Below are 576716 nucleotides of genomic sequence, written 5' to 3' on the forward strand. Positions count from 1 at the left end.
GGAGCTCTGCGTGGCTAGAAGTCTAATGTAACTGTGAAGAAGCAAACACCAACATGACCTCTTATCTCCACCCCATTTCTCTCCCTGGCAAATGAAAACCTCCGAGGAGATCTCAACTTGAAACCTGATGCCTGTGATGTTTAGGAGCGCACACAGTCCTGTGTTTGTAGCAGCCTTTTTTTTTTCTCCCAATCTAAACATGACATGTCTTTGTGAGTCTAACTCCCCTCTGAGATTCTCACTTCATTAGCACTTTTCAGAGACCTGAAATTATGTAATTATGCAGAATAAACTGATGACAAAGTGATAGTTCAAACCGCAGTATATCGCTCCGTAGGTGTCTCTTATTCTAGTTAGTGAGTCAGTGTGTACATGAGAGTTGGAGTGAGTGTGTGTTGGCCTGGGCTCCAGTGCTCTGTGTGTGGTCCCCTCTCCTCTGACTCACTGAGGCAGCCGTGTTACTGTAGGTTTTAAAGAGGCCCAGACGCGCATTACACACACACACACACACAGACATGCAGGACAGAGCAGAGCTAACCCAGATTCACTGAGAACACAAAGCATCAGCAGTCATCCAAATACCACAAGTGCACTCTCCAATTAGAGCAATAACAACAACATGGTGGAGTTTTGACCTTTTAGGTATGTGCTTTTTCTGGTATCCCGCCATAGTCAAAAGAAAAGAAAGATAAGTGGATGAGCCTAAAATAATGTGACTGTGTGAGTTCTGTCCGTGTGTTTGTGTTTTTATTAACAGTATAGCCACCTTAATCAGAAAAGAGGAAGTTCAGACCATTATGAGTGTCCCAAAGGAAACTAATTTTGAGTTGTGCCCCTCCCTCTCTCTCCCACACACAGATATTCAGATGTCATAATCGCTAAACCTTCATGTAAACAAATAATAATCCCACACAATTAATAATAAAGGTCGAGGTGGCTTGTGAGCACCTTAAGGCATATTATTTTCACTAGAAAGTCTTATGTAATGCCTGCACATGTACATTCCAGTGCAAGGAGTGTTTACTCTGCATAACTGTGACCAAAGACAAACGTCATCAGCACAGATCAGCCTGCACGTACACTTTCTGTACATCCGACATTCTCCATGTGTGGCCTGCAGGTAAGTGGCTGCTCTAGAAAGCATTTTAAACACCCGCTGTTCTTCATTTCATCCACAGTTCATGTCATAATATAAAAACAAAGGGTTGTATTTCCAATATACATACTTTGAAAAGATGTATTACAAACACTGGACATGCTGATGTTCTACACTTACACTCAGTGATCAGAACATTGAGAAACCCTGATCTCTATTCCACTGTTATAACACTGTTGTTGCAAAATGCATAGAAATACCATACCCATACATATACATATTTCTTATTATTTCTATTTGTGTATCCTATTAGCTTGTGATTTCTTACCTATTCAAAGATAATGAAAAAGCTCATAACAGAATTATGCAAGGGCTGTTATATATGCAATGTAATTAAAATTGCTCTGAAAATGTCTGAGGGTCACCTGGGATCCTACACAGGGATGAAAGAAGGCAAATATTTCATCTTTACTCCCTTCACATTGTCAATAAGAATAAATTACAAAACCCTTCTCGCATGAGAGTTAACCTGTCAGACGGGAGGGTCGGTGCTGTTTTGGGGTGGTGGTCCTCGAGATGAGAAACTCTGAGAAGGTCTGCCATAAGGCACATTCTTCCACTTGCAGAGGGGGATGGGAAGGGAGGTTTTGTTGCCCTGGCTTTCCCCCACCATGTGCATACCAGAGATACAAAAAAAAACAACAACCAGCAGACAGTGAGCTGCAGCTCACAGGGACTTAACAAAAACCTCTCATCAGACACTTCACCCGGAGAAAAAACACTTCTTCAAACTCATACAGAGATATAGGATAATTTATGACCTTATTTTTCTGCCACTATAAAAAAAAAAAAGAGGGGGTTTTGGAGAAGGGGTGGCGCATGTGAGCTGGAGATCCTATTACAGAGATCCAGACTTTTTCATGGCAAGTTTTTTTGGAAGTTGGGGGAGGGAAGAAGAATCTGCAACTTTCCTATCCAGCTTAAACGACACAAATGGATACTTTATTACCGCTCTAAGATCACCATCCGCGTTTTCAACGCTTGAGGACATTTTGCGCGGCGGTTAGATTTTGGATAATGAAGGAATTCGTGAAAACCCTAAAGGGATCGGATGAGAAGTGCAGAATGAAAAAGTTTGGAAGGACTTCGGGAAAACTTTAAAGTTAGTTTTTTATTTACCATGCCGCTTTTGGAAACCTATCCTAAATCTAATGAACAGAACAACCCATCTTGGTCTTTTGGTACATTAGTTTGCTGAAGCTCAAGAAAACAAAGTGATTTTTCTCCCTTTTTTTGCGCAGTTGAATCTCTCTCCCCCCCCCTCCCCTCCCAAGATGTCTTCCAAGAGTTGGAGCCCCATTGTTGGATTTTACGGGATGCTTTGCGTCTGGGCTGCCTGGCTTTCTGGCTGCGGGGCAGTGCTGTCTCCAAATGGGACGATATTTGAGGATACCTGCAAGAAAACCACAACTTGCGAGGTGCTTAAATACAACACATGTTTGGGATCGCCTTTACCATACACTCACACTTCTCTGATCCTGGCGGAGGACTCCAGCACCCAAGAAGAGGCTTTTGAGAAGTTGACCATGTGGTCCGGTAAGATTTGAAAATCATAATTCATATTTACTACTTTAGTACGTTAGTCTTTTATATCAGAGAAGCCAGCTTCTTGATATCGCATGTAAATAATTAAGAAAATACTTTTATTTTGTAGTAGCAATTAAATAATTAAGCTTTTTAGTAAGCCGAAACTCTGAAAATGGGCTGTTTTTCAGTCAATATACCGTATTTATCAGTATTTACTTTGTATTGTTCTATTGTGATTAAGATGTTAAATGCATGATAATGGCCTGTTGTGACAATTCACAAGTACTCAGGAGGTTTAAGTAATGGAAACGATCCTCAAGAGGAAAAGAGGGGTTAAAATCCATTAAAGGTAACAAAGGACAATCATTCAAAGGTGTTAAGAGCGGAAACAAATGAAGACCGGCTGATAAAAGGGTTTTTAGATATTCCGCAAGAAGACTTTGACCTTCATAAAATCTCACTAATGACCTGTCAGTACCAGGTCAGCCTCACAGATCTTAAAGAGTCTCATTTGTCTCGATTTTTACTAATTTAGTAAATCATTCTTGTAAATAATAATAATTTTTAAAAAATGCAAGTGCTATAAGGTGAAGTCTGTAACCCTGCCCGTACATAAGTGTTGCACGGATGGAAAAATAAACTTTTTTAATTTGTAAATTTTTAATCCCAAGTTTTTATCATCTAGACTATAAACTGACCTATAATTGATATCACGAAATCTCACTTTGTCAGACCTCAAATCTACAAGCATACAGCTCTCATAAAACACATTTAAAACATGTACATTTTATATGGGAGGGAATGTGGTAGTTTTCATTTTACAGTCTCACAAAATGATTTTTATGTCATTTTTTGCATATGTGTTTTATTTATTTTATATATTCATTTATTTACTCCTGAGCAAAAGTCGAGAAAAGTATTCAGTTATCTACCTGCTTGAATTTGAATTGACTTGAATTGAGCCTTTATTTGTCACTTGCAGTTGCCTGCCAGCAAAATTGGCAGGGCATCATTTGTGCAACTTTAATGAATTGGCCATAAACACACAGTAAAAGACTGGCTGAAACGCAATAAATACAAAAAAAATCTTATGTTTAATGTTCTGTTCGATGATAAATGAAAAGAGCTCAACAGTAGCAACAATCTTACTACAAAATGAGAAAATACCACCAACTTAATGCTGCTTCCTTAGCACCTTATTCCTTCACATATCTGGAGGATGAACGTAATATGGACACCTCAATATTTGTTTATTCATCATATGCTGTCATTACAATATTGAACACTGTAGATTTTTCTCATATTGTACAGGCCCACCTTCTCTGTTTTCCACTGACTGAGTTGTGGATTACTCGATTAATTGCTATTGTACAAATAGAACATGCAAATTAAAATGATCAGATTCAATCAGTTTTAATCAAAGTGAATAATTTCCTTTTCCCTTTTTGCATAACTTTTCTTAATATGTAGATCTCCATCTCCAGCTCTTGGAAATTGATAGGAAGTCTATAACGATCATCACTGTCATCATTACTGGTCTCATAAATCTAACTACTGACGGGATCATTGTCATTCTTGTTGTGAATCTATCATCTCCAAGTTAAATGTCACAGGAAGTTTCAGTTTTGTTTTTGTGTCCTAGGTTTGCGGAACGCCCCTCGCTGTTGGTCGGTCATCCAGCCTCTGCTCTGCGCCGTCTACATGCCCAAATGCGAAAACGGCCGAGTTGAACTGCCCAGCCAGAGCCTCTGTCTGACTACACGTGGTCCATGTAGCATCGTGGATCGGGAGCGAGGCTGGCCCAGCTTTCTCAAATGTGACAAATTCCCTGTGGGCTGTTCGGTATGTTCAATTGTCATGTAATGTCATGTGATATTTTTTAAAAAGTCAGGGCTCAGAGGTCAGGGTCCAGTAGAGAGCAATGATCTCAAACTGTTAGGCAGCTGTAAGACTACCCATTATATCCTCTGTTTGCAGAATGAGGTGCAAAAGCTGAAGTTCAACACATCGGGCCAGTGTGAAGCTCCTCTGGTGAAGACGGACATTCAGTCGAGCTGGTACAAGGACGTGGAGGGCTGTGGTATCCAGTGTGACAATCCTCTGTTCACTGAAGAGGAGCACAATGACATGCACGCCTATATCGCTTACTTTGGCACCATCACCCTCCTCTGCACTTTCTTTACCCTGGTGAGACAAACTATAGCACCATCTTTTTTTTGGATTGGGTCACATTTAACTTAAGCCACATTCTCGCTTTGCTAATTATTTCTCTTTATTTTTCAGGCCACATTTCTTGCAGACTGGAAAAACTCTAACCGCTACCCAGCTGTCATTCTCTTCTACATCAACGCCTGTTTCTTTGTGGGCAGCATCGGCTGGCTGGCCCAATTTCTGGATGGCGCACGTGAAGAGATTGTATGCAAGAGCGACAACACGATGCGACTCGGGGAGCCCTCGTGAGTGCAAAACCTCAATCGAATCATATCTCAATGAAATATGATTCTATTTCATGTGATTTTTTCCCCTCTGCATGCCACCCCCCCAAAAAAAGAAAAAAAAAAAAATCACAGAAATTCTCAAATCTTGCTCTTTTCAGGTCTTCGGAAACGCTGTCATGCGTCACCATCTTCATCATCGTCTACTACTCCCTGATGTCGGGTGTGATTTGGTTTGTCATGCTGACATATGCCTGGCACACATCCTTCAAAGCTCTGGGCACTACTCACCAGCCACTGTCTGGTAGAACCTCTTACTTCCATATGGTCACCTGGTCCATCCCCTTTGTCCTCACTGTGGCCATCCTAGCAATCGCTGAGGTACGTATGAGGCTTTTCACTAAAATTCCTCATTCTTTGAGATTTTAAAATGTTTTACAACTGAGGTTGGTCAGTTTTATGATTCCTTTTGTCTATGCCTGGTTGTCTAAAGGTTGATGGAGACTCTGTGAGCGGGATCTGTTTTGTGGGCTACAAGAATTACAGGTATCGTGCTGGCTTTGTGCTGGCACCCATTGGAGTGGTGCTTGTTGTTGGTGGCTACTTTCTCATTCGAGGTGAGTTCAGAAGAATTGGTTTGTCATGTTTTGAGCTCAAAGAGCTAAAAAGAGATACAAACTGTCATAAAAGTTACTCTTAAATCTTTGTAAAGACTTAATTAAAACATTTCTCTGTTTCTAGGCGTTATGACATTATTTTCCATCAAAAGTAACCACCCCGGTCTCTTGAGTGAGAAAGCAGCGAGCAAAATCAATGAGACAATGCTGCGACTTGGTAAGTTCTCTACTCTCTTCTGATCAATATCAGAGAGAAACCATCCTGAGAGTTGAAACCTGGGCTTAACTGCTTGTTCAACACAGAAATCAGGCATTTTAATAATGCAGGGGTGTAATTTCCAGGGGGTTATGGGGGGTTATGACCCCCCCCCCAATAATCATCTGGGAATTTACCGTGATTTATTTAGTTATTTAGACAGAGATCTTGACCCCCCCAATGTTCAGCACAAAGTTACGCCGATGTAATAATGCATTAAGGTTTCTTATTCTGTATGATGTATACAAGGAGCAAAGCGTCTAATACCTTACATATAATTTGTTGCCCTTGTGTTTCTTTACAATACAGGAATATTTGGATTCCTTGCCTTTGGTTTTGTCTTTATAACCTTTGGCTGCCACTTTTATGACTTCTTCAACCAAGCTGAGTGGGAAAGAAGCTTCAGGGACTATGTGCTGTAAGTTGTGTTTTCTTTTAGACAGAAATCATATAATTTTATGTGTTTTTACTGCTCACACTAACAAAGTCACCACTGCTATTGCACAGCATATTACCCTTTCCACCTTAAAGGGACCACCATGCCAGGCCCAGGATGCATATCTCCTAAAAAATAAATAAATAAATACCTGCATTTTTCCAAGTATGTCACATTAATTTAAAGTAAACCTATTATGCTAATTTCTATCTCCATATATTTATAATTGGAATCTATTAGAGTACCTTAGGATGATTTGTCACTATAGCCTGACCGATTTTTAAGACCAATATTTGGTGATTTAAACATTCGATATATTGGCTGATATTTTTTTTCTTTCAAACACAATATTTGTTATTTGTTGTTATTTATGAGTCCTAACATAATATGATAATGCAGTTTAAAAGTAATCTTCCTTTATCGTTACTAGTCGTGGGTTACTTGTTTACACCCTGCCTCAGTCTACTTGGATCAGCTGGTTATTGTGCTGTCCTTCCGAAAATGTGCTGTCAATAGGGAAGTTGCAGAGTTCCCTCTGGTGGACAAACTAAGCAACACTTGTTACATGCTTAAAGGCGGTTTCTTCCATATGATTTATACCACAAAAAATGTATCGGCCATTAAAAATCCCAGTCCCAATATATTGGCAAATAGCTAATATTGGTCGACCAATATTGGCTCCACTCATAGTATTTAACGTTTGCAGACCCTCATCAACTGTGTGGAGCAAGCTGCTCCTCTCCCTTTAAGGCAACCTTCTTTTCATTGGCTACCCCTTGTAAACAGATGGTTGAATGGAAGGTGATCGGGGTGACCATATTAAGGATACCCCTTCTCAGTGACATCATACACTGAGCAGTCTGAGGCCTGAGATTTTGGCTCTCCTTTTAGGATTTAACCAGCTGATCTCTTGCTGATTAGGCCAATGTGCAGCTACCTGTGAGAACTAATAAACCAAACCATGTTAATATCATGCATTACTTCATGTCTGTTGCATTGACATTTAGTTGTTGTTTAAAACCTTTAGAAAAGGTTAAATAACATTAGTTTTTATGCTATTAATCTTTTATTTATACACTCATTATGCACCAAAGTTTTGATTAGGTGGAACTAAAATGGTCAGAGGTAGTGATCAGTATGGAGTCATTCGAATCCTTGTCTGGACTGAAGGAAGTTTTGCCTTACAGTTTTGCAGCAGTTCAAAATCTCAAAACAATCGGCTAAGACCTAAGGTGTTAAAGTTTACACCTGCTTGCTTCAAAAGCTGCTTTATACCTCAGCACTTCTCAGTTTCACCCTCCGCATCCAGTCACACACAGATATCCACAACCTGATGCACACTCCAAACCGCCGTCTAACCACTCAGCATGAAGCAGTAAATGCAGCCCTCTTTCCCCACCGTGTTGACACTGGCCGGACTGGAATGAATTTTGCCTCAAAAATGTAAACCACTCTCTCCCCACCCTAACATGTAAAAGACCTTCTTATTAACCAGATCCAGCATTTGAATGCACCCCAGTCATATGGCTAGCTAGAAGGTGTGGGAGGCACACACTGTGGGCACTGTTGGAGACACAGACTAATCATCTCTGTCGTATTTTCAACAGGTGTGAGGCCAACGTGACAATCGCCTCTCAGACAAACAAGCCCATCCCAGAATGCACCATTAAGAACCGCCCCAGTCTGATGGTGGAGAAAATTAACCTGTTTTCCATGTTTGGGACGGGTATCGCCATGAGTACCTGGGTCTGGACCAAAGCCACCATCCTCATCTGGAAACGCACCTGGTGCAAGTGAGCAAGTTAACACAAACTTCAGCACACACTTCTCTGGTGTTATGGCTATAGCAATGAAGAGATACTGTAGGTTATGATGATTATTTGCCTTTTTTTAATGTTCTTTTAAAAAAATTTAGCAACAGTCTGTTTTTAAAATCATTGTTACACGCCATATTCATACGTACAGTGATAGTGGTGTGTTAAAGGTCTGCTTTTTGTCCACAAAAACTGAAAAGTTTGGATTCTATCCCCATCACTTCAAAGTATGAAGACACGCACATGCATTTAGTCCTGTTGTGTACCCCCAGTGCATGCATTTAAGTTTGTACTGTTGATCTTTTTTTGGTTTGCATTCTCAGTCGAGGCCAACGCTTTCTTACTCCGTATTTTTCCATGACAGAGTTTGATTGATGATTTCAGCATTTTATCTAAGGTCAAATGGCAGCTGTTGGATTGCAAAACATTAGGTCCCACTCCCAATCTCTTGCTATCAGTGGATCAGGACTGAATTTTTGTTCTCAGAAAAATTAATGTAGCCATCCGTCATTCTACTTTGCCAGGATCATTGGCCGTAGCGATAATGAACCGAAGAGGATAAAGAAAAGCAAGATGATCGCCAAGGCATTCGCGATGAGGAAGGAGCTCCACAAAGATCCAGAGAAAGAGCTGTCCTTCAGTATGCACACCGTGTCCCACGAAGGACCAGTGGGTGAGTATTTCGGTGAAGTCATTGAGCTAATTCAGATAAATACTTCTGAGTGCAGAGATGTCATTGTAGTGACCAGTAAATGGGGTTGCTTACTTCCATCTTGTGGTGAACAGCTGAAACTGCAATACGTCCCAACTCCTCCTATTAATATGGTTTTGTATGCATATCATTCATAGCATTCTCCTCGCAAGGGTTGCTTTACCAGAAACTTGAGTTTACTGACACACTAGTTTACGCTTGATTATTTCAGGGCTAATAAAGCATTCTAGCGACGCTATTAAGACTTAAAACTGGGTTTGGCTCTAATTTTTTTCTTCTCTTTCATAGCCGGAATCAATTTTGACCTAAACGAGCCATCAAATGACATGTCGTCGGCTTGGGCACAGCATGTGACAAAGATGGTGGCCAGACGAGGTGCCATCCTCCCACAGGACATTTCTGTTACTCCCACTGGTACACCAGGTGAGCTCCGGAGACCATGATTCTGGCTCTCTAGACCTTGGGTTTAAAAAAAAAAAATCTTAATCTTTACTGTCTTTTATTTTGTCACAGTGCCCCCTCCAGAGGAGAGGAACCGCCTGTGGATGGTGGAGGCCGAAATTTCACCGGAAATGATAAAGAGGAAAAAGAAGAAGAAGAAGAGGAAGAAGGAGGTGCGTCCGGTCGAGGAGATGGTGGACCACCAGGTTTATCGCCAGCGCGAGTTTGGTCGCAGCTCAGTGCCCCGTCTGCCCAAACTGCCTCCTCATCCAAGCCTGGTTGCCAATCTGCGGGAACAGCAGAGACAACAACAGAAGATTGAGGAGGAAGTTCTGCCTGGGTCTTACCCAGACTTCCAACCTTCACGCCGTCTGTCATGCGAGGAGAAGTGTCCCTACCTGCAGTACCAGACCAGCCAGAATGGCTATGGCCACAGCATGCTATCTGACCCCCTGACCTTCAGAGATCGTCCAGAGGATCTGGGTCTTGGTCCGCGTTACCCTCCCTCCAATTGGCAGCCTAGTGCGTCTTCACGCTACCCTGGAGAAATGGATATCACTAATGGAATATCAGAAAGAATGGCCCACGTGGCTCGGGTACCAGCAGGCCGGAGGGCTGGTTACGGACCCATCCACTCCAGGACCAATTTAATGGAGGCGGAGCTTATGGATGCTGACTCTGACTTCTAAAATCATAGCTGAAATAGACTGTTTTAAGGTATACGTACATAGCAAGGTAAAAACAAAAAAAAAGTGCTGGATACTTTCGCAAATTCTTACTAAAGTGCAGCAAAATCCCAATGCCTGGACGTTAAGATGGAACGAAGCTGGTCATTTTTTTTTTCTTAAAAAAAACGCAAAGGGATAAAATAGAATGAAAAGTGTTGTGTATAAGAAAATATTTTTATATTTTATTTGTGTCCAGTAAAATTTTAAAAGCAACTCCAGGATGATAAGTCAAATAAGGCAGCTAAAACCGTACATGGCTTGAAACAATACAGAAACCCAGATGTCTTTATCCTGAAGCACCGACTCATTCATCCGCCTGCATCAGCTCCAACCTGCTGGTTACAACTTCAAGCTCTGTGTGTTACGGTGGGGCCCGACGCTCCTATCGGTGCCAGTCAAGGATGAATTAACCAGGTTTACTTTTCCTGGGATTATCAATGAATGACTTCTTCTAGAAGACTATTTTAAAATGTCTTTTTTTTGTTGTTGCTATATTTAATATTTTTTATTGACGTCTTATCTCACGAGTATTTCATTACTCCTAGGGCAGCAGAAGCTGTATAATACTGTTTAACGCAAGTCTTCTCTTGTATTATATTTTAATGTTTTGCTCTCTCTTCAAGCTACTATGTATCTATTAATTGTTTGTTCTTATGTACAGTTGAGGTACTAACCATTACCCACATGCCCCCTCACCCTATAAATACTAATAATAGCTAAATGCTATTCTAGTACACACTGGGACTAAAATGAAATTGGATCCACACATGATAACTTATAGCTTCTTTTACACTTCATTTTCGATGCCTTAAATAGTAAAGCCTCTTTTTTTCTTTTATTAAATAAGCTACTGTAACTGTGTAGTTATATGTGCACACTCTGTTGCCTGGTGCAATAATTCTACACTTTCTGCTTTGATTGGAGGAAAACTTACTTCACAGTTTTGCTGCATTGGACTGAAATTGTACATTTCAACTTTTCCTCTACATTTTTTTGCAGCTGAATTTCTACTTTTTCTTATTCTGTTGTAAATATTAAGTCAAAACTGCATCCTCCTCGGTTCGGTTAAAAAAATAATATTTTTTGGGATAATGCTCCACAGGGAGCTTATTCAGATCTGAAAATAAAAAGTGCAGAATTTTCCATCTCTCTCTTTCTGTGTGTACTGTATTAGCTGCTCATAGATTTCGCAATCTGTTATATTTCCAGATGTACAAATCACTCGATTCTTCTGCTTACATGATGTTGAACAAAAGGGAAGAGTCAACTGCTCTATGAAAGAAAAAAATCTGCCGCTGTACTCGTGCTGTAACCAAAATATCACCTACTATCGTCACGTGTGTTTACGCTTACTGTGGATAAATGATGCTGAAGTAAACTGTGTTAAATCGCTACTTAGTCAACACAGACACATTTTGTTACATAGAAGTGTATGAGAATTATTTATGTTATTAGTAGTTGCCACACTGCCACACTATGAATTCAATAACAAAAAAAAAGCTGATGTCCACCTAAAAAGTTTGTGTTAAAAAAAAAATAGAAATGAAGATTACTTTTGAAAAGTAATAATTTCTGTTTTTTTGTAAGCTGTCTGAAGATTAACTGTGGCGCTTTGTGTGTTTAGTCTCCAAACTGAGTATAAGAATACTGTCACTTTTACTGTGCAGCTGTATTTTTTTGTTTGTTTTTATATGTAAATAAAATTTTAGTGAAAAGTGAAACAGATATGTGCATTTTTTTTCTTCGTGTTTTGCCTTTTGTAACAGTTGTAATCTCCGCCACGAGGACAGGAACTTCTATGACATCCCATTCCAAATCGTTCCACGTTTGCAGCTACAATAATTTTTACTCTTCCAGGTTTTCTACAAATTTTTGGGCAGTGTGTAGGTGTAAAATTTTAGCCCTTTCTCTGTTCTACTTCATTCAAAAGTGGTTGCAAGGAAGGAGGTCAAGTTCTTCTACACCAAACTCATCCAACCATGCCTTTATGGACTGAGGAACAGTCATGCTGGGACAGAAGAGCACCCAAATGTCCCCATAATGTATGCAGTACAGAACTGTCTAAAATGTCTTGTTAAGAAAAGAATTAGGATTTAACTTTAGTCAAATTAAAGTCGCCAGGCCAACCCCTGGAAAAACTGCGCCACAGTGTGGCCCAGTACTTTTGACCACAGCGTGTACTTGCAGCATGCAGCTTGCACTAATGATGTGCAATACTGCAAATTTTGGTATCAGTCTGAAACTAAGTAAATACAGGGCCTGTACTCCCTATACCAATACCGATCCTGATACTTTTAACCCCTAAAGGCAGCTTATAGAGGGTAGGACAGTGTTTCATGATTTATGAGATGAATCATAATTGATTTGCAAATGATGAACACACCTGAATGACTGTTAAATCACTGTGATATTTTCTTTCCACAATAATTAGCTAAGACAACAAAACCACAACACACCTTTCAGGTTTACATATATTTTTGAAACAGTGTTTTTTTGAAGAGCTGGAATGGAAATGTGCATTTTGGGTCAGCTTCTGTTCTTGAAATGTACCGCAAGCTATGAATAAAATGCACATAACAATCAACGTAAACACTAGTAGGAATCAATGTAACCTTACAAAAATGCCATAAGAAATAACTTAAATGTTATACATAAAATTATAAAGTGAGGTAAGTGACAAAAAAGTAATTAAATATATAACTTATATTATATATTATATTGATCCAATGGGGGCGCTAACATAATTACAGTTTTGGTTTTATGAGATTTGGAGAGAAAAAACATAATAATATCCGTATAAAAATAATATAAAGAAAAGTGAAGTTGAAAAAATAAAATAAAGTTAGGCGCTCTGTCTGTATTTATATATCAGAAAATATAACACTCTTGCTGTTTCCCGTCCGCCTCCCCCACCGCCCACTTCACCTCGTCCTAATGGGTGACTGCTAATGCCAATAGCCGCTCGGACTGCACGGAATAAAGAGGGAGGGAAGTCAAGTCCAGAGGATTAGAGAGTAGGAGCAACGCTCGGAGAATAAAGTGTCATACCCAAAAAAACAAAAAAAACCAACTCAAAATGTCCCACAAAAACTGTTTACTTTTACCGAGTGATGTGGAAAACTTACCAAGAATATCCGAGGCTGATTCATCGTCAGGTGAGACCAAACTATTCAGCGTGTGCTCCTCCACACGTGCGCAGATCCTTTCATGTAGGCTTTTAAAAAATGACGTTTTTTGAGTTTTTTTGTCAAGTTTGCGTTCCACGTGCTCTTTAAAGTCACCTTCGGTTAAAAACAAAAGTTAAAACTAATTTCAGTTTGTATTTTTGTGGTTATAATTCTATTTAAAACGACGTTGTTGCTGTTGTTAAACCTTAATGTTTAAAATGATAGCGTTGTGGAGGATAGCCTTGTGATGGTCACAGTTGTATTGTATGTATGTATGTATGTATGTAGGTCATATGATGCTTCCTTGGGATGGTGTTTAGTAACTTTCCTAGAGGCAACAACTGCTCACTTTAATTCGGTTTAGACTTTTTTTTTTTTTTCTGTTTTGATTTAATGAAAAATTCACATGCTTGGTGCTGTTTTCTTCTTGCAGTAGTTGCTGTTAACTTTACCAACCATTAAATCAACTGCTTTTCATGAACCATAACCAGTATGCATTCCTTTTTTAATTTGAAAGCCCAGCAGGATTCTTAGCGCTGAGTTGCAATGCACTGATAATCAGTCTTGACTGATTGCTGTTGAGAGCATGGGTTTTGTATGGACACTGTATGACTCTCAGTAGGTTTGTGTTTGTCACACACATTTTCATGGAAGGATGTTGGTCAACTAACACACTATGAATGGAACTGATATGCTGTTCTCTTCTGAAAACCATACTTCACGCTCTTTATAATGTTTCCATATTTAGAGACCTGTGTCCATCAAGAACAGCATCGATATCCACAGCGACTCTCCCTAACTGATAGGCTCTGTGTTGGGGCCCATCATCTTGAGACAGGCCCTGCAGATACACCCTCCCCAGATGCTTCTGGACACCACTTCTGCCACTACACCCCAAAATGTTTTTTTGGTGTCCATAGAGGTGAATATGACATTAGCTGAAAGTAGAATAAAGTAGCAGATACCTGACTGGATTTAATAACTCTAGTTGGCTGGTTCTGTATGATCAAGACCACCTTTCCCAACATGGCTAAAGCATTATAAGATTCTGTGTATATGGACATGTGAAATGTTAAAATATAGAGAGGTTTAAATTAGAACGGGGTAGAAAAGGTGTTTTTGTTTTGTTTTTTTTATCTGCACAGGGGGGCATGTCACCTCAGCCCGGTCTTCTCCACTACGCAACGGAGAAGAGGGATGGCATGAATGCACCACAAGGACTACAATCAGAGTTGACAATGAGGTGGAGGCGCACAGGGAGGCCAACAACTACAAGGTAGGCAACCACTCGATCAAGGTGGTGGTTGTACAGCACCTAATTGCTCACTTTTTATTCATAAAGGAAAGAAAAGGGACTTGAAGCATTTTAACATACACATGTGAATGGGATGCACAGCTTTCACAGTAAGTTTAATGTGAGTCTAGGGCAACAATTCAGAAATGTAATCACACCGAATCTTTCATTTCTAGTAACCATAAACTTTAGTGGTTTTGTGATAGCCAGCCAATTCGTTTGAGGTATCAGAAGTGACGCAGAAAAACATGGGGTGATGTTTTGGGGCTTTTTCCTTCTCCTGTAGTGATGGAAAACGCTGCTAAACCACCTGAAACAGCTCTTCTGTTGTCCAGGCATTTCTTCTGTTACTTATCTAGGTTACTGTGTAGCGCAAAAAAACGTCCTTAACTTAATACAGATGTTAACAGCAATTTACGGTCTGCTAGTTTTTCCTTACAGGAGATGCTTTTACTTTATGATTGAAGATTAGTGGGGTAATTTTTACACTGGTAGGAATGTTCCCACAAGAATAGGAAATATATGTTCAGTGTTAGCATGATGGGAGGGTGATGTGCCTGACATTAGTGGTTGCTTATTACGATAAAGCTGTAAACATTTATGTACTTTTTTGTTTCACTTGTAAGCAAAACAAATGGTGACGCTAACACTTCTTCCTTGTTCACATGTTCAGATTGCCTCTAACGTTGTCACCAAACCAATCAACCTGAGCTGTCCCTCTGATATACTCATTTTTAGTCCCGTCTACACTGGTCCCTCACATTAGTTCTAAACTGTGGTAAAGCTGTGTTTAAAAATGGCTACATGTAAAACAAAAACTCGGAATATCTCCAGAATGAAGCTAAAGCTTTTTGTTTTTGAGTCCACACCCCTGAGTTGTTGACTACATAAGTCAACAACTCAGGTCAACTCATAAGTCAAGTTGTATATAAATTAAACTGACCCTCTCAAATGAAATTATGAACCTGTCGGTGTAATACACACAGTCAAAGCTGCAGATGTTTTTCTTTTTAACAATAATATCCCTTTATTTCTTCAGTTTGGTTTCAGAAAATGGAAGGCCAGTGTAACGGAGAAGCCCATTGAAGACCAATCGGAGATCATGAAAGAGCTGCACTCTGACCTTAGCATTGTTAAGGCTCAAGAACGCCTGGGTTCCTTTTACTTTTTTTCATATTAGAACTCTGTTTAACTCCAGCACGCTCGTACATGCAAATTTGTGTTTCTTACACTAAAGGACTAACCTGCATTTGTGATTTCTGTCTCTTCTCAGGTTCAGTGGTAACCTTTGGGAATGTGTGCTATGTATTTTTATTTGGTTGGTGGATAGCGTTAATCTACATCCTCATTTCTGCTGTCATGTTTCTGACAGTGGCAGGTGCTACTTATGGTATGTATTCTTTAAAAAACTGCAGCACTCTTGTTTTCTATAAATCTGGAAAATAATGCTAATGAGTTGCTTCTTTTAGGAAAAGTTTGTGTCACGTTGGCATGGTACTTTATTTGGCCATTTGGGAAGTGTATTGAGAAGGTAATGAAGCCTTTTAATGTAATGTGTGTACTAAATTTGATATTGTGTAGGCGCTAGAGTTGCTATTTTAAGTTTAAAAATCAGGATTTTCAATAGGATAAATAGGTTTTAATAACAGCATTCAGTTAAAATCCTCTAATAAGAATTTATTAATTTTTTTCAGGTTGATAATGTACTTAATAGATTCTCTGTGAACCCTCCAAACTGTGAGGTCATTCCTCATGAGACGGACAGTGAGGAACCTGTCATGAATAAAGACTCTGCATCCCTAGTGTCTTCACCCCCACATATCCAGATCCCTGTCCCAGAGCTGCCACCAAAGAACACTTCAAAGCACTGGGTAAGAAAATCATACTGACCTCAGTTATGTGGTGCTGTGCACAGTTCTGAAATATTTATATAGAAGTTTACACATAATTCAACCTGAGGGAAAAAGAACAAAGAAATGATTAGAATTAAAAAAAAGTTGCCACAACTTTCATGTGCATGACGAGTGTATGTAAGCTTCTGACCACAGCTTTATGTTTCATGAGTCCTAATCTGTCTCCACAGTGTCGTGTCAGCACTTGCATTTGGTTGTTACTTGGTTACCCTGTCCTGGCTGTCATGCACTGCCTCGCCTGTGTGCTGTCCTGGTTGCTGGTCTTCACCATCCCAGTAGCAAAAATCAACGCTCGTATACTGACCGGCGTCCTTCTCATGGCACCAGAGGACCTTCACATCCACACACTGGAAAAGGACAAGGTTATTTACTGAAACACAGATTGATGTTGTGGATATCAAGGTAGAGGATGCGTGAAGGATTTCCCCCTCCATTACCACACTGGTTATGCTTTTCAAAATACCAACCGCAGTGTTAATACTTTTAAAAGCCTTCTTATTAGCCATGGTCGTTTGTACTTCCCACGAGCTTTAAATGTGGTAGCTTGTGTTTAATGCTGTCTGTGACACTTTGTTCCTTTTTTAAAAGAGCAATTGAACCATATCTCCAAAAAAAGGCTTTCAGTTTTCACATGGCCTCAAAGTGAAAGTATGATCAAAACAGTTCAGCAAAACTGAACTGTGTATAGCTTGTTAATGTTGGAGCTAATCATTTTTAATGCATGTTTACTGACTCTTTTTTTTTACTTCTTTTGCAGACACAGGCATGTGGAACCAGAGTCCTTTTATGCTGTTATCAAGCTTTCAATATGCATTACTACAAATACACAGTCCACGGTATCAACATTTTCGCCCTCAGTATCCTTTTTAAGTTGTTAGACATAAAGTAAGGGGCTCAGTCACAGTTTTAATCCTCAGCCTGAAAGGCCTGGGGGATGATCGCCAAGCGGTCTGGTGACACTCTACTTTGTGAGCACGATAACCCAAGGATTGTAGAATTGATACCACATATGTATAGGAAACGTTTTGGTGACTGTGACCACAAGGTCAAGGCCAGAGGTCAACTTTACTAAAAGTCTTGTGAAGGCAAAAAAATTTTCTAAACTATGCTGTAATTGTATTTACTCAGAAAGATATGATATAGGCCTTTCGTCTTCATAGCTTAGCTGTAGCTAGTGACAGTCTCTGACACTTTGAAATTTGGCAACTTTGATATAATTGATGCATTTTTTTTGCTTTATAGCTTTTCCAGAGCCACTGATTCAGTCTTTTGAAAAATTGTAATTCAAAGCTTTTTCACAATTTGCATTCAGTGAATTTTCATAATGATAATAACCCTTCTGCTGTCAGATTTATGTAACTGTATGAATTTTCAGGCCAGGGCAGACGTGTAAAAAGATGTTCTACTATAGCCACCAGTATTTTTACTGCTGGTCTGTCCACTGTCTGTCTGTTGTCCTTAAGCCTATGCCCACTGCAGACCTACTTCCGTTGGTATTTATCACTTTGATCATTGGTTACGCTGACAAAGGAAACAATTACTTCAGAGCTGAGACAAAGTTTGCTACAGCCATGATTTCCATTATTCCCCTGTCTTATTATATTGGCATGGGAATAGCCAGGTAAAATTCTTTCATTTTATTTTTGAAGTGATGAAAAATTGTAGTGGGTGAAATTCAAACTTCACTCCTTTTATTTAATTGTTTTTAGCCTTTGGTAACTATCTAGCCCCAGCTCCTTTCATCCGTTTTCCCTACCAACAAGTAGGCAGCGAAGCAAGTCTTGGACTGCAGCTGTTCATGATAGTCCTCCTCCTGCTCGCAACCAGAACCTGCAGCAGGTGGAGGATTTTTAAACTCAGAGGCTCGTAATTGAGGTCTGTCCACAGGACAAGAAACACTCTGATAGACAACTGAGTGATACTGACAACTACAACAATAGCAAATTTGCCTGCTTGCATGGGTAAAACACCAGATGGCACTAGCCGGGGCTCGCTGGTTAGCTGCCTCTGAATTTATGAATTAATGTGTTAACATATAGCAAGTTAATCCCACTGAACGCTTTTAGAAACTCTTAACTACATATAACATTTCAGTTCTTTCTGTTTATTTTGTTTTGTATCTGTGTATACTTCCTGCAGCATTTCTGCACAGTGTAACTTCGCAGTGGGAGCGGTGGTGAACGCAACTTTTGGCTCCATCACAGAGTTGACATTCTACATCACAGCATTGCTTCAGGGGCATCGTGCTGCCACCAAATGTTATGAAGAGGTTGTCAAAGCTGCGTTAACTGGCACCCTTCTTGGATGTATACTGTTCATACCAGTAAGAACAGATGAATTGTGCCCATTGGTTATATTCACAATTAGATGTCTTAAGCAGATGGCTGTACTCATTGCATAAAAACTCTAACTGCACAGGGTATATGTATGATCATTGGGGGTATTAAACACCAGGAGCAACGATTTAACAGCCGTTCAGCTGGAGTGAGCTCAGCTTTGCTCTTCATATCCATTGGAGGTAAGGATGGCAGATGTGCATAAAACAAACTGAGAAACAAAAGTCTTCCAAAAGCTGAGTCCAAACTCCCTCCATGCTGCAATATTGTCCCTAGGTGTGTTTGCACCTACCCTGTTTTCAAAGACCTTTGGTAATCTGATGTGTGAAAGCTGCAGCGATGTTCCCAGCAATGCCACTGTGTCCTTCGTCTGTAAAAACTGTCACTATGACACGGTGGGTGGCTGCTTCTTCTTGTTGTATAGAGTTATAGGGTATTTTGTTATAGATCAGCTCAGTAAGGACACTTAAATGTCCAAAGGAAAGACTCAACTTTTAGGCTTTTTACAGGGCAACATGTTGCATCTTATTTTATTGTTGATTTTTCATTCTTGTTTGTGTTCACCATAGAGTCAAAGTGAGCCCCATTTAATTCTGTCCCATATTGAGTAAGTCTTGATGCTTGATTGCACAACACTTCTCCAACATAATCAGCTTGATATTGTTTTGAGTGATAATTTAAACAATTTTTTTTTTAAAGTGATCTCTTTTTTTTTTTTTTTTTTTTTTTTTTTTTTTTTTTTTTTTTTTGCAGGCCTCTTATGTACACAATTTCTGTCCTTCTGCCTGCTGCCTACCTAATTGGCCTCATCTTCACACTGAAGACCCATTCCCACATCTATGATATCCATATCAGCGATGGTCACGGGGGCCATGCACACGGTCAGTACACACAAGAGGGTACCAGCACCTCCAACCCCACTGGTGAGATCAGCACCGGCCATCTACTTGTCACCAAACCATGTATTAATGCCAGTATTATTGCCCATGGGCCACGTTGCAATAGGTGTGTTGCATGCATGCATGTTGTGCATGCGGTTCTTTAATCTTTTTGGGAATAGGAAAGTGAAATGATTGTAAAACGCTTATTGCTCATTGCCTTCCTTACTACCAAGCATGTGCAGTCTTGCAATAAGGCAGTTTTGCATATAAAAGCCTGTGAAGTTTGAGGAAATTGCATTAAGTAGTTTTCTAGGGGGAAAAGAAATGCAAACCTAGCGGTGTTATGGAAAATATTAAATAAAACTGCAACCAGCAAGACTGGTGAGCGTTTTGGAGAAGGATTTAATAAACACATTGCAGACAAAGAACTCTTACATGTTGGCCCATCTCACTATACCTTCAGCCCCATCCTTAAAACCTTCTCCCTCACAGAGAGAATTATGACCTTGTTTTCTGCTTGGCCGTCAACTAAGGATTTACATCCCTGATAAGGAGAGGGAGTCTCACTATCTGTTTAACATCTCCCATGAACTAACAATGGCCTCACTGTGTGTGTGTGTGTGTGTGTGTGTGTGTGTGTGGCATAAGGCCCATTTGTAGTGCACATGCATACTACTAAGTGACAGTGAGAAAGCGATATTACAATTACTAATGTGATATGATTAAAATATATAATTAGTACATCAGAAAAGAAATCTGTCATGACAGCTGCAAAAAAAAAAAAAGCCTTTCTTTGAATGTTTGTGCATTAAAATAAAAAATCATGAAATATAACTGTCATTGTGTGCGCCCAACAGGATCTTGGCACCTCAAGCCATTAAACATTAACTCATTATTCTTTATTTGACTCTCATGGCAGACCAGTAATCTGAATTAGCAAATTTGAAGTAAGTTTGTTTGTTTTAGCAAAGTCTGGATGCTAATTTAAAATGTAGCAAGAGCTAAAGGTGATAAGCAAGCTGGCTTTTAGAGGGGAACAAGAATGCAGATCATACCTCATAAAATGCATACTTGGATGTCCCTATGCACTGACTGTGTGGAATGATCTGTGGGTAGATGTGGAAATGTTATTTGGTTGAAAGAGCCTTTCCTCTAGAGAGCATATTACAATCTAATACTTACAATGATAATGATTTGGGTTTGTTTGGGGGTTTTTTTTCGTTGTTTTGTTTTTTGGGTTTTTTTTTTTTTTAAGTTAATGAAATAAAGGGCACTAACAGTTTAAGATAATTTATTTTTGCACCAACAAGAGAGGGCTCATAAGTACTTATTGTTAAACCTGTCAATGAGCTCATGGCATGGATGTTACAAGCAGGTCACCATGTTGTCCACTGGTCCCGGTGGAGGGCTCTTGGAGTGCTGATTGTTGCCACGGTGCTGATGGCTTGCTGTGCTGACCTCTGCACTGAAAACATTAAGCCCTTTCTGACCCATTCCTCCATCTCCCAGGTATTGCAATACATTATTATGCTTTTTTTTATGTAAGGAAAATGAAGTGGAAACCTGCTATTAAATCTGACTGAATACTATAATACTAAAGTTAACTGCTTATCTGCGTATGCTGCAGTACTTCATTGGGGTCACGGTGTTGGCCATGGTGCCAGAGCTTCCTGAGATTGTCAATGGGATCCTTTTTGCACTGCAAAACAATATCAGTCTCAGGTTTGATAACACCATCCCGTTATATTATCACATCTGTTACAACCTGGATGGGTTCAATTTTAATATGGAGTAATGGAAATGCACAAAATATTGAATGTTTCTTGTCCCCTCTTTGCAGCCTTGAAGTGGGAAGTTGCATTGCTGTGCAGGTCTGCATGATCCAGATTCCACTGCTCATCCTCTTTAATGCATTTTATGTAAGTTAAATTGATTAGTATTTTGTTTGTGATAATTCCAGTCATGACTTTTCAAGTTTTTTTTTGTTTGTTTGTTTGTTTGTTTGTTTGTTTGTTTTTAAATATATTTATTTTGCCTCCCAGGATGTTGGATTTATGCTTGTGTTCAGCGATATTCATCTTTGGGCTAGCATCTTTAGTGTAATTGTGGTCAATTACATCTTCATGGATGGGAAATGTGACTACTTTCAAGGTAAGCAATATCAGAATATAATACCGGAAATGTAAGTATTAATTTTGCACAATCAGATGTTATCAAGGACTTTCTCATATCTGCATTTGTCAAATGTCTTGCTTATATCCACTTGTCTTGTCTGCAGGCACAGCTCTAGTGGTGGTCTACCTCATCCTTCTGGCCCTTTACTACTTTGCTCCTTCTCCACACTCGTGTTAATGTGCCAAATAGTAATTTTGAAAATTAAACACATTAAAAGGTTTCTTAATCTTTGGTGGTGTGGGGTCAGAAGCACAAAATGTGGGATCAGAAATGTCATGTTGAAGATTAAAGTGAATGTTTTTGTTTGTTTTTTTTTATTTATATAGAAAATAGTGTCTTCCAATTCTGTCTGTAATTAAAAGAAAGCTTTTGCTGTTGAATAGCAATGTCAATTTGTGGTATTTTTCTTGTTAATCGTTGTAATATCTTGTTGATATTTGATATAATATATTCATTAAAAAAAAATTTCTGTATTTTTGCATTTTGACTATTAATCTCTCAGCTTTTTCATTTTGATATTTTGCCTTTGAGATTATTCACTAGCATTTGGGCAAATTCAGCTTCACAAACACAACAAATACAGGGATGTATGACTATTGTGCACTTTGAATAAAAGAATAAAAGTGGCAGCAACGATCCATGCAAGAGTCTTACACTGGATAATTCTAGTGTGCGTCATGCTAAGCATTAGTACAGGAAAGGAAACTGGGGGGGACAGAGCTCATTACAGAACACCTTTATTTAGAGACCTCTTAACACGACACTCATACAAGCCCAGTGTACAACATTTTCGGGGTCACCTGTAAAACTGTGTCCCAAAGTAACAAATTGATGTTAATATATAAAAAAAAAAAGAAGCAGGTAATGACATCATGCACCAGTAATTTCGAACAGCAAGCAGGAAAAGGGGAAGAAAAAGGAACAAGGTAAAAATAATGCAGGCAGACTCATGCATATGTGACCAAACCATTTGGCAACATCCTATCATAATATGTATATTTAAAAAGAAAAACTAACCTTTTTCCTTGGTGTAATCACATTTTGAAGGTGAAAATTATTTGGCATCGGTAAACATGAACATATTTTATTTCAACACTTGGTTCTTAAGATTACAGGATATAAAATTACAATCTTGGCCAGCAACATGTCACAATATGCAATTATGGGACTTTTATAACTTTTAATTTACTTGTAAGTCTAAGAATTTTGTCTAAACATGCAAATATCTGCCTCTATTTGTCAAACCTCAATATCAGTTTGGGAAAAAGGCACTGCAGTATAAACAGATGTTCGTGTAAGCCTGCTACTGAAGCAACTCCCTGTGCATCATGTGTCTTAAACAAAGAGGGAGTAAAATTTTAAACAGAATCAAGTCTTTATTCAAATATAAGCATCTTAAATATATATATATATTATTTTTTTTAAAAGCACCAAATTCACAGTGATGTGTAGCATGGTTTGGTTTACAAATGAAACCTGCAAGCAAACACAATGAAAAGGGAAAAAAAAGAATAAATTATCTTGAACATACCCACCTCGCTTCAATTTCATCTCCAGACTAGGCAGCAATATGATGTATAATGAACAATACAGGAACTACAGAGGTCCAGACACAGGCAAAACCAGCATTTAAACTTCCTTACATGCCAATGAACAGCACAGTGTTTCTGCATGTTTTAGGCAATTCACCACAAATAACATAAGACTCTTTTCAAGGCATGCACTAATTTCATTTTTTAGGATTTGAATGCTTTTTATCCCAGGCAGATGGCATGTGTTTTTGTTTTTTAAGATATAAAAATAATTCGGAGAAACTGGAAATTTAAGGTTACTTACAGTCAAAGTTATGCAATGATCCACTTTGAAATTAAAAGCTGAGAGAAAGGTTATTGTAATTGGCTGATCAATTAACCTTAGAGAGTTAAGTGAAATAAAAAGGCCCGCGAGGAAGTCACAAAAACATTCACAATAATCTAAAACTCTACAACAGGTCAGTAGAAATGAAAATTATATATTAGATAGAGAATTGTATTAAATTGGCTAAAATGTGCAAAAAACACCGCCATGGTTCTTTAACAAACCACCGTCTGTCACTTTTTCAGACTGGTATCAATACTATCGTCGCCTCTGCATGGAGAACGTTTTTTTAAAGATGAAAAAACCAAAACAAACAAAAAAACAAACAAACAAATGTCCACAAATGTAAGACAAAAATGTGCAAACTGCAACATCAGTTCACGAAGCTACCCCACCCTCCCCCATAAAAAGTGATTTCATTTTAATATACATGCATTCGTCTTTCACACTGAACTTTTAAAATGACCAGATAATGCCGATTTGGACAAAAAACAAACAAACAATGGGAGCAGACAGTGTTTGACTTCATGCTGAGGCAAAATAAACCATTTCCAGCTGTTTGATGAAAACCATGACTGTGTATTAGTTTGACACAAGTGCAGAGACCAGTGGGGGCACAGGGTCTTGAGTAAAATCCATAAAACATTCCACATATACTCTGTTCTTCATCACTTTAACTACAAAAAAAAAGAAGAAAAACAAAACAAAAAGGCATCCCATTGTTTTTGGTTTTAAGGCGAGGCTACGTCAGGCGGGAGGGCAGGGCGGGGCTAAGACTTCCTGTGAATTCGATTTTGTACTGAGCCGCTCTCCTCGCTGTCCCTTCCATTTTACGTGTTCTTGCTCCGCTAAGTCTATTTCAAACGTTCAGTGAGTTCCTGTGTGAGGCCCAGGTTGAGCAGCTGCATGGTGGGGAGTGAAGAAAGGTGGGGAAAGGCCTTGAGGAGCTTCTCCCAGCATAGCTCCAACAGGCTGGGCACAGTCAGCCAGATCTTGAACAGAGAGCCAGTTCTCTTGTTCTCATGGATGTTCACCACACCACCATGGATGTACATGCAGCCAGCCTGGGTACAAAACAAAAGAGAGGGGAAAAAGGTACATTTTACAGTGTATACAGCTTAACAAGGTTCAGGCTTCTAAACTTCCTCAATGTCATCATTGATTATCTAACTGGTAACAAACAAAATCTTTTCATTGTGTTCTCCTTGCACCTTCTGGATCACCAGCAGTTTTTTATTTTTATTTTAAGAGGACGGTTCCATATAATAACATAGAACATCAAAAACAAAATTAGATGTCCACAAATATAGACAAAAAACAGCCATCATCTTCTTTCGACTGCACCTCTCTGTCAGTAGCCTTGGATGGTTGGATGGTATTTAAACTCATCTACCTTCACTACTCCTTGCAGCTTCGCCGTCTCCCTCTCATTCAGAGAACATGTATTCTGTCTTGCATCTACTGAATTTCATACCTCTCCCTCCAGAGCATACCTCCACCTCTCCAGGCTCTCTTCCACTTTCTCGCTACTCTTACTACAGATCACAATGTCATCTCCAAACATCACAGTCCTCAGAGACTCCTGCCTGGCTTGTCCATTTCAACTGCAAACAAGAAAGGGCTTAGAGCCAATCACTGGTCTCATCCACACATTGAAACCATCTATCACTCCCACACCTCACCACATGTCTTGCAGCACCCTCTCATTCTTCTGCCACTCCTGAGTTCATGCAGTAATACTGTTCCTCTCTTGGTACCCTATCTTAATGTTTTATCTAGATCCATAAAGTGCAAGTCCTCCTCCTTTCTACTTCTCCATCAACACTCTCAAAGCAAACATTGCATCTGTAGAACTCTTTATTGGCATGAAGCCATTCTGCAGCTCACTGATTGTTACCTCTCTTCTTAACTTAGCCTCCACAACTCGTTCTCATAGCTTCATGGCATCACTCGTGAACTTCTTCCCTCTGTAGTTACTACAGCTCCAAAATTGGTCAATAATGTGCATCAATGTCAAAATTGTCAAGGAGCCTCCAGTTCTGAAATGTGAAGCCTAAAACCCCATATTTACTAACAGACAGGATAGGGATGATTGTATAAGACTCCTTTTTTTTTTTAAAGAAGAAAATGACCCTGCTTTTCATTGAATTTACAACATTTTCAACATTTCTATAAATATTTTCCTCATAGTATAAATATTTACATAATGAAATAACCAGTTTCATTATTTATTTATACCAGAATGATATTCACTTTGTAAATTATATATATTTTGTAAAACGGTTTGATAAACCATGCTGTGCTTTAGGGCATCACTCCTCTGTGATGGACAGATTGCTGTGAGCACTGTCCTCACAGTTTGTCATATTTGGATTTACAAACAGATGCATCAGCTAGAGGCTTTACAGAGAGAATCTGCAAACCAGAAGGTGACGTCACCATGGCTTTGTCCATCTTTTTATATGGTATATGCTAGGAACCCACAACAGCTTTATCTAACATGTAATTTCACTTTCTGTGTATACATTTATATTCTGAGTTTGGTGAGTACTAAGGTAATTTTGCTACTTTGAAATTTAGACTGATCCAAAGAAATGGTGTTGTACTAACTGGGGTAACAGCAGCACAGTGAAAGTAGGCTGGCTCGGGCATCACTGCTGGTAGTTTGCTCCACTGGAAAGTCTGAAGGTTGATTTTCCACAGATCAGCTAATATCAATTCCCCATTGTAGCCTCCACAGATAAATACATCTACAATAGAAAAATCAGATAAAGAAAATTGTTGATTCATATATAAAAACATTAGAATGAGAGGATGTAGTATGAAATTACAGTACTTAATAAGTGATACTGGCTCTACAGAAATATGTTCTTTGGTATAGCAGGCCTCACCATTGCGTATCTGCACACAGCTATGGCACCTTCGAGGAGCAGGATAGCCTGTCAAAAGCACAGATATGTTAGTAAAGTGCACTACTGTTAAAGATAGCACAGGCTTATAGTTAATCATGATATGAAGTATACAAACCTATCTTTTCATGAGGTTTAGTTGTAATCTCCTCCCAGGAATTGGTTTCCAGATTATAAGCATGTATCTTAAATAAATAAATAAAAATTAAAAACACATTTTAAAAAGTGCCATGTGTGAAAATGACAGACTTGGACAGTTATCAAGATGGAAGACACTTTTACTGATAAATTCAAAATATTTCCAACTCATCTGATCAGCTTTTGCGTAGAAGTACAGATATATAAACAATGACTAATGCTAGCATTTTTATATGCTTTTTTTAGTAGTAGTGTACAGATTTTAGTAAAACCAAAGTTTTGTTTCTTCTCTTAATTACCATTGGCACACTAAATAAATCCTAGGGAGTTCAAAAAAAAGACTAGACTTTAGACCAGGGGTGGGCAATCTCAGTCCACGAGGGCCGGTATCCCTGCAGGTTTTAGATCTCACCTTGGGTCAACACACCTGAATCACATGATTAGTTCGTTACCAGGCCTCTGGAGAACTTCAGGACATGTTGAGGAGCTAATTTAGCCATTTAAATCAGCTGTGTTGGTTCAAGGACACATCTAAAACCTGCAGGGACACCGGCCCTCGTGGACTGAGATTGCCCACCCCTGCTTTAGACTAAGACTATGAATATACCAGGGACATGGATTTTCCTTAGCTGGAACTCAGTTTTGGTGACAAGTAACTTGAGGGTATATAAAATCTTTCAGTGGTACAGTACCTTATCTAAAGGATATGATGTCCAGGAAGTTCCTCCTCCCAGAATATAGATCCTCTGTCCATCATGTGCTATTTCATGCCTATATCTGTGAAACACACCATGACAAGGAATTTTAACATTTTAATACTAGTAGAGATGGAAAGAGATATGATGTTATCAGAACACTTCACTGGCGATTCTGCAATGTACTGAGTACTGCAGTAACATATATAATTACGTCCTCAAAGTTAAATTAATTATTTTTTGGTTGCAAAATGATTTTCAAGCATACCAACAATGTCACTATAACCTGCCATGAATGTTGACATAAGACGGAATCAGTCGGCAATTGAATGGGGTCAAAGTGGCAATTATATCCAATCTGTTTCTGATAATACAGCAGTTCACTGTGATAAACTGTATTCCCAGAGAAATTTATTGTATTTTATAAAATATTGATATTTGGCTTCCCTGTATTGATACAATATTGCCACACAAAATATCACAATACTCTGTTCCCCCCAACCCCTAATGTTAAACTCCTCAAGTATCATCATACCGCTCCTCGGGCAGGTCATCGGGAGGGTTGTTGGGTTTAAGGTGGATCCACTCTCTTGTGGTCAGGTCCAGCCTGTGTAGGTCTGTGCTGTAGATATAACCTGTCGTCCCTCCAAACACGTACAGGAAGCCGTTTATAATGACCATTGCCTGGAGGCAGAAAGTATGAAATGGCAGATAAAACACTGAAACAAAAATTTAACGTACAAATTTTTCAAACGTGAATGTGGTCGTGAGAAATGAGGATGACTGATTTCTGTGGCTACCTGTCCATAGATTCTGTTGGGCTTCTTCCCTCGACAGTTGAGCAGCGACCATCGTTTGTACTTCACGTTACAAACGTGAACATCATTGCCATTATTTTCACCAAAGGGGATTCCGGTGCCCCCAAACACCAGGAGGTTGTTACCGTGCAAAACAGCTGCAGAAAAACAGCAACCCCAAACTTGATTTTCATACATGTTTTGGGGTTTTTTGTGGGTTTTTTTGTATGAAATACCAACAATGTGTAAACACTAGTAAAATTCTCAGAAGTACTAAATACACAATGCTTCACCTGACATTGATGCCAGCTCTGTGGGCATGTAGCCCTCTGTCCGGATCTGCTGCCAGCAGCCTGTTGCAAAATGATACCTCCATAGCTCCCTGAAAAGTGGATAGTCTTCATTCTCTGAGCCTCCTGACTCATCGTAGTCGGGGTTGTACCCACCAAACACATACAGGTTAGTGTTGTCAGCGACGCAGCGGTGCCCACTGCGGGCAGGTGGTGTTCGATGCCCTGGAAATAGAAAAAAAACCAAACAAATCCTAAAAATGAGGACGAGGAGGACCATCCTGACAAAGATTGTCTCTTCTCCACTTTGCTCAAACCATTATCATTTCCTTCTACGTGCAAAAAGCTACTACTTGAGCTAAATGCTGCTCTTAATTTTATGCATGATTTGAACTTTGACACTGCTTAACCAGATAAAACAAACATTCTTTTTAAAAACTGACAGAAAAAAATAAAATGTGACATTGTAAAGCTATATAAAAAACATTATCCAAAAGTAATAAAAGTACTTGTAATAATAGTGATATGCCGTGGTCATATCACATATCACAATTAAATCAATTAAAGCGTTAGAGTGTCACCTGCATATGCATCTAAAAAGTCAAACGCTTTTTAGAACTTGAGACTAGTTATAGATCCAACCTGACTAATGCTCTACCGGTTATACACATAACATGTCAACTTTCATATTGATAACTATGAGAAATTCTGCATTACAAGAGTCGTTGTAGGACATTTACTGGAAATTGGGAAGAAACATAAAGGCATTAGACCAAGAACGCTATATAAGCTCAAGATTATGATCTATGTTAACTGATAAGAATGTGCTTAAGGTTCAGTACAATCAGCATTCATTACTAATTTCCTTTACTGTATTGCAGTCTTTAGGATTATCATAAATAATTTTTACTTCAGGTCAGCTGGGATACATGATTGATGGAGGGAATTTTAATGCAGTCGCAGAAATCCTTAACCGAGAGGAGGAAAGGAGTTACACAGAAGAGAAAAAAAACCCCCTATTTTCTTACATTTAATTTCTTATGTGCTATTGGATAGATATACTAAGTGAGGCAAATTACTGTGAAGCCGCAGTTACAGGGTAATTTACTAACAATGTGCTGTAATTTATATACAAAGATGCAGCCAGTTCACCTCAGTAAAAAAAAATAAAAAATTTGTAGAAAGAATGCAAATTAGTGGCCCCAAAAATCCAGAGGAAGGAGCGTTAGGCAGAGCGCTGCATACCTGCTAACTAAAATAATCCAGTTTAAGCTCAGGTTTCATGGAAGTGTTTTTCTCTGAAAACAGCAAGGCAATCATGATAAATGAGACGAAGCTGAATGAAAATGAATATGCTGATCTGATAGAAGAGTTATTTCTCAGCACTGTGCAAAGGGTTCTAATGATTAGGACTCAGGTGCAGCGCAAGATTGATCGAGAGGAGAACTGCATTATTAAAAACTGTCCCACCCTATAAACCTGAAATCTGTGTGGAACAGCTGACCTGTACGGTGTGCAGAAGACCACAAAACATTATTTACAGTCAGATGATGAGCCATCTCAGTTGCTATGTTACTATCCCATGTGTGTGAATGTGCACTTCGCCTTTTAGTTTTAATAGCACATTGCAACATTTAAGCATTAATTTAACTCACCAAACCTTTTATTGGTTACAGATTCAACAATTGGGGTTTGCCTCTAAACACGCACACAATTTTTTTTTCCCAAACACAACTCCCCCCCCCCCCAGCATTAAAGTTTGTGCAATTTGCAGTAAATTGTGTTACGAAGACTTTGTAATTTACACTGGTGTGACTCATTTAAATATTCTCCTCCTGAAAGTGAAAATACAAATACATTTGGCATAATACCAGCCTCAAAAAAAACCCTCCTGTTCACATACTGACACTTAGTCTCTTTTGTAAATCCAGCAGCTTTTTAATGTCAAAAGAAGGCTTTGTGCTGCTGTAGACGTTAGTACACCTGGCCCTAGATTTTTCTTCTTTTTAAGCCTACAATGAATTTTTCACAGACTGTTCTCTTTTAAAAGACCTCCATAAACCAACAGGGTCAGAACATGTTGTGGCGAAGGAGGATGTGCGTTTTGTAGTCCATCTTCTACCCATTGTAGTTTCATCAATACTCAGGCACACTATGGCACCTATTTGCTTCTACTGTCTTGTAAAACTTCATATGAGCAATAAAACTACAACATGAGTATTTTATACAACTGTCTATAATGAATTATCAGTCATCAAGATCATATTTCTCTGTAGATCTATGTCAGCATCTGTTAGAGTGACCAGTTTTGGTCTTTGTACTGCAGAATTTCCCTTTCCTGACCAGCTTGTATCTGTAAAACACAAAAGTATACAGGATCTCAACGTAGGATCTACCACAGGCATAAGAGGAAATAACTAGCAACCAAAGAGCAGTCTATTCTTTGAAAATTGTATACACACAGTAGATCATCTCAGACATGTTTGGGTTTTATTTTTTTGTTTTTTGGCCAGCAGAGGTTATACTGAAGATATCCTGTCTATACGTTTCTGGAAAATAGAGATGTAACAAATCTCTCCATGACTGGGAACATACCTAATGAGAGCTTGAAACTTGTTAGTGGACATGGCTCTGTGATCCGCTTAAACCATCAAGTATTTTATCAAACCGCAGCATAAACCACAGATACACACAAAGCTTAAACCTTCAAATTGTTATAAATAAAACCTTAAATCCATGAAATCCAATCCAGCCACTATTAGACCATTTACTGTAGCACACTACAGCCGATAAAGCTCTATGCAAAAGTATTATGTGCTATTTTCTCCTGTTAGCTTGGATAGGATCGCACCCAACACATCAAAAGATAATCAAACAGAATTGCGGGATGTTGCTAGCCTGAATGTAATGCTTTAAAATAGCACGAGTAAAGGCAAAGTTTAAAATTCCTGACTCAAAGTAAAAAGCAGCTGATGTAAATGACACAGACTCAGTCTGACTGTACAGACATGATAACGTCCAGGTAAAGCGTAACGTCGTTAGCATATCTTGCTAATGTTTTTGACCGACCTGCTAACGTCACACCGTGCGGCGGCCTGCCTGTCAATTTCTGGAATTTATTCAGCTGGTCTGGACTGTGAGCACATTCGGCGTCCGACATCGTCTCCCCCTTTACAATCCAATCGCGGAGAATGTTACGTCAAATAAAAACAACATCTGATAAGAGCCGTAGAATCATTTTACGTTTCAGTCAGTTTGGAAGACATCCACAAACGTTACCTCCCCCCACTGTGTATTGGACTTGGCCAATCACTGGACTCGTTATTAGGACGTTGCGTCATTAGAGGTGGGCGGGGCGGCGGTTGCCGGTACGTATCCACAACACAACAGTTTTACTTGGAGTGTGGATGGCCAAAAAGGCGTTCCCAGGCTATATATATATGCATGCATGCATGCCCCGGGGCCACTGTATATTAAATAATAAAAATAATGAAAAAAATATTATTGTTATTGCTTGCACTGTGCAGACCTAGTCAAGGTTATCAATTAGAATAGAATAGAAGAATAGAAGAATCCTTTAATTGTCCCACAAGGGGAAATTTGGTTGTAACAGCAGCCAGAAAGACACATATACAAACAAACAGTACACAGGACACAGAACAGAAACATACACATTTTTTCTTACATATTTACATTAAGGACAATGGTTACTATAAACAGAGTACTGTACAGTTATTAAATTAAATATAAATAACTACAGATAAGAGGCAAACCCAGGTTGTAGTGCGAATCGGTTGATTAACTTATTGCAGTTACAGCGCAGATGTAAACATCTGTGATTGTTGGGAGCAGTTCTGATTGTACAGTCTGACAGCTGCAGGGAGGAAGGACCTGCGGAAACGCTCCTTCATGCATCTAGGATGCAGCAGTCTGTCACTGAAGGAGCTCTGCAGTTCAGCAACATTTACATGCATGGGGTAGGAGACTCTGTCCATCAGAGATGTTATTTTGGCCAGAGTCCTTCTGTCTCCCACCATCTGCACTGGGTCCAGGGTGCATCCCAGAACAGAGCTGGCCTTCCTGATGAGTTTATCCAAACTCTTCCTCTCAGCTGCCGATAAACTGCTGCTCCAACATACCACACTGTAAAAAATGACAGATGCCACCACAGAGTCATAGAAGGTCTTTAAAAGCGCTCCCTGTACTCCAAATGACCTCAGCCGCCTCAGCAGGTAGAGTCTGCTCTGACCCTTCCTGTAAAGAGCATCAGTGTTGTGGCTCCAGTCCAGTTTATTATTCAGGTGAACACCCAGGTACCTATAAGAGTCCACTATCTCAATGTCCACTCCCTGGATGTTCACCGGTGTCAGTGTGGTGGGTCTGCTTCTCCGGAAATTCACCACCAACTCCTTGGTTTTCCCGGCATTGATCAGCAGGTGGTTCTGCTGACACCAGTCTACAAAGTCCAGAGTCCACTGTCTGTACTCTGAGTCGTCCTCACCTGTGATGAGGCCAACTATGGCAGAGTCGTCAGAGAACTTCTGCAGGTGGCAGCGTGGGGAGTTGATGGAGAAGTATGCAGTGTAGAGGGTGAAGAGGAACGGTGCCAGCACAGTTCCCTGTGGGGCCCCCGTACTGCAGACCAGTGTATCAGAGACACGGCCCTGTGACCTCACATACTGTGGACGTTCTGTGAGGTAGTCCAGTATCCACTTTTCTACCTTCTTTTAACAACTGAGAGTGGAGACAGATTATCATTTAGAACATGAAGTGGCATTCTCATGTTTGGGGGGAGAAACAAACAAACCATTAAAAAAACTGTCACCATGGGTAGCTATTCATCATCTAGGGATCACATCACCTGTGGTGCACCACAAGGTTCAGTTTTAGGTCTTACTTTGTTTTCTATTCATGTGCTTTCAGTTGGAGAGAATACAGTTAGTGAATCAGGAAGTGCAGAGGATGAGTAGTAAGAAGTGGGGGCAGCTATTAAAGACATACCTGGAGATGTTTAAGACAGAGGGCTTTTGATCAGATTGTTTAATACAGTTTTGGAGAACATGCCTAAGGAATGGAGAATAAGTTGAGTGGTAATGATTTTCAAGAACAAAGGTGATGTGCAGAGCTGTAGTAAAAACAGAGTTTAGAAAGTTGATGACACACACCATGAAGACAGAGTGGGAGATGTGGAAACTAGATTAGGAGGAGAGTTGAAAATCAGTGAGCAGGTGATGTAGGCGATGGCATGTATGTAAAATTTCATTTAATACTTTCAGTTAATAATTTCAATCACTAATGTCTGCAGTATTTTCTTCCCTAATGTTAAAAATATGGTCAGATAAGCAAGATGGGACAAAAATGTTTCTGCTTTTATCCAAAATTCCTTGATGAAAATATAATGGGACAATGCTGGGCCCTCAGAACGCATCATTCTTACTCAAATGCCTGCAGATCGTAAAGTACATCTGTGCTGGCTTGAACAGAGATACATTTTCCTACAATCTGGTGATGCAATATTCTAAGAATTGAGCTAACAACAGTATATAGTGGGATGTGTTGCAAAAAAAACAAAAAACAAAAAACAAAACTCCACCAAATAAGAATTTCTTCAAAGAGACTTTGTTTTTGTCTATATAGCATACCTTATAGTTGAAAATATTCATGTTTCCATTACATTTGTGTGAGACCTATTACTTATTTGAAATTCCTTTATATAGCTCTTTGTTCTACAACAAACTACACCGCATCAGATGGAGTCTTAAGAAGCCTCCACTTCAAACTACAGCAGAAGATATTAATGGATTACTAATCTTATAGTGTAATATTGCCCAAAACAATAAATTCAGAAGGGGTAATTTTGTAAGCATATTTATTGCAGTTTATTGCATCTGGATAACAATATTTAACAAACGATCCATAATCAAATACATGGAAACAAATTTAAAAAGTCAAATAAAATGTTGGACCTACATTTAAAAACACACAAAAAAGTAGATTTTAAATCACATTTTTTAATTAAATACTAAATAAATAATTCCTTTCATTTTAACACTAATAACAGTCAATCTATGAGCTTAGCCTTACGGAATTACGCTTTCGAAATTTAAGCTATGTTCACGGTGAAGAAGTGATGTTGTTGCAGCGCTGTGGTCTCGCAGCATCACGAAGCGGAACTGTCGGTTTCAGGGTGTATTTTCCGTGGGACCACAGAGCCGATCATGGCGACTCTCGGCGGTAGTCGTGGGGATCGTCTCGGCAATTCTAATCAACACAAGTCTGCTATTGTTTCCCCGGAAAAAGTTCGTGAAATTCTCAATGAGGGGGTGTCGTCAACAGGCGTGGGTTCCAACAGGTGCGATTTTTTTAATCAGAGAGCGCTCATTGTTCAATTTAAAAAGACGGAGAACAAGTTGACGCTAGCTAGTTTGCCTAGCTACTTAGCTTGGTAGCTGTACTTTTAGCTTCATTCAGTCAGCATAATGAGAAGACGAACGAGATTCCGCAGGTTTGGATGCGTGTAAGCTAGGAACAGCAGTATGAACTGGCACGCCTTTGTGTTTTCTTTGCTCTCATTGTTGTATTCATCGGGCAAGTTTGTTATGGTAGCATCTGAATTGTCGCCACTGTACAGTTAGAGATAAGAGGGGGTGGGGACCTAAAGTTTGGTAGTAACTCCCTACTTTGCAAGTTTGCTGTTTTGCTTCCATCATTAGGTTAAACGAATCGATTCTTTTCAGTATTGTGAGATTATAAAATGAAAATAGGAAACATATAAGGTGAAGTACGCATAGCTTTAACCAGTTATATTTGTTTTATCAATCACGTAAATAAAAGTGTGCATACTGAAGATGTGTTTTCCCCTTTTTGATGATTTAAGTGTACAAGGGGATTTGAATGTCCTGGAAGTGGAAAGCAGCTCTCAAGCACCTTGCGAAGCAACGAACAAAGAAGCCTTTTTCTCAAGAGTGGAATCCTATTCAATATCCTTTTTTTCCCCCTCATTTTGAATCCGTATGAGCCATCTTAGTTCTTGTTTTTATATTGTTATTATTACATGTCCTTGCTGTATGTAAGTTGAAATTTCCCTTAGCACCACACTGTTTGAAATGGGCAGGCAAACCACGCATACTTTCCCCGTTGATGTGTGCCAGATATGGCTGGATCAGTGTTGGCTGTGATATGCTCAAGTGCTCCAGCTGCCAGGCTTTCCTATGTGCATCCTTGCAGCCAACTTTAGACTTTGAAAAATGTAAGTGAAACTTAAAGCAACTGCACAATAACAACACTAGAGGACAAACTGTTTTTGTTTTTTTTGGCAAGGTTAGGTTGATATTGTCAGGCTGCCAAAAAATTTTTTTAAATTGAAGCACATCTCCTCTTTTAAACAGATGAAAGCCGCATTGCAGAGATATCAAGGCAGCTTCAGACACAGCATGAAAAGTTTTGTCCTTGGCCTGACTTTCCATGTCCAGGTGGGAGCAAGCATTTTGCATGAAACGTATATATCAGCAAAAGTAATTTGACTTGAATAAACTTTAATTTTCATTTTTCTCCATGTAATGATCATGGTAAATGTTCCTTTTATTTCAGAGCGCTTCTGGCTTGTTCCAGCCTGTGAACCATCGACACTTCTTGCTGCCTTTTTGGAGCGCTTCCAGAGCGCCTGTCTCCTTACACAGCAGCTGCCAGCAATGAAACCGGAGCAGCTGAAGTCTATGGTGAAGCTGCAGAATGGCTTCAGCCTTTTTAGGATACTGACTCCAGTGCTGTTTGAAGCATTATACATATTATTTACATTAGAGAATACACTTAAAAGAATGCATTATTGAGATTATAGAAAGAGTTGTCTGAGTCACTCGTTCACCTATACTTATTGGCCACTCTTTCCTTGCAGTCTTTGACAGAGGACGTTATCAGCAGTATGCTGCAGGTGATTGAGGAAGAACAAAAAAGAAAGGGAGAAACTCCTTGCTCTGAGCCTTTGGCTATCCAGATGGCAGCATGTATTGTTTCTCTCTGCGGTTGGGCAGCAAGGTGAGATGTAACTCGAAACTCCTTTCATAGAAATCAGTGTTGTCATATGCTGACATTAAAAGTTGGGTGAAAATTTAGAAACATGGGACAAAAAAAGTGTTTTTCCTCCTTTTTAGTCCTGCTCTGCACGCCATGAGCCTGCCGATCCTCACCTGCTCCTACTGTATGCGCAAGGTGGGCTTGTGGAATTTCCATCAGATGGAAGGAATGGGAGGTGAAGCGGACAATTCAACAAATACACTGGGCACCCCTGTTCGGGCAACGAGTCCTGCTTCAGCAACCCCAAATGATGGTCAGGGAGAGCATTCGACTTCCACCTCACCGAGCCCTGCTACAACTCCTTGTCGCATGAAGCTGCGGAGCCAGGACTCCACCCGCTCTGACCAGGTGAGGAGGAGGACCAGGCGGATTTCCCGAGTTGTGCCACTAGCTGGAAAAACACTAAACCACGCTGTGCACAAGCTATGATGCAAGCTTATTAATCCTTTCAATTAGAACAAGTGAATGTAAACTTCAGAATATACTAAGCTGCTTCTATGCTGTCTTGGTGTATGTTACAGGGAGAGGGTACCTCCTCCCCAGTGGCCTTGCGTGCCCGGAGCAGAGACTCACCTAGCCCCAGCGAAGAACTGCCAAGCCCTTTGACGAGGGGCAAGAGGCCCGCAACTCGCAGTAGAGGACAGGGAGATGGCCCAGGGACTGACGGCACTACTAGCCTGCCTCCAAAGCGCCTGTGCCTCTCATCAACTGGTGGTCTTGTAAGAACTAACATTACTAAGGATTTTTTTGTTTTGTTTTTTTAATTATGGCATCAGACTTTATCTGAGGGAATCCGTACAGTCCTGCCTGGTTATTCAGCCAGTGTTTCAAGAGTAATTTGAGTATTTTGTTTGGTTTACATTACAGTTAGAAATTTTGTTAAATTAAAAACATGAAAGACAAACATTCCCTTTTTTTTTAAGGCAGAGGTGTATAATACAAATGTTGACCTACTATCTCTTATTTCAGGATGGGCCCTTGCCCAAGAATGTATTTGACCCCTTAGCTCAGCACAGGGAATGGTGTCCCTGGATCTCCGTAGGAAAGGAGAATGTGGATCCTGGGGCTATCCCTTTTTCAGACAAAGGTTCAGGACTTTATCAGCAGGGCTGGAAAGCTGCTCTGGACCTCCTCATGCCCATGAAGAAGAACTCCAGTATAGACGAAGGCAGTCCAGCACAGGCAAGACAAAAAGTTCAAATCTTTGTATTTCATAGAAAAGAGTCATCAAACATGTAAATGATAGATTTATACAGATTTACAGATTTTTGCTTTGTTTGTTTGTTTTTTATTCCAGGGCCCCCGTGACAAATCTAAAAGGGTGTTTGCTATATTCCGACAGTGGCAGGTTTCCTCTTCGCCATCTCAGTAGACTCTTTGCAAACAAAAACAGCATTGCAACACTGAAGTGATGAACTGACCTCCACTCTTGTTTGTGGTACAGAATCCATATTACTAATGACAGGAGTATCAAGTGTTATTAAATGTAAGCCATCAATTGAGGTCTTGTTTCTGTTCAGTGTTTGTCAAGGACAAATAAGGTTCATTGTGTCATTAGACAAATGAATGTGTTCTCAGTAAACAGTAAAAAATGTGAATGAATGCTGTGGCTTTTTAAAAAACATTTCAGTTCGGCTACACAAGATTTACATGACCACAATGTCTGCTTTGGTAGTCCTTGATGACAACATGATGGTCTGGATTTTTGTGGAATATAGAAGATCATGAGAAAGGGCCACATGGCTCTACACTGGAAAGATGATGTTTACCTTTACCGTATTTTGAGTTCTTTGCAAGAGCAGTAAACATTAACCTCAGATTAGGGAAAAAAAAAAAAAAGACTGTGAGGAAGTACCTATGTGTGTATTGTTTTGCTTAAACACCAGATGGATACAATAGCTCCTCGAAGAGAGCAGAATCTTTTTGGAGTAGTGATGTTTTGTTTTTTCTCATCCGTGCTACCCGGTTTGAAATTCTTGATTTTCTGTGATATTTCGTTACCGATGCAGTTCTCACTCTCTTGCATGTACCTTTGTCTTTGTAGACGCTCCTAAAAGGGTTTAATAAATTGCTCTTCTGAATGTTTGTTTTACTTTGCATGTCGTTCTTCTGAGATTTTTAAGATAAGGCCAGTCAAAAAATTAATGAAATTATATTGTAAATCCAAGAAAAATGCATACAGTACAAATGTGTCGGATGGCTCTGCTTCACAAAGATTTTTTTGGAATGTTTTTTTTACGTTTATTTTAATTTTTATTTGCTGAAGTGTGTTTATGTGCATGCATGTATTTATGTATAGATAGATAGATAGATAGGTATTGTGGCCTTATAGAAGTGGTATTTTTAGCCATGACCATTTTCTTTATTCTTTCCCTAGATTAAGTCTTGTTTGTATTCTATAAATAAGATATTAGGTATATTTCAGCTTCGCATAACAATGGGGGAACTTGGTCAGTTAACGGAAATGAATCACAAGACTGATGCCCCCCTCTCCCCAAAAACAATCACTGTTCTTGAAATGGACTGTCAGCTCTTGCCAGACATTTTGGGGTGGAAGTCCTGAGAGCCAACATGTGGGGGTGACAGTCTGGTGGAGCCGAGCCACTGCTCGAGCAATTAGGATATCCTGAACATCTTGAAATAATTTTTCCAATATCTGTTTTTAACTGTAAAAACAGGCATGTACGTGTTTCCAAATGAAACTTAAATATTAAAAACAATGATGTTTTGGATAAAACTACAAACATGGCCATTTATGGTGACGTTTAGGTCGCACATAATATGACGTCATTCGCGGAGGGATCCCGATGTCGGAACCATGGTCATATCGTTGAGAGGCAGTGAACGGCAGAGGTCTAGCGACAGCTCAGCTACTCATTAGGGCAGAGATACGTTGAAGTGGGAAGACGTCTCGCTGTGAGCATTTCTGGAGGCAAATGTTAACTTTCGGATAGTACCGTTTGCTAGACTGTCTAGCGTTCCGGGGGGGCTAGCTTTCAGCTTTCTCACTGGTGTTCTTCGGTGGAAGAAGCAAAAATGTCGTCTCCAAGTCCGGGTAAAAGGCGAATGGATACCGATGTGGTGAAACTGTATCCTTTCTGAACATAAACAACAGTCTCTCAATCGCTGTCTGGTCAGCTATGTGCTGAACAGTGTGTCAACGTTATATGAGTGAACTCTATTTATTGGTGCTGCTTGTTTTTCTTGAAACCCCCCTCAAGCAGAAAATGCTTTCACAGTGAATGACTGGTGTTTTGTGTAAACAACATTTTGCTAGCAAAGCCAAGTGTTAGCTATTTCTGTCCTGCGAACCTTCAGTCGCTTATCGGGACAGCTGTATTAGCTAATCAGATCGGTCACAGGTCCTTTCGGCATTTTTTTTTTCATCGCAATATTATTTCTTTGTAACTAACATTAGCTGTCTAGAGCTTGCTCTCCAGCTCTGAAAATTACTGCAATATCCGCACAGACGCCGACGTTTTTCTCCTTTTACAGAAATGTTTTGCTACACCACCAACAGATGTAGCAGAGGTAGACTACCTAAAACACCTTGTGGCAATTTGGTTTCTTTGTTCACTCCTCTGTTTTATGACGGGAATTAAAATCATACTGCCCCTTTCACACGCTTACACAGAACCTTGTTTACATAACGTAAGCCCAACTGAGAACGCTGCTGCTTTTGTTCTAGTCGCAAGACGTTGGCGTTATTGCTGCGTGTATAGCGATCCGGGTCTACCAAGCTTTGCTTTGTAACCCCACTAAGGGTTTGGTATGTGTGTTATTGCATCTGCCACTTGACAAGAAGACCTGTAACGAGCGTTGTTGAACTGGCGTGCTAGTCAGTTGGTTAATTTCAGCATCAAAATGGCCACCTGATCAGTGTCTCTCACTGTACTTCAGTGTCAACAGGCAAATGCATGCAGTACTAACTTGTCTCATTTTCGATGGGTGTTAACGTGTAGTTTTGGACATATTGGATTTGAAACTGAGTGTGGCAGCTGTTACGTGGTACAGCAGGTGTCAAGTCCCCTACAGTCGTTTTCACTGTGGAATGTTTGAACTTTTTGGCAGCATCTAGTGTGTTCTGCTTTTCAAGTCGTTGTCACCATGTTTACTCTTGCACCACTGCTTTATTTGTTTAGCTTCACTCAGGGCTGACAGAAGCAGTTATAAAAGTGAATCATAACGTCAGATTTCCAGTCCATACAATGTTCCAGAAGGAACAGTATGAACAAGTAGTTTTGTTTTTGTCCCAGCACAGTGGAAGCCAGCTTAATGATTGGGTAGCCTGTTACTAGCCGGAAACCACATGAGGGAGGGACTTAGAACAGCTGATGGGATGGCAGTAAAAGCTTTGCAAATATGGGGTTAGAAGGGGGCTGGTCAGAATTAAACAAGGGGAAGTTGCCCCAACAGCTTCAAACTAATAGTTTAAAAAATAAAATATTGACAGTGTGTTGTTTGTTTTGTTTTTGTTTTCAAGCTTGGGCTTAATTGAGTTATTTCTGCTTGTAGACCAATAATATACGACTCTTTGAATACTATTTATAGCATTTTTTATTTTTTATTTTTTTTTACTACAGTCAGAGATTGGTGATGAGTATGTGAAAACACATCTACACATCTTTTTTTTTTATCTACTTGTTTTGTCATTTTTGGCTTAATGCCTTGGACATTTTGCTTGTTTGAGCAAGTTTATTCTTCCCCCGCTCGACACCATTTATGTGTAGGGTGTAGCAACTGTGACAGGGTGCTGAAACGGACAGAACAAGAGTTGTAAAGGTTGTAGTGTGGACACACACACCCACACACAAAGCATTGCAGTGTAGTAAAACCCCTCTCCTTCTTGAGCTACTTCACTGACAGGCAAGAGCAGGTTTGCTAAATACCACCTGCTCAGTTTTGTACAGTGACCTGAGTGTTTAAACATACCATCCAAGACTAGTGGTCAGCAAGTGTTAAGAATGACAGCTATGTGTGTTTTAAATGTAGATCTTAAAGAGTTGGATTCGGTCCTGAGCGGGCAGGTCTCCAGATTCTAGTAGGCCCTTCTTCTAAACTATCAATAAGAACCTGTTTCTGTGCTTGCTATCAATACATCTCCCCCTAGTGTAACCAAAACCTGAAACTCACACTGGCTTTTAGACACAGGCAGGTTCTGAGAGGCCTTGCACATTAATTTGCGTTGGCCACCGGAGAGCTGTGAATCTAGAACGGAGGCCGTGCGGGAATTCGTGAAAATAAATGTCAGAATGACCTTAACATGTAGCACCACTCAGTTAAGCTTTGTCCCAAGCCAGCCAATACTCTGCAGCCTGCTTTTATATGCTAGTACTCACTACTCTTTGTACAATTCTGTAAAATATTCATAGAGAAGACATTAAGCGTTAGTTTACACTGACTTTCCACTGTAATGCGTCTTCCTGCTAGTTCGTTCCCTCCTATACAATATGAGACAATATTTATTGACCGATTCTTGACAAACTGGATTTCTTAAACATTAAATTAACATTAATTTCCTATTATCTGGATAACCTCTTGACATTTGGTATTCTGTCTTGGTCTCGGTCGGGCTGATTTTGGTGTAGAACACAATGTTCTTGAAGGAGCTTAGCACAGTGTGTCACTTCTAAGAGCTTTACATTCAGCCTGTTGTGTGGGATTGACTGCACATATTGTGGAGGAAGTTGTGCTGTTATTTGCATATATTCTTTATTGGTCTTGTTGTTTTACAAAGACTTTCAGGTGGAAAGCTCCTGGAATTTGAGCACAGGTGAATTACAAAGCGCTAAGCCTATTGTGCATGCTAAAACAGGCCATTTTAACAAGGCTCTTATTATTTTCTTCTCTTGCTTTTGCTTGGCATATAATTGACCAACAATAAGACTTGGACATCTTTACATGTGTCAATGCTAATTTATCTAATGTATTTGTTACGAAATCGGTCTGACAAATTCCTTGTATGCCTTTCAGTTAACACACTGCAAAATTGTTTATTTAATTAAAAATGGGAAAACCAACAGAGAAGAGTTTTAAAATGTCTCTTCTCTAGGCGGTAAAAATTTAATTAATATGAGATGTAAAGACTTGAGGTGTATATTCTGCTGTAAATAAAATTTCCCTCTATCAGAGGGGATGTTAGGACATCTGATGTCCTCAAAATGACATCCCAGCTGTACTTTTCAACCTTTCAGTTCCTGCTGGAAGGGCTCTCTGGAGCATGGCCACCAGCAATTTTTATTCAAGTCTGCTAAGAGTTGCGCAGAGGGGTGTCAGAGGCTTTAATCTGCCCCAGTATTCATCATAATACCTGATGTCAACATTAGCATATACTTCCTTTTATATTGAATCAGGTGATAAAGGTGTTGCACATCACACCTCTCAACTTGCAGTTTTCAAGGAGAGCTCACATTTTTAGACTTTTTTTAAATTATTTTTTTAAGTAACTTTTTAGGCAGCAATCCTGATGGTATTCACTTGTCCAGATTCATGGGACAGTTTTTTTTTGTTTGTTTGTTTTTTTGATTGTCCTCTCCAAAGCATCCCTCCTCCCTTGCTAAGTGTAATACCAATCCTGAGCTTTATCTCCTCTCTGCTTAGTTTTTTTGGCCCATTGTGCCCTTGTAGAATGACATCCGGACAGCATCAGCAGTAGGTTCTTTTGTGTTTCCCATTTAGAGAAGCCCCTGTGACCCACCCCTCCCTCTCTACCTCCTGCTGCTGTGTCAGGCCATGTCACACAGTCACGGGCAGCTAAACTGCACTCAGTGCTATTATTGCTGGACTGAACTAACTAGATGCAGTTTATTGTAGGGAAGGAGCCAGCAGTTGTATGCTCTTTCCTGACTGATTAAATGGATGGCACAATGAACCCATGAGCAAAATGTGGAATGCCCTGGTCTGATGAGGAAGTTGCATAAGCTACCAGCATGCTTTGTTACTGGACTGGAATAACTACACAGTAGTTGACACAAAGAAGTTCATAGAAAACTTGCTAACCACAATTTTATTTTAATTGTGGTTGCAAGATAATGTGATGTACTGTAGGTATAAAAAGTGTTAAGCACAGTTGTCCTTTGCCTCAGTTACTCACCATACTATTAACCCCAAAGGCAAAATATCTGAAAGCATACAAAAAAAATCGAATCGAATTTAAAATTCGATTAAATATAAGTCTTGTCAAGATTTTGTGGGTGTTGAACCACGTGCATGATGCTGTCAGTTGACACAATTTTTATTGTCTTTATTTACATTTGGTGCATAACTTTGCCTGTGTCACTGCAGGTGTCTTTAACACACATCATCCAACCGAGCTCCTGCTTTTTATCGTTTTTAGGAGTTTGTGAATGAATGCAAGGTAACAAAGTCAATTGTGTATGAGGCCCCTACTATTCAGGAGGCGCCACATTGATTGACAGTCCTGTTTTGGGGGTCCAGGAGCAAGGCATCGCTGACAGTAGGAGATTTGAGGCCCTCACTGTTAATCCCATAGTGCATACAGCGAAGCTTCCTGCACGCATGGCTGCGTTCCCTTGGAAAAACAGATGGACTGAAGTTCCTCTCTTTGTTTCGCATGATTTTTTTTTTTTTTCCCCCTAGCATTTGGGAGTTCAGCCTGGCTCTGTCACTCACATGCAGAGGTGCTTTAGTGTGGAAAATCAAAGGAGTGACAATGGGGTAACTAAGTTCGGTCATATAGGCCAGAGCCGCTGGATCTACTTGTTTAAATGTTGCAGTAAAACCACTACAGCTTTTATTTGCTCTAAATTAGCCTGCATATAAAGTAACAGGCCCTTATCAAAAAAATGCAACCTATACTTACACACCCTATACTTGCCTCGCTGTGCTAATCTGCTGCTGTTCATTTCTCGTCTGTGTCAAGTTGATAAAATTAACCCCGCGCGTTTCTCTAACTAAAGCGAATTTCACCTTAGCCATTTCCTGAAAATGTCTCTTGAATTTTTTTGTGTTTTTCTCCGTACAATAAGCAGCACATCTTGTTTATTAGATTTTCTCATTAGACTGCTGCTTCAGATCCAGGCCATTGTTTTTCTTGCCCTAGCTCAGTTTTGTGTTCATTAATGATCAACTCATTTGTATGTGCATGCACGTAGCTCAAATGCACGTGCGCACACACAGACTCTGTCACTACTGCTGTAAATAGACTGTTGATTTAGTGAAGGGCTGAGAGGAGGAGCAGCTGAAGGATTCACATTTGATTGCAGTGGGTGGGCTCTCATCTCTCACCAGTGAAGACAAAGAACTTAGTCTGCTCAATTCTGAGCTCCTCCGGCTCTCACACTGGGAGGTAGCCATCGGTATATTGAGACTTGCATCTCATGGAAACCAAATCTGCATTGCAAAGTGAATAATACATTTGGCTAACTCTTGCATGTTGAGCTGGCTATTTACGGTTTATTACTAAATGAGTAAGGGTAAAAAAAAGAGATTTTCAATTTTGCTGCAAGTGCAAGTTGTTGTCTTGTGCAGATGGCTTTTACATATGGTGAAATTTGAAATCTGTATTATGTTGAAAAGGTTTGCCCAAGGTTTATTATCCTCAGGAGCAAATGATTGTGCATATTTGAGAAAGCAGTCCTGTTAAATGTGTAAAATTATAGACCTTGGATCTTTGAAGCAGAAATAAAACAGACATATTTATTTTTAATTTATTTCCCGTCCACCTTCCAGTGAGTGTGCTACTTAACAGCTACCAGACATTTACACTCGGATTTCAGTTGAGTCAGGCCTTTGGGGGCATATGTCCATTGATATGTAAAGCCTGCTGCAAGATTTTCTTTTGCACAGGCCCCACACACCGGCCCTCCATCAGCATTCAGACTCTTTATGTGTCAGAAGGAGCCGGAGCTGATTCTAAAACAGACAGCTTAAGCCCAGCTTTGCTGAATAACACCACACTTGAGATTTAAACGACAAAAAAAAAGCAAAGGATAGCCATTTCCATTCAACATTTCCAACATGCTCATTTTGTGGTGGGTGTAAAAGAATGCTTCTTTGTTTTTCTGAAGCACAACTAGACCTGCGCCTGTCCAAGGTGCAACCTGTTACCATTGAGCAGATGTACCTTTTGCATTGTTTAGCCTTTTAAATGTGAATTACCCCCCCCCCCTTTTTTTTTTTTAAATTTAGCTGTGTGCCTAACAGCTTGCATGTTAGGCTGTTATCTATAAATTTTACAGTGTAAAATAGATCACCATATGGCCATGAGTTAAATGGTTGTGTTTTTTCAGTAAGTAACACAGACAGAATATTTAGTCTGATTTTATCATGAAAAAAAATTAACTTTTGAATATAAAATATTAAATTCAGACCCATGTAGATGTTTGCTGCCCCCCAAAGGTGCTGTACTTGAAAGAAGCACATATTAGTATGTGTAAATAACTATAGAGTAGTAAAGTATAGTGTGCAGCTTAACAAATAGTGACATATTTTATCTATAGCAGGAATGCAGTTCACTAACTGTTTTGACATCTGGTATTAGTAACAGCCACCTTCAGTCACCGTAATTATCAATCATCGTCTTTGCTCCCAAAGAGCCAGTCTGCACCCAAAACGCATTCAGCTGTGTTGTACCCACTGCAGCAGTAGTGTGGATGCCAGCTTATTTTGCTTGTTATTTAAGCAGATAGTTAAGCTAACATAGCTTTTTTTTTTTTTCAAGTGCTCTGGTGGAGTGAGCCATAATGCTGTTGTGGTATATTCTGGCTCTCTGCATTTGTCTAGAAAGGGGGTTCGAAATGCCCAATAATAAAGTGGAGAAACTATGCAAAAAAATGACACTGAGAGAAGGTGAGGGACACAGAGATTCCTTCTATTCTTAGTGAGACGTTGGAAAGACATGAAATAAGCAGACGGCTAACCTATCTGCTTCCACATTACTGGTGTAGTTTGAAACGAATTATCAGTGACATTGTAGCACCAGAGGTTTTTACCTACAGCATTCACAGTTTCAGGAACAATTTGAATCAAAATGAATTTGGTGCAAATCAAATTCTCATATTAGTAAAATGTTTGGTTTACTATTTAATTTATGTTGCTGTTGTTCTGATTCACTGTGTACTTCAGTTCCCCTTGTTGTGTACCTTGCAATCTTTGTAACCTGGTGAGCAGAGTCTGCCTCGGTGCACAAGCGTGGAAGCATATCTGCCAGCATTTCTGGTGTATATCTCTACAGGATTGTTCAAGTAGTGAATAATGATAATAATAATAATATTTCATTTGACTTTTTTTGTTTGGCTTGTTTTACTTTGCAGACACTCTGAAGAACTCTTACTTAATGTGTTCTGCGTTGGATTAGATTTAACAGAGAGTTCATGTCATTTTATGAGCCAGTAAAGCAACTGGCAAGTTTACATATTATATAGATTAATTATTTACATCTTGTTAGATATAAAATGGGAGTGGAAAGATACTCTGTGTCGTATCACTCTTGTAAATAAAAGGGTGGTTTTGAGCCATCTGTAGACTAGTTGAATTGCAGCTGCAGGCCTGGTTCCGTTCTCATTTTCATTCCTCTTTAGCTGACCATGTATTCACAGGATTATCTGTCTACAGAGTCGATGAGCTGGGGTTTTAGTTTTTTGGGGTTTTTTGTTGTTGTTTGTTTGTTTTGTATTTTAATTTTAGTTTTGTTTTTTCAGGCTTCAAATCCCCATTAACACCAAGCTACATTTGTTTTTTGCTTTTGTGTTTTTTTAATTTGTCTTTTCTTAATGAGCAATATCGGAAAATACCCTACTTGGGGAAAGTGTTTACCTCAGGGTAAGAGGGAGACTGTAGGTCAGTGAGGTTTTGTGGTGATGGCTGCAAGGGGAGAACAGTGTTTGTTTGGTGTTGAGTTGATTAAATCACTCTCTCTCAGAAACACCCTGCCTATCACTCGCTCTGCCTGCAGTGGCAGGATGGTTGCTGTGCTACAGTAGCTGCCTCTGTTTTCAGGCAGCAGAGTGTAGTGGAGGTCACACAGTAATCTTGCTCGGCTCGGCACGGTGCACTAATACATACAAAGTTGAATGCACAAACACATCCAGATTTAAACACTGGACTTTAGCAGGAACAATGCACATGTACAGATAAAGTTGTATGCTGGCAGAGATTTTCAAAGAAGTAAACACTCATGGTCTCACGTGCTCACATGCCTAATTCATGTCTCTCAATCCATTTTTAAATAGGTGGAACAGTCTTGTTGGTCACATTGACTTTGTTGTCTGTTTCTGTGTTTTTCAGCTAAATGTGGTTGCTGTCTGTTTTTCTGCAAATTGCAGCTTGTATTCATAGAAATAATAGTTTTCTACATCTAGTGGTTAATGGGTGTGAATGTGTGTTTCTTTCGGTAGTTTATATTTGTCTCTCGGTATAGGAAGCCTACCTATTGCATACACCCTGAGGGCAGCTGCTATATTTCCTGCCTTTCATCTCCAAGGCCTTTGATTGTATATTTTTTGCTACAGTCTGTGTCTGAGGGAGTGAAGTAATGTAGAGATGACTTTCTTAGAGTTCCTCATCTCCAAACAAAGAAATATAAATATGGTACTCTCTTTGTAAGTTTTTCATTGAAAAAGGAATTTGTAGCGTGATATCTTTCACTTCACTACTTTACAACTTGCCTCTGATCCTTTCGCTTCAACAATTTTCTATAATTTTTACCACATTCCGAAGTCTGATTCTTACTTACTGATGAGGAGGAATTTTAGGACAATCATTCATTTCTTCTAGTGCTGTGTCATATCCTTTGTGGTAATACCAGTCTAAATTTTGAAGTTATATAAAGGTGTTGTATCGCTTTAGCATTGCCATGTTAGGTTTCCTTGTACGCACAACAGCTGGATGAGCCTGGACATGTCTGAGAGCAAGGGCTACAGTGGTGTGAAAAGGTGTTTGCCCCTTCCTGATTTTCTGTTTTAACTGTTTGTCACAAATGTTTCAGAGCATCAAACACATTTAAATAATAGACAAAGATAACACAAGATGGCACAAAATGCAACTTCTTATTATTAAGGGGAAAAAAAGCCCTACATGGCCCTGTGTGGAAAAAGTGACCTCTAAACCTAATAACTGGTTGGGCCACTCTTAGCAGGAATAGCTGCTATATTTTCCAGCGCTATGGAGGAATTTTATCCTACTTGTCTGTGCAGAATTGTTGTAATTCAGCCACATTGTTGGGTTTTCGAGCATGAACTGCATTTTTAAGGCATCTCAATCAGATTTAAGTCAAAACTTTGTCTGGGCTATTCCAAAGTCTTCAATTTGTTTTTTGCTTTTCTTAAGCTATTCAGAGGTGGAATTAATTCGCTGGTGTGTTTTGGATTATTTTCCTGCTGCAGAACCCAAAGTCCACTTCAGCTTGAGGTCACAAACAGATAGCCGGACATTGTCTTTCAGGATGTTTTGGTACACAGCAGAATTCAGGTTCCATTTACCACAGCAGGTCTTCCGGGTCCTGAGGCGGCAAAACATCACACCAGACCATCACACTACAACCACCGTAATTTGCTGTTGGTATGATGATGATGATTTTCTGAAATGCTGTGTTACTTTTACGCCAGATGTAAGGGGACATGCACCTTCCTAAAAGTTCAGCTTTTGTCTCGTCAGTCCAGAGAATATTTTCTCAAAAGTCTTGAGGATCATCAACATGTTGTCTGGCAAAACTGAGACGGGCCTTTATGTTCTTTTTGGTCAGTGCTTTTTGTCTTGGACCTCTGCCATGCAGCCATTTTTGACCAGTCTCTTTCTTATGGTGGAGTCATGAACACTGACCTTACCTGAAGCAAGTGAGGCTAGCAGTTCTTTGGATGTTGTTTTGGGGTCTTTGGGACCTCCTGGATGAGATGTCGACTCCTGGGAAGCTTCACCACTGTTCCAAGTTTTCTGCATTTGTGTATAAAGGCTCTCACCGTGGTTCACTGAAGTCCCAAAGCCTTAGATATGGCCTTGTAATCCTTTCCAGACTGATAGATGTCAGTGACCTTATTTCTCAGGTGCTTCGCTAGATCATTGCCCAGTGTGTTGTTTTTTTGAGATCTTTTAGCCTCCTGCACTTTGTCAGACAGGTTCTATTTCCTTGATTCAACAGGTCTGCAAGTAATCACGCCTGGGTGTGTTTAGTGAAACGGAACTCAGATATCCAAAAAATGTGGTTAATTACAGTTTAACGAGGTTTGCAATTACTTCTTCACACGGGACCAGGTAGGCTTGGATGACTTTTCTCCCTCAATCAATGAAATCCTCATTTAAAAACTGCATTTTATATTTACTCAGTTTAGCTTTGTCTAATGTTAAAATTAGTTTGATGTTCTGAAACATGTAAGTGTGACAAATATGCAAAACGCTAAGAAATCAGGAAGGAGGCAAACACTTTTTCACACCACTGTGTATGTTGGCCTCATCAAAGATTTAACATCTAAAAGGGACCACCTTCAACATCCTCCAAAAAGAACAGTGCTTTACCAAATATGGAAGAAAACTGCGTCCGCTAGATGTTTCTGCTCTTGAGACAAAAACGCACACCAGGCTACAAAGGTAGAGATACGTGCACCTGTTGATCTGTGACGCAATAATAAAATGACTCAACCGAGCAATGGCTAGCTGTCCATATGACAGGTAGAACAAATGGTGAATGGAAATCATTAGTGTGGTTGCATGGTGGAAAATTAGGACTTAAAGCAACATCCCAGGTAGAAAATATTTTTCAGTCTTATGGGGGAGGGGGGTTGTTTTAGGAAATGTTATTATAGATTGATGAACACCCAAGTCTTTAGAGTAGCTGCTGCTTTAGTCTTTCGAGCTCCAATAGCAGGTTTTATATCCCATTCATTTACAGGTAAGGGCATATTTAAACTTCCAAACTCTCTGACTCTCGTTTGTGCTTGTGGTCGAGTTGTTGGTGCAGAGGATCCCATACTTTTTCTAGCCTGGCATGTTGATGACGTGTAAGGTAAAACAGTGTGCATGTTATTAGCTTAGTCAGATTGCATGTGATTTATAATTCTGACTTGGATGAAGCTCAAGTCACAGTTTATGTAATTAAGGCTGAAATCCTGGTAGTTTCAGGCAAAACTGTAAATAACTGACCTGTGCAGTCAGTTTGATTGTTTGATTGGATTGCACGTCATTATCCTTTGATGCCACATATGAATTGGATCAGATGAATGGAATTGGCTTTTCCTCGACCCCTGCTGTTCAAAAACGGCAAGAGACAGGAACATGCTTTGAAAATAGCCAGTGCCTCCCATCACTAGATCAACAACTGCTGTCTCCAAGAGAGAAATGTTTGAGCATATTTGACGCCACATTGTTTGACAGTATGCTGTTTATGATTCTCCGTCGTGTTTGTTTTCTGTACTTGGAACGAGGCTGGTTGCGAGGGGATATTTTGATCCTGGGTCAGACAGGGATAGAGGCCTGAGTGGACCAGAAAGAAAACAAGACATGTCTAGACCACAACTGTAAATGCTATTTACTGCATATTTTTACATTTAAGTATTTAAAATGTGCTTTATAGGCTACAGAAGAAATATCAGGACAACACTGACCTTAGTCCTGGAGTAACAAGGTAATTTTTAGTCTGAGAGGAGCTCTTTTATACCTTTTTTTTCATTGCTTTTTTTTCATGTCTACACTGTGTTATTAAAGAGTGAGCTGGCATGTTGAAGTCAGTATATCCTCATAATAAAGTCTGGTAGTGACACTGTGTTAACAAAGGAATTTAGGTTACAGTTCAAGGCTTCCTGTGATCTGTGGATTTATGTATGTTCTCCTAGCTTGATTGGGCTCTGTGTGTTGGATTATATTTATTGACTTACCTGTTTATGTGATTTTAACTATATAAATCCAAGGTGAAGGGTTGGACAGACTATCTTTGCGTGGAGGCGGCACAAGAAATTATATAACTCTGTAGTTAATTGTCCTTTTTCCATTAATTCTGTTTGGGTATTTGAGTTTACCCATGCTGGGTGACAAATTATTTAGTTATATTTTAGTTCCCGCTTATTTATTTTAGCACTTCATATTATAACCTCTTAAGATGAGGTGCAACATTTAAGTGTGTTGTGCTTTTACACCGCATGCTTATACCTTTAGAGCCTTTTGTGATCAAAGTGTGTCTTACCATCGTTTTCAAGATGTTAAGGATACAAAGTATCTCATGTTACATCTAATGCACACAAATCAGTCACATGTTCTTAAAGGGATACACATGTAAATGTTGCAGAGGTTCTATTTCCTCAGTGTTTCTGTGCTTGTTTACATTGTTTATTCGACTTACTTGCCAAATCTGAACACGGTCTACTTCAACAAACAAAAAAACAAAAACAAATCTAGAGTTGAGCTCAGTTAAGCTAGTAAGTTGGTTGGCTGTGTTTTTCACATTCCATCTCAATCCATCAAACAGTTGGGGAATTTACAACTTCCCTCTGTTCTTACAGACATGCCAAACTCCTTTTCTGTAGTGTGAGAACATTGTCAACAGAGACCTATAGTTATTTATTGGGTAGAAAAGGCTATTGGGTTAGACCAGACAGATGGAAAGAATCGCATCAAAGTGATATTAGTTTTGAGCTTGTGTCTGAGAGAGATTCTTCTTTGAGATCTTTGAGATTCTTCTTTCCTTCATCTTTAGGTTAACTGAATCAGTCAGTGGGTCAAGTGTACTCTATGCTTTAGCCTTTTTAGCCTAAATTAAAAAGCTGGAATTCATATTGCATTCATGTAATTCATATTTTTGTCTTTTAATTTTACAATAGAAATTATAACCACAGTCATTGAAATTCAAATCCAACTTGGTCTGGGAGAAGCTGCTGCTGACAGATGCTGAAACTGGGTGAATCTGTGGCTACATGTGAATGCTGTTTCCTTATTAGATGAAAACTGATAGATTTTAGATGGATGAAAGGAAGTTACATGTCATTGGTGTCTGTTAGCATTATCTTACTCTATGACATATTAAACTTACTCAACAGTTTAATATTTATAGGTCATCAGGACCCTTACATTTGCATTTCTATTTTGTTGTAATTTAGGTAAGTGTGACATCATATAGCAGGGTCGATTTTTCTCTGCCTTCCTAGTTAGACTGGCCAGTGTCAGTCAGTATGCAGTGTAGTTACTGTTGTTTTCGCCCCATAATTTGCTTATCACCCACCACACCTCACAGTTTCTGTTCCATACCACAACACACAGTCTGAATCGTCCTGTTCCTTGTCGCTGCTGCCTTATCTTATATAGCTTTTAGATGTGTAAATGCCCTTAGATAAAGAGCAGAACTAGAATAAAATGAGGAATTATGCATGTGTGAGCAGCACTGAAATATGATGCAGGAGTTGTGTTTCTTTAGACACTGGGCTTGTTTATGTTTTCCTAGTGACCTTTAGATGAGTATTTAGTTCGCCTTGGATTTTACATCAGAGACCCTCATAATGCTTACTTGACTCCAGTGCGAGTCAGAACAGAGAGGTTCCTCTTCTGTCTGAAAATGACACATTTCCTTGTTGAAGCCAGGGATTCAATCTGCTCCTAAGAGTCTCTACCAGAACTTAAAATAACCTTCAGTTTGATTTAACCCTTCGGGGTCAGTGATGCTGCTAATTAGATCCACACTAAATCAGGATCAACAAGACAGCTGCTTCTGTTCGCTGTGGAAAACGGTGATTCGTGTTTTTATTATGATCCCCTTTGGTCACATTTAGGCAAAGTGATTTCTTTTTGGTTTTGTAAAAACAGCGGTGATCCAGAATGCTCGTGTGATAAGCACTTATATCCATCTGTAATGTGAGGTCACTATTTCTTTTTTCTTTCTTTTTTTTTAAAGACTTTATCTATGTCATAATTATAGCTATGACTGGAGTAGCAGATGAAAACACAGGCTGTTTTATTTACTAACACCTTTCTTTTAAAAAACAAAAACAAACAAAAACCTGGCTCATGGTAAAAACAGGAAATCATTGTTTTTGCAAATATTTGTAAATGAAACTTCAGACAACACATCAAATGTATACATATTGTTTTAGTTTGATCCCAGAAACAAGTTTAGGCTGAAAACATTGAGCTGGATTGTGAAAAATACATCTCATCTCAAACATCTCATAGCTAATTGGGCTCATTAGTGACATGACTGGGTATAAAAAGCATCCCATGGAGGTTTTCACCACCGTATGAAAGACTCCCTGGGAGCATTAGTGCAGCTCACATGGGTAGCTTTCACATCTGTGAAGGCACCAATAATGCTCAACAATATATATAGGTTTTTCAGCAACATATGACACTATAGAAACCTCCTTTTCTGATATTACCAGTATTAACTGTATATTTTGGACTGCTGGGCTGTCAGCTCCATCAGTTACAACTATGACAAGTGACTAAAATTCGCATTTCAGTTTGTACACATGCATACAGCGAGTACTGTGTTTTGTCAGAAGTATGTGTGGTAATATCAAGTTCTAGAAAGCCAAGGTGCTCATGGAGAGTCACACATGGAAAAGAGACTTGGAATAGTTAGCAGATGAAGGATGGGTGAACACTTCAGTCGGCATCCTGATGTTAATTCAGTGTCCGGAGGGACATGGCATTGAGCTATTAGTTGCCATAGATAACGCCTCTCCAGGATTATGGATTAAAACAATAAAATTATTATCATTTGTCAAAAGCTGTCATTCCTCTTTTTAGTCTTCATAATTCACACTGATACAGACAATCATGTCAGGTAGGAGAGAGGAAACCAGTCAGGTTATTCTTGTGCATTGGTCTACCATGCTGGAAAATATGTGATGATATATTACACAGGAAGCAACCACAGCTCACTGACTGTTTCTACAGAAGCCAAATTAAAGAATCAGTCCTGCAGGTCTGTGTTTGTTTATGTGTATGCTGTCGTGAAGCAATTCTCCTTAACTGTCCTACAGCATCGAGAGCAAGCATGAAGTCACCATCCTCAGTGGACTCAATGAATTTGTAGTGAAGTTTTTTGGACCACAAGGAAGTAAGATTTTCTCCTTTCATTTTTTTTTTGTTTGTTTTGTTTTTTCTCATTCCACAGACACTTTGAATATTCCTTCTTCTTACTCAGTAACATGTTCTAAAATAATTTAGGGGTTATTTTCATCCAGGGTACCTCTTTTTCCTTGAATGCTGTACTATTAAGCAAGCATTTTAATGTATTTTAAACCAGCTATTAACATGAGTGCCATCGCCATAAAAACAAATGAGATGTTAAGATTGATCTCCAGAGCATGAAGTGACAGTAAATGTGTTTGTGAGAGCAGCCACTGCAGGAGTATCAGTCAGTCTCTTTGTTTAGAACATAAAGGAGCTTTTTCACAGCAGGCAAGAAACGCAAAACGCAAAACTAGAGCTGAGGCCACAAAGTGTAAAACGGAAAGGAGCTAGACTTGAACAGGCTTGAGGGGAATTTGGATGAGGAGTGTGGCCTCATCAGCAGGAAATACTTCTTTCATATGCTACTTGTAACATCTGTCACACTAAAACCACTGTCACTTACGCATCAGCAAAGAGGGGAAGTGTGTGTTTGACCCTGTTTATGTTGCCTCGAAACAATGCCAAATAAAGGGGAACTGTTGTGCCCATTGCTGCTCAACCATCATGTGCGTTATCTGTCATGTATGTGCTTCTCAGTTTCAGCACAGCACATGAGGGTCCTGTTACACACAGCTATTTTGGGCAAGCACCAAACACCCCCACAGAATCCGAGTTGCTTCCTCTTTGATGTCAGCGTATTATTTGAAGTGATTTGGAAGTAAAGATTTCTCCTGGGCTGAAGTGCATTACTGCATAAAATGACAGAGACGCGATGAGGGACGCTCATGTGTAGCAGAGAAAATTGATTATAACACTTGTTTTTAAATCCATTTAAATACACGAAGGATGGAAGATGATGTTGAGGCGAATAAAAGTCTGTCGTCTGCACTCAGCTTTGTTCTTTTGTTATGTTTCTGTGTCCCCTCCTTATGTACAGCACCGTATGAGGGAGGCGTGTGGAAAGTGCGAGTAGATCTTCCTGATAAATACCCATTCAAATCGCCATCAATAGGTACGAACTCTAACTCTACTTTACATCCAGACTTATTAGTCTTAATTTTAGTTTTTAGCATTGTCCTAACTTATTTCATGTCTTTTTCAGGATTCATGAACAAGATTTTTCATCCCAACATTGATGAAGCGTAAGTTGATTTCAGTCATGTATGCTGCACCATTTCAGACTATTAATGCAAGTATTGAAGCTCAAGAGTTCATATTTGTATATTGTCATGCCTTTAATAGAATACACTAAAAATCTTGATTTAATTTATTAGTATTTTGCTATGTTTTGTTTCAAGTCTTCTTCTATTTTCATTGTTTTGAAAATGTTCATGTTAAAATGTGAAAAGGATTAACCTAACTCAGTTATAGCAGTGCCAATGGCCATCACGTTCATTTTATGCTTAATGTTCATAGACGACAAAATTAACGTCTGAAAATGTTTGAGTTAGATTGAAAGGGCAGTAGGTAGAGTAGCTCATCTACCAATCGGAAGGTCGGTGGTTCAATCCCCGGCTCCTCTAGTGTGCACGTCGAAGTATCCTTTAGCAAGACACTGTACAACTGTGAGTTGCCCCAAGGTGCATCCGTAAGAGTGCGAGTGTGCGAACGTTAGGTTAAAAGCACTTGTACAAAGATGAACAGTGGATTGGACTAGCTTTGAGTGGTCAAATAAAGAAAAGCACCATATAAATACCAGTAATATTGTTTCACTGTGATTTCCAGTAATCTTTGGGCACCAAAAAATGATGGCAAAAAAGAGAAGCAGAAAAATATTGGCCAAACTTAACATTGACCAAAAAATTCAGAATTGCTGTGTTTTTCTTTGCTTATGTTGGTAAGTGCATTTGTACCTGCTTGGTCAAGCTCTTTGCTTTTCTGAGTCCGTAAATCCACTGTCCATAAAGGTGGGTCCGTGGGAGGACCTGATGAGCAGGAAAAACTTGTGCCTCCTCCCCATATGTGACAGTGTAGCGTTTCAAATACCAAAAATAGCAGGGCATCCAGGCTGTTCTCATCAGCAAATGATGGCAAGTTTAATAGAAACATTTTATTAGCCAGTGGGTAAGATCTGTAATAAGTGCATTTATATAACTGTTGATCTGTGGCTAGGACCATGTCAACAATAACAATCTAAAGCTTAAATTACTGAAACTTGACATGAACTTACACAGCAACTTGGTTTTAGTTATATATTTAGTAGGGACAGGCCGTTCTGGTCACATGATATATCACAACTTTCAGAATTGACAGGAAATGTACAGTTGAATGCTCACAGTTTACTCCAAAGCTGGTGGGAAGTACACCTGTTGCATCTAATTTTGCATTTCTCTTAACAAATGTGAAGACATTTTCAAAACAGGCTGGCCCTCTTGTAGAAAAAAGAAAAACTCTGCGTAGCAACATACACAGATTCCTCCTTGCCTGCCTTCGGCCTTTTAACCTGTAACTCTCTTTTCCCTCTCTGTTTCCCAGATCAGGAACGGTGTGCTTAGATGTCATCAACCAGACATGGACAGCCCTTTATGGTGAGTGACTACGCTCTGTATGTGTCTGTATTGAGTTCCCTCTCTGAGGGTCGTGTGATTATGTGTGAAGAACTGGACACAGTGCCATCCGCACAAAATAAATACTGGCGTCTCCTCTTTAGCAAATGGTGTACTGTTGCTCTTTAATCTACTTACTGTGGAGAAAAGTGAGCACTAACAAGGTAATACTCTCAACCAGCAAGGTCAGAAAACAGTCACCTTCAACAGGAGTGAGTTATTATCTGTCAGCTGTGGAAGATATGCCCACATATACTTGATGGGAGCAATTATACTCACTCAGTTACTTTTCCTCACTGTTGCTGGTCTCCCTGCTTCCCTGACGTTCCTGTGCCCTTCTCTCAGTAAAATTCCCCATTAATTTCCCATAACAACCACTTCACAGAGTTAAAATAGCTGTTGAGTAGTATAAATGACTTTACAGTAATATACCTAGCAGATGTTCCGGCATCCCTTGGTATTTATTTTAGCTCGTGTTCCTACTCAGGAGAATACTGAAACCCTAAATGCTATTTAGAGAACCAATAAAAATGAACTGAGAATTCATTTGGTCTTTATTATTTTCCAGCGAATGTTTGCATTTGTGTGGATTACTGTAGGTTTTGTTCTGTCGGATGTTTTAAAAAAACAAACAAAAAAACAAAAACAACAAAACAAACCCCACAGAAATAAGCCAAATGACAGGAATAGGCCAGTCAGCCAAGCATTGTGTAATGAGCCTATACAAAGGAAGAGGGAGCAAAAACATTTGATTTAATCTTGTAAAAACCAAAAACAGTGGAAAAGAACTGGGGGAGTATTTGCTTTCCTTACATAAATGGACCCAACAGTGACACCTAGGAGATGAAAGTGTCATCTCAGGTTTTGTGCTCTCCCTCAGCTCTGAGAGAACTAGCTGAGACCTAGTGAAAAGTGGTTGTTTTGTTTTGTTTTGTTTTTATTTGTTTTTTCCTGTGTGAGTTTATCAAGCTCAGAATTTCGAGTTCATCCCCAACTGACCCTTTTTAAATTAAGCTAAACTAAGCTATGACATGGTGACTCAACAAGAGCACCCAAATGTTTATTGGGCACATAACGGAATGACATTTCTTTACCAGATTTATTCAGATTAGAGGTTACATTTACGAGTTGCCCGAAAATAACAGCGATTAAATGAACACCAGTTCATATCGAAGAGCTTTATAAGGTTACATGCGTTGGGGGCAAACCCTAAAACTGTCAACCTGGAGTTGGAGCAGTCCACTTTCAAAGGCAATGGTAGAGTATCCAGTGGAGAGACATGGTACACAATGAGAGTATTGGAGAGTTCTGTGAAACACATAAACCTCTGGATTGTTGAATTAACGCATGCACACATTAGAGCATCAGACCAGGCATCTCTAATCATTATTAAAGTAAAAATGTAGGTAAGTGTACGTCTGTGTTTCTTGGTTTACCATATCTAATGTGAATTAGCTTCTTTTTTTTCCCAGGGCTTTGTTGGGATAAGCCAGATTATGTTGGCAGTGTGGATTAATGAAGCTGCAGTGTTATGTAACTTTAAACATGAATGATAGATCTGTGTCTTGGAAAGGAAAACAAAATTTTAAGAATTATTTGTAAAAAATACATAAATTCTAAAGCGCCATTTTAAAATCAGGTTTTCCTGGTGACTCTAGAACTTCAGTCGTAACCAGTACATAAAACTGCATGTAAAGCTATGATGCTCTCACCCCATCCATTTAGAGATGCTTAAAAAAAACTCTTCAAACAACTGTCTTGATGCATTACCAAAATAATTGCTTAGTAACTAGAAAGAACTAATTTCTTTCCTTGGGTAAAGTGATAATGTTTCCTTTTTCCTCAGATTTGACCAACATCTTTGAGTCGTTCCTGCCCCAACTGCTGGCCTACCCAAACCCCATTGATCCCCTGAACGGAGATGCAGCTGCCATGTACCTTCATCGGCCAGAGGAGTACAAGCAGAAAATCAAAGGTTCAACCTAATGAAAATATGCTGCCTGCAGCAATCCATTTTTTTTTATCCAGCAGAATATAAATTTGTAGAAGTATTTTCCTTTCAGGAGGTTTGCCTTTTTCATTGCAGACCAGCCGTCTCACCTTTTAAATCTGTTTTCTCTATTTCCTTCCACAGAGTACATTCAGAAATATGCAACAGAGGAGGCTCTGAAGGAGCAGGAAGAGGGGGCAGGCGACTCTTCATCTGAAAGCTCCATGTCTGACTTCTCAGAAGACGAGGCCCAGGACATGGAGTTGTAGTAATAGGAGGGTTCCCCCATCCCGCCCCCTGCCCCCCCTTAACCCCCACAGAGACTATATTTGATTTCCTAACCATGAGAAAGCAGACTTATAATATTCATATTTAAACAAGTTGATTTTTTTATTATTATTATTACTACTAAACAAGGATTTTTATGGATATATAGCCTTTGGTGTGTTTGACCTCCCCTCCCATTCTGTAGCCGTTTCTCCTCACACGCATCCACGTTCTCTGCCTGTCAGTCTGCTCATTTGTGTGGTGCGTCATCTAAGAAGCTTCCATGTGAACATCTGATTTCTCTACACAAATCCACTTCATAAAACTTCCCTTTTAACCTCAGTGACATATAATTTCCTTTCTTTTCCCATAATACCAGTTGACTCTGACCATTTTTGTTAGTTGGTCCCCATCAGAGCAGGTTAGGTCTTACTTGCCCTCTCTGGTATACATCACCACATTTTTGGGGGGTTTGTTTTGTTTTTTAAATGCACACAGTGACACACAAGTGTCCGAGCACATTTTATATGAAGTGCAGTGCCAATAGACGCTAACAAATCAACCTGGAATACCTCTTAAGCATATCTCTTAAAACATATTATGAGAATATGAAATAGTTTTGGGGTTTTTTTTTTATCATTCAGTTCAGATTCTACATGGCCTGTTACATTACTCTTTGTTACTCTGTTGACCTGCAGCCGCCTGTATACGTTTGCTGACCTGTTTTAGCTGCTCTCCCTTTAAGTCAGCCTCCTTATGATTGGCTGCCCATGATAAACAGCAGGTGGAGCTTCTTGTGCTCCTAGCCAGAGCCGTGTACATCATGCAGAGCCAAGAGTAGGAAAACAAAAACGTATCAAAGCGAGCATTTAGAGCAGCCTTTTCATGTAATGTCCTCACTATGTGAAACTACATGTTTAATGTGAGAATCCAACGTAATGCATTATAAGCAACAAACTAAAGATCTGTTTTGTACAATGTATGCTAGCTGCACAAACTGTACATGTAAGACCAGCGCACACAGGCAGTGAAGACAGAAGGTAGCTCTAATATAGGTTTTCTTTTGTGGGCATTCTGGTCAGACTCTCTTGGTATTTTGGGAACTAAAAATAGACCAGAGCTACACTTTAACCATCTGACTGTATGCATTTTATACTCCACATCAGGAGTCACCTCAAACACACGAGCACCAGACTGTGTCATTGTGAAGGGAGGCCTCTGTTTTACAATCAGCTGTATTTGTGTTTTGGAAACGCATTTCTAGTAGCGTTATTGGTCCTGGGGAACTTTGCTGACTATATAAATATTTTTTAAAAGGAACAGCATTCAAGTCTGTTTTAATCTCAGTAAAAAGCAACAAAAAATGGTCATATGGTTACTGAGTGGATCTGAGTGAAATTAAAGAGTAATTTGTCCCCCTCCCTACTGAGGTTAGTGTTGTATCAGTCTTCCTCACATTCCACTGTTACTCGGGATTTGCTCCAATGCATGCTCTCCATGTTGGTCTGACTGGTACGTAACCCCGGTGGTGTCGAGTGGATTACGAAATACGAGCCCTGTACATGATAACTAAACTGTACAGATCTGAGTTCCTAACTTTAAAATCAAACAAAGGAACACACCTTGTGTTATTCACTGTGGACTGTGGCAGGTGAAGATGTCCATCTATGATGCGTGGAAAGGAATTGCAGTCACATTTTTGAGTTTTGACACTTGTTTTTTTTCCGTACTTTAATTTCTTGCCATTTTTTCCCCCAGTTGGGGGGGGGTCAGCACGCTTGGTTTGTTTTTTTTTTAAAATCTTGGTTGTTTTTTTTGTTTTGTTTTGTTTTTTGTACAGCGTATACCTTGTACAGTGAAAAGACACCTCTCTGTAGCCTCATGAAAATTCAGTGTTAACCCAAAAACACTGACTTAGTGTTGCTCACGGAGGCTAACGCGGCAGACGGACTACCTAGAAAACCTTGAAATGTATTCACTTCTTAGATTGCAGTAAGAATCACTGGTCGCTTTGTGGCGGATTGTGGATCCCAAGTGAAAGATTCAAGGCAGAGTTTCACTTGGGAGGTCACCTCATCACCTCTGATTTCGACTCCCTCTTCTGTGCCTCATCATAAAAAGGAAGTCCACAAAAACCACGTCTTCAAAAAGCCATGAAGGTCATTCATTTAAAAACTAAAAAGGCACATCACTTTAACCTACCATCTTCTCCTGTTTCTGCGGTTTGATCCTATACAATTTGTGATTGGACGTCTAAATTTTCAGTCTGACAATTAGGGGAATTACCCAGGGCTGCGAATGGCAATAGGGTTTATTTGAGCTAATGTAGGATTGTTAGACTTGTATGGCTCAGGTTTGAAATTCAGTTGGGCTGTATCTTGGATAGTGATTAACATTTTCACCCAGGTGATAATGAAAGGATGGAAATCATGCTAATGTTTGTTGAGCAGTGTTTTTGACATGTCACGATAGTTAGTTTTACCGACTTCAACTAAACATTTGCTACATGGCTGTATTACAGATAGCGTTACATAGTTTGGTATACTTACCTGATAAAGCATCGATGCGTCATCTGATTCTTAGTCTGTTTTGTGGTTATATGTGAGATGCCCCATAAACATGCCTGCTCATCATCATCTTTCAGATTCAGAGTTGTACAGGGGTGTGTGTGTGTGAGTGTGAGAGAGATTTGAATCTAGGATGACCTGTAGTGAGCCTGATAGATCTAACTGTACTGAAATCAAAAGTGTGGTTCAGCCCTTTTCAAGACGTTGGGTTTTCTCTATAAGCATGATCTATAACATAGTTCTGTGCTCTTTTGAGTGCAGACGCCTCCATGGTTTGTTTTTAATTTATCTGTTCAGTTTGACCGCTTTGAACCCGGGATTGTTATTTCTTTAATCCGCCCTGAGGAAGTTTTGAATGTCAGCTTGGGGTAGCTCTCAGCAGAGCTAACCTTTGCTATAGTTGACACATTCAAGGCAGTTGAAAGCAAAGTGAATGTTATACATTATTTTGTGGTGAGGTTTGTGATGCACATCAAAAGCTAAACCTTACCCATGGTGTGTGTGTGTGTGTGTGTGTGTTTGTTTGTTTTTTCTCCCCCCCTCCCTCTTATACAGCAAAATAAAGAAAAAAGAAAAATTGTGTATTCGCACAGAGAGGGACCCCCTTCTTTTTTTTCTTTTTTTTAAGGGTTTTAAACTTGGTCCCTGTTGGTTTAGCTATGGTTCAGCTATACTGATAAGAATTTCATGTTAAGGTTTTTGGGGGGGTTTTTGTAAAAAGCAACTCAGAAATCTTGTTTTACTTGACATCTGTGCAGTATTGTACTAATAATGTACTAGATCGAAGGTGACAATTGTAATAAAAATGGCACATTATGATGCAGCAGTGCTACAGGGAGTTAATAGTTAATTTTTATCTTCTTTTGTCTTGCCCCACCCCCCTCCAAAAATCATAAGATTGGTTGTCAGGATTATTTGCAATAAATTGATGAGATACTCAGCTGTGGCCTGGTGTTCCTCTGGTAAACTATCTTCTCAATGGCCAATCTTATTTTACTGATAGCTGCCTTTTTTTTTTTTTTTTTTTTTTTTTTTTAAATTCGAGTTATCTTTAACTTAAGAACTAAAGAAGACATCCTAAAGCCAGTGAATGATTACACTTCCCACTGCAACTTGAATTCTAGATTATTTCTTTAAAGATTAAAGCATTTTTATTTTGCTTTTATTTAATATCCTTTTGGCTTTTTCCCCATTCACTTCTTTGACACAACAAGCTTGCAGGTTTAAACAGAGACTCCGCACATCTATATCTTAGATGCTAGGATTCACAGAGCATCACAATTGTGACTGTAAACCTGCACAGGAAGTCCAGAGCTGGGCTACAGTCCTACAACTATAACCACACTCCTCTCCCAGAACCTGCTGCATACAATAAGGATGAAGGATTTGAGTGAAGTGACTGGTCTATTCATCTGTAGACAAGACTTCCAAGGCCCTTTCTCTATTTTATCAGCACAGCTGCAAAGAACCGGAACCCTCATCCTGTAAAGTCACCTCCCCCCATGTGTTGACTGTATCTCCTCGAGCAGTTGCATGCTTCTGGTGTGGAGTCGAGGCTCACCTCCCATCCTGTCTTGTGCTTGTGTGGATTTGTTCCCTGCGCTGGCCGACCGCTGCCATCAGGGGATTTAGCAGGCACACGCAGCATGGAAAACAGCAGTTTTGTTTTAATAGAAACTATGTATTTGGTACCTAGTGTGTGATACTCGAGGGTTTAAAAGTCAAAAGGTTTTTTTTTATTTTTTTTATTTTGGTTTGTTTCAGTAAATCCATTCTTTGTTTTATTTTTTCCACCTTCTCTGCCCTCATGTTTTTTGGTTTTTTTGGTTTTTTTTCATTGTGAAGTGGGCATGCTTGTCAAAAATGACAGATGCTCTCTATTAATAGGCTTATAACCTCATAAATAGTTGTGTATAAAATAAACTGTTATAACTTCTTTTTTAATAAAACATTCAATGTGTATAGATGGTCTTTGTCTGAGGGTGATTATTGTGCGATTTTATCTGTGCACATTTTCCTGAGAGAAATTGTGCACTTTAAACTCCAGAGACATACCTACTGGTCACTTTGTTAGGTACACCTGTTCAGCTGCTCATCAATACAAGTATTTTATAAGCCAATCCAGTGGTAGCAATTCATTACAATTACACTATGTGCACAATTATTAGGCAAGCTGTATTTCTGAGGATTAATTTCATTATTGAACAACTACAGTGCACTCGGTCAATCCAAATGTTAATGAACCTAAACCTGAATGTTTAAGAAAGTAAAAGTGAGGTTTTGTCTTTAAGAGAATATATATATATATATATATATGAGCAGAATTATTTGGCAACTATTAGTGTGCAGAATTATCATGCAACTAAATGAAAAAATGAACATTTTCCCATCTCACTAGTTTATTTTCATCTGTTAAAGTGAGAAGAATAAAACCACTCAAAATTTACATTAACATTTCTGTGTCCATTGCTGATCCAGCCATGGGCCCATCCATCTGGGTGCAAAACGTTTGATGGTTCTGTGGTCACGCCCCAATATCTTAGTAATTTCAAGAGTTCTGCATCCCTCTGAAAGAGCTTTTACAATTTTTGACTTTTCAGAGTCCTTTAAATCTCTTTTTTTTTGGCCCATTTTGCCTGAGGAAGAGAAGCTGCTTAAAAATTATGCACACCTTTATATAGAGTGTTGATATTCTTAGGCCACACCCTCACTCATTACGCAAATACACATCACCTGATATTCTTAAATTCAATAAGCACTCACGTTTATACAGCTTGCCGCTGGAAAATATGCATAAAAATTATAATATGGCCAAAATACTCACTTACAATACTCACAATACTCACAAATGTGTCTGGATACTTCAGAAAATCATTGAGGCTGGTTATGAACTTCAGCAGTATTACATCTATCGTGCACAGGAGAATGAGATTCACGTTTTTGGTTTTCTTTCTTTCCGTCTGACTCTCAGTTCAGGTTTTCCTCTCACAGTCCACTTGACACGATAAGACTGGTATTTACTGATTTTGGAAACATGGCAACAAAGTGGGAGATCAAAGGTTTCAATAGAAGCAGATCATAAAAACTGCTGCTCTTTGGTTGGATCGCAAAGTCCTGGATATGAAAAGTGAATGAAAGTGTTTTTCAACGACAATAATAAATGGATAGGAAGGCTTTGGAACAGGTACAAGAACCTTGGAAATCCAAACACGAACAAGGCCTTGAAACAGGAATTATGTTCCATTTCTCAGTGTTAGATATTAGTTTGTTTGAGATTTTGAAGAAGTTTGCCTCTATTTGGCATTTATGTGAGTTTTAAAGCCAACATAAGAGAGTAGTAACTTTTAAACAGGAAGGGTCTGAATTATTCAGAGTGAGGACATGACTTCACATTTATCCCAGGTAACTGTATTCTGATAATTAACATTTAGTCCTTTTACTGAATGTACTTTAGGAAGTCCAGACCTTCAGTTAAATTCAGCTCTGGACAAATTGCCATACCTTGTGAATAGGAGGGGCATCCAATCAGAGAAAAGCTGACTTAAAGGAACAGATGAGAGGCTGTGCTAAGGACCACTATAAGATAAAGAGGGCTCATTTTGAAGTGTGAACCATGCTAAGTCACTTTAGTAGAGCCTAAGCTGGAATATAACAAGTCCACTTTAACTATCAACTTATTCCACTAGGTGTCAGTGTCGAACTGCACTCCTGTGTCTGATACCCCCATCATGTTTGTACTTAAAGTCTGGCATAGTCTCTGTGAGTACTGTGAAACTTGAGACTCACATTAGTACCCCAGTCTTGCCGAATGACCTCAGACACACAGCACTTGATCTACGGAGCATGTTTACCTTTAAGGATGCTATTCATGGGTAAAGCATCAACCTCTTTCAAATTTAAGAAGACGTGGAGAGCCTTGGCTTCGGTGTGTAAATCAGTTAGTATTACATACTTCATTGATCTGTGCAAGAGCTGTTAAGAATATGAGAGCTATAGTGATTCGGGTTTTATTTTGAAGGGAGATATTGAGCTGTGTGCGATTAACCATGCTATGACGGCAGTCTCAAAGTTCAGTGTAGTGTCCGCCAACAGGCCAGATGAGGGCGCCGCCTCCTGCTCCATCCTTTGTCCTCAGTTCCAACCCGCTCTGTATAATCACAGCAGGAGAAAATAAATGCTGTGACATAAGGCTGTTTAATCCTCTCTCCTCTGAAAAATGTATTCTGTCACGCAGCAATCTGCTCTCCCTTCCTGTCTGTCCTTATTGCAGTAGCAGTGCAGAGCAACAAAATTACTCTCCAGTTTATAGTTCTGTGTTCATTTTTCTTTTTTAAAAAAAATTTGCTGTATTGTGTATCTGTTTCCTTTCTTCAGGTCATGTAGAAACAAACTATAAATTACCAACAGCCTTACAGTACATCCTGCATACACTTCTCTTTTCCTGTATTGTATATTCAGTGCCAGGCCACAAGCCGCAGCGTGTCGGAGCCCTAGAGGGTCTTCATCTTAGCCTGGAATGTCAGTCAGCTGATCAACAGGTCGGTGTCTGTGTGCCAGCACAGCCAGAAAACATGAAAAAGATTCTGCCACACAAAGATTGCTGTAATAAGGGAAGACCTGGTGAACAGCCAGGTCCTCCATATCCTGACTGTCATCAAGGAGTTCTGCAGCAAATTAGTAGGCTACTGCACTTCAGCTACATGACAGATTTAAAGAGAAAAGAGAAGAAAAGAAAAAAAAGAAAGGGCAACAGAAGCTGACCTGATTCGTAATCCCTAGCTTGAGTAAATCTTGAAAAACAAAAGCTTCTAAAACTGACTTGTGTCTCTCATTTTGCCATCTTTGCATGTTAGAAACCTTATCTTTTAAACACACCCACAGTCTGTAAAACATGCAAATCTGAAGTCTAAACTAAAAGGTGACATTTGTCAAGGTTATGAGTAATAGTGATGAGTAATGTCACCTTTATGTATAAAATTTGCAGGGTGAAAATCTGACATCTTGTAGCAGCATATTTGCATGTCTTGTAATTAGGATGTGTTAGTTTAAATCTGAATTTGGGCATTCCAATTAACAGTAGCTTTGATGACAAATGACGACAGGCCCACACACTACATGCTTCATTTTATACAATATGGCTAAGGAGTATTGTTCAACCTCTTTTTAAAGCCCGACACCCTGTTCCTGCATCAGAAAAGGAGGAGGATGCAGGGAGGGAGAAGAGGGCGAGGCTATGTCTCCACACAGCCCTGACCTCCAGAAGTCAAGCAACCTGAGATCCTCAATGAAATATTTAAAGCTTCTGTTTTATCCGCAGTGCGTTGGTCAAGACAAACTGCGGGCCTGCATGACGTAATGCCAAAGCCATTCACCAGCTGTCTGATTGGTCCACGCTGAGCAGGGTGGTCAGGTGTCCTGTGCCTCTGTGGCCTTTTAAGGCATTACGATGCCCCGAGGCTTCACATTAGACTCATGACTGTCTGCTCCAAGTTATGATCAATCACTGTTGGCTACAGCATTTTCCACAGCAAGGCTTTTAGCAGTGAACCTGCCTTGTGTGTACATTCTCTAACGAAGGCAGTTTCAGCCAATCTATGTGTATAAAAGAGACAGTGTGTGCTTTTTTGTGACTTTAGGCCTCCAGCTTTAAGGTTTAATAAGTTCACAGGCAAGAGCAGAAATGTGTTTTTTTATGTGCTATAACATGAATAGATTTGTATTAGGTTTCATGTATGATTTTTTGGTTTTTTTTAAAGCATATACATAATAATACATTGAGCCAGAGTGCCAGGTTCCTCATGTTGGTGTTAGGTAGCAGGCAGTGCTCTCTCATGTTACAAGCTCTGTTTCACTGGCACGGCAGGGGGTGGACGAGGTGGCAGTGATGCCGGTGCAACAGCAGCAAGTGGTACAATGATGCTGCTGGGTCTTTACTAATAGATGAGCCGCTGATTAACACGCCTACCCAACCAAGACCACCACCACCTCCACCTGCTTGTTCTGCAGAGCCTAAAGCAGGAGAAGACAGCAGAGAAACAGTGCTACTGATGACAAGTGGTGCAGGAGTCATACAAATCACCTTGCAGAAGTTGGTTTGTTGGGGGGGAGGGCGCAAATACATGATGATATATATAGATGATATAACAGGAGGTTCTACTTTCTACAAATAATCAGTGTTGGGTAAGTTACTTTAAATTAGTAACTTAGTTACATTACTAGTTACTTCTCTAAAAAAGTAACTCAGTTACTTCAAGTTACTCGTTACTTTCAAAGTAACTAGTTACTAGGGAAAGTAACTTTGGTTTTACTCAGAATTCTCTTGTTAATGTGTTGCTTCTGTAACTGTATTACCCAGCAAGATTGTCAGACTTCTATCTTGCTTACTTGCCACAAGTGCACTGTACCAAAGGAAAAAATAATGTGCACATTTCCATGAGAGAAATCCCACGCCTGGACCGTCGTTGACCGCCGCCATGATTCTAGCCTGCTTTTTACATCCAACACAAAAACTGCAGTCGTGGTGCTTTTGATTGTACTCAGAACTCAGAAATTCTGCCTTCTGAATAGGAAGATGTAGGTAACACCAGACTGCAGATGAGCTGCACACAGAGCTGGACTGGGACAAAAAAATCGTCCCGGGCATTTTGACTAGAGACCGGCCCACCATTATAGGAAAAATCATAAAGCCTTTGAATGAAAACAAACACTGTTGTGACAGTGATGTACACTGTTCTGGTGGTATATATGTATCAATCTATCAATTGTTTGTTGTAAGACTCAGATAATTATTTTTTTAAAAGCTAGATATTTTAAATGAGAATAATAAAGAAAAGTATTTCCTTGTCCCCCCCTTTCCCTGTTAATGCCCTACCTGGCCCCCTGGCAACACTTTGCTAGACCCGCCCCTGCACAGTTACCAGCTGTCAGCTACATAGAAAAGGATCCTGGTGTTATTTGTCTCTCAGAAACAGTTCATAACTTCCCTTCAACTCATTCATGTCACCTAAAAGGTAAACCTGTTTCTCCATCACCTGTTCAGCTCTGATGATTCAGTAAGGACATCCTGGTTTCATCTTCATGTTTCCCTCTCACCAGATATACAAACCGATATCATGACCAGCAGCTTTACAGCTGTGGCTCCAGCAAACATCAGCTGATACTAGAAATTAATATTAAATAAATTCTAACAACAGCTGATCAAGCTTAAACGTGCTGCTGTTGTTTAACGCGACATCCGCTGGTTTCCTCTTTCTGGCGCAAAGTGGGCGATAAATAAACAAGAGAGAAAAGCCGATCAGCTGATCATTGATCAGTTTCGTGATTGAAGTAGAAACGGGAGAGAATGAGAGAAGAAGAGGCAGCTGTGCAGCTTCAGCTTTGTGTCTTTTTCATTGTAGCTGAAGTCCGGGACAAACTGTGTTCCTTTTCACCTCAGTACGAAACGCGTAATATTTTCTCTGAATACCAGACGATTCTGTTTTTTAGGGGACGGTTGGCAACTCTAATAATTAACCATATGAACAAAATAAAGTTCAACATCAGTAACATAGCACCCACCCAGCTGTATAGAAACTCCGTCATGCTAGCTAGCACGCAGTACGAAAATGTCAGCATACCGAAAATAAACTCCACCTAAACTTGGTTTATATCTGACTCAGATAGACTGCAGGTCATAACTTCTTACCTGAAGTTCAGTTCACCTGACACGCGGACCGGCGGCCGCTTCGGGTCTCTCCTCTTGCCTCCCTTTTCCTTCATCCACCTGCTGCTGGCCTCCACCACTTGCTAATGTTATTGAATCTGTGGAAGCTCCGCGATATCCACCACACGAAGTAACGAGTAACGAGCCTATCTAAATCCCAGTAACGAGTAACGCGTTCCTGGTTTTGGCATAATAACTAGTTACCGTGCTCGTTACCACAATAATAACGTAGTTACTGTAACGCGTTACTTAATAACGCGTTAGTCCCAACACTGCAAATAATAATAATAATAATAAAAATAGCAGGACTTAAAATCTAAGCCAGTTTATTTTTTTGCAATTTGCTTTTGTGTTTGTTTGTTTAAGCAAAACTGAACATTCCTGCAAAAATATACCTTTTGTTCGGGTTATTAACATTTTCCCGAATAATGATGGGCATGCTTTGATCCTCCATCTGAACAATTAGGTTGAAAATTCATATTTTCTCAAAAAGAATGAACAAATCATTGTCATAATCCTCATGATTTAATATAAGTGAAATGCAATTGAATTACTAAGATGTAATTATTGTGTCCAATATACCCAGCAAATAAAGATAAAAAACAGTAATTGCAATGACTGTATATGATATAAAAGATCAATTAGCGTTTTCTCCTGTAAGACACCTTTTTTAAATGTATATATATATGGAGAGAGAGACAGACGTATTATCTTGATTTTAATCTATTCAGTTATTCTTTTCGAACAACAGACTAAATCTTGCCCTATTATTATTTTGTCCTATGGCCCGAATCCCTTCACGGGAGGCGGCAGAGACCCCTCCATCCGATCCCTCCGCTGGCACCTGTTTCATCTTGCTTCGGCACGACAGCACAGAACCAAATGAGTATTTTAAATATTCATCGAGTGCTGCTCGTCTCCTGTATACACTACCGACCTCTCACACAGATGATCCGGGGCTCCAGTTTCAGAATTTCCAGGTGGAAACCACTTCAAGCCAGTGAGGGGCTCTGTGCTCATGCTCTCCATGAATTGAGCACCAACGACGAGTCACCGGGGATTAATTTCACTGTCGCTATTCACTCTGAAAGGAGTGTAACCAAACCCAGTTCCATCACCTCTAAATATTAGACGAGTTTTGTCTGCTTCGTTATCTGCCTCATTATCAACAGCAGGTAAATGGACTCTGTATGGCCATCGGAGAGGAGGATGGGTAGTACTGGCCCTCATATATTAGGCATCCAAGAGTGAACTAAGGACACTTCGGTGATGTGCAGCTCTGCGTAAAAGCTGGAGGAGGATGAGGAGCGACATCAGAGGCCCACTAAAGGCCCAGAGCTGCGTCAAGACACCAGGCCCACATCAGGTTCGCCAGGTCGTATGGTTTTCACTGGAAGGAATTATAAATAGAAGCTTGTAAATAAACTATAATGTAGGTTATTAAAAAAAATAGAAAAGAAAAAAAAAGTAGAACCTGTTATGTGATGGGAAAAAAAATCCTACATTGGTGTTACAGCAAAGGCATTTTTCTTGCTATCCTCGGACAGGAAATGTTACGCAATCTGCACAGAGTAACCGGCAGTGCAGGCTTTAAATGCAGTGTTTGATAATCATTAGCCATCTGGACGTAGTCATTTGATCTTACAGCATCTCGACCCCAAGAACTGCAGCCTCAGCCTACTAAAACTAATCCCGGGATGGTGGTAGTGTGCGGGAGGGGGTGGTGGTGGAGCTGGGATAGATGTCCCAAAAAGTCTATCTGATGCACCGTTGCTTTATGTTTGAAAATGCATCACAGGCCATGTCAGTCAGCATCTTTGGTACATCAGTTACTTTCTTTATTGTGCTTACTTTTTAACAGAATGTGAAACACTGAAATAGGAAGCGGATGCACTGCTTTATGCCTTTATTTTATCCTTCTTTCTCTCATTGGGAAAGTAATGTGGTCTGCATGTGCTGCAAAGGTAGACCGTGCAACAGTGATCTATATAGCAATCACAGGCCTGCAGGCCATTAGCCAGGCACCAGACCGATGAGGAACCGTGTAGTTGATTTTTTTTAAAGCACTTACAGCGGAATATCCTACTTTTCGAATATAGCCTACAATAAATATTGAATTTTAAATTCACATTACAACGTATAAAGGACGAAAGAGCTGATTAAAATCAATTTAGCCTACGTGTTTGCATTAAGATTGCAGAAAAATGCTATGATGCAGAAAAAATAGTCAAGTTCTGTAAATGTTCATTCTTATCATGTGGTCAGAAAGGCCTAATTTAAATTTGCAATTTTCCTCTCATTCCTATTTTTTTTTTTAACTGTCTAAACATATTTTAATGTCTTAAAATCCACGCGGGCTGTAGGACAAAATGGAATAATCTCGATGTTCCAGCTGGAGAAGAATCCGACACAGCCTTTCCTTGGGTTAGCCCAGTCAGAAGAGGGGGTTGGTCCAAATTATTTGTCAGGAAATCGTTTAATCCGGAGACAAAACCAATCCTCATCCACTCAGAGTGCAGCAGTCCCGGGGTTAAAAACAGCGCCCTGTTTGAGGTCCTCTTCAGAGAGATCCACTCTTAAAGAGACTGTAGAGGCCCCTAAACGCAGCAGAGCAAAGAGAGGCTCGTGAAGGTTGGATTATTTGATTCGTGGGAAGAGATGCTTGAAAAATGTGTTTTTATTTGCTACCGGGCAATTCCTAGCATGTGTGCTCACAGCTCTAACCTGGAGGAGGGAGACTGGATAGAAGCTGTTTGGGTTTGAGCCTAGAAAAAAAAAGTCCACCGTTATGAATGCAGGTAGGCTAAACAGAGGTGGGTTTTGTACCATTTTCGGTTCCTTGCCCATACCATTTAAAGGGTAGGGGCCTGTCTCACATTTCACACACAGAAATAGCTCTAAATTTGTAAGTAAAAGTAGGATTCAAGTAAAGATTTGAAACAAAAGGAAGTTTCAGAAAATTTAAATATTAAAACTTTGGCCAATTTCAGTGGCTGTAGTTTCATTCTTGTCGCGTGTTGTTGCCGCTTTGTGTGTCTGCGCCTTTAAAAAGGTGCACGGGGCACCTATCTTTCTGTAAGTGTGCAGCCGGGACGCGCAGGTAAAAGGGAGGAGGTTTCAGTGTGGAGAGAGGGAACCGGTGGGAGAGAGAGGGAGAGAGGGGAGAAGAGAGGAGCGCAGGGCTGAAATTGACATTTGATACTCAGGAAGTTCAGGAGTCTGCTTGGATTTCTTTTGTTTCATTGTAATTCTGCAGTCCTGCTGCGGGCAACACGAACGGGAGGCTTGTGTCACTTCCACACAATGTTAATAGAGGAAAATCCTTAAATGATAATGATAGGTTGAGGACTAAAATGTGAGTTGGGTCCGACTTCTGAGCGGTTCGTGACGCACGACGATGGACTGAGAGGAAGGTACGAACAATATTTCGCTTTTTTGTTGTTGTTTTTTAACGCACAGGTTAGCAGTTTAAATAAAGCAGCCGAATACACAGGCTAGCTTAAAGAGAGGGTTCACATCAAATGAGAAAAGATGGGCGAGGAGGCCGTGTTACCTACCAAAATACTTGGCTAATATTGCAATTTGTTTTACTTTGTTTTTTTAAAAGATGAATGGGTAATGACCTACTAACAGATCAGTAGTTTTATAAATCTGGCTATTCGAATACTTCAACTTAAAAACTTTAACTGCTATTAATTCAATTTAATGTAAGGTACTACTTTTGTTTAACCTCTTCTGGGTTAAAAAAAATCCGCACAAATAGTCCGTTAAACGTCCGTTAATCGAAATTAATATGAAATAGACTAAATACCAGAAATGCGAAATTTAACCGCCACCTGATAAAATATTATTTAAATAAATGTTCAATTTAATGCAGTTGTGATAATTAAATAGGCTCTTTTTTATTTTCGGTGATGCTCGAGCTTTGTGGTATGTAATCACGTTGCACCTGCTTCTATTTCCGTCCAATACCAAGAGAATACAGTGAAGACCTCGACCTAATCCTGCGGATTAATACTGAATTGGGTATGTTTAATTTTTTTTCTCTTTTCTTTCCTTTTTCTTTTCTTTTTCTCCTTTAAAAAAAAAAAAAAAAAAAAAAAAAAATCCCTGCACACTGAGGGTAATTAGGGTTGTATACAGGGTGTGTGGTGTTATGAAACAGGACAGTATTCCTAATAACCAATAAAGGCCAAAGGGAGGGGTCCTTAAAATATAAACGTAAAAAATACTTGAATGTGACTTGAAGTACCTTTTTGTGTGTTTCAGGTCATAAGACTGAATTTAGATCTTGCTGCAGGACTTAGAGGAGTGATAAATCCTCCTGAAATAACCGTGAAGTTGAGGACTTGTAGACTCCCTATTCAGACAAATGCGATTAACAAGGGGCTTTGGAGCAGCTTTGAGGTTAAAATAACGACGACAGAAAGAAAAGGAAGTCCGGACTTTGCAGTGTTAACATTTCAAAAATATAAATCACGAGGAAGGGAATTATGAGCGCTTCCTAAACATCCCTTTGGACGTGTTACATCATTTCAGGTAATATTTTCATGTAATCTTGGATTTTTAATAAGTTGGCCTATGTTTGAATTCATGAAATGTAACTATAGCGCCATGTTTAGGTTTAAATTAAGATGTCAAAGACGACATCAAGAATTCGTCTGTGAGAAAAGCTACTTAATTATTGTAAATGTTCAAACCTCACATATGTTTTTTTCCTTTGACAGTTGGTCTTCACGACACATCAAAACAAGATGGCTTTTTAAATTGTTTTTTATTTCCCAGATAAATCTACATTTATCTAGTAATGTTTTCTCTGATTTTATTTTCATTCAGAAATAGTGTCCTTGTTTTTTTCTGTTCTACTTCCATGAGTAAGAGGCTCTCATTTAAAAACATATTACTAAAATCTCATGAAGCTCCTTTCTTAACTAATTAAGGTATGGAAAAACACAGGCAAACCTTTAAAGGACACAGGTTCTTCTTCTTTTTTTTTCGGACTTGGCTTTTTAGTGGTATTGATTTCTCCAGGAAATGGCAATGGGAGTCTTGCTCAGGGAGCCATTTGGGCGTCTGAAGAATCACTTAGTACATGGTTTGATCGCTGGAATCAATGGGAGCTCCCCGCACTGCAGGGCCCAGGGTGAGGGAAGCTAATGGCTGAACCAAGGGTGGGGCGTCTGGGCCCTGCCAGGACTGAGCTGAGGACAGCTAGCTTCTCTCTGATTCGGATTATCTGTGGTGCAAAGATGCTTTTGACAACATATCCAAGGTCAGGAGATGGTTTGAAGGTTATGATTCAGCTGCAGTATCATGATTTAAACCCTTTTATTTATTATTTCGATGTGAAGGAAAAGAGAAATAGGCTCAGTTGTTTGTGTATATTTTTGTAAGAGAAGCCTTGCATATTTATTTGACAGACATTTTGAATTAGTTGAGTTGCTTCATTGCTGATATCTTAGTCTGACTGCAGCCGTTTTCTGGGATTTGTTGTTTTTAAAGATCAGACTTAAATCACAGATACACCACACAATATGTGAATTTATCCTTATTTTCATTTCACTGACACAAAACCTGCAAGCCAGTTTTTACCTGTACTTGTACTAGTTACATGTAAACTCTTGAAATAACAAGAACATCAACAATGATGAAAACTTTATTTATTTTATCACAGATTTTAAAGATTAAAATGAATGGGTCGTTATAACATAACTGACGCACCTCAACACAAATGCAGCAAGCAAATTAAGAGGTTTGTTAAAGGTGAGCAGGTTGATTGTTTAGGGGGAGGGCAGAAGCCAGGATGTAAAGGGATTACTTATCAATCTATGTCATGTGCCAAACTTAAGTTTAAGACATTGGTGGGTTTAATAACTGAGCAGTGAAGTGCATATGTGGTTCTTTGTTTGGTCTTAGCAGAAAAGCAGTGGCTAACGTATTTTGTCAGTGTTATCCAAGTGGTATTCTGATTGAGTTCTGTGTGAATAAAAAAACAGCACCTGTTCCTGAAAAATCTTGGACTTTCAGTCCCAAATATTAATTGCTTGATTGTTTAGTAAAAAAATGAAATTGAGCAAAATCCATCAAGCGTTATGTTTGGCTTGATTGTATGTGGGTAAGATGTTGAGATTCAGGGTTAGTATTGCACGAAACCTTGTAAAATATCCTCTATATATGTTATAAGCAACAACATAAAATCCAACTTACCAAAAAAACATTAATAGTTGATTTATAACTGCATAACATGCTTATTTATATGTAATTATCAGGTACGTATGCTGTCAGGGTTAGCTCTCTGTTCCTAGAAATCTAAAAGCGGGAGTACAGGTGATTAGACGAGAACAGGTAGAAGAGGGTGTTTGCTCACTCGTAGGATTGACTGGACTTATATTTAGTTGCTCACATTGAGGCACAGTGGCTTTGACCTGTTACTCAGTGTGTGGATCAGTCCACTGCAGTGCAGTCAGTCTTGAGCTAAGCTGCGTCACTGCAACACTACGGACATATTGAAGGCTGTGGCTGTTCTAAAATAATTTCTTCACTTCTTCTTCACTCATTTCTCTTTCTCTTCTCTCACTCTCTCTCTCCAGGCTATTGCATATGCTCTGCTCTTGTGGGTTGGTGGTCTAGTTTGCATAGTCTTGATGACTGTCCCTTGGTGTTGGGTTGACAATGACTCCTGTTCTGTGTATGGCACTGGTAGAATTCACTGTGAGAGCTCACTATCAGTGAATTACCATAGGGCCATAAACAGAGCAGAGAAAGAACCACTTGATGACGATGCCCGTCTATCGCGGCTTACTTTCTGTGGCTCCTCTCTCTTGTGCTTGTGGGTGGGGTGAATGTGATGTAATGACTCTGGTGCGGTTGCATGAGCTGTGCTGCGCTCATCTTGCTTCAGCATCTTTCTGTCCTTAGGTGTCTCTATAACAACAACTGCTTGCATTTGGATGCCCCAGCCACTCCTCTTCTTTGCCCATTTTGGCACTAGCACATTTTTGCTTCTGTATATATACTTTGAGCAATTATGTGTAGTGCCAATATAGGACAAGACAGACTTCCATCGCTTTTGCACAATTGTGGATTGATACATTTGGTATTTATTATTTGAAATGTGCTGATGATTGAACTCTGAATTCTTCTTGCTGTCCCCTTGGTTTCATGTATTTTGGCGGATATGGAGCTGACACTTCTGTTCTAGTCTGTCTTAAACCACGACCCCGGAGGATGATATCAGCACAGCAGGGCTATGAAACAGTCAGCTTATTTTTCGCATCATTTCATTGTTCTTTTTGTTTTAAAAATAACACTTCTTTCTATGCTTTTCAGCTTCAGATAAATGCCATCTCATCTTAGTGGCTTCATCCATGTTTATGGCTCACTTTGTAAGAAGAGGCCCTACAGCTATCAGGTGGTGTTTGGCAATGGTAGAACTCACACTGGTGAGGTAGATGGATCCGGTGGTTCTAGACTTGCCAACTACTGCCTGAGAGCATCCACCAGCTGAGAACAATGCGGAGACAAAAAATAGCCCCAAGCAGAGAAGCATCTGAAGCTCATTTAAGTCAATGAGTGAGTGGCTGACGGTGGTGAAGGGTGGGGTGAGACTCTGTTCCTCCCCTGCACACCCTGGCCTCAAAGCTCCAGTGACTTGGTATAAACTTTTTACGAGCAATTTTAAAGAACAATCAGGATCTAGATAAAACTCCCAAAGTCTTTGGCTTCTTTAATTCAGAAAAGATGACACGCAGGAGGCAGGACAAGTAGAAATCAATTTTTAGCTTTGGGAAACGGTTTCACCTCTAAAAACAAGAAGGAAAAAAAAATCAATGTAAGTGTTTTCTTGAAACAAGATATTTGAATGCAATCAATGAAAAGTCTAGCACTGCAAGTATTACCTTGTTCTCCACTTCGCAAGATCAGGCTGACAGTTTTACCGCATAATTGTTCAAACATTTTATAGTGGATTGAGTACTCGGACAACAAGACATATATTCAGCTTACTATTTCATTTGGATTAGTTTAAATCAGAGAAAAAAAGAAGAAGCTGAGATTTTCAGAATCAATTTTTTTTCCTGATGTAGGCTAAATAACTAATTTGGGTGGTGGGGACAGGAGAATAAACAATAATGATGACAAACATGATTTTTAATGGAGAAACTGATAGCTCGTAGTTTGTTCCATGCAGATAATGTAATTAAAATAATGGTTCATCAGTCAGTCTTTGACAAGTGGACAAATGAGTGCAGCTCTGCAGTGTGAGAGGGACGAAGTGCTCCACTTTATGTCTAGAGGTTCAGCTCCTCCGCCTCCAGCCAGCCATCAGGGGGTTCCTCTCTTAGCTCCATGGCATAATTGGCAAACCGTGTGGTGTCATCTTACCCTTCTCTTTTCAGTGCAGCCTTTTCCCCTCCTCCCTCCCTTCCCCAAATGGAAAGGGTGGAGAGTGAGGCAGTGTTTCAAATGTTAGTTTGGTTTGCTGTAACAGTCCATTGACAGTTTGGCGCAAAAAGCAAGCTCCATACTGAGCTTCATATATCTGGGTCAGGGTCTGCTAATGTAGGTGACAGGGGGATCTGGGGATTAAAACCTCTTTATCTGCCTTTGCTTAAATCCTGCTTTATAGCCTACACTTCAGCTTTAGCTAATATGATTTGTATTGTTTGCCTGCAGGCTAGCTATATTTGATCTACGTGGATGTCATCATTGGACCTTTGCAGAGGCTCTTTTGCTTTTTGTGCTGATTGGCCATTAAAACAGAGAGTGGGTAAGTGCTTAGATTGTGGCGATACACATACTACTTGACATAAAGGATCTCAGCTCTGGCTGATATTTTCAGGGCAACTGATTCAGGTTAACTGCACTTTTTGTCTCGTGTTACAGATATATCACGCACGTATAACGCCTAACCGTCTGGGCATGAATCAAAGGATTTGACATGTTCTTAATTGTGTGTGCACACCTGCTGACTCATCACTGAAATGCATAGTTGTTTATCTAGCATACATATTTGCCTGTGTGTGATGCAAATAAATACTTTTAAAAGACCGATCCATTGTGTCAGACTCTGTCTAACGATCTTCTTTGCAGCAAAGTGCATTGAGGGATAACCCTTGTCAATTCAAGGCCTTCTCCAGATGGACCGAGCAGCTCAGGTTACACTGCATTTTTCAGTGCCCCCTCTATCCCACAGCCCCCCTGGCCCCTTTCTCTATTTCTCTCTCTCTTTTTCTGTTACACACACACACACACACACACACACACACACACACGGTTTCCTGGGTGGGTAGAGTTGAGCTGAGACAGTGCTTCTCCTGTGTTCTAATGCAGGCTACTGAGCATTAGTGAAATGAGATTATCATCGTTCTTACGCAGTGTCTGGGTTGAAGGTGGACAGAGGTGTGAGCCGGGAAGGTGAGGAGGCCATTATTAGACTATTAGACTACATTATGGGGGAAGACGCTTCATCAGCAACATGTCGGCAAGACGCCTAGATTTAAATTGAAATTGATTTAGAGTGAGTTGATTACATTTCCACAGATTAGAAAAAGTTTCCATTTTACACTAGAGGGGCATGCATAGGTCAAAAGCAGGGTTCCCTGCCCTAAGGAGCACCTCAAAGGCAGGTTACTGAGTTCATCGACTTGATGAGAGATGCATTCTCAAGTTGTGGTCCAGCCCTATGGACGAGCGGTAGGAGATTATGTCTTGTTAGAGCAAGCGGGGGCTTGGACTGCAAGTAGTTTGCCCATATGTGTGCGTGGCCCTGTGTGTATGTGTGTGTGTGCATGCATGCACGGGCATAGGGCCTGGGATGCACGTATTAAGAAACGATTAGTGGAGATTAAAGCTCTGCCCCAGAGTCTGCTTGCACGACTCCAGGCAACAAGAATGACCAACCCCTCCCTTCACACCCTGCAGTGCCCCCTGTGGAGCTGGGCCACTGAAGCTCGTGCTGCAGCCTAGTCTGCCGACGGGGGAGAATCAATATCACTGCCTCTTCTCTTTTGAGAGCTTTTCCACCACTAAACATATCACCTCCAGGATGGAGCGCAGGCACTCACACTGAAACCTGGTTGCCTAGATTTTGGTTTTAATGGTTTTAATGACATCTGGTCTGATTTTATGTCAGATGATGTATCTGAAGTTTGAAAGTGTGCACTGCAGTGTGGTGCACCATGATGTCGGCAATACCTCAGTGCAGCAGTTGAACTTCTCATACAAAGCAATTGGTACAAATGCAGGTGATGTAACCACCTAACAGGTGTTCATTCATCCAGAAGAATGAGGTCTACAGTTATTTAGGTTATTTAGGATGTTTATTCTCATGGCACAGTCATGTACAAACCTTCATCAGGGAGTTAAACATATTTCATATAGGAAGGATAGGAGCCTTCAAAAAAAGGACCAGATGACACAAAGCCACCAACTTTTACTACATTTAAATCAGAATTACATTAGCAAAACATAAAACCAGGTTTACAAAAACAAGTCAAATCAAAGTGGCAATTTAAGTCAAACTACTTAGTAATTTATGAATCTGAAATGCTTGTTTTTGAATAAGATACCTATGTCACCTCTTCATGTGGAAAAAGGCATTCAGTTATTCAACAGGCATGTAATGTAAATGGGTTAATGTTATGGAAATGTAGTGTCTAACTAGTATTGCCTGTATATGGCATATTTGAGTTCTGCTAAACTATTCTGCAAAAGTCTTTTTCTTCTACTAATGTAAGAGACTTTACAGCCGAGACATTCTAGCCAACAAAATGAGGTTTTAGAGTATTTAAAATTATTCATAGTAAACTCCTTTTGAGAGGAGAGGTCAAATAAATAAAGCAACATTTTGCTGAAAGTTAAAAACATATATTATTATCAGATATTTGAGCTCTTATTTTGAAATGAAACTCAAGAACTCCATTCTCAACTTTGAATACAGTAAAGAATACATTTATTAGATGAAGTGCCACCATTATATGATGCAGTGGGTAAAACTGGTGACAGCTATCCTAAGGCTTTGATCTTGTGCTATTTTGTTACTACTTTAATCACAAATTTAAAAAGATTAAATGCACTTTATGTATGGATACTGCAGAGTGATCAAGAAATAAAGAAGGGAGAGACTTAGCGAGAAAGAAAGCATGCTAATAAAGCCTCTAATCTGCAGTGACAGTTTGCATACATGTCACGCAGTGTATGACTGCAACATTATACAGAGACTTACATGGAAAATTACCATTTCTCTTGCCCACAGAGACGCACACAATACACTTGACCTTATTAAGGGGTCCAATCGAAAAATCCCAGAAGGGAGTATACATTTTAAAAAAAGAAGAAGAAAAATAAGGTCTTTTTCATCTGTGAATGCAACCTGGTTCGGCTTTAATCTGGAGGAAGAGCGGGATATACACTGACGCCTGATAGATTAAGGCCCGAACGCTTCTCTCTCTGTTCTGCTCTGCAACAGAAGGGCCCTGCTCACAAATCCCAGGCTTTAAAGCAGAGGTTTCGGGCAGCTTATGATGTAATCAAGGCCCATGTCTGTCACGGGAAAGGTGGGGGGTGCTATAGAGGAGAGTGTGGAGGTTATTGGGCTTTCTGGCAAGTGCACCATTACAGGTAAAAGGTGTAGAAATGTGGTATTTCTCAGATAAAGGTAGAAGGAATGAGGCTGTAAGGTCATCATAAATCTTTGAAAGTCTGTCCTAAACCAATTATATGCTGAATATGATCATTTTCAGATCCATGGTTTTTTTTTTTCATGCGATTCACAGAAATATTTTGGTGTTTTAGTGCCTCTATTTTAAGGCCACCTTCCCTTTAAGCCAACTCTTTTCTGATTCTGTCTCTGGCATACAGATAACTTGGAAAGCAAGTGGGTGGAGCTATGTCTGAGACTGCCATATTAGGGATATGATCTCTCACTGATATACAAAGGCAAAAGTGAGCATCGTAACAGTGAAAAGCACATATAACTTTGGCTTTACATGTATTATTAGTAATTTTTTATGTCTACCTTCAGAAGTTGAAGTATAAACTATACTGTAGATCAGGGGTGTCCAACTCCAGTCCTTGAGAGCTACTGTCCTGCAGCTTTTAGAAACATCCTTGTTCCGACACACCTGAATCAAATGAATGGCTTGTTATCAGACCTTTACCAAACTTGATGGCATGCTGAAGAGGCGATCCAACCATTTGATTCAGCTGTGTTGGAACAAGGATGCATCTAAAAGCTGCAGGACAGCAGCTCTCGAGGACTGGAGTTGGACACCCCCGCTGTAGGATATCACAAAAACAACCTGCAGATGCCAAAAAGGTTTTATAGAGCTGACTTTTCACATGTATGTTTTATGTTAATATGACAAAATCCACTAATTGTTAGGCTTTTGGATGAAGAGTATAATAATACCCGAGAAACTGGATAAATGGTGAACAGCAGCCATTTTATTGGACTTCATTTTTTTCCAAATACACAATTTTGGTGAAAGTCACACCAACTGTTACACCTTCATCAAACAGAGTTGATTCTCGGCAAGCGTGGTTTTTTTGTGTGGCAAATCCTTTTGTGGATCACAAATAGTGCAGCTTCTGTCCAAGTATGACCAGCTTCCTGTGACATACAAAGTGATGGAGACCACCGAGTCCTGCGTGACATACAAAGGAGTTCATGTTGCAAATAACATGGTTGCCTCCTCGAATCCATGCACTGGGAAAAAAAATAATTAAAAAAATTTGGTGGACAAAAAGATTGCGTCAGTAAGTCCTCTCAGCCATCCAGCAGTTAAAAAAAAAAAAAAGTTATCCTGAGTCTTTGCAAAATTTTGGCATGTACTTGGATTACAGTAGAACAAAAAAAGGGGGGGGGAAAAAAACAACAGGGCAAGACTGTCTGGGAGTGTCTGCATCTCAGATGCTGTGTTGTACAGTGAGAGAGTTAGTGAGCTGAGGTGGGAACAGCAATTGTGAATATGGCGAAACACAGGAGTGACTTTCCGACTATGGCACTGAATTCGTCATCCTAAAAACAGAAACAGTCGAGCATGGACAATATAGTGAAAAATCCCAAACAAAGACAAGAAACACACTCAGTGAAACAGGGGTGGCTTTCCTCCCGAGCTTTTTGGTTCATCTTTGTTTTAAGCAAAGGTTAATTGTAAAGAAATAAATACTAAATACTCAACTTCACAGAGCTAAAAAAAACAAAACCAAACCAAAAAAACAACCAAAAACCAACGCTAAATGGGAAAAATACACCAACAAACGCAATCTTTTTACATAGTAAACACAATGCATTGATAACACACGTACACGTCCCCTGCAGATGCACATTAAAAAATATATTTGACATTGTACACAGCATGATGTCTCGGAAAACAGAACAGATAAACAAATCTCCTAGGTGGCCAATCAGTGCTTTCTGCTCCTTCCGAGGTCACTGCTCCAGGGTTACGACCTCTACTGCCTGGCCGTCCAGTGTGACAGTGTTATCTATGCGAGTAGCGACAGGCGCCATTGCAACCTGGACGGGCCGGTTACCCTGGGCAAGGCTGGTGACTACAGTCTGGTACATGCTGACTGGAATCTGGACCAAACCTAAAGGAAAGAAGAGGACAAATTGGACTTAAACATACAGCACCAGCATCACTTATACATTTTTTATTAGTTTAAAATGAGTACTTAGGTTGCAGGTATGTTAATATTACAGGGAAATCATTCACAGGTGGACACAAGTACCTTTTTTAAATAAACCTATTAGACATTTGAAGATCTTATACTCCTCACTGGTTACCCAATTCTATTCTACTGTCCTCAGAAATCTTGTTTTTGTTTATGGTGGCTCATTTAGATGCTGGCTAATTTAGAGCGGGTTGTCTAGTATTCAGAAGGTTGGTGATTCAATACCAAGCTCCTGCACCTGTATGCTGAAGTGTCCATGGGCAAGATGTTGAACAGTACCATGCATTTCCATCTAGGTTTGCAGACATGAATTAGTGTTAAAATGTGTTTGTGAATGCAGATTGCATTGTTAAAAGTATTAAAATTAGTGTCAGTTTACCATGGACTAAACTAATGACTAGCTAATGATATTTTTGATTATTAATGGGTCCAGGGGGACAAACATGCAAATCCACATGCTGCTATCCACATGTGAAGGACTGTTTCAGTTATCTGCTGCACTAATAGACCCCATTTAAATATGAAACTAACCACTATGACACCACCCAGTGGTTTGTAGGTCTTGTTTTAAAGCTTTGATTTCTGTGTTGCATTTCACTGCATTTCTTTAGAAGCCTAAGTGAGCATATTTAAAGGAGAAAGTTGAGTAGTTACCATCTAATGCTTGGTTACCCAGGTGCGCCCATAACTGTAAAGAGGTATAGATCACTGGTAATAAATATGAAATAAAGTACAAATAAAATGCTGGGTTTTCACTCACTAAAAATGGAGCACAGATTCTTATGTGAGCTGTACAATTAAACAGCAGTCCACAGTAATAGTCAAGTAACTACGTTCAAAAGACACTGCAAACATGGTCAGGAAGTCAAGATGGCCAGGCTGAGGTAAGCCTAATGGGCAGTTTGAGGCCTAGACAGCATTCACCTGTGACTTAAACTAGCTAATTCATCAGTATAGCTATTATGATGGGATACATCGTAGAGGCCAAAACCATTTGTAGTTTAGTACTCAGTTGTAAACATATTTATTTCTGCTGTGAAGTTGGGGATTTTAACATGGGAGGCTCTAAGGGACTGACTCTGTTTTTGAGATGCCCCAAAGTGGTCATTTTTCTGGATCCACAGTTTATTTGGTTTTGTTTTTCAACCCCACAGGTTGTCATGCTTAAAAAATAATAAATCAGCCCTTCTGCTAAGAAAATCTGCTTTTACATTCTCTTGCTAGAGGAAATCCTGTTGACGGATTTTATGTTTTACACGGGCCTTTGGGAACCCGTCAACTCCAGGTAGTTGTTGGTGACAGGAGGCAGACATGTTACAGAGAAGGCATTTCTGAACAATGACCCAATTGAACGTCCTCGGCTTACTTCCCCCATTCCCAGCTCTGTTTGTGCGTCTCTGCCTGCAGGGATTACTGCTGCAGTCACGTGGTGCTCTGCCCCACCCTGCAAGCTGTCACAGTGTCACAGGCAGGCAAGAAGGTCAGCATAGGGGATGGCAGTGGCTCATACCCACTCCCATTACTGCAAGCTAAGATGCTGGATGTTACAGGCAACCAGTCCACATTACAAATGAATCACTTAAAACACATAACCCAGATGAAACAAGGGTGGATATAATTGTAATTGAGAATAAATAACATTTTGAACAAAAAAAGGTCCTTTTGTTGCCTCTTGCTCACCCCTCTTGACACTTATTTGTGACAGTGTTAAGCTGTACTGACAGTTATTATGGAGGAAACCTTATAGGGAGCGTGGCTTTGGCCTAGCACAGCAACACAGACCTGGGATGAAGTGCAGTTTCTAATTGAAGTGCCACTCGAACATTGTTACTTAGAGATGAAGTGTCATGCCTTGTATAGCTGTGTTTATATATGTGTCTTTGTCAGTGCAGGGTTACTACACAAGCCAATCAGCAGTGTGCCCTGGCTGGTGCACTTCAAACACCAGTCTTCTCTGCTGTGTAGCACTACAGTGATTAGCGAAGGTCAATAGTTGCGAGAAGGGCTGGATTTGGCAGCTCCATTAGTTGTTTGAGTGAGCTATTACAGCCAAATGGCTCCTCGTGGTTTAGGAAGCAAAATGCCAAAAATAAATAAATAAACAAATCACAAAGCCTGCAGATGTTAGATTTGAATAAGGTGAATCCCCATTATAGGATATGAATGCAGACGTAGCACCTATTATGTTTTAACAGGAAACTTTCATGATGATGTGGATGATTTGGTTTTCTAAAATTGTTTGGCTAATGGATACAATCGTTTTGTAGCCTGGCAATTGTTAGAGCCTTTTAACCGTTATGCAAAGATTAAAAAAAAATGAATGCAAACACACCATGTTTCCCAGCTTTGCCTGCTACAGAACTAAACTGATTCCATTGGTTTCTAAAACTCCGTAGTGGGATTTAAACAGAAATTCGATGGGCACACACACACACACACGCATATATATATATATATGTATATGTATATATAGCAACAGAGCTTGGTGGTGTCTGCTGACAGCTGGTCAAGTGATTAGACTATGGACTGATAATGGAGTGGATCAAAGCTCTTAAGGAGGGCACAAGAGGGACCTCTTCATGCCCCTGGACTAGTGTACATTGTGTGTTAGTGCATGTTTGTGTGTGTAATATGTGTATTGTACTGATCAGATGACATAATAAGTAAAAGATTGACAGCTTGCAGGCTACAAAAGGTTTCCCAATTCAATATCCCGATTCGTTTAAATTGACCAGTGAATCAAATTGTTCAGTAATAATAAATACTCAGGATGCAGCTTTGTCAAAATGTTATTGCTTATGAAACATTAGCTTCATGTTTAGCCTTGAGGGTACTGACGGAACATATCCACGAAATTGTTATCAGTGCTATTGAGCAAAGAGGGAAGGCTGTCACTGCAAACTAGCCTAGTCCCAGCAGGCACACGGCAATAGCAGCGTTTGCACTATGCATTTACGGAGGGTGAACCTCTAATAACGTGTCATTAAAAGAAGGGACAAGATGCACACATAAATACACACCATCTGTCACATCAGCACAGAGCAGATTACAATGTGGGGGCTCAGAGGCCTCACAGTTGTTCTACGGGTGGGAAGCTCACACTTAGTAAGGCTAATTAGAAAGGCCATTGGCTGGGCAGTGCACACAAACACCAATGGGTAAAATTTAATTGCACACATTTACTGATTAAATTTTTTTTTCTATTGTAAAGTACAAATTAGAACACACAATCTAGAAAAATGTTCCTTATTGCTTACCGTTTGTCCATGAAAGTCTACCAAGAGGATTTTTTTTAACGTCAAAACTTGCCATTTCATTAGGCACACCTGTTCCAATTCAATTTAGATTCAATTCAATTTTATTTTATTAATTTTAATATAGGGCCAAATCACAACAACAGTCACCTCAAGGTGCTGGTCAGAAACACTAATATCTAATCAACCAATTATATGGCAGCAACTCAATGTTGGCATGTAAACATGGTCAAGATTACTTGCTAAAGTTGAAATTAAGCATTAGAATGAGAAAGAAATTGACTTCAAATGACTTTGAGTGTCGCAAGGCTGTTGATGTGATATATGCTGCTGATCTACTGGGATTTTCCCACACAACCATCTCTAACCATTAAGCAGCAGTTCTGAGTTACAATAATTTGTTGATGCCAGAGGTCAGAAGAGAAAGCCTGATTACTTCAAGGTGACAGGAAAGCAACAGTAACTCAAGTAACCACTCGCTGCAACCAAGGTATGCAGAAGAGCATCTCTGATTGCACAACATGTGGGCTACAGCAGCAGAAGATCACACTGGGTGCCACTCATGCCAGCTAAAAACAGGAAACTAATTCGCACGGACTCACCAAAACATAAGAAGATTGGAAAACTACTTCAGGCTGCTGGTGGTTCATAAAGCTGTAGGTGATATTTTATTGGTAGTCTCGGGCCACTCATTACCAACTGAGCATCATCTAAACACCGCATGACCACAGTGTGACTATCTTCTGATAAATGAATAAATCTCTGTATGTGTGTGTCTGTTTTGCACTTTTCGTGACAACCATTAATCAGACCCACTTTAAACTTGATGGTTGGACTGCAGGGCACCTGAGGAAGTATATTGGCAAGGCTGGAGTCATTCCAGAGAGCGGCAATCTAATCTTTGGGGTCCTCGTAAATAATACAGATAAATTGATTTATGTGGTCGCCAGTTTAGATAACATAGTTTATATATAAACCACCACTGTTTGATTGTTTGATAATGTTACTAATGTACCTGTGATTGCAGGCACTGCAGTAGTGAGGTAATAACTATGACTTTTCAGACCTTTATTGTCTTTACAGTTGAATGCTGCATACCAAAAAAACACTTGACACCTTTCTTTATAATTATGCAATTGCTGTAATTTGAGGTGTATTTTATTTTATGTTGCTTCATTGTTTGCTGTGTTGCTGATAATTGGGTACCTGTGGCATCTTGAACCCCTGCCAGTGCCCCAACAGCAGCTGCCGTCTCTGCTAGGACAATTTGACCTCCGCCTTGTAGTGTGGCTTCTGCCAGCGTCGCTACAGCGTGAGCTGCTGCCTCACTGTAACACACGAACACAAGTGCACTATATGTAAAAACATATTTCTGTACATGCAATTTCAAATTAAAACACACACAAACAAGAAATTAGGCTTGAAGATGCAATCTCCTGGTACAAAGCCAAAAAGCTCTCTCACGCAGAGTCTGCTCAGAGAGCCAAGGGTTATTAGAGAGATGTGGGGTGAAGACGCAGGAATACATGAGCTGTAAGAGGCTTTTCTAGTCTGGACTTACAGAGAATCTGTCACATCACCCTAAAGGCCAGGTGCTATGGGCCTAACAAAGCAGTGTTATATACTGGATCTATGCAGCAGAATTACTACTAGCTCATTAGCACACGAGTTTCGCAGCTTTATGATAATCAGGCTTGAGGCAGAAATGTAGAGCGTTAGAAAGGAAGAGGAGATGCAAGAGCTGAGACAACAGATTCTTGATGATGCAATCAAGTGTACCAGAAACAACAGAGTTTTTTGTGTGTGTTGTTTCATTGTTTAATATGTGAATTTAGATTGGATGTTTAAGCTTGCTGGGGGTTTTGACCATGGCTAATAAATGTTTCATCTCAGGTAATTTTTAATCGCACAGAAGGAAAACAGTGAGGATAAGAGGCTCTGCACCCCATCTGTAGCTGGAAAACAGACACAAAATGTTCCAGAGACAGCAGAGTGGAGAGCCCAGAGTAGCTCAGCTCAGGTAAACAGCAGGAAGGGAGGGGAAATGAGAAGGAGGGGGTCTCAGGTGGGTGCAGGTAACAAGCCCCAGTGGGACATACCCATACACATCTGAAATGATTGCCAGGACAGGACTGCAGTGAAAAAAAATTCTAACACGGCAGTATCTAGGTGACTGACTTCAGAAACAAACTGCTGAAAAAATGTAATTCAGGAAGTGGGTAGCCAAGGGTTAGCTTCTTTTAACTGCAACAAAGACTACAACAAACTATTAACCTGCTTCTGTTGTGATCCTACAGGAACTTTAATTTGTGACTATAATAGGACTGAAAACATTTTGTTCTTTTTCTCACACAGCAGCCTAAATGAAGTAGAGATGTAATGCTGTATATTTATACTCACAACATCTCAAATGCAGCTATTTTAATCTGCTTTTACCTGCATATCAGCAGGTAATAGCTGTTCGAACGTGAAATATGTGCCTAACAACTGGTTTAATGGTTCTACACCGTGCATGCTGGTGGTATAAAAGGGTACAAGGGTACATTTAGATGCTGAAACAGGACAAAAAGTATCTCCAGGGAATCCAGTAACCTGCTCTGACACATTTGTGCCATTTTCATCCAGCTGCTTATAGCTGCCTGTGCATTTATGACATTTTTTATACTTGTCAGTGTTTGCTGACTCCAGCACTAGTTTCTGAGCAACTGTGATTTTTTTCTCTCAGTGAAATTAAAACTTGACATGATAATAACATTTTTTTGTTTAAAAGTTTCTGATATTTTCTGGTGACACCAAAACTTTCTTCTCTGTTAACACATTTGTAGGCTTAGGCTTAACAACATAGGGATGTTAGCCATTATTACAATAGACTATTTTGTAATTCTTTTTTAACCTTTTTAAAAGTTGTCTTGAGCAAAGTTTCTCCAGATCTAAGTTTGCATTTTTTAGTCCTGTCCTTGTACCTGGACCATTTACACTGCATGCACCCCCTCATAATAGGTTAGAGACCTATTATAATATCTCAGGAAATCACATAACATAATATTCAGTTCTGTCAGAATCACCTGTTCAGTGCCATTGTAACAGTGGCTCCAGGCTGAATCTCTTGGCTAGCAGCGACAGCAGCTTCAGCTAGGGATGCCACTGCCTGCGTGGCCTCTGAAGCTTGAGTCGTTTGGATTGTCATCTCCCCGCCCTGCAGGGTGGCCCAGCTTGGTTCCACCTGGAGGAAAAACAAAGTATATACTTAAGTTTACATATCAGGGGCATGAATGTCATGGTAATTTTAGGCTTCTTCTTCGAACTGTTCTTTTACTAGGATTAAATGATTGTATAGCAAACATATTTTGCATTTTCTCTGTTCCACACAGGGTCAAAATCATACATACAGGCCAAAATATGAACATACACTCACAACACACTAACAGGATTTGTTGAAGGTTCAAGAATGTGTTTTAACTTGACATGGTCAATTAATTCTTGCTAATGTTCATTATTTAACTACAGCTGGTAGGAATGACCAATACTCAGAACAATGGGAAAGTCCAAGTAACTCAGTGAAAATCTTAAAAAGGAAAATTGTAGATTTCCACAAATTGGGAAGATCTCTTGGAGCCATTTCTAAATAACTAAAGATTTCATCAGTTCAAATGGTTTTATGTAAGTACAAGTTTTTCCGATTTTCACCCCTTTGCCAACTTGGAAGAACACCCAAACTGTCCCCCGATGAGAGGAAATTGTTTGGGATATTCAGAAAGAACCCAGGAACCACCAACACTCAAGCCTGCCATGAGCTGGAAACTGCTGGAACACCAGCATAACTGTCAAGCATGATGGTGGTAGCATCATGCGCTAGTGCTATTTGGTAATCAGTGGTACTGGTACATTACACAATGTGAATCGAATAATTCAGACTACCTCCAAGATCTTTAAATTAAAACAGTTCAAACTTCGACACAGTTGGGTTTTCCAACAGGGCAATGATACATCAAAACTAATCTTAGAATGCAGAAAACAGGCTGACGACATAAAGCTTTTCTAATTGGGCCACTAACCAATTTAAATGAACTGAACCAAATCTGCCAAGAAGAGTGTTAAATATCCAACCAGGTCTAATGCCAGAAGCTTGCAATGGTAAGCAAAATGGTCTGGTCAAGGTGCAATATGCTAAGCTACCAAATATTAGTGGGATATATATATATATTTATATTTGAGCCTGCATGTATACATTTGGCACTGTGTGGATTTAAAATTCTGACCATAAGTGTAGATGAACATTAGCAATGAGGTAATGAAGACTGAGCAAATATTGCTGGTATTAGATTGATGGACTTGTGGCTTTAGTTTTGATTTTGTGGCATTAAATAGAGTGCATTTTTAAGAGGCTATGTGTGCAGTAAATAACTTAATGTGTTTCAGTATGGTTTTTGATAAAAGAATGATTTCTAGGCACGTTTGAACGCATGTGGGTGTTACCTCTCCGTCAGTTACCGTTGAGTAGTTAACTTGTGCCACTGTCACACCAGGCAGCTCCGAGGCATCCGCAAGAGTGGCAACTGTGTGTCCTGTACCGACCTGAAAACAATAAATTTCCACCAAGTGCATTAGGCTCTGTAAAAAAAACAAGAGGGGCAAAAACTCCCACTCAGGAGTATGAAGGCCATGCAGTGAATAAAACGCACCTGGATAAGCGAGACTGTTCCATCTGGATTGTTGATGGTCTGTACCACGGTTTGTGAGGGCACAAGGTGAGCGATACTTTGTGCAGTGGTCAGGTGGTGCTGGGTGGTGGTTGCCGTGGTTACCTGCTGGTCTTCAAAAGCATATAATAGATCCTCACGGCCATGCTGCTTATAGCAGTTCTTCACTATGGTTCGCAACGCCTGCGTCCAAGAGACCTGAGGAAGTACAGACACAATTTAAATTCTTAAGACCGATGACTCTAAGGCATGGTGGTACATCTCTTAATATAATCAGATGATAAATATGAATTATGTAGAATGGGATTAAATTAAACTGTAATAATGAATGGACATGCGCCTGTTTCCTTTGCTCTAGAGCTATCTCAGAAGATACACAGAAAACACAAAATAAATGACAGAACAGGTGTTAACAGCTGTGCTGGTTCTACTAAAAGTGCATAGACTTGGCTTACCAGCACATCTAAAGCCTGTTCTTCTCATGCTATATTAAGAGGAAAAAATAATCAGCTTCAAAGATGTGCATTAGCTGTAGCTTCATATTGAAAGTGTTGATTTATGAGTGGTAGCAATTTTCCTCGAGGTCTACAAAACAATTTACTACTAAAATTCTGCTGTATATATGCTAATAAAACAAGCTTACTGTATCTTTTACTCCTTCATATGGTATCTTTGTGTCTTTCTCTGGTATGTTATACCATATCACACCAATCTATCTTAAAGCCACTTGTGTCACTAAGGGAGCAATGATCCAAATCCTTATGTTGTCTAGAATGGCTTAGTAGTTAGAACTAATGTTCTAAGTTAACCAAATATGGCATTTCCCCAAAATGCCATCAACTATGTCTTTAAGGACTGTTATCACTGTCACTGAATTAGACGTGGCAGGTGACTCTTGCAAAGGCAAGAGCTCTGGATCTTTAGACAACACCAAACAGAACTAGCTAATGTAACAGAACAGGATTAAAACACTGTGTAAAAACAATCTTTCTCATGGGTGTAAAATACAACATCTGTTTAGTTTGTTGTCACATTCGGATCAATAAAAATTTTGTTGTTGAGTGATCTGTACTCACAAGCAACGTTCATTTTGTGCACTTACAACCTTGTACTCTTTCCCAGCAAAATATCACTTTATACTAGTGTTTGTCTTACTCTCTGTTTCTGCTCCTCTGTGCGCACATCACTGCGAACGTTGGCCCAGGGGATGTCGTCGGGCCACCACACTGGCTTGCAGCTCTCTTTACCCCAGCCAGGCTTCCCTCTGCCTGTTGAGTACTTCAACATCTCTGGGATAAATGCTCGCAGCTGTGCCTAAAGGAAAATAAAAGAGGAAAAAAAATGCATGGGAAAAACAGATGATATAGACAGAAAAAAAAAAATGTTGAAAGCTGCAGGGCATACACGCCCTTGAGCAGGCTGCGAGAGGAATGCATTAGGTACCTGCAGCGGGTGCTGAGGTAGTCAAGGCCTCAAAATAGAAACAGACCTTCTAAAAGGAGAACAATGGGGTCAGGTTTACTAACAAACCAATCTATGGCTATGGCTCCAGCCTGATGTATCAGACAGACACGGTGAGCACATCAGAGGTGATCCAACAGACAGCAGACAGCCTGTTCCAACAAAGGCTCCAGGACACTGAGCAGAGGTATTAACAAGGACGAGACAGTCAGTATTGTCAAAATTAAAATCGACTGTCAAACAAGGGCACTGCATTAAGTCTGTGCTAATAGGTGCACTGTACAGACTTATTTCTTTATTGTCAACAGACTCTATCAAGACTCTGGGGTGGCTGTAGCTCAGGAGGTAGAGCAGGTCAGCTACTGATCGGAAGGTTAGTGGTTCAATCCCTGGCTCCTCCAGTTTGCATGCCAAGGATCCTTGGGCAAGATACTAACCCCAAGTTGCTCTCCGATGCATCCATCAGAGAATGTTTGTTAGGAAGCACTAAAAGCTTAGAAGAAACGTGAATGTGGCATGTTGTATAGATGTAAGAATCAGTCCATTTATCAAGTGCTTGTCCACTGTTTTGGAATATCTTACAATGAAGTAAAAAGTACTGCTTTTGCAGGTGACCATCTGCTGAAAATGTTGTTGCGCTAAAAGCTGAAAATCCAGGCTTTATGGTGCATCTAGTTTCTAAACTTGAATAACAGCTGCCTGACAAGGTGAAAAAGCGAGCGGATGACGTTCTTAATCTCATCTGATTTGCTTGTTATCGATCGTCTGTATGCATACTTCATGTGCAGTAGTGAGTGGCACGCATATGCACTCCCCATCATGTCGACAGAGCCCGAGCAGGCGCGCGCTTACACTCACTGACATGCCGAGGTGGGGGTTTAGTGCCAGTGTCCTCGGCGTCCCGGTAATATGCAAGCATCACCGGGGGATTATATTGCACAATGAGGCACTGCAGCGTCCGCCTGCCTTGACATCACAAGCTAAATTTGGTTCCGGGAGAAATAAATCCCTCCCTCCTCCCCATTAGGCCCCCCTTTTCTAACTCACAGTCACACAGCTCCTCGGTGCATCACGCAAACAGATATGAGAAAATGGATCTTGATAGAAAATGGAGGGTCGGTGCTTCACGCCAGCTTTCGAACAACAAACCCTCCACGTAATGGGAGTTCCACCAGAGCCAACACTAGCTCAGCAACCTGCATTAACCTGCGAAAAAGCCTTGTAGGAAAATGATTCTCCCATTTACACCTGCGATGATGTGGACGTATGTGGACGTATGTGTGCAAGGCCAGATGGCCAAATTACAGTGGCTAGCGAGTTAAGTGGCATGTTGCCCTCACACCCACCACCCCACCCCAATCCTAATCCTCCAAGCAGTGGTCCAATCAGGTTTCAGGAAGGCTGTTATGTTGCCGGGTTCCTGAACCTAACAAGGCAAGGGGGTAATTATGAGCTCAAGCTAGTCGTGGGATCACCTGCTACAGATGCTCCATATATCTGACAGACTAGGGCCTCTGCTTAACCTCATTTGGGTTTTCTTCAGCTGTATAAAATTCTACTGCAGATATCTTTTTATAAGACATGTTTCTGATACGAACTGGGTGTCTCTGCTAAATTAGCTTCCTCTCATCTCATTCCTTGGCCAAGGTTTATAAGCTTTTCCCAGAAGGACTAAACAACTTCCCGTTTCCAACGCGCAGCACACACATATCTGTAAAAACACCCACCCCCACACCTTTCCACCCGGCTTGTCCAAACTGAGTGAGGCAACAGGTTACTCGCGATAATCTCATCCTACTACTTCCAGAAAAACAAGCTCCAACTAACACCTGGCCTCCAAGGATTCATCCGGCACTGGGATTGGCTAACGTGCTCCCAGGGTTGTGGATCGTCTCTGAGGGCCACTGTCATGCTGCCTACTGTGACGATGATCTAGAGAATGCGTCAGCAGCACTGGGACGGCAGAGTAAACAAGCCAAGCTCCCCTGGGCTGAAAAGAAAATTCAGGCCTGCGAGTGGTACTAACGCTACGATGAATGGCCTACAATGGCTGCTCTGCTTATCAAAGAGAAGGATTAGCTTTTTCTCAGATTAGAGTTTCTCTTAATGGTGATGCTGCTCTTCAGGATGAGAATAAATGCATGACTGCTGAATAGATTAATCAAAAATATCAAAAATGAACTAGTGGACAACACACCTACAAATAAGCATTTGACCTTGCTACATGTAGTTAGCTAAGCTCTTCCTCTCACTAGTAATAAGACACAGTTTAAACTTTCTGGTTTGTTAGCGGCTGGCGCCCTCTGCTGGGGGTAGTGTGTGTAGTAGTGAATTTGTACAAAGGAAAAAGAGAGTAAACCTTAGCACTTCTAGAGAATAGAGAGAAGGCCTTATTTAGATTTCTGCGGGGAATCTTTGTAGAGCCTACAGCATAAAAGTAAGTGGCTGAGGTTGTTGCAGGCATTTAAGCTTGTTCTGATGTATTATGTTTTCATTACTTTGTGATTGTGTCCTAGTTTTTTGTGTCTTTTTGTTGTGGTCAGTCAGTTTTGTTTCATTTTGTTTTGTTTTGGCGGGAGGGGGGTTACATCCCTGCACGTAAAGTTGATAGTTTCAGCAATCACCCTCCAGGAATTTGCTGACAATTCCTATATTGATTTTATTGTCACTTATATTGACATGATGATTGTTATTCTCTCACTGATAAATTCAAGTTTGCAGTTAAGACGTAGCTACGGCGTAGATTCCCCACTAAAGAATAAATCCGCAGTAAGCCTTACCTGGGTCATCTTATCCACAGAGACGGGGATGCCATCAATTGTGAGCGGGGGCAGCTCTGAGGCGAGTTCTCCACCTGCAGGGGCATGTTCAGCCAGGGCGTTCTCCAGGTCCTCCAACAACATGCTCTTATACTTTCTTACCTAGTATCCATGAAAGATACATCACAGTGTGTCAGCCTGAGCTTTTAAGAGAGATAGCAGGTTTAAAAAAAATCACTGAAGAAAACATGCCAAACATTTGCTAGTAGATACCTGGACAAAGATAAGTATCTGCATGCCTTTTTTGGTTATGTTATTAAGACAAAATCAATATGGTCTTTAATAAATTATTACTAGCTATAAAACTATGAGTATTTTAAATAAGTAAATAGTTATTAGGAAGAAAGATGTAAAGCAGATTCAGTTTATCTAACACGCAGTGTGTTCTTATGAGAAGGGAAACATTGCATATGCATGAATGACTGAGAGGACTTCACTGAAATAAATGAAGGAGAACACTGAGGTTTGGTGTGATGGTAAGTTTCACTGTGTTACAAACTAATGCTTTCTACCTGCTCTATTTATAAGACTTACCACATTCTCCAGAGGAGCAGCACCAAACACCTTGAACACAGGGTTGGGTTTGGAGGGGGAGATGCACAACACTATGGCTTGTTGGCCCACTCTGGTGGTGTACTCATCCAACGTGGCTCGCAGTTTCCTGTTAACAAACACCATCCTTTACTTCTGTGTTCAGATTAAAAGCTACAAAGCACAACAACAATTCTACCCTAGGAGCTGAGCGAGGGATATTTTGGTCACCGTAGCTGCTGACAGAAAAGCTATTAGATTCACCTGAGGAGACGAGTCTGCTGTCTCTTACGGATGGAAGGGTTGGATTCAAAGATATGAGGCCTTTTTCTTTTCTTCCCAGTTGCTACGGCAGCAGCAGCTGCCATACCCACTGGCCCTGAAAGAAAGAGGAGGAGGGAGAGATTTTAGCAAAGGTAAAAAGAGACAAAGTATTTTCCTTCTCTGATTTGAGCTTTTAAATACACAGCCCATGCGGTTGTTACTGTTTATTGTTCTTTCTCTTTTTTAATATAAAGTATGTTTTTAAAAAGACCTGAAGTAGCACTTCACCGATTTAATTTCAAATCATGCCAACTTTAAGATGAAAAAAACCCCCTCAAAACATGGCAGAGGCTTGACAGAAGGCAACACTGCCTACACAACTAATCCACTGGCGCCACCTGTTGCTCAACTGAAAGCATTTTGCTTAAATTATGGTGTTATGGGATTTACCAGGCTTGTATAATTAAACACAGATGCTAAGAAGAATTAAAAAAACAAACAAAAAAATGGTCTGTTGTAAGGAGTTGACTGTCTAATTTGCCACAAACTTTGCAACCTTAATAATGATTATCAACACAAGTCTACAGGTCGTGAAGCACTTCTGCTTGTAACTTTGGTCAGACCCAACTAACACACTCTGGAAACAGCACAGAGTTTAGACTCACCTGCAGCAGCCAGGTGAGCTGTGACCTCATCAGTGCCAGCCGAGTTGAGGATGTCTGTGTCATCATAAGGATCGTCATCTGGTGAGGAGGTCGAGTCTTCCTCAGCGCTCATCATGGATGTGTCAGTCAAGGTGGTCACATGTACCTATACACGAATCAATGAATGAATGAACCTGGGACTATAGTGGGGCGTTAAGATTTCTGATCTGGGCCAGTAATTTAACAAGATGAGTGATTAATATCAGTAAATTTGTTTCTAATTTACACCATTTATTATGCTTGTAAATGCACCTGCTGGCTGACAGCGCTAGCCTCAATTGTGGTCATGTGCTCTGCCTGGTGAACGGAGTGCTCATCCATTATCAGCCAGCTGGTCTACACAGCTAGGTCCACAGTACAGTTACTGAGGAAAAAAAGAGGGAAGTGATCAAAGTACATCAAATTTAACGAATAATGATATGTTATCTTAACAAGACAATATGCTGATATTTATTTATACATTTAAATGAATTCCTATGCACCAAGAATTTGGAAGTGTTATGATATTTCAGACAAAACTGTGACCATGCACAGCTGCCACTGTCATTTATTTTTACAGGGAGAGCTGTCTGATGAAGATGCTGGGGTGTCTTTGTGCTTGTGCTTAGTGCACCACTGCCGCTCTGCCTCCAGAGGACGTCATACTGCATTAATAGGGAATTTCATTTGGAAGAGTATTGTCTGAAAACAATGATTCATTTTTTTCCACTCTTGTCTGACTGTACCACTTTCACTCTGCCCATAGAGGGCACTTATGTTAGGTGTTACAGGTGATGAATTTGGAAGATGTGCATTCCACCCAGTAATAGATAGCTTAGCACAACAAATCACAATTTCATGTCCAACTAAAGGGTCTTTTAAATTAAATTTTGTCACAGTATGGGAAACTCCATATTAATTTGGAAAACTGGATATATGAGTATGTGGAGTTACACTGTAGTGTGGCTGAGGAAAAATAAACATATATTGCACACTAACACACACATAATGCTTATGTTCACTCCAAATCAATCAAATTACAGCGGTTAAAAGGTTTATGAATAAATGAAAGGAGACCGTTTCATGTAGATAACCTGCTTCATTGATACAGTGCAAAGATGATTTATAGAATAGTTCTTTAATCATGTATCTGCACACACAGTTTTAACTTTTATAGTGGCATACAAGAACGTCAATACTGCCCCCCCCAAAAAATAAATAAATAAATAAATAAATAAATAATTATATATAACTGAAATTCAGGTCATTAATTTCAGTCTAATATATTTATAGCCAGCTGCAGTACATGAAGTCTAGACACTGAGGAGATCAGTGATGCACGAAACGCACAACTCCACAACAATGTGTATGTGTAACCAATTTAGTGACCTGCAACCAGCTTAATTTTGCACAGCACTGGATAAAGAATTGATCGTGCCAGACAGTAGTGTACAGTTAGCCGGATCTGCCGGTCTACTGTCAACGACTGCTTCACTGAGCTAAGCTAGCAATGCCCTACATTCAGCTAATTAGCTGCCTAGCTAACCATTTGGCGGTATAAAGCCGGTCGTCTAAAATAACACGAATTCTGCCACCTATTTTGCACGTTCAGACACTAAACAAAACGATTACAGGGCGCTGTGAAAGCCGTCGTAATGCAGCAGCTAGCACGAAACCCGCGCAAAAAATCACACAAAAACATAGCGCCATAACAGGCCCGGGCCTGTGGGCTCATCCTCAGCTATTCTTCTCTCTCCGAGGTTGAAGTCGATACGCGCCTAGATTACGATTCCCCCCAAAAACAGATTTAAAATACAATCCGACTCCAGTCAACAGCTAAACAATCTGCATCGTTCACCCCAACGCTGCCGGGTTCGATGATGCGGCTGCGCCGGGGCTGAAATAGATGGAGATTGCGCGGTAGGGCACTAACCTCAGAGCGGCTGCGCTACTTCGGGCCTGCGCCGTACAGCGGGGATGGAGCCGAGCTTTAATGGAGGACAGAGGGGAGCCAGCACCAAACACAACCAACAGACCGCACACAACAGTGAGCTGCACTAGTGATGCTTTCAAGTGCCTGCCGCGTAACCGTAACAGTAATACTCAAGAACTGAAACTACAACAACAAACGCGCTCATAAATACTTCGTAGACATTGTTTTCTTTAAACTGATTCTAGTTAACAACTCATTGCCGATGTTTCAGCATGACAGAAATATTAAACATAACTTCACTTTTTATTATGTCAGTTTTTAAATTCTCGAAATTTTTTAATGAACCCCTACAAAACTGTTAAAATATCCGATTTTATTTCAGAGCCTTTATGTTTTTTGGGGAGGGAAGAGTAATTAAAAATGAAAGGGAGCATGGAAATATGAAACATAAAGTTTATCTCAGTAAATAAAAGATCAAACTAAGTAGTTTTTGCTGATTTTCCACGTGTAGAAAACCTGGACGTCACTAAATGTCCAGTTTAATATAACACAGACCTTTTTTTCATTGCGGTTAAGCCCATAGTTTACGATTCTGCAATGAAACCTAACTTTTCCTGTACTCATGAACGCCACATAAGACCTGTCGAGCCACGCCCCTTTCTATTCAACAGCGGCAGGCGCCAGAAGATGGTCGTTATTCAAAAGTGGTCTAATCCGGTTTGGCAACAAACAAACACGAAACCACACAAAATTAAAGCATCTTTATTTTGTGTTAATAAAAGCTACCCCCCTACTCAGACCCCATCATTAACAATTAAAAAAACCCCCAACCAAACAAACAGAAAAAACCCCCCAACAACAATAGGCTAGACCAAACCAAAATTTCCAATTTACTGTAATTAGCAACTCCTGTGGTGCTGTGACATAGAGATGCCTTTAGATTCTTCGAAGAGGTTAGTTGACTAAGCTGTTACTTGTTCATTTTCTCGTGTTTATTTTCTTTCCCTAATAATACACAACTAATTTGCACAACTTTAATTATGAGACTTATGCAAAGTTTTATGCGGAAACATAGCAAGATTGGGCAGTAGCAAAAGGATAGCATTTGAACCGGTTAACACAGATTACAGAAAGTCATCCACCCAGATCAGTGATAAAATCGAAGGAAATTTGAATTCAGATTACTTTGTCAAGAATTTTACTATGCCGATTTTAAAATAGTGAAATATTTTCATAGTATCAGTTAAGTCATGTCTATCAGATTACTGCCTTGCTTAATAGTTAGCAATTTTTAAAAATAGATAATTACGTTTAGTATAGTATTATATTTATAATAAAATGGAAGATATGCATCATAATATTGTAAAACGGCAACAACAAAAACTTACTCAAAAGAAACATGAACCTATAAGATGCACGCTACAGGGTAAACATGCAGTTTGTGTATTTTGTTTGTCAGAAATCTTTTATTCATTTGAATGGAAGCATTTTTGTGCAACTCAAAAATAAAGTTCCAATTAATGAGGTTTCTTTGTTGTTTTTAATACCAGACATTCAGTGCTTCTGAGCTTTCTGCAGCTTTCTCTGTATTGGTGGCAGATATTAAAATGAAGTTTAAGACATTACTGTAACCCTAAACACAGTTGGCATCTTAAACACCTTCTGGTGGGAAAGTGAGCTAAACGGATAAAGAGGCAAGTTTCTGATGCGCTTATATTTAATTTCATACGTCCTCAAGGGGGCAGTGTTGCATTACAAATCAGTCATGGAGCTGCGCTCTTCAAGTTTGTTGTAACAGGAGATGGCAGTAGGGCATCATTGATACGGCTCTCTGCAGGTGCCCTGGCATGTATTCAAGATGATGGATGTTTTACATTAGTGTGTGATGACAGCAGCTTATGTTTGTGTCTCACTAAATGTCAGCAAGTATCATATTAAAAAATCTGGCAGGAGAGCTGCAGAGTGTGATCCTGCGTTTTACAGCTTCCATACTGTGTAGCTGACCTTCAATCCTCTCTGTCTCACTGTCATCCCTCTCTGTCTTACTTTGCTTTCTACAGACAGACATGTGTTTTCATTGTTTCCTAAAGCTTCACAATGGATATTTATATAGAAAGAAAAATTGGGTGTGTTTTCTTTCCTGTTCCACACAACTCGCGTTGAAATTTTAAGAAGAATTTGTTGAATTTTCTTTGTGAAAAAGTCAACCTTTAGCTATATTGTTTGCCTGGACTTTTATTCAGTTTTCTGACTCAGGAGATCATTTAAACATATTTTTTTTTTTAACTAACTTGCACTCTGGCGCATAGATCATTTTAGCAGAGTCGAAACTGCTGACAAATAATTTTTATGCCATTCACAGAAGTTGTTTCCCAAGGGCACTGCAGTGTGAAGCAATATCCTTTAGATAGGTGATGATGTCACATAGATGGACTGAAAAGCTGGAGAATGTTGAAGAAGCAAGGTGCTGTTATTTGGCCCTATTCTGCTTTCTCTATCATGGGCTATGGTTAGGTATAGATAAGGTTTACAGCCTGGGGCTCTGGAATCAATAATGGATGTAATTGGTGAGCTGGAAGTGAGGATAATTGAAGGTAATTGTGTGGACCGTCACCAGCTTTGTCGAGAGGTCAAGTTATCGAAGACGAGAAGATGGCGGGGATGTGAAATCACTCTCTCTCCCCTAGACCTCCTACTGTATACCTATTGTTTACAGCATTATTTAGTAATAACACCTTTGCATTTTATTGACTTTCTTTTTCAAAGCTGAAACAATAGTTCCAAGAATAAGGTGTTTGTCCTTACATAAATTGTTATATTTGCTCAGAAAAAGCTATATGACCTTGTAGTAAACTAGATCTTTTGCATCTTTGGGCCTTTTGGTGTAAAGGTCCAATTTACAGATGTTAGAGTTTAAGCTTGTGCTATTTGTAGAGGACGCTTTACAAACACATTGCTACCATTCATACTCTTAGATCAGATATTTCCTTGTATCAGCAGCCTCACCCTTCTGCTGTTCAAACTTTCTGTTTATGAGGGGGACCCAATCAGAAGAAAGTTGGCTTGAAGTTACAGTAACCTGTTTCAGACACTGCATGGCCTGAGGGGCTGCATCAACGCCTAGTATAAGATGATTTTCATTTCTACTTGACTGGATTACTGCAACGCCCTTTTTGCAGGGCTTCCTAAAACAACTTTCAGTAAGATGTAGCTTATTCAGAGGTCTGCTGCAAGGGTATTAATGGAAACCAATAACAGAGAGCACATTAGTGCAGATACTGGCTTCCAGAATCCTACAGAATTGATTTAAAAATATTTTATTTATATAAACAAATCTTAAATGGTCTGACAGTTAGTCACTTCACATCTGAGTTTGCCTTCTTAGATCTTCCACTGCCAAACTGTTGGCTATGCAGTACTCCTCACAGAGAAAAATTGGGGATGCAGCTTTTGCACATTATACCCCCAAACTCTGAAACAGCCTCTCCCTCAAAATATTAGAGAAGTACACTCTACCAATAATTTCAAGAAACTGTTAAAAACACGCTTTAAATCTGGCATTCAACTAGCATACCACTGTCAGTTTTGGTGAGACTCCATTCAGTAGTCTGGCAGATACGACCCATGCTTCTTCATTATATTTTTCCCTGTTTTTTGTGGGACTTTATGTATTATTTATTTTTATGTATGAGCTGTTTATAAACTTGTGGGTGTGCATATATGCATTTTTAATGGGTTGTTCATTTGTTAAATATCTCTTTTTAATATATTTATCAACCTCCTTACCCCCAGAAAAGCCCTTTGAACCCATACATGTGATATTGGGCTATACAAATAATTGAAGTGGATTCATGTTTATTTTGAACTGTGAATCATAAAAAGGCACGCTACTAGAGTCCAAAGATAAAGAATGGAAATTTTGGAAAACAGCATAATAGATCTCCTGTCATTTAAACACAAATTTGTAGTTTGAATTGTCATTCTATAAATTCTTTGGGTCTATTGGGCTTCCCAATAAATCTTTAATCCAGTACCAACTCCAAAATATTTTTCTTATCAGTCTCAGTTATTTTTATCTGGAAGAAAATTATGCAGCCACTTCATTTAGTCACTTGATATGTGCATGTTGTTTTCATTTTTTTTTTTTTTTTTTTTTTTGTCAGTACAACCAGTGCAGTTGTAATGCTGGTCCATAAAGCAGTGAACTGTTGCACTATTTTGGCAGCATTCATTAAGAATATGGTATAAAATGGTGTAATTTTTAATTTAAAAATGTCTGCTAGTCAATATAATTCAAGAATCACAATGCAAAAACTTATAGCCTGTGCATATGTAGATGCTCAGAGTAACTGTTATGCTCTGAGTCTCTTTGGCATTGTGTATTGGACTGAAGCAACTCATAGAATATTAATTAAATTCTCTCATAGATTCTTTTCTCCCAGTGAACTTTCCAGGGGCAGAGAAGTTATTAAAGGTGAAATGTGTTCTATGGTCAGCAGGGGGCACTGCAGTACTGTCCATTAACTCAAATCTCAACCTCTGCGAAAACTTAACCGGTGCTCTGCAGAGTCATGGCCACTGAATGATATGACACTTTCATTCATATTTCACTCTAAGAACATTCAGCGATTACTCCCATCTTATAGCTTGGAGTAAAAGAATTCCAAGATCTGCAGTCTCTTATCTTTCTGTAGATTATATCTGATTTAACACCGTAGCATTTTACAGTCCAATCAGTGTTCTGTTTCAGATAATGCATTTTTGTTTTGAGTTGTCATTAGTGATAGATAAATGAAGGGATGTATCATAACCTTGAACACTCAGAATACACTGTGGTTGTGTACTCAATGTAAAAAATAACATTATTGTAGAAAGTGTGCTGCTCTTCTTTGACAATGCAATGTTCAGTATAGACTTCCTGTTAATTTATTTTCTTACTTTAAAAAAAACAAACCAATATTTTTATGTAAATAAGATTTACATTTTCATTGTAGGTTATAGTCCCTTAATGTACTTAAAGAACCTGTTGAATGCGTACTGTAGATACCATTTAACTGCTTTACAGTATTTGTAAGCATCACTTGTGCAGCTGTAAAAGTTTAAATTCTGAAAAAAAGGTGTCTTGTACCAACTCTGGATGTACTTACTTTAATACATTATAACTAGTTTAATCAGAATTGCAGAAATAAGCCTCCTCCCAAGGGTGGCTGGGCTCTCCCTTGGAGAAAGGGTGAAGAGTTCAGTCATTCAGCAGGGACTCGGACTAGAGCTGCTACTCTCCCACCTCAAAAGGAGCCAGTTCAGATTTTTTTGGGCGTCTGACTAGGATGGCTCCTGGACATCTCCTAGTTGAGGTATTCGGGGCATGTCCTACCGGGAAGAGGCTGTAGGGCAGACCCAGGACATGCTACAGAGGTAATGTCTCTCGGCTGGCTTGGGATCGTCTTGGTGTGCCCCTAGATGAACTGGAGGAGGTGGCCAGGAAGAGAGGGAGCGCTTTTTTTTTTCTGTTTAGACTCGGATAAGTGGTAGAAGATGAATTGATTGGTAGCTTAGTTAGTTTAATGTTAGCATATGAAGCAGCATAATTGCAGTAATCAAAATTAAATACACTTCTCAGGCCTTTTTTAAAAAAAAAAATGTTTTTTTCTTAGAACTATCTTAAAGCCTTCAAAGAATATGTAAACATTTCAAAGTGAACAGGAGAAATCCAACAGGAGCAGTGGTTGTGTTGACAAACAAAAACGTGAAAAATTTTAGATGCATTTATACGGCATCAGTCATTTGCTTTGATGTTGCAGCCAAAGGTTTCCAGGTGATCACACAACTTCACAGCCCTCCTGTCATTGGTTGGCTCAGAGGTACAGTAGCTGCTCTAGGATTCCTTCTTGTAGTTCCGACTCCCTGGGGGAGCCGCTGAAGGATGTTGTCAGTGATGAATACTCTTTGTAATCTAACGGGATATTAGAGTGGAAGTGCTCAACATTCAGCTGGAGGGAAAGGGGAACAGAGGGAGAACATTTACACAATCTTATATACTTGGAAACCATGAAGGGACTTGGTATTGATTATATGTTTCGACTCTAGTATTTCTGTTTTTGCTTTCTACATGTTTCAGTCTTACTTTAATCATCTGCTCCTCCTCTTTCCTCCACCCTCCCTTTACTGTTTCTTGTACTATGTACTTTGATTACAAGAATTATTTTCAAAACAGAGTTGGTGCAAGTATTTGAAAAAGAGCAAATACTACTTTATATAACTTTGGAAGACATCAGGTGGGTTTTCACTACAAATAATCAAGTCAAGACTTTGCCTTTATTCTTCAGGCACAGCTTGTTAGATGAAACTGGAGTATGGAGAAGATCATCATCAAGGCAAGAAAAACATAACAGGAAAAAAAAAAGCAGTAAATGTAAAGGCAAGAGGCTGAACTATCAGTAGACTGTCTCTCAAGTGTCTATTTCCTTCTTCCTTCACAATGTGTTCCCATGCTTAATTGGAAATGTAGTGTAGGTAATGAACCCATTTATAGACTCATTACAATATTCTGCGCTAGCAAAAGGTATTGTGCTGAGACGCAGGACAAGAGCGGTGGAGAGGAGAGATTAGAATGGAAAGAAGTGAATACATGAAGGACATTCATAGATGAGGAAAATATGAGACTAAATATTTTGACATTTAAAAAAAAGAAAAGAAGGGTTTCTCACAGGTGTACTTTTATGTGTCTTTGCGCATGCTGATTGTTGTGACCAAGAATATTGGGAGCCTGTCACCTTGTGTTGTACAGTGAATGCTTGCTGAGAAACATGGAGATATAGCCATGTTGCCCCATGTCATACAAACTCAGTTCTTTGGACTGCAAGATTCAACACCACGACAAAAATCTCAACTTTTAGAGCAGTTCAGCCTTATAGCAGTAACTGGTAGCAATCAGAAAAGGTGAAATCGATGAGAAAAAGAGAAGAAATATGCACGATAAGATGCAAGGGTTTATCTCCACTCCTCACTCTGTGCTATACTTGGCTTAGTTTGCTCTTGCTGGGAGTTACAAGGTCAGATTATCAACACTGTCATCTTTTATCATCAGTATTCCAGCACCTGTGCTGGTTGGATCCTGACTAGCCAAAAAAACATGTCTAGGAGAAAGTAATGGGGACAGAACGGTAAACATATAATAAAAAAAATGTTTGAGCATTCATTCATAGCTTATTTTAGTAAATACTGTCTCACAATCTTTGTGATACCTCTCATCACATTTGCATCATCACAAGAGTCTACTAAACTTTACTGTTATGTTTCATCCCAGCCAGCTAAATTTTCAAATAAGTGCTCACTAAGCCTCAGCGTAGTTGAAATTCTGTTTGCACAATGTTTGACAAAATTCTATTAGTTACAAGCTGTGTACTAGAACCACGACCTTAACTCGTGATGATGAAGATGAAATACAAAGCAGAGTAATGGATTCACCTGCCATTTCCTGTTTTAAATCAAATAACCCATGGTTAAATGCTTGGGAGAAGTGCATATTTTGATGCCAGCGACTCACTCTGTCATACTTAATGGCACAATGTTTTCTCTTTGACTTAATGAGCTTCATTAAGGTCTGACTCACTAGTCTTCTGAATTTTGTTTTTTTTCTTCCCCCCTCTTATGCTAATTCAGTAACAGGAATTGCTGTTTTCATGCTGGGTATAAAGTGCTACAGTGCACATCACTTCTTTGCTGGTCTCTTACTTGACCTGTTGTCTACATAGTGCGTCTTGTCCAACTGCAGGGTTATGAGTACACCCATTATTCAGTAGCTTGTAGAACCACCTTTAGCAATAATAACTCAAAGTAATGGTTTTCCATATAACTTTATCAGTCTCTCACATCATTGTGGAGAAATTTTGGCCCACTCCTTTCCATATTTATTAAGTTATTTGAAGCTTGGCATTGGCTTATGCACACCTCTCTTAATGTCCCACCACTGCATTTAATCAGGTTGAGGTCTGAACTTTGACTTGGCCATTGCAAGTGGGATCATTGGGATCATTCTGCTGTTGCAGTATAATTATCCATTAACCCACTTAAATGAGTGATTGTACAGATTTTTTTTTTTTAATAGTAACATTTTTTGTGGGTTTTTTTTTTTTTAAACACCCAATCATCCACGTGCATTATATTTATTTACCAATGAAACACTAAGACGAATGGGCTGGGGTATGGTCATGTGATTATAAGACCAACTGGACAGTTACCAGTGTCAAACCTAGGTATGTTTGGTACTTTTCAAATACTTGTATCTTTAAGTTCTTTCATAGTGTATGTTTGTAACACTGGATGAGAAAAACTCAAATCATCACCCTGAATTTGCACTCTCTTAACTATCAAACATATCTAGATTTGACATTGGTAACCCCCCATTTTGGCCTTATGTCACATAACCATATGGCCAACCCATCCTTGTTGGTGCTTCATTGGTGGATAAATGTACTGCATGCAGACAATTGGATGGGTTTAAAGAAAAAAAAAAAGTTGTGCAATTTTTCTTTTTTTCTGTGCAATTTCTCATTTGAGTGGATTAGTGGATAGGTATACTCAGTGTATTCTATTTACAGTGCTGTCTACAATATAGTTCTTGATGACCCTGATGAGGGCCACAGGCCGAAATGCAATGCTAAATAATAAAGCAACCCTCCAAAAAAAGTCATATTAGTTCAATTTTTTGTCGTACTATCATGAACTTTAACATGCTAAATGAGGCCCATAGAGTCTGAGATGTAGCTTTGCTATATGTGGGCCATACTGGGGCATTTTGTTAACACACACTTGAATGCTCTAGACCAGTAAACTGGCAAAAGTTGTTCTTTTGTAAAGGTGCTCAAACTTGTTGATGGTGACCAAGGACATCAGATTAGCAGCAACTTGCTGCTACCTACCCCCTTATTTCTATGGGAGCAGTAAGGGTGTATTTAGTTTTTCACACAACTGCACAGATTCCTGTGAAACTTTCTTTTCATGACTATATATCCAAATCTGTTTTGTTTTTGCTTTTTTTTTTACATTCAAGCCTTCACACCGCAACCACTGAAACATCAAGAATCCGAGATGCTGATTCATTTAAAGCTGGAGGACAAACAGCTGACGAGGTATGAAAAGTAACTCTGTTTTTAAAGGCCAGCCACTTTGACTGTTTGTATATGTGTGTGTACTTGTGCTGTCCTTGCTCTAATTGACCAGCTGTGGCTACGTGTTCGGCCTCCTTAAAACCCCCATTGATCCCACAGCCGTTTCACAACAGGCCTTATTGCTTTGCTTGTGCCCTCTGTTTCAGGCGTCTGCAACATCCCTGAAAAGGAGTACAGGAAATAGTGGGGACTGAGCAAGTGAGTGTGCAAGAACTGTGGTGTTGGATTGAAGTGGAGGGGTAAGAATGAAACTGTACATTAGGATGGATATTCAAGAAGATGGGTGTGTTTTGTCACTTTATGATTTCCAAATCCTATTCATTGAGTCATTGAAAACTACGATACCATGTGCAGGAGTCGATAAATGGATATGTGCATAAATGAATTAGTAAAGATTTCTGATGACATAAGCAGCGTGCAGAAAAACGTCCCCATTTGCAGTTATTAAAATATAAATCTTTTCTTGAATGTCAAATTCAGTGACAGTAATTTAGTCTAAGTGGAGTACATTAACGTGTTCTCATTCAAAATATATAATTGCAGGGCTAAATGGGTGTTAAGTATTCTGAAATGCATGCCGTGTAACCTCAAGGTCTGGGTCTGGCTTGGCCAAGAACCATTCGTCACCCCTTTTGCTCTCTTCTCCCGTGTGCCTTATAAAAGCAAAAACCTTTAAAAACAAATAGAATTGTAATTGCTTTTAGCTGTGGGCTAAGGTCAAAGAATGTGCTACTCTCAAACTTGGCTGGCTTTGATTGCAAGCTTAAGCACATTTTCAAGGAGAGAAACTTGGAAAAGTCTTGGTTAACAGAATTCCATCTGTTTTATAGTCGATAGAACAATGGAGCTCTGCCAAACACCGCACACCTCACTCTGTAATGTTATACAAACTTTGACCTTTCTCCCTCCAGGATTGTTCTCGGGGGTTGTGGGCCAGGGTCAAGGCCATTAAACCTGGCTTAATAAGCTGCTGAGGCCTCTGTCTGCCCAGCCCCCTCCTACTGGTCCATGTGAGGCCTGAAGGTTCAGAGTCAGCAAAGCTGGAATCTGGTCCTGTCAGCAACCTTCAGAGATGGTTTGAACAGTGTGTCTCGATGGTAGTCTGTCTTTATTTTCGGCATGAATGATACTTGCTGATACATGCTGATCTCTCTTAATGTGCAGTCATACTCATGAAGCAAGATTTTTTGGCATACTTGCATGAATCCTCAGATTTTTAATATTCTTTGAATATTAGCACATTTGGCACTTTCTTACTGGCATTTTCGAAGCAACTGCCACTGATAAGTGTAGACAGCACAGGAAGCTGAAGGAAATGGCACATGCATCAGACTGATACTAAAAAAGAGAATAATAATTGCTGAAGAACTGCTAAAAAAATGTTGCACAGTGCCTACAAGCATATCAGCACTTGCATGGACCCATAATTTGATATGGTATATTACCATTACTATGGAGTTTTATCTGCTCTGATAATGCTTGATTTCACACTGAACAGAGAATATTTTGCAAATTGTTCTTATCAATTTCATCACTTTTAGGGGATCCAAACATGTAAAATTGATATTTTACCATCCTGTGTCGGTAAAAGAGGTTTTTTGTCATGATGAATGTTTAACATTTGAGTTTTTGAGTCTGCTTTTCAAACCGCTGGCCTATATGTGGGATTATATATACCAGCCACCAAGATCAAATACAGTTCTCTTAACTGTGTCATCATTATTTTAGTTTTACTTTTGTCTTGTGGCTTTAGGATTATTTATGTCCCTATATTTTCTAGTCAGAAGAGCATGAAAATAATAGAGCAGTGCGATCGCTGTGGTATAGAGTTATAGGTGTAGACTTGTTTCTTTTGACTAGGTTTGGTTTGGTTTGGTTGTGTGTGTGTGTGTGTTGGTATCCGAGAATGTTGCACATCAATGGTCCAATCAATGACCACATCACCACCACTAGTCTTTTTGTACTTGTTTTATGGTACACTTTGTGTTAGTTTGTATACGTAAAGGGGTGTGCAACCAACGCCAACATACTTGCTTGCAGTCTTCCAATGAAGCAAAGAGCATATAGCTGATAGATGATGCTTTGCATAGGTCAGATGCTGACTGTTTGAAAAGTGGACCAGAACAGAGGAGGGAGTGAGAGTAGCGTTCATAACGAAAAAACAAAAAATTAAAAATATTCTATTCTATTGTTCTATTAAAATGATAAACTTTATTAATCCAAGAGGGAAATTAAGTAGTCATAGCAATTTCAAAGCAATCATATAAAGTGAATTGTAGAAATAGAGATATAGATAGGTAAATATAGAGATATAAATATAATAGAAATATGAAAGGACACAAGCATTACCCTAATGTTTCTTGGATATTAAAAGGTGTTATAAGGGCACAGGTGTGCAAGTATACATTGTGGCGTACAGAAGTGACAGAGTCCTCTTCAGTAATGTGGGTCTCACCCAGGTGGATGAGTTAAATAGTCTGATAGCAGCAGTAAGAAACGACCTCTTGTCTTGTTCCCTCAGACAGTGAGGTCGAAGGAATCTGTCCCTGAAAATGGTCTTCAGATTGTCCAGTATCTTATGGAGGGTCGGAAGTCATTTTCCACGATTGCCAGTTTTCCATGATTCCATGATATAGCACCAGATGGTGGCTGCAGTACAAGGACACATTTCATTGTTTTTAACATTTGGTTTTTTCCTTCTTCTTCGTTCTTCTCTGCAGCTGGCAAGGACCAACAACATCAAAAGCAAGATTAGCCCACAGACAGGTTGTTGGTGATACTTTCCCCTAGTGACAGTAAACAGCTGCAACATATAGACAGTAGCCTAATTAAAAGCGGGTCTTTACTCTCCTCTGTCACTATGTACGTACTTAAGATGGAGTTATTGTGAATTCAGTCTTTTTTAAATGCTGTGAGGGAACTACAGTAAATTTGAGAAAAAAACCCCCCAAACATTTATTTTGAGTCAAAGATGAACTGATTTAATTTTGGTATTCAAAGGTCAAAGTTACTGTGACCTCGCAAAGTTAATTGTTTTTCCCATAAGTCAAGAATTCATACATTCAGTTTTGACAGAATTTCACACCACTGTGTAATAGGATAACGTGATGAACTGGTAACATTTTATAAGCAAAAGGTCATTGGCCTACATTGGTTTGATATGACTGTGTTCTGCAAAAATACCTGTCTAGTTACAATTCAACACCATGAGTCACAGAACTGAAGGTGAGATGGTGACTATATTTCAGTTTTGATACTCATTTAGTGACACTACTTTGGGTGCACTCCTATTAAATGTCTTCACTGCATACGTTATTCTGAAGAGTCAATGTAATGAGAACATACCACATATAGCTCTTTATAAACATACCGCTTTGTTACCACCGTCTGTTTTGATGGAGCTGTAATGCGAACCTAAAGAGGTGCTGTGTGTCACTCGTTTTCTGAAAGTACTTGATAGAAAATTAGGAATGCAAATGACAAAATACTCTAATACACTGATCCCCTTTGTACATGTTTAGTACTGCAGTTTGTTCTACAGTGTCTTACTCTTGTGAGTCAATGCATTTTTAATGTGGACTTATTTTCAACTGAATAATTTAGTGCTTGGTCAGCAACAGGGGTGATCCAGAATCCATCTGATGGGGTAGAAAGAGCATGAGGGGAAAATCCAGATGCGGAAGTTTGAATGGGCCTGAAAAATGCATACTGGAGCACAGCGTACATGGGTCATGTCTATAGGAGGACAATGTTTGTAGAATTAGATTTTTTGTTTTTTTTGTTTTTATGGTTTTGTCTGCTAGTAGATGCTGTGCTATAGTGGTACTCTTAGCAGAGAGGTGTTAACCGCTTAAAAACGTGGAGATTTGTTTTTAGGCAAACTGAACTTTCCTTAAAAAATAGTCTTTGGTCTATTATTATATTGTTGTAACAATGCTTCTTGGCAATAACTCATATACCATTGCAAAGCCTGTTTATTTCCCCATAAATGGTGGCACATTTCTAAGGAAAATTCCTGCTATTAACTCTTGTTTTGAGATTCTGGTACCCCAGGTGCTGACAATCAGGTACCTGATTGGTGCTTAATTAGCAGCACCTGTCAGCATGGACACCTGCTACAGCGGTCAGTTGGTGTCTGCTCCATATTTGACTGATCTGGATAGGGCCCATGTCAAAGGGCAACTTCAAGCTGGTGTTCAAGTTGTAGCATTATTTGGATTGAGCCCTGTCTTCAAATTGTAGGTCACGTTCTGTATAACAGGGGATGTCAAAGACATACCGTGACGTGTGCAACCCAAGAAGACAACACCACAAAGAGACAGTTTGCCTACAGATCGTAAGTGTTAACAGGGAGAGGAATCATCTATAGATTTGCAGTCAGTGCTTGCAGGATGATATCGCAGATAGCTCTCTTCCCAGACAATCTGGAACAAACTGCACACATCTCCGGTCTATCAGGTGTGCTAGGAGACCTACCATGACTGACTTCACTGTTGGGCTAATTTGCCCCGGAGCTTGAACATGTGGAGGACCATTATGTTCAGAGACGTGTCCAGATTAGGGTAAACCTGTGGAGAAGATGCAGGGAATGCTATGCTAACTGTTTTCTTTACCCAATAGGGTAAAGATTTTGATGGGGGCAGTATGATGGTGTGGAGGGTCATCTCTTTCACTGGGAAAAACAAGGGTTGTCAACATTGGAAGCACTCTCAATGCAAAGAGATATCCACATGAGATTCTGTAACCGGTAGTAATCTGTCTCCACAGTCCGGGACTGAACTTCATCCTCCAAGATGACAACGCTCTCCTCCACAGAGTGGGCTTTATCAGAGGCTACCTCGAGAATTTGTGAGTCAAGAGGATGGAAAGGCCTCTCTACAGTCATGACCTCAACCTCACTGAACAATTGTGGGATCAGCTTGGGCGTGCTGTTCATGCCAGACTGACCAACATGACCACATTGGCTGACTTGCACCAAATGCTGGTTGAAGAATGGGATGCCTTCCCACACCAATGTGTAACCAAGCTGGTGACCAGCATGAGAAGGAGGTGCCAGGCTGTGTATTGTTCTTTCACTACTGAGGCCCCAGTGAATAAATCGGTTTCTTCAGACTTAAACCATTAATATCAATAAATGACACTTAAAAAAAGAGTCAATTGCAGAATAAGCTGTTTGACACTGGGAGAGAAGATTTGGCAAGTTTTTCATGGGTGCAATGGGGAAATAAGCAGGCTTTTTCAACAGTACAAGATTTATTGTTACAACAAGGAATGATCAACCAAACACAAATTTTCAAAGTTTTTGATGCCCGTATTATTTGTTATGAAGAACCATGTCATACTCATATGACACTGAGAGAGAGAGAGAGAGAGAGAGAGGGAGAAAATATAGTGGACCTCTATGGCACAGGTAAACAAGCTATATCAGGGTTTGGATTTGCATACTTGTCAAAATCATCATTTTTAGATTGGGTTTGTTAACTGTGAGCTAAATGGGGGGGGGAATCACCAAAGTTTTATTTCTCATTTCTCTTACCGAGCTCCCTTCATATCATACAGACAAGAGTGTGTTCATTTGTTTTATTGCATTAGAGCATTATGTAAATATGTATACTGCCAGTCTCTCAAGGGAGGCTGCACTGATGGGGCTGAATAGAGCATCCGGAGAGGGCAATTTAACAGGCAGCGATGAATGCCCTGTAACATATGTCATCTTGTCACACATACAAGTGGACGTCAACATCATGATGCAGAAGAGCAGGTAGGCCCATCTGCGGCAGGGGTAGACCCGGGCATCCGGAGCGCTTTGTCTCTTTCATTTACCACGGCTGGGCGCTGAGTACGAACGCAGGGTTTGTGAATGGCCTGTTGTTAATGAGGCCTCATTCGGTGCAAGCAGACACCCAGGGCTACCGCTTAGTGGCATGCCCTCGGCCGACATGAATAACAAAAGGCAGAGTGGGATCATTAGGCCCCCGGATGCCCGAGGGGTCCGGCACTTTAATCACGTTTGCGTAATGAATGCAGCTGCTTTGAATCACTGCTTATTCATAATGTCCACAAATGCAGTTGTAATGCAGCGTTAATGTTACTGCTGATCTGCCAGAAGTTGTGTGTCTGTGTATATGTAACTGAAGAAGCTGAGGTGGTGTCAGTTTTTATTGCTCAGACAGGGGCCACTCTCTTGGATAGTGTAACAATGGTGTGACAAGCCGAGGGTCACGTTAGATTAATCAACACCCAGAGATTTCTTCCTTTGCCCTCATGAGTATGGACAATGCAAATTTAAATGTTGGCGTATGGCTGTAGGGTCACAGAATGAGGGTTACTTCACATATTATGCAATAAGATGGCTTCTACATTTGCATTTTCTTATATTTTCGATGGGCATATTCTGAGAAGAATCCCTTTCTCCACAGTTTTCACATAGACTCCAAGTCTCTGACTTTCTGCTGAGAGTGCAAAGTCTGTTTGAATTGATCCTGCAACTTGAAAGTATGATGAATTGTGCCAGACTCCAACAGTTAATGATCAGGCAGTTTGTTTTTACATTTACTAAAGAAATGAATGGCACATCACTTTTCTTCCTTTGTACCAAACTATATCTCGAGACAAATGCTGAAATTTCTATCCTTAGGTGGAGAATTGATAACATGGTTTGTTTGCTTTTATGGAACCTCACTAAACATCTGTGATCACATCCTAATGAGTGACCTTTTCCCATTTGTCCTCCTCAGAGACACATTTATGCAAGCACCAAGCTTTTCCCTCAGCTGTGGGCGCAAACAGCGTCTCACTCTCTCATCTTTTTGATGTTCTCTTGACGCCTTTATGCTATTCAAAGAGACATTGAGTGTTTATATGTTAACTTGTCTCAAAAGTAAATTTAAATGGATACTCTTGTCAGTTGGCCAGTCCTGAATCACGTGCACTTCAAAGCATCTGTCACTTTTCTTTCTCTTTATGGCTATCATTGAAATGAAATTGTGCCAAAGGGATTTGGAGAAATTGTGTACAGCCCCTTAACAATGTACATTAGTTTTTGGAGTATAATGTTGATCACTGTCTCCTTTGAGACCATTGTATGCCTGCTTTCTGTCCATGCCAAAGCATCTGCCTTCTCACTATTGAAAGTTAGAATTAATCCTCAGAAGGAGCTCCAATCCTAAATGGGTAAATGAATTCTGTTTGGTTTAAGTCCTCAAGTACATCTGGACTGTCTAAAGGGACGAGAGCAATGGCTGCTGTCTCAAATCCCATCTTTTGTGAAGCCCAGGTCTGTGCGTGCAGGCACACTACGCAAGCATAATGCCTGCTGCAATTTTATCTCGATTTCTGTGTATTTGCATATGCATAGGCTGAATCATTGTTGTCATTTTAATGAAGAGGGAAAACTCCCTCACAGGCAAATACAGCTAAAAGAGACCATTTTAATGGCAGACATGCCTTCATGATCAGCTTTAATAGGCAGCTTTAAAGGGGAGCTGCATTGAAGTGGAGGATATTAAGGAAAAGCTTAAAGTAGCTCATAAACTGCTTGAATCCTTGAACGTTCACTGTCATTATCCAAGATGATAGACAAAAAGCATTCAATTTTGAGAATCTTTCGCCCTCGTTGTCTCCTGTCACCCTTACCCTATTTGTGATTTCTGAAGTAAGCATCTGAGTGATCCTGATGTATTAACAAATCTAAGTGCTATTTGTCTTTCTTTAAAGGATGGTACTTAGCACAGACGTGCCTGTTATGGTCTGCCTACTTGAAGTTGTACCTGAAGAGTGATGTGAATGTGTGGAAAAGTGCAAATCACAAATGTAAGGGTGCACAATGATCTCTTTGTGAAGTTCTGTTATAGCAGTGCAACTTTGCTAAAGGTCAACAACCGCAAGTCTAAACAGCTATCATGTCCTAATACTGTTACATGCCAAGGTTGGTGAAAAAATAAATAGGACAAACGAGAAGAGCGCAAATCCATAAAGAGAGGATATTAAACCAGAAAGATATTAAAACCAGAAAGGCCTGTGTATTTGCGGTCAAAAACTGTGGTCGAGGGAGATTTGATATTCTGAGATGGAACAGAGCCATCACCAGGGTGTCAAGAGATGTGCTGGGACCAGTGTGGCGATCGTGGCTCAAGAGTTGGGAGTTCGCCTTGTAATCGGAAGGTTACCGGTTCGAGCCCCGGCTCTGACAGTCTCGGTCGTTGTGTCCTTGGGCAAGACACTTCACCCGTTGCCTACTGGTGGTGGCCAGAGGGCCCGGTGGCGCCTGTGTCCGGCAGCCTCGCCTCTGTCAGTGCGCCCCAGGGTGGCTGTGGCTGCAACGTAGCTTGCCATCACCAGTGTGTGAATGTGTGTGTGAATGGGTGAATGACTGGATGTGTAAAGCGCTTTGGGGTCCTTAGGGACCAGAAAGGCGCTATATAAATACAGGCCATTTACATGTTAGGATTACATTTTAGACTTTCACGACATTAGCATGCATCTGCTGCTGTCTCAGCATCAGACACTACAGGTAACCTTAACTGTAAAGTTAACTTTGGGAGTGTTTTGACGGCTTGCAAAAGGCCAATAGAATGCTATTGAGGAGTTCTGATGATGTTTTGTTTCATTGGGGTCCTTCTTTTCAGCTCATTGGCACTGTGCTAAACTTCTATTATATATAAATCTTATATATAAATAAACTGCTTGTGGAAAGATGCTGATATCTATACTGATATGGGCTGTGTAATGTGTTAGGAACAAAAAGATGACAGAATGTATGATAAAATAAAAATTATCAACCTACAGGGGCTGAATTCAAAGACGCAGAAAATTAAAATGGAAAAAATGATGCATCAGACATAGTTAATTTTTGCTAAAATTTCATTGCAGAAACTTACTTAGTAGTTTGTATGGCTCCCACGTGCTTGTATGCATGTCTGACAACATTGCAGCATGCTCCTAATGAGACGACAGACAGTGTTCTGGGGATTCTCCTCCCAGATCTGGACCGGGACATCACTGAGCTACTAGACAGTCTACGGTGCAACATAATGGGATTAGATGGACCAAAATGTAGGATGTTTCTATTGGATTTAGGTCAGGCGAACATAGGGACTAGTTAAGGGTATTAATTGCTTCACCCTCTAGGAAATGCCTGCATACTCTTGCCAGATGAGGCCGGGTATTGTCGTGCAATAGGACGAACCTAAGACCCACTGCGACAGTGTAGGGTCTGACTATGGGTAAGGATTTGATCCCACTAAGTAATGGCAGTCAGGTTACTCCTGCCTAGCCTGTAGAGGCCTGTGTTTCACTCCATGGATATCCTAGTGGTTGATCTCCTGGTTGGTTCTGGTCATCTATGGGAAATGCAGATTAAGTTTCGTGGTGCCAAGCAGTGGGCAAGGGCCCACTAGAGCACGCTGGGCCATTAGACCACCTTCATGAAGTCTGTATCTGATTTGTGTGAGACACTGACACTAATACTGCTGAAGGTAATTTTGTAGGTTTCTAGCAGTGCTTATCCTGATCCTCCTTGTACAAAGGAGCAAATACAACTCCTCCTGATGGGTTATGGGTTAAGGACCTTATACGATCTGGTTGAGCTCTCCTACCTGCCTGTCTCCTGGATTCTCATCCAGTTCTTGAGACTGTGCTGGAAGAAACAGCAAGACTTCCAGCAATGGCACATATTGATGCACCATTCTAGATTGACACATCATCAGTTCAGGTATCTTCTCATGCTAAAAAAAAGAGCGAAAAAATGTAAAAGTAATCCTGTTTTGGGATTTGTCTCATTTTTGCCTCTCTAGTGCACCTGCTGTTAACTTCATTAACACCAAAGCAGCTAAAACTGATTAACCCCCCCCCAAATGGGATATTGACCAAATCAATATTCCATAGGTTTAACTGACTCTGATTATAAAATGTTCGTTTTATATTTTTGTGCAGTATATTTTCCCAGTAAGACACAAACTGACACTAAAATTAGTCTACTTAAGTTACTATGAGGTATAATGTTAATTACCTTATGATAACCTAAGTACATGTAACCTACCTATATATGTTTAACTACTGAAAACATTTTAGCCATTGCAACATTGTTTTTTTTTCGCAATTGCAAACTGTTTTAAACAAAAAAGTTAAAGCGTATTTCAAGATAAAACAAGGATAATATGTTGGATTATGTCAATATAAGTGAGTCTAAGGAGCTTGGAAAGAAAAGCGGCTGGACTTCGAAACTTAAAGAAGTCCAGATGCTTTTCTTTGCAAGCTCCTTAGACTACAATGACCTGGATGACTGAGAACCTTCATAGTCAACATAAGTGAGCAGATCTACATTCTTTTTTCTTTTACTAGCTTTCTTATCAACTTAAAGCTGCACTAGTCCAGCTGTTCCACATTTATCTTTTACTGTGCTATTAGTGGTGTTTCCTGTGTTCACAGCATTCTTCTTTTTCTTCAGTATGCATGGATAGACAAGAATAATTGTAGGTGTTTGCTGTCCCTGTCAGTTCTGGGAAGAATTGCAGCCTCAGTACATACAATACGCCTATAGTAGCTATGGTACTAAAAACATGGGTACTATTACATTTTCAGAATTTTAATATTAACAAAATATTGTAAGCATTGGTTCTTTGGCATTCCTAGATTAGAGCCATGTCTGAGAATTAACTAAAAAAGAGGAACAGAGGAACAGTCTGTAAAGTGGATAATTCTCAGTGATTATCAAAAATGAGCAATACAAAAACTGTCATGTACATGATGGTGTCCATAGGGAATGTTGTTTATTTTGTTGATTAATGCTAAATTCTGTATTTTACATGCTACATTTTATACAGTTTTTAAAATAATAATAATTATTATAATTTGTATTTTTTTCCCCATCAGGTACCTCCAAACTGTTAATAAAGAGAAACTGTTTAATACCAGCTCTAGATATAGTCTGGCTCACCACAATCCATAGCTCAGGCTCTGGAGCCAGTGTTCTGCAGAGGGGTTGGACTGAGTTCCCCTCTGACATTGCCCTAGGTGAGAGGTGGTGGGCAGGGGTTTGGCACACTTGTATCTCCTTGCTTTGCTGCCTATACGTTGTTTTGGGGTTTTTTGCCTGGTGGACGAGAGAGTTGCTTTTCTACACCTTTAGGTCAGGGAACAGGTCCTGACTCTTACTTATGCCTATGTGCCAAATGGTCAAATCTACATTCCTACCCTCTACTATGGTCATGAACTCTGGGTGGTGACTGAAAGAATTAGGTAGAAATGAGTTTGCTCTGAGAAGCTGCTGAGGTCTCCCTTAGACAGGGTGAGGTGCTCGGTCATTTGAGAGGGACTTGAGTAGAGCCACTGCCCCTTCACATCGAAAGGAGACAGTTAAGGTGCCTTCTGGACACCTCGTAGGTGAGGTATTCCAGGCATGTCCTGCAGGGCGGAGACCCAGGGCAGACCCAGGCCTCACTAGAGTGATTAGTTCTGTTGGCTGGCTTGGGAACATCTCTCCTTTCCCCGAACAAGGTGGAAGAGGTGGCCAGGGTGAGGGAAAATGAAAATATAAATAAAAACAGTAGCTATAAGGAAGTTAAAAAATACTAAGTGTAATAAAAAATATAAATGGTAATGCAACTAATAATCACTGCCTTTTAGGTGACATGCACTTGTTCAGTGTTCAGTGCTCATGTATTGGTATTTATCTAGTAGTTTTATGGCTTGTGGGGAAGAAATACGAACCTAGAGTGTGTAAATCCTGTACCCTGTAATGCAGTTCTGCCATAAAAAGTGTTTTGAGCACATGACCTTATTTGTTGTTTTAAGATCATTATATATTTTTCAATTCAAACCGCTGAGCAAAGTTGTTAACTTTAATGAAAAAAAGTCTTGAATGGCTGAAAAAATTAGTTCGGTTATGGCCATGAAGTAAGAGGTCCTATTGAATGACTCCCACTATTATGCTAGCATGTGTAATATGGTCAGTGCTATGAACTACTGCTTTATTCCCATATTTCATGCTTTTAATGACCATGGTTCATAATGGCCCTGTTGTCATAATACTACTGAACTCAGACATTTTCATTAGGCGGTGAGTAAGATTAGATTGCCCTGTATATGAGTATTTATGAGTCTCCTTGACTTTCCAATTCTTATTAGTTTGTGCTGAAGAGGAAAAGTATAATTTTCTTTCTGTACTTCACATGTTACTATAATCTCTGAATGTTGATGTACTCACTTATGTTCTGGTTTATTTCTATCTATTTGGCCCAACATCTGCCCCAGTTCTGGTGTGGATGTGCGTGTGTTTTTCTATTTCCTTTAGCGAGGCCAACAAGCAATGTTTGGAAGACTGACGATGCTGAGGTGAATTAGACATTTGTGTCACTGGGGTTTGTTTTGTTTTTGTTTTTTGTTTTGGAAAATATTCCTTACTGCTTTATTACTTCTTTATAACTATAACTTTTCACAGTTTTATTTTCCCGAAAATGATCCCTATTTCTTATTATATGGTTCTCACTATTATTTATTTAAGTACTAAGGGTGAATTTTCCGTGGGTCGACTAGATATTAAAGTTACGTAGGAAGTAGGTGCACTTTTTAATTTTTTTTGCGTCTTTGGAGAATGCTATATAATTTTCTTCAGTAAAATGATTATTCTTTGCTTGTGCCTGGCGGTAACTAGTTTATACTTTAGTATTGGAGCATCTATAAAAAATATAAAGGGGAAACAATAACAGTGAGACACACAGGCTCAGGAAATACAATACACTTTTGGCCTCGGGAATCAGCAGAATGAGCAGACTGCGCATAACCAAGTGTTTACAAATCTGTACAAATGGGAAAACTTCTAGTTTGAAGCTGTTTCGCATATTCAACTATTTAACATGTTGTTATTAGGTAGGTCCGTGATCTGGGTTTGTTTTCTGTTCGGATTTTCCACACTATTGGGAAAATCTGTTTTCTCAGATTAAAACATTAGTGCACAATGCTGTTGGCTATTACAGGGAAGTGATGGTTTGAAGATGAAAATGTTTCAAGTATGATTTTAACATTGCCTTTGACATTTCAGCCAGGCTCAATAATTCATTGCACACATCAGCTTTGTGGATTTACAAGCCTATCAGTTGTTTTTGGTTTGCCTAATTAGAAGAGGAAGGAAGACATTTTATTCATTAGTATGCAGCCACATGTTTGTTAAATGGTCTCTCTAACCATGTGCTGCAGTGTCTTTATTTGATTATGCTTTTCAAAACATTGTCTGAAAAGAAGAACAATATCTGGGTAGTGTTTTATGTTTGGCCTCTGTGTCATAATCATAACATATCTTATAAGTTCAGCCAATTGAATTTCACTACCATTTATGTAATGTATGAAGTCGCCACATAGTAAATGCCAGTAGCTTGGTGGCTATAGCTAGGCTCCCCTATAAATTGAAATGGAGCTTGGCTTACTGCTGAATTGTTTACCTGTACAAACATGCAAAAGTATCTATTTTTGCATGTGTACTTTTATTTAGGTTTTAATATGCAGCATTTCAAAAATCATTGTTATAATGTGATTTATTTGTGCATTCATTAGCGACCTTAGATCCTGTGTTTTTGTTACATGTCTAGGCAGGCAACATCAGACTTGGTGTTAAAATTGCACTATGTAATTGCTACCTGAATAAGGTCAGGTTCAACAATATTTAGCATGTACAGGTGTAAGATGATTAGGCGTACAGTTGAAGCTGTTTTAATGTTATTATCTGTGGAAGTTGTTGTCAGGTATACTATCTATATATATATTGAAAGAGGACCAGCAAGTGCAAATGAAAGGATAAGCAGAAAGGGGAATTTACATATTATTAAGCCCTTTTCTCTAAAAATAGACCTTACCATCTGTTGTCCCCTTGGAATGAATCCGCATGCACAGAACTTTGTGGATAAATATTATCAGCCGGGAGAAGGTGCTTTGTTCACTTTCTAATCCAACTGTTGTTAACTGGTAATGAAACCAAAATGAAAGACTTGACCTCTGTTTAAACCCACGTGTTATTACAGTACGTGGATGCATAGAGTGTGCACAGAATGGAATGAGACATGAGAAAATGAATGAATGATGGCGAGGTATAGAAGAGGTTGGGATACGGAGAAATGTAGGGAAGGTGCAACTTTCAACTTGGCCCTCATCCAGCCTGCATATCAGCTGTCTGTTGAGCTTTTTCAAAGGCAATTTATTTTTAGATATTTCAAAAACTCATTTGAAGGCAATTTTCACTCCATGGCTGCAGCCCTCGCCGTTAGCCTCTTCCCTCTACGCCAGTCGTACCTCCCTCTCATGTGGCACCCGATGTGTCGCAGAGCCCGTTTCTTGGCATCAGCACAGTTTTGATTTAATTCTGAGGGCCATCTGTAATCCCCTGCAGGACACAGAGGCTCGTAGCCCCACACAACCACACCGCTCTATCTCTCTCTTTATCTGCCTTTCTTTTCAGTTTCTCTCCCAGGACCTTACCTTTTCTTTCTTCTTCACTATCAGCAGCCCCCCCTCCCCATCCACCCACCTACCCCCAGGCTCATTCACCCCTCTGTGGGACTGTTAGCACATCTCATACATGCAGGGATAATGGGATTGCAGAGAACCAAAGACTTACCTCATAAATTCACAGAGACCGATATGAAGCTGAGGGTGACAACTACTGATGTTCAGTTTGTATTTAATAGGTCATGTTTGGTAGTTGTTATCAGTGCATAATGCACATGCATATCAGCACTTGCTGTATCACTGAACATATTAAAGGCATTGTTTCCTATATATTGCCCAGTTCACTTAATTAATATAAAGAGTTTGAATTTGAATAAAAATTTTGACCGCCTGAGACGTTCTCATGCATTTCCAAGTTTTAAAAATGGAGTCCTGACAATAAAGTGTATATTAACTGAAAAGTAAGCGCTTTATCTTTTCCTTTTTGGGTTGGTCTCATCGTACTAAATCATTTTTAAAAGGACAGCACCTGAAACACAAACCTTGCGCTTTACTTGCCCCGATCCCCACAAAAAAGAAAAATCTTTACCCAGTAAAGGTTGAAAAAGAAAATCTGGTCCCATTTCCTCTAGACCATTTGAAGCCCTTGCACCTCCTTGTTCCTGAACTGATCACACAATTTAAGTCTTGGCAGTTCAGTGCTTTGAGTGGATGACTGGACTGGGCTAAGAGCTCCTCTTCCTGCTCGCTTTACCTCCGGCAGTGACAGCAGATTGTGTTATTGATGAAGCAAAGATGATGTGGTATTGCTAGAGCAACGTGTATCACATCCACATGTGTATGATGTTTGACAACCTGTGTGTCATCTCTCTGCCCTGTAGCTCCATCACACCTAGAGAAATGGTTGAAATGGAAGATGTTGCAGCGTGAAACATAAACGTCAATGTTCTTAACTCTTACAGAAGTTTAGAAAGCACATATTTGCTACTAAAAAGTTCGACTAGCTTGGTAGAAATATCTTTCCCGGACATTGCTCTTCCCAGGCTGATTGGAACTTACTCTGAGAGTCTGGCTGTCAGGGTAAAGCAGTTTGGCGGTCAGTTGACTCTGTAAGCTCTGGTCAGAGATAAGCACCTGGCTGGAGAGCTTTTCCATTTCCTCCCAAAGCACCCAATCAAGTAGTGGCTGCAACTCAGCACTAAAGAGACCTAAATACTCCTCGTTCTTCCTGTCTGCCTCTCCCCTGTGGAAGTCCCACTGACTCACTCTCTTTCTGTATTTCCTTCTCTTTTACTCTCTCTTCAAACGCTTACTTACTGTCCCTCTCTCGCCCAAAAAGCTCCTGCGAGACTAAAACCACCCAGCGCCTTTTATAGGCTGCATTGTCACTATCAAATATTTTATCGTTTTACCAATATTTATCTTTCCAGTACCTGTCAGGGGACACATAATATTGAGTTTATGATGAGGTTGGCCAGTTTAATTCCACTTGTGGACACTGGAAAAGCTTTGGCTGACTGAAGTGGCAGGGGTTGTGACATCTCTGCGTGTGTTAATTGAAATGATGAAGGAACCACCATGCCTGTAATCTTTAGCACCCTTATTCAGGCAGAAAAATCAGACCTTTTTTTTTTTTTTGCTTGAGATGTTATTGTGGTTTTGTATCTGGATTGATAGGTTTTAAAGTAAGATAGACTTGGAGGAGGATGTTTATTGGTTGAATAAAGACAAATTTGCCACATGAATTTGCCAGCAATGCCCCAGGAGAATAAAAATTACTGATTTTAACTTCTCCAGATAAAAAGCAGATAACTTAGAGGAGGATTCTGAGGCTTTAAGATCATTGAGATATGGATTATGCAGGAGCAGCTCCAGCTCAATATCAGTCTGAGGGCCTGTGTTTGTAAATTGAGTGTGAAATGCCATCTGATTTGTTTTTAAGATAAGTTTGGCCTTTACAGGTAATTGCACTGAATGAACTGGCGAATGGGAACGTGTTCTTCAGAAATTTGCCCTATATAGCCTGTGTTTTCATTTTTAATTATTTATCTTCCTGCTGATTGGATAAATTTCCTTTTTTCCATGGCTTGTCAATGGGAAAAGTCCCTTTTAGGCTTACAGTGTGAGGGTAAGACGTTATGTACTTTGTGTAACATTCACCACCCAATTACAACCACTTAACTTGCTTTCAAAAATAAGAATAAATTTACACGACATCTTTGAGCTAATTCTGCTGTTGTCAGTCAGATTGTTGCCCTTTTTTTTAACACCCTTGCTTTGTCTTTGTCATCAGAGTGGCTCTGCTTTTTTTCCTTTTTGGGTCTTTTTTTTCTACCAACAGCACGTGATGTCTTTTAAAAGTGCTGAGTCAGTGGATGCTATGATAGGCCGGCTGATACTTTGTCTTGCTTGTAACCTTTGCTGTTCCTCTGATGTCCATAACAAATTGCCCCAGGGTATCAGCGTGATCATGCAGTGGCAACACAGCGCAGGAATAACAATAAGCCTAACCATGCTGCAGTTGTGTGTCTGTGTGTGTGCACGCGTGTGTGTGGTGTTACTGCAGCAAGACAGTTTTTAATTACACTCTTGAGTATCTTTATTTTCTTGCAAACTGACATTGTCCTGCCCATTTCCGTTCCGTCCCCTGGAAGCCAATAAACTGATTAAAAATGCCTTCCTCGTGTGTGAACAATGCTGGGTGGAAAAGCGAAAGATTACTAGAAACATGCTTACCTTTTTCCAGGCTTTGGGCACAATTTTAATTTATAGATATGTGGACATTCTTAATTTCATGTCTGCTCACCTGGTAATGTCCCTTCGTATGCAGGAACCACTGGCTTTAGTTAATGGTGGGTTTACATATTTGAGTCACGTGAGTGCTGCAGAGGTTGTAAAGTTCTCTGTTCAGTACACGCTCAAAGTCCTTGATGAACAAGCAGATGATTTCAGCAATGAGCTGCAGAGGCAGGACTTTGCATGGATGGTTCCACATGTGCACAGTGTTTGTACACTTGCTGCCCGGTCTCCTGAAGACAGTATATCTAATTTCAGAAATCATTAAGCTCTTTAAAATGTTAAAGTAGTTTTCAAGGAAGTGTGTATATATCTATATATCACCTCTAAAGTGTTCTGTTTTTGTTTTGCTATAATTTTTTATATCTCCCTTTTTTGACAGCCAATTTGTGGCTACTGAGTCTGTACTTGGTTATCCTCTGTCTCTGCTTTTGTTCTTCTTTTATCTCTGACAGCAGAAAGATTTTCAGCTAATTTGTAATCTCTTTTTAAAGCCAGATAACTTTCTAATCTACTTTGGTTTTTATTTTCTTCTTCCTAGTGTTCCAAATAGGTTTCTTTGTGCTTTCTTATACTTTTAGTTTGAAAACAATGGTGCAGAATTATTTCACAAAAACCAAAAACTACGCTGGTCAGAATTATTAGCGTCCCTGCTAATAGTAAGTTGTGTATCCTTCCTGCTGGATATCAACCCGTAGTCATTTATTCTAGTTTATAACATTCTCGCCCACGTTTCCTGAGCAATCCCAGCTCCTCCTTTTTTGGCAAATCTCTCAAGCTCCTCCATATTTGATGGTCTTCTGGAATGGAGCTTGGTCTGCAGTTTACTCCACAGATTTTAAAGTCTGGGCTTTGTGCTGGCCAGTTAATAATATTCACTTTAAACTTCTGGAAGTAGTTCTTCAGCAGGAGTGACATGAATTGTTATTGTTATGTGACAAAGAGACGACATAAACACAGTTTTGCTCATGACCACTTGAAGTTTTATATAGCACTAGATACCCTTCCAGTGTGCAGTGTTTCTCCAAGTTGTCATTAACATACTTCAGTCTGCATTGAAGGTGTCTCTTCTGCAGAAGTGGGTTTTTTCTTGGTCTGTAACCTCACGGTCCATTCCTGTGTGGCTTTCTAATGATTCTCATCTTTGAGACTACACTTCCCAACTTGGCTAAGTGGCTTGGCTTGTTATGTATTGTGGGGCTCTTTTTGGATTTTTTTGATAATACTTCTCACTCTAGCTCTTGACTCTTGGAAAAGCTGTGATAATGTTTTCTTTTGTTTTTAGCATGATGCTTTCTCCAGTGATGACTCAAACCCTTGGTGAAGTTTTTAGCGTGGTTTGTGTCAATAAAAGGTCAGTTTTCTAGTGCTAAAAATACCTGGCGTTTTTTTTTCCTGAAATAATTCTGTTATTGTGTTCTAAAAAGAAATAGTCTATGTTCTCTAAAGAAAAGTAGCATGTTTAGGAATGCTGAATGTTGAAAATCCCTTGCTCTGTTTGGGGGAAAAAAATCTATTTTATTTTGACAAGAACTTTAAATTTCACGAGGGGGGCTAATAATTTTGTCCTCATGTACAATTCTGATGTATCCAAGCATCCATCCACAACAGAAAATAGCTTACACATAAAGTAGTGAAGAACTAAAACGCTGCTAGTCCTTCTATCTGGACCTGATAGGCTTTTTCATAATCAGGGTCATTCCCACGGGACCTATGAGGCCCCATCACCAGTGTTGGGCAAGTTACTTTGAAAAAGTAATTCAATTATAGTTACTAGTTACTTCTTCAAAAAAGTAACTGAGTTAGTAACTGAGTTACAATATTCTAAAAGTAATTAATTACTTGGAAAAGTAACTATTGCGTTACTTTAAAAAAAAAAAAAAACGTTTAACCCTGTGGGGTCCAGGGTATAATTGGCCATTTTTTTTTACTACTCTTGATTTTCTCTCCACATTTTACCTTTAAAAACTATTTGCTTTGCCTTCTTTGGTATCATTCTTTTCAGCACAACCTCGCGTGCCTGAATTTACAGTTATGTTCTCATTTTGTCATACTGTATAACCAGAATTGATCTAAAATCAGACAAAAAACATAAAATCAGAGTAGAAAAAGTTATATTTTTACTGTAACAACCACAAACATGATTAATGAATCATATTTCATAACTTCAAATGCAAATATTAATTGTCAATTTTAAAATCCTATGCACAAGTTTTGCAAACAACAAAGTTATTTGCATTCATTTACCTTTTACCCTTTTTTTAAGTAACCATTTCAAACTATTTACAAAACAATCAGCTGTTCTTCAATAAGAAACCACACAAATTATTTGTGCCACTGCAAAAAAATAATTTCTGTCCACTATAAAGGAAAACATCCCAGCCTGATACCTGCAGGTCTGACAGCAGCAGGTGTATCACTGCTGTTTCTACCTGGAGACAGCAGTCGCCTCATTGTTCTGACACACATCACAAAACTATCCACGACACCACACACTAACTACACAAGACAGCACATTAACTACACACTCCAAACACGCTAAACGTCACAAATCTCTCACATCTCAAAACTCACTCTCTCTCTTTTCCTGCTCTCTCTCTCTCTCTCTCTCTCCCTCCCTCTCTCTCTTTCTCTCTCCGTCACTCCTAAAACTTTTTTTTTTTTTTTTTTTGCTCATAAGCAGAGAGTGCTTGCTAGCGCTAACGTGGCGAAACTATTGAGGAAAAAACGCCGCGTATATCTTGTTTATCCTGACTCTGGTTTTACGTGGCCTATCGACACAATTTAAAAACTGGCACCTTGTTGCTTTGTCTTTAAGTGGTCATGTGATTGACTTACCACGACTACTTTATTCTTCCTCAGTCAAACAGCAGCACTCGATTGTTTTGCCCCCTGAACTCCAGGTGTTGTGCTAGACAGTGATGGTGATTGCCGTCCGCGGGAGCGCGCAGCTGCTTAAAGCTGTAGCGTCCAGATTACTTACAGCTACTTCCTGCAGCTGATATAAGATGCAGTAAGCTGAACACAGCTTCAACCGTCTGTTTGTTGAAAAATAGTAACGGACCGCGTTTTCTTGTTAGTAACTGTAACGCCGTTGTAACGATAGGAATAGTAATTAGTTAGATTACTCGTTACTGAAAAAAGTAACGCCGTTAGTAACGCCGTTACTTGTAACGCCGTTATTCCCATCACTGCCCATCACACTGAGCTCAGCATGATAGATGAGGGCTCTAACCGTTGAGCCAAGCTAGCGCTCTGCCGCTACCTCCAAAAATCTGAACCACACATACACCATGATGCTGTCGCAGCATTGCACTGGCACACACTCTCATAAAGTTCCAAGGGCATCGATTCAACTCTGCTTCATTAATATGTATTGGAAATTATTTCCCACTTTAAGGCAAGTCCTGTTCCCCTGAAGGTTAGGTCCATCGGGAGTGTGTGGATGCACATGTGTGTATAGTTTGAGCTGTGCCACATAAAGTAGATTTGTAGTAATCAATGTACCATGAGTAGAATTTTTTTTTTTTTACTCAGTGACTGTATGTTTTTAGGTTGTTTCCTATTGTTAACAAGTCATGAAGTTTGGTAATTTCACAAGATTGGTCAATCTTTATAGACATGTGTAGAAAGCAGAAGTGGGAACGTATTTGCCAAAAAAAGCAGTCTTAGTTTGTAATAATGAGTGACAGACAACAGAAAGTCATGGCCATGATATTTGGCGATACCTGTGAGCAATCTAGGTAATGATTTCTCATGTTGGAGAGTACTGAGTGAGTCGTTCCTGGTAGTGTGTGTGGCGGATTCAATAAAACTCCAGCTGCTTTATGCTATACAGCTCACTTGTTCACAACGCAGTGTGCAAAGAGACTTTCCAGTATTTTGTTTTTGTTTTTTTGGTCTCAAAACAGCTTTTATTTGACAGTTTGGTGTACCTGAAGCAAAACACGAAAGATTGGAAATGGATTTAGTTTTATGTAGCCAATATTGAAACATCAAACAGCTCTTGGATTGGGCCCAGTTTCAATCCTGTGGATTGGCTTGGAACACTAATAGAACTCCTGTAGGACTACAAATGTTTTTGTGGGGGAAAAACAAAACTTAAGCTAATTACTTTTGTGTTTAAATGCTATAATGCCAGTGAAAGAGAAGTGCAGCAGTAGGTTCATTAATTTTGTTAAACTTCTGTTTTATAATAATTCTTGTATTCTTTTTTTCATAAAATCCCAAAACCTCCATGGAGGTGATTTTAGCAAAACTTGTTTACTGTGACATATTGTATGTCTTTTAACGTCAATTATTTTGCTTCTAATTTTACTTCTATGAAGTAGACCCAGGGCACTCTAGCACTTTTAATTCATTCTCTGATTAGCGCCAATCAGTGCATGTGTGTGTTTTTGGGGTGTGCGTTCTGCCATTGTTTCTTAATGGGGCATAATATTGGCAGACATGGCACAAAGCTGCCCTCATTGGGGAGCTTGTGACACCCGCGGCTGATTTGATTAAAGTCAGCAGATCTCGTTCTAAGGCTGCTCATTACACCAACCAACAAGGGACCCAGTGACAAAACCACTTGGTGTATATATTAGCTAGGTAGTGGGAGATTTAGGTAAAGATTAATGAGAGACGGAGGGGACAAGGGAGCACAGGAAAGATGGAGAGGGACGAAAACTTTCTATTGAAAAGATTCTATAAGCAGATTGACCTCATGTGTGGGACTTGGTAACTATTAATACAATTTTTCATCTTTACGTATAGCTTCCCCTAAAGGTATTATAGACCTCTTGTTGATGAAATGTCAAGTGTAATTTTAATGTGGCTCATGTTTAAAATATGGGCTTTAGGTAGATTAATAGAGACCCTCCCCCAAATCATAGTTTTCACTCCCTGGAGCAAATGAAAACACACCAACCTGCATTAGCATTATAAATATACTGCCGGATGTCTAATATTAATCCACAGAAAATATCATTTAATTTTTCAAAAGAGCAGGAAATGCTGGCCTCTTTTTAAATTGAAAATATCATGATGAAAAATTTTTACTGCAAAAGGCATCACACACATTTATACAGCCTCTGTAATACATAAAGAAGATGATTCTCCGTCTGCATCCTTTAGAAATAAGAGATTTAAATGGAGGTGTCAGCGCGGCGAAGATGGATAGGTCTCAGTTAATGTGTTTTTTCTCACTTGGTAGGAATTAACTCCTCTTCTCAACTCTGGCTCACCCGGGATCGGCAGAGTAATGAACCCTAAAAGGAAAGCACTGATCATGTTTATCTTTTTTCTTTTTTTTCCTCCCAGTGCCTCTGCTGCCACAAACCTAAATTCCTTGACTTGACCCTAGACTTATTGAGGGAGTCAAAGCTCAAAGCCAATTTCACAAACATTTTCTCCATCTCCTATTTACTCATAGATGTGTGCATTGAAGGGAAAAAGAGAGCTTTATTGTATATGAGTTAAGATTTGTGTATAGCCTACGCATGATTGTTCACCTGCTGAGGAGGGGAGTAGATATTATATGTGCAGCTGGGGAGATTTAATCTTCTTATATAAAGCAGAGGAAAAAATGATTTGTTTTGTTGGTAGTTTTGTTATACGTTTCTCAAGCTGACCATTGTGCAGGGCTGGTGACAACTGGTGTAGCAGCTAATTGTAAGTGACTCTCATTTTTGGTTCATTGGATGCTAGAGTGAGGAAAGTTCTCGCTTGGTGGTTTCACTGCTGTTCAGATTCTAATTGGAGCTATCCACACCTCTGTACACTTCCATGTCCCTTCACACTGATGATGCTTTTTCAACAATTTCCAGCTCAGGCAAACACAGACTTTACAAGCTGTGAACAGACATTAACTACTGGGACTTGTGGGTCTTTGTGGGCATTTTTTAAAAATGCAGTGACTGTAAATTATATTCCTGAATATATATATATATATATTCATGCTATTTATGATCTGCAGTTATAATCAACTTTAGGAAAGCAGTTAGCAAGCCTTCTCTCTTTCTTATAATATGGAGCCTAATGGATCCATTACCAATGTATGCATCCCTTGTACACACAGTCTGAATAAAATTCCTTTTTCGCCTTTTCTCCACCCCTGATAAGCAGAGATTGTATTTCATGCACAGATATGCAGACGACTATGGAGAGTTTTTGTTTATCCTTCTCAAAGGTGTCACTGGTAGCCCTACTACAAGTGTCTTATGTCGTAAATTGCATCCTCAGAGGGATTCCATGACACTCTGCCTGGTTACCCTCCAGTTTGTTGAAACTGCGCAGCTGTCAGGGCAGATGCAACACTGCACGGACACCTGCACATTTGCATGTAGACTAGAACAGAAACTGTGCATGTGTGGAGAGTGCAGCTGTCTGTGTGTGTCCAAAATGCCTACCTAACTTCATTAGTTAATTACAGTAAGCTACTGGTAGCTACATTTGCTAGCATGATATTGTTTATGTATTTTTTTTTTTTTTTACATTGTATCTAGTATAACATACAACAGGAGTTGTTGTAAACAAAGTGCTGTATAAAAATCAATCTGTAATGTTGAATTCTTGGAGGTATTTAGTTGCAAACATAATGCATTAAAATGCATTAATTTATACTTTAGTATGTGACTTTTACAGCAGGCAGCACTGTTGCCTTAAAGCTAGGAAGTCCTGGATTTAAATCCATCGGCTGCTTCTGTGTGGAGTTTGCATGTTCTTCTCATGTCTGTGTGGGTTCTCTCCAGGTACTCCAGCTTCCTACCGCAGTCCAAAATTATGTATGGGGTTAGGTTAATTGGTGATTCTAAATTGGTCATAGGTGTAAATGTGAGTGTGAATGGTTGTCTGTCTCTCAGTGTTAGCCCAGCAAGAAATTGGTGACCTGTCTAGGGTGTGCCTTTTGCACTGTGATACCTGGGATAGGCTCCAGCCTCTCACTGACCCTGGTTTGGATAAATGGGAGAAAATGGATGGCTGGAACTCTACAATATAACATACCTATAAACTAATGATTAAGACACAGTTTTAAAGTTGTTAGTTTTTTTTGTCTCACATAGTAGATGGACTGACATCTCAACGTGTTTTTTTTTTTTTTTCATTTTTTATTAAAGCAAACCAATATTAAACTTGATCATATTTTTTCAGTCTGTAGCATTGCCATTACTTCAGCATAACCAGATTTTCCATCTGCACATCCTACCCAGTGTACCCTAGTTTGTGTCAAATTGTTAGCTTTATTTTTTTTTTAGCAATTTTCCCTACAAGAATGCTACTAATTAAACTTTTGTATAATCACTTAATCATGGATTCTTGTAGCTCGTATCTAAAGCTGCTGTCGGCAACACAAACACTGGAAATGTCCACGACAGTTAAAGTCAAATGGAAATTAACAGTCACAGTAAATTCGGGACTTTGTGATTAAACACTAATGCAGAACTAGTTATAATCCATGCCATGGCTCTTTGGATAACTACATTATTTTATTGCTGAAACAAGATGATGTTTGCATAGCTATCCATGTTGGAGTTTAAAGGACTATTTTAACAGCTGAGGGAACCAATGTATTTGTGATCATTCTTAACTTTTTGTTTGTTATTCTTTGACCTCCACTGTTAAGCTGTTCTATGCTTTAAATCAAAAGGTCAGGTTAAATTACTTCTAGTTTAATTACTTTCAGTTTAAATTGTTTGATTTTTTTTTCTGTATTACCATAAATGGCTTAATACACAAACAGCACATTTTCTGGATGAATACAGAGGCCACAAGACCTGCCCTCTGAAAACTGGTGAAGGCTCTCTGTTATAGTTGTCACAGTCCCACAAGGCAGTGCCTGACTGAGCTTTTGTCCTGTGTGTCCTGCCTGGACATGGTCCTCTGCTTCCATGCCTTGTTTTTTCTCTTAAGTTGACATCCGTGACAATTACTTTAGGCCTGAGGGAGAGGATGCAAAAGGACATGCAAGGGCACAAATGAAGTTCTGAATGCATAAGGGCACATTGTGCATGCATACTGTAATGGTACACACAGTGGATCCAAACGTCCCTGACAAAGACCTCCTTTGTTTACAATTCTTTGTTTTACTGAAGTTATAAAGTTTGAAACATTATTTTAATATTTCATGTGATCACAGGTGTGGTCTGTTTTGATCTGGCATTGAACTGTAAGGAATTTTTGAGTGTGTTCTGAAAAAATGGCGCATTGACACTTCTTACAAGCGCTTTGTATAGAACATACAATGTTGTAACTTTCTCCCGTGTGAAGACACGTGCAGTGCATATTGACGTTAATTAAAGAGAGTCTTGCTAACAAGTCAACTGTTCAGCATTATCTAGCCATCAATTATATTTGTGTAATGTGCCCAATGAATAAATTTTTCCTCTAACAAGATAACCATCTATCAGTCTTTGTCATCTATTGAAAGGTGGTTAATGAATGGCCACTACAGATAACCATAAATAATGCAACATGCCTTATCTAGGGGTTTGACTCAGCCTACCTGCTATTTAACGCTGACTGATTTATTCCAAATTCTGCACATTTATCTGAAGACACTCATTCCAGCACTCTACCCAGATCTCTTCCAACAAAGTCTTGTTTTCATACAATTTGAATACACCAATACATTTAAAGTTCTTCCATAAAACCTTAATATTATGCCATAATGGCCTTTAGTACCTTTTGTGGTATAAGATAAACTATCCCAAGCTATCACTTTTTTCTGCTTTCATTCACTGCAAGCATTGTGTCCATTTTCCCTGTTCCGTGTATTAAAAATATTTCTGTCAATTTCATGAAAACTGTTCTAAAAAGTGAAACATTCATCCGCAAAACCTCTTATTGTTCTTTCATTGCACTCCTGTGGTCTGTGGATGTGCCAGAGTTAATTCCACCGGATGATAGCCAGACTCTGAGCTTCAATTTGATTATAATCCATCTCCCTCATCGAAGATCAGCCCTACTGATTGCTTTGTGCTATGTTTGACAAGATTAAGCCCCTTTTCTCCCTTTGTTATACATGAAGATTGTGTTAGATATGGTGCTTCTAGTGGAGCTCTATTTGAACTGATGCATTAGAAGTCACCTAAATGTGGACAAATGGCCATGCCAGGCCTAATACAGTGGGAGAATGAATTATTTGATCCCCTGCTGATGTTCTAAGTTTGCTCATTTATAAAGAATCGAACAGTTTCACATTTTTATGGCAGTTTAATTTTAATTGAGAGAGAAAGAATATCAACAAAAAATCCAGAAGAAAAGTTACTTAAAAGGTATGCATTGATTTGCGTTGATTTGCATGCCATTAAGTGAAATATGTATTTGATCTCCAAGCAAAATGTAACTTAAGACTTGGTGGAGAAACTTTTGTTTGCAAGAACGGCTATAAGACATTACTTGTGGTTGGTCACCAGGCTTCCACACATCTCAGGAGGGATGTTTTGTCGCACTGCTCTTTATAGGAGCTGTCTAAATCTTTTAATTTTCTTTGCTGGTGGCTGAACTTGAAGCGTTAGCTCCCTTCAAACTTGTTCCACAGGATTGAGGTCTATAGACTGGCCAAGCCACTCCATGACCTTAGTGTCTTTCTTCTTTAGGCACTCTTTTGTTGGCTTGGTGTTACGTCGTGCGTCATTGTCATTCTTGAAGACTCATCCACAACCCATCTTCAGTGCTCTGGCTGAGGGAAGCAGGTTCCCGTCCAAGATTTTTTTACATGGCCCATCAATGTGGTAAAGTTATCCTGTATCCTCAGCAGAAAAAACACCCCCAAAGCTTAATGTTTCTGACTCTGCACTTGACTATGGGGATTGTGTTCTTTGGCTCATCCTCACCATTTCTCTTCCTCCAAACTCAGTGAGTTGATTTGATGCCATAGAGCTAAATTTTGGTGTCGTTTGACCACACACTTGCTCCCGGGCCTGCTCTGAATCTGATGTTCATTGGCAAACAGGCCTGTACATGTACCTTCAGCATGGTGACCTTGGAGATGCTGTAAGAGTTCACTCCATTACAGTGTAATGTGTTTTCAGTGGTATTCTTCTTGTAGAAGAGGATGTGGTTCCCGAGGCTTTCAAATCATTAACAAGCTCCTCCAATGTAGTTTTGTGGCAATCCACCTTTTTTCAAATGATCATCCTCACCCCATGAGGCAAGATCTTGCATGGCGCTGCAGACCTAGGGTGATTGATCATTTTATATCTATTTTATTTCCGAATAATTGCACTAACCTTCTCATCAAAGCTTCTTGCTTGATTGTCTTGCAGCCCGTGAGAGACCTGTGCAGGTCTACAGTCTTGTCACTGATGTCCTTTGACAACTCTTTGGTATTGCCTATAGTGGTGGAGAGGTTGGAATGGAAGAAAACAGTTATGTGGACATGTGTGCTTTATACATATAATAAGTTTAGATCAGGAGATTCTGTAATTGAATGATTGATTGTAATGTATGTGCCACAAGGACACACTGCCTGTCTGTTTGAGCCAGAGGTCTGCCTGGATTGTAAGGGATCAAATACTTAGTTGACTCAATGGCTTGAAAGCTACTTTATAATTTTTTGTTATGCGTTTTTTTTTTTTCTGAATTTTTTGGTTCATATTTTAAAAATGAGAGATAATAGTTTCTTTTTAAGCGAGTCAATTTACAAATTCAGCAGGGGATCAAATAGTCATTTCCCCCACTGTATTTCATACATTATTACTGTATTGGAAGCAGTGACTGTTTTCTCCAAGTGAAAACTGGTGTGTGCTTTTGGGGAAGTTGTAGGTGACCTATAGTAACCTAAATTCACCTGAAACAAAACAACTGTGTTAGCTCCTGCTGACTCCATATGTTTACCATTAAATGAAGTTGTACTACTTAATTAAAGTCCCATAACAGCTGCCACATGAGACAATGCCAAGTCATTAAGGCATTTTACTCCTAAATCCAATTAAACTAAAACCGGTGATTCAGCTTATTCAGCTTGGACATCCAGTTTCACTCGTTTAAACCCAACCACCATATACACCACACCAATCAAAATGGCTCCCTGACTCTCATAACTCCTTAACGGTTACAGATTTTAATAAGTGGTGTAGCTATAAAGCAAAGTATAACTCTATAACTACACGATTCCTCTCTTGTTTGATGACATATTTTCATTTTTAAGAAGTAATAGCCAGCCCTACTGTGATGGTCTGTGTGATAAATGGCTGAGTGAAGCAGAAAGGAGTCGCCTTTTTTACAACAAACAGGAACTGTTTGCCGCAAGCAGGTCCGTGAATTGCCATTAGTTGATATAGTCTGTACTGTCAGTTTGATGATGACATTATAAAGGAGGACGTTGGTTTTATACATAAAAATAATGCCATGGAAGTTATTTTTTTTAAAGGCAGGTTTCCTTTGAGCTGATAGCATTGAGGCAATCGGCAAATCAGAAAGTAATATCATCCCAACAGACATTTTTTCTCATCCATGTCATGCATTTATGTGTAAGGTAAATTTGCAGTTGTGGGGCGTGAGCATACATGCTTTTTTTGTTTACTTTTTCTGAATTGGCACCTTATTTTAAATGTAGTGTTTTCAAATGCATGCTTTTTCCAGTCTTTGCTAGGTGTGATTTCTAGTTAGAAAGCACATTATTAATATTAATGTGGGATAATCTTCCTCTGACCTCTTCATTTCTGAGAAGTTGTTTTAAAGGATAAGGATTGCTCAGCAATCTATGACGATGATGCCGATGGCAGCAGGTGAAACTTTTCTACTCCAGTGCAAAAAATAAAACGGAGTGAAAGTCAACTTCTAAACCGTTCAAGTCACTGAGTCAAGACATTTTTTAACTGACATTAAAATATCTTTTACTTGGCTCTGTGGTGTTTCAAATGTGATTGTTACGGTTCACCCCTGCATTTCCATTCCTTTATTCTAATCGTGTGAAACATCATATTGGATTCTTTTTTTCCACAACAGGAATTTTATATCTGCTATATTTTCTGTGTGTTTTTCAAATGACTCAGGCCACACAGGGGGATTGAAGGCAAATGAAAGCAAACATAGATAAGTGTCTTCTGTCAAAACCTTGCCACACATCTCTGTGTGCTTCACACACCAGATAGCTGTTCAGCAGTATATACATTATTATCTCTCCGTTACTGAATTTTAAAATCTAAAGCAACATAAAATGAAATGGAATAAAATGCGAATTAAATTTGGGTCATTTAGAAAGCCGTAAATGAAATTTTTTAAAAAAAACGTTTGTTCCAGTAATAAATTTAGGTGAACTTTGTAATAATGAACTTGAACAGAAACTAAAGCTTTTATGGATTTACTGCATATTTGTTGCCACAGGCTATGACCGTAGTTGCCTGGTGACTTTCTCTTCATACCACTCCCCTCGTCTCTCTGACCCAAAAGCCCCAGCAGTCACAGAAAAGGATTGGCTGAGATTACTGCGCTCCACTGCATCAAAAACGACCTGCCCAGGGGCAAATTTGATTGGTTAAAACGTAGCATCCGTAGCTGTTTTCCATGTGGAAGAATGGAAGCCCAGAGCAATGCACCAGCGGAGCAGGTTCATAATACATATTTATACCTGCAGTCTGTGGACCATTTATACCTTTACACTTTTCATTTATGTGTTGCTTCTTATCTATTCACCCCTGGCTGTGTTCCTCATTTATGTGGGGAGATTTGCCTTTTGTGTATTTCTACTATTATCATATTTATTTATTTATTTATTTTGCTGCTCACTTTTTAGATCAAAACCTCGGGGGATTTAACGATACAAGCAGGTGGCAGAAATAAGAAAGTGGTGGCCTTTATAAGAAAACTTTGGAAAGACTTTCATTTCTTCAATTAAACTCTATTTATTGTATTGCATATAGCTTTCACTCACAGAGTAACTCTAGAATTACTTCATATTTTAGTCATTATTTATGCATTTTCCCCTTTAACATGTAGTGCTTATGACTGTAGTATTAATAGGAAGTGCAAAGAATTCAGACTAGCCCATAAAAATGAAAAACTGCGCCTACACATCGCCCCTTTAAATCGCCCCTTCTTATGCACCTTTGATAGGTTTCACAGGTATCGCAGATTTTTAGTCTGCTTCCTGAAAGTTATCGTTGTGACCACTTTCACTTTTGTCGTGTACCTCACATTTGAGACTTTAAATATCAGCTTGTGTTTTAAATGACCTCAATTTCATGTGGATGATTGTTAAAGAGTGCAGTTTTCAAGGCCAAAGGGGGCGTGTCAGTTTAAGAAGGCATTGTGCAATACATTCTCCAGGATTAACTTGTCAAATCTGAAGGTTCAACTGTCCGAAATGTCTGAAAAGGTTCTGGAAAAGAACATTCAGCAGAAATGGCATGAACTCTGTGCCAGCCGACTGCACATAGAAAATGCAGGAGTTTTTTACGGATGCAAATACAATCTTTACTCCCCACCCAACCTGCAGGGCACATTTGTCTCCTTAAGATTTTGTCCACTTTCCCCAAAAATGAATTTCACTAGCTGGGCCCACGTCCTCATTTTAGGTTTGATAGCATTTTAGTAGGCAAAGGTGAATGCTTGGACATGAATTGAGCTGCGGTTTGGGGAAGGCCTCGAAGGGGACTGGCGACGGCTCCCGGGCCTGGCAGATCCCCATGTACTAAATAGGAGTGAAGAAGTTAAAGAATTGAGAACAAGGACGGAGGGAGGGTGGGGGCACGTAAACGAGAAAGAACAGCCTGCAGAACTGGGGGAGAACCTATATAGATGACAACCGGAAGGAGCGTGTTTGGAGGCGTGGTCCCGCTCCTGAAATTCCGATACATAATCTCCAAATCAAATTGAATGATCATCATTTTGACCCACAAGACAGAAGTGCAAGGTGAGACAGAAAAACTTCCAGGAACCAATTGATAACTATTAGTGACAGTGAAAGCAGCCCAAAGGTGCAAGAAAAGATCATCTTAAAGGTGAGACCAACCATATTTAAATCATGCATAATATTTGATATTTATGTCTTGCCAGAGCTTTCACACGTCATACAAGAACGACTATATGGTAGGACTCTGCCCTATGGACTAATTCGTAGCTTGACGGTGGGGTAAAGGTGAAATGGATCACTAAGAAAGGTTCATAGATCTACTTTATTAACCTTTTTTTATGAACCCTTTTTTAATGATTGATACACTGATGTCACACTGCAGTTTTGTGATGTTTCTTTAATTTCTTTGCTAATTGGCACGAGTTAAGGCAGGAACAGTTATGAACTGTGAAATCATTGATCAAACTGTATCTACTATAGTGCAATAATACATGTTTTTTTGTTGCGGAGCTCCTTGAAGGAACATGCAGTAATTTGGGTGCTATAGGTTTTTGACTGACATCAAATTCTACAATCGTGAACAGGGCTGTAATGGCAATGGAAATCTTTGCAGATACAATTGCTGGCTGCCATTATACACCAGGGCCTCTTGTGCTTTTGTGGAGAAGACATAAAATTGCTGTGCTATTATCTCACAATTCCCCTCCTCCTCTCATCATCTCTTCTTGAATAAAGTTGCCCTAAGAGCAAGATAAGCAGGGAGTGGATATACTGAGTTGTTGTGTTTTTTTTCTTTTTAAAATGCTCAGACAAACCTGAGCTGGCTGTCAGGAATAGTGATGAATAGAGTTTGTGTATATGATGGGTTTGACTGTCTTTTCTATTTGCAGAAAAGGGGAAGCTAAAGAAAAGTATTTAAGGTAGGTTTTTGAGTAAATGATTCAGTGGTGTGTAAAGGGATTTCCTATTTTCTACATCGCCCCCGCACTGCCAAACCCTCCTACCATCTCTATAGTCACTTAGTTTCATGCTTGACCCTCAGCCTATCCAAATGCTCTCCTGCTTCTCCTCTCACCATTCGTAGTCAGTTTCCCTCCCACATGCCGCTATTTTCTTCATGCATTACTCCATCCCATCATCATTTGTCTGTCTGCTATTGTAACTCATCAACTCTCCTGCTGTTTTTCTGCTATTTTCTTTTTCCTCCCTTCAGTCACTCCTTCTCTCCACCCCTTCCTCTTCGTTTTTTTCTTCTTCTTGTTTTTAGACCCTCTGCTCACTACCTAAGGGAGGGGGAACGGTCTGATGAACATGGATAGCCCGGAACAAATCAGTCTATCGATCTGTCGTTGTATCCCTCGCTCTGGCCCTCTGATCGTCAGCAGAAAGCAAAGTGTTTATTAAGCGAAACCTTCCCAATCTCCCTCTTCCCCCCACCAAAACGATCGCTGTTCCACCATCCCCCTCACTTGGTAATGGGGAAGCTGTTCCTGGGACCTGTCCACCCAGCTTGGACTTGTTGTTTCTCCCAATTACATTTCTTTAAATGTTCTACCTGCCAGGATTTCTAACTTTTATTTCCTCACCCTCCCTCCTTCCGCTGTCCACTACAGCCAATTTAAAGTTGGCCTGCACTATACTCAAAGAGAGAGAACAGAGCTAGCTCTTATTTATGATGATGCATTGCAGCAAAGGAAAGCCACAAGGAGGAGAGTGACGTGTAGTGAAGTGGAGTGTTTATCAGTCATCTGCAGTCTATAGGGCTTAAATTGGGCCTGAATTTTGTACAGAACGATTGCATTATGGGTTCTTTTGAAAGGGCTGAATTTGATTGAAATGGAAAGCAGTGCCTTCTTGCTCTGAAAATACATCAGTGCTGATTAGATTATGAAGAACTGCAGGGGTGGAAGGGAGGGTGTTCGGAGTGGTGGCAGATATGAGGGTGAAATGTAAGCAAAACATACTGTGCCGAACAGACAAGTGGGAAAAGGAGGAGGAGGAATCGGTAATGCTAGTGCCTTCAACCAAAACCGACAGACTGCAAACACAAGAATTTCCTGGATCTCATGATCTTTCTTTTTGGCTGAAGTAACCTCATATCAATACTGTATTAGCCGGAGTCGGAGCTTCTCTTGCAGAGCAGACCGCCTTTACTTTGACTGACAGACGGAATGGATCCATGCCATTCCCAGCCGCAGAGCTCCCAGGTCTCGCATAATCAATCAGCCATTAATGGAGTAAGTGGCTGTGGAAGGATATTAAATGTTAATTGCTGTAAGGTATTGATAACCCCAATTGATCTCCTAGATAATTGCAATCAGCGAAAACAAAGATACATTATATGAGACTAAGCCCACTTCAACTGAAGCCAGTGCTAAACAATGATGAATGGATATATGGATGAGATGTTCTTTGGTTCTTTTGTTCATCTCTTGGTTGTGTATCCATTTCTGAATATTTTAATAATGCAACCCTTGGTTAATTTTCACTGGTCAATGCTTACAAACATGACTATCTTGTAAATTTAGGCAAGTAGGTTTCTTAAATAATGATCACCCATTCGATTCGTATTTGGCATGAGTAACATTAAAGATGCCTTTCATAGCAGAACAAAGAGATGCTGCAGCTGTATTCGTCAAGTCTGACAGTCAATAGAAGCAGCAGAATAAACCAAACTAAATCCTATTAAGCATGGTAAATTAAGCAAAATCTTACATTGCCTGCTCATTTCCGGTTTCATTTTTTTTCTTGAAATCTGCAAGACTAGCTTTGATGGTTCACAGTTAAAAATATTCTTTTTTTAAATCTTAAAATAGGCCTATTGCAGACTTTTGTTCTCTTTCTGGTGGAAAAAAAGCATTTAACTCCTCTTAAATCCAACTTTATTCAGACTGACTAGCGACAAAAGATTTAAACAGCAGATTGGTGGTCACTTCTATGGTCACAGTCAAAAAGTATACTGTAAATCCACTGTAAAGTGCAGCAATATAAAAATAAAAACCATATTTTTCCAGCAAAGTCTAGATAGAATACATTTTAACTGGTTGCCATAACAGTCTAACAAATATACAGTTCCATGTAGTTTCGTTCAAGATGAAAAATTACTGGCTTGACAATAAATCTTTAGGATGTGAAGAAGCTTTCACTTTTCAAACTTTGTCTGTGTGTCGTGCTTTCTTCTTTTCCTCTTTATTGCTTCCTTCCAAGTCTATATTCTGAGTGTGCTGTCTGCAGTCTTTGCAGGGAAATGTCCATAAATGACTTGTTGGAAATGTAAGACAGCAATCATTATAGATTAACCCCTCACTGAAGGTCGATTACAGAGCAAAACAAATCTACAGCCTCCAGTTAGAAGGGAAAAGTCAAGACTTTTTCGGTTCATGTGTACATGCACTCATGCACACACAGTGTGTGTATATGTTAATGTTTTCACATGAGCAATTCATATGCTTGTGTGTGTGTGTATGTGTTTGATGATTTAGGGTGGGGTGTGTAGATAGTTGCAGCAACTCCTACGCCACCTGAGAGGAATTGGCAGACCCTAGTGAGGCGTCGTTTCAGAATGCCCGTTGAATAATGCATGGCCTCAGAGCATTTGGACCCTCTAATACCACATCACTGTGAGACACTCCTCCTAAGATCAATAACACTTAGAAGCTGCTTTATAATGAAGGAGACACTAAAATTCCATCATCAGGTAATTAGTTGAACTCTGCCTCCCATTCCTCACCCCACCTCTCCAATTTTTTTCTTCGGCCATGGTGCAACACGAGGCACATCATTTGTTAAAGAGCGAGTATGACTGAGAATGTGGAGGCTGTGGATTCCCCTTTGATGGAGTGTTTCTTGAGGTTTGATGAGGAAATTTGTCAAGGCAATTTGCAATGTTTGAACGCCAGAGTTTTAGGGTTAAAATTGGAAAGTTCCTCTCTGGGATTTTACGTGAGTGCTCGCTCTCTGATTGTTTGCAATATTATTTGCTTTCTTCACTCTTATAACAAGGCTTAGGGCATATTACATTCATTTTTTTTTTAACACCAGTATGGATGCAAGTAAGGCAATTTTAAGGGTGAATCCAGCCGTTAGAGGCTGGGATTGAAGTATGTTTTTGTCAGTCACATACAGTCCATTTTGTATACTATAGTATCCCCTCCTCTTGTGCCACGTTCTGTGAGAATGCATTTATAATGACTGAAGGAGCTTTGCAGACAGGAGCACTCTCTGCTCTACTCCTTTGGGAGGTCAAGGGTCAGGAAGCAGTAATGCAGTGTAAATGTACTGGCATGGGATTTAGAGTTCATTAGAGGTCCATTATAGCCTTTGAGTGACATCACTCACTCTTGGAGCAGGAAGGAAGAAGTACCTGTAGGTGTGCAATTTATCATAAAAGGCCTGTGGCTTAGTGATGTTTTTTTTCTGTATGATCTAAGGTGATCTAAAGTGATGGTTAAAACTCTCTTCTAATCTTATATGTGCAGTGAGAAGCTTTGAATACATTCTGTAGGGAAGCAGTAAATCACCTCAGCTCATAAATGTTGTTCATCTGTATATAGTTACAGAAAGTAAAACTTAAGGGCAAATCCTTTATAATGTAGGGTCACTTTCTTGATCTAGAAGAGGCTATAAATCCTCTTTTTGCCCCTTCTACCCCCCCAAAAACCCACCTTCATTCATATTCACTAAAAGCATCTGCAAAATCCAGTGCTGTCGTCTGCAAGAAACCAAATTTATTCAGTGAGAGCAAGGGGGGAGCTTACCATTGGGCAGCTTACATGCTTAATTTGGACCCGGTCCAACTTCTCATTATTAATCTTTCTCACTGTTTATTGCGAGAGGTAGGGGAAGAGGTGGAGGTAAAGAGGGAGCAGTCAGGCAGTCATGGAGTCATCTATGGCTGTATGGTTCTACAGGGGATGTCTTCTCTTCACTCTCTGAGTTCCTGAGGTCAAGCTTAGCTCCAGCGCTCTTTGGCAGTCTAGAATAATAGAATAATGGCATAATTAACCGGCAAGAAGATTTTACCCTGGGGACATGCTCTGCTGCTCCATTAGAAGAAGCTGGAGTCTTGGTCCTGGCTGTAATTAGGTCTCCATGGGTTCTAATTGTCCTGCAGTTTTACAGTTTAAATGGTATGACTTTGGTAGATTGGGATCTACAATAAGGGAAGCTTAAAAAAAAGAAATGTGTGTACACAAGGACAGTGCACTAGACCGGAGTAAGTTTGTTATCAGCGAGAAGTTTATTGAGCCAAATATATTTTTAGCAGATGAATAAAAACTCAATCTAAAAATTAAGTAATTCCTTCAAGAATAGCCATTACATTCTTTGTCCATGGTGTAATTTTGTAACATTGGCTGTACTGTCTTTGCAGATTGGAAGGGTGGAGGGTGTAGTACGACACAAGTAGCTCAGTCATAAGATACAATCCAGATCATTAGGGGTGTAGCAGTTCTGAAGCTGAGGCAGCAGAAACAACAAACATCTACTATATCATCCTTTAAACAAATAACAGTATTTCCAGTTGTAGCTTCAGCAACGTGTGCTAACTCAGTAGGCTGTGTTGGAGCAGTCGGATACATTGCAGTATACATTCCTCATGTTTGCAATGATTGCCAGATTTCTGATGTTGCTTCAGAGGTGGGCAAAAGGAAAAATACCTTTGTGTTAAACTTGCAGAGTTATGCCCTTATAATATTATAATCCACTGTGCAATGATCCTTTCACACTATGTGCTCTGTAGTAAAAAAATGTTTTTGCACATTAAATTGGTTGAAATCTTGCAAGTGCTCAGCAGCTTGACGGTAGACGGTTACTTTTCCATCATCCTGCACAACATTTTGATATCTTATCTGGTTCTTGCAGCATCACGTTCTTAACACAGAAGAATGTGTGTATTTAATAGTCTATTGACTTTCTGAAGCTTTAACAATGCACTGGCCAGCAAGTTCTAGTTCTTCCACCCTGAACACACAGCTCTAACTGATCCTCCATTGAAAGATATAGCAGTAGATATTGGTTTTTCCACACAGCCACTTGTACGGCACTGGATACAGAAGAGAGCTCTTCTTCATTCCTGTTTCTGATTTATTTGAATTTTCATCACCTCAATTGATCGAGACCCTTTACTCAAGGGACAAGATACAGACTAAATGACTATTGACTGCCAACTGTTTGAAAAATGCATTTGTCAGACCACCAGTGCTATTGATGAGGGTGTATTAAAAAATGTATCTGGAGAATCAATGGAGAGGAAGGAGAAAGTCCATAGCAGTAGACTACCAGCGAGTGTTTTGCTCTCTAATTTGTGCTTTCTTTCTATCTGTAGCTCTGACAAAATTCCTCTTTTTCTTTATGCCTTTTCTTTGTCTCTTAGTGCTTATGTGCTAACTGCTGCTGGTGCAATGCAGTAAACTAGGGGAGGTAGAGTCGCAGGGTGTGTGTGTGTGTGTGTGTGTGTGTGTGTGTGTGTGTGTGTGTGTGCGCGCATGTGGAGTTGTAGCAGAGGCATCGACAAGCATCTGTGGGTTTACTGTCTCTGTAAATCCCACTTACCCACTGCACGCATGCAAACGCTCCACATCAAGAGATACTGACCTTTTCTTACAAGTTCTTTTTTTAAAATCTCAGTGCAAAACGCCAAGATGAATCACTTTGGAATTTAAATGCCACATGAATTCTTTTGGGTCAGTAATGAGGTTTAGGATATCGGAGCATTTACAGAATAACTTAAATGAAATAGTGAAACATATTTTCTAAGAATATCTTATATTTGTGTTGTATTTTGATGGGCTTTCTGTGTTATCGTCATCACACGAAACCGTGACAATAATGAACACTTGATGAAGTCACATATGATCTCCAGACAATACTGGAAGAATCAGAGCACTGTCTGGTGTCACCTTTTTCACATGTTGCACACAACGGGAAATATAGTTGTGGTCATAAGTTTACATTCACTCATCATAGACATAATAATTTGGGGCTCTTAATGATTTGTTTGTTTTGTTTTTGTTGTTTTTTTCAGGTTGGAATGATTGTACAGCATACATCTTTTTAAAAAGCCCCCACAAAGTTTGTTTGCACAGACCCATCTTTTAGGCACAATCCACAAATTTTCAAAAAGTTTAAGGTCAGTACTTGGAAGAACATTTCAGAAGCTTAATGTTAGCCTGCTTTATCCATTTTTGAGTTGCCTTTGGGATCATTGTCCTGCTGGAACACTGATTTGTATCCAAATTTTAACCATCTAGCTGTTGATTTGAGTTGAAGAAGTTGGAGATATAGTCCTCTTCTCTCATTATTCCATTCATTTTGTGTATACCAGTATATACCAGTACCACTGCCAGCAAAACAGGCGCAGAGCATGATACTATCACCAGTTGTTGCAATGTTGGTACAGGTTTGAAAGCCTCATCTTTACTCCTTCAAACATATCTCTTGTCATTGTGACAATTGTGTCATTGTTTATGTCTCATGTGAAACATGAAACTTTTTCTTCAGAAGACTTGACTTTGATTCGTCCATGTGGGTAGCTGCAAATTTTAGTCAATTTTAAGCTTTCTTGGTCAGCATGCTCTCATTCCAGGTTATACAAAACTCTCTCCACTGTGGACAGTGATGCTGGTGTTCCAGTAATTTCTAATTTATGGCAGGCTTGGGCATTTGTGACTCTACGATATTCAGGATGAACCCCAATCAGTTTCCTCTCATCTGAGGATGACAATTTGGTAGTCCTCTTACAGACCTTTTATAAAGTGGTGACACATCGGAAGAACCTGTATTTGCAATTGTTTGACCTGATGACCTTGGGACCTGCAGTTGTTTAAAAATGCCTTTAAGAGACCTTCCCAACTTGTCCAAATTCACCCATGATGAATTTATGTAAACTGTTAACCTTAAAAGGTTTACCTTAACTTTAACTGTACCCTGCATCAGATGTGTTTGCACTACTTGATAAAATGGGATACTAACAGCTTTAAAGACAAGCTAACATCATTCCTTGGGAATGAAATGTAAGTTTTAACATACATGCTAAGAAATATCTAGAAATTTCAGCACAGCACTGCACGTGTAAGGACAGCTTACAGCCTGATTACTAGTTTGAGTCAGAAATCCTTTTCCGCTGCATGACCAGATGCTCAAATCTTCATATGAAAACTGAGATTGCAATTAGAGTATTCTTCACACCCCTTGCATTGTCTTCATTTATTCAACATTTGAATTTGCAAATTGTGTTTGAATTGCAGACTAATCAGAATTGCAGTCATCCATGCAGAAATGTTAGCTGTCTTGGAGCTAGCTGTACAGTTTGATGATTGGGTTTGCTGTAGTATTTTAACGTCCTCATTTCATGACTGGCTAGACTTTATGGAGGAGATGATGAAAGGTGCAACAGTCCTCACCATCTCGTATATCATGTCCTCTTTACACACACACTTGCTTGGATTATCTCTCCTTCTCTGTCTCTATTTTATCTGTCCCCATAAGCTGACATACCTTCCAACTAATGCTCTGTCAAGATCATTAGGCAGTGATGGACAGCTTTTGATGTATGTCATCATTCACTGGTAGAATGTGTGTATGTTTATGGACCGAAGCAGGAAGGTTCAATCAAATTGGAGGACCTGTGTAAAGGTGTGCAGAGTGACCTTTGAGGTTTGAAAGCACAAAACACAGGAGGATGGAATGATGATGGGCTGAGATGAGAGGAAAAGAGTTGGGATGGCCTGATTTAGTTTCGCCCTTATTGCCCTGAAAAAAAATAATGGAAAAGAAATGGTGCTGGGAATATGTTTGAAGTGCTTTGAAGTAATATTGATAGTGTTGTTTATAAGTTAAAAGTCCAGCAGATGAAACAACCAACTGTGTTGCTCGAAATGAAGCGGATAGACCTATTTATGTCTGATTTTGGCAGTAGTGATATGTGCCTGTTTAATTATTTTTGTATTTCGAGAGGTCAATTTTCTGAAGCTCTCTGATTTAAAACCAATATATTTTCAGTGCGGATTAAATCATAATTTATGTGTGATTGATTAGGGTACAGTCTTAATTCTTTCTCTTATAGCAGTGTAATGTTGAAGGGGTTCAAGTGTCTGAGTCAAGTGGACTTTGGAGATTTAATTAGGGGACAAAGGGGTGCATGAACCCAAGCTTGCTTATCTCAAGTTGGGTAGGTAAATGGCTGAAGGTTCAAAGGTCCAGATTTATCGCTTCCTCTGGGAGGAAGGCGTGATTACGCAGGCACGTACGTGTACTTGCTTTATGTTCACGCACACCTGCTTGTGTGTGTACCGTTTCTGACTCCCAGGCAGATAGCAAAACTTGTCTCTGTGATGAATGACACTGTAAACATTGAACCAGGACAAAACAGTCCCCTGAGGACGGTCCACGTTTGAATGAGATCAGCAGAGAAAGTCCTTATCAAGCCTGTTACGGGCCTTTCCTTTGCGTTAAGACGGAATGTGCTTTGCATCCTAATGTCATAATCTATTCTTCATTAAGCCTGAACGCAGCAGTTAACACACCCTCTGATAGTATCACACTGTGTCCTCACTGCAGCACAGGTGAGTCCTGCCTGCCACTGATAAATGATTCAAAAAAGCAATAGAGATGGCTAAAATATAGCTGACATGACATCGCCTTGTGATGTTATCAGAGGCAACTGCCACAGCCTCCATGAATACTGAATCTCATTAGAGACACTGAAGTGTTAATTTTAAGGGAGAGTATTTTCCATCTCTTCATAATTCAGAGAGACTGTTGACGTTTGAAGGGCCCTGTCATGAGGTGCCATGTGTTCCCTTGTGGATGGTGCCATCTGGCCTGGTTACAGTGGGCTGCCGAGGCCACAGTGAGGGCTTTAACAGCTGATGTTTAACTGGCACCAACTTGAACCCTAAACCAGGCCGAGTGTGTGTGGGCAGCAGCACTCCCACACCTACAGTCTGCTAAGTTGTACTGCCTCTTGATGACAGATGTGGCAGTGCGAGTGCCAGAATCTGCTAGAAAATAGATGACTACAGGCATGTTTCATGTTGGCACACTGTAGGTGCCAACATGAAATCTCAAGACTGCTGTAAAAATAAATAATAAAAATATAACATTTAATTGGAAGTGTTCATCACCCTGTCCTCTGTTTCGAGTGAAAGAGGCTTTTAGAATAAAGGTGGAACCACAAAGAAGAGTACAATGTAAACCTCTCAGAGAATGAATAATGGATTAAGGAGCGAAAGAAACAGATAATATGGGTGGAAATAAAGAGAAACGGGAAACTGATGATTGACAGTGACAGGTAAGATAAGAGAGAGGGTGATCAAAATTCACCAGCTCACATCTGCACACATGCAACAGGCGCATTATGCAGAAACCCATCAAGGCTAGGCTGTTGATAGCTTACGGGTCCTGCAGTGTTTTTATCTGCACAATAGAGCCTCAAGAAGTGTGCTGTCCATTTTATCTTGGAATTGGGAGTTATCTTTTTACATTTTGTGTGCTCATCCAAACTTATCCATCTTTCAAAAATGCTGTTGTCAGTACAAATACCCAAGTCTGATTCTTCTCTCACACACTCTATAAATGAGATGCCTCTCCCTTGCTTTTTATATTTCTAAAAACATTTAGAGTGGTGACTCACTGTGTGATTGATGCCACCTTCAAGATAATAAGCAGTGCTAGAGCATTAAGCTCAAGTCGCTCTGAAAATTACTGTTTCTCAAATTGTGCCTGTGAAACCGATTGCCATCTCAACCTTGTTACTGAACTTAGAAGTGAAACAGGGGGAAAAAAGCGAAAACATTATGAATTCTTGCACGGATATACTGCTTGACATGTGCGTTCTTCATACTGAGGTCAGATGTTAAGGTCAGAACAACAGTACTGAACTTTTGGCTTGTTTGTTGTTGTTGTTTTTATGCAGTGAGGTTCAAAATAAAAATTCACATCCTCTGCAATAACACTGCTTTTTTTCGTACTCTGTTCTTCTGGTGAGGTCAGTTCTTTCTGGAGAGGAAAAAATGACCCAGCAAACATTTTGACCTTAAATAGCCATCGACTGGCGTTTATTTTCTTGACGTCTAGCCATGGTTGAAAAATAGTTGCAAAAGGAAAGCAATGCCAACTTTGAGTCATACAGTACTCTGCAAAGATCTTGAGCCACTAATTTCTCTGTATTTTAGTAGGAAAATGTGAAATGGGTCAGTATTTTGTATAACTACGTTTATTCTTCAACACAGCCTGGACTGTTAGGAGGCATTCTTGTAATTTTTTTAACTAGTTTTCTGGGAATAGTTCTCCCAGATTTCTTGAAGGAAATTCAAATCTGTTCTTTGGATGTTTCTGCCTTTTGTTCTGTTTTATGTCAAAATCATCCAATATCAGACGTGTGGAGTGGAGAGAATATGGACCCAAATTCAGACAGTGGAAACAGAACTGAACTTAAACTAAGAGCAAGGCTTTATTCATGGTTGACATAATCCAAAGGAAAAAGCAAAAGGGAAACATGACTGGTAGTGCTCCACTGTTTTTTTTTTCTATCCAGGTATGCTTTTAGTGTATTGGCAGTGTCTTCGAGATCATTGTCATGGTGACAAATTAAGCTGTTGTCAATCAGATGCTTTCCAGATGGAATTGCAAAGTCAATCAAAATCTGATGGTACTTTTCTGCATTAATAATTTTAGGAATTTTGGCAAGATCTCCAATACTTCTGGTGAAATGTAGCCCCCCAAACCATGACAGAGCCTCTGCCGTGTTTTACAGATGGATCCACTAACACTCAAAGGACACACTCACTGTTGTGCTGTACCAATCTCCTGACTTCCTCCTGCACATATTGAGTATTTGAACCAAAAATACAAACATGTGGATTCAGTAGTCCATCAGACCTGTTGCCACTGATTTTCAGCCCAGTTCTTGAGTGACTTGGTATACCTCAGACTTTTCTCCTTGCTTCCCTTTTTTAAAAAAGTGGCTTCTTGGCTCTTCAACTGAGAATATTTTTGAGGGATTTTGAGGCTTCAGTGAACAGTAGATGGATGAGCGGAAGTGCTAGATGCATCGCTCTGGACTTCTTTCTGTTTCTTAAGGACATGACTTTCATTTGGTATAGATACTTTTGTGGGCTTGATGCTTCTTCCTTTCTCCTCCATTTGTCCATTATTATCAAATTTTTTTAATTCTCATCATAATGAGGAACATGATTTGAGGAACATCATCTTGTTCTGGCATGTTTCTGAACAATGAATGCCAGTAAAGAACCTTGAACCTTGAGTTATTTAAACCGCACACGATGTTTTGGAATCACCTTGTTGGTGTAAAATACTATTTTATATGTGTCTCCATACTGTGTTAGCTTTTACATCTTTTGTAGATTTGACTAAAGACATTATGTATTTTAGTGACAGGCTGCTTGTAACAAAAGTACATAAAGATACAATTTAAAATTGGTTCATTGCTAAGTCTGTTACTTGTCGAGTCAACACTGGTTCATACCGTCAGCTGGATGCCTTTTTTATGCTTGAATAATTCATAGGTCATTGTTAAGTGGCAAAAAAATCTTCAGAAATTGGTCAGGTACAAGGTCTGGAATGAAAATGAGATAATGAAAAAGCAGCTCAAAGAAAGACTTTAAAAGACCTTCAGAATACTTGGATAACTATTGCTCAAGAGCACTTTAAAAATGACAAGAAAGTCTGGCTCCTTGGGAAGAAAATACAAAGAAATGAGGGGTTGCGCAAGATTTTTGCACAGTAATTAAAACGCGCTGTTAGCTCAAAGTCCTTTGTGACTTTCCAACAACAACAAAAAAATCAATAATAGTTTCATATTACCTGTTTATCAATCTGAACAAAATGAAACTGTCGATCAAGAGAGGAGAAAGAACGTCAAAAAAAGGTACCATAGAACAACTTAATTTACATGTAGATGAGACTAAATGGCTCACAAGTTTCATTTATTTATTTTTTAAAAAGGCTAAAAATAGTAATAAAAATCTGCGTATGTGAAGAAGACATTTCGTGGCTTTGTCTGCTCAAAGACTTTAATTTATTTACTGAAATAATCTGAAATATTCTGTTTTACACATGAAAACATTTATAAAAATGTTTTCCAGCATTTCCCTGGAAAAACATACATGCATTTTTTGTCAATCTAAATCGAAGTTATTTTTTAAAATTGTTGATTCCAATATTAGTATGTATTTAAATGCCTTGCTCAACTGTACGTTAATATAGTTTGAGTGCTAATCATCCTCACTCTGATCACATTTACTCCATATCAAACACTTCTAACTTTACTAGCTAAGAGGGCGGCTTCATCACAGCGTCATGTTTCCATTCAGTCTCACTATCATTGATTAACGTAATCAGAGATGCTGCATCTCGCACATAAATGAGTTTGAGACTGACGCTTCAGTTTATTAGGCGCAAACTGTCTGCACTGGTGAAGTGTAATTAAAGCTCTCACGCTGACAGCCAGCGCCATGCAAGCCACAATGTTGTTGTTCTCAACGCAGCATTCATTTTTAAAGTCTTTGTGATTTTTAATATTGGCTTAAAGATTTTAGCAATGCAGCAAAACACTAACATTTAGGCTTCAAAATGCAGAGTCCAAACCAGTGACTGAAATCAGATTCATTATAATATAAATTTACCTAAAGAGATGTTTTTGAAACAACGTATTAACCTTTCCACTAAAAAGGCCCAGACATTTGGAGCAAGGACAAACATGGCTCACATTTGACACAGTCAGTTTTACTTTACTTTACTGCACCCATATTTTGATCATGGAATAAGCTGAAATAAAATGAGATATTCCTCATGTAAACATTGAGCCCCAAGATGATGATTTAAAATTATTCAGTAATCATTTGGTGATTGATTCAAATTTGCAAGCTTTAAAATAAGAATTTATCCCAAGACATAAATTATGACATTAGGGCCCAGACCCCCCCCTGCTGTTAGCAGATATCCACAAATGTAAAGAAACCACAATTACACAAAGTGTATAAGAGCGTTTTCAACTATTTATATTCATTACATGGTTATGATATCATGCTCAGACATTAAGTTGTAACTCAGTTTTTTTTCACCATACCTGTGTTTACATTTCCTTCTTGCTTTGTGCTTTGACTGATCTGCAGGTAACACCTGTTGCTGCCTTGTTAATCATCATTTTGCACAGATTGTCTCTGGCCCTGTTCCAAAACCTAATATAGCTGTTTGCATAAGGTATAATGACTGAACACTGTGCTTGATTGAAACACACAGTCAACAACTTAGTAGCATAGCACTTACCACAAAAAACTCCTCATCTCTGAACGAATGAGATCTGAACTAGCATTTTATATTCAATTACCTCTGTCGTAAGTGGTTGTTATGTCGTTCAGCACCTGAGAATATCCTCCCTTTAGAATTTTTTAGGTGTTTAGCCTTGACTCAACATTAGATTCTGAGTGGGGCTGTGATTGATTAGCGCTCGCTCTTCTCTCAATGGAGCAAAGACTGAAGCAAGCAAACCACCAAACCTCGAAAACTGTTCCACGGGTGCTGCAGATGGCAACCCACTGCTCCAAGTCAAATTCGTCTGTTTGGCAAGATAAGTGATTCTTTTTTTCCCCACCATCTTCTATAAGTGTGAGCAGTTGACTCAGGTATTGACGGAGAAGAGTCAAAAAGTTTGAAACTCTGTTATTAACTTTTATAAAAGGTTAATAGCAGTTTTTGCTTGCCTTTAGAGATACCAAACTCCATCTACCTGTAATCTCTAGGTCAATGATCAAATGTTTAGTTAATTAATGATTGTATCTAATCAAATTCCATGTTAGTAGAACAAGCATTACATCAATAGCCTTTAAAGATGAATGGTTTTTGGCAGCAGGAGGAACAGATTTGTGGACTTGCTCAAAATCATGCGTGACTACTGCCCTAATTAATATTTATTTTTAATCTGAGTCAACTCCAAATTATTTGACTCTTCCTATTTTAAATTTGAAAAAAGGGTTCAGTACACTGCAGTGATATATCATGATCCCACCTGCCTTTGCAGTCAGGCAGGTAAGATTTTCTTTGGTTGACTGCAGCCCTTCTTATAAAAACCTCATGCATTTTGCAGAAGTGATGACATTACATGAAGGGCTCTTACATAACTACACTGTTGAAGTGAAATAGATTTACAGTAATATGTGGTATCTTTATTAGGGGAGCCTCAAATAATGACCTGAGGTTCGGCGTGCTCGGAAGTTGATTTCACAGGTAGCTGTTAAATTGCGTCATAGCGCTTCAAGCTGTGGATTTATCGAAGCAACTGAGCCAAATCTATTTATCCCTCTGCTTGAAAAAATATCCTATCTTTCGATTCTAAAAAGCTTCGATCTTTCCAACGTTGTGAAGAAGTCGGTCGACTCGCTTGGTTTTTGTGAGATGTGATAAATTACTGATGGTCTGTTTCAAGATTTATGACCTGCTGTCTTGCCTGTGTGGCATTATGAAGTTGGGATGAGTGACACATTCTAATATTCTACACTTAATGGTGAATAATGTCACACACTGCCCTCACAGAGCCCATAGGTATCAAAGCAGAGGAATATTCAGTATGCTCAAACTCAATTTGAAACCCACCGGTGGGAAAATGGCATTTCTAATGGAGGACGGAGACCATCTTATTTGAGGTTGAGAGTGGGCCGATCAGAGGTATTTTTCTGTGGCATTGCTGGCGCTATCAATTTGAAATGGTGATTTGGATGGCAACGCGGTGGCCTCGACAGGTAATCTGGTACAAGCATTAGTGCCTGTTAAGTGGCTGGGTTTAAGTGTCACACCTTGTCCATCAGTCTTTATTTGGCCAAACACGGACTTTCCTTTTGCCCTCAGATCCTTCTATAGCGCAGGTAACCACATGGTGATAAGCTGGCAGAGGTGCTGACACCCCAAATCGACAACAGAGAGTAATGTAGTTTAAATGAATGAACTGACCCGCCACGTCAACTGCCACCAACCCCCAACCCTTTGTAAAGCCATCCCCCTTTTAATCCCTTCATCTAACCACTCAACCTCCACGATAAGGGGCTGCAACCCTGGAAGAGCACCTAATTGCAAAGGGTAATTAATCCTAACAGGCACGTGCTCATGAAAAGGGTAGAAATAACGAAGGACTTTAATATCCTCATCAGATAGGAGCAGATTAATTTCTGCTTAGATATGATGAGATTTCCTTGCAGAAACACTTAAAGCTAATTTCTAGTAAATGGATGATACGTATATCCGCACAGTTAAATATTTGACAGAAACTGGAGCGCATTTTCCTATACTCTGTAGAGCACCAATAAATAACAGTGATATTCAACCACAGACATATCCACTGTCTTGTAATTTCTTATGCTCAACAAGAGTGTGCTAAAATTTAAGTCAAAGCTTTGAAATTAATGGGGTTTAAATTACAGATGCCTTATTAGCCCCAATCAAATCATATTTTAAAGCACTCACAGGATTTTGTAAGAATATCAAATATCACATTGTATAAAAATGAAAGCACAAGGAAATGTTCCATCATGGTATTGGATCATGGCACAAATGAGAATAAAATTCCATCATGTTAAATACGTTAAAACTTTTAAAATTCACAGTACAGGAAGGAAACCCACTGACTTTATGCTGCTTTTTGTCTAAATTACAATGGAAAGCAGTCAAAATTCAAGCTGTGAGAGATATAATCTGTTAGCAGCCAGAAGTATACGTTTTCTATTAAATCTGTACAACCAGGAAAACTCAAGCAGTGTGTGGATGGTTGACGAGTTTGCTGGCAAGAAAGATTTGGACGTCTGAGTGTTTGTCACTGGCAGAGCCTCCAGATTTTTGGAGTTCTGCTTCTGTTACTGTTGTTATGAACAGTAATTTTTATTCACTTTATTATTTGAAGATTCTTGGTTGCAAATAATACATAAGGTTTTATCATAAAGTTTCAGGAATCTGCCAAATCTGACTAGGTTTCTCTTCAAGATTCTCTTCTCGTGCACTTCTGGACCTCTCTGCTATTTTTAGATTGCTAACTGGATGATCACTTGCACACATGACCTCAAACTCAAGCAACTGTGATGCTGAGGATCATCACTGGTTAGAGCATCACAACATAGCTGGGCTGTAACAGAGTGCAAGTTAGACAAGCTTTAATGGATAATGGGACTAAACAGATGTGAGAAAAATGACTGGAAAACCAGCTTAAAGAGAAGAGGCTATATTTCAGTTGAGAGATTAGAAACTACATTTGAAGAAGAGTTTCATTAGTTGAGGAATCGGATATCTGATATATTGTAAGTACATTTTTGTTCTGTTTGCTTAAACATCAGTAAACTGTTCTTTAGTGCGCTTATGGTGTAGGTATGCGTTTAGAAGTGGGTATTTGTTTCTTATTGATGCCCTCTGCAGTGGTATTTCAAATACCGGTGAGCATCTTATTAAAACACAGCACATTGTTGCATAAAAAGTGAAGAGGTTTGAATACTCTTTAAATCCACTGCATACATTTCTTGCTTGCGTTCTCACTTGCAAATGTATGTGTGTTGATGAGCAGGATAAAAGGCTGGGATGATGGATCTAGTCAGACTGTAACCAAGTTAAATGAGAGACAAATGTTAAAAGGTGCACAAGCTTTGTTCGTGGAGGATAAGGGATGTGATGGCAATCACACCCTTGACGAAACAATTATCCTTCCTCTCAGTCTGCTGCCACAGCTGACACTGAGGCCAAGATGGGAGCATGCGCTCCACTGATCAACTCTCTCACCGCCTCCATATTTCTCCTTCTCCCCTCATTTTTTTGTCCTCTCTGCACCTAGCTATCACTGTAATTAGTGCTTCTGTCATTGGCTCTGACATGGGTTTGCACGTTAATGTGTGGTTGTTACAAAGCGAGAAGCTCAAAGTATGTTTGTGTGTTTGCATCACGGTGCGCACTTGTGCGATGGGGGATAAAGCGGAGTAGCAATAGGTCGACTCCCAGAGCGATCGATTCTCAATCGCCGTAGAAGCACTTTCCTCCTTTTTTTTTCTTCTTCTTTTTTTTTTTTTGCCAATTCAACACATGATTAAAGCCGGCGGGGCAATTACCATTCATCTGGAAGGAGACAGGAAGAACAGGCCCTCAAAGAAATGTGAGAATCAATCCATTATGTGCAGCTCTTTTCCTCCCTCTTCTCCCTCTCTTCTTCTTTCTCCCTTCCAGCTCTGTGGCTAATCTTCCCCTGCCGCCTCCTTTCTCTTCCTCTCATTCTCTTTTTCTGTCTCTGTCCATATTCCTCACCTGCTCACTGCTCTTTTTGTTTCTGCATTGTAGACTAACTTATATCTTTCTGTCACCCATTCCATCCATCATTACCATTGCTTTGTCTCTGTTCTCATTATCCTTGGTCACCATTTTTGCTTCCTTTAGCCACATTCAGACATTTTTCCACTTCTGCTGTAGTACTACTCCCTGCAGTATCAGGAACACGTTCTCTTGCTTACTGTTTTTCAGAAAGAGAACACTACAGCAATTCTGTGATTTGATGTCTCTCCAGATTAATATTTCTCCTCTGAAATAACATCTTTAAAACTTTCCAAAAAGGGCAATATTGTTTGTATTTGAGTAAGACTTGTTATCTTGCCATCTGGACATTTTGACTTTACTGTGTAAAATGGCTTGATGTGACTATGTTTTGATTTGGTGATACAGAAATAAAATCAAACTTTTGGTCACCCCCAGATGCCTTGAGGGTCTAGATTTTCATATTAGGGACGTCTGAAATCATGTTCTCTTCAACTTACACAAAAATATAGGATATGGAGTTCACTTCATGTTCTTCAAATGCACACCATATGAAAGATTTTGAAGACCTAATAAAACATAAAAAAAAAAGGATCATGAACACAAATTCTTAAATTAGTCTATTAACTTTTTTCACTTGATGTAAATTAAGTTATTTTAAATTTTAAATCACTTGTATAGTCGAGGGTTGTGCAACCCCAACTTTTTGTTTATTTATCGTTGTTTCACAGGCCTGGAGAAACCTTTGGAAAAGCTTAAAAAACAAGTTATATGACACCTGCCCCCTTCAAAATGTACTTCTGCAATCTGTCTGTAGCCTCCTCTCAGCAGCTGTTTACTTTTGCATGAGCAGTATTTTTAACAATATATGAATTACATTGGACATCTTGATGAAATTCGTGCTGGTGGCAAAATAACGAACCCTGTACTTTACCTATACCACAAAAAACAAACCTGAGATTCAGAGAAAGTATGATCTTTAGGGGTGTAATGTTCTCAGACTGAGATATTGTACTTCCCATCACACTGTTCTCCCAATTAGTAGTAGTTGGCGGTAATGCAGAAACATTGTAGTAATGCACAACCAAAGGAAAATAAACATAATAGCAAACATGGAAACAATGTAGGTTTACAAAATTTGCAAAATTCTTCATTTGGACCCCAGAAAGCACAATATGTTTTAGGTAAGTGATACCTGAGTAATGCAGTACTGTTATCCTTCTAAATTTGATAGATAATGCTGGATTGGCTGCTGGAAATGAAAGTTACAGAAACCACAAAATGATTTTTTTTGAAAGAAATTATGAGAATTTTAAAAACCTTTTACAGAGCCTATGATACGTAGGTGTTTCTACAGTCTCTGCAAAATGTTAAATAGTCTCTATAAAAACATTGGTAAGGTACTTGCTGCTTGTGAGAAAAGTGGATAAGGTACAGTAAGTTCACAAGCTGCTTAGTTCCTGTGTAACACAGCTTTCTATATATCAAAATATCATCCATTTGTAGATGTTTAATTTAATCTTTAACAGAAGAGAGACATTTAAATGAATTGCATACACATAAAGTAGCATACACATTCAGAAAGGGTGACTGTATGAATACATCCAGTGAGTGAGAGCAAGCTTGTGTGCAACAGCCTGTAAAATCAGCTCATTTATGATCCATTTTGCTCATCTCATTTCTCATGAGAAGTGATAAGCAGCATGTGTGTGTACATTTCCACCTTTGATGGAAAGGTGACAGCTGGCCACAATCCACGGCCTGAGAACTTGGCTTTTTACACCAAAATCACACAGCCGAGTCCTCGTTCATCAAAACTGAGAGGTGCAGACTCTCTTCCCCGACGCAGCAGGAAAGCGTGACTGATTGAAGTTGATTTCCCCTTGCAGAGTTTTGCATTGCAGCCGAGTAGAGAAACACGCAAAGACGGTCGAGTAGGCAGACGTGGACGGGCTTGTTAAGTAGCAACCAGGCCCCCACAAAGACTGTTGAATTGCGATTACACTTGTGTGGAGACAAGTGAGTGGTCAACTGTGGTTTGTGTGTGTGTGTGTGTGTGCGTGTGTGTGAGAGAGAGAGCAGAAGTAGTGGAAACATGGGCATCAGATATCGGATCATGGCCTTTTTAAGATAATAATCTGTACTCGATACAGACCAGTACAAAAACACATAGATCTGTCGCTTGAAGACTTAAGTCATCATGGTGACATGGAACTGTGAAAGTTCCATGTCACCAAAACAGAAATAGGGACCTTATTTGTACAAAGTTTTAACACAACAATGACCAAACTGCTGCAATGGGTTGGTTTGGAAAATTTCTAAATCTCTGCAGGAACATCACCAAAATAAGTACATGTATTGCTAGAAGGATAGCCAGCACTGCTTGAAGCAAGAAACACTGAAGCACGTTCTGAGCAGCTGCTCAAAGGCACTGGGAGAGGGATGGTATTGACAGAGGCACGATCAGGTGTTGCAGAGATCTTGCCCCATCAAACTGACACCTTCATCAGTGCTGCAGACAAGACTCACTGCAAAACCATCTGCAGGCATTCCACCCTTATACCATCAGCATCAAATGAAGTTCTCCAAACACATTGTGGTAGTCGAAGTGGTTCTGTAAGAGCAGGCAGTTCCTTGTGAAGATTGCTTGTAAGACACCTTAGAAAGAAGTTCAAAACTGCGTGGGATTAAGACCCTGTCATTTGGCAGGTTATTTGGCACTGAAGGAATGAAGATAAAGAAGAGCATTTGCACTAGCCTCAAGAAAGGCTCATCTCAGTTGATATCTTAGAAACAGGAAAAATGGGCAAGTGAAAGAATATGAGTGAATTTGACGAAGATCAGATTGTCATGGCTAGTTTTACAGATGCTCTGGGTCATCTGTAAAACTTGTCTGCAGTGGTCAGTGTCTCTCAAAAGTGATCCAGTATAGGCAACAGTGTTGAACCGACAACAGGGTCATGGGTCGCCGTGGCTCACTGATACACGTAGAGAGCAATGGCTGGCCCATATGGGCCGATCCAACAGACAAACAGCTGTAGCTCAAATTGCCAAAAAGGTTGATACTGATTCTGATAGAAAGATGTCAGAATACACAGTGCATCATTATTGGTTGTGTGTGGGGCTGCTGACCAGTCGGGGTGCCCATGCTGACCCCTGTCCACCACTGAAATCACTGACAAATGAGCACATGAGCGTCAGAACTGGATCACGGAGTAATGGAAGAAGGTGGCCTTCTTCCATTGCTCTATTTAATTACATTTTCTTTTGCATCGAATGGATGACCAGGTGTGTCACTTACCTGGGGAGCACCTGGCAGCAGGATGCACTATAAGAAGGGAAGCGCTGTAATGCTTTGTACAACCTTTTGCTGGGGAAACCTTGGGTCCTGCCATCCATGTGATGTTACTTTGACACGTACACCTTTCCATGGAAACAGTATTCACTGATGGCTGTGGTCTCTTTTGGTAGGATAATGCTGAAAAGCGAAATTGGTTCAGGAATGGTTTAAGGAGCACAATAAAGAGTTTGAGGTGCTGAATTGGCCTCTAAATTCTCCAAATCTCAAACCAGTCACGCATCTGTGGGGTGTGCGGGGCAAACAAGTCCAGTCCATGGTTGGCACACCTCGCAACTTAGGCGACTTAAAGGATCCATTGCTAACATCATGGTGCCAGATACCACAGCACACCTTCAGGGGTCATGTGGAGTCCATGCCTCAATGAGTCAGGGCTCTTTCATCAAAAGGTGGACCGACACAATATTAGGCAGCTGGTCATAATGTTATGCCTGATCAGTGTATAATTTACTTGACTACAGCTGTTCCAGCTTCTATAATAAGTAAATTCAATGAGCATAAAAAACCCAACATCTGTTCTGATAATCTAAGGACATACTTTTCCTATACTCATTAGGATAGGAAGAGGGACTACAGCAATACTTTTAGACTGTCAGTAGTTAGTAAAGATACGTTTTTGTCTGCTAATCATGTTTAAGTTTCCAAAAATATTGAATTGTTTGAATTTCTTGTAGCTGATAAATGTCCTAAATATACGCTCAACTAAGTGAATGTAAAATGTTACCATCTGTTTCACTTCTTTTACTAACGTAGGACACTTACTTTGTTTTTTAAATTTTATTTCTATTTCTGTCTCACGCGTTCATTTAGTGAATTTCTTCATTTTAGCTAGCATAATTAAAATGTTACCTTTAAGAATGATTCATAAAGAGAATAAAGACAATTTACTCAGTGCAGCTGTTTAACTGAATTTTGCTACAAACATGCAAATCAGAGCGAGACATGAAACAAAATGTTTGGATTTTGTCCCTCTTATCTATGATGGCCATTAACATTTTCACTTTTTCCCCTGTCTCTTTAATTTCCTTTAAAATGCTGTTCCACATCGCTTTGTAAGCCTAATGGTAGCCCCAAATGATTCCTTTTGTCCATCAACAGAATTGCAAACAAACACATATAACCATAAAACACTACATTGCCTCCATGTCCTGAAGGGGATAGAGCAATGAAATTGATTGATTATCAGAGAACAGGATCAGAGCAAAGATGTTCTCTGGAAATTAATGAGGCCATTGTATTAACACATTTTCTTTTCATTAGAGTTCACACTAACCTCTATTCTAATGAAGTGCCAAGAATAAAGAGTGCTTTTAAGGTGGCAGACCTTTGTTGGTGGTTAATCATATAAATGGCACATTACCAATTAAGCCCCACCAGCGCTGGGCGTTAAGGCTTTTAAGTGGGCCCAGATTACCCTAAACCACTCCACTAAGAACTTTTAATTACCATCCCTACCAGGAGAAGGCCCAAGTCAATGAACACATCAATGTGTGGATAAAGTCAAAACTTGTGTCTAATTGCCATGATTGACTTTTAGGGGGTTTTTTTTATTTCTTGACAAAATGTGCTGAAATTGTGTTTATGGAACAGAATATCAAGTTGTATGTGCAGACAACAAACTCTGCACTAAAGAGTCAACAGAAGACAAAAACAAAGTCAGATATAAGTAAGGTCAAGAGAACATTTTATACTTCTCACTGAGCTTAGATCTGCATTAACATCTGGCATGGGAAGTTTTAGATGAAGTAAATGTAAGCAATTAGAGAAGGTGTTGTGAATTCATAAAAAGCTCATTGGGCTTGTACAGCAAGCGATGCTAATCGCTTTTTGTGTATATCTCATTAGGCTAGATGGAACTAAAGCAAACCACCATCCAGAAACAATTAAATTATATGCATGCAAAGTGAAATCAATTGTCAATTATGTTATCGTGTCATTTCATCCAATGAGGTGTGGATTTTTTTTTTTTTCCATTGTGCTCATCTGTCAGTGCGTCTGCAAGTCCTGCCATAGCTCTGGTGATTATTTGACATGAGACGAAGGTTCCTTTCGTATGGAGCCCAAGTTATGTTGTTAATTAAAAAGAAGAGAAAGATCCTGACAAGGAAGTTGAATTAATTATATGTTGATGATCTTGGAAAGTAACAGAATGTGGTAAATTTCTCTTGAGACTGAAGATATGGCCAGCTAACTGAGAAATTTAATTCAGCTTTAGGAGCTGCTATAAAACCACATGATGCATTTTCATGAAATAGTCAGGGGGACAGAAATAATAGTCAGGAGAAATATAATTCAGTGAACATACTGCTAAAATAATAAAATAGTTTTCTATGTAAAATGCTTTTGTTGGGTAAAATCAAAGAAAAGTGTCTGGATTTTCCCTGGACACACATGCTGATTGGGAACTTATTTAATTGGTTTTCAGGACCTGATAAAGCAGAGCTGGCATAAGAAATGACATATTGGGGGATTCTTTTCCATAGCTGAAACATTATTTTTACTATTTTCTGTATTAAAGATAGCATAGCCATAGTGAATGGAAATATAGTCCAATCTAAGACACATTTACTACTGTAAAGTGCCCAAGGTCAGGATTCTTTACTATATCTTTATCTGTATTCAGCGACTGATCAGCAACTATAAGCTTTAATGGCTACTAATGGATACAGATTAAATAGAATGGGGCATGTTATAAAAAATACAGGCATTTTATATAATCATACAGTAACTTATTACAAGATTATGATAAAAAAAAATCCTTTTTAAATGCACAATGTATAAATCCCCCCCATCACCATGATATATGTGCTGTTATGTCATGGTGATGGAAGCATTGTAGTAGTGACAACAAGAGTATTCTTGCAATAAATACAAAAATTGGGCTTTAAATCAAAAGGCCACTTTAGTAAGCGAGTAGAAGAAACTTAAGCCGCAGAATTGACTGCACTTGTCCCTCTTCTGAGAAATGCAAACTTCAATCCACACCTGTACCTCGAGTTGAGGATAGCATCCTTAGTTCTACAAATTTGGCAAACAAAGCTTGTTTACAAGACGGCATCTCATGAGGTGTTTGTTTTTCAAAGGCTGTCAAAGTTCCCTTTTTTGCCTGTTGCAGTGAACCATGTAATGCTATTAGTCAGCTTTTGCATTTCAACACTGCGAGAGAGCATCAGAATTCTTCACGACGCTTTTCTTTCTCTCTGAGCTCATCTTAAAGCGGCTCTGGCAGCAGCTTAATTTTCACTATCTGCAGAGCCATGGCTCCTTCATGTTTGTTATTAACTGATACACAGGTCCATCCCAAATATGTTATTTATTTATTTTTTTGAAGAATATGAGCAAAGTATCTGAGGGCCATGGCAATGTTGAGCTATTTCACAGCCCATTTCCTAATTGCCATCTTCACCTCAATCAGCTGTGTTTTCCACCACTCAGCTTGCTGTTCCTGCTTCTGACACTAACAACAAATGCTCTGCTCACTGTGCCTCTGCCCTTTAATACACACACTCCTACAGACAGTAACACGTTGTCGTAAACACACGCACGCACAGACGCATCTTACGTTAACACACAAAGACCAGATGCCTGTCAGATTTGAACAGCTGGAATAAACACGTAAAAACCAGCGTGCTAAGAGGTTGCAATCAAATTCTGAGCACCACCAACACAATTGGGGAAAGGATGTGATGAACAGATGGAATGTCAGGCAGCTGACTGAATGCTGCTCAGTGTAGGAGCCAGACTTCGGGCTCCCCAGTTTTATATTATAGGATTAGTCACGATGGAAATTACCATGAATGTTAAGTAGCTGGCAGTGGTGGAACGATAATTCATATCCTGAAGTAAAAGTACCATAACCACAATGGAGAAATACTATTATAGTACTATTGCATGTAAAAGCCTTCAATTCAAGCTTTTACTTAAACTTAATATACTGTTCTTTTTCTTGTATTTTCTTGTATGTATGGGTCATTCCATCTCTGCTGTAATTTGTTAGGTCATATATCAAATCATTTTCATGGTGTATATATAGATTTTTTTAAATGGTCCGTCAATCCACTTCCAGCATGTTTTTCTTCTCACTTTGAAAGCTGAGACCATGTTTGATTAAAAAAGCTATACTTTTCACTGGCCAGAAAAATTAATCAAGATCTCCAATTTGGGATATATAAAAAAAAATTGACAAAAAAAATGAAGCAGTTTTGTAAATTTGAGCGGACACTAATAAAAAATTAACATAGCATTGTGGCAATTTCTGAATGATGCATAGCTGTATTTAGACACAGAAACAAAAATATGGGTGGATAATATGTTCTAATTAGAAGAAAATTATGGTTTTTACAAATGGTACTGTAATTATAATTGAGAATGATTTTTTTTTTTTTAAACATCCCTAACCCTAACATTGGTCAAAAGCCTTTTTGTTATGAATGGAAGTTGAATTGGTTTCATGTTACTAAAAAAAAAAAAAAAAAAGAAAGGACAGGATAACAGTATACATTTATTTTTTTTTAAAGCGAGCCAATATTCCCAGTGTCCTTAGTCTCCAGACTTACATTTGAGATCAGATTTGGGCTTCATCATGTACAGATGGGTTTGAAAAATTTCCATTTCCACTTCAGAATGAGGGATTTTGTTTTAGTAGTTTTACAGTTTATTTTTGAAACCTCCACAATGGCATGAGGGGCAGATGGTGTCAGTAGGCAACAGATTCTGTTTACAGAAGCCAGGTGGACACAACAACCCAAATGAAAGTAGGATTTTAGCGAAGGGAACTTTAAAAATAGGAACTAAAAATGACAGACTGATAGACTAAGTGGCTGCTAACATTGCATGATCAATAATATAGCTATGCCAAGATACTGTGGTATTAAAAAAAAATTAAGCAAGAGACAGAAAATTATTTACACCAGTGGGCAATTTCAAAAATCTACAATTACCTTAACCCCATTAATTGCATGTCTTTGGACTGTGGAAGGAAGCTGACATACCTGGAGATAATCAAACACAAAGTTCCCACCCAGATGGTGGATTCAAACCCAAGACCTTGCTGTGAGGCAACAGTGCCAACCAGCCATGTGTTGTATTTATTCTAACTTTATATCAGCGTCTAATAAATGTAGGTATGTACAACTAAGTTGCACTATAGTATGGGATTTTATTATCTTCCAGTGGATAACTATAATTGGTGCTAAAAGCTATGAACATAGAATCACACACAGCGACATACAAACAGCTGTATGTGCAGTCACACACCATTCGCCAAGTCACAAATTGCACGATTGAATGGACACTACCCTGTAATTACAGACTTTGACAATATGGCTGCTGCCCTCCATTCTTCAGACTCTCTCACACTCTCCCTCAATTTGTCCCGAAAGCCACTGACCCGTTGGCTTCTCTATAATGACCACTGAAACGGGTCATTCAGTCTTATTGACACAGCCTGAACATTATGGTATGTCAGTATTAGGGATCACAGCTCCAACAGTAATGACTGCTGTTGTGGATCACAGTCTCGGTTAATGACCTCTGCTACGGGTTGAGGGAAATGTCCGCCCTGGTGCCTGTCTCACTCTGCCCATCCGTCTGTCAGCAGACCTCTGGAGGTCACAAGTTATTTTGGGAGACATACTGTCAAAAGAATTTTTGAATACATTCATTCATGTATCCATACATGAAAGAAAACAGACACACACCACCCCAGTTGTGAGCCCCATGTCCATTAGAGTGACATGGATGTTGACCCACTCCTCCCCGCTTTATCCAGCAATCCCACTACTGGGAGTCTGGATCAGGGCCCCTGGACACGATGACATGGCAGGTGACAGATGGAGGGAACACATGGAGAGTCATGGTCTGCCTTCCTGGACAACATGCCGGCTCCGAAAAAGGATGTACTATATAAAGTCTTGTAATTTTAGGCTGTAAAACATAGATTTAGGAATTTGATGCACTAAGATGCAACAGATTTATGACAATACAATGCCGACTACGAGGATGAGCAAACAGTATATTTTACTGCTATGCAGTCACATGATAGATTTGTAGTTTTACTGAAATAAGTAGTCACACCACGAGCAAAATTAATTGCTACCCTGCCATCTGCTTGGTTTCTGAATAGTGCCAAAGGCTTAGGGTTTAAAGGAGAATTTATTTCACTGTGGCACATTTCCCATTTATGTGTCTTTAGAGGCTCTAAGTGTCATGCTAACTTTAAATTCTTCACCTCCGTTGTAGCTATTTGGGAGGCGAGGAGTCGCTCTGATCTGATCAGATGTGCCGGCCGACCTAATCACAGGCATAATCACTGCGCCCGCTTTTTGTGCCGAAAGCTTTCATTTTGGCAGGTGTTTGCACCGGACAGGGAGTCGCAAACCAGTTTGTCCCTGCTAGTTTTGGGGTTGCAAGAAAAGGGTATTTACTCCCATATGGTCTGAGCAGTCCCACTTGCTTTTCACTTGGGTGTTGGTGCTGTTTGTTGTCTCTCTGTGCTCTTCTTTTTTTTTTTACTCACCCCAACTGGTTGTGGCAGATGGCTGTCCTCCCCGAGCCTGGTTCTGCCAGAGGTGGGTTTCTTCTAAAAGCAAGTTTCTTCACTCCACTGATGCCAAGTACTTTCTCATAGGGAAATGCTGGTCGTTGGGTTTCTGTCTATAAAATTGTTGGGTCTTACGGCATAAAATGCCATCAGATGATTGTTATTGCAATTTGATGCAAGATAAATAAAAGTTAATTAAACATGTATAATATGAGCAATTTCTCTCGGGCTAATTTGGAACAAAAAAAATTCATCAGTAAATACAAGCTTGTGATTCAGAACTGTAATATTCATCTAAGCTGCAAATTCATTAGTTGTAGTTCAATAGCTGGGATCACTGTCATGGATGGATACATGGATATTTTCCACATCTGGTATAAACAGATTTCCAACTGCAGGAAAAAAGAAAGTTTTCCTCCTCAACTGACAGCAGTAGTATTGAGCAAAGAAACAAACACTAGAGTTTTGTTTACAGGATAGGCCTGTTTGTCATTTGACTGTCTGTGGTTCTTTCAGTATGACCTTCTATCCAAGAACATGGAGATTTACAATGTTATCATAAGATGAGTTTTCCTCAGAAGTTGGTTTTGGAAGGATTTTTCACAACTGTGTTAACAGTAAGGATGTTTTTCCATTTTGGTGGCCAGCATAGTTGGAAATATATGTTTTTGCTGCGTTTCCATTGCTATGAATACAAAACACACTGGCACATCGCTCTATTCTGTTTTCCTGAAATGAGTGCTCTCCTTCCCCGAGGGGTTTGAATTAGGAATATTCTTTGTTACCCAGAAACAAGGGTACTACTTAAAGGTAGCATCTCTGAAAATGCTTGCATAGGTCCAGTGGGAGCAGAATTTAGATGAGCCTGGAGAGTGAGCATAATCTCCTCAATTTCATTGTTTTTTGCAATTTGTACATTATTTCCACGAAACACATACATCTCGAGGCCGTGCTCAGAGATTGAATGTGCCGAATGTAATTCTGTCTGTGCTCCTCTGGGCGTTGTATAGGTGTTAGTGTCTTGACTGACTTTAGCTTGGATGCCTGAGGCCCTGATGGGATCTGTACCACCCATGTACCTCATAATCGCTGTGGAACAACATGGTTCTGCAGCACAGAGTCTCTACCTGGTCATAGGAAAGGTTGTATCTGTTTCTTCTGCATTTGCATGCATTTGTCTGGCTGTCTGCCTGAGTTTTTGTCCGTTTCTCTCTGTCTGCTCGTATGATTGACTTCTGTCTCTCTCTCCCCTCCAATTCCCTACTCTCTCTCACTTCTGTAAGAAGATTGGATCGTTCAGTGTTTACATAAAGTCTATCACCATGGCAACAAAAGCAGCTTGTAAGCATCTACACTCCCAATTATCTCCTTTCCTCAGGCATCTTGGACTCTCTGCGCTTTCAGCTGTCCCCAAACATTCTTATTCAGTTTTTACACTTGCAAATACTTCCAACCAAACACACATTTCACATAAAGTATGTGGTGACAGGAATGTGCAATAATGGATAAATTATTTATGCCAAGTGAGTGAAGTTTTGATTTTATCTTGTTATTTTTATGCCAAACATAGGAAACACTTTAGATGTTATATTTACACTTAATATATTAGATTAGTAAATGACATAAGAACTATTATGAATGAGCCGCATCATATGAGATTCACACCCACAAAAACAAAAATAAAATTAAAAAAAACATGCCTGATTAATATTTGGCCTTGAGTGTGCTTTCTGTGGAGAGCATTGCAATGCTTCCAGTGCAGCTGGTAATTTTAGCTCTCTCTGTCTGAGTATTTATGCATCTGGACCTCCTTCAGTGTTTTCAAATTTTGGCCCTTCAGTTTTTTCGTTTTGGGGAAGAGAAAAAAGTCACAGGGTGTTACCAAATAACATGGTGGTGCGCAACAGTTACACTGGCGTGGCATAGCCTCCTGAGAACTGAAGAAAAAAGAATCTTCCTATTGAACTTTATTGTGATTTCGTGCCTCTTTGAAGCTAAAAGAGCCCACACAAACACATGCGATATCAGTGAAAAGCTCAGAGATGTCCTCTATTTAGTACATTAGGACTTAGTAGGGTAGCTCAATAAGTCAAAAGATATAGACTATAAACAAATGTCCATTACAGAGGACATAATTGATGCTAGTTCTCAGGATGATATGAAATTCCTGCCTTTTCAGTGTGCTTTGCTGGCACACAAAGTTAGCAAAGTTAAAGTGAGTTGAGTCAAGCATTTGGATCATCACTTTATAGCAGAACTGATCCATAGGGACAAATTCAGGGTGCAAAACTGTGAATGTCACCTGGTGCACAAATAAACAGCCTTTGTTGGGGGAAATGAGCCAAAATTAAATGAGGTATGGTTTATATTTTATTTATTTTCATATATTTTTTTAAAAATGGCGGAGTCATGTAACAAAGCAGTTGTATGTGACAAAGCAGTGGTAAGGAAATTAACTGTGAAATAAAAAAGGAAAAGAATAAAAGATGATAGAAACAAAGTTGCAACATAGCTGAAAAACTGCATTAAAATCAGCCTATGCATCGAGCTTTTTAAAATATCAGGCGGAATGTGTGTATTTTTATTTTATGAGGCTGACATTTTGCTAGTGAATGAACAGGTGGTTACTGGGGTCAATGCTCTGAGGCGGAACAAGCCAGGTGGCTAGTCCTTTGTAAGATGGAGCACTTCTCTCTTGGCTGTGACGTTGGTCCCCATGGGTCATTGAGTCCGGATTTGTATTAGTATTTAAGACTGCTGCCATACAGATTTTACAGACACTTGTTGGTGCATGCAAACACTGCAGATGTGGGACGACTTTTTATTTTTACCACAGGCAGTTTGCCCACCTAAGTCTTTGCCTTAGGTAGAGTGCTAGAGCCTTAGCAGATGTTGTTCTCAGTGGAGTCTGTGTGAGAGTTTCAACGAAGAGAGCATTATAAGGAAACTTAGTGACACTTCTGGTGAAAGTCATAACACCATTATATTCTGCTCTTTAGATTTTTGCTTTCTTTTGATTCCAGGTAATGTAAAATATCCATACCGCCCAAAAGCAATGCTTTTTATTCCTCTTTCCAGGGATTACATGAGCTCAATTACTCTAGATAGATAATCTAAGAGGTTTTATCTGGTGTGTAACTGAAGTTTTGTGTCTCCTTTTATGGAGTGTAATTTTTTCTGTTGTTGTGGAGGTGAATGTGAAGTAGCAAGGTTGGGAGGGAGAAGAGGCATTAAGGTGAAGGATAGCAGTGAGGCTCACCAGGCAATTATAAAAAGATTAGGAGGAGATTTGAGATGTGAAAGATATTGTACTCAGATACTCATGCACATAGACAGACCAATCTTGCCCTCTCCCACTCACTCTCCTACACGCAAACACAAAGCCCTGTAATTTAGTTGGCATATAGAAAGAGAGAGCCGGCTGGTTCTCTTTTCAGACATGTCGAGACATAGAAGCCAGCCAAATGGTCACAAATATAGATGATCGGGCTGATAAATGAAGAAATATGTCCTTTCCTACTGTGCAGTTTCTATCACAAGAATGTGTGGTATAGCTAATATTTGATGTTGTCCACCATTAGCCTCAAACTGGACTGTTCTGAGGGTGCTACAATTGGAAGATTGCATAGAAACGGACTGAAAATAGAACATGCACACTTAAAGATGACAGTCATGTCTGCGGTGTGCAGTTAAGTCTTCATAGGTGATATAGTTAAAAATATTTCCATGCATAGGCTGTGTAATTGTAGTTTTTCCTCAAGGTTTTAGGACCAAAACTTGAGACTTTTGCTTTAAAACGTCATGCAGGATTTTGGCATATAAACTATGTGGGTTTACTAATATAAGCATACTTTATTAGGACTACTTTTATGTAAACTACTTAGTTCATGAGATAAATATTTTATGCTGTCTGTAAAGTAGAATAACTGTTACAAAAAGATAAAAGAAACACGGGCTTAGATGGCTTTCGTATATATGCAAAAGCAGAAGAAACCAAATTGTTTGATCTTGTCCATTTGTCTGTGTCCATCCCTTAACCTGACATTGCTGGAACCCGTGAAGTATGCACACACTGCCAACATTTGTGCTGATAAATGGCTATATTGTGCCATACATGCAAATGCACCACCGTGTAGTCAGTTAAAGGGTGACTGACACAGATGAAGGTTTGATCTTTGTTGGCATATACAACTCCCAGCTGACCAACCTTTAATCTCACCCACTTAATTATGCATGAGCCTTCCATGTGGGGCTTTAATGGCCTTTTTTCCTCTCTGTCTAACTATCATGCAAAACCTTTGATACTGCCCCTATGTGACGAATTAGAAGGTGCATCTTAAGTTATCATATGAAAATAAGTAAATAAAAAACTATTTTTTTGTTTTTTTTCTGAGTTGTAAAAGAGTATTCTTGAGCAATATACTTTCACATTATAAATAATTTCAATTTATAATAATTTTATTTTTTACTGCATATAGCACTGGCTGTGCCAGTGACTCAAAACAGGCTGCACATAAAGATTGCATTTAAAAAATGTTTAAAAGCTCAGTCATATAAAGTTCAATGAACTTTTATATTTTTTGCATATTATATCGACTCAAGTTTTCGATACTTGCTTTCATTCTCATATTGCTTCATGTCTTCGCGATATTATATTTGTTGCTGATACTGTGTTGAGCATTTAACTCGCTTATTTAAATAACCTTCACTTGCAGAAATTAGTCTAGACACAGACGTGCTTTAAATGTGAAATTTCAGGGGGGTTTTCTAACTAAAAGTGCGACATCATTATTTTAAAGGCATGTCAAAACATTTCTTGTGCATGAACTGGCCTATAATGATACAAATTCAAAAGCCTTTTCCTGAATGACCTCCCTTTATTATCCAAAAACACATTTTCTATGTCTCTCTCTTTGTCGCTCTCAAACTCTCTAATGTCCCTGATGACCTGAGAACAAAGTGTTGTCCAACGGCATTTCTCTGGATCAATTATGAACATATGGATATCCCAGGAAGGACAGATGTATAGCCATTCAGTTATTGTAAACACGCCAATAATATCAATGATGGGAGGCTAAACAGCAGAGGGTGTTTGGATCTCTAAACATGTCAATAATGTTTGTTTAAGAGACTGAACTGGTGGGCAGCATTCAGGCCTTTGTTCCTCGACTAATCCATTTAAATGCATAGATGAAATCAATCTAAAAGAGTGCTTAGGTAATTTGAGTATAAAGTGAGTGGTGTGTCCATGTTTTTTTTCTTTTCCCACTTTTCACTCTGACCTCACACAGATCCCCACTAGAATTATAATGGGAAAAGTGGGATGGAAACTGTGCTACTGTATAGGGGACAAATCCCATTGCTCTTGGGAAACAAGGTCATCCACTAACCTTCTGTCTCCAGCTGCAGAGCAAATGCTCAAAGGGAAAGGCCGCCATTACTGGCTCCCCGAAGAGGGTATCAAGTCAATTCCCAGTGGGCACCCATGTAAACACACACACACGCTTCCCACAGACAGATGAGTTTGAGCTTTCCGTCTCTGACACACACGCATACATACACAGTTTCAGTCATGTCCACACTCCCCTCAATCCCTCTGACCTCACCTCAATTAGCGAGAGACATCTTTGTTTGGGTTGCCGTGCCTAATTAGCATGGTTCACCACAGAGCAAGTGCTTGGTGAAATTCATTTATCAAAGGGGGCTAGGACAATGCTTCATGTCACTCCATTAGGATTACAATCTCTCTCATCATCTCTCCAGCTCATTGCATGAAGCCATTTGACAGTTCTGAGTGGGGGTGGCGGGGTGGACGGAGGGAAGGGGCAGAGCAGCATTATGGAGTGAAGGATGGAAGGTAACAGCATGTAAAACAGAATGCAAGTGAGAGAATACATGCGGATATTGAGCGAAGCAGACAAATCATGTTAGCAGGAGACACGAGGAAGAGAGCAAAAAGAGCAGGAAAAAATGAGTGGCACTTCAGAAAGTGGCAGATGGAGGAAGAGAGAGTTGAATAGATTTTATGAAAGACAAATAAGGAAGACCGAAAGAAAGAGGTGGGGGGTGGGGACTCGAGGGTATTCATACGCAGGCCAATTTGAATCAGTGTAGACAGATATGTGTATGTGTATAGACAATTCTGGCAGTCTGAATCTCAATCTTTCACACCTTCCCAATGAGAGTGCCACGTAATGGATCCTCGTATGTACACACTGCCTATAGAGGCCACTGCAGCCTTCAGCGTGCATCTGATATTCAAAGCATCTTCTGTTCTCAACGCATACACAATAACACACGCCCTCGTGCACATTTTCTCACAGCCTCTAAGCCATAAATGTCAATATAAAAAGAAATGCTGGCACATCTCCCTCTCTCTCTGTCGCCGTCTGTCTCTGTTTTGCTCCTTCCTTTTGGTAAAAAGAAATTGTTTATCTAAATTGCTAGAGGATATTGTGAATCATTTTTCAAAACGTTATCATTTGTTATTTTTCACATGGTGTGCAAATTGATGCAAGGGTAAGGGAGGGGGCGCTGGAGAGGAATGGAGAGAGACAACCATCAGACCATCAATCATAGCAAAGTAGCCCACACTGACAAGTAGAAGGTCTCTGGCATTTTTGACTGATTTGATTGATGTGTTTTTGAAGTGTGGGGGGAGAAGGTGTCAAACTTTCTTTCTGGCATGGAGTGGATAGATCATGCATCACTCTGTGGCACTCAGCTGGGATTGGCAATATACTTTTAAATACTCTGTGTGGATCTACTTTATTAGGTGTCTCCCAGTTTAAGAGAGGCTGCACGTTTTGTTTTGATTATTTAAACTGATGGAAGTCAGTAAACAGACTGAAAATTGTACTAAACCAGTGGAGAGTAATGCTCATTATGGCATTCAGTGATGGGGATTTATCATGCTGCATGAGGGATCTTTGATCCTGTATCTGATTAGGATACTAAATAGTTCAGTTTACTTTAAATCTATCTTCTTAAAGTGATTCAAATTTAAATGTGGGTTGGCTCTTGCATTTAGTCTGTTCTTGTGGCAGAAAATGAAAAAAGACCTGTTGAACCATTGTAAATGTATACTGTGAGATTTCCCAGTTGACATATAATGTGAAGTGTACTTTAAGTAATACATTGCAGTGACCTGTAGTACAGAGGCTCTGCTGTGGCATAGATGTGACATTCGAAGGCTTTTAGCTGCTATACAGCATTACTATGTACACTACTTTAGTCTGTGTTTGAAAGCTTTTGAGTTTTCCCTTGAAGGCCGTATGAAACTTCAAATTCCATTATTTTTATCCTTTTTACTAGGCTCACATCTTAGAATGGAATATTTCTTTCTCTTTAAATGGCATTGAAATTGACTTGTGTTTTATGGTGCTATTCCTGTGTGTGTATGTAATAATAGAATTGAGATGGAAAATATGATAAAATATGATAAAACGTGATAACGCTGAGGAATTATTGCACCTTCACCACAAATCTGTAGTTCATAACAATCACTTGTTTAGTTGTAAAAAGTGTTGGCGTCATTACTGAAAAAAGATTTATTCCACATTAGTAATGCTGTATGCTGCTTAATTACTGGACAGAGAAAGTAATTTGTTACACTACTCGTTACATTACTTACTATCATTAATCCCTAAAATTACCTGAAACACACTGTCATAATTACTAGTTAACAATATCACAGTCCCACACACAAAAACAAATCCCCATCCTTAAAGACACATACATAATCTTTGTTTGTGTTTACAAAATAGCACATAATTAACAACACAAAGCAAAGATCAACACAAGCCCTAAGAGATGTTTGTCATGGTACTTGGTCTCTGACCAGTATTTGTGTTTCAGTAGTTGCTTTAATATTCTTTGATGATTCTTATTCCTGGTTTTGGTTATGTTTCATGTATGTTTAGTGATCTTAGTTCTTCCTTCCTGTGTATTTTTCTTAGCCTGTGTTTAGTCTCTGTCCCTATGTTTTCTCTGTGCCTGTCCTGGTGCCACAAGTCATGTCTAGTCACCCTTCGCTCTGTGTTCCCTCTGTTTCCGAGTCAGTCGTGTCTCAGTGTGAAGCCCGTGTGTCTGAGTAGGTGTCTTTGCGTATGTGTTGTGTTTCCTGTTTTACTTTGATAGTCTCGTGTGCTATGTCAGTGTGTCTAGTTTTGCTTCGCCTTGTCTCGTTATGTCTAATTAATCCCAGCTGTGTTTCCCTCCTGTTTCCCATTCCCTCATTACTCCCTTGTATATTTAAGCCCTGTGTTTTCCTCTGCCCGTTGTTGTGTTGTACCTTCTCAGTGCTGTGTGGTTCCACCGTGTTCCAAGTAATTCTAATTCTCAGTTCCTGGTTTAGTTTCTAGTTTTCTAGTTCGAGGTTTTGGTTTGTTTTTTGCAAAGTTTATTTTTGTATGGAAAGTCTTCTGCCGCATTTAGTTTCATTCTGTTTCTGAGTCCTGCATTTGGGTCCAATCTCCTGCCTGCCACACAGCAAACATGCCAGTGTTAAAGCGATTGCCACCGTGATTGTTACTGTAGAAATATGGTGGAATTGGAAGCTACAAGCCTGACTGCTCATCATTGCCTTTGTTACCTGCTGAAGTTTTGGCTCTGGATGCTGGGCTGTGGTCTGCATACCCTCAGACCTTTAACATCACTCTGGGTTCTGGACTTAGTTTACACTTTAGTATCATAGTCGTGTTCTTTCATGCAATAAAAATAAAAGTAATGTCCATATCACCATTCCTCAAAATTGTCTATCACTCCACCATCTTCTTCCTCTGGCACATGAACTGAAATCAGCTGATTGCCATGCAAGAGCACTAGAAGAAACAAGCATGTTTGATTTTTTTTAATTCATTTATTTTTTCCCATCTGCTCAGCATGCAGATAGCTGAAAAACCTTTGTGATGCGAGTAACAACATAAGTGTAACTGTAATGTAATTACTGGATTTAGATTTACCTGAATTACTGGACCATGATAGTGGTCCAAAAGTTAAACCATCTCATAGCTTAGTCATACAGGCCTAAAGACTAGTTAGCATTCATGTGGCAGCCACTGGTCACATGTCTTCCTTGGCTGTGAAATTGATTGACCCCTGGAAACCACGGGCCAGGGAAGAGTGCGTTCCACGACGGGCTGTTGCTAGTTGCTTGTGTGAAACTGGTGGCAAAGGGGTATACAGTATACTTTTACACAAAAAACCTTCACATGATTGCTTTGCTCACTAGCAAGCTGCCTTTAGTTTGTGTGAGAGATGCAGACTGCAAACACTTGAAAGCTACTCACCAAGTTGTACTGAAACTGGGAAAAGTGCAACGTAAACCGGAAATGGAGACCACCTGTGTTCGAAGTTACAGTTGTGCCTTTTGAAACTTTGAAGGTGAATGTTCTCTGGTTTCAGGTTACGTTACATTTATTTCCAAGTAATTAGCTCAGCGGACAGTTAGCAGGTGTTTACAGACAAGTCCATGTCTTTCATGCATTCTTCTTGTGACCAATGCAACCACAAGGTTTTTAGTGAAGCACCCTCTTTAGCTCATCAGCTAGCAAGCTCCGGCAAACACTTACAACCAGTTGGGGAGTACCCATTTTTGCTAGACAGTCTCTAATTGTTTTCTAGGCATGTGTGACAAAAAGCGGTGGGGACAAAAGTTGTGGTGGTTCACTGGATTAGTGAATAATGATGAAAACAGACTCCATCAATGCTTTTACATGTTATTTTTCCCAATAAGCATTGATTTGGTGGTTGGAGGGCAATGTTAAAATTAAACAGGTTAAAAATGAAAGGCCTTTTGAATTTATCTGCTTTGGCAGCTTTTGAGTATAATGAGATTTTAAAATGTTTAACAATTATCTGCCAACTGTGTCCAAGACGAGTTTAATTAGGAGTTACTGTTTTATTTTACAAGGCTTTACTTATTTCAATCTTCAAACTGGTAACTGACTTCTTTTCATCAGTATATATGATTCAAATCAAGCGTTCTCAATAATGTGCAGGTTGCCCGTGTCCAATTAGTTTAAGAATGGTGTGTTTTAAGGTTTAACAGAGTTTTAAGTTATAATGCTGGACTTTACATAGTGTTAAAAACCATATCAGCATACCAGAGATTTAGCTTCCTTTTCCTTCGTACATCCCAAGAAGTTCTGAAAACGAGAAGTTATTTCTTCTCTGTTCAAGCTTTTTTTTTTTTTTTTTTTTTTTTTTTACTATTTCACACCATTCTTTCTCTCAGCATAAAGGGTGGCAAGTCAAGGTGACATTTGAAAAGTGCATTTCCCTCTCCACTTTGTCTCCACTCTGTCAGTACGTTCTTTTTCCTTAAAGACAACCCCCTCCATCTCACACTGTCTCCGCACACACACCCACACGCACACACTCTTCAGTGCCCAGTGACAATGATGTCCCTGGTTACCAACAGGGCTGTTTGTGTTTGCTAGACTAGAATGTGACCTCTGGGCACCTAAATGACACTCTTGCTGGCTGCGGTGTGACCCAAGGGCCCATTACGAGTCATACCCGACACTAGATCTGTCACATATACTCCTGTGACGAGCTGTTGGACATTTAACTGTCAACTCCCGATGGCAGGTTGTCAACACCTGTGTCAGGTTGATCGATTAGCAGATTGAGTCCTAAAACCTCATCCTTCCACCAGCGCCTCCCTTTTTAGGCTGATTAAAATATGGGAACAATCAATTATATTTTGTTTCGTACAGGCAGCACATGTGGTTAACTCCCTGGTGACAGAGTTTCTGCACGTTTAGAAGTTAATTGCTCAGCTCATTAGCTGCACGTGTGTTTCAGGTTCATAACGGTGGGGGATTCAGCATTGTCGTTATGTGATGAGATGTTTTAGAGTGGTGATCTTTCAACCTGAGGCGTAAAGTGGTCTGAGAGCTTTGGAAAAACAAACAAACACACATACAAAAAACCCCCAACCCCAAACCGTATGATCTGTTAATTCCCGCATCCATTTTTAATGGCCTTTGAAGAGAACACTTGTTTTTCCTCACCAGCACCATTTTGGCAGCAAGGTAAACAGATGGATACTGACAGTGAGCGAGCGTCTCACAACAAGTGTCTCGCTCTGCCGTATCTCCTGTTTGACAGAGTACAGCAAGCATTCATCCAGTTTTTTTTTCTATGTGTATCCAGTAAAATTAGGAGCAACATTTATATTGCAAAGAAATGGGAGGAAAGACTCGTATCAGTTTGACAGATTTTCTGCTGCATTTACAAATAATGAGGTTGCGCCTTGAGCTTTTTTCAGTCTGTAGTTCATCGTTTTTGTTATATCTCACTTATATAAAGGGGACTTGGTTTCATTCTTATATGTTTAATAACTTTAAAAGATCATACCACCAGCTTCTCGCTTTTTTCACTCTACCCTGTCACTGTTCCCTTCCTATTTTTCATTAAAAATGTGCTCTGTTGTCCCCCTTTTAAAATTCAGAGCGACTCTTATCACGTATGCGACATATGATGCTAAATACAGCCATACATGACGGATTGCTGCTTTTCATTCTGCCAAATGCTACTGTGAGGATTACTACTGTAGCAGAGCTGGTGTGACTTTAAACGCACATATGAACATCTAATTCATTAATCAGCTTCTGCTGATGGCTTGTGATCAGCAGAGAGATTCAAGCTTTCAAGGACTTGTTGAAGGTTGCTGTGTGCAGATCTGTGATTGCTGTGTAAATTGATTATAGCTGTGCCTCCCTCCAAGGATGCTGCCAGTCAGCTCCAAGCAAGACTTCAGAGCCAAAGTGTGTGTTTGAATGGTGATTGGATATTAAACACTACATCAGCATAAGCAAGCATACAAACACAGTTTACATACATGTGCTGTATTCGACACGCGTTTACACTGGCATGCATTTTCTCTTTCAAACCACCATCCATATAATCAAGTGTGCATGCCCACTTCCCTTTAGGTTAGGCTAGATGAAAGCCAGCGTCAGACCACACTTTGCCACACTTTAACAACAATTATTTGCTACTAACGTCTGCAGATTGTTTGATTTGATGCCATCTCTACCAGCCACAATAGTGGAATTTTAACCAATCTTAAACTTACTACATTTGCATTAGGTTTTGTGACAAACGGGCTCTGATAAACCCACTGTATGCTCTATATACAGAATCAAAATGGCTAGCAATGTTCACAAAAAGCTTTTTAAGAACCCCGATTATCTTGTTGGTTCAAATACACTTGCAACTTGTTTAATGCAAGTTAAAGTGCAATTCCCCCTTAAGAGGTCACCATCTGCAGTTGTCATTTCGGTTTTGGTTAGTTATTTGGTGCTATAAATACATGTTGTGGCTTCATTATTGACAATTGTAGAGTCCAAAATCCATCTTGCTATCATGTTTTTGTTATTTCAGATGTGAAATAGAAATAGACACATCTTGATTTATTGGATGATGATAATACGTCAGGACTTCGATGCTTTAATAATTCGTTGGGGCTGAAAAATCAACAAACTGCAGGAATACACCAGGCACGTCTGTGCCGCGATCTCTAGGGATTCCATCAAGCATGCAGCACCGTCCCAGAAATGGATTTTTGCATAACTTGAAATGGCTCTGCAGGTGCGATCTGAAGCTGTGTGAAAGATGTAACAAAAGTCTGTAGGAAACATGATTTTTAAGACATGTGCCAGATTTGATTGTTATGTTATTTATGTCTCTTTCCTGATCAGCACACTGTGTTTATTCTCTTCCTTAACAAATTAGCTACCTGTGCTTTATACTTGTTATTGGATGTGAGTCAGGGAATAGACAAAGTTGTCTTTTTGCCCAAAAACCCTGACACTTATACCCTGACATTTATAGACCACTGCAAGTGTCCTGCTGGCAGCCTGCGGCCCACTCTAGCCAGGTGTACATTGACGGTGTCCTGTCAGCTGCAGGCTACATTTTGAAAAGGAACAGATATGAAAAGGATATTGAAAAGGTGAGGGATGTAACGGGCACATGGATTGTGGGAGTAGAAAATGAGAGGCAGTTTGAAAGAGAGGGGTATTTAGAGGGACAACAAGAGCAACGGGTACAGAGGGATGATGAGAAAGCAAGCAGAGCCAGGTGAAGTTGTGTTCAGTCTTCTGAGGAGGGATGTTTTGTCAGCTCATACAGACTGAGGGTTATCTGTCTCCCCCAGCTGTGCCACCCAGCTGTCACACACTGCTATGCTCCACTCTGTCCTGGCATCCTGGCACACAGCTCCTTCTGCCCACTATTATCTGGCTCTGTGTGTGTGTACTCCATATTTGTCAGCCTTTCTGTATGCAGATTATTAGCATAGAAATGAGCAAGTTCAGGTTCTTTATGCAGCAAAAGTGAGAGTGTCTTCTTGCCCTTTTTCACATCTCTAGGAAAGTTGAATATCACTCTAGCTAGTCACCAACCTAGAGCATCTATCCATGTTCCTCTGTCTTTTAATTAATCAAGTCGCTCTCTCCATGATGAAAGTTTTCTTTTCAAGGCAGTCTTGGAATCAATTTGCAGTTATTTCCCAATGGAAGCCATGTGCCTTCGCCACAAAAGAGACCAATCTGCAGTCTCCCCACCGCTGCTCTCACCACCCCAACCCCGACGGGTAAGAGCCTCAATTACCCAGAGTCTATCACTGCAAACAGCCACTTTGCAGCCAACCACCTGTGACTCGGACTGTGGGAAGCTTTGGCTGCAGCCTGGCTGTGTCGGGGTAGAACAGCCAAAGTCATGGGCTGGGCAGCCAACCATTGATTAAGGGAATCAGTATTGATTAAGGGAGCAGGGGACATCTGGAATGAACCAATTTATGTCCCCACATCAATTATTCAAATGGCTGCCACTGAATTGGATTAGAGGTAGATCTTCCTGCCATCGTTTGTACCCCTCTACAATCTGTACCCTCTCAGCAAGCTGTCGTCACAAGTCTCTCGACAAGTCAGCTTCTTGAATTGCAAACTTTTTAGTTCACCACATGGACTTTTAGTGCATAAACAACTGGTGGAAGTCACTGGGCTCTGCTCAGATTTGCTCTGCTAAATAAAGCGTATTGGGCGAGTACTAGGACAGCCTTTTTTTTTCTCATCACCCTCGATCACTGGCTAATGCCTATAGCCAATTGCTGGCCCACACTGTGTTGTTAGATTTGTTTCTCAGTTTGCCCTTCTGTCGCTGTGTTGACATCTTGAAGGCTTGAACGCAGCACCGAATGGTACAGCTCGCTAAAATCTGGGCCAGAGGGTTATTCATATTCATAATGTTGGTGCTGGAGAAGCTGTGAAAACGTGTGTGGCTTTGTTCACATATGGTTTGTTTTTTTATCGGGTGAGGGTGGGGGGTATTTGTGTTAATCCCTGTGTGAGTCTGTCTAGTGGGATTTTGCTTTGTGTATCATACAGCAGTCAGATCACAGAGGCCAGGGCCAGCGCTGAATCCAGCTGATGGGCTCCTGTCCATTGTAGACAGGCTAACGTGGCGGGGATATGTGACGTGACTGGGCCAGGGACAAAAGCCCACAGGTGGCTGACTATGATACAGGGCTGCCCTTTGTGTGCTGGCCCACCATATCGGCTCACAAAAACACAGATTTATCTTTTTTCTGATATTATCATCGGCAGTGTTTGAGTCTGTATTAAAGAGCAGCAAATTGTTATTTTCTCTCAATTTTTTCGTATTTCTACTCTTTTATCTTACACAGATCAATATTACATTGCTCGTCGTGATCATCCTTTTGTGCACTCACTAAATTAGAAAATATTTTTGTTTACCTCTGGATAAGCTGTAAAGGCTTTAATGTCCACATGGGTAACTTTTCTTATCAGTTTTGAGCAGTTTTCATTTTGACAGTTCAAACAATTAGCATATCACCATTTCTCTTAGCAATGGTGTTGCTGACATAATAGATGACAACAAATGGCTTCTGTATTGCATGTTTAATTAATTTTGATTTATATTACACTAATTTACAACAACAGTTGCTTCAAGGTGCTTTAGACTGTAAGGTAAAGATTCTACAATATTGCAGACAACAGCTCAACAGTGAGATGATCCTTTATGGGCAAACATTTGGCGATGGTGGGAAGGAAGAACTTTCTTTTAACAGAAATAAGCCTGTTAGAACCAGCTTCAGGGAACGGCAGCCATCTGCAATAACTGATTGGGGGAAGAATGGAGGAAGGGCATATGAAAAAAAACATACGAGTGGAAAATAAATACTCATTATATAATGTGAAGCCTATAGCAGCATAACTTCTGTAAGGAATGGTTCAGGGCCCCCTGAGCTTTATCTAAAAAGACAGTTTTAAGGCTAATCTTAGAAATAGAGAGGGCGTCTGACTCCAGAATCCAAACTGGGAGCTGGTGCCACAGAGGAGATAAGCGAAGGCTCTGCCTCCCATTACTTTTGGAAACTGTAGCCTGTTGAAAGCCTGTGCTTAAAAGTCTCTAAGATATGATGGGGCCTGATGATTCAAAACTTTATATTAGGATTGTAAATAGAGTTCTGGATTTATCAAGAGCCAGCAACAAATGGAGCTAATATAAGAGAAATATGATCTCCATCTCTCTGGTCCCTGTTAGTACTACAGGCTGAAGGCTTTCAGGGAGCTTTTAGAAAACCTGATACTAAGAAATTCCAGCCTACAAGTCACAAATGCATTAACTAGTTTTTCAGCATCATTCAAAGATGGGAAGTTTGTAATTTTAGCAGTCCTGCAATTTTTTTTTTATGTTTGTGTTGTTCCACTGATTTTTATTAAAAAAATCTTTAACAGTATGGTTTATTTTCAGGTCATTACTATGTCTCAGTCTCAGTTGCATAACTTTGTATGGCTAGAAAGCTTGAATAACAGCTAATATACTTATAATAAGGTGCAGATTTTCACCAATACCTAGTTGCTTAATGGCATGCATATTTGTAGCACACCGGAACCTATTAAAGCCTTAGTTTCCATGGACACTCTTTTTTATAACTAAATTACAGCAAGTTTAGTCAATCAATTTTTTCCTGGCTTGAAGAAAAGTTTAAAAAGATCTCTCAAGTGACCCTAAGAAGAGAGAGTTTAGTTGTAGTCACTTAATGCTTTTTTTAAAAAGGAGAATTATTAGAAAAATACCCTTTTTTCCCCTTTTAAGTTGTAACTCATTACAGGCTCTGTTCATTGCAGTGTGTTTGTGCTATGATGGATTTCCGAAGTATAAAAAGAAAGGAAACTAATAACTGTGCGGTTTAATAAGTCTCAGAGTACTTCTAAATAGTTATGAGCCATGCCTCGCATTAAACTGGGGGATACTAAACATTGTCTTTTTAATTAATTGAGTTATTTGGTCATTAATATTTATGGTTTTGTATTTATTACATAAGAATGGTGCATATTCATCAGGGTCTTGTTTTGTGGTACCTGCCACCTTATTAAAGAAGATGTTATCATGTTAATAGGATACTAGTTTTATAATGACAAAAGATACTACTGATCTGAACAATAGTTATTGTTGAATATATGTACCTTTAATATAAAGTTGTTTTGTTGCATATTGCTTTAAAGTAATTGCTTCGGAATGTTTTTTTGAAATTCCAGTTTAAAACCATTCCAAGAGCAGGAAACCGTACCGATCTGCTGCACAGCTATAATCCATTATCAAGAGGAAGAATGTGCCAGGCATGAAAGCAGACAATAGAATCAAAATAAATTCAATGAACATCTGAACCAGATAATCAATTTATTGTATTGTATAGGCTCACGCAGCTTTGGTAATTCGTGTGAGAGGGAACGTCGCTGGAGTCCGAGGAGCAAATGTGCTGCTTAAAAGGAATTCCATGGATGTTATTGATTAGGAGCTGAAATGCGGGGTGGGGGATTTAGAGGAGAGATTTTGTGTGCGTGTGTGCGTTATAGGTGTAATAATGTTTACCATAACAGGTTGTTTTTCTTGACTCTGCAACTGTGCAGCTGATTTATGCAGTGGAAGTAGTCAGCAATGCTGGAGTGAAGGATTCAGAGATGGCGTTTGATATCATCAGAATAATTTTAGCATTTGCACCGGTTATCCCGGAGTGAGCAGGTGATGCATTACACAGGACTCGAGTTCTGTCTGGAAGAATTATCACACACTTATACTTTTACTGGTTTGACTCAGCAGACTCACAGTGTACACCTCAGCTTGAAGGTCACTTAAAGTCTTAGCTCTAAACCCTTTGACAGATTTGTATCTTTATTCTCCATCTGTACTATGTAGGGTTTTTCTGGATGTAACCATGTCCGTCTCATTTCTCTCCCACTCCATCCCTCCTGTTACCAGCAACACAAATGTTTACCAAGACAGAACAGACGGAGGAGAATAGACTAATATCGGAAATTGCTCCCATCTGCTTGTGTGCAGTTGTCAATATCTGAGTCCACTGCTGAAATTAGACCCGTCAACCAGTGTCCAGACTGTTCTGCTATCATCAAGTCATCCATCCTGCCAGTCTGGTAGTCAGAAAAGCAGCCAGTGATAGTAGCCACACGAAAAAATTCAATTCCAAAACTTGAAATCACAAGCAAGAGCCAGATGTTTTAGTAAAAGTCTTGGCAAGGACACATGCTTGCCAAAGTGAAATACTTTCTCCTTTAGTTCAATATATTTGTGAAGCTGTCCTCCTATGGACACAATGCAGCAACTTAACCTGGTGTAATACAGTGAAGCTAAGGAGATACTCTGAGGGAATGTACTGAGAGCTGCTGATTCTGATACAGTGTGAATAATCATCATTCTACGTTGAATAAAAAACTATAAAGTTAGTAGAAATTAGCTCAGTTGAACATTTTTTTGCTTTAGTTTTGAGCTAAAAGTGGTCATATAATAAAAATGTACAAATGATTATAATTAAATAATAATTAAAGGGCCTATATGGATAATATTTTTGATAATATTCTGTGATGGATTTCATTGTTTTGTAATTCAACTTGCAGTGGTGAATGTTTTTATTCTAGATATTAACCCATGCAGTTACATGCATTCATGCACATTTGTGAAGCTCACCCTGAATGAGAGACCATATCTATGCACACAGTTGGATATTCACTTGCAAGGACACAAATGTAAATGACTAATGACCAATAATAACAAGGCAACAAGCTAGGCCAGAGGCTGTGGTTTGAAGAAGGCCTCTTTGAGGATCAGCTCCCAGCTCCACCAAAGATGCGTATGACAGAGGTTGACAACACATGATTTAAAAAAAATAAAGAAAAAAAGACTCAAGCTGTTTTCACCTTCTAATACTTGACACTTCTGGCTCCTCCCCCTTTAGTCAGGTGGGTGGTATTAGCCAAACCAAACCATTAAACACAACTCAGGTATATGTGCATTGATTATAAGTAATGAGCATGCCAACATACCATAAAGTGTGCAAGCTTGGATTTGAAAACTCCTCGTATCTTTCTGTAACATTAGTTTCTTTCATGTCTTTCTTTGTGAGGGAACTTTGACCTAGCAGCTGATGGTGAGATTAGTCATTTGAATTGCTTTGTTGACGGTAAATATAGTTTCTTGTCTTGAAGATCAGTCTTTTTAGCTAAGGTGACCAAGGAATGATTATGGGTTCAAGTCCCTAAAGCAGCAGGTCCAGCGTTATTGATTGTCCTGCCCTGTAACCCTGCAATATGCTGAATGTCTCAACAGCACCAAACCGCTCACTACTTCTTCTTTTCCATCCCTCACTCGACCTCCAAGTGGATGGACCTTCAGGTTTTTTGTTTTTTTTTCCCTCCATAGCCACATCACATCAGTGCATGGGGATGTGATGGCAGGGTGGGGATTTGGGGTGAAAGAGCTGTGGTGATCATGGGAGTGTGGAAAACCATCCTCGGTGCAAAGCAATCATAGCCGGCCCTCGATCATCCTGCCCCTCTGATACCTCCATCCAACCTTTCTCAACCCATCACCTCACAGAGTTGCCTCTCTCCTCTCTTCCATTATTCCCAGCTCACTAGTCAGAAAATTAGGGTAACACTTGGCAGCCCTTCCACCTCTCCCTACTTCTATTTCTCCCTCCACCTTCCCTCTTTCTATTTCTCACCCATTACTCCCAGTTCACTGGTTGGTATATGGAGGGTGACACTAGGCCAATTCAATCTCTCGTCCTCGTCAGGTACTAAGCCTGCTGGAGTGCTGCAGCCTCTCACATCCATATATACCCGTCCAGCAGGTTGTCACCCTGTTTTCTGCATTTCACACCTTCCCTGCCCTCCTTTGCTGCACAGAACTTTCTATTTCCTCATTTGTCACTCCTGTTTTCCATTTACTCATTTTTTTTCAACCTTACCTCTGACTTTTTCAGCCCCGGGTGTCTCAGGGAAGGTGTTTTAAAGATGGCCTTGTTGTAATGAAGTAGTGTTGTGCTTTATTGTGCAGCTGTACCGGTTGGAAAAGTTGATGTTACAAAGAGTTTCCTGTGAGGTTGTGTGTTTTGTGAGATAACGAAGCTGGTGAGCCAAATTAAACTTAATACATTAAAGTGTGCGTTTTGGCTGTCTTTGATGTACGACACTGAATAATGCAGGTTGCAGAATAAAATAAACCAGTTATGTCTTTACTGCAGCTAAGCTCTGCAGAGTGACATGTGCTTAGAGGCAGGGATTTCCCTCCTTGATTTCCTGAATGGCTTCAGGTCTGCATGATTGGCTTCAACTGGAAGAAGCTTACAGGTTCAGCTAATCTTTTACCAGTGCGACTGTTTACTTAATATTTTTGACCTGGTTTTTTGGTTACATCATGTCAGGAAATGCCTCTCATTAAAGACGGTTGGCTTTTGTAACTTGTCTCTTGACAATATAAATGGGAGCTGCGGAGGTAGCCCATGAAGCTTATTTTACTTCAACACAGATTAGGAGCTAAGCAGCATTTGCATAAGTTGGCAAAGTTAATAGGCTGACTTGCAGCCAAATACAATGAGAGGTCCAGGTCCAGTAAGCCAGAGTTGCACATTAGTTGGAAAATTCACTATTAGCCAGTTTCTACATTAAAAAAAAGAAAAGAAATCCAGCTTGGAATGCGGAATTAGAAAACTAACAAATTTGGAAAGATGCAAATGTAGGATTTTCTTTTTTAACTTTAAGGTGATGACATTTTTTTCTCTCTATTCCGTTTGATGTCTGAACTGTTCAGCCGGTTAAAGCTTGAATCTATGAGGCAATTTCACTAGGCTCATTAAAAACTTTCATCATTTCTCCTTCTGTTTTGAGACCTTTTCTGGTCCCACATAGATCTTTAGTTCCAATAAGATGCATGAAATATCCCCTTCTTGGTCTCTAGAACCTTAAGACAACAAAATACATTTGCTCTATTTTGTTGTGTACTTCCTTCTCGAATAATCTTTTTTTTCTATCACCATTTTCTGTTCTCATTCATGTCACTTTATAGTGTTTTTTTTTTATAGTAAATTTTCATTTAATAAGATATTGTTTGCGTCCATGTTTTATTTTTATACATTACGGCTCTGGGGTATATCTCACTCTATTTGTGTATTGTACAAACCTAATCTTAGGATGTTGCTTCAAAAATGTGATGTAATATCTCAAGAGCCAATCCTCTACATTCTAAATTGTAACAATGAATGATGTAAAAATAGTGGCTTTGGATAATTTTTAAGGATGCCATTGGCATACCTGGCTCCAAATCTAAAATCCAGTGCTACTATCTGCTGCTCATGACAGATCAACCAGCTTTTTGTACTTCATCTTCAATTCTCAGTTGGCAGGGATGTTTCTTTATGCTTTGCTAGCCGGTGTCAGCCTCTATGATGATGTTAATGGCTTTGGCTGAATTGGATGTCATTGCTGTGTGATAGTCTTCAGATACATTATGATTGCTGGATGCTAATTTACATATTTATTTAGAGGTTTACCCTTGAAGCCACTTGCATTCAGATCCAGATCCATGGTTTCCTTTATCTTCCCCAATGGTACTGTGGGCAGAACTGATTGAATGAAACCATATTTTGACTAATTTGGACAAGTGTTTTTAAAGATCATCATGGTGTTTCTTATCATCGGAGAGATCTTGCAGCTACAGTACAGTTCTATCCCTTGTGTATCCTGGCATGTATAAAGTCAACAGCAAGGGAGTAATGAGAAATCCCAGAGTACAATTGACTCTTTGTTATGCATTATTGTGTAGCTTTTCTTTGCTGCTTTGTCTGGCACCCCACAGTGGGGGATTTGCGATGGCCTCTACATCCCTGAACATACCCTGTAGCGACTGTCACAGGAATTGAAAAGGAAATTAGTGCCATCCAGCTCATAAAGACAGTGTAGTCTTTGTTATGGAATTGTGTTACTTTGCGTGCACTGTAGGTAGGTTTTTCTCACAAACTCGCACAATAAGGAACAACCAGACTCGTGAAATGCTTGGTTTCATAATAAAGTTTATTCTATATTACAAATAGTATTTTGTTCTTGACTGCAAAATAGGAATGCATTATATTTACATACACAGGTATACAATTAATTATAACAAAGTTAGAGAAGCTCGCCTTATATCCCCCAGGTTTCGTTTTCATCTCTCAATAAGATACTCTTTATCTTTCAAATATGATCTAGTAAAAGTCTTTTCTAGCATGTTTGTGTAACAGCTGCTATAACACTGAGCTAGGAGGACATTTTTAGTTCCTACAAAACGTTTGAAGGTGGAAACTTTATCTGTGCTCTTGGCAACGCTAGGTGGCTACTACCAGACGACCTTTGTTGCCCGGGAAGTGACAGGGCGAGGGAGGGAGAAATGAAAGACAGGATGAGACACCGGGGGAAGCAGACTTGCAATCACAGCCGAGGGCGCTTATCTTCTTTAGTAACACACAGCTGGGAGGAGAAACTTTGGATGTCCCTAAAATGAATCCTAAATTGAAATAATAGAAGTTCTGTATGCTGTATGAGATGTGATCAAAAAGTTCTGGGAATTTGACCATGAAGACCAACAACCATATATGATTAACACTAGAAGATAACATCCCTAAAAGTCCAATTTGCACATTCAGAGTGTGTATACAGTAGAGCCCAAACTTACATGGAACAAATGTTCCAGTAGGTTCTGTATCCTAAATATAAACTCAGGGTTCAGACTTCCTATTTCTGAAGTGTGGTGTGTGCCATCACGCAGTGAACTCAAAAGGCAGGGGTTCTGTTCGCTCAACATTTGCCAGACTTGCCTTACTGTGACTTCCTCCAGATCTGCTAATTGAAACTCAACTTGAAGGGTTGCTTTTGAGATGCAGTGGAGGACATTCAGTGTACATTGCAGAGATAAACATGCACAAAGACATAATTCCCAAAACCTTTTGATCACCTCTCAAAAAGCTGCAGAAAGTTAACAATGATTTGTTTATCTTACATACAGACAAGGACCCCTTAAAAAAATGGAGTCACTTGCTAAACTTGGTCTAAAACATTAGTCTAACAAAGCTAATGCGCCTCTACTGCTATGGATGATAAATTAGAGGTATAGGCCTACTTAATTTGTTCTTGGTGTTCATTTTCACATCTTGTGCTGGCAAATTGAGGCAATCCTTTGTTGCTTTTTAGGACGTGAACCTGCATCTAATCACATCCGTCTGTTTTCATAACTGCACATATTCTGTTCTTTAAAAAAAAAAAAAAATGGGCAGGCTTCATCACTGTAAAGGAGCTTTTTTTTGTTCTGGGAAGTTGAGCATTTATCACGATGAAATACTTAATCTAACGCAGTTTTCAATAGGAAAAAATAAAACCAATAAAAAAGAACAAATGTTCTGCCTGACCAGATTTAAACTGCAGAGGCGGCACAGCTGTCACACAAAAAGAGTGCTGGTCTGTAATGGAGGACACAGTAAATGGGACAAGAAAATCCAAAATGGGGTACATGCTGTCTTTAAATGACATCCAGAAAATGAGCAGTTGTCTTGGAAATGACTTCAAAAGCCCCTAGCAGTTGTAGAAGTCTCTAAATATCTTTTTGCAAGGCAATTCAATTTCATACCATCCAAACAGGTCAACATGCAAAGGTATACAGTAACTCCTTTATTTAGCATCTATCACGTCACAAAAATCATAGGGATGAGACTGTGTCATAGGGGGACTGGTCTGGATAAAGGTTCCACCTTAAACGAAAGTTATAGTTTTTATAACATGAACAATCCACTTTTTCCATCTTGATTCTTCCAAGCAAAAGAAAGATAAAAGAACACATCCACATCATCATTGCAAGGCTTAATTTTCTTATTTTTCACTTTTTTTTTAAATAAGTTTCTTAAATTGTTTACGTTTTACATGCGCTTAAAAAGCCAATAAAGGACCCAAGGTGGACCTAGGGCGGTCTTCACACATTCACATCACCACATGGGGCACGTTGTCAAGGCAAAAGAAAGGGCAGAGGTCAAAAGGTACGGAGGGCGCCTCCATCTTTCCATCGCTCTCTCCCATAGTGGGGATTCACATCCAACAAGTCTTATCTATGTCCATCATTTTCTGTTTACCTTGCCGTGATGCTCACGTCTTGCTCTGCTTTATCAGATCTTTTTTTAAAAATTTCTTTCTTTCTTTTTTTTCTCTCTTTTTTTTTTTGAGGTTTGGAGAAGGCCGCCCCCTGCCGCCACTGAGGACAACTACACTAATACAGACAAGAGCGCCTCAAACAGTTACACACTCAAGAGTTGGGGTTTTTGCCGTATGCAACTAGCTACCATCTCCAATGCTTGTGCAAAACAGAAAAACTGGTAAGTCAGGAGCCGGACGAAAAAGGGGGGTGAACGGTGTGCCGAGAGCCGGAGAGACCCGGGACGATGAAAAGAGAAAGGAGGATCGGATCACCTCGCCCACAGAGCCTCTCACCTCGACACACTGAGGTCAGAAAAATCACACATGTTGCTTAAAGTTCAAGTCACCATATTTTTTTTTTTTTGTCTTAGAAGTGGTTGTCTTATACATAGTCCTTTGTTTGTCAGTTCCTCAGTGGCACTTTATAAATACATTTTTGACCATTTTTGAAAATTTCAAGCTCCTTTGGTTTTTGGCTGACCAACTAAGTCCGTGTCATTTGATTTCTCCACACAAAAGTCTTAAAATTGGGACATCCCGGGAAAGAAGTGCTACTCTCACAACAGAGCCTCTTTAGGTAGCACACGCTGTATTGAATCAAGCAGTTTCTTACCCAGTGCATTTCAGTCAGCTCTTCCCTTTACCTCCTCCGTTGTTGGCGTAGAAATCTGGGCAGTCAGGATGTTGGGTAGCTGCTGAGTGTGTGTGCGTTTTGTGTGCATGTGTGTGCTTTGATAGACCGTCGCAGCAGCGACACAAGGTTGGAAGTGGCAAGAGCCAGGCAAAGACTGCTACTGGTGTTTGGATTAGCAGTCAAAACACTGTCTTCCAGAGTTGGTTGTGTGCTTTTTCTTTTTTTCTGTTTTTTACAAAGGATCCAACTTGGGCGGGGGCTCCAGGGTTTCATCTAATAGCTTAATTTTGCAGTAGCTATATAAGCCAAATGGAAGCAGAAATCATGAGCGCTTTCTTAAATGTATGCTGGGGCAGGTAAAAATGTGTGCATGTTGCAAAGGGCTATAGGCTGGGGATGCTCTGGTTTGTAAAGTTCATCATGGTTCAGTAAAGGAAAAGTTCAGAGAAGCGATAATCCTTCCCTTCCCCCATCAGTCTTTTTCTTAAATACAACTCCAGCTACATTAAAGAACACAAGAACATTCTAGGCTTGCCTGGATTTGCCCCAGATTTCACGGATATGTATGCTTTGCTTGAAGGTACAGTGTAAACTTGGCAAACCATCCTTGCATTAATTTTCTTCAGAGGTGTTCATTTGGCTTGCAGTCATCAGTGTTGATGCTTCCTCTTGATTCTGTATATTTAATATAGAACTACAATAAACTGAACTCTAGAGATGGTTTTATTTTAACTATCCTATTCTGAAAAGTTCTCAACAAAATGGACACCCAACATTGTGGTTTTTAAAGAATTACCTATCGGTGTAAATTCTTGAAGGCAACATAAAAATGTTTTTCCCCTCTTTCCTTCCAACAGGGGGGATCGACACATTGCCAATATGGCCAGCTTTCAAGCAATCACCCCTTGAAGCTTCTCTGTGGTGAAGCTGAGGGATCCCCCACATTGCACTGTGGGAAACGCCAACCTCAGCTCCGGGCCACCCCTCGCATAAATTCAGGTAAACTAGTGTATGCAGCAGAGTGAATGGGAAGAAGAAAAAAACCAAAAAAAACCAAAACAGGATTTCTCAGGGAAGAGGAAGCAGAAAAAAAGTTAGAGGAAGAATTCATCTCTGAAAGGCGGAGGGGAGGAAGTCACATGATGAAAAAAGATGGGGACAGGTCTTCGCTCAGGCACGGCTCGGTTTCTGACGGGGTCTCTTCCCAGTGCACCCTGGGAAGTGCGGTTCTCAGCTCTCCAGACTCATGAAGGCCACCACCTGCTCCAGCTTAAAGGCCAGCCTCTGTTTCCTGGCTGCATCGTCCTGCTCCAGTGCACACACAATCTGCCGGTGTGACCGTGAAAAAAAGACACACAACGCCATTACTAAAAGCACTCAACAAATCCAGCAAGTAACTAAACTAAAACAATAGATTACTATAGAAATTGATTATAGCTATTGAAATACTGGCTTGGATTTGGGGAGTGCCTGAGCTTGACTGTCCCACTGTACCCAGCTGGCCTGCACTTACTGCTCTTGGCTTCAAGTTGGCTTTAGTTTGTCCGTTTTACTTCCCACATTTTAATACACTGTCTGTCCTTTCATTGACTTTTCATGACTTTTGGGGGGTAAATGCCTGGGCAAGGTACGATTTGCCTCTTATGAGTACCCCCATAGTTAGCGACAGCACTGATGTGTTGCCCAAAGGTATAATAGGTCCCAGCATTACGTACCTCCTCAGTGTATTTCCCCACATAAGAGTAGATCTCACTGAGAGAGCTCATGGTGTTGAACTCATTCATGTGCATCCGCGACTGCTCTGCCAGGTAGGCATTCATGTCCTGGTCACTGATCGCTGGCATCTTACTAATGTCTGAGTAGTATCTGTGAAGAGAGGGCAGGAGGAACAGTACAAAGCATTAAGGTGTGTTTACTGCAGGAAAAAAAAAATGTTAAAAGGAAAAGTGCTAAATGATTTTGAAAGCAGAATATGGCCCAGTGATGTTTTTTTACACAGATGTTTACCTCAGAGCTCATCGTTTATGAATGGCTGACTAATGCGCGGAGCATAGAGACGAAAAGCACGTTTCATAGTAAAGTGACCTAAATGGAATCTGGAGATGCAGAGAGGCCTCATGTTTTAAAATGGAACACTGCAGCAGCATACAGTATACTCACACACGCCGCACTGAGCTAAAGGCAATCAGTCACTGTCAGCAGCAGCTGTGTTGCCCATATCAACTGTGTTGATTAAAGCTGCTTATTTACATATTAAATTCCTGGAGCTACAGCCACTTGAGGACAGGCCCGTTGTATGGATGGATAATTCTGGGAGTGCGTGTGATGATATTTGCCAGGAAACAAGCTGTCAGAGCTAACAGAGCAAAGGAGAAGGCAGGTGGGTGTTACTCACAGAGGTCATAGCTGTATTGACACTGCACAGTACTGAAAGCTAGAGCTCTGACCTCGGCCCTGTTAGTGTCATGAGCATGAGAATAGACTCAACAAGCTCATAACATTCACTAAAGCAAGCATAAGCAATAAAAGGGGAAAACAAATAAGAGGTGGTATGTATGGAAAGCGAAATGAAAGTCTCCATTGTATAAATCACAAGATGGCTGTAGGCCCAGCCACTACAGTCAGGTTACTTTTTACTAAGTAAGCCAGCTATTCAGTAGTTTCTTTGTTGAAATGTGAAATAACCTGTCACAATATGAAACTGTGAAAGCCTCAAACTGAACTGATGTGTGACGATTATGCGGATTAAAGACTGCTGAGGTGTTTGCATTTTTGCTGTTGCGAAATATATCTTTTGCTGCGATCACTTTCATTACTAGTGTTGTTGTGTTAGATGGAAAATGCGAGTATATCTCTAATGAGATCAACCACAAACAGAACCCTGCACAAGCCAATCTGCAGCATTTCATTTGGCGTTCTTCTTCACCACCAACTTTTTAAATTTAATTCATTGTAATCTTTAAATAACTAGTTGGTCAATTATTTGCAGAAGTGAAATAAAAATACTGCTATACCAATTTAACATCCAGTTTGTTGCAAGTGCCGATGTCTCTACAGTAATGTTTACTACTGAAGTTTAAAAGCTGTTAAAAAAAAAAAACACCACACATATCCCATACTTTTAAATGTACTGATTCATATGCAAGCAGTCTTGTATACAAATAATATAATGACAGGTGTGATGGATTTGTCATTGTCTGGAGACCTTCAACTCCCACATCAAATTCAGAGCAGGTGGCAGTAGCTCACGGGTCTGCTTCACTTCACGACGCCTTTTTAATAACATCAACATATTGTAGCAAGTAAAAAGCTTTGGGATATTGTGGCTCTGCCCAGCTGCATAGCATGGAAGTGCTGAATGCAGTTGTTGTCTTATGTAATTTATTAGTGGCTGAAGTGGTGTTTCAAGCAAAGTCTCAGCAGGGTAGTACTGAGCGAGAGACGCTGATTTCAAGGGATGGACATATCCAATGGCCTGCTAACCAGCTAAAGCAGCGTCCTCTCTTTATAACCAAGATAGAGAAGGAGGGAGACAGAGAACAATAGGATATCTCTTCTGAACCTCTACACTTTCTTTCTATTATAGTTTCATTATGCCCTGAAAATCCTCCCCCTGGTAAATCCCTTGCTGTGGCACTTTGGACAGTAAAGTGAAACGGCATAAATCCACTTTGGGCCATTAGTGTGGCTCTTTAAAAAGATTAAGGCAGTTTCACTTTGCAATAATCACTGATTGAAAGAATAATTTGTAAAAGTACAAAACGGCAATTAGCATTGACGCCATTCTGTGATACCAGGCATTCCCTGTTTATATGCAGTTATTAAAAAAAACAAAACAAAACATGCATCCAGCATTTTTCCCCTCACAGTAGCAGCTGCTCTATTCTGTCCACGCATATCTTTTTTTATGCATCGCTTATAGGAGACCAGAGAGAGAGAGCCACACAATCCCGAGCCTGAAGCTCCTCATTTGGTTCCACCCATTCAAGCAGTGCACATATATTCTCATCCTGAGGCTTGCTTTGCAACGACGCTACAGCCACATAAATACTCGGAACCACTTCACAGTACCCCATCTTTTATTCAGGACCTCTTTGCCTCCCCTGCTGACAAATAAATTTAATAAAACTTCCATTTTAACAAATTACCGGCTTCTGCTGCCTGCAACTCTCAAAAATGCTTCGCTTGATTTTTTTTTCTCTCCCCCCTACACACACACACACACACACACACACACACACACACACTTCTGCACCCTTCCAGCACACTGACTCCTATGTCCTGTAGATCTCATGCCCTGGGCACTCCCATCTATTCCCACTGCATTGTAATTTGGATTGGGTTTCACAGCTCATAGATCACACTGCTACAGTCGCATTGTGTGTGCTGGAATGAAACGCGCTTAATGCAGGTTTTCTGATGGTTCTTTCTCTCTTCATCTATCCAGTAATTGGTGTGTATGCACATGCGCTTTTCTTGACAGCTTACCTCTCCACCCAGCTCTTGTAGCTGGGGATGTCCTTGGCATAAAGCAGCTTGTTGGAGGGTGAGTCTTTCCCAAGGCGGTGCTCTGAGGTGGAGCAGGAGTCCATGAAAGTCTGGGCCACCACAGACAGACAGGCATCTGTGATGCTGCTCTTATGGATGTCAAACACAAACTGGGGGTTTTTAATCACATTCACCCAGAAACGCAGAGGTAGGCTGTCAGAGAGGGAAAAGAGAAAAGTAGTTTAGTGACAAACTCAAAATCATGCAACTTTTCATTTCCTGACAAATAATTGTGTGTTGCTGTTTTCTTTAAATTCCTTTTAATTTTCCCGATCTTGATATTTCCAATTCTGGACACAACAATATGAAATTCTTTAACCTGTAAAAAAAAAATAAGGGTAGTCTCTTAAGAAAATCTAAAACTGATTCATGCTAACTAATGTAGTCTGTTAGGCTTCCTGTGGAAAAAAAAAAAGAGTTTTGCAGTGATTGTTCAGTTCTGTCTCGGTGACAGAATGCTTGAATAGCCATTCAAATGGGCGAACAAAGAGTGTGAAGTAAAACAACAGCCTGTGTCCGGTTGAGCTGCTCTGAGATTAAGTCCCTAAATGCCGTTTTCAAATTTGCTACAGCCAGCTAGTCAATAGGCATGAACATATTATTCGCCAGAAGGGACGAGGATTCATTCACTTTGCAAAGCTAGTACACAAGCCCTGCTGTTGCTGATGTGCTCTATTTGATGTGTGTGCTCAATTCAATAAAGCCTTTATCTTTAAAACCAGGTGGTGGCTGGCTCTCATTTTTTTTTCTCGCAGTGTCCAGGGGTCCTCGCTGGGGGCCGCGCAGTGACACAGTTCATATTGCCTTGTTTGTGCAAGTGGGTCCTATTTTGTGCCTGTCAGGAATAATAAAAATACACAAGTCTGTTTATTTGCAGGGCTTGTTTCTGCCAAAATGAATAGATATAGGGCCAGCTTTATCTGTGTATTGCTGTGAAAGGGGCTCAGGTGGTATTAAGAAAAAGCTGAGTGTTACTTGGATCTCTGTATCTTTACTTTTCTCTGGGCTCTGCGCTTTTAGCTGATGTGGCAAAAATCAACAAAGACACTGCTGCTGTCTACGCTACATAGAAGTTTCTGCGTATAGGAAAAAAAAAAAAAAGAGCATAAAATGTAATAAAAAAAAAAAAAAACCTGAAACGCATTCATTTAAAGTACCACCAGTGTTCCTCGACAATCCACTGAGCATTTATTCTAGTACAACCACCCACAAAGATATTCAGCTGTACAATGTAACAAAAGAGGATTTAAACTCAGAATGGGAAAAACTCCGCATTATGACTTCAAAATTAATCTAAGCAAAAAAATCTAGTGGGATTAGGTGCAGGGATCAAAGGGATATTAACAAGGCTGCTGTGCTGTCTTGATTGTTGACAAGCTGGCGTTTCAGTGGGGCAGTGGATGCTAAGATGATGAGATTTTGCCCAATTTTGTGTGTGCAAAATTACCACCATAATAAGTATGCCTTATCCATTGAAAATAGGCAAATCTGAGTTTACTCCTGCTGAGTAGTTTTAGGAATCTGAATGATGGTCATGATCGGTCCTTTTGGTTAGGGATTAGGTTAAATATCAGCCGCCAAGATCAAGGGCATCTCATATCCTAAAGAAATTATGCTGGCAGAGTAAGAAAAGGGCTCACTGATTCATCACTTGAAAGTGCAGTCATTTCAAACTGATGAAAGGGTGTGATATAGTAAAAAAAACCAAAAAAAAACTGTATAATTAAGCAAGCAAAATAAGCAACAGTTTAGACAGCATCTTTACTAAAACTGGGCAGATGTAAATAGGAGAATTATTTCTGTTCTAAAGGCAAAATGTGACCAGAACAAATGTGATTCTAACTAGTTGCTTTTCTCTTATTTTTTTAATGCATCCACACTTTAACACTGGTACCTAAAACATTTGCAAACAGCTAAGTCCCCTTGTGGTCCCTGAAAACCACCTCATGCAGCCCTTTGAATCTCCAGTTTTAGGATGTTCTGCCCATTTTGTGGAATGGGCCTAATGAATTGGCTTACCATTGGCAGGAAAAGAATCACAGATGTTGTGATGTAGAACATCTCACTGGTGCCATTATGGCATAGACATGCAGTGAGCTAAATTTTTAATTAACAGCTTTATAAAGGTGACCTGACTGAATTTTGTTCCAGTCAGGGTCTAAGTAAGCAAAACTGTGCTATTTTCTTCCTGTGATAGGCACCTTATACTTAGATTGCTTACTACTACCACTGTGGCAGACCTGAGTAGGATTGTGTTGCAGTATGATAGCAGATAAGTGATAATCTGCATGCAGAAAAGAGGAGTGTATGTGGCAGTTTTGCACAATAATTAAAATTCTGTCCATCTTGAAATGCAGCGCATATAGACGGACACACGCGGACCAAATACAGAGGAGTGAGGATGAGAGCAGACACTGACACACTGCCACTAATCCAAAAGATACCATCTGGAGATGCTCTGGGAGCCAGTGACTCATGTACGCACATACTGACTGTACACACATACAAAACATGTTACAACTCTGTCACACAATACATACAAAACTAACAGTCTAACTAAATTTAACTTTGCACCATGAAAAGGCAGTTTATTTTAAAAAGCAGTAAAACTGGTGAAAAAGAAGTTTAAACTGTTTTTTTTTTCCAAATACCAAAAATCCACACCTAGTACATCTGCCTTAATCATCTGTCATGATTCTGCAAGGTATGCCACCAACCACTTGAGGTCATATTTTGTTAATGTCATTGTTTCCACAAGAAAATCAAAGGACAAGGCAAAGTTATTATGTATCTCTGTTGACAGTCAAGCACAAGAAAATGATTTAAGAACTAATATCTACATATCTAAAGGCTATTTCAGCCGTTAAGATGTGCAGGACAAATGATAATTAGGACGTATAGTGTTTACAACATGTCTTCTGCAGTTTGGTTTGATCTGAATATATCTTGGTGGTCATTTACACTCATATTTAGCACTGTGCACATTTTAAAACTTAGTGTAGCAGCATCATAGAGGTACAGAAAGGCATAGTATTTTTTTTCTTTTTGATAGTCTTGCTTTGATGTAAAGGACTTAGGCTATAAAAGTTCAGCGATAAATTAAGGTCACTTTCAGGTCTTTAGAGTGTATGGAAACGTGGTCAGCATTAATCATGCCAAAGCAACCGTCAGCTTTTATTTTAGAAAAATTGTGAAAATTTTCTCACTGAATGGGGTAAAATAGTGGTTCACAATCTGATTTCAGTATAGATTTTGCAAACTTTTAAACATTCAACTAATAAAAAAAAAGAAAACGGTTGACTGGTAAGCTATAGCAACAAATACACTGGCATGATATGACAATGGTATAAGGCTGAAGGATCTAACATAAGGGTTATATCAGGGGACACTGAAGGAAGGGAACCCTCAAGGTGGGGGTAGTAGTAGAATATAGGGGCTGCAGTTGAAGTTAATGGCGTGTACAATAACTGTGGGACTGATAGGTTTAATGGGATGGGGGCTCAGCTTGGAAGGGACATTGACATTATTATTTTCTACCATGAGACAAAACGAAGGCTTCTGTTGAAGCCAAGATTGCAGTCTTTTAAGATGAGGTCATGAGGTTATGCATATGCACACGCAGGGAGGTGCTTAAAGACACAATCATATGCACGTTCCACACTGAGAAGGTACTTGTGGTGGCATCAGCACAAACTGTGCTCAGCCTCAGTGGCTTTTTCCCAGGGTGTGTTATGATAAATTGTGCTTTATTTATAGCCCTACAGTGAAAGTCTAATGGGGAGAAGCACGTCGACCTCTCAGAACACTTAACACACACTGTGACTGGCCCGGTAACACAGAGGAAAAACCCTAAAATTAGGCTCATGAGGTAAAGTAAATAATATTTTCCTTCAGCCTCTCCCTACCCATTCCTTTATGTCTATTCGTCCCTCGATACACATAAATTTTTCCTCCAATATCTGTGGTTCTCCTGGGCCTTGGGCTGAGTGATGCATGCTGGGATCTTGGCAGAGGCTATGAGGCTAATGAGATATTAGTGTGCATTTAACTCCCACTGTGTTCACTTCCTTTTCTTCACCTTTTCATTCCTCTGCTCACCCCATTCCAGGGCACTGTCAGTTATTTAACCCCAGCCAACCTTTTAAGGTGGACTCACAGGGGTCAATATGGTCTAAATTAATCAGCAGATATTAATTTAGAGGTGTACTTGTGCACCTGGGAGTGAACATTTGTCACTATAGAGAATTCCACAGTGACAGGATTTTTTTTTTTTTTTGGCCCAGTTATCCATGATAATAGATGGAGAGTCTTGGCAGCCAATTGGATTAGCCCCTTGTGGTTGGCTTTAATGAAGATTACACACCCCTGTGGTTAATGGATATTAGGAGAGGAAGAGGCGTATTGTGAAACTTGGCTCTGACAGGGCAATACCCAGGCAATGCCAGTGTGCCTGTAGTACTTTTAAAAATCAAAATGCCCATCAGTGATCCAAATAACTGTTTAAGGAGTCTTAAACATTCCCATTCTGTGCACTTGACACCAATTACTTGGTGTGTATGCATATTTCTATATCAGCACCCACAGCATATTTAGATTTAGATGGTAAATGAACTCACCAGTTGCTCTTCCATGTGTGTCGGACATGCGGGTCGTGGATGTTGTGTTTGTCGGCCTGCTCATCCAGGAAGTCAAACATATATTTGATGGCCAGTGGCAGAGCGCTGCCTCGATGGGCTGTGCTGAAGATGGTCTCAAACAGGTCATCCACAAACTTCTGTAGCGTACCCTACAGAGCAAGGAGAGGAGAGTTACAAAGATTCAGTCATTCTCTCATTTTTCAAAACTTCACTAACAGTAGCAGAAATGCCATTAATATGTATATTTTTTTCCTGTGTCAGTTTGAGTTGTGCAGTGCATGACACTTTCTCTCCCAGCTCCGATGTTTATGTGTCTGACTCATATCTCACAGACCCTGCCCCTAAATCTGCTTGCAGCTTTGATGGGGGAAATTGTTATTTCACAGCTGACTTTTAATAATATCTAGGAACAGGAGGCGCATCTCCTAAGCCTCTTTGTGCTGCCGGATTAGCTCCCACACTGCACCATTGACCCTAATTTGATTTAATGTTGGTGACTTTAAGAAGGAGGAGGAGAAGAGAGACAGAGAGTGAGAGAATCTAATCCTCTTGTAAAGAATGAGCTGATGGGATGCACGGGAAAAAGGCGAGAGCCAGAGATGGAAATGAAACGACACAAGTTTCCTATCAGAAGAAGAGGCCATTGAGTGTGGCAGATGAGGTGTGTACAGGCATTGGCAAATAAAAATCCAATTTGGGTGGAGCGGGTGACCAAATCACAGAGTCAGGAGAGGTAGAAGGGGAGAGTGGGAGGAGGGAATCCTGTTAGTTCGACAATCATGGCTATAATTCTAATGTGGCCCACATTCCCGGCAGCTTACCATTTTTCTATGAAGACGGTATCACATATCTCTATATCAAGCCCACGTGCCTTCCTAGCTGGTAAGGGAAGGCCTATCGCGTACATGTGTGCAGAGACAGTGAAATCTGTGTATGTGCCTACCAGTGCTTAGGCTGTGACATTTTACGTCATCCTCGATCTCAAGGGGTGCACCACTATCAACACTGTCATCATCACAGGGTTCTCTTGTTCCCTGGTGGAGCTGAAACTGCCAACATAACCCCCCCACGACCATCTACCCTGTCATTAGACTGCACTCTAAACACAATGTGTCATCTGGATGTTTTGATGCCATCTGCCTCCGCATTGAAATGCAAGGAAAGCGACGTTGGGGATAGCAATGAAACAGGGAGGCTGAGACAGGCACACACACACACACACACTCAAGTGTACAAGTGGAGGGAAAATGCAATCCTTCCCTGCACCAGTCCACACACGTGAACACGTCCTGTACCCACACTCAAGAGTGTCACGGATGGAGCTAATATGAGAGATGTGAGTGGCGTTGCCAAGGAGAGGTATTTATTGGCAAGGTGAAAGCCAAACGCAGTCAATTACACTGCCTGTCTGCCCAATCATTTCTCAGCAAGAGAGATGGCCAGCCAAGATAAACTGGTTATTTCTCAAAAACAATCCATCTGGAAAGACGATGTGCTGTCTGTAGTCAGAAGCCACCTTCCTGCACTCTGGAACGGGATAATGGCAGGAAAATGGAGCGACTCACAGAGGCTGAGAGGCGACGTGTGCATGTGTGAAGGTGTGTGGACGACTATACAGTATGTGTCATGACGATAGCTGCTCTGTTTTTCCTGCCTCATCCTATTCTGGGATATGTAGTTTGTTTATTAGTTTCTTTCATATGCCCTGTTTCACAGTCACTATTGCGCCTCTCTTTCCCTGTTAATTGATCACCAGACTTGTTGGTTTTCCGGTGTGTAGAATGTCACCACTAAATGTCAGCAGATTCCAGATTTTTAGTCACCTGTTTTCATACACCTCCAATTCTACTGCATAATCGTGCAGTGCTACGGTGGCCGCTGTAGGACAAACAACTCTGGTCACTGTTTAAGTGACTGTATGCTGTCAGCAAGTGTTTACCTCACCCGGTGTCTATATCTATTAACTCTGTATAAGGAGTCGATGAGTCAGCCGGTGTTAGTGAAACTTTCTTCGAAGTGGCTCCAACATTGTTGAACTTGGGCACTTTGTGAATAAGGTCTCATACAATGTGGGAATCTAATTAAATGGCTTATCAGAACAATGGTGTTATTTTTAGGACATAAGCATAACCTTAAAGGTGGCATTACGTTAGCTTTTAATCAGCTGTTGTTGTTGTTTAGGTATTTAAGATGGCGGGGCAACATGGCCGCTTCAACAAACCAGCACCTGCTTGTATGTATTCTTAATGAATTCATTCATGAAGTTTATGAAAATACGTTTTGGAAGACGTAAGTACACACTCGTGAACAAGACCCAGAGATACTTAAACTCCTCCACTTGGGGCAGGAACTCATCCCTCGCCCGGAGTGGGCACTCCACCCGTTTCCGGCTGAGGGCCATGGCCTCTGATTTGCAGGTGCTGATTATCATTCCCACAGCTTCACACTTGTCTGCGAACCATTCCAGAGCGAGCTGGAGGCCATCACCCGATGAAGCCAACAGAACCACATCATCCACCAAAAGCAGAGAAGGGAGCGGGAGATCGACAGATGAATTGGTGCTGCGGCTGCAGTGATGCGGATGCTGTACCGGTCCGTCGTGGTGAAGAGGGAGCTGAGTATAAAAGCGAAGCTCTCAATTTACCGGTCGATCTGCGTCCCTACCCTCACCTATAGTCACGAGCTGTGGGTAGTGACCGAAAGAATGAGATCGCAGATACACAGTGGCGGAAATGAGCTTCCTCTGAAGGGTAGCTGGCCTCTCCCTTAGAGATAGGGTGAGAAGTTCGGCCATCCGGGAGGGGCTCAGAGTAGAGCCGCTGCTCCTCCACATCGAAAGGAGCCAGTTGAGGTGGTTCGGGCATCTGACAAGGATGCCTCCTGGGTGAGGTGTTACGGGCATGTCCCACCGGGAGGAGGCCCAGGTCAGACCCAGGACACTCCAGAGAGATTATATCTCTCAGTTGGCCCAGGAACGCCTTGGTGTTCCCCTAGACAAGCTGGAGGAGGTGGCTGGGGAGAGGAAAGTCTGGGCTTCTGTTTAGGCTGCTGCCTGGCCCCAGATAAGTGGAAGAAGATGGATGGATGGATGGATGGATGGATGGAAATTACCCACTAATCAATGTATAAGTATGAGCAAAATATTATTTTTTTAGTATTACATGACCTCAAAAACAACTGACTACAACTTTAAGTGTACTGACTATAAGAAGTATATGGTATCACTAGAATGCCAAGTCAAGGTAGAGACAAACAAAATATGGTAAATAATCACATACTAACCTTTGTCTTTGTGAAACATTCAATTCAGTTGTATTTATATAGGGTGAAATCACAACAACAATTCCCCCAAGGTGCTTTATATTGTAAGATAAAGACAGTACAATAACAATAACTGAATAAATCTGTTAGATAGTCACGGTGATATATCTGCTCAAAAAGGCAGACATCAGTGTTTCAAGTTGTATGGTATTACGTAAATGTACGGGATAACTGTTCTACTATAAGACCTTTGGATGGGCCTATGAGTTGCCATGCTAAACTTGGGAATAAATATTCCTCCAGATCATGTCAAGCTGTCCAGGTGCAGAGGAAGCGAAGAAACACCAAAATTATGATGATTACCATGCTTCAGTACTGGGATGATGTCAAGCTGATATGGAATTCTGTTTTCTGCAGTGTTTGTAGTGCTCTACATTGGTCCTGCACAATTCAGCCATAGCTCCTAAACACCATCCAGTGTAGCATGGTAGAGCATTAAGGTACTCTTTGGTAATCTTTTCAGCAGAGGGACCATGGTATGTGTATGTTAAACTCATGTTTAACAGCTACAATAAATCCTTTAAGCTTATAGCTGTTACTCTGGGTTTCTCATCTATTACTCCACTGTGAATTCATCTTAGCTGGGTGCCCACTTGCAGGCTAAATCGCCTCAAATTATAGGCAATTTGTCTAACTGTGGACAGATAAGTATCTTAACTCCCTGAGATAACTTGTTTAATCTGTCCAGCTAAATGCAAATCAACAATTCCTGATAATAAAAAATAATTTCTTTTGAGATTCTGTTTTGCAGATCTATAGTGGGATTGGTAGATGGGATGGTAAGTTATACTTTTTTAATATCAAGCATCAACTTTTTCCACCCTACATCGTAAATATTTTAATGATGTGTTCGGTATCAATATGAACAAAAGAATGATCTGCGTAGCATTAGTTTAAATCATTTTTGTTTAGAATTTGAGTTTAGATCGAGATAAATAAATCGATAGATTGAGACTAAATGAATATAACTGGAAAGGATTTCTTACTTTATCTTCCTGCTGTAAATGCTTTTGTGGTTGTTGAGGCTGTTGTTCACCGGAAAGCAAATGCGCTTTTCATAAAGAGAAAAACAGCAGCGGCAAAAAAAAAAAGAGGATTTGTTTGCCTATTATCTAGATGTACTGTTTCAAAGACAAGTTGGAATTGGCACACCCAAATTAGTTCCATGTTCCTGCTCATTAGCCAACATGTTCCATAAAGGATGATCATCCTGCTTCTTCCCTCTGTGCCTGTTTAATGGATGTGCTACCGGTGTGTTTGAGACACTCCACTGTAGACTCCTGACACTTTTCATTTATATTGCATATATTGCACTGGGTTTATGTTCCCTATGTTAACAGCTAAACAAAGACATTCAGGAGACGAAAAGCGGAAGTGTTGGTGAATTAAAAAAAACACATCCTAAACATTTTCAACTCACAGCCTCCCACTTTCTTTTACCCTCCCCATATGGCTGAGTCTAATAGAAAGGGTGTATTGGTGTGGGTGGGAAAAAAAAAAAAAAAAGAGGGACAAGGTGCTTTAAGAGCGGATTGTTAATTTGCATTCAGCTGTTGGATCAAAGTCACATTTTCCTCCAAACCAAATTAACTGTATTTTTTTTCTCCTTCTTAGGGGCCATTGTCGCAAGGCGCATTCAAAGAGACCCATTTTATAGTCATTTCTATATTTGCCTGATAATTTTTTTTATAACAGAAAAACCTTCACTGGTTTCATCGGTCTTTTCTTCTTTACCCTTTTTGATATGCTGCTGCATCAATGCAACAGTAATGAAAAAAGAAAAACAAACAGAAATATCCATTTTCTCGTTCTCACCTGAGGGGATAGAGGAATACATTTGAATAATCTTTTCCACTGAGATGACTCATCCAAAGTAAACATGAATATTTAAATACAGCGAGGGATTTCTTAGTTATTATAACATGGGGTAAAAGATGGAGTGACCTTTTAGCCTTTCACCTGCTGAACTGCTTCGGTTAAAGATGCTACAGCTGAGTTGGATAACTTTATTTTGTCTGGTCTGATCACATAGCATTGGGTAAATTGAGCAGCTAGATAAAGGAGACCTATTATGCTTTCCTGATTTTTCTCTTCAGATTAAACATAGGGGAAGTTTATTTGAGTTAATGAGAGAGGATATCCCTAATATGGTCATTACAGAAACGCAGCTCTGTCTGTGAGCACAGTACCCCACCCACCAGCTGTTCAGTCTTTCTGTTTGTGAGGGGCAGCTAATCAGAATAAAGATAGCTTAAAAGGAAGTTAAAACATTTTTCTTTTAAAAGACACAGTGGATAAAAGGATGGGCTGCACCAAGGCCCAATATAATATAAATAATGATTATTTGGCCTGTGAATCATGCAAAGCTACTCTAGTAGAGACTAAGAACAAAAATATGGACCTAGAGGTTAGTACAGTAGGTCCTCACAGCTTAGTGTCTCTCCTAAACATAGATTGCTAACCTTGGTGGCCAGAAGTCTTGTCAGGTAGATCTCAGAGACCATCTTGCTCCCGCGGTCGCCCTCTTTCTGGTCTCCGTGCTCGTGGTTCTTAACCAAGTGCCAAACCTTCACCCCACTCTCCAGGTCGGGGGTGATCATAGGAGTACGGGTACGAAGGCTGTCGGGGCTTCCAGTGTACTTGATCATGTTTTCTGTGAGAAACAACAGGCTTCAGTTTATGTAATGCTGCTAATCGATGCAACACAGAGTCAGATAAGTGTTAGATTTCTTTTATAAAAACTGTGCCTTCATACTATGATCTATGAATTTACAAAGATGAGTAAACATCATTAAAAAATTTTTTTTTTGTTTTTTAGATAGTCACAGAAGACAGATTTGAGCTAAAGCAAACTAGTTTAAAGGAAAAAAGAAAACTGACATAAAGGCAAGAATCAGTCACGGGCAGCACAAACACAATAGAAAAAATGGAACCAAAAAGGCAAAGAAAACTATAACCTGCATGTCAGCAACAGAATGTAGTTTCTTGGTCTGAGGTTTCCAATTTACAGGTGTGTGAGATTGGATATGAAACTTTCAGAAAGTCTGCATGGTTAATTTTTCATGGCTTCTTCTCCAAGTGACAAGACATAGCATTGCCGCCTGACACAAAATCGAACAGGTGTCAGACGAGATGAAATATGTATGGCCCACCCAATGGCCGGAGCGGCGATGACATTTCCAAACACATGGCTCAATGAATGTTTACACAGTGTGAAAAAAAATTGATCAGTGGGTGCGGTTTGGAGAGGAGTGCAAAAAAAAAAAAAAAGGAGTGATTTTCACCGTGACAGAAATCAATCTGTCCAGAGAGAGAAGCAGGAGGAGTGTATGGAGAAGAGAGTCTGTGGGAAAATAAGGGACAGCTGGAGACAACAGATACAAAGTGCGTGCGTTTTTATGTGTCTATGTATTGACTACTCATATTTGATCACAGTATGATCAACTAAAAAAATAAAAAGCCTGCGTCTTCTATAGGGCACTTCACTGAGCGTTATTTAACTGTAGCTTTGTTACAAGGTTAACAAACCAAATACACTGTGCAGGACAAGCGCTGCACAAAATCTGCTGCTTTGAATTGTTAGCTTTGCCCTTGTGGTATGGCAGAACAGTGTGCTCATTTTGTGGTAATTACTTATTCAAGAAGTTTGAGAGCTGAGGGTGATGCGTAGTGAGTGATACACAGGAGAGAGAGTTTCTTTTTTTCTTTTATTCTATTCTGATCCTGCTCCACGCGTGCTGTTATATTTCCCGTGTTTCCCTTCTTTTCCTCCTTGTGGTTTTTTGATGGAAACATTACATCAAAGATCAAACACAAAGGTTTCTCCTTTCATTCTCCAACTCAACATGTTATAGAGAATGTTTGTCTGAATCTTTGAACTTTTTTTGCACAACTTTCTCACCAGCCCCACTCCTCTTCCTCCTGCTGCTCTTCAGCAGCTCTATTAAATTCACCCTTGTCTATTTCTTCACTATTTGGCTATTGTACTCAGGGAGAGTTCAAAGTCACTCTCAAGTACCACACTGGTTGTGAAGTGCATCACACTTGCATTTGAAGTCAGTCCCTTTAAAAAAATAAAAAAATATATACATATATATAGATATATATATATAGTGGGGTGTGTATGGAGGGGGGTATTCCTGGCATCCTCCCTCCCTCCCTCCCTCTTCTGTTGCACCACTCACCTTGCCCTATCTGGTCTAATTTAGAGCTGGAGAGATGAGGTGAGACCATATGGAGATGAGACAATGCTAATAACGTGGCACCACATTTGAAGTGTCTGAAGTGTTTGTGACCAGTGAGGCTTAGCCCTTTGATCAGCAACAAACTTGATGGTTTTGCAGGTTCAAGGAGATGTGGAGAAGGCACACAGGAAAAAACACAGGCACATGGAAGGATAAGAGGAGCCACTTTGGATTCTCAAGAGGCTGGAAGGACTGAGGAAAGAGTGCGTTTTTGTCTCTTTATATTTTAGAAATCTTGTATTTCTGGCCTGCCACTGCTGACATGCAGTGATACCATCCACTGCTGCAGGGTCAGTGAGTTACTCTAACAACACCGGATTATTAAAAAAATGGACAAATTCAAAATTTTTATTCCTTGAGTGGATTGTTTTATTTCAAGTAAATTTATACGTATAGTTTTGCTAATGATTTTCATTTGCATTACCAAGCATCAATTCCTAAGATATTTCTTTTACTGAGTTAAATACATATTTTTCTAAAGCAAACTTGGTCCAGCTAAGAAACTGGCTTTGTGATAACTGAAACTTGTGCTACAGAAAGAGGCCGGCTTACCATATTTACTTGCAGAAGTTCGGGACACGGTGGAGTTATTTACAGAGTTGTAGGCTGTAACTTGCTTGGGAACCAAGGCCATTACTGCATTATCAGGTACCTGAAACACAAATATAATGTAAATCTCTCTTCAAAACAATAGCAATTTTCTGTGGTATTTCTTTCCCCATTTGTACACATTTGTGACCACTAAGAATAGGAAAAAAAACATATCACTGCGTAGGTGTCACTTTCTGTATTTCCTTCCATCTATTCTTGTTTCAGGTGAATAAACAGAGAATATCTTATTACCCTTATGTGTTTTGCTTTGCCCACACATACATATGATGACTGACAGTGGGAGGGAGAGTTTAGCAGAGCATTGTGCAGGCCTGTGTGAGAGAGGATGTCACAAAGTCTCTATTCAATAATACCTTCCCTCTAGGGTGGCGTGTCTGTGTGTGTGTGTGTGTGTTTGAGAGCATGTGTATGAAGATGTGAAGTGTGAGTGTGTGTGGAAATGAATGAATGAACCAGTCAATTGCATGCTCCTCCTTCCCCAGTCTGCCAAATAGGATTCAATTAATGAAACTGGGATGCAGCCTCTCCCACCAGTACACACACACACACACACAGAATGCCTCTATTCTACATAAAATGACTACCCAGGCTGCAGGCTAAGCCCGGGTTAATTGAAGTGATCTTTATCATTGTGTGGGTGGATGCAACCGGAGGGGGGGACTTCAGCCCATGAATGTGTATGTGTGAGCAGTGTGAGGTCCAGGGCGTTATTAAGATTGCGTTGTTATTTCACCCTTTCACTCAATCTGCTCCTTATGCATAATATGTTTATATCATTGTCTGTAGGAGGCCCACAGGGCAGATCTCCTCCCTGATCACTGCTCTTATATGTCGAACCCATATGAAATAAGCAGAGCGCAGTGGAACATAATAGAATGTGAAAAAGAAGGAGTGGCATTTGGGGAAATAACATTTGGAGAATAAAGGCAGAAAACAGAGCACACTTTCCTGAAAGAGAGGAGGCGGAGAGAAATGTCTCATTATGTGCCTGGTAGATCAGATATGGAAAATGCCATTTCTTTTTCTTTTTTTGCTTGTAGCTACCATGTGACTTTTTCCCGAATGAGAAGTTTCCACTTAGTTTGTGATGCAAACTGTGACAGTACAACCAAGTGCGGGGGGAGTTTGGCTAGTGGCAGATCAAAGCAGATTAGTGTAATAAAGAAGAGCACATGATTCTATTCAGTGTGTCTGGTTGGCCATATTAGGTTCAGATTGGACAAACAATACTGATGAAAAATGTCTGAAGGAAATGGCAAAATATAGCTGCACATCTGGGTCCTTTAAGATGGCATCAATCAATTGAGTGCATCAATGGATTTGATCTCCTTCACAACGATCTATGGATTTCAAATCAGATCATTTCAAAGAAATGAAGTCAGTAACAGAAGATTGGAAATGCTAAATATGGGACTGCAGATGCCCTTGACTGAAGCTTGAATGTGTTTGTGATGTCCCCTCCCTTTCTAGCTCTTTGTTTAGCCTCCTGACAATTTCACAGACGATGCCATGTTTTTTTTCCTCCCTCTCTCGGTCTGTCAAGGATAAGGTGCCCTTATTCCCCAGCCTGAAAAAATGAATTAACTTCTGTCTTCATTATCTTATCTCCGATTTGAATCAGCTCCCTAATCCATTCCACCCACGCTTCATACTCTCAGCCTGTTGACACTCGCTGCTGCTGACATTTAATTTAGGCACCACGTAAACTGCACTTGGAGGGCACAGTCGCTACTTGCTCAACTGCTTGAATTATTAACACCTTATTGACAATACAGGCCTGTTTTCCCATCCAAACTCCTTCCATGTGACTGGATGTGCAGTTATGAGTCATGTGGCACAAAACACCTGCCGATTCGTGTCAAAGTCTCTGTGTAAATGCACCGATGTATTTAATGAGTGACACATCTTTGTATTTTGTGCATTTGTCTTCGTTTGACGGTCTCTGACCAGTGATGTGTGTCCACGCCAACATTAATCAAATTCAAAAACAAGATGATCCCCGGAGGCAGCACACCTGAAGCCCACTCCACACAGGGGATTACTCCTAAGTGTCACTGTGCTGTTGGAAAGTTCCTTGCCTCACTTTGTGAGCCAGGCAGATAACATGTGGTGTATAAGGGGATGTCCTTATCTGTCAAGTACTTGATAGATAACTGCAATAAGTGAACTCTGAATTATGTAGTCAGCTTAAGAGGAAAAGGTGAAGATGAGTTGCAAAAGGAGCCACAGATAGTGAGATGATGTGTAGTAAAGAAAGGGAGACAGATTGATTGTATGCAATACCAAATGCCAGGTGTTTGTGCTCACTATCAAATTCTCTTCTAAATGTTTAAAGTGATAAATTTCAGGTTTGCTGCTGAAATGCAACAAAAAACCTTCCTAACTTTCTTTAAAGTTTGTGCAATTACAAAATTTTGTGACTCAGCCCATAAAAATATGAAATAAATAAATAATAAAACTACCTGATTCTAATTTTGACAAAAAAAAAAAAGTTTGGCATGTAAAGTTGTCCATGTCTAACGTAGATTTTCAGCTCAGGATAGGATACGGGAGCATGCTTGATGTCGTTTGGCATTCACTTGTGCAGCACGGGTTTGTCCATGAGGAGGAAGTGTCTGAGAGAAAGGACTGATGTCATGTGTGCCTTTGGGCGCTACAGCAACAGAGCCACCATACTCATCACATTATGCTCCTTGCAATTTTGTGCTCTTGCTCAAAATGGTATTTAAGTTAAGAACTGCTTTTTTTACACGCTGTGGAGACGCAGCACATAGAACAAACCCACAAGTGCATGTGGGTAAGAAGGCGATCTAAAAACAGCAGCTACATTAAAAGCAGTGCTTTGCTGCCCCAAGAGGCTATCTATAAACAAAGACCTGCCATTTTTTATTTAATGACAGTATTTCTTTTTTTAATGGGTGTAGTTGTGGAACTTTAATTACACCTTATAATGTGAATTTCTGTACTCTATTAACTACAAGCCCGAAATTATAAGGTTCAAAGTTTCAGCTGACACCATTCTCTGTGCAATGTGCTGTAAAACTTTACAAAAACTTTGATTTTCACATGTACATGGGCGTTCCACACCATCGACAAACACCGAAAAAGCAAACGTTCGTAACTATTAAATCACTGGAACACAATAAGTTTAATGCAGGATCCAGCTGCATTTTTCTGTATACCACTAAAAGCGTACCTGATAATGGGACAGCATGTTCAGTCTCTTCCAGTCACCTTCGATCTTTGTGGTGATGTCCTCATCCTGCAGGATCATGCGCTGTCCTCGACCCTGACGCCACTCTGCAATTGAGATGGAATTTAAAAAAAAATCAATCAAATATTTCAAATAATCTTCTTATAGAAATCCATCAGACCAGGTGGAGAAATAATCCTTTAGGAGAAAAAATGCAAAACATAAAATAGAGATGTAATGATTACACAAATACTTGATATCTCTGAGAAGTTAGAAGACCTCACCTTGCAGCATGTATAGTCATCCCTTTCTCAGTTTATTCTGTCGCTCTCTGGAGTTTATCTTTATCTATACCCCTTCCTACTTCTACTCTTCTCCCCACATAAGAGCACTATATCCCAAATTACACAACAGCCAGACTGACTGTCCTTGAGGAATCCACAGAGGGGAAAACAGACGATGCCAAACAGAAAAGTCTGAGTGTTATGCTTTCAGGCCTCCCCCAAAATAGTGATAACTCCATCAAATTCAGGGATCCAGTCAAACAAAACATACACAATCCATCCCATACACAGCCCGTTCAACTGATTATATTTACTCTTTAAAAATCTCATCATATAATTTAGGAAACTAGCATTCCTTCATATTATAAACATATTTTTTGTCAAATACTATTTTTTTGTAAGAGAAAAATGGTTTTGTGTTATAAGGTTGAAAAGTTCTGATAGCTCTAGTTTTCTTGGCTTCTTCTTATAGCTTGTGCCTAATTCTGTTAGTCAGATATATTCGGATTCTACACTGGCTGTTTCTCTGTGTAGCAATCCGAGTCTCCCTATGGGCTAAAAAGTTAGTTTCTAACTCTGACTTAAGTTTGCAAATCTTAGATGAAGAACAAGCACACACCAGAGGGAAAAAAAGCACAACTTTTTTCTAATAAGAGTGTCAAATATTATTTTATCATCATCTTGATCTCTTTTTCTTTGCTTTCCACAGAACAATCAATTAACATTGTCTAATAAGACTGAATAGAGTCAAAAGGACATAAAAAGTCTTTGGGTGGGGGTAAAAGGTTGGCAAGCAGGTAGAACTAAAACAGAAAAGGCTTCTGTGCTAGACAGCTACAAAAGGCGAGTTAAATTAATCACCCACTGTACTCTTTTTTTTTTTTTTTTTTTTTTAAATGAAGCTCACCCTCTTTGCCCTTTTCTAGGTTTGTTTTGCTGGTGTACTCGACGGCTGTGAATATAGGGTTTGTGCACTTCTTTTTCTACCCACAGCACTAGCCTTCATGTTTCAGCCTCTGATGGTACTACTGGTTGCTGTGCTTCCTTGGTCAAACTTTCATCTTCATCCCGCTGCCAAGCTGCTCTTAATGTTGTTCAGAATTTCCACCGAGGCGGACCACAAAACAATTCAGCGAGACAACAAAATTGCAAAACAAATTGTGCAACAGCAATACCCAGAGTCTGCTGACCATCTAATTTCCATGCCATTGAAAACAAGCGCGTTTTTCAATGGCTAGGAAGGCTTTTACACGACCTTACATCCAAATTACATCTGCATTACATATACAACAGGCCTTGTAAATCTACGCAACCTCACTACAAAGCAAAACAAAAGCTTTGATAGAAACATCTCACGATACCCCAGCAACATTATCATAAGTGAAAAAGGAAAGCCATCTTGAAAACAAACAGGCAGATGATTTCTCTATTCTTTTTGCAGACATCATGGGCTTTATGAATATGTTATTGTGCCTGCACGACTTGCTGAGCTTCCCACTTCTGTCGGCCACTGTCATCTCCTATTCTGATCACAAACAGAGAAACAAAGCGGCAATCACTGCGGTGCATGGTGAGGCCTGTCTTTGGAGGATTGACCAGAATTGTGTTAGCAACTGAAAAATCTGCTGGAAATACAGATTCTCCTGTTGTTTGTCTATACAGTTCAACTTCCCATAAAGATGCAAATGAGCGCCTGTCTCCAGGCAGGGCTCAACAGACGAACGGGGAACAAAAAGAACGAGAGGAAGGAACAAATAAAAGCATAAACTTGGTGTGGAAACTGCAACAAACTGAGATCACACGTATTCCCAAATCCAGTGGTATCTACTCAGGCTGTGTATGTGTGTGTGTGTGTGTGTGTACACTTAGTCTTGAGGGGAATGAATAGCAGCTGATGGTAAAGTGAAAGGCTGAAGGTGACTGTGGTACTTGACAAAGAGGCAAGACACAGGTTTGCTACTGGCGGCATTTGCACAAAGACACCAAGACACACAGGGCTTACTTCTTTGTTCCTAGGTCCTATCTTCACTTGTACTCTACAGAGGACTACAGCAGAGGGCAGTGGAATTAAAAACAATACCTCAGGATAACAACGCTTCTGGCAAGTTTATCTCAAGACAGGCCTGCAAAAATCCTATTATCCTTATCAACAACTGTAATCGGTCTGTGTGTCAGAAATTACAAAAGCCACTGGTGTTACCTGTACATGTAGAACAGCCCTCTAAAAGTTAGAAAATAAAGTGAAATAGAAGACGTGTTCCCACTGAAGAGTTATCATCAGTGTTAATTGTGCAATACCAGGAAAAAACAACCTACAGGCGTGAATGGATATGTCAAACGTGTTTTAAGTCTACTAATGGACTCGTGATTAAGAGAGAACTTTCTTCTAATCTGTGTAGCAAGTGTTAGAAATACGTTTTAATAAAGTTTCTTTTTAACATTATTTGCAATGTCTACTCATAACACTCCTCATTAGACGGATACAAGCACTAACCCCACGGTGTGAAGGGTTAACTAAGACGTAGGAGTGTTTAGTATTGAAGGTAAAATTGCTACATGCTTACACAACACAGTTTCAGTTAGGGAGAAGCTGCCTTGGCCATGCGTGGGGGTATAACATAGTGTTCCTATACTACTGATAGCGTAACTAGAAACAGAAACTTTGAGGTACCGGTTAGACTTGACACCAATGTAGAGATAAAACATGTCTGGTAACAAGTGTAGAGTAGGGAGGCATTTTTTCACACAGGACAAGACCTCAGATTGAGGACGGAGACCAATGCCAAGATGAAGGACCACGAAGAGAACGAATCAGGGAGCGCTAAACCATAGACTCCCTGATATAAAGAAGTCCACAGCTGTGGAACTTAAATCTTTAACTTTATCTTTAACTTTATTTTTGAACTACTAGATTGTCGCCTGAACTTCACTCAGAAAAAAAGAACACCACACAAGCAGGGTGCAAAATGTTTAGACAGCACTGAAAAAATAACCAAATTGCTCTATACACGTGTTCTCTTCTGCTTACATTTACTCATTCTCTCCCTTATGCTCGCAATCACACACACAGACACAGACACACACACACTGAGCGAGTGACCAGAGAACTCCAATTGCCAATTCCCTCTCGTAATAAAACAATAATAGAACAACACGTCCTGCCCAAATGGGGCCATAAAACAATTTCATCCAGGAGTGTTGTCAAAAGGCTAAACTAATCTTTTTACTTAGCTGTCTCAGACAGATTCCCTGTGGTATATTCCTAGCCCATCTGAGAGCTGAGGTTGGTTATAAATATGCTATTACCAAAAAACAACAGGGGGTTTGAAAAAATCCATCTGTCAAAATTAAACCATAAAAAGCAACCGTCCACAGCGAAAAGACAGCCTGTAGGTATTTGGCAGGACAACAATCACGGATAACAATATTATGCTCACATGTAGTCGGGGTGTGCATGTGTACTCTACACCAATAAAGGTGTACCAGAACCCCTGAGCACTACAGTAGGATGTCTTGCCAAGAAGGTACATAATTGCACCTCTTTCCCCTAACAGTGGCCCATTAAAGTAATTACTTGCATTAGGAAGGAAGGAAAGAAACACACACAGAAGGAAGGGAAGAAATAAAAAGGAAAGGAATGGCTCGCTGAGCGTCTCAATTGATTAGCTGATCAATCATCTGACTCAGACGCTAGTTGACATGTGAGTCGATCGATGGGAAGTTTTGGGAGGAGAGAGACCAATCTCAGACATCTGAGCCATCACAGTCAGGAAGTCAAGTCTCCTGAGGTTAAAAAAAGCAACTTCTCTATATCTAAGAGGACTTTACTTTTTAAGAAGGCCTGGGTAGAGTGGGGAAGATTAAAAAAAATAAAATAGAATAAAAAATCAAAAATCGATGTCTGTCTCAGCTCAGCCAGCCTTCTCCAGGCACACGAATAAATGATTTCTATATTTCATATTTCATATTTTTTTGTCTTTTTGTGTTTTATTCTTGTTTGTATTTTCTTCTGGACCATTGAGTCCATAATAACGGCTGTCTGATCTGAAACACTGAATCTAAAGAACTGTTTTGATAAGCTGAACAGTATCTACAGGAATGTGAAGGAGCTAGATCCCCGAATCATAGAATTATTTCAGATTTCTATTTCATTATTCTATTTTTTTCCACATTGTTCACATAAACAAAGATTCATACCCAGGTCCATATCAGACGCTTTCAGGCGGTGTGAATGTGGGACGTTCTTGTAGATGGCATCCAGTATCTTCTCCTTCACCTGGCTTATGGTGTCACAGTTTAGCACCTTAACCTGGATCTCTGGACTCTTCTCATTTTCTGGATGTATGCAGTTTACCACCTGAAACACGCACAAAACCATCACTGTGATGAGTCTAATAAGGACTTGCGGGTTAAACGGTATCATAAGGTTTTATTTTACAGATGCAAAAAGGATCTTTCGGAATATATACTAAAAACAAGTTGATTTAAAGCAAGGTAAAAATAAAATAATGCACAAGATGTAAGGTTGTTGACAGCTTTGCGGGAAATAGGTTTTGTGTTTTATGTTAACAATGTTGATTGGTACTCAATGGAAATGCAATAATTCTGTTCTTGACAAGAGGTCCATGAGAAAACTGCAGGAAAAGAAAATATTCACTATGGAAACTGCTCTTTTCTCAGAGCTTGAGATGAGAGTAATTTGCTACCTGAACTGATGAGCACTAAAGCAGCTAATTATAATAATATTATCATATTCATCAGCTCTTACAGTACTGCCTTTGGGTGTTGGTGGCAATACCTGACTTACAAGATGAGCACAAATACACGTTAAAGGGGTGAGAGAATAAACGCCTCATCTCTTATATAAGCATCATTCCAAACACGTATGCTCATGTTGTACATAAAATGAAAAATTCCCTTTAAAAGGATTAACTAAGGGTAGTTTCTAGACATTTTTCTACTGCAAGAACTGGGTTGGGTAGAAAACTACTGGTGTTGGAAAAGACAATATGAAATATGTATGTAAATCTGTACTCCCAGAATGCTGAGTACAAACTGGTCTGACACTAGAAAAGAAAACCGAACAATGTCTAAGTTTCCCCTCCAGAAACAACAACGGTCACAGTGGAGCAAGGATAACAGACAGATCTGGGCAGTAAATCAGAGGTTCCATGAGGAGTGAGCTTCATCGTCTGTGCGCTTGTGCAGACACATACACAAACATAGTCTATTTCCCTCCTCCTCATCCCAAAGCCCTGCTCTTTTGCTTGACAGCTCGGGTCTCAACAGGAAGTGAGGTCGCCACTCCCGTGCCCCCTTCATGTCAAGCGTAACAACGACAACTTTGTGTCCCATTGCAAATCTCATGACCGACCACCCATAACCACCCTTTTACACTCGCCTTGTCCCCGAAAGCATATTAAGTGTCCCCAGTGAGCCCTTGGACCCGTGGGCAGGTGAACCCCTTACCAGCGTCTTGTAGTCAATCTGTTGTCTGATGAGCTTGTCTTCACTGAGCGAGTAGCGTGCCTCTCCTGTGATGGAGTCAATGGGGCCTTTTTCCATCTGCTGCTTGATGGCACAGAAGAGGGAGAAAAGAGGCTCGCCTGCACACTCCTGTGAAGAGATTTGACGAAAGGGGGACGTTTGGAAAAGAATGAAGAAATTTTAAAGCCTTTTTTCTGCGCTCAGCTCACTGACAGCGAAGCGTAATTTTGTCTCAGAAGATAAAATTTTGTGGGTGTTTTTTATAACCGCTTTACTTCCAAGTGTTGCTGAGTAAGACTTATAAACGTCATGTTCCCGATAATATTGCACCTGTTTCACCTAAATTAAAGAAAATTGTACCACCTATCAATATAGAGCTGTTGCTGAAGTTAGGGGAAGGTTTGATGGATAAACAGTTAAAAAAAAAAAAAAAAAAATGAAAACCCTCCCCTCCTACGTTCCCTCCCCAAAACACTCCTGTTTATCAAAAAGAAGAGACTGGCCATTTATCATTGTTTATATTTATCTCCTCCAGCTGCAGAAAAGTGATGACTACAGAGATGGAGGAGAGAAACAGGATGATTGTGACATTTTCTAGACTCAAAGGTGGAGAGGAGTTGTGGTTTTGCTTTTAGTGAATAGTGGTGTCCTGTGAAGTAAAAAGTACACCACCTCGGTGCTGCATCAACATGTCAGTATGCTTTCTAGCTAAAAAAGGACAACAAATCCTCCAAGTGTTAGATGAATCTTCGGTGGCTGTGGCAGAGAGGCTGTCTTTTGAATATTATGAAAACATTTTCCAAATGGAAGCCCAGACGACACACAAAATATGCCACGTCTATGCTGTATTTTATGCACACTCATAAGCTATTTGTGCTATTCCTGTACACAGCTCTATTAAAGGTAAACATCTTATTCAACAGACTCAAAAAAATACATGCAGAATTACAGGACATCGGTCATGATTACATGCTTGTGCTATATTCATATATCCATAAGTTGGAAACCAAAACAACCAGTAACAGTAGTTCAGCTGTTAAATATTGTTAAAATTAGGAACACTGGTCAACTAGTCCATGCTGTCCTATTATAGTTCCTTACTATCAGAACTATTAAGAGGTCCGTGAAAAGCCATCAGTGGATCCAAAACACCAGTACTAACAGAGACTATCTAGAGAAATAACATTTGTCCCATATTAGCTTCTCCTCACAGGCTTCATGAAAACAAATCTCAAATTAAATGTACCATCGTATTTTATAGTATCATATTATCCCAATACAGCACTTTACGTCAGAGTGCAGTCTTACTTGTGGTTCCCAGAGTTTGGAAAAGTGGAATGCAAGGCAAAGCCTTCAGCTATCAGCTCCCTCCTGTGGAACCAGTTTCCATTTTAGATTCAGGAGGCAGAAAACCGTTTTATTTTTAAGATTACACTACAGCTCTTCTTCTTTAAAGCTTATATTTAGTTAGGTGACCCTGAACTACCCTTTTGTTATGCTGCACAAGGCTCTGGCTGCTGGGGGACCTGATGCACTGAGCACTACACCTCAGCACCACAGTTTTTATGCTTTGTCCTATCTGTCTTCCTTTCCTCTTTCTTCTCAGCTCAACTTTTTGTGGCATATTGCTGAAGTGCCTTGCCTTTTTGGCACGTTAGGCTAACTGGTGATTCTAAAGTGGCTGCAGGTGTGGATATGAGTGTGAATGGTTGTTTGTGTCTTTGTGCTAGCCATGTGTAGGACTTGTGACCTGTCCATTGTGTTTCTTACCCCATGTTAGCTGGGATGGGCTCCAAGCCCCCCTGCAAACCTCAACTGAATGAATGGTTAAGTCAATGGATGGATGAATGGATGGAGAACAGGAAGCATAATCACAGAAAACTAAAGAGTTACCTTCAGAAACTTGTAGAGGAGGAATGTAAACCAGTTGGTCAGCATTTTCTCCGCAACAGACTCGGTCCTGGAAACACACAGCGACAAAGCACATCATGAACATATGATCCCTGTGCTCTTATTACATCATTAATATTCAACACCATTGTCAAATATTAAGTTAAAAATGATGGTCGCTGCCATTGAATACGCTTGGGCTATGCAAACATAATTGCAAAGCCATGTATTGGGAGAGCCTTTGCACATGCTATATGATGGCCTTTCAGACAATCTTTCGGCTTGCCTTTATGCTCAGGCACGCCAAGGGCAGCTTGTCTACAGCGGCAGGGATTTTAATATGAGGCAAAGCAATTAAAAGCCTTTATTTGATCCCAGTGGATTGATGTCGTTAGGGGCTGGAGCAGCTCTGTAATAACACTGGCCTCATTATCAAGCGCTCCCTTGCCTATTCACTGGACTAACACTCGATCCGTGCACAATAGAAAGTGAATGAATACATCTCCCTCCCTTTCTCTGCCTGGCATCCATGCTCCACTGGTGTGGCAAAATGGTGTGCATCTCTTTTTGTGTGTATGTGCTGACCTGGGCTAACAGAGTGAGTGATCCCATGTGAATGGCTAATATGCATACATAATAACAACAGTGGTGGCAAAGAGAAAAGGAGGATAGGCAACGATCGAATATCTTTTGACAGCAACCTTCTTGGCCAGCAGCAGGGGTGTGTGGGTAATCTGTCAGAACACCTCAGATACACACCCACACACCCCTGCCTCCATCCTCAATGAGCAACTACCATAGGCATCAATATTTCAGGATTAGTGTCCATTGTGCCCGCTTGTGTGCGTGTAGATTTTGTCCCTAGTGTTTCGACTGCCACCTGCAGCCCTCCCACCCCTCACCATTCAGACAGCCTCTTAAAGGGACTTCAAACTGAGCTGTGAGGGGGGGCTTGATGTCTGCTGTGCCAGTGGGCTGGTCTGGTACCCCCCTGTCAACACTGGCACAGCACCTGGGGGGGATTAACTTCCTGCCTCTCACTGTGCCCGCACTTTTATTTTGCCGCCCTTCCTCCGTCCACAGATCCAAGGGTCAACAAGGTCACTTTTCATCTTTTCTTTCATGTGTCCTTGCTCTCTTTCTCCCTCCCGCTGGCTGCCATATTCTGGATCCTGTAATCATACACGCTTCCAAATCCTCTCCATTTCCACAAATGTAGCCTATCTATCAAAGGGATGAAAGGAGCATGGAGAAAGGAGGAGGTGCACTGGCAAGGAAGGAGTGAGGCAGTACTGAACAAGGCAAATGAAGAAAAGAACTAAAATAAATAGCTTGGCTCAGTCCGGCCTCTGCCTCTTTTTAAAAAAAAAAAAAAAAAAAAAATATTCCTGAACTTCCTTTTTCTTACTCATCTCCAATGAAAGCTGTGTTTGTGTGTCTGGACAATTGCAAGGCTGTTTTAAGGCTAGTGTGCAAAAAGCACAAATTAATCCCACTGCGCATGTATTCAGAAATTATCATGTGTGCTGACTCGTGTTTATTGTATGTGTCTGTGCATGCGTCTGGCAGTGGGTGGTAACCCTGCAGTGCTAAGAAGTCTTGGCACAGCCGCACTGTTTCGCTTATGCTCATTCTCACTCATAGCGCACTCTGTGGGAACGAGGATAAAAATGGCACTGTGACGGAGATGTTTGAACATCTAACATTAGCGTTCGGTTTTATAACTTTCAAACAATGTTCTCCAAACCTTTACTCGGCTCAGATTCAAAACACAGCACAACCTATGTTTGGGTTAATGCAATGAAATGTGCCGTGGCGTGTTGGCATGGTCAGGCTTGTCTGCTTGGCAGACAGACAGTGGGACAGTGAGCTTTGAGAATGAGCTAGAGCTGTGGGGACCTGGCAATATTTAGTTCCCATTGATTACCGAGGTAGGATAGATGGGACTCCATGCCTCATCGAGTATTTAACCTTTTTGGTGGCCACACCTGCAAGTTACATGCATTTTAATGTCCATATGACACAGTTAGTGTGACTCATTAATCAATATCCAGCCAATTAAGTTATAAAGAACCTTTCATGTCAACTTTAATCAAATCAAATCACTTTTTTCCATTTACTGATAAACTGTTTGTTCACACTTTAGAATACAACGCAGCTCCTCCAGAATAATAGAGTTACAACAATATTAACAAGTCCTTACTCTGTCTAACAAACAATTTCTCACATTTTAAAAGCTGGAACCAGAAAGTATTTCACAGTTTTAAATGAAATCAATTTAATAACGAGTTGTTAAAAGTCCAAAATATATTGTGATATTCAACAAAGTATAATTTTATGACACCTATCTGTTTGTCTGCCTGTCTATCAAATTCAGCTTGAGGTGTCTCTCTTGCATTAAGGGGAAGTAGTAACTGCATTTTCTTTGATTTTAGTCACATGCTAAAGCAGCACAGCTTGAAATGAGAAACCATTTCTATTTGTCACTATGGCTCTGGGTGGGTGAGGAAGATTGGTCATCATAAGTGTCAAACTGTCTTGCAGTGATGGCTTGCTACTGACACGGACTTGTTGATGCATGTGCACCGACATTTATTGCATTTATTGCTCACACCCAAACAGAGAGAGCGCTTATCCTTATACAAGGGGGCCTTCAGACCTGTGTGATGACAGGATGTCTGTGCATGAAGCCAAAGCAATATTGTGATTAACACATGAACATATTGGATTTTCATCTTTTGACCAAAAATCAAAACTGCTATTTTGACGCATCAACTGCCGCCAAACAAAACTTAAGGCTGCAAGAAAGGCAGTTTAACTCTGCATGATGAGGGATGCTGGTGTGGGGAGGCTTGGAGAGATGGAGGAATAAAGCAAAGAGAGGAGTTGAAGGAGGAGAATGCAGCAAGGAATGCGACAGATGGTTGTGGAAGGCTCTCGTTAGTTAGCTTGCCTGGTGGTTGTGCTTCAGCACAGGTTGAGATGGGACAGATGGAAGGATGTGTGTTCGTGTGTGGAAAGAGAGAGAGAGAGAGAGGGAAAAAGGCACACACACACACAGATTTCTTGGAAGAGGAGGCAGTGGGTATCCGTGCTCAGATGCTGTGCCAGAGACACCCTGCTCACGCACTTTAAGCATTGATTTAGCAATCAAGAAAACAGGGGAGGGAAGGGGGGAGAAGGGGAGGAAGAGCTGGGAATATAGATTGAGGGAGTGAGTATAGGAGAGCAAGTGAGTGATAAAGATAGTGACGATGTTACACAAGGGACACAAGCTTCAGAACTGAAGACAAAAATGAGAGAGAGAGCAGCGAAGAGTGAGACGACGGAGTCAGGTAGTGAGGGAGAATCATACTGAAAATGAACAAACAAGGAAAGAGAAAGAAAAGAGACAGAACAAATTAAAGAGAGACTGGGGGGTGGAGTGCTACTTCCTCCATCTTCACAGCCCCCTGCCTATATATCTGGGCTATTTTCAGTTGCTATCCAGGGACGCACCAGTCAGCCCACACTACAGGGTGGCAGAGCTTGCTCAAACTGCCTTATCACATCTGAAATGCATGCTGGGTTGTTGGAGAGCTAATAAGCACAACGGTGGAGGAAGAATGAGATAAGGACAGTCTGATCAGTGCCAATCACAATTGTGTGTATGACAAATAGGGATTCAAACTGGGTGTGGATGTGTTGTAAACATGTGCTCTTTCCTCACTGCTGGCTGAATGCAATGGCATTGTCTCCGGGGTTTCCATCTGCCCTGTCACCAAGGGTGAAGAGAAGGAAGTGTCAAAATAAAGTGTCTTATATTCGGTGTCTACAGTTGTTGGTCATGCACAGGTCGCTGTAGAACTTTCTGTGACTATTTCCTTGAGAAGTTAATCCTAAATTCACTTTTGAATCAAATTCTCATATGAGATTAATAATTATCTGCATGGAGAGCACACACAAGGCTCTGGTGACGCATAAACTGAGTGATCAAAGAGCTGCTCTCACAACTCGCCTGCGTGCCTTAAAGTCATCAGCTTTCCTCAGGTGGTGACACAGCTTTAAGTATCTGCATTGTCCTTGACCACCTCTCCCTGTCTCTGCTGTACGCGCCATCTCTTATGCTGTATCTACTGCCGGGATCAGCAGTTACTCCATTGTTTAGTGGCTGCACCATATTCGGTGAGCTCTGGCTGCAGTTAATCAGCTTCCAGCCCAGACGGCAATAATTTCTCTCTGCATCACCAAGCAGAGCCTAAACAGGCGTTCATGAGGTGAATATGCCCACTGTCTTCTGGATGGCACGGTAAACAGCATTAATTTCAGTCCCCTCTGCATATCCTTGCTGTGTTCATGCATTTGTCTTCGTTGGCAGAGAGTGAGTGAGGGTGTTTTTAGGCAGAAGGAGAATTAGAATTAGAATCGAAATGAGATGGACAACTTCATTTATGATATGCTTGTCAAATTATCTGGGGATGCCAAGACTTGAGTGACAACCCGCAAGTAAAAACAACATTTCATAACATGTGTGTGTAGTGTAAGTATCAGTGAGCATGCACACGCGACACACGTACAGCTGTGAGGAAGCTGGTTCACTCAAGGAACCATAATCATCACATTTACCAAACACCGTAGGCAGGAAGCATAATCACATACAGTGCTGTGTTCAAGTGCATGCCATTAAGGCTTTGACTGCAAATCCAACGGAGGATTGTGATTGTGCCAGAGTGCAAGCTTTTCACAGTCTCACTTTCTCCCTTTTTCATAAATGAGTATTTTTTTTTCCTCTTGAGCTATTTGAAATTGGATTCAGTGCTAATTAATTATAATTATTTTGCTAATGATGTGCACGGTAATACACTCTGGTGTTTCTGAGACAGAGCCAGCAATTCAAGGTCACAGGAGTTAATCCAAACATGTCCGGGGACATATCCAGTCCTTCACAGTAAAGAGGAACCTGTATAAACCTTCCATTTCTATTCCAAATCAACAAGAATACCAAGCTAGGTTCAGAAAAGCAGATGATGTGTTAGATAATGCATTTTATGTGTACCTATAGACTGATCTGCTGTAACTTTATGACCAGTGACAGGTGAAGTAAATAACCCTGATTCTGTCAAAAGTGAACCAAGGAAAGAAAAGCTGTGAACTAGTAACAGGGTCCAAGAGAGGAGCTACTGTTGCTCAAATTGCTGAAAAAATTAATTATGGTTCTGATAAAAAGGTGTTAGAACACATAGTGCATCACAGTTTGTTGTCATTCAGGCAGACCAGTCAGGGTGGTCATGCTAACCCCTGTCCACCAACAATGGGCACATGAGCATCAGACCTGGACCACGGAGCAATGGAAGAAGGTGGCTCAGTCTGATAAATCACGCCCTCTTTTATTTGCATGTGTGTTGCTTACTTGGGAACACTTGGCACCAGGAAGCACTATGAGAAGCGAAGCACTGTGATGCTTTGGGCAACCCTAACCCTAACCCTAGCACCAGGTGGGTACTGGCACCTACTGGTGCCCTGTTATATATTCAACCCTTGGGTCCTGTCCTCCATGTGACACATATTACCTGCCTAAGCATTGAACGTGTACACCCTCAGCAGGATAATGCACCCGGCCAAAAAGAAAAATGGTTCACAAAAATTTGAGAAGCACAATGATGAGTCTGAGGTGTTAACTTGACCTCTAAATTCTTCAGATCTCACTCCAATCAAGCATCTGTGGAATGTGCTGGACAGCCAAGTCTGATCAATGGAAGCCTCACCTTGCAACTTATACAACTAAAAGGATGCATTGCAACATCTTGGTGCCAGTTACCACAGCACACATAGTGGAGTTCATGCCTCGATGGTTCAGGGCTGTTTTGGCAGCATAAGGGGGGCCAACACAATACAACACAGGTGGTCAAGCATAGTACCATTAACTTACTATCAAAAAGGTAGGATACGTCTTGGTTAGAATATACAGCAAAGAAGACTAAATTGTCCTTCACCAACTATGTAACTTCAACTTAACTGATATCACAGTCTAACAAGTGCTCTACTTGGTTTTCATGCCTGCTCATTACCTGCGGAGGAGCAGTTTGGGGTGGTTTTTGCTCTCGAGGTTGCGGTCTATGAGGTCGGACAACAGGTGCTTAAGGACATCAGTGGCATACTCCAACTTGCTCTGCAGCACTGTCATGATGAGTGAGGCCACATTGCCGCGGTCCCTCATTGAGAAACCACGCTGGGCCTCCAGAGTGCGAATAAAACATAGCAGGAAGATCTTGTTGTTAATGAGCTGACCAAAGAGCTTCAGCCCTTTTTCCACCTGTTCCTGGCGGTAGCCTGGCACCTGCACGGAAACAGATGAAATGTTCACTTACTTAAAGAATACAGACTTTGTGTGGTACATTCAAGGCCATGACATACAGACTCAGTTAGTCACTGGGTAATTCAAATGCACTGCTATTTATTACCTTACAAGATGTACAATGTGTTAAATATTCTTTTTAAAAGTGACACTTTTAGGTAATTCTAAGGGTACAAAATTAATGTGGTTAAAAAAGCTTGTGACAACATCATCTAAATGTATAAAAAACATTTATGCAAGAACATGAACTTTGTAATAGGCAATATTCTGGGCTATCAAGTATTGCAGGGGTGGGGGAACTCCAGGCCTCAAGGGCTGGTGTCCTGCAAGTTTTAGATATCACTTTTGGTCAACACACCTGAATCAAATGATTAGTTCATTACCAGGCCTCTGGAAAGTTCAAGACATCTTGAGGAGGTCATTTAGCCATTTAAATCAGCTGTGTTGGACCAAGGACACACCTAAAACCTGCAGGACACCGGCCCTCAAGGCCTGGAGTTCCAAACCCCTGAAGTATTGCATAATTTTGCATATTGCATAAACTGGCACCCACAGTAAAAAAAAAAAATTTTTTCATTTAGAACACTTTGTTTGCAATTGCATGTACTATAAGTGTTTATTTTAATCGGGAAGCACAGAGACTTTGTAATAAAAAAAAACTATAAATGAATGAATACACTATTTCCCTATATAAAAGTGCAGTTTAAAAGTAATAGGTTCATCCCATTGAATAAAAGATGGAAAAAAGGAGAGGAAAGGAATAAGGGAAAAGGATGAATCTGGGGAAATGAGAAGTTTAACATTTTACACTCTTTGTTGCACTTCATCTGAAGATTGAGAATAAAGGCAAGTAAACACTGAGCCTCTTTAGGGAATGTTTATTATTTTGATGCTGCTGTATAAGCTGAAAGGGAGTGCAATGATGTGAATTTCCCTTGTCTGAGCCCAGATCATCCCTGCACCGTTTAAACAAGTAACTTGCTACACATGCCTCTCTTCTCCATTCTTTTTCACACAAATAGCACCTAAGGAGATTATGTATTTTTATCTGTCAAGAGCACTCGCGGTAAGACGGCATCTCTTTGCACCCAATGCAGCTGTCAACCAGCATATGTTCTGTCTTTCCACCTTTCATGGAAGTAGCTGTAATCTGCTGGGAATTATTGTTATATTGCAAGCCTAATTTCACACTGCTTGCCAAGATGTGTACTGTGTCGGTGTATACATGTGTTGAGCGTGAGATCATTTTCTTTGTGTACAGGCTGCAGACTGCATGATATGCAAGGAAAACCGCGTGTGCTATACCTGTATGTGCTGGCTTTTGATTGACTAATTTTTCTACTTACATTTCTAGCATTAAATGAGCACCTGGCATGTCTTCAAATATTTTAATACTGACAAAACTGCTTAAGTAAACCTAGATGAGCTTTCCAGCACCTGTGCTACTTCCGTCCACAGTAGACAGTCAAAAACTTGATACTGAGATATCTGATACATCAATAACAATTAAGTAGTCATCAGCAGCCCAAGACGAGCTTGCTGCTTTTTTCATTAGGCTCCTTTTCCACATTATGCTCCTTATACAGTTCAATATTTATGCCAATTAAAATATAATTAATATTGCTTATTACTGGGAAATTCTCATCAGGGATAGAGAGGCTAACCCTTAGGGCAGTGAAATAGGGGTCCATCATTCTCTTAATGGAACAAGACGACCTAGTCAATTACGGCTGTCTATCAATGTCACCAACTAAGGATAAATGACTTGATTTTTTTTCCTTTTGCTTTTCTGCCTGTGATTGACTTTTAATTTGCTTTAAGGTGGGGAGAGAAAACGGCACAGCTTCTCGTATCATTAAGAATTATTAATGAGACCACACTCCTGAATTGAGGGCTGCCTTGTTTGTTTTTGAAAAAGCGTGTCGTTGTCGGCCGTCAAAGGGGTTTTGTTTACCAGACAGCGACACAAACAACATCGGCGTCTATTTCACCCACTGTGACCCACCACATTGTTAATTTGCTTGCTCATTTTGCTCTAATTTCAAATAAGGCTAATTGTTTTGCAGCTGTTATTTGACGGATAAACAGTTACACACGTACAGTTACACACTTGATTGATGAGAAAATAGGTACAAGTTCTTATATTTACAGCTGTCTTCCTTCACGAATGTATTGAAAACCATGGCTTTCTATTTAATTGAAGTGCTCTAAATATTTGACCTGGGCATGCTAGTGGAAAACTTCACTTTACTTCCAGAAAAGAATGTGAAAAATGTATATAGCCCAACCAGTTGACAAGTGGCTGCTGGAGATTATTACTTTATTACTTTGTTATTACTTCTTATGATTGCTTTGGTCTCTCATAGTTTGCACTGAAGACCCAGCAAATTCACACTAACCAATCACCAAGCAGTAGGGAAACTTGGAAAAAGTGCAACCCAAGTCCTTGAAGGTAAACGGCCTCCATTTCTGATTTGTGTTGCACTTTTCACAGAGTCACTGCTGCTTAGTGAGTCGTTTGCAAGGGTGTGCAGACAAGTTCCAAACAAACTATGGGATACCATGGCAATCTGCTAGTGACCAAAGCAATCTCAAGACTGTTTTTGGAACAACACTCAACCTCCTATGACAACTCGCTAACAAGTAGAGGAACACCTTTTTTACCTAGTGACTGGTGGTCATCGGGGGTGCCTGATTGGTCTTTAGGTCTGAATGATTGATGCTTAGTAATCAATTTCACAGTGACTGCCAAGAACAATTCACAACTGGTTGAGGAGTATTAATTTTTCTTTAGCGACAAGTGCTTGCATGGTGGTCACCAACCGGCCTGTAGGACTCGGGGCCTTATATAGAGTCTGTGTGTCAATAATTGATCACAAATAGAGAACCCTAATAGAAAGTCAATTTGAAAGAGTAGCAATGTTTTTGTAAACTAAAAGTGCCTATTGATTTAAAAAAAGAAAAGAAAAAGAAAGAATAAATAGTTGCATTTTCCTTTGTAATAAAAATTGGTGAATCATACCTCCAGATCTCTCAGGACAGGATGCTCCTCTATGCCTGGGAAGAGGACTCTCATGGTATAGGTCCTGTAGTCCAAGAAGGGGATACCTGCACCATCTAGATCACTGGTCAATTCATGGATGTCTGTCTGCAGCTCTGCAAAAGCTAATAAACCAAACAGAAAATTGTATATATGTATATATAAATATAAGTCTTACATAACTCTTAGGTAGGCTGTAACCTATTATTATATAGATATAATCATACAAAATAATATCTAAAATAATATCTAACAAGGTCTGTCAGCAAAACATGTTATTTCTTAGATGTTTTGCCTTTACCCTGCCTTCAGTTTATCTGTCTTTATCTTCCTGTTTATCTGCATGAGCTTACCTTTTGTTTCTCAGTTGCTTCCTCTATAATTTTGAAGGGCATTTCCTTGTGGCTCACTACATTTTTACTTTTTGATTTTGTTTTATTTCTGTCCTCATTATTACCTGATGAAGTGTACCCCTTTCTTATTTTGTTTTTAAATTCCTCTAGCACAAAGATAGCAATCTAAAGTGAAAGTGGATCACAAACAAGTTCACGCTAAAAAATCCAGTTTTTTTGTCTCAATGATGATGTGGTAAATGGTAAATGGACTGGTTCCTGTATAACGCTTTCTCGTAACCTATTGATTAAATAGGAAATTTCTAGTATTGCTAACAAAGATTGAATTAAACCCTGTAAATAAATTTAATGAACCAAAATTCCTTAGATGTTCTTGGAAACAAATGTGTAAAATGAATATGCGGATCTGCATTAGCATGAACCTCTTACCCTCTTTGCACTCTAGAGCCACACGTGACTCCAGGTTGTCCATCTGCATCTGCAGCCTCTTCAAGGTGAGGTCACTCTCACGAGACTTGCGTTTATAGGCAATGAGCACTGCCACAATGACAAGGATGAGCAGGGCACCGGCTGCAGCAATGCCAATGATTGCAGTGCTGCTGAGGGGGCTGTCGGACGTGATGTGGACCGAACCTGGTGAATTCTCGATGCCGCCCACACGTGCCTTATGACAGTAACGGACAAAAAGGGAGATTATAGCTACTAAATTGATGTGGTTAAGTCAACGTCCAAGCTCAGACACACAGACAGACATATTGATTTGTGTACACACTTCTGTTTGTTTGGCCACCAACTAATTCTTTTACAGTGTTGTGTCCATTTTTTTCTATGATGCTGGGTTCAGGTGGTAACATCAGGAAATGCCTTGTTCAAAGTGGTCTCTCTTAAAACCACAAATGGAATCTTCATTGAGTTTTCTGGGGCTCTAATGCTTCTTATTGAAGGCTTATTTGTTTGTCTTTTGTCTGCTTGTGGGCACTAACCGCACAGCTGATTGGATTAGAGCCATAATCTGAATGGGAGTGGACAAGTGGAAGGATAGAAAGCAACACAAGGAATGTCTGTTGGTCTGTCTGTCAAACTCTCAATCGATTTTTGGGTCTGTCAGCCTTCTCCAACACTGCCTGCCTCTCCGTCATTTGTCTGTCTTGCTCTATGTCTTGACGTTGCGACATGTGCCGTGTCACTCACCAGGATCTTGTGTCGACCAATCAGGTTGGGGGACTCGCAGAGGAGCTGGTTCTCTGACACTGTTAAAATGCAGGGCTTCTCTCCAATCAGAACTGTGTAGTTCAGCTTTCCATTTCCGCTATTGGTCGCTGGAAGGAAATTCCGCCCCTTCAAAAGAATAATGATTGATGTTATTGCTGTCAGTGTCAAAGTGGAAGGGTTAGAGAAATAAGAGTCAAATGATATATGTTTATCTATATATTTGTACTGCAAAGCTGGGCAAAGATATGTTATGTGTAATGCTCTACAATTTATTTTACTTGGGTATGCAAATTATCAGTTTAAGCTGAGCTTTCTATACCTATAATATTTAACCTAAGACATGGTACTGATCTTGGGTTAGTTTTCACAGACTAACCCAAGATACAGAAATCATTTCTAAGCTGTGTACTGTATCAATCTTAAGATATACACAGTCATTACTAGCAAAATATCTTATTTTAAGGTCTTTACATTCAGACAAAAGGCACTAAAGATAATAAAATATTATAACAATGAAAATCTGAGTGTATATGCGGGTGAGTGATATCTTCCTACTTTCAGTATAATGGGCGATCCAGGCTTAAGCTCCAGGACTCCAGATGGACTAATCGGTTCAAATTCCGGATTGGGGAAGTAGATGAAGTTGGTGTTATTGAGTGTGATCTGCAAGTCATCCAGTTTAAAGCCGAACTCTTCAGGTCTTTCAGGTACTTCTTGGTGTCTGGCTAGGCTGATGGACAGCTCTGGAGCCTGGCACACCATAGTTGTAGGACCTAGTATGTCGCAGAACTAATACACAAAGAAAAGCACATAAGTGAATTTATCGTCTGCAAATTACTGCATTTATACAAAAATATAGATTAAAAAATTTCTCGTGGTTGGATCTCAACATGCATCATACCCAAACTACCTGACTATGTTCCCAGTTAGCTCACTCGCTTTATTGGCAGTGCTAATGTGCCAACCCATACCGTCAAAAGTCATTAGTGTCAGCCTTTTATGTCACACTTGTGCATTTCACTAAACCCACTGGAGACACAATTGAAACTGGAAGCTCCTCCATTTTCAAGTGCAAAGAAGAACCTGTTGTATTTTCCTCAAAGGAAGCCACCAAATGAGGTGCAGTTAGAGAGCGTGTGCAGTCTCACCGCAATCACGCTTTGATGTGTGAAGATTCAGGAGTGATAACTAAGTCTTACCATCCCTTCCTTACCCTCCACAAAGACCCCTCCCCAGCCTCTCATCACTTCTTTATTCCATCCTGTTATTCCTCTCTGTGATCTTTTCTTGTCTCTTTGACAAATTCTTATTCCCTCAGTCATCTTTCTCGATACCACTTTTTTGCTCAATTACAGTGCCTCACATCTTTTTGTGTCCCACTCGTGTTTTTTTCCCCCCCATTCTTGTCTTTCCCGAGGTTTCTCATTTGGCATGTGATGTTATTTAAATTGTTCATTTGGTGTCGAAACCAGTTTTAAAAACAATGACAGACTGACGCACAATTGTCATACGATGCACACCTTTCAACATCCCCTTAACATTTTCATTCCTCTCCGTCTGTCAGGGCACCGATAAATCAACGACCGGCACAGGTCGCCTCCGCAGACGTTTCCGTTTCATTCTCAGACATTTCACATTTTCACAGTAACCTCTGCCATGCAGTCATTCAAACTAGTGCCTGTCACCCTAATTGGCTCCTTGAATATCAAATTGACAAATCCTGCAAGGACATCTTTGACAAGGATCATGCACTGGTACAAGAAGGTAATAGAGGAAAAAAAAGAAAGAAAGAAAAAGTAACAAAAACTCTTTTTGTGGACAAATGCTTTGGATGTCAATTTTTAACTCCTTTTCATTTAGATCTGAGCTGTGTCAGATTGAGACTATATCGTGACACACTGAGACACTTGAGCTACAATGCCCAAAAGAGGCACATCTGAGCACAGATGTTAAACGTGGCCATGCTTAAATGGACCAAGAAAGATAGCATTACCACCTTTTGTTACTCCCTTTTATTTCAAAGAGATCGCAGAGCCCCAAGCATGGCATTACCTATCCTCGCCTGGGTAAAGGGGCTAATCACTGTGGTTTCTAATTCAATATCAAAAGTTCCTATTTGTTACACAGTGGAGATAAATTTCATTATTCACTATTCAGTTGCAACCTGTTGATTTTGCACTGTAGTGCCACTGAATTCTTTTCCTAGCCCTACAAATAAAGAATTTAGTAATGCTCTGGACTAAATATAACTTTATGGCTGACTATATAGCTCGCCGTGTTCATTTAAATTAGCCACTTTCTTTTGTTCCTGGGCCACATTAGTAAAAGTAAAATAAAATTGCACTGAAATAGGTCAACAAGTGTTGATTTTTTTGTGGTTTTGCCTCTGTACACCAACACAGCGGATATTTAAATCAAACAATCCAGAATTGACTAAAGTGCAGACTTTCAAATTTGAATCAAGGGCTGTAACAAAACTTTACCACAAACTCTTTAGGAATTACATGTGCACCTATTTTTAGACTACAAAGGAAGTGGACAAAGTGGTGTGGGCTGTCATTTCATTATTCCATGACAAATTAAGCAGATTCCAAGAGATCAAAGACATAGCAACAAGTTGCAAAATTATGGAGCTAGCTGTGAACAATGGAATGCATTGCAACACAAAAGGTTTCTGTTTTTAATACCACAGTTAACCATGAGGTGATTGTTTTATCACCCACACTGTATCTACATTCACTTACATTGAGTGTCTCATGACCATTGTATTTGGCTCTGATGAGTGGTGTCTGAATGATGTCCAGATTAGTTCCTGTCACCGTGATTGGAGTATATCCGCTGAAAGAGAAAAAGAGGGGAAAAAGAAAAGTTGGTTAAAAAAAAAAAAAGACAGCTCAGATTGCTTTGACAAATGGTGATTTGAATTATTTATTCATTGCTTAGTTTACGCACCCAATGCAAAATTTGTACGCTGTAAATTTTGTATTATGTTGCAGTAGATGATTAAACCTTTTCATTTCCTCCTGACAAGGATCTGACAATAACCTGTGCTGCTGAGATATTTCCGTCCACAGGACGCATACTATTCTGTTGATATCTCTCTGCAGTGAGTAACGAGTCAAAGTAAACGGACAAAAATGTATACCTGAAGATGCTCCACTCAGGCTCTATCTTGGTGATGGTGGGATCTTCCACATATTCAAACTGGAGGTCTTTCTGAAGGTGAGCCCTATCTATGCTCACAGATACAGACACATTTCCAATGCCATGCAGGGAAGCATGGGTTCGGCAGGTAAGCCATAGGCCACCCCTCCTAAAACAATGATAGGATGAAACATTAGTTACATGTACTGATATGTTAGTGGTACACTTCAACAGACAAAAGGAGGAATCAGTACAGTGGTATTTAAATGTAAGGAAACTTTAAAGCCATCTCTCTAGTCAATAGCCTTTTTTAAGCAGACTACTAAATTATTCCAACACTAAAACCGATGTAATAGTTAAGACATTTGAACGGTTGGTTAAATAGACATTGATCCATAATGTATTGACTGAACTGGGAACTGAGCATTTATCAGTGTCAAACGGTACATTGCAATGATGCTGTATTTACCCAATCATTTATGGTGCAATATTTATCATCACTGAGTAGAAATTTGAATCTCAAAATTGGAAAACCTCTCGTCAGCGCTATTTCTGCTCCCAAGGTATTTAACATCTGCAGCTGTGTAGATGGTTAAATGTAGACCTTCGGCCTGCTACTGTGACAGGGTTGAGCACAAAGGCAATTTGAAGTACTTTAGCATTAATTTTCATTTGTCTTTATGCAGTTGTTTTAATTGAATTTAACATTTGTGCGGGGTCCAGCTGCAAAACTTTCTCTTTTTCCGCAATGGGTGTACTCAAACCCTTGATTAATCATAATGTAGTAAAGTTCCTCCTTGGGCATCGTGATATTTCATTTTATGTGTGAAAGTAAGACATTGTTGCGATGTCAGAAAGGTTTTCTACCTGTAGTGTGACAAAGAGTAGCTTTACCTGACCGTTTAATTGACTGTTAAAGTGTGATTGACGGGGTCAGCGCTGGCTTGTTCCAACTAACCTCTGATAAGTGCACGGCTGGTCCTTGAACATGACTGACACATTGCTCCCAGCATCAAAGTGGCTGCCTGTAATGTTGACGACAGTTCCCCCAGAGACTGGCCCACGGCTTGGCGTAAGACTGATAATCCTTGGAATCTGGTAAAAAAATTTAAAAAATAAATAAATAAATAATAAATGTTGTTGTAACAGCCTGTTGGTAAGAAAGTCATTTATAGCTGATTCATAAGCAGTTTGACAAACAAAGAAATACATTCCCTTGAAAATGGCCAGGTAAAAAATACATACAAGAAAGTCTCGCTCAAAATAGAAAGAAAGTAGGGATAGTTCAAGACTTTTGCACAGTGCTGTACTTTAACCTGCACCCACTGATTCCACTTAACGTGTTCTCTGATGAAAACTTTTGCAAATTAAAGTAACAGTAGCAGCAGATGGAGTTCAGGGGAAGTGGGGCATAAAGTAAATCCTCCTTCAGTCCATTTCCTGTTCTTATAATCTCATCCTTAGCCTGCTGTGTAGTGCGACATCTAGACCTAACATCCTATAATCCTGTGCAGGGAGCCCATTGAGAAATAAACCCAGCCAGCACCCATTAATGGATAGCAGTAAAAGTGATAACACAGCATAAAATACGTACATAACATTAACAACTGCTAATTTATTTCAGAAAGCGAAAGTGTGAGAATAATTATACGCAGAGTGAATGTTAAAAAAAAAAACAGCAAAGGTGTAATGTGTGTTTTTATCTGTTAATGTTCAATTTTTATTTGTTATTCACTTCGTTGTTTTTTTTTTTATAAACGTTCATGTTTTTTCTTCATTTTCTTCTCACTAGTAACTGTCAGTCATGTCTCACGACTGATACATGGCATGACAGAAAAGCTGAGAAGCAGACTGTCAGTGAGAACCACACCATGTTGGAACACAGCCAAAAAAGCAACATGTACATACAGCATTAACACAGTAGGTGAGAAGACTGATCAGCTACAAGCAAGGTGCTAACATGCCGAGGGTGACACATGCAGTATAGTTGCCTTTCTGCTAATAGAAGCACACGTTTCAATACATTTTTAACCGTCAGATTGCTATTTTTTTTTAAAGTCTGCAAAACTACACATACAATTAGACAAAAACAACAGAAGTTAACACTCACCACAAAGTAGTAGTACTTGGAGGATTTTGCCATAAATTCAGATGTGCACTGCCCGACACAGACCTGCACATTCCCAGTATACTGGCTCATCTCAGCTCTACCCATCTCACACACAATCCTGGAAACAAACATTGGCACAATTGTAGAATATGTAACAAAACGAAGCATGTGTAATTGGGCAGTTACTTGTACTATACCAGTTGGCCTCGCTGGGAAATGCAAAGCAGGTTATTTAATAGATTTATAGCTAGACCTGTCTTAAAGCTTGATAAAAATAATGCATTATTTGCCAACAGCTTCACCTCCCCCGCACTGCCAACTTGTAGGAGAGAAAGCAAAAAGTCTCCTTTTACATATGACCTCAAATGCAGCTACCTCTTCTGCTGGGTCAGCATTTGCTTAGAAAGTGCTGGCACACAACTTTCTTTCTCAGCAGAAGAAGCACGGGGTCTGTTGATAAGCCAACTTTAAACTAGTTTTAATAATTTTACAGACCGCACCTGAAAGGAGCCAAAGCGCTGGATTAAACTCGTATGTCAACTAAATGTAACCTCCTGAATTTAAAAAAAAAAAAAAAAAAAAAAAAAGATTATTGGAGTTGTGTGTGCTAGTGAGGGAGGAACTGTGCTCTGGTGCCTACAGGAATGCCTCTACTGTATAAGTGCACTGACTTTAAATTAGTTTACATTCATATACATTCTGCTAGTCAGAAGATTATGCCAACTTTGAGATCATTTCTCTTATGCAACCACCAAGACCACGCTACATTGAATTTTTAAGGATCTGTCAAGTTGCTAACACATTGAACAAAGTGCTGTTTGTGTGCATAAGGAAGTGTTTTGCCCTTCAGGACATGAAGTGTTCAGCTGTGGTCAAAGTTCTTTCAGTTTGAATCTAATAACAGCAAAGATCTGTGACTGTGTTCATACAGAATCTGTATAATACGCTTCAATATTTAGTACATAGTATCAACAGGCTGCTGCTGTAGGTTGGGCTTGAAAATGCAGAGCAGGATTTTTCCATTTAAATAAACATTCGTTACATTCAAGCCTTTGCCAAGGGAGTTCACACAGTGCTGACTGAGAACATCTGTGCCACATCAGTCTCTCTGTATTCTGCAGCATGACAGAGTTTTAAATACAATGTCTCTAGCGACATTCCTGTAGTAGTGGTAAAGACAGTGCAATTAAATCCCACACAAGAAAAGGAATTAATGCCTCTCCACTAAGTTCTAACTTTGTTCTGCAAGTTCCTAATTCAATCTGCTGGAAAAAAACTTAGCATCCTGATGTCTTTTATGCCAGTATGTCCAGCAAGCATTTTGTCACTGATAAGAGTCAAATGTACAAAGGCTGGTTTTAGACTATTCCATAATGTAGGTTTACGCACTCACCTAATAAATAAAGGACTCCCCGTTCGAGCCTGGGAATAGACACAAACCCTGGGAGGATTGTGCCAGAAAGGGCATCTGGTGTAAATATCTGTGCCAAATCAAATATGTGCATCCAGCCACGGTGCCATCCCCTTGTGAATAAGGGAGCAGCTGAAAGAAGCTTGGTTGTAGGCTACAAATGCCTTAGCTAACAACAGTAGCTAAAGCACTGTGTGACATTTTCATAAACTGAGTGTCAGTTCAATTGAAATTGAATTAAATTGAACTTTTCAGACCTGTCTTGAGTATTGTGGGGTCCCTCCAGTGGATGCGGCTTTCATAGTGTGAAGAGCTGTAACCTATCTCTGTGTTACTTCAACCTCTATTGATTGGTGTGCCATAACTGTGACAAACAATCACACTCAATGGAATAGTCTATGGAAATTAGGGGGGATTTATTGTATTAGAACCTCAAGAACATTGGATACATTTTTTGATCTATTCCATTCATTCACAGAAGCATTACAGCCTAAAAAAGCTGGCAATGGTGAGGACAAACATGGACACCATTAGAGGGGCTTTTCCTCATCGTAAGCAACCACCATTAGTGTTTGTGTGATTACACTCATTACCACAAGGTCAAAGGTTTGGCATTGCAGCTCTGAATGAATGTTTTTAAGTTGATAATGACCATTTGACGATATGTTATTTAATGCTTAGTCATGTCACTGTTTTTAATTGCTCATTATGTGATTTACTGTGATCAACATGTGACTTACTGCTCAGCAGGGATGTAGCCCTCACGTATTGGAGTGCAATCCACTTCAGCCACCTTCACATTACCCTGAATCTCCCTGAAGTCCAGTCCCAGGTTCTCACCATGGATAGTCACAAGTGTGCCACCTTCCCTAGGGCCTCGCAGAGGGGTGATCTGTTGGAAACGATGATTATGAACATTATTTAGTTTAGTTTTTTTTACTCAACACAATCATTTTCCTGACAACGTGAAAATAGAAAGTGGTGGAAAGCTAATTCTCCTAGCTAATGTACATGATAACAGCAATGAGACAATATATATAATTTGGTTAGTTTTGTTAAGTAGTAAGTTAATCCATAATTCATAGATAGTTTAATGAATTAATGTAATAAATCTCTCACATGTTTCCATTAGCTTTCCATTAACTGGACAACCCTGCCAATTCTATATCCAATCTGTGTAATTAGCTTTAGAGGCCATTATTTTAAATGAAAACTGTATTTGAGGCTTATCTCAAATGAACAAATAGGCATGTGAAACAATGTGAAATCTGAATGGACCGGAAGACGGCACAGAATATTCATGTTATACAATAAAATAATATCACAAGGGTGTTTCAAATGGTAGTCGACTGTTAGTAGTACTGTTTAGTTTATGGCTGGTAAACCAAGTCAACGTCATGTTTTGTGTTTTTACAAGGTCCTTGGGAATAAGTGTTCAAGTTTACACATTAGGGAGCAGTCTGTAGCTTGGGGAACGGGATAGATGCAGTGATTGGTAAAGGGTCAAGACTCAGGGTCAACAACTGTCATTTCTCTATCTGGTGCACACTGAAATCTACTGTGAAGTATTTCATAAGATTAACTCATATCTTGGCATCGGGTGACATCTTTGCAGTAATCACAATGTCCTTTGATTTATCAGTAACATCTCTCATTGTTGATGATGTGGTTCCAACATCCATCAACACTTTACTCACACAATTACTTTTTGGCCAGTCAGTGTACGTGTGAGTACACATCATCAGGCCCGTCCAGATGGATGGATGTGAGAGATGGACACAGAATAGTCTGTGTCTATCTGTCTCTGCCAAATAAAAGTCCTCTAGGCTTCATGCTGCAGGCAGGAGCCCAGCTTTAATGGTGACTGTCATTTCTCTGCACAGTGTAAAAGTTGGCAGCGTGAACCCCTGTGGTGTTCACAGGTAGAGTGCTGTGTGAGTGTGTTTGCCTTTATCTCATCGCTTGAAGCGGTCGGATCCTATAGCGTGACTTTCCGTATGTCACTACAACCGCAAACACGTCAAAAGCATTTAATTTGACTATTTGAGTACAGAACTCACCAGTCAAATAACGCAGGCAATCTCAAGCCAGGTCATGCACAACACAAGTCCTGCGACTGTCATATGGGAGATATCGTTATCGTATGCTTCAGCGTCGCTGATTAATAAGGTTCCCTGCTGATATCTTAATGAAAAAACAGAGCCTTCTGGGAACAGGGCTACAATACATGCAATTAAAAAGATTGCACACAATGCCTCGTGGCTCTCAATTTATTAACAAATATGGAGTGGGAGAAGGACTTTGAGGGAAGCGGAGAAGGAAGAAGCAAAAGAAACCGAGAGAGAGAAGGGAGAGCGAAGAGGAGAGACGCAATGAGGCGTTGATTAGATTTGTGACTTTGACAAGATAATTGACGGTTGGGTAGAGGCAAACACTTAATCACTTCTCCCCCCCCTCTCTCTCTCCTTTTCACTTTTCATCTTTCTATGTGAGTCTCACCCTCTCATTGTTGATGGGAGATGTCATTATAATGAAGCGTATTAGAATGCATTAGGGCCTGGGTTGTCTTGGGAAAGTCCTCACTCCTCACCCACTGACAGTTTTTATGGGGGACGTGAGAAGGCTGCAATATGTCCCCGCTGCAGCCTCGGGGATGTAAGGAGAAATACAGGCCCATCTCCAAGAATAAATCCACTGCTCCCGGAGAAGACAAACATTAGAGAAGTGGAATGACAGAGTGCAAATGACTGATCCAGACTCTTTAAATAAGTGTAAGGGTGGGGGGGGGACAAAATGTTACCATCATGACATCACTCTTCTTAAGAGTTGATTTTGAACGAATAAAAATAATGACAGTACTCTGGGTTATCTGTGAGGGTCGAGTAATTACAATAAGCCCCTTTATTCTTCTTCTTATGACTCCCCCATGTTTGTTTCCCTCTATCTGTCCCGCTCCTTTATTTAGAAGCAACTCTGGGGAAATTAGACAATTCTGTTGTAACCCATCAGGTTAACATCTCATGAGTGAGCAGCCAGGTTCTTTGTGATCAGGCAGTTACTTGAATGCCGCTACATCCAGGATGATAGAGGGTCAGATTCCATTTCCGCACCCCCTCTTCCCACTCTCTGTCCGTATCAATCTCCAGGACAACAAAAGGGATTCCCCTCTTTGTCGTTTTTATCTGTTCTATGTTTCATCCACAGTCAGTCATCATCTGCCCCCAACTCTCCTCCCCAGGAAAAGGATGCAGAGTGGACCTTTATATCCATCACTGGAAAAGTGGACCCGGGTAAAAGGGGGGACTCTTTTCAGTCATTCAGCCTCATGCGACTCTTTTCTGCCTCAGCCTAGCCATCCATCACTGCCTCTCCCTCTTTCATGTAACCCCAAATCCACCCTCCTCCTCCTTCATCTGGCAGCTTTCCATCCATCTTTCCTTTATGTCCTATTATCCTTCATCTTGCTGACCCTTATCACTGCTGCTTTTGCCCTTTTTATGTGTCTTGCACAGGTCAAGTCTATTTACCCCACATAGCGCTGGGTTAAGTAGGGATTCACCTGAACATCTGTGCAGTTGACTGATAACTAACAAGAGTGATGATTTGTGATGAAGATGATTTGTCTCTCTAGTTCTGTATATGTGTTTGTACATTGACATTTCAAGTATGAGAGGAGTTAATATTGGCAAAAAATAACTACCGTCCCCCTACGGTTTGAAGAAAAGACATCTAAAATGCTAAATTACATGACTGCTGTAATTGTAGTTCTCGTATGCCATTATCATTGAAACTTTTTTTTTTTCCTGTGATGTGTTGCTGCACTACAAAAAGGTGTAAAACATATCCTTCTTCACAAATGGTGTCAGACTGAATAGCTGATAATGACTCACAGCCTCTGCCATTATGTTGAGATGATCGACTGCCACGCTGTCAGTGAGGTGATGAGTATGACTATGTTCCCATGAGCGCACTATAATTAAGGTGTGTATGTATGGCCTTTCAGGCAAAAAGTTTTTACAATAATAGCTGGATTGATTGGTCCGTATATGTGCTAACGTGTAAACTGTGTGAACATATGTGGACGCTAATGCATACGTCTCACCTTGGTGATCCGTGGGTGGGTGCACTTGCTGTTGATACCGTTGTGCTCTAGCCACGTGTTCTCATTGGCGCAGTGTTGCTTGAGGGTGCAGCGGTTCTCCCCTTTGCACCAGACGCACCCAAACAGAGGGTCCGCTTTCAGACACAGACCACAGCTTCCACGCTGGGCGTCGCATTTGTATAGATGGACTGCGCAGGCGGGAGGAGATAAGGCAAAGACAGACGGGAGAAAGAATGGAGAAAAGTGAACAAGCTTTTTACAAATGATGACTCCAAATAGAGCTAAATTTATTCTGGGCAAAAATCAAATAAAGTAACAAAAGACTTCAAAACACAAAAGAAACTGTTTTATGGTTTACCCAAATCACTCAACATCTACATAAAGCTGTTTGAACAATGTAAAAAAATAATAAATAAACTGAATATTATGATAGACATTTGTTGACATCTTTGTCTCATTATCGCTCCATCATCATCTCTACATACTCCCTAAGCATTCCACCCTGCCTCTCTGAGTTTCCTACACTATTGCCTCCTGCCACTCCTCACCCACCGCACATTTAACATATCATCTCCATGGAAACAGAGCAGCCATTTTCCTTTTTAATTGCCATTAATTTTGTATGTGATCTGCCCATCAAAAAATAAATAAATAAATGAAAAAAAAGCCCTATAGGCTTCTTCCTCCACAAGCAAACAAAGGAAGGAAGAGTGTAGTGGAGGAGTCTCTAGTTCAAGCATCTCTAACTTCTGTTGCTTCTTTGATTCTGCAGTTATGCTTAAGGATATGTTTTGTAGAGCGCATTTGACTCAGACACGCATGCACACAACCAGAAACACACACAAACACTCTACAAACTTTGCCTTACAGCACAGTGTCATTTTGGCATATAATACACATTTTAACAACATGCTTCTTATGCCTGACTCCACTGCCTTTGGTTAAAATAAGCTGTTTTCCTGTCAGAGAAGTACAACCCCCAGCATGCTGCTGTTTTTCTACCCCAGCATGAATCACTTAAAGTGGTGGATTGTCAGTGGCCAAACTGAATCAAGCTCAGCAGCTGAATCCTGAATTCTTAAAAAGCCAGTGCTGATATACCATGAGAGGATGAAGGGTTGGACATAAAAATAAACTGAGAAAGGTAGAAATATAATAGAGAAATGTAATGTACTGCCCTGTTCTCTATATATAGAGAAATAAATAATAAATGTACTTTCTTTACTAGGGCTTAGTAGTTAGTGTTATGTCAGACAGGCCCTAAAAGCAAGTTCAGTTACAGTCATAGTAAAACAGCTGAGCTCAGGGCTTCACACCAGCTGATGGCTTCACCTGATACCAATTTAAATATCTAGTTGGTAAATCTCAGCATATGATTTTTAAGCTGCTTTAACCCACTCACGGTTACTGGCCATCTGCAAGCCACTTTGCAACACGCCTTACAGCATCTCTCATGCTGTTTCTAACTTAATGCCACATTTTTTGTCATTGATGTCTCATTTGTTTTGCATGTGATGCAAAGGTGTTTTTGCCTTTGCTCTTAACATTTCTGGGGCAGAGAACAGAGCCATACCACAAAATAAAAAAAATACTACAGTTAGAAATACTCTCTTTTATGCCTATAATGGTCCTGGCTGAAGTGAAATTTATGTCAGTGCGCTTTACTGAATGAATAAAATAAAGGAGAGAGGCAGCGGAGACGGAGACTGAAAGATTGCCAGACTCATAGAGAGGTGTCAAAATAATAGAAACAGCAGAATTGGGGGACATGATGTTTGAACGGTAGTAAGAAAACTGAATTTAGAGAGTTTGAAAAAAGACAAAAAGACAACAGTGATGTGCTGGACAGGCAGACAAAAAGAGAGATACGGGGGTGGACGGGGAGACAAAACGAAAGCGTATGAGAGGATGTGGTAAAGTTAACCACTACATGGCAACATCAGGGAATGGATGCTGCACCTCAGCATACCACCCGCCTGTTGCCATGGAGATGGGCTCCAAGGGCAACAATGGGGAGGCAGCAGCTTTGGAGTGTGTCTATGTGTGCATGCACGTGTGTGTTTAAGTGAGTTTGTAAGAGACTGTGAACTCAATATGTTCTTCTATGATACTATGAGAAATATGGAAAGAGCTGATATGCGTGTGCGTGTGTCCGTGTGTGGATATGCATGTATGCACATGTGTGTGTCTGGGCCTAGACAGATGCTCATGCATCTGTGCATGCTTACCTTTGTTGTGGGCGGGGTTGTCGATGCTGAAATCTCCGTTCCAGATGACGGTCAGCTCCACGGGAAGACTGCTCATCTCCATCCCATCATAGAAATACTATCACCATAGCAACCAGAGAGGGAAGGAAGAGACATGGGAAAAACGAATGAGAGATACAAAGTCTTTAAACTGTCTCTCTCTAAGTTTGAAAAAGTCTCTGGTATCAAAATACTTTTTTGAAAATGCAAAAATCCATCCTCAACAGGTTGCTGTACACATGTGCACACGCGCGCACAGTGAAAATACACACACAAACTCAAACACACATGCTTTAAACTCACAAACGCACACTATACACACCAGCGAGCATTGAGAGATTATTTTTCATTTGGTTCTGTAACACTAGCAGAATGGAGGGTTGGTGCAGGAATCATCATTTTCTGCTAAATTACAGTTTCCCTCCTTCACAGCTCAATCAAAGTACAATATTTGGAATGTGCAGTGATTATGCGCACAAATCCCACAGACATCTTTACTGACATACACACTTAGAGTGATGAAGATAGACAGGAAGATGGGATGTTATTGTATCAACAGACGATTAGCATCAAGACCAGCATAAAGCCTTTTTCATGCTCATCCTTCGTTCCTGTCAATGCATTATTCAGTCAGTGAATGGAGAATCATTGCAGCTAGAGACAAAGTTGGGCACTTATCTCATCTACCACCTGTCTAGCTGGAAGACCAAAAATCCCTCAGCTGGAATCAGTGTGTGCATGTGGCTGTATGTGAAGGAGAAAGATTGCAAAAACATCTTTTATAGGTAATCTAACTTTTATAGAAAAAGTTTGCAGACATGGGCCATCTTTACAGAGATAGCTGTAGGTGGGTGGTGGTCAAGGATGATATGTCACACAAGCTGCGACACTGAAAACACACAGACACCCACAGACTCTTCTCACCGATGTGTTTTGACACTGCACCGAGGAGCTGTTGAAGCGCAGGGCAGGAACCCGGTGCTCGTTTCCTTGGATGGTGAGCAAACACTCGTAACCCCTCTGTCCAGACTGTGGCTGAGGAAGGTTTTTAGCCCGTAGGGTGATGGGCTTCACCACATTGACAGGCACCAGTATCCTTTCTGCAGGCAGCAACTGGGGACACCCCTGGAGGCAAAGCAGCAGAGAAACAAGAAAGGTGGTCAGTGGGTCTAATGCCAAATTGCAAATAAAACATCGTTACTCAAAGAGATCCAACAGTGTCGCTGTTGAGCTTTTGCTTAAGTAAGCCTTTTGTATATTTTGATTCAAATGCATTCTCCACTTCACTGCTGTTAGAAGTGCAGTTGATTTCTGCAGTGTAAGCAAAATGCCCAAGAGAAGCACATAAGGTTAAAGAGACTGGCATCATTAATGTCTTAAAGTGACTTGCGCTTCATTTTATCCACAGACCATATGAAAGATGAATGCAAGCTTTTTTAAAAACATGGATTCACAAGTAAGACAAACACGCCTGCTAATTAATAACCAGTAAAATCCAAAAATATCTGTCACCGAAACTGAAGGAGAAGGGTATGTTATTTGTCAAATTATCCCATTAAACATTCTTCAAAAAGGAACTGAGACCACAAACACAGTGGACAGGTCCATCAACTTCAATTAGCAAACACCAAAGAGTTATAGCTGGCTGTGTTGAGAGACATGCCAATCAAAATCCCTCAACTCCCATATCTGGATGAAAAGTGTAAATGCACAGGAGAGCTACCCACAGAGACCAAAATAGTTTTTTGTAAAAATGCTTTTTAATGTAACGTTTGTAAAGGTTTTGGAGTCAGAGTCTTTTTTTTAATCCTTTTGGTTCTCTTGATATTCCCAGTAAGATGTGTCACTCTTTCCCATCATTGGGGTCAAATGCAGCACTGATCTCCTGCAAAGCAAGCCCAGTCTTGCTTATAGCGCTGTTTTTTGCAAAAAAGCTCATACCTATGCTGTTTTTCATGATGTGAATAAAAAGAAAACAATTTAAATCCGTTTCATTTTTTTAAAAGGCAGTAAGGAAAGTTCCTGCTTTCACCAGGACATTTCCTAAAATCTGACTAACGCACAATGTGCTGCAAATTCACAGAGACATTCACACTTATCATTTATCTCACTAGATAGCATACCACCTAACAGTACTTCACAAACATTAGTTTAATTTAATGACACTTCAGTATATTTTCAGTGTTTAGTGCTTTTATTTGTTCTATTTTCTGTTAAGTAGAGGTCAGCTGTGTTTCCTACAGGCCCATGGCCTGCTCACATTCAACGAGTGAAGGTCAATAGGTACTCTAATGTCATTACCCACAGGAGAGGAGCATTAATGATATAACAAAAAAGGTACTTATTCTGATAGGATATGAGCTCTGAGTTTGAATTTGTGCATTTCCTTTTCAAAATCTAGGGTCTGCTGTATGAGAGTGTTGTATGCTGTAAAACCCCTTGTGGCAAATTTGTGATTTTTTTCTGTGATACTTGTGCCCATGTTAGGTGAGAAAAAATAACAGAGAAAGGGGAAGACCAAGACAGAGGTAAAAGTCACTTAGCAATTGGAGGTCTAAAATTAACAGCCAATCAATTCAGGTGTGACTAGCTGGTTAAATATAGAGCACCTATGACTCGCCTGAAGGATGAAGAGGAGAAAAAGAGAACAGGTGAGGAGAGGGGAAGGGAAGGGATGGACAGAAAAGGAAAGGCAACGACCACAGAGGATAACTGAAACAAAAAGCATTATCAAGAGAACAGAGAAGTGACTGACAACCAGAAGTTAAAGGTGAAATGGGTGGTAAAGCAGGGTAAAGAGAGAAAATGAAGAACAGCGCTTCCCTAAGTACTTTTCAAAAATGTTTTCTCTGAAGGGTAGTTGAAATAGAGAGAAAAAGATGGCAAAATTGGTCAAATGAAGGAGTAAAAGGACTAAAGAAAACAGCAATAGGGGGAAAAAAACCCACCGTTAAGTGTATGTGACAGGACGGGCTTTAGCATGTCAAAGAAGGAGAAGGAAAGACGGTAAAAAGAGGGAGAGCAGATAAGGTGAGCCCCCACGCGGATGGAGCTGGGGGGAGTGAAGCATAGCGCACGTTGAACCGGGTGATAACACTTGTTTGAAGTTCATTAAAAGCCACTTGATTGGGTTAGGCTAAGTGAGTGACTGACTGGATAGCTGCGTGGTGAGAGAGGGGAACGCTCTGTGACACTATTCACAAAGTCATTATAGATAAATGACACACAGGGTGAGCGAGTTCAGCGGTGAAGGAGAGGAAGGAAGTTGCGGTGCATGCGTGTTTGCTCTTCCAAATCTCATTTTCCTAAGAACGAAGGGTCATATTTGGTGAATGAAAATGAGTGGGAGAGCAAAGAGAGATGCAATCCATTTTTAATCATGTCTCTTCCAGTTAATACACTTGAACAATGGGGGACAATGAATTTGATCTGGTTTGTGGAAATGAAGGCATGGAAAGCACCCGAGTATGACTTAACACAGTGACTTATGCTGAATTTTCAAGACACAGATGAACACTGATAGCGGCATATGATGACGAGGAGACAGGATTTCACACACACAAACATCACAGGAAGTAGATGCATGCATGCAAGCACAGTTAAAGTGCACCGTGGTGTTTGAGATGAGCGAAATTCCCTTTTTTTGCAAATGCATGTAGACTAAGGTTAATAGAAATGTTACTGTATGTACAAAAACAGAATCACATTACAGTATAAAGTGAATGTCATCAACTAAAAGTGTTATGGACTGAACTAGTTTTCCACTTTAGTAGAATTGTTAAATTGCATTTTGATCAAAAATATGCATTGCTGCTGAAAAGACTGAAAAACTTTAATGTCTTTGCCAGACGTTAAAACATTGTTGAAATCTGGATAAAACGTTAAAGGTGAAAATCTATCCTTTCAGATTGATGAAAAGATTAGAAAAAAAATGTCTCTTTACATTAAAAGTTGGTTGACAAGGACTTGCTTCTGCAAAATCTTTAAATGATCAGCAGATTCAAACCCGTACTGTGAGCCTCGGTCTAGAGGCTCATGCATACAAGCTCACCGCACTGCACTACATGATAAAAAGCTGACCAACCACACTTTCACAGGTATCCAGGCCACTAAAGGTTCTTATCCACATCAGATATTATGATATATCATAATTGCCTTAAAGCCAATGAGCCAAAATAACCCATGTATAGGACATATAAGTGTATTTATACACCTATAACACTTATAGAAGCATTTTATTTTCATTTTTGAAAACAAAATCTAATTAATTTCCTCAAAACTTGAACATTATGATACAGATGATACACCTTGATGTCATTACACTGTCTGGCAACCAGCTAACAACAGACTAATATGAAATTTATAGTAGTATAGCAGAATAGGACCCGAGCATAGCAGAGAACTCATAAAAAATTGACTAATTGCTATATTTCATTACATTTTCTCAATGTGATGAAGTATAGTACATCTGTTTGCCAACAGCACAGACTGGATGTTGTGTGACTCTCAAACAAATGTAGATGTTTTTTCCTTTTTTTAAATAGACATAATGGAAATGGTGCAAAAAGACAAAAATAGTCTGTGGAGGTTGAAATTTTTTGAAGCTGACTTTCCACATTACAACATAACCTCACATCAAGCGCTGTATTCTTTGCCAGATTTGTGAGGTATCATTCATCGTGTATGTTAAAGTCAATAAAACCTCCTTAACCGCCTTTAAATAAACATTATATTTTGTGACAGAAGAGATAAACATGAAAAAGGAGAAATACATAAATCTCGCTTAAATACCGATTATAAATGCATCATGCGGAAGTGAATTCACAACCGAGGCAGTGTGTATAATGGTGGTAGTCTGTGTTTTTTGCTACTTAGCTCTAATTTTTCATATTTGTATGTACGCATACACACTCAGACACACTTGTATAACAGTACGATCACTGCCAGCTCTTCCTGAGGCCAAGTGGGCTTTTATTGGTTTGGACAAACACATGCATATCCCCTAGCTGGCTAGAGATGCTCATGCTGCTGGCAGTGATGCTTGCTGTTGCTGTTGAGATTTATGTCAATGTTAGGTAGGTTTAATGTCTGTGTATTTATTGTTTCCTTGTCTAGCTCAATGACTGAGGTACACCAAATAGCAGGGGAGGAAATGCAGATTCACAGACAAATACATTCATACATATAAACACATACAAATGATAAATGGCAGACAATGACAGAAAACTTTGCACTCTTTCAAAGCCGTACCTATAATTGGGGTTTGAATTATAGGTTCCATGAAAGAAGAAAGGAACTCAGTAGTTATTTTACTCAGATTCCTACTGCAATCCAATAAATCAGGGGTTAAATTAATTTGTGGCGCTCACATAATTTACAAATTACACTAACTAAATGCAAAAGAAGCCGTTCCAGTGGCTCAGAATAATTATTTCCAGTTTTCTAGTTCCCTGTGAAAACTACTGACAGCATGTTAAATGGATTATTTAGAACAACAGGAAAACAATTTCTGGAAAGAGATGTTGCTGTTGTTTTTCCAAAATGTAATTACGTGAACATATTGTGTATTTGTGGAGATCTTAAATTCCAGGACATATTTTACTGAAAATATCAGCATGTGTAGAGACAAGTAGAAGTTTTTGGAGTTTTTTTTGATAAAGGGGGAATATTAAAGTGGGAGAGATGGGAACTACACTTTGATGTGGATTGAACTAGCTGCTTAACTGTATGTGTTTTACTTTATGTGTCTGTCGGTGTGCGTGTGGTGCCGGGAGCTTCATTGACAGTCTTCCAGTCATGTAATCAAACACTTGCAGTAAATCACTAAGAAAGGAGAGTATCTGTCAATAGCATGACTCATCATAACAACATAATAAGCTAAGATGTCTGAAAAAAGTCAGCGCCTCTCCCCCCAAATATGTAATTACCCTTCATTCTTCCTCTCTCCATCGCTGCCTCAATGTTTTCTTTAACCTCACCTCTGATTCTCAGTAATGCTTTTTCCCTCCTTCATTTCTATCTCTCTAAACGCATCCTGTGCTGTTTGATCCATCTCACTGACCCTTCTCATTTCTCTTATCAACTCTCTCGCTGATTGCCCTCCCTCTTTTCTGACTCCTTTTCTTCTTTGGGACCTACTTAGATCTGATAATTAGAGCCTCGTGGGAGGTGTGGATGGGTGGAGATAGGGAAAGTGACAGAGAGTAGGAAGCAGAATGGGAGCTGTGAATGTAAAAGCCCTTGGCATAGTTTGAAGCTAAGGAGGGAGGGAGACTGAGAGAGAGACAGAAAGAGAGAGAGACAGACATAATTATAGAAGTGCAAGGTGTGAAGATGAAGAGGATCTTAAGTTTTTATACATGCGCACACACACTTAGTGGTTACCAAGAGCTCCCCTTAACAAGCCTCTGTTTTATCATATCCAACAGAGCCTCGGGCAAAGACACTCTCCACGTTCTCTGCTCTTCACTCGTTTCTCATCCCTGTTTTTATCCCACCATTCATTCCTTCATTGCCTTAAAGTTTTCCCAAATAACTGGTTGCTTCTTTTTTTTCTTGCTATATCTGTTATTTTTTCCTCCTCTCTGCATTTGCATCCATTTGTTTTTAAGATCTGTTAAGATTTATTAAAATGTGTTTTTTCATCATTTTCCAGGTTATGAAAACATTCAACTCAATAAACCAAATGTTCATATTTCAGAATACAGAAGGAGCACTGCAACACATCCCATAGAGGAATAAAAAACAAGTAATCAGGGCTTCATCCAAACCACTTTATTTTATCGTTAACAGCAAAAAACTAAAGTTATAATGTTGATTGTAAAAAAAACAAAAAACAAAAAGAAGGTAAAGTATGTGCATGTACAACTATGGTAGGAAGACTAAGTTCATCTGTCAGCCCAGATCTTAAAACACATTGTTGGTAATCATTTCTCTGTTTGCCATTTCCAAATAAATTTCCCTAACTTCAGGGGTTTGTTTAAAGCCTCTATGATCATCTGACTGCTTCTGTTTCTTGTTATTGTGCCTTTTCTTATTCCCGTATTTTCAGATGTTACCTCTTTAATCTTTCACTTTCAGCGCCTTTCTGTAATTTTCTTTTCAACTTTGTTTCATTTGCTTTCGTTCTCGATTTTCGCGTATCCATTTTTCCTCTTTTCTCTGCAAATACTCAAACTGGTCCTCAACAGTCAGTGCGTGTGCATGGCATTGATTTGTCCATGAATTGAACCAAAGCACCTAGCTCTACCATTTCTGTCTAATATTGGCAACTAACAGCTATTACAATTGGCATTTAGGTTCTTTAATAACATTATCCTGATCACTTGATCAATAACTTCCTGGTAAATAAAGTCTACGGCATTGATCACGCAGTTAAGAAGCAAATAATCAAACAACAACAAAGGACAAGGATGCTTTATGTGCCAGGAGATAGTGATACATCTTTGGTAACATTAATATTTGTGTGTGTTTTGTATCTTCCTACCCACTGAATATATTAGGGTAAGGCTTGGCAGAAACTCAGGATATGAACATGCTGTGTTATAGACGGAGGAAGAAGAAGGGGAAATATCCCCCTGTGGTTTTCATCAGACAAAGAGAACAGGAAGTGTCCCCAGTTTCATCAGTGTCTTTAGGTGAGACCATGTGTGAATTAGGGAGGAGAGATGAAGTCTGAAACAGAGCTAAATATGTAGGAAAACAAATATTGTTCACTGGGTAAACACAACCTATTCACATCAGTGCTGCAGAGGTTGGAAATGACTGTTGGCTCTTTCTACAGTGAAACTGAATGAAGCTGCAAGCACGTCCATTGTCACTGAGACTCATCAGAATGATGGCTAAGTCCTTGACATGTGTGGAGGGCAAACAGGGACACGCCCTTAGTTAATGTGCCAACAGGCAAATGTCTGATCCGTGTGCCCATATCATTGCTGGCATGAATAAAAAGGCATTCACTGTACGCCCAGCCTGGGCTTTAACACTGTCCTCCGATGCATACTAACAACAAGCTCAACCGGTAGGGAGATTTGCCTGGCCTCGATCATTAGCATAGAGTTAGGGGATTATTCAGATCACTTCCTGAAATCCCCTAATTGTAATAGTACACAAAAATTCATGTGCTGCAGTAAGAGGGCATCCTGTTTCAGTGCAAAGTTGACTTGATGCCTTTTGTGAAATCTGCAAAATCTTCTACGGCTGTATGTGAGTGTGCATGCTATCAAGCTTGTAGGTTTGTGTGTCTGTTAATTCAAAAAGACCACCAAAAGTCTGGCAGAAAAATACATGACCCTGGATTTGAGGGGTTAATTAAAAGCAAATTAAAAGTCATTAAGCCCGCAAAACACCTGCCTTTTTCGAAACAACATGTCAAAAAAAAGGATGTCATTAATGTGCTAATACCAAATCCGCCTTGCTTTATTTATGGTTTTCTTTTAGTCAGCAACACAATAGGAGAGGATTCAAGCGTTATTATCCAGAGTCAATATTGACCACTGGCGCCTGAGCTAATTGGAAAAGTAAACCTGCAAAGACTCACGCTTGGGCCTAACTAAGCAGAAGGTTCAAAAGGATAATGGAAACGGCGGAAAAAGAAAATAATATCGTCTGAGCAGGTTGAATGGCTCCGGGGAAACATGGGTGGAATAACACAATCGAGAGCAGACTGCTCATCAAAGGAGACAATCTGGCTAAGCTTGTCCCTGCCCGTCATGCGGCGGCTGCCAACCTAGACATGAGCACTAGTGATCTTCATCATAGCTCACCTCAGGCTAAGATTAACAGGCCACTCACTCCCTGTAAAACCCTCCCCCTAAAAGCCACTGCGAATTGTCAGCAAACAGACAGGCCAAAGACAGCCACTGTATATACACATAAAAATACAGAGAAATGCAGATTCCTGTGGAATACTGTACCCACAGGCCCAAATCATGGGCACATCCCTTAAATTTCCTTTACCTCCTCGCTTGGCCCTAAAGGCTACTACTGCTGCAGCCGCTCTAAATCAGCATGAAGCCTCTCTCTCACAGGATGGGGAGTGGCTGCTTTGGGGGCATTCACTGAATGTACCCCATCCAGCGAGTTGCTTGTCCTCTGCAGCAGAGCAGCCTAATTACAGTGGGTTCTGTTTCGAAGGGAATAGAACTGGCTGCCAATACTATTGATAATTCACACAGACTAAGCTGTCGCAGGGAATAGGGTTGGGCAAGTGGAAATGACTCAGTTTTATTAGCTTCCACTGCCCTTTGATGTGCAGTCAAGAGCGAGACATGCCAAGAGACTCATGCCAGATGGAAGCACTACAGCTGAAAGGTGTCTCAGTCCTTTTAACATAACTCTTTTTGCATGTAAAACCTCCACCGATGGCTATTAGTCTCACATAGCCAAACATTTCCCCTCAATTTATTTCACCATGTTTTATAACTTAGCTGGCTCAATACCCAGAGGCTGGACTGAAGCTGGGCAGCAGTAAAATCTGAGGATTTGTGGACAATGTCTTAATGGGATGTAATTTGACAGTCTTTAAATCTATAGACAGAAGTGATGCTAGAAAACATGGTCCTCCTTAAGAGCCGCTTAAACAACAATTGTGACAGCACATTTTTACAATCCCCGCCTAGCTCTGGGAACGTCTACCTTCTGGATGCTACAATGTGTTTCAATACCTGTACAGGTTGAAAATAAAAACAAAAATCAATGCAAACTTTTAATCTCATGCTCGGTTTGGGACTCACCTCAGGCTTCTTCACTCGACCCTCCTGGAAGGAACATGTGCGAGGGTCATGGGTACAGTCATGTCTGTATTTACACCAGTGGCACTGGTAGGGACTACTCACACATGACAGACACCTAGAAGGAGAGCATAGTTTTGAATTAGGAATATCAGCACCAAATGCACTGAAGAGCAAAAGCTCAATATGCCAACTTATGTACACAAATGAATTGTGCACATAGTTTGTGGCAGTTTTTCAACAATATGAAGGCATTAGATTTGCAACAAAATATCTGCTTTAAATGCACTGGACCTTACAGAGCACTTTTCTAGTTGTGCACTCGAAGCACTTTATACAACATATCTCATTCATGTTGTCTATGTATATACACTTTCTACCAAACATTAGCACTACAATGAATGCATTGGGAGTAACCTGTGGTTCACTATATTGCCCAAAGATACTTTGGCACGCAGACTGGAGCAGCCAAGGATTGAACCATGAACCTTTCAGTAAGTAGACGACCTGCTCTACCTCCTGAGCCAGAGCCACCCCAAAGGCCAAGGAAGCAAGACACAAACTAAGTGCAAATGCTGCATGCCTTGACTCTTTAGTTCTGCCCCCCAGATATTAATACAACATAACTTCGGCATTGTTTTACACGGTTACTGAAGTGCAATTGAAAACCATTACTAGACGTAAACTTACGATTTGTGCACACTGCAATTGTAGAAAACAAAACTTGTATTTGCAAATGCCAGGCCGGTCTCTTTGGACTTGAGATAGAGCTGCACGATCTGGTGGTCACCTAGAGAAAACAGATTAAAGTCACAATTAACGGTTTGATACACAGAGGTAGAAATAAAGCTTTTGTACTCTGCTAACAAAACAAAGAAACACAAGACAAGGACAACAAGAATGAGAACTAACAGAAGGAGGAATTGCCTTTGTTTCAGAACACGTTACTTGAAGCCGTTATTGACAGCTTCATTCAACTCTTCAAACAAGTAGGAGAAACAAAACAGTATTATAATGGTAATGCTAGAGTGTCACCGCTACTCTTTCAGCACAGGCAGAGGGTAGACACCACTTGTATGATAATCATTTCATTCGCTTATTCAAATATCACTTTGCAACGTCGAGTTAGATTTCGCTTTAAAGAAAAAGAAAATGACTGCACTGCTAGGAGCTACAGGTGATCAGCTTGTTGCAATGGTAAAGGTAGTATGTCTTAGCAAAGAAAGAGAGTAGAAAGAGGGTTTTAACTCTACCTATTCCTGGCGTCTTACAAGAAACAAAAGTTGGCGCATATCCCTTGGGATGGACAATATTCCCCTGGAAAAGTCTTTGAGAGAGTCTTTGACAAGGTAAAGGAAGAAGATGAAACGGAAAGTACGTGTGTGTTTGTGTGTATCTGTTTGAGCGTGCGTGTCCGTGAGCTTGCGCCTCATCTGTATTTGGTGTGTCCTTTTGTCTGGCACTAATGAAGGAGTTCATGTTTAATTCAACAGCCCATCCACACATCTAAATGCGCTCTCTCTCCCTTTCTACACTACCTATGTATCTCTCTCTCTCATCCTCGCTCTATCTCTATACCCAGGTCTCTTCACTTCCTTCCACGTTGCAACTCCTTCGTCTCCCCCGTGTCTGTCCCCCCATCTCTCCAACAAAGGAGGAATCATTCATCAATCACAGTAAAGCGCCACTGACAACGGATCTGTCCTAATTAGGCCACCTAAATGTTACCTTGAAGCCTGGTAACACTATCTCTCTCCGCCTCTCGTCACTTCATCCATCGCTCTCCTCTCCCTTTTCCCTCTTTCAACCGAGCTTAGACTAATGAGTACTAGTAAAAATTGAAGATAAAAGACGCAAACATTTGGAACGGTTTCCTCTCCCTAAAACAGCAAAACCATATGTTTGTGAGAGTGGAGGGTAAAAAGCAGTCGGTAGAGAGAAATGCTGTATGGATCATTTGTGGATGACTCAGTGTACATATTTGCACATCAATGTTTGCATGATTGCAGCATTACCAGCTTTACATGTGACATAGCAAACATTGAACAATTTTTTTTTTTTTAATTCCCCAAAGCACCCCCAGGCTCCCTTTCAGCTGTACATGTACATGTGTGTCTGTCTGTCTGTGGATAACTTTATTGAAGTGATTTCATATGTCTGTTAGGCACATGTATGTGTGATTCTTCTGTTCTTCTGTTCTAGGCGCAACCGAGGAATAAAGAAAAACGCGAATGTGTATCTTTGCATTTGAATCCATTATATAAACAATGTAGAGACTACTTTTTTTGCACGACGCGTAAACAGTTGCAAATATCATCTTCTTTAGAGCCTATCCATCATAAATGGTAGCATTACAGCCGAATCCTAATATTTTTTGTTCTCTATTTCTTCTTTTAGAAAGAAAAATCAAGGGATGGCACTTTCATTATCTCAACACGAGGACATGTAAGCGTTGGTGAAGGATCAACTGCCTGCAGACAGACCTTCCCAGATGGGAGTTTTCTCAATTAGAACAAGCTTGACCACCCAAGAGAGAGAAGGACAGGGTTATCAAAAGAAAAACTCCATGTAAATGAAAATGATCAGTAAGGCAGTGGTACACAGGGAAACTGTCTACAGAGACTATATTATCTCTAGGCTACATGTTAGCTGAAATGCTGTAGTAAAGCCACGCTGTGAAGTGTGATTTTCTGCTTTTTACACCAGGGTTAACTAGGGTCCCATAACTCCCTCTAGAGCGTATTCACGTTAAGGTAGGAGAGAAGAAAAATCCCACATTCAGACAAATAACTAATGTTCATTCAATTACTAAACATATCCTAAGGCAGTGCTTCAAGGCCCGCTGAGTTACTGATGGCAATGAGAAAACAAAAATTCACAGAACACTCATTGCCCTAGGACAAGCATGCTTCTGACAGAAGGGAGAATATCCAGATGTGCATGTACCTGACAGTCATTCAAGTCCTAATCTAATACGTGATGACTCCAGTCTTTTTTTTTTCTTTACCTTTGTCAACGATTATTCGTGGCATTTCCTTTTCAGCGGGCGAGGAGCACTTTATCCGATTTCCCTCCACCAAGCCATTCATCTCAGCCAGGTTCTCAAATGTACAGTTGACACCTGCAGAGAGTTCTGGAACATTATGGGCTTCCAACACCAACTGCAGAAAGGGAAAGAAAAGTGATACAAGCCGTCAGGATATGATAAAAGAGATTAAGGCCAGCTAAAGCTAACACATACATGAGAGCATGAAAGCCAGTTTAAAACATACATGATGACATATCCAGGTGCATTTTATAGCTGCCCTGCGGTCTAAGATAAAAAAATTGAGACAAACAAGATAAACAAGCCCTAAATGTAATTTTATGGCTGACACACATCTGCGAGAACTTCACGTTTTCAGATATGACTGCTGAGGAGGAAACTCATGCAAGGTCACTGCAGAGTAAAGATCCATCAGCACAGTGGTCAGTGGCCAGAGGGGACACTGGGAGGGTTCTTGAACCAGGTGTCAGGTGCATATCCTGACTGAGTGTCCACACAACATGGACACCCTCTAATGCATTAAGACATAAAACTGAAATCAGTTTCATCTTAACAGGCTGTATCCAACTGCCAAGAGCACTAATACCTTTCTAGTCACCTTTCATTATGCCTTGTGGCATTGTATGAGCTACATTGATTTTTCAATACCACATTAAATTCCTGGCTGTCTGGCTCTCTGAGAACAATAGGTGTTGTGGTATAAAATGTTTTGGAAAAGGTGAATAAAATGATAAAAACAGAAAACTCAAATTCAAAGTAAAACTCAAAGTGCAGGATGAACTATTAGCGAGAGGATGAAATGGCTAGAAGGAGGTCTGAGATTAACAAATGAGGCTGTGAACAATGGGGGGGGGAGTGCTGGCACACAGGGTGCTGGACAGCAAGTGAAAAGAAGACTTTTGAAATAAAGAATGCAAATTCCCCCTTTTCATTTGAAAATGCTGTGTAAGCTCTTTCAGCTTCTCAGGAAAAAAGGCTTCAGGTGAAGTAGTGACAGTGGGAGAGAGAAAAATTACTCCATGGATAAAAGGAAGAGAAAAAAAACACAGACTTGGGGAGGCAGATGGAGAGGGGTCAAGACCGAAATATACATACTGACGGAAAACTGTGTCTGCAAGGGGGCTTTGGTCCAGGCATTGATTTGAGGCGTAGCCTATAGTGGACTTGCAATGTGGTGTTGAAAGCTGCCTCAGCGCCAGAGAAGGGCTGACCTGAGCTGTTTTTATATTGCTATTTAATGGGTACTGGTGTGAATAGATACACAACATCCAGCATAAGGTGGACACTGCATGACTTTTCTCTCTCTCACCTCCTTTATTTCTCTTCTTCTTTATTTATTTTTTCCTTTTAAGAAGGAAAGGCGGACAGATGTAGAGCTCCCTCAATTACATTTAGAGCCGAGCTGCAGCAGTGATGCATGAGTATGGAAATAACATACTCATCTTTAATAGGAACAGCCGACAAATGCGCGCGCACAAATGACCTCCGGTAGTTTATAAAACACCATGCCTGATGCTGAGAATATGTGTTGCTGTTCATCTTAGATGGGTGAAAACTATCCTCGCTGCAGAGAGGATTTATTCAAACGCAGTCAATGCTACAGAGAAGAAGACTGACTTAAACTTTATATCTTCTTATGTTTATTATTAAGCAAGCTTTAAATCAGATATGATTGTTTTATTTATGACCTTTTATGTCCAGAAGAGTGACATAAAAGTAAGATCTAAACTTAAAAGTACATTATTGCTGCATTGCATCTGGCATATAATAAAAAATCTATGTAAATATCAACTATATAAGCAACAATTAGCTCTTAAAAGCCCAGATGCAATAGAGCAATTTCATTTTATAATAACTTCCACTCGCGTTTCCTTTTGACTTGCTAATTTCTGCACCCACACACAGCAAAGCAATGTAGGGAGAAAATTAAGAAAATGAAACAGGATTACGATATATAAAAAGACTACATCCTCTGTGTGTGTGAAAAACTGCATGACACAGCTGTTCCATCTGTGCCTCTAGAAGCATAATAGTATTATAATGAGCACAACCCCTTCTTCCTCCAGTGTTGGGCTGTGATCAGCCAAATATATTTTTGATGGCTTTTGAGGCAGATCCATAAGGAGTCCCTAAAACTATTTGCTCAGAAAGTTATTTTCTGGAGCTCCTGGAGTTTAGAAAATAATGGCTTTTTCTAGAGTAGGTCCAACTGCAGCGGTGATGTGTACCTGTTTCTGTCAAGAATTTCTAAGCCTTATCTTTCTGAACAAATATTTAAGAACAAAAAGGTCAAACAAGAGCCTTTGTCTGTTAGGCAGAAGCCCCTGGATGGGATATGTCTGGCAAAAGGTTAAATACTTGAAAGGCTTGAGCAACAACACACACACACCCATGAATATCATTTTTGTGTTGCAGAGGAACCCTTGATGCAATGGAGATGGAGAGCTGTCATGCTGGCTGCACTTTACGAGTTAAAATTGCACCAACGTGTTAACCTCTGATGCTGGGTACAGTAAGGTAAGTGGAATATTTATACTATATAACACACAGTGTTACTGCAGGACTTTCTAGTAGTGTCAAAGATGCTGACATTTAAAAACATTAGCCTCTTGATCCTGTTCAAATCAAAGAAAAAAAAAAGATTTTGTGTCGTGGTGAAAGCTGACAAGGGGATACACCGAGATAGTTTGAGTGCTTGTGTTTCTCCAGTTTCTGCAGAGACATATTTTTGTTGCAATGGATCACAGCCTCTTTGCACACCAATCAATACACTTAAACAATAAAAAACAATTCAGACCCTTTAAATCTGGCAGCTGTTTGAGAATGAAACATCCAGGGGGAAAAGTGGTGCATTTGGCTGCCAACAATCACAATAAACACAGCCGAGCTAAACTATACTCTGTCAATGATTGTTGACATTTGTTGGGAGACCATTTCGTTGGACGGGATTGTAAGTTGTGAGGTCAGGATTTGAGGAATGCCTGCTGGCAGTCAGTAAAATCATATAAAGCAGGATTACAGCGTTAAAACAAGCTACTAATCAGTATTTAGAGCATAATTCCACCATATTACAAATTATGCTTGAGAGTGTGATATTGTCAATCTGCCAGACAAGATATTCTCACCAGCAACATATTCAGTTATCCTCACTTTCTATTGCAATGTGGCTCCAGTAAAGCAAATGCACATTTGCCTGCTAAAAAATGTCCATATGCAGTCAGAGAAAGATATATTTAATTACTTCAAATTAAAATGTGACTAAATTTAATCTTCCAAGTGACACAAAGAGGAAACTGATGCCTGATAGTAAAGGACATGTAACAGACAAAGGGAAACACACAAAGTTTGCGCATCTAAAGCCCCAAACAAGCCTTTGTTTCCATTTCAGGGTATCTGATTCTGTGAATTTGTTTTCCACTCACCGTGACACTAAACTGGGACACGGAGATGTTGTTTGGATGGACACTGAGACGCACACACTGCTTGATGTCGGATGCAAAGCGCCGGGGCTCTGATGAGCGCTCACATTTCTCCTTTCTGGCACACCTGGAAAAAGCACAACAACAGGGAGTGTTATTCGTGGAGACAAATACACACATGCTTATTGACATATGCATGCCTGCAGTAACCTGACCAGGGCTTACCCCTTTCCACCTGTTGGCATCTGGGAAAAGGAGAATGTCCCTCCCCCTCCCTGACAGTTGGTGCTATACACATTTATCATATTTCCTCTCTGGCAGTGTACCAGCCTCGGTGTTCAGTGAATGGAAGGCTGGTCACCACAGGGCCGGGAGCAGTTACATTTAAAACAATGGTTGCTCTATATGTGGAAGTGGAGACGGCCCATTGGAAAAGAGGTAGTAGTCCTCTTCTTTGCAAAGCCATCTTAATGACTGGCATTCATGGGCAGTGCCAAATGCAGGTGGATATGTGGATGTTGTTTGGGAGGTGGGATGGATTACTTCTGTCTAATCCAGTAGAATACAGCGTTTTGGGGAGCTGGAAGACTGGACCATTTGTGGTGTAAGAGGAGTTTACTGACTCATGTTCCAAAAACAATCCCTTGATAGACTACACGGTCATTTCCCATAGCTGGGAGATCTAAATGAGTTCATAATCAAGAGAGTATGAGAAGCGCAACTCGTTCTCACCAAAACTGCTGCAGTGGAAAGTTTTCACATTAAAAATTCCAGTAGAAGTGGCTGGCAAACACAATTTTTAAACTGTTGTTAAATATATGCTTGGTGAGAAATTCTAAGTGAAAAAAACGAGCCCCAGACAGTAATATCACCTCAACCTTCTTCTCTACACAAACACCCACACACTCTTGTTCTAATCTAATCCCCTCATAAACTTATTCAAGTTTAATCCCCTATTGATTTAGACAAAAACTTTCTGTGCAATTAACAACCTGGAAAATCCAGAGAGCGCCCTAAAACTCCTTTAGAGGAATAAAAGGCTGAAAAGAAAGGAAGAGGCCTTAATGAACGAATGAAAGAAAGACTTTCGAGGTGGTTGACGTCTGAGATACAGTAATACCTTATGCAGAAAGAGGCTTTTTTCTCCTGAATTGGACAGACAGAAGGAGGGTGGGTTTTGACCTGACATGAGCATTGTAAAGTTAAGCGGCCTAACGTGCTGCAAAGAAGACAGACAAAGAAAATGAAAAGAAATAATCTGTTCGAGAAAGGCACAGAACAGGAGGAGGGGTAAAGAGCGCTGCCGAGAGAGAAACAGAGAGAGAGAGAGTGTGGAAAAGAAAGCACAAGAGAAGCACGACTTAAAGGAATGCAACCATTGTTGGCTTTCTGTGAAGCTTTCCCTTCTAAGCTGGTTTGAGTAGGGGTTTAATCGCTTCAGGTTCCTTTGTGCTTTTCAATCACTGATGTCTGTGCCTCCTCTTCTAGCACTGATTTAATAAGGCCGCATCATATAAGTAACCCCCCAGGCAAACAACCCACATAACCCACCCCGCCAAAAAAAAAAAAAGCACACTTTCACCAACAAACACTGATCAACCACGACATTAAAAGTGCTGACAGGTGCGGTGCGTGACATGGATCATCTCATTAGCATGCAAAGTTCTGCAGGAAAACCTTGGGTTCTGGCGTTATGCGGATGTTACTTTGTACTCTGACAGATACCACCCACGTAAACATTGCTGCAGACCAAGCAACACAATATTGGACAGGCAGTTTTAGCATTGCAGCAACATTCAAAAATTAGATATAGAGTTACATGCGTACCATTGGCTTCTGTTTTGATTCATATTTTAAACAGCATTCCAACTTTTTTGGAAATGAGGTTCTAAATACTTGCTTTTTATGCGCTTTTGTGCCCATAATGATGTCTGTCTTTGTGTGCGTTCCTTAACAGTGTCACGGTACATTGTGTTTTGGTAGAAAAACATGCATTTCATGCCAAAATCGCTGGCTGTATTGCATTATTAACATTAACTGGCACAATCTCTTTAAGTGAATCATCACTATGCATGATTGAATCATTACTAAATTCAATTCAGGCCTAATACATTCAGAAAATGTTCAACAGATAGAACAATTGCTTAAAATTTCAAAGAAGGAATTAGATATCCTCTCACTGATGACACATACTTGAAGATCACCGACCTACATCTGGAGTTGTTGTTCTTCATTTTTTCCCCTCTTCTTTTCTATACTATAGTAACTCCAAACTCTACAGCACAGTTAGAGTGAAAACATTGCAGAAAAAGTCACCAGACTTTTCAAAATGACCAATAAAACAAACCCTAGTAGCATTTTGATTTATGAGGGATAAGCTCAGGGTTGATAAATATCTGCTGTCCCTTGCTGAACCTTATTATAACCCAGATTTATGACATCATCTTTATGAGACTCTTGCTGCTGTAAATGACAGTGGTGGAGAGGATGATGATGATGTAGGAACACAACAGTAAAGAGAATGAAACAGAGTAAACAGGACAAGATGCAAGAATGTGTAAATGCTGATTTTGTAGTGAATAACATTTTCAAATTTTACAGTTGTTTTTTTTATGTGTGTGTTGCATTGTTTATTTTTCACCAATATTCACGTCTACCAAGATTTGCAGCTGATGTTTTATCATCCGCAGGACTTATAATGCATCTTAATGCAGTTATAAGACATAACGATGCAGTATGAGAGGATGGTTGCAACAACAAGACCTGGCATAGCTGGACTGGGACTTGTTAATACAGGATTATGAGACAAGGTATGATCCTCTACTTTAAAAGTGGACAGGGAGCAATTTGTTTTGGTTGTTATGCGCAGTGAAGATGGATTTAAAAAAAAGAAAGAAATAACCTGACTCACTGAATTTAATCTGCTATAGATTAATTTCACACTTATAGAGATTCTACAACTGAAATACAGAATACATAGATGTATTTGTACTCTGTAAGACCACATTATTTCAGTAAATCAAATCTGTTGTCATGTGCAAAGTATAATGCCAGTGATTAAAAAAAATAAATACAATTAATTCATTTTTTAATTACATTTATTTTCAGGATTATGTGTTTTGTGACAGTTCTAAGAAAAGTGCAGAGGTGTTGAAATTCTGCAGCTCAGAAATCACCGCCTGACCAACACAGCATCACACCTTATGTCTCACTATAAAACACACAAAGAAAGAAGGTTGATATTATTATCCATCATTTTGTGATGATCAGTTTCATTGATCGTGACTGCTGTGATTCTAATAGTTTCTGATAGCAATTAAATGCCTGCCTTTGTTATTTAACAGCTGGGGTTAAGCTTCAGTGAGCTATTAACTTAACTAAGAATATTTATAGGAGGTTTGTAACATTTCATTTGCATGTGATTACCAGCTTTTATTAATAAACTGAAAAAATGAAAAGATAGAAGGAAAGGAGAATTCTATTTTTTCCAGTACTTTGAAGGGAAAAGTCACTTTCACCTTGGTCAAAGTGAACACTTTACTTTTGCCTTCAGCCCTGTAAAGTATCCTTTCAATGAACAGCATCTGCATGAGATGCTATTCATTTGATGGAAAGACAGATGCATACCACTGAGAACACATTGGTTTGTTTTTTTTTTAATCACAAACAATCCTGCTGTATTTACTTTTTTTTCTGGTGACTCATAGGTAGCCGTATCTATAATGTGTGAGTACACTGCAAAAGTTTCTGTTAATGTTGAAAATATTTTTCATGACCACGATTAAATTGGTTTTGGGAAGATCATCAGACATGTATCTGAGCTATTCAACATCCCTCCACTTGTTTACTGATCTTCTGTTAAGCTGTTTATGGGAAGTGTGGGTCTATAAATATTGCCAAAGACAATGCTATAAGATTGTTTGTTGTAAAGCTACTATTTAAACAAATCGCACTAAATCACAAGATGAACGAGAAAGAAAGGGTCTCTTTTTGCAACAGCGTTTCTAATTTCTAGAACAGTTTCACTTTGGCTTTCTCTGGCCTTGCAGGAACTGTATATTGCATCTCCACCTCTTAAGGTCACAGAATTGCTGAGCAGGTTAAAAAAAAAACAAAGGGGTCAAATAATTTCTGTTTGAGTTCAACAATGCAGAGAGAGTGACTCAAGAGGAGAGGGAAGTTACCGATTTTTTAATCCGCCTTCCTAATAATGGGCAATTGAACTGATGTCTCGAGTTTTTCTGTTCAGTGAGATCACTGGCATAGTGGAGGGCTACACCAACAAAGCACAGGGTGTTCTAGGCATTTTCTTAAAGCACAATGCAATGTCACCCACTAATCAGGCAAACACTCAGATCGAATGAATTTTTTTTCAGATGCACTTTTAGGAGAATGGACTATTATGTGTTGTTAAGACTGTTTTTTGTCTGGTTCATCTTCCACCAGCACACTGTCACAATTTATGCATGCCAATCCTCTTTTTAGTTTGATTAAATGAAACCACCTTTTACTTTATTCACTCCCAGCAGAGAATCCTACTGAGATGCTAGTGGGTGACCAGTTAACAGATGCATATGAATATTTTCATTTACCAAATGGCCTTGCATCCTGATTGAATCTCTAGCCAAAGCATAGGATAGCAACACACATTGGCTATGTCCATGCCGGGAGAGGGGAGAATTTATGTGGCCGTTTGGTGACTTGGGACTTTACAGAGGGGATGTTTAAGATAATGCCTTACATGGTTTAACTGATGTAAGTGATGGGCATTATCAGAGGAAAGCACCGGATAATTGTTTTCAATTACATTCCACGCGGACCCTGAAAGGAAAGAAAGATTGCATCATTTGTAACAATATGTAACAATCTCACCCTTTTGTAAACATCAAAGAATAGAACATTTAGAGGACCCCCGAGATCAAAGCGATTTAGATTTCAAATAGCAGTCATAAAAAGCTTGACTCGGGCTATCTTTTCCCTTTTTTTTTTTCAGAGAATTAGACGTCCAACATCTATTCATTTGAATAGTAAACACTGCTGTTGTGAAGAGCTGTTTGACTGACTGGCAATGACACGTTATGAAAGAACAAGCTGAAAGGATTAGATGGGCCCTGAATGAAAACTAATCTGCACTCTTGTTTCTCCCAGCCTTTGATAAGGTGACACAATTATAGAGAGAGACTGGGCAAAGGGCACAGAAGGATTTTTTTTTTTAGCTTTGGCAACTGTTGATGAGGCTGTCACAGCTATTAAAAGCAAGATAACCTTATGGATAATACATTTCACCACAAAATATTTATCACAGCTACAGTATTATATGCAACATGTGCATACAAGCCGGAAAAATAGATACATAGTCAACACTAAGAGATGATTTAAAATGACATGCATATGATTTTACCATGTACCATTTAGCTTAAAAAGGTGACATGACTGATGTCATGTCATTGCAACAACAAATAAACACAATGGGCAAAAGTAATATCAATTGTACAATATTTCTTTGTATTTTAAAGCATTAAAATAAGGCACATTGTAACGCCACTTTATTATGAAGCTTAGAAAATGAGGACATCCATCCATTTTTATTCCTCAGTGTATGTACAAATTGCTGATGGTAAAGGGAAATGTTAGGATTAAGATATTGCATGCTTATATAAATGATAGAAGCAAAGCAGAATTAAAATTCTTTAATTTGATAGTATTTGATATATATTACCCACAATTTTTGTTATATTAACTGTTGTTTGTGGTGTTTCAATGCCCTACAAATAGGCGCTCTGTAGTCCAACTAAAAACCAATTACTGTACTAACCATGCATCATCAGACACCATATAGAAGTCTATACATACTAATAGCCTCAGCCTATATAAACTACTGTAATATTTAAAGAAATTAGTTTACTGCTGAACTGTATATAACCACCATCCTTAACATTGTATTAATTATCATTTCATCAAAGCATTTATTGAAGTTGCTGGCATTATGTTATAATTTGTATTACAGGGGTTATCATAATCAAATATTAACATGTTTATTATAGGTGCAGTTAGAACCACTTAAATCGTTGAGTTAAATCTATAATCTTAAAAGCTTATATGCTGAGTATTTTGTTACAGTAAAATAGTGGCTGAGTGAAGGCCTGAATGTATTCAGCTTCTTGTTGCATTTGAGTCTGCCTAGCAACAGGTGACGCAGAGAGGAGGACAAGTCCATGGGGACCTCACCACCATATTTGGATGGAGGCCAGAAAGGGGAACTTCTGTGTCTGCATTTATCTCTTAGAATAGATCACTGTCTGTAGAAGAGGCAAATAATGTTCTTAAGATGCAAATTATGTGCTTGTAAACGCAAGAAGGGGCGTTACAATACCCTGATGTTATAAAAGTAATCTAGAGTGTATTTTGGGTAGAGATGTACAACTGTTTTGCAATTTGCACCTCTCCACGCTGCGTGTATTCATTAAAATCAATTGTTTGAACGGCCTTTTCTGGACTATCATTGTTTTACTCTCGTCCTCAATTTCGGACCCGTAACATTTGGTGCATTTGGCCGAGGTTGAGGGAGAAAAGTTGGAGGTTGAGACTGAGAGGGTCCGAGGCGCTCGAACAAGCAGACACGAGTCAGTGGTCGAAGTGAGTGGACATAAGCCGGCTTATTCAAAGGTAAGGCACTACCTGTTGAATTATTTCCAAACAGTGCTGGATTGGTTATGACAAAATTAAAAGTCTACTCACTGAAATTACTGATAAATGTCTGTTTTGATTTTGGTGAAGTTTTCATGAGGTTTACCGGTTGAAGTAATGATAATGGAATATTAAGTAACAGTACTGATTAAAGGAAAAGCAGTTGGACTGCTAAAGAGAATTTAGAATAATAGGTAATTGGGCGTTTTGGGGGTTACACTCCCAATTGGTTATAAGGTTGGACCTGCGTCGGTCATACACTTCTTCTGAGGTGTTGATTGTTGTTTCAAAGTATTACAAATTTCTGTAGAACGGCAGTTGGACTGTTAAGAAGTGCATTGTTCGGAGGTGACGCTCCACATTTCTTGGGGACGCTCAGGATTTTCCGTTGGACGGGATAGTTCGATTGGCGATCGTGGACAACTGGGGACGGTCCAAAATAGCTACTGATTGGATCAGTGTACCGTTTGGAACGGTGTGTGCACTTTTTTGGGTAGTAAAGCTTGGAGCTTGGGCGTTGGACGCTTTTAAATTGTGTTAGGGATTTTAGAGATTAGACCAGAGACAGGTTGGACCTGATACTGGGTAATTGACAATAAAAAACTTGGAGTTTGTCCCTTGGAGGGTTAACTTAAAATTGTCTAAATTGTCTAGGTTTTAATAGGCCTGATAATACTGCAGTTGTAATTATAAAGACGTCTGTGTAAATATATTAAGAGACTTGTCGGACTCTGTGAGTCAGGCTGGTATTATTTTTAGACTGTGTGTGTGTGTGTGAAAATGCAAATAAGGCAGCTGCAAGGTCTCTAGACTTTTAGGAAGTTTAGATAGAGACCGTACACCTTGCTGAATGGCTGTGTTTAAGACGCTTATTACAATATTGTAAGTAAAGTTTTATTTCTTGCCATGACTGTATGACTGTTTGCTGGGTTTTGAGATAAAATACATAAAATGTTGATACTTATGACCGTTATTTGGGGTCTGAAAACTGAAATTGACTTTGAAATAATTTCATTAATAAATATGTCTGTAAGTGATGTCTCTTTTGGTGTGTTCAAGTAAGATGTTTTAGGATTTTTAGATGGGTTTCGTTTCAGTTTGAGATAATATACACAGTTACATTAGGGGTTCCTAATGCATTGTTGACTTTGAGTGATACATATAGGTGTAAGTCGTTTGATGTTTGTTGGGCAAAGGAGAACTTTAGAAGACTGTAAGTGGTTTTTCCTTTAGTCCGATAATATATAAGTAGTTAGATTTGACAGACTTGTTTATATTTTGGCTTTATGTTAATATAGGTTGCAACGGGCACAGAGGAAACACAGTACAACATCTTAAGGGTTTAAAATAATAATAAATAAATGAATGAAGCTTCTTAAGGGTTTTTGTGTGTGTTTTTAGGGATAGTTTTTTGTGGGTTTTTAGGGGGAGTGTGTGTTGGTGGTGTTTGTGTGTCAAACGGGAGATAACATGAAAACAGAGGAATTAGAGACTAGAATGTCCTAGAAGGCAATAAAATGCAAATTAAGAAGCTGTGAACTGCTTAAACCACAGTTGGTTTCACAAGTACTGCTGCAAACATTGTTGAATGCGTGTGTTTAAGACACCATTTATGTTTATTAGAGGGTTATAAATAAAGTTTTGAGTTGCTGTAGTGAATGTATAGTAAGTGACTGAATTTTGATAGATGTATATATTTTGAGCCATAAAGGCTGGTGTGTTTTATTTTTCAGTTATGTGGGTGTGGTGAGAAGCTGTGTGTGAGACGATGAGAGGTTTCAGTTTTTCTTTTTCTTTTTTTCTTTTTGACTTGCTCTTTCTGATTATGGAAGGCATGTCCAAGATACTCGTATGAAAGCGTATTTTGAGTGATTTTAACTGTGTGAATGCTGTCAGTATTTGATTTGAGTGACTCTGTGTGATTTGTACCAAATAGTAAATAAGTCATAATAACACTAGGGAGGTTTATAGTAGAATGAGTGAAAAGTGGGAGGTGGAGAGAAGAGGCAGTGTCTGTGAGATGATTATGAAAGTATTGTGTGAATGATGTCACAAAAAATGACAAATGCAAAAACTTAGTATATTTAAAAGTGTGTGTGTGAGAAGAGGGTGTATTGTTTTTAGACCAAGACTTAGTAAAACTAAAAGAGGGTTTGTAGACTGTAAATATGAAAAAACAAGTGTTTGATTAATTTGTAGAAACAGGAAAAAGAAACAGGAAATACTGTGCTGCTGTGTGTGTGAGAGGAAGGTGTGTGTGTGACTGATGATGTCAGGGGAGCACCCAGAGAAATGGACAGAGTTAAATTCTAAGAAGATGAAGCAAATCGAGGTTTTAAGATAAAAAAAATGAATATAATACTAATTGTATGCTCTAGTGTGTCAATACAGGTGGGCGTCTCTCAACTTTGGAACCTTGAGTTCAGCAGCAGAAGAGCAGATTAATAGAATTGGGAGAAAATAAGCCAGGCTTTGGCTCGAAATTGTGCGGCTGGATCTCTCACTTTGTCCCTGAAGCGGAGAAGAAGTTCAAAGGACAGTTAATCGCCTGATGAAGACCGATAGAACATCGTGGACTTGAATACAGCAGGCAAACGACAGTGCCACTGATCCATTAACACTGATGACGACTGACGACCAGCAGCAGCATGTAAGAGTAATGCAAGATGTACTGTGAAAATACAGGCTGGGCAGTTGAACAGTGGGATAAAGAATTGTGGAAGAGCACTGGACATTGAGTGATATTTTGCCATGCTGGGACTTAATCTGAAAGAAGGACTGTAAAGGAACAGAGAAGAAGACAGCAGCTGAGTTGAGACTGTGTTTGCTGGAGCTTTGAAGCACGAACAGGACACTGTGAATGAAAAAGAGACCGGTGAGAGATGAAGCTGGACGAGTTTGACTGCGAGAATATAGGATATAATTGGATTGAAAATTGAAACCTGAACTCATGAATTGTTTAGGGATGTCCACCATAGCATAACAAAGAGGTAAACATTAGAAAAGGTAAGAATAATGAAAGAAATAATTGTCATTACCTTAATGAATAGAAAACACACATACAAATTGTTACATGTGAGATATTTTTGAAATGAATCAGAAGTGAGATAGTTTGAATCTAAAGCTCAGTGGTGAAATGCATAAATTAAATATGAACATATAGGATGCAATGAAGAAACAGCTTACACGTAGTGTACATTAACATGAATACATAGAAATGCAATGAGAAACTCAATGAATTAATTTAATGAAGAAGCAGCTTACACTCAATTAATGTAAAATGCAAGGAAGAACACGCTTACATGCATGGCATAATTGGTATTTCTGACTAGAGAGAGAGAAATGGGTCATTTAAGTACTTGTGGTAATAATGAAAATGTCTTAGTTTTGTTATTTTCAGGGGTAAAGCAGAACCGTACCAACTCTCCACAGCAGCAGTCGGAAGAAAGTTAGAAGTTAACATCACTGGATAAGTTAAGGCAAGTTTCTGGTTGAATTGTTCACAGAATCATGTGTCCATGAACCTGGAAAACAGGCCCTAGCTCCTGGCTGAAGACTAGGAGTGCTTTATTTAAGGTGGGAAATCAAAACAGAGGGTTAGTAATTCGGGGAAAAAGAAAACTGACTGCTTAACTGGAGAATTGGAAAGGTGTCTGACAGACTGCAAAGCCATAGATGCAAAATACCACACACAAACAGAAAATGTATTAACCGTACAAAGACAAGCTCATGAAGATTAAGGCATAGAGATATTGATTAAATCTGGCTAAGAACACAAGCATATGCAATGAAGATCGGCTTGCTACTTGTATGAGTGATAGAATGGTGTGAATGTTGAATAAACGGATTAAACTAGGTTAAAAGGGTGACTTAGCAGTGCTTTTGCACTGAGTGATCAAAACAAGTGATTAGTATAGAAAGAAAATGAAAATAATTCAATAATGTGATAAAGTTTAAACATGTATTTCTTTTGCCAAGTTAAATTGTTGAGATATGGCTGAGTATGGAAAAAGTTTGAGAGCTTGTGTGAATGTGGACAGAGGAGCTTGCTGTGTGTGTGTGATTGAGGCCTTAAAGGAGGGGTAGATTGTTCAGAGGTGCAAATTTGATTAGGAGGTTTATAAATTAGGGTTGGCACATTGTTGTAAGGTGTTAGGCTGAATCTGAGTATGGTAAAGTGCTTAACCGGGGTTATTGTTGTGTACGAAATGGTGTAGCTTTTGGCGAGGTTTTCGGTGTGTTGAACGGGTGAAATTTAAGATGGTTTAAGATTTTTGGGGCTGTTGTTTTTCATTTTAATAGAGGGAGTTTTGATAAACATGGACATGTCTAAAAGGGCCCATAGTTTTTATAACAGTGCACTTAGAAAAAACCTGTCAGGTGATTTTGTTTTGTACTTTGATGAGCTAACAATCAGCTCTCTTTTTTTTCATTTTTGCTCTAAGCAGGCCTGGAAGAGAGTGAACTGACGGCGCGGACAAATTACCAAGTAAGGATTGCAGCGAGTCAATCCAGTCAAAAGTATAGAGAACTATTTTCCTAAAAAGGAAAACGAGATAAAACAAATGACTGAGCTCATTTTGCTGATGTGGAGCATCTGATGACGTGCGCGGAAGGCTGCAGATCAGCAAAAAATATCATGTGTGAATGCATGTGAGTGAGTGTGTGACTGGACCAAGGTGGGGATGAATAAAATGTTGACAAACAGGACAAGTGGAAGACTTAATTCTGGGGATGCTGATGTTTGCTTGGAGGGAATTTTTGTTTTATTTACTGGGGTTGGATTATGTTATTACATTATAAAATGCTAAATGCTAAAAGGGAAAACATTGTTTGATATAACTGATGTTACCATTAACTGAAGAAACACATGATTGATAACTGTTCTGTTTTAAGTTTTCTTTGTTGTAACACAGATTGGATCAGAAATGGGGAGAGTTGAGTATGAAATGTAAAGTATAGGTTTTGTTTCCAGGAAATTCTAAGGATCCAGACTTTTGCATGGAGCAAGGACTTTGAGAAGATTTGACATGATGATTAAATTGATTTTAGTCCTTAAGCACAGGTTTTCAGGGCTGGAGCAGATCCACCGGAGAGGAGGATTGCTGAGCTGTTCTGAGAGATGATATGACTAACCTTTTTCCTTTAATTTCTTAAGCCCGGGTGATGCATTTTGAGTTTTTTGAGTTTTTTGAGTTTTTATTTATTTGGACACATCTGGTGTGTCCAAATATAAAGGGGGAATTTAAGAGGTAATTTGAGATGGGTTCTAGGATCATTTTATGACTTTTGGGGTTTTTGATAATTTAGATATGGTAAAATTGAGGCAGAAATCGTTATTTTTAAATAGAGTTATTTTTAAAGTAAAATGAAACTCCCCTGCTTGATTTAAAATAGGCGAGGCCAAAGGCCTGTAGCTTTTAACTGTATGGCTCTTAACTTGCAGGGATGGCGTGGAGTGTAATGAATGAATGCAAAACATGCTTACAGACACAAACATGACATAGATTTATTTTATAGGGCAAGGGTGGAACACATGGTGCTTTGTTTCTGCTTAGCAACTAGTGAGGCAGACGGTGTTAAAGATAAGTATGTAATAAGTGAACAGGAAACGTGAGGCTGAGACGGGTGAAACAAAATGTTGTAAATAATGGAAACTTGTGTAACTGGCATTAACAGTAACTTTTGCATGTCAGGTATATGCTTGAAGCAAAAAGAGGTGTAAATCCTGATAGAAATTTTGAAGCGTGCTTTCTAGAGGAGAGGTAGGCTGACATGGGGATGGTGTATATTTTACCCGGGGTGTGTTTAATAAAACTGAAAGCGTTGCTCACACACATAAAGAGTATTGAGATTAAATAAAGTTAATAAAAAGGATAAAGCCCAGAACATGATATTGTGAACCAAGTTTGAATAATTAAAGGAACATTGGATGAACACAATAGATTAGTGAGGTGTAGCAGAGAGAGGCTTTTTGTTTTCTATCTTTTACAGGAGAAGATTTCAGGACCACAGCGAGAATCCTGGAAGCCCCAGATCGAACGGAACCAACCAGAGAAAGGAGAAAAACAGAGCACAAATACACCTAGTTGTTTATGTTACAAAGAAGGTCAAAAGCTTGTTAGACACAGGTTATAATGGAAGCATAAAAGGGATGAGAGGAAATTTACATAACATAGAAATCCTGTGACAATTCGTAAATTGCCCAAACACAGTGTTCAGACCGGATATGCGCTACCCGTTAAAGGGGGCGAAGAAATCAGGCCTAAGTTTGACAAATGAAATGGGTTAACTCGATAGAGGAGGTTTCCAAAGGTTGAGAAAATAATGTAGGACCTTTTACCAGGAGAAAGCTAATTGTATCTTTTACACTTTACAGTGTGTACCGAGGGAAGTCAGGAATAGTTTGAACTAGGATTGAAAAAAATTAAACTAGATGTAGCAAGTAGATTTAGGGCAGCTCACAGCCTGGTGTAAACGCAAGGTGCCGTCACACAGCTTAAGTTATTTGTTTGATTTATTTTTATCAGTAATATTGTTTACAGGGTTCATATTGCATTGAATATGTTTGTCATCACATTCATTCTATTCACAGGTTTAGTTGATTTTATACACATTGCATATCTGTGCTTGTTTGGAGTTGATGTTCTATCCAAGAGGGTTTTAAGCTTCACTGGTGAGAGTGTCCACGTGATACATGTTGAGGGAAGATGAGAACATAGCAGGTTAATTGCATGCATGCTTACAATACACATAAATCTAGTAGCAGGCCTGAGCGAGGGCCCAAGTGTCTTCTGCTTCTTATTTGAGACCTGCGCCAATTTAGTTTACTTAGTGATTGATGACGAGGGTCCATTCCACTAGATTTCCACTAGAGAGGGACCCAGGAAAGGAGCAGAGACCACTTAAGCATGAAGTGTTTTCAAGTGGGAGCTGGCGTTTTTATTATTGGACCACCTAGATGACGTGAGGTTATTGTCTGGTTTGCTGAGTCAGGGGACGGCAAGAGAGGGTCAGAGCGAAGGTAGTGGACCTGGGAATGGTGGTTTTGGCGCCCATGGTGCCATTAATGGATGTAGAGGTGACAGAGTGGGTCGAGCGGTGACACGAGACATAGTATAGTGACCTCTTGTGGGCAAGAGGTCAAGAGAGGGGATTGTAATATTTAAAGAAATTAGTTTACTGCTGAACTGTATATAACCACCATCCTTAACATTGTATTAATTATCATTTCATCAAAGCATTTATTGAAGTTGCTGGCATTATGTTATAATTTGTATTACAGGGGTTATCATAATCAAATATTAACATGTTTATTATAGGTGCAGTTAGAACCACTTAAATCGTTGAGTTAAATCTATAATCTTAAAAGCTTATATGCTGAGTATTTTGTTACAGTAAAATAGTGGCTGAGTGAAGGCCTGAATGTATTCAGCTTCTTGTTGCATTTGAGTCTGCCTAGCAACAGGTGACGCAGAGAGGAGGACAAGTCCATGGGGACCTCACCACCATATTTGGATGGAGGCCAGAAAGGGGAACTTCTGTGTCTGCATTTATCTCTTAGAATAGATCACTGTCTGTAGAAGAGGCAAATAATGTTCTTAAGATGCAAATTATGTGCTTGTAAACGCAAGAAGGGGCGTTACAATACCCTGATGTTATAAAAGTAATCTAGAGTGTATTTTGGGTAGAGATGTACAACTGTTTTGCAATTTGCACCTCTCCACGCTGCGTGTATTCATTAAAATCAATTGTTTGAACGGCCTTTTCTGGACTATCATTGTTTTACTCTCGTCCTCAATTTCGGACCCGTAACACTACCATAGAGCAAGGGCTATGTCACAGTGATTCAGTCAAATAACACTTCAACATTTAAGGTGGCTACATCTCACGCTTGCACATGTGACCAAACACACGAACGCAGCTGAACACACACGAACACACGCAAGAGTAAGTGTACCTCCTCCTGCTATCATTAAGAGTGGTGGTCCACAGAGCAGAAATCCGCATGAAGGGGCTGGCGGGAGAGTTATTACCTGGCCCACTGGCCATGACCCTGTTACTCCGGTTTGTGTGAACACACACGTGCATGCACACACGCGCACACACAGACACACACACACAATCTGTCTTTTATAAGGCCATACTTGAAGACACAGAAATTGCAGAATCCCTGCCCCAGGTCTAGAAATCTCTGAGCTATCCCCTTTGCATACCACTGGTGCAAGAACACCAACTGAGTAGAAAATTATACAGTAAGACTGCGCCTTTGCACAGGTTTAAAGCTGTATGAGACTTCTTTTAAAAGAACCGATTAAAGTATATATAAATTGGAATTACTAGCAAGCATTTGCATACCGTAAATATGTAAACAGTTTGAAATGCTTTAATATGTGACCACCAAAGAATATTTTTGCTAAACATCGTGATACCAAAGTGCTCACAAAGCTCACAATTTGGATATAAAGTCACTGCAATATTTAATTCTATAATAGGGTCAAATGTAATTAGTGATGGACGACCGGAAAACAAAAAAGTGAAGAAAGGAGAGGCTGACGTCACCAATATTCTAAATGAGTGTCATTAGCTCAAACTCCTCCAACAAACTATAAATCTTACAACACAAAAAACCCAAAAAAGATGCTAGCACTAGGCGGCGATTAGATTTGGCAGCATCAGCCCTGGCCTCCGGGCATCAATGAGCAGCTGTTTCTCTGCCATGACTTTTAGTGCTATGCAAATTTAGCAGTAGTCAAAAGACACGGCACCAACGTCTTACTCTCTCACTTCCACACACTAACAAACAAACAGTCCCCTGGTAGAAGCAGGCGGTGGTGACATGATGTGACAGGTTTATTAGGCTGTCGTTTTAATCGTGTTTGATGTGACTCCTGGCCCAGATAATGCCATTAGACCATACCAGGTATGCTGGTTAGTTGAGTGCGTGTGAGAAAGGCAGAAACCAAGTAATTAGTGATATTATACTTTTTTAAACCTACATTTTTTTTAGTTTAATTATCACAGGAAGTCTTACGATTATCATCTTTAAGCACCCATAGTGAGCAAAACAAATACGATACTTTAGATGGAATAAAGTACGCGATGGATTTAAAAGCCAATACTGGAACAGTTTTGAAATGGCTCATATATCACTGTCCTGTTACTACATCAACACAGTTTGACCTGGCATTCATAAAATAGAAGCCCAGACAAAGAAAAACATTAGTTTACTATTGTTGTGCATCTACAGTATTTCCAGAGTATTTCATGTTTTAGGTTCCATGTTGATGTTTTCATACTTGCCTTTAAGGGTGACAGCATGGTTCTTTTCAATGGAGTTTCAACAGTGTACTCAGCTTTCATCTTTATCTACAGTACATTGTATTATTTTCCTTCATGTGTGCAACTATAGATAGGGGCATATGATACTATTGATTCAGGCAGTCGATATACAGCCTGTGGTGTTAAGGTGTGTTTATTCACGGTCACAAAGCTGTTTCGAAATGGTCTTGCCTATTACACATTCTCAACACAATCTCATACTTTACTGTGAACATTTCCTTTTTGCCTAGTCTCAATTTGAACTAACAAGGAGCTAGTCCATGCAGCATATTAATAGCTGGCTTTGTTCACTGTGAGGAGCACGCTCATCATCTGAGGTATGCATGAACAAAAGAGCACAAAATATGACTCAACTACTGAGTTTAAAAAAAATCATACCCCACAATCCCAAATTTGGATAGCAAATACACCATTTTTTTGCATATAGTCATCTAAAATCAGCTAATTACACATAATATATAAGACTAAATATAGATCAAGCGATTCAGCCTTTCAATGTATGATTTAGAAGAGCAAATGAACATACTGGTGACATTAATGCTGAAACATCAGTAGGGATTACTGTTAGATTATATAACAAGGTTATTATGTTGTGACTTAGCTCTTGTTGCCATAGAAACAGCTATGTGACGGGACATGTGAAGTGATTTACCTGAGTACGACTTCCCAGAGGTGATCTCTCATATGGTGTGTGTGTGTGTGTGTGTGTGTGTGTGTGTGTGTGTGTGTGTGCTTGTGAGTGTGTGTTTACCCTCACATCCTCATCAAGATTACCTGCTTACAGAGTTTAATTTACTTAACCAGAAGATTTCTAATCCCTCCTCATTTTTGCTCTGAGTTTATAATCAACCTCTTTCTCCCTTCCTCAGTTTACCTCATCACTTGGAATACATCACCATATATCTTTACTTCCTTTGACTCTTGCCATGTCTCTCATTCAATCGTCTCTGTCTCATGTCAGTTACTGTGTCTGGTTCATGCTCTGCCAGACAAAAGCAAGACACCTTCACCACTATGAGGGTGTGTTTATGTCCATTTCCCAGTGTCTGTGCTTCCCTGTGTGTGGCGGAGTGACAAAAGGTGACAGTGAGCAATGGTCCTGACTTAAAAGTGGGTGTGCTTGCTTGCAGATGTGTGTTGGGGTTAGGTAGATTGGTTTGTGTGTTTGTGTGAGTGTGTGTGTATGTCTTCACACAATGATGGTGACAGTTGAGAGGGAACTGGGATGTGCAGAATTCCGTTCCGTCCTGATGCCCCTGTCACTTCTTGGCCTTGTTCCCTTCCCTCAACTTCCCTTCGAACCCACTAAGAGGTGAGGGTGAGGGGTGAAATCAGTCGCCCATACACAGGGGGTGGCCATCCTCCCCTGGGCACAGACGTCAGAGCAATGCCACAGATCCAAGAATCTCAAGATCAAAGAAACAACTGCATACATTTGACTCAGAGTTGGTCAAGTCATCTTTAGGACTTTAACAAACTGAGTACAACTTCTTAAACATTGATCTTAGCAGTGCATTAAGAAGTGATTGAAACAAATTTCAAATAGCTCGTATCTATACATCTATATGATACAAGAATAAGACTTTCCAGCCATTTACCTTCACTGGAGTCCTATCAAGGACTGGATATGATCATACAGTCTAACTTTTCGGAAGATGAATTTTATAAAGACTCCATTTTCTCTCAGTTAGCTTCTAGCTGTACAAAATATATTTACAAGCACATTCACAAAATATATACACCTCATAGGCATAATCAAAAAGTTCTGTGAACTCTGAGATGACCGAAACGGGACTTCTAAAAAAGCAGAAGTGCAGGCACAGGGAGAACAGCACAACTTTATGCACCTGATATATTGTGCCACTTCCTCTTGGGATACACTGGTGCCAAATATTGAATACTTTTCTTAAAACATGCAGGCATTCTACACGCTTTCATCCAATAATTTCTAGACAGCGGGGGGAACGCAAATCATTAGATGTGAGACATTATATGAATTACATAATAGTGTTAACGCACAGTCACAGACACCACAGTGCTATAATCAAATAATTCTTGACTGTCATCTTTTCTTGGATGCCTTTCCGTCTCCAATTACACAGATACCAGGAGACATATTGGATAATTGATTTGGAATAAATTGAGTATTCCTGAATATTTGTATCATGGTGCCATCATTATCATGGGACACATTATATTACATTGAGACTTGCTTTGTGATTGCAACCCTAAAAGACTAGACTGCATAACATCACTGCTGTTGTGGAAAAAAGAATAAAGGGATGTATTGGAATTAATAGAATTTCAGCCTACTTGATCTTGGGAACACTGCAACTAAAGGTGCTTAAAGGTGTTAAGCCAACTGCTAAACTTGATGCCTTTTAATATTGCAAAAACTTTCTTTTTGTGTTGACAGTCACTGTCCCTGCTAACAATATATTTCAAAGCACTTAGAGCTGTCCTCCAGGGGCAGGTTAGTGGTCGTTGCAACCAAACACAATGAGTCTATGGCGGCATGCTAATTGTGGCGCTGCAGTTTAATTAGCATTAATGCGGCATACCACGGTAATGAGCATACTGAGGTAATGGATGGCTGTGAACACAGCGACAGGTAGTGGTGGTGTAGAATTAATGTCTGGGTGAGAGAGGGGAGAAAGAGAGAGAGAAAAAAAAACGTTCAACGGATCTGCCAATTAGCTTTTCCCTCCGAAAAGGTTATTCGTTTGACAGCACCAAAGATGTCTTGGGAATACAAAGGATTGAAGGGGCAAGGAGCTTGCAGCATGACTTGCAAGTTTTATCAGCCATTTTGTGTTTACTTATGACTTCCTGAACTTTTTGTATCAGCCTAATAAGCTTGTACATATGTTAGACAACTGTTTATGGAGATGTGATTGTGTGACACTGGCATACAACTGCATAGAAGCATTTAGATTTATGTTATCCGTCATTTACTATGAAACATAGTAGTACTCTAAAGACATAAGTTGTGGGCGTGTAAAACTTTACAAGTTTCAAGCAAACTGACATTTTAAGTAGCAGTGTCATCTGGGTCCACTGATTCATTAGGGTGCCCCAGTATAATCACAGTTTACCTGTAGAGATGTAGGCTACTGGTTGTACTGACAGACCTTATCTGATAAGCTAGAAGATGGCATCTGGCTATTGCCAGAAGCATGACATTACTTCTCCCATTCCCATTAGTGTGCAAAAATCCCAAGCCATCTCTCATTTCTTTATGTTTTGCTCAGAAAATTAGAAATAGATGCAGTGATTTATTTAAAAATATTTGTAAACTAGAAACTAGTGTTTCAAATATATAAATATAAAAGTTAACAATATTTGGTATGACGACTTTCTCAATACAGCCTGAACTCTCTTAGACAAGCAAGTAATCTTCAGAAATAGTTCTCCAAGATTCTCGAAGGACATTCAACCTCTTTTTTAGATGTTAGCTGCCTTTTATTCTGTTCTCTGTCAAGATGATCCCACACTGCTTCAATAATTTTGTGGTCTGGGCTCTGTCCATTGTCATACTGAAAAATGATGCCATTGCCAATCAGATACTTTCTAGATGGTGTTATATGGCAGAGCAAAATCTGAAGTTACTTTTTTGCGTTAATAATTCCATCAGTTTTGACAAGACCTCCAGGACCACTGGTTCAAATGCAGCTCCCAAACCATGACAGCCTTTAGCCTCCACAGATGGCTGTAGAAACTCACTGTACCTCTCTCTTGACCTGCGTACATATTGACGATGGGTTGAACTAAAAATTTCCAATTTGTTGTCACTGATTTTTCATCCAATTCTTATTTAATTTGACATACCTCATCGTGTTCTCCCGGTTACCCTTCTTTATAATTGGCTTCTTGACAGCCACACGTCCACTGAGACCATTTTCAATGAGGCTTCAGTGAAAAGTAGATGGGTCAGTTGAAAGGAGTTGCATCTCCTAGGACCTGTGTCAGGTCTTTGTTGCATTTTTTTCCTCATTTCTTAAGGAAATTACTTTAAAATACGAGTCATCTGCTGTAGATAGTTTTTTAGACCTGGCACTTCTAGTTTTTGTTTAAAAACGCTTATCATTTAATAACTAAATTAGTATCAAACAACTAATTCAGAAAGACTGGTGCATAGAAGGAAAAAAGCTTTCTTAAAGATATCTAATATATATACATAGCAACTGAGAACAAATTATGATTTTGTGACAGGCTGGTATTAACAATGTGTCAAAATAGCTTTTTTTTTTCTCGAAAGTTGTCTGTTATGTGTGGACACAACAATGATTCATCTCTTGATTTAAGCAACGTTTTTATGCTTGAATGATTCATAGGTGAGTGTTAAGTGGCTTAACAAAAAACCAAAACCAAAATCCCCTTCAAATAGTCAGGCACAAGGGCTGGATTGAAAATGGGTGGAAAAAGCAGCCGGAGACCAACTTCAAAAGACTTTGAGAAAGCCTGAAGAACAACGCCACTTTAAAACTGACAAGAAAGTCTTGCTCCATTGAAACAAAATATAAAGAAGTGAAGGGTGGTTCAAGATTTTTGCATAGTAGTGTGTAGTGCACTCACACCTGACACAGATCAAATGGGCAAAAATATGCAAAAATAAAAATGTAAAATAGAGTAAAACACATTTAAAATTATGACAAATAAATAAAAAATACACAGTGGAAGTGGACTAGTGGAAGTAAAGGTAGCACATACGAACGTGCCCAGGAAGAATATAGTGTATGATAACTCTGCTGGAGATGGAGTGTGATTTGAATGGTGATAGTGGAAAGAGGTAAGAGTAGGAGGAGAATAAGAAAATGAAAAAGTGAGAAAAGTGACAAGGAGAGAGTGATTTCAGTGCTCTGGGAATATTACCAATATCACAGCCAAAAGCAGAGATTGAGATATGTCAAACCAATTATTAATGTGAAGATATCTCAACATTAGCACGACTTGTTTCGAATTGACACTGATATCACAGAGGAATGTGTGATATTCTCAACATCCATGCCAAATATGATGACATTCATTTTGACAATGGTACTTCTCCAAATATGGTTTCCAATCTGTCTGGCTGTCATGCACGATAGGCGTGTTGACAGCGTAGTTAACCACTTACAAAACTGACAGCTGACAGACTGGCATTACAGGGGGTAACATAACCACAACGTGGCTGTAACATTTTGTTATATTGGCTCCCTGCAGAAGTGCTTCTGCTTTACTTGGAAGGGTTGAAGTGTGGATGGAAGTAACAGAAAACTTAATAAGCCCTATCAGACTAGCATGTACCAATAAACAGTATAAACATGGTTGAATATAACAAGTATTGGCTAATTTGTCAAATTCTGACATTTAAAGAAAAATCTTTTTAAAAGTGACTTGTTTTGAAAGTGAAATGTTTTCACTCTGCAGCGTAGAATAAATAATGTAATGCATACATGTAGGAATGGATTTATGGTTGCTTCTACCCATATGGATACGGGAAGCCTATAATATGCTCACTCTTCTGTAAGAGGCTTTCCTCTGATTGACAGTGTGAGGTATTCAATGTCAATGGTAAAAGAGTAGGGGGAAAAAAAGAAAATGATGAAAAGGAGGAGCTGCTTCGAGTCAAAACTTTCCTTTCACCTGCTGAGTTTGACAGGCATTAGCATACGTTGTGCATCTTAGCAGAAGATGGCATGAGACGGCCAAGTCTGTTTAGTTGACAGGTGAGGCTCAAGGTTTAGTGAGTCCTCCCCGCGGGGAGGGGCGAGGGAGGGGGTGTCTGATGTAAATTTTGATGGATCTAAACATATATAGTGGGGTTTAAGGGATTTTGCAACTAATAGGATAAATGGAAGCATATGTCTTCACGCAGCCGTGCGCATTCAAAGTCAAACGTGAGTAATTATTGAAGATATTTGTCTTTCTAAACAAATGGTCAGTGTATGTCAAGGACATGACTGCTATCAGAGAAGCAGACACACACACACACACACAAGCAGGTGCACCATCCACTCCTGTTGATTTCCTCTCCTGTAATATTGATTGCCTTTCTCCTCTTCCCCTGGTGTTCTCTCTAACAGCTCCTCTCACCGATCTATAGAGTAAATAAAGGCAATGCTGATAGAGAAGGAGTGTGTATATGTGTGTGTGTGTGTGTGTGAGAGAGAGAGAGCGAGAGAGAGAGAGTGTGAGTGTGTGTGTGAGGGAGTGAGAGAGAGCAAGAGAGCTTGCAATTCTGTTTTTTCTCGGACCAGTGAGGTGATTTCAAGGTTGATTGGAAAAACAAACTATCTGGAAGAACACTTTTGAAGAGGAACCGCTTGCTATCCTTCCACTCAACACCCCTCTTTCCAGCACAAAGTGAGTGTGGGTGGGAGACCGTGTATGAGTCTGAGCTCTTCCTGGTTCGGCCCTTTTGCTATATGTTTGCTATATGTTATTAGGCCTTTGCTATGTGTGTTCAAGTCTCTGGTCTGTTGTCAGTGTACTAGGCAGAGTGCCTGCTTTTATCCTTTGTAAAAATATCTTCAGGCTTGGCCAGACCAGGAAACAGCATTTCACAGGATAGCACTGCATTGAGTGTGAAGGCAGACAAACACACAAGCTCTATATTCCTATATTTATCTATTTTTCCCTGCAGACTTTTCCTGAGGCTTTACATCATTAAACTGTTGTCATTCGCTTACGGAGCTTACAGGTTTTCACTTCATATCATAATGCTAGGTTAATCACTTCTATGATTGAGCAGGACTTGTGACCAGTCACAGAGGGAAATGGAGGATTTTATGTTTGTCGTTAAATCATTACTTTAGCAAAAATGCCGCATACAAGCAGATAGGCGAAGGTTGCAAGCAATACAGGCTTGTTTTGGTTTTATTTAACGGCTTTCATAATTAGAAATGTGAAAATGTGCAAACTTTACTGTTCAGTTTTGAGCTGTTGTATAGTTAGTAAATAACGTATCAGTCCTCTTTGACTAAACTACTCCTTTGAGCAACAGTACTTTATGTTCAGAATCCACCGATCGACTCTTGCATGCAGCTATCCATCAATAATTGTTCCTTTTTTGTGTTACAACAGAAATATAGTTCAGCCAAGACAAAGCGGAGGTGAGTAAAGACAGAAGGAAAAACGTTAAACATTTCTGTCTTCTGAATATCAAACAGTTCAGCTTTCATTGCTGAGATGCCTGAAAAAAAAGTGCTTTGGGTCAGCCATGTGTGCATTTTTGTGTATGAGAGAGCTACACAACAAGGACAGGCTAACAGTCATGCTACCTTGCAAAATAAACCCTAGTTCTCCCACTTTCTTTATCCTTCAGCCTATTTAACTTGTAAAGCTTCCTATTTTGTTTTGGATAATTGAAAAGTGGCCATACAAAACGACTATTAAAAGTATAGAAAACTGGAAAAAGGACATTTTAAAAATATTCTAGAGAAAGTATTAAATTTTATTGAGAACTACTGCTAAATGTGAAGATTGGCCATGTGTCTGTGTAAACACTTTTTCTTTTTGGAGGTCTGCTGGGATGTTGTCTATCAGGCTGTGAATCAGGCCTGTTAATGGCTTTGCACTACTACTGACCTCACATTAAATAAAGTGGGTAGGAAGGAGTGGAAAGATACATACACAAATATTAATAGACTGGATACATGCTTCGGGACCTTCAAAGCATAATTTTCAAGCCCATGTCATCTCAGTGGATTTTTATGTTTCCAGACACATAATTATTTTCCAATTATCCTCTAGAGACCATTAAAAGTAACATGTTTATGTGGACTACAGAGTATATTATGGTGTGTAATGCATTCGTATCTACACACGTATATTTGCATGAGTGACGGCACAATCCATGCACAGCAGTCAGTAATTAGTTGTCTGTGGTATATTAGTAAATATACCCAACAGCTACATCCATCCTCCATTGTTTTAACATGAAGTTTACAAGTCTGTTATTAAACTTTGTTTTGCAATTTTCTCAAACATAATCAAGAAAAAATTCAATGGTTAGGAAAAAAAACACAGCAATAATGTAAAGAAGATGAAGTTATCCTAGGTGATGAAGCCTAAATTTGGTAAATTAGGGACCTATACAATAAATAAATTAACAGGCTAATAAAACAACAGCAGTGGTTGTGGCAGGAGTATAAAGTCCTGTCTACCTTGTGGTCGAGGTGGAACTCGGGGGGGGGTTTCAATTACACCAGACCCAAGTTAAGAATTCAACTGCTGGGGGTTTGAAAGCAGTAAGGAGGATGGACTTTGAGAAAGGTGAACCTGTGGTCGATCAGTCCCAATGGACTGTGCATTTTACATTTTGTTCCTGTGTGCTACCGGGGTGAAACTCTCTCTCTAAATGACAGAATGTGTGAGTGCTGATGGGTGCGCACAGGCTCACACACGAAACACAAACTCACATGCACGCAGCACACCTGTAATCTCTTTTTCCTGCCCTTGTGATGGTCAAACGTCTAGACACCTGAGATCGACTCGAGAGGCACTTTGGTTATTTTCTCGCTCTCTTTGGGTTCTATTCTTGTTTTCGGTGACTTGACACTAACTCTCAAGCAACAAGGGCTTGTGTGTGAGCATTCATGGCTTATATGTGTGTGTTAAGACAGAGGTGAGCTGAAAGGGCTAAGTGTGACAGACCAATCTGTAACCACCCATTTGCTCTGACTGTTAGGATACAAAGAGTCTTAATGGGTTTGTAAGCACACATAAATCCATACTTAAAATGTACATATTACCATTTTGTTTGGTTGGAATTACTATGTGTGTGACCTTGCTTATAACTTCTAATTTGTGGTGCTCAAATGAGTGTTCACAGGCTGCATCCTATGTGCATCCTCTATTTTTATTTCTTTTGTTCTCTTGCACAAACAGATACTCTTTTCAGACACGCTCACTCCCTGATCGTTGAATATGTCATGATATCCTTGATACCTTGAGTGTTTCTTAGAATTTGCCAGTATCTATTCTTTACTATTCTGTTCCCTTAGCTCTCTCTTTATGACCTTGCCATTCATCTGTTATTCTCTTCATCTGTCCATCTTCACTTCTCTGCAGCTTTCAGTATGTTCCTCTCACACTCACCCTGCTTCTCTGCCCTCACTGTGTCCTCTCAGTGCCAGCAGGGATGAAGGTGCTAAATGTACTCAGTCTCACTGATACACACACCTACGCACACATTTACACACACTCTACCCCAGGGCTAGAACCAACACAAGAAACCAATTTTCAATTTACAGTGGAGTGGGAAATCTCCCTGCCCACAGCAAGCACTATCTCCCTCCCATCTTGAGGGACAAGGGCTTGACAGCAGCTGGGGTGTTTGCGAATTTGTGCTTATCTATGTGTGCATGCTTGTGCATTTCAAGGAAACAATGAGGGAGACGGTCTTAAAAGCAGAAGCAATAAGAAAAGAGAAGAGGAAGGGGAACAGGGTGCAAGAAAAAGTAAATCATTTGTTTTTAATGAACTAATCTTGGAGATGTCATTCAACAGTTTTCTACAATAAAAGAAGCTATCACTTGCCTAGCGTCAACCGGGCTTGGTGCCCACTGGCAGTGCCCACCAGTATCTGTGCTCTCACCAGGTTCTAGTTTCAGGGGTAGTAAACAATGCCAGTGGTTAGGTTTGGTAATGGATCTAAAGGGCGGGGTGGGGGGTTGTTGGCAAAAGGCTGATTCCCCAGGAAAGCAATCTGAGACTTGGCCTGTGCTGGCTTCAGGTGTCCCTGAAAGCTAAAAGACTGCAAAGGATGGAATGCTGGGCATGGACCCAGGCGCCACATAGAGGTAGGGGAGTCTAACAACCCAAACACAACCCAAATACCCTCAAAATGTCTGGTATGTTGGAGGCATAACAAATGAAAGAGAAGCAACTGAGCAAATACAGTATTTGCATGCATCAGGGGTAAGCAGGAAAGAGAGAAATGCGTGTGTGTTTAGGTCTGAGAGTTCTAACAGGACTTACATGTTGTGCAGAACACACCAGCCACAGTGGGGATCTCCGGATCCAAGACATTCGCTGCAGGTTGTGTACTGACCACACGCCTCCACTGGGATCCTCGACAGCTGCAATGGGATACAAATATCATTAACATACAGCAGAAAGCTGTGTGGCTGCATGAATAATGTGAGTATGAGCAGAAATACCAAAAGGAGAACATTACCACAAGACACAGAGAGGGCCTGAAACTAGTGAAAGTGATATATAATATTCCGAAACAAAACAGAAACACTGTGTTCAGGTTTTGGCAGAAAGACATAATGATACATTTTCAAGACCTCAAATAAAAAAGTGCAGTGAGCAGGAATCTTTGGATAATGGTGTCATAGATAGCTTCTTCAGATCAGAGATACTGCTGTTGCAATCAGCAGTATCTGTCTGCTGTATGGTCAAGGAATGTGTAGGTGTAGAGGTGACGGTGATAGTAACGCCTTTTACTGAAAACATAATATATAATACACAATATATATTGTTACCGAGTTATTGTTTCCACCTGGGATGACTCAGATCAACACAAAATGATCATTAAAACAATTATGTTAGTTGCAAATTGTCTCTATTAAACACAATTACATCATGAAGATGTGGAAGATTCAATCAAAGCCTTCCTTTTATTTTGATTTATGCAACAGCCCAAAAAACAAATCCATCTAAAACACTAGTTTTACCCACTATACTGTATACACACATTAACTATAAATTATTTTAGTTTCATGACCGATTTCTATTAAAATGTTATTTCCCTACAGCTCCCCTGTTGCTCCGATCAACCTTGTTCCATATGGGAAACTTGGCCACTTGGGACAGCCGTCCATCCATTATGATGTATAGCCTTGCCAATTCAAAGTGGCATTGACTGGCACTGATTGGCATGGGCCATGAGTGACCGAGCACAAGGGGCAAAGCTGAGGTAGATCTCAGGCTGTCCCCCTCCTCTTGTCTCCATGGTAACTGCGTGGTGCAATAATAGGTGTTGCTGGCACTTTTGATAAATGAGCCGTCATTGGTAGATGACCGCTGCCACTCAGGCTGCTCTGTGATGACAGCCAAGAAAGAGAGACAACATCGTCGGTGTTGGACCGATGTGGGTAAAACGGTGCACGTGTGCCTGCATACTTCTGGAATTAGTAAAAAATTGTGGAAAAAAAATTGTTAGAATACAAGTACAAAGAATTTTTTTTGCTTTTAGCATCCAAGTTGAGTTTCTTCAACTTTTTCTCTCATGAAACTTTAAAAATTTGTTTCTTTTATTTTAAAACCAGCTTAACATAAAGGAACTAGAAGGCTATACTATCACTGTGTGTCACCCAGTGATAGTATACATCCACTGTATGATTTAAACCACTGGACCTAGTTTCAAGAAAGTCTCAAAATTTGGCAGTCACTTTGGTAACACCTCCAAGCAATTATTGTACTATCTAAATGAAAAGGGAGACAGTTAAAACAGATGCAATGTCCAATGAGATATAAAAATGCATGCTGTCATATCTGTTATATTCATTAACTGACTCCTCAAGCTAAACCACAAATGTCATGCTAATTCATGCTATGAATATGATTAGACAAGAAAAAAAAAAGTATTCTATCCTACATGTTTGCTATTTTTAACAAGTACAGGTATGGCTGCCATCACACAATAGAATCTATGGGGTGCATGCGTCGGTGCAACACGACTGACTCATATGGTTCCCTGTTCAGCTTTTAATTGGCTCTTCAGGGGCAGGGGCAGGACACCTTTACCATTACAGAATTCTCCAGTGCATATTTATTAAGGATTCTTTGAGTGATTCATTGAAGATTTATCATGGAAAGGACAAAAGTAAGTCTTACATCAAAATACTCAATAGACTTATTATACCTTTGCTGAATACTAAAACCCATTATCCTGGATACCTGAGAGATACTACATTTATAGCAAAAAGAATTACAAAAATATAGATAGAGAAGTTTGAGTAGGAGGTCAGCTCAAGCGCAACTTGCTAAAGAAAACATGGATTTAATGCCCTGTTCGCAAATACTAATGCAGTCATGGTGAGTACTGATGTAATTTAGGTCTTAAATCAACCACCTACAATATGAACTGAGGATCAAACTGTTTTGCATACTGCTCTCTCTCTCTGTACCTCTGGATATATGAGATGTAATTATACATGTCGTTGCAGCACATTTTACTGACTAAATTCCATATTTGAGGGTATGAAAAGGACCATAATTAAACCATGCAATGTAGGGCATGACAGAATGTAACAAGAGATCAGAAATGCCTGTGCCTAGCAGTATCTCTAAAGCACAGCCTGCCACTGACGGCGGTTCTCTCTGTTGGACTATCACACAGCACATCTCTGCCTGACAGCCTCTCTCAAATAATAATAATAATAAAAAAAAAAACCCACACAAGTCAAGTCAGTTTTGCTCACGCTCATGGTGGAAGTCATATTTCAAAACATATGCACACTGATGCACAAGAACCACAGAGATCCACATACAGTACTACTGGAGTCAAACAGTGACACATGATGGAGATACTCTAAAAAACATACTAGTGCATTGTTCCTTCTCTTTCTCGCAACATTTATGCATCTTTGCAAGTACTATAAATAGCGTACTCACTTGCAAACACACACACGCGCACGCGCTCTAAAACAGATTCACACACAGCTGAATAAATTCAGAGGGGGCGTATTTCATTGTCAAAGTCAAGAGGAATCCAGCTTGCTATTACAGATTAGAGACAAAGCACTTCTGTGTGCTAAGCTTGTGTCTGCTATGGGGGAAAAAAAACAGCTAGTATGTTTTGCCCTCCCTACTGTGTAGAGGCGTATTTGCATTAGGTAGATAAAGAGAATGAGTTTGAGATGGAATCGGGGAGATAGTGGAGAAATGGTGTGTGCACATGATCAAACTCAACACTGATCGTCATTGCACGGTGCATCTTGCAAGATAGATTTCCTGCTTTCCTGTCACTCTCCACCGGGCCTGCACCTCCTCCTGCAATCCAGCACTGCCTCGCCCCACTGCCAGCTAAAATAAGGTCTTAGTCACTAAAGAGAAAGGCCATTGTGATAGCCTATAGAGGGATTTCAGCTCCAAAAAGCCTTATCATAAGAGTATATGAAACCACGATTTCTCTTTGCCGGTGCATGTGCGTATTTATGTCATCTACGTGGCCGTGACACACCATCAAGTGGTTTGTCACCTTGTGATCTGCCATAGAAGCTAAGCACCCAGACAGAACTGTAGCAAAAGATGCCACCATATCTTTATAATTTAACACTTCATCAGTGGCAGATATGCTGATACACACATCGCCCACAACTATACACCTACACAAAAAAAAAATCTCACATGGAATTATACTTCGATTATAATGGAATGAACCTCCTGATGCCTATCAACGCCTCAGATGCCTGCATCTGGGGAGATGGTTTTATTCAACAGATAAAACATACACACAAACAAAGACAAACACACACCACCATTCAGAGCATGGCAAAGGCGTTGGGTGCCAATGTGACTCCTCTGTTCCAGAGCACACATCCTGATATCATTCATTCTCCCTCTGTTTCTATCTGTCTGTCTCTGTCACTCAGATGCTCTGAGGTGTGTAAGATCATACATTCATCATCTCTCCAGAGCCTCGCTCCTCTATCGGACACACACACACACACACACACTTTAGCGGGCAATACTTTTGTCTCCTCTTTTATCAAAAAATTGAGGGATTTGGTGGCTAAACGACCCAATGCACCCCTTGTCCCTCTCATCTCGATATCACATTCATTTCATGCTATCTTCTTCGTGGGCTTTGCCAGTGAGACGACCATTACGGCTCGCAGTCTCTCCACTATGACCGTGCTATCATATCGGCAGGGATAAATACAAAGGATGGGGTGCATGGCATTTATAATTCCCTCCGTGTTTCAGGTGAGTAAATGACAGCCATTACACCCTGCACTCTCCCTCCTTTCACAATAGGGAGAGATGGAAGCTGCTGAATATAATCGTGCTTTTAAAAAAAGGCAGAGATCACAGAAGTACTTGATACCCTAATGTGTGGGGAGGAAGCTGAAGACGCACTTGATCATTTACTGTGGTGGCACAATGGCATCAAATTATATATGCAGTTTATATATGTAAGATGGGTATCAAGGGAATTGGGGTGTCAGGGTGGGGGCCTTTGCATCTTCAAATTTTTACTTTAAAAGCTTAATCATTCCACTGAGGAAAGACTGACTTTGTTTTTCTTTGCTCCCTCTTTTACTCTGACTCCCCTTCTTCTTACACAATGCCAGGGGCATCCAAGTCAACCTGCAATGGGAAAAGTGATCATTTATTAAATCGGCAGAGACTTTTATTATCAACTAATTCTTCAGCCTAATCTCTATTCCTCTCTTTATCCCACTCTTTTCCTGCCCGCTCCACTTGTAATTAAACAGGGATTCCACCTGCAGCTAAACTAAACCACTCCAAATGAACAGAGAGAGGGAAATTAAAGTGATAGCCCAATCCTGCTTCACAGCCTGTAGGGCACACTGAACTTCTCTTATCTTTTCTCTTCTTCCTCCGGGCTAGCTTCGTCTTTTTCTCCTTCCCTGGTGTGAGTTTGTTCATTAGTTCAGCACAGTGTTGGCAGTCCTTTTGGCTAGGAAGCAGAAATTAACAAGAAATAATGTGCTAAATGTAAGTAATGTGGTGCTTTTTGGTTACTTTCAAACCAACACATTGTTGTGCGTTTGAGAACGATGTATTGCTTCTTACAGCAGAAGCCATGTCCTCATGTTGGCGAGTAAAGCAGTGCCAATGTGCATGCCACCATCTGTATTGTTTTAAAGCCTTTACAACTCAAGCTTTTTCAATGCCCCTCAAATACACCCACACCCACCCCACCTAGGGCAAAGCTATTGATCATTTATTCCAAGTGGTCAAGCAGCATTTTGTTTCTTGTTTACTTCGCCTTATAAATCCTGAATGTTTATTCTCTTCTAACACAGAATATAAGTTGATGCTGTCACTTATTCCTTCATTTGCTTCAGTGTAATTTCCTTTTTTTGTCTTTCTGTATCACACCTCCAGCTGGATGGAGGCGGGATTGACGTTAAAGTCAAATGAAGCGAGGGACACGTCAACGATCCACTGCCTCGTCACAGCTGACGTCCCGCTCAATCCGTCAGCCACCAAACAATGGTATTATATCACAAACTCAGCTAACAGAGCGGGCCAGTGGCTGCAAGTGCAATATTGTTTTCATTTGACGTTCCAGAGGTTAAATGACAAAGCCATCTATTGCACTGTCAGGATTGTCAGTTTAAGACAAATGACTCTGTTACAATCAATCATTTTCATTTATCCTATCACTCCAAAGACAGTGAGCCCTCCATTCACAGAGTGGAAAAAAGCAGGTGAACAAGCTTGAAACAGTTTATTAATAATGGCTTCTAGATTATATGCCTATGCTTACTTAAATTTGGAACCAAAGCTTAACGACAAAAAACAAAATCATATCGGTCGCCTCACACCAAGAAGGTCCTGGGTTCGTATTGAGGCTGGGGCCTTTCTCCTTGTGTCTACTTGGGTTCTCTCCAGGTATTCTGCTTCCTCCCACAGGCCAAAGATATGCGTGTTAGGTTAATTAGCAATTCTAAATTTACAGTGAGCATGAATGCTCGTCTATCTCTCTATTAGCCATGCACCAGATTGGCAAACTGTCCAGGGTGTACCCTGCCTCTCGCCTTATGACAGCTTCGACACCCCCACAAGCCCAAATTGGATAAGGGGAAGAAACGATGGATGCTAATGTTGTCCTATTACTGTACATAGTTACTGCAAGAACCATGCTTAAGACATGTCGGTCAGTAAACACAAAAAAAAATACTCGCACAGAGTCTAATTCTGCACAGAATGCGTCATTGGGCCCTTGGTTAAAATAAGGCCTGTATCATGCAGAAGGAGTGCACTGTTTGGACTATTTCCAATAGCCAAGATGCTCGGAGATGATGGTGACTCACTTGAATGACTTTTTTTTTTTTTTTTTTTTTTAAATCAAATTTCTGTCTTCTTTTATTTAATAATGTTTTTGCAGAAATTAGTTGCACAAGACTGTGAAAACGGACTGAGAAACATACTGCAACAGGGAAAAAGTTAACAAGTGAGACAGCGGGAGAAAAAAAGAACGGGGTAACATTAAAAATGGGACTTTGTATCAGGGAAGAGTTCACTCCAACCTTGTCTGCCCCACTTTATTGACATTTTTCAGAAGCGTGTCAGGCAGCAGTGATCGCGACATATCAGCTCTCTTCACTTGCCTTGTTAGACCACAATGTGCCTGTAGCTAAACTGGGACACAACATAATATGCACATCTAAACACCCTCATAACTTCCATCTGCACACTAGAGAGGTGAGAGAAGCCAAACTCTAAGAGATGTGGTAGAAAGTTTCCCGCTGACAAAAATTAAAGGACGCTTGTACTAAACATCTTGGATGAGATGCAAAGGCGCAATACTTCCACAAATTGGCTTGTCGGATTTCCCTTGGGGGTGGGGGTAAAAAAAACCAAAAAAAAAACCCATTTCACTTTGAACGATCTCACCCACTATGGTACACATTTTCAATAATTCACACTTACAGATCTACATTTGCTACGGTGAATATAAATAATTTAGCACAATGAGCGTGGAAGTCACAGCACTTTCCAGCAACAGTTTATATGCTGAATGAGAAGCTTTAGTATAGGTGGGGAAAAGAAATACCCAAGCATGAGGGCAATTTAGGAACATGGCAGAAAACAATCTAACCACTGGCTCACAGCTCAGTGGCTGGCAGGATAAGTTAATGCGTTTGCTGTGTTTGCTGTAGGGTAATGGTATAGCTATGGGAACACTAAAAGATGAATTGAAAGAAAAAGACACAGCAAACAACCTCTGGAACAGCTCTCGAATGCCCTCAAACACACGTCAAGGCTCGGCACAGTCAGCTGCTGACTAATGTGCTTTGCCATTAAAATCATATTAATAGAAATTACATTCTCCTGATTGGATCCAAGTTGTTTTTACTCCAGCTGACATAAAACCCTACTTAGAGCAGTGGTTCTCAGCATTTTTTCTGGCATGAACCACTTGAAAAGCTGAAAAAGATTCTCGCACCAAACGCCACAATTTTTAAGTCATTAAAAAAAGATCCAAGTTAGCGTCAGCTTTGCCTTCTTTATTTTCCTACACAAAACATATTCGTTTGACTTAATTTCATTTAATTTTTCCCTAGTCAAACAAAATTCACAGTTTCAGGGACACAGACTTAGCCGTATAAAATGTGTAGTATTTGTGGACATGTACCATATTCTTATTATAATTCAAAGTCATGATTCTGTGTATTTCACCAAACCTATAAATGGAAAGCTTGCAAGATTAATGCAACTAGATCCCTCTCTGTGATTGGATGACCTTTATTTATTAAATATGGAAAAGAAAGAATGTGTGCGTTAAAATAAGCTTTTTATATCAGAACTAGACACAATTCATCACTTCAGAGGGGCAACGAATATATTTATAGGTTTTACTAAAAATGTTGCTGTGTGGTGTGCACTTCAACTCCCTTTCACTAATGGTGAAATGATCCCGGACATCCAGTGACACCTCCTCATTCATTCTACCCAGGTGTAGTTGACAGATGAACCAGTGTTAACAGAATAGCAACATAATAACGGACTACGCTACCAGCTCATATTAACAGTGGGGTTGACCTGCCCTTGTCACTCAAACTGCAACCTCAGCATCCATAATCACACCCAGTTCTGTCCCCTTTATACCAGAACACCTATTTAGCCCACTAATAGGATGACTTGTGCATGCGCGTGTGCATATGCACATGTGTGCGTATCTGTGAGTGAAAAGAAGATCCAATTATAGGACAGCCAATCACTGAATTAATGAGGGGAAGGCAGGGATGACAGATTACTCTACTAGTATGGAATTAGGGGGGAATGGGGGATTGGGGGATGGTGCTTGGTTTAAATGACAATGGGGAGTCAGATACAGTTAGAAATGGGATACAGATGGAAAGAAAGGGGGATCAAGAGAAAACACAAAAGCCCTCATGTACTTTCATTTGAGAAAATATCAGGGGCAACGAGAGGCAAATTCTGTAACCCTGAAATAAAAACAAGACTAACAAACATCACACAGTCACAAGATGGAGAAAAGAGGCAGGAAAAGGCAGCAAAATGAATAAATAAAACACCCAAGGACACAGAATAAATACAATGTCGACATCATTTTCAGAATACACAATGCAGCGTGAGAATGTGTGTTTGTCTAAGTGTTTGGCCAGCTTCCTTCTCTAATGAGTGTATAATTTGACACAGACAAGCAGGGTATAGTGTGACTCTCAGCATGATAGTCAAACCCTGAAGGCTGATTTATACTTCTCTGCCAAGATGTTCCAGTAGTTCTGCCCCATTGTAACTTATTTATAATTGATTACAGTTAATTGCCAACTGATTTAGGCAAGACAAAAAGACTATAAATACAGCGTGACACACTTAAAAAGTAATCATTACTTTAAATGCACTTTTAAATTAAACTGTAATTCTGCACAGAGACTTTATAGCTATTGTTAATTTTCTGCTCTCATCCTTGGCTGGGTTTTTCTTTTTCTTTGCAATGAGAGTGACAATATCCACCTTTACACTGAAGATGGCTTTGCTAGTTAAATAGCAGATAGCAATACACACGTTCTGTCAAGGATAAAGAAAAAACAACACTGGGCTGCAGAATCATTATAAGGCCCAAGTATTCATGTTTGCTTTCTTTCATTCCCGGTGTGATTTCAGAGTGATGATTGCTGGGGGAACAAAGAGTGGATCTCTCTAGCATTAATAGACAGACGAAGCTTCCAGAGCCTTTTCCCATCTTTGTATAAGTTGTCTTCATTGTAAATTGTGTGAAAGAGAAATATGAGCAACAAAGTAGTTCAGCTTTATTCAGGTCACCTTTACTTCCAGCAGAATCTCAAACCTCAAAGCCTCTGCTTGAATCCATTTCTACTATATCTTCTTCTAGGAGAGGTCTCGTCCCTCATAATGATACGCTTAATGTTACGATTAGGTGACTCGTATGTTATGTCCTTTACAGTGATGACATCTCAACCAAACTGAGCAACTATATAAGATGTGCTAGATAATCCTCTCCACTTCCAACAACCCAAATGAGGGAACAGTTTAAACATTGGGGTTTCATCCTGCCAGTTCTGGAGACTCAATCCCAAAACGGAGCAACCAATTATTGCAGCATGTCTTGCCCAAATACCTTACTAACACACTTGGTGTTTTTTTTTTAATATTTAATCTATTGCTTACTTTGACATAAAAAAAATTACTGAACATGTATAAGCAAATAAAAAATTAAATGTGTGCCAAATGTAGCAAAATAAGAAGCATTCTTATTAACTTCATCTTTACTTTTGACAAAAGAAGTGAGCTTTAAATTAATTTTTAATGCTCTTTCTCTGCGTCTTTGGAGACCTTCCTACCGCATTCTCCTCCAGTATAAGTATTTGACCTTCACTGTTCGGTGCCGAGTTCACACAGCAGCCAGGATCCAGAGGCATCCCGCCTCTTGGTCGGGCATCGCCAATAAGAAGGGGAGTAATTCAAGGCTATGCACAGTATGGGTCCAGCTATATCGACCAGCTTTGTTCTAGCCTCCTGTTGTGGGCACCCTTGCTCCTCTCCTTCTATGCCTTTTTGTATTTCTCCTTCTTTTCAAATATCATACACTCCATCTTTGAGTATCTGTGACATGGCTTCTGGCCTCAGAAACAGCAGGTGGCCTGTTGCTATTGACCAACTTGAGCTGTTTTAATAGCGTTTGACACTCCTGGGAATTGGGAAATGTGTATGTGTAAGCTGGATGTTATTTTAAACTGTCCCAGTGATCCAGCAAATAGCGTGGTAGCCAGCACTCCACTGTGCTAGGGTGACCACAACATGCCCTTTGAACTTGGCACTAACTGTTAGGCTGATAGCCAAGAAATTTAAGGCAATCTGCGAATAAAAATCAGGCGCCAATTCTTTTACATTGAAGCAGCAGATCTGCATTAAGGCCAAAAGCAAAGTAATGTCATGTATGTTAATGGCAAATCTTATGTGGGTAATTTATTTGTTGATTAAATGTGTAATAAATAAAAAATAAACATGTATTACGTCAGATTATATCTCTGTCTGAATTTGTAGACGATTTCAGAAAAGCTGTTTTGGCCTGAAGCAATGGCGTGACAGGAAACAGTTCAACCAGACATTGCAGAAAAATCTTCAAGAACTAACTTGCTGAGAAAAAAAAGACATGCTGAGCAAACCTATAATTTCAAAATATTGTTGCAACATGTTCTCGACATTTCACATGCAAGAATTTAGGCTCATCTCCTTCAGTGATTGAAGGGACTTGGAAACAGAGCTCTGATTCACAGAAAAATCAGGACAGTGATGGTAAAGTTGCATATTTTAGCTGTCTAATCAACATTGAGGATTACAAATAGCTAGTTTATACTACTTACTTAGGACACACTGAGGTATTACAGTGAAGTAAAACATCAATAATGGACTGAAAATAGCGATAAGCTATGAAGGTGTTGCTCAAACATAAAGCAAATAAATGAAACAAAGTTACTCTTAGTTGTATTTCTCATCATTTTCTATAAACACTTCAGGACTAAAGAAGAATGTGTGCTTGTGCACTGGGTTTATCTGTGTATTTATCTGCATATTCCATCTGGGGTGTTCATTAACTGCTTTCTCTATTTGTATGTATGGTAATTCCCAAATGTTCCTCCCAAACAGTTAGTGTAGGTTAGCTCCGCAACTGGGCTAATAGACTAATTATTACCAAGGCCTTATGCAGACACACACACGCAAACACAGACAAACAAGCACACACGCACAACGACTACAGGACAAAAAAAACTCCACTCCATGCTTCTTTTTTTCAATATAAGCTAATTGGCATGCAAATTAAAAAAATACTAAATTTGTAACACGATGTTGTGCAATAAAAGCGAGACATAAAGAAATCTAACTTTAATGAGGGTAAAAAAAATGGAAGTCAAATATTCTTAATAATTCATTTGTTAATCTGTAGTATTTTTTATAAACCCAATTACATGGACTACAATCCAAGAGAAAGGGAAATAAAACACAAATTCTCACATTGCTGGTTAACAGATTTGCACAAAAGAGTAGTAATTGGACGCCGTGACAAATAACATCCTAAATGTCCTTATTTTGCTCACTTGTGTGTCTCGCTCTCCTTCCTTTGCTTTCCCGCTCCCTCTACAGATGGGCTGACTAGGAGAGGCAATGAGAGCGCCATCTGAAAGGGCACCTTCAACTCACTGATATTTTAAAATGTTATCACGATAATCTGGCCACTTAAAATGTGCAGACATTTACACACGCACACACACACACACAAACAAATTGCAATGCACTACATTAGTAAATAGTGACACTTTCACAGTGCCAGAGAGGTCTATAATCCTCTGGAAGCTACAAACAATGTGCAGGGGTAACAACTGATGCCAACAAAACAGCAGTGGCCTTCTGTGATTGTGGGTGGCAGGAGATAAAGCGGGGAGAGAGAGAGCGTGAGAGAGGGAATGATATGCACATTATCCGTACTTCAGAGCTCCTGCAAAATTATTTCTAACAGGCGCATTAATAATGAACAGCAAACAGAGACAGCGATTCACTGGTGGCTTGATTTGGCCTTTATGATTTAATTGCTAACAGTGCTTTGTGGAAAGTGTTGCAGCGGTTAAATGTAACTAAATAAATGCTGCAATTAGATGCAGTTCTGAGGTGCTGATACGCTACATCGACAAAAGCACCGAGTCACCTGCAGATTGCCCTTATAGGAGCTGCTTGGCCATGGAAACCCATGATGTGAAGCGCCCAGCACATAACTTTTGGGGTGATGTTAACGCCAGATGAGGTGTGGAACTCTGCAGAGCATCGGCCTCTACAGTGCACTATGTGCTTCAGCACTCTATAATCCTAGTCCCATAACGTTATGTCATCTGTCAATTTGAATTGCTGTGGGTCCAAAAATATATCCACTTTCCAAAAAACTGACTTGTTACAATTGTGGGATCCTATTACAGTAGCACAAATTCTCCCCAAATGACCCATTCTTCATGATTGTAAAGGCAGAATGGATTGCTGGGTGCCTGAGTTTATTCACCTGTGGCAATGGGACTAAAATTAAAGCTGAGTTCAAAGACTTAAGAGGTGTGGCCCATTGTTGGTGCATTGTTAGGCCAAAGTTAAAAAAAAAAAAAGCATGATCTTGTTCAGATAGAATAGTAAAAAGCTCCTTATATATCTAATATGTCTCTTCCACATTGTCCTGTTTCTTTCCTCTCACCCCAACTGTTGGGGTGAGAGCCCTGAGCCTGGTTCTCCCAGAAGTTTCTTCTTTTTAAAAGGGAGTTTTTCCATCCCACTGTCACCAAGTGTTTGCTCATTGTGGGTCAACTGATTGTTGGCGATTTTAATGTATTATTGTAGGGTCTTTACGTTCAAATATGAATCATTGAGCCTTGAGGTGACTGTTGTTCTTTATTGATTTAATACTATATAATTAAAATGGAATTTGAATTGAATCGAATCGAATCTATCTGTAAGTATCCATCAGTATGTCAACAGATTTTTCAGTTATTTTAATGCTGTATTGATAATTAAACTACTATTGGTAGCTTTAGTTAAGCAAAGTGTGTGCTTATTTCTTTGACTGTCAATGAGTGCTACAGGCTTTTGAATTTACCGTTCTATGATTGTGACCTTGCTTCGGTCATCATCTCACTTTTGTGAGAACAATGAAGAAATGAAGTCACTTTTGCAAAGTGTTTAAGTTCTAATTTAATTTAAATCATGTGATGTTTAGAGATTCACATAAATCATCATCTGCATCATTATATTATACATGTAAATTACGATGCAAGTCCATGCCTATGTTTTGTGTTGAATATAAAGAGAAAGTGAACATCTAACACAGTCAGCCAGTCAGAGAGGTGTCCATTTACGTGACTTTCCGTGGTGCTATTTTGGCAAGGTTTTGCCTCTGATAGAGGTGTTCGCCGACTCTGTCTGTGTCCATTACATAGAGTGCTGCTATTTCGCTCCACATTCCATGTCATCAAAGGTACCAAGAGAGATGTGTGAATCTGCCTGCTCAGACATACACACCAGCACACACCAAAGTGGACTAAGACCACTCTTCTCTCTCGCCATAATTCAACACATTTATTCACTCCAGCTCTACCCTCACAGCCTGTTTCTATAAAAAGACATGGTCACAACATCCAATGGTCCATCTAATCCTCTTCCCTCCTCTAGTCAGGCTGTAATGAAATCCTCTATTGCCATACCAAAGGTTATTCTACCCTGTGACATAAGAAAATGATAAACGCCAGTGGTTCTGATACTGAGTCAGCAGGGAGGAGTTTTGATGTATGTGTTTGTTTGTGTGTCTGACCTGGGTCTCAGACATGACATAGAGGTAGTGATGGTCAGAAGAGAAGGCCATGTCTCTGAGGATGGGTCCATTCTCCACAGCCTGCACAGTCTCATACTGAAGGGCACGCGAGGAGCCATCTACACGAATCTAAAAACGAGAAGAGAAGCACATTAAAAGATTAACATACTGCATTTATTATACATTTTCAGTCACTCAATTCAAGTCCAATTACATAAATGTGTAAATGGCTAAAGACATAACATTGAAATAAAGAGCAGCTGAGGTGCAAATAAGAAACACAGGAGAGAAAACAGCCTTCCAGGGAGGACTTGGCAGTGGAACAAAGGTGGTATCTAGGACAACAAAGCGCGCAAATACAAATGAAGGAATCGTTTAAAAGGTAATTTTGGATGTTTTTATTAGCTAAACTGCCCAGGATATACTGACTTGGGATTTTTGCCTTGCATCAAGGCTGTCGGTGCTGTAGCTGAGAAGGACATCTTTCTCTATCACAGTTTAAGCCATTCAAAAGCGATTATGGTAATAAGGCATCTGGGCAAGAGGTGTGGTCTATGGGCCCCTAGGTGAGTTTACTCAGCAGAAAGTGCATGGAATTGAGCCCACGCACACTTGCTGATGTGATGGAAGTGGTCTGGGTTGTGCCAGAACATCTGCTTACATTGTCTCTCTCTCTCACACACACACACACACTCTCTGATTGTGTGTGCTGCAAATGATCCTTTCTAAATCTTGTCCTCTGGCTCCATTTTTCCAGTAACACAAAGTCCTGACTCTACCTAACTAAGCAATTTTCAGCACCCAATAGAATAGACAAACACACACACACACACACACACACACACACACACACACACACACCCACCCCTTTCTGGGGGTTTTTGACAGGTGTGAACTAAGTCTCGTTAAAGTTGTGATGACTCTTGGTAGTTCTTTGTGCTCTTCAGCACTTAAGGGTTCACAGGTAACAGGCATAAACAGGAGATAATTGGATAGGAAGCAGATGGTCGACTAGACAGATGAGTCACTTTTTGATTAATTATAATAACCCTAGGACATCATACTCTGTGTTCTGTCTGAATATCATAACCTGATACACCTTAAGTTAAAGTCTCTTTCAGGTCAAGAAGCCTGACTGAACCGTTCAATAAAAGGTGGTTATCTTTGTTAAAGGCTGGATAAAAAGGACCAGTGGGCATTTACATTTTTTAAGCTTCATCTTCAGATTAATTTGTAGGAAATTACTCTATTTTTTTTCTCTCATGCCTTTGAATTTCCATCAATAAACTTTTAAGGTAATGTTAAAAAACTCAATCAGGATGTTCTTTATAGTAAGTGACAATGTTAGTTGGTTCTACTTTTCCTTTACTCTCTACATAACAAAAACCGAAGAATCTGCAGCTCTTTATATTTCAAAGCAACTTTCCTTTGTCTTTGCTTTGACAGTCAACTATTGTCGAGCAATGAAAGAAACCTACTATAAGTATACTGGCTTCAGCTTAAGTGCTGCCCTACCCTGCTGTTTCTACTGATATCCCATTTCACAACATCACATTTCTTCAAACAGACACCTTCTTTAACCCCAACTTCACCCCACTCTCCCTCCTTTTTTGTTTCTCATTCATTCTCGTTCCTCTCTCTTTTTTTTCCAGCCTCCTGCTTAGCTCGTGTAGTGACCTCGATCTCAAAGAACCTTGAGTTCTTTTTTTCCACTGGGAGCCATTGTATGCAGGGTCAGTTGCAAAGAAAGGAACAGAAGGCAAATAGGAGAGAAAGAAAGAAGAGAAGGAGGCAAGAAGAAAGAAACTTTCTTGTAAGCCAGAGCTCAATTCAGCAGGTGGGGTTATCTAATCTGCCCAATTGGGGGTGTTAATTTTAGGTGCTAAGCATATACGCACAGCATTCATCATTTGTGCATGTGCACGCATGGAAACATGTATCAGTTTACCTCAACAGCATGTGATAAAGGTCTCAAGTCATTTGCTGTGTAGAGTTAAAGGGCTGACAGTCTATAGCGGTCACTGGATGTAGAGTTTTATTGTGTTGGGACAGATCCACAGTCACCAAGGAGCAAAGAGGCTTCAAGGGGAAGTTCCTGTATATTATCCCTCAATCTGACCACCAACAAAACAAACGAGCCACCAGGGAGCACGGAGCACGTCTGCAAGAATGCAACGCTAGCTGGTTTAGTCACACTGGGACCAGAGGGGAACGCACAAGGGAGAAAGACTGATTTAAATCAAGGACCAGTGGTCTTGTTTGTACAATAATTGGCACATACAGAGGGGTTGTAGCTTTTAAAACAGAGTTATCTTCATCTTCTTTGATATCAATCTCTGCTCTTAGAAGAATTAATATAAAATATCCACTTAGTGCAAGAAAAGTCCTTTATAATTAGACAAAAAAAGACGCAACAAACAAAACAGCATACTACTATACCACTTATTTTCTTGATGAAATGCTAAAATTAATGACATGGTTTGTTATGAACCTACTAATCCCACATTCATTATCAGAGACAGTAATTATGAATATATCTTTAAGTATTTCTTTTTCATCAGCCTCAAATCATTAAGGCAGCCACACTGGTGCTAGCCAATATTATCAGATTCCTTTTCAACAGTAATAAAGTGGATTAGCTGCTCTATGCTAAATGGATTACAATGCTAATCTCTGCTATCACATTAGCACTACACAATAGACATTCACTGCCAGACAGACTTCATTTTGCCTCAGAGTAGTGGAAAGGTGAGCGATGCACTAGGCCCACATATAGATGAACATGAACACGCAAGTGATTGTGTGTGTAGAAACATTAGCAGTTCACTGTCTCTCCCTTTCACACTCCTATACGCACACATACAGGCTTCCTGGCTGGAGATGCTCGTATGATAATAGGGGATACTCTGGGAAGAGCCGGGAGATTTACTGGCACTTTTGACTCAGGGCGCACACACAGAGCATACAACATTTTTTTTTTTTAAATAGTCCCGACTATGTCAGCAGCACCATGCAACTGATTCACACCATCACAGTTCACATATAGGAGAATTCTCCACAGAGTGACTACTTTGTCCAGATATAGCATCCACCTAGTGGCTGTGACAGATAACTACAACAGCTGCTATTATGAACAGTCGGCTCTGCAGTGACAATGTTGTAGAGACACAAACAAGTACTTGTCTCAGTGATCATACTGTCTCAAGAATACATTTAGTGCATATAAAATATTTTTATATAGACCTTTAAAGCTATTGGGCACGACTATTAAAGTTTTATTTGCAATCCACCAAAAAAGCATAAACAGAATGTGAGTGCAGTGCTGATCAAAAAGAATGCATCTAACGGCTATAGATAATTTAATAAAACAGTCAGAGTGCAGAGAAAAACAAGCGGAACATCATATGCAGATGGTACTTCCTGCCTTGACTGTGTCCATGAAAAATCATATGCCTAAAGTCACCATTTCCCTCTCTCCATGGGGCTAACAGCTAGCAGAAGGTGTGATACAGACGGGGAAGCCGTTCCGGTGTGAAAACCACAGGATTACCCTCGCTCAGTTTGCTCATATTGGCACTCTATGCCACCAAAGCACATGGAAGGTATGGTATTTCCTCTAGCTGCATGCTTGTGGGTTGTTAAAAGCATAATGCTAAGAATAATTCATGTGATGTTCAAAAATAAACCCTGTGTGTTAAGTGAAGGGTTGTTTTGTATAAGAAAAAAAAAAGGGAAAAGCTGTAGAAATGTATCACAGGACAGTAAAGAAAAAATACACAAAATAAGATTATTGCAATATCAGAGACACAGATCGCTTGTAGTGTCATGGCTGAATCAACAGACACCTTCCATATTCGCAGTCAATAATGCTGTTGCCCCTCTGGAACCCTCTTCCACTAAAAATTGCCCTTTGAAATTCAGTACCTCTGGTTACACATCTTAGAACATCTATTGATTTGGGATAATCTCTGTGAACTTGGGCTGCGATTGTGTAGAAACCACTTTACATCAAACGCTGAGATAGCTGGTCCGCATGTTAGCACTAGACTAGTTAATCATCAGGAGAAATAAAAATACTGCTGTGATTAAATGGAGGCGCTACGGGCACAACCAGATAACAACACATTACCTAGAGCAAACTGAAGGTAGCACATCATTAGCTTTCCCTGCTTGGAGGGTCACAGTTGGAAGCTGGAGCATATCCCAGTTGACACTGAGCGAGAGGCGGGGAACACACTTGTTGCCAATCAATCACAGGGCTAACACAGAGACACAGTCAACAATTAGCACTCACACCCACACCTGCAGTGTATGACCAATTTGCACTAGCCAGTTAACACGACATATGCTTACTGGCCACTTTATTGGGTGCATCTTGCTAGTACTGGGTTGTATCCCCTTGTGCCTTCAGAAATGCCTTAAATCTTTATGGTATAGATTTAACAAGGTGCTGAAACATTCCTCTGAAATTATGATCCAAATTGGCATTAAAACATCACACAGTTGCTGCAGTTCTGTCATTTGCACTTATGTGATACGAATCCCACTCCATCACATCCCAACGGCGCTTTACTGGAAAAAGGTCTGAAGACTGCGGAGGCCTTTTAATTACAGTGAACTCATTTTCATGTTCAAGAAATCACTTTGAGTTGATTTGAGCTTTGTGACATGATGTGTTAAAACTGTGGTCATAAAGGGATGGACATGGTCGGCAACAATACTCAGATAGGCTGTGATGTTTAAACGATGCTCAATCATCACTGATAATAAGGGCTCCAAAGTGTGTCAGGAAAATACCACCCACACCAGTACTCCACCACCAGCAGCCTGATTTGCTGACACAAAGCAGATTGAATCAGTGAATTCATCTTGTTTATCCCAAACCTTGATGTTATCGTCCAAGATAACAGAAGTGGTTACGCAGTCCACTTCCATGTGCCTCAAAGTTCAGTGTCTTGTGGATTTGGAAAAGCTCTTCTGCATACCTCGATGAAAAGTTGAATGTTTTGCGCCAACAAAGTGAGTGTACATGGACTTTAGGAGGAGGTGAATAAACTGTTGAAACTCTATTAAAATTGAACTTCTGAAACAAACAAAAACTTCAGGAGAGAAAGTTTTTGAATCTGAGTAAGGACAGCGAGCGAGATTGCAAAAATGGTGTTGTTTCCTACTATGGCATGGATTTTGGGGTGGCAAAAGGAAGGCTTGTCACACAGAGTTGCAGTCTGTTTTGCATGGCACATAAATTAACAGGCCATGGCTGGAACACACACCATGACCAACATGCTGCTAGGGGAAGCCAGAATAAGCTGCTGACTAAAGTATCACTACGGTCTGACACGTGTCATGCAACCACAGTGAGGTGAGTGGGCTGGAGCGGAAAGTCATCCAAAGTCATACAGCATGCTGGCAAAACTAAATTTCCACAATATTTGTGACAGAAATTTCCCTAATCCTGTGAAACATGCATCTGGGCAAACTCAGTGGTCTGCCAGCATCTCTGCAGCTGAAAGGGTCATGAACCCTTGTGTTTTGGATATGCTAAAATAATGCTAGTTTCCATTGTTCATGCTTCTTTTTAGTTGATGGACATAAATATATACTTAAGACAGAGGTAGTTAAATAAATTAATTAAGGATGAATATTTAACAAATGTAGCTACAGGAAAGTAGTGGGAAACTCCAAAGATAAAGGGAAAATAGCTTCATTGGATACTAAAATTAATGAAGGAAGGAAAAGGTACAGGGAGCCACATGAAGGGATATCCTTCAAAATAAAACAGGAAGTAACAGAAACTAAACTAAATTGAAAATAAGAATAAAGTCAATAAGAATTCCGATTTATACACCCATTAGTGTCACTTCACTGAAATTTGAAGCCATTTCATTTAATTAAGAGACCTTGTACTATTTTCATAAGGTACATTTAAAGATTTACCTTATAAGAGACTTTCTCTGTCACTTTACAAGAGTTATTCTGTCAGTTTTACAAACTAAGTATTTTCAAAAGTATGACAAAATACAAGCAGCAACATCAAGTTGTCTGCAGGTCATGTATATAGGAGCTTCAGCTTTTTCTCGGTTTGAGATATCAGTCAAACATTCTGGACAGAGCACAATACGGCCAAATGCCAAAAGACACCTCAGCCCGACTTGCCACACTTAGGCTCAGGTTTTCACCCTTGTTTTAAAGCAGACAGCAGAGTGTTAGGTATTCATCCAGGCAAAGCAGGACATATATTAAGAGCCTAGAGAGAGACAGAGGCAGACAGACAGAGACAAGGGAGAGCAACATTCACGGTGAAAGAGACAGGAAAAAAAGGAGAAGCAACATATCGTCACTACATAATGGCAATGTGTCTCTCCACGCGTTCTATTCATACCGACAGCAACACAATGGTGGCTGTCTGATTGCCCAAATCTGTCCAGTTCGCTGAAACATATGGCAGACTGAGAGAAAAGAGGACTTGGGGGGGTGAGCAGAAAGAATAACAGAAGGAAAGGGGGCTAGAGGCAGACTGGCTCCATCTCTCAGTGTCAATCAATGCCAGAAAAAACTCTGCACTTCCACATTCAGTGCCTCGATATTTAGCTTGAGGCGAGATGGACCGGTGCAACACCAGTGGGGGAGTGTAGATAATTTGACATTAATCTGAGGGTATTAACAAGGATGTCGCACCCAAATGTGGGATGCCAGGCTGGTCGTGCAGCATTGTTAGAATACAGAAATCTCATATGATCCGCTAGCTATTGCCAGCAAGAGTTATTAGGGACAATCAAAGACAGACACGTGGTTTTTATCCTGAGAAGATGATGTCTGGCCAGGACGCTCTAAATCTGTTCCATTTCAACAAGTACTGTAGGTGACACATAAATTACTAATGCTATGGTTTTTCTTTCAACATCTACATTGTCTTTTGGCAGCGTATTTTATATTTTATGACAAGCTACAATAGAGTCATCTTGTACTTATTCAAATGGTACAACACTGACTCAGTGGTTTACAGCTTTCCTTTATGGAAGTAAAATATTCATTCGGTTTATTAAAGACAGATTTAAAATCCCTCTTCTTTTCCCCCCATCTCAACTCAGCTCCTCTGTATTGGAGGATGAGTGGGCAAAAAAACCCCCACCGACTGGAACTGAACTCATTCTATGCTTTAATTCACTATTCTCTGTTTTATGTTTGCAATTAGGCATATCTGCTACACAGCAGGATTTTAATTAATGTCTTTCCCTGATGCCTTCTCTGTGAGAGAAGGTGCTTTGTGGGTGCAAATCAAGGAAATGTCATTGTTAGCGGGGAAGCAACTACAAAGATTTGCATGGCCATTGTCAAAAATGTGGAGAAATACGACTTCTACAATGGTGCCCCCGTTGAGTTTAAACTTCTTTGGGTTAATTTTCTATAGATGATTTATTTTGGCTTGGCAGTTTAGGAATAGAAGGCATGGCATGATAGCTCCAGTTCTGTTCAGATTAAGCTGGTCACCTGGGTGTACCCTGCCTATTGCCCCATCATGACCCTGAAGCAGAAGAAGATGAATGGATTAACTACCTTTTAGATTTAACTGACTGACTTGTCCTGCACATAATCCAAATACAGCACAGACCATTTCCTTGCTGGTTAGAAAAATAAAACGCAGATACCGGGCAGGTAGCAGATGACATAGATGTGGCAATATAAAGTAATAAATAGGGGAAGTTAAACACGGAATCAGACATAGCATATGTGCACTTAATGCGACTCCAGTAAATATTTTAACTACCTCCCACCTGAGATCTGACACTAAATCAGGCCGAGCTGCAGGGGGACCCCTGGTTCGGTGACTGACCGCTGTAGCATTTAAGGTGTGGTACCTGTTAGCCTGCAGGCCCATGTGGCCTACTAATCTAACCTTATCCACCTGCTGAGAGATAGACAGAGAAGGCAAGAAGAGAAGGACAAGAATGTTATTGTGGGAGATGATCATGTTGGAAAGGGGACAAGTGTCCGGAGGCTTCCTAACTTTCCCCCCTGCTCTCCTCTCGTCCCTCAATCGCCTCTGTGGCTTCAAAGGATGAGTGACAGGTTTCCTCGCTATCAATGCCTTCACTTTTGAGCTGCCTTAGAGCACTGTGACCAGGCAGGGGGCTCACAGCTCAGCTTTTGTTACTCATTTCCCAGCTCTGCTATTTCTCTGCTCTTTTTCCATCTCTCTCTCTCTCTCTGCTGTTCTGTCTCCATCTTTAAGGCATGAGGTTGTCTAAAATACCTGCAGGCTTTTGGCCAGTTCAATCTAGAGAACATTTGTGACCTCTTGACTTCTGATGTCTCACTCAGTTTCTCTCATTTACTTTTTCTCCGCCCATTCTGAAATTTCTGAAAGGTCTCTTCTGTCACAGCTGGGACTCTGTACTTTACATGTTGTCTTCCATTCACTGTCTGCAATTGTCCTTTCATGTCTTTAGATTAAAGATCATTCACACATGTAGATGTCTTGAAGACTTTTTTTGCTTCATTACTCAATACAAAGTCTCTTGGAATATAGTTAGTGTTCATTGTTGCTGAAGTCTGTGTGAAAGTGGGCAGGAAGGATCCAGTGGGCAAAAATGCTTTGCTCTTTCTCTGCAGTTGGCATCAGCTGCTCCATCTCATATGCTTATGTCTTGCTTCATGTCTTTGTCGATCACTGTTTTACTTTTGCCATTTTCCCTTGCAATATGCATCATCCAGTCTGTCTTATTTGGAGTCATATCAGGAAATTAGATGTGAAAGGTGGACCTGACCTACCTCATTAGTGCAAACAAATTACTAGCCAAGGAAAGCCCATATGCATATTTGTCATTCAAAGCTATTATTTTGCCTAAAGTTGTTACTATGTTACTTCATTTAGTCTGCAGTGATAAGAGCTGCTGTTCCTGAAACCTATGCTGCAGCGACTGGCAAAGGCAACAGCATAATATGAGGGCATATCACCACCTGTGTCTCTATTAGCGGTGTAACCTGGTGGCAGTGCCACTGAGTACAGTGAACCCCATTATATTTTGAGACCAGAGGCCATAGTGTGAGAGCTAAAAGGCTTTGGGACCCATTAATGAAGTCAACATGCCCCCTGGAGAAGTGAGGGCACCATATCAGCCTATTGTATCAAATCAAGCCTTTCAGCTGACACAGCATTGCAGAAAACCAGAGCTACAGATGCAGCTCATCAGGCTGGATGTAGCTCACAGTCGATTGAAGAGTGTACTGTATACGAAGACAAGTATTATACTCTGAGGGCTATGGTTTATGTGTGACATAAACAGAAATGCTGTATATGGGCATTTGTCCGCACTCTGAGAATTGCAGGGCCCAGGACACTGGACATGTGACAAAGCAAAAGATGGTTAGCTTGATGTTAGAGAAGCAGAGGGAAAATGAAAAAGAAGCAAACGCTCAAAAGGAAAACAATGGGAATAAACATCTACCCGTTTCCTGTTTTCTCTCTTTTCATTTCCCTTAATACACTGGATCTATTTTTATTGTTATCATCATATTTAATATCTTTCTAATAAAGCTTATAGTTAGGGCTGGATCAGGTGAGCCTGGACCATTATAACTGTCTTTATTCACCGTTGTCGTATTTAAACATTAGCACTCTGTCCCTCTCCTATAACTTGCTTCTTGTCCTGTCCTCTTTCTGCTGTCTTCTCTTTACCCTCAGCTCCAACCGGTCTTGGCAGATGGCTGCCCCTCCCTGAACCTGTTTCTGGTAGAGTTTTCTTCCTGTTAAAAAGGTAGTTTTTCCTTCCTGCTGTTGCCAAGTACTTGCTCATAGGGGATCGTGCGATTGTTTGCACTGACTGTACAATATAGTACTGCATGTTGAATAAGCCAGCGCAGATCTTAATTATTCCATCTCCAAGTGGGAAGAGAAACATGTGGCATCTGATCCGATACAGGTATGGCACTAACTCAGCAGGTGCCTGTGATGGTCTCTGAAACCCATCCATGCATCAACAAAGGTAGGGAAGTTCAAGACTGCTGGGAATTTTTTCAAAAATCACACGACTCTGCAAAATAGTATGGGGCAATAAAAATAAAGTGATGATATTCCCAAAAGTAAATGATTAACACGCGCAGAAGCAGTTAATAACTAAATTAAATCTACATTTGGTCTAACCACTCTTCGCCTGTGAAGTAGAGGTAATGCTCCTTGTTACATTTAAGCACATTTTGCAAATTACTTGCAGTAATGATGTTGGACTTTTCTACTGTGAATTCGAACCGTCTGAGTTGATATTTTCTCTTCATGTAATTCCAAAGTCACCAGTGCTAAAAAACAGGGCTTTACAAGGACCATCCTGCTGCTCTGATGGTGCTGAAACATACATAAGAGTTTAAACATCTTAAGTGCAAAAATGTTTTGTCTAATAACAATTGCTTTTCCTTTTTTTAACAGAAGAAAATGTATTTATCATCGGGCGATCGTGGCTCAAGAGTGGGAGTTCGCCTTGTAATCTGAAGGTTGCCGGTTCGAGCCCCGGCTCGGACAGTCTCGGTCGTTGTGTCCTTGGGCAAGACACTTCACCTACTGCCTACTGGTGTTGGCCAGAAGGGCCGATGGCGCGATATGGCAGCCTCGCTTCTGTCAGCCTGCCCCAGGGCAGCTGTGGCTACAACTGTAGCTTGCCTCCCCCAGTGTGTGAATGTGTGTGTGAATGGGTGGATGACTGGATGTGTAAAGCGCTTTGGGGTCCCTAGGCGGGACTAGTAAAGCGCTATACAAATACAGGCCATTTACCATTTATCAGAACTTTTGTTTATTTAAAAAAAAAAACCTCAACTGGGAACTTTTAACTGAATTTTTTATCAGTTATCTAAATCCGCCTTCCCTCGCTGTCAATCGCCAAATTATCTAACCACTGAGGATAACGAGCGAAGGATCTGTTTGTTGGTAAACCTTTGATCAGTCTTACACAAAACAGGTGTATATTTCTCTTTGGGATGAACATGAGGTTGGGAGATAAAGGTCCAATGACAGACTTTGATCTGCATTCAAAGGATCACTCGCAAACACCCCCCTCTGTGACCTTTATGCATCTCTTAGCAAGGGGTAACAGGGGTAGAGTGTAGTCTTTTCTTAACAGAAACATACTCTGCTTCTATAAATGTCAATCAGTAGCATATCCAACAAGGGTGCTGGAGAAGGGTCAAGTCCACAAAAAGATGTCTGGGTCTGATAATGGCCTAATGACAGGCTCTGATCAACTTTAGCCAAGGTGAAAGCACGACTTTGAGAAGTCTTTTTCCATCCTTTACCAAAAAAAAAATCTTTGTTTTAGTGGATTTCTATCTCTTTTTTTACTTGCTTATCAGTCTGCCCTCTTTTCTCTGGTCAATACTTATTTTCGGCTTGTTTACCAGGACAAATAGAGCAGTTCATTGACTTCAAGGGTGTGATTGGTGTCCTGGGAGATAAACACAAACATATAAATACACACAAACTTACACCAATACAAGTGCAAAACCGCCCCCCCCCCCCCGAAAATAACAAGAAAAAGCTCAACAATGCTGGACTTTTAACCACTTGACTACTAATGTGGCAAATAACGTGTTGACAAAAAGGCAGTGTGTATCTGTGTGTGTGTCTATATGCGTGTGTGTGTGTGAGTGCGCACAGGTGTGTGAATAATAGATGGGGAGCTGAGAGCCAGACGCTGTCTGAGAGCAGACTTCACCCTGGATCCTGTTACCACACACTGCCATCAGAATAACTCTAGAGACACAGGCATTCTCTTACACACACACACACACACACACACACACACACACACACACGCACACATACGCCTAAAGTTCAAGCACTAAATATGTGCACAGTTTTGTGCCCACACAATCACATACACCAGAATCCAAAAAGGTCATCTTAACACTACCTCTTTCTTGAGTCTCTGGTTAGGTATAATCACAGAACTGGGTAATGTGACCTTGGAATAGAAAGTTTTCTTAAAAAACCCACAAATGTGAGGAAGGAAACTGTTTTTAAACATTTTCCTGAAAAATATGGTATTCTTGTGTGGTAACATTTGAGCAGAATCACACATATGCACAGATTCAATTTATGGATAACTGACTTCAGCCGAAGACCACTCATATTCATGAATTCATAAATTATCGATGCTCTTACCTTTCAGACCTGAGCAGATCTGTGTGTCTATGCATGTGCGCACCAACATGTGCTCTGGAAGCATTCATTGTCTACCATTCAGTTCAATGTTGTGGTGATTTATGAGCTTCTTACCAAAGTTTCTGAGTAAATAGGGAAGCACCTCAAATACAATTCCTCAGAGATAAGCAGGTGCAAGTCTCTGTGTTCCCCCCCCTTACTGTCTATACAATTGTGATTGTGTGTATGTGTGCATATATTTGTGCATTCCCTTGTTTTCATCCCCAAGGGCACTTCCTTTTTCCTTTCTCATTGCTCCTCTTTGCCTTTATTCCTTTATTAAACAGACTGGCACACTCCCTCTATTATACCTGTTTTCCCACTGAAGTGAAAAATTGCATTGCTGGTCTAGCAGAGAGAGAGGGAGACAGAGAGGCAGACAGTGAGAAAATGAAAAACAAGGAGGAGGACGGGGAGCGCGAGGAATAACACTGCACTAAACCCTTGAGGCATGTGTTGATTCACCAACTGCTATAATAATGGAAACGTTGGAGGAAAGAGAATGAAAAAGAGCAAGGAGACTAAAGGCCAATGTCCACTGAAAATGGCTTGGATGCAGTCCATGACGCCTGTGTATGTGTCTGGAAAAAAAATACATAACTGTTGTTTTAACAGCTTTCTAGTCAGCCAGCCGCACAGGGCCTGCAAAGGCAAAGCCTCATGATGTAGTTTTTACAAGTGCAGTTAATGTGGATTTCACATACTGCAGGAATCTGCATGCATCGCTGGAACAAAACGATTATCAGTGTGTCGTAACAGATGCCAAATAATCAAAACTGTGCTTATTTTGCTTAAACTGTAGTTAGCCTTTTGGAACTAATAATGTCTAGTTAAAGAATGCTAAAAGATTCATTTTTAGAAGAAATAACAAGGCTTTTGTTGCATCCCTAAAAGTATACTTTATGTATAATGAATTAAGTGCAATAACAAAAGAAAACAGCTTACGTAAAATTAGCCCGAGCATGTGTTTTCTTAACTTGGTAACCATGCATACAAATGTAATACTTAAAATCCTGCACACAGGTGATTGAAATGTGTGACCAATTGTTTGTAATTGTTTGAGAGCAATGTTTCTTCTTCCTATGTTTGCTTGGCAATGCAAATACTCATGACTGCAAGCAAGAGTTTGGCTTTGCTATGAAAGCCCTCCCGCTTCATAACAAAAAAATGCCCATTAAAAGAGAAATACGAGGAGACAGACCAGATATACTGTACGTATCCCACAGAAACAGGTCAGTTGCTTAAGGTCATTTTTATTTTATTTTCTCCTGTCCATGTCTTATTCTCACTCCAAACATCCACCGGAGGCGAGCACATTAATCACAGCACATAACACAATTTCATTTCTATGTCTCACCGTATGGTGTACAATACCTCACCCTGAATTATGTCTGACATACTAGAAATATACCATTAGGCTGAGACCCTACTTTAACTTTAATACAGTAACAGGGTTGCTGGAGGGCTTGGCACAAAAAAATAAAAAATAAAAACAACAACAAAAAAACATAATGTATTGCTTTGTGTGACACTTATTACTTGGTGGTATGGCAATTGCTTTCCGTTGTGATGTAAGCTAAATAATGCATTCCATCTATTCCTGACCTGGTCGTGCATTGCTTGCTGAAAGCATATCCCCTCTCTTATAATGAAGACATCCCAACTACTGTACAGTATATTCCACCTCTTACACTGCCGCTGCAGGAGGGTTTTTCTAAAATTAGCACTGATTTATCAGGGGAGCACATTAGAGTTTCACGCCCATGCATTATGTGATAGTATAAAAGCAGTGTATTGTGCATGATAACAGAGGCTTCACAGTGGGAGTCAAATAACTTCACCCAATAAATAAATGAGCGTGTTGTTTCAGGATGGTTGGTTATCTAATCACAAAGACAAGGGAATAGATAAAAAAAAAAAAGCATGCAATCATGTTCAAATGAAACTATACTTTAGCAAATGTGTTACACATAAGCATGTGTGTATGTGTGAGCCTGTGGGTGATTACACAGGCAAAACAGGGGGAAAAAAAACAAAACACACACATACTGCTGTAGTGTGACACATTTAATCCTGTATCACTGAAGATGCACTCTTATATCAGACATCTTTACCTGCTTTTGGACTGTGACCTGTTGCCTGAATTGTTTCCTCTTATTGACTGGTCATACAAGCATATCTACTCCATGCCTGGGCTAAAGACTTAGCCTTTGGATGTTTACAATGCCCTGTAGTTTAGAGCAGTAAAAGCAACCAGGACACTGACCTGATTTCTAAGGTTCAGACTTATAACTTTTACCAACTCACCTGCCTGCTTATGCACTCTTTAAAACACGCATAAACTTCCATTTCAACATCATAAAAGCCAAACTAATGGCTATAATCACCCTACAGATAATGTTTATAGTTTTAGAATTTAATTATGGGATGGACTGGAATTTATAGAGTGCTCTTCTAGTCATACAGACTACTCAATGTGCTTTAGACTTCAAGTCACATTAAACCATGCATTCATGCAGTATTTTACCTCTCTCACATCCAAAGAATAACCAGTTAACCTGACATGTGTGAGAGGAAGCCATCTAAGCCCAGGGAAAATATGTATATCCATACACCCTTATCCATGGTATTTTTGCTGTGCTAACCACTATATGCACTTTGCATTCAGTTGAATTTTATTTTATTTATAAGGTGCCAAATAGCCAACACACTTGCACCGTCTGCCACAACCAGTTCTAAATATAAATAATAGCATAACTACTATCAAAAGATTAATTAAGACTTTAAAAGTATATCTTTAAGAGATGATAAAGTTAATACAAAGTGACACTCGGTGCTTTTGAAACTTTGTCTGCAACCTAAAACATATGTTTGGTATACTCTTCTATATTTTTACTATTCAAACAGTTTATTTAAGGCATTGGGATAATTCGTCTTGGTTGCTATGAAAGTTCAGCTAAGTCATTCTCAGGCTTACTTCTCCTATTCCTCCTCTTTCTCCCTCTCCTGTCTCCACCACCTCCCAGTCTTGTTATCCACATCCCTTTTTTTCTCCGTCTACCTATTCTGCCCCTTTTACGATGTGGTATATCAAGGTATGACAAGAAAACAGACAAACCATGTGCCACTGGCAGAGCAGAGCAGCAAGCCTGAATGACAGAGAATAAGAGACAAAGAGAAGAGATTGAGAGGAACCGAGACACATCACCTGCAGAATGTTAGATAAAGATGGGTATAAGCTGCACTAAAACTTGAAGACAGATAAAAGTTAATTCTTTTTCAGGGAGAGACAGAGTGAGAGAGGAATCTAAGAGGATATTTGGTGAATGGGGCCTGTCAGCTTGCATTGCGCAGAAATCCTCTTATACCTCAAAATTTCAATTAGGTGGGGAAGCGTTTCGGTGCGGTGCGCTTCTCTCATTCTGCGCAGGAAGTACAAGGTGCATGAGGAGGGATTTGTCACAGCAGCGACAGGCCTTCTCCACCTACATTATGATTCAAAGACACACACACACACACTCTCTCTCAAAGAGTGTGCCCCCCCAAATGCCAAAGCCATTTCGAGTGACAACAGTGGTACACTTGATGCTACTTCAGTGTTCAGTGAGCAGTGTTGCAATTGAGTTTGTTCCACTGAAGAGGATCTGAAATTTAAACTCTACAGGTTTGTGTTGGGCTTCTGTCATCTGTATGACAGCTACAATTACACTATGTGTCAACCCTCTCTAAATGACACTGACTTAGAGTAATTACAATGCCAAATGTAACAGCCCATTTTCATGGTCTGCTTTTATTTAATTCACACCTGAGTGTTTTGCTTTCCTTCTGCATTGTCTGTCGCCAGCTCCCTTAAAGCCTCACAGGTGTCCCCTTAAAAATCACCCCAAGTAGTATCAACTGGAACTGATGTGCATATAGATTATGCAAGTCAAAAAAGACTGTGTTAAATTACTTATCTGAAGTCCTTTTCCTGATATTTCTGACCATTTGATAAATAAAACCCCACTTTAAAAAAAAAATCATGTTTTTTTTAATCCATTACTAATCTTGGTAATTTTCCATTGGAGAAACAGCAAAAATCCTTTGATGCCAAAATGTTTTGTATGCAGGTTTAAAAAAACAACAACCTTGAACTTCTTTAACTGAATATGCAAGATAATTTTTGCAAAATGTTGCACCATCACAAGATTTTTTAAAAATTATTTCTATTAACAAAACAGCAGGAAGTTCAAAGAGGACTCTGATCCAAGTGTGCTGCATAATCAAAAGGAAACTTTTGTCCTTTTTAATTTCTTCTGGGTGTGATAAAACTTTATTCACCCGAGCAACTGCCTTCAAACATGGGCGACAAAAAAGCTTCAGCAAAGCCTGACAGGTCAAGAAATATGAGAAGCCAGAAGATGTGCAATTACCAAGTTTTTAAGAGGCAGTATACTTAAGGGTAAAGCAGAATATGTTTTCTTGGCTGCAAGGCAATAGAAAAAAACCTACTCATAACCACTGTCGTGATCCTTCTATTCCCTTTTCTAACATTTTCCTTCTCCTTTTGGTCCCATTTCCAGGCAGGTTTACTGCAGCTATCCACTATGTCCTTCATCTTCTCACTATCCTAACTCCCTCCCCTCCAAGCAATTTACTCATTTTGCTATCTAACCCTTCAGCATTCTTCACAAACTATCCATCTTGTTAACTCTCAGTCCCACACTTCCACAAACCTTCTCTCCCCAAATCTTTTTGCCCTTTCTTTCTCTGTCTATCTAGCCCTTCTGGTCCTTTCTTTCCCTAAACTCTATCCTGTCGTTCTGTTCTCTCACCTTTCCTCCCGCTTTACTCTATTCCCAGCCTCCCAGCTGGCTTTCATCTTCCCCAGGTTAGATTACTGTAAGGCACTGCCTGTCTGCCAGCATTCCTGAAAGCTTTTCATCTCTGCTCTGATTCATCTGGGGAGACAGAGAGAGAGAACGAAGAAGAGAGTGAGGAAAATAGAGAAAAGAGAGAACTGAAGAGGATGCTAGGAGAGGAGAGACAGAGGAACAGCGATGAAGGGAGAGCGTAAGCCAAAGAGAGAGGTAGAAAGCTGTGTTGTGTTGCGGCTATGGATTTCAGAGCCTTCAGTGGTTAACCTGCACTGCACACTGCACCGTGGGCTGATGGGAAATTTCCCTGCTGGTCTCTTGGCTGTCTGTGAAACGCCCACTCAGAGCAGAAAGCCCACCTCTCTGGGGACACAAAAATCTGCTTACCCATATATGTACACGCAGTGGCTGAAGCAACATGCAAAGGAATCCTTTTACACATTTGCAAACTGCATACAAAAAAAGACATTGTCATCTGAGCAAACACTGCAAGAAAATTTAAATAACAAGAGTTAAAACAGAGAGAGAATCGTGCATAAAAATGAAATAGGAGAACCAAAAAAGATCACGGTAAGGACCAGTCACTGTTTACTCCTTCTCAAAAGCTCACTTATGAAACATACGCCCTTCCCAGCAATCGGATCAACAAGTCTACAATCTACCAAATGAATTCTTGTTATGTTTTTTGCATTTTATTTGAATGTTGAACAGCTCTAGCAGCATGATAATATACCTGGAGATGTGTTTATGGTGTAACTGAGTCAGACAGGCACCACTCATCTCTACATAGCACTCTGAAATTTACTCAGCCTTGAGAGCAGGAATGCATGAGATGCAAATGCAACAGAAAATGTGCCCAAGTGTGTCTGTGTATGTGTGTGTGTGTGTGTGTTCTGCCCACATACATGCACTGACAGCTTACAAACAGCAGTACAGGTTTAATTACAGAGGGCCCTCCAGCTGTTTATTGCTCTGCCTCAGTGTGCTTGTGCATTCCCTGTATATGTTTCTGTGCAAGTGTGTCAGCATGTGTTGCTGTGGAAATGGGGAGACTGTGTCAGTGGTTGAGTATCCAGCTGTAACTACACTGGAATATATTTACATTCATGTCCAACAACTGCGAGGCTTGGTCGCAGGGAGAAGAGCATTTATTCTGATGTGTGGATATCTGTTTAACTATGTACAAGTGTGTCCTGTGTGTGTTTTTCTGTGTAAATAATAGCAAATGTGATGTACCTGCCAGTTTTTAACTTATTACATCATCTACAGTTATAATTTACTACAAATAAGCACCAAGTATTCAGTATTTTGCGTTAAAACAATCTAAAACATCTATTGATTTTTTTTTCCTTTCAGTGCAACCAATTTATCATGAAATCCACAAACTGTTTGTTTTATCTGATCATCACTACAAAACTAAATATGATCACACACACACAGCAAATAGCTGGAGACAGTTTTATACTGATGTTAATGACAGTGGAGGTTCAGAACTCTGCAGTTATTGAATCACTTTTATGCACTTTGCATGTCAGCACTTGGCGACCCCACTCTGTAACTTTACATGGTCCATCACTTCCTGTCTGAGTTACTGCGGATCCTAAAAGCTTCCACTTTGCAGTCCCACCACTTATAGATGATATTGGAATATCTAGGAGGGAAGAAATTATGTTTCAGTACTATGCTTTAAGTTAATGAGCTCTTTAGAACAACCCTTTTTTTCTAATGTTTGTAAATGGCAGACTAATTGGCTAGCTGCTTGATTTTATAAACCTGTGGCAATGGGAATCAAAACGCTTGAATTCAAATATTAAGAGTTGTGGCATAACACATGTGCATCTCAAACTAAAGCTTTTAACTCAAAGCTGTGACGCTTACTGCCCTCTATTGTCTGTAGTGTACTCAGTGCACACCCTCAGTGTGCAGATTCAGAGATGACCTGAGACAGATGAGGAATGATTTAATAGATGAATGATTTTATACATGAAGTGATTAGCAATTAAGAAAACAGTGTTTTTTACATCATTTGAAAAAGAATGCAGAATCACGAGATATATGATCAGCATATATCTCATATTGCATATTATTGTTGGCGGAGACAAAGCTAACATTAAATAAGGAAAATTATGGATTCATCCGTGTGTTTTCTCTTGGACTTTAAAAAAAAAAAAAATTATTCAGTGTTGGAAAGAATTTCAATTTCAAGTCTTCAAACTAACTTGCATTCTCCTTCAGACACACAGTCACAATGTCACATCCAAGTCTCTTTGTAGCAGGACCATCGTCTATGATGGGCCTGTATACAGTGCTATAAACTATTAGGGGGATCCCTGCATGTGATATTTATGGACCTGCCAGTCTTCTGGCCCTACTCATAACTCCCACACCCTTTAATCTTACTGCTGTCATCTACTGTCACTGCCTTATGTCTGTGGCCTTGGCTAACTGCCAGCTGACACATGGCACTGTGTGTTTGTGTGTGTGCGAGTGTGTGAATGTGGAACTGTTAAAAACACCATTGTATAGAGCAGTGCAGTATTTATATCTTTCAAGTGTAGAGCAAAAGTGACATGTAAAAAAAAAAAAAAAAGTGCAGTGATACTAGTTACAATAAAAACGCCAATTTCATTAAGAAAGAAAAAAAACAGCACACAGTCCACAAAATGTATATTTTCACATACTGAATAATTAACACATACAGTCATGACAGTTCTTAAATACAACTACAAAGTGTGATGCTTATTGCCCTGAATTATCTCCAGTTTTCACAGTCCACACCCTCTGTGATTCAGAGATGACCGGAGGCAGAGGAGTAGTCTCAGTGAATTAATGAATAAAGTGAGCAGCAGTCATGCAAGCGGACCTTTAGAGCATTTGAAAAGAGAAGGGAGAACTCTGTCTGCACACACAGACAATATAGCCATACAGAGACACAAATACAACACAGGCAAAAGCTGAGCCTTACTCTGTTGAAATGAGCATTTATCAGAAAAGCCTTTCCATAAGTTCATTGTCCCTTAAAAGTTGATGGGAAATGTATGTGATCATCCAAGTAAGTCATTAATCAAATGAAGTTAAAAAAGTTAAAAAGCAGACATTCTCAGTAATACAAATATATAACAATGTGAAAAATTAATACACTTCATCAATATTATTTATTAATACTACTACAACTACTACTACTACTAGTACATGCCGATACCACAGCATTGTTTGGCTTCTTCATGCTGTTGGCAAAATGATATATGAAACCGCATTGAGAAATGTGCAAAAATAGCAGCGGCAGATGTTGTTTATATGCTAAAAATGGGTCATTTTAGCCCATTGCTAGGCTGTTGCTAGGCAACTTCGTAATATTAGATATAGATAAGAACTTTCAGGGGCCTAAGATATAGCTGTGTGCCAAGTTAGGTTGCTCAAGCCCTGATGGTCTAGGAAGAAAAAGAACTGATGATTATGATGATGGGTGTGAGTGACCAAAATATACTTATTTCCATTTTTATTTACATGGTAAATAAAACAGCTATGATTTTTGGTTCATAATTAGATGGATGCTTTTGCAGAAATCCAAAACTCAGTCCACTTCATAGCACATTAACATAATCCAAACACTTCATTGCCAGAGTTTCGTCAGAAAAAGCAGCTGAACCTTACCCCATAGCAGGTTAATTGCACAGTGTGGAGGAGAGTGCTGCCTCAGTGGTTTAACTTTGGACACAGACAGATGGCTCCGCTCACCCTTTTCCTCCTTCACTCTTCCCCCTCTCTCCCTCTCTAAGATGGGAGCGGACCGTCATTATCTGTCGGGAAGTCTTCAGGTGGACCGGCTGAGTAAGCACATTGACCAACCTCATCCATTTTTCCTACACACTTTTCCCATTTTCTAGACGTGTAGAGTTACTGGAACTAACACTGCCTAAACGGTATAGGCAGTGCTTCCAAACAAACAGTGTATTTAATCAGTTGCATTAGAAGTTGCTGACACTGCGTTGTTTAAACTAGAATCGATAAATGCAATTAATGACACAAAATAAAGTACAATGCGAGGGGTTTTTTTTGTTAGCTATCATTGTGTGGTAAAAGTAAATGTGCTTCTTGTTGTCGCTACTCAGCTATGGTAGCCTGTATAACATCAGTCTTTGGGCAAATTCACAGTGGTGCAACTGAAAAACACAGCATACATATTGTTCAAATGGCCGTACTTAATAGAAAATTGATCTCATATTTAACAGCATGACACACAATTTGATGTTTACAAATCTACAATCATCCTCCATTAAAGGGCTGTATTGTTGCTTTGCTGGCAGACCCAAGCAATTTCAAGACCCCCTCCCCACAAACATACACAGTCCAAATCCCTTTCCTTCACTCCTAGGTGTTAAACTGTCCCATGTAAGCCCTATCATTTCCATCTCCCAGGGGTTATATATTTTAGCAAGCCCAGTCATAGCCCCTTAGCTTCTCATGATCTTTAAACATATGTGTCTGTGTGTGTGTGTAAGGGTCTTAGGCCAGGAGATGAGGGCTCCAGGAGGGGACTGGTAGAAGGATTAGCTTTTCTGTTCTCCTCCAGCTCTTTACCATTTTAATGAGGCAGGGCCAGAGGGTCTTTCTTCTGCCCCAGCCAACTGTGTCATAGTCTGGGCCTGGGGACAGAATACGGCTGCAGTGGTTCAGGGATGGTTCTGATACAGCATGGCCATTGTAAGGGGTAAATGGAGTGGGATATGCACTGATGAGAGGAAAACCAGAAGGGGTGGAGGAAAGAGAAACAGACAGATATGGAAATGTGTGAGGGCACGTGCACACAAACCTCTGTGTGTTTTCTGGAATAAAAGAGTAATTTAGGCCTTTCTATGGGAATACCTCCAAAGCTCCAGCGGTATGCACCCCGATAACACAGAGAGGGCCCATGTGGATTAACACTCAATTGAAAGGACTGTAATAACCTGCTGATATGAATATTATTACTTCTACTAGGGAAATACCTGACAATTTTCCTTTCAAAACTTCACAAGCAGATAAGAGTTAACTAACTGAGGAAAAATGGAGTGCTAATACTTCAGTTTGAGTTTGCAACTTCAGATTCACAAAAGGCAACACACATAAGGCTAAGTCAGTAAAATACAACTGTGACTGTACTGTGGTGAGATCAAGCTAAAATAAATTATACAAACACTTATTTTTAAGTCTTTAAAATGTAGCCCATGTCTATGCATTATGTAGCAGACATATTTAACCAAAAAACAAAAAAGCTACTGACACAAAAAGACAAGATTTATGGCACCACAATCCATAGGAGGTGTGTATACGTCTGTCAGCCCTACTCGACTGGCTCTGAAATGCACTTCCAAATCCACATGGCGTTATGCAAGGTCTACTGGATGCTTTAAAGTAAGACAAAGCTACTGTCATTGGAAGAAGCCATAGGGCTGCCATGGGGCTTGACAGGAATAGACAGTGGGAAAAGCAAAAGGTCTAAAGGCTCTAGTGGTGTGTGTTAAGATCAAAGGTGTGTTAGAGTGTGTGTCCCTAACGTGTATGTGCTTGTCTGTGCTTTTATTCAATGAGACCTCAAAAGAATCTAGACTGAAAAAAAAAATATAACAGAATCTGCAAATCCCCATGGCAAAACAAAAAATGGTCCCCTGGTAGGGTGTCTCTGTGAGTCTTCTCTCGCGGACAAAAGACCTGACAGTCATCACAGGGGGTCAGAAGGATGGTCAAAACTCAAAGATGGATACAATGGCTCTTTGGCTTTCCATGCAGGCGCAAGCACACACACATACATGCAGTCTGAAAGAATGCATGCCTAATCAACCTTGTTGAAAAACACAAATAACCTTGAACTGATGATCTGTGTGTGTCGCTGATAAAGGGTTCCATTAAAAAAAGGGAACTAGACTAGCCAAAGAATGCTACTGATGTGAATGCTTACAGCAATGGCTTTTGAATTTGTTAGAACTGAGAAGCCCATGAAGAGGAGTCATTGATTCAGACTAAAGTCCACTTCATGGTGGTTTTGGTATTGAGAGGGTGAGACTGAGAACCATTTCACAGCCACTTGGCCTTAGGGCAAAATGCCTTTGGAGCAGGCTAGACTCATTGCTATGACCTATAGGGTCATGGGGCAGAATGCAATCATTACTGTAACTAGAGCTCAACTTTGGCTTTGTTTATCTGTCTTTATCTTTCTCACGCATGCACTCACAGCAAACAAGTCTTTCTCTAGTCATCAAACAGATACAGTAACCCACTTTTCTATCCTTTGTCACATCAACTGCATGCCACCGACTTCCATGTCACCCTTTCCATAAAGTTCTTTTAAAATGTCCTTCCCAAACTCTCACCTTTTACACTGCAATTTATTTAATGCTGTCCACCTTTGTCTCCTGCTATCCCCTCAGACATACACCTGTACTCTGCTTCCTTGCTTCAACAAGGCTGCTTCCTCTGCATTCAGACCCTATAGTTCCAAGGCAGGCTAAATCATAGTCTGCCACAGGCACTAAATAAGAATAAACGCCTCTGCTTTACCTGTACAGCTTCCCCGAGGGGACACTCAGACTGGAAGGCAGCAAGTATTCTTGCCTTTCTCTCTGTATTCCACCAATCTAGATTCACATTCTCTACATCGCGTGTAACTGAAAAACACAAGAGGCAAAGGCCTTTACTTTCTCCACCAAAGAAATAGGATGAATGCCTCATAGTGAGAGGAAGCGAAAGGGAGGGTGTGGGGGAGGATGCAGAGAAAGTGCAATGCAGAGGAATGGGAGAAGTGATTTAATTGAACAATAAGGCAGTCACCAAGGCTAGCATATACCTGGCTTTGGAATCTGTAGGCACACAATAGAGGACTGTTTATAAGAAGGTAGAGGGCAGTGAGTAGGGGGAAAAAAAGTGTGGGAGGGAAAAAATAATATGAATACATAAGCCTGAAAAGAGAATCTAATATATTATAATATATTATAATTATATAATCAGTCATTTTTTTCCTAAAGACACTTTCTCCAGAGTCCAGTGGAAAAACTCTGTCTGATATGCTGCTGATCATCTTCATGCGTGTAGTAAAACAGATACCAGATACCACTCATGGTATCTGGCAGAGCAAACTTTAGCGTTTAGCATCACATCTTAGTCCTGCAAGTTGCAAAAAGGAGGAACTGTAGATCAGACTTGTTTCAGAGCAACTCCCAGTGTCCAAATCTCAGTGATTCAGCGATGATCAGGATGGTGACCAAGCCATGCCAATTTTAGAATTGCTCTGTCTCAGTAATTAACCAGAACAATTTGGCTTCTGTCAAAATTCCTTAGGTTATTATGTGCCCCATTTCCAGCACCCAATGTGGCTACTACTAAATCTGTCTGTCCACATACCGTATAATATATTCCAGCCCTCAACATAGACCATTTTTACAGATAATAATTAGCAGTGATTCATTATTTTATAAGGATTAACTGTGTAAGGATTAACAGCAGCCTGTAAGTTGCTTGCAAGCCACGTATTATACAGCTAAAATGTTCCATGAGCATGATGTCGCTTCTGAAGATTTATAGATCCAACTTGATGTCCAGTGTGTCAGTTCCAGTTGAGCTGGATAAATTCAAAAGACGTGCAGGGCAAACACATAAAAAATTACTCCTGTTAAAGTGTTTAATTTCAAGCAGCAGGTGTGTGTTAATTACTACACAGACTAAACCCAACTTGGTTCTCTGTCGTTATTGCAGTCACACACAGACTCGTACCCCAGCCCAAAAATCAGATCAACCTTATTTCTACAAGATGTACACTGGCACATGATGTACAAGCTGAAAATCCCTGCACAACTTTCACCCAATGCCCAGATAATTAGGGAACTCACAAATGACCAACATGTTTGTCTTAAGCATGTGCCCTAAGGCTCCGATGTGCATGTGCATACATACGCCAGTGTGACTAATTATTATTTTTTTTCTTTGTATATTAGTGTGTGTCACTGCTCCTGCTGACTGCTCTGCATTTTCATCTCTCCTTCTCACATTGTGCACACAGATGAAAGTGGGACTTGTGTGTAATTAATTGGATATGTTTGTAATTAGGGGGCGAGAGAGGGAGAGATGCAAGCAAGCCTCCTTTTGTTTTGTCTGTTGCGCCTAACAACAGCACAGGAAAATAAAAACTGATTACACAGAACACTAATTACCATGGAATTATCCCCCTCACTTCACAGGGTTAATTCTTATTCTACGTGCGCATGTGTGTTTGCGTGTACATTCACGCACGCGAATGGGTCTGCCTTCTTTCTACATGGTCACGGACATATTCTTTGGTATGTAGAGAAGCATAAGCGGGGGAATATTTACTTAACATGAAAAACAACTAGCTTGTTTGTTGCCAAAAGACAGCAAATTATTGCTTTCAGACAAAGCTCATTTGTGTGTGCTCATATTTGCATGAACTAAAACATGAAGTCATTAAATATACCCTCAACTTTGTTTGACATTACTCCAGTCACACAGGCCTGGAGACTGGATGGCAACCACCAGTTGTGAGAGAACTGTATTATCTGACCAGTTAGCAAGTAGCTACTGAAAGCTGGTGGTAGTGACTGTAAAAAAGACTGCTAAAACACACTTTGCCTTTACATTTCAAATAAGTTTCTCTAGAATTCTGCAGTGAATTCAGAGAATGTGGATTCACAAACAAGGCCAAGCAGCTTTTATAAATTGTTAAAAAAACAAAAACAAACCCAAACATGAAACTGCTCTAATCTATCTTCGGTTGGTTTCAAGACTCAAGCTCTGCTGAATAGGTACAGCTGGGCTTTAACTATGCCTGCTTTCCTCTTATATTTGCCTTTTGGTAAGCAAGAAGAGTTGGTAATGAGTTGGTCGGTTGCTTATATTTATGTGCTCTGTCGGCACATCTGTCTGTTTGAAGGTCCACAACAACGTGCGTACACACATTATTTCCAACTATGCCTAAAATGCCATCAGATTTTTTCTGTTTTTTGTTTTTGTTGAGCAGTTGTTGGTGCCGCTGATAAGCTTATCGTCTGCAGCTTTTATAGAAACAAACACAGACGTACAACTGATACCAAGAGACTAAATAAAAAAGCATCTGAGGCTCAGAGAGTGAGCTTCTACTGGCATGGGCCTGCAAGGAGATCTACTACACAAATGCACACGCACACACATAAGCTCGCGCTGACACACTTCGTGCCACTGTTAAAATATCAAGTCTGAAACGTGTGCACATTCAAATTACAGCACAGAAGAGAGACCTGCTGAAGTCTTCGCAGTAAGATTATTTCAAGATTATAGCTTGTGACACACTGCATATTACTGAAATGTGAATATGACAGACGACACAGGCAATGGCAGCAACATTTCTGATCTTGAAACAGTTAAAAGGTGCATTTTCTCTCACACTCAGTCGTAATTCTTTTGATATATGCACGCCAAACTAAAGTGCGAAGCTTCAAAAAACTGTTGGGATCAAATGCAGCGACGAAAAGACAACAAACCATACCGACAGATGAAAGTGTGAGAACATGTGAATTTAAAAAAAGAACATGTATATTAAATCTAATTTGGAGGTGAGGTGGACCTAAGTGGGAGCACCCTCTTCCCTGTAGATTACGGAAATGGAAGAGTGGATCCCTCTGGACCTGTCTCTCTCCTCCTCCTCTCTCTCTCCCTCTCTTACTGCATCCCTTTGTTGCATTGCTCGACTCGCCCTGTGTTACCATGGCAACAAGGACTTGTGCGACATGGTGAGGACTATGGAGGGAGAAAAAGCGAGGAATAGCAGGAAGGGAAGAGTCTACCTGCAATCCAAAACCTGCAGCAGAAACCCAGAGGGAATCGAAGAGGGGAGGAGAAGAAGAGACGAAAGTTCATCCCCAACTTACGTTCTCACACAAATATTTGTCCTACAGCACGACTCCTCTTTCCTGTCCCTTTATCTCCGTTCTCCTCTGCTCTATCCCGCTTTTCCCAATTCTCTCGCTCTGCGCCTCCAACCCATTTCTTCCTCTTTCGTCCCCTTCTCTCCTATTCATCCTTTCTTTCCTCCTTTTCTACTGCACCCTCGGAAATAAATTAGCAATGACAGTGGTTTGGGTGAAGGAGAATTGTAATTATAAAAATGTCACTCCTGGTTATTCTTAGGGAATGAGGAGCCGTTGCTGTCTGATGCATCTGCGCTTTGCTGCACATAGAAGAAAGAACTAATTATGCTTCATTCTATTTACAGGGTCACATGAGTCATAAATAGAGATTATAGCGGATTTCTCTTTACGCATAGGCGACCGTCACATCATGTCAGAGAATGTGACTGCTGGACCTCCCGTGTCTCAGTTTATTCCCCCCAAGGACTTTAATTATATCTTCAGATGTTCATAAGATGTGCATGTGGACTTGGCTGCACTGTAAACTCATGGTGTGTCCCTTGAATGTTAACAATTGACTGCAGGTGTGAGTAAAATTAGCTGGATGTCTACCATCATAGTGATAAGTGGGCAGATCGTTTTCTTGAACTTTGCAACGAAAGGTCTCACAAGAATGAGTGATCATTTATATTCAGCTGCATAGATAATTAATTGGATCATAGAAAAAAGTTTTTTTTCTTCAATTCTTAGCTGTATTATAGAGATTCATTAACAGATTTTTAATCTTTTCATAACCAAACATATTATTATTATACTTTCTACCATACTGTTATGATACTATATGATGCTTATGAGGCTTTAGATGCAGTGTAGAGTAACACACTCTATATCTTTGACTGTAGGAGTCACAACTAAAGGCAGAGCTGTCGGACTGATGTAACAATCTGACCTGAGCAGGGCCACTGTGCCAAGACTCCCATCAGACAGATAAACATCTTCATAAAAGGATTTATATTGGCTGTCAGAGTGTATAGATGATATCAGGAATATATAGATGAAACATCCATGCGCAGTCACAACTACACGTATGGACACAGATAGAGAGAAAGACACATCACACAGATGGTCCCACCGCATTCATCTTCGCTATTTGCGCTACCAAATGATTGTGAGCTGTGTGATCTCACTAGCTGATTCTGGTTCATATTTAAGGTATTGGATAACAAGAGGAAATCACACAGAAACCAGATGTAATCAGATTCCGGTTTTGCACCGGCACACAACTGGATCACGTCTTGACACATAACACAGGCAGCCTGCTTATCCCATCATTACTGCGGCTCACATTCCCTTTGACAGACAACATAACCCAATTACCAGCATCCTGTTTTTGACAAAGGCAATACACGAGTGTGTTATTGCATTGGGATGGATCTTACTGAAGGTCACACATTTATATCCTGCCCTACAACATATCTTGCCTCTTTATCCCTATGGCTTTAAAGTCATGTTGACTGTCTGATACCATGTTTAATAAAAATCTGCCATCAATCACAGGATTTTAGCCCAGTACATCCAGAGCTGGGCAACCAGCATACAGCACATATGGAAAATGAGTCACTAGACACCTTGCCATTATCACACACCCTGTCTGCAGTAGCATTTGCCAATTTAATGCAATTACACTGTCATATAACATGGTGGTAACACCAGCACTGTCATCCACTTCCCGATGTGAGCCAAAGACACTGTATATCTTTTGGCTAGTGACAATTACAAATACAAATCACACTATAAATTATAATATATCACTTTTTATTGAAGGCTGTAAAACATTAGTTAGCATAATTAAAACTTAGTTTATGCTCGACATTGCGGCTCCTGGCTGTGGCTGGCACATATGCAAGATATGTAAACTGGAGGTAGCTGTCTGGGCAGGACAATATTTATGGTCATGAATGTGGGGACAGAACCTTTGGAGGGATTCATACAGAATCAACTTCTTTTTTTAAGAAAAGTTGCACAAAAGCTTGAAAATGATTACCTAAAGCTAATGAAAAACTTTGCTGTCACAGCTTGTATACACCCTGACCAACATGTCTTGTATAAACATGGTTAAGATGATAAACATTTACAAAAAGAACTACTCAATGTGAGACTTGCACTTAGGGCTGTGGGTAAACTTTATCCTATTTATTGTGGACCAGTCTGCAAGTCTCCACTAGTAATAGCAAGTTGTAATAGCTTTACTGCCCTGTTGCAATACAGAGCAAGTTGATGTGTTATAACTCACTTCTATGCGGGTTGTGAACCACTTTAACACCCTTTCCCACCATCTTTACATTAAATATGAAATTATTTTCATCCTTTAGCCTCCATGCAGTGTATAATTCTGAGTTTCTCTAATCAAAACCGTCTCTCCTCACCCCATCATTCACTCGCAAAATTTAAAAAGCCTCTATTTTAAAACTCTGACACTGAATTCAACAGGGTTCATAATTGCTTAGCATTAATTACAGTAGCTGTGGATTGTCAACTTAATCAGTAACAGCATTTACCTTCAATTAGCTTTCACTACAGTCTTCTTTAGACCCAAAAAGACTTTTTGAAAAAAAAAAAAAATCATCACCGCAGTTTAACTTTCAAGGAAAAACAGTAAACACAGTAGGGGAAGATACGGAAACACAAACATATCAAGTCTGCACAAGAAAAAATAACATTTAAAACCACTGAGATTCTGGCAGTCTCTTTTAGTGTTGAGTTACACACATAAGAAAATGAAATAATTAGCCAGCTAATTGGAATAGATGCGCTGGAGAAGCTTTTTATGACTGCTGTTGCCTTTTTGTAAACATAATAAAGTAAGCTGGGATGGAAGGATGGAGGCAACGGTGGAAGGATGGAGGGGTGATATGATGCAAGACCCATTCATTAACAGAATCCATTAGTGCATGAAAATAAAGCAGCGGAAATAAAACAAACAGGAAAGACTAATTATGATGTGCTGAGTTGATACAACTAGTGGGTTTTTGCATGTCTGTCAAGTGTTTATTTGCAGATTAATATGCATGTGAGCCCACTGCCATGCGTGTTTCAGAGGCTTACAAAAGTCGTAAACACAGCACTGGTAAGTGTTATCGGGCCTCTTGCAAGGTTGCTATTTGCTACTTTAATTAACACACAGCCAGAGGGAGGCTTCACTGATACAACTGCAATGCACAAACTCTCTATCAATGTCCCTACATTGCTGCTTCAGGCCAGTACTATTTATTGTTAATACTGACAGGCACCGGCAATAAATCAAAGTGAAGGAAAAATACAGCCGCTCTCGCGCTTCACATGGAGCAAGCTGATGAGAGAATTTGTAAAAACAAGTTCAACACAAATACATAGTTTATGAAGAGAGAAAGTCAGCGTGTAATCCTGTCAACACGGCAAGGATACGTTTAAAAACCTTTAGCGCTTTGTCAAAGTCAATTTGCCATTTTGACACAAACACAAAGCTAAAATATGAAGTGTATACACAACTGCATATTTGGGTATAGAGTTTGTAACATGTATAACTGTAAGATTCCTGCTTGATTATAATGAAGTAGCTCGCCATGTGTATTTTTATATAGTTTTACAGTGACACATAAAGCCCTACATCTAATCATATTCATCTCAGTATGGTCCAATGAATCTTCACCTTGTGACAGAGTAAAAACACTATAAAGTATATCTTTAATAATACCCAATCCCAAAAATTCAAATAGGAGCAGATAAGAGGAACATTAATAGAGTTCAACAGCCCCTTTTTTGTAGTCTTAATCCTCTTGCTTCATCTGATGCCATTGAAACAAATAATTATCAGTTGTCTATGTAATATATAGGCTTCACACACAAAGGCATGCAGTGCAGCGAACTATAGACACTATGCGGAATGCAAACATCTGTAGAGATAAAGATCAATAGCATTAAAAGTGATGCTTTACAGAACTGAATCCCTCCTCATCTCCCTTTAAAGTTTGCATCCGAACTGGTGGTGCCTTTCTACTTATTCTCCATCAAAAGCTCTTTGGCCTGATGGTCACACGCTTGTGTTCCCCGGCATGGGCGAGAAGACCAACAGCAGCAGAACATAAAGAGAGAAAGAAAGCAGGAAAAAAATCAAATACAATACAATAGTGTGTTCCGTCATGAAAAATGTCAGAATAATGGAGAAAAAAAAAACAGGACAAAGAGAAGGGTTGAGGACAATGAATTATACAATTTACTTAAAAAAATACTGTAGTTAACACTAATGAACCAAATAATTAGCCTTCTGGAAAGCCTTGTCAAAAACATTTACAGGCATGCAACTAAAGCACGAAGAGTCCGATTAGGGGAGAGAAGCAGCCAATGAGAAAGATAAAAACAAATGACAACCTTAATGAAAAGTTGATGTAAGCGCCAAAGGTAAGAAAAGAAATGTAATTAAAGTGAAGGCAGAACAAACTGAAAGGCATATAAGCGAAAAAAAGAAGGGAACAAAAGAGAAACTGGGGTAGATATGCAGATTGAATGTGGCTAAGCATGACTGCAATGCATCTATGATTCTCTGAACCAGTTCATAAATAGAAAAAGGGAAGGAACAAAGCAAGGAGCGAGCAAGTCGAAAGAAAATTCTAGTGTTGAGTCCCAATGTGTCTGACAGTGCAATGGATGATTTATGGCGAGCATTGTCTGGCGATGTAATTGGCCGCCATGTTGGTTTGCTTTGTGAGAATGAGAGCATGAGAAAAGTGGAAATATCTAAGGACTTGTGCGGACTACACCCCAACAGCAGCAATCAAAGTGAAAGGTGAAGGGTTAGAGACAATGAAACAGAAGGAGGGATAAAGGAAGTGCAGAGGAAGATAGAAACACTCAGTAACAAAGGCTTTGTACAATAAGAATAAAAACTACAGTAAAAGTACACTCACCTGCTACATTCTTACACACAGCTATTCAAAGGTTTGTTGATACAAATATGTAATCAGCCAATCACACAGCAGCAACTCAATGCATTTAGGCCATATGGTATGATATGCTGAAGTTGAAAACTGAACATCAACATGGGAAAGAAAGGCAATTTAAGTGACTTTGAATGTGGCAAGGTTGTTGGGCTGGTCCGAGTATTTCAGAAGCTGCTAATATACTGGGATATCCCCACAAAACCATTGCACAGGTTTACAGAGAATGGCCCAAATAGAGAAAATATCTACTGAGCAGCAGTCTCGGGCTGAAAATGCCTTGCTGATGCCACAGGTCAGAAGAAAATGGCCAGACCGCATCAAGCTAAAAGGAAGGTAACGGTAACCAGTCGTATCATTAAGTATGCAGAAGAGTACCGTTGAATGCAAAACACATTGAATTTTAAAGCAGTTTGGCTATAGCCAAATTAAGGCAGGTCTGAAAGCAAATGTCTGTCTGGTGTCTGGTGAGCGTATACAGATATATGTATATTTAATTATATTTTAAATGGGCACTGGTGAGAGAGCACAAATGTCGGATAATCATTGTGTACTGAATAAACAGGTGAGTAACATTTAATCAATATTCGAAAAGCGTCCAGTGATGTAGCCATAGCTCCGTCTCAACTTGACAGTAAATGTGTGCTTCACGATGAGATCACCACCAAGTCAAAATGAGGTCATACTGATTTCAGTGATTTAAGATTGACTGCACATTGGTGCAGCACCAACCCTCAAGGGACTGTCATATTTCCATAAAAACAACAAATTTATCTTTTTACTACATTACTGCCTTAGATCAATCTTAGCTTCAGAACAAAGAGACAGTGGAGGTAACTCAAACAGCCGTCTCAAAAAACAAAGTTTGTAGTCAAGTGCTTTACCCATTAAAAATGACTTTAGTCTCATGTAAGTTAACAGTACTGAATAAGAGAAACACTACTGCGCATGTCAAATAGGCCCAGTAAGAAGAAAGAGATCAGAAAGTCTATATCAAATAAAAAGAAAATGATTGTTCATTGGTGTAAAATGAATTTCAATATACGTCATCAAAACAAACACTTACATCATCCACTTTTTATATATAGCATTTGATGCAGTTTTGTAAAACAACTCTCATTTCCAAATAAATCACTAAGGATATTCAATCATGTACTTGTTCAAGTGGGCAGTCAGGTTTGAAGTCAGTGCAGGGATATTATGCTGCTCTGATGTGTAAATAGCATTAGTTAAAAAGTGCTATTTGGTTTGGTGTTTAACTGATATAGTCTTTGAAAACGACATCAAAGGCTCCTTTGTGTTTTTATCTTTCCATCCTGAAACTGGTTTGATGGACACACACTACACACACCTATCCACACACAAACACAAAAAGAGAACGAAGAGAAAGACCACACTACTGTCATCCGAAGAGCCAAACAAGATAAACTACTATCTCTAATGTTCTCCCTGTGATGCGCCTCTATCACTCCTTGTTCACTTGTTCCCTCCTATTTTGTCTCCACTTTTCCCGGCAGTTCTGACACTCAGCACAGAGAAGTTGTTCTCACCATTTTCTCTCTGTGAGTGGACGAAGCCAGTAACTTCTCTCTTTAATGAGCATGTCGTGTTCCCCTCCCTAAACGCACCCTCTCAAACACTGGCAGCTTGAAGGGTAAGGAATTGTGTGTGCACGTGTGTGTGCATTAAGCGTCTTTATGTGGAAGCATTAGAAACAGGAAGTAAAGATAGAGATACTGTTGTTGTGTGACTAGACCGGGCCAGTAGCTTGATTCTAATGAACAAGTGTCATGTTCCCTTGCTTTCTCGATTCTCTTACCACAGCCCTCAAACGGGGATAGTTTTCTGAGGGGTGGAGAGAGAACATGGTAGGATAAGTCAGGGTTGAAAGCAATGAAATAAGAGAAGGTTAAAATTCACACTAGAAAAGCAAAGGAAAAAGGACAGAAGACAGACAGGCACCCAAACAAGTTCAAACAAGCTGTAAACTAAAGCTGTGAAGAGTCTGGCACAACAATATCAGACACGCACTTTAGCATAAATGTTAACATGCGTGCACACATCCTCTAACAGCCCGGGGCAACGATGTCAATCCGCGAAACCCTTCTCACCAAACTGTAATCCCCAGATTTCCAAACCCTCCCCCGATGTTGCATCACTGCTTTGGTCTGTTTGATGACATCACAGACTTTCCTTGAGGTATAGATCAGTGAGCATTGTATACCAGACATCTCATATACCACTAAAGCTCCTTACAGCCCCCCAAAAAAGGTAGCGAGAAATGGCTGATTTGCATAATGGCTGTGCTGTTAGGAGGTAAAACAAATCAGCCTGTCACCATTTGGTAACCTTTACTATTTCACAGGCAAAAGAAATATGATATGCGAGCTCCCACCAGGAGAATAAAAGCATAATTTTACCACAAGGTCAGAATATCAACCAATTATACTTAATACATTTTTATGTCACAAAAGCTATAGCTTTAGTGCACAGGTAGACTAGTATATAGAAGAAAGAATACTGAAATAAAGATAAAGCCTATTACACACAGGCGAGTGTTAAGCACAGAACACACACACACAGACACACACACACACACACACACACACACAGAGACACACACACAAATGACAAAAGCCTAGGTTCCAACTTCTGTCTTGGCTGCGAAAAGAACAAAAAAAACAGAACTGCTTAAAACTTTCTGCCGGAACCAGGTGTGGATGAATATTCATGAATGGAGTGAGTATCAGGTTGTCGTTCCAACTTCTACAGTGTGATTGAATGAGACAGTGCTTTTGTGTGTGTGTGTGTGTGTTGTGATGGTAGGGGGGCAGCGAGATTGCTTCTCTATGCCTTTGTGTAGGTGGAAAACTGGCCATTTCTCAGAGAGGGACAACTAAATAAAGATGGAGGGTGAAAACAAAAGCAGACCAACTGCAGCTCTGAATATTCATGAGAGGTCGAGTGACTCAGAGCAATTCAAATAACAAGGAACAGGAGGGAGGGTATCGTCCCACTAATTCCGGTTCGGTTAAGTTTTATTTTGGAACAATGCTGTGCAACATGTTCAGTTTTGGATTATATAGCTGAGTGCTTTGAAGCGGAGTCTTTAAAAAAGGTGTCTCTGGCAGCTGCTGCGCATTTTGATCGTCAAATTTTAATCAGGGTGGAAAAGTTTAGTGGGCTACAAAAGAGATTAAATAACTTTAACGCGCAAACAAAGCTCTGAGTCGTTCCAGTAGAACAGTTTTAGATAATGTGAAAAAAACGAGCATGTGAGTTAAAAATTATTAGGGAGAATCAGGCAAGGGTAACGTCCACATTTCTCACATATAGCACACACAGCTGGAAATAGTCTCTCTCACACTCACACACACACACGCACGGCCATGCACATACACACAATCTTCAAAGTCTTCTCCTGAAGAAGGTGCTTTATCAAAACACGGCCCCTGAAAATGTTAAGGACACATTGCCAAAGGGTGAACACACATACACACTTGCACACATAAATGCAGACATGCAATCTATCACGCTAAAATGCTATCAAACCAAAGCAAAAAGTGGGGTAGCACTTCTCAGATTGTAGCGCATTACCATGGGAACACGGTTTAACAGCTGGTTTGCATGCTAGAAGTACGCTGGTATTCACCCTACATAATTTAAGCCCCATTTAGATGTGCTCTGTCCAGTCAGTGATCTAGTAGGAGCAATGGCAGCAATACCCATTTTAAAAGCAGGAGGGGGGAAATGGACTGAGAGATGCGCCTTTATATATGATGTCCAAAATTTATGGCGGATAAGTAAATTGGGGGAGTACTGAAAGGGGTCCAAATCTGTACTGAGGGGCTTGAAGAGGTGAAGATGAATGCTGATAATAAGTACAAAAAAAAAAGTCTTGAGGAAGGGAAAGGGAGCAGTGGAGAATACGAGTATCCAGTACAAAGAGAGGTGAAGAGAAAATCTGAACTGAAGCGGAAACCGAGAAAACAAAATCACTGTTTCATCTGCAGAGAGAAAATGATACATTATTTATGTACTCCTCTGTTTCCCCTACAATCAGCTAGGATTGTACACTTATACCAGTGAGTGGGGAGAATGTGAGAAGAGGGATAGAACGTCTGACACAGGAGTATAGAGACTGAGAGAAAATATGAAAAATGAGAAGAAAAGTGACTGCTGAGTGCATGATATGATTAGCATTTTAATGTGTTCCAGACGTAGCTGTGAGACCAGCAGCTCGCTATGATTCCAATGACAATGATAACACTAATAATAATGGCTTTGTATTTAAGACTGCTACATGCATGACAGGGGGAAAGCACTCTAGTGATATCCATAATTTATTTGTCTTCACTTCAGTACATTCTCTTCAGATAAAAAGGTCACCACGGTTGCCATAGGTGATCAGTAATCGAATAACTTGATTTACTATTTTCACCGAGAAGTGACTGATGTTACAGTTGCCATTAATCAATCAGAATCAAAATCAGGACTTCTGACTTGCAGACAAAGTTACCTCAAGAAGTGAGTGTGTGCAACTAAGTGGACGACCTTGCCGTGTCAAATGTTGTCACTCAGGATAATATGACAGAAGGGGGAGAGACAAACAGTGAGTCAGCAAACACCCTCAATGAATTACAATCAGTCCAGATGGGCTGCTGCTGTGTCATGAGAAATATCCAGCAAGTACAGACAACATGGAAAAGCTGTGTACTGTGCAATACACACAGCACAGTGTGACTATATATTGCACTACATCTGCATTATTTGAAATTATTGTTATCTTACAACGTGGTAAATATTTTTAAATTTACATACATTTACATTCACTTAGATTTAAATTAAGTTTAAGGGAGAAAAACTGGCACAGCTGTAGCTACTTGTATCCAGTTTGCTTGAGAATAACTTAGAGCAACAATTTTAACTCCAAATTTCACGGATGTTTCTGTTCCCATTTTCATCTCTACCTCTAATCACCCGTCTTCCTTTTCACTCTCCTCCTCCAGCTGTCCAGACTGCTGTTCCACTGAATCTCCTCCAAGCAAGGAGTGATCACACCAGCCCATGACATCATGCTGAGACATGTGGCATTTCCACCGCCACACATCTCATCTGCCTAAATTAGCATGCATTACACTATCACATGAGCAATTAAATTGCATGGGAGGATGACAGGGTGTTCAGGTGGAGCGGGTGGAGGCAGGTGCAGCCAGGTGGACCTTGGATAGCTTTTTAGGGAGGGGCATGCAGGGTTGAGAGTGTTAGTCAGGCTTAAAGGGAAGTCAAATTGTAAGGATGGTGGATTTCCAAAAAAAACCCCCGGTAAACTGTGGGAAAGAAAATACAACCAAAAAAATAAATCACAGGTTGTCCTGCTTACACACTTTCTCTCTCTTGACACCATCTCAGCCCTCTGACATCACCTGATGGATTAAGTGCTTTTCATCTTGTGGCAGGGTTTTCCACCCAGAGACAGCAATTGAAAATCTAGGTAAGAAGTCCTGTTAAGAGCTTAACAGCTTCCTTTGTGACGAGGAAGGAAAAGCTCTGGTTAAAAGGTCAATGGGCTTCCACTTAAAGTCTTTATGATAACAGCAATGACAGCATACGCTGGCATAATAATTGCTGTGGCGATGCATTTTGGCTTGGGAGCATCCTCAAAAGCTGCACTGCCGAAGTTAAAATCACACCAGGATGACAGAATGATGAATTACATTTTGTCCAACATAGTGTGCAATAATATTAGTGATACACACACTATGCCTTAAAAGATAGAGACAATGCTACCTCCTGATATTTCCTTATTGTGTAGATTTTTTTGTATATTGTGTATCGTGTGTTGAATCTTTGGATCTTTGAATTGTCTTCAGGACAAGATATTTGAATTGAACAAAGCAACGTCTCTCTAAACATCAAAGCAAAGTCTGGGAAAAAATGGAACAAAATAAAACAAACAAATTTAGTATAATCATTGCAATAATTCAGTCTTTAAAAAATAAAAATGGGGCCATATGTGAAAAGAGATGAATCTATTCAATTTCTAAAAGGATTTTAGCAATTTAGGAAATGTTTAAGAATTTAGGAAATATGTCTTAGAAATTTTTGCTAAGCAAGTACATTGCAGTTGTACGTTAAGCAGACTGTAATCATTAATAATAAAAAATATAAATTTATAATCAGACCTACGGCTAATGAAAAAGGAGAAAAGGTATTATTGAGAATCACACAATGACCTTGGACAAGAGAAAGAAGAGATTTCTGCCTGGTGTTACGAAGACGAAGGATGAAAGGCTGTACTGCTACGGATAATATCAGAAAAATGTAAGGGATGTGTGTCTGTAGTGAACGTTCCTGTACTCTATGTGGCTTCAGAAACCGACCTGAGTTTAAAAAGAACGGTGGGAAAAGAACTGATGGATGTACAACTATGTCTGGTTCCATTACTTTGTGAATGACCTCTGGCTCCACAGAAGAATTCTTTTGAAAGAAGAGAAATAAAAACATCCAGCTGAACTTTTCTAAAATGAATGAATGCTGCCAAATACAAACATCTCCGGGAGAAAGTTGTTTAAACAGATGGACAAGTTTAGAGAAGTTTAGATTATTTCGCAAGTCACATGAAGGTTTCACTGACACAGACATGCTGCCTGCTGTGAAACTTGGCAGGTTTGGGAAGCAGGAGAAATGGAGACAATAACAGGAGATGTGAACAAATAGTGGGAAAGGCTATTAATCATTCCCACTGTAAAGATGGGTTACCATTGGCAACATCTATTGTGGGGCAGGAAGGTACAATAAGGGTGATCAATATGTCATATTAATGAAAGAATCCCACGACTGTTTACATGTGCATATTTCATCCATCTTGGACATACAAGTGCTACGTTTTGGTATTTTATGTGTTTGCTTGTTGTTTAGATGGAGCACACTTCATCATTATTTGACACATTATTTGGTCACCATCTGGGAAGCATCACCAAAAGCCAACAAATGTGTTGGAGAAGTAACAAAACAAACATTAGCGCTGAAAAGTGGAGTTTCTCATTATGAAAAAGGCTATGAGACTGACAAGTAGTAGATTTTGTAATTTCACTGGACAGCTTTATACAGCACACATGTGAGTATGAGATAATAGAAGGAGGTGGAGTTTAGCACAGATGTGCATGGATGTTTGTGCTCTTGAAGCAGTATATACCATTCTGTCCAAGCAAACACTGACAAACTTAAACCGACACAGAGCCAGTAATCTGGTGTCTGACACAAACAAACAAGCTACGCATGTAGATTTTATGAAAGCAACGTCTCTCTAAACATAAAAGATTAAACAGTTCCATGTGCACATGCACACACAAATGCACAGTGCTGCTACCACTCAAAGCTCTACAGTCATTACAGCATCCTCTGTGGACCTAATGTGTGGCTGTACTGTAAACACCGCTGACAGTGCAGAGCAATATCTGCCTCCAGCCATATTATTATCAAGGTCTCTGTATGTGTGTGTGGATAAGGGAAACACAGGATGACATAGTGCCATCATTGGAGACAAGTCCCAAAGGATCAATACTAGCATCACCGCTGACCAAACACACGGGTTTTTACTGATGATTTAGCAACATTCACCTATGTCCAGGTCTGTGAGTACACACAGCTTTTACTGGGATAATAAAAACAAAGTAAATGTCAAAGAGCAGAACTTTCTGAAAAACAGAAGAAGGGAGAGACAAGAAAAACATAAACATGGCAGAGGGAGGACAGAAGCTCCTAACACACACCAGATGCTAAACTAGCGGCATGGTGTCTGCTGTGCCAGCTGCAAATTGATTAAGAGAGCCTCTGGCCAAAGGGCAATGGCTCAAACAGGATGGCCACGCAGGTCACAGACAAAAACTCCCACAAAAAAAAAAAACACACACACAAAAAAAAAAACCTTGGAAAATCACATGGCTACGTTTTTATTTTTTCTTCAGTGCTTATTCAGTAGTAAGAGGCAAAAGGTAATGCTGATGCAACAAGAACATTGTCAATTAATCCTTAGATTGGGACTGGAAACTGTCTGGATATAGACAGGAAGTGTATGACAGTTTGAGTCCATATAACTGCAAGAGTGTACAATACAAGTAAAAAAAAGCAAGGCTACAAAATCAGTTACTAAATTAAATAATTTTACCATGAACACGATAAGGATAAAGCTACAAATCTGATTTTTATAACGGTATCCGAACCAAAGAAAAAAGCTTATATGTGTTTGTTTAAAAGTGACCATTTACTAGTGGACTCATATCCTTTCATTAATTATTCATAAATTAATGACTTAACTCTTCAAGACAGGTCTGACACATTTTCCTCGCATAAAAAAATGGTAACTGCTCAGAATTTACACCACTGTATAAATGACTGTCTATACAATGAAACAAAGTGTCTTCAAGGTGTTTACATACCTGGAATTGGTAGAGGGTCATTTCAAAAGGCGAACAGCGTCGAGGCATCAGGGAAATATGAAAGAAAGAGAGAAAAGTGAAAAAAATGTGTTAATATAAGCATATTTTTAAGGCTGGGATAAAATAAGAACTCAGAGAATGAAATGCTCAATTTACACGACATAATAACCACACATGTCAAACTAATTCAACAACATGCCACAGGGGGTTGTCTGTATGAAATGAAATATACCCGGAATCTAATTTTCTTCTCTTTGTGTTAACTCTCAATCCCTGTTAGCGGTGACAGCACCCACATCCTGTGCCCATGTTGTGCCAGTGAAGCGGGCTGGCACAAGGCTGACTGGCGCTCTGCGGTGCTGTGAAAATGCAGCAGCACAGTAGCAGCCTTAGGTTAGAAAGATGTGATTCATTAATCAACACTCCCCGCAGGGAATAACGCTGCCTGCTGGCACAGCCTTTCTTTCCATTCTCCTTCACTCCCTCCTGACTAGCCACTGGACAAACAACACAATAGTATGTTGTACACATACACCGTATGTACAGGCACACCGGTATGCATCTCACTCGTAATTAAGCAACCTACACACACGCACGCACGCACACATACACACACGCACACACACACCAATATAAATATTCATACTTGTTTTGCAGGAGCTTTGTCTCCTGAGGCTTATCTGTGGTAGAATGGCTTGGTTTGGGGAGTGACAAGACTAGGAGGATAATTAGTTGAAGGCAGAGTGGGAATTTTTATCTAAAAGCTCCAGATTTTCTTCGCTGTGTTGGTCTCTTTGGTCACACCTTTACATTCACCTCTCATTTTCATTTATGTAGCCACAGTAGTTTTATTAATCACTGTCAACCATAATAGGGCCTGAAGCAGTAAGTAATTGGTGGGTGCGGCATTATGCTGAACACTATTGAGGCACCCCGTTTTGCTCTGAAAAGGTAAGAGGACCTTAAGGGGATGTATATTTTTGCCTATGATAAGACTTGAGGACTCAAACCCTCTTTTAGATAGTGATAAATGAAAACAATTTCCTCATGTTCACCTCACTTTGGATCCTTTGAGAAAACTGTAATTTAAGTGCCATGTTAGCTAAACCACTCTGTTGATGCTGTGTTTCCTATCAATACACAGAGGATGAGTGTAGCTCTAAAAACTCGCATGCCATTAAATGCCCCGAGGTTCCCAGCCTCTTGTTAAGTGCCGGTTTAGCATCAGGAGCCACCGTGCAGTCTGCCCCATGGAGCCCTCAGATAGACATTTTAAGAAGACAGCATGGCTGGGATTAGAGATAAAAAGCCATAACTGTGCAGCCCAAACACAGTGTGATGCAGTATGTTTCTCACATCGACCTACAGTAAACAGTCTTAATGGATAAGCTTTAGCATGGAATAGAGCTGAACAATGGCAATAGTTTCCTCTGCAGGTTAAAAAAAATGAGTCACTGGGGAAACACAACTTCTGAGAGTTTTAGATATTGAGATGGAAAAACAGAACATAAGAGCGACTCACTGACAGCGTTCACGTACAGCTTCTGAAAGAGCTGGAAGACTGTCATCTGCACACAGCAGCTGCAACTCCAAGTGCCTTTGGCATGGTGTTTAAAGAATAGGAAAGCTGAACAGAGGTGCAATGTAAATAACGGTCACCCCTGTCCAAACAGCCTTTGTCTCTGGCTGACAAGAAGCAGTACCTTTTCCCTGTTTATAGCTCAGTTTGTGTGCTGAATGCAATTTGTGGGGCTGCTGGCTTACATTTAGGTCCTACTAAGCTTAAAAAAAACTGGCATGTCTTTTAGATTCTACAGCTTCAGTGCTTAGATGAGTATGCCACCTAATACCAGTGTTGCTAATACTACACTCTGAAATTAATTTTTTTGTGTGATAATAACAGATTAACCCAATAATCTAAATGCACACTCAAGTTTCTATAAAACATCGAAAAGCTAGAAACAATATCCATTCACCAGCCATGAACCATTCCGTTTTGCCCGACTGCACTGGCTATTAATTGAGGTAAAGAAGCGGTGTTCACAAAAACAGGGATTTTATTGATCGTCCAGGAGGCTGTGACCAAATAAAAGGGGCAGACTAATTCGGCTAAAACAATACATAAATTGCCTGTCCTGTCAGGCACCAATGGGTGTGACTAGATGTCAACTGATGAGACAGACCGGCCACTTACTTCAGATTAGATCTGCTTTAAGAGAAAAGAAAATCTATATTGAATCCCCTAAGGAACCAAAGCCATTGCAAGTCATAAGTGAAAAGAAACTGGACGCACCAAGGCACATCACTCCACCTCTGTCTACACGTCCTCTGTCTATCATTACCATACCACAGTGGGTCAAGACCCTGTTCGCAGTGGGAGCAGGACTTTTCTGCCGGGAGCCACTTATATCATTATCATATTTCAAATTCACCTTAGCAAAACATATGCGGCCACCCTGAGAACACTCTCCATTTTACAAATTAGCATTTAAATACTGCAAACAAGATAGGAGGCGGACAGTGGAGTAAGGGAGAAGAGGAGTGAAGAAACACAACAGTGCATGAGAAAAATATGGAAATTTTGATTAAGGTTCAACAGATGGGCGTCATTTAGAAGAGCCGCAGCTGACATATCTGGGTACCGAGACTGGTTCTCCCGCAATAATGCTGCAAGTAAACACTTTGAGGAAGGGAGGATTGCGGTGGGTGTTTGTGCATGCGCCTCTGAAAGCATCCATGTGTGCACACATGCTCCTGTACTTCAAATACTTCAGGGAGCAACAGAGGGGGCTTAAGCACTTCTTGTTTTTGTCTGCACACTGCCTTCACACACTTGACTGTGGCTCAAGCTAATTACCTGCAGAATTCCCCGCATTATTTCACACAACTAATGACTGCTCTTAATATGGCTGTAATTACCTGTCGATAGGATATAATTGACAGTAACAGCAACAGTCCTGTTCCTTAGGAGAACAGAGGCATGCGGGAAATTTGCGGTCAAAACATCAACAGTTTTTCTCCCTGTGTGACAACAAAAGAGATAACCTGCTATTACGATTTTAACCTATCACCATATATGAAATACATAAATCTATCTATTTATGCAGTCCTGTTTTGTTCTTTCCCTTTAAATATTGTCTAAACCTGTCATTCTTCACACTCTCTCTTCAGACTATATTTCTCCGCCATTGTTGTTCTCTTTCATAGTCCCTCATCTCCCTCTCTTTCTGTCTCCTCTGCTGTTGACAGCTCCCACAGCTCCTCTTTGCAATGCAGCAAGCGCTCTCCTTCCCTTGCTCCTTGCGTTTTTTTGCCCTGTCTCACAATCTGTTAGCTGCACACTCTCACCTCCTCGCTCCATTATTTATTGATCACTAAACAAGGGGCAGAAGGAGGGGTTGTGTGAGGGCCTGAGAGGAGGTTGAGCTGTATTTCCATAAATGATATTTAAGGCCTCTGCCTCGCAGTCCCCTGAAAGACATACTGTAGGGTCATCGGATATGAATAAAGGACAACCTGGCGTTCATGAAATATAGGCATGTTATAAATATGACAATAAGGGGACAGCGAGGTGATGGTAGGTACAGTATAAGTGGCTTTATGGTGAATCTTAAGGAATTTAGTAGTTAAATTCAACATTTAAAAATCGTTTCAATCTGTGAAATGGAACACAGCCACTCACACTGCCCTTCATTTCTTCAGCCTATCGCAGTCAGACCGGTTTAGGGACACTCAAACCTCCCTTTCTTCTTTGAATAAAAGGACAAATGGCGCACCTGGCAGCCTGGCTGGGGAGCGCTAAAATCGAAGCGACATTGTATGTCATTAAATTCCTCCACACCACTGCAGATTGTGCTGATTCAAAGGCACTGCCAGTAATAGGAATGATGTGTGCGAGTGTGTTCTGAGAGCCCTGTAAAAGGTCAGAGATGGTACTGGAGTCTCTTGTCAGCATTTACGGTGAGAGTGGTGTGGCAGCGGAGAGAAAAGGTTGGTAGTATCTTTTCATTTTGGTTTCCCTGGGAAATAGCTGTGGAAATGAGGCTGTGTTTCACGGCTGTCTTCACAGCACTCCACACCGGCGAAGAGGTGAGAGAAAGACAGGAAGTAGGCGGAAGTAGAGGAAATGCAAGGGGATGCTGAGAACTGCTGAAAAGACTGGTGATGACCCATGGAACTGGCCCAAGGTGAGCATTGTGTGTTGTCTTGCCAAGGCCGAGGAACTACCTCAGCAACCGCAGCTGCAACATAACACAGATGCCAGGAAGCACTCAGATATCCTGAATTGGGGGATACAGAGGTTTTGGATCATGCACAAGCAGCAACAAAGGTTGATTATTACACCGGAACACTACTGAGCAGTCGGCTAGAAGATACACCTCTCTGGTTATGAGTACAGGGAGGAAAGGAATTAAACACACATGACCTAACAAGGCGTTGGGATGAGGTGGGTTAATAGACCTGCATGTAGGATAAACATAACAGGCATATTAGTAGGGCAGTTGGGAAAACACTGGACACAGGGAGAATAGCAAAAAGGAACTACTTCAGGGAATGAGCCGGCTCACTTACTCACTCGCGGTATCTGTTAGGTCTTCTCTAGTTACGGTATTAATGATATATTGGCCATAATTTAGCAAAGCTGCATGTTAATCATTCATCACAGCAACTATTCAGTGTGTAGGAGGCTGTTAAATGGCTACACAACCTGTGTGAGACAGAGAGCAGAGGGTTCCCTTGGGCCTTAGTGGAAAGAAGAAGAGCAATTGATCATCCTCTGAACATTCATCATACTAGCCTAGTTTCTAATAAAAAGTCCAAAGGGTTGGGGAGGGGAGGTCTGTTCATATGCATGTGTGTTGACATGTAAGAGAGAATATAAAGGGGTAAAAAATGTTTCTTATAACACTTGCAATTCAGCTGTAAGAACCCTTCCTGTTAACCCTCAGGTTAACAGGAAGCAAAAACTCACAGACAACAGATACACGATGCCAGAAAAACATTATTTTCTACAGAGCATACATAAAAGAACTTTACTGTGCATATAATCTGTTACTTAACATGGTGACCTCAACGGATTGGTGCAAGGGAAGCCAGGGAAGCAAGATTGCATGATTTAGTGCCATCATGTTTGGCTTGCAACAAAATTACCACATATACATAAGCATGGCATAACTGAAAACAATGAAGACGTGAATATTAGCATGTAATAACAGTTAAAAGCTTAAAAGGAACTTCTGATACATTTTATTTCAAGTATTCAAGTAAACTACAGCCTCTTCTTTGTGCAAAGAAAACTATTTCTAAGAGCCATCGTTAAAACCTACATTACACAAGGATACATTTTTGAAGGACGAGCATTTCCCACGAGCTTTTCGTCCTACCGTACAACATGATGCTGATGCTAATGCTAAATTGTTTAAAGCGTGAAACGGCTCCCTTTTGTACGTTTAAGGCTGTCTGATTTTGCAGAAAGTCGAACAGCATCCCAGCGGTGCAAGTGTGCGTGTGTGTGTGTGTGTGTGTGTTGTGGAGAGCTGGTGCTGACAGAGAGAAGACGGGGAACATGACGGCATTAACAGTAAGCAGGCACGCTGTCACCTGAAGACAAGGAAATGAAGGGAGGAAAAAGAAAGAAAACAGGGATTACAGAAAAATAAGAGAATGGCAGAAGAGAGAGGACTAAAGAGTGGAAATAATGCAAATGGGCCAACACATATGCGACAGAAAAGCAAAAGTGAAAACAGGAGGGAAGAAAAAATACGGATATGGAGAAATTCTAGGGGGAAAGAGAGGGATAAAAAAAAAAACAACAGGCCATCTGGTGGGTGCAGTAGAGATCATTTGTGGGTGTGTGTGTGTTCATGTATTTTGAGTGAATGGGCTCTGAGTTTGTTAGATGTATGTTTAAAACAAGCATGGTCTCCCACTCACATATCCTCTGCTGGGAAAGAGAGGATGCCATTACCATAGAGCAGGCGGTGGACATGGCCTCTTCTCTAACCTTGCAAAGAGGAGGAGTATGGTGGTGTATTTGGGGATACACACACACACACACACACACACACACACACACACTGTTCAAACATATACACACTTCTGATGTTCCCTTGGGAAGCCACCTCAAACAAATGGTTGACCCATGCGTGCATGTTTGTGTGCGAGCACGCATGTGTGTTTTTCAGGCATTTATCATCACAATGTCTAATAAACAATAACAGCTGCAGCCGGTCCTAATTAAATACCTGTGCATCTGCTCCTGGATCTGTCTCGCTTCTTGTGTCTGTTGTACTTGGTAGGTGGGAGACTGAGTTTCTTTGTGTGTCCATGCATCATTGTGTTATTGGCAACGTTTTACTTCTTTGCAAACAGTCTTAGTAGGTTAAAAAAAAAAAGAAGGAAAAATTGCTAATAATTAATTGGGATCAACGCTTCCTGATGGGACACTTAATGGAGCATCATAAAAGATATGACCCACGCTGGATTTGACCTCGCCTTTCAACCAAAAATGGAGCCATGACTGTCATCATTACCATTCATACCAGAATGTGAAAGAAAAAAAACGGGACATATGAAGACAGAAAAACGCGGGAGAGGAGAAAAAGGCAGAAAGTCAGTCAGTTAATCACTTTTGGAAGTAGATAAAAAAAAAAAGTGGGATGAAAGGAAAGCGGATGCTTCTGTTGTGATGACGATGAGGAAGATGAAAGATGGAGGAGACAGAGACAGAGCTCTTTGTGCATCATCAATAGCAGCCAATGTCCAGTTTCTAACCACGAGAGCCTGTCTGTCCCTATTCAACTTACCACCTTCCCTCGGGCTACCTCTGGCTCTAAATTGAGGTCAGATGTCAGCAGTGTGTGGGTGTGTGTTATGCACGCACCAGAAGGGACATCCAAACTATAAGCTTGGGTCACCGTATCCTACGCTAACATGAACAAATAGCACATGAGAAGAGATACATCATATTCCCCTGCTCATCGCACCCAAGGAGGAGGACAGACAGCCGCGTTTGACCCTCTTAAACATTTATCGCCACTGCTGTCATCCAAAGTTTCACAGTTAACTGCTGTCTATAACAACACGCCATCTATATAGCTTTTATCTCACATAGTAATGTAGTAAAACAAACATGTTTAACCTGTGTGTCAATCTCATCCCCTAATGCTTTGTGTTTTTGTTTGTTTTGTTTTTTTAAATACAAGGTATTGCCGCATTTTTTCGCCAAGCTTGTTTCCTGCGAGCCTGTCCAAACGCCGACCTAACTGAGACATCAGAAAGTGTAACAGCTAATATACATGGCGTCATACTTGTCAATGGTATACACAGGACCTGTACAATCACTCAATTACTCCGCTGACACACTCCATTGTCTGGACAATGGGTAGAGCCAAGTCATGCATGCATAAAGCAAAGGTTCTGGGTATGTGTGTGTGTTGGGGGGGCAGGGTCTGTGTGTGTGTCAGTCTTAGCCCCAGGGATGATACTCGGGGCAATTATTCTCTCCTCTGCATTGTGTTTAACCCTTGACCTCTCGGAGTGATACAGTGCCACAGAGCTGAATATGTCTAGACCACTTACTGATCACTAAGGGCAAAAGAAGAAGTCAGCCTCCGGACATGATTGACTGAGATTTATGAATGGAAGAGGAACAGAAAGGATGTTTTGAGCATTTGGAGAAGGGACTCAGCAGGAAGTTGCTGCAATTCTGATGAGCACCAATTTGCCACTTTGGATATTATTTATATTTGCAAACAGGTAACTTGGAAAAACATTCTGTTTATTAAATCTAGGACAGGAACCTCTAAATTAAGTTGTGCTTATCACCATTAAGCCACTTCAGTTATAGCATTATTTGTGTTGTTCAGTTAAATAAAAGGGATGAAAACCTAGATGATCAAATAATGGCTGGCTATAAATACTACCTGAAAATTTGATTTAAAAAGAAGAGGTTACAAGACATGTGCTGTTTGCTTGGTTTGTGTGTGCTGTGAGCCCGCACCGCATAAAACGGAATGAAAAATGACACGGGACCTGCTAAAATGTGATACCCGATCTCCCTGCTGTGTTTAGATTATCTCTATTGTATCAACACATGCTTAAGTGTGTGTATGCGTGCCGTGCACCAGGGGATTTTTGGTGCTTTTAGTAATCAATAGTGTCACTCGCTTAAACATATGGTAGGTTACTTATTAGCTGGGATCATCAGTCAAAGCCCACTTGACTCCAAGAGTCCCTGTAAATCATAAAACCGGAGAGCTGTCCCGCAGACCTCTTGCGCATTTGCACATTTTTTAATGTGTAAATGCAGAAGTGAATGCACTCAGGAGACATAAGTTATCTATTGGTGTTTCACGTTATTCTTGCCAGAGAAGATAAAGAGCATTTACGGATCAAGGGAAGGACAAAAAAGCTGCAAACACAACAGCTGCAATTAAAGGACAAGCACTTTGCCACATGAAGCCCCCCCTTCATGGGGTTTTGAGAGCTCGCAGTGGGAGGAGGTGGGAATAAGGGAGTATGAAATATGATGGGTACTAGTGCTACAGTTTGCCTTAGGGATGCTTTCTATGGCTCTTATTCCATCTTCTACTTCACTATGGAATGTTGTGTATTGTAGACCAGTCAATACACTACCCCCCTCCCTCGAGGTGAGACCTCCTAAAACATGCATGAGTTTATGAGCTGGGAATGCGCCACCAAAGGCCTTTAGGGCTTTTTGAGGTGGTAGAATATCTAAAAGCTAAGTGAGACCATCTTTCCAGGATTAGGTCTAAGGCCTCTCCACCTCCACTCTAATGCTCTTTTACTGTTTCTGCCCTCATCTGATTCTCCTTCTGCTTTAGCTCTCTTTTTTTTTGCTTCCTCTCAGTCAGACATATGGCTCTGTACATATCAATCAGTCCTAAAGCCTTAACCCTTGGGGCAGGTATATCCACAGCTCGTTCGGTGTAATAAGAGAAATTCCCATGGCTATTGTACAAAGCTTAAATTTTAGTCACTCCATCCGGAGCAGTACAGAGTTTATTTTAAAGAAAAAGGTTGGGTGCCCTTGATCTTCAAATTTTTAGAGTCCTTTAAGACTTTTAAATTTCAAATATTTTGTAATATTTTAGAAACAAAATGAGAGAAATAAGAGTGCGGGTAGGTGAAAGGAGAAGGAGGGCGATATGGGTTGATAAATGTTTGATGAGGCCAAATGGCCTTTTGTGTGACACAGCTGCACAGGACCAGGTGGGTTTTTAGAGGAAGGGAACATTTGGCGGTGGTGAAAAAAAAAAGGGGGAAGCAATGGGAGGCTATAGGACACATAAGAGAACATAACCATTGAGCGAAAGCTTGCTACGGAGTATGTTTTTCACAAAGTTAAGATAAAATTATTCTGTTCTGTATCTACAATTACAATTCCTTTCCACTTGCTGAAAAAAAACTTGAGGATCAATGCCTTGTCATGGCTAATGTGCACCATCTGCAATCCTTCATATTCAAAAGTGGGTCTCGGTATCAGAGCATAGCTGACACAAATCACCACTCAACAGCAAATGTGGAGCAAAGAATGGAAGTAGGGATGGATAGATGGATGGATTGAGAGAGGGAGGACAGCCACAGCTGATGGAAGACAGGATCTCCTGCTTACCAGCACATTAATCATTCACACACACAGAGAAGCGGGACCAGAGGCCGACACGATGATGCGAAAACCAAAACGATCAAAACACTTTACATGCAGCTCCTGATCGGAAACACCGTCACAGAAGGGCAAGGGGAGGGTTATCACAAAAGACTCTCCATTTATTTATTCAAAATCAACACTGCTTATTGTTTTCCATCCATGGCTTTACACCTTCCCTCCTCTCAGCTACACACTCTCCTTTACCTTTATGCTTTTTCTATTTAGTTGCTCCTTCCTCACTGATAACAACCCCCGCCAGGTGTGGAGAGGCATCCAAGCCCTCACCAACTACAGATTGGTGAGGGCTTACTAGCCACAATCAGTTCGACTCGGCCCCTCACTGTCACTCAGCACCGGATCCCCACAGGGCTGCATTCTCAGCCCCCCACTCTACGCCCTGTACACCTATGACTGCACACCAACCCACCCAACCAGCGTCATCATCAAATATGCAGATGACACCATCGTGGTTGGGTTCATCTTTGATGAAGATGAGACAGTGAACAAGGCAGAGGTAGAGAACTTGTCCCGCTGATGCTTAGGAAATAACCTGAAGCTGAACATCCTTAAAACAAATGAAGTCATAACGGAACCCCCCACCCCCACCACCACACACACACCTCACCAATCTGAGCCATGGTCTGAGTAACCCTTATCACTCAGACTCTATTCAGACCAAGTCTTTTCTTTGCACTACTTCTAAGCACTCTGCAACTTGTTCTCTAATGTGTACCTTTCTCTAATTTGTCTATAAATTTCCTTGTTTTGTATACATCCTGCTTTATTGTATATATTTCTCCTGTTTTCTATTTATTCCTGCTGTGTACTATTTATATTTAATTCTGGCACAGTTGGTGTGCAGCGCCCAGAATTTCTTTGTACACGTTCAATGACATTAAAGGGTTATTCCTTTCTATTCTATCCTCTCCAGCTCTGCATTCCTTTATCCACCTCACCCTCCTCCCTCCTCCTCCATCAGACACAATGATGGTTAGTGAATATTACGCTCATCCATTCTTCTTTTAAGTGCCACCATTATGGTTACCAGATGCACTTATGGCTTTTTACGCCCATTGATTGGCACAATCAATAAGTCATCTTAGGGAAAGTTTGGAGACACTATATTAGGGCTGCCAGACGCTCTTAAAGCTTTAAGCAGTAATTTGTATGGAGATGGGAGCTACTTCATTATGTTAATGGTGAACAGCAGATGGGTTGGGGTTGGATCTAAACGCCTTTTGCCGGCTTCCGGTAATTTAGGATTTTTTTTTAATTCCCACAGACTTACTTACTCTGTTTCAAGTGTTTTTGTTTTTGTTTTGAGGTCATCTTAATGATGCCAATGTCCAATAATTATGTGTTTCATAGCCATTATCAACTGTATTATAATATAATAAAAACTGACTGTTTACAGTGGTCAGAACATTAGATTCTCTAATTACATTCATGAATTCAAATTAGATTCTCCACATTTGTGTTTATGGATTTTATTTTCTATAAGTGGATTAACCAGTAAAGCACCCTCAACATAACTCCCCATCCCACCGGCACACTACATGGACTTGAAATGATTTCAGAAATTACTGTGGAAGAAATAGCCACAAGTCTTTACTCATTCAAAGTGTTAGGGTGAACTTTTTATAAGGAAGAAAAATGCTTTGGTTCACAAATATATTCAAGAACACACTGTTATTACGGATTGACTGCTCCTGGCATAATTAGTCAACATTCACTGATATGGACCTAAACAACCTCTCCCCACTTAGAACTAAAATTAATTTAAATTTGCATCACAATCCCTTAATGGCTTTTGAGTCAGAATTGCCAAATCAAGTACAATATAATATGCCACCTTGCTTTAAAAGAACTGTTGACACAAGCATCATCATCACAATAGCCGTTGTCACCGTTATGGATGAATGAATGAATGAATGAATGAATGAAACGTACAAAATCATTTTCCAAAATCAGAGCTTTCCACTGCTGTCGAGCACTTGCACTACATTGTACCACAGATAAGCTCCAATTGCTTTGCTATCTTCCTACTGGTCACCAAGCTAATCTGGCATCTTAGGCTTGCAATCAGGCTGAAGCAGGTGACACATGACTGAATGGCTGAACAATGGGATGGAGCCTGGTTCTCAGATAAGAGAATTAATATTGATTGCACATGCATGTCAGACAGATCGTGTCCATTAGGAGTTTCACAGCTCCGTTCCGTCTCGCTGGTAACATGCCTAGGATCTGGGTTGAACGGCGGGAAGGAAGGAAGTTTTGTTTTTTTTAATTCAATCAGTTTAAAATTGAAACGTGTTTTTAGGCCGATAACTAAGAAGTGACTTCAAGACAATGAATTTTCAGGAGTTTAATTTGCTCCTATGATGAATTTGTCTAATTTTGTGTGTTTTGTTTTGTTTTTTTGTTACTGCCAATTTGTTTTCTGTGTGTGCCCGCTATGTAAACTAAAAGTTGATTAGCAAAATTATTTTGTTACTGGCTGACTCATTTGTTCCAAGGCAAGGAGCGGTTATTAAAAAAAAAAAAAACCAACATTTTCCCAGCAGACAGGTTTTCACAGTCTAAATAAGGTTGGTGATATTTTTCCACAACCTCATTCTCACAGATAACGCATAAATAAAAGCACTTTCACTCATTCTGGGTAGTGTAAGTAACACCCAAATATAGATCAGTGCATACAAGTGCGCATGTTTATAACCATGTGTGAGTGAGAGACAGAGAGCGCTAAGAGCTATAACTGTGGGAGTGTTTTACAAGCTCAAAGCCCTGTGCCTGCTCCTCTAATTCAGAACACACATTGCACTTTCAGCAGATCGATGATCCCCTTGTGTCTTACGCACAATCTCTCTCTACTCTCATCCACCCATATATACCCTCTAAGGTGCACAAACCCATGCGCGCACACCGATACATACGTTCAGTCCTGCTCCTTTCAGCCTCCCCTCACTCCTGCTCTGTTTCTCGCGTACTAGTATATGTGCTCTCATACACCCCCTCTCTGTTTCTTTCCATCCCTCCATCTCTCTGAAGCCCTGAGCAATTACTCACCGAGACTCTAGAGAAGACTATAAGTGAGAGGGGCGGGAGCGACTCAGGAGTTAGAAGGACAGAGGGATGGAAAGAGTAGAGACAGAACGAGGGTGAATGGAAACTGCCTGTAACCGACAGCACAGAAGGACTTCAGAAAACAGCTGCTCTTCAAAGACCAAAGTCAAGGTGTCACACACGAGTGTGTATGTGTCCCATCTGCAGAAACATGCACGTTTCCCTGCGTGTGCTCATGTGTGAGGTTGAGTCTGCAGAGTGGCGTAAATAGGAGTGTGTTTCTGAGGGAGGTCGGTCACAGCAGTGTGGCACAGCATCATTTATTCATTGGGGAGGGTAATGTGTGTGTAACATCTGGGATGCACTTGCTCTATACACAACACACACACACACACATATATACAGGGCACTTCTGGAAAGCAAATCAAGTCTTGTGGACCAGCTGTAGCTCTCTTGCTGCAAGACACACACACACACACACACACACACATACATACAAAAGACAACAACAAAAAACCTGTTGAAATATCCACACAATACAGTCATAACAATGGCTATATAACTGTGTGTATATGTGTGTATATGTGTGTGTGTGTGTGTGTAGAGTCCCCGGCCTTCACTAAGCTCTCAGGTTGATCCATTTAAAACACAATGGAGGATTACATTCTCATCTGGCCACTGGCTTCAGTCTGCACTGAAAAAAAACCCAAAACACTACAACTCCAATTCTAACTTGGCACACAGTCTGTCTGTGTATACGGAAGTGTGTGTGTGTTTTCATATTTTACACAAGCACCGCGGGTTACAGTATACAACTGTCTATCATGCTTGTCTATCAAATATGGATGTGTGCGCTTGTGTAAGCAGGAGGCTCAGGCCTGTCATCTCAAGGGCAGGTTGGGAGGGGGGTAAGACGACCCCTCTCCAGTGTGGAGTGGTTGTGAATTGGTTTTGGCTCTGAGCTAAATCTCCTCACAAACACCTCTTCGTTTTCTCCACAAGACCTGAAAAAAAAAAAAGACTGCTTTCATTCAAGCTGCAAACAACACATTCAATTCATCGTGGTTTGAGCCAGTCCTTGGCCAAAATGCAGGTGTGAATACACACACGCACAGACAATGTTTCTCTCCCCACTATCTCGTTTCTGCAACCACCAAATTATTTTCAAAACAATAATGAACCCCTCATGCAATTACCACCTCCCCCATCTATTAAAGCACTCCACTCATTCTTCCACAACCAAGCAACTTAGCCATAAACCTCTGCTCTCTCTCACAAAAACACACACACACACACACACTTACCATTCCTACATACCCAAACCCCCCACAAAGACGACGACAGTTGCAGTCTGTCTATCCGGTAGCATTCAGGCCCCTGATGAAACCAGTGCTTATTGGTAATTAAACACTGTGCTTTGTGGCAGTATCCAGAAAGCTGTAAAGCACTCCACCTCCCCAACACATAGGCACCCACCCCACCTCCACTGGCAGAGTGCCGTCCCCTCCTCTCCTCTTTTTCTGCCTTTCAGGGGGCCGCAGGTGGCACAATTGGCAGTAATGTGTTCTAATTGTTGGCAGCGCTGTCTGGGTAAAGATACGTAGTAGGGAGCAGGAGCTTGGCTGGGATACAGCAGGAAACAGAAGAGGAGGGAGCTGACGGGGTGTAAGGCAGAGCTAAAGGGGAGAAAAAAAAAATGGAAGGACAGTTTGGAAGAAATAAATGAGGATATATGGAGAAAGAAGTGGCAAACACAAGAAGTAACAAGCCAAGGGTAGAATTTGGGGGAAGAAAATTTAAGAACGGGACATGAATAATGCAACACGAAATAGAAAAGCAGAAGTGCAAAGTAGCAGCAAAGAGTAGATATCAACTAGTAGAATCCGTGGTTCACATTGTGTCCAAATGTTTCCTTCGCCCTTGTTTTTCTTGGAGAGAGGCTCCCTAGGGTTGAGGCTTAGCTAGAACTGCAGTACAGACAGACACAGCATGAGCTGCTGTAGAGAGCGGTTAGAAACAGGCCTAAGTTGCTGAGCTCAAGACCACATAAGCCCCTGAGGTTATCCAATACAGAAATGCTGAGAAGCGAGTGGAGTAAGGTGAGTGTAGACTTAAGTTCTGTGAGTTTATACTGTTTTATAAAGAATCTTTGCACATATTTTGCACAAACACTGCAATGATGAAAAAAGTGAGGTGCCAGAATCAATATACTATTGATTAACACATAAAACAACATTTTTTTTTTAATCATCTGTGATGTAAAAGATGTAGTCCAAGTCAAAAAGCTTCAGGTTTCATTTTAAGGTGATACTAAGAAAATATATCAGTACTATGACAGCGGTATAAAATGAAATGAGTCATATACCAAGAAGAATCCACTGGATATGTGTGTGAAAGGCAGTGGATAGTGACTCAGCTGCTCTCCTACGGTGCAACAGCACCTGTTCTCTATTGCTTGTTGACAGGTGTTGCCATTCCTGCTGAATATTGCTACAATGGCCAAAGACAGATGGAAATGAAAGCCAGAAACTGCCTTTTGAGCAATAAGTGAAATGCAGTAGCCATGGAAAAACACTCAATCTGAAATCTTTAATTGCGGTTACACAACAACATTAACAACAAAAAAAAAAAACCTTAAACATTTCTGTGACACACGTGTCTCTTCTTGGTCTCTGACCTGATTCTTTCCTAATTATTCACTCCATTTCTGTGACATCACTGGTCACATATGACGCCACAGCAAAAGAGACAGTGATGTTACTTTTGATGTTGATGCCAGCATCAGGCGCGACAGGCTCTGCCAGCTGACTGCGATTGATTGCCTAGCAACAGTGAAAAAGCCCCCAAAATGAGACCATCCCTCATTAAAATGGCCTTGAATTCACAAATATTTGTGTTATGTTGAACAGCAGATACAATAGAGCGGCACAGAAATGCATTGCAAATGCTGCTTGCTAGTAAGTAAATCGAGCACAATGTATGACGTTCAGTCCTCTCTGAGAATGTTCCAATATATGTAATGATATGCTGTAATGGTTCCGATAACATAAATATGTTACACTGGTAGCCTCCATCAAGCGGAGATACAGATCTACCCACACATATACAATGCACAAGTGTTATCTCTGTAGACAGTTTGCCAAGTGAGAGGTGAAACTCCACATGAAGTCATGTTGATAATCACACACTCAATCGTGGTTATTTCTCTTGCAAAGTCACTCTATGTTGTGTTGTATATGTGCACAGATGCAGACCTGTGTGCACATTCAAATGTATGCTATCACAGTTTGATCTCTCCCTCTCTGCAGTGGCTTCACAAGCAGTTGGGTCATCTCCATGCAGGTGGAAAGTTTGAGAGAAAACAAAACCACTGGAATGAAAACTGCACTGAGCTTGTGAGAAAAACACTCGTACACTGCAAGGCGCTGCAGCAGCATCACCATGGCAACGGTGAAGAGAGCGTGAAGTGTTGGGAGTCAGAATCTCAAGGTTACTCAATCTATTCATGTTTTAATAATACCACTCCCTTATGAAAGGAATATTACATCCCTTGTAAGTATGATGAAAATACATATCAGATCTTTCCAGCCAGTGTACTTCTCAAGTGAACACAAAGAACTTGCCATCAGGGTTAAGACAAGGAAATGAACTGCATATCTTTTGATTAACCAAACCCAAGTTCATTATTTCAGAGTATTACATGGGCCTACCATTTCTGACTTTGTCTAAGACTAGTCAAAACCACTAGTGTGTTTTCTCCTTGGAGCTGGGAAGAGACTAAGAGCAAGGATGGAGCCTTGGAAACCAATAAAAAGCCAGCACGGGTTACAAACAGGAATGGCACTCTCTTTCCCAAAAACAGGGAAATGGAGAAGACAAATTTATCACAGCATTAGCAGCTTCCCATGGTCCAAGTGTTAAGCATCTTTTTCCCAGGTGTTTGTGTCAGAGGTGAAGCAGCAGGTGAGCAACTGGCACTGCACTGATGTCTGTGGAAGTAGGGGTCAAGGAAGCCTGCTGGGATTTGAGTTTACCTCCTGATCCGTCTTTGGGCACATGTGGCCAGCTTAAGCCATAAGCAGTGGTGCTGAAGAATAGCATGGAGTTAATGAGAGAAAAGCAGGTGTATGCTCCATCTCTGGAGAGTTTCTGTGTGCAATTACATGTGCCTTTGATACAGTTAATTACATATGGAATCTTCTATACATTGACATAATGCTATAACAAAGAACAAATAGTTAATATTTGCACATATGTAAAATCAAACACTACAGACAGTGACAGTTTCTGCTGTAGGTGACAACACTGAAAAAAATGCAGTATATGATGTTATATGCTAACAGTTCATAGTCCTCCCTTGGTATCTTTACCGCATGAAGATGCACAGTAACACAATGTCATACAGAGGTGTTTTAGATAGAAAGTGCTGATATGAATCTATTAAAAGTTAAGTTTACGATATATTATGTTGTGCAATAGTCTCCATCTTAACAAAGCCGGCATGCAATACACAAGGGGAGAAATCAGATCTTTCCCAAATTCCTTTTGTGGCATGACACAATGACCACAAACATAAATCCAAGCCTGTAATGACCTGTCATCATTAACAAGATGTTACGCAATAAATGTTATGGCTGTCATAGAGCCCTTTTTGAAAGTCCATCTGGGTCTACAAAAGCCACCCAAACAGCCTTGAGGCTTATAATCACTTCAAATATTGACTGTCTGCAGATTTTTTCTGTTTACTTTCATTTGTGTTTAGTTTATTTAGGAATATTAATAAATACAAACTATTCAAAGGTTCTGTTTCTACAAGCATCCTCACTGTACTGTTACACAGCCCTCTGTAGGCAGCATTAAAACATACGCATCCATCACCTGCACTTGTAAACAAGCAATATAAAATAATCATGTACAAAAGTTCAAAGGAAATACGACATATCCACCTCCACTTGAAAAATTGATCTGCCGATGAAAAATGAAATCTGTGCTGAAGAATTTGTTAAAAATCTTACAACACAAAGATTTTTATTGTGGTGAAGACAGATATAAAGTGTAAAATAGTCATTACAACTGTTTACAGGACTTTATCACCTGACCCAGTGATATGCAGTTACTATTCTTATGTTCACTCCTGCCAACCTGTCTTTCCCTCTGGAAGAAACCAAACTATCACGACTCGTGCATTCATACCTGCACTCTGTGGTCTTCTGTCTGCTTTACAGTGCACTCTATAACAGCCACTACCTCTGCAGTATCAGCATCCACTGATCCTTGACAGGACCAGTGCAGTGCCAGTACAGTGCCAGTGGAGCACTTTCTTCAATAAATTCATGTTATTAAAGAGATTATAGAAACCCATGAGGAATAAAACAAGCGCCAGCAGTTGCTGCTGTAACAAATTCGAACCTTTTCGCCAAATAATTGTGGCAAATTCAATTATGTTTTCAGAACTGCGGGGACTGTGAGCATTTCATTTATTTAAAGAAAATGAATGAACCAGACTTGGAGCTGGGTCCGCACACCGGCACAGGAAGAATTTGCACAGTTCTTTTGAATGTCTCCATGAAATGCATAGATGGAATGCATAAAAATATAACCCCAGGTCCTGAGCCCAGTTCAATGACTGCTGTCCGTGGTACTGTAGATACCAACTGATTCCAATCAGAGGGGCTTCTCTGGTCACTGTCCATGGTGCTGAGCTAACACTAAAGGAAAATTTGTGGAACTTCTACAGTTGCCAAGAGTACTATCATGAAGCAATTATTCACACGTGACCTAGATACTCTATATGCTTAGCCTGCAGGTTGTTGCAGTGCAGAGCATTTAACCATTTTAGCTATAGGGTTAGAGAACATTCTGTCTTCACAAACTTTGTATAACTAGAGCTAGGAAGCACACTCTATAGGGGCGTTTCAACTTTTAGTCTCCTTGTTTTCATACAGCAAAACTGATTTAGTACTGCATAAATTCAGACTCTGTTACAAAGTCACATAAATATAAAAAAAAAAAAAAAAAACCCACTCGGCTCTGAACCTGCAAACACACAAACAAAAATGTTTTTAGTCGTGAAATCTTTAAAGATATTTTTGGCTTAATTAAGCAAATGTTGGCGATGGAACATCAGAGCATGAACCACTAAGACAGGCAATTTCACTGCTCTCTCCTCTCTTGTATAAACTATTAATTGATCTCTAGGGAGGCTGGCTCTTTAAACTCTTCAGAAATAGCGAAGACTATATCACAACCTTTAACAGAGAGTGGGAAAGTCCCCCATGGGTAAAATAGCTGCTAGTGCGGACTGGGTCTGAAAAATCTTAACTTTGTCTTAGAGGCTGTCTGGAGTGCCTAATGAAGTCATTATCACATTTGTGGATCCAACTAAGTTGTCAAAAGACGCAAAGTTTAGATCAGTGCACTATATTAGAATTTTTTAAGTAATATCAAATCGTCCTCTTCTGACTATACGATGTCCAAAAAAAAACTGAGATAAGTTGAAGCCCTGCTGTCGTAAATTCAAAATGTAGTTCCAGCAACAAACCAGCCACCATAACAACTTTGAGTAATTTGGCTGAGGATTCCAGCCTTTTACAATTCAGATGTCTCCCCACTTATGAATGATACATTAGGACTGGGAGGTTATCATCAGTGCAGAGCGGGACCTTGTGTGTCCATGAATGTGTGTGTTTCATTATTAATGAAGGTACAGTATACCATCTTTTAAATGTAGTCATGTTTAACTACTGTATATAAGAGACGGAAGGGGAAAGCAATATTTTAAGAGTAAAAGAGTGAAAACAACCCCCAGCAGAGCAAATATCAGATCTGTTTATCTGTTCTAATAATAAAGTTGAAAGGTTCTAGCAGGGTTTTTTTATGTTATTAGGTTGAAGTGCTTACGGACATCATAAGAAGAAGATGTCTTCCATATCATTGTTCCCGGAGCTCTACATATCAGCTAGCCACCATCATTTCTCTGTTGCAAGTAAGAAAATCAACAGACCACAAACAAGTAAATCTACAATAGATAAGAGTAAAAACCATGGTTTGTGGATTTCGCAACAAGTTACATATATACATACGCAAACACAAACACATATTCAAATTCTACCCCGCTGTCACTTCCCGAAGCTCCGATCTCAAGCACAGAACCAGACAAAGACAAATCAGTTCTAATAACAGGGGAGACTGGTGAAAGGTGCCATGATGTAACAAAGTGTAAACAAACACAATGGAACAAATCACTGTTTGTCTCGACACGACGGAAAGGAGACGGCACTTGAGACCACAGGAGAGCAGGTAGCTTTCCATCAGACAATAAGGGAACGGCGAGGGTTTCAGAGTGGAGAAAGGGCTTGGTCACACTTGCAATCTGTTTATTTATTTTTTTCTTTGCTGTGCTAGAAATAAAGCCCCAGAAAGCTAGTGCAAATGAAAAGAATGGTCATGTGTGCACTCTTTGGAAAGCAGAAACACAACAGTTTTGTCTTTGTACTGTTACTTTTGAGCAAGTGCACATGTACAATTACATTTTAAAGTATTGATAAGGTCAGATGATTCACACGTGTGTTTAAAGTCCAGCAGTTTTGTTCTTGTTCTAATCACCAAATGGCCAGCTGTGCCTCAGAAGCCAGAGTGGGCTGTTCACTAATGGGTGGGTCAGTCGTTCAAAGTGTCCTTGGACAAAATACTGAACCACAAACTACCCTGATGCATCAGTATGTGTGTCAGTATGTGTGTCATAAACAGTTGTATCCACACACTGAAGCAGTGTGTGATTGGATGAATATAGTTTGAAGTGAAAAGTTCTTTGACTGATAAATAAGACTAGAAAACAGCTATATAGCTAGTCTATTTAGCAAAATAGGCACAAGTATATTTCGTCAATATACAAAAGCCATGACTGTATACACGTGATTATCAGTTGTGGAACAGTGGATACTCAAAAGGTGCTGCACCTAAACAGTACATGATCAGGCAAGCCTATGATTCATCTTCTTCTACCATGGGAGATATACTGACACAGCACAGCGATAAACAACGGAAGAGGAATCCCCACAGGTCACAAAGGGGAATCTTCCTCGAGTGTTTGAGAGTTTACATGTGCAAGCTCGTGCACATATGTGTTACTATCTACTTATCATCATGAACATCCATCACAACAAGGCACTGAATAATTCAAAACTACAAAATAAAGGAACATCCTCGTGCATGCTGAAGAATAAATGGCTTCATAAATGATGAATGAGAGGATGACAAACCAAAAAGGTCTTCTATACTGCAAGCGACTCTTATTCATTTTTGTATGTGACACTGTGTTCACACCCATGTGTTTGTCTGCACATTGAGAAAGTGCAAACACTCACATGAGTGCATATTATAGAGCGCTTTTTCTTTCTGCTTCCCCTAGGGGTGAGTTACGGCACAAAGCAGCTGGGAGTTGGGCCAAACAATTTTCTTTAATACAACAACAACACTGGTCTTGATACTTGATACAAAGCGGCACTGCTTATTTAGAAAATATTCATAGATGGGGAGGAGCGCAGTATGGCAGAATCAGAAAGACAACAGTGGAAAAGAATAAGAAGCAAGGAAGAGAAGACTGGAAATGAAAAGACAAAAGCAATAACGGGGAAAGAAAACACTGGTGCTTATTGAAAGTGCCAAAGAGCACACACACACACACACACACACACACACACACACACACACACACAAGGATGGAGATGTAGCATATGTCCTCAGTAGTGCCAGCTGGAGACATCTGGTGGCAAAACTCCACAGGTCAAACCAAGTGACATGCTCCCTCAAGCACTGGAGGGAAACACACATGCGTCTCTGTGCCAAATGATTAAAACTGTCACTATGATTAGTATATACCATTCATCTTGGAACACACATGTAAACACACACAACAGATAATGTTGTTATTCATATACCAAGACAAACTGTTATCAAAGAACCCTAATTTCACGTGATTCTATAAAGAGTGATTTTAAGTGTTGGTGATGTAACTGTTGATGTATGCAACAAAAGACAAATCGGGACATACCAGAGGGGAAAGAAGGGAGGATGGAGGAAGAGAGATGAACTATGACTAATTTTATACAGTTATAAGGTTTTGTAAGCCTGTAATCCACAGAAAGCTACTTTAAAGGCTTACTGAAAGTAGAAAAAAACCTGAAGAGTAAACTGTGGTGCAAACAGACGCATGAATCACCGGGACACTGTTTGATTATTAGTGTAAACAATACAATAATTGTTTAACCATTAAAAATATGCTCTCAGAAAATCCAGATGCTGCATCGCCCACATGGGCGGTAATGTTTAGTCTGTTAAAAATCTATTTAATTTACAATTTAACATACTTAAAGTAATGTGTGCTTCAAATAAAACACAGAAGATCCAGTTAGAGTGCTAAAGCATGTAATCTAAGGACCATACCTAAAGGTCAAGTGTCTTATGTTGAAGAGTTGCAATAATGGCAGAAGAGCATGCCTGTCATGCTAAATCTGGCTTCCCTGCTTAATAAATACACAAATCAGAAGACATAACAGAAACCTACTGCAGGCCATTTGGGGACAGTGCTCAGCAGTTGCACAATACTTGGAGGAAATCAGCCAAAAACATGAACACACATGTTGTTTTTGCAATAAAAGTTGCCCAGCTTCCAAAGAAATCTGGCTTCAATCACTCACTTTCCAACAAATGGCTCTGACTTTAGTCCTACACTTTTTCCTAACAGCACATTTACAAAACCACAGCTGTCTTTATGAAGCAAAACCACTCCACCCATATCCCAGTTTCCTCGGTGCTGTTCCTTTTCAGGATTCAAGTACCTTATTATAACAAGGAAACCCAACAAAGCTCTAAGATATTGCACTCTTCAGCTCGGCTGCGCTGCTGAGGAGCAGTGCAGTAAAACAGTGCTCATCAAGCTGTACGGAGTTTAATGTTGAATTAGCATTGGCTCACAGCTTCCAGTGCAAACAGACAAACAGAAAAAGAGATATGATTGTTAAACTGGTTGTCCAGCATTGCTCATTAGACTGAAGAGAGAAATACTGGCACAGCCCAATCAAGCTGTGTGTGTGTGTGTGTGTATGTATGTGTGTGTGTGTGTGTGTGTGTGTGTGTGTGTGTGTGTGTGGACTAGCAGTTACAGTTGTATTTGTGTGTTCCACAGAAGTCTGTGTGCTCATTAGACTGCCTGTAGAGAGAACAAGAGCCAGAGGCCAGAATCAGACACTCTCACACTCACACACACACACACACACACACACACACACACACACACACACACACACACACACGGACTGCTGTTCGGGCTGCAATTAGACCAAAACACAAAAAAGTGACAGAGTTAAACTACACTCAACTATGTGATCAAGAATACAAATTAGACAGAGGACAGCAGGCGACTGAAGGCAGCATTCAACATAGAATTTGAAACACAATTAAATACATGAAAAGCTAAACAAAAAACAAAAAAAGAGCACTGAAAATTGATTAGTGCAAACAAATCCACAGGCATGCAGAAAGGCACAAAAGCTCCAAGGCAAGGCCATCTAAACCCTCTGTCAACTGCAAATCTTCCCAGACATTTATACCACACGCTCAGTTTATCATTCACCACCACTGACCCCCGTCCTTTGGCTGACAGCATGCAAAACACACAGCCAAACAAACACAGCAGAGAAAAGGGCAACGTCCATCTCTTGTCCAGGCCATCATGAACTAAAGCATCCAGTAGCCATGTCTGATTTCTCATTAGTGCTCACAACAGAATGTCTGCTTGAGATAGCCATTTTCCAAGCAAACACAAACTCATCTCAGAATTTTCACTTCGCCGGGATACGTTTTTTTCCACTGATTTATTTACACTTTCTTGCACATTTCCTGTTATGAACTATTTGAAATCTTCACAAAGCATTTGAAACATGCAATTCCAGCAGAAAAGTTGTAAAACATCAAACAAGTCACAAAACTGCTTTGGGTCACCCTCAGGCGAAGGCAGCCACAGTTCAGCGTTACTCTTCTGGAAGTTTGGAGTTGAAATCTTGCACAGACTTTCCAATTAGTCATATTATAATGTCATTGACTTTCAAGGAATAAATGATGCATCCATGGGAAAAATCGAGTAAATACAGTTTTAATTACAATGTGTAAGTTCATTATTTTTTTTTATTTCTGAGCTCAATCATCTCAGACAAAACAAATATATTCAGGAAGAATTGGAATAACATGCTGCGATGAATTTTCAATTATTCGTCCTAAATCTTCCTCAAACAAAGACCTTTTTTTCTTTCCAGGTTACTGTGCTTACCTTCCACGTTGAGGGCGAAACGCAACATTTTTAGCTGCGAATGGTGGGAAATGTTATGCATCCTGCCATAAAATATAATGGGAGCAACCATACAAAGCACCTGCTTTGTGCACTTAAAAAGTTAAAGGCCAATATATCAGAATAATGGAAAAAAAATGAATCTTTAGGCTAAACAATTAGTATTTGAATGACTTTGAGAAATTTGTGAAAATGTATTTGCCTCCTTTGAAACACTTAACTCATCTGTGACTACTGATCCAATAATTATGATAAGCTATAATCGTTTTCAGACAGCTAAAGAGTGAATAATCCAGTTTATTGGTTTAAGTATTGTCCTTAAAATGTATGATGATTAAAATAACCTTTAATTATATATCCAACAGTATGAGTACAGTGGGGGACATGTTAATGATATGGTGAACAGACGGCACTATTGTCATTCCTGTCACTGAAAGAGAGAGAGACAGAGGGAAGTAGAAAGAGGAAAGAAAGGGGGAGAAAGGGTGTGTGTGTGTGCGTGTGCGTGTGCGTGTGTGTGTGTATGCCCATGCATGTGTGCACCCACACCCATGTGGGTTAGAGCCAGTAAGCACATTTGCTGAACCCATCATTAAGTTCTCTTCCCTTGTGGTTGATGTCAGTGACTAGACAGGGAGACAAAGCCTGGGCCCTTCCTTCACATGCTACCCAGGGGAGAGGTTAGAGGCCTGGGGGAGAGAGCTGGGGTGAGACAGCGCTTCCTGGGTGACAGACAAGGAGCAGGAAGGGAAGGAGGCCAACAGAGGGACGTAAGAAGGCATGGTTTGATATATGGAGACAGATGAAACTACCACATTTTCCTTCTTATTAAAGAGCAAGAAAGGAAAAATGGTTGAACCCTTGGCAAGCTGGTGTTAGGGGGCATAATTAGTGAGGTAGACACACGTGTCCCTCATTGAGGAGGGTCCCCTGGGTAAGAAACAGCTCAATCAGCAGCCAGCTGCAGGTAGAGGGGTCGTGTGTTCTCGCGTGTGTGAGCCGAGTGCAGGTGCCTGGGTACAGCTGCACTTTCATCCTTTGCACTCTGACTCATTAATTCTTATGCTACATTAAAGGGTGTAGTAACACACAAACAGACACACACACCTCCGCTGAACACCAGCTGACCTAAAAGTGTCACTTGCTGTCTGAACATCATACAGAGCAAAGACACATCTGAAAGGAAATCTGTATGTATAGAGTCACCTCACTTTTTGCATGCACTGGCTTGTAAATTTGCTAGACGTGCATCTAGGAATTAATTAGAGTTCACTTGTGGCAAACTGAAAAATGGATGGAACTTTAGAAAAGACAACCAGATGACGTGTATTAGGGGTGGGCCGTACACGATTTTGTCATTGTCAACAAATGGATTTGGCAATACTTTTTTTTTTTTTTTTTTTTTTTTTAAATATGACGTACACACACATGCATTCTCATGTGGAATATAAACATGGGAGATATACTTCTAATCCCAAACGAACTTTGTCACACCCAAAGGGCCCCAGTACTTTGTTTAATTGGACTGGGCCACTAAACACTGTAAGTAAAGTGACAATTTCCCATTAGCCTATCCTAAGACATACCATGAAAAAAGGAAAGTTCTTTCCATTTGAAAAGAAATGGATGGTGTGCCAGAACTAAATTTATAAATGGGTTGAAGGGAAAACCAAGCAAAGTCATAAAGGAAGCCAAGGAGAGCCAAGGAAGATGACTACAGTAAAACTATGTTAAGATAGTGCAAGGTTATAAAATATTTCTTTGAGTTTCGAGTCTTCCCAGGAGCACAGTGCCCTCAATATTTCTTGAAGTAGAAATAAAAAAGCTCCAGGAATTTTCTTTTAGTTGGTCACCCAGCCAAATGCAGTAACGGAGAAAGAAGGACCTTGGATCCCAGCAGTCACTCTAACAGAGCTTTAGAAGTCCTCTGAAAGGATCTGAACCATCTCAGGTGCACTTCATCAGACAAGTATTTTTATTTATTTATTTAATTCTTTATTTTGTTAGTATGATAGACAGATGTAAGCCACTCTGGGAAAAGGTGCATGAAAGCTCGCTTGGAGTTTCCTAAACCACTTTTTAAAGGAAAGTAAGAAGAAAGTGATTCTTTGGGGCTAATGATTCACTGAGAAATATGTATGCACTGTCACCATCTGGTTAACATCAGGCACTGGTCATTATCTGGCTCATGACAACCTTATACTGAAACACTATCAAAGTAGCATCATGTTATCAGGGTCCTTCTTACCAGCAAACACGGGGATACTACTCTTACAAGAAAACCTAGTGAGCAAAGTCTGCAGAGTCTGAAGTCAGTGTATATAAAAAATATTTTGCATTAGGAGTTTGCATTTCCTTGCTAGTTCTTTGGTGGTAAATAAACATATTTCCAAGGTAGCATTGCATTACCTGCTAAAGGCCTTTACAAATGCAAAAAAGTGTTTGAATGTGTATATAAATGCGCTGGGAGTTTTTAATAAGAAGCCTCAAGGATTTTCTCTGGCAAGGACAACAGACAATCCACCTTAGAGAGAAAAAAAGAAGAAAAGCAAGACCGTGGAAAGAGAACTGGGGGAAGGGGAAACGTGAAGCTAAACAACAGCTGTTGGGATTACTGTTTAATAAAAGCTGTCATATGCATGCACTTCCTCATGCCCCCTACAGAGCAAACCAAAAGACAGTGTTGTGTGGAGCCCAATAACCTCACAGTCAACATCACAGTCAACCCACCGCCCTTTGGGACCCTTACACCACAATGCCAGGCCCCCGGATCTCTCACCAGGCCTGCCATGCCTCCAGGCACACCTTATGTGTGCCTGTGTGAGTGATTCACTTATTATCCATTTTTGCATATGTTTATAAGTGCATGGGTACACGGGCAGAATTGCACTGTCTTCAGCTGTGCATAAATAAGTGTGCGTATGTGCTTGTGTGTGTGTGTGTGTTTCTCTGGAGAAGGAGGTGGGGGTTGGTGAGGGGGGGGGTGGCTTATCATCAGATAAGCTACCTCATTTGGGCCGCTTCAGGAGGAGTGAAAGGAGCTGTGGGGAGGCTTTCATCTCTGAGACAGGAAAAAAAGAGACAGAATCAAGATGGAGTGAGTGTGAAAGAAGATGAGAAGGTGGGTGAGAGGGTGAGGAAAGTGGGGGTGAAAGGAGGAAAAGAGTGAGATAAAGAATGAAAGAGATAATCCAAGAGGATGTTTACTTTGGTCCTGCTGGCAGAGGACAAAAGAGGCCACTAATACGTACTGCCCCCTATAGGGCCACAGGATATTGAGTGGTGAAAGGAAAAAGTTTATAGAAGAAAACACACTTCGGGGTTACACTGCAACCATCCCATCCCTCTCTCTCACAGACGAATCGCTTAATTAAACATGAGCTATGTAAGTGCCGTCTGTCTGCCTCTGTTGGTCTGGGTATATGAGTGTGTGTGTCTACTGTGCATTCATCTCGTCTTCATAGATAGCACAAGGAGGCCATTTGCAAGTCAAATTCAGCATTTAATGACACGGGAAATCATCTGAATTTATTGAAAGCCAGCATGAAGAGAAAAGGAGCTTGTTCAAGTTTCAGATCAAAAATGCATAAAATTGCCTGCAAATAGAGCTTTGAGTGCTTCTGATTTTGAATGATGGGACGTGTCAAGGTGAATGTGTGCTGGACTGATAGCTTGGGCTGCTCGGGTGCAATATAAACCTCTTTATTTGATACAGATTACAGAGCTGAGATAATTCATCTCTAGAAATTTGCATGGGCCAAACTAGATTTGTTTATATGAATTCGTCAAGTTATGTGCATGTATCTAGTGTCCTAAAGCCGCACATTTGTAGGTATGCTTATGTGTCTCTTGTGCATGCTGTTGTGTCTGCCGTCTGGTTATACAGGATCAGATCAAAGGGAGTTCATTTAATTTGGCTTGTAGGTGCTCAGAAAACCATGACCATCAAAAATTATCTAGTAAAACAGGATAAGCTATCCACCATGCAAACAAAGAACACGCATTATCCTAAAGATGTGTATGAATAATGAAAATTAAACCCTTCAAAATTCCTGCAAGTAATATAAGAAACTGAAAATTAGCATTCAGTCTCACTAGGTAACAAAGAGCAGAGTCAAGCTCTATCCTCAAAGAGGTGAAGCTCCAATTAATAAGTAATACAGGGCAGCCGCAACCACAGTTGTTAAAAAGCTCTCCCATGGCAACACTCCTGTCAAAGCATGCAGTTGCCATGCACGAACCGTCCATGAAAACTTTGTTTAAATTAGAGACAGACAGAAAGTGGTATTTTGGGTGGGGATGGAAAACACACGAGGAAGGTTGTAGATTTGTGATGGTCTGCATGCATCGCGCTAATTGGAAATGAATAGGAGCTCATTGTTCAAGGAGCATTAATCAACGTTTAATCAAGTCTCAGCACAGAAAGGTAAAGCCATGGAGGACACCCTCCCCATCAAAATAACTAAATACTTTAAACAAGAATCCTTATGTGCGTGAGTGTTTGCATGAACAGGTTGATAACCTTTTGCATTAGTACAAAGGGAGGGCTAATTGCAAATGATTTCACTAGTGAGTAATTGGACACTACTTCTCTTCTATGGACACAAATATATACATCCAAGCCCACATTAATTTGTTGATGGCCTTTACTTAATCTAGAGATGCTCTCTCCAGTGAGCCCAATTAGTAAGAGGCAAATATTGGAAACCTACTGTCTGATCGAGGTGGACAAAGTACAGAAAACAATGATTAAACCATGCAAAAGAATAAAAATAATGATAATTTTTTAAAAAAATCAACAAGACATTAAGGCTGCTGTGTTTTTACACACAGACATACAGTTGTTTTTTTCTGTTATGTTTGGCTTATTAGGTTATTTAATGGCATTATTTCCCAACCATGTGTTTAATCATTATTTGTGTAATGCTTGCCATTTGTTGCACTTAAACTAAAACACACACACACGCACGCACACACAATCAGCCATTAAAAAGACCAAACTGATTCTAAGTAGGAGTGCAGAGGGCCAGGCAGTAACAGAACATTTCATGCTTACAGATACCAAAGCAAGAGAGTGGGGCAAAGATGGTTTCAGAGTTGTTGATCTCATCCAGATTAATAGAGCTAGACGGGAAAGCATCTACAGAGAAAGACTAAGAGAAACACAAAGGTATAGCTTTAATGGGATCAATAGATTGGGCATCAGTGCAAGGTCAGTGGCTGTGTCCATGGTGACCCATCTCTCTCTGGCTAGATGACTCACACCAGGGGTCCTTTGTAGATTCCTATCTCGCTCGCTCATTCACACATCCTTTATTGGCTCCTTTCTCTTCACCCCCTTCCACTCAGTTCGTCTGGCCTTTTCTGGGTGTTTTGTTCATTAACGCCACGTAATTCACCTTGATTCCCGTTTTTAGTTGAATTTTCCCTCTGCTCTCTTCCTCTGTCCCACTGACTCATCTCCTCTCCCTACACACGCTTTTCTTCCCACAATCTCCCACCTCCATAGCGACAAGACACACCAGACTGAGTATTTTGTACCTCACTGCTTAAAACGGCGCATATGTCATCCCACAGTTTGGCAGGATTTTAAATGAAGTATTGCACTGGCTCATGGCAACAAATCACACACATTTAATTATTAGTTGTTGAGATGTCACACGATGGCAAACTATGATGCAGGAGGAAACTTCAGTATCGCAGATGCTGTGGATTGTGAGCACAATTACTGCTTATGCTGTATTTCTCCTTTATGCTGATGTTATTTGTAAATGAAGCTAAATCTCTGTGCACCCGAATCTCTTGCCTACAGCTGGCTCTATGCCTCACTTTCCCCTTTCTACAGTATTTTGTAATTTGTCATTTCAGTTGACATAAGAGTGTAGCCCTGTGTCCTGTTGACTGAATTATTCACCGTGGCACAGCAGGGCACACCGCATACTGTTACCTAACCTTGGCAGAGACACTGTCACAGCAGTGGGAGAGAACATGTGTGCGGGTGGACTGGAACGGGAAGGACGCTGAGTTGGAAACAGAGGGAAAGATGGAGAGTATATAGAGATGAATGACTTGTAGAGGAAAAGCAAATGAGTGAAAACAAAAAAAAAAATAGCATGGAAATGAAAGAGACTGAAAAGAAAAAAATTCTGATGAAAGATAAAGAAGTGGAAATTAAAAGTATGAGAAACAAAGGAAGTGCACTCCTTGATGGCAAATAAATAAAAAAGCGGGAAATATAAAGTAGAAGCTTGAATAGAGAGCAGGCAAAAAAAAGAATTGGGAATCGTGATGACATGAGAGCAGGTCTAAAGTCTAGAAAATTATGTCACAACTGCTATAAAAGGGAGAACAGGGAGAGAGCGAGGAGTAGAAGTCCCTCTGCCTTCATCTCCAATAATAGTCTCTCACTTGCGTATTGCACTCTCTGTACTGAAACTGCCAGTTTCCCTTCCCAAAACAAAGCCCCAAAAATATCACTGCCAGCACATGGCACGTGCATTCACAAAGCTGCGTGCATGCATGCGCCTGTGTGTGTGTGTGTGTGTGTTCCAGCTCCCATAGCTGTGGGGAGTGAGGAGCATAAATAATTGAAGATGAGGGAGAATCCTGCCATCCCAAAAGCGAAATACCAACTGCTAGACTCATTCTATTTTATTTTTTTTTTTAAAAAGAAGGAGGGGGAGGGGGCAAAGTTGGGGAGAGGATGTGAATAACGGGGGGATAAAAGAAGATGTCAGACCAGAAGGACACAAGCTTAGTCTAGTGAAGCCTTAGTCACCCCATTAAACAGCTGCACTTCTACTGCTCTGTCTTATTTGACATTCTCACTGAACACACAATGATGTTCATGACAAAGCAGGGTCACAGGTCAGGGGTCAAAGGTCTGAAGGTTAAGGTGAGGGTTGAGGTCAGAGCCATTTTCCAAAAAAAAAAAAAAAAAAAAAAAAAAAAGCTCAACAATACACTGATGCTATATGACCTTGGCTGGGTAAACACATGCTCACCATAATTGATCCTAACACAGAGGGGAAGCCAAAGCCCATGAATAATGATAATGTTATTATTGAAGAGTAGATTCATTGGTCCTTGCTTTATTTATGTTTCCTGTCATAATCTGTTACTAGTGCTGAGCAAATTGCAGAGTAAATGATGACTGAATGGTTCAAAACCACAAATAACTTAATGCTATCACGTTTTAAATAAAGTGCTTAAGTGCTTAATGCTATCGGAAAGTGCTTAAGTAAGAGGACAAACAAAAGACCCAGAAATCAAATTATCCAAGAGAAGCCATTACCGTTTGGGTAGAGGGTTAGGGCAACAGAGTTGGCACACAAGACTTTTTTGAAATGACAGTCCCATTTACTCCAGGTGGAAGATCACAGTTGCCCTGCTATTTTATATCCGCAATCAAACTGTAGGACCTCTGAATAGATATCAACCAACCGTGCACAGCACATATTGCCGCATTTTTCGCTCTCTCTTTCCCCCTGCCTTGGCTTTGGTGGTGGTCAGCTTCAAACTCATTAGTCGGTTTGATAGATAAGAGGCTTGTAGCTGGAAAGCCACAGCACCAGTGGGTTTTGTGGGTTGTAAAAGCAATCTAATCAGGTTGTGCCAATAGGAATCTAAGGAGTTTAGGGAGGAAAAGACTCACTAATTTGTGGATTTAAATTGGATTGAGATTTCGCTAAAAACCAGATCTAATGTGGCAAATGGCTGTAATCTGAGGAGGGGCTGCACACGACAGAATCAAGCATAAAACAGACACAACCATGAGTGATATATGATAAAATTCCCAGAAAATACATAATGGTTCACAAGGGTGAGCTTTATTTGCCGGGTTCTTCCTTCTTCTCTGCATGCCTCCAACTCATTTCCCCCTCGTGATTCCTGTCATTGCATTCATATTATGTTATACATTTGTCTTTTTTGTGTTTCTCCTTCCCTTGCCCTGCCATCATGCTCTCATCTTATTTTCTATCCTCATCAATGCGATTTCTTCGTCCAACCCCCTTTTTCCTCATAGTAATCCTCTCCCCCTGTCCTTCCCTCTACTCTTGCTGTCAGATCTCTCTATCCACTCAAGGCAAATTACACTTTTCAGATTACACCCCAATTAAAGGCCCCATTGGTACCCAGTTTGCATGCTGCAGCTCATCTCTGGAAACAGAAAAATGAACTGTCTCTGTCTGCATATGCGTCCATGGGCACGGCAAAAAGGGCTTTTTAAAATACTACCGTCTGAATAAAGCATATGTGCGTGTTTGCGTATGTCTAATCGCAGACGGCAGCCCCCTGCTAAATCCCTATTAATGATCCTATTTACACTTGTTGCCAGATTGATCAAAGTTTAGCAGTGTGTGATCCACTGCCTTTTCATCTCAGCTGGTTTTGGAGGGGGAGAAGCAGTTGCCTGCTACGTGTGTGTTAAGTCTGCGCGTGTATGGAGGGAGGTTGTTAGTTGGCACAGTATGAGGCGGTTGGCACAAACAAGGGCAAGACGCCATGATATAAAGGCCGGGAGCTGGGCGGCATTTATGCAGTGTCAGTGTAGTGTGTGTGTGTGTGAGTTGCTGGCTGTGATCTGAGGGTTAAAGGAAAAGCAGCCGTTGAAGTGAGCAGCTGGTTTTTAGAAGTATTTTTCCCATTGTAATATTTAATTAGCTCACATAAATATGATAATTTCCTCTGGATAAATGTGCTGCACGCAATTGTTATGACCTCAGTTATCATTTCATTTCAAAAGCCTCAAGACTGAGCAGTATGTCTGAAAGCAGGGGACTCGAGCTGCTTTGCTATGAAGAAAAAGCTAGTCAGAGCTACTCCACAGCTGACAAACTCCTCCAAAACTGACTAAAAATCAAAACATTAATTGATGTGAACTACTATTTCTTTAATGCAAAAGTTGGAGGCAAGTGGGGAGGGAGGGATGGATGGATGGATGGATGCATTGAATTGGCACTAACCTCTACCTCGCCTTTTATAACTCAGAAAATATGCAGATTTAGTTCTAAGAAGTTAGCCCTCTGATTTTTTTGCCCCACATCCAAGCTCCAATTGTTACTTATTTGTGCAAAATTACCATCAATTGTACTTGAACACCAGACACTCTAGTCTAAAGTGTCATTTAAACATAATTACACTGAAGCATGGGGAATAATTACCAAACAAAAGCTAAGTTATGGTTTACCCTCTCTGTCAGTGAGCACACTCCCTGTGTATTGATCAGCTTCCTGTTTCTCTCCATAATCTCCTCTTGACAGTAACGCCAGATTCCTATTGCCCGGCTGTTCTGAATGAGAAAAGTCAAACTACCCCTGTCGGTCTTTCACTCAGCTGGTTTCTCCTTTTTCTCAGTCTCTCTGTCCCTACTTGTCTCCTCTTGCATTGTCCCCTCAGGTGTTAACTGTGTTAATTGTTGCAAATGGGAGACTGTGAATTTGCTGTAAAATTTTGTGTCCCTCATTTATTTGCCACCAGACCTTTGGCACAGAGAAGAGGCTTGGAAGGAATTATAGTTGGATAGCAGAGACAAATACAGATAAATCAGAAATGGGAGGGGACGCAGAGAGAAAGCAAAAAAAAGGATTTTAGTTGGAGGAAAAAGAGGAGAAGATGAAAGGATGAGGGATGGCAGAAAAGGGGAAAGGATTGCTGGGGTGTTTTATAGACACACTCCTCTTAGCCTCCAGGATCATTAATCATCCAGACAGAAGCCCTAACAGCATATACATACACACTTACGGACAAAAACACATTTCCACTCACACAAGATCTCTTCCATTGTCTTTATGGACGTTCGGTTTCGGTAAAAGCACTTCCCATACTACGTTTCAGTCATCGTGTCCATAAGCAAGTATTAGCTTGTTAAAACAAACCCATAAAAGTAACCATGCCTACACTTTTTAGCAAAACAATTTAAGATTTATGTCTTACCACTTTCACCACAACTAGTTTCTACTTTTTATTACTTTGTATTGTGAAAAAAATCCTTAACCTTAACTAACACTCTTCAGTAATGGATACTGATCATTGTTTGTTTTTTTTCATTAGTGAAGCTATCAGTCCAGAAACAGTGGTGTCCTATGGAAAATGTATATTAAACCATTAAAATAAACAGTATTTTAGAAACACAATGTGACATTAATGTGAAACCACCAAAACCACTGCAGTTTGCATCAGAACTTCAAGTCATGCATCTAATTAAATATATGAGGTAAAACTATGGAGCCCAGTAGAAAAATCTTACATAGCCTGTCTTTCAGATGGAGAAGAAGATGTTTTTATATGTCTGCAAGGAAATTACCCCTTCACTCCATCAGTGCCTATTCATAGTCCTATTGGCATGCAAATTTGCCGCTGACTGGTATCAATCATCTCCTTTTCCTGTCCAACAGTGAACCCACACTGCTGGAGTTGACATTGAGTTGAGTGCCCACCTCAATGATATAATGGCAGTGTGTGTATGTGTATTTATTGCATTGGTGTGCACATAGCCCTGTAGAGTGTGTTAGATTAGATCGAGTAATATTTTAAATAAATGGGCTGAGAAGGTCAAGGAGTCGCCTATGAAGCACGTGAGGATGAGTGAAACAATCAACTGACGGAGAGGGGAACAGGAAATGTGTGCGTGTGTGTGTGTGTGTGTGTGCATTATGTCTGTGTGTGGAGTGAGCAGGTTTAAGCATATGGCAGAAATGCTACATTTAAAATGAGGACTCAAGTGCAGACAAGGAGGCAAGCAAGGAGACGTGAATGGGAGCCGTTGAACGGAAAGGTTGAGAAAACGCAAAAAGAAAGTTATAGATTTTCTTTTTTTCTATTCTAAATGGAAGCCGTGGCGCGTTAAAAATCTTGTTATGTTACCCAAGGGTTGGATCTGTGGCAGGTCATTCATTGTCTGTAATGCCTTTTATACTACTGGGTTTGCATACACCTCGCTGCTGATGCATTTAAACAGAACTCGGGTAAGCACACTCCACAACCTGTTGCTTATGTTGCACATCGTTTAAAGGAAACACATCATTTCCTTTACTTGGAAACTGCATCGAAATGTTGTGCACCATTTACAGGTTTGAATGTGCCCACAGACTTTAAATAAACACTACTATCTGAACAGAAGGAAAACTATTGAGGAAGGAGCAAACCATCACAAAAGGAAAGAGAAAAGAAATAAGGCAGGAAATGAAAACAACAGAGATGGAAAAGTTAATGGAAGCTTTTAGAAAAAAGGGTATATTGCACTGCAGTGAAATCTGCACACTTGCGACATGAATATGCATAATTTGACGCCAAATCGTGCGCAAAACAGAATTTCAAATTGTCCAGTTAACTTCCCCGTTGAGCTCCACCAAATCCCATAATAGTAGATAAATAGTTGCCTAGCAACAGACCCTAGCAACAGCTGCAGTCTAGATATGCTATCACTGTGCGGGAAACTTGAGGGGAGACATACCTTCACTTTCAGAAAGCAGCCGTTTATTAACACAGAGCTCAGGGAAAACATCAAACTGTACCGAAATGGATCTGCCATATCAGTTGTAGTGTAGACACAGATCCTTTCCCTACTGTTTGCTACCACAGTGAATCACTTTTGATGAGTTAGTGTTCGGGGCTGGCTCACATTTCTGTTGACACACAAACGTGTACGCACACACATACGAGGGAAAATATCCAACTGAGACGGTATAAAAGGTTATTACAGTCTGTTAGCATGAAGCAGGGCCGGGAGAATTTCATAGCTCTGTGGCTTAAACTACAGCAAGTTGAGCAACAAACAGATGAGAAACAGTGAATAGCTTTATGGGTACGGTATACATTTATATCTGTGTATTCTGTCTATTGTGTTGGCCTGCTAACAATACTAAACTGACAAAAGCAATTTATAGTAAAACATCCATTTGTCTCTTTAAAGCGTTAGTAGCAGGTATTGATTGTGCCATTTCTCAAAGTTTGGACAAGCAGTTTTCACTGAATTGAACTGCATTAACATAGGCTGCATAGATGGCCTTGAGCACAAGCACATCTCCTCAATTATCTGAGAATACTGTTTAGCACGCTCCAGCCAGAAGACAAAATGCCTTTTTCTCTCAGCTGATGAGTAATTTCACTCCCCATCCATAAATCAATTATGCATAATCCCCTGATACAGAGAATTAGTGGCCATTTAACATGAGGAAGTTAAGTGTTTGAGTGTGCCGGGAGTGAGCACAACAAAACATGCGACTGTTTAGAGGAGCAGAGTGATGATTTGCTGAGACATGAAAAGTTGCAGTGATGTAAACATGCTTTATTTTATCAGGACAGTGGACGGGATTTAAAGGGCTATATAACACTACGTAAGCGTTACTTGCCATGGTCTTGCATTGTGACTAACACTCCTAAAAGAGCACAACTGCTGCGGTAGAGCGTTAACAAATCTTATCATGTTGATCACACCCACTTGACAGCGATACCCAATATAGAGATGCTAATATATTGTTACATATACACACCTTAGATGTAACTTTCCATAAAACACCATTTTTATTACAGACTTGAAGTTTTAGAAAACATATGAACAGCATGTGAAGAGAAGACCAGAGGATATATAACAATTATGGGACAAAAAAAGAAAACACACACTGTGTATTTATAGTTATTCTGCTCCAGAAAGGGGAGAAAAAGAGCATTTAGCATCAACAATCAATAAAGAGAAAGAAAACACAAGTGATAGAGGAGGAAAAATGCAAAATCTATCATTTAATATATTCATAAGCAAAAAGGAAAAAAAAATGGCTCAGAGCTCTGTGGGGCATTCTTCAGGGACAAATGAAGCCTAAATAATACTCTCCTAAGAGATAAGAATGCACCCTTCATTCCTCCTCCTCATTTGCTCGTTTTGTTCGTTTTGCATATTATCCAAAATGCACTTCCCCCACCCAACAACCCACCACTCCACCCACAAAAAAACTACACTGCTCCCAAATTGGCATCAAAAGCTCATTATTCAACTACTGATAGACACGCTGGCCCCACGTGCGAATCAGAATTGAGTGGCTCGTCCAGCAGCTGCTAACCTGCCTGACGATCTTGAGAAAGATCGGCACGTGGAGTTAGAAATCAGCGCTAAGGAGCAATGTTAAAAACATAAGGAGCGCGGCACTGCGCAGCGTGAGCAAGGAGAACATTTGATGACTGGGAGACTGACAAACAGAAAAAGCCAGTCCTGTGGGAAAACGTGTAAACCTGAAAATAAAAAAATCATAAAGAGGAGAGAGCTCCTTCTACATTCCCTGGCATCCCTCGCTACCTCCCTTGTTGTCCTGTTTCTGCATCCGTCTGGTTGAAGCAAGCTGATGTTTCCATTTCGGAACGTGTCTCCCTTCGCTTGTCTTCGTCAGCCAAGTCTTTAGCCCACGCTGTGTGAAAGAGGGTGCCTGCCAACACGTTCTAACACACACAGTTACATCTGTAGCGTGCTAAGCCGGCAGGGAATTAGAGCCTAAACTGTAGGGCATTGTATCACAACACAAGGTATTTGTGAGAATAAATACAGCTAAAACAACATCCACCTTTAAAAGCATATTTAAAATGTGATAATGATGCAACAGGATGCAAGAATGAAGCATGCCGTGTTGTCTTTTAATGCACATTTGATGGGTGCATTTTTGGATATGCCATTAAAAATACCTAAAGTAAGGACAGACTGGGTTTGAACTCCAGCAGCCATGTAAGCTCCTGCTAAGAATGCACACACACCCTGTAGATATTTCTTTTTTTTTTACTTTTCAGAGACTCACTGGCTCGACTTGGAGCTCACAGTTAAGCTGCTACTGCGGATGAGAGCCAACAATGATGGTGGTGGCAGAAGGAGAGGAGGACAGTGGTTTGGTTGGTTTGCCAGTTGTAGGAGCAGGCAGCTGAGACTAAACGGCAATAATGGCCTAACGAGAACAAATCTGGAGAGCCAAACCAGACAGATAGCCACAGCCTTGTGCCTTACTGACTCTCTCATTTCTTTGTTAGTCAAATACAGACAGATTTTTTTTTTCAAAAAACAAAAAGAAAACAATTTTAAAAAGAGTTAAAATGTTGGGTGTGAATTTGAAATCAGACTAAAAGATGTCAGTTTTTCTCCCCATGTTTTATTACATATTCAGTAAATATAATCTCCGGCTTTCTCTCTCTCTTTGTGTGTGCACCTTTTCTGTTGTTGTCATCCCCTCCCTACATCCTCTCCCTCTATCCGAACTCCTTGTCTAATTGATATTCCGCACATTTGGTGACTAAGGTTTTTCTCCTTCCCTTCTGCACTAAGGGCTTAACTTTAATGAAAGGGGAGAGGTTGATTACATATGGGGAGCAAAAACTAGGCCTCCATCTCCAGGGAGGAGCGTAGTAGATGAAATGCTGTGTTGAGTTTTATTTCACAATGAAAACAGAGAAAAAAAAGGAAACTGGGGCTCGGGGGGTGCGCGCATCACTATGTCCTTGGAAGTCAAACTTCCCATTGTGCTCAAGTGTCAGGAATCAAGGACATGGAAAAAGGGATAAAAATATATATATATATAGTGTTGGTGCTGGCATTTAGGGGATTTAGGCAGGTGCTACTGATACAAGGACACACTAAAACATGCATGCACACTCACACCTCTCAGCACGTGCAGCACCAGCTTGGGAGGTTTCAGCACCACTGTGATGAATAACCTATATCTTTGACTACAGCAATAAGAAGTGATTGGACAAAGGTGTTGCTGGCTGCTGTCAGACAATTTCCACACATAGGAACACGTGGTACTCCCAATGCTTTTTACCTGTTTGTTTACAGGTTGATGACAGGCTTATATATTATTTTACTTGTCGATATTAAAACTTACAAGTTACACTAGCTCAGCTGGAAACCATAAGGTTGTGACAAATTGCAAAGCTCTTCTAGTGCTGGCACAGAATTATATATTTGACTGTTCGTGGAGGAAGCACATGACATGATATTATGATTTTTATTTTTTTTATTACACTCCATTTCTTTCAGTTGTATGTACTAAAGTGGAAATGGAAATGTTTCTTTTTTCTGTGCATGTGTGTAAAGTATGGATTGTTAAAGCTGCTCATGAGTGTTTGAAAGCTGGGCAAAATTTAGAGGAAATGAGAGAGAAGAAAGAATGCCATTCATTATGGGGCTAGGCAGCAAAAACAAATGAAATATTAGAGATGTACATTCAGAATGTTATCACTTTACAGCAAGAAAAAAAGCACGCACAAAGTTGTATTTTAAATGGTTACAATTTTTTTCCATCAATCAAAAATAAAACCAACTAATGCCTCGTGTTTCTGACCCTTTGCTTTGGTACTCCAAATTATCAATCCTTCTTGTTTTAATTGTACTTAAAATGTATCTAGAACCTGATTTCTGTGACAAAATATATTCACTGAGCGCATTTTCTTAAAAGGCACACAGCTCCCGCAAGTCACACTGGATATCTGGGCAAAAACAAGTCATGAAGTTAGAGGAACTCCACCAAACCTCTTTGTAGAATTGCTTTTTTTCTAAACCCAGCAAGGGGGAGTGTGCAAGGTGAAGGAGGTCACCGAGAATTCAACACTCATGCTAACAGAGTCCTCTGCAGAGATGAGATAAACTGCCAGAAGGACAACCATCTCAGCAGCACTTCATCAATTAGGCCTTTATGCTAGAGTACACGGACAAAAGCCACTCTTATGCAAAAGGCATATGACTTGAAGACACCAGGAAACTTTATCTGTGACACTGACCTAGTTAATAAGATCTCTTTAGTGAAGAATTAGTTATTTTAGCATCATGCTACAGGGGTCCTTCTCTGAGCTGAGAGAACAATAAATCCAGCTACAACGGAGCTGGAGTACCTTAAGGCAACTCCCTCACTGTCCTTGAATAGCCCAGCCCGAGACCAGACCTAAACCTCATAATCACTAACATCTGTGGAGTAAAGCTGAAGATTACAGTGCACTTTCCATCCAGTGTGAATGATCTGCTAAAGTGAATGGGATAACCTGCCCAAATCCACCTGTGTAAAGTCTGTGCTGCAGACATTTCCCCAAGAAGACTTTAATCTTCATTTACTATGAAATCTGTCTTCTGCAAGGTGGTCTGAATACTTACTTAATGAAACTTCAGTTTGGTCCTTTTTAATGTACAAAGATTTGTTTTTATTAAGTCTTGAAATGCAGACTCATTGGCAAAATGGCAAATTTATGAACTTGAATTTAACTCCACAACAAAATTGTGCAAAAAGTGAAGGCATCAGAATATGGAACATATTGCATGCATTCAGACACAAGCGATACTTAAAAACCTTCATTTTCAACAAATTCTGCCTCATTCCTTAAAAACTAGGAGTGTCTCTAACTGCATAGAGGCAATTAAAATTCTATGTGTGCAGCTGAGGGGGGAAAGCACCCACAAGCTTTTGGGAAGGCTGGTGTAACTGAGATAAAAATCCACTTATTAAGCTCTGTGTTGGGGATGGGAAAAGAAAGGGTGTGGAGAGTAGGTGAGACAAAAGGAAAAGACTAGGGATAAGGTGGGCAAGATGTTGTCTCTCTTTATGTGCTGCTTCCATCTTTTTCATCTTTCTCCCAGCATTCCTCTCAGTCTCACACCCTTTTTCCATCTCATTTATTTATTTACTCTCTCAATCTTACTTTCCATTTCTCCTGGCATTGTGTGTATGAAGTAGTTTCCCTACCTGAGATGCACTTCGATGTCTTGATTTCAGACCGACAAACAGACCCAGGGACCCTTTTAAAGATGTTTACACTTGCATCTATCTAATGGGCAAGTCAGTGTAATCTAAATCGCAACACGCTTACATCACCGCTCCTACATTAGAGGGTGTATGTGTGCCTTTGTGTGTCTGTGAGATGAGTAGGAGGAGAAGCTAAGCAATATAAGAATGTGCAAATAAACCAAAACAAACAGGTGCTGCTCAAGGAAGGTGATGTTTGCAAGAGACTTAATACGTGTGGTGGCTAACGGAAGCGTCTAAACACAAACACAATATACCAGCAGGCACGCGGTAAGACAATGTCTCACTGATGTATGTCTCTCATTCACGTGCATTTTTCCACCTCAGTTTACCTGTAATCTCATCGGGTTTGAATACACCCACATACATGCAAACAAACAACCCACTCAACAGTACACTATTGCATCTGCAGTCTCAGGAGTCCCCTTGGACTTGAGCTAAAGCTATGAGATGCAGCCTAGCCTAGCCCTTCCTGCCTGACTGCCTGCTAGCATTTACTGCAGGGAGGGGAGAGAATGACCCAGTTGTGAGGCAAACTATTCTCTGCAGAGAGAGAGAAAGGGAAAGAAAGAAGAGGTAGAGGAAAGGAAAAGGTGCACAGGGGCGCTGACTACCCCAAAAGACCTATGGTGAGCAATGATTGGCTACAGGCGTGCGAGGAAGGAAGCAGTGAGAGAAGGAGGAGAGACAGTGGGCTCACCTGCAGTGATGTGTCCTCTATAGCTACACAAACCTGAGCCATACATCACAGAAATTTGAAGAGAAAGCAATATTGGTGAAAAAGAATAGAGGTTTAGAAGGGGGGTTGTTTAGCTTCCAAGTATCCAAAGGATATGCATAACTGGAGATATAAGGATGCTACATGTCACAAACTACCACTAATACAAAAAAAGAGGGGGAAAGACAGATCATCTAGTAATAATTACCAGATAAATTAATTACATGCAAAATGATGCAAGTCTGTGTAAAGCGAAATTAAAAAGACATACTCAACATGAGGAACGTTTGATTGGATTTTAATGAAATGAACTAATCCTCATTCATCAGGAACTTCAGTTACGACTGGTTTTGACAGAAAAACTAAATATTAAATGTGGCAGTTTTTTTTCTGCCTCTGTTCTTTGTATGGTTTAAATGCTGTTCTTGGGTACAAGAACATAAATTTGCATTATGGGAGGTGCTGATGGGAAATTACACTCTGGCCCTGCCAGGATTACTGCTAGCTATCTATCTACTGAAATGTACATGAACACACTGTGTGATTAGTTGCTAGACATTGTATTGATTTTCTACTTCTGGAGCACAAATTAACTACGGCCATTCAATGATTTGACACGCAGGCTAATACTTATGCATAAAGCAAAACCTGAATGAGAAATTATACGCTTAAATTTTAGATGAGTGGAGCAACTGTAAACTTTCTTTTCCTGTGCTATAGCTGGTGATTCCTTATCTTTTCACCCACTGCTGACATGAGTAGAAGTTTGTGCCTGCGTAGGTGTGTTTGTATGTGTATTAGAGGCAGCTATGCTTGGAGTGTTTCTCTGTGGTTACCTACTTAATGATCAATCAGTGGAAGAGAGAGGTGCAGAGAGACAGAGCTTGGCCATAATTATATATCCCTGTGGTAGCTTGACACAGGCTTGTTATATGGCCGAAGAATGTTAACAGAGATGCTAATTAACTGCCTGAGCACATATAGGCTCTCAGAGAGAGGCCGATCGAAATGCTTATCTTCTACCATCTGGATGTCTGTGAATAAAATGAATACAATTAAATTATTTTAATTATGCTTAGGATGTTTGTATATTAGAATCCAGATGTTTTCCCATAATATTTTAGTTGCTTTTTTGCTTTCTTATAACTTTTTGTTTCCCTGTATATTATGCATGTAAGTACTTGCATGTGTTTATGTGACATGGAAATCTGTCTAGAGGATCTTTTTGGATTCAACAGCAAAAACCGTTGGACTTAATTTGGGCTTTCTCTGTGTCACAAAGCTGGATCACATTTAAACTGGCTACCGAAGGCAGGCAAATCAGCTTCCCAATAAATGTCCCTTGGTTCCCTTTCCTTCAGTATGTCACAAATCACCCCTTCAACTTGAATTTCATTTCAGGGGAGATGACAAAGAACCAGGTAGGGTCTGTGGTGAATGAAATGAGGGGTTTGGAGATTGTGTGGCCAACATAATGATGCACTAGCATGCTGGTACAACAATCAGGATGTTTCTGCTCAATGTTCTCCCTCGGGTATCTCAGGAGGTTACAGCAGAACCTCATGTTGATGGTCTGGCCTTGGTGGATACCCATATGAATAATGGAAAAAATGTTAAGTATAACCCTGGTAGTGCAGCTGACCTGATACACCACTTTTGGGCTTAAACACTGTTCATACTTACCTTATTTTATAGCTGTCATGCACAAAGAACAGTTGCATGCATTTGTATTAAGTGACAACATTAAGTGCAGTTACAATTTTAAAGTTACTAGAAATGGAGGCTTTTTTTAAGATAACTTTGGATGCATCAAATGCTAAACTCTTATAACTCATTGTATATTGTTTACAGTTTTTGTCTTGATCTGTTGATGTCGAAAATGATAACACGGCTTATTTCATGTGACGCATTTGTAAGTAAACTGGTTACTGCAGGATTAACCAAACATCAGTGTTAGTGACGGCGCTCAACTGAATAAAAAAAGAAGAAAAAAGGTTTGACTAAGTTTAGAATGCTTCATAATAGAAGCCCCATGACTGCCTGGCAAAGCTACCCGAGTGAGCAGCTTGTAAACACACACAAGCTGCCAGCTTTTCTCACTGGACAGTCACACAACATGTTAATTAGAATAGAGGATGGAGGAAAAGGGAGAGGAAGGAAGCACAAAATGACAGACATATAAAAGCACAGGGAGGGAGAAAAATGAGAGGAAAAAAACTATTTTCTGCAGGTGTTTTTGTCTGTTGTGATTCAACTGCCATCTTCCTTCTGTTTGAAGTTTCTTAAAGCCATCTTAACACAGCTGAAATGGCATTTCCCACTATCTGAGATACTAATGAACAAGCTCCTTGTATATTTACTAAAAAGGGATCCAAATTAGGCATCCACCACATTCACAAAGTGAACTCCCACTTTTCAAGTAGCTCACTGATAGCTGTAATGTTCAGAAAGCATTCGCTTGCATTAGATGCAGTGCTAGCCAAAATTCATGTCATGTCCACACATCATAAATTTAACAGTCAAAAGAGAAATACTGTTGCAGCATTTTACTCCACGCCAGGGGAAATGTATTCAAACGCACACAAAATAAGACAAGAAAATAATTTAAACTGACAAAATAAAAGGTCTTTCCCAAGGTCTAAAAGTTCTGACATTTTAGTACTAGATTAACAGCCCTGTAAGGAAATTAATAAACATCAGGCATGAATTATACATGGGATCAAAGCATAGACTCCAGATTCCTTGGCAGCCCTTTGATTTGTTTATGTCCCCAGACCCTTACTTGTCCTTCTAAATAGGTAACCTCATCTTAACCCTGAGCCAACAACATGTCAGGGTCAGATAAAGTTCAAACTGTCAGGAAACACAGAGATCAGACTGAAGTTCGCCACTCTCTAACTTCTCTGCTGGTTCAAGCCATTCAAATGCACATACACACTGTGGAGAATAGCCACTCAAATCACTCATAGCTCAATATGCTGCCACATACTCACAAGAGTGAAATGAACATCAAACTCCATTTCACCACTCTCACCCTCTCACTTTACCCTTTCTCAATATTCTCTCCATCTCTGTAGCTTTCATCTTTTATTCTTGCCTGCCAATTTTGCCCTCTACACTCTTTCAGTCTCTCAGTGCAGAGCTCTGCTTTCTGCTGCTGTTCACCCACTCTTCCTCCTTCTCGTTTCAGAGAAGATCTGTGTAAATAATAAAAAAAAAAAAACCATCTGAGCAAGCCTTGTATCTGCATATTAATTCAATTTCAGCTGAAGGTTGGAAAGCATTAAGTATACCCATAATATAACATCGAGCTCGACATTCCGAGATGCTTAAATGACTAAGAGTTGTTATAGCAAATCACTGAGTTAGTGCAATATAAACAACAGTCTGCAACACCACATGGGCCATTCATAGCTGGGGGCTCACCTTTGTGATACCTCCAGCTGGAGCTTAAAGCCACTGAGAGTGTGTGTGTGTGTGCAAACATGGTGGTGTCAACCTGCAGTGAAGCAGCTGGTTACCAAGGTTTGGTTTTGTGTGTGTACATGCATGTGTGCTCAGCCCGGCTCGGCTCCTGACAGCTCATCAATTATAAAGAAACCTTGGAAAGAAGGGATAAGGCCATGCTACAGCAATGGCATCTATAAATACACCCCCTGAATGACACAAGTAACGTGAACAGCTATTTTTACATACGATCACACACACCCACACACAAAGGCTAGCAGCCAAGTACACTGAATGCACAAGCAATGTCATCCACTATAGCAGGGCACTTTGTGTATCTGTTGAGTCAGGCCACTGCTGACTCTGCTTACCTGAGCACCATGAGATACTGCGTCTAAATCAAAGCAGAAATTGCTTTCCTAACTAAACGCCTAACCCATTTCCACACATCAGCTCTGGATGATGTGGGGAGAATCGGGTCCAAGCATTGTCTGAAGTTGCACTTTCTCACACGAAGCATATAAGAGGAGAAGCTCTGCGTCAGATGTACTCATATTATTGGTAAGGCTAGAGGTGACAGCTCAGAATAAGGAGGCAGATAGATAAAACCCCAGCTCCCTCACTGTGAATTCTCCAGACAACTACCTGCACTATTCATACACTGGCTCAGTCAGACATTACAACACAGGTATTGTACAAGCTGGCAGGCCAAGCTACAGTTAGTGTCTGATCTGACTGATTCAGAAATTTTATTGCTGGATAAGTTCGAGCTTTGCCATTCTGTGCTGGATTATTTTTCCACTCTGTTTTGCTCTGCATCCAGCCTTTTTCTACACTCTCACTCACACAGTATATATCTCTGTCCGGAGCTCTTTATGCATCTCTTCTGTTTCACCATTATGGTTTCATTTAACTTAGCATAATTCCATGTTTCATTCTACCCACCATCCAATGATGGAGAACTTTAGTGTGTCCAAGGAGTCTACAAAATCTGAAAAAAAGCAAATGAAGTTGGAGTTGGCTGAAGAGGCCGATACCGCCACATGAATCATATTCATGCAACTTTATATTTACTCAACATTTTTCTCTCTGGTTTATCTCACATAACCACTGCCCTAAACCATACTTAATTTCCCCGCTATTCTACTTTTCTTACCCCCATTTTCCCCTCCTCTGTTCAACACAACCTCATATCATCCCCAAGCTAAAGCTAAGGCTTCCTTAGTGAATACAACACGGATTCTGCCTTCTGCCCATTCAGACGGCCTGGCTACTGAATGAGGGTTTTTGTCGTGGCACACGAGGCAATCACTGCCTTCTGATCCTCTTCCCAGGCCACTAATGGACTTTACTTCTCATTAGCTCCCATGATTTTCTGCACACAATTGACCAATATATAGAGAGAGACTCATATACAAATATGAAATGCACACACAGGCTATTAACCAACCCCGTAACTGTAGAGAAGGAATGGGAATTGGGGTAGAGGCCTAAGTAAACCTTGTCCACCAAGCACTTAGCAGAAGACGATCTACAGAAAAACAACTGGCTGGGAAGAATGGTGCACTAAAAGAGTCAAGAAACGAAGCATAAGGTGAAGGAGTGTGCAAGATGCTGGAGGACGTTCCCTTAGCAGAGTAACAGCAGGTGCTAATATAGCGAGACAAAGACACTAGCTCTCTTATGTGTGTTAAATCAGCCTCCTAGCCATGAGGTGGACAGCAGTGTCATCAAATACGAGCCTGCTGTCATCAGATCAGGTTATCCTATCGTTCACTCCGTTTATTGTATCAGCATAATATTTACACTGTGTGTGCTATACCGTCAGCTTCCCTGGGAATTAAACACTGAATGGATCACAACACACTCGGATACGTGCATGTGTGTTTTGCCTCCACTCTATACATTTAATTCTGCGCGTGTGGAGCAGCCAGTGCTACCATGGCAACGCATGTCTGGGCTTTTGCAAGCTAGTGTGGGAGCAGCAACACACACACACACACACAAAACCCAGGCAACTAGCAAGACTGCTGTGGAATACTTAAAAGTAGGAGAGCATTGACATTCTGGGAATACTTGCTGAGCACTGCAGCGGTTTAGACCACTGCCCAGGAATGAATGGGCGACTGGGTGGGGTTTGTAATGGCTACTGGCCAAGGTGATAATAGCTGTGTCTGCGTGCGAGTGTGCGCGCCTGTGTTCAAGAGTATTGTGTTTATAGCATAACAAGGAGTAGGCAGAAATGATAAACCACTGTCTACACACATGCACGCGATGCCTACCCCGTCCTAAAGCATATTTCATCATTAACTTTAAGCAGTTAATCCTCTGCTCCACTGACCACGGCTCAGCTCAGCCCATTTCAATAATCTGCATCTGGGGCTAACCAACCCATCATACACACACATGCACAGACAAACGCATACACACTTGCAAAACAATGACACAATCAACCCGTAAAACATATGGGACTGGTCCGGCACAATAAATATCTCAAGAAAAAGCTCTCACACCTGCACACATCTATCTACATGCAATCTATTGTGCTGACAGAAAAGCCAGCTAGAAAAAAAAAAGTTCATTTATTAGACGGGGGATACCGTAGACAGATAGCAAGGGGGGGGGAGAAATCCCATTGCTGGAGAGATGGGTAATGAGACAGTCAAGGCAGAGTAGGCTGTATTGCGCTTGAACAGAAATTGACAGGGGTTGAGTCAAAAGTGAGAGTTTGACCTTTCCCTTTCCACCAACAAACATTAACCATTCGGTGTTGAAATTGACCTGTTTTTTGCTCATGCCATCTCCCCTGACAACTTTAAATGACAGATCTCCCCGTCTCTATGCAACTCCTCTCCTTCAAGAAGCTATAGCTTTGTAAACTATCATTTATTCTCCATCTCGTAACCCTCTCTTTTCATTTCCTTGTTCCCTCATCAACAAAATTCTTCTTGGATCTTCTTCTTTGTTTTCTCTGCGTCTTCCCACCTCCTCTTTTCTTCCATTTTCTCCATCTGACTGGGACAGATTGAAATGTAGAGGCAGGAAAAGAGTGCTATCTGCCTATTTCCAAATTTTGTGAAAGGCTTTGATTGAACCATGCGTGCGTCCAGTATCTAGGACAGAGAAAAACATTTATGGTGAGCTTTTCCAACCTTCGCATGTACTGCCTCACTCATTTTTCTGTTACTTTCCATGTCAAGTTCAAGGTTAGCTGCTCATTGTATTGAGTGCCAATGCTCCCCCATTGGGACGGACAGAGGGGAGATGCATTAGCACCTCGGCAGGTGGCCTTCAATCTCATCTCTCGACTCTCTTTTCCCTCCACACGTTCTTCTTGTCCCCTAGTCCACCTCTCGAACCATGGCCCCATGGGGATACCTGGCCAGCCTTTGTCCAGTAGTGTGTAGATGGACTGCTAGGTGTGGGTGCAAGTGTTCACTGATGCATGCGTGCATGCTTATCCCAATTCAAACAATAATGTGCAACGTGTGAGTATCACCGATGTGAACCTCTTATGTGTAGTACGGCCAGATGACCATGAACTAAACCAAAGCCTGCAGGGGGTTAAGGTTTTCCCCTTGACCTGCTGGTGTCTACTGGCCTGCAGTAAATGGGTTTAAACCTTACCCCAACCACAGCCTTTTATCTCCATCATATCCCCATCTCCTCCTCAAGCCACAGGCCAATGAGCACACAAACTGACCGACAGACTGGCTGAAGGAAGCCATATGGTCCATTCACTTCCAGTAGCAGGAGGTAGCCATCAAAGAGCTTTCACAGCAATTCAATTCAGGACATACAGAGGGAGTGAGAGAGATGAAGGGAAAAGGAAGAGGGAACTTATTAAGAGAAGGGCAAACAGAGGTGGCAATAGGGAGTGAAAGCAAAGAAACGAGGAGAAAGCAGTTGCAAGTGTGCTGAAGAGTGCAGAGGAAATGCAGCTTTATAATAAAAACAAAACATGGAAAAGGGTTCCAAGTTTTACGTTTTGTTTGACACAGTAAAAGCTAAGCATGGCTGTAGTTGTGGGCATATACAAAACCCCACTGTTTAGTAGTACTGCTTTCTATATGATAACATGATGGTGTTATCAAAGTCCACTCACACTAGACTCTGTCAAAACAGACTTTAGGCAATACAGCCACTTAGCATTAATGGGCATCTAAGGCAAGTGCTGATTTGTGTGAATGTGCTTTAATGTGTGTGCCCTTTACAAGCACAGAACCTGTATATGGAAGGAATATGAGTGTGAAGTGAGAAATTCAAGCTCGCCCTTACATCTTAAAAGAACTGCTACAGAGAAGAAAAAGAGTAAAACTGATACTGGCAAACCCTTCTCTCCATACTCTGGTCACCTGCAACTGATCTCCATTTTAGTTTGAAGTTAAGGTAAAGTTTGGTTAGTTATGCATTGTCTTAGTTCAGGATGAGTTTAAGAGCTTGATAATAAATTATGCTAATGAAAATCTAATCAGCACAGCCATGGCTTATCTACGTCTGTGCTCTGATCCGCAAGCCTCACATTATACTAGCAAAATTTTATTCCAACCTCTATTACATTAAAGTATTTCACAGGCAAATTGAATTTAATTCACTCAGCGCCCTGCCCAGCCCAGCTTCATGATGTCATAAACGTGAGCCTGTAAACACTAACATTTAGCTCACCGAAACGCCACTCCATTAAACCCGATCCACTCTCTTTTACCGTAAATGCTTATATTTACACTGGGTGATGTGTTAGTCACAAGATCATAAATAACAGTGAAAAAAAAAAAAAACTGAGGCTGAAAGACAGACTGAGTGAATCCCAGAAGAAGGAGGAGGGGGCTGAGGGGTGGAACAAGTGAGGTGGGGGAGTGTGTATAAATCAACATCCATTAGCCGAGGGGTTATAAAGTCACTGATGAAGGAGGTGGACTGAAGCTCAGACTTTTTATTGTCTTGTTGTTGTCTTTTATTGCCTGTGATGTCATCTAATGGTATACAGTTAATGACATGGGAGGGGAAGTATATACATGGGAGGGGAAGATGTGGCTGTAATAGCCCAATGTGTGTACAACTGTGTTGACACAGCGTATTGATCACCTTTGTGTGTTAGGTTTTGAAGGTTTTTTTTCTTTTTGCCTGAATATAATGAATCTGAACAATCTGAGTTTGAAAGAAAACAATGCAAAAGACCCTGCAGACTGGATTCATACAGGAATTTAGTGGAAGCAATATAACATAAACCTTATAGAAGAAATAGCATTCAATTTGCCTGTGTGTATCAGCAGAAGACCTTTCAGCAGTGGGTCCACGTTCTGATCTCAGTAGTATCTTTGTTTCCTCTGTTTTTCATCCTTCTACTGTCATCACACAAACTCTCTTCCTCCTTTTATGACTTTCATTTCTGGAATACAGCTCATCTCTGTTCAGCCCCTGCTGCTCAACCCTACCTCGCTTCCCTCACTCATCTCTCCTGCGCTCCTCTCCTTCCCCAGGCCTTTAAGACTCACTGGCCTAACCGCCCTCTAGAATTAGTCTCAGTCATGGCCTTATAATACATATGTGTGTGTGTATATGTGTGTGAATGTGTGGGGAAGTACAGTGAAAGTACAGGTTGCTACCAAGTTCTATCACACCTAGCAGCAGTGCATCATCCCATTAACTCTGAAAAGGGCTACCACACGCAGGAGGGCACAGGGGCATGAAGGGAGTCTAAGGTGGTAACCACAACACTCCAAAGCCCAGCTTATCCAGTGCTGTTTAACTCTGAGGAGACAAATCTCGTTGAGTTAAAGGCTCTTCTGTCACACAGAGTGTGACATGTTCTTCTAAGACAAACAGTTATGGTCACAAAGACACTCACAAATGCCCTGGTTAAAAGAATTCTAGAAATATTTAGAGAATATTTTTGTATCCTAAGATGACTACAACATTCAGTTACTACACACACAGATGTGAGAAAAACCCTAAATTATAAAGGACGGGAGTGACTCATAGTTCCTTTCATCAACAGGCTATGAATTTGCCTAAATTACTTAATAAATGATGTATTTAATTTTATTCTGATGACTTAATTTGCCTCGAGGAAGAGCTAAGAAACTTCATCCAATCAATTCTGCAACATGCTGATCTGGGCTGTCTAGCAACTTCTGCAACATGCTGATGTGTGCTACAATCGGCCCCCAGGGCTCTGGATTTTATACAAGTCCAAAGTGAGGGAAAAGTACAGCGGATACCACTGATACAGGCGAATACGAGTGTATGTGTGATATATGGTGCAGTGGATGAGGAGGATGTTGAGAGATACCAGATAGGCTTTACTGTAGGAATAAACCCCCAAAGGGGCACGCCTGATCCCCTTTCCTCAAAACACACACACACACACACACACACACACACACACGCACGCACACACCACACTCGGTTTCTCTCTACCGTAAAGTACACACACTTCCTCCATCCGCTCTCCCACTGTTTCATGTACACACGTACACACAAACACACACCTCTTCCTACTGCGAATACAGCCGAGTCAGCTGATTTGCCTGAAAGTCAATCTGCCTTCTTACTACTATCCTTCCTCCAATCCAGTAGTCCCCAATTCCCAGCCCTTACTCCACATTCTAACTGAGAGAAAACAAATCTCTCCCTCTATCAATTCAACCATCTGTGCTATCTTTCAACCTATATTTGTCTCCCTTACCTTCTTGACTTGACCGCTTTTTGTTCCCACGAAGACCAGTGAGTGGTTCTTGTAGACGTAGGCAATGACTGAGGACATTTTGTCAACGGCGTCAGAAAAGAGAGGCTTGCCTCTCACCATCTCAGAGACGCCCAATGGAGCATTCATGTCCAGGCCACAAAAGTCGTCGTCAATGGTCAAGAGCTGCAAGGAAAACAACAATTAGCACAATCAGATTATTTTTAACCCATAAAAACTAAAACAGTGCTGCATGAGGTGCTCATTTGGCAAACTCCTATAAATTCATATCTTAATTTCTCGTGAGAACAAAAAAATACGACATCTGACTGTAAAGGGTATTTCTATAAGGGAACATGAACAGGGTGGAGAAACATTTTGGATGCGAAAGATCATCTCTGACCATCGGCTGGTCCACATGCCACAAGATACAGCAAATGTGGGGAAAAAAAGAAGAGACGAGGATGGGAGAAGACTGCAGTCAGCCTCAAGTTCTGTAATAATGCCAGAGGCTGCTCTGTCAGGCACAATTCCCTACCGTCCACCCAATGCAACAGCAACTGTAGAAATGCCTGTGCAGCAAGATATCCAATGTGAAGTGATTCAACGTGAACTGAGTTTAAAAAAAGAAAAAAAGAAAAAAGGAAAAGCAGTGCTGCATTATCACAGGGCTGTGAGGCAAAACACTGCAATGCATTTAAATATATATAGAAACTGATTTAGAGCAGGGAGAACTACAACTCTAGACGAGGTTCATCTGTTACGCTTTCAGTGTAGACATGCCGCTGTGATTTTGTAATTACATGTAGATAGGTGTGCTTCATGTCCTACGCCTCTCTACACTTTATGTTTGCGTGTATGTTTAATCCTGTCAGCTGGTATATTTTCTGCAGTCACAGTGGGCAGAATGACTTATAGGTTTTGATAAGAGAACAATGGCGTGGTGGATTGGTCGTTATTCAGAGCGCATGGGTTGAAACACTCTTTTTCAGTTTAGGACTGATTAATCGCTCCGTAATGTCGTGGTTTGCTGCAGGGTGAAATGCAAATGCACGTGATACTGCTTTCCTTAAAAAGAAAAGAAATTATCAAAACCATCAGTAAATTTCATTGTTCATGATATCCACACTTTACTGTATTGGCTGTATCCTGAAAGGTCAGCCGTTAATTGTGCAAATAGATTCCCTTCTTTGACACTAGTGTCCACACCAGAGTCGACAAAAAAGCAGAGCAATGCCTTATAGTCAATTTACACTAGGCTGTGCACTGGTAATTGTACAGTTGGCTGAAAAGGATTTCAAAGTTATTTGGTAATAAATCCAAAGGTGAAGCACCAGATTCAGCTGCATTTTGCTGGACGGTGCTTAAAGATCCGTAATTTAATAAAAATGTGTTTTTATGTACTTTGAATGTCGAAATGAAGCTTGTTAAATGGAATATAAATGTACACTATTAGTCCAGTATTAATAATTGGCAAAATGAGGTTGATGGCATAAAATAACAAGAAAACAAAACATTTAAAATCAAAAGGTTTTCATGGTAAAATAGCAAAAGGATTATCCTGGCATGCAACGAAAATCCAACTGAATCTTCAAATCTAGAATTGTGAACTGTCAGGTGAAGGTCCCTTTGATGGGCAGCATCATCCTTTGCCCCATTTTTCCATTTTTCTTACTGGAAGTGCACCCTTTGGGCTTTCGAGAAATCCTGCAACTACTGGGTGTCTCCAAACAAGCTGTCACTAAAGGCCATCATCATCATCATCAGAAGCCTCACACCAAGCCAGAGTGGAAGTGTGGGATCTGCTTTCATTAGACAAATGGAACATGGCTGCTCTAGGCCACAAGCCTCGGGCTATAAAGTGGGATTGTATAGAGCGGTAGGAACGATCGATAGAGATGACCTGAATTTAGGTCAAGATCATGCCATATGGTTAAAGGGTTGAGATAAGGATAAAAAGGGACAGGAACAGTGACAGAAAGAAAAGGGGACAAATGACAGATACCAAAAAGACAGAGATGCCAAAGAACCTAAACAAAGACGAATATCGGAGCACAGTGAAAACATACAAGTAGAAGACTTTTTCTCCATTTTTTTTTCTCTTTTCTTGCCTTTCCTGACATGACCTTTTCAGAATGAGAGGCTGCCAAGAATGCACTCCCTGTCCTCTAAGTCATGTGGTAGCACTATGCTAGACTAATGGTGCTCCAATGAAAACCAGGGTCACTCCTTAAAGGGTCAACTGCCACCCTTCAAACCCCTCCTATTTTTCTTCAGTAATGTGTAATGCAGCTTCCTTGCATCAATTTGTACTACTATTACTCCTCATCTATGTGACAGGAAGAAAACACCCTCTAAATGCTGCATCATGCTTGGGTTCAAAGGTTAACAGAGTCTATTAGAAGCAATATGGACTGTGCTTTGTAGAATTTCAGGCTTCAGTGATTGGAAACTTCCTTGGACAATGACTAAAGTGCAGCCACTCCTGCAAAGATTAATCATGTTTCATCAGTGCAAAAAACATCATTCACATCTGTGCATCTGTGGGTGATGCATGTGGAAGAAGACGATGTGTTTACGTGTAAAAAATGAGCATCTGTTTTATCATTTCTTCCCTCTAACGCACGGTTACTTATTTTTCCTGGTTGCCAATCATCACTATCTCCATCCTCCACTTTGAAATCTAATGAAATACATTTTGTCTGTCAGTGCTCTCAGGAAGAAGATGCATTTTTATTACACAACCACCAAAAATGGCATTTCTTACTGGCAAATAAATAACAATATATAGCCCATGAGACTGTCTGCCGGTGCCGTCACTGCTTCTAACATGTTTTATTCCTCCTCTTTTTCTCAGCACACCTCATTAATGTCTTTTTTCCCCCTCGCATATTTATTAATTCTCAATGGACCTTCTTTTACAATGTGTTTCATCAAAGACAAGCGATCACCTTCGGTTCATTCAGTATGGGCTCACTCTTGATCCCAATATCTCTTCTTTTCTGTTAACAAATGAGTGACCCAAAACATTGAAGAAGTTTCCGTCCCTCCAAACATCTCAATCCATAGGAATAGGAGGTCTAGGATTTAAATCAAATAGATACACAGGTAAATATAGTTGAATGTGTCTGAAAATGTGGTACCTGTTTGAATAAGCAGGCTACTGTAGCTACTCAAAAGCCTCAAAAGTAAACAAACTAATTTCTTGCTCAAGCCTGGCAGGTAAGTCAGCCAGCATCCCACAGCGTAGCAACAGAGGAGAAAGATAGAGGGTTCCTCCCTAAAGACAGAGGGACAAGAGAGCAGAGTCTCTGTATTTGGACAGAGGCCAGGCACTGAGGCAGAATCAGGTCACTCTCAGCCATATCCATCTCTCTGCTTCTGTCCGCCTGCCAGCACCAGTACAAAGAGAGCTCTCTTCTGGATTGTGCAGAGGGATCAGTAGATACAGAGTGGAGAAAGAGAGAGGGGGCAGTGAGCGCACGCGAAAGCGAGAGAGTTGCTCAATGCGATTAGTGGGGGACTGAAAGAGATCCGCTCTCCAACGCTCTCTGATGTATGGCCTAATCTGGGCTTGCGCTGTTGTGAGGGCCCATTCCATCGGCTGCAAGTTCACAAAGTTAATGGCACACGTTAAACCACAGAGATGTCACTTGTCACTACTCAACCACTAAAGGTTCCAAAGAAACAATTTCTTGCAAATTTAGCTTTTCTTTTTCATTATCATCCTTCTTCTGGCACAATTACTTCCCCCATCAATCTATTTTTATCCCTGAACATTTGTTGACTATGATTAGCTTGTTTTACTGTAAACTTCCTGATTATAACATGGGGACCATTCTCTCACAAAGAAAGACTGCAGCCAATGAAAAGAAAGTATCATAGGAGTTGCTCTTTGCATAATTAGCCACTTGGATATCTGGTATTTTCCTCTTGCCCTACTGTGCTAAATGACTAACCTGCCAGGATGATTGGTGGCATTAGGGAATTATGTCATGACTAAGTGGGTTTGCAGTGTTTTGGGATTTTTTTTTGCAAGATAAAATGTCAACATTTGATTTTTCTATAATAAAACATTATTTCCTGTATAACTCCTGCAGCAAGAGGAGTTTTAGAGTAAAACATGCAGCGCTCACTGCTTATACTTTAATTTCAGGTCCTTATGAAAACTTGTAAATGCAGTTCTGCAATTGGAAACAATCTAAAATTTTGCTTTAAGTGTTTGAGGATTTTTTTTTGTATGACTGGGTCATGAGTAACCATTTATCTCATTTAAAAACAGACTTGTTCAGATCTCTGTTTATGGTTTGCAGTAGGAGCATTAACTGTAACTCACAGTAGTTCTGAATGATGATGGTACTTGTATCTTAGGCAAAATAACCATCATTCAATATTACTCTCATCCTGTTAAAGAAAAACATCTTTATGACTAGAGTAGCCAAATGTGCACTACTCCCAGTCCAGATTCAGAATAGGAGAGGCATTGGCAAGGGGCAAGTTAACGTCCAAAAGAAAAATATAATTTTCTACCAGGACCAAAACCACCAGGTAAAGTATATTTATATACACAGAAATCGAGTCTGTTAGCTCAGATGAGCCTACACTGTTTGTGTGACTAAGGGTGAGTGTGTTTCACACTGTGCTGAGACACAGTCTATCCAGTTACTGACCCGTGTTGGCCTCTATTGCACTTGTGACCACCACATACACACACACCACCACCATAAAGTAAAGGCGCATGTACTAACTACAAAACTCAATCTGAAACTTTGCTAAAAAATATATATATTATATATATATATATTGTGCCAACATCCATGTTCGTTCTTTAGTCCAAATGTTGCATTTCTTTCCACAGATGATTTTTCTATTTCCCTCTCCTCAAATCTGTCAGTTTTGGAAACTGTCCAACCTTATGCGAGCTTTTTTGCTTTCTGATATTTGTTTCAGGCATAATAAGTGAAATAGGAACTCAGCGCCAAAGGGGAGAATTGAGAATTGCACAGCAAACAAGAGTTCAACACGTGGAAGTAAAAAGTAGTGACCCAGAAACGTAATATGCATTAGCAGAGGCAGGAAAATATATGGCTAGAACAATCAAAGGAAAGCAGGAATATAAACTCAAAAACTGAATTCATCATCTTAAAAATAAATGTGCAGTGTAGTTGGAGTGAATCTTTCTGATGGCTGAGGCTCATTGCTTTTTGCTGCTTTGTTAAGGCATCCACAGGGCATTCCAAAGGAGACAGCTTTTTTTCAGTTCTCTGACTGAATCATGTTCAAAATTCAGTCTGAATGTACAGGTGTCGACATGGACTACAAGAGCTGTCACAAGTAGCCTTATCTTCCTCTTTGTATAGGACCCTGGGGACTTTCTTGACAACCAGTAACAATGATTAGGACTGAAGATGAATAAATATGTACAGTGCATGAGTGAATACACCCCTGTGTAATATCACTTATATGTCAAATGATTCCAATTTGTAATGCCTTACAGTGATTGCATTTGATGTTAGAGAATGAACAGTAGGAACCAATTAAAATATATTAAAATATATTCTTCAGATTTTTTTCCCCATCTTTTCTTTGGGTTGGTTTGTTCTACTGTTCTCTTCAAAATACCCCAAAATTGTTCTATTTAATTCAGGTCATGCAGCACAGAGCACTTGGACGAGTCATATTTCCCTTTGGTCTCCTTTAGAATCTCGTGTGATTTTGGCAGTGGGCTTTAGATCATTATTATGCTGCAATATTTCTTTTCTGCAAAGCTTCTAGAGCAGCAGTGTCCTCTTGTCAGCCAGTGTTTTGGTATATCCATGGGCATGGTGTCATCAGCACCTTAAAGCTCACGTATCACTATGTCATCACACTCTCATTTCAGTGCTCCCCTGCCGGTTAGCCCAGGGGCAGATTCAGGCCCAACATGTGGGTCAAACAAAGCTATCTAGGTCTTATATGATCAAACAATGGGTCCTGTAGTCTTCTGCCTTTCTTCCATATTCTTAAGCAAACTTTAATCTTGCAGTTTTGTGTATGGAGAAAAAGTTTTACGTTCACATAGAAGCTGACATTAGGCAATGTTCTTCAGACTGCATGAGCTGTCGAGGGGAATCCAATTTCAACTGATACCTCCTGTGCCAGGTGTGAAGTACTTGACCATCAGTTTTTGAGAGACTGTGCAGGTATTGCACAGAGCAGCTCTGATTACAGGTACTACAGCTGTAATCTAAACCTCCTGATTATAGACATCTCCACTGATTTTGAGTTGATCACTAATCTCGCTATCCTATCCTTTCCATCAAAATCAACATCATCGTGAGATTTCTTTTTGCATTTATTTTTCATGTGGAATCATGATGTAACCAAGTCCATAGACAAAGCCCTTAGGTACAAACTAAGAAGAATCTGGTGATTGTAATGTCGACAGATGACAGTTTTCCATAAATAAGTTGTTTTAGTGTCAATATTTATGCCATAAAGGGGAATGCAGGTTTTAAGAATTTACCTCGTGCCTCCTTTCCTATGGGTGTATTTTTCCTAGGGTTAATTTTAACACATGTGAAGTTAGCCTGACTATTCTTTTACCATAGAACCTGTGTATCTCAATAGACCTGCAACAGACAAGCTTGCCTTGACATAACAGATCTGATCGGGTTAATAAACATTAAACTACTAGTAAAGCAAATCTGAGCAAACTTCACTTTAGCATGGATAAATAAAGAGGACAGCTTACTTTTTAAGTGATCAAGAAAAACAGGGGTATTTATTTTTACTGCACAAAGAGAGGTTGGTTTTTTAAATCTTTCTTTCTTAGGCATTTTTTTTTTTATTGCTTAGGAAATGCTCTACTTTCCAACTTTAAAATTTTGCCACTTAAATGTAATGGATAGGGTTTTACTCGTGTTTGTTGTTTATACTGACATGACATCAATCTTTATAGATCCTTGCAGTTACAGAATCTGAAATGCAAAATGATGGGAGAGAGTAAGTATACATTAATATTAAAACATATGCTGTTGCAAATGCGTACATTATGAACACATGCTTGCTGGGGTGTGCCTGAAACAAAGTTGATTTATTTGTGTGTTCTGCTGGCAGGTTTCAATAGGAGGAGGCAGGCTTTGATAAACCGGTGATATTTTGTAAATTCATGTTTGTGGATGCTTGCACCTGCCAACTGTTAGCTGAGCAGTTACAACAGATAATAAATATTGGTTAGGGAAAACAATCAAATGAGAAGCTAACGAAACAGCGTGACAATTTTTGGAATGAAACCGAGACATCGCTAAAGCAGAGCCAGAAGTGAGAAAAGGTGGGAGAATATTGGAGCCGAAATAAGGTGCAGAAGTGGGGGAGAGAGAAAAAAAAAAAAATCACTGAATATCATAAGATAGGTGCTTCAGATAACTCCCTAATCCGTGTTTTCCTTTTCACTATGCACTGGCGGAAAATCATTTTCTTTCTGGAATGATTAATGGGAAGATTATTTTCACTCAAAACTGATTTTGAAAAAAGCTGCATGTATTACCAGCAGCAGACAGCTCATGAGGTATGAGCTACAGCCACTAGTCACAGCTTCTGCAAATCAGTGCAGCAGCTACATTTGCTGATTTCACTTGTGGATATGTTAAACTTGTGCTGAACGCTCCCAATAAAAGGCATTAGACAGTTACATTAGAGACAATTGTATGCAAGAGAGCAAGAGAGTGCTGGGTTCCCTCTCCCATTGATTGCTGCCCTGGTGAGGGTTTTAATCAAAGTCGGTCCCTCTATTTGACAAAGTCTCACTATGTAGTGGAGCTCTGAAAGTGTCACATGACCAACATGACATGACCTTCTGTTTCCCCCGTGATGGCCTCAATTATAGTATAGCTGTGTGTTGTTTAGTTTGGGAGTTTAATAGAGTTAAAATCCAAAGCTCCTTTATCTTGACAGGAGAGCAGGCTGCTTATAAAGAAAGCTGTCTATTGAGGGGATAAGCATTTCCATCATTGATACATATTTTTTATGGATCTAGTCTCATATTTTATCTTAGCGAATATTAGTGCTGAGTGCTGATATTTGGGAATATAAGTAAAAATATTGGGAGCAAAAGGAGCATAGAGAATAGTTTTAAAACACTAGCCAATGAAAACAGCAGGTATAAGAAATGAAAGGTCCCGATTCAGTCAGCATTTTCAGGCCGAGGCCATCCAGCATGGTGTATGGTGAAAGAAGCAGGAGACACTTGTTTAATCACAGAATAATGATATTGTGATGGATTCTGACCTTTAGCAAGTCGTATCATGTATGGAGATTTAATTAGCGAGACAGCCAGCAAGCAGGATAGCGGATATGTGGATGGAGTGGGGTGAAGTGGGGCGTGGGGAAGGAGGAGGGGGAGCAGTCTGGAGGTCCTTAATGAATCCACTAGCCCTTCCCTTCCTGAGGATGTGGCCTAGACTGACTCATCAGCATCAGCAGCAGCAGCAGCAGCCAATAACTGATTAAGCTCCGCAATCAGACAGAGGAGGGATGAAGATGACCAGCACGGGAAACAACATCATTCAGAGGTTGGTCAAACACAGAATAAAACCGAAGCGAGAAAAGTCGATAACCTGAAAAGTGAGCATGGGGGGAAGACGGAGACTGCAATATTGCAAGAGTTCCTTTCAAGTGAAGGATGAAACAGGGGAGCGATGAGCACACGTGATGGGGGACTGTGAGGGAGATCAAGAAAAAGACTAAAGGAAACAGCGGCGGCCGAGTAGAATAATCTAATTAATTGGAGTGAATTCAGAATGTGAAGTCGATAGCACATGACAAATGTGAAAGAATAGCCCGTGGCATGTTAGTTAATGACATGTAATTAATGATCATTAGCAAAAGGGATAAGGGGATGACCGTGGCCTGCCAGCAAGTTAGAGACGACCTTGCGCTTTTCTCGTCCGTGGTTCGAGGGTATTCCTCTCTGCACTTGTGGAAAACACTGTAAGGGGAAATAAAGGAGACGGGGGTAGAGACTCCAAGACAATGAGACGAAACAAGGATGGTAAGTATTTCTATTGGGGGACAGGCAAAAGGAGAGTGGCATGTGAAGCGAGCAATAAGTCAAGGATGAGTGAGAACAGAGCAGAGAGTGAATTTACTGCAATCCCGCTGTTTTGTTGTTCTGTTTTTTCTGCTGACACAGTGATGGGAACAGGAAGCTTTTTCCTTTTTTCTTTTTTTTATAGGTCACATGCCATTTCACTATGATCTATGGATGCAGACCCTTTGCAGACTTATACTGTTGAGCATGCATTATGTGGCTCAGCCAAGCATGGCCATTTGGGGTAGAGAGGAATCACCCCCCACCCCACCCCAGCCACACACACAGTTTCTAAAGCTCTCTCACCCTCTCTGTAGATTCCTTTCTTCTCCTCCTTTTCTCCCTCTTTGCATCTTTCTCATTACAACATAAAGCCTCTTAAAAATGGCATAGGGAATCAAAGGTCTGAGGAAGAGTAAGCATTTTTATACAGCCCTAGCCTCACCCTGCATCCTGTTAATGTGCCTTTGCACATTATTCACACTTAATATGTTGTTACAAAACAATGAAGAAAATATAGAAATCTAAATTTTGCATTGCTGAATAAAATGGAAACTAAAAACTGCAACATCCATAATATGAAAAATAGGTTTTGCTATTAATTTAATAGCAAAACTTAATAAAATAAGTAAAATCAAAGTGGTTGATCAAATTTCTATTGTTTTCATAGATTCCAAATAACTATGCTTAAAAGGAAAATGCATGTAATCAAAACTTATTTAACAGTTGTGAGTATAATGTGATGCTACTATATGATTAGTGCCACTAGTATCGAGTGGACATTGTGGCAATGCCTGTGATGCATCTTTTCTGGCATAGAGAGTGGTTAGGTTTATCCACATTGGCTGAGAGCGTGTTTCATCCATATCAAAAGTGTGTGTACGTGTGTGTGCATGCGCCAATGTGTTCACATTGGTCCATACAGCCAGACTACTCTAATGAGCCTTGGGGCTGCTCATCCTCTCCCTAATTGGAGGAAAAACATATCATGTTGGAAATACGACAGCGTTTGAAAGGGAAAAAAGTATACGAAAAAGCGAGTAGCAGGGAACATAATGTGTGAGAAAGAGGAAAATAGTGAATAATGAAGAGGGCAAGATAAAGGGGCATACCCACAAGGCTCCTTCTCATCTAAGTTCCCTCTAACAGTAATGACCAACACATCGTGACATGCAGGCCACCACAGGGAAAAAAAATTACTAAAATTGAAGGAAGAAGTGACATTTTTGCTCCCATTGGCTTGATTGAAATGATCTGCCGTTTTAAAGGACCAGAATTATTCAGGGGGGGGGTTCTCCCCCTCAAAAGCTGCTACTTTTTTCTGTTGCAAGAGGACACTGACCAGGGCAAATTATACTAAACAATATCCCCATGTAAAACACCAAAAGCTAGGAAAATATTTCTAACAACAAAATAGTGGAAATGACTTCCTGTGGGTCAATGAACACTCCAAGATGTCAAGGCACTGTTTACATGATGTGACCCACGAATGTTTTAAAAATCATCCACAGAACCCTTCAAAAGGGTTCTATGAATGAACAGTATCTACAAAGACACCTGGACAACTGTCCATGTAAACTCACCAATTATTTCATTAGTTACATCTTGCAAGTACCAGATGGCCTTCAGAACTGCCTTCATTCTTTATGAAATAGATTCAACAAGATGTTGGAAACCTTCCTTGGGGATTTTGGTCATGACACACAAACATCGTGCAGTTGTTCCATATTTGTCAGGTGCACATCTCTAATCCAAATCTCCTATTCTGCCACAGCTCAAAGATGCTCTACTTGATTGAGATCTGGTGACTGTGGAGGTAATTTGAGTACAGTGAACTAACCAAACCACTTTGAGATGATTTGATGTGGTGTTGTGATGTGGTATGTTATCCTGATGAAAGCAGAAGATGGCTACACGTAAAGGTCAGCACAAAAAATGTTTTCCAGAAATTGAACCAGACCTATTCTTTCATGTTTATCGTGGGAAATTTTGGCCCTCCTATTCAAATGTTGTAGCAGAACTCAAGACTCATCAGACCAGGCAATGGCTTCCAGCTGACAGAACGTATCCGATATACTTCAGTTAACACGTTGTGCAATCAGAGATGTTCTTCTGCATACCCTGGTTGTATTTCAGTTACTGTTGCTTTCCTGAGGGCTCAAAACAGTCAGCCATTCTCATCTGACCTCTGACATCAACAAGGCATATTTTTTTAAACACAGAACTGCCACTCACTGGATATTTCCTCTTTTCCACAGTAAAAGTCGAGCAAATCATTTTTCTTCCCTGTTGAGATGCTCAATTTGAACTTATATAAGCCGTCTCGACCATGCCTACATGACTAAATGTGATGAGATGCTGCCATGTGATTGGCTTATAAGATATTTGTATTCACAGTCAGTTGACTGGGTGTACTTAAAGTGGACGGTCTCAATCTGAATTCTATAGTTGGTCCAAAAAAGATTAGTAATTTATCTATTAGATCAATAACAATTTTATCGAGGAGAAAAAAGAAAAAGTGTGAAGTTATCCAAGCCAAGTAAACCAAAAAGATTATAAATATTTGTGTGTGCAGTATAGTATGAGCCTGAGTCACTATTGTACACCCAAGGAATGCACCAATTAGAATAGATATGAACAAAAAATTTCAACTATGTATCTGAAGATATCTGATTTCCCTTGCTGTCATGCATCATTTAACCCAGAAAGGATCTAATCTGGAATTAATAAGCAAAAATTCATAAAAATGAGCCACAGGATATTACAAAGAATACCATCAATCACAGGCACAGGTGAAAGTTAAGTTTGTTTACAAGTCTTTAGTTTTAGATTTTAAACACATAATCTTTATAAGTCTGTGACTCATCTGCATATTGTGTGTATATACATTTTAGTAGGATTGGTTAAGTCTTTAGCTTCAGCTCTAGCCCAGCTCATTTAGATTTTCCTAAATCTACCAGCAAGCATATCACATAAGAATGTAAGCATTGCCATTACTTTATTAGAAAATCTTTCTGCCGTTAAAAGCCTCCATTTCCATCTCTCCAGTAGCCGTACTCACAAGTGTGGCTGCACATGTGTGTGTATGTGTGTGTGTGTCACAGCTCATCTATCTCCTGCAGAGTCCACCGTCACTTGTTCAGCAGGGTCTAATTTATGCGCTGGCGGTGGCGCATGCTGAAATGGCATCATTTCTCAGCGCTAACCCCTGTGTGCTCCCTCACACTTCCTTTCCCTGCTGACAGCTCCACCCTAGGCATGATTTATCAGGCCCTCAAGCAGCAGACAAAGGTGCCATGGCACGTGTGCTGTGCCACAGAGGGATTAATAGATAAACACTGTGATTCCAGAGCCAAACACAAGAGAGGGTCAACTTCATAATGTCTCGATGCAGTGCCCAACTGAGGTCAGAACTATATGGTGTGGACGGCAAGAGGAAGTTTATGTTCCTTAGATGAAATAGAGTTGAATTTGTTAAGAAATAGTTATGTAAAAAAGATCAAACATTATTACTTTTATTATTAATTTCATTTTTGGTAAAATATTATTTATATTTTGAGTTTTCGTCAGTACTCTTGATACAAATTTATAGTACATGCTTCCTTGGGGGCAACCATCAACAATAAACCTTTGATTTAGACACTAAAAAATTGAAATCTTTAGTTTGGTTTTGTCTTCACCCATTGTTTATGACCTGTTAAAAGGAAAATTTGGCAAGTGAGCACATGTTTTATTTAGCAATGCTTGCCATGTAGCAAAAGATTACAGAATCACTCTTGTGAAGGTAATTTTCTGTTTCTTCAGGTTCGCAGCTGTTATTAGCAGAGCAATATGAGATCAAGAAAAACACATGAAACAGCGTTGGCTGCTTGTGAAGGTGGTCTAAACATGTAACAGCCAATTTAACCTTGTTTTTTATGTGCACAAAGTGAGAAATCAAATGAACTGAATCACTGAATTTGTAATGCTGTTATGGAGAATGGAATTATGGTAATTTGGCTGAGCATTCAGCTGCATTGTTTAAAGGGCGAGCGGATTAAAAGAGGCAGTGGATGGTTAACATCTCATCGTAATGGGATGGAGCGTGAACCCACCCAAGAACACAGTTTTTGTGAAGCCCTCCCACAGTGCACCCAATCTCATTATACTAACACATGATAAAACCTTCAAAATTCACTTTCCTTAAAGGTAGTCACCTGTAAGGCTCTTCAACAGGAAAGTAATGAAAACGAGAAATTGTCAGTGGTTTGCTTTACTTCAAACACTTATGTCCTTTTACTAAGACTGAAATGTTTGAAAGCTAATGTCCTGGACTGGATTATAGCACCGGATGCCATAGAACAAAATGCAGCATATAAAGTAGTTTGTACTTGTGTGGGTACAGTATGTGTGGAATAATTAGAATCTACTGTTACAGCCTTGTTTTCTCTATCAGCATCTCACTGCCCTTGTACTGTCATTAAATTGGTGCACCGACAAAAGTCAGTGTGTGCTAAAGTGATGCCTACCGCACTGCTGCAGGGAATATCTTTGACTTTCAGCCAAGCCAGGTCCAGGGTGCCCTCTCCCTTGTAGCAGGACTGTAGCCTTTCCTTGATTTTCTCATTGATCTTGCGCAGAGAGAAAACACACAATGCAGAATCCTGGGAGGCCTGGCGTGGACGTCTCTTCTGGCCCTTTGAGAATATGGCGAACAAGACATCGTCATCTGGTGCCACATCTAGCGAGCGTGCCAGGATAGCACCAGCTTTTGACAGGTAGGCTGCCTCAAGTAATCGGTACTCCACGTTGTCGCTAATGCATCCAATAGGCACCTCCACATAGGAGTTGAATGCAGTGTCTGCCTTGCAGAGGCGGACTATCTTAGAAGTGTAGACCTGTTCTCGACCAGCAGAGGACGATCCAGTGGTCGGCCCACCTCCCATTTCAGGCTGCAGTGTCAGAAAGTAAACAAAGTTCCCACTGGCAAAGCCATAAATGTAGTAAATGTCAAAGTCTGGGATGACAGTGAAGGTATCTGAAGGGATTTTAATCATAGAGGCCACAAACTCATCGTGGAAGACATATGCAAACATGCCGTCCTCCTCTGAGTTTCTGGCCAACTTACGGCTAGAGATGGTAGGGAAGTATTCTGGCTTGCCATCCACTGCTGTGGCTACAAACAGCATGTCTGGAGAGGCGTTGCCATAAGAAACAATGACACCAAACACAGAACCACTCTCATTAACACCAGAGAGGTAGTGTTCCTTCTTGTGGAAGGGCTCTCCTAGTTTAAATAGGTCATCCAGACGAAGGATTTTACAAATGCCCTGGTAGAGACTGCCACAAGCCAGCAGCCGGTTCTCCCGATAGTCCATCAAAAGCATCTTGTTGACATTGTTAGTGAGTGTCAGTGGCTCACTGCAGGGTTGGACAATTCGTGGTGGATAGCACTTGCGATTGTCTTCATCTGGGCCAGTCTCATGGGATTTTTGGACCTCTAAGTTTGGGGACAGTTTGTATATGCGATTGACGGCTCCCAAATAAACATTGCCATTACGATAGTCCACAGCCAGGTGATTAAATGTCCACTCAGGATTCTCTGCATGAAATGATGCATACTCCTCCTCCTGAAGTAATGCTGTGATCACTTGGGAGCCAGCGGTATGAGTCTGTGGAGCTTGCACCACTGTTTGTGATGTCACAGGAAGCACCAGACTAGATAGGAAGCAGCATAGTAAGAAATAGGTCCGTATCCTAGTGAAGGACGTCATGGCTGCACTGAGGGTGGGACTGGTGAGGAGAGGGACAGAGGCACAATCCAGTACTGTTGGCCTATCAGGATGAAGCCTCTCTTCAGATGGGAGACATCTTGTACCTAAAGAGAAAAGAGACAAAAACCTAATGAAACACGGCAACATGAACATGCAAGAGATTGTCTTCAAGGCAACTGTCACATTGTGTTGATAGTTATTATGTTCTAATTTTATCTGGCACAGATAGGCCAGAACATCTTAATGAGTAAAACAGGTGAAGAGGCCATACATCTGAGACTCCAGAGCAATTTATAAGAAATGGGCTAAACAGAAAAAAAGAAATGAGGCTGAGGTACTGCAGCATTCTAAAAAGCTAAAAAGCTGGCATGTAGACACCACTCGGGCGAATAGGATCATTTTGGGGCGGGGGGGGGGCGCAGAGAAGAGAAGTAAAGCATCGTCTCAGAGGAGGTGATCACGATGGCTCTGCACCATCTCTCCGCATGCAACCCTGCCCCTTTCCACCCCTCCTTGCTTTTCTGCTCCACTCGCCATGCACCTAATTGATTCTCCCCTTGGAGTAGCAATTTGCATGCTTTGGCGATTTCTCTCTTTTTTCCCAATAGGGCAGCTCACCTGCTGACACTGCTAGCAGAGAGTAAAGGACCATCTCTCCCTCTTTAAAGCACCTACATACACACACACACACACGTGCTTTCACACACAAAAGGCCGAAAAAGGTACAATTAGGGAAAAAATGCAAGCGGTTGCAGAAATAAGCTTCCCTGTGGTCCTCAGGTCATTTGCACACTCAGCATTGCACATGCAGCCATAACAAACACACACACTACATGAAATCAAACGACAATGAAACGGACGCACGATGTAGTAGGTAGAGCTTTTATAGCTTTAGTGTCAAAGCACTCAGCACACATTAAGACACACACCTGCACAGATTATCAAAAAGAAAACACAGCACTTCCTGGAAACATGGGGGTCCCCTATGTATGTTCTCTACACCCAATGCAAGTTACAAGCTGGGTATTATGACTAGTGATAAATACAATAACAAAGTCCTGTAGCTAAAATTACCACATATTAAACTCTACAATATTAGCTTCATAGCATAGTGGTTTGATCCCAGGAGGAGACACAAATCCCTCTGGGGTTGTGTCAGTAAAGACATTCAGTGTCAAAATCTGCTAAATAAAACATGCTGAGCTACCTGCTGAGGCAACCCCCTGTGAATAAGGGGACAGCCAAAAGTAGCTTCACTAAACTCCACGTTACTGAATCCAAACTGCCGGGATTGTTTAAAAATATAGGGCTGTATTTTTCTAGCATACACCAGTTTGTTACCAAGAGTACTAAAGAGATGAGTATGATAAAGCAACACCTAAAAAAGCAGCACAAAAAACATCATCTTCTCTTATCATATTCAATTTATAGCAATCTGTGCGCTGCTGTCTGAGCGTGTCGTGTGAAGACACGAAAAAGTCTTGACGTGTCACTCATAGTGAAGTTGAAGTAAAATGCGAGGGCTTGTCTGTCACACTTCATGCACATCTTTTGCCTTAAGAAAGGCAGGTTTGCAGAGCAACAGCACAGCTCTGCTCATTGCAAAGTTTTTAAAATAAAGATAAAAGTTTCAGTATCATCTGCACTTGTTCTTGTTCTCCAACTACTAACAACACATTTTCCACATTGCTACTATAAATTTGCAGACTTTAAAAATCTGAATTTTTTTTGGAGGCCTTTTCCTTCAAGATCATTATGGACACTTGAATGCATAAACGATAGTGTTACCCAACATTATCTTGCCATGGATCTTATTTTACGTCCATACTCGAGCAATCATAAGTCACGGCGGTGTAAAATGCAACCTCACTGCAATCTCACCAATCTCCCCTCTATCTCCTGGCAGGCAGAGGGAGAAGAGCAGAACCTCTCAGCTCATGATAAGAGGACCAGAGAGGGTGATGAAAATGATAAAAACTGATATAGAGAGGTGGCATGGCTTCAGATGTGTGTGCAAAGAGCAATCATTACCATAGGTATGACAGAGACATAAGACGGGACAGAGAAATAAGCGGCCAAGACAGGAACATGGAAAAAAAAAAGCATGCAGTAGATTCAAATTCAGGGACAAACACAACAGATATAGAGTGACCAACACTGCATAAAACATTATAAACAAATCTGATATCTGAAAATGTAAAAAAAACAAAAACAAATATGGCAGTTGGAACAAAATAAAAAAATAATTGGAGAATTTATTTATTCATGTATATTTTTCTGCAAGTGCTAAAAGCTTTCCACTAAAAAGTCCTTCTGACTTTTCCAGGTCTTTATAATCTATAATCTATAGTTATATGTTATATATAAATAGACCGAATCGAAGGTGGCAAGTTGAAAGGAGACTAAATGGGGAACAAAAGAGCATGAAACATAGTGAGAAATAAGGGGTAGATGCTTTTATATCACCTTCACATCCATCATGAGTAAAAAATACAGCATTCGCTCACAAATGACATCCCCCCCCCAAAAAAAAAACAATGAAAAAAGACTGTAGAAAGAAATTTAGAAAGAAATTTAGTGCTTTCCAATTAAAAAACAATACATTTTGGGGGAAAAAAATCTTCATCAGCAGTACCCCGAGATAACAGTGTATACCTCACAAATCTATTGCTGAAATGCAATTATACTCACTGACGGGTGGGGCAACCTTGTTTAGATGCCGTTTGTGAATGCCTGCTGTTGATCAAGGTCCATTAATTAAAGCCTGCTTTAGTTCTGAGTGTGCACACTCACACACCATAGTTCATCTTGCTCTAGTTATGTGCCATTATTGTCCGACTTTTCCCTTTACTGCCTCTGTATGCACGCTCATTTTAAACCTAGGTACAACAGGTGGTTAAAAGAATGAGAAGTAATTATGCTTTAGAACAAGTCCAAATTTACTCCATGACAGCAATAACTTCTTCTCAACTGTTATGGTTGCATTGCTAATTCAAATGTGTTACATCTACAGATATGCAAGCAAATACAGCAGATAGGATGAGAAAAGGTAAAGGAGACTTGAAGTTATGTGACCTAATTGTGTGTCTGGCTGCTCTAGGCTATCTGTCATGTACAATTACACTACAAATATAAGTAAAATAGCACACACACTGTTGCACACAATCATGTGTTCGCAGCTCCGTAGACATCAAAACCTGTTAAAGAATTCATGATCAACACTCTTTCTCCAGAACACACTTCCAGTATCGCTGAAGCTGTGGGCAAAAAACAACACTGCATGTGCGCGCCTGTGTTTGTGTGCATTATCTCCATCTCTGTAACTCAAAAACAGAGTTTAAGCTCAGCATTCAGAAAAATAATTGGTATGTTTCCATTGTCTCACTTTGCTTTGCCTTTAAAAGCTGTCAGGAGCCAGTCAGAGAAGAAATCACATGATTACTGTAAAACAACAACGTAAAAGGGAAGACATACTGAAACTGTCATTTACATTACATTCATGCATCTTCACAACTTAATTGTGGTATCTTGTTTTCAGGGAAACTGTTGAATGAGAAGAGGAGATGAAAGAGGATTGAGAAAACAGAGTTTCTCAATATCTGTGCATCCTTGTCACGGCTACACATCACAACTATGCAGGCAAACAAAAAAAAAAACCAACACATTTGGTTGAGAAGAGTTATACCTGCCTTTCATGCACACAGTCTGAAATTTTTCCTCAAACCTCAAACAACCCACAGACAGGAAGTAGCGATGCACCAATGTATTGACCAAGCATCAGCACCTGCCCTGCATATCTGCCCTGCAGGTATGAAATTTTGTTTCACGTCAACTTGCAAAAGCCAATGTTCCAAGATAGTATGATAACTAAGAAGTAGTATGATAACTTAACATACTATCTTTGAACATTTCGGTTTTGCAAATTGACGTAAATCAAAATCTATCCATCTTTTTTCCACTTATGCACTTCAGGCTAACTTTCACACCTATAACTAGTTTAGAACCACCAGTTACCTCTCGACATACTTTTGGACTAAAGAAGGAAGCTGGAGCACAGAGAGAACCTATGCAAGAGTGGGGAGGCAAGCTCCACACAGAAAGGCTTGGATCAGAAACCGGGACCTTTCTGCTGTGAGGAAGCAGTGACCACTGCACCATCGTGCTGCCCAATTAGTTAACATATAAGTAAAAATGTCATTTTTACTCATGAAATAGATAACAAGAAAAACAAAATAAAAATAACAAAAATACATCTTATCATTTGATGATGTAAAGCTAATTTCAGGGACAACAATGTTAAGCGAAACCATTATTGATATGACAGGAGCCATTTTGCTTTGCAGACGACTGTGTAACGGAGAGGCCTGGCTAGAGATGACAATTTAAGGAGACAACAAAAAGCAAGCCTCAACAGAATAATCTTCTACTATTTATAGCGTGACAGGGGGCATTTATGTTGAAGAAATGACTTGGAAATGAAGAAACTGTCAAAGCCTTTGGTAAACAGCTTAACTTCTCAAAGAGTAAAAATGCTCAAAAAAATAACTGACATAGAAAAACACTAAGTCAAATGGGATTAGGAGATTATGAGTGAGCAACATGGGGAGTAATTATAGATAATTCATTATATTCTAGAGAAAACGATGTTCGCAGATTGTTTGGGTAATTTTTCACAGGATCAAGGGGGAGGGGGGGTGGATGAATGACAATACATTTATCAAAGGAACTGGCAGTGATGACAATGATTAAAGACAAGAAAGTAGTTTGTTCACTTGCTTGAAATGTAAAGATGATGATGATGATTTCAGAATGGACAGATGATTTTAAATAATCATCATCCTTCTGTGGCTTTGGCTTAAGTGGTAGTGGTGTTAGCCATTGCTCAGTCCATTTGTGTCCCCTTTTTTCATGTAATATTGGTGTGTATTGTTCTGATTTATATCAGCTGGCAAGACTTGGTACAGCAAGGATGGTGTTACAGACTAAGGCCCCTATAAGCACAGCATCAGGCTATACATCCACTCTTGCCTGTCCACTCAATCTGACTGCACAGATCTATGGGAGGCTGTTAGTGCTAATGGTCAAGGAGGTTTGGATTGGGTGTGAGATGTGATGTACTGTACTGTAGTAGCGGAGTGAAAAAGGGCACTAGCAGAAGTAGTGGTTGCGCATAGCTGCACTTGTCATATTGTTAATAGCAAAGTGTATGCATTTGTGTATGTATGAGAACCAGTGTGGGACTGGAACTTTGAGAGCACACAGATGAGAAAGACAGGAAGAACAGAAAGAGACAGTGACACAGAGGCAGATGAAGAAAGAAAACTAGCAGACAGAGATGTGTGTCCCAGATCAGTGGCTGTACTGACTGGAGTGGAACTCTCCCCATATTAAACATCGCCCCCCCCCCTCGAAAACTCAACCCACCCCTCTCCCACGCTGAGCCCTTGTACTGATCAGAGGAATGAGCGTCACTCTGCATTGCAGCCACACACTGGGACTGGAAGAAAACATAGCGTTGCTGCACTCACCCAGCAGAACCCACAAATTCACAAACACACACTCGCGCACACCCCCACTCCAATCAACACACACAAACCTCTGGACCACAACACAGCACGACATATGCTCTGACTTTACACTTCTGCATAAAAAAATCATACCAACACTGCAAATGGAGAGTAGCAATGCTGGCAAATACCCAGCTACACACGTTCAAACTGAAAAACAACTGTGTGCAAGGTCTGTTGATATGTTGATGTATATGCATGCTTTTGCACTTCACATTTTCATTTCTACGATGTTAGAAATAGTATTAAGAAAATGAGCTTACAGCTTGACCATCTTATCACACAGTTAATAACCCTTGCTCTTTATTGCTAGTTCTGACAATTCCTCAATTTTGTTTAAGGTATGACAGTCTCAATTTGTGTTTTGATACTGTTATAACTTGACTTTCATTGGAGATTTTCATTTTTTGAAGAATTGTATACACATATGGCCACATAAAGTCTCCATTGTCTCCATCTTAAACCTAAAATATCAAATGAGCCACAGCTGATTTGTTTATATTTTGCTTAAAAGGAGCCAGATTTTCCTGTTATTTTTAGGGTGGTCTTGAGCAATATAGCCTCAAAATTGCATCAAAATATTTCAAGGAGATTTTTGATAATGATATTTCTCATTCACTGCAATCACTGATAAAAAAAAAAAAAAAAATTCATCAGTGATTACAGCTCGCAGGCAGCAGCCTTTATTAGTGCAAATAAGGTGTGAATCTATTGCCACAAGGTGCCAGCAGGAGCAGCAGCGTTATAGTGCAGTTGTAGTGACACAGCATTATATACAGTAACACATTAAAACATAAATGAAAGCACAAAGGCAGCCTAGGTAGTGTTTTCAATGGAAATTAAGGTAAAACTTAGCAATGTTTGTAACTAGTTGAGTAGACATTTTAAAAATGCTGCCCCTGCTAGAAGGTGCCAGAAATAGTCGTCCGTTAAAGGTGTTATTCCTATTTTATTAATGTACATCGACAACTACCAGTTTAACAATGTTACGATGCCACCTCTTGCTCTCTCAGTGAATGAAGGTTGTAAATGAGGAGAAAGTAAACAGATAGCAGTCATGCTAACCAACGCTCTTCTGCAGTATTTTCATGTAAAAAAAATAAATAAATTAAAATGACGGCTGCATGTAAATTTTGTCAGAAATTTTGCACTGCATTATAACGAAGCAAACAAGGCAACACTTAACCATGTTCTGCAGAGGGATGGGAATGCGAGCAAGGGAGAAAACTAGGCTAGTGCTGCTAAGGTTAGCAAAACTTTGGATGTTATTGAAATAACTCCCTTTGTTCATCGGAGGCTGATGTGCTACTGTTGCTGTCAGATATGCCTGGGCTTATCTTATCGTTGCTGTGTTTGCTAGGAAATATAAAGACATGGCATCTCGGTATCATTGATATCATGATATGACATTTGTTGGCACGTTTTAATAAATCCCTACGCCTATTTCTTAGCAAAATGGAAAGGTTCAAGATGTTTGCACTGATGTGTACACGAACACTAATGTGTACAGAACACAGACAGACCCGTATGTATGGCCATGTGTGCAAAGGACCTTAGTTCCCCAGCTACAATTACTTGTTTTAGATCCAGGAGGCAAACCTGCTGCAGCACTTCTGCACTTTAACATATAATAACATGTTGCTTGTAAAAGAAACACAAGCTAACAATTGTTCCTATTCAAACACAGTAATTAAAAACTATTACTTTGGGAGGCAGTTACAAACCTGTTCGGAGCCATGAACAAATCAGTGTTGCTAAATTTCATTATTATTGTTATTAAGCACAGCAAGAGAAAATTAAGAAGTGCAATAATTATGTAGCTCTCTCACTTACACACACACACACACACACACACACACACACACAAACACACACAAAGGAACAGACAAAAATTTAAGCAATGATTAAAGAGTGATCAAGTCCAAGACTTCTATCAAGCTAAGCTAACCCCTGCTGATACAAAAAAAAAAAAAACCAGATGGAATACCCATTTCTCTCAGCAAAGTAGCAGTGGAAAGAGAAAACAAGGAGGACACAGAGGAAAGACAGAGAAAGCAGGGTGTCCTTGGTGTTTACATCAAGACATGGATTAGCAGCATGGATTACTGTCACCAGATACCCTGTCAAGATCAGGGTTAGGAGGTCTAATCCACCACAGAGCTGTTGATATTACAAAGAAAGCCTTGGGATTGTACTGTCAACTGGGTACATATCACATGAATGGAAGATAACTGACTGAGAGATTCAGACTTTATAACTACAGCTGTAGCAATCAGCAGTGTTTACAAGCATCAGGGCGCTGCAAACAATGCATTATGTTTAATTATTAAAAGCAATAACTGAGTTTTTAAAACTGCAGATTTTGGTGGAAATGATTCCACTACTCAGTTTGTTTAAAGTAGATTTATTATTCTCATTTTCAGCTCCATGTTTTAATTCTTGGACTGAGTGATTCCGAGACTTCTTATTGCTTTGATGCATACCCACAGTTGAACCAATGACTTTCACTCACACACCACATACAACACTGTCTACATACTGCATTGTCCTTGTTAACAGGTATACATGCGAGCAATGCACTAAAATGCCAAATGAAGAGGAACTTGTGTTACCTGAAAATACCAGCACAGAAAACTTGGCAAGTAATTCTGCTAGCATAATAAATTTCGAACTACTTTTACACCTCTAAAAACAGCCTTCAAGAGCTTAGCAACACTGTAAATATGCCCACTCGCTTTACTGAAACTGCAGTCAGAAGCTATTTGGTCCAGTTATCAACACATGGCAAACATTTCTCTGACATAATGTTATCCTATAGCTTCCGGTTCTAATTCTTAAACATTACCGTCATGAATGGAACACACTTGTCTTTTGTCATTAGCCTTGCACTAAATCCAGCTTTACATTGGGCTATGTTAGCTAAAGAGTCCTCTGTGAGTTTGCATGAATAAAGAAATGTTTAGGCTTTTACAAAAAAAAAAAAAAAAAAAAAAAAAAAAAGGGCGGTGTTGGTGGGGGGGAGGCGATGTCTTATAAATTCTTCTATAGAACACAACCAACTTACTTTTACTTCACTATTAAATAGGATAGGGGTACCATAATGTGAGCACAGCCCTTCATATGGTCATATAAAGAAGCCTCCTCATTAAAGTGAAGCAGACGGATTATATATTATTAATAGGGAAGACTGGGGGTAACTGTAACATTTTTCCTTTATAACTCCGAGTACTTGAAATACACTAGTCATCTTTTGATGAAAGGAACATATGTATGTGCGAATGGTAAGTAAATAGAAGTAAGTAAATAGGGGCAATTATAACACTGAATAAACACATCATATTAATCCATTACATCTCAAACAAAAAAAATCTGCAAAGTAATCACATTACTGTAGAAGTATCTAATAATGTAACTTAAAAATGTTTAGGCTGTATTCTTTCATTTAGCTGACGGGTATCGTGGCTCAAATATTTAACGGTAAAATCTAGAGAGAGAATCCTAATGAGCATGTGCAGCGTAAGCATTTTCACTGTAGGTCGTTTCTGCTGCGCTACAGTCGCCCCATTACAACTGCCCCAGTCTCCCCCACAGAAGTAACACGTATGTGTTTTGCTATACTGATCCATTTTAAGTGTGGCGTACTCAAGTTGTGTCACAAACTTTCTGCTTTCTCAGACTGGGTGTCTCTACTTTCTTTTCATGCTCCTAGAGTGAGTAAGAGCATTTCAAAGAAGGGGTCTAGGCAAAGATCCAACTGAAGAACCCCTCTGGATTTTAGAGAAATAGCTGACATCTGCCCATCCCCACTCCTTGCTCAATCTCTTTCATTTTTTGCCACTCGTTCTCTTTTCCTCTTTCACATCTGAGACTTACAAATCCTCCTTAGTGGGATGGCGTTCAAACGTGCTCATTTTTCTAAACACACGCTCTGAGTCGGCCCCTCAAGAATGTTTTCTGTGCAGAAAATAATCTGTGCATTGTGTCTTCAGTTACAATATCATTCATGGCATTAGTATAACACTCAAAACAGTCCTTGGATCCAAAATAAGGTCACTCAGAAAACATACGCGCGCACACACACTGATAAACTCTGCACTCACACACATTCTTGGCTCGGGCTGGGCCATTGTGCAGTGGGTGCTGATGCATGCTGTGATTGGGAGAGTGTGTTATCGGTCCAGATCAAGAGGCTCTAATGTCATTAGGGCTGTTGAAGAGCCCACTGGCTTGTCGTCAGCACATTGCTCGTTAGACTGTGTATGACTTCCTGAATAGGAGGGGCTTCTGGGTTTCGCATAGAGCAGCGACCACAAAAGGGTGAACTTAATGAATCTCTAATCAATTACAGTCCCGACAATGATTAAGAACCCATTAAGGATTGTAATCAGACGATCCCTGTTAAGAAACCCATGATGAAAGAGCGTCATCGCTATTTGTTAATTAACTGCAAAACACGGAATAACAAAACAGTAGTTGAAATAGATTTAAATGATAAATAAAGGTTGAGTTGAAGATGACTGTGGCAAACTTTCAAAGGGGTAACAATTCAAGTATGATTATGCGAAGAGTAAAACAGGGCTTTAATGTTTCCCTTTAATCTATATTTAAAAGGAAGCACGCATGCAGGAGTTGATGATTTTGCATTAAGATATAGGCATGGTGTGACATATCAACTTACTCAGAATCAAAAGGAGATATTTTGCTGTAATTACAATAAATGCAGCCAGGAATCCTCCTTCTTAAAGGGTGTTGCTAGGCACTGTCTGACAGCCGCTTTCACAGAATAAATTCAAAGGCTCTAGCCTTTTTTTTTCTTCACCATTTCCCCCCCAATTCCCTTATTCCCCACTCTAACGAGCAGACAGGAATGCAGGGCCGTTTAGACAAATCAGCTCTCACTTCCATCGGCTGCCGAATGGCACCACCTTAAGTCCCAGCACGTCGTCCTCCTCTTTCTCCATCCATCCGTTTTTCCTTACCTGTACCTCTTCTCCTCCCAGCTCCTCCCTCAGCTCTTCGGTTATTTCGTGAGCCAAATTTCTCCCCCCTCCTGCTCTCTTTATCTGTCTTTTGCCTCCCTCACCCTCTCTCTCCAGCTCATCCCTGGTTTCCAGTATCCCTTTCTCCTCTCAACACAGTAATTAATTATGAGTCGTAGTTTGCTCGAAGCTGAAATGACTGTGGATATTTTGCTGCGGTATGAGAAACACTGAAACAAGACACTTCAATGTAGTGTGCTCTGTGTGTTTTGGTTAAAGCGAGTGAAATGGGTTTGCTGCTACCTTTAAGCCAGGATCTGTGCTGTGCTGCTGCTGCTCATCAGTAATTTTGCAAGTGCTCTATCTCACGCTCTCTCAATTGAAGCTCCTCACCGTCACACCAGCATGACCAAAATTACCGTCCAACCTTAGCTTTTCATAGATAACACATAATGAATATTGATTGCCGAGGAGAAATAATTGCATTTTAGAAATGTCAGAGATGCTTGATGTGATTAAGAAATAGTTTGTTACTTAGTTCATCAAACAGAAAGCGGGGGCAAGTTATTATAACTGTTTATCTTATGTAATAATGTCAGCCGATGTAATTTTCAGATGTTTGTTGCAAAATATTAATGAAGTTGTCGGCACGGCATTAACAGCTGCGCGAACACAGGCACCTCTGAGGTTTTAATAATCGCTAATCAAGTCTCACTGAGTTGTGATAGGACTTCACTTCCAACAGGGGTGGCATCCTTAAAGGTCTTTCACATTAGCACCCCTTCTCTTTATCCCACCTCTGTCACTGAGCAATATCCGAGCGTGCCAGTGCCACTTAAGCAGGTAATAAATCAGGAATTATAACACTTCATTTTGCAGATGACAGACTATAGACCTGCAGTCATTACAAACAATATACTCTAGCTACAGACGATAACGTTTAGGGTTATGCTTGCATCAAATTTACAGGAATTTATGAGGTTTATGTAAAAAAAAAGAAAGAAAAAAATGTTCATTTAGAGGATGCATATACACAAAACATGCATGTTACATGTAGTAAGCCAAGCACATCAATCTGACACTTTGGTAGTAGTCAAATGCATATGAAAGCAGCACAGCTTCAGTCTGGTTTCAAACACTGTTTCTTCCTGGCAAGATATTCCAGTAACAAAGACCACAAGAGCCTGAACAGTACCAGGGTCATGAAAATAGGACACGCCAATTAAATAATTAATTATACCTTTACTTTCCTGTTATTACATGCCAAAATGCTTGCTGTGAAAAAGCCTGATCATGCAACATGCAGGCACATTTTGAGTACTCACTCACAATAGATCAGACCTTAAGAAGAGACTGATCTATAGAGAGACTACTGATGCCCTGAGGGAAAGCACGTGTAAATTGTCACCATAATATTTAAACACATTAACAAGGATAGAAATCTAACACTGCTGGTAGAACAAAGCAAATCACAGAAGTGTAAAATAGTCACAACAGCACTAGTGCACACAGCTACACCCCAGATACTACCCTATAGTACTTTAAGGGCAGTAGAGTCAGTCAGACTTAAAATGAAAGTATCTGCTCATTTCCATATGTAAGTCAAGTTCTATCATTCACATCAAATAGGGGCCGCTATCACTGACATCCCATATGCTTTATCATGCACTCAGACACCAAGACACTGCTGGCATCCATCAGGACAGTGTTTATTTTCAGGTGCTTACAGCTCTTGTGGCACCAGAGAAGAAAAAAAATGAAGAGACTATTACTCCATGACAAAATAACTTCTTAAATCGCCAGCTGACTAAATCGGGTTTCCTAGCTGAGTCTCCGTACAGGATCAAACCTGGCCCAGTTCAGATGTTTACTCATGACAGTTTCTTTCATTCTTTACATTCATACCTCTGTCTCGTTCTCCCTCTAAATCCCGTGTGACCCGCATGCAGCCTCTGCTTTCCTTGTCTTCCTGTCTCTCTGTTCCGGAGCTAAAACAGACTTGACCTCTGAGATTAACTTCTTAGACATGAAAGCTTGATAATTTAGAAGGCTTTGTGGTGATTACACTAAAATGGGAAAAAACAATGCAGATTTCTTTTCTTCTCTGATCTCTCAATCCGTTTCTGCAGCACTATTTCTTCAAAAACTGGTCTTTCAGGTGTGCTTGCGTATAAGGTGCATGTGTGCTCTGCTAAGCTCGGTGTAAAGGACAAGGAATGAACTACTGGACAAAACAAAATTATTAATCCATCCTATTGTAACCCACAATAGGGGCTGTCTCTCTGTCTCACACACACATACACATCGCTGTAGCACCATGCACATCTGTGCGCCTCATCACTTCCGTGGATGATTTGGTTTGCTTAAAGCTCATGGATTACGGCTCTCCCTCATAATCCATGGAAGAAAAGTCTTAAAGATCTCAGCTTCTGGTTTACTACGCACAGCTGGAACAAGGTCAGCTGACTGGCCTATATTGAACTTGTTATTCTCTTTGTTTCTCTCGCTTTATCTCCCAAAAAATGTATCCAGCCCCTGCTGATCTACTAAGCCAAGACAAAAATCACTGTTATTATGATTAAACGATTACATAAAGTATCATTCTGAAATGATGCTCAAGTTAACCAATAAACATTATTTTTAATTTATACTTGGTGGTCTTCAATAAATAATTAGAACACCCACAATATGAGAGCGGCACAAGCTACCGCCTTACAAATGATCACTGAGTTGAATCAGCGTATTAAAGCCCTAGAATCACAAGCTATGCAACATTGCTAGCTTCAGCTAACATGGCAGTCTGTTATTCAGAATACGGTCACTTTTATGTTAGAGAAGAGTCAAGGTGACTCAAATCAGTGTATGGAATTGCTGCGGTAAACAAACAAAGACATTTGGCTAAAAACTTCTGTGAAGAGATTGTCTTGTTGAGTCTCCTGCATCTGAGTCGGCGTCACCTTTTCTGCCTCACTAGCTCCCTTTCCTCTCTGTGAACCTTGTCCTCGTATTCCCTTTGCTGCTGGACGAGGACAGCCTCACTTTCATCAAAGTCTCTCCTCATGCCAGCCAAAAGCCTGCGTTGGTCCTTGAATGTCTGCTGATGCCTGGGCTTCTTCAGGAGGACTTTAATCCTGTGCTTGCATATCCTACTAAGACTGCTGCTGCGACTTGATTTAGATCCCATCAGATTAGTGGAAAACGGTGCATGTCGGGAAGACACTTTGACTGCCTCAGTGGAAAACTAAATACTACATTCCATTTTAATGGTTTTTTGTGCATCACAGCAAATAGATGTATCTATTAACAGCTCTAAAGTCTGATAGAAACACTGATGTACTGTCATACAAAGGAACTTGTCATCTGTCACATACCTCTGATTCTGTCTCACTCTTGACTTCACAGTTGCTTCAGTTAGAAAGAAAAATATAGCCCTGTCCCCACTCTTCTTCTAGAAACAGCACACGTCATACTTTGTCAGCCTGTTCACATGTCTATCCACCATAAATTACCTAAGTATAGACCTTGTGGAATGGATGGAGAATACTGGGCATGCTAGTGAAGACAGAATGTCTACATCTGCAGAGACTTGCGGCCCAACCATAATGGTCTGGGAAAACTGAAATATTAGCAGTTTGACAGCAAGTGTCAGAAGTGCCCTTCTAGCTGCTGAGATATTCCATTTTTAAACACATTCAGCCAATGGTGCTGTACAACTAGTACTACCACAGACCGAGAGGTAGAAGAAGAAACGGTTGATAAATGAGCAGAAGTATAGAAGTGGATGTGTCACTTCCCTAAAATGTCAAAGAGAAAATGAGAAAATCATTATGATAAGGAATTGTGGTGATTAAATAACGTGATATTTAAGCCGCTCTGCAAACTACACATGTTCACTCTTAATTCAGATTATTTCAAAACATGTAACCGCTGTTGGCACATGCATCACACGTGCACATCTGTGATTTTATGTCATTCTTTGACTGTTTTATGAAGAAAGCATGCAGTTTTTACACTACTAAGACTGAGAATTGCATGGTTTAATTGGTAGTAATTGCCAGTAATTGCAAGTAATTGTCAATAATGACAGTGCAGGGTCTCCTTTGGGCTTGTTATTAACATGTTGACAATGTTAATATCTAATTAATGAGTCCAATGATGCATCATGGGAGTCATTCTCGCAAAAGAGTTTATGCACCCTGTGTAGATAAGCGGTTGTTGTTGAGGGTAATGCAAACACTAACACACAGCTTATATAAGCACCTAGCTAATAAATTTCTCCTGCTATGCTGTAGCTCGTTGAACTATGAGAGCTCAAATAAGGATAATTTAAAGAGTGTAAACCAGAAGGACGGTGGCGCTAATACCCTAGACACTAAGAATGATCTGAAAACTAGATGCAATGCTCATTAAAAGGGTTAATTCGGACATTTTAAAGTAATATTCCAAAGTATTTCAAAGAGCATGCAAAATAGACATAACTATGGGTGATTTCAAATTTGCTTTTGCACCATTACAAAATAGAATATCAACCAAAATCTAATGTTTCAACATGACTGAGGCATATAAACAGTTAAACGTGCAAAGGTGTGTGCGAATATGAAGAATGTGCAGCATACACAAAATCCCTCCTGCTGCAGGATCCCTAGGGCATTTTGCAGTATCATCTTCCCACTACAGTAACATGACTTAACATGTCTTAAAACTTGTTTAGCGAAAAATGATCAAAACTTAGAAAGATAAAAGCTTTCTTCTACGTCTTGTGTCATTATTTGTTGGATTAGATTGTGTAGTGACCCAGGACTCCACACACAAAGAGAGTCATTGCTGCCAAGAAGTTTTAAAAAGGTGGCCCCACATCAATAGTTTTGTTACACAGGACTTGTGCTGTCAACTTTTAACCATCCACTGGGATCAGGTTTCACAAAGCAGGAATACTCACTTTCCAGGGCCGGGCTTATTGGCTGCCAAAATAGACGCTGAAGGAAGCACAGCTCTTAAACACAGATGCAGGACTATTTACAAATCCACCAGCTGACATAAATTAGAATATGTCTGCAAAGAGCTGCTGGTCCCTAGTATAACTTATTCGTCTGCTGATATCAGTATCAGCATATATGTTGTCCAATATTCGGTGATATGAAAACTTTTTACAGATAAAATGCAGACAAAGCAGCCACAGTTTGCCCAGTAGAGCTGCTCCAGCTCAGTGGTTAACTACTCTTGGCACAAGAGTGCGAAGTGTGCATCAGAACTGACAGACGGTGGTGTTCAGCCGGGTGGTGTGTACATTGCTATGAATTTACATTAAAAAAAATTCTTCAGCTGAGATATGTGTGAGCGCCATCACAACAACTAAGATGTGGGTAAACTGAGTTTAGGCAGGTTTACACTTCATTACATGCCTTTCCACAACCACTCCCTTCCCACTGCATGGTTCCCCTTAAACTTTCCTTCTCCCTTTAACTCCATCTTTCAAAGCCTACGGCATAAACACATCAGACAAGCTTTCTAGGCAGCCATCGTTCACAGTGGCAAGTGAGAGGATGCAAATTATTATCCAGCGTGTTACCCCTCTCTCTTCCTCCCTCTCATCCTCGCTTGCTTTCGTCTTTTCCCTGCTTGTCATGGCCATTTTTATACTTTGATTTTCTGAAAGCTTTACCTCATCTCATTGCTTTTTCCCAGAGACATGAAGAAAACCCTCTTACACACGCCGACTTACACATGGACAGAGACACACCACATAACTATCTGGTTGCCAGATTTGCCGGTGGGCCCAGAACAACCCAATCAAAGCTCAGCTGGAAGGACTGCCATGACAATGCATAACGGATGGACAAAAAAAGAAGGGGGAGGGAGAGATGAAAACCTTGTGCTTTCTCCACAGTTACGTTTGTGGACTCGCAGAGAGAGGGGACAGCCTTTTTTTGAGCCAACAGAGGGAAAAAGTGAGAGGGAGAATAGCTTGATGCAATACAACAAAGTGGCTAACCTTTCCTCTGCTAGTCTGTCAACTGGGGATTCGGAGCATTATGTCTACAGGAACTCCCAGTGCTCTGTGTGGGAGGTGGCAAAAAGGAGATGTGGGCTCAGTACTGAAAGGCTCTATATGCTCCAAATCAGCCACAGAATTAAAACCAGACAGGTGAAGTGAAGAACATTGATTATCTTGTTACAGTGGCACCTGCCAAACTGTGGGATATATTAGGCAGCAAGTGAACAGTCAACTCTTGAAGTCAATGTGTTAGAAAAAGGAAAAATAGGTAAGTATGAGGATCTGAGCAACTCTGAGGGGCAAAGTGTGATGATTTGCTGCCTCAGTCACCGCATCTCTAAAACAGCAGGTTTTGTTTTCTGCAGTGGTTAGTACCTAGCAAAAATAGCTGAACCAAAAACAACTGGTTAAAATTTAAATATAGCTCATTTACGCATGTATGGATAGGAGGCTTGTCCTCGTCATCATGCACATGGTGACTCCTGTTCACCGCCTACAAATTCTACACTGGCCATGTAAGCAAAAGAACTGAACCATGGATCAAAACACATTTTTTATGTCATGTGGAAAGCCACAGGTGGGTGTATCATTTCCTTGGAAAAAAAAAAACAGCAGCAGGATGCACTATGAAAAGAAAGGAAAGCCAGCAGAGATCGTATCATGCCCTGGGCAAGGTTTAGCTGAGAAACCTTAGGCCTTGACCATCATGTGGAGTTTGACATGTACCACTGACCTAAACATTGTTGCACACCATGTACATTGCTTTTTGTTAAAGGTATTCCCTGATGACAAAGGTATACCCGGCAATATCCACCATCTCAGTCAGCAGTTTGTTTCCAGCTGAGCCCTATTTTCCCTACTCTCTTAGCACTACCTTGAAGCTTACCAAAAGTTGTTTCCAGTGTGTCAATCATTTTTCTAACTAATCAATAAAAGATAGTTGCAGCCCTTTGGTCCATTCTGCTCAAGATGGAAGGATGGAAAAAAAATACCTAAGGGTATGACAAGTGCCAGACTACAAACACTCCAGCAGCCACTAACAAGACTCAGCCAAACCAATCAATATCTACAGTGACACAGTCATCACTGGTTAGAATATCAACAAGCATCAATGATCTTCCCTCCACTTCCGATTAATATATTAAGAGATGATGTTCCATCTCCTTTTGGTGTCATATGAAAGGTAAGAAGCCCAGAGAATCAACAATCCGTGTCTCTTTAATGCCGCTTACTATTTTTCAAGGTAAGCACACGAGTAATTACAATTGCTGTGAAGGGGTTCTCAGTTGACAAATCATGTTGCCATAGGAACAGTTGTGTGGGTAGCAGGTAAGGACGGTGTGAGTAACTATAGGGGAAAGATTTAACAGGACCTCCTTTCACTGAGCTCCAGCATGCAGAAAGATTTCATTAAATCAGTTAATGATCATCAGTCCCACCAATATCACAGGGAAAGCGTGACAACGAGGAAAGTAAACCAAACAGATAATTATCAGATAAATAGCTGAGGTGAGGTGCATGTCCTAAGTTTCACATTCTGATGCAATCGTCACTTTTCGGAACAGTTTAATCAAAGCGATCAATTCGATCACGCCGAAAGTCAGAGACTTAAAAAAATGACAAAGGAAAAGGGTTTTATTCCAGGAGAGCAACAAATTGTTCATCACAGCGGTTGGCGAGAGTTGGGCCTTGGCTAAGAGTCAATCACTGCATTTGCACAGACACGAGCCATTCCAAATCCCATCAGCAGAAGAAAATAAAATATACTCAAGGAAGGCAAAATCCCAAACTCAAAAGGGAGTAGCACACAGAGAGAAGAATAACACAAAACCCAATGTAAGCCTTGTTAAGTCTCTCCTTAATATCCCCAACATTATGCTGCTAGTCTATGATATATCCTGGGGGGAAGGGGGAGATAGAATAAGGTGGGTGATGCAGGGGAGGGTATTACAGTAAAGTAGATCCTCCCTTCAGCCTTCTGGCTATAGAACAGCAGGGGTCCTTTCTGAACCCGCTGTTTCACAATTACTGTGGTGACGCTGAATACTGATGCCCCCTGACACCGCCGACACTCACAGCAGACAGGAAGTGAGAGAGAGAGGGTACAAGAAAGAGCGGAACAGAGAGTGTGTGGGGGTGACAAGAATGGCGAGACATATTAACTTTAAATACTCCGGTCATCTCAACAAATATATAGTAATACTGCTTTCTGTGTACTTTACTGCAGCACTTCATTGCCGCAGAGTCTATTTTGGATACCAGAAAGAAAAATATTGCTGAATTTCCAGCACTGAAAGGCATTCTGGTCCAAAGACATTGCCACTCGCCTTGGCGCGGTAGGCTGCTCGCAGGCTTGGCAGACTCAAGTAGCTTAGAGCAATACAGACTGATTTGACAGGCACACAAGAGGCGGTGCGAATTCAAACAAGAGAACCAATCAAGGACAATGCTCAAAATTTGATCGCATACTGGCAAATGAGTGCTGCCCGTCTAGATGTGGATTTGCCTTTATGAAATTGTACCCTGGATTGTGTTGCACTTAAATTTTCCTCAAAAGCTTGTTGACCCATGTTGTCCGGAAATATTCCAAAGGAAGGCACTACTGCGAAAATGTAGTAGAGCGACTATTTAGTCAAAAGATACGCCTTTGTGGAAAAGAGCATATTCAGAAGTGAATTTCTAATCACTACCATTTTTATAAAATTCCATTCTAAGAAATGTAACTGATTACAATTGCATGTTTTGTCTAGTTTATTTACATAACTCTGTTCCATAAGTTATGTACTCCAAGATTTACCAAACATGCATTTACCAAAAAGCTGGAAGAAATATTTGTCTACTTCTTATTACTTACTAAAAAAAAAAGCTAACACTTTAACTGCTCACATCCCAAAAGAAACCGCTGACCTCTTTTAGTACCTAGTGCAGTAAGCAGGGATTCTCTTTTCAAGCTGAAATGTTAACTTTTATAAAGAACAGCACTTATTGAGGTCAATCCAGAGCTATGATAGCAATAAAGTCAAAGCGGAGTAGGGACAAGAGTGTCAAGCACAAACATGCTACCAATAACCTTTGCTACAACAAACTGACAGCCCTGCTGTTGCTCGAGAGGATGATCCATGGACTCAAACAATATACTTGAAATCTGGCTTATAAAAAAAACATACTATAAAAGCATAGTTTCTTATTGCATGCTCACTTAAAACAAAACTTGTTATTCAAGGAACTGAATAATGAGACCAAATTTCATATGTTGACTGGGTTGCATGAAAAATATTGAGAAGGTTTTGTCAAAAATCGATTAATAGAACATGCGTACATGCTTGCACGCCCATTCTTCCAACAGGCATGATTAAAACACCATTAGGCGCCTAATCCTTGCGTGGACTTAAGGCGTCAGTGAAGGAGTAAATGACAGATAGCTAAGGAAAAAAAAATGCCCTAAGACCGTCTGCAATTTTCTCATCATTTCATGCATCTGAAACAAAACTAATTTACTGCTTGTCATGCTCGGCTTGGCACACACAGGCATAAGAGCCAATATGCCACAGCGTGTCATCTGCTGCTGCATCAAAGAGAGCTGTTTATACATCAGACTCACGGCTCCATATGAATCATAGAGACCTGGGAGAAACGCTTAATATGGTCTTATCAAAAGGAGCAGTCTGGCAAACCCACTGATACATCGGTGACTTTCCACATCTCCCCGATTCTCATCTAAAACAACATCCCATGTCTCCTTCTCGGTTTATATCCATCTTCATAGGTCATTCCAATGACACAACAGTCTGGATTTTTTTTCTGCCCATCCCCACACACAAATACACAAAGATAAAGTTATGTGCTTGGCAGCTTAGAGTGTGGCAGAAAGATATGGGAGGAGAGTGCTAGAGGCAGAAACCATAGGAGAGAGAGAAGAATTGAGTAATAAGATGAAAGAAAGCATGATAGAAGCCTGGAAGGAGAAAATAAAAAGTGGTGCGACTGTGATACAGTAGCGTGTACATGGATTGGGGTCCATTATAAAGGCATGCGACGGCTTAATAGGACTCTGTGGCCAAGATGCTGACTACGGTATGTGTCTACATACACACATGCACTCATATGTTCTTCTTCCGCATATGACGGCTAAACTATTCAGAGGAGAACAAAGGTTCTCATTAAACTGGATGCGGTGACATGTATTGATTTCTCCCCACAGAATTCACAGCACCTATTGTTTGGAGATCCTCACTTGATATCTCTGCTGTCATTGCTGTGCAAACATCAATGTGCACCTCTTTGGTGCATTAAAAAAAGGGGTTAATTACATACTTGTAAGCAATTATTCCCTTAATGTAGCATAGAATCTACCCACCCCCTCTAAATTGGAATTTAGATTAAAGCCATCAGGCCGTCAGTCAGAAATGGCATCTTTTTAAGTGTCAACTAAAACCCAATCACACATTGCATACCAGATTTTAAGCTTACTCCAAGGTCATGTCCATACAGACAAGATAACAAAGATGGGTTTTATGCATCAATGGAATGATAATTCAAAGTGTAACACCATGTATTGCGCTCATCCTGAACAAAGAAAAAGGTTATCACGCTCCAATAAGCCAAGAGAATCCAACTTTGATCAAGTAAGAAGGGATTAATAGACACCGAAAATATTTCTTCCAATTTTATACTATCCCTGCCGCTCTTGTTAAAGAAACATGTCTCCGACTGTCCTAAAATATGGGAGACAGATTATAGTGGGGAGAACAGTTGGTGACACGGAAATACAATTTGCAATCTCCTCGGTGGTGTTTGGTGGCATGAGAGAGGAGGGAGTCTAATTGGACACAAGCCTGTGTCTGGTAGTCCTGTCGCAGCCCACAGGGTTGTAAGTGTGTATGAGTGAGTGAGTGCGACGGAAAGAGAGAGAGAGAGACATGGAGTGAGAAAGAGAGCAACAGAAAAAGAACAAGAACAAACAGAGAGCTCCATTCAGGTCCAATCCACAGACACATCATTCAGTCTGACATGACGATACGTCTCTGTGACCCGAGTATTCATATAGGACCTCGCCAGCCAGTCACAGATGCATCATTGACACCCACACAGAGACACACAAGCACACTTCCGCTGGGTCTTGCCTACACTGCTACCAGGCATTTATATCGCTACAGCAAATCTTACTAAGAGTTCCCACTCATATTCATTCACAATTTCCCCCCCTTGACACGAACACATTGCAAAGATTTTCTATGGAGCTTATTCTTGCAAGCGGACCACTACCAAAATGCAATGAGCGTCTTTTACTGCCAAGGTTGGAGTGAGAGTTTATCCATTAGCAAGCCATTATATTGACAAGGCCGTGCTCTCCGGGTCCAAACCCCGGCCCTCTAGGCGTAACACTGGCCGACAGACAGGGGGTTGTATGTCAATATGAGGTGCTTACAGGCAGATAAAGGGTGCTGCTTCAATTCCCATCAGGCCTTGATGGACAGCACGTAGAGAGAGAGGGAAACAGACGGGAAGGGAAGGAATGAGAATGAGTGCTCTGAGAGCTAAGAATTTAGGACTGAGCTGGAATTTGGCTGAAGGGCAAGGAGGCTGAACACAGATGACTCTCAAATTGCTCAGGGATCAAATATTTTTTTGCCTTAAGACCTTGACAGCAGCTGAGCACACAGACAATTTGAGTAAAAAACGGGAACATTCAGAAACAAGATAGATGTGCATATTCTGAATGCATGTTTTGGGGAAACAAAACACAGAAGGCTGTCTGCCAGACTAAATCACAAAGCGCAGAAGAAAAAGCTGAATGCATTTTTCCTGTATGCATGTTGCTGTTTACTACCTCACCACCACAGATAGTTAAAACACCCATTAGTGGACGACTAATCAGTAAAGAGACATATTTTTGTATTCATTTGCTTTAATTAGTAGTTAAAGAACCGGGTGAACTCTGATGCCAATGTTGCCCTCTTTGCAAAATGTACGAAATTCAGTCACTTCTTTACCTTCCAAACCTACAGCACATCTAAGCAAATGTCATGAAACATTGTGTATAACAACTATTTCACTATTTCACAGTCACTTATTCAACTTGCAATAACACATGATTCACTGTAGGAACTGAGACAAAATCAAAATTAATGCCAGCATCAGCCATGTACTGGGGCTCAATCAATCCACTTAATCCTATGAGCCACACTGCCCCTCATGGATTGTAAAGCACATAGCCTCGTCCCTTCAGCCATGCTCTTGCACTGAACAAGCATGAGACTTTTGGTGAGCTCATCAAAAACACAACTAGAAGTACAATTTTGCGAGATATTTGTGTAAAAACGCTGGCGCACTCCTTTACATTAGGATAATATCAAGTAGGGACCTGAAGGGCAACATTGAATTGATGCATTGAGTGTGGAGAGAGCAGGTGGATAGCGGGAGGGGGAAACCAGTAGAGGAGCTCAGAGTGCTCACTGTGGATGCTGTACTACGAATCTGCATTTTTGGTTGGCTGCAGAAGCTGCTTTCCATGCATGAGGTGCAATGGAGGGTGGGAGGAAGGAGAAAGCAGTGGAGAAGGAGATGGATGGAGGAGACTGAAGAGCTGCATCATACCACAGGGCAGAGTTTGCTTAAATCTCTAGAAATCGCTTCAAGTGACCCACAACAAGGCTGAGCCAACGGGGATGATTTACCCTGTGTACAACCAAAATCTAGACTAAGTCCAATGTGCTGACAGCAAAGTGCCACAAGCTGCTCTTATCAGAATTACATGCATTATTTCAAGACGCTGAATATCTTTAAGTGATGACAGAAAAATTGCTCATCACTCTATCACTCACTTTGTTGCATGTGACTTACGAAAAGTGGAAGCATGAGAAAAATCTATCCTTGTGGATTATTGTTTGAATCTTCTCTCGGCAGGTCAATCAGCACTCCAGACAGCCACAGCTGAGTTTATAAGCTACTCAACATAAAAAGGCTTGAATATCATTTAAGCGAATAGAAGTGCCTGTGGCAAAGACAACAATGTCATAAATGCGCCTTTCGTGTCTTCTTTTGTTAAGACATCAAAGCAATTGAAATGATCCCTTAATCCTTTTTTTAAGTTTAGCCCTAAATCATACCCGTAGTGTGCTCCGACATGAAAATGAAAGTGCTAACATAAAATCCAAGCCTTAAGATAAAGTTACATTAAACTGAGTAGCCTGCTACCAGAGAGACCAAATGCCGTATAGTCAGGTTTTTCTTCTCAACCGAAAGTGAAGTACATCCCGCAGTGGTCTATCCACATCGGTCAAGTTCAAAAGCCTTCAGGGTTCCTTGACCGACCCTACGACCGTGGATCCGCACGGGGAGAAATGTCCCAGTGTTCAGTTTGAGGCACATTAACGTGGGCTTTCCTGCAGGCTGAGATAGCTGACAAACCGTAGATAGTCTTAAGAAAAAAGAAAAAAAAAACCGCCAGCAAAGCGCAATTAAACGAACAAAATAACTAAACATTGTGATATGCACATGCTGTATTGTGCCACAGTGACACTGTTTAGAAAAGTTCTTTAGCAGCGTGCTTGAACAGTGTCAGGCTGCATGCACTCAGCCCTGCGTGGAAACCTACTAAAATAATAGGAAATATTCCAATACTGCACGGTTTAAATAACTTTTTGAAAGAACTATGACTGAAATTTTTGAGAAAGATGTTAACTTTTTGTTAAGGCCAAAGAAATGAATAAATACCATATTTAATAAAACATCGGGTAGTTTTCCATTTCCATCTTTGCATTTCGTAAAGCTCAGCCACCTCCGATATCTTAATTTTGGTCCAGGAGTCTGAACGCCACTACATACCAGTCCTACGCATTGCTTCATCCTCCGAAGACACTGCGTAAAATCGACGCGGAATCCCCGACAAATAATACAGTTTTGAACCGTCATAGTTACCGAGTCGTGGGAACTAAGAGCAACGAGCACAATTTGGGCACGCACCTCTCCGTGGCTCACATGGGATGAAGGGTACGAATAGCCAATGAAAACGGAGGAAACTCGGTCAACTTGAGGTCCCAAGTTAAAACAAATTGCAGAATTTGTTGGGGGGGGGGGGGTTGTCCTACAATTCTTCCTCGGGCTATAATGAGACGATCCAAGTGGATTTTAAAAACAAAATCCGGCCGATCATCGGAGTGCGCAGAGCGGGCATGGCGCAGCTAGAACAGGTGCAACACGCCTCTCGTCACCTGGCTGGTGCAGTGGGGAACCTCAAACCCCAAACCCGGCTATGATGCCCACAACAGACTGCAAATATAAGTCCCGGTTGTGGGAACTAACGCAGTGACAAGCCTCGTTCCTTACCTGTAATCTATGCAGATATCATTCACAGCCGCATCGACACTGCGGATAAGAGGCACGTCCAGAGCAATCCCAACTCCTTCTACTCTTCCCCCCTTCCCCTCACAAAAAAAATGAAATGCTTAGAGTAATGTTATATCCTGATCAGACGGCTTGTCCACTTTAAATCCCCGGTAAAGGTGTAGTTAGAAGCGATTCCTGCACGGGAGAAAGAAACAGCAGCGGACTTCCAGCAGCATCCCCGATCAGCAGGACTCTACTAAGCCTCTCAGAGTGTTCTGAAACCCGGGAGCCGCACCTCCCATCTCCCGGCGAGGACGCACTTGGTATGCCGTTGGAAAAGCCGCTGCGCCGTATGGGATACTGCAGGAGGCTGTGCTTGTGTGCGCGTATGTGTGCGTGTAAATGCGTGCAGAGAACGTGTGTGTATAGATGTGACTCAGTGCGGTGCTCCTGCTCAACTGAGGTGCTAAGGGTGCTGCAGCGGAGTGCGAGAGAGAGAGAGAGCGGGAGGGAAAGAGAGAGAGAGAGAAGTAGGCTGCTGCTTCGGAGTTTGCAGCTTCACAGCGAATCTCCAAGCCGGGAGGGACTTAGTGCACGGAGCTTCGCCCGCTGTAAAAGACGACTGTTTTCACCAAGGTTCATGACTTGCCTGCAGTAACCTCTCAGATTGGAGGCGAAGTGCGGACTGTTTTCTTTACATTTTAAGACCTTGGCAACTAGGTCTACATTAATAACACCGAGTGCGTAAAGCCTACAAATAAAAGCACACGTTATCGCGATCATCAATATGAGACTATAGGAAGTGAGACAACTCCCCATATGGGGTCCTGTGTAGTTGCTTTGTACGCGTCAGCATCTCTAAACAAGAAGAAAAAAGTACATTTCCTATCTTAAGAGATAAGCAATTCGAAAGGTATATTTTCCACCTAAGACAATAAAATAAAATAAATCTGGTAGGATGTGGGATTAAATGGAGCCCGTGCCTTGTTAAAATAGAGGTTTATACAGTTAGGTATGGGTCCCGCAGCCAGCAGACGGTTTATGTAATGCATTCATCCCGTTGAGAATGGGATTTGGCAATGCCAAAGGGGAATTTAACACAAATACGCTACAATACCGGGGTGAAATGATCAGATCATCGGATTTGAATACCTAATCGCAGGATCATTTAAAGATAAAGATTAGGCAACACAGCAACATAATTACGAATCCTGCATAGATGTGGGGGATTAGAATCTGCATTTTTCTGTTCATTGATGATCTTTAAACGTGCCTCAGGAGCCCCCCCCCAATACGTTTTAAGCCATTAATATTCGAAAAGCCTAATTATGTAATCAGGTCTTTAAAGAAATAAGCAGCGTGGGTGCTGGAATAATGCATTTTTCCATAAAATAGCTTCCTTATGTTCATATAGAGACAATTCACAAGAAATCCATCATCATCATCATCATCGACTGAATTTTGCACACTGGGGACCTGCTCAGGCTTCTTTCAATTAATATTTCCAGTTCAAAGATAACTTTTAAAATGTTCCCCGGTGGTCTTAAATATTAGAATTTGATTTGATCTGGCAAAAATCATAATGAAGACGAGCGCTAGCTATTCAAAGAACTTGTGGAGAGTAAAGATTCGTTTCTATGGCATGCATCCTTGTTTAATGTCTAATCCTGTGGTGTGCGTTTAGAGGTCTTATAGAGCGGTTTGGCGCCTGCTGCAGCATCCTCTCCCCCTTTGCCTCATCTCCCTCCCTGCCTCCGTGCTCTCGCTTCCAAGAGAGGTCCCTCGCTTTAAAACACTGCATCAGAGCCCCACCTACAGGCCAAAGAAACTTTACAGCCACTGACAGTGACAAACACAAATGAAGGCTGTAAGTGCTTCAGCGACTCTGCAACGGTCTGTGGCCATTTGTGACTGTTGTTTGCGGCAGCGTTTTTAATCTTTAAAAAAAAAGTTGTACCAGAACATTAACGTGGCACGAATGTAACACAAACATCCCAGAAAACTACATTATAATGATCTACTACCTAAGAACGTCATTTATTCCTGCCTGTAAATTAAGCAAGCGGAAACAGAAACACGGCACATCTACTGTAGAGAGTCAACGCAGAATTACAGCATTACGGTGGCAGTATTACAACACTAAACATGTTAGGCTGAGCAGATAGAACAATTTAAACAGTCATGCAGGATTAGTAATAACTGCTTCATATAGTCTTGATCTTTACTCTCACCCAAACTTCTGCCTTACTGCGGGGAAAAGAAAAATGTGCATATTGGGACATTCTTTGCTCTGTGTGTAGCTGCTTCTCCTGCTGGTGCTGCTGGTGGGGGAGGGGTGACTGATGGCAATCAGCAAAACTGGCAACACCTGGGCCCGGTGTGCCACCCCTCCTGTAGCTTGTGTTGGTGGGGCGCTCTTTCCCATTAACAGACAGCCCGTATTCACTGGTGATTTTCGACTAGGAGAGCCACATCCTTCATGAGGAAACTGAAAGCATAATGCCAGAGTAAAGCTTTGAAAGTTAAAACCGGTTTATCTGATTTTAAATGCTCTCACAGTAATCAGTTGGATTTGTGTATTGACAGAAACACTGCCCCAACCTTTATGGCAAACAAGGTAGACACACACAGCTGAGCCAATTAATAGTTTTAAACTGCCAATGACAGGTGTAGTCGGTAAATTCGGTGGTGCAGGTAAGTGGATGAGTAGAAAATTGTATGCAATCTTGTATGGAGCAATAACCGAACCAAATAACAGGCAGAAGATTAAAGGCTTCAGTATTGAACCAGATGGGAATACAAGGTTTAACACATTCAATGCAATTAACCCTGACATCCATTCGTTTCAAAGTCTTTTTGACTTTTTCCAAGAGTTTGAATACACTTACCAGAATCTGTGGCCAGATGCACCATAGTTTTGTGCTTTGTACGTCCTAAATTTTCTGTAACAGGTTAAAATTTCTTGAAAAGTTAAAAATCAATACAAAAAGGGGGGAAAAAATGGTTTATTTAAAAAACTGTGATTTTAGATTCAAGAATTCAGCAATACCTCAGAGGAAAAGTTACCCCTTGTAAATCATTTTAAGCAATAAAACCAACCATGTCTTTGTTTTGCTGGGTGGTGATGGTTTACAAAAAAATCTCTTTGAAAAGCAGCGGATTTGAAAATGTATTCATTTGTAATACTCCGGTCTTCATGTCAGATTTTGAGGTCATTTAGAGGATGAAAAGCATAGATACTGACATACCTATTGGCCACATTTAATTATTCAGTATGAGCAAGGCTAAATCAACAGTCTGTGGAGCTCAATAATGAGATAACTTTCAAAGCACAGCAAATCAATAGTGCTGCAATCTACAGTGACAATAGTCATTCTGTGAAAGGGTCAGGATCGTGTGACCTTCTGAAATTAATGTAAAGGGCAATGGTCTGTGTTCAGATCAAACATGCTGGGATCAAATGATAATAGGGTTGTAATTATTATTTTTTTATCATAGGAGTGCAATCATTTCTGTGTTCTGCATGTCCATATACATATTGATTAAACCCAAGGACATATTTGTCTTGACAGCTTAAATATACAGGGTCTTTTTCAATAAATGACAGACAGGCGTAAAGTAAAATATTGTAATATCTACAGTTTTCCCTGAAAGCAAACTGGTGCTGGCGATTCTTGTGCATCTGCTTATGAGACTTTAGCTAGCTCAGAGCTAAATAACAAAATAAGTTTACATTTATTGGTTGCCTTGAGATTATTGTCCAAACAATATTTGTTTGCTTTGAGCAATGTTGCTTTATCGTTTTTGCTCTTCATTTAAAGCCAGTTAGAAATTCAAGGTTGTATAAGCAAGCTTAGTACAGTAGTTGCTGATAAAAGGACAACAACTTCAAAGATCGTGAGTAGTTGCTTTGGAGCTATGAAGGATAATTAACGGTCTTTCCCAGAAATTGAAGTTAACCATTTCCTAAGTTTTTATTTTTTCCAAACAGTATATTTGCTTTTCAGCTTAAAAAAATGAGATTAAACACTGGTTCATGTACACTCACCAGCCACTTCATTAGTTACACCCTTGTAGTACTGGGTTGGATCCAGAACTGCCTTAACTCTTCATGGCATGAATTCAACAAGGTGCTGGAAACATTCCTCTGAGATTTTGGTCCATATTGGCATAATCGCATGACACAGTTGCTGCAGATTTGTCAGCTGCACATCCAAGATGTGAGTCCCCTGTTCCACCACATCCCAAAGGTGCTCTATTGGACTGAGATCTGGTGACTGTGGAGGGCATTTGCATACAGGAAGGTCATGTCATGTTCAAGAAACAAGTTTGAGCTTTGGGACATGGTGTTTTATCCTGCTGGAAACATTCATGAGAAGATGTCACATAAAGGGGTGTATAATATTCATGTAGAGTGTGGTGGGTCTAAGGTGCACTAAGTGTGCCAAGAAAATATCCCACGGACTATTACACCAGCATCAACCTGAACAGATGTTCAAAGGAAGATGAATTTAGAGTGAAATTCTGACTCTACCATCTGATTGCTGCAGTAGAAATCAAGACTCATCAGAACAGGCAACATCTTTCCATTTTTTTTTACTGTAGTCTTAGTTTCCTGTTCTTAGTGGACAGGAGTAGTACCTGGTGTGGTCTTCCGCTGATGTAGCGAAACTGCTTCAAGTTTAGTACATTCATAGATGCTCTTCTGCATAACTTGGCTGTAACAAGAAATCCATCATCATCATCGACTGAATTTTGACAGTTGCCTTCCTATCAGCTCAAAAGAGTCCAGCCATTCTTCTCTGACCTTTGGCATCAACAAGATCGTTTCAGTCAGAGAACTGCTGCTCACCGGGTATTTTCAGACCATTCTCTGCAAACTCTAAATAAGGTTGTATGGGAAAATCCCAGCAGGTCAGCAGTTTCTGAAACACTCAGAATTTGTGTTAATGTGCATTGGAACAGATGTACTTAACAATGAGGCCAATGAGTGTAGTTACTTCTGATATTTTTCAACTAAATGTATACCAGGTTTTAGTTCTAACAGTGCAGTAAACCTAGATGCAGTGATTAATCCATGTATAAGATAAATCTAAGATCCTGGTATCTTCTAAACCAGCACTATGGGCTTTTGATCCCATAACGATGGGAAAAACTGAATTAGAATATATGGACATATGGGAAAGGTAAGTGCTTGGTAGTATTAAACCATGAATTTGAATATTGGTATATCAAAAGTTTATGAAATGTGTTACTGCAGTTTAAAAGCTTTCATCCGTGAGGGCAAAGGAGAAAAAGAGGATCCTATCTCTGTATTTGGCTCTTTATTAAAATGCACTGACCAATCTGAATTCCCCATTTGTCTTGCAAATGAGATGATAACTTATAGAGGCAACATGAATGGCTTTGATGAAGCCTCCTTTTTAATGCAGTCAAGTGGGTTGGAGGGAGGTGCGTGCGCATGTGTGTGCGTGTCTGTGTGGATCCCATTGCCAGCTGGCACAGCGTTATTTCAGCAGCTCTCCTCATCTTGCTGGAAACGATGTTTGTGTGTATGTGTGTGTCTAAGCAAAGGCCAGTAATGCGTCCCAGTGTCCCTTGAATTAACTCAGTGAACCCCTTTAAACACAGCTGTACTAGGTTTATCTTAAGCCTGTGGGGATACAGGGATCACCCCTTAGTGGTATACTGTTCCCAGGGGTCTTCCCCCTTTCCCCTTTAAAAATACCATACACATCCACACACATCCATATGAACTGTATCACCAACAGAATAGACATTCATCACTCTTCTGCTACAGCATATCCCTGAATACTTCAGCCTGCTAAATCACACATATTCTAAAGTAAGTATATATGTGCTTTATGGTCAATTTACAAGTCATTTCTATTCCAGAGATGATGTTATTTATGAGCTGCCAGTGGCATTGCCAGATTTACTGTGTCCGTCTTCATAAAAGTGTCTGCCCATTCCCTTCACTTTCTCAAAGCCCCTTTTTTTCATCCTGGTTTAAATCACACTGAAACAGTGGATGTGTCAGCCTCATCCATGATATCTCAATTTTGTAGGAAATCTATTAGTGCGTCTCTGACCTAATGAAGTTTTATGTGTCTTATGGACGCAATGAATGACACTGATACCCCGCTGATTTGGATTGTAAATAGGTTTTCAATTTTCTGTCTGTATCAAGAGTTACTGGATAGTAAATTATATTGAAGCTGACATTTCTGTGTGTGTGAGTGCATGTGCATGAGCCAGTGCGTGGGTGTGGACGGACGCGTGTGTTGAATATGTCACTCAGTCATATAATTAGTTAGTTTGCATATTGATGACTTTCTGCTTTTGGTGTAAATGTGTGCACTAGTTTGTTTCAGTTTTTATTCCATCATCTCGTTCGTGCGTGTATGTGTGTGTTTATTCATCCATGTACCTTCAGCCTCCCCATCAAGCTAGCAGCTGCCTGTCTGTCTGTCCATATAGCTGTGTGCATATGTGTGTGTGTGTGTGTGTGAGTCTGTGCACACTCCAGGGCCAGGTGAATCAATGTTATGCCAGCGATTTCTCCGGAGAGTCAAGCTCATGTCCGTGGAGATCCAGACAAAGCCACCCTGACCGTGCTTCTTTTTGTCCCCCCAGAATTAAACTCTTCCGCTGGGATGTGCACTGCAGATGGTCAGGCGGATGGAAACCAGGGACACATTATATGCATGCAAAGTGCCACAGCAACAAAAAACAGTGATAAAATAAAGTGTGACTCATGGGGACCTCGCGGTTTTTCTGTTAACGTCACTCTTTAGTATGCCTTTATATCCATACTAGTTTTACGACTGCAACTATACCCAATTGTAACTTGTACAAGTATTACAAAGAGTATAAAACTGAGACCTTTGACATAAAAAATTAAAAGAACATGATCTGAGATTTTGCTGATTTGTCCGTTACAGATGTGATTGTTTGGTTATTGCATTGCTTGCAAGATCTAACATCTTTTTTCCTTCCTTTTTTGTATCATCTCCATTTCTTTCTTTCTGCAACATACCTAACTTACAAAACATGCTCACAAAAGGAGGTTAATTGAAAACCTGATTGAATAATGTTACTCAAATTGTCATTGGTGGAAAATAAATTATCCATATTTTCATGAAGGTATGTTCTGCGGCTGTGAGAGGAAGTGACTAATCTTTAAAACCAGGTTTTGGTGAATTTAAGCTGTCTTATTTTTTATTGCGCAAAATACATAGTTAACAGGTGCATGGTCAAGGAAGTTCCTGTGTGGTCATTTTTGGATGGGCATTTAAATTATTTGGTTGAGCAACAAAAAAATGTATAAATAGTTAGAGATTGCATTATGGCTACATTTGTTCTCGATCGGTCAATACTACACAGTCTATAGAACAGAATGCAAACAGATAATATAAAGTTTTCAGTACAAATATCTTTTTGCTTCCCCGCAGATTCTGCATATTCATATGCAGATGTCTGAGATTTACGATTCAGAAACCTTACAAGTAACAAACAGCTTGCAAAACACAGAAACTCACGAGCAAAACTACTGTATACAAGTTTTATAAGAACCATGGAACAGAATGAGCTATAAACAGTTTTAGCTGAATGGATAGAGCGGCTAGCTAAAACGCTTGTACAATTTATTTAAAAAGCTGCTCCAGTTCAGCTGAAGATATGCATATTAGGCTAAATGGATGTCAGGCAGATAAAGTGCTTAAAGTATATAGAATTAAGTGTTATATGAATGTATGGCTAAATGTGGCTTTTACTCTGATATGCTTTGAGTGGTCAGTAAGACAAGAAAAGCACTATAGAAATGTAAATCCATTACTGTTTCCATTTTCATTCCCATTTGGCCAAAATGCAAAGTCCACCTGTCCATGTACCTCTTTGTGTGGTGTTTTGGAGACAAATTTAACATTTTATTGTCAACAAGGGGCATTTTGCATCTCTTCCATCCCCTTCAGAAACTGTCTCTCCTGCAGATTCAATATGTTCGAACAGCCAAACAACTCCTGATGATGACCAACTAAATGTATCAGTGCTGGACACACCACTAAAACTACAGGCAATGGTCAGCCACAGGGGCAAAAAGACTCCCCCCCCCGCTGGTGCCAAACAGGCTGCTATTGGTTTGATGTGTCATGCCCTTAAGTCCTTTTTCAGCCAACAAAATGATAACAGTGTTTGTGTCTTTTTCACGAGGAAAGTGAAGCTAAAAAAGAACCCAGAGTCTACTCAGTTTGAGTGAGAACTTGTTTTTAAAGGATCTTTCCTCTGGTTTTTGTTGCGCACAAACTCACACAAACACAGCAGCAGTTCTGGGAATCCATTGCTGTGGTCTGTGGCTATAATCCATCGACAGTGCCTTTCACCAGCTTGACCAGAAGCTTTCAGCGCAGTATCAGCTGGCACCATTCCACATTGCACACCATTACTATTACTCCTTCCAGCTTCTCTTTTAAATGCATCCACTTTTATTTTTCTAGGACCACATCTCCACATATTCTTTTCTTGAGATGTTTGTATTTCTAAGGATGTTTTCATGCATGAAATGAATTTATTTTGGGTCTTATAACCTGCAGCAAAACCACCTTAAAAAGCAGACATGGCCTTATGTGCAAACTACAGTCTCCGCACACAAACGCGTCACTTAAAATCATTCTGACATGTGTCTGAGTACATCATGTTAAATATTCAAAGACGAGAATGTTTCATAAGGAAATGACAGCATAAACACATCACAGAGGACGCACACAGCTTTGCTTCTTTAAACACATGGGTGGAGAAATCGAATGAGTCACCGACCTTTCCTACAAGTCCTCCATCATGAGGACTCCAGTAAACGTTTTTCACGGATCCTTGTGTGCCTAAAGATGCCGCTGAAAGTGGGTGGAAGATTCTTTTATAAAATACATGTTTGGTGTGAACACAATTTACCATTTCAACAGCACCAATTCTGCTAGGCGCACTTGTATACTTGTTGTGCAGTGTCTTTGAGTGCTTGAACTTCTTCTGTCTCAAATGCCTTTGTGTCTTGATGTAATCCCAGATTGACTTGATGATGTTGCAATCGGATATCTGTGAAAGTCATCTCCTGTAGGACTCCCTGTTCCTCAACATGTGATATTTTAAAATCTAAACATCCAGAAATCAGCGGTGTCCTGTGTTTTAAGCATACCTGCTCTAAATGCATTTTATTATATTACGATACGTCTTTCGAATTTAATCTGTATTCAGTCCTTAGATGATGATACATGATGAGCACCAGTAATGAGATGAGGAGGCAGGAACAGGACGGGAAAACATTAAATTACCCAGAAATGTTATTTTTACTGTTAATTGATTAGACACCGAGGGAGCGGATTTACATTTTGAATTGATCATTGTCAGAGAGGGAGAGCTGTTAATGGCATGATTATGCATGCGTGAATTCATGCTATAAACACGCACTGTAATTTCAGTCTGCTAGAAAGTGCTGTATATAAGTACTGAGTGACAGACCATATCTAATTCATTCTCCGCTGGAAGTTTTAAAAGCGAGATAAAATATAACTGAGAACTGTCACTGGATTCGATGTATTTTGAAACAAAGCTACAGGTATATGAAGATAAAAAAACATATTTTGTTGCCACTGTATAACAAGAACATAAAAATGCATCGCAGATAAAACCACTGACTGAATATGAAATTGGACATGGTCATCACGAGGTCACTCATTGGTTTTTAACTCCTGCATTAAAGCAAAAGTCATTGTGCTAATATCAGCTAATATTAGCAACCTTGGATAGCAAGCTGCATGATCCAAAAACTTTATGGCTGCATTGCACACACATTAATAACTGCTAATTAGTGTCACGTAGTATAGCCTACTAGAATTTCTCAGATAAAAACTGATCCACTGGCTACTTCTGTAGGCTACACCTTGGAAGAGGCTGGATTATTTGCAACATAGCTCCATGAAAAATGCCCCAAGGATCCCTCAAGCACCATAAAATTGAATGAGAGGTCCAGTTCAGTCATGTGAATCAAAGTAAGGTGAAGTACCAGCCAGCGGCTACAGCCACTGGAGTCGGCATCCAGTCAAAGGGGCCACGCTCTTAACATTGCGTAAACAACAATTGGGAGATGAGGACTGAATTGTTTTTGGAGCTAGCCTCAAGTGGCCATTCAAGGAACTTCAAATTAGACCAAAAAAAGCATTTATTAAGAAAATAAAATAAAAATCAGCTTTTTTGATTTACAAAACCTGAATGATAAGGCATAGTAAAACAAAACACGCCCAGACTTGTGTGTCAAACAATAAAAAGGAGATCATCTTTATTAAAAACTTTCAATTAATACTTAAGATGCAGCGTTTGTTGTTTGAACATGCAGTTACAGTCACTGAAGAAATCCTCTTTAATGCATTCACAGTGGATCTATCCTGCTTCCGATAATCCTTCATTGAATCGTTTGTACCGTAGTTGGAGTATTACTTTATAATCCCACTCAGCGTTGCTGTGATAAAATAAATAAATAACTACAAGGAAAAGTACCAGGTACACAAACAGTATATTATGTATATGCAAGCCTCTGTGTCTATATTAAGGTCAAAGGGGAAAATCCGCTCTGATCATTCCACAATGAGATTTCAATACGAACAAACTCAAACAGTGTGTAAGCCTTTGGTGAATAGTGTTAAAGTAAATGAGTATGCTAGGACATAAAAGCTGAGTTTTCCCTACCAAACCATTCCTTTGAAATCCAACAGTTCAAAAGAAGTAATAACTTGAATTTTAAGCAATTATACTTGGAGGTCGAGAAGAGATGCATCTCCATCTGCAGGTTTAATTGCAGGTGGAGAAGAGGTGCATCTGTAAAAGGTAGAACTAATATTTCACTGATATTTCAGTTTCACGCTGTGTCACAAATAAGGGGTTAGAAAACAGATTCATTAATTTTCATTGCAAATGGAATTATGTAAATAATAGACCAAAAAAAAGCCACAAAACCATGAAAAACACGAAAACCACGCAGCATTTCATCCACCGGCATCTACTGGCAGTGCAAAAAGAAAAACACAGGCACATATTTAATACACCTACACAGACAGGAGACAAGCACATGTAGAAGTCCTTGGTATCCAATGGAACAAAACATCAACTCACAATGGAGAGCAGTTACACGTAAAGGGGGAGGAGGTTCTGAAGAAGAGATATACATAGTCATAGTCATAGCCATATCTCAAATTCTGAGTATATATGAAGACTAAACATCTGTTACGGTGCTCAAAGGGGATAGCTTTGATTTATTTTGCAGACTGCAGCATTTTGTTCTCCACTGTACGTTTTCAACACAGAGGAACCGTCAATCCGCCTCCCACTTACCCTACTGTGAAATTAAAATGGATCTGATTACATAGAAAAAACGATCCCTTTCAAAATGACTGACAGATATTTTAATTTGGGAACTGATAGTACATAAGAACTATTTCTGATTTACTGATTTTAAACTCATCAGTAAACACGGTACTCAGCAGATCAACGGGTAACATCAAAGTGGCTCTCCCCACCTTTTGGCTGTGGTACTAATGTGTCGCTCTTTTGCTCTTGCATGGACTTAGTACGTGAATGCAATCAGTACTGTTTGTAATACAAATGTAAACCAGAGTAATCCCCAATTTTTTTTTTTTAAAAAAAGCAAAAATATATTCCTATGCAGATATCTGTTTTTAGAGATTAGAGTCAGAGAGACTGACTGGTCCATTACAACTTTGCGATGAGACGGGATAAGGTTTACAGTACAGCTATGCTACTGTGGTATATTCAACACCAGTGCTTTTTTAACAGTTCAGCACTCCACTGTGCACACATTCTTGCCAAGAATATTCATATGTCTTGTACATAAACACATACGTGCACACAAACACACACAAAAAGAAGTAGATGAAGAGGAATGCTTTAGCAAGCTGACAAGCAGAAGATTAATCCATCCTTCCCAACCAGTCACTCCTATTCCCTCCCTCCTCCTGTTTCTCCTTCCAGCCTCATTGTTTTCAATAAAGTGTCAGGACTGGCCATTTTATAATCACATTTGCGACTTGGGATCTGGGATTCAGATGCAATCAATGTCTATTAGAATCACTAGGTTATTGATTGAAAGAGGAGAAATGGTGTGAGCGATCTCTCCCATTTTAATCCTCACCCAGTACCTCACATATATTTTACATATAATGCCAAAGCTGGGATCTACACATTCTCGTGTACATGGTGCTTGTGTTTTATTGGCAGTCACTTGAGTTGTATGAATAGTAAAATAATAATTTGAAAAGGCGGAGAGCACCCTGAATACTGCCAAATAATTCATGATCCTTCTCTGCCGAGATATACACTCACCGGCCACTTCATTAGTTACAACTTCCTGGTAGCGGGTTGGAGCCTATTTTGACTTCAGAACTAACTAAACTCTTGGTGTAGATTCAAGATTGTGCTGGAAACATTGCTTTCAGGTTCTAATCTACATTGACATGATAGCATCATATAGTTTCTCTGGATTTGTCAGCTGGACATTTACATGTTTATGCACCATTCTGCATTTAATCATTAGATATTATTAATCTCTGGCTCTCCTCCACATTGTGATTTCCTCTCTCTTATTGTAGCATCGTTACATTACAATATGAAGTGAGCTGAAGTGACTGTTGTGATTTGGCACTGTATAAATAAAGCTGAATTAACTTGAATTGAAACTCCTGTTTCAATGCATTGCAAAAGTGCTCTGTTGGATTAAGAGCTGTTAACTGTGTGGAGTAAGCTAATTTTTATGTTCAAGTTTAAAAGTAGTTGAGTTTGGGGCATGGCTTGTATTATGGCTAGTATTCATTAGAAGGCACTGAGGTCATTATCCTGACACTATTAAAAAATCAGGACTCATTTGACCAGCATCTGTTGTTCAATTTTTCTGAGCCTGTGCTAATTGTAGCCTCAGTTTCCTGTTCTTAGGTAATAGTAATAGTACTCAGTGAGGTCTTCTGCTGATGCAGCCCATGTAGCCCATGTGCTTCAAGGTGCTTCTACATACCTTGGTTGTGATGAGCGGTTACTTAAGCCACTGTTGCCTTCCTATCAGCTCTGAGCAGTCTGGCTATTCTCCTCTCACCTCTGGCATCAGCATGGCATTTTAACTCCGAACACACCACTCACTGGATATTTTTGGACCATTCTCTGTAAACCCTAGAATGCTTGTGTGGGAAAATCCCAATAGATCAGCAGTTTCTGAAATACACAACCCAATCCATCTGGCACCAACAACCATGCCACATGCAAAGTCACTTTAATCACTTTTCCTCCCCAGCCTGATGCTCACTTTGAACTTCAGGAGGTCACCTTGATCATGTCTACTTGCCTAAATGCATGGGAGTTACTGCAATGTGATTGGCTGATTAGATATTTGCATTAACAAGCAGTTGACCCGTTGTACTTAATACTGCGGTTAGTGAGTCTGTATTAAGTCACTATCACAATTAACTAACAATGAACTAACAATTATTTTGCGTAGAAACTGTATTTAAAACATGAAAGATTTTGGGAGGTTGTATTTGATTTAAAAAATCATGTTTATAGCGACTCTGTATCTATTTTTTTCTTACTTAAAAAAAAGTAAACAATAGCTGTGTTCATATTGCATGAAATCCTGAAGGTATGTGTTTTATAGGCAGAAGAGTGATTTAACACGCGCGTACCTGTGTTTTGTGCTACAAGACAAAATGCAGAATGCGAGAAAAAGACAAAATCATAAACCAGTATTTTGGGAGCAGCTGTTTCTTTGTGCTCTCCCATGCTTCAGTGTACTCTTTATAATATATAATGTTAAACTTACTGTGTATGTGCATAAGTGTGTTTGCATAAAGCAATGTTTTATCACTCAGCTTCTGGGCAACATTACCACAAGGTGACATTTAGGGGACAGTTTCACACACTGGGAATATGGCTGATTTCACTGCTGTTCATCACCTGCTTCTGGTAATGTCACCCAGATTTCCAAAAGCTATTTATCAGAATATGCGCTTTTGTGCATATAGGTTTATCCAGAATTCTTTGCGATGTAACATTTATTCAAACTCAAGAATTTTCAGCTCTGTGTGAAATGAGTGCATCTACTGAAAGCTGTTAAGTTTTAAAACAGACAAATCCAGGTTAAATTAATGTGAATCATTTGGTTTCTCTTTAAGGGAGATATTGATAATGGTATCCTCCTTCTCAAGACACATCACACCATTTTAAATGTCCATTTCAAGCAAAAAAAAAAAAGTGACATGAATAACATGAAAGCTCTGTTCCACATCCGGATCTACTTGGACTCTTTCACTGGGTATCAGGATAGGCTGTTTACCTCAGCTGTCTATACGCTGGGTTAGAAGCATCCATGTCTATTTACTCCAGACAAGGCTGTAAAGTCCAATACAAGTTGATTAATCAGTGAAGCTGACTACTGACAGCGATATTGACATGCGTTCTTGAGCATATCATGAACTTTTCTGTTAGTGCTCCTGTTTTTGCCTCTGTTAGCTGCTGTTAGCCTCTGTTAGCTGCTGTTAATCACTATTTGCTACTGTTTTGATATTTTATCCACTTTATTTGAAGTGGATATGATATTGTTGGATTCTGACGCGTCGTAAATAAGCATTCATTTTGTAAGAATGCAATCAAACTTTTATCAGAGGGATTTTTAGGGAACTTGTTACATCCCCCAGGAGGATGTTGGTTTTCTTCTTTCAACTAACTCCTTATGTTCTGTCTAGGCTCCACCTCCTCTGTCCTGATTGGATGCTACTCCAAGATATCCAGCTAACTGTCAATCAGCAGAGAGCTACTTAAGGCCGGTGGAACTGTGTTTCTGGGCCCTCTGGCCATTTTGATTGCCATACCTGTGCAGGCTTGCATGCCTTTGTGACTTGTATGTGCATTTTTTGTGTGTTCATGTTCAGACTGCCTGTAGGGGAGAGCTGCCTTTTGTTTTGACACCCTGTTTTCTCCTGTTTATGTGTTGTTAGGTAGGTTATGGTTATAGGTTGTATATTTTGTTTTCTTTGGAGTTAGGTAAGTTTCTTTTATTTTCATATCAGGGATGTTTTGTTTGTTATGTTGGCCTTGGCTCTCCCTGAAGTTATCCCTCAGTCTGAACCAGGACTTCAACGCTAGCATGAAATAAACCTTTTAAAATTACCATCTTGGCTCCTCCTTCACTATTTACCTTTATGTTAGTCCCTTCAAACCCCTAGACTAGCCAGGGCACGTAACAGAACTCCAGTCTAACATTAGCTGGCATAAGTTTAACTTCAGAAACTGGGTGGTCGCATTATAAATCTGCTGAAAATAAGTAAGTGTGACAATATCAGGAACACCCTGGGTCCGTCCAGGGTGTTCCTTGCCTTTTGCCTTGTGGTACCTGGGTTCCCCCTAATGTCTGGTTTACAATAGGAGGAGAGTGTAAGAGGGTAAAAAGAACCGTCCAAGATAGGCTAAAGAATGTATTATGCCACTTATAGGCCTGACAAGATACAGGGTACAAAAGTGCATATGAATGTACATTTTCCTGTGTGTGTTAAGCAGTCTCAAGTCCCAAGACAACTCATTTACAGTGAAATCCTCCCACAAAAGAATAAAACATTCTGCTGCAGTCTGCACTCAGCATGCCAGTCACACAAAGAAACATATGCATATGCGTCCAATTGTACGTGTATATGTGTATGTGAGTGTAGAAGAGGCGTACGTGTCCAAGTCAGAGTTACAAAAGGACAGCTCTTTTCACCCTCTCACTCACATTTTCTCTGTCCAAAACTACAGAACCACACAGTCACACTGACCATTACACAAGCACACATAAAACTTACAAAGGCTGACAAGGATTTATATTCCCCACAGCTCAAGAAGACTAGTCTTGGGAAAAGGCGCAAATTCAGCCAAAGAATAGGAACACCCCATTGTTCAGAGAGATACAAATACACACACATACACACACACAACTGCAGGCACATACTGACGAGAACACACTCTGGCTATTAACAGGAAATGGATTATTGACTGCACTGTGTTTAAAGCAGACCTGTGCTTGAGAGAGAGGCTGTTGTTTTAGTCACTGCATGCTACTCTGCACTGCCTCCTTAATGGAATAATTGAGTATGGACTTCTATTGACATGCATGCATGTTAAACACACACACACACACACACACACACACTTAAACTGACAAATGCTGATAGACAGAGAAATCAGTGAACTACATTTGCTGTGATCACTGATAAGATTTGTGTTATTTGAATGGAAATGAACCTTAGTATTATGTTTGGTTACTGTCTTGGGGTGAAATGTGTGTTTCCATGAAATGAAATTGTGGAACTGATTTGAGATACGACTGGGGGATGGTGAGGTTTTAATGAGTGCTTGTTTGATTTGGGAATAGAAAACTACAAGGTCGTTTCTTCATGCTGATTTGTTCTGTTTAACAATAAATACCACGTAGGTTCGCATCTGTGTGCACTTTTCCTTTCCTCTGTCCACTCTTCATTCGTTCTTTTTGTTCTTTCATCCAGCCCTCTGCTGTTTTGTTTGGACATGAAGGCATGACTCTGTTGTGCAGCTCTTCTTCTCCACCAATCCCCCTCGAAGTCGATGAACGACACTCGGAAAAAAAAGAGAAAACGTTAACAAAAGCAAAATAGGCTATGTTCCTCTATCTTTCCCAACTCCACAGCGATCGATAATCAATCTCTAATCTTTCTCATCTCTTTCACCTTCCTACTCTCTCTCACTCCTTTGGACTATCCTCCCTTTCCTTTCAAGCCCTTCCATGTCACTAGTTAAGATACTGAACCAAGGGCAAGAACAGGACGGTGCAGAGCCAGACGAAATGCACTTTTAGCCACGCACACAAGTAAAAACAATGGTAGTTATTTAAGCTATGCAATAAAGTGCTCCAAATCGAAAAATGTATTTTCAAATCATGCACACAAGGCTGAATTGTACCCATGAATGCCATACAGAATTCTTTCTCATGTACACGCACAAAAGTGTAGGTTCAGTTTCACAAGTGATGGTGACACAATGAGGTCAGGATTTCTATAAAAACTTTTTCCATTTACATAAAACCCCATTTCCAAAAAAGTCAGGACACTCTGTAAAAACCGGCATCCACACATAAAAGTTGATCATGTTCGAGGAAAAAAAGCCCACAAGACCAAAAAAAAAAAAAAGCCACCTCCTCAGAGCCTGAGCTCACTTACGAGTGACCTCTACCTAGTCTGTCTGTTCAGTCACAATTTGATATTTCTTCAGTCATGGCTGCATACTGCATACACCCTTTCTTTGGAAAATGGTGTTGTACATACTACCAGCAATAAATGAGAAGTTATCTTAAAGAATCATCTTAATGATTTACATCATATGAAGCACAAAAACTGCAAAAACAACAATTTGATTGGTCACAGTATCTTCCTGGAGTGTTTTTGTTACATTAAGGTGAGCATCAGCAACCAGTTGATATTATTATAATATTTTCAACCATTACAGTGTCCTGCACATATCTCCATAAAAACCTCATGTTACTTTTGCCTTTTGCCCAATCATTGGCTAGTTCATTAGTTACACTTTATTAGTTTCCAGTTGGATCCTCTTTCGGCTTCAGATGTGCCTTCATTGTTTTATGTCACAGGAGGCCATCTGAATACAGGAACTTACTGTCATATTCAAGAAACCCGCAAGTTATCTTCTGATGGCTACACTGCAGTCAAAAAGAAATGGGCATGGTCAGCAACAACAGTCAGGTAGACTGCAGCATATAAATAGGGGCTTATTTGATACTAAGGGGCACAAAGTGTGCCAAGAAAATCTCCTCCACACCATTACTCCACCACCATCATTGTTTACAACAAATTCTACAATACAATTCTACAATTACAATACAAATTCTGACCCTACCAACCAACTGTCACAGCAGAAATTGAGACTCATCAGGACAGGCAATGTCTTTCCAGTCTTCCCTTGTCCAATTTTGGTGAATCTGTGTGAATTAGTAGCCTCGGTTTCCTTTTCTTAACTGACAGGAGTGGTATCTGGTGTGGTCTTCTGCTGCTGTAGCCCTTCTGCTTCAAGCCTAATGTGATGTGCCTTTCAAGAGGCTCTTCTGCATACCTTGTTTCCAATGAGTAGTTGTTTGTATTACTACAGAATATCCCAGTAGACCAGCAGTTTCTGAAATATACAAACTAGCCCATTTGACCGCAGCGACCGTCCTCAGTTTGGACTTCCACATGTTATCTTCATCATTTCTACAAGCCTAAATGCACTGGGTTTCTGCCATGTGATTGGCTCATTAGATATTTGTGTACCCAATTGTGATGTCCCAATTTGACATGACCATACAGAAAAAGTCTCATGATCACCAACACTGTCACAATAAATAATTCAAAGTTAATCAAACAGTTGCTAGTACAGAGCTATTTGGTGTCTCTTGATGATTATTCTTGAAGGAAATATACTTTATATTCATATTCACTGTGAACCAAAAATACAATACAATAACAATAACAGTCACATACAGAGACATATACCTATGTCTCCATGCATGTGTGTGTGTGTGTGTGTGTGTCTTCCTGTCTAGCTATCTTTGTGAGGACCGAAATCTGCATTCTACTATACTTGTGAGAACCAACAGTCATATGTGAGGACACACAAACCGGTCCTCACAAGTTTGAAGGCCTTTTGAGGCTCAAAATGTAGTTTTAGTGTCAGGGTTACAATTAGGTTATGGTTAGGTGTAGAGATAGTTGGATTTAGTTCTCTTTTACTAAAGCTTTTAATGCACGATCCTAGGGGCCGCTGGCTCATCCAGACTCTAAGAGTTAGGGTTAGGCATTCATTTTTAATGGTTAGGGTTAGGGTAAGGGCCTAGGGAAACCATTATGTCAATGAAGGTCCTCACTAAGATAACTGAACGGGCTTGTGTGTGTGTGTGTGTGTGTGTGTGTGTGTGTGTTTGTGTGTGTGTGTGTGTGTGTGTAGCTGTAGTTTTGCTACAAACAATTCTGATTCTGAAATCGTATTTTGAGTGTATCTCCTTATAGACACAGCCTATGTAAGAGTCTTCAAGGTCCGTCGCTACTCAGATGTAGAAGCAATAAATCTACTTCTCCTTTACCTTCATCTACCTTCACAGGTGCCTATTGCTTTAGGAAATGTTAATCCTGCCCATATGGACACGATAAAAGAAGAAAAATGTGAGAGATTAACAGTTTAAGAAAAACGGGGGAAAGGCAGAACAAAATGAGAGACGAGAGACGAGGGACTCAGGTTGCCAGATACTGAACAGCAATTAGTCCATGTGCTTTTGCAAGCATAAGGACACCTGCTGGCCTCCAATTAAACATAAGATCTCTTCTATACCTGCTACCTTACTCTCCCGTGCATCATTTGTAGATTTTTTTTCCTCAGAATCAAAGGATTAAAAAAAAGCTACAGTTCTAAGAGGGAAGAAAAATACAGACATGAAGACATGAAACCAGCTGGATTACTACGTTGACATCGAACACTGAATTAGGCAAAGCTTTCTGCTACTCTGTCATGAGAGTATGCGTGTGTGCATATGTATATGTGTGTATCCCCTGCTGAGGTTATATGGTATAAAGAGTTGTCCCACTTAACACCTGTCTACTTGCTGTCTGAGACAAATTTACACCCATTTATTTTTTTAAACCAGACTACTCAGGTTCCCAGACATGGATTAAGCCCAGTACCAGACATAAACTTTATTCAATAATTCTTTTTTTTGGTGTGGGACTCAACTTAATCCATGTCTGGGAAACCTGCTGTGTGTCCTTTATACAAACGCTCCGTGTGCCTCTCATGGAATACACTCATTGACCAGATAAAAATTATTTTAACGTTTTTTTTTAAAAATTGCATTTGTTCTGCAAATCTTTCCAGTATATTGCTTTTGTTTTTTCCATAGTTGGGAAAAACCTGGGCAAATTTAAAAGGATAAAGTCTAAAACCCACCTAAAACATTTTTTAAATGAATGTAAAGGTCAAATAAACAGTGGAAAAGATCAGGTAGGAGAGAAAGGCAGAAATTTGAGAAAAGCCTGGACAGCTCCACATGAAATCACAAATGCAGCCCAATTTCATATTCCAAAGATGGATTTAGTCTGCATTTCCTGCAGCGCTGTCATGTTTCCTTGGGAGACTTCCAAAGTTCATGATGATTTTAAATCCTTCAGTGCCTGCTGTGACTGCAGAATCCAGCTCAAGCCATTCAGAGACCCTCTTTCTACACCAAGGTCTCATTTTATGAGAAACTCTCAGCAATTCTGACAAGTTTTGCAGAGCAGCAAACAAATTGCTAAATAACAATAATTATAATAAACTAAACTTTGATTTAGATAGAACCTTTAAAAGCAGTCTACAAAGTGTTTTGAGTGGAAAGTAAAAGGAGAACGCTCACATTGTAAATTACAGCACAAAATATTGACGCCAAACAAAAAAAGACTAAATTAATTCAAAGTAGAGATAGGGTTAAAACAACAGGATAAAAGAATGCAAAATTGCAAAATGTCAGTATATTAATAGACAAGTGAAAAGTAAAAGCAAAAAGAGGAAAAAATACATTAAAAAAACAAATAAATAAGACAACAAATGCAAAAATGTGTTTTGCAAAATTATTCAAATGAAGGCTCGGGTCTTGGAAGCATCATCTCACCAGGGTGGTCACTGAAAGGGGATTTTCTGGTGTCCTTTAAGGCAGCGGTCCCCAACCTCCATGCCACCGGTACTGGTCCGTGAGTCGTTTGGTACCAGGGCGCGAGACTTGAGGCTCGAGTGTAAAATGTATGGTTTTCAGGGTTTTTATCGTTATTTTGTTTTTTAATCGTTTTTATCGTTAACTCGGTTTCCCTGGGTCTTTTCCCGTGTGTTATGAATACATCTTTTTTTTTTGGTACCGGACATAAACCGGTCCGTGGAGCAAAAAAGGTTGGGGACTGCTGCTTTAAGGTGAGCATGTAGTTGGGGAGGGTCAAAGTGGGGCTCAGAGTAAAAGTAGTGCATAGCAAATGCTTCAGGGGTCAGGACAGAGTCAAGGAAACAAGTTGCAACACAAGGATGCTTTGTTCTAGTGTTATTCAATTGTCAGTGAGATGAAAGATGGCTGTGGCCAACATAAACTGCATCTGGTTTTTATAACTGCTGCTATGGAACATGATAACTATATATATCAGATGAAACAGACCAAGATCTATAATATTTGTATCTGCTTTTAGCTTTCACTGCCTCAAGCTGATACTGATTGTCTTTTTAAATTATGTTATATATCTATTTTTAATTTATTTTATTTTATATTGCTTTTTAAGTGTTATATATCACATACTCACATGTTCATATCATGCTGCAATAAACAGCTGACGAACTATATTTGGATAGCTTTTGATTATAAAAGAACTGCATGTGTGTTTTGCTTGGTGTGAAACACAAAACAGTGTTGTGGACTGTTGTGATCAGAGTCTCTGCAGGATCAGGCCGTAATGGATGGAAATCACGCAGAAGTGGGTGGTTGCGGGAGTGTGGGAAAAAAAATCAGTCCCTCACATACTTCTGAAACAATGACTAAAATATTAAAGAGACAACTTGAGATTGAAAATATGTTTGCACCTGCTCCTCCATCTCACTCTTAAAGACAGACACACTGAGCAAACTGACAGCAGATTTTCAATTCCACCTCCACAAGTGGCCTGAAGTATGAGGAGGGGCAGCAGGAGTCACCACAAACTCTATTTGGTCCCCTTTTTGGGCTTTGTTCTACAGCCCAACTTATTTTAAATTCCAAATCTAGGCACTTAAAATTCTAATCTTTTATTCATTTTTATTCTGATTGTGAAACACGTAGGTGTTTTGAAGTGCTTACGGTCACTTCCCAAACAGCATTTAATGATTACAGACGTGCCAGGCAGAATGGCTGCTTTCAATCTTCCTGCATGGTTATTCAATAATTCTAACTCTTATTTTTCATTTCATCCGTTCTCATTGACTGACATGCACACGAAGCGAGTAGCGTGTACAGTATATGGAACAATTTTGACCTTCATGAGCACAGTAATGCACAATAATGTCTCTGTGTGTGTTTTTAACACATGCATGCATGAAAATACAGTCAAGGTTAATTCGCACTTTCTAATTTTCATTTTCTTATCACAAACTCTCACATGCAGGCAAAAAAAAAGGTGCACCTCAAGGATATATTAATTGCCAGCAAATTAATGCTCATAACTCAACAGACCTCATCATCCTAATTCTAAAATGCACACATACTTAAAAAGCTGCTAATGCATTCTCCTAACCAGGAAATGTAACCTTAACCACCTAATAGTGGAGATCCACAGACTATTATGACATTTTGTTGCTATGGTGGGTATGTGTGTGTGTGTGGGCAGGGGGTGACACTCTCTGGTTACTTGGATTACATCAAGATAATAGCCACACACACAGTTGGTGCAAATTTGTTGGCTGCACATCCATGATCCATGAATCTCCCGTTCCACCACATCCCAAAGGTGCTCTGTTGGATTGAGATCTCGTGACTGTGGAGGCCATTTGAGTAAAGTGAACTCATTATCATGTTCAGGGAAACCAGATTGAGATCATTTGAGTTTTATGACATGGCATTTTAGCCTACTGGAAGCAGCAATCAGAAGATGGGTACACTGTGGTCGTAAAGGGATGGATGTGGTGGACAAAAAATATTCAAGTTAGCCAGGGCATTTAAATAATGCTCAGTTGGTAATAAGGGGCCCAAAGTGTGCCAAGAAAATCTCCACCACACCATTATACCACCACCAGCAGCAGCCCGTTAATTATGGGCAGTGTAGATCCACGCTTTCTCGTTTACACCAGATTCTGACCACCAAAATGTTGCAGCAGAATTCGATACTCATGACACTCATCAATATTCTGTTGTCCAATTGTGGTTTACAGTTGCAAGGGTTACCATTCTTAACTTAGACAGGAGTGCGACCTGGTGTGGTCTTCTGCTACTGCAGCCTGTGTGTTTCAAGGCTGGATGCATTTCGCATTCAGAGATATTTCTTCTGCATATTTAGATTGTACCAAGTGGTTGTGTGAGTTAACGTTGTCTTCCTATCTAGCCATTCTTTTCCGACCTCTTGACCTCTTTCCTCTCTATTCTGATGCCCAGTCTGAAATTTAGCATGTTATCTTGACCATGTCTACATGCCCAAATGCACCAAGTTGCTACCATTTAATTGGTTGATCAGATAAAACTGTTAATGTTAATGACTGATCTAGGGAGCTTGGAAAGAAAAGTGTCTGGACTTCTTTAAGTTGCTTGAAGATGTTTCACCTCTCATCCGAGAAGCTTCATCAGTTCTAAGGTCAAATGGTTGAGAGTCCCAGATTTAAGCCCTATGGGAGTGTCCCCTCAAGATGGAGACCAAACAGCCACTTCATAAACGCATGGCACAACATAGAAGAGCCACCTCGACGGGACAAGACTCGGCTGTCCATCTACATCTAAAGGACAAATGTCAGTCTTTCGAGGACACCAATGTTCACATTTTGGACAGAGAAGACAGATGGTTTAAAAGAGGAGTGAAAGAAGCCATCTATGTCCACTGTGAGCGACCATCTTTGAACAGCGGCGGTGGCTTACGACTCCAACTGTCTGCCATATATACCAGTTTTGAGATCCCTTCCCAGACGCCTTAACGCCCACTCACATCCTGGGCCTTTTGGCCTCAGGAAATCACATGATAGGGTGCGGTTAGGTTTCACAATGAGCTCACCCGAAACCCTGGCTGATTGTGACCTACACCCGTTTTCACACATTGGCTCATGTGATTAGGTAAAGGATCACTGGGGGGGTCCATGTCCCTCTTGGGGGGACACTCCCATAGGGCTTAAATCTGGGACTCTCCACCATTTGACTTTAGAACTGAAGAAGCTTCTCGGATAAGAGGTGAAACGTCTTCAAGCAACTTAATGAGGTCCAGACGCTTTTCTTTCCAAGCTCCTTAGACTGTGATGACTTGGATGAACCTTCACAGACATGTTAATGATTGATAGAATGAAAAAAATCAAATGCACATGAAAAATGTATGCCATATTTTTTTTTTTTGCCCTCTGATGTGGAAGGCCTGAAAAACAGTTTGATAATTACTACCTTAAAAGTGAAGGTCACTGCTAATTGATACTAAATTGTTTTGGTTCGTTATATCAATCCCTGATGGTAGTCACCTCCAAGGGTTTAAGTATGAACATGATGCCAGTCATGTGCTATGGCCTTTAGGGCCCCGAGAGTTCAACCCATTTGAACACCTACGGGAGATTATGGCCCACCAGGTTAGACAGCTTTCCACCACCATCACCAGAATGGGTGTTTATCCCTACAGAAGAGTTCGACTTGTTGAATCAACGCTGAGGAGGACTGGAGCTGGTTTGGCAGAAAGTAGTGAAGTTAGGGAAATCCGAAATAAATCAGTTTACACAAATAAGACCACAGCAGCAGCCTGCATGGCATTTGATAAAGAATAACAGCAACTATAGAATCATTTATAGGAATAAGTTATCTACTTACCATAGTCATAGAAGACAACAGAGCGTTCCACCAAAAGGATAACTTATACACACAAGTATACCTTAAAATGGAGGATTATACAAAGACAAAACACAATATTAGGGAGCCTTTTCCTCGAGCCATAAGAGCAGAATAACAGAATACAGAGAAGGTCAAACTCTTAACAAGTTCCATCACAACATCTTACTAGGTGTGGGTCACCAGTCTTCAGATACTTCAAATGCAAACAAAATTTAAACTGAAGTTACTAATGTTTTCATGTAAGGTAATCTAGAAAAAGTCAAAACCTAATTTGCGTGCCATATTTAAATTCAGGGGAAGACAGATATGACAGATAGCTTATCTAAATGTCAGTGAATGAAAATGATACAAAAAGAGAAACTGATTGAGTTGCCCAGTCTGAAGAAAATGATGAATAATAACGGGTTTATGATGAAATCTAAGTTTTAAGTCATTACTAAGCCAGTCTTGGTGTCCAAGGCCATTCTTTTTTGTAAATAATGTAACTTTGATATGTGTGTTATTTCAAGAACACTGAGGAAAGGTGTATGGATAACATGGAACTTATAATATACTCCAAGCATTCAAATTTTTGTCATCAGGAAAAAAAAATCTTGCTGTATTTTTCAGCAGGTTATTACTAACACAGTATTTTAGACTTCATCCATATCTATGGTGTGGAACAGGCTGTTTTGTCCACAAATAAAACAATAGACCTGGTGAAATGAGTGGAGCACCTTGGGCAGTGTACCAACGCTGGTAAAAATTGAACTAGAGGAGGCTAAGAGGTACTTAAGCAGAATACAAAAAGTTCATGCAGGCACTCACTCTGTGAGCATATTCAATTGAGAAAACAACAATGAATGATTAATGGTTTTCATTAAATATTCTAAACCACAATAAATTCCCTTGGAGCGGAAGACGTTTATAACCCCATATTATTAGTATACATCTAATAGTGGGTGTCTTGAAGAACCAAATTAACTGGGTGATGCAGAATACAAATAATAAAGAGATGCATCTGTATTGCAACTGATGCTACAGATAGTTTAGGTGTGCCTCGGGAAAGAAGGCTGTTATCATCTGTGTTGGGTTTATTCGGAGTTAATGGAACCTTATGCCTCTGGCTATTTGCAAATGATGGGGAAAAAAAGTTTGGGGACAGATTTACAAACCCTCTTTTGACACCTGACTATTGTCATGTAGTCATTAACAATCGATAGGTGTAGAAATTTATTTGGCTTGCATTTACTTTCAGAACCACAAAATTGGGCAAGAGTATTTCATTGAATCATAAAATGGGATTTAATAAGCTTTGCTTTACTGTTAATTACACCGTTATTTAACATAAAAAAGTGTTTCTTAACTAATAGCTGCAGGAAGTTCTGCAAGACGGAGGTGCTTCTAAGAACAGAGAGTGTAGTACAAAGGAGATCTTTTTTATGTATGTTAAGAATGCCAAGGAAAGGCTTTAGCAGAACATTTCGATTGCCAAGGTACACTATTCTTAATTTGCTGAAGGAAATCAAGGCTGACCTGGCACCCTTCATTTTTTTGGCCTCTGGTTCTTTTCAAGGAGTCAAGCAGGGCTTTAATTAAGTTCTTACTTTCATATAAGTGTCATAAGGCTTTACATCATTGCACACCAACACACACAGACACACACACCAAACAGACATAGCAGGAAATACAAACGGTATCTCTGTGTTTATAAATTTACTCATAGTTAATAGATGACCCACAGAATTTTCAATTTCCATCAGCCTTTTCTCCGCAGTTGTGGTAGCCTCAAACTAATCTGAATAAATTCGGCCCTGAGGTCATAAAATGATGGTCAGCGCTTTGTGTGACTGTGTTACAAATAACAGTTTAGTTTTAATCGTTATGTTCAGTCAAAGTGCTGAGCTAATGCAAGCTGAGAAACATCCTTTAGTGTTTATGAACCCATTTCTGTTATCTTCACTTCCACTTAAACACAATGAGCACCCTTCGTTGATAAGATATTGTCCATGGCCCCCTCGGGCTGCTGCAACACACATGCACGCGTGCACACGCACTCACACAAACACGCATACACATACAAACACACACACCTCCAGGGTAAAACTCAGCTTGATAAACCAAAGTCATTCAGACAAAGCGTTAACACAGCACCATGTCTGCTCCATCAAAATCAATAATGGCCCAAGGGCAAGTGCTATGGTTATGTTTAAGAGAAACATGGTAGCACCACCAGCAGTAATAACCATGTCAGTGAACTCCACAGAAAGGTCAAGGCTTAACAAAAGAATTCCTCCTTATAAATATTTAAGTGTGATTAACATTAGCAGACCTAATTAAGCCATCACTCTTTGCCATGAAAGGGCCTTTGATTAGTCGACAAACAGGACGCCTCACTCCATTGACTCTGCAAGGTGTGATGCGGGAGCTGCTGAGAAAAGGGTGTGACTGTGGGGCATTTTTGTCCTTTTATTTGTTTTATTTGTCTTGCAGACTTTCAACCAAAATGTAGATTATAAATTAAACCAATATTATGGAATTGCTTCAAGTGGTTTTAATGCAACATAACCAGAAAATCAAACATAAATATTTTCTTTAGCATATAAACTCTGTTATATTGAATGCACTAAAGCAATTTTTAAAATATTTTCATTTCCCTAAACATGACCAAAAAAATAGGAATTTACCTCAAAAGTGGTAATCTAATGTTTAATTATGTAAATGCACAGGGGGTTGCAGACCAGCATGACTACTAAAAAAATTAAACAACAGATTTGACAACTTTCTCAGGGCAAGCAAGGCAAACAGTGATTGCCCACTGAAATCTAAAAATAGATCTTAACTAAAACATACCAAAGTGAAATGGATTTCTCTCCTTTTATTTCAAACACCCTTCTGGCATAAAGTTTTTTGCCTGTTTGCACCCATACAAAGTATTTGCCAATAATAAATAACGTCATTAATTACAAAACGCAGTTTTTAATTGAATTATTTCATTTATTAAGGGAGAAAAAGCTATCAGATCTATGTGGCTCTAATGAAAAAAATAATTGCCTACTAGTCCTAATAACTTGTTGTGCCACACTTAACAGTAAGAACTGCTGTCAAGCGTTTCCAAAAACTGACAATGAACAATGAGCTGACTTTCACATTGCTGTAAAAGAATTTTGGCCCACTTTTCTTTGCAAAATTGTCTTAATTCAGCCATATTGGAGGGTTTTTAAGGATCAATTGCATGTTTAAGGTAATTCCAAAGCACCTTAATCAGATTCAGATTGACTAGCCCTCTATAAAACCTTCTTTTTCTTCTCCTTCTTTTTTTTATAGTCAATCAGAGGTGGGCTTGATTCGGATGATTGTCCTGCTGCATAACCCAAGTGTACTTGAGGTTCAGAGCATGGACTAATGGCTAGATATTTTCTTTTAGGGTTTTCGGTTAGAGAGCAGAATTTATGTTTCTGCCAAGCAAGTCATTCAGATCCTGAAGCAGCAGAGCAGCCCCATACCATCACACCACCACCAGATAAATAGGGCTAAGTTGGTTTGGATAACTTTTTATAAGAAATCAGGAAGGAGACAAATGCTTTTTAACATTTGTCTATCTTGTGAATGGATTCTGAAATTGTCTGCGGAAACAGGTTTGACTCTGCTTGACTTAATTTCCACTGGAATCCATAAAGAGCAGAGTTTTGATGGGTGTGGTTGTACCCCTTTAATAACAGCTTGAGTTGGCTGAGAGGCAAGCACATTTTTGTGGTTGTTTGCACATGCATATTGTGGATGAACCTCTTGTCCTTAACGGGAGATTGATGAGAGATTAACATTCTGCCATGGGCTCTGCTTTGACTGCTCTGAGATCAGGTAATATCTGTGCATTGTGAGTACAGAATAGGTATTAGCAATTTAAAAAAAGCACATTGTGTATTCTCTCTGTAACAATGCATTTTCTCTTAGTAAGCACCATATGTGTCCAACATATGTGAAGTTATAGTGCAGTGTGGAGATGTGTTTTTTAAACACCGTTAGCATGTTAGCAGTGAAAACCTTGATAATGAAGAGGAGATTACTCCTGTCATGTTCACTTTAACAAATCAGGAAAGTTGAACAGGTGCAGACCGTACCAGCACTTGCAGATTAGCATCTCTGAGAAATCACTTTGTTGAATAAAATTTAACCAGCTGTTTTGCCAACACAGCAGTGATATTTATCCACATAGCACAGGTAGGGAACATTTTTCTGCAGAATAAATGCTTTTGCTTTTGATTACCTTATGTTCAGTTTGCCAATAATTCAATGTTATGTGTAGTTAAGTATTTACATGATGTTGTTCTGTTGCTTTGCTACTTTACTAAAGGAATATAACATTTCTTCTACTACTTGTCAGATAATGCTGAATTTTCTAATAACTTTAGAAGTAAAACATTTTAAATTTATATTTCAAAATGTGAGCATGAATGTGCATTTACTTTGCCTTAAACTTGTTCAATTTGCTGAGTAAATTGTCTGGTAAGAAGTTGTATGCCATCAGTACTCATCGACAGACATGCATGTATATATATCAGCACACTCGTTTTAGTGGCAAACTGCAACTACACCCAGATGGATTCATGCATAGTGCTGATTATGCAATAGCGTCCTCTGGATTGTACACATGTTCGTGCGTGTTTGTGATAATGACTCCACAGTGCCACCAATCCCAGTATGACCCAATCACCAACATTAAAAGGAGATAATCATGTCAGAGTGTGCATCTGTGTTGTGAATGCCTCGAGGCACTTTCCACAGCTGGGACAATGAGGTATAAAACACAAAGCATGCTTTAGTGTATCTGAGTGTATGAATGTGTATAAATGTGCAATATCTCTGTTTGCCTTCCGGCCCTCTGCTTACAATATGAGAGTGTGCATGTGCAAGAGCTATGGTCATTGTCAATAATAAATGACTGTGTGTGTCTGTGTGCTCGGCATGTTTGTGTGTGCGCGCTTGTATTTGTGTGAACAAGTGTGTGTGTGTGTTTAACCTTAACTGCATGCGTTCATGTGTTGAAGCACCTCACGTGGCAAAAGGAGGACAACTGCAGAGTACATTTCCGTCTGTGCATGTGTAGTTCTCATCAGGAGGGACAATGTGGGCATACTGTATATAAACGGGCCCCAGTAACCCCAGTGACTTGGGCCTGAGGACAAAATTAACGCTCCAGGCACCAGCTGCACACCACATTGCAGCCAAGGCAGAGCACAAGTTGTAAGTGTAAAGTAATTTAAATCCTCTTCTGAAGAGTGAGAAAACATTTTTTACAGTTGTGGGGATTAGTCTAAACTGGCTTCTTGCAGGTCACGGATGGATAGGCTTATGCGGGACCATGTAACAGGTTTAGTGGCCACTGGCTTATGGCATTCTCTAACATGTAGTGACTCTCTACCATTCACATGAGACTGACTTATTGCTTCTGGAAATGTTTTTTAGGCCTTTTCTCTGTTCAGTTTGTATTAATTAATGAATTCATGGCAATTACTTATCCTACAGCTCTTATATACTTAGGCAGTTTTTATGGCATTACAATTTGGTCATTAACATATGATGTTGTGGTATATTATCATAATGCGCACAATGTAACAATGGATTTCAGCAAGTCAGCTAGTATTTTTTTTTTTTTTTTTTGCTAAGGTCTTAATTTTTTTCCAGCTATAGTCTTTTAATCTTCCCAGGTGTAGAAGCTTTACCATCAGCAGTGCTGCAAATAACTGTGTAGGACCTGCTATCGTAATGCTGTCAAACAAAAGTGACCAACTTCCTGTGCTTCAGTTCCTGCAGTTCCTCAAATGGCTACTTGAGGCTTTAAGGCTTTAAGGCTAAGTCTTAAAATGACAGACTGGGTGGGCCGACAAAGGCAGGTGTAATTGATCACTGTTAGCTAATTTCAGTCACTGAAACAGCGTCTCCATAAAGTTTGATGACTTTTTGAATGTAATGCAACAATTATATGCAGTTATACTAGGATGAACAGTCATTAAATAATACTTGTCAAACTCCAAAAGTAGATTCTGTTCATCTCGACGTAGCGTTTTCAGTCCAGATGAACAGAATCAACTTTTGGAGCTTTACTTACCTGGATGATTGAGAATGCATCAAGACGAAATACTTGTCAAATAACAGGTTGTTGAAATCACTTCTAATTTCTTTATATTTGTTTAGAATGAGCCAGACTTCGACCAAAGTGGTCAAGCAATAGTCTATCAAAGTTCTATCAAAGGCATAAGTTCTGCTTTGGTCACTGGCCACTTTTGAATTTCTTTATCAATCCAGTCCTTGTACCTGATAATTTTCATATTTTGTTTGTTTGTTGTTTGCCCTATGAATCGTTTAAGCATAAAAAGGCACTTAACTCAAATGTTGTTCTACCAATTTCAAATTGGATTATTATACTGTGTTCTTTAGCTCAGTCTAGATTTTAAAAAAAACCCCCAAAAGTCAAAGTTTACAGTTTGACAAATAGTATTTTTGAACCAACAAGGTGATTCCCAAAGAGCTATTAGCAAAAAACTTGGCATATCTCGCCATTGTGTGCAGTGTGTCCTTAAAAATTTTGAGGAATTGTATAAACTGTTTTTGCCTTAAATGTATACATTTCTATTCATGTTTGCACATGTTTCAATAGATCTCTGCATCTATTTCCCTTTTCAAATCCAAATACAAAGAAATGAAGGGTGGTTCAAGACTTTTGCGTAGCACTATAAAAGCATAATATTTCACACCTCTGCTACAGAAAGTTTCAAACATAAAACCCGATTCATAGCCTCTCATAGAGAGAGAGAGTGAGAAAGGCTGCACAATATGCATGTAGGAAAGAATTCAATTTCCAATGCCAATTTATATATTTTCAAGTAGTTTGATTGATTTATTATTCTGTTACAGTGCACATTTCAGTGTGTGCCTTTAAGGTCATCCTCATCCCTAGGTGGTCCTACTGTTTCTTTAGCACAGCAGCTCAGTGTCTCATTAGCACTTTCTTGTCTCTTGTGCAGGGGACTGAGAGTCAAAGCTAAGCTCTCACTTAGTCTACCCTTCATACATTCACTGCTATCCATCGCACCATCACCATCGCTTATTCAACAGATAATTCTTTATCTCCACACCAGAACAACAAGCCTGAGATTTATACATAATTAAAGTTACTTTAACTAACATTATGCACTTGTTGGCCTTGTACCAATTTAGAAAATAAGCAGAGCCAAACTGACCTCTGGCAAGACAGGAGGAGCGTCTCTTGATACATGTTGATCACATTAAAAGATGGATTTACATTTTTCTGCTGATAATCTTAAAATTCATATAGCTATAGAGGTGTTGGCAGCTCAATCTTCAATGTCCAGAGCTGCAGATAGTTGTATGAATTCAAGTTTCAGTAAGTTAGCTAAAATGCCAGTGCACTGCTTTGGGATTTCCTGTCCCCCCCCCCCAAGTTGGATTATTTGCCCTGCAGTAAACAGGCTTTGGCTCAAAAAGTTTGACTAACTCCAAAGAGACTATCTGCCATCAAGCAGCTCTGTCTCCAAAAAGTGTTTGCATGACCAAAACTTTAGACTGACAAAAAAAAAAAAAAGAGAGAAGAAGGTAGCATCAGTTTCCAACAATGAGCCAATAACTCATTCCCCAAGCAGTCGAAGTTCTAGCTGGAATGAAAAAGTCTTTTATGGCGCCAAGCAGACAGACAGCACAGACTTGTGGGGAACAGCAGAGGTACGGACTAAAACAAAAAAGAACAAATAAATAAGAGCAAGAGAGAATAGCAGAGGGGAGTTTGAGGGAGAGAATGCTCCATAAATTGTAGCCCAGTGCAGGGCTGCAGGGAGGGCGTAGCTGCCTGATGAATAGAGCCATCAGCCTAAGCAGAGGCTACAGAGCAGCCTGCCATCTGCCTGCCCATTACTAGAATGGAGTATATGATGGTCTGCTCTCATCTGCAGGCCCCACTGGCATCGCTGGCAACCAAGAACATTTCTTTGTTTGTGTGTGTATGTGTGTCTTTACTTTTCCTGAAATCCAAACAGAATGAGGTACCCCGTCTAGATATAACCATAAACACATTTCCGTGGTGTCTTCTGTTGGGTTTTTAATTTGTGTGGATGAATGAATTTGTCAAGCGCTTGTATCTATTTAAAGCATATTGTGTGCAACTGTGTGTGTGGAACGCAAAAGAAGGCGAGGGCGGCCCTCAGAGAAGAGTTACAGCAGTATGGCAGACGCTTCACACCTCATTGGCAAGCGAGGAGAGCCAATCACCGCCAACAGATCCGCCCCTCAGGCTGCCAGCCTATTCTTCAATATCCTTGATGAGTTAGAAGTGAGAGAAAGAAAGAAGGGAGAGAAAAGTAAGGAAAAGAGCAGGGTGAGACGAGGAAAAGAACAAAAAAAAGTGGCGTGAATACAAACACTGGGATGGGGGAGTTGTTGCACAGCGCACAGACGCACAAGAGGATAAGAGCTGGAGAGCAAGTGTGGGGGAAACTTTAAAGTGAGATGCTATTTTTCTTCAGTGAAGGTCATTAAATCAAATGCGATTAGTCAACATGGTAGAGGATGTTTTTGTATTGCAGAGCTGAATGCTTTCTGGTGCTTTTTTTCCCCAAGACTGTTTCTTTAGAGAACAGAGGCAATCTAGGACTGAAATATCATAAAAGCACTGAAATTCAATTTTAGCTTTATCCTAATCACTTCATGCCAACCAATGCAGGAAGTGCTGCTGGTGGCAGTGACAAACATTCTGTGTTTAAACCAAGATGGATTCCACTAAAGAGCTATACTGATAGCAGCTGATATAGTAAAAACAGCATGTAAAGAGTGAAATACTTGTAACACATTTTAAGAGACTTTATTAAAAAATAGGATCATTAGGAGTGATAATGATGGTGTAACAGAAGAGGATCTAAAGAATAGGGTGAGATGGTGGCATTTGATACACTGTGGACACCCCTAAAGGAAGCGTCTGAAAGAAGAAGAAGAAAAGGATGTGTCACTTATTTGGCTTTACTGAAGAATAAGTGGGCCTGAGAGAAGAAAAAGTAGCGGGAACATGAAGAACACCTTGATCATGTTTTTCTGTGTAGTTTTTTTAAGGCATTTGACAGGGTGTGTTGTGTAGCTCTTTGGTCCACCACGTAGAAGTATAACAAGAGTCAAAAAGCTTTAGAAACATCAAGCAGCTGCAAAACAACACTAATAGGGCCGTACTTGTCAACATCTCCTCCGCATAATGATTCTGGACCTCATTTGGAGTGCATCAGGGTCGCCTTCTATTGCTGACACTTTTCAGCGTCTTCCTGCACAAAATTGTGACAGAAGTGCTGGAAAACTACACAGAAACTGTCAACACTGGAGGCCGCGACATCACCAAACTCTGTTATCCAGAGGAACAAGAAGTGAAGGACCTGGTTGTACACTTGGGCTAAATCTCTTCGGAATATGGAATGGAGAGCCATGTAGAGGAAACTAGACCGATGACAAACTATGCCAAAAGTATCATAGCATTTTTTATGAAGTTTAAATATCTTGGTGATAAAGAAAAAAAATCAAAAGTATCCAAACAAACAGTGAAGATCTCTAAATGGACCTACTAGTCTGAAGCTCATATTTGGCTGAAAAAGCTGTATTTTTTCTGTTTCAAATCATGAAAACATTCATTTTTTGTATGTTAGTATTGGTATGTGGCATTTTTATAAGTATGAATCCATTTCTTTCAGTCATAGCTTCCATTATGATAGCTACAGACATACAGTTCACGGTTATTAAAGGTAAGGCCAACTTTTTTGAGTTCTTGGTAGCCGGTGACTGACACTGGTCCCACCCTAAGATTGAGAATAAATGGCTGGATTTTAAACTATGTACCACCTTCTGTCAAACAAAAATTGCTTCATCACAAATGGATTTTCTCTTGAAATTGGTGGTGGTGGTGGTAGTAGGGGGGCATGCTTTCCTAATAGGCAGCACAGTGGTACCATTGCTAGGACTGTCCTGGGTTTGAATCCACCAGCTGGCTGGGGTCTTTCTGTTGCTCCTGTGCCTGTGAGAATTATCTCCATGTACCCATACTTGTTAGGTTAGCTGCTGATAATAATAATTTCACCGCAAAGATAAACTTTGATGTGCAACCTATAAAAGTGACCTGACATGGGCGGATCATTAGTTAAAAATAAACGGCAGTTCACTCCTTTTTGGAATGCTATGTTACACGGGATGGCTAAAACATGCCTTTGGATGTTTGTATGCAGGCTCAGTCTCAGCTTGAGAACCATTACAGCACTTACGAGCAAAGGACACTCTCCTACCATCTTCCATTTGTTTCAAATCAGCGGCTAATAACAAAACAGACAAGCCCTGTGTGTGTGTGTGTGTGTGTGTGTGTGTGTGTGTCAGCATGCATGGTGATCCTCAAAAGGTCTCCCAACAAATGTTTTATCTACAAAATTAAAACAATAGCAAAATCACTCATCTGCAGACTTATGATGTTATCAGAGACTGGCAGAGGACTTAATTATGAATTAATGCCAAACTGGCGACCTGTCCAAAGTGCACCCTGCCAGTTGCCATATGGCAGCTGGGATGCCCCCCCCCTGAAATGGAGAAGCTAAAGAATGGATGGATGGATGGACAAACTGAAGTACTGATGACATCAAAGAGATATAACATGACTAAAATGGAAATGTGTTCAATTCGGTTGCTTTAACGAGTGATATGAAACTGCAAGTTTTGGAACCAAGTTTGGAAACATTTTCGATTTGTTTAATGATCCACGATTCAGCTATAAACTGTTTGTGGCAAACTACCAAACTAGTAGCAGACTTCCTTTTTTGTAAATATGATTTGTAACTTGTTTTTCATCTTGATCAGAGAGAAATCTTTCTTAAAGAATCAATCCCCCGCTGCCAAAATCAACCAAGAGCAGATCAAATGAAAACATCAACGTGACAGCTCCGGCGCCACAAATTTAACAGACCTCCTGAAAAGAGACGTGTGCTGTGTGTCGGTTTATTTTGTAACATGATGTTTTTTTTGTGCAAAAAGAGAACAGAATGATTGACAGTTTAAATGCACCTTTGGCTATAATGCCTTTGTCGCTGCCTCCAGCAGTCGTCATGAACTCTGACCCCAGATTCAACACTGTCTCCTGCCACCACACAGCCTCCCTTCACTATTAAAGAGCAGCTTGGTTCTCAAGGACATCTCAGTCACACTTGTTGAAATTACAGTAAAACCTTTTCAGCTCACTCCCCTATTATTAATTTCTATATTTAACCTTTGAAATATTTGTTAACATCTAAACGTTCCTCTGGTAATAGATAATCAGAAGGGATGTATATAAATCCCATCTAATATTCATTACATTACATTCATTTTGAATGGTTTGTGGTTCTAATGCACCACACTAAAGAAGCAAAATGTTCTTAATATACACCATTTGGTACTATAAAGAACAGCAAAAAACTATATGGGGCAATTTTAGTCACTTTACACCTTAAACAGGTTGTTGAAATAGAAAAAGTAAAGCCCGGTGTTTACCCCTAATGATTCTAATCATCTTCTAATTATCGTAAAGGGGGTATAATCTTATTACAGATGGAATTCACTCTTAAATCGCTTACCCTTGGCTCTAAGGTACTTGGTCCAACAGGGAGTCATGCAGCTTGTGTCAAAGTGAAAAACAAGTGGGTTGGGGGTGATGGAGGGTGGGGGAATGGGCTTAGTCTGTTTCTGTGAAGGAACATCTGCCACGAACTCCAATACCCATTATCCCCAACCTTTAGAAAACCCCTCCAACACACATAGCCGCTGTATAATAGAAGTCAACCCCTAACCCCTTTGAGACTCCAAAAGTCAAAAAGCAAAAGGACAGCTGACTGACAGAGGGGGATTAGTCACAACGAATCACATGCTTGCACGCACACACATACACACCACACACACAAACCCACCACGCCTGTCTCACCCTGCCCGACACACAGTTCCTTCTTCTGATGGAGAATTAAGATAATGTCTCTTCTGCGATCCCCTGCGTCCACATCAAGTCCAGAAAATGTCCCTTTGACATCCACACACTAAAATAATGTTACTGCAGCAATAAACGGGCCAATAAAAAGATGTACAGCCTCATCCGTACGCATACATATACATAAGGTGTCTGTCTGCAGGTAAATCTAACTCTGAGAGTCTGGCAGGATGCAGACAGCGTGGACGAGAAGTCTCCTTCAAGGCAGCAGTAACCTGGGACAATGAGTGGAGAAGAGACACTCCAGAAAGAAAGACAGAAGCAGATTAATAAAAGAGTGACAATGAGCAGACAAGAAAGAATGCCCTTTTTTTTTTTTCCCAAATAGCTAGAGCACAGAGGATTCACACAACAGAGCTATATTTAAAAAAAAAACAGAGACAGAAAAGCAGAAAAAAGAGAAAGATAGATGATGAAGCACAACATCTGGGACGAATACTTCCCCTGTGCTTCAGTCTGTCTCTCCTGGGCTCATTCACTCCATTTGGCAAAAATGCTGTGGCAACACAAGGGCCACGGATCCATCAAAGATGGGTAATGCTTACAGTAATTATCATAAAACACACACACACAAGAGAGATGGTGGAAACTGAATATTTACGGAGAAAAGTTCAGCAACAGCTTCTGCTTTATTTTGTCTTTTTATTTCCTGCTCAGACATTGTCACAAGTGTTGGTCTAGATACACAGACACACAGATGGTTTTATTATTAATAACACACAAAGTAAACGGATGCAAACAGGAAACACACGTGCATTTGTGTACACAATGATGCATTAGGAGCAAGGAAACAACAAATTATGGACAACAAAATAGATTTGACTTATCAATAAAATAGACTTCTATTTTTCCAAGTGGGAGAGTGTGGAGAAGGGTCCAAGGGACAGAGGTGACTGGTTTTGTTGAGGCAGTGCTGGTTAATCATTGTCCCTTTTCAGAGGGCCAAGCTCAGGCCGTCTGATCCCTGCTGGTACCTGATGTTTCTCCACAATGTAGGACAGTGTCACTGCTCCTCTGCTACACTCACAGGAGAGAAAGACACAGGGTAAAAGAGGTGCTGAAGAGGTAAGTATTGAAGGGAAAGGTGTTTTTCTCTGAAGGTGCTGTGCTCGGTGCCTCTAATCTGGTTCTTTTCTGGGTTGGTTCTCCACTGGGTTTTTGAGGGTGTGTTTCTCGGTGCTGACTCATCCCCCTCTTCCTCCACTCTGGTTTAGTCTGTCAGTCGCTCAATAATCAGAAATCCCCCACAATAAACTCTTCATTGCTCCTTCTCTCTCGCCCTCTCTTCTTTATCCCCCAGTCTTCAACTTGTTCTGGAGACGAAAACAGAAAAGAAAAGAGCATTAGAGAGATGGAAAAGTCAAACAAAAGTATCAAAAAGAGAAAAAAAACAACAGAAGAAAATATTATTTCGCACACGAGAGATGAGACAACGGGAGGAGGGCCTGAGAGTACAATAAAGGACAAGAGGATGAAGTGAGGTTGAAAAGCAGAGAAAGGACCCAAGGGCACTGGATTCCATGTTAGTGATAAGTGCAACCACAAATCCCCAGTACTCCCTGTCAATAACCATTTGAACCGGCCTATTGCTGCAGATGCCACTGGATGAAATCTGCCCAAGAGAAGACGAGTAAGGAGGGGGGAAGAAGGAGTAACAAGGGACTTAAGAGGGGAATCAAGTAGACAGAACAAAACAAAGAAAATATATTTTCTTCCTCACTGACTAACTTAATAACTGTTGTGGATCCATGGTTGTGTGTCCCAAAAGAATCCCAGTTTATTTTCCACACTATCGATCTAACCATAAAATGATTACCAATAAAAGAAGCTTCTTCTAGCATGCCTACTTGGCTGCATCATCCATGTTAAGACAAAAAGCAGAAAACATCTACACGATGGTTCCAGTTTATTACAACTTATGTTCTGAAACAAAGCAAATGCGTAACTAGAATTAATTCAAATAGGGTAAAAATGCACTCATTTCTTCAATGCTGGCATTGCTGTGCTTTTTGGCCTATCACTTAATCGGTCTAAAACTAGCTGCAGGAATCCTTTCACATCACTCAAAATCCCACTCCTAAACAAAAGCACCCACACCACTTCGCAAAAACACATTTTTTTACCATAACGCTGCTACTACAGAGGCAGCTTATTTGGACAAAAATATTGGGCTACACCTCTTAGGCTACTTCTACAGTAGCCCGGATAAATTTGAAAACGGCAGATACGTCTGAAAACGCTCCGCTTCCACACTATCGTTTTCATTCATTTTCACAGAGTCGTTTATCCACATTGAAATAGCCAAAAACGCTTACATTTCAGTACTGCGCATGCGTGAAATGCAAGACGTCACAAAATTGAGAGCAAACAAAACTGCTGTGTAATGCCCTCCGCTATCTTAGGTTAATTGGTCACATGACTGCATCACATGACTAAAATGTGTCACTGTTTTTGAAAAGGGTTCGCTGGCCATACTGCGACGTCAAAACTGCGTCTTTAAATGTATCCGCTTTGGAGAGCGTTTTCAAAACGCTCTGTTTTCCTTGACCGAAAACACCGTCTCAGTGTGGACGGAAGGCCAAAACGGAGAGAAAAAGATGCGTTTTCAAACAAAAACCTATTAGTGTGGACATGGCCTTAATATTTGCAGTGCCATTGTCACATATGTGTAAAATCAAGCACCTAGCCCTGCAGTGCAGTCTGCCTCTGCAAGCATTTGTAAAAAAAAAAAAGTATAGTGTGAGATGTAGGCACCCAGTACTTTTCAAGACACTTTCAAGTCAATTCTGTTCTATAAATATAGCACAAAATCACAACAACAGTCACCTCAAGGTGCTTTATATTGTAAGGTAAAGCCCCTACAATAATAAAGAGAAGACCCAAACAATCAGACGACCCCCTATGAGCAAGTACTTGGGGACAGTGGAAAGGAAAAACTCCCTTTTAACAAGAAGAAACCTCTGGCAGAACCAGACTCAGGGAGGAAGCTATCTGCCATTACAGTTTTGAGATAAGGGAAGAGAGATTTAGTACAGTAATGCCTTACATTACTGTGTTTCTAGGTGTAACTAAAGATTAAATACAAAGTGATGTTTAAACAGAGAGAGAAAAGGATACTTTTATACAGGAACACTATACAGTGTAGCTTTCAATCGATTATTTATCAACCATGAAAGAATAGATCTACATAAATTAAAATCAGATACATTCAGTGCTATTTATTCTGTACTATTTATTCAGCCTCAGTTACATTCATTGACTCACAACAAGTGCTTCCTGCTGTGTTAACAGTCACAGAAATCCCAATCATCTGTTTTAAATATGTCGCCAGCCCCATCAACGTCATCCTTTTGCAACTCTACGCTACTCTTATTTTTAGATCGCTCCTTAGGAAGTCCGATTCTGATGAGCTGCACATGCACATTTGTGATGCATGCTGGCCCTCATCCACTGGAAGACACTTCAGCTTGATTTTGGGAAAGAGGGACAAGCTTGCAGGAGCCAAATCTGGCAAGTTTGGCAAATAGGGTGTGATGACTGTGTTGGTGTTGCCAAAAAGCTCCTGCATTTTCAGTGCATAATGACATGGTCACAGTTCAGTTATTTGCACCAAATGTTCTCCCTCAGATGCCCCAGAGTGTTACAGTAAAACTCAGTGTTGATAGTCTCACCCTGGGGGATGAATTCAAATTCAACACTATGCTGTGAATGTTGGTCACAACCTGACGGTCACGCTTAGACACGGCAGGCTGTTTGGACTCTAAAGTGTAGGTGGAGATCCCTTTAATCACACGTAAATTGATGCATGCTTTCTGCACATGTTTGAGGTATATGGTGAAATTAAAGTGTGCATGTGAGGGAGGTCAAAAAGTGAATTCTGTCACAGATCTCTGCTCGTCCACTACATTTTAGCACTGGAATTACAAACAATGAGACAGCGGGGCAGGCATTAGCCTTCATTCTTAAGAATCTTTTAAATTAAGAGCAAAAACATGTGCTATGTCAAGAGGTAACAGCGAAGTGTTGACAAATTAAATTATAAGAGTGCTTAAGAGCATTTGACTGAAATGTTTTGTATATTAAGGAAGCTACTTTTCATTTCATTCCCTTTAATATAAGGATAAGAAAACACAGCACAGTTGGAAACCACAAACAGCAGCTGAGCTTACCCATTGAGAGCAAAAAGGAGATGGAAGGGTCAGTCTAAAAAATGAAGTGCAGAACGAAAAGATAGGGAGCAAAAGGCAGTCATGCAGCGAGAATATGGAATGAGAAGGAAGGCAGCGGATGGAGAGATCGGACTCGATGATAAACTCCTGTTCATAGAGAGAGGGAGAAGGAAGGAGACTTTATCTGTCCTTCGACTGCCTCTTTCTCACTGGTTGCTATCAGACCTGTTAAGTGCTGAATGCATTAGAAATGTGACTAGGGATGAAGGGATAGTGGATGGAGGAAGTGGAGGAGAGATGGTGGCAGGGCGCAGAGGGCACAGAAGACAACGAAAGTGGGTCTAAATGTTATCACTGACTGTGGCGATAAGAACGCTAATTATCAGTGACAAAGGCTGGGCAGCTGACAATGCCTCTGTCTCGGCTGACTCCAGACGAGGGGTCAATATTGCAAAAACTAAGATTTTACAGATTTTGTTTTTATCCTTGCTAAGGTGGCATCTGCTACATCACTATCTACGCCCATGGCGCTGCAGTTTAAGGTGGAATTTCGGATCTGAAGGGAAAGGACGAGGAAGGGGAGAGGGATTTTGTCATGTGAAAACCGTCTGAGCTATGCTATCGAGTGTCTTTGACGGAGAGAGGACGAGGATGAGAGACGTCTGTTAGAGGGCACGCTTGGATCTTGTGACCTCCAGAGGTCAAAGTCATGTCCTTTGACATTTGTTTGTAGAAGAGCTTCCTGCTCGGTTCTGATAAAGCTGTGTAAACATCCTAATCATGAAGCTGCATCAGCTCATATCAATCCCACTTCGTTCCTCCCTCCCCTCGATTTTGTCGGCTGTGTAATTCTGCATATTATTTCCTTTAAAGCCTTATCACAGAACTGTTTCTTTTGCACCTAATGACTTTAAAAGTAAGTCTTAGCCCGATAAGCAAAGACGAACAGGAGTGCGCTGTGATTGCTGCAAGGTGATAAACACAAGCGGATTACCATATCGTGTTCGCTTCCAAACAATTTACAAGATCATAACAGCATTCGCAATGTGAACATACCCTCGCTGAATCTTGACGAGGCTACATGTAGCCTCGACTTAAACACACGTACGCATCCATGTTTGTGCGATGAATAAAACATTCGGCAATTTACATGACATATAGCTTAAAAATCTGCCTGCATCTGACTTTTAGATCTAATATTAATACCCACGAGAGTGAGCGAGAGACACAAAACTCACTTTTCCCCATTTCCGGGAAAACAATGCAATTGCAAAAAAATCTAATAGAAAAGCTCTATGAATGCAAATTGAGTCTTTTTTGGGGGGCAATGGATGTTACATATTGCAAAGTGAGACCGGGGAATCAAGTTAATATCAACCTGAGTGACATCACTATTAGCATACAGAGTTTGACTGCACAAGACAGAGGGCAAAAAAACATTTACACTTCTCAATGAAAGAAAAGAGAGCACGGAGAGGACAAGGGTATTCAACTAAGCAGAAGCTACTCCCTTGGTCTTATTGCATTAAAACGCACACAGACACAGTTGGGGGGAATGCCTGTGTCAGCAGGTATTATGGAAATAGGCCGTGAGGTTTAAACTGGCTATCTGGACTGAGCTTTATTCAGGCGCCAGTAGCCTGGTGGAAATTATATTCTACTGTCTAAAAGCAAGGAGCCAGCATATGTAAATGGATGCCAGTGTGTTTCATCATATGATTTAATTTAGAAAAGGGGAATGACCACTGGGGTGTAGCTACTATACACATCTACGAGCTAAATGACGTAAGCTGTAGGCTCATTTGTAATCCACACAAAGCTTCCACTTCCTCTATGCTATCAGGCTAGGAAGCTCAACAACTTACATATTATCTGCCCGTGTGGGTGCATGCACAAACTTGTCATTCTTTTCAAAGAGAAAGAAAAGTTATTTTGGAAGGTTTGTCGGGTTTCAAGTACATGTTTTATATAACAATCCAGCTGCATACAAAAAAATGTCATTTTTTTAAATCAAGCATGAAATAAACACAGTTGCAATTAAAATACTTACAATAACAATAATTAGTATTCAACCCTACTGAGTACATAAAGGTTGAAGCGTACAGCTTTTTTTCCCTAATTACAATTGTATAACATGAGTGGCCTAATTCATTTCATAAGTAAATTCAGAATTAACAAGTATAACAAGTCATGTTCGAATGAGATGGGAAAACAGCTAGGACAAATACCCACCTGTTTGGCATCGTTGACACACTGCAGGTAACGGGCTGCTATGTTGGAGCAGTGAAGGGTTTTCCCCACATTCTCTTTGTAGCATGTGAGGATTTGTTCCTGCAGGTCTGCACACACAGGATACGCCTCATACCTCCTGCAGGGGAGAAAAGGGGAACAGAATAGTGTGTAAATAGGGGAAAATACGGTGTTAGACAGGATGGGAGGAGGGAACAGTCCAAGTGATGAGAGTTACAGCAAAGGATAAACTCGCAAGAGAAGTTGAAAAAGATAAAGGTGAAAAGAAAAAATGAATAAATATATAAATTAAAGCATTAACACGGACAATCCAGAGGAGTTCACGAAATGTGTGACGTGACATAGAAAACTTCAGAACAAAAGAAGAGCATTAAATATATATTACAAGTGAGGAAACTGAGCGTTTTTACCTCCAGAGAGTTCACACTGTTATTAGAGCACACTGAGCTACACTACAATCTGCAGTGCCGAATAAACCCTTGCCTTTTCTATTATTACCATTGTTCCAGTCCAAAACACCTGAAGCAAGAATCAAAATTACTGTATCTGCTGGGAGAAAAGGTCAAAGTGCAGTTCAGCCCTCAGAGCATGGTGTGAAGACCATGCCAATGTGTGCAACAATTTGTACAACATAAGTACCAACAGAGAGGCTAGAGGGGTTTTTTTGTGTGTGTTTTTTTTAAAATCGGGCAATCCAGTGACAGTTTAATCCCCTGAAAGGGGGGATCTGTTACTGTCTGGAGAGACCCCACAAGTCATTGAGCTTCAGGTTAATTTAAACGTTCATGAGCAATTACATGTGGTATATTGGTTGTGGTCCTGGGTCTCTGACCCAGAGTTTGTCATTGGACTCTAATTTTGGTTATTACTAATTAATTATTCTCTGCTTTGTTTACAATCTCAGTTTTGAGTCACTTCTTTTCTTGGTATGTCTTTAAGCCTAATTTTAGTTCTTGCGCTCAGGTTTTGTAGTTTTGTATATTTTGAGTCCTGGAGTTTTAGTTTTAGTCTCTGGTAGGTTTTTCCTTGTTAGTTACTTCCTGTTTTATTTTGATAATCACTTGTTTCAATTCAATTCAATTCAATTCAATTTTATTTATACAGCGCCAAATCACAACAAAAGTCGCCTCAAGGCGCTTTATATTGTACAGTAGATAGCACAATAATAAATACAGAGAAAAACCCAACAATCATATGACCCCCTATGAGCAAGCACTTTGGCGACAGTGGGAAGGAAAAACTCCCTTTTAACAGGAAGAAACCTCCGGCAGAACCAGGCTCAGGGAGGGGCGGCCATCTGCTGCGACCGGTTGGGGTGAAAGAAGGAAAACAGGATCATGTGCCTCATCTTCCCCTGTATCATTATCTCTGATTTGTTCCTGCTGTTTTTCCTATCTGTTTTCCTCTAGCCTCATTACTTTGTGTATTTATTGCCTTTACTTTTCGAGTCTCTCTTTGCCCTTTGTTGTGTCATCCCACTCTGTTCTATGTTCCTTCATTGATTCCTTTTATTATATAGTTTTCCAGGCCTTGTTCTGGGGTAGGTTTAAAACTATGTTTATTTTCTTTACTGCCAGCAATAACGCTGTTTTCCGGGTTTTGTGTTATGGTCCACTACCTGCCTGCCACACAGCAAACCAGGGCAAAATTAGTCTCACTTCTCACCATTGTGTTTTTTGATAATAAGACAAAATAAAAGGTCCACAGAGGAATCTATTGATCACTCTGCCATATTTTAGGGATCTGCTGGATCTATCTATGGATTCATAATGAGTTAATCCTTAAAAAAAATCGGGAAGCTAACTGCTTCCAATGGAAAATTCTATCTTTTGGCATCCACAAAGAGTTTGTTGTCACTTGTAAGCTACACATCATTTCAAATTAGCATGTACAAATTTGTCCTTGAGGTCTATGAGAGTTTTAGTGCTGCCGTCTTACCTTGTTGTGATTGATGCTACACCTAACTTCAGTGCATTTAAATGGGACTTTTTTTCAACAGATGTATGCAAGAGTCGGAGCTTTCAGCCAATCTAAGCAGTGGGACATCCTATCAGTGCTGCTGCCTTGCCCAGTGTTAACTGCTTTTGTCTGTCTCTTCGCACACCTCGTAAAAATCCATAATGACGACACAAGCACAAGCTAGGGCTATTATGCTAATGGTGGTGTCATCGTTTTGCTCACATCAGTGCCCAGGACACTCCATCTGCCTCACTAAACATGCCTTGCATGGGTGTGAAATACAAAGAGATTTTGCCCGTCAGCAACTCTGGAGATCTCAGAGGAATATTGGGAGGGGTGAATCCGAGCCCCTGTAGTCAGAATCAGATGTTTGATTTGCCCCCTAGAGAGAGAAATTTCCCCACTGTTGGATACAGAGCAGAGGATTGGACGCATGGGTCATTACCCAGGGTTCAATGCAGCAGGAATGCTGTTGAAGTACCGATGTCTACATATGTGCATCTCCGCATGGTCATATTCGTTAGGAGTGCCAGGAAAATCTTTAGTCCTTGTCGGTTCAGGTCAATGACAATTTGTGACGAGATGAGAAGTGGTCTCCACACATTCAACAATGTCAACGGGAGTGTGAATAATCAATACACTTTATTTATTGTCCAGTACTCTGCCTACTTGCTAAGATAAACTGTTTTAAAGAAGTAATTGGAAATAACTCACTAAGAGACAGAACATCTTGACCGACCGTGGCTTTTCATGGTGTGGCTCAACCCATTTTCAGCCTTTGAGAGCCAACATCACTTTCTGCTAGTTATACTTAATATATCAAGAATGTAGTCAGATAGGTGGCACTGATCTTTCCCAAAAGGTAGAACAACTTTTTACATTTTGCTTTATACAAGCATACTATAGGTCCATACACTCAAAGATACATGACATTTACCACTTTCAGTGCAGACTGGAACATTAAACCGTTGGGTGTAGAGAAGCTTCTGCATTTGTGGATCCATCAGGGAGAAATTCAGTCATTTGCTAGCAGGCATGACAAGGCCATTGCTCTGCGTCAGGGTATTGAACGATGACAGCAGTGCTAGCAGAAATCACTGCCATCCTATTCCTATGGATCCTGGTGCTCATTTATTACACCGCCTATGGGCATCTACAGGGACTAGAGCAGCCACATACACCCACTAATTACTTTCTTAAGCATTCACTTTAATGCCAGGTGCATCCTGCTGATACAAACCACAGTGTTTATCACCAGTAATGGCCTCTGAGAGAGAGAGAGAGAAAGGACAGCAGAGGAAAGGAGGGAGGATATAGCAGAAGAGCTTGATGAGAAACTAAACAGTGGTACGTCTATTTTGCTTGCTCTCTGATTCTCTCTGAGAGGAAGGGACTGAGACAGTGGTTGAGTTAATCATAGAGACAATAACACTGTCACACACACTCTGTGGCGGCACGCTGCATCCTCTATCATCTATCATTAAGATTAACATTAAGTTCCTGCTGCTAACCACACAGAGCCTATAAGGGGACACTAAAGCCGTTCCTCCCTCCTCTTCAATTTTACATTAAATGCCCTCATGTCATTTGGTAATATATAACTGCTGTAGTGCTATACCGCAAGGTGAGCAGATGCAAAAACAGCCATAACCATTATAAGGCCACTCTTTCTTTGTATGTATGAGACCTATGTATGAAACAGTGCATCAAGAAAATATTCAGACCACTTTGTATTTTTCATACAGGGTCAGTCTTACACTAATAACCATTAAATTCATTTTTCCCCTCATAAATATGCATTCAATAATCTTAATGAGGAAATTTAACCCAAACTGATAAGATAAAATATCACTTTGAAAGCACTCAGACTATTTATTATGAGACTTGAACTATAGCTTAGGTTCCTCCCATTTTCCTTGATCATCTTCAAGATATTTCTACATCTTGTAGAAAGTGGTTATGATTGAAAGGCGTGATCTAAGCTGCAGGATTGAAGGAAATGCCTGCAGATCTCAGAGACAGATTTGCCTAAAAAAACAGATCCCAGAAAAGGTCCGCAAGAGCAGTCCTACTCCATAATTCCTCAAAGGAATGTCTTGAGTTAGGTCCTTCTTAAGAGAGATCATTAAGAACCTATCAAGAAGTGTCACTCTGGCTGAACTCCAGTGATTAACTGGGAAGATGGGACTCTAAAAGGACCTTCCAAGAGCATAACCATCACTGGAGAACTTCGCCAGTCTGGGCTTTATGGCAGAGTAGCAAGTCGGAAGCCTCTGCTCCATGACAGACAGATGTAGGCCTGCTGGATTGTAGGAAAAGCGCAAAAAAAATATCTCAGACTCATGATTTGATTAAACAGCGAGAGAACTGGTAGTCTCAAATCAAAGTGTCAAATCTGAAAAGTGGCACTGCTAATCACCTGCATGATACAATCCCAAAACAAACCATAAATGCACTTGTGTCATGGTGTGGGGGTATTTTTTAGAATTAGAGACTGATCAGGCTTGAAGGAAAGCTGAAGAAGGGAAAGTATAAAAATAAACCTAATGAGAATCAGCTTAGGAGTGCCTAGGACCTCAGACTGGGTCAAAGGTTCACCTTCTAACAGGACAATGACCCTGTGCACAAATCCACTTGGCCCAATTAGATCCCTGACTTGAACCCATTCAACATCCCCGGAGAGCACCGAACTTGGCTGTCCATCCACAGTCTACATCCAGCATCGCAAAGCTTGAGAGGATGTGCAGAGAAGAATGGCAGATTATCTCCAAATCCAGGCATGCAAAGCTTTTTGTGTCATTCCCAGGTAGACTCAAAGCTGTGATCACTATCAAACATGCTTAAATACTGAGTAAAGTGTGTGAATGCTGATATTTTGTGGTGGGTTTTTCATTCTAATGAATTTGAAGAAAAAGGGCTTTATAATTTTTTGGTTTATGTTTATGAGGAAAAAAATGAACATAGGCTTCAAAATTGCATAAAATCAAGACCCCAAGTAATTCCTGTATTTTTCACAGTAGTCAGTGTAGAACTACTCTCTCTCCTCACTATAAGATTTTGAGAACCTAACAGAAAAGAGAAGCCTTCTATTTCTCAGTTAATGGCCTCACATTATCAAATTATTTTCTGCCTTGTTATGGAAATACACAAGTTTTCATACACAGTCACAGGCGAGCTGATTTGCAGCTTGTATTTAAATACAACTGGCAACAAAATCCCTCACTAAATAACCGCATCAAATACCCTACAAATCAAGCCAAACATTAGGTTCGTCATGTTGAAGTCATGAGCAGATAGTTCAAAGTATCAGGAGTCAAATGCTGTAAAGTAAATTCCTCCACTGTGGAAATCTCAGGGTATTATTAAAAAAAATAGTGAAAAACAACTATGAATCATCCAGTTCCCGTGTAACCTGAGGAGCAAGGCATTTGTAAACAAGGACACTGTATCAAATACCCAAAGCAAACCATTTTTTAATTGTTTTAAAATGATAGAATGGAAATGAAAAAAGGGTTGAAGGCCAGAGGCATGTGGGTATTTTTTTCATTGCTGGTTTGCTCTGAATGTATAATTTCTGTTTTGGTTAACATGCTGTGAATCATTTGGATCACTTCAGAGGACTCGGTGTTGGTTGTTTCGGCCTGTAATTTCCCAACTTTTCTTATTTCTACCTATGACCCCTTATATTTGTGAAACATAAAAAGAATTTCACAGAAGAAAAGCAAAACTTAGAGAAAATGTTGGTGGTTAAGTTTCAAACCTAATGGGCAAAAAATGTTAAAGCTTGCTGTCTGCATCTAGTATCAAAACTTTCCTTTCTTGGTTAAGGTATAATAAGAAAGCAATTTCTGCTTTGGTTATTATCCTTTAGAAAAGAACCATCTGTATTAACTTTACCCTACGTGAGACATTTTATCACATATATTTATTGTTTCTTTCATATAGCTGGAACAAATTTTCAGCAACAAGTGCATAGTGCTGATAGCAACTTTTCTATGTCAGTGCCACATGTAGCTGCAGCCAGATACACATCAGAAGAAAAGCAGCAAACGAAAAGCAATTGGAGCCCAGAGATAGAAAGCAAGGATCTGAATGTTTGATTTCTATGTGTGTCTAGATCCTGCGGAGGGGCAGCCAACAGTAATGTTCAGGCACACATACCCTCTAGATTAATCTTGTGAGCCTATCTGGTTTTCAAACTTTTCAAACCAAAATACCTGCTGCTACTTAAGATCCAGTGCCTTTTTAAGGTCAACCAAGTTTCCCTCAGATTGGATGTTCAGTTTCTTCCTTAGTGCCTCTTTAGCTCAGCACAGTGTTAGCATAAGCCAGCTTCTTCATACTGACTCACTCAGTTTGAGAGCTGTTGATGCCTCCCAGTCCATCTGAAACCAAAAGACAGGTAACTTCCAATGTTGTGTACTGGCAGTTTTTTCTCTTTAGATGGGGGATTGTCTGTGCTTATGTTTAGTTGTGGTGATTTATTTTTCATAAATTTTATCAATACCTTTGCTATCAATCAGGCAACTGGCCAAACAGACAGCAATTTCATTGGTAAGTTTTTTAAAGGTTTTTTTTTTAGGTAATATAATTTGTATGGAGAAGAAATGACACCGTAACTTAACTCATTTATAATTTTTAGCGTGTGTTTAGCAAAACTACCTTATAGTAACATAAAATCTCAGGGCATACAGGGACATGTACCATTTGGTAACCACTGATCTAGGTTTATTAGCCTTCACAGTTAACCTAGTGTACTACCATTTGGTTATCTCTCACCATTAATAACTATGCTTAATGCATGCTTAAATATCAACAGATACAAAACTAGACTGCCAATAAATGTCCCACAGTCTTTTACTCTCCCTTGTTCTTCCGTTTTCACTATATCTTCATCTATATCTTCCTTTTATGCCTCTCTCCTTTATTCTCCTCCTCAGTCTCCAGGTCTCTACGGGATATCTAGCCAAATGCAGATGGCTATTATTTGCACTCTGTGTGTGATTGTAAGTCTGCACTCCTGTGCTCCAGAGACAGTAAATCTAAACAGTCATATAGGGGTCTTGACTCATGGCATCAGTAGCACCTAAGGTCTCTATAACAACTCCTTATTCAGCCCTGCCCCCAACACACACACACACACACACACACACACACACATAATCCGAGTCCCTATTGCCTTGATCCACTGATAGAAGCAAGAGTGAAACAAAGAATGAAGCCAGCTTGGGTTGTTATATTACAATTTCTTAGCTGTGTGACACTGGACAGAAACAAAACGCAAATAATATTTACAGAGAAATAATGGTAGTTCAAGGGAAGAAGAGCCATCTCCTCATACACATATGTAAAGATACAACTTAGGAGAGAAGAAGAAATACTGAAATAATATGAAAGACTCGATGTGTTCCACTTAACATGTAACAAAGCAGAACAGATCACATGCCCACTCTCACTGTCTGTCTCCCTCTTCAAGGTGTGCCTGTATCATTTTATTATAATCCCCTCTTTCACGCCTCACACTACCCAAGTCAGCACATTTGCATGGAGGGGGCATATTCTGATGGATTTACGGCTGAGTCTACATTCTGCAAAGAACATATTGACTGGAAGCTGGGGGATGTATGGAGATCGATGTCTGGATTTTCATACAATATGCATGTGTAAAGCCAATAGACAGTGCGTGGAACAGAATCGGTCCATTTTTCAAACTAACATATATTGACCATGACTACCATCTGTTGTAACGTCGCAGAGCCATGCACTAAAATGACATTCATAGATCTCAGTTACCAATGCAGCATGCTTCAATAGCCGAACAAGGTGTGTGATACATGTGCAAACAGGTACAGTCATCTGTCATAATTTCAGAAACATTACAAGTTTGAAGAAAAACTAGAAAAGCAGCTCAAAGGGATATGCGTGGATGCAGATGGATGGTGAAGGCAGGGCTGAAAGAGATCCCTTTTAACTCTTGTTGATAGCAGTGGTCGTTTGCTAATAGAAAATACTGCTTGCACGAAATCACAAGAGAAGACTGCTGTGAAAGTTTTCTCTTTAACAGCAATAAGCGCACTACTTTCTCCCTATAACATGCTAAATTTAGACTGACAGTGGACAAAAGGCAGTGCACCACTAGCTGAGTAATGATAATAGCTGAAACCGGGCAGTAAGGAACAGAAAGTAGTGAAGCACAGTTGTACTAATCAGTCAGTGGCAGAAAAAAGTAATTGCAGAATCTCTTTCTCAGAGTACAGAAGAGGTTTGTCAAGTGACCCTTCCCCACCCACCCACCCACCCCCCCAAAAGATGTCAGATGGACTCAAGTCATCAGCATAACCTCTTGTGTTCAAATTATTCAATACTCAATTATACAAACATGGATACTCTTATAATACTTCATCAAACTAAACTGCTTGGTCAGCTTGGATTGAGCTAATAATTCACCACTGTAAGCAATACATTTTGTTTTGTTGTTATGTTTTATTTATTCATTTTTTATGGAGCCTGACTGACATGTTGGCCAATATTAGCTATTTGCCAATACACTGGTATCTGCATTTACAGCAGCTGTTACAATTTTTTTTTTTTTTAAAGCAAAGAAGAAATGGGGAAAAACACCCTTCAACCATGTTATGAGTGTTGATGTTGCAGTATTTTCCACCAGGGGGCACTCTTCCCCGTTCAAAACACGTGGTTGGAACGACACAAACGCAACATTTACCCTCCGCTTGACAGCGTAAATGAATAAATAAACAACTACATATGACAAATGTTAGGGAAATCCGTTTACATTTCATGTGTGTCTCAAAGAAAAACCTATCAGATTTTTTAATCACGATCATTATCAGTCTTAAAAATCCTATATCTGTCAGGTTCTACTTTTTAATAATTTATGCCTTACTTATCAACTACTGCTTTTTATTAACTTTTCAGCCCAAACCTGTTCGGGCCAACTTTATTTTCTAATTAAACTGTCAATTTTTAGATTAGTTGTGATAATCTTTTCACTCACCCCTTAGGATATTTGTACCTCTGGCTCCGAATCACTGCTCTTTATAATCAAACATAGCTTCCAACAGCTTTGCCTGAATAAAAAAACACTTTGAAGCTGGCAATATCGGTTAGTTTATGAACAATAAATGTGTATTTTTAAAAAAAACCCATAACAACTCATGGGCACTCCACTGATTTGGGGGTTAAAATACCGTGAACTGTAACAGCCACAGTTCAAGTGTGACTGGAGACCTTTGTTGAATCTTCCATTTTCTACAAATTACAGTTCTGACGCTTTGGGACTGATGATTACGTGAGATGTTTTCCACAAAGACATACAGTAATGCTGAAAGACATTTAGCCTAGTTTCAATAATAATAATAATAAAATAATAATAATAAGTTAAAAAAAAAAACACTTTTGCAAACAAGTTGCTACTGTTGATTCTGAGGAATCCATGTCCTTCAAGTATAAAGGATTTTTTCCTCCATTTAACTCCTGAAACACAATCTATTATCATTAAAAAGCCCTTGACCACAAATAGGAAGAAGTCTTTGATGGCCTAATTTTGTTAAGTTTTACATGTTGCCAGAAATCATCTTACGTCGTGTCTAACCCATTTTTTTTGTTATAAACATCGACAGTATGGATTACTCTCGGCTGCCACCAGACTGAAATCCCAATCACCACATTGTCTATTTATCATCATTTGGATCCGCTCAGGGGTTAATAGGGTTAAAGGGTGGACGCCGGTTCCCCCTTAAAAAGCCCTCATGTTCTCTCTAGTTAAGGCAGGCGTCAGTAATAAGAGGAGTAAATAAATACAAATGATCCAGTTAAGGAGAAAAATGACACGCATTTCACTCTCGCTGCTTTTTAAAAGCGGACCTGAGTGACCCCCTGCAGTGAAATCCATCAGCATGGATAAGAGATTGAATGAGTAGAGAGAGGAAAGGACACAGACTGAGGCAGATTCAAGAAAACCGTGAGGGATAACAGACTGGAGAGTGAGGGAGGCAGACAATAACAAAGAGGGTGAAAGTAAAACAGATTTAAATGAAGACAGAAAACACTGTTCCTACATTAAGTGGGAGGCAGAGAAGGATGAGTGGGTCAGAGGAAGAAGACAGGGCATGTGTAACCTTTCTGACCTCCTTAAGACACACTTTTAGAAGGAGACTAGCAGAAAAATGTGTTACACACACACATACATATATTAAAATGTTAAAAAGTAACAAGATTAAATAAAAAAATTACATAATAATATAAATGCTGTATATCAGTTCATTTCTTTTCCTTCATTAAAGTCTATATGTCTTAAAGTACATGAAAATACACTGAAAGGCAATGAAAGTACTGAGTGGGTTTGCCAACCACTTTCAGTACAGCACAGTCACTAAATAAGCTACTAAAAAGTGTGTATGTGCATCGTCTGTCCATTCGTGCGCCCACACAGGTCTTTTAAATTGTGTGTGCTTTTTACAGCTAGCAAAGAAGAGCTTTTAAAGCAGTTATTGACTTCTGTCTCCTCAGCTGACCACCATCTTGTCCTTGCGCCCGGGTTGCCTAGCTACAGAATGGTGGTTCACCCTTACCTGACAGAGGGGTCAAAACTCTCTTACCTCACAGGCTACTTTACAGAAAAAACACATCTATGACTACAGCCAAAGCACTTTGAAATTATTTGTCAGCTAAATTAATTCCTGTCATTTTTAGTAATTAAATGTGCCGCTTGGCACAATTAAATATCCATAAATTATTGCTTAATTAATTCTGGGACATCAGTATTATTTCCTTAAACAAAAAAAAGCACTGCAGAGAAAATGGAAAGCCTCTACCTGGCTCTGCGCCTTATTTACATTTTGAAGCAGCAGGGTGAATTTTTAGGAAACCCCCTGGATTTCTTCTCTTCGGTTAGATAAAGAAAAGGCACAACGCAATAGTCCTGCAATGGCTTGTTGCAGGACTGTTTTATTGGATTGCATTAGGTTGCATGGAACTTCTCAGTTTTGTGTCCACAACCACTATTACAAGAGAAAATCATATAATTTTTAAATCTAGGCAAAACACAAATTAAATGAGGGCCGTTTTTCACTGATGAGAAACAGTCCTCATTTGTAATACGCTGCTGAAAGAGGGATAAGTGGGTTCGACGTTCCCACACATTACCCGGAGGAGAAGATGGGCTGTCATATCTGGTCTTCTTGACCGAGGCAGTACAGTACACCGGTGTTGTGCAGGAAAACAGCGAGTCATTTGTATTCAACAAGTTTTACTTCACTCCTCCTCATTCCACCTTTGCGTGTGTGGAAAGACGAAGTGAGGACAGCAGCTGCTGTTATTGTCAACTGGATTAAATTTTTTTTTAAAAAGAAGGTTTATTCAAAAGAACTAAAAAAATAAACAAAAGACAAAGGGAGCGAGCGTGTAGCCTTAGGGAAGAGAGGAGTGACAGTGAAGTGGAAGAATACAATTATATGGGAAAAACAAACATCCCAGGCATAGACAACACACATACGTTCAGCTATGAACCAAAAAAGAAAAAAATGTGTGGAAATATATTTCCTTCTCTGATCTTTGACAAATGCCACCATCAAGGCCCAAAACTTGGAGTCCAAGATTTAGAGATTTCAGGCAGGGGACGGAGAAGATTAGTAACAGCGGTCTCAGTTCCTTATAGTACACACAGCCATGTCAGATCAACTATTCACCATTCGGAGATACCCCAGCCCCATCTCAATTCCGCAGGGACCCTGGACAAACACAGAGTGACCAGCTTCAACAAAGCAGTTCAAAGCCCCGCCAAAGGTTAGCTCTGACAGGAGGCTTAGGGCCACGCCATCATTCTTTCATCACACATCTAACATTTTTCTTAATGCCTGTCATCTTACATTTCAGACTAAAGCCTCCGCTGGATTGCTTTAGCCAACAAACACAGACTACCGGTCAGATGTCCCCCATGCACGCGTGTGTAATGTGAGCAGTTTCAGACGCATTAATCCTCACATACAGAACCCTTACATACATGTAGCACAGTAAAGGTCACACATTCAGAGCTGGACAGTCAGATAATGCGTCGGACTTTGATAAACAACTGGTGGTGAATGTGGCAGCATATAAATCAGAAGCACAGAAAGATAGCCTCCTTTTTTACAGGCAACTGGGAACTCTTATCTGGAGTCAGTGTCAAGGAGAATAAAAGCTTCGATCCTACGCGTACATGTTTGTCTCTAAAATGCTGTGTGATTACATTATTTGTCTTGTTGTGTGTTATGCACTTTTGCATTAATTCAGAAGAGGTGTACACCAAATATCTTTCGTTTAGGTGTTGATCCCCTGCAGCTTATGATTCATGTATGATTTCAGACACTGCAGGGGCCAATTTGCTGTTTTAGCTGTATTTGATCATACTCGCCTCAGACGCTATTTTTCATGTTTAGGGGGAAAAAAATCTTAAGTGATGTAGAAGTGCATGAGTATTGCTCCGCTTTTATGTGCAAAATAATGTGAAAAAGTCTGACAGAAAATACTACTGCAAAAAAAAAAGGAAAAAGAAAAGAAAAGAAAAGCTGGCATACCCTTTGGAATTACCAGGATGTCTGATCTGATTTATTGAAAGAAAATATGGTCTGATCCTTTTATAAAACACAAATATTCTTAACAAACGCATTTTGACAAAAAAAAAATACATAAAACTCAAGTTACTGTTTCTTTGGGGAAACCAATTTAATTCTCGAAATTAATAACGCGTAGAATCTCCAGCAGCAATATCATCAATCAGATGTTTCCTGTAGCTGCCTACGAGACTGCAGTGACATAACCGTGACATCCACTCCAAATTGGTCTATTGTGGATTGGTGAACACTCACAGATGCTTCTGCAGCCTTTCTAGCTGTGTGCGTCTTCATAAGGTTTCCTCTAGGATCCTGTGCAGATTCTAAAACCAATCAGTTTTAAGAAGAGGTGAGTTTGTCAGTAACAAGGCTTCTAATGTCTTTATTTATAGGGAGTGGCACCTCTTTAGTGTGCTCCTTGACTGGAGCTTCTGACTCCAAGTTGGCAGTAAACTTCCCTTTTATCTAAGAATATTTGTTTATAAGTGAGTTAAATATGAGTTCATATTTACGAGTAAAAACTTTAGTTCAATTCCAAAGCCCTTTTTTGCCAACTGCAGATATACCCATATCGTTCTATATACAGATATGTGCGTGTGTGATTGTATGTGTGTGGATGTAATGAGGTCACAGTGATGCAGTAGCGTTCCGGTTGGGAGAGCTCCATCATTCAGAGAATTCTCTGGCGGGAATTCTGCGGGAGAACGGCGGGGAACAGCTGTACCGTACACATACACAAAAACAAGCACACATAAACACAGCTTCATATTTGCACGCACACACACCATTCCCTACCCTGAATGCCTACCTCTCACACTTTAATTTATTTCTTTCAACATCGCCAAGGAAAATGACCACGGTGTACCACTGCAATGAATGGAACATCTGTACTCTGGCGCACATTTAAAAAGGAAACACGGGAATGAAATTTTCATCTCAGTGTAATTGAATTCAATCTTTTTTTCTTTTTTTGTTGCTGCCAAGAATATCTGATCATGGACAAATGGAAATCACCTGTACTACCAATCTAGCCTCAAACCAAAGTAATTATTTCCCACCTATTAAAGTAAACCTAAATAATCTGCATATGGACAGATGCTGCATAGCTGTGGCCTGAAACACCCCCCCTCCCTCAAATCCAATCCACAATTGAAACCTGATTTAGCTGTCTTGTTCCAATCCCAGTGTCACAAAGCAATAAGTAAACTCCAACCAGACAAAGTCATAATTAATTCTTCCAAAGACATGCATTAAGCTGTTAATGCTATAACCCTTGGCAGTCATCAACATCTGGTTTCACAAGTCTCCTCTATTAATATAAATTGCAGTCTAATAAAAGACCTAATACTTAGTGGCACTGACATAAGCTAAAGTGGGGAAATAAAGACATTCTAAGAAAGATGTCATCTCCCACACTTCATACAATCCCATATTAACATATCAAATGATAATTCTACCAAGTATGGATAAGGCGCTGGCTCTATTTTTTTTTCTTTATCTCAAGGGGGCATTTTCAGCTCCGAGGAAATCAAAAGCCTCAGTGAGACAAAAAATATTTCCTTTTATTACTCAATAGAGGCCACAGATAGCATCTTATCTCTGCGGGGTCTGTCATAAGCTTTGAGGAAAGACACACACATTGTGCTCACAGAAGCTGTTCATCATATGAGACCATACAAACATACACCGTGATGCATGAACTTACACACATAAACAAGGATGGGCCAAACACTCCCTGTTAAATCCAATTAAACCTCTGCTCCGATCTCCTCAATGCATCCCTGCTCCTGTCTTGTAACACCAGACCTTCCCGCCATTTCATTAACACACACACACACACACACACACACACACACACACTCTGACTATCCACTATTGAAATCCAGTCACAACCCTGCTAATGCACCTCCTATAATCAAATCCACCAATCAGTGTCTTCCGTGCAAAGACCCGTGCCACATGACTACCCGCACATTAGCCCAGCATTCGCTTGCAGTTAGCACTGCCATTTTGCACTAATGTTATTCCACTGTATTTTTTTTCTTTAATGTGATTTGGGAAGTCTCAGCTCCAGCTTCCACGAGTCTAGCGCTAAACCCCTGGTGGGCTAGGCTAATCAGTTTCCAGCATTTCAGAGGGAGACAATGATCCCAGTGTTAGCGCAGGCTAATGACAAGCTAACACAATCAGCCAAGCCTCCCTAGAGGTGAGCCTAGAGCCAGGGCCCATTCTTGCCCCACCTCCTACAGGCTCCTCATCCACTTTCACAACATTACTATGGAGGATAATAGCCTGTTATTAAGAAGACAGATGGATCACGGACGGGAATGATTCTGCATCTTCTTGAGTTACATATACGTGCTGGATTTGTTCATCCATGACAGCTTGGATGTTTAATATTACCTCCTCGGTCACTTTAGGTGTGGCTGTTCTATCGCTTATTAAGGTTAAGCATAAGGATCACATGCATGCTCCTTGTTTGCACTCATATTATGCATTGTATTTAGGATAAAAAGACATGCAAAAATCTAAGCTAGTCCAAAGTATTTTGTAAAAGAAGACATGAAATAAATGGGGACAGTGGAACGTCGAGAGAGCAAATCCTACTATCACCAGCACATGATCAGGCGTATCAGTGAACTACATCGGCCTCAGCTAATAGGGCAAGCTAATATTGTTCAGATTGAAAGATGTGGGTTAGGAAATGGGTAGAATAATTCAATTGCATATTCACTGGTCCACGTGGACCTCTAATCGTCACTGAATATATCAGTTTTGATAGCACAAAGTCTACAAAGACCATCAAATAAGTACCTATCATATACAACAATAGGCTTTATTAAAAGGCATCATTAAAATGAGAAAAAACCCCCCAGCTGGTATGAGATTTATAGTTACGTGCAGGAGTTTGGGCAATTTTGCATGGAAATAAATAAACACAATACCTTCAGCAAAGAGATAATAAAAAACAGCCTTTCCTTAAAACTGAATGCACAGCGCTGCTTCTTTCTGTTATTTTACTTTTACCTGTGCAAATATTTCAAGGTTCGTAGAAACAAATACATTTCCTTTATTTTCAAACAGACTCAAACTGAACTATCATCTATCCAACTGAATCTGACTTATCCAGGTGTTGCTGTGCAAATTTCAGACACTGTTTTCTGATGAGGATGTTGATCATTTTTCCAGACTGTTTCTAATATAGACTCGTTTGGGAAAAATTGAAACCATGCAGCACCACTCCTGTAGTTAAAGCTCCCTCTGCAGTTACAGGAGAGTTTTCCTTTGCCTTCCTACTCAGCAGCATTATCAGAAGGTTTTCTCACTCCTTCCCTTCCTGTCTTCACTTCCACAGTTCCCCATAACTTGCAGTTCAATTTTATTTTATTTTACTTTTATAGACCCAAATCACAACAACAGTTGCCTCAAGGTGCTTTATATTGTAAGGTAAAAACTCTACAATAATAGAGAGAAAACCCTAACAATCATATGACCCACTATGAGCAAGCGCTTTGGTGACAGTGGAAAGAAAGAACTCCCTTTTAACAGGAAGAAACCTCCAGCAGAACTAGGCTGAGGGAGGGGCGCCATCTGCTGTGACCGGTTGGGGTTCGGGGAGGAAGACATGACAAAGACAGGCTGTTTTGCAGTTAGCTTTTTATTCCCTTAGTCAACTGCAAAAAGAAGGCTCTGCTTGTAGAGTGTTATCATATCAAATTTTTATAGAGAATAGCACACAGTCTTCTCACAATTATCAGTTGTGTTTTATTTTAAGTTATTTATCTACCTTAGACTGTCTGTGTCTGGACTTACCTGAATTTGGCATTCACTTGGTCTGCAGCTTTGTGGAAATTCTCAGTGGTGACCTTGTAGAACTGAGAACTCTGCAGAGAAAGAGGAGAAAGTCAGTGAGCGGGAGGAATGCATTAAAATGTGATTCTTAGCACTTTATTAAAATAATCGGATAAGGCTAATTAGGCAAAAGGAAACATATGAATAGAGCAATTTTTCTTTACAGATCTGGTCCACACAGCTCTGGCCTCACATCTCAGACTTCATTAAAACCTAATGGAGATGCATTTTAAGATCACCGTTTGGTTTAGTGTCCACAACATAAATGCTTACTTTGCAATCAGTAACATATAGTAACCAGTACACATCTGCAGTATTGAAGACTGCAAAGACAAAAAAAATTTTTGGAGGTGCGCTTTTCCTGCACACGCAAAATATGGTTGCTTCACTATATGTGTGCTTGTGCTTATCCTGACAGTTAAGAGTGCTGTAATAACAGAAAGCAATCCTGTAAGGCCACGGGGTCGCTTGTCAACAATGTACAGACCAGTGGTTGTAATCCCCCGGTGACCCATAGCAAATGAACCCATAGCAGGACCACTCAACCTAAATTACCTCCTCAAACACAGCCATATAACCTAGCTACTAGACCACTTATACAACCCAGGAAGATCTGTCTTGTCAGCCCTGAGTGGCTGCTATGCACATTTATAATCAAATTGTGAGAGGTTGTAAAGTGTGACAGATAGCTTGTGTTGTGTGAGGCTTGATTGAGGGTAATGTCAACCGATATAAATGTCTTTCTGTGAAGGACTCCATGTGAAAAAAAATAGTAATACTTGCACGAATACTTTCATTATAAAACTGTCATTCACAAAATGATTACCTTCCACAGATTTGACATTTTTTGCCATTAACTATTGGGTTCATGTTTAGCTGAACAATCTACACACATGCTCTAAGATGCAGCACTGCCATAAAAGTCTCTCAAACTGTAATAACCTATCATCCTTAGCAAATGGCGTGCAAAAATAATCATTCAGAGGGAAAAATCTTAAGCGTGCCGCAGATTTGTGCAAAAGCGCATAAGTGAACAGCTAACCAATCACCATTACATTTACCAAACCCTTCAATCATCTTGCATAAACATAAATGTGACAAATTTAAGCCTCTTGGTGCCATCTGCTCTAACTTCATCCCCAAGCAGGGAAGACATTCATCATAGTTCAGAAGAGATCAATAGGAATGAACTGTGGTGCTGAAAAGATCAATAGTCATGTGTTGTAGAGCTAAAAGAAGATGAGACATGACAACACTGACAAAAGGTCTGATACCAATTTAAGTTCTCTTCATTTGGATGAACTGCAGTAGATTTAGAGCACTTCCCTTTTCACATTCAGTACAGTTACACACATCAATTAAAGGCACATCACATTTATTTTCTTTTACACTGCAAACTGCTCTGTGTATGCATGCTGTCTCATGCTTCTGAGATCAAAATGCAAAACAACATAATCGACCCACACTAGCTGTCCCTCAGGCAGACATTACTTTGTATGTAAAGCACAGTAAAGAGTATGGCCGAATTGCCAAGAGTTAACTTGTAAGCTCGTGCTTTATCGGCGCCCTCTTGGCCTTGAATCAAGTGGTTTTCGGTTTAGACAAAGGAACTGTCAAGAGCTACGGAAAAGGATTTAAAACAGAAGCTTATTCACAGATAAAAAGCCTAAAAAGAGATTTTGGGGGCTGCTAAAGAGGCAGAAATAAGACTTCTCCTGGGTGCTGAGACTGAGCCACTGAAAGAGAAAAGAGAGAGACAGAACAAGCCAGATTCGGGGTTCTGTCTAGAATACTAAGTATAAGGTAATAATACCTGCCTAAATGGCAGAGCTGGCTCTAATCAACACACTAATCCACCTGAGAGTACAAAAGGCCATGTGTGTCAATGATTGCAGGAACACTTTCAAAACATGTACACACACAAACAATGTGAATGCTCTCCTGCGCACACCTACACAAACAAGACACTAACACACACCATGGGAACATGAGGACGCACTGCCATAAGTGTCTAAATGTACCCTGGCAGCTAGTAAACACTGACAGACATATCCAAAAAAAAAGAAAAAAAGAACCTCAGTCACTCGCTCACGACCAGGTAGAGAGGAGTGTAATTTGTGTGATTACTGAGTGGTCTCAAATTGTGATGTCCTGCTGTTGTCCCAACTGATTCAGAGAATAGCCCTGACCTTTCATTAGCCCACAAAAGTGAGGCCCTGCTCAGTTTGGATGAAAACATTCCTCCCTTGATCAACATTTTACGAGCTGCAAAGCACAATCTTTTTTTTTTTTTTAAATCGCTGTCTGCTGTTTAGCATGCTTCGTCACTGGCTCAACAGAATAGCTACACAGGCCTGATGCAGTGCATCGCCTCCCCATGAAATCAAATATCTAACACCTCTTGAATAAAATAGTGTTTCTGTTTGTTTTCATCCCATTTACTCTATTTGCGTTCCAAAAGGTTTTTAGCTCATCTGGAGCAAAACAAAATGCTGGTGGGGGGGATGTCGAAGACAAATTAAGTCATTACCGCTAATGCACTGCAACGATATGGAGAAGATAGAAGCGGCACCCCCAACACAGGCTCTAGGTCAATTTAGAGAAAAGGCTTCCAGTTCTTAATGAATAAAACAAATAACTCCTTGTACTGATGGCTTCTTTCTCTTATCTGTTGCTGAGCAGGAGGGCCGAAATGGGAAGAAACCCCACCATGGCTAACATTATGATTCTGCAGAGCTAAAGAAAATTAGACTTCCGCTGTGTGACTCATAAGTAGAGCAAGCGGGCTGGTAAATGATTTTTTACACAGAAATGACTAAGCATTTTACTATTATCTTTCAAGGGCTACAGTAATATAATAGCATATGGATGCACAGATAAACATAAATGTTCATCTTTGTTATAAACACAATAAGCTCTTAACTTCTATTTTTGGTAAGAGGTAACAAAATCTACCCAACATGTCCACTAAACTGGGCAGCACAATTAAAACAGCAGGAATGTGTGCAGTCCAGTGTTTTGTTTTTTTTTCCATCTACTTCATCAACATGCAAAACCCAGAGGTAAGAGAGAGACTGGAGGAAAACAGGACATAAAGTATAATTTTGTTTTTTGTCAGAGGCCTTTGCCACAGCAGAATCAATCCGTTTTTGGGAGGCCTCCATATTTGTTTGTGCTCCCAGAGTCACAACTTTCCCTGTAGGGATTTTTTTTTTAACATCTGACTACATCTGGGTGGCCTACATTAACTTTTGGATGGGGCTCAACAGCGATACCGGTTGGTAATACTCAGAGGAGACAATTACAACAAGAGCTATTCCTGTTCTCTCACAAACAAACAAAATTTGTGAAATTTGATAGAAATATTTAGTTTCCCTCCTTTCTAAACGCACCATGAAGTTGTGATGCACTTTTGTCTGAAAAATAATCTGATTTTTTTGCAACAAGAACATTTGTTTTTGACTGAGTTCCATATTTCTTGAATCTGCTGGTTACAGGTTGCAAACTCAAAGAGCTAGCTTTCCCGTTTCAGCTAAATGTTAGCCTTTGTCCTAAGCTAACCTTTTACAAAAGTTCATATAACTTTCGTAAAACTCAACTTTCAAAATAATTTCACTTTGGGGAAAAAATACTCCATCAAACTATTTATTAAGTTCCTGTCAGCTATTTAACAGGTTTTAATTCTTTAAGTTAGTTATGCTGCAAAAGACTACAGGCTAGCTCCAAGCTAGCGTCTCTTATGACTAAACAAAATGCGTCTAGAGAGTTGACCTTTCATTTTAACACCCGATTAGGACAGAAAAATAGAAATGTCTCCAATTAAAAAATTGAAATAAATGAATAAAACAAAACAAATAAATAAAACTGAAAAATACAAGCTAAAATTCAAAGCCTGTACCCATAAATTATTTCATCCTGTGAAAAGCAACAGATGGATGGCTATATTTTTGTTTTTTGTCTTGTTTTTCTACATAAAAAGGATGCACCACTTTGTTATTGTAAATTCTTATCTCTTCATTCGTTCTTTGAAGAAACTTCTGGTAAAATTCCTAAGACTCCTGTCACGCTGCTGAAGAAGCAAATGGTGATAAACAACACTGAAATGCACCGTCATGCCTCCAGATCACTCTATTTTCAGTTTTATAACAGAGCCACAGATGGCTTCATAGTGAAGAAGAAGGGGGGCGGAACCACCCAAAATTTAAAACATTTTATTACTACAAAACTATAATAATAACAAAAACACTACCTTTATTTTAATATTTCTATTGCTGACAATCAGCAGGAAAAAAGTAGTTTTTGCTGCAGCCTGCAAAAAGAGTACAAAGAAAGAGCAGGAAATGACAGGCAGAGGGAGAGATGAAGCTAGCAAGTCAGAGGCAGAGACACAGATATAGAGATAGAAGCCATTACATTTTTTTAATGCTCTTTCTCCTGTATTTCTTCCTTTCACAGTGCGGTGGAACTTTGCTATGAGATGGCAATTGCTGCTGTGATTGTCCTCCATGGGAGAGCAGAAAAATCCAATTTCATTGATATACAAGGCGAAAAGAAAAAAAAAAGAAGAGAAGAAAAAAAAATCTTTTCTGAAAAAGATGAAATTGAAGCATGGAGGGGAAAAAAGCACCACTCGAAAGGGAAAAAAAGACTCAAAAATGAGAGATATAGAGACAGATGTGATGGGGGGGGGGCTGCAACAAGATATGGTAGGGATAAAAGAGAAAAAGAAACATTGGCAAGTTGATTGTTAAATATGAGATTGTTTTACAGCGAGGCAGGTATTGAGTGAAAATGTAATAAATATATAGATATTGTTTTCAGGGGCTATTTGGTAGCTCTGGCCCCAATGAGCGGCAGCATCGGAGGCAGCAGGCTGAGCTGTCTGGGAGCCTGGTGATGGCCTGTCACTGGAAGCCTCTCTGATGAATGGCTATGTTAGATTGGAACAGACATGTAATATATATCAGACTTATATTCTCTCTCTCTCTCTCAGTTCCTCTGCCTCTTTCTCCTGGTGTTCGAGATGCTGGGGGAATCCAGAGGTAAGCAAGGAATTGAGAGGAGACAGAAGGGGGCGTGAAAAATGTGATGGAAGATAATGGTGAGCAAGCAGAATATTCCAAGTGAAAACTAATTTTTATGCACTCTCTGTAGAAAAGTGTTTAAAAAAAAAAAAAGCATTGGGCTTTCACAGCTACGGTGTTTGCAGATTGGAAACTCCAAACTTTGCATACACAGCCTTTCTGAATGTCCATACTTATGGTAGAAGATTCAAAACACAACGGACATTTACCTTTTTATACACAAATTACACAATTTTTCTCACCTCGCTCTTGAGTTATCGCATTCACAAGGTTTTCAGAAAACTTGACCTCTGACCTTGACGTCAAGGTCAATGGGATTCAAACTCATCCGAGATTTTTAGTAGACACACCTTCGGTATCAATTTGAAAATCCTGTCTCCTCGAGTTATCACATGCACAGACTTGCTTGTCTACGCCACCAGGTGGGGTGACGTCAATACCCATTCAGCCTTTTACGGATGAGGTGTAATAAATAATAATAATTAAGAAAAATATATTATTTACATCGTTACACACTTATTTTTGTGTGTAGTGATAATTCTAGCTCCTAACGCAATAGTAAACTGTTTTCTTTAAACATATTTTTGAATTTAGATTGTAAATGGGGCCAATCATTGCTGTTTTCCATAGTCATACCCTTCATCTCCATCTTCTATAGTGCATGATCAATTGTTTTAAGTAAATACAGACAAATGGCAATGAACTTAAATTCCAGGGTAGCATTTTTAAATATCTTATTTTATCCTACAAACAACCTCCAATTCAAAGATGATCAATGTTTAATAATTTATAATGATAAAAGCAGAAAATTCCCAAATGTAACCAGTTGAAACTTGAGAAATTTGGGAATTTAACTGCAACTCTAAGCAGACATATCACAGGGCAAACGCAACCTTTGTCTAGCAATACTGACTCTAGTGTTCCTTGCCTACAATGCATCCTTGTTGCTCTGTGTATGGCACAAGAAAAACTTAAACCAATTATATATAATAAACGGAAACAATATGAACTATTTATGAATACAATGCTTTGGTTGTTCAGCAGTTTTACACTTAATTGAATTAAATATCTCTTTGCTTGTTTCTAAGCTACATATTCCTGGTTGCTATTTCTTTGTGACCCTGTTCTGTTTCTTTCCTCAAATTTGCTCTTTGTGCTGTGTATACATATTATAAGCCTTCATCTGGAGTGGACACTATTAAGCAAGCACAAAATACAATGAGTGCACAGGAAAAGAACATGCCAAAAGTGATTTTGGCTCACACTGGTTGAAGAGCACAGGGAATGAAGGGCGGCTAGATTCAGTGCCAAATGGGGCACTGAGGCCAGAACAAGAAAAAAAAAGGAGCATTGTTAACACAGTCCAAACAAACTACAACCCCTATGGAGCTCCAAGCCGCTTGATACACAGTAAGACAACATGTGATATGCCAGTTACACAAAGGAGTACGAGATCATACAATAGGACACAAAATACACACATAACATCTACTTATGTTGTAAATTGCCTCCATGTGCAATAAGGCAAAATAATTTTTTAATAAAAATACATTTTGTAAATATATCACTTTCTTAGTTTTCATTGACCCTTCCTGCTATCCAGGTTTCCCATTTCTCCCACTCAGCTTCCACGTTTATGCTCCACTCACAGCTTGTAGTGGTCGTTTTACCTTTATCATACTTGTCCTTTAACATTTAGAGGAAATACTCATTATTATACACTAATTAAGATTCTTAAGAAAACTAAGAATCACTTTCATTTCAATTTTTCTCTTTCTGGCTTCCATGCATTATGTGTTTCCTTGGTGTCTTTCCACTCTGTCTTCTGCCTCCTTTTGATTCCTCTGTTTCTCTTGGGGCCGCAAAAGTGATTTGTTGACACGTTGATCTAAGGAATATTGACCAGAGGCCAACATGGTTGATGGATGACCAGTGTCGAGAGTTGATAACAGCTGTGTTAGTTGGGACGCATCACTTCTTACACCTTAACTCACATTTGCCCCTTTTCTATATGATGCATACTGTCTCCCTGTGCACTGATATAATAATGCACAAGGAGCTAAATAGCTTTCAGAATTATATAACTAACATTGTAATCTTACTGGTTTCTTGACAACTGATCAATAAATTTACAAACTGCATAAACATTAGCAACCTTTCTTCAATCATAATGCATTACAGCAATGAATTATAACAACTACTCTGCTATTTGCAAAGACATTTGTGCCTTTTAACCAAGAAAAAACTATTTCATGTTATATTTCTTGTATTCATGTCTGGCTTTAAGAACAGCATCACCTTAGCGCCTTCACAGTTGTGTAAAATTTCCATTTGGCTTCCACCGTAGAGGCCATTTGACTTTTTAACCCTTCAAAGGGGAGAAAACTCCTTCCCAGCATGAAGGTGTCAATTTAAGCACACTAAATAGGGTATTATACCCTTCCTGAGATATACTTATGATTTGAGAGCCACATGAAGGTACTCTTTTTAGCACACTTTAACAGGGCATTTGACCCTGGTCCCCTGCCTTGCAGGCATCTCTCACTGGGACCAGCATGGAGCTGCCATTTGAAGTGCGCCAAGCACGGCAGCTGACCCATGTCCCAATCCATAGGACACTAGTTTACAAGGAACATCAGGGTAGTGTCATTTTCGAGAAACGGGAGGACACATGCCGGGATGAATTAGATTTAACCCTTTATCTGTCTGGCCCAGGCATAGAGGTCGAAATTTAAAGTGAGAGCCAAAAAGGGGCAGCAAGACAATTACAGCGAGGCAGCCAACGAGAGAACGAAGGACAGCAATACACACCACACTGGGGAACGCATGCAGAGTTTAAGTTCAAGGATGATGACAAAAACAGTGGGGCAGTGGGATGAAGAGGAAAAATAAATGTGACCGCTTTGGCTGAGCCCAGCAGGGACCAGGCCCACTGTGTATAATGGTCGAATTCAGAGTTCGAACATGTGTGCCCTTATTTATGCGTACACTGGTATGTGTGTTTCTGTATGCACTGCAGTGTGTTAGTGACTGACTGTTCCGCTCAATGATGTAAGTATGTAAACTTTTACCCAGGAGAAACTATTGCAGCAAATTATGGCGCAGGTTCTTGAAAACACTAATGACACCAACTCACCTGGTGAGCATGCAATGCAATATTTCATTGTGACTTTGCTTTGTGTTGTGAAATAGAAAGTTGTATTTTCTGTTACCTTTCATGCTACTCTATTATCCATTACTATCTATTACTCTATTATCCGCCTCCTTATTTTTTACTTTATTCACATTCTTAAATTATTCTTAGAGTTATGTGAATGTTCTTGAGTTTTGGATTTAATCACCATTTTCAAAAGAAAAATTACTCCATCATATTGTAAACTTTTTAAATTTAAACTTAGGAAACCTTGACAGAAAAACAAGCTGGATAAATAAGTGTGTTTCTCCAATTTCAACTGAAAATTTAGCTCAGGGAAAGGCTGTAAAAGTCAAACTCATTAAAAGTGATACTTTAAAAATAAATAATTAGCGTAAGATCAATCGTACATCTAGTTGTGTGAGCGATCGTACATGCCAACTATGCCCATATTTCAAGTTGGTGTAAACTGCAAATTACTTCTTACCCTCTCCTCCAGCCGGGCCACTTGCTCTCTGTAAAAAGCATCCTGCTTCTTTAGATCTGCTTCCTTGGCCTCCACCTGCTTGGCCTAAAGAGAAGGACAAAAATTAGGTGCTGAGCACGGCCGGTTCGAAAAAACCACACACGTGAGACAAGCAAACAAAGAAACACATTAAAGGCACCCGTAATGAGAACTTAGTGTTTATAGTGTGAATATAAAGACAACACAAGCTCTTGTTTTTGTTGTTGGGTTTTTTGGGTGGTTGTTTTTGTACATATAATCTAAGAGATATCTTAATATAAGATAAAGAGGTGCATTTCTACATGATAAATGTGTGCCCTATATGCCCTCCTTCATACTTCCAAAGCCATTTAGTGAGCCAGAACGGAGTCATCACCAGGCTGATTCTAGCCCTCAGGCCTTATGTTTGACCCTGCTCAACACATTTTGTGCACTGTACTCACAAACATAGATGATGAAAGAATTCAAGATGGATTCAAGACCAATTACAGTTGAGTACATCCTACTTATCATAATAATTACTGCAAACTGGACATAGAAATATGTGGAAATTTAAAGTTTAAAAAAAACCCTAAAATCCCTGCAGTGACATTACTTGAGTTCACTATGAAACTTTTCAAAATTGTTCCAAGAGATCAGCTTCATCCTACGGTATGATAAAATATTTCTATCCTGATAGGAGCAGTCACTTCCTGGTGAATCAAATGCATTGGCTTCACAGTCATCAGATCTCAACACAACTGAATACCCATGGGAGATTTTGACTGGCTTGATTGGTTTGTTTGACAGTACATTTCACCACCTTATTCAAAATACCAAATGGGAGACTATTTTTTGGGGAAGAATAGGGTTTCATTATTCCAATAGAACTTCAAAGACATGTAACCTGCCAGAAGGACAACCATTTCATCTACCATATTATGGTTGAGTGGCTACATGAAAGCCATTTTTGAGTAAAATACTCCCTACTTTGAGTTTGAAAAAGTGTTAACTGAAAAAACTCTTAGAGGGAAGGAAAAGGATTCTGTGGTTTGATGAGACAAAAAGTCTCTTTGGTCAGAACCAGGGAACAACATGCGCCTGCCAACTTACTACCACCTTTTCAGTGAAGCATGGAGGTGGCAGCACCACGCTATGGGCAAAAGACCTCATTTAAACCCTAGTGAATATTTTCAGAGAAACTAGAAGATGGCAATTCACAGACATGTAATACACAACCTGGCAGAGCTAAGAGGAACTCCCAAGAAGTGTTAATGAATTACACAGCTAAATTTGTTGGCCAAATTCAGGCGTGCAAAGCCTGCAGACACTGAACCAAGAATAATCTCAGTCATTTTTACAAAGGGCCTGATAAAATGTACTAAACTAATGCCTGGATACTTTTGTGAAATATTTCATGTATTGTATAGATTTGCAAAGAACATCTAAAAACATATTTTCCCTTTGTTATTATCAGTGTTGAATATGGATTCATCTGATTTCACAACGTGTGCACCAATAGAGGTAATGGTGATTTGTGCATATATGCTTAATGTCTAAAAGAAACACACCTGTGTGCACATATGAATACGACTTATAAAGCCTTGCCAGGTACTGTAGGTGTTTCTTTGTCCTCTTGTGTTAAGTCTCTGGCTAAAATACTATCACACCAAGGAGATAAAATCAGTTTTCACTGCAAACAGGCATCACGATCTGGCATATATATTTACACAGCCGACCTATCTTCACTGTCCTCCATTCTACTGTGACCTTCATTAAACAGTTGGCTCAAGTTCTATGTTATATATAGAAAAAGATAAGACCTGATATATCAGTTCTTAGAGAGAGGAAAAAAAGAATGTGAACCGGTGACTCAAGCAAAATGATAAATACTGATGACACTTTTATTGACCATAAAAGAAAGTACAACACAACTATCTGGACCACCTATTTTGATTAATGGAATTACTTATCATCATTAACTTGCCAAAACTGATAGATATGTTAACAGCCAGGGCTAGAAACTGTGATGAATTAAAATTAATAGACCAGTTTCAAGTGGATGTTATATCTAGTAAATAAGATACCATTTTTAAGATGTATAACATGCTTTTAGAACAAATAACTTTGCTAGGAAGTAGTCATCTAGAGTTCTTTTTGGAGTAAGAGATCTGCATCAATAATTGTTGGTGGAAAGACAAATCAAACATGTCATATGAGCTACAAAGAAAAAGAAATTCTTCACATGATCATGTGAGAGAGAAGTGTCACTTTAGGGTGAGGGTAAAGACTTCTAGACTTACCTTCCTTCCAATCTCCTGAATAAAAGAAGCATTGACAAGAAACAAGAGAAAGAAAAAGTGAAAGACTGAGCAAAAAAAAACATACTGATTCATTCATGAACTTCTTCAAAGTGACATTTGGGGAGTTTTAGTATTCAGAGACTAGGAGTGACTGGCTGCCACGCTGTTCTGCCTGAATACTCACACTCCGTCCTCTCAATCTTCTTTCTCACTAGCATAGACACAGACTTGTGCATACATAGAGTCATGTGAAAAAGGATTTCACAGGACTTTATGCAGCTTCCATAGAAATTATGAAGGTAAGTAGCAGCCAGGTGCTGCTAATCAAATGCACTGATGATTAATTGATCATCAGTAAGTGTAAGCACCTGTATAAAAGCACAAGTTTTGAGGTTTTTTTCCAGTTTGTTGGCCTCGACCATTCAGTTGTGTTTTAACACAATGCCAAGAAGAAAAGACTTCGGCAATGACCTGAGGGAAGCAATTTCTGCTGCCCATCATTTTGGGAAGAGTTCTAAGGCCATTACCAAATAATCTGAAGTCCATCAATCTACAAGTAGGAAAATATCTCAGCAAATTCACCCCAAAGTCAGACCATGCAATGCAAAATTGCATTTGAAGAAACCACAAGACCTTTGGAACAATGTTCTTTGGACAGACGAGACCAGAGTGGAGATGTTTGGACATAATGCACAGCACCACGTCTGGCAAAAACCAAACACAGCATATGAGAACAAACACCTCACGCTAACAGTTACAGGATTGGTAGCTGCAAAACAATCATGACCTCCTCTGTATAACCAAAGGCCGACTTACTGATAGCTAAGCTTGGCCGAAATAGGGTCATGCAACAGGACAGTGACTCCAAACACAGCAGTAAACCTATAACAGAATGGCTGAAAAAGAAAATAATCCAGATATTGCAATGGTCCAGTCAAAGTCCAGACCTCAATCTGACTGAAATGCTTTGGCAGGACCTTAAGAGCGCTACGCATAAACGGAAGCCTGGAAACCTCAATGAACTAAAGCAATGTTGAAAAGAAAGGTCGCAATGATGTGAGAGACTGATAAATTCATGCAGAAAATGTATTACTTCAACCTCGTTAGTAATAAGGTGTACTTAGCTTTTCAAAGGCCTGTATGGAGTTCTGTAAAACCTTCTTTTTCACATGACTGTAGCATATAAGAATAAGCCATTCAAGTATGAACATATGCATGGCTGCATACATTCTAGCTCAAACATAATAGCACTGTTGAGGACTATTGAAAAAGCCACAGCACAGATGGAGCCTTGAAGCATTTCCTTTAAACAATATAGAAAGTTGAAGGAAACAAGTAGGAAGAAAATATAACGTATGGAGAAAAAAAATTGCCTTTCCCCATCGAGTCTCTGCTACGCTGATAACCATCTGTGTTCTGCTCAACACACTGCAGGCGAAGCTGCATGCTCTATGCATTGTGATGAGGAGCAGCGAGGAGTCTCAGAGTGGGGCTGTCCTCAAATGAGACGAGTGGGGGGAAGTTTCAAAGTCAAGCGGATGCTCCAAGCTTCCCTGCTACACACAAGATAGAAACCTTCCCACACAGCCAAACACCTGCATACACATAACCATTAAGATATCTCTACAGACATATAGAGAGAAAAAAAAAAAAAGCCACAGCACCACGTAATCACATTCCTGGCAATACTCAGCACAGCAACATCATGCCCTAGCTGCCACTGTCTCTTCTGTCCAAAGCACAACCTAACATTAGCTAGCCTTAGTGCTGTGGTCGGGCAATTGTCTCTATTGTGTGCCCCTTAGAAGTCTGAAGGGCTATTGTAAAGCTGCCTGCACTTCATGATGGAATCGAGTTGAACTTGAACCTAAATCATATCGCTGGGTGAATGTACCCTGAAGTAGACAGTTAAAAGCATGCCATAAGCACACTACTAGTATAACTATAATGACCTTTAAACGTGTTATTGATTCCAAGCCTGCAATCGTGGCCTCTAGGATCGATTGTCAAAGATATTGAGAGACCAGATTAGGTTCATTGAGGTGCCAAAAAACTGTCTACTGCCAACAGCTCAATTTAGAATGAAGAAGAAACAAGGGATGGTGGGATAGAGGGAAACAGAAAAGAGAGGATTGGCAGGGGGGCTGTGTACTGTCACGAGTGTGTCCAAACTCAATGTTACGCTGGTAGGTGGTGACTAAAGACTTTAGCTTTGCAGAGAAAAGACAAAACATGCAGACGCCAAGACGCAAACAATGGCTCAGACACTGATCTGTAACGCACAAATCATCACACACACAAACACCCACACCAGCCCGAGCAGCTGTACCCACAGAGAGATAAATGTGTGCTGAAGGCGAGACTAAAGGGGTCATTAAAAGAGGAGAGGTTGTGACAGAAATGTGTACCAAGGGATTTTCTTTCTTTCTTTCTTTTTTTAATGTGTATGTGTTTGTGAATGTCTTTTGCGCACATTGGCTGGTGCATGTGTTCAATTTTCATGCGAGCTGGTTGCCTCTCATTTTTTATTATACACACACAGGCCCAGACACACCGACACACACACACACACTCTGTCAGGATTACTTCTGACTGATTAATCCCATTCAGCAGTCTTTAAAGATAATCTAATCATACTAAAGGCCAAACAATAGGACAGACTTCACCACTGCCCATACACCTTTTGTTCCCCTAATGAAGAGGCGGTCACGGGTAGAGGAGGAGAGCACGGGTAAGAGTTGGGGGAGGAAGAGAATGAGAAGGGCAAAAAAAAAGTTTTTAAAAAAAATGAAAGTAAACTTGAAAGTGAAAAGAGCGAGATAAGAGACAAAGAGAAAGAGGAGAATAAAAGGTGATTTATCAATGGAGGTGTCAAGAAGGGAGAAGTGGCTGTTTGATGGGACATGGAGCCTCAGCCAAGTGTCTCTTTATATTTTAATAACCAAATAAATAAAAAAAAAAACCAATGGCAATGGCGGGGAAAGTTTCCACATGTGATATCTAGATTTCCCCCTGACAGTAACTCACTGTCATATTCTGTAAGCAACACTCCAGAGGATGATTCAACTAACGTTATTGAATTCCACATTTTTACTGTGCAACAGCCCTTAACATAGATTAAAAAATTTAAAAAACCTAGTTAAAATATAAAGGCTCACAACATCACCCTCCCACTAGCCATCGAGACCACACACTACAATTTGTAGCCCAGGAAGTAACGTTAACATTAGCAGCAAACTTTTATATTAGCCTTCTTGCATCCATCTCCCCTTATTAAATACAGTAGCACAGTGGCTGATGGTGACAGGCGGTTGAAAGTGAGACTGCGGTGGTCAGATTAAACGAATCGTTTAGGGGAGGTGATCGCCTCTGTGAATATCAATTAGCCAACCGCTGAATAATTAAGGACAACCATGTTTTTTAATTAGCTGACTGCCGCAGTTTGAGCCGGGCACATGAGAGGGAAAGAGGAGGAGGAGCAGAAGAGAGGAGGATGGAAGAGGGATGAGAACAGGTGGGTTTTGCTGCGTCAGCCCCCCTTCTCCCCACCCACCCGCCGCCTGTTCCCTCACTAAATTGCTCCCATATACACTATTTTCTTTCACACCTGCCTTTTTATTTAAAGTAATCTTTGTCACTTCCTTTTTCTTTTAAAAGATTCCAAGATGCTGAAATAAAACTAACTATCATCTGCAGCACTGAGCAGGCTTACTGCACAAGACAGGTATAGGGAATATCAAAATCACATGCTTGCATGCTTATATTTGTATAATGTCCCACTAGTGTTATGAAAATATACGGCAAAATTGTGTAAAGGATATAACTGTGTTATGCAGTGTAAAGCAGTTTGAGTAGTTAGTAGAATTTTAAAAAGTGAAATGAATGATTTAACGTAAATCCTGCAAGTTGCTGTCACAGCCTATTGAAGGGAACAGCAACACACTTGCTCAGCCCTCAAGGAAGCAATCTAAAGGAAGCAGGGGTGCAAAAAGACCAACTTAAAGTGGATTACAGTCACATGTAGATAAAGTTTTTGCTTTCTAACAGGACACTGAATATAAATTGTGAGAAACAAAAACTTTCGCTTCAATAAAATGCTTTATTTTAGCCTAAAGGGGGAAACCCATCTTTTATCTACTAAAATATACAACACTTGATACAGTACAAACTATTATCTTAATCCTCAGGATCTATAATCTTTAGACGGGATATCACAATAATAATAGTTGCCACTAGCAAAAAGTATAAGTCAGACAAACAACTAAAAGTTCTCAGTGCTTAAGAAAAAAAGTGGATTATGGCCATTAGCGATTCTGCACATATTACATTTTTCATTTCACACCTCAATGATGGAGACTTCTGTATTGTAATATAATAAGGTGACTGTTTCACTGTAGTCTCGCTACATGCTTATAAATCATGCAAGATAAAAAATAATCTTGCGAGATGCCATGATCGATAGAGCACAAATCAAATCTCATCACAATAACTAACAGCACCTCATCCATAACCTTGGTCTCTTTTGTCTTACCCCTGCCACCATTAGCTCAGCCCTGATTCACCCCTGTCACGAGTAGCATCATAATCAATGCTCCCTCACACTATCCAAGTGAGCGCTGCAGCACAATGGGTCAGAGCCGCTCACCAGGGCCCATCTATCAAAGACTTGTGCGACAGGGCTCTGTGACAAACTAATACTGAAGCCGCAAGCCTCAAGTCCTGTTTGCTCTGACAGGCAGGGAGTGGGTCAAAGGGTAGCGCAATGTGACCGTGTGCCGGTGTTAATTAGCACGGTGGAGGTGCAGGTGGCATGTGGAAGGTTTGAGATGGATGCAGCAAGGGAAGGGTAAGTTCATGGTGTAGAGATGACGAAATGAAGGCTACACTGAGAGAGTGATGGGTCAATGTGTGAATGGAATATGGATGACAACATAGTTGGAAGTAGGGCTGGGCTATATCATACCGTTCATGGTAATACCGGTGTAATTTTGGGCAACGATAGGAAAATGAAATATCGCGATAGAATATGGGTAAAACGCGCATGCGCAGTGCCTATGTTTACATACGCACATGGCAGCGATGCAGAATGAGAAGAGCAAAAGTGGATCGTTAAATGAAACGGATGAACCAGAATTGGTTTGTAAAAATGCTGCAACTTCAGTGGTGTGGAACTGGTTTAGCTTTCGTCCGTCAGATACACAACAAAGCACTATTTTTGGTAGAGCATGCTAGCGGGCCGTCGTTATTACCGTGTTGTTTGGAAAATACGGCACACTTAAAATCAATCCTTTGATTTTTCTGAAAATCGTCAGTGCCCCTTATAATCCCGTGTGCCTTATGTATGAATTCTGGTTATGTTTACTGACCTCGAAACGACTTTATGTGGTACACGGCGCTCGAAAATCTGTCAAACGTTTCAGTACGACTTTGCTAAGTTACGAAGCCGCACGGCTTGATGGATTGTCGGAGCATTACGGCTACCGTAGGCAGGAGCCTCGCGGAGTGATACGTACTGTGCTTCAACATAATATTACTGTATTGTGTGTGTATAACCTCTTTTTAAGTTTTGTGGATATTCTACATGGTTATGCTGAGGATATGTCGGCCAATTTCCACTGGAAATGCCTTTTGGTTAAACTGTCAGCAAGGAATTTGCACTGTTAAATTTTTATATAACTTTAATGCACATAAAAAACAGCTGCTTGTTTAAGTGAAAATACATTGATGGGGTTTTTTGCACTAATAAAGTTGTGGAGTTGTAAAGTATTTTGTCTAGTGTCAATTATATCGTCAGTTATATCGTTATCGCAAATTTTCAAATGTATATCGTGATAAATATTTTTGGTCATATCGCCCTGCTCTAGTTGGAAGGTGAATTTTGCTGCTGCCATTCTTGTTGACAGCTGCTCAAAGAAGAAATCATGAAAGATGACAAAGAAGAGGATTTGAAGAAAATCAGTTTTTCATATTTTTTTCAGCTACAGCTCACACACATACACACACTTTTTCAGACACACACACCATCCCACAAATCTTGGTCCTTCTTTTAAGTGCCTCTAAAACCTTTGCAACTCTATCTTTAAAAGCTATCACTGGCAGATCAAATCTATGTGATTGAGTGCAAAATGATATTACCTAACACCAACCCTACTGGCAGTATTCCATTCACCCTTAGCATCACTAATAAAACATAAGTCCTGGTAGAAGAGGCTGTAAAAACTCCATTGGAAACCATTCACCTTTGCTGTTTAATTAGCATCATGGGGATTTACTGTGCACCACTAACAGTTACATTCACGGCTAGCTATTAGTCTCCGGGGAAAATAGTAGGGTTATGGCGATATAAGTGCGTCAGATACAGTGTGGTCAATTAATGGGCATAACACTCCCTGGTCACACCAAAGAACAAACAAACACATTAGATCCTGTTGGACAAGCCAAAAAACACTTATTCTGAAGCATATCAACACTTAAATGTGCTTGTAGCAAGAAAGCATCGTTAATAATAATGATAATAAAATACTTTGGCAATGACATTTTCCTGGCCAAATTATCTGTGTTATTGGGTCTCTAATGGCAACTTCACCAAAGAAAATAAATACAACCTGTAAGCTCAATAACAAGACTTAGACCATATGGAGAGAAAGAGCTGCAGTATGGTCTGCGACAAAGTGGGCCCACTGATTTGGAATCACTTACATGCTGGGACACAAGGACACCCAAAAATAAACTTGACAGCATGGCTGTCCTGTCACGCCAATAAGGTCGCACTCCAGTCACCTCTTCTTGGGAATTTGTTTTCGCGAATCTGGGGTCAAAAGAAGTGGCAGTATTATTTACTTTTCACATAGTTTTTCCCTTTTTCCTAGATATGACCAGTGAGGAATGCTTAATATTGTGGAAATTCTGAAAAGTATTCAACATGCCAACAGTGACAGCACATCCTGCTCTCTAGGATGTCACTGTGGCAGCATGGCAGACTCAACACTAAATAATTACTAGTAGGCCGTGACACTGTATTTTGGGGTATTAGTTGTTTGCACTATGTTTTTGTGACTACATATAACCAATGGTGTAGTTAATATGAGAAGCAGATGTGTTCTATACTGTAATCCAACTAAGAAAGTTCTACAAAACCACATGAAAATGTGCAAACATGTGATGGTACATAGCAGCAATGTTAGCAGCAATGCTACATAGTCCCTTGTTGATCTCCATCCTATGGTACTGCATCATTATACCAACTTCTGGCTAGTTTTGTGGCCTGATGATAAGGTTAGGGAATTAAAAGCAGACATCCTTAGTTTTAGTGGAAGGACAGAAGGTAAGATCATAATGATCAACTTGAAAACCTGAGACATAAACAGGTTTAATGCATAATGGTCAGTTATTACAATCAAATGAAAGTCTAAAAAGGTCTAGTATGGTATTGTACATAGCATGAGCAGTGCTTCCAAAGATTTAGATTCTTGTGGGAATGTCCATTTGGGTGCACTATAAAGGAGGCACGTTTTCCTCTTAAGAGTTATTAAACTGAATGATTAGATTCCAATAGTAAAATAACAACAATAAGACAACTGCAAAAGTTTTTCCCTTGCAAAGATTTTATTTGCTGGGTACTTTTTGACACATAACTGAACAATAAATCAAGTGCCTCATCTTGGACTGCAAACAGTTACAGACAGAAGATCTGTTTTGCAAGCAGTTCTCTACATCCTACAAGTTTAAGCTAACGTGGCTTAAACTTGTAGGCAATGTTCTCTAACTGAGTAAAAATAAATAAATTAAATGTTAGAGATACACAAAATGTAGCTGGACAAGTCACTCAAGTAGACTAAACTACACAACAATAAACTAAACTACTGGCAATGAGCTGTATTCGGGTACTTCATTATGCTCATACTATTGACCAGCTTTAGAAACTTGGTAATTCAATTTGTCTTCATGGATACCATCTTCAGGGAAGATAAGTGCCACAAGCTACAGAAAGAATTCCTCTCCCTAGGGATCTCTTAGCACAGTGAGTAATGACACAAAGGGTCAAAGGACTGACCTGCTCAGGACAGGGATTGAGGGGCTCGGACAGGCCAAGATGTGTAGGTGGTGAGCGTGGGTGTCTCAATGTTTGTGCATGTGTCTAAACTGTTGACTAAGGACACATTACAATGAACTGTCCTCAGAGTCTGATGTTTACTGGCAAGGGTCAGCAAAGGGCTTGATCTTATGCAGCTGGCTTTAATAGTAACCCAGTTAAACATTTACATCCCTTTTTACAATCCTTGCACATTTATATGTTTAAAAAGGGTTTTAAGGTAAACAGCTTAGAAAAAAATTGGAGTTCTAGGCCTCCAAAGATTGAAAACTGTGAAACTACACTTCCAGACACTTCAAGCCCCTCAGCCTTTGTTGGAGACACCACCTCCTCCACTTCACTCCCAGCACCTCCACTGAGGGACAGCAACAACATCTGCTAGCCCAAGATTGATTAATTGGCTGATCAGGCACCTGGGGTGTAAACTGATTGATTGATCATCTTGGGGTTGGAGTTGCCTTTATCTACAGCCCTGGGGATAGAACCTCTGGAGGTCCCCAGTCATCTGTCATGTCCAACACAGAGGGGAAGATGAGGGAAAGATGAAGAGTTGTGAGTTCATTACCAAGACATGGGGGGCATGTATGGAGTAAGTCTCGGCCTACATGGGAAAAGGGGGCATGCCTAGAGAACAATCAGACATGGGGACAGAGCGAGGATGAAAGAGAGGGAGAAAAAGCTCTGTTGCTTTCACAAAGATGATAAATAAAGATACACAAAGGCAAAAAGGAAAGAAGTGTCGGCAGGATAAGAACAAAAACATTACAACATGGATATAAAAGATAAACCAGCTAATCACTGAATGATCATTTAAGTCCTATACTAAGAAAAACGACACTGAAATTAGATTATAATTCTATAATTGGTGTGAACCTGCATCTGCTAACTGTTTGTCAGAATGCTAGTATGTGGGAGATGCTGGTATCCATTCTGTCAGACATATTCACCAGAAAATGTCTTTACTTGTCGACAGAGGACACACTGAATGACCTGAAAGTGGAAAGAGCCACATTGCCTTTGGACAACAGATGTCCCGAGGGAACCAAAGTTAATGAGAGAGAGAGAGGTGGTGGTGGAGAGACAAGAGGCAGAACAACCTAGCAAAAGGAGGTGAGAGGAATGTAGAAGAGAAGACGTTAGGGGAAGGCATGCAGGGGAGAGAGAAAAAAAGACAGCCTCAGGGTGTGTTGCTGACATTAGACCTTATGGACAACTCGAGCAGCATGCATCTAGTGTGTCTGTGTGCATACGCCTGCAGCATGTGAATCCTCACCTGGATCAGTGTTCGTATTTGACAGCATCGCAGTGTGAAGTGGCTGAAGACTTGCATGACAGTGGGCATACTGCGTATAGTGCAGTGTGTGCTCAGGCTTTGCATTAATGCATATTTATTTCACGCAGCCGCAGCTGGTCTTTCCAGGCCCAACGAAGCTGGGAGGGGGCCACAGTCCACCTTGAGCTTATGCCTATCAAAGCCTTGTCAGCAGATTCAGGGTCACCTCGAAACCACTAACCTCTTTACACAAGTCTTTTCCACTTTCTTTGATGTCCTACTTAATAACAGTTAGGTGTCGCAAAAAAAAGAAAGAAAAGTGATTGACATGGAAATTAAATTTTGACAATGCTGTTACTTCATCAACATCCTATTCTCCCAAAGTAATCCATGCTTCCTGATATACATTTTTACGCTGTTTCTACTTGACTTTGGTGCAAAGTTTAAACTTTATATAGTTCTAAGTGCTGCTTTGGATTGGTTTGTATCCTAATTGGCTTTTGTAACCTTGTTTCAAAAGCTGCTTTGTAAATCAATATCTGTTGCTCTATTGTCTGCTCTTTTCATGCACTTCTGTTTATTCCACTCATCCACCATCTCATCCAGATTTTTTTGCTGTGCGCTGCCTCCGTGACTCCCCTCTGATCTTAGTTTCCTCCATATGTTTAAGTTCTTTCCCTCGTTCACTCAAAATCACTCCCTCTAGCACCATTAGCTGAGCTGACTGTTCACTTCCATAGAACCTTATTAATACCACTCTCCTGTCAGAGTCAAGAGGGAAAACACAAAGAAAGACAGAGAAAATGAAAGGGACAGGCTCCAAAGACAATACCTGTCATATTACACATCCAATATATCTAGTGGTCTCAGACATACACACGAACACTTTGTCAAATTGAACTTGCATCGATATCTGGCCTGTTAATTAACAGCTAGGCCACGCGAAACAAAACAAGAAACATAAAGAAACTATTGCAAAAATCAATAATATTACAAGATGCATAGTGCTTGTCAGTGTTTGTTTATAAATACAATATTCATAATTACTTTGAGCAAATAAGGGCTGAGCAAGCGTGCACACTGGCCAATTCAGTTCATGCGGAGACATACAGGTTGTAAGGATTTTTTATTCTGTGACCAGTCAAGCGGTTCAGGAGCAGGTATGATTTTAGGCTACCAACACTCCCATCATTAATATGTATATATGATGGCCTATATGCAGAGCCTGTGATTTCAGTTCGGTAAGTAGTAGTTTTTGTACAAAGCACAATAAGGATACAAGTCTAAAATGTTAATAAAATAAAGTATCTTCACACCACACATGGTCTCAGTTTTCATCCCTCTGCTGCCGATGTGAATTAACTCCTTGCAGGTAACAGTTATACAGGGAATGGTTTCTGTTTTAGGTAAAAGCTCTGTTTACAAGACTTAAGCAAGTTTTTTGCATATGCACAATTTAGTTTCAGCTATTTCAGTATAATTAAAACAATATTACCTTGACAGGTGCTGTGTTTATGTAAAACACACTGTGTGTAAAGCTGAAAATATCTACTTAAACAGATTTACATGCGCTGAACAGGTGGTTTGATAAATTACTCTTACTATATCGTTTTTTGCTAAAGCAGTGACTACACTTACTCTGTCAGCTGCGCAGTAACAACTCTAGAAAACTGTTTTCATTCACTTCACCTGGGTTCATGGTCTCGGCTGCCTCTTTCCTATCCACTATGTGTGTGTAATGTAAAGAGACTACAGCTCAACTGCTATTATAATGAGATCATAATACCATAGATGAAATTAAGCACATAAGCGAGAAAAAACACATGTGCCTTGCACCTATCAATGATATGATTAACCCCTTGATTTGAAATGTTTAGGGCAGTGCTGTTATTTAATGATGAGATATGAGGAAAGCTTGTGGTATGAGAACACCCACCACTATGAAAAACTGCTTAAAACAAATGAGGATGCATACTTAAATATATACACTGACCAGTGAATCTGAGACACTAGATTGACTCTACAAGCTCTGAAGTCAGAAATAGGCTTTCCTGACACTACTACCCATCCATCAATCGAAGTGCTGGACACTTGCGGTGCCAATTAGCCGACAGGGTGAGTGCCTGGTGCAGAGTGCCAGCCACAAGCCCTGCCAATTAAAGTCTAACCTCCCGTCTAACCCTAATACTAGCACAGTGTGTGGGCACCCCACCCTGGGCAAGGGTGAAGTACTGCAGCCAATATGTAAAGGACGGCTACGTGGACATCCTCTAAAATGATATGGAGAAAGCATAACAAAGACGGAAATGTAAAATTTTGAGACAGAAAAAGAAAAGAAGAAAGGGCAATGTGCCATGCAATGTCAATAAAAAAAGTATTAAAAATACACTAACAGTGTTAACACAATTATTACAGTACACAAAGGCTGAGAAAAACAACTAACATTGATGCAAACATAAAATATTCTCAACCTCAGACACTGAAATGTTTGTAAATTTGATGAATAAAGGTTTTGTCCTCTAAAAAGGTAGCAATCATAAGTATGCTCAATTTTCCTTTTATGGTGAGGAGCGTATTTTCAAATAAGTCTTTTTTTTGGGTCAATTGTGCATAACAGGAAATATTTTTCTTGTCAACTTAGAAAAATAAGGAGATATTCAGAAGTGATACAATTTGGAATCATTGACATTACAGGGGTGTACTTGCTTCTTTGTATCCACAGTGACTGATAGATGTCTCCACTAGGCTCTTGAATCTTTGTGTTTGGTTAATGAAGCTGTAATGGTAGCTCCCCCTCTGGGCCAATAAGAGAAATAATTCACTTCTTTAACATGAGGTTTGTCCAAATTAACACAATAGTGCAATAGGTACATAACCATTAGTATCTGCCATTTTCTTTTTTTTTTTTCGCCTGTCCCATTTGGCTCTTTTGCCATCAGAATTATTGTCTAAAGGCGAAGAAAGATGCCCAACGGATTTACTTTACCAAATTGACCATCCCAGCCTTGCCGTAATGGTCTATTTAATAATTATAAGGTTCCTTCATGTAATGATCTGCTAGAGGGTGTGGGGGGCCACTGCCCCGTCCTCCAGGGCATGAAGCAGGTATGGAGGAGATCAAGACTCCAGACATCCAGAGGCCCCCAGAACACAAGAGACCAAGGAAGACCAACAGAGGGGCAGCTGCCATATCTGCCATTTTCAAGATTTACTTTTTAAGAAGTAGAGAAAATGTGATGTAAATATCAAACTTGTGTCTCTACCCAACCATCTTATTCCTTCTGTCAAACTTTATCTCGACTGAGAAAAGTACACTGTGTTCTGACAAAATACTCTGCAGTAAAGTAAAATTAATACCACATTAGATTACTGCATAAATATCGACAAACTTAAATATCCAAAAACAATTAAGATACATGAATAGAGGTGGTTTAATGTCAATATGATGCCAATAAGTACCCCATATATCATGGACTTGTAACCTTTTGTAAGCAGTCTTGTTTGGACTTCAATCTTCTGGTGGTCAGGTGTGTTTAATGTAGTAGGTTTGGGTATACCTTTAACCTATGATCCCTTGGCACAACAAGCTAACTACTTCATTAAATTGACAACTTCAAATTTCCAAACTTTAGAATAATTCAACTGATAATTCTCTTAAATCCAGCTATGTCAAGGCTGACAGGTGTTATTCTTTATAAAAGCTCAGGAGTATAATCAAAGATTGGGTGGAATTTGTCCTTGGTGTGCTGAGCAAATTCAAAACAGTGTGCCACTACCTGTTTATCTCATTCAAAAGAAATAGACACAAGGAACCCCCCGCCCCCGCCCAATATTCTTCATACTCTGTGATGTGGAAGTTTAGAGAAAATAAATGGGTTTTTTTAAACTATTTCTTTAAATACCACCAACAGGCACCAATTCAAAACCCAGCAAGTCTCCTTTAATACCTGGGAAATTAAATTGTCAGCCCATTATCAGCCGGGTCCAGTCGTCTGTATCTAAAATGCAACAGCACGCAACTGAAGTACACAAGATTCTCCAAAAAGAGCAGGACATTTACTGGAGACTGCAGTTTTGCGAGGGGTGGAAAAGAGAGGACTACCAGAGCGAACACAGATTGGTGGTGGGGGCTAGTTGCATTAAAAATGTTAAGCTTTACCCAAAGTCATTTTCAAGCCAGCCAAGCATCAAATGGAACACAGTTTAAGGAAAGAGTAGGTACTGATTTTCTCTGAGGTCTGACAGCTTGGACATGGTGTGTGTCTGTATGTGTGTAGTGAGCAAACAAATATTCTTAGTATGCTGCATTATCCCTTGCTGTGAAAGCAGAGGTAGTGGAAAGAAATCATGGAACATCGCATTACCGGCTGGAATGTGTATATCTGAGTGTCTGTGTGCGTGTATGAAAGACAGAGATAAAGATGGAAACAGAAGGAGTGACAAAAGACTGATAAACAGCTACAGGGCTGATGGGTGGGATGAGGCTCTGAACAGAATATCTGCACATGTTGCAAATTCTCTCTCATCTCCATATCTGTTGTTTTCTTTTATAGCACATGCAGCTTTAAGCAAAGGTGACAAAAACTGGCATGCAATACGACCAGGCTGTACCTATGTCTAAGTTCAGTCAGGAACACTAGTTAACACCAGATTGTTATTTTCATCTGTGGTAAATTTATATCTGGCAACTCCCACCCTTCTACGTTCACACAGTGCAAGGAAATATCAAGGCATTGTGAGCACACCTCCTGGCCTGTATACACACAAAGCCAGAGGCAGAGGGAGAGAGGCCCAGCAAGACCCCAGAACCACAGAAAACAGCATTTATTAAGGCAGTAATAGAATCAAAAAATAAACTGTGGTGGAGGTTGGTTGCAAAGCTTCTTGCAGATGAGCAACAACTATGGGCAAAGTAAAGCAGCTTTAAATGGCTATATGAGATTAGCCATGTCTAGAAATGGATGTCTAGAAAGTATCTACTGAGCCATCATTAATACTACGGTTCATTTATTAAATCTTACTGATAACACTGAAGGTTTGTTAACAATGTATATAATCATTTATGATTGTAGAATTTTAAAAATGTGAATTGCATGAGAGTCTCTTCAATTATACACATTATATACCTGTTTTTAAATACTATTACTGATATAGGATTTTTAAAACCTATATTGGGAATCTAAAAAAACAATATTATGAAATATTGACTGATATGTTTCTTTTTCGGTAAGAGCCAGTAAAATCATCAGTAATATAGTTGATAAGCACGCAACTCAATAAGAGTCTTCATTTTTGCTTGTTTGCTCATTTGTTATCCTTCAGCTAAAGCTAATGCAATCCTACAGTAGATTTCAGGTTAAGGTTTCCAGCTTTGTGCTACAGGTCATCGGGGTGGAATAAAAAGTAAAACAAATGAAAAATTGGAGTGTTTTGGACCAGTTTGATTATAGCAGACAAAACATTACCCCACCCAAACAACTGTTTAAAGCTTGAAAAGATTGATGACTCTTGCTTTGATTGAAAAGCCTGCCTTAGGGTTAGAGTCTGTGTCTGAGTGAGACGCTATGGCCAAGTGATTGATAGACCACAAGACCGGTTTAGCTCTGCAGGGAGCAAAGTCGTTGAAAATCAAAAGAGGGGACAGCGAAGGTCTATGATTGTATTAAAACACAGATGCGTGGAGTGACAGATGGACGCACACTGTGAATAAGACTTCTATGACTCATTCAGGCCACGTCTGTGTAGATCTCTGCCAAAAGCACAGATCTGTCAGTAACTAAGGACACAATTATATTTATATTGATTTATATACTGGTCTTTTCTGTTTTTCCTTCAGCTGGTACCCACTAAAAAGGAGGACATATTACTCACTGTTAATGCCTTTTCAATTAAGCACTAATTGAACTGTTATCCAATACAGGTTTATGGTTAAGCCATCTCTACTACATTAAGCTCCCGATCACAGTTCTTCCACATTAATATGTCAAGTGAGTACATGATGAGAAAAAACTGCATTCATTAGGTTACCCAGCAAGTGCGAGTTAAAACAATAAGTGTTGTGATTTAGCTTTTCAGTATGAATCATGAGGCTTTGTCATTTACTTACAGCCAGTTTAATCTCCAATCTTAAATATTTGTTCTCTTTTGGACAAGCAACCATAAAATAAGTGAATAAGAGCGTTAATAGTATAACTAAGCATAATACTGAATTATCTCAACAGTAATTATGTCTGCTTGTTTACTGTTTATTAAAGAAAACACCAAGTCCACACAGGAACAGATTTTATCAACACATTTCCAGTGTTCCCCCTTCCTGTGCTGTGCCCCCCTCAGAGTGGCAGAACACATGTGATCGCTGACAGTGAACATGTTCCCCTCCGACAACAGAACCCCAGAAACCCAGCAGTGTCGATGACAACGCACACCCCTGCCTACACTACTGTGAAGTTTCAATTACCGGTAGACTTGCTGCCTGACTGCTGCCAGTCACCCTGACGGGGACGGGAAAGACAAGCAATCCCACCAGGGTGCTGCAGAGTATCCTGGTTACACTTGTTATTTATCATAAAATATAGCTGGTTGCATTCAATGTCATGTTTAGACACACATAATAGTTTTTTGCAGACACAGAATAAAAAATCTTTTTTAAAAAGAACAGTTTGCCTAAACATGCTTGACAGGTTGGCAAGCGGTCATACAACAACATTTTTTTTCTGCTGGATTAAAAAGGCAACATTCAAATAAAGTAAAAGCAGTAAAAGAAGAGCAAAAATAGCAGATAGAAATGAAAAGAATAACTAAATGCTAAAAACAATGGTAATTGTTCATGCCTTCCTTAAAAGATTCCCAAAATAAATTGGAATTTATTTTTCTTAATCTTGTTCCCCTTGGTATATAAATAACAACAGTGAATTATAAATCAATTACTGGAAGTCAGGATCCAGACCAAATAAAGCTAAATCTAAATCAATAAAAGCTAAAATGAAACCAAACCTTAGTCTAACCCAATGTCTTGGGGCAAATCTCCAGAAGAGGTGTCTCTGTAATTGGTGCAGCAATGGTTGTGAAGGTTATGGCTATTATAGGTGAGCATGGGGAGGCATAACTGCTCACAACACCGCTCTCATTGTGTGTGAAGTAGAAGAGGGAATGTATGGTGTTCTGCTGCTCACCGTGACCTGTATCTTAATGAGGGGGACAAATCAATACTATGCTGGACAAAGAGCTACTGCTGCCATAGACAAAGGGTTTTTCAGTGGCAGCGAACATGGGAGCAGGGTTCAGGTCCGCTTATATCTAAATGAAACATTCTGAAATTCATTTTAAGCATAAACACAATTTCTGGCTTAATATTTAAGTCAGATAATTCTTTAGGTTTAAGATCGCATGCTGTTGTCACTTTTTTGCTCAAGTTCTTCTTCTCTTCTCTCATCATGTTTTCTTCTTCTTTCTTCCTCCCATATTAAATCAACAAAGAATAAAAAGTCCTCCACTGTCAGACAGCTAGATTGATCGGTGACAGATGCAATGTTTACTCACGTAGTCGACGCTCTCAACTATTTCACTTTCTACAATGCTGAAAAAAAAGTACACTCTCATTTCTCTTGACACCAGATATGCCAGTGGGCTAAAATAAATCCAGCAGTTTTCAAAACATTCTTACTTGTACTGGTAATTTTCAACAACAAGTCACTTTTTTTTCTGGGAACACAGCAGAACGGCATCTATAACTCACTCTGAACATATTCAGTCAACACTAGACTTAAAGCCAATACACGTAGTATATATACTGTGTTTGTCGAAACGACTTACAACATCAAAATTAACAGTCAATTCAGTTACAAAGCACTTTTTGCGGAATGAGGATAAATCAAGAAGATAAAAAGTGTATAAAAGCAAATATGAGGGGAATTCAAAACTCATGAACCACTAAAAAACAAATGAATAAAGCCTGAAGGTTAATAGGGTTGTCACTAAGGATGTCAACACAACTGATACTTACGGTATCTTCGATGGCAAAATTCCGAAAATGTGACAACTGAATAATTGCAAATAGCTAAACGAGCTTTACTGACCTCCTGAAAATCGTGAAACTGTTGTTCAGTGACGTGAATGTCAACTGCTTAAAGGTGTTGTGTGTGTGCAAATGAGTATCTAATCTAACAGTAATTTTTAATACAGATTATTGTCCAAGTATCGACTTTTTTAGAACCCTACAAGGCAATACATGTGGTGTGAAGAAGACTAGTGCAATAAATACTGAAAAATCACCTTGAAAAGGTTCCCTCAGTCACCAGAGTCTATGCTTAGCCATAACTTCACCCGGGAGCTCTGACTTAATAAACTTATAGACTTTGCCATTGGAAGTAGTTTCTCCTTTCAATTACTGATACTTATGCTCTTAACATCAATGTAAATTTAATTTGATGGGTAATCTGTGCAGAATTGCTCAACTGGATGATCTGAAGAGTAGTTAAAAACAATATATTTGAGAAAAAAACTTAAAAGATTCAATACACTTATTTGCTGACATTTTAAATTGAGCATCTTAGCATTTGATAATAAAAAAACATGTCACACAAAGACATCGATGGGCTTAAAGACAGACAGGCAGGGGATGGACCCAACGCAACACAACTTGTTTAATGTTTCATCAAAGGTGAGCTCACTGTGGGTAGTAGACAATCCCGGAGTTTGACAAACACGGAGTGAAATGACAATGGGTGGGAGACGTCTTGGGCGAGAGGCTGTCTTTTAAAATGCAAAAGTCCATTTCCAGTTGAAAAGAACATTGGCTGTGTGCAAGCGTCTGACTTGACAATTACATGAGTGGTGCGAACGGCGCTGCGCCTTCACTGATAACCCGTCACATTCTATTAAAACTCCAGCACTCCAAAAGAATGCTCGAATGGAAGAAAATTATCACAGGCGCACACACATACACAATTTTAAAACAGTAAAACCTTCTGACAAAGATTCTTTAGCTGCATTATGTCTGCTTTAAAGGAAGGAGAGACAAACTGGAGGGGGAATAGCAACTATCAAGTGAATTTATGCAGAAAATATAGCTTACAAAGAACGGAACAAAGAGGGAAAACGACTGTGTGTACGCTCTGTCTGCTGCTGAATGCTAAGCTATTGCAGAGTTGTCTATCTGTAGTTTCAAAGGCTCCTAATGGCCTTAGGTTAGCCTTGGGGCTACAAGCAATACCTTCACAGCTTTAAGGAAAAGTTCTCTTAAATGTAGGGAGTTATTACTTCAGGAAGATACGGGCAAAGATACGCACAAGGACTTTCCTCTGTGACAGTTCAGTAAGACGCACCACCCACTACGCTGCTCCATACGTACAGTAAAAGGTGTTAACTTCTTGTCCTTCCTTTCCTTTAACTGCATCCTGCCTCTCATTTGTCCTGCCTTCCTCCCCATGAAAACAACAGAAATTAAATTACAGAAAACTTATGACTGAAACCGTTTTCTTCACAGAGGCTGAATGGAAAAGCACATCACATCATAAGTCTGCCATCCTCACCATCTCTCTCGCTCATCACCTTTTATTTATTTTTTTAACTTTCGATCTGAGCAGTTCCAAATGAAGGATCCCTCATACACTTGTCCCGCGGCTAGGAGTCACGTCAACGCTTCTCTCGTCCTCTCTCTCTCTCAACAAAATGATTCATTTTTCTATTACGCCGATGAACGTGTGAAATGAGCTATATAATCAATAGCATAGGTTTGTAAACAGCAGCCACACTCCAGGGAAAATGTGTTTTCTTTTTGAAAATAATACACTGCCTGTGTGTGTGTGTGGTAAAGGATGCTCATCTGACAATGTTTACAAGGGCAATTTGCAGGAAATAAAGACACAGGCAGCTCAAAATGAAGGTATATTTTATAACGGCAGCAGGATGAACAGGCCGAGATTTGAAAAGAGGACAACAATATCTACAGCAAAGAGCTGTTTACTTACTGTACTATGTTTAAAGTGTAAGCCGTGCTGTGACACCGTGCTATGAGTTTTTATAATGCAGAAAAAGCTTTGCTATATACAGTGTTGAGAATGGGTAGAAAAGGAATATATTCTATGAATTGCTGCTCACAGTGATGCTCACAGCCTAACATTTGTCGCTGTACCACTTATGCTCTGCGTAACCGCCAAAAGGTTCACTTCAGAGTGCAAATGTGTGTGACAGAGCAGGAATGTGTGAAAATAAAATGGGACCCTTTTTTATGTACAACCTCAATTCCAAAATAGTTGGGACGCTGTGTGAAATGTAAATAAAAAGAAGATGCAATCATTTGCAAAAATGAACCCAGATTTTATTCGCAGTAGAACACAGCAAACATAACAAATGTTTAAACCGAGAAAAAAAAAGAAGGTCATTTTGAATTTCCAACACGTTTCAAGAAAGGTGGGACAAGGCAAACTTTACCAATCTGCAGCATCCCCTCTTCTTTTAATAACACTTAGTAAACTGGAAACTCAGGAGACCAGCTGCTGGACTTTGGGAGAGGATTTTTGTCCAATTGTTGTCTAACAGAGGATTCCAGCTGCTTAACAGTATTTGTTGTACTTTTCTTTTCATGAGGGTTAGTGAAAGGTCTGGACTGCAGACAGTTCAACATTTGAATTCTTCTACTATAAAGCCCTGCTGTAATAGATTAAGTATGCATCTTTGGAATTGGGATAAAAACATGCTCTCCTCTGAAAATACAAGTCCATACAACTAAAATAGTCAGTCTCTGCTTTTGAACTGTGGTGATGACAAACATCACACATCCCCATCCATCCATCCATCCATGCAACATGACTATTATTTAGGACAAGAACAAACTTCCTCTTTCAACAGCTATAACCCAATCTGCCATGGGAGACACACATAGGGGAACACATATCTCTGGAATGCACAAAGTGTCTTTAACAAAACAGCAGTGTTTGACACTGCACAACACTCCTGAGCCAGTTCCAGCTGACACTGTTCAAGAGGTAGGGCATGTCCTGCACAGGTAAGCAATCAGACACAAGGCTAACACAGTCTTTAGTTTTCACATTCACACTTGCCTAACAGCAAATTAATCTAACCTACGTGTGTTTTCACAGTCAGAATGAACCTTAAGCACTCAGAGAGAGCACATGCAGACTCAAACACAGAAAAGCTCTAGCCACCATGTTTTAATGGCAGTGTTGGTCATGGTGCAGATTTAGATTCATGTGCATTTTAAGATGCATGAAACTGTTTAGCAAGATACAATGAAATTGCCACATTCACAGCAACATATTAACTACTTTTTCTCAAGGACTTACTAATAGGTGAGCACGGAGCTTCTCATCCTCAGCAGCAATCCTCTCCCGTATGAAAGCCTGCTGAAGGCTCTCTTGGACCGCAGCTCGCTGTTCAGACAGGAGCCTGGACACTTCACCGTGCACTTGGGACTTAGCCTCAGCATGTGCCTGTGCTGATGCCCGGGCCTTCTCTGCCTCTGCCCTGTGTATCATCAAAAACAAAAAAAAGTCAAACATTCCTACACCTTTAAAACCATTTAAATGCCATAAGTTCATGTATAAATTAGCATGATTAGCATAATTTAGCTTAGTGTACATTCATACATGCTTCCACATTAGGGAGAGAAAATCTGTTACATTGGTACAACATGTCTGTATATGTGGCGCTTCAAAATCCAGTTTTCTATGTTTATTAGGTTCAAGCGACAACAAATGAGCTTCTTCAGTGTTTACAAGACTACTTATGCTCACGTGACATGCAGTTCTTCTGAAAACAATTAAAAGGTCTCAAATGTAAATACGGTGCTTCTGTATATGAATTTTATTTTAATCCAACAAACATCCATAAATCCATAGACTGTATGTAAAAAACAGAAGTAGCCATCACAACGTCACCCACCGGTTTGCAAAGTCTGATTTTAAAAGCTTGATGTTAGCATTTTGGCCATAATGATAACATGAACACCAAAAACCATAATAGAGAAGTCCAATCCAGTGACCAGAATTAAATAAGTGGAAGCCTAGCAGACTGGTTACCGCCTAGCCAGTACATTTCTAACAATAATAATTAATTATAATTCTAAATAATTACATTTTCCACATTAGGAAGAGAGAATTTTCTATACAGACCAAAAATATTTTTTGTGAGAGGCTGTAAACAAGTGTATTTACATTTTAACATGGCCTATAAACTAACTTGCTTTTGGAGCCAGCCTCAAGTGGGTAATCAAGGAACTGCACTGTTTCCCAATTTCATGTGGGCTCATTTTTTTCAGTTTTGAATGTTGATCCATACTCATGTTTTTGCTATTCCACATCTTCCTCAAAAATGACAGCTTTGAGAAGTAAGGGTAAATCAAAAATAAAAAGTTATAAAATTCACAGTCATGTGAAACTGAAACCATTTATCAGATGTCTATCAGAATTTATCAATTCTTTATAGTGAAACTAAAGAGTGACTTTACAGTAAATAAACAGAAAACGCTAGCATTTAACCACAAAAAAGGAACATCAACCTTATGAAGCAGTAGTATAGACTGAAGCAGTACGCACTCTGCAGATACAGGACCACCATTTGAACCCTGTCACTGGGTTCTCATAGTTGCCTAGCAACGCGCTCCCTATTCGGTGACAGTGTGCTTGATTGAATAAGGAGGAACATCCCTGAAACCCTGAAAGTCTTCCTCTGCTCGGAATCAAACAGTCACAGCAAGGTAAAATAAACAGAACAGACAGAGTGAGAGGCAATCTGAATTATGACAGACTGAAAACATCACAAAAATCCAAAGAAAGCCCTGAAAAACACTCTTGACATGAATGAAAATGAGTCAAAACAAATTCCTTCACATATGAATCAGCCATCTACGAACCTCAGCAGAGGTCTCACTCATCTCTTATTGTATGATAACCAATGAGGAGACACAGCAGGTGTGTATAAATTGGGATTCATCAGAATAAGTAGTTCTTCCCGTTTTATTTCATCTCTTCACAAGAATTCAAGTACAGAAAAGTTAAATGACTCATTTACAGCCTCATCAGGTTTGTGCATTATGGCTCATTATGATAATTTAAATGGATCATCCTACACAGCAAGTGTATAGTGAGAGTCATGGGTGGCTTCCTCAACTCATGGCTATATTTTCTTGACATTACAAACACCCGATAGGATTTCATCTTTTATTCCATTTCGAAAGAATCCCATTATCTCTTCATTCACTTGTGAATACACCGAACATTTAGACAACCACAATGGACAGAATTGACTAACTGACCATTCCAAGACACCAGCTTTGAGGAAATGATGGGTAGGTCGGGCTAATTAAAGTATGTATGATGTCTAAAAGCTGCAATACCATTAAATGTTGAATAAAGTGAGGTTAGATGGGGACCCAGATGAAAAGCCTGCAAGACAGACAAAAGTAAGGCGAGTGTGTGAGCAGTGGCGACATGACATGTTTGGCCCTGAGGAAGTGAAGCAAAGAAGAAGTGAAGCACAGAGTGAGAGAAAGAGATGGAGAGAGACCAGCCATGTCCAGTCTCACAGTCCACTGGGCTGCACACGTCAGCAGACTCCATCCATCATCAGGCTCCGACTCACGCACACACAGACACACAGGGTGCCTCCTAATGGCCTTTTACATTCACCATTTCCCCTCCGATCCACGCTTCCCTGCCTGCACTGCTAATGCACCTAAGCTACCTTTATCCAACAAGCTACTGCTAAAACTATGACACATGACTGACTGTATATCACTTTTCTTGAGAAAAAGGGTTTGGTTTCAGTCATGTGGGCCACTAAAAGCTACAAATTTCACATTTAGGACATGCCAAGTTTGACACCTTCAGGAGAATAGAATTCAATAAAAATGTACCCAATGAGACATTTGCCATTTGCCATGTAAAAAAGGTTCATAAGTTCCTGAATAGATGATAAGGAAACTTTAAAATAGCGTGGTTTGTGTTGTTCTATGAAATATTGTTTTTTCCATGGGTGTAGGTGAACTAAAAAATATAAGCGATTCATATCACCTATAAAAGATCCTGACAAAGTATCAAAAGCTACCATATGAACAAAAGAAAGAAAGAGGGCCAAGAAAATAGACAGCCCAGCAAAAAAATCTTTTTTTACCGACTTCCCGACAACTGCTAACCCAAGCAAAGACTGCTATCACTAGCAGGATGCTATCTGTCTGCTTCACCTCTATTGCTTTCCAGTCATTATTGCCCTGTCTCTGGGATATTGGACGCATTTTTCATTCGACTGTAGAAGATTGACACTAGGAGGAAGAGAGGGGCTTTGAGGTAGAGAATGGTTGAACCAGAGTCGGAGAGGGAGAGAGAAAAAAACAACACGTACAGAGTGCAGGGGAAGGGAAGAATATCATGTCTTTGGAGGATAAGTGGATGATGTTTGGCCGGGTTCAGGACAGAAAGAGGGAATCATTTGGCCGAGTAACCAGAGCTTTGATTGTTCCCTGGCTCAAGCCTTAAAAACAGAAAGATGGAAAGTCAGAACCACTGAGGAATCATTATTTTGAAGAGGAACAGAGCACAAGTGGGTCGAACTGTGTCGACCTTTCGAGAAAAGAACTCGCCACATTCGTGAGGTGACCTTGAACAGATGGACTAAGGAATACTTCACTTCTTCAGAGCACTATTTTTAAATCTGGCAGACATCAGATCTGTGGCAGTTCATACGGGAAAAATTATACGTTGATTTTGGAAATGAATTAAGGGCAAGCTTTGTGTGCATAGTCATCCAAAAACAAAAAGTCAAAAACAATGAGTAGAAAGTACATTTCAAAAAATGCCAATTTCATTTATATTCAGCACTTTGAAGCTAAATATCATTACCTTTATGCAAATATCAAAACAAAGGAAGTTTAAATCCATGCCTCCTGTTAACTCAACATTAGTCATCATCCTTCTCTCTCCTCAGCTCTTCACCCATTAATCCTTCCTGTTGTCTACCTGTCATCTGCACAAGATGTGTCTCAATACAGTATTGGATTCTGACAGGCCTGCATAGCAGTGCAAGCTCAACCCAAGTGCCTTGAAACAAAAGCATTTAAAGGCCCGATGCAATATTGATGTAAGGAATAATGTCGCAGAACGCTGGCTATGAATATTTTATAGAGCTATGCACTCGCTCTGACACACACAAACGCGCACATACACCGCACCTGACAGTGGGTGCTATCAAACACTGTAGCAGAGTTACATATAAACGCTTACACTGACAATCAGTTTCGTGGGAAGATTAATGCGGAAAACAGCAGAAAGAACATAAAAGCCTTATCCCACACTTACTTTACCCAAAACTATAAAGACACAATCGCAATAGTCTTAGGAGCTACAATCAAGCCTCATCAGTAGCTAAAACTTTCATTCTCACCTGATTTCTTCTCCTATCAGACAAAGTACACGGAGCTCCAACTCCCAACTGAGCAGAATAAGTTCAGAGGTCTGATGCTTATCATTCTGTGCAGGAGTGTCTTATGTAGCTAAAAGACTGGGATGATATTAGAAATGACATTTTAACAACCAAACTCCCTAAAACCGATTCTACAGATATTAGATTTGCTGCTAGAGTGGACAGACTCAATAAAAATAACCGAATACATCAGCAGTATATGCTTCCATACTAAGAAATCCAGATGTCTGATTTTTTTTGTTGTTGTTTTACAGTTCAATGGCATTGGTACTGGCCTAATAAATTGTTGATAGGAGTAGTTTCGCAATAATATGATTAATTTTACAAGAGGCATCATTTGGAAGAAAGAGCTCTATAGAAAAGATCTCATCATGCAGAAAATGAAAGACTGAAATGACTGCATCACACACACATATACAGATATGCTGAGAAAGACGTGTTCTCATTGCTACAGTCTGTGAGCTCAAGATATTGTTGTTGTTGAATTTATTTTCCAAAAGAACTGCAAGGGTGCTTACTTACAGCTGGTACTGCACTTTAAGCTCTTGGTGTCAGGGTAGTTATCAGGGATGCGAACAGATTGTTTTTAAGATGCTCACTGCAATTATCGAGGAATTTCCAGTATAGGGTTCAGTGCTCAAGTGTAGTTGCCACCAAGCTGCTGATTTGGTTTGGCTGTTCGGCAGGGCAGGGAAGGACTGTTGCAAGGTGTTTCCAGGTTTCACACATGTTTAGAACAGTTACATTGGCAGTACTATTTTTGAGTTCTACTTTACCGAGAAGTTCCACAGACACTTAATTCTTTACAATTTATGAGAGAGGCCTAATCAAAGTGGCAGCCATACATACTCTAAGCTTTTTAAAATGCAAGAAATACATATGATATCAAAGTTCACTAAAAAAATCAGCATCAGTACCTTATGAGATTGGTTGATTTAATGACACTTGTTAACCTGCACGTTTCCCAACAAGTGCTAATTCATCAACACAGGGGAAAACATGAAAAACATGCAAATAACGATGTCAGTATATCAATATGTAATCCCTTTATCAGGGTTCAGGTTTGCTCTAAACACTCAGTTTCAAACAGTTTCTTTCAACTATTGGCTCCGCATGATGCCAGTTTTGCGGTCATTCCAGATGGTTGTGAGCAAAGAAGACCCAAGGACTGCAGAAGGACCGTATGCTTTTCTGGGAAAAACTAAGCACACCCTTTCTGATTAAGAGTGCAAGTACCATCCAGGTACTGCTAAGCAAATGCACTTGATAAAGTGAGTGATAAAGCAAGTTTGACCACTTCTATAAAGGCAGACCTTTTATCATTTTACTGGTCTGGAGCATCAAGTGTGCAATTTCTCTTTCAATGTGCAGAAAAGCTGTGAAAAAAAAAAGTTTTGCAACCTCGGTACCTGGGCACCTTTTAAGTTATTAACTCGAGCATGAATTCCTCTATATACCAAAGTATTCAAGAGTCAAATACGAGGCCATTTGTCTGACAACTAAAGCTTGGGGCAAACTAGGTCATGCAATAGCACAATGATCCCAACGACAGCAGAAAATCTACAACAGAATGGCTGAAAAAGAAAAAAAAATCAAGGTGTTACAATGAACTGAAGTTCAGCACTGAAAACTGAAATGCTGTGCCACTGCCAATCATACTTCCACAGTGATGTTGGAGCCTGATAAAATCATATAGACAAACTATTACTTCAAGTTATTCTTACTAAATGTCATTCTAATGTACAAACAACTGAACTAAAGCTTTATCCACATGACTGTAAAACAGCTACTTTAGCAGAGTGCACAAACTAAAACATGGAGTTGGAACAGAGCATAACAGGTCCATTTAGGGTATTATTATTGGCATTCCAGCCATATTATTTTTATCATAATACAGGTAGTTCCTGGTGATAGTTATAGTGTCAGGGATGGCTAGATTCAAAGTATCAACTTAGCAGCTGTTTGATTATGTGGCGTGGGCGTACAGTCGTTCATTATCGGTACTGTTTTTATTCTGTTTGTATGCTTGTACAGGTCTTTGTGAGCTCTGTTTAAAAGGGCTCAACTAAATATATGATTACTAATATTAGGAAAACCACTTTTATTCTCATCATGTCTATTGTTATTATTACTGCTGTGGGTGTGACAGTACTACAAAGTTGCTACATCACAGTATTCACAGAACATGATAAAGATGAAACAGTACATAGTGCATTCAGACTAGTAATGTCGTCGATTCAGATGCAATTTGGAATATAATTGCTGTGCAGAAACAATGCGGGCTAAATCATGTCAAATTCAGGACCTTTATTTGTTTGTTTTTAAATAACCTCACAACTTTCAAAGTCTTTTGAAAGCTGTGCCAGCTTTGTGTGTGTGTGTGTGTTTCAGCACATGTCTGTGATGTGAAGATAAAAGATAAAAATAAACAAAATGTTAGACTCTGTAGGATAGACCGTCTGCGTCTGATCTGGGAGCAATAAAGAATTTAATAGACGGCATGGTTAACAGGGTGGGAAGACGGAAGCTCGGAGAGAAGGTCAGTGTTCTCACTCAAAAGTCTGACATGCAATTATATTGCACAAGCCAACACAGGCTGCTTGACTACATGTTGAAATAATGGGAAGAAGTTTCATAACAACTAACCTCTGAGTGTTAGAGTTGGAGATTCAAACACATGCATTTGATGCATGGGGAGGGTGGACGTGAGAGGGTGGGGTGGGGGAAAAGTATTGGGAGTTTGATATAAATAAAAAGGATACAGGAGATAATGAAAAAAGAAAGAAAGACAGGGAAAGACTAAAGTGCAAGTATAAGAATGGCAACAGGGAGGAAAACTTGAAAAAAATAACAGAGAGAAGAAGAACTGGATCAAACAGTGATGCAGAGCGTTACAGAGCAGAGTCAGGTTGGTGTAAGAGTTCTCTTACCCTCATCCCTCCTTCTCTCATCCTTTTCTCTGAGTCGTTCTGCTCTGATGCCTCACAGAGAAACGGCAGAGGCAAATCTTCTCCCTGCACCCGCTCCTTGCAACAAATCAGTTTAGGCTGCACCTAAATGAACTCAGAACTCAGAGCTCTTCCTTCACTCCTACCAGAGCAAAACATGCAAAGCCAGATCTCCGGAGTTCATTTACGGCCCCGGAGCCAAGCACAAGAAATACTGCCTAATCTAAACACCGCCGATCCTCGAACATCCCAGGAACTGTCTGCCTGAACAGTGATACCACGTAGAATGGAAACAAGAAACAATATTAAATGAGAGAAATAGGAGAGTAACCAAAAAGTAGCAATGATAGGAAAAAGGCCAATTCATTGTATTAAGTAACAAGACATTTGACTGTTCTGTTTATTTTTATCAATCCTGAATGAATCTGTAAGACTTAAAATTAATTAGATCATATGAATAAAATCCGACTCTGCTGGCATCCTAACCTACTATTTGCATAGAATATGACCTTGACGTTTTGGTATCATGCATCTTGTGTAAATCCTCAAATATTGTTCCATTTTTCTGTATTCATGCGGTGCAGCAGTTTCACTGCAGGATTCTTTAACTAGTGAGCAGTGAGATAACAAGCAGTCCTGCTGGCCTCGCTTTGATACACTTTACACAAAAAAAAACAACAACTTAACCTGTTACTCTAATTTTCCAGAGGAGGAAAAAAGAAAACAATTAGAGAGTCCTCGCTGTGTCTTTCAATCCAGCAGTGACCACCTTCACTATGCCTTGTTTGCTTTTAACAGTATAATACTACCTGTATAGTAGTTACTATCTGCACATCTGCACTGTAAGAGGGTGAAATATTACAGCAAATTAGTCATGATTTGACAACGCAGATGAGGGAAAAAAGACTGTGTTCCGCTCATCTATTTATGTCCAGCGAAGTTCACTTATGTTAGCAAAAAGGAGAGGAAGCCATTTTTAATCTTTAAGTATGGCGTTAAGCACAGAGAAGAAAGTACTGTCTGTTTCTTTTAATGTAATATTTTAACTATTCTGCCCATAAAGATGACATCTGACGATTTCCCCTCTACTTTAATGAGTAGTTTTGACACCTCAGTATGTATCAATAAAGATGTGGTTTGACATCTATTAGAATAGTTTCCAGGTTTTTCCACTGGGATCTGCACGGGTCGAGACCACCCTCACTAACTTTGGATGCACACCCAGTTATTTGCTCTAGAAGCAGGCCTGAAATATGCTTTTAACTTCCACTGTTTATGTAGCTTATTTCATTGAACTGATAAAGAACAAATGCCCTGAGGCAGGTCAGAAGATGTAACAGCAACGATAAACATGTATATTTATTTACAGTAGAGAAGGTGCTGTTATTATGACTTTATGTTAATTCAAAACAAAGGAAAGAAAGAAAGTTCATCACAATCTACAACCGTAACGCCAATGATGGTCGAAGCAGAGATGCCCAGAGCTCCCTCTCCCCAGCCACTTTTTCCAGCTGTTCCAGGAGGACACCAAAGCGTTCCCAAGCCACCCAAGAGATATAATCTCTCCCGTGTATCCCAAATCTGCCCTTGGGCCTCCTCCTGGTAAGACATGCCCAAAACATCTTACCTAGGATATGCCCAAGAGGTAAACCTAGCCAGCTGTCGGAACCACCTCAACTGGCTCCTTTTAATTAGAAAATTTGTTTTCCATTGCAAACCCCACTGGCTGCAGTTAGTCTTGCCTTTTAAACACTGCTTTTATAATCCGATTACACTGGGAAACATTTGGTGTCAGAAAGAAAGGCTCTAAAATTAACACCCACCGTGCACCAAATGAAGGTAGATTTTCCATTTGGTGAGTACATCTCTGAAGGCTGCTGAAGGTTACCCAACACACTGCAGTGAAAATGCTTGCACCAGAACAGTCTTTTAATTAAAAGCAAGAGCCTCTACTGTATTTTACTTTTGTCTTTCGCAGGTGCACCGCTTCTGTCCTCTGCTGTCTGTGTTACAGTTTAAAAGAGGGGCCAAGCCCATGACTCAAGACCGTTTCCCCTGCAGATTCAGTCTCTGAACTGTCACAACCTAAAGGCAATTTATTACAGCACCCAGTTAAAAATGTGCTTAGTGTGTTGATTATTCTTCTACCTGTCCCCTTGTCTGATGAGTCAAAAAGGTACGGTCAGACACCAATGCCACACATAAGTAGAGTAACAGGATGTGATTTTACTAGGCTTGAATCAGATGCTACATAATCCCTATGAAATCTGAACTAACTGTTTAGCCAGTTCTCCCTTTAAAAGCTCTCTTCAAAGCCCAGAATACCCTTAAAAGCTGTTCCATGTATTATTGCCTGCCAGCTGCTAACTAGGAACATGAATAGACAGTAATACAAATGGACAGAAATAATGAGCAAATAACGGACCCAAGAAAAAGCAAATGGCAAAAAAGGCCACATTAAACACTGATCTGAATATGCATCTACACACCCACACGCACACATGCAACTAACACGAGGCTAACTGCTTGTTTACCATTCCAGTTCAGTTAGGACTTCTAAAGAAAATGCAGCCCATGCCAAGCACAAACAAGAATTGAGGACTTGAAAGCCAACTATGATTTCAGTTAATTGCTAGGAGGGCGTCATTTTTAGGCACTTACTCCTGTGAACAGACATCAATAAGTGAGCTTCAGGAAGCAGTTACATAAAAAATGACCAGAAAAAGAAAACGAAAATCAATAGACAAATGATTTCTCAAAACCACTTGTTAATTTCTCTCTCATCTCAAATAAGCCTCAAAAAATGAGGCTAATCGCCAGGCTAACACTACCTACCTCCTCGTGTTCAGAAAGATTTGCCCAACCCCCCCCAATACCGTACAAGAGCGTGTTTAGAGCCTCATCACAGTTGTTCATTCAACATCATCCAGGCCCATTAAAGAGAGGGAGCAACTCGATTATCCAACATTATGGTATGTACACCTGCCACTTTAGGGGGAAAAGAAAAGGATAGATGAGGAGGGAAGGAATAAAAGGAGGGTGGAGAAGAGGAGTGCAAGAGATGGAGACCGGAATGTGCCCCTCACATGAAGAGTGCGTTTCTTCATCAGGAAGGGCTAATGAATCACCCACTCAACACCCAGGAAATTATCTCAGGATAGCGCCCCCCTTTCTCAGACATGATTAATTGATCAGAAGAGAATGAGAGAAGGGGAGAAACACAGGGAGGGGAAAAAAGTGCTGATGCACTTCGGAAGAGAGGTAAATTGGAAACAGCGGGGAACGGAAAGACTGGTGCTGACCTTTTTGACTATTAATGAAAGTGAAAAATGGTCACATCTGAAAATGTCTGAGCTTTCTTATAAAAACCTGGAAGAGAAATTGACACTACTGCAGTAACTCCAGCTGTCATGGCCCACAAGGAGAAGAAGGTGGTGGTGGTGGGTGGGGGAACAGACAAAATACCCAAAACACAGGGAACATCCAAAATTCAGACTTTAAGGAATAACAAGAATCTTAATTTCAGCAATCAATCAAAAATAAGGCAACAAACAAAAACTAATTTCCCATATTTCTGTGCATTCATCTCACCAGGCTTGCAGCTCTTGCTCTACCTTGGCCCTCTCTTGCTTCAAGTCTTTATACAGCTCATCAGCGATCTTCTTCCTCAGGGCCTCCTCATCGGCTTGACAGAAAAAGAGAAAAAGGAGACAAAGAAAGCGAGTTAAAGATAAGAGATCCAAGTAAACAGCTTCTGTTTGTGGACATGAAAAGCTGCACGAATCAGTAAATGTGCAGTTCAGATTAAACATTTAACCAGTAATGATTCAGCGCATGTACGCACTCTGTGTTTTGTCTAAGCGGAGTAGTTTGTTGCTAAATTGCTTAAAGACAAAAAACTGTTGTCGGGCAGGGCTGCAACTAATGATTATTTTCATTACTGACTAATCTGCTTGATGAATGAATTAATCATCTGGTTTCAAAATGTTAGAAATGAAGACAGATGTTATGCTAATGAAAAATTAAAGACTATAATTTCTCACTGTAAAGATTAAGTCTACAAATGTCTTGTGGTTGCAAACAAAAAGTCCAAAATGGCAGGATGCGGACCAAAAATAAATAAAAAATACATTGAAACCCTGTGAAAAAGTGGCTAAAACTATTATTTTTAAATAAAGTAGTTCTCGACACTTTTATTTTTGTCAATCGAGACACAATCTCAGCTCTATTACAGAGTGTTTACTGAGTGCAAGGACTTGGCACAGAAAGCTTGGTCCCTACAGCCTGTATGTGTAGTTGGTGTCAAAAACAGTCACAAAACAAACTTAAGCCAACAAAATGAAAGTACACATATTGCTTAAACACATACAAAGCAGTGTATACACTCACGCCATGCCACCCCGTCTGCATATATTCATGTCATGGACATCATACGTGTATGACTCCATGTCCTCAGTGGTTTATCTTGGCAGGTAATTAAGCATGAAAGTAAAGATGCCAGCCAGCGACCAGGCCGAAACGTGCTCTGAAGACAGAAGCACCATGCAGTGTGCTGCACCACTGCAGTGATAGAAGGGCGGGGGGGGATGTCTGAGTCTGTCAAGATTACTCTCACAACGCATTAGTTAGATAGCATAATCCCTATTGTCAGAGTCTATTATTACCTGAAAACATGTGGTAACAACAGGAAACGCAAACTTGATTCCAGATTAATCAGATTAACACTAGGAGAAAACAATAAGAGCAGAAATATACCCAGCCGTTCTGTATTTGCCATCTTCGGATAGTGAAACAAACAGAAAAAAAAGTCTTAAACCAAATCTTACATTTTAAAAAGCTGCCATGTTTTGGAGTCATTATTAAAATCATTATTTCACATCCGTCCAACATATGGATTTAGCAGCAACTGGATTCCTTAATCATTCCCTTTCAATATCTGGAATATAGCTTAAGCATTAGAATGCCAACAATTCCTCAAATTGCCTTATTCACTTCAATGTGAACTTTAATTAATTTTTTTTTTAATAACATATGCTTAGGATTTAAATTTAAGCCCGTCACGACTTACATTGTTCTGTTTAAAAGCCACAATTCCAGATTAAAATACAACAGAGTAATTAAATGTTTTAAATGTCGCTCAGCCAAACCTCTGCTACCCAGTTAAAACTTGTGCGTGTGAAACAATGTTGTTATCCGTGGTTCGATGTAAAAACAGAAATAAGGTCATGATACTGATACTGTACAAAGATATTACTGTAGTTCATGCAACTCTTGCCATGAATACTGAAATCTAATTTCGGTACTTCAGCAGCTTCGTACTAATTTACCCACTTAAAAAACACACAAACCACAAGTTGAACGATTCTCTGATTTCTAACATCCATACACTTGTCTTTTCTGCAGAAAACAACATATAACATGAGCTCACACTGTGACTACATGGGCCATCTCTTTACTTTCAGAGGATTCCTCTTTACTTACAGTAAAGCGAATGAATAAGAGTCACATAGAGCGAGGTTCAGTTTGACAGGGCTTCAGAAGAAACACGAGAACAAACAGAGGCGGTGACTGACAGTTGACAACTTTTGTGCTGCATAGCATATCTTTAAAGGCAGAGGCTTCTGTCACCTACTGTCCACAGTGTGAGAAAGTAATATCCATCATGTTTGACTGCACTCAGAAGCACCATTGATCTCACTGCGGAGGAGAGTCTAATTACAACTCTGTTAAGAGCAGCAGAGGAGAGACAAACCTGTAGGTCTGAAATCCTGACAGAGGCTCTGCCATAGGCTTGCCAAGTAACATGTATTAATTATGTTTTATGATAGGTATTAAAATAGGGTGCGAAATATGCTGTGATGTTGTGATATATTACGAAATGGACTCAGATTACCCACAAAAAATCCAGTGAAAATGGAAATGTACACTCGAGTTACATGGGAAATTACTGACTAGGAGAGACCAGCAACTCAGCGATCAATATTAATATTTCTCATCAATATCATATTTACTGTAATGTCAGGCTAGCCATTCATTCTGATTACCTTAATGCTGTGATGTGGTCAACAAAGATGACCGCATAGTTTGTCATCTTTGACTTTGCATTTGCAGACTGTAGACACTTACTCTGTGACTCTGAATCCTAATAGAAATCAACAGTTTATACCTTAAAGCTCGATGACCTGCTCAATATTTTTCTGTCAACAACAACCAAATAACTGATTAAATATGATGAACCCACAGAGAATCTTCACATGACAATGTTTTCAGGAGCTGATTTATTTTAATGAAACAAAAAAAAACAAAAAACAAATATACTCTACACAGTAAAGTGACCGTTTTCACAGGAATGATTTTTTTTGTTTGTTAAACCCCTTAAATCTGACCTATGAATCATTCGAGCATAGGAAAGGTATCTAACTCAAGGAATGAACCAGAGCTGTGCCCGCACGTAACAGACAACTTCGCAAAGAACCCATTTTAAATTTTATCTTTAGGCACTTAGCAGCCTGTCACAAAAAAACACATCATCTGTTCCCATTCCTTTAGCTGAACTACAGAAAATGCCAACGATAACACAGCTTGACAGCCATAGTACAGGCTGAAGACTTTTGCACAGTACTGTAAATATCTGAGCATCTAAACAAATAAAAATAAATAAAAAACACTCCCTGTATATTGATTGGATACAGGACACCATCATACCTAAAATGCAAGCGTTTTATTATCTTCTTAAATCACCTATGGGAATTCCTCTTGTATTAAAACAGCGAGTCAACAATGCAAAATATTTTTTTTTAAATACTTAATTTAAAACATGTCTATCCTTATGAACACTCAAAGCACTTTATCCCACAATCACCCACACAGCTTTTAATTATTATCTAGCTGATAGAAATCTGTCCAAGTAAAAAAAAAAAAATCTTTGCCTTACTACCAGCTGGATTTGACTGGATACCAAACTGGCAGCTAAAGTCGCAGGTCGAGCCCTGTCTTTATGAACTTTAAAGGTAAGGCTTCCGTTTCAGCATCAACTGCCCTTTAGAATATCTTACATTTATACTGAATATATATGCCCTGTAGTAGCGCACTATGAAGAGTAAGATTTTAAAAGTCCTCCAAGTTCAGGCATTCTTAAGCAACTCCTCACTTATCACCACATCCTCTCCAGCCCTACAGAAAGAAGCTTCAGATTGCTAGCGGGGTCGGCAGGAGAACAGGTTCTGATATGATAAACACTGTCTGGGGTCCTTGAGGGAGGCTGGCTGGGGTCAGAGACAATTCCAGATCGACAGAGCCCGTGTCAATCCTGAGTAGGACATGTAAATGTTAAAAAGATTAAAAACTCATCATCTTTTTAGACGTGTCCCCCTCCTTCCCATTTCCACCAATCACTAAACCCCGTGGAAAAACCGAAAGAGGACGAGGCGAGGCGGTGGAGCGCGGGGCTATTGGCAGTGGAGATAATAGACGAAGGCAAATTGCGTTTCTCATCAGAAGTTTCATTAACCCCAGGACCCGCGTGGAGGGCATAATCTGTAACATTACCACTTCCTCACGTTTCTACCTCGCGCTTAGTCGAATCACTGTGCACCTTTCACTATATACAAATAGGGAAAAAGGAGGAGGAGAAAAGAAAACGCGGAGAGGAAACTAGCAGCCCCGGCAATCAGGTGAAAGTCGGATCATCTCTTTTATTCCTATTAACAAAATCTTGTGCAATGAGACACAATCTAAGTGATCGTTTTTAAGAGACAACAAGAAAAACGTAACATTTATGCACAAACGTATATGGTATTACCCCCCCCCCAAATTCTCCTTGCCTCACCTGGGAGATATCTTTAAGCAGGCTATTAGTTCAGAGCAGTGTGTGGGCTCTGGCACATGAATATTTATAGCACAATGGAGAAGGTGTAGGAGGTTCAACCTTGACTACAGTGTAATCAGCGCACACATACTGACTCAGGCCATGATTTAGAGACAGCCGACCTGCTGAGCGCTTCACTCGATACCCAACTCTCGTGGACGCACATAATCAATGTCCGCCTCATTAAGGTCACACCCTTTGAGGATTGGGCTGAACTTTGCAACATTTTTAACAAGATTCACATTCACATTCATCATACCGTTTTTTTTTCTTATTCTTTAAAAAAGCGTGCCTGATCAATCATCCCAAGTTAGCTTTTTTTTCCCCCTCGACTCTTTTAATACTTCTGTAAACTCGGTACCCTGTGGTGACCTTGCAAAGAGGTCGACGCACATTGCTGTTGTATGACTAATACGCCCTGCGGGAGGCAGCCACATACATTGATTAAAAAAATGTTAATACAGCCAAAACAAACACTATTTTGCACTGTGTGCATAAGGACTATATTTTATCGGTCCCAAGAGATCTGTGCTTCTTATCAGACTTCACATTAGTATTTATAGACTTAATGAGCAACGAAAGGAAATGGAAAGACATCAGAAATGATAAATTAATGTCCCAGAACAGACAGGTGACCACTGTGAAAACAGTAGACAGTTTATCATAACAGCAACGCTTTATACAAGTTAAGTAAGTTATTGTTTTATGTATCTTTCAATCTAAAAACTAATTAGAGCAAACAATGGAGTTATAACTTTATTCATCTTGATAATAAAAATAAAAGAAAAAGCACTATTCTTGCTATTTTCCAAGGCATTTTCTGTGACTGACGGGAATCAAAGCCTGGACTAACAATGTGGAAGCTGCTTGGAACATGCAGCACTGCGGGAAACTTTCGGATTGTGCTGGAACTCTCGAGTGTACTAAAGAAGTTTAACTTTGTCCTTGTTATGTAGTAACATCAGAGAAGCATCTGATCAATTCCAAATTCATTCTGCACCACGATAAAGAACGAAAACATCCTGCTAGCATCATAAATAACGACACTATCTTCAGCCTATCTTCTGCAACAGATGGTTTTGTACCTACACAGCCCCGATTTCAACATCATAGGCTGAGCCTAGAAGAAACAGAGTGAGATGGTACAAAAGCAGCACAACTCTACAAAAGAACAGTAGAAAGTACATCAGTGTTGTATGTTTTAAAGGCAAAATCCACATGCAGGAACTTGTTAGTCTGGGCATGACTGGCTCTAAAATTAGAAGACAACAATAACTTCAGGACTGCAGGACTTAGTAACTGCCTTTTTCTTTAAATTACATTGATCATTTAATTACTACAACAACTTTAGAGGGGCCACTTTAAAGTTTCAGGTTTGCAAATCAAGTAGTTTATTGATGAAAACCTTTCTCCATTGAGCCACAGTTTAAGATTATTAACAATTATTTACTTCAAAACCATCTACAGCTGACAGTTGTAGATGAAAACAATATCTAGACTATTACTAGTTAACCGGGGTCATTTAACCGTTTACAGATTTGTGAACCTTTCTTTCAACTGTGATCTTCGATCGAGGCTACAGATTATATACAATGCTCAAATTATTAAAGGTACATTCTTTCGTCAGTGCATTGGATGAAGTCAATTACACTTCTGATCTGGTCTGTTAAGTAGCAGAAGGGGTTATTAATCAGCTGTTTTGGCGTTAATGAAATTAGCAACAGGTCCACCAGAGGGGCAACACTGAGACTTGCTGCTTGAGAAATGCTTTTACAGATGGAGCCATTGACATTTTTTCCCTCCTCATCTTTTCTGGCTATTTTTTCACTAGTTTTGCATTTGCCAAGTGTCTGTTTCACTACTGGTAGCATGAAACGATACATAGACCCTGCAGAAGTTGCACAGGCAGTCCAACTCCTCCAGGACGGCACATCACTACATACCATTGCCAGAAGGTTTGCTGTGTATCCCAGCACATTCTCAAGAGCATGGAGGAGATTCCAGGAGAGGGGCAGTCAATTTAGTGTAACTAATGTCAGACGTTTTCCAGGTACTATCGCACGGTGGATCAAAATCTTACGATACTGTTCTGTGATCATAAATTGTTACAAAATCCCCAGCTCCGAACCATGACAGATCCTCCACCATGTTTTACAGATGGCTGTAGACACTCACTTTTTTATCTCTCTCCTGACCGCCTAAATACATGCCACTGAGGCCATTTCTGATGAGGGTTCAGTGAACAGTAGATCAGTTGAAGTGCCTGATGCATTTCTCAGGTTCTGTTCCAGGTCTTTGCTGTTTCTTTTTCTATTTCTTGAGGACAAGATTTACAGATACTGTTCATCTGCTAATTTTTTTTTAGGCCTGCGCTTTAATCCTCCACTTGTCAAGTTTCCTCAGTTTTTTTGGTTTTGTATTATTTTGTTTGGTGGTGGTGGTGGGGTTAAACAACACCATGCACACCAAATCCAGTGTTATATTTGGTATCATTTGACGAATCATCTAAAGAAATGGGGAAAAAATGTGTTTTTGTGACAAGCTGCTAGTAACAAAGTGTCTAAAGAAACAATTTAAAACTGGGTATTTGACTTTTATGTGTAGACACAACACTGAGTTAGGTGCATTTCTTATGCTTGAATGATTTGTAAGTCAGTGGCTTAAAAAATATTCTGGAAAATGTATGGCTCCAAGAAGCCAAACAGCAAAATGTAAAGAAATGAGGGGTGACTCAAAACTTTGCACAGTACTGTAAATGCCACTAAATCACAATAACCCCAAAAGACAGACAGTGGCAACTGGACATTGTCCATTTATGTTACTTATGTAGTTAAACAAAATTCTGTGTCATATCATGGAAGCCCAGTGGCAAAGTAAAGAAATGTAACACACATACACACTCTCCAACCACCTTCTTCCCTTAATGAGGCCTGGAGGTTTGTTGTGTGAAACTGCGGAGGTGTCGTTTTAATCACTGGAGTCAGTGTGGCGTGGCATAAGTTGGCCTTTTTTAATTACCTTACTGATTGAGCACAGTCAAGGATGGGGAAGCCTGCCCACACCCTGGATGCCAACCTCGAAAGAATCTGCACCTACGGCTCGTTCTGCTCTGCGTAATGAACAAGTAACATTCAAATGTCCTCCGCCACAAATGTCAAGGGATAAGGGCCATGCGCCCACACTAGCAAGACAATAAGGCTAAAACTTTACTTTGAGTAAAAGAAAAGTGGAAAGAGTGTCAGCTTTTAGCTCCGTGTGTGAGACAGTACACACACATTTTCACTGTCACTCAATTATCCCTTCATTATCTGTGTGCTGTGCACTGGAAGCAAGCTGAAAGCCTAATACTGACCACATATTGGGACATTTAAAACAAACGGTTACCCTTTTAAACATCCAGGAAATACAGAGCAACATTAGTATTCAAAAAGAATTTCATACTGTGAATTAAAGTCCACAGTTCACTCTTGTTTAGGTCAGTTTTTTAAGAAGCTATGATACAATATGTTCACTAACGTGACAATTTTCAAGAATCTCTTGTTGCTGAACACGGAGGGCCTCGAGAGTTTTCTCTGCTAAAAAAAAGACACCAATGATAGTGGTGAGAATGAACCAGAATACCAAAACATAGACGTGAAAGACGGGATAAACTTCTGTAGAGCAAAGGGGAATTGCATGATTATTCTCTGTGGCTTCTTAAAAGTTGATTAGGAGGTCCCTCTTTCAAATAAAGTGTTAATTGATCCATTACTAATATAGAAATATTAATAACAGCCACATGAGTAAAAAGCACGAGTTTAGCCTCATAATCATGCTATTTTACTTCCAAACTGCATGAAGGTAAAGGAGGTATTATGACAGCCTGAGCTTCACAGTGACGAGGCAGAATCATCGCCCACTAATTACAGCATCAATTTATTAGCATTAGTACAAGTTAGAATTAATCATTTCATTAACAGTTAGGGGATGGCAATGAATCACAATATGACCGAGGCTACTGTGGGGCCCATTTTTTTAAATTAAGACTGATTACAATCTGCATGAAAAGTTGGGAGGCAAAAAGCTTAAGGTGGTTTAAAGTAAACACCCACACAATAAACATCATTAAAATTCACTGTATATGGACAGCTGAGTCCCACATAGCCTTGGCTTTGCAGTTAAGCATACAGGTAAAGAGTGTCCGGTACATTTCATAATAAAATGAGTCACTCCCAAAAACGAATTTTTTTTTGTTTTTTTACTACACTTCCATCGGTTATAAGAGGGAAGAGAATGAAGTTTGCAGAGCTGCTTCATAGGTCAAAGATTACAACTGCATAAATCTATAAAAACTGGAACACGTGTCTGATCTTTGGAATAACTAGCTGTTTAAGTTAGTAATCAAACCACATCAGCTTCCTTCTTCCTCAAATTCTTTGGTCACTTTTGACATTGAGAATAATAGCATGCTTTATATATTTATTTTTGTATTACCAGTAGTGATTTTTTTGAAGAAAACTGGAATAAAAACTCACCAACTGATGCAGCAGGAGATGGTGGGACTGGTTTGGACTCGGGCACTGGTTCAACTTTGGGCTGAGGAGGAGGAGGAGGAGGGGCAACTGGTTCACAAGGAGCATTAAATTCAGGCAAGGGAGATGCAACAAATGGCTTGGCAGGCTGTGGTGGCATGAAGTTGACAGACTCGAAAACAGAAGGGGAGGAGAGGGGTTCGGAGTCAGTAAGAGGGGGAGGAGAGGTGATTGGTTCAGCCTTGACAGGAAAAGGGGGTGATAAAGGCTCAGCTACAGATGAAGGAGTAAAGGGTTCAGCCACATGTGGAGGAGCAACAGGTTGAGCAAGTGGAAGGGAGGAAGCAGTGGATTCATTTTTAAGAGGAGATGGTTCACCTACAAGGGGAGGAGGAGGAGCAAGCGGGGCGACTACTTCCACTACAGCTGGAGCAGGGCAGGGGGAAGGAAGCAGGGGATCAACAGGAGCAAAAACAGAAGCAGGAACAGGAGAAGGTGTTGCTACAGGCTCAACAGCAGGAGCAACAACGCCAGCGGCAGCAACAGCAGCAGCTGGGGGAAATGAAGATGGGGGAACTATGTCAGCAATGGTGGGTGCTGTTACCTTTTCTACGGGAGGTGGAGGTGGAGGTGCAGCCACAGACTCTGTGGCAGACTGAGGAGGAGCTGGAGGTGCAACAGGTTCAACAAGAGGAGGAGGGGGAGGAGGAAAGGAGGTGATGGGCTCAAAAAGGGGAGGCACTGGCCGCTGAAGAGGAGAAGCCGGAGCTGCTGGGGGTGATGGAGTGGTAGTAGGTTGTTGAGCTGCAGGTTCCTTCATGCGCTTAATGACATTTTCAGAAAGCTGCAAAGTAGAGTGGAAGAAAAGTTGAACACTTAGATGAAAAATTAAGATGATATCACAATAAAGGCATAAAGCTAGGGCGGGGATAGCTCAGTAGGTAGAGTGGTCGCCCCATGATCGGAAGGTCAGGGGTTTGAATCCACTGAAGGGCTACCCTGAGGTACCCCTGAGCAAGGTACCGTCCTTACACACTGCTCCCCGGGCGCCCAGTGGCTGCCCACTGCTTCACTGGGTGAATGGGTTAAATGCAGAGAGGAATTTCCCCACAGGGATCAATAAAGTATACATTAATACCACACTTTATTTATAGATTTCACTCAAACACAATATAAAGTTAATAGAATATTTAGTGGGAATTTTAGGGATATTTTTTACTTTTGGGGTGGATGGACTGGCATGGGTTTTGCCTTGTTTTCAGTTTTCACGCTCAGCTATTCAGTTTTCAGCTCTGAAGTATAAATGGTATCAATCTTCTGATGCAGCTCTTGGTAAGATAAGAAATAAGTGCATTCCTTAAATGCTTAACTATGTTGTTGCTGCTCCTATAGAAAGCTACACATTGTGTTTATTATTTTTAGATAAGCACCAAAATAGCACTAGTCTCGGCACGTTGGCTTAACAACTGAGTAATAATAGACAGAGCCACAGTCTGATCCGCTCTGCTCTGTATTTATCACCAGCTGATCAGTGGTATTATTATCTACAACACAGCCATACGTTTGCAGCCGACAGGAGAGCACGAGGCAAGTGACGTCAACATTCCGAAAAAGCCATAAAAAGTTTATTCAGACTAAATCTCAAAGCAACTGCAGGGGTTACTAACCACACGTTTGCTTCTTCTATGCTTCATGAATGAATGAAAATAAATGAAAGTTTCCAGGCTGCCAGGAGTCTGCGTCATTTGAGCCACGTAGCGCTTTTGATAGCATAAGACTGCACTTCCACTCCAGAATGCTTTCGGATTACACAGCATTGGATTAAGGCAGCCATGTAACACCTGTTCAACTAAGGTCCATCATATCACTTACCCGTATGCCCTTCACCACCGTTATATTGTCGTTCTCGTCTGATTCAAATGACACGCGGCGGGTGCTGTTGTTTGCTCCCATAGTCAAACGGCAGCTCGTTAACAAATGTCAGTTATCTGTGTCTCATGTAAGAACACAGAAGTGCAATTTGCTTTTATTTTTGGACAGTTTACTTCAAGCCAGGTATAGATGGCTTCACTTTCACCACTGCTTGGGATTCTTAGCGCTTCCTGAACTCGACGTATTTGAAGAACACGCGAGTCGATTGGACAGAAGCGTCATTCGGCCATGCAACAGCGACTTTCATTGGTTATTGATTTCACGTGGTAGCGCGGGATAGTGACGCGCAACATTGCCTGTCATAATTTCCTGTCAGTTGTGTCGCTGTTACAGTATTGTAACTGTAGTAGTGTATATGACACTATAGAGTGTATCTGGGACAACATACTGTGTCAGTAGTTGACAGCACAAAACATTTAGACAACAAGCTAGTACTGCAAATTTTGTAAAGACAGGGCCAGCATATGCAAATAACCATAACAGTACTTTTAACCTATAGAGACAGCTTCTATAGCAAAGAGCAGTGTGTCATTATCTATAAGATGAATCATCATTCATTCTCAAATGTTGAACTACTGAATTATTGTGATTTACTGTGCATGATTACTTTCCACAACCATTAGTTAATACAACAAAACATACCTTTCAACTTTTAATGTTTTTTGAAACTGAGGGTTTGGGGGTTTTTTGGAGCCCTGAGTGTAAATGTGCCTGTCTCTAAGCACTTTGGGTCAGTTTCTGTTGTTTAAATGTGCTGTAGGCTATAAATAAAATAGATGTGACAGTCAACACATAAAATACAGATGTTTTTCATGGTGCATATTTTAAGGGTTTTTTTTTTTTTTTTGCATTTCCAAAAAACACATTTATTTAACACAGTACAATTGGCTACATATTGAACTTAGAGGACAGAAACAATCGTAATCCTATTGCAGTGGTATCGATCCAATACAAGTGCCAGGGTTGGTATTGATATTATCGATAGTTGGATTGATCCGCCCACCTCTTCTACAAGCCCCATTTAAACATACATTCATACAGCCTTTAATTCTATACACTTTAAGTACTTTATTTACCTCTCACTCAAGGCCTAGAATTACAAATTAACCTAACATGTGGATCTTTAACATAATCTGCAGTGTTGTGAAAAAGTGCTTGTGTCCTTCTATTTTTATTTTGCATATTTTTTATTCCTATGTTTCACATCTTAAAAGACATTCGAATATCAGACAAAAATATTTGAGTAAATACAAAATAAAAAATTAACTGTGATATTTTTGTAAAGCTGAGTTCAATTTCACTATCCAGACCCAAGTTGGATCACTACCAGACCTGTTGAATCAAGAAATCAAGCAAAGTAGGCTAAAACATCTCAAAAAGGGACCCACCATGCCACAATCTAAAGAAACTCTAGAACAGATTAGAGAACATTAACTGATATCTATCAGTCTGGAAAGGGTTATTAATCAATCTCTAAGTGAGTGGCTAGTCTACCAAAATTTGTCCAAGAAAGCACTGATGACTCAACAAACAAAACAAAAACAGAGTAACATCTAAAGCAATGCTCACAAGACCTTTGGGAATATATATTTGGAAAACTAACACATAAAAAGTAACATCATGCCAACAGTCAAACATGGTGGTAGTGTGATGGTCTGGGGCTGCTCTGCTGCTTCAGGACCCGGATGACTTGCTGTAACTAATGCAACTGTAATTTCTCCTCTCCACCAGAAGATCTTTATATTATATTATTCATGTCCTGTTTCCTCTCTATGGCATCAGCTGAAGGATTTTTTCCTTCTGAGCTCATATGTATGCTGGTAGTGAGTTTCATTTACCTCTGAAGAGGTTCTCTCAGGGTAAATATCATTGTCTTTCCTCTTGTAAACAATCGTAGTATTTTTATAAATGTAGTTAATTTTCATTTTCCTTATCTGTAAGACTATTTGTTTTCTAAACATCCCTGAATAGACAGGGACAACCTCAAAGTAGGCTAATTAGTTCCCATTAATGTAATAAAAGCAGTCGTGATTTGCTCTTGTAGACTGTCATCCCACAAAAGACTACAACGGGGGCACCAACTCAACTTGCTGGGTTGAGCATACGCCATAAGGCTAACTTTGAAATCCATCCGAAGGTCATTTACTGCTTTTGTTTCCATAGGTTTTCTCACAGTTTTCCTGTTTCCCCTCCACTGTCCTATCAAATAAAGATTAAAAAGAAAAAGACCACAATCATTTCTAATTAGGTATTAAAAAAAATTGTATTCTGGGGGTCATTTCAGACTTTAGAAACAAACAAAAGGTGTGTGTGTTTTTTAACCAGCTAGAATTGTTAAAAATGCTGAAATGTCAAATTTTGGGTTCTACATGAAACTTTAACTGCATAATTAAATCAACAGCTAGGGTTAATAAAAAAGTTTTTTATTATTATTATTCATTCACATGTTGTTTAGTTCCTTTTTGAAAAATACTACATACCATATCCATTTCAACAACTCATACAGCCTTGGAGAACATTACATTACAGCTGGAAATCTGATATGCCTCCAGAAGAGAGGATATTATGAGGAATGACAGCTCATAGGAATCCTGTAAACCTGATATATTATATACACTCAATAACGCAATACAGTCTTTATAAATCTGTTTCCTGACGATTTTGGTGTTTTTGTGTCTTCTGGAATGCATATGCTGCAGATGTACAAACATAAATCAATGAAAATCTGTTTGGAAATTCAACCGTGGCTGTGTATACTCTGATATTACTGTGAAATTTGATATACACAGAGGGTTCATTCAGCCCTTTTACACAAAATAAACCTTGATCAAATACATTATTTCTTAATATAAAACAGTTTATCATAATGACAGACAGTATTACAAAAATCGCAAAATGGAAAGGAAAGAAAATATATATAGCGGTAGGAAGATTTTTTTGAATGAATTACAGCAAAGGGTATCAGTCTCTTCATATTATGAGGAATATCTTGAGACAGAATCACTTCACAACAGACTCTATGAAGTGGTTTTCCAACACTGAAAATAAAGGTTGTTTGGTCAAGATTGGGATATGATTGTTATCTGGAGCTGTGAGGCATTTGGCATAAATCAACCATATTTGGAGTAGATTTGACTTGTTGTACCTACTTTAGTAGCTACTATGGGTTTATAATATATCACATAGCGAAATAATACCTACCTTTTCCATCATCTGTGATTTTACTCGGTATTAGAATGTATTTAGTCTTGTCCTTGCCCATGGAGGCATTTCTCACCACTACAAACACATTATGCAATAAAGACTTACAATGTATAGCAGCACCCTTAAGGCGTGCTGTGGAGTGCCTCAGGTTATGTAGAAAGAAGTGCTTATAGAAATAGATTTAGCTGAATACAACATTTTTTTCCAGTCACAGCATTATTGTAGCAAGCAATACTACTATTTCAATTGACTTTAATACAGAGCAATAATGATCCTTGCTTATATGGTTAATTTATTGTTAATAGCTCAGTCATTCACCATATGCAGCAGAATGAAAATGCAATGTCCAGCGTCCTTTTAGGTGTCTCATATGTTAATACCAGCTAGATGTAAACAGAATCTCTGTAATTACCCACCTTGTTTTTTGCACCATTGCATCGGTTTATGCAATTATGTGAGCTAGTTAACATTTGTTGCTTTAAAATTCGCAGCGGTGCACCAAGATAATGGGCAATGTTGCTGTTATTGACTGAAAAACATGCTGCATCAAAGAGCAAATCTTTCCCTTACAAGATGAGCTCCAAAACTCAAGGGTAATCCCAGCAACATATAAAGGTGAACACAAATAGAAAAGTTTCTTTATTCTTCTAACCTTTATATTATTGCTGCCTTTCCCCCCACAGTATTAATACTTTACCTTGACCTTATGATGTTTGAGTGGAGTTGGGGATCCATCTTTAGGTAATTCAATTTCTCTTTGTTTAATTTCTGCAGAGGTGAGTGGTCTGTTTAGAAAAGACCAGATGATTCGATGATGCGAAGCTCGTGTTTTGTTTGAAGATGAGAAATCTTGAAATTAATCATGAGGTGAAAAATAGATTCAGTGTTTTACTGTCCCACCCTCCTACACCTCCGCATTCCCATGGAAACAGGTAGCTAAAGAAACATCTTCTTCTTAATCACCCAGAGATGACATTTTGTTAGAAAATTCCAAGTTGTGTAATTGAGATGTGAAAATAAGCTTACTCTGTTCAACCAGCCTTCTAATCTTTGCTTGGAATTTTTCTCAGGATAATTAGTACAGCTATTATCATTCATTATCAGTGACTCATCTGGTAATTAGAATCCAAAAATGCCATTTAAATAGATTCCTGAGCCAAGGACATTATTTTTTACTCACAAAAACAGTATGTTTCTGCTAAATAGCTTGTTTAGCTTGCATCATTTGGTGTTGCTTTAAGAATCACATACATTCACTGTGTGTTAAAAATCCAAAATTTGTTTTGGAAATGCTGTGGTATAATTTTTTTAAAGTGCTATCCAAGTCATATTTATTACACATTAGCTGTATTAATGCAGCATTTAGAATGACCTTGTTGCACTTTTATTTGGTCAGGAAACCAGAGCAACTGCTTAGCTTTTATTGAAAGAAAACAACCTTGCTTCTGCATTACTGGCTAAATAAAACCCAGTAGACTACTTGATCGGGCTGATGGGGTAGGGTTTTTGGGGAAGATCATAAGAAATTCAAAACTTTTAACTTGGACCTGGGAAGCTAGTCACCTTCAAAAGAAAAACAATGCTTCCTGCATGACACAGCAATTGCATTTTTCTTTTGTGAAGAAACACCAAGATCAAACACAATGTTATCTTTTCAGTCCACCAGCACATCAATCAGGGTCCAAGCTTCTGGGGATCGACCTCCTTTTGCTTCAGAATCAATACACTTTCCCGGCCTCATTGGTACAGAAGAGATTGTCAAAGATACAGGGCAGGAGAGCCCTGCAAAATCCACCACTGTATGTTCTAAATGGGGTCGGCTATTAACTCGCTGACACTCGCTCTCTCGCACATTTTTTCCTTTCCCAACCTGTCTTAGGTCTCAGGAGAACTGAGCTGAAAATGTTACAGTGAGATTGGTTTCATTTTTTGTGCTAAAAAATGAGGAGAAAAAAAAATTAAGCGTACTATCATATAGTCCTCATCACCACACCACACAGTAACATAAACAGTGTCTCTTACACACACCGGACAGATTTGATGAAGGATGATTACAAAGGTGATTATTGAATAGTTGGTCTTATAGAGAGTACTGAAGTAAAACCACATCTTCTCTCAAAAATAATCAGGGCTTATTTTTATAACAGGCATTAATATAGTTCCGAATAAAAAAGGTTTCGCGTGTGATAAGAAGACAGAGGAACTGAGAAACACTTTTTAGGTTCAAACTACAACTCCCAGAATCCCTCGGTGTAGCCTCGCGGTTCTGTCTTCCTGTTTGAGTGCCGCAGCTGGAAAAATGGCAGCTGATACAGGGAGATACAGGAGTGCTGTTAGCAAAAACAAAGATCCTTCTGGTCTTCTCATCTCTGTCATTAAGTAAGACATGTTAAGTTTTTTTTATATGTGCGCGTAAGACGTCAGAGACACTTGAACTGAGCTTGCATTTGCTCTCAGATATGGCTTGACAGCTACCTTTAATGCTAAGGCTACATTGTAGCTAGCTACATCCTTCCTGTTTTGCTAAATACATGGAGAGAGGTAAACCTCACCTGTTTAATTTGAGTTAGTATATGGGCAAATCTTAATAGCAGTTATTTTATTTTTTGCTTAAGCCAAGATTCTTTTTAAATGTTACTGACGACTAAAGTTTAGTCACCATTGTTTGGAAAGCGGCTGTTTTCTTAATAAATATTGACGAGAAATTGAGAAAGAGTCGCGGCAAAGCAAGGTGCTGTTTATTGGTTGGCTGGCTTTTCTATATGTCTCTTACCATAAGTTGCTAATTGTTGTGAATTGACTTCACAACACTTTCTCTGCAGGTCGTAACGAAGGAAAAAACATTAACATGATAAACGAGGCACACATCGCAATCGTCGTTGCAACCACCATTGTTACACATGCAACACACTATTTTATTTATTCATTTTTATCCATTGGCTCCACAGTTTTGTAATACAGGAAACTGTGTTCTTTAATGTATATATAGTTTTTAAAAATGTATGAAAAGCACAAACGTAATTGCATATAACAAAATCCATACTCTTACTGATATATCATTAATTTTCCTTTTTTCAACTGTAATGGATTTCAAATGCAATTTCCATTTTTGAATTTGGAGATGCTTTTGTTTTCTCTTAAACAACAATGCTTCCCCCAGATTCCCTTTGTGGATTAAAATATTTCTTCCTTGCCTTTTTGTTTGATGCAGGACTCTATCCAGTAGTGATGACGTGCAGGACAGGGAGACGGAGAAGAGTCGTCTGGAGGAGGCTTTCGAGACGTGTGATCAGGATTTAGATGAGCTGATTGTTCAGCATTATGCCGAACTCACCACTGCCATCAGGACCTACCAGAGCATCACAGAGCGCATCACCAGCTCCCGCAACAAGATCAAACAGGTAAATTGGAGAGGCATGTATACAAACATAGACTCAGGTTTTTTAGATAGACTTCAGAATGTGGCACCAAGTTTTGTTATTAACAACAAAATATTGTTTTCAGACATTTTCCCATATCTCTTTATTCATTAAAACTACTTCTTATGTCAGTATGATCTTCTTTTTTTTTTTTTTAACCTTTTTTGAAGTTTCTAAGACTAATATTGCCCACTTAACAGCATCCAGCTCAAGTCAGTATTCTTACAATCAAAAACGTGGAGGAAAGGCCCCTTGGAGGCCTTGGTGAGCAAAGCAGTAAACACTGAGCAGAAAGATGTTAAATGCCCCAGTGCTGCTTTTTCTCAGGAGTAATCTAATGCAACCAAGATGTGTGGATATAGTCCTGTCTTTAAACTACAGAACTTTCATGGTCTTCTTGTACCTGTTTAAGTTCTTTCCAGGTGCTGTAGTTTCCTCCTACAGTCCAAAGACACACATATTCGGTTAATGTATGATTCTAAAATGCCCAAAGATGTGAATATGAGGATTACTTGGCTTTTTCTCTGTGGTATGATTTTTCTGCTTAAGTTTGGAAAAAAAATCACCATCTGTATTAAAACATCAAAAATTGATGTCAAGCACTTTCAAGAGCATGCCAAAGCAACAAGTTCCCATATAAGTCTAACCGTATATTGTTGACCATTCAAAACTCTAGCTGTGATGGTACAGTGTGATGACAAATTTCCCGAATGATACAGATGCATTTCAACAGCTAGCAGTTCAATATTCAGGCAACAGAAATGTTACAGTAAAATGTCCAGGATAGCCTTACTTTTCAATCACAACTAGTGCATTTCCGCTACATTTCTTTGTAATGCTTAGATTAATTTACTTGAAAAGTCCTGAAGTTTCAGTGTAGTCACGGTGTGGTCCTGGAAGTATGAGTGTGGCAACCCTCTGTAACAGCTTAATGAGTTGGTCCATGTTATTCCCCACTATCATTGCTGTAGCAGTCATTGTGGGGAATTAGTGTAGGTATTGTGATTGGGGGAATCATTGTACCAACAGCACAGAAACTCAGTTTCCTCTGCATCTCCTATGGGCAGTAGCTGCCAGTGTGATCAGCTAGTGGAGATTCACCAAGAGTATAATGCAGAGAAAAATCACCAGTAGATTTGTAATAATTGACATGCACACCAAGAGGACTCTGTATAATAAATAAATTGAGTTCAACTGTAATTATTTTTGTTTATTTTTGCACTTCTTTGCACTTTATTATACCTGTGCTTTGCCATTAAAAGCGTATTTAATGAAATTTTCCTTATATTCTAATAGCTGCCTAAATGCCTAATTTCAATCTGAAATCCACCGAGTTGATTAGCCACAGTTGAAAACACCTGTGTTGGTGTAAAAGGTGTTTAACTTAATTGTAAATACATTCAGCTCACTTTTGTAATAAATTACAAAATAACTACAGAGAAATAATGACTGTGTTAAGGAAGTGTCTCGCTCATTTTTCTTCTTCAAAGACGCCTACACCTAATAAAATGTATGTCTGTTGATGAGTATCTAAGGCAGTATTTAATTTAAACACTGTAAAAATGCATTGCCTCTCTGTGCTTTCTTTCCCCTTAAGCCAGCTTGTTGAAACAGTAAGCAACCTTCCCTTAACTTGTTTATGCCAGAGATTTCTTCTTGTTAAAAGAAAGGGGTTTTTTTTCCATCCCCACTGTCATCAAATGCCTACTTATATGGGGTTTTGGAATATGACTCTGTGTCACTGGACATCTCAATCTGTCCTACAGGTCAAGGAGAACCTCCTGTCTTGTAAGATGCTGCTTCACTGTAAAAGAGACGAGTTGAGGAAGCTGTGGATAGAAGGCATCGAGCACAAGCATGTCCTTCAGTTGCTGGATGAGATCGAAAGCATCAAGCAGGTCCCTCAACGTCTGGAAACTTACATGGCAAGCAAGCACTACCTTCATGCCACAGACATGCTGGTGAGTAGAGTGATGGCTGAAGATGGGATTCGTAGAAGTGTAATCTTGTGCCTTAATATGTGTGAGATATACAGTGTTTAAAAATGGAAAACCCAGAAAGATTGGTGGGAAAATATGTCCTTTTTTTAAACATGTTTGATCTTGCTTGTTTTTTTATGGATGGAAAAAGGGAGAAATGGAAAAGGGAAGAGATTTTTGTCTTGTTTCTATCGACATACCAAGCAGGAACCCATGGTGTGCACAGTATGCACACATAAACACCAGTATTTATGAAGTGCTGCTGCTGAAGATTGATTTCCTGGCACCTCTCATCTCTTAAAAGAACCTCTTTCTAGCCTTGAACAGTCCAGTGGGTGCAACCCACATCAGTTAGGGCGCTGCAGGTGTATATGTTTGCGTGTATGCCTGTCTTTTGATGTATGTTTTGCAGTATGCACAGCAGGGGAGCTGAAAGATGGCATTGAGGACTAAACGACCAAGCTCTGTGATCTCTCTGTTTCTTACCTTTCTTTCCTTTTTCTCTCTGCCTTCCTCTGTCACCCCCGCACGTCTGCCTCCAGACTTTGGTAATAATTAGTTTGCTAGAATGGGGTTATCTGAGGAGGAGGAAAAAAGAAGAATGATGGTGCACCCATAGGACCATGAAAAATCCTCTTTGTGGGGGTGGAAAGAAGTGGAACTTCATTCAGCCTGTGCTCAGTCAGTACAGCATGTTTTAAAAAGGTTGTGGAAAGTTCACAGTCAGTTGGATGCTTTGCCTCTGTCTCGTCTCTTGTCAAATGTGCTCTACTTGATCAGGATGATGGCATTTTATTTTCTTTTACATATCAAAATGGTGTTGGATGTACTCTTACCTTTGGCTTAGTTGACATATTTATGCAGTTCAGGGATGAATTATGTATGAACAGTCCACTTTAAGTAAACGAGACTCAGGCCAAGGACATTACTAATGTTTATAAAATGATGGAATTACCTTGAAATAACTTCTTTAAATGAGTCCACCAAACTTTAAATTAATTTTACATGATTTATTATTGACATGATGAAATAAATGCACCATGTAAGCTAAAATGAAATTATGCTTTTAGATCCTGGACACCTAGATGTCAAACAGCAATCTCAGCACAAGGTGATAGGCCGGCAGACAGCTTATTTTTAAGATCAATAGACACTGAGCAAGTCTTACATAAGAACTATCCTGTTATTTCTAACCATCTGACAATCATCTAACTCTTGTTATCTGTGAATATAATGTGTATCAGTGCTCAACTGTTAAAAAATATTGGTCAAAAAGTTCATGGAGTAATCATTTAAAACTCATACCTTAGATAGATTTGGGCATCAAGGTCAACTTCGTGGATTTTTGGTGTGGAGTTATATAGATTTGCACAACTTCTCAGCAGAAGGCTCGCAAACATGGCTCTGCTGATGCGCAATGAATCCCGTCCAGTGTTTTAAAATAGTGTTCCTTCAACTTAATTTTTAGTTTTTAGAAGAAGAGAAACTCACAGGAAAGCAATTCTGTCAACTAGGGAAGCTGTTAAGTGAAGATTGTGTGCAATTCTTTTAGCCATACTCACAAACTGTAGCATGCACCACAAGTCAGGTCTTTAATCCCAGATGTTCTACTTCAGATGCCTGAGGTCCACAACCACTTGAATGTTGAAAACATGAACAAGCATGACCCTGGTCATAGATCTGATCTCTGATGTGATCGCCTTTGTACTTGGAAACTACTTACTCTTGAGATAAAAAAACATTTTCTGAAAAATCCTGGGTGGTAGCCAGAAACACATCCCTCTTCCCGAGTAAACTTTTTGACATTTAGGTGTGGACAGCCAGAGAAGATGGTCTCGAAGGGGAAATAAAAAAATGTAAATCAGTGTACACTGATCGTTGTGTATTGATCACACCTTGTACTGCACCAGGAGTAGAGTCTGTAGGAATTAACTTAATCTTATTTTTGCCCTCTTTAAAAGGGTGCTCATAATTACACTAATGTGACTCCATCTTTCGCTTAAGTCTCTTCCACATGTCTGAGCCCCTCCCAGGATGTGAACAGGAGATGCAAGGAAAGTATTGGAGCCTATCTAATGTACTTGATATAAAAAATATTTTGATGAATTATGCACAATATATAAAAAAAAATATGGAAATTGTCAATTGACTCAAATGCATTGAAATGTAGGGTGTAGATGCTTTGCCTTGAATATCAGCCTTTTTGAGGCTATATATTTGCTATTTAAGAGATAAGTGGATATGAAGTCATGGCCCTTTAGATTTCTACCATCTTCTCCTCATCTTGATATCACCCCCTTTGTAGCCTACATTAGTGAGATTATATTTGTTTTTGTTAAAGTAATTACTTGTGCATAAAAAAAAAAAGCAGAAATATGGTATTTAAATGAGAACCCCCCCCCCCCACACACACACACACACAAATATTACAGTTTGTGGTTGTCAAGGTGCCTTCACAGGATATATACATCTGTATACATCTGTGTTTTGTTGTTACTTCTCCAGATGCCTCCTCACTTCTTGTCTTGTTCCGGTACTTGCAAGATCCTGTGTGATGGTGGAGAGGAGATGATTTTTAGGGGATGATTTCCCTGTCTCTGTTACTATTCTACCATAGCTTACTCTCTTCAACATTGTGTGTGCCTGTGTTTTGTTTGACGCTTATCTCTAAGGGTTGACAATTAGAATTCAGACTATGCTCTGTGTGTACTATTGAATGGCAGCCTTAGATCCCATGGGGTTGGTTAAAAACCAGACTGACTTTGGTTGTAGAAAATCTCTCCTCTCCTCTCCTCTCCTCTCCTCTCCTCTCCTCTCCTCTCCTCTCCTCTCCTCTCCTCTCCTCTCCTCTCCTCTCCTCTCCTCTCCTCTCCTCTCCTCCTTTGCCATTCCTTTGGCTTCTTAGCAAATTCACAAGAGGCTTCATATTCTTCATTATGGTGACAGGCCTAGCCCCCTAATGTAATGATGTTAACCAGGCTTCCTCTGTCATCCCAGCCCAATGATAATGAGATCCCCACCACCGCTACCCCCATCCCCACCCCTGACTCTCACTCTCACACAAACACATAAATGTTAAATGATTTACAGTCATACAATTAGAGACACAGATAATCAGACATTATATTAAGCCAAAGCAGGCTGATCACGCAGTGCATTAGCTCATCTTCTCACTAATGTGACTCTCATTTGCATCAACACATACTTGACCCATGCTCCCTGCCCTGTAGTCTACTCAGCTCTCCCCATTCCATTCCCTACTGTCCTGCCCTGGCCAATCAAATATTATCGGCAGTGAATTTGGCTGTTGGTGCCCCTGAAATAAACACAGATATGCACATAAAATGTGTTAACAGACATATAGACCAGCACATTTAAGCATGAAAACATAACTGTTGTTCATGAACTATGAGAGCAGGTAGGAAAAAGCATGAAATTTGCTAAATATAGGTCATGAATCAGGAGCACATGGTGGTACTTTATTTATTTATTTATGTATGTATGTGTGTATTTATTTATTTATTTATTGGAGGATACAAAAAAAATCATCCTCAATTAAATAAATAAATGAAAAGAAATGATTACACTTTTTCACCAGCTTCACTATTGCTTCCTCCTTCCGAGGAAGTTTCTCAGAGATTAAGTGTCATTTATTTTAAAGACTTCCTAACCTGACAGGACAATTGGACTGCTATTACAATGATTTTGCCCTTTCAGCAAGTCTGGGCAAATGCTTCTTACCAAGGAGTGATGGCCACAAGCTAGTGGGTTGATTCAATTTCCCAGTAAAAATTTCTGTTGACAATTTGCCTATAATTTGAGTGTGTAGTTTGTAGAAACATGAGGGGATACTTAATATAGTTTAGATGCTTCTGTCATTTTTTTTCCTGCCCCCACTTTTGACTTGTCTTTTCTGCCACCTTCTTTCGAGTACAAAACATTGATACCAGACACAGCTATCTTTTGGTAGAGGTTGTCTGACTGGTTCTTGGCTGTAATCTGTTATATGCAGGTGACAGCTGTGCAGTCCTTAGAAGGCCCCTTGTTGCAAGTAGAGGGCCTTGGAGACCTGCGCCTGGAGCTCCACACCAAGAAGCTCAACATACACTTGGTGCTCATTGATGAGCTGCACCGACATCTGTACATCAAGTCCACAAGTCGCCTGGGGCACAAAAACAGGGACAAAAATGCTGCTAGGCTTCCAGGGTAAGGGCCATGCTCTGTTTGAACAGAATTGGACTGTTTTATTATTGTTAATTCATGAGTGCAAGGTCTTACATTTGTGCAGTGCAGTTGCTTCACTTGTGGTCAAAAATGTAACAGTTTTTCATTTCATTTGCTTGATAAACATTGGTGTTCATATACTTGCTCCAGTATAGCTGCCCATGCAGAAGAATGTTAAACATATCCTTACAGTGTTAGAATCAAATGCTGGAAAATGTCCAAGGCACCGAAAGCCTTTATTACTCGCCTGTTAAGTAGTCAACAGAAATGTAGCCTTTACAGTGTGTTTTTCTAAACTTTTCAAAGTTGAAATCATACCGATGTGCCTTCATTATAAGTTATCCCATTGCTGCTACAACCAAGAACAACTTGCCAGTTATTTACTGCATGGAAACCAAGACCATTACAGACAAAAAACAATTAGACCTCATATAACTTGTTGCTCTGCTTCATTGTTTGTACAGTGTGCTGGGAAGATCCAAAAGAATGATGAGAAGCATTGGAAATGTTTATTGTTGGAGCAAACAGCAGTAATTTACACATAACTAATTAGGTGTTCTGCAGTCATTATGGGTACCTCTGTAAGGACATCAGAGATATACACATGTTGTACTGTTTGGTTTCCAGGGAACAAACCAAGTTTTAAACCTGGGAAACAATGTCCATTGCCAATTACTGAAAGAATGACAACATATACAGTTTCTCTTTGAACACCACTGATCACATGAATGAGATGGTAGGTTTTGCAGCAGCAAGGAGAATAATTTAAGTTGTTCCTTTGTGACAGCTTGTTAGGTATAATGCAACACAATGGCTTTGAACATATGGTTGATGCTGTGGCGTTCAATGGTAGGCATTGTGTCTGTGTCTGTGTGTGTGTGAGGTGCAATAATTATGGTGGCAGTGGGTTGGTGTGGTACAGTGATTTATTACTGAGGGTCAGCAAGTGACAGGTCCTGGCCTTCTTGTATTAGGTCGCCTCTAACAACAAGCCAGCCTCCATACACCCCACCCACTTAGCAGGCAGACTGTGTTTATACTGCTCAACTTAAAGGACCTGGATTGCTTCCACCTCCGGTTTAAGGCTTGATAAATGACTCATTGGGAAGCAGCACCAATCCCACCCAGAGATGCAAGGCTTTTGGTTTTAACAGTAGATTGTTTTCATTAGGAAAGGGGAGGTTTAGCATTTGTATTTCTCTTTGCGCGCACTAAACTTATTGTATCTTTGTCACGTATTTATGTGAGACCCATTCAATGCCTGGATTTAGTTTTTTGTGTTCTTTTTCCTCTTCACAGCTCCATGGCCAAAGATGCATCTCCAATACCTGTGTTAGATGTCGGCAGCCTGTCCACCCCACGCAAGCTTTTGGATTCATCTCAGTTTAGCACACCTGGATCCAGCAGTGGTATGATCTTAAGATCATAATAAGGAAGGGAAGAAGAGGCAGTAATGGAAAAAAAATAAAGGGTGGTGGCTGAAAAGATATATTGAAAGCAAAGAGTCGTAGGTAGAACCCAGTTTCATGAAAAACCATAAATCATATGCTTTCCCTCGATTAAAACTGAACACATTAGAAAAACCAGAGAAAGGAAGACATCAACTGGCAGTTTTATTGGTTTCATCAAAAAACATTGCGTGTGAATTTTATCGTGCAATGCTGTTTTCACTATGCTGATATTCTTAGTGATAATGAAGTCATTAGTGTTGCTTTGAATTACATCCATTTGCATGTCATTATGGATACGTACACACTGAATGCACACAGAAACCACTGATCCATACTTTGATACAAAGGACTAAACATGTCACAAATGTCTTGTTGCAGAGATACACGGCTCACACCCACATTTCTTCAGCTATGATCACAACATATATCTCTCTCGCTAACATTATAATCATCTTGCCCCCCTACCTGTACTATTAGTCACCCAGTGTGTGTGCCTTCACAGCAGGGGAGCAGCATTTATTACCCTCAAACTGCTAACCAGCGCCGTAACAGAGACTGATAATGTAGACTCTAACTGTATTCAGAAATGTATGAATCCTCTCTTGGTTGTAGGGGCGTGCAGTCAGAGCCACATTCCTTCCAGGCAGAGCACAGAGGAACGCAAACAAGAAGATAATGAAAAAAGTTAATCCAGCAATAACTTGGTGTTCCCTTGGTGTTTCTGAGTTTTTATATTAAGCCTGGCACTTTTTTTTTCTCTCCAACACCCACTCTTGGCATTCTGAGTTAGCAACTCATCGTGTTGTTTTTAGCTCTGTGGATACCAGGCAACAATGCACCGTACTGTACATACCAAAGGCATTTTTATCTCGTTGCTGCATCAACTGACAGATTAACAACAACATTAGCATATAATTACCATCTGTGGGCAAGGTTTCCCTGAAAGGTATGGTACAGTCAACATCTCTGTGCCATTTAGCAGTTGTTTTATAAAGCGGTTCTTTCAGTCATTCTCAATCTTTGTCTCTTCCTCTTCTTTTGCGTGTTTAACATTTCCTAGGTAGCCATCTACCATTTAAATCATGTCCTTTACTCCACCTACTGTTATTTACTCTGCCCAGCTCATCAGCATGCATGTGTATGTCATGACCTCAAAAAACATAAATACGCAAATGTACAAATTACCACTAATACATATTAAATATCTGCTCAAGTCTCCCACGCTGTAGGCCTCTAAGTAATAGCTAAACCACAGTTTTCTCAATATTATGCAAAGAGAACACTGGCAATTAGCTGCCAGTAGGCAGTAAGTGCCTATATACCGTCATGTTAACAACTGTGGTCACGACACAGCAACGGGCTTCCATCAATGCCCTAGCTTGCCATTTTGTCTAATAGCATTAGAGCACCTCATTTGTAGATGATAATTGTCATAATTATTACACAAACTACAGTTGCAATGGCTGAAAAGAGGAAATACACCCAAAGTCCATTAACTTGCCATAAACATTAACTCTCTTAACGTGCTTTGATGGGGAATTGGGAGGCCCCATCTAATGGAAATTAGAGTATCACTCGATTCTGCCTTTCTCAATTTGGCTACTAAGTCAGATGAAAAGGGGATTAGGGTGGGGTTAGGTACAGTTGTGTGTATCACTGGAATAATTGGATCTGTGTGTTTGTACAAATATAAGAATGTACACTATATGGTAACAAGTGTGTCTGTTTGCATATACCTCTTTTAGTGCATGAACTGCAGCAAGATATTCGGGACTTAAACCAGTCAGACCTTACTGAGGGGGACCCAGAGGAGAACAGTGCTGAGTTCATGGGCATCCTTATCAGGGTACATTCATGTGCACACACATGACGCATGCTATTAATTGTAAACTTAATGTTTTGTTTTGTTCTGTCATTTGGTTGAAGTAAAAATAATGGCATTATTCATTTTCTTTAGGCTCTGGCCAAGTTGAAGAAACTTCCAGAGACCATTAAAGCCATAATGGAGCGGCTGGAACCTGAGCTGAAACAGATTGTCAAGAGGTCTACCACTCAGATAGCAGACCATGCTTACCAAAGGGGAGAAAACCTGGCCCAGGAGAGCCAGCCAAGGTAAAGTATTGGTGGAATGCACTGCTGAAGAATAACTGATGAAAGAGATTTGCTACAGATAAGAAAATATGAAGCTAAAGGTTAATATTAACCCTTGTGTTGTCCACGGGTCATTTTTGTCCTCTACAGAAATCTTTTGCTATCAAAAATATGTTTTTTATTCATCAAATGGTCTGAAAATAACAGAAGTTATTCATTACTATACTATGCATGATTGGAATAAGTTTTAAGTAATTTGATTTATTTATGGGGTTTTTATTCGATTTTATAACACCTGTTGTCCTCGTGGACAAAAATGACCCCAAAGTACAAAGTGTTGCAAAAGGCCGTATTTTCACAACATACTGCTATCAAACATCTTTGATCTTGGATCACTGATGTTTGGGGTCAAGCACTGGTCATAACAACCACAACAACAACAACAACAGGCAGCACAATGAGGAGGCAGGTGCTCTATATTCAATAAAATGTTATTTATACAGCGCCAAATCAAAACAACAGTCGCATCAAAGTGCTTCGTATTGTAAGGTCGACCCTACAATAATACATACACAGAAAGTATGCTCACAAGCCTCCATTGCACTAGAGATTTGCATACTTTGATGAGCATACTTTTTTTTACCATGTTGTGCAAAGCAATGACCAGTAGGACAAAGCACATATTGTCCTCTAGTATAATGAGGAGGAAGAATCAATGTTCAGGAAGATCCAGGGTTAGAAGATATAGAAAATATTGTCAATATTTAGAGCACATGCTACCCTTTCTCTGAAAAAGCACATCACCCACCTGCAGAAGTGGAAGAAGGCTATGAAGTGAAGAAAAGTGATGAAGAATCTGAACTATGTTCAAGTAGGTTCTTGGGCATCCAGGGCATTGTAGTCTGAGGAACTTGGAAAGAAAGTGACTGGGCTTCTTGAAGTTTCTTGAGTTTTCAGAATGTGAAACTGGAATAGAAGATGTGTCAGAGGACTGCACATCATCCATTTCAATTATGATGAAGACAAAGAATCAAGCAGGAAAGAGGAGTCAGCTGAGACGGAGGAATATTTGCAGTAATGTGAGGACATTGATCTGGTCTTCTAACATCCCAATGACAGACGATGCCTGACTCTCTCATGTGCCACAGAGAAAGATAATCTATCACAGTCCAAGCACATATGCCAGGTCCCATACTCCTTCATTGGCTTTTCTACTCGAGCACTGAACGCATTATACACAGTGTTCTGCTTGTATTCTGCTTTTTAACGTTCACATGCCAATGGATGCATCAGAGACCAAGTTGGGGTTCAGTAACTTGCCCAAGGACACCTTGGTAAGAACTCCAGACTAGAGCACACAGAGACTGAACCAACAACCATCCAATTAGCAGATGAGCTGCTCTACAGCTAACTCAATGATGAACAAGGAGGGACAACAAGAGGGGAAAAAAATGGATCGAATGCAGCTGTAGTCTTATGTGGGTATGTTGATTCTACATCCGGTGGAGTCGCTACGGACAGTTTATGACATCCTGAGTCTGGTAGAGCAGTTTTAAAGGTGACACAAGATTAATCATAGAAGCACAAAAAGGATATAATTTCTTGATAAAGACACAATAGATGATCATCGTGCAGGGCCCCGCCCGTCGGGCTATATGATCGCCCGACTGGAGATATCACTAGCTCCGCGACGTTGGGCTAGCGATTTTGCGAGCCCTGTCGTTCATGACACAAACGCGCTCCCATTTGAGGTGTATGGAACAAGTGGGTGTTTCTCCTGCTGTGATGTAAGATCCTGATACTGATGTGACTGTATGAGCACAAAGTCCCGTTCAGAGGACTCTGTCCATTCCAACAGAACATCCCAAGTAAACCTATGAGATAAAAACATGGCAGTATGTCATGCCAGGTCCAGCTGTACATGGAACATGCTAGTGTACCGATGGCAAACGTCTGTCCTGCAGTCAGGACACGCGAGTTGTCCCTAACATTGCAGGTTTCCAAAAGAAAACAATCATCTGTAACAACTTGTTTACTGTATATGACCCTTGCCTGCAACTGCAGAAAAGAAAGCTGTCCATGATGGGACCAGTGCAGAGGAATAAACCTGAGCTTCCTCCTGCACTTGTGTCAAATATGGACATGAAAGTTTGCCTTCACTCAGACCCATGCCCTGGTGTCCTACCATGCCAAAATATAGAAAACTGTCAGGTAATGAGTTGGAATAAAGTTGAATAAAACCTTGAAACACAGAGATGGATGATATTTTATACTTATGGCTTTATAAACAGTCAAAGCAAACAGGGTCATTTTTGAGCGCAGAGGACAACAGATGTGATTATTTGCTGCCAGTAAAAAACTTGAAGTAGTTTAAAAACAGCTTTCTAAATTAACTTTGACATATACCCGTCTGTGATCATCTGCTAAAGCAACTGACTCTGGTTGTGAAACGATAATCACAATAACTGATGATTTGATTTATGTTTTACCCGAAAACAAAGAAAAAATTCATTTTTATGAGGTTTTTAACAGACTTAAATTTGAAATGGAATAAAAAAAATGTGTCAGAATGTTTGAATTAAGTTTTAATTAAAAGTGGGGGAAAAATCCACTTCATAGTAATTAAGTATCAATCAAACCAGATGGGGACATTTTTGACCCCTGAGGACCACAGGTGTGATTATGTGCTGCCATTTAAAAATTATAAATGGTTCAAAAAAAACTTTTTCACTAAAGTTCAACATAGAGCACTCTGTAGTTAGTCAGATAGTCAAAATTATCTGAACTTTTAAATATTTTATTTTCTTGTTTTGTTTCCACTCGAAAACACAGTGTATTTTATGTAAACAAGGTCTGGTGGCCCTAAAATGTAAAATGTTGGGTAAATTTTGTGTTAATGTGTTGGTCTTAAGTAAAACTAAGACGTAACATTGAATTGATTGACAAAGTATACTTTATATTTTAAAAACAGTCAAATGAAGTGGGGACATTTTTGACCCCTGAGGACCACAGGTGTGATTATGTGCTGCCATTAAAAAAATGTAAATGGTTCAAAAAAATTTTTTTCACTAAAGTTCAACATACAGCATTCTTTAGTTAGTCAGATAGTCAAAATTATCTAAACAATTAAATATTTTATTGTCTGATTTTATTTTCGCTCAAAAACACAGTGTATTTTATGTAAACAAGGTCTGGTGGCCCTAAAATGTAAAATGTTGGGTAAATTTTGTGTTAATGTGTTGGTCTTAAGTAAAACTAAGGTGTAACACTGAATTGATTGACAATTTATAATTTATACTTTAAAAAACACTCAAATGAAGTGGGGACATTTTTGACCCCTGAGGACAACAGGTGTGATTATGTGCTGCCATTTAAAAATTATAAACACTTCAAAAAAAACTTTCTCACTAAAGTTCAACATACAGCACTCTGTAGTTAGTCAGATAGTCAAAATTATCTAAAAAATTAAATATTTTATTTTCTTGTTTTATTTCCGCTTAAAAAACAGGGTGTATTTTTTGTAAACAAGGTCTGGTGGCCCTAAAATGTGTAATGTTGGGTAAATTTTGTGTTAATGTGTTGGTCTTAAGTAAAACTAAGATGTAACACTGAATTGATTGACAATTTATACTTTATACTTTAAAAAACACTCAAATGAAGTGGGGACATTTTTGACCCCTGAGGACAACAGCTGTATGGAAATCGGGAGGACATTATGAGGGTTAATCCCTTAAACTGCCAAAAATTGCACGATACATTTTCAAGCAATTAAAAAAAGCCATATTTAGCAAATACAATAGAAATTAAAAGTCCTATTTGGAAATTAAAATGTAATGATTAAAAACATTTTTTTTAGATGATTTAATAAACTATTTTCAGAAAATTCTAATTTTCTGGCAGTTGGATCATATTTCAGGCTTTAAAGGGTTAAATAGCAAATGTAGAGGGGAAGGGAGTTTCAGACAGTAGATGGGCATAAAAGGGGAACTATAAGCTGTTATGTGGAAAGATGAAAGCAGTCCTTTTGAAATGATAATGTTTGCCTGATAGGGATTGTAAGTAGCATTAGAACTATATGCCAAAATGGTCAGTGTAAATAACAATGTGCAGCTACTGTTGTTTACCTTAAAAAGACTAACAAAGCTCCCACTTGCATTCCCATCATTTATCCCATTGTTTATTCTTCTGTAGTCATAATATTTTTCTAGCGTCAATTTTTAAGGCGTTGAATAAAATGTGGCCACCCTCCCTAATGATTGGTAAAAGCTATTCCTGTTGATGCGGTAGCTTCAGGATTTTGTAGCTTGTCTGGTTTTTTTTAATGTTACCATTCTCAGAGTTTTGGGAAGCACCCAACATTATATTAATTATACTAATATTCACTGTATTATAGTGAGCATTCACTTTTGTTATTGCATAGAGTGGATCCTTAAGTTATACTTAGAGCTGACAGTAAAGGCAACAGTCAGTGTGTTTAGAATGCAGTCCCATGGTGTTCATAGTCAGACAGTCAACCAGGTGTGAAACATAGTAGCGACTAGGACTGCAGACACACCTGCTTTAGACCATGAAAACAGATACTCTGCTGCTTTAAACGTAGACAAGTCATGGCTAAACACACCCATACACACACAAACAATTTCACACCTGCCGTAGAGGGCTGCTACATTTTAAAAGCAGTCACGTCAGCTCCTGCAGACATACACATACAGTGAGCAGACTTGAGAAGCACAGGTCTCAGTCCACTGATCCTGAACCATTTAAGAGGAACGTCTTGTTTTCTGTCAGGGATGTTCTCTCCAGCCTTGTCTGCCTTACTTCTTCTGTTGCCTACTGAATCTTGTCTGACCTCAGTGTAATAGGCTACCATGTAGCTTGTTCCCAGTTCTGCTGCTTGCTGATTGTTTTAAGTTGCCTTCATGAGTATACGTGTGTGAGCATTTAACACTTTGAGGTTGTGTGTGTGTGTGTGTGTGTGTGTGTGTGTGTGTGTGTTTGTATTTGGATGCGTGCACACCTAGTTTTCTCTATGCTCACTTCAATTTAAAGTCAATGCTTGTTGCTATGGAAACTCCAACCAATGTACCACTTGTAGAGAACAATGGTCTTGAATATTGCACACTATATTTTATAGTACTGCAGTCTAGCAGGCAACACTTAAGAGCTTAATAGCATAAACAGCAGTGTGTGGCTTGCTCTTGGAGGTTTATGTTCTCATTCACATCCTCACTGACCACCTCACTGAAAGTTTATTTTCCTTTACAACTCCTGCATCTAGATCCTACTTACATAGAGATACTGCATATAGCTTCCCTCTTCATGCACCAAAATCATGACCCTAATCCAATGGTATTTCTTAAGGTTTTAGTGATTCTTGAGCTTCCGGGCTAACTGCAATACCTATGTTTAAAATTACAGCTAGTTAATAGCCAGTGCATGTGTTCAGTTTCCTGCTGCTTCTTGGGATCTGGATTGCAGAAACGGTAGTCTAAGCAGAGCTGCCTGGAACTCCCTCTCTGAGACTGCAAGGTATTCCAGCCAAGACACACACATTCTCTTCAGTGTGTCCTGGGTCCTAGGGTATCCTTACTTTTGGAAATGCTAATAACAGCTCACCTAGGAGTTGTCCAGGGGCATCATATTTAGATTACCACATCTCAGACCTACTCTGACCTCTCCCAATGACTTAACTTCTCACCCTCTGTTGAAGGGTGAGTTGCGAGATCTAGTAGATTAAACTTATTTCTGGTGCTTGTATCTGTAGTATTATTCTTTCGATCACTACCCACAGTTTATTGCGTTATATGAGGGTAGGATTGTAGATTGACCAGCTTTCTTATCACGACAACAGGCTGGTACAGCGTGTTCATTGCAGACCAATCTGTCTGTCTCCTGCTCCACTTTCCCCTATTTATGAATATTACTGTGAGGTACTTGATTTCCTTGACTAGTTCCCAGCAGATTGGGTAGTCCCCGTTTTCTGAATGAAGAAAGGGCAGACCTAGTAGGGTCCAGTTAGGCCCGCTAGGCTCACCTCCTGTGGGTCAGCCACCTGCAGGAGGAACCTTAGGGGTTTGGTGGTTTGTGGATTGGTGGAAATCTGATCACTGGCTGCCAGTGTATTGTGTTTGCTGTTATAACCCCAACCAACAAAAACAAACAAACAAACAAAACAAAAAACCCCAAACAAAAACAAACAAAAAACTTCTCTTTTTCAAGTCTTCGTTTCAGTGTGTCTCAAATAACAGCAATAATACAAATTTCTCTGACTGGATGAGAGATATAACGTTTGCAGGATTTACTGGGCACAACAAATAAACATCAGCTTCTTCCATCACTATTTGCTGATGGGATGTTAGTAGTAAACAAGGCGAATGCTGATACTGATATTACATAGTAGATTCTAAATGAAATCTGAATAAACGATTAAGAAAACTGATTTAAAGTGAGGATGTTTTTTCCAATAAAAAACAGAATATCAGAATAACAGAAAACTCAATAAAAACACTTTGATTAAAACCACAAAAAAAAACAAAAAAAAAACAAAAAAAACAGAATATCAACAACAGTATTTTCAATTCAATCTAAAAAAAGAAACAAAACAAAGCAAAACAGGAAAAGCACAGTGAACATAGGATGGACTTTTTGGACTCATTTTTCCCATTTAGTGGTCCTTGGCATCATCCAGAGGAAGATTGATTCCACGTGAATCGACTTTTGCTCTGTGTGTCCATTTGTCTATGACAGCAGGATGACTGAGATGACCTGGTACATTTAATATCTCAAGAGGAGCCTTTTGACACTCTTTAGACCTCTAACAATAATTTAATTATCTGTGACTTAGCACCAACCTGATGGTAATCTAATTTAGATACTATTGTTGTCCTTCCAATATGAAACACGTGCAGTCCTGCTGCTGGTTAATAAGTTGGAGACTTTACGTCCTTGTGTGCTCCCTGCCATTTCTCCTGGTTCTTCATCAGCCGTGTGTGTCAACTTCGATCGGGAGAGGAAATGAGAAGTGTGGTCTCAAAGAACAGACAATATGGATTAGGTTGGACTCCACTGGGAGATAATGAGGAGGACTGTTTACACTTTGTTTGTCCATCTACACGTAGCTAGGTGTGTTTGTGGGTGTAAGGGCCGGGGTGGTTAGAGTGTGCTTGGGGATTAAACAAAAAAAGCAGTGTCAAAGTCAGAGCTGTAACTTTTGGGTGCCCAACTTTATGCATGCATGCATGATTATGTAGTTTTTATGCTTATTTTTTTGGAGATTGGTGATCATATATCATTCATCTTACATTTCCGTTTTGTTGTCAGTCTTTCATGTTTATACATGAGTCATTGGCATTTCAAGGTCCCTGTCCTTGTGTCACGAACATCTTACACTCTCTGAGTTATAGCTCACAGTGATTTGTTCCTCTGTTTCTCTCCATTAATAACATTTACTTGTGTTACTGTGGGTGTAGTGACAGACAACCAACCAAAATGGTCCCCATTAAAACATTCATCTTGCCTCTCTATTTCCTTTATACCTTCTCCGAAAATCTTGGCTGCTTCCCAAAACTCTGAGGATGGTAACATTACAAAAAACGGACAACCTACAAAATACTGAAATAAATGCAATAAAACATATCTTTCTGTTGCTTTCAATTGAATAAAACTTAATTAAAATGGCAGAGGAGAGTACTGAAACACCAACGTTAGACAAATAGTGATTAAATTTAACTTTAACACTGCTACTTCTAGCTTGGTTGCACTAGGAAGCCATTCACACTCAACTAATGTAACCTGTGTTCCCTCTTTACCTTGAAAGCTTTGCCCTTGTGTAGAAACTAGATGTAGCAAAGTCTGGATAAAAGCATTAGTGTAGATGAGACCATCCAGGCTGTAGCACTCAGATCAAGTGGAAGGTCAGTTTGGTTTTGGCTGTGCTCTCTTCTTCAGCCAGAGCCATTTAGAAGTAATGAGAGTGCCTGTTCATTTGAGTCCAGGCTGGGAAGCTCACTTGTTTTGTTTTTTTTTGGTCCCGGTTAAATAGAAAACTGTAAATGAAAACAGGTTCCTGGAGTACTGGTCATTTGACATGGTCTCAATGGTCTTTTTCATGGGTAGATTATCTGTTATTAGCTGTATGTTACTTTTCTGTTTTGGACAGTTTAGATGAGCTTTTTCCCACCTTGATGTTGTAAAGCATTTGCATACATTCCTCACAGTGGCTTGTTGTACTTGTATTGTTTAATACCATACTAGAGAAAGCTAATTTAAAACCTGGATCATACTATTATCAAACCTTTCACTGTTCCACAGTAGTTTTAATGGATTTTCTTAATTGTGAAGGTTAAGCAAACATGACAGAGTGGTCTTTACAGGTGGCAATCTGTGTATTTTGACTTTTGGGGATTGTTTGTCAAAGGTAGGAAATAATTCTATAACCTTGACAAGCTGCCTTAGAACACCTGTAGCTCTCTATTTTACTTACATGGAAATCTCAAGTCATGTGATTTACTGCAGAAGACATATATTTTCCTAACAAAGTGCCCAGTTGAAGTAATGCAGGTTGTCTATTTTAGTGCCTGTATAGACAATAAAGATCTTTGTGAAATGTTTATAAAATATAAAATAAACATACTGCAGATTTGTTTTTTAATAAAAAAATTAAATATACAATTTTAACTGCTGTTTGAAATTTTTTATAATTGTACTTCACTTTCTGCTTTCTATCCCCTCCCCATGTCTCTATTTACTCCCCACTCTCCTGACCCCTTCCCTTCGCTTCCTCTCTTCCTTTCTGCTCTCTCTGGCTCCCTCTGCAGGCTTCTGCTGGAACTGCTTGAGCTCTTGTTCGATAAGTTCAAGGCAGTGGCCCAGGCTCACAGTGTGGTGCTTACCCACCTGAAACACATCGGGGTGCAGGCCCAAGAAGAGGGCATCAAGCTGTACGAGCAAGCAGATGTCTCTGCTAAGATCCAGACTGTACTGCAGGTTAGTTGGCAACAGCAATGATAGAAGAAATGCAGTCGATATCTGACAATCAAGTGTACAAAAACAGATGTAAATAATATGAAGCTATACAGAATAATTAGGAATATTTTAGTCATCTGTCTGAGGAACTTGAATAATATGAAACAGTTTAACTTTACCATGTCTTTATGGCTAGTAGATTAAAATAGATTTGTAATTTATTCTGAGATATATAATGCTCTTATAGTGGCTCTTACATGTACCGTTACAACTTAAAGTATACAACCATTATTGGGCTATTTATCTGTTTAGAAATGGGACCTGTTTGTTTTCTTTTCCCACACTAACATACCCTCAGGCTTTTATTTTTCATTCAGTGCCACAGTGATTTGTTCACTCTAGATTTACCCCCCCAACCCCCTTCTTATAGCAATCTTGTAGCACTTTCACTTATAGTAAATTAATCAGTTGAGAAACAGGCAGCAATGTGATGGATGGCATTCAGTCTGTCAGTAAGGAGTAGCTAGAGAAAAATACAGAGGAGGCTTGATTGCTTGGATTAATTTAAGGTTCTTTAATTGGCGTGTAGTTATGCTCGGTTCTTGATCCTTGCTCCTGTCTGATTGGATGAGGGGGGGGGTGAGCAGCTGTTCAGTTGACCCGATAGTGACTCTCAGAGGAAAATCTGTGACAGTTGGCATGCGTCTGTCTCCCAGTTTGTGTTTATACCTAACAATGGGTAAAAAAACACACTGATGCACCTTGATTGTGATTCAGCCTTGATTGGGTGATTGTTATTTATGACATTTTTTCCGACCGATTTTGCAAAAGATAACTACACATGTACTTATCTGCATCTGATATTGTTAGAGTGGATGAGATGCTTCTTCTTTAATATTAATAGGCTGTTCTCCTGCATCTATTTAGATGCATTGTGAATACATATATAAAAAATATGAACACAGCAGATTTTTTTTTTTTTTTTGAGTGGAATCTATATAAACAGGGAAGGAACTTTCTCCAAGGGTCTACCTGGATGCATTTATTGTTGCCATGGTAATTGATTGCACAGATTACTGCTGCTTTCATTACTGATCATACAAGTGTAAAAATAAATAAAATGACAGAATGCTAAATTGGAAACCCATCTATTTCTAACTCACGCACTAGGGCTCTTCTGCTTCCAATTACTTTAGTTCTTTTTCCAGCTGGCATGCATAGATGCACAAATGAAGGCGTGTTTAGGTGTGTGTATGGGTTTCTAGGGTGTGAAACAGCACAGGCATGCACTATAATTGCTCTGCTGTACCAGCATCATTATATAAGACATTAAACCATTCACTTGCATTCGACCACTGCCAACACCCAGTTGCCAGGGCCTCCGCTGTCCCCTGGCTCTGCGATGGGAGATAATGTAATCTCTTGATTAGAATACTCATTATGTGAGATGAGGTTTTCTTATTCAGTCACTCGTGTTATTATTTCCTGACTGATTATATCAATAAAAAGGCCTGTAGTCCATCCCTCCTTCCCCTTGCCATTTCCCTGCATGTTCATTCGTCTTTCTCTATGATCCTGCATTTCCATTTCCCTTCCTCTTTCCTTCAGCTTCATTCCTGTTGCCTCTGTATTACAGTCTCTCAGTTTCCTAATACCTTGTGCATACCCCTCTTGCTCTTTGTAATTTCCTCCTTAATCTCATTATCTGGCTTTCTTTTTCTCTCTCACAACTCCCACACTCACTTTCACCCCCTTCGTTTAGCCCACTCTGTCTTAGAGAGTCACATATCAGCAATGAGAGAAATTAAATTCCTACTGCTCCCATAGTGGCTCTGTTAAATTTTATTAGATACTGAGCCAGTTCTTATCTCACGCCTTAAGACCCACAAAGGGGCAGGAGCCTTCTCAGCATCAGCCAGACTTTAGTTGTGAGCTTTATGTTAGTCACTCATTATGCATTTCACTCGAGTTTGTTACTCTTTAGTTTGCATAAATACGCTAACTCTTATTTAATGTTCCATTTAATGTTCCGCTGCAGAATAGGCCACCTAAAAGTAATACTTTCAAATTTTGTGTGCTGACTAGCTCCATATTTTTTATTCTCTAACTCAACTAGAACTGTTTTGAATGATTCACAGCTCAAAATAATTCTTATTTATGACATACTGGGCTGAAACAAGCTGGTTTATTTCACACCTGCTTTCTTGAAGCTAGTGGTTCTCGCACCATAGAGTTGGGCCAAACTGCTGGCATAAACCCCTGTAGGTGGGACACAGACATGATACCAACTTGAATTAATATAGTTAACTATTTTTAGCCGTAAATGAATGGCAGTTTGTTGATCTATTGATAACAATTGTGCAGTGTGAATCTTTATCAGGTTTTAAAGTGGGGCATCCTAAAAAGTACTACTGCAGAACTATGGCTTCCAACTTTCACTTGATTGACTGCCCCTCCTAAACAAAACAGGAGATGGGAGGGGTCTATGTGCTCTCAGTCACAGCTGTGTGCCTGAGATGCCCATATTAAGGATACCCTCTCTCACTGACATCACACATTATAGTACTAGTACATACACTGGCCTTATTATTTTAAGATTTTGGCCATTTTAATGAGTATCCACAACTGTTATAAGTGGTTGTATAACGCAAATTAAGACAGAAGGCTAAAGGGTCCAAATAGGAAGAATCCCCACTAAAAGGTGAGGAAATACTCAGGCATCTTGTTAGTTCAGTATTTGCAAAGGTATCAGTGAAGTCGATGGAGACACTTGTTAAAACCCAAACTTTTTACCACTAGCTTTACTAATATCCTTTATCCCTTTGCCCTTAAATTATTTGAATCCCAGCCTGTCTTGTGCCTCTTATTGCAGTTCACATGTTTGATGGGCACAGAAACCTCTTGGTGGGTGTTATTTTTTCCCCTCTTTGAGAGCAACCAGGTTGACCTTTCCACATGACATACCAGTAGACAGATGCAAGAGCTGACAGAAACACATGGTGCACCTAGTTACAAGGCCTTGGCAGAGAGACTCCGTTCATCAGTGTGCGACTGGGTCCTGGTAGGCTTAGAATGGGGAGCGGGTAAACAAGATTTCTAAAGTCAGGATGCATGTAATGGTCCTAATCCATGTTCAGAAAAGCCTGAGATGCTTCTGTTGGTTGTTTATTTCAGTGTGGAAGTATTGATTCAAAGCATGAAAGACTGTATGGTAATCGGTAGTTTTGAGGCTGGAAGGAGTGTTTTAAATGCCACTTTGCAATTTTTCTAGCTCTCTGTGTAGAATGTGTGCAAGTATATCTATTGATTATTTACACCGCCACTGAAGTTACATTTCTAAGCACATGTCACCAAATGCCCTTCCTACTTCCTATCTATCCATGACAATTTTTTCCATCTTTTTTCACCAGAAACGATTCTTTTCTTCAAAGCACTCTGTTTTGTCAAAGAAATAACTCACTGGAATTTTGGTATATCCATAAATATTTATTAAGTTTCTCTTTTGACATCGAAAATATACTACAACATCAGACAGTTAAGCAGGCCTGGACTGTTTAATATGATGATGTCTGAATTAAAATTTTAGTCAAAACAACATTTTATATATACCAAGGGAGAAAATCCATCACTTTCATTAGAATTGTGACCTAGATGGAAGCAGCAATACGTTACCAGGTAATTGGATAGCATAGTTCATAAAATCTCACAGTTCATAAACCTTTACGTACATTCTTAATCAAGACTGTCCAGTGAGAATGTTATTAAATCTATATTTAGCAGTCTGACTAGTGGCGTCCATCATCACCCTTTGACCTCGTCTTCTGTTGGGTTTGAGGCCTAAAAGTTTGTTAATTAGCTTGCCATTTACACATACTACAAGGATTTTTGGTTGTGTGACTGCTTGCTGAAACCGTTGTCTCCTCTGGTGTGTGACCAGAGTGCAAATAATACTTTTAATGAGTGGTTTCCTCTCTGCACACAAGGATGTTTGAGACTGTATTTGAAAATATGGATGTTCACCATCAGTCTTCCCAAAGAACTGATTCCTAGATCATTGAAACTTCACAAGGGAACACAAGCTATTAATATTTTCTACTAAAGCAAAAGGTAAATTTACTAGAAGTGTGGACTGAAGTATTTTTATGATGCTCTAAATAAAGATTGAAATATTAAAAAAGGAAACTTTAATACGATTGCTTTTTCCTGCCTCATGCTATATTTTCTTAAATCCTCCCTCCCTGTAATACTCTTACTTCTCAGAGTGCTTAGGATATCTTGCTTCCATGAATTTCCTACAGAGTTTTGGACTATTTTCTTTTGCTCTTGTTGTTCCTGATTATTTGCCTGGTCTTTTAGGGTTTTTTGGTTAGGAAGAGAGCCTATAACTTGATCCATATCTGCTTCATGAATTAATCTTTTTTTGTGCTATTGAATAATAAAAGGGGTTTGTTTTGTTTGTATCAAAAAAATATGAACACACAAGTGGCTTAAATATGCATTGTACGAAATCAGCTCATCAACAGAGTGAAAATGAGTAGAACTGAACTGCCAGAGAGCAGCCAGAAGACAATAAGCTCCTTTAATTAAATATGAAGCAGAGACATCGCTATGTTGTTCTCACCCAACATTTTAATCAATGTGTCACATTTGTTCTGGCCTCCAAAGACTGTAATATTTACATATTGCGGAGCGGAGGGAAGTCTACCATGTCTGTGGACCCCCCCAAGCCACCACCACAATAGACACACACACACACATTAAAAATCACTGAACATTGACGTATGTTTTAGCAATAATTGTCTTTAGTTGTTGATGGTTATACGATATGTTCCTGGACTGTGTGAATAATCTTTTGAGTAAAGGGTGTCTCATATGGAGCTATTGCAGTTGTCCACCTCTTCAAGATCCAGAGATTTTATGTGTACAGTACATGTACATAGCATACTAATATATGTAGTGTAGTTGCTGTTAGATTAGTAGAATATAACCAATAAGTCAAATATAAGCAGTATCTTTTAACTATATTTAAAATGAAAGGAATTCTCCAGTTAATCTAGTCAGGCTCATTTTAATTCATCAGCCACATAAATCTCAATTACACTGGGCCAGCAAGGCCTTTTCATATTAATCTATAAAAAACTAAACTTTTTACCATTCTCATGGTGTAAAGAACCACAAGTACATTCAGAAAAGGTTCAATTAACCATCCATTTACAACAGATGACGAAAAGGCTGAGATATCCTAAGAAGAAATAAGTGACATTTGAAAATTATGCAATACAATACAATATCTGCCATATTGTAGAGTGTAGACCAAGGTGGTTTGTTGTATAGGATAATGCCCAAGAGCCTGGTTTCCTTTACTTGCTGGATGGCTGGTATGTTTATATGGTATTACTGTCTCATGTCATAGCTTTAACTGAGTACCATACTTTTTACTGTGGATGTGCTAAGTATCAGTTTGTTTTGATCCATTATTCAAAAATATCTAGGTCCCTGTTCAAGATAGTAGTCAGACCAGCCGATGTCATTGCTGATGCATATGCTCTGCTAAAATGTCCATTAATCTTCATCCTTTTGATGTATTCACTGCTGTTCTGAATATCTCTTAAAAGAGAAATGAAAAACACATTTATTGTTTATAGCATAAATACACTTAAAGTGTTTGTTACATTTCAAAAAAATGTTGAGGACACAGCAAGGACACAGACGAGTAAAAAGGGTTTCAGTGAACATTCAGACACACCTCCCTTTCCTCTGTCAACAAGATAGCCTTCAAAAGATTGACTAGATGCAGCCCCTCCAGGTGGGAACTCCTGCTGCTTAGCAAGAGTTCAGCGCTGAGAGAGTAGCTGTGGCTGAAGCTCTGTCAGAACTTGTGAAGGTTATTGAAGTTTCTGGAACACAATCAATACCGGGTGTATACAGAACCCTTTTCTTTGACGGCCAAGGACACTTTGGGCTTTAACTTCAAGCTGGCTGCAAGGGATATCAGTCAATGTTTTGTGACAAGACACTAGCCAAGGGATTTAGTGGGAGACAGCCGATTTCAATAAAGACTTGAAAAGAGAAACAAAGTGCTGAGATTGTTCTCTCGGCTGCTTTAAGATTACTTAATAAGAAGAGGAAGGTGGAAACAAGGAGAGAGAATGAAGTGATATTTATTCCTTTAATTTTAGCCAATTGACTTCTTAGTTTACACAATGACTAGTGCTCACCTGCAAAAATCTGAATGATGCTTCCATAATTGAACTGATTGCTGAGCTGTTAGGGCCCTAATGGACAGAACGGAAGATGAGTATACACTTCCTCCAAGCATAAAAGGTGACATCAGGACACTTCAGTTAGGAGGAAATACATGGGAGTGCTGGAAATGAATAACAAAGGCTGACTTCCATTAAGGTTCCCTTCTTTTTAATTTAACTTTGCACTCAGCGCATTGGACTGATTTAGTTTGGGATGAGACCCAATCTACTGAAGTACCAAACATCTTGGTTAAAAAGCGCTGGCAAAATTATTGTTGTTGTTATTATTTTTTTTGTAATCTGTTTAGAAGTGTTTGGCATGTTTGCCCACTCACACACAAGCATCCAGTCACAGGAAGTTTTAGGCTTAGTCTTATTTGCTGTGTAGACCCATTAGTCAAAGCCTACCTTTTTCTGTTCCATGGATTTTCCCATGAATCTAAGTTTTTTTTTTAGGGAATTCAAAGTATGTGTTCAATCATCTCTCTCACCTTTTATTGGAAGTCAAAGTGAAAGTCCACTGGACTAATATAATTGGCATCCAGCTGAACTCATAGCAAGATGTTGCTGTAATATTTATTTGGCTGATTCTTCACCTGAGCTGTTTAAACAAAAGGAGATGTTGAAAGATGTGAGTTTCCTTCCATGTGGTACCAGCTGTTGCCAGTATTTAAAGTGCTAAGAGAGCTTTGTAGCATTATTTTTTGTATATTCCCATAAATTCTTGTTTCTCTATTAGTACTACCAATTCAGCACACCATTTGTAGACATGCTGTTTTTGGTGTGTGTGCGCGCGACCTTGGTTTAATAAGAGGTTAGGAAAATACAGGAATGTAGGTTGCCAAATGGAATGGACTTTGTGGCCATTCTGAATAATAAGTGAATGAATCTCTCACGAGTTTTTGCATTGCTATGCAAATACTGAGCCAGCTCTTTGATTTGGCAACTGCATTCACAGTGCTGATCATTCCTGAGCTGACTCTGGAGGACCTGTATTTTATATCACTTGCAACTGCATTTGCCTTGGTTTTTGTTTCCCTGTTGTCTCTTAGTTACTCACTTTTTTATGATTCTATCTCCCTCTGTCTCTGAATAATCATCCTATGCTTTTCCAAATCCCTATTTATTGCTGTTCCTCTTTTAAATATACTTTCACCAATGCGGTCATATTATAGTTCCTTATTTTCAGTATTCCGTTGTTGTGTGCTTCACATGAGCTGTTTGGTAAAAAGCATGTGACAGTAAGAGAATCTGTGCCTGCAGTAATAGTAGCTTTAATAGGATTTCAGGT

The 576716-nt window shown here is 40.0% G+C and overlaps 9 protein-coding genes and 2 long non-coding RNA genes across 26 annotated transcripts in view; 7 read left to right on the top strand and 4 right to left on the bottom strand.

The window, feature by feature from the left end:
- The first annotated feature begins 1801 nt into the window (after positions 1–1801).
- On the top strand, positions 1802–11843 carry smo (smoothened, frizzled class receptor). The gene is made up of 13 exons (XM_003445011.5): positions 1802–2258; positions 2398–2692; positions 4326–4525; positions 4661–4870; positions 4967–5139; positions 5280–5499; positions 5612–5735; positions 5860–5952; positions 6301–6409; positions 8035–8220; positions 8766–8914; positions 9242–9376; positions 9467–11843. The coding sequence occupies exons 2-13, from the start codon at positions 2431–2433 to the stop codon at positions 10081–10083; spliced, it is 2478 nt and encodes an 825-aa protein (XP_003445059.1). The 5' UTR covers positions 1802–2258; positions 2398–2430; the 3' UTR covers positions 10084–11843.
- Positions 11844–13023: 1180 nt separating this feature from the next.
- cax1 (cation/H+ exchanger protein 1) lies at positions 13024–22361 on the top strand. 2 transcript variants are annotated; one of them, XM_013271194.2, is made up of 20 exons: positions 13024–13277; positions 14038–14211; positions 14435–14565; positions 15623–15737; positions 15857–15973; positions 16053–16114; positions 16278–16454; positions 16667–16858; positions 17254–17353; positions 17976–18117; positions 18636–18819; positions 18915–19014; positions 19109–19227; positions 19402–19439; positions 19586–19755; positions 21089–21222; positions 21341–21435; positions 21554–21632; positions 21756–21864; positions 21992–22361. In XM_013271194.2, exons 1-20 carry the CDS (start codon positions 13199–13201, stop codon positions 22063–22065), a joined length of 2391 nt encoding a protein of 796 aa, XP_013126648.1. In that variant the 5' UTR covers positions 13024–13198; the 3' UTR covers positions 22066–22361. The 2 variants fall into 2 exon arrangements, with proteins under 2 accessions (XP_013126648.1, XP_005451715.1); XM_005451658.3 differs by having other exon boundaries at positions 19586–19713.
- A 247-nt stretch (positions 22362–22608) lies between these two features.
- klhdc10 (kelch domain containing 10) lies at positions 22609–31889 on the bottom strand. Of its 2 annotated transcripts, none has more exons than XM_003445009.5 (9): positions 31644–31888; positions 28578–28799; positions 28288–28442; positions 28023–28171; positions 27485–27569; positions 26773–26839; positions 26637–26684; positions 26356–26495; positions 22609–24809 (listed from the first exon to the last, which is right to left on the bottom strand). In XM_003445009.5, exons 1-9 carry the CDS (start codon positions 31732–31734, stop codon positions 24600–24602), a joined length of 1167 nt encoding a protein of 388 aa, XP_003445057.1. In that variant the 5' UTR covers positions 31735–31888; the 3' UTR covers positions 22609–24599. The 2 variants fall into 2 exon arrangements, with proteins under 2 accessions (XP_003445057.1, XP_019202102.1); XM_019346557.2 differs by lacking the exon at positions 22609–24809 and adding an exon at positions 24826–25349 and having other exon boundaries at positions 31644–31889.
- A 2843-nt stretch (positions 31890–34732) lies between these two features.
- Positions 34733–38732, top strand: zc3hc1 (zinc finger, C3HC-type containing 1). Of its 3 annotated transcripts, none has more exons than XM_005451653.4 (10): positions 34733–34926; positions 35452–35554; positions 35673–35823; positions 35963–36046; positions 36165–36292; positions 36469–36608; positions 36725–36995; positions 37169–37366; positions 37617–37829; positions 37945–38732. In XM_005451653.4, the coding sequence occupies exons 1-10, from the start codon at positions 34793–34795 to the stop codon at positions 38017–38019; spliced, it is 1497 nt and encodes a 498-aa protein (XP_005451710.1). In that variant the 5' UTR covers positions 34733–34792; the 3' UTR covers positions 38020–38732. The 3 variants fall into 3 exon arrangements, with proteins under 3 accessions (XP_005451710.1, XP_005451711.1, XP_013126679.1); XM_005451654.4 differs by lacking the exon at positions 34733–34926 and adding an exon at positions 34965–35079; XM_013271225.3 differs by lacking the exon at positions 34733–34926 and adding an exon at positions 34966–35091.
- A 698-nt stretch (positions 38733–39430) lies between these two features.
- ube2h (ubiquitin-conjugating enzyme E2H (UBC8 homolog, yeast)) lies at positions 39431–64032 on the top strand. Its single transcript, XM_003445007.5, has 7 exons — positions 39431–39736; positions 54566–54642; positions 55636–55710; positions 55801–55840; positions 57174–57226; positions 59091–59219; positions 59379–64032. Exons 1-7 carry the CDS (start codon positions 39684–39686, stop codon positions 59501–59503), a joined length of 552 nt encoding a protein of 183 aa, XP_003445055.1. The 5' UTR covers positions 39431–39683; the 3' UTR covers positions 59504–64032.
- Positions 64033–73749: 9717 nt separating this feature from the next.
- On the top strand, positions 73750–74562 carry LOC112842704 (uncharacterized). Its single transcript, XR_003214671.1, has 3 exons — positions 73750–73796; positions 74040–74309; positions 74498–74562. It is a non-coding gene; the product is annotated as an uncharacterized LOC112842704 (long non-coding RNA).
- Positions 74563–82192: 7630 nt separating this feature from the next.
- nrf1 (nuclear respiratory factor 1) lies at positions 82193–99234 on the bottom strand. Of its 2 annotated transcripts, none has more exons than XM_005451651.4 (12): positions 99093–99234; positions 97433–97544; positions 97142–97286; positions 96477–96591; positions 96216–96342; positions 95643–95783; positions 92557–92715; positions 91384–91599; positions 91193–91276; positions 89767–89924; positions 87908–88029; positions 82193–83363 (listed from the first exon to the last, which is right to left on the bottom strand). In XM_005451651.4, exons 2-12 carry the CDS (start codon positions 97499–97501, stop codon positions 83203–83205), a joined length of 1497 nt encoding a protein of 498 aa, XP_005451708.1. In that variant the 5' UTR covers positions 97502–97544; positions 99093–99234; the 3' UTR covers positions 82193–83202. The 2 variants fall into 2 exon arrangements, with proteins under 2 accessions (XP_005451708.1, XP_005451707.1); XM_005451650.4 differs by having other exon boundaries at positions 91178–91276; positions 99093–99233.
- LOC102082007 (uncharacterized) lies at positions 99125–113546 on the top strand. 3 transcript variants are annotated; one of them, XR_003214412.1, is made up of 4 exons: positions 99125–99255; positions 108145–108223; positions 108409–108460; positions 113030–113546. It is a non-coding gene; the product is annotated as an uncharacterized LOC102082007 (long non-coding RNA). The 3 variants fall into 3 exon arrangements; XR_266133.4 differs by lacking the exon at positions 99125–99255 and adding an exon at positions 99785–100045; XR_266132.4 differs by lacking the exons at positions 99125–99255; positions 108145–108223; positions 108409–108460 and adding an exon at positions 112352–112598.
- Positions 113547–188850: 75304 nt separating this feature from the next.
- Positions 188851–433636, bottom strand: plxna4 (plexin A4). Of its 6 annotated transcripts, none has more exons than XM_003445006.5 (32): positions 431279–431754; positions 405165–406513; positions 391590–391772; positions 299559–299687; positions 286001–286101; positions 260012–260135; positions 256551–256704; positions 254234–254333; positions 253547–253661; positions 244737–244937; positions 243795–243891; positions 241567–241754; positions 238205–238356; positions 236054–236171; positions 234902–235038; positions 233945–234112; positions 233544–233637; positions 231355–231588; positions 230779–230925; positions 230017–230251; positions 229217–229359; positions 225908–226176; positions 219864–219930; positions 217953–218099; positions 216681–216840; positions 212203–212306; positions 208947–209046; positions 206613–206803; positions 200809–200978; positions 196133–196345; positions 193360–193510; positions 188851–192970 (listed from the first exon to the last, which is right to left on the bottom strand). In XM_003445006.5, the coding sequence occupies exons 2-32, from the start codon at positions 406407–406409 to the stop codon at positions 192875–192877; spliced, it is 5733 nt and encodes a 1910-aa protein (XP_003445054.1). In that variant the 5' UTR covers positions 406410–406513; positions 431279–431754; the 3' UTR covers positions 188851–192874. The 6 variants fall into 6 exon arrangements, with proteins under 6 accessions (XP_003445054.1, XP_019202487.1, XP_005451705.1 ...); XM_019346942.2 differs by lacking the exon at positions 431279–431754 and adding an exon at positions 430916–431008; XM_005451648.4 differs by lacking the exon at positions 431279–431754 and adding an exon at positions 430778–430883.
- Positions 433637–468542: 34906 nt separating this feature from the next.
- On the bottom strand, positions 468543–544044 carry chchd3a (coiled-coil-helix-coiled-coil-helix domain containing 3a). Of its 4 annotated transcripts, none has more exons than XM_005451647.4 (10): positions 543789–544044; positions 542521–542760; positions 541920–541980; positions 533130–533223; positions 522459–522639; positions 501791–501805; positions 499491–499574; positions 490748–490818; positions 474348–474483; positions 468543–469259 (listed from the first exon to the last, which is right to left on the bottom strand). In XM_005451647.4, exons 1-10 carry the CDS (start codon positions 543867–543869, stop codon positions 469236–469238), a joined length of 987 nt encoding a protein of 328 aa, XP_005451704.1. In that variant the 5' UTR covers positions 543870–544044; the 3' UTR covers positions 468543–469235. The 4 variants fall into 4 exon arrangements, with proteins under 4 accessions (XP_005451704.1, XP_025755559.1, XP_003445009.1 ...); XM_025899774.1 differs by lacking the exon at positions 543789–544044 and adding an exon at positions 543584–543725; XM_003444961.5 differs by lacking the exon at positions 501791–501805 and having other exon boundaries at positions 543789–544043.
- Positions 544045–549289: 5245 nt separating this feature from the next.
- Positions 549290–576716, top strand: part of exoc4 (exocyst complex component 4) — a 136107-nt gene continuing 108680 nt past the window's right edge. Inside the window, exons 1-8 of the mRNA XM_005451646.2 lie at positions 549290–549431; positions 550264–550453; positions 552238–552432; positions 556463–556656; positions 557974–558083; positions 559871–559971; positions 560083–560237; positions 569033–569201. Coding sequence (XP_005451703.1) covers positions 549352–549431; positions 550264–550453; positions 552238–552432; positions 556463–556656; positions 557974–558083; positions 559871–559971; positions 560083–560237; positions 569033–569201 — 1194 coding nt within the window. The 5' untranslated portion in view covers positions 549290–549351. The remainder of the gene's footprint in view (positions 549432–550263; positions 550454–552237; positions 552433–556462; positions 556657–557973; positions 558084–559870; positions 559972–560082; positions 560238–569032; positions 569202–576716) is intronic.

The sequence above is a fragment of the Oreochromis niloticus genome, linkage group LG17 (assembly GCF_001858045.2).
Source record: "Oreochromis niloticus isolate F11D_XX linkage group LG17, O_niloticus_UMD_NMBU, whole genome shotgun sequence".
In the NCBI taxonomy this organism is placed as follows: Eukaryota; Metazoa; Chordata; class Actinopteri; order Cichliformes; family Cichlidae; genus Oreochromis; species Oreochromis niloticus.

Bases quoted from the DNA above. Each gene is read 5' to 3' on its own strand.
- nrf1 (XM_005451650.4), bottom strand. From the start codon at position 97,501: ATGGATGAGCACTCCGTTCACCAGGCAGAGCACATGACCACAATTGAG. The intron at 92,716-95,642 runs GTAAGGCTTACT...ATTTTCCTTTAG, and splicing joins CTGTGGATAAGATGACCCAG to GCACAGCTGCGAGCATTTAT. The intron at 91,600-92,556 runs GTAAGACAAACA...GTACTTCCTCAG, and splicing joins CAGAGGAGCAGAAACAGAGA to GTCTCTTGGACGCAGGCGTT.
- ube2h (XM_003445007.5), top strand. From the start codon at position 39,684: ATGTCGTCTCCAAGTCCGGGTAAAAGGCGAATGGATACCGATGTGGTG. The intron at 39,737-54,565 runs GTATCCTTTCTG...ACTGTCCTACAG, and splicing joins GATACCGATGTGGTGAAACT to CATCGAGAGCAAGCATGAAG. The intron at 55,841-57,173 runs GTAAGTTGATTT...TCTGTTTCCCAG, and splicing joins CATCCCAACATTGATGAAGC to ATCAGGAACGGTGTGCTTAG.
- smo (XM_003445011.5), top strand. From the start codon at position 2,431: ATGTCTTCCAAGAGTTGGAGCCCCATTGTTGGATTTTACGGGATGCTT. The intron at 4,526-4,660 runs GTATGTTCAATT...CTCTGTTTGCAG, and splicing joins AATTCCCTGTGGGCTGTTCG to AATGAGGTGCAAAAGCTGAA. The intron at 5,953-6,300 runs GTAAGTTCTCTA...TTTACAATACAG, and splicing joins TGAGACAATGCTGCGACTTG to GAATATTTGGATTCCTTGCC.
- chchd3a (XM_005451647.4), bottom strand. From the start codon at position 543,869: ATGGGAGCAAACAACAGCACCCGCCGCGTGTCATTTGAATCAGACGAG. The intron at 542,761-543,788 runs GTAAGTGATATG...TCTACTTTGCAG, and splicing joins CGGTGGTGAAGGGCATACGG to CTTTCTGAAAATGTCATTAA. The intron at 490,819-499,490 runs GTAAGAAGTAAT...CTTTCTCTGCAG, and splicing joins TGGCCCGGCTGGAGGAGAGG to AGTTCTCAGTTCTACAAGGT.
- klhdc10 (XM_003445009.5), bottom strand. From the start codon at position 31,734: ATGTCGGACGCCGAATGTGCTCACAGTCCAGACCAGCTGAATAAATTC. The intron at 28,172-28,287 runs GTAGCCACAGAA...TTCTGCCTCCAG, and splicing joins CCAACAGAATCTATGGACAG to GCAATGGTCATTATAAACGG. The intron at 26,685-26,772 runs GTTTGTATACTT...TGCTTTTGACAG, and splicing joins TAAACCTCATGAAAAGATAG to GCTATCCTGCTCCTCGAAGG.
- zc3hc1 (XM_005451653.4), top strand. From the start codon at position 34,793: ATGGCGACTCTCGGCGGTAGTCGTGGGGATCGTCTCGGCAATTCTAAT. The intron at 35,555-35,672 runs ATATCCTTTTTT...TTAGCACCACAC, and splicing joins CAAGAGTGGAATCCTATTCA to TGTTTGAAATGGGCAGGCAA. The intron at 36,609-36,724 runs GTGAGATGTAAC...CCTCCTTTTTAG, and splicing joins CTCTGCGGTTGGGCAGCAAG to TCCTGCTCTGCACGCCATGA.
- plxna4 (XM_005451648.4), bottom strand. The intron at 256,705-260,011 runs GTGAGTGGAAAA...CCCTTTCTGCAG, and splicing joins TGTCCCAGTTTAGTGTCACG to TTGGTGTTGGAAGCCCATAA. The intron at 241,755-243,794 runs GTAAGCATGCAC...CCGCCTGCGCAG, and splicing joins CAACCCCGCCCACAACAAAG to TCCATCTATACAAATGCGAC.
- cax1 (XM_013271194.2), top strand. From the start codon at position 13,199: ATGTCCCACAAAAACTGTTTACTTTTACCGAGTGATGTGGAAAACTTA. The intron at 18,820-18,914 runs GTAAGAACAGAT...CTAACTGCACAG, and splicing joins GATGTATACTGTTCATACCA to GGTATATGTATGATCATTGG. The intron at 21,436-21,553 runs GTTTGATAACAC...CCCTCTTTGCAG, and splicing joins CAAAACAATATCAGTCTCAG to CCTTGAAGTGGGAAGTTGCA.